Source organism: Semicossyphus pulcher, unplaced genomic scaffold (genome assembly GCF_022749685.1).
Source record: "Semicossyphus pulcher isolate SPU_LCO1_2020_fin unplaced genomic scaffold, fSemPul1.0.p SCAF_6, whole genome shotgun sequence".
NCBI lineage: Eukaryota > Metazoa > Chordata > Actinopteri > Labriformes > Labridae > Semicossyphus > Semicossyphus pulcher.
In genome coordinates, this window is record NW_027211737.1 from 2,013,508 (window position 1) to 2,590,223 (window position 576,716).

The window sequence follows — 576,716 nt, forward strand, 5'->3', positions numbered from 1 at the left end:
GTTTGCCATGTGTCTTTTGAAGATTTTCAGTGTAAGTCAAGTTTTCTTGATTTATGTTTATGATTTTAGGAAAGTATTACTTAAAATTATGAGATACGAGTTATGAGAACCCTTTGTTAAATTATTTTATAAAAAATGCCAAATGTTTGGTCAATCATTATTTTGAAACAGTGGTATTTTAATGTGCAAAACAGAATATGATTTAAAGGCAGAGTTTATTATTATTGTGGCAAGATAATGTTTTTAATTTGTCTTTCTTTGTTTTGTCTGGAACCAGGGCAATCATCATATCACCAAACTAATCACGTGCTAAATAAATAAATGGACAATTGATTGTAATCCCTGTTTCCTGGTGGTTTGTGGCTCCAGTTAGAACCTTGAATCCCGCACAATGAGTATGACATCTAAAACTAAACATTTTAACTACCATTAAGAAAGATGCAGCCGATGGTAGTCTGTGATTACGGCCAGGAGCCAATAGGGTACACTGTTTAGGAGAGACTGGTATTTGTATGTAAAAAGTTATACATTTTTAAAAAAAAGTCTTAAAGTCCTAAATAAATACAGTACTTGACCAAAGTGGACAATACACTAGAACATAAATGGGAGACTGTATAGAAGTAAAAGAAAGTATTTGAAATGTGAAAATTTCAATTTTAGATTATCAGTAGAATATATAAGAGCCAAACACGCTTTTGATTATGCTTCCTATATAAGTGGGCTCAAATCCAATAATTTCTTGAGATAAAATAAAATAAAATAGGTTATTTAGCAGGAGCTCAACATCTTGCTACTGGTTCCTAAGACATGTAATGCATGGCCGAGTATAACCTTCGATAAATATAACCTCCACAGATGTAAAGAATAAATTGTCCCTACTAAGGACGCTTATAACAAATATCCCCCTAAAAAAAACAGAACGATAATTTATCTCGTGGTCAGGGAATCATAAAAGCAAAGGTTCAACCAAATAGTACTATTGCTCTAAAACTATTTACAAAAAACAAACGGGGAGGATGTCTGGGTGGGGGGAGAGGGTGGCATGGCAGCCAGTGTCTGAAACCCCAGCCAGTGTCTGAAACCCCTCTGTGATGGGATGGCTTAGTGGATTGGGAGGGTGGCACGGCAGCCAGTGTCTGAAACCCTTCTGTGATGGGATGGCTGGGTGGAGGGAGAGGGTGGCACGGAAGCCAGTGTCCGAAAACCCCTCTGTAACGGGATGGCTGGGTGGAGGGAGAGGGTGGCACTGCACTAATTTGTCGGCCAACCATATTGTCTCGAACTGGGCACCTTAGCAGTGGGCAGCAGGCGACCTCTGCTGGTGAAGTTACATGTCACCAATTTATGTTTACATTGGCAAAAAGCTTTGTTCTTCCTAACAACCACTTTTTATAGTTTTGCATTTTTCATTACTTTTTATTTGTATTGCAGTCAACTCAACATTTTTTCCACGTTTTAGTTTCAGTAAACTATGATAACCTTGCTAACGCGGCATACTTTTATTTTGAAAGTCTTTACATATCACTTCCGCATCTTTTGTACATCGTTTTACTGTCTGTCCCAAATGACAAATTCAAAAAGGAATTTGCAAAATCCAAGATTGGACTGTTTTTTGATTAAGAATGTCTCATTTTTCGTTTGTAAAAAAAGACAACAACAATAGACCACATGATTTGGTTTTTCGTTTTTGGTTTGAGTGACAAAAACCATGTGACTTCCGTTTTTTGTTTCAAATCCAAAAAGGAAAATGATAAATGGAATTGCCAAAAACCAAAAAACAAACCGTTCTGTGTTTGTTTTTCGTTATTTGATTCTGACAGAATAACGCTTTTTCTGTTTTTGGATTTGAAAGAAAAACAGAAATACGTTTTTTTGTCCTTCGAGGCCGGAAGAATACTTGCGATTTCAGTTTAAAAGCATGCAATAAAACCAAAAGCAAAATACACTGCAATCATTAAAACAATAACACGACAATAAAATCAAGTTGTAAAAAAAATCATGACATGAATAAAACTCTATAAAAGCATTCATAATAAAACTACAATCCATAAATAACCATAAAATCGATACTTTCGCCTTGTGACAATAGCAGTACTCCGCCAAGTGCATTACGGTCCTTCTTCCTGTTTTCATGGCAGGCAAACAACCTGGAGATTTAAATGGTGCTAATACCCGCCGTGTAAATTAGTTAAATGCAGTAGGTAAAAGCGACATCCTGTTAAATATTACTGTACAAATATGTAAACTAAGTTATCTGTCAATATTTTAACAGGATGGTGTGTTTCAGGCATTACTGGTTTTGATTTCATGTGATTTCGGGGGCCAGGCGCCGAATCCTGTATTTCCATTTGCATGGTAAGGTTAGCTAGCATAAAACAGCACATTATAAAATTGTTCATTGTAAATGGTGAAACAGGACAGCTTTTATATTCATCTTATCTTCATATTAAAGCAAAGACGGTGTCGTCTCCGGGGAGTTCCATGTGAGGTTAATTGAAAGGTGTTGAACTTTAAGTGTTCTTTATACATATCCATTGTACATTTATAGAGTTTTTGGTGGGTTTATTGTTGATAAATCTGTATTTAACAGGTTTATTATATGTTTTCTACTGATAGCCTAAGCCCACTGCCATATTTTCTTGGTGTATTTTTGAGATTTATTTATTTATTTATTTTATTGAAGGCATTCTGTCTAAAGGCTAACCGAAACGGTAACAGCTTCTGCACTCTGTGTTTAACAATTAAACTAAGGCTACTAGAACCCCAAAGTAATTGTCCTGTGTGTCACCTAATTCCACGGGCTACACAAAAATACGTTTTTTTTGGTTCTGAAATTACAAGTGAATTACGGATTATCCGCTGATACCCAGACCCTGATACCCTGACCGTTTGGCTTTAACTGTTTTGCTTTCTGTTATTATATTGCCTTTGGTGTATCTGGTCTCTAATTTTTTTTGTCTGTCAAAGCACTTTCTATATAACTGAAGTATTATTATTTATTATTATTTAATTTCGTAGAGTGAATTAGGCCCAATTATTTCCGTTTTTTCCCAGATAGTGTAGTCTTAAGTGACCAGCGGCTGAGTTTAGAGACAGCAGAACAGTAACAAAGTGTTGCCTGAAATCTTTTGGCCTCCATAACACTCATGTGTGACTCAAGTTTCTTGAATGCCTTGAAGACATATCACTCATATGAAAGTTTCTGGCCCTTTTTACACCTCTTGTTAACATACATCTCTAATTAGGTGTGTATGCACCAAAGACGCATTAAGGATGAAATGAGATCCAATCATTCAGATTACATTGAGACATGGTCTGGCCACATATGGCTACATTGTCTTAGCATTGTGTATGATCCTTTGTCGAAGACCACACTAAAGGATTGCCCAGGCCCTGTTCACATTTGGTATCAACATTTGGTTTCTGTGATCGGATCACAAGTGGACAGCCTTGACTACACACCCAATACGGATTGAGGATGCATTGAAATACAATCCCTGGAACGCATTTGTCCACATTGGTCTGGCGGTGTGTACGCACGTGTCCTGGGCCACATTAAGGACCATCCACTCTCCTATATCCACGGAAATGATTTCTTGGGTCCCTGCAGACCACTGGCCTCTCATTCCTGTCTGATATTTCTCTGCCGTGAGTCTGTTAAACAGATTTTTATTTATTTATCATGTCACTGCAAGAATGTGAAGACGTAGTTAAAGCAGTACAGCGGAGTGTGCACAGAAAAAAAGAGAGATGGTGGTCTATATTTATTTAGTAAGGAGCAGTTTTTTAATACGGTATGATACTGAACTGAAGAGGCAGGAGGCAATTTTTGTGTCAACTTGTGTGCATGTTATCAGGCCAAAGTCTTCAGGGTATGTAAACTTTTGATCAGGGTCATTTGGGTAGTTTCTGTTGTCATTATGATTTAAAAAGAGTAAACACAGTTGTTTGATAATAAATGGCTTCACCCAACCACTAACCATGAGTGAAAGAAAAGTTTTTGTGTTGTCATTCATATTCTCTGAAAGATGGCCAAAAAATCACAAATTCTGCCAGGGTATGTAAACTTATGAGCACAGCTGTTCATCAATGACTTCTGTGAGAAGCACATAACATGTAGACTTACGTTTTATGTGCTTACATAGACGTGTATGTGATGGGTAAGCCCTCGCCCTTATGTTTTGTCCCCCCCCGTAATCATGCCGAGGAGGAAGCAAACTGCTCCCAGTTAGTAGCCCCTTAAATGAGGCCGTTTGTGGCTCAAGCTCACCATTCCTGCCCTGTTGCTGTCGGAGGAAGATGAACAATTTGAACAGTACTGCATGAAGCGTTAGAGTACCGTGTGTGTGTGTGTGTATTTGTGTATGTGTGTGGGTGTGGCGGATCATACAGAGGCCTAGTTTGGTCACTGTAACTTGCAGGCTTCCAGGAACAAGGACATGGTGTCGGCGTCCCTCATCACCTGGCGGTGCTGTCCTTGGCGAAGGAGGAGCTCTGTTGCCACTGCTGTTTTTGACCCTTTGGTTCCTTAACTTTATTTCCACATTCTTTTGGGTACTTTTTAGTTTTTAGTTTTAGTTTAGTGAATTTAGTTTAGTTTGTTTTGTTTATTTGTTTAAGTTGAAGGTGTTGCTTATCTTTGTTTATTGTTGGGGTTTTTTTGCCTTGGTACATTTTTTCCCTTTAAGTAAAGTGAAAACAACTGGCTGATGTAATGGAGGGCGTTATTGTATATTATTCTTTTGTGAAGTGTGGATAAATAAGAGGTGACAATATTTATTTAAGTCTCTCTTGCATTTGTGCCAGTTAACAGGACAGTTGGGTTGGTATCTGTTTCAGGTGGTAGTCACCGGGTGGAGGTTCTTTGTTGGGTCTGCTTCTTTTTGTGTGTTTTTCTTATTTGGGGTTCCTTTATTATTTGCATGATTTGATTTTGCTGTATCTCCTAACCCATGTGTTCTTTTGTCTTACAGTGTGAGTGGTGGTGGTGAAGCACTCTGGAACCCCCCTTTCCCTCACACTCCTCCTCCTGTGGGTTTCCCTGGCCCTCTTCCCCCTGTACTGGTAATGTGGTCAGCCTAGTGGATCTTTAACATTTTAAATAGTATTTTTGTAATAAAGAAATCACATTTTTTTTAACCTGGCCTCTTTTGCAGCTCTTCATCAAATATCTGCTCCTTCTCTTCATTATAAGAAAACGTGTATTCTGTGGGTATTCTTTGGGTGAAATTCCCAGAGTGGTGTAGTCAGGCTCTTGTAGTCTGGAGGCTTTGCTAGCTGCTGGGATACACGAGCATGAGGGACGTTATTAATGACATATCGTCTCAAAAAATGACATCTGCACCTTTTAAGCTTTATAAACAGCGACAATCAATGAATTTTTGAGTAGGGACATACAGAGTTAGATAAAAAATAGCTCCTCATTTTACAACAGTAATGTGGCAGCTGGCTGGAGGGAGATCGCCAGGGAGCTGAAAGTTTGATATTGAGCACACAGCTGATATAGGCACATGGATTGTTTACATTGCGTAATAGAACTGCATATGATTCTGTGTGGACAGAAATCGTACTAGAATCTCACTGCTGTCTGTTTTCCTCTGTCTTTTCTGTTTTCTCTCCACTGCTCTGGTTTCTTTGTCTTGTTCCAGAGGCCGTTTCTCTGTGACAGGTTCCTCACAAGCACTCGGCCCCCTGATTGGAGCATGGCACCTTTAATGCCTTTGTCACAATATTTTTTCCCTTTTGCTGAGGACTTTTGACTGTTTTCCGAGGCTATTCTGTATACCTCCTTCATCTGGGTTTCCCAGTTCTGTGCACAGGTTTGTCTCGTCTGTGTCTCCAGTTCTTGTTTGAGTTCAAAGAGGAGGTCACTCGGCAAGTGTGGGGCTCTTCCATTGAAGAGAAAGAATTGTGAGTATCCAGTGGCTTCATGCCTCATACAATTATATGCATGGGCTATGTTAGGTAGGAGGCCTTTCCATTCTGACCTATTCTCCTCTTGCAGAGTATGGAGCATCTGTAGCAGAGTGCGGTTCAGTCTCTCAACTGGGTTCCCCTGTGGGTGGTATTGGGTGGTTCGAGAGTGGGATATCCCAGCCAATTGTTGGAGACGTTGGATACCGAATACTCGGATGAAGATGGCGCCATCCCTGTTTCTTCCCCGTCTTCGTTATTGTTAATGTTTACTGTGTTTTTTGTGGCGTCTCTGCTTGTTACAAATACTCAATTGTTGTTGATATACGAGCGCCAGGCACTTTTTGATATCTGGCACTCAATTGGGAGGCCTTCTCATGTAGAGGGTGGTGAACATGTCTCAAGCCTCCCTCCTTTTCTGGCTACAGTACCAGAGGAGTTGCGTCGCCGCGAGCCAGTTTTTCTGCCCCAAAAGAAGGCCCGAAGGAGACGCGGGCGTGCTTGCAGTACACGCTCTGGTATGCAGGTGAGGGTGAATATGTGGCTGAGGAGGATAAATATGGATCGGTCTCAGACCCGGCGTTTCTGGAGCTCGCTCAGCTGTTGCAGCCCAGCTGGACGAGGTGGACGTGATGCAGGGGAGGGCATCTCCTGGACTGCTCAGCTCTGCCGGTAAATGATGTGGTGAAAGTGCAGTTGGCTCTCTTAAATGCCCGGTCACTGTCTCATAAGACATTTGTCCTCCGTGAATTTTATAACTCCCGTGCGCTGGATTTAATGTTTTTAACAGACATATGGATACACAAGGGTGAATTGGCGCCCCTGGTGGAACTTTGTCCTCCTGACACCAGTTTCTTAAGCTCTCCTAGACAGACAGGAAGAGGAGGGGGTGTGGTCTGGCTTCAATTTTAAACGCAAACAGATTTCTAACTGTGCTGCTTTTGCTAGTTTTGAAGTACAGCTTTTTACAATAAACATACCCTCTGTTGTTTTAATTGCTGTGATCGATTGTCCACCCAAGTTTTTATCTCTTAATTTTATCTCTGAGTTTGAAGACTTTTCTTAATTTAATTTTAATTGTTGGTGATTTTAATATTCATGTTTGTTGTGATGACAAGTTAAAGAGTTTTTAAATACTATTGAGTCTTTTAACACAACAACACATCAGTGTGGACATACACTAGATTTGGTGTAGGCTATGGATCCTCTGTGTCAATTAATGATATATGTGTTTTACCAATCTTGGACCATACAGTGATTTTATTCGATATCTTTATTCCTAGTCTATATATCCTGGGGAGAGTAACAAGGACACTAAGGTCATCTCGTTACATTGGCCCCAGGGCCTTAAATGATTTTAACCTAAGAGTGCCGGATGTGGTTGTGCCAGTGCCAGTTTTTAGTCAGGCTTTTTATTGGACTGCCTTACCGAAAATGTTAACAGCGCACTCCGGGGCTTGCTGGATTCAGTGGCCCCAGCAAATATTCGGAAGTGTCCACAAAAGAGCCGTACGCCCTGGCTAAATGAGGATTTACTAATCCTGTAGAAAAATAAAACGTCAGTGGTGCCGTTCTAGGCTTGAAGTGTGTGAAGATAATTTTTATGTTGACCTGTTGGATCATGTGTTTACATTTCTATAATATTATATCAATAATCATGACATAATCAGCTAAGGTTAACTTGATGATGCATGCAATTGATTATTGTAGAGATAGTGTTTGCTCCTCTCCAGGGTCTTGTGCATGATTTACCGTTGCTCCTTCTGTCTGAGAGAGATAGTTGGTGGCCTTGTCTGGGCTGAGAGCTCATGGGCAAGGGGTAAACTCTAGATAGTCAGGCGCTTCAGCTAAAGTCATAACAATAACACCTTACTGTGTCTCTGTGAGAGGGAGTTCTTTCTGTAATGTATAACATACTCTGTGAACCTTGAGTCTGTGTCAGTCAGCTAGACAGCTGCGTGCTGTGTAGTACTGGTCTGACCCAGCTCGACTTGTTAATTGCTTTAACTCATCTTTTAATATTCTTCAATTAAAGACATCTTTGTTTCCCAAAGAATTTTATTGGTCTTGTCATCAGAAATTGCCACCACAAAGTATATTATCAAGCATGGCATGACAGTCTGATGGCCTACCAGTCTAGGATGTCAGCTGTGAAGGCAGCCTATTATTCTAATTTGATTGTGAATAACAAGCACAATCCTAGACTGTTATTTGATACTGTTGCTAGGCTCACATACTTCACTACTTTATCAGTCGGTCATTAGCACCGATCTGTCTGTGCACGATTTTATATTGTATTTCAACGAAAGGGAGGACATCAGAAAAAGAATACCTCAGTCTTTTATTGGAGGGTCAAAGGGTGATGTTGCTGCTATGCCCATTTGAACAGGACCGGGCTTCTCTGAGTTTAAGCCCATCTTTCTGTCCGCTCTAAGGTTGTTAGGGCGGCAAGATGCACAACTTGCTCTCTGGATCCTTAAGGAGCTATGGCCAACATTAGAGTTTTATGTTTTATCAATCCTTTTTTTTTATTTAAAGATACAAATTACATTAACATACAACACGAACATCAACAACCCCACCCATCAAGGATCTCATCCAACAAGGTCCATAGAGAGAAAAAGCAAGAGAAATAAATAAATAAGTGAAAAATAAGAAAAAGTAAGATATATAGAGCTATAAAATCAAACACACAGTGTCACGTCACTACAAAAAAAACATGCACAGACAACAGAGCAACAGCATCCAGGCAGTTACAGAGCCAGTGTAGGGAAATTAATTTCAAGGGTCAAGGGCACACGGCAGATCCACGCTTCCAAGAAAATGCAAAAAAAGGCCCCAGATTTCATAGAATTCGCCAAGCCTATGTTTAATACTATAAGTCAGCTTCTCTAAAGCCAGACACAATGATAATTCTCTGAGCCAATGACTAAACGGGGGACATGACATATTTTTCCAATACATGGCAATGAGACGTTTTGAATGGACAAGGCAAAGATTTATCAATTTGATTTCATGCGATTTTAAGGAAAGATTTTCAGGATAGAGGCCTAAGATACAGAATTTAGGGGAGACAGGAATGGGTTTGGAAATTAAATGTATTACTTCCTTCCAAAATGTTTGCATCTTCTCACATTCCCAGATGCAGTGGAAGAGGGTGCCTTTATGACATTGACATTTCACACGTTCAAGTGTCTGGAATGTCTGGGTTACATTTATTCAGCTTTGCTGGGGTAATGTAGGTCCTCATTATCCATTTATATTGTATCAATTTAAGTCTAGAATTAATTGAAAGGCTCTGGGCCTTTGAGCGTATTTGACTCCACTCACTGTCCAGCACACATTCTTGTAAGTCCTCACTCCATAACCTCCTCTTTGAGTCAGATGACTCTTTAGCATGAGCTGAGAATATATTGTAAAGTGCAGAGATCTGGCCCTTGCCCTGCTGACGCTGGGTTGCAAACCGTTCTAATACTGTTAAAGGGGGACAGTTAGATGAATGATTTAATTTAGAGTGAATAAAACTTAGCAGCTGTAGGTATTTAAAAAAGTGAGACTGTGGAATGTTGAATCTATCTTTGAGTTTGTTAAAGGACATCAGTGTATCACCATTATAGAGGTCTATGATCCTACTAATTCCTTTGAGTGACCATTGTTTGAATCCTAAGTCTTTCGTACCAGGTTTGAACTCTGTGTTTCCCCAGACAGGTGCAAGGCAGGACAAAGGTGAGATGTCACCTACAGCCTTATGAGCTTCATGCCATATCATCAAGGTGTTTCTAACAAATGGATTTAGTGTATTTTTCTTCAAGTTATTCAAAGAGTCAGAATATAAATATGAATCTAACGCTAGCCCTCTTGTGGACGATGCTTCCATCTTTACCCAAGGTAACTCTGGATGTGATGAGAACCACAAACGGGCAGCTCTAAGCTGGGCTGCCCAGTAATACCATTCTAGGTTTGGTACCTTCAGGCCTCCTCTGTCAAAAGGAAGGTATAGTAGTGTAAGTCGGAGTCTTGGGCGCCTATTTTTCCAAATAAAGTTTGTAAGAATTTTTTTCATATCTTGGAAGAATTAAGGAGGAGGCGGGAGTGGGTTTGACTGGAAAAGATAAAGAAATTTGGGAAGGACATTCATCTTGAAAGCACTTAAACATCCAATCTCAGACAGGGGAAGTGAGATCCATCTGCTTAGAGAATCTTTGACTTTTGAAATAACTGGATCGTAATTGGCAGAGATTAATGAGTTTAGATTGGGAGTAATTAAGATACCAAGATACCTAAATCCTTGAGGCGCGTTCATAAATGGGTGCTGGACTGTAGGATGGAGTCTTTCCCGCTCATTGAGGAAAATAAAATAAACACCGAAACCAAAGCGGGAGAGTACTTCAAATAGATATGTCCATTCGACTCTGTCGAACGCTTTTTCAGCATCCAGTGACAGAATACATGAATCTTGTGTCTCTTTTTTCTCATAAATTAAATGTAAAAGTCTAAGTCTACTAATATTATAATATGCTTGGCGTTTTTTTATGAATCCGTTCTGATCAATATCTGTTAGAGATGGGAGGCATTTCTCTAACCTTAACGCCAGAACTTTAGGAATTATCTTTGTGTCTGAGTTCAGTAGAGAGATAGGTCTATAGGATTCACATTTAGAAGGAGGTTTGTCTGGTTTTAATATCAAGGTGATAAGTGCGTTTCTCAGAGATGGGGGCAGGGAGCCCTTCTGAAAAGATTCCTCATACATATCCTTCAATGGACTTATCAATTTATTTTTAAATGATTTATAAATATCAATTGGGAGTCCATCAGGACCTGCTGTTTTCCCTCCTTTCATGGATTTATAGCTTCTAAAATTTCCTGACTTTCGAGTGTTCGGTCCATCCAGGATTTATCGTGTTCAGATATGGTGGGGACTGGGAGTTGATTGAAAAAGAGAGTTTGATCATCCTCTAATTCTGATAATTCTGATTCATATAAGGTTTGATAATATGCAGCAAAAGTATCATTTATCACTAAAGGATCAAGAATTATGTCACCGTTTGGAGATTGGATACTATTGATGGCTCTTTCTGTATCTAACTTTTTTATTTGCCAAGCTAATAGCTTTCTACTTTTCTCCCCTGGTTCATAAAATGTTTGTTTTAATCTTGTTAAGCAACTTTCTGCTTTAGAGAAGTGTGCATTGTATCTGGCCCTGAGGGTAGCTAATTCCTGTGTATGAGGATTTGTTTTGTCTACCTCCCTCTCAAGCTGTTTAATTGATTGGTCTAAAGTTAACATTTCTAAATTTGTTAATTTTGTTAAAATTAGTTATTGAACTGGAGTAACTAATTATTTGACCACGAATATAAGCCTTAAATGCCTCCCATCTCATAGAGACCGAAGTCTCATCCTTATTGATGTCAAAAAAGTAGTCTATTTGTGTTCCCACAAATTTCAAAAAGCTGGGGTCATTTAGCCATTTGGGTCGGAGCCGCCATGTCCAAGCACCCTGCACAAGTTTTTGGTCATTATATATAAGAGAAGCTGGACCATGGTCTGAGATTACAATGGAGTCATAAACACATTCTGTTATTCTTGGAAAAAGATCATTGGACACCAAAAAGTAGTCAATCTGTGAATGGCCTTTGGATACATTTGCACAACAAGAATATTCTCTGTTATTAGGAAACAATCTCCTCCAGGGGTCACATAAATTTAGCTCTTTTATAAAATACTGCAGCATTTTCCTACTATGTATGTGAGTTGTCTCAGAGCCAGAGGAGCGATCACGGTGAGGAGAGATAGTGCAGTTAAAATCTCCACCGATTAGTAATTTCCCTGGTAGTGAAGCCAGTAGCAGAAGTAGATTTTCAAAATATTTGGGGCAGTCATCATTGGGTCCATATAGGTTAACCATTGTAATATTTTCATTAAAGGGTGAACCTTGCAAAATCAGATATCTTCCTGTAGAGTCTGATAATGTTTTCATAACTTGAAAAGGGAGAGACTTGTGAATTCATGTAATAACTCCCCTGGCATTAGTAGAGAATGAAGCAGAGTAAACCTGACCTGGCCAACGCCTCCTTACCTTTAACATATCACTGGACATTAAATGAGATTCCTGTAAAAATATAACTGTTGATTTTAGATGTTTAAGCCTCGTTTGGATAATTTACCTAAGCCTCTCACGTTCCAAGTAGTTATCTTTATGCTTGAGTCACCATCCATCATTTATCATCAGTGATATGGTGAGTAACGCGCTGAGTGTCGTCTAAACATAAACAGTCAAAAAGCGGGTGAAATGATTGAAGTGAAGACAATGAAAGATCTGACAGCCCTATGACATTAAATTGAATTCCAATGAAGGATGAGAAAATCCCTCCCCTGCTGTCATCTAGAACTTGACAACATTCCCTGCTAACCCCACTGGATGAAAACGCAACATAACGCTGGTCTGATCCTACAGAGAGGAGCAGAGTAACGATAATCAAACACATGTTCACCACCAGCCGCCCCGCCGAACGGCGTAGAGACAAATAAAACAAAGTAGAGAATGCTCGCCTTATCATCTTGTCTGGCGCTACTCAGCTCCTGGAAGAGCTCGTGCTACTCTTTTCCTCTACTCTTTGACTTGAGAAGTCACTCTCGCTCATCAACAGTGAGATCATCTTTATTAGTAAGCATTTCTCTAAAAGTACCAGGTTTAGTCATTTTTATGACTGTACTGATAACCTCAGATTCAGTAAACCCTTCTGGAAGACCCCCATCTTTCTGTTTACAGATACTGTTGTAGGAGAATTAAGAAATATCAAATATTGACTTAAAGGGCCTAGATCAGCATGGACTATGGTAGCATCACTGGGCCCAAACAACATGACCTCAGTCTTTTTGTCATTTAAATGCAGAAAATTCATTGACATCCATGTCTTTATTTCTGCAAAGCACTCTAATAGATGATTGGCATTCCCATGCTTTAGTGGCAAATTAATTTGGCTATCATCAAAATGGAATGCGATGCCGTGTTTACGGAGAATTGATCCTAGAGGAAGTAAGTACAGTGAGAAGAGAAGAGGGCCAAGAATAGAGCCTTGAGGCACTCCACATCTGAGAGGCGCAGCAGAAGACTCAGCGGCTCCAACACGAACGCAAAAACTTCTCTCTTTTAAATAGGACCTGAACCAATCCAAAGCACCACCCTGAACACCCACCACCTCGTCATTTATGTTAAGTTCACACCTTTCAGTTCAGTCCTGTCTTTTGTGTTCCCCATCCTGTTTTATTTTGTAGTAATGGCTCTCCTCTCGTTTCAGAAAACTTCACTTCCTGTCCTGATGTGTTTCCCGCCTTTGTGATTGTCGTCCCCGCCCTCATTGTTTCCACTTGTGTCCCATTACCTGGTGTGTGTATATATAGTCTGTGTCTCCCTTTGTCCTGTGCCTGTTCGTCTTGTCATGTTAAGAGATTTTGGATCAGTCAGGTTGTTTGTTAGGATTTTTTTTTGAAAAGACCAGTTTAGCTAGTTCATCTTCCTTTACTGATTTTTCCAGCCTAGCTGTGATTTTGTTTTGTTACTTTTGCCTTTTATACCAGTTTCACACTGTGATTTTTGGTTAATACATTGGCTTGTTTTTTACTCAAATAAAGAGTCTTTTTTGTTGAACTTTTGAGTCGTGCGCCTGGGTCCTTTACTTGGTTCTTGTCAAAAATGATCATGAGAGTTAGAAATCAAGTGCGTGTTTGTGAAGAAAGATGGAAAAATGGTTGAGATATATAACAGATGATGTTCCTAATGACGTTTGATTAGATGACAGCTGAAATAATGTTACTGATAGCATAGAAGTGTTTTCTCTTTCTATACCATTCACATGAATGTGTGTGTGACTATGTTTGGGTACACACACACTCGTGTGTGAGCATGTACGATTATGTTGGTATCATGGGTATTGAAATCTGTGTGTGTCTATGATATACCTAGTTGTTGTATAAAGTATCCTTTAACTTTAATCTGTATCTATGGGTTTATTTAATAATATCCTATGAAATAATGTATAGGTTTTTTTTGTTTTTTGTTGTTTGTTTGCTTGTTTTTTGTTAAGTTTCTAAACGTATTAACATTATTTATTTACTACACTAGTTTCTTTATGTTTTGTATAGGTATTTATGTATTCTCTCTCTTTTGTTAAATAATTCCTAAAAATGCAAAAAAAATTAAATTAAATTAAAAAAAAGTCCAATTAGCTAAGCTGCTGTTTATAATATTGAGCACATATGGTGCTGAGGTGCTGATTAGTACGCCATCTGTACTTCAACATCTGGAAAGACACCTGTAATTTGTCCTTTTTCCATTTTCGCTCAGCTCTCCTGCACTCACGCCTGACGGCGCGCATGGCGTCATTTATCCAGGGCTCGGGTCTAGGCTTGGAAAGCCTCTTTTTTAAAGGAGCCACAGCATCTAAAATAGTTTGACATGTTGAGTGAAAGTGAGAAGATAATGCCTCAACATCTGAGTTAGAGCCCATGGACTCGGTTGGGCTGAGCGCAGAGTTGAAGGCTGCAGAGAACTGAGCAGCAGTAAAGGATTTAACAATCCGACAGCGCTGCACAGGAGGGGGTCTTTGACCATGTGACAAGGAAAAGGCATGTCAAATACAACAGGCATATGGTCTGAAAACGCAGCATCACAAACTTCTAAGTTACAAACAGTAAAACCATGTGTTATACGAGGTCAAGAGTGTGTCCACGTTCTTGTGTAGGACCAGACACAAGCTGTACAAGATTAAAAAAGTCAATGAGATGTAAAAAGTCTTTGGCCAACGGCTTCGCAGGACAACACACATGGATATTAAAATCCCCAACGATTAAAACTCGGTCATAATTAGGTATTATTCCTGTCAATAGATCAGCAAAGTCACCAATAAAGTCTTTGTTATACTTGGGTGGTCTGTAAATAACACACAACACAACACCCGGGGGGCAGAGCCAAGCTCAAATAGGTTCATCTCAAAGCTGGAGTAAGAAGTTGTCAGTGTGACCTGTTTACAAATATAGCTTTCCCTGTAAACAGTCGCTATGCCTCCTCCGCGACCTCACGTCCTCAGGGAGTTAAAGTATGTGCAATCAGGTGGCAGAAGTTCACAAAACGCACTGGACTCACCAATAGTCATCCATGTTTCCGTTAGGCACAGAAAATCCAATCCGCGGGATGTAAAGAAATCCTTTAGAATAAAAGTTTTGTTAGCTAGTGATCTAGCATTCACCAGGGCCATCCTAACAGGAGCTGGAGCCGGGACAGTAGCCGTCTGTGGAGCCCGGGCAAGGGGCTGCAGGTTGTGTAGGATTCACCCCACGGAGCACTACAAAGTGAAGCGATGACAAATCAACCCGGTATATCCAGGAAAAGCAGCGCTGCGCTTCCCCTGATGTTTGCGTCGTCTGCGCGCAGGTGGAGCTGGAGCACGGTAGAGGTAAGCCCGTATACCAGAGAGAAGCAGGGGACAGACTGTTTTCTGTCCATCTCGTTGAAACTGACCCATATTTCCAAAAGAGGGTCGAAGATTTAGGAGTGTTTGGCGACCATATATCAGCAGAGAGTTGACATTAAAGGAGAAAAGCGTTGCTTCTACCCCAGCAGCTCCCGAGCAGCCAGGATGCAGCGGCTGGGTTACTGTCAGAGGGCAAAATAGCTGTAAGCATAAGAAGCCCACAGTTCACCACCATTATTGGTGGCAGCTCCATGGTGAAGTATATTCCTTTTGTCTCGTGATATAGCTACGTTTGTTATAAAACCTGACAAGCCAGATTTGAGACCAGGAGGCAGAGCTGCAGTCCTATATGCTCCTCCCTTCCTTTTGAGCAGTTTCCCAGCCATAATGTTATAGAGACTTTGTCTGCCCCCTGACCCAGACCTTTTATTACTAAAAGAGTGGGTCTCCAGCAATGTATTTGCTCACCTCTTGTTCTGAATGTGCCTGGGTCGACACGCTCAAACACCACTCAGAGTACATTTCTCACCTTTGCCATGTTTATTTTCATTTTCTCATTTATACTTCTTCTGCTATGACTCTCTTCCACAAACAAAAAATGGTTCTTACCAGATAACGTAGAACACAAGTAGAAAAGTAAAGACACAAAAGGTAACTGAAATGTATCATTACTCAGCGTCAAAAAAACGTGTGGGTACAAAACCAAAGAACACAAACTTACCGACTGCCCAGCGCTTCTATGCCAGCTGATAATTGTTGCCTCAATCAGCTGATTGTCAAAGGGGAGTGTCACTCAACGTTTCATCCACAATTCTATATTTCTCAAATTATATTAATCCATGATTCAAAAGATTAAAGTTAGTATCAAAATACGAATTTTGACTCTAACAATTACAGTTAATTCAAACTTAAATAAAAAAGGAGTAAATCATAAACATCAAATATAAATAAAAACCACATCTGCAGTTGTGCCAAAAAATATGAGAATTAAATGTGGTCTGTTAAATATCAGATCCCTTCCATCTACGATCCCCAGGAACCTTCAAGACAAGGGAGCACAAGAACTCCTGGGAAGATATATGGTTAGTAATGTTAATGGGACCAGAAGATACAGACTAATTAAGATGCATTAATATGACAGAGAGAGAGAGATAGACAGGCGGACAGACAGAGAGTTTGGTTTTTCAAACCACGTTTATTTGCTCAAAACACTTTCAAAGTAAAAAATACAAAACAAACACAACTCCTAAAATCAAATAAAAAAAACAATTCATATTCAACTCAAAATATGAGCAAAAGCCAACTCATCATTCTCTACAAAACACAAAACTTGTAAACTCTTCCACTGCATTAGTCAAAGTAAAGGAACTAAAAACAATTTTCAGTCTGGCCTTTAACATGCGGACAAAGATGACCTTTAAATCAGCATCCAGAGAACCTTCTTTTTCCTGCTCAGGTAAACGGCCATTTTAGCCTGCCCCAACAGGAAATTGAACTGTTGACATTTTGATTTCTTTTTTCTGTTGTACTTGTAACCCAGAATAAACATTTGATAAGAGAAGACCTCACCAAACAAAGAAAACATCTGAACCAACATCGAAAGGAGCCAGCTACAGGTCTCCTGATCAGCCCAGCAGGTCCAGTGAGAAGTGTCTGGATAAACTGGAGCCTGAAAGCAGCCCCCCTGCTCCCCGGGTGGACATGTCTGTGTCCCCCTTCCTTCGGCAGGAAAAGGACGCCCTGTGGGACCCAGTGCAGACGGTCCCAGAAGAAGTCCACCAGAACAGACTTCACCCAGGACAAAGGAGGGTCCAAACACGCCAGTCGGTGCCACAACATGGAAGACACCAAATTATTCATGATCAGGATCCGACCTTTAAAAGATAGTTTCAGTAAAATCCATTTCCATTTTTTTAAACAGCCTTCAACCTTCTCAAGAACACTGTCCCAGTTCTTAGTGGAAAAGGTTTCATCTCCGAGGTAAACTCCAAGGTATTTAATCCCTCCTCTTTTCCACACGAGGCCTCCAGGTAGCACGAGCCTCCTGCACAGTCCGTCACCAACAGATAAGGCTTCACTTTTTCCCCAGTTGACCTTAGCTGAGGAGATTATTCCAAAGTTCTCAACAGTTTCATTCAAAACATTAATATCACGTTGAGTTTGCACAAGAACAATGACATCGTCAGCATATGCAGACAGCTTAAAAGAACTTTCACTTGTGCAGGAGAGGCTCTATGGCCAAAGAATAGAGCATACCAGACAAAGAGCATCCCTGCCTGACTCCCCTCTGAACCTTAAAAGGAGCACTTAAACATCCGTTAATCTCAATGTCACTGTACAAGACCTGGATCTTGGCTATGAGACCAGAGCTGAACCCAAATACCTGCAGCGTCTGCCACAAGTACTGATGTTCAACTCGGTCAAAAGCCTTTTCTTGGTCCATAGAAATCAGACCAAGCTCACAGCCCAATGAAGCGGGGGAGGTCCAAAAGGTCCCGAATCAGAGCTATGTTGTCAGATATCAACCTGCTGGGTACACAGTATGTCTGGTCCACATGAACGACATGCTCCATCACCTTTCTCAGTCTCGTTGCCAACACTTTAGAAAGCAGTTTGTAGTCCGTACAGAGCAAAGACACAGGACGCCAGTTCTTTATCTCCTGAAGGTCCCCCTTCTTTGGAAGGAGGGTGAGGACAGCTCTCCTGCAGCTCAGAGGCAGCCGCCCTGTACACTGTACCTGAGAACACACAACTCATCTTCACCTATCACAGGCCAGAAAGTCTTATAAAAGTAAGCAGGGAGGCCCTTTATCCCCGGAGCCTTGCCGCTCTGCAGGCTCTGCGGGGCCTCGTGTAGCTCCTGAGCAGAGAGCTGAGCCTCTAGCTCTGCATTGTCCTCCTCAGAGACCTGAGGAAGGCCATCATAGAAAGACAGTGCCACCTCTGGCTCCTCCTGGAACTCTGTTTTATAAAGTTCTTGATAAAAACCAACAGCACATTGACGAATATCAGCAGGTTCCTGCAGCAGTTGCCCTGTGTCAGAGAGCAGAGAGTGCATCAGCCTCCTCTGGCTGTTCTTATGCTCGAGACCAAAGAAGAAGTGAGAGGAAGCATCCATTTTAGCAACGTTCTGAAACCTGGATGAAACCAGAGCACCCTGGGCACAAAAAGCCAGCAGGTCAGACAGAGCTGATGTTTTGCTTTTGAGAACTTAAATATGTTCTCGTTCTCCTGTGGAGTCTGCTACATCCTGCAGCTCCACCACTTCTCTCTCCAGAGCTCTCATAGACCTGGCCATGTCCTTTGTGACATTGAGAGTGTACTGAAGGCAGAGCTGTTTAATTTGGACTTTACCTACATCCCACCACTGCTGCAGGGAGCTGTACTCACATTGAGTTTGTCTGTAGTTGTACCAAAAACACCTGAATATATCTTTAAACACATTATCAGACAGCAGAGTGCTGTTAAAGTGCCAGTAAGGACTTTGACACTTCACATCTTTGATAAAGATCAAGCAGTGCACCAGGGAATGATCTGATATACCCACCGGACTTACAGCACAACCTTTAAATACATTCATATGATGTTTAAAACAATACACTCGGTCCAGTCTGGCCAGAGATAACAGATTATCTTTGGCGTGTACCCAGGTGTACTGCCGCTGATCTTTATAAAGATGTCTCCAGACATCACACAGGTCAAAAGTTTCAATAAGTTTAACTAGACAGCTCCTGGAAGCAGCGTGTGGTTCCTGATGATTCCTGTCTAATACAGGATTTTCTGTACAGTCAAAATCACCTCCCAGAAATAGAAACTCGTCACATTTTTCAACACATCCAGAAACACAAGTCTTTCTGAGCCCAGAGTTGGAGCCTTTACACATTTATAAAAGATGTTTACTTTTCATATTCAGCGTTTATTTTTAAAAACCGACCTGGAATTATTTTCTCAGAGCACAGGAAAGAGGTAAGACATCTCAAGAAAAGAGAATACCAACAATGCCCCGCTCTATTATCAGCACTGTTGTGAGTTTCCTGAAGGAAAATTACATTTAACTTTTTACTTTTAATCAGCGTAAACAGAGAAGCTCATTTAACCTCTTCTCCAGCACCATTAATATTCAAAGATCCAAGCTTAATGTCACATTTTAGTGATAGAGCTGCGTCCCAACAAAGACAAGAAAAGAATAAAAGAAGAAAAAATAATGCTCAACTTTTGTAAAGTAGTTTAGCTCAAGTGTCAAGGAGGGGGTTGGCAGGCAACAGGTCTATAGTTAGCTATGGTGCCTGAATCAAGGGTAGGCTTTTTTAGGAAGAGGCTTAATTGCAGCTAGCTTAAAAGACTGTGGTACATAGCCTGTCGATAAAGACATGTTGATCATATCGAGTAAAGAAGTGATAATTAAGGGAAAGACACATTAATATGTTTTTATTAGTGTATAATCACCTGAGAATAAGAATCGTTGTATAAATGTAAGCTTAGAATAAGCCCTTTATATCTACATAAGAAGCGGGTCCTCTTCCACGGAGTCCGCCATGTTGGTCTGCCATGTTTCTACAGTAGGCCAGAACGGACAAACCGTACACTGGCTACAGGGAGGGCCTTACGTGTTTTTACGCTGAAGTGTCAGCTTGAACTTGTTTGCACGCATGCACCGGTTGGAAGACGAAGAAGAAAAAGGCAGAGTGGTTGTTGTTGCTGGCTGGCCATTTTGTATTGTGATAAGTTTGAAAACCGTTTGACAAATATACTTATTCTTTTGCACAAGAAAAACCAACAGAGCATGAATCCTGGTCAAAGAAGCAAAAACATGAGGAAGCAAAACGTCAGGACAGGAGACACCAGAAAACAAGGATAAACATTGGTGTGGCCTTTCCCAAATGGAAATTGCTGATGAGGGACTAATGTTTTGAAATTAACACTGAAGTTGCCTATTTTCTGCTGGACAGATAATTAACGTCAGCCCACCAATCTAAATGCAATTTGTTGTTTGATAGTTTTAGCTAGGACATGGCCACTGGCATAGTTACCAACACAAGTAACCTTTTTTCCAGTGTCTTTTTTAGCAAATATCTAGCTAATGTTATTTGCTAATATTACCGGGCAGGGTCCGACATAACCATCGCCTTGAGATTGTTACATCAACAACAATAGATAAAACATACTTATGGTTACAGTGCCAATAAAAGTGGTACACTAGTGTGAAGATTAGCAAATAATAAATAAGCAAGAGAAGCGTAGTAATGATAACAGGCTTATAATAATGAATTAGCAAGAACAGCAGAGTAATGATAAAGGCTACAGGCCACAGTCAACAACCTGATCAACTCTATGCGAAGGAGATGTGTTGCACTGCGTGAGGCAAATGGTGGTCACACTAGATACTGACTGGTTTTCTGACCCCCCCCCCAATACAGTAAAACTGCACATTTTAGATTGACTTTTTATTGTGGCCGGCCTAAGGCACACCTGTGCAATAATCATGCTGCCTAATCAGCATCTTGATGACACACCTGTGAGGTGGATGGATTATCTCGGCAAAGGGGAAGTGCTCACTAACACAGATTTAGACACATTTGTGAACAATATTTGAGAGAAATAGGATTTTGTGTACATAGAAAAAGTCTTAGATCTTTGAGTTCAGCTCATGAAAGATGGGAGCAAAAACAAAAGTGTTGCGTTTATATTTTTGTTCAGTGTATAAGCTTTATCAAAGAGGAAGGTTTTAAGTCTACTCTTAAAAGAAGAGAGGGTGTCTGCCTCCCGGACCTTGACTGGTAGATTGTTCCAGAGGAGGGGGGCCTGGTAATTGAAGGCTCTACCTCCAACACTACTCTTAGAGACTTTAGGTACCACAAGCAGGCCTGCATCCTGGGAGCGCAATGTTCTAGAGGGGTAATATGGCACTATGAGCTCTTTAAGATATGATGGTGCCTGACCATTAAGAGCTTTGTAAGTAGGAAGAAGGATTTTAAATTCTATTCTAGATTTTACAGGAAGCCAGTTGGGCTGCACGATTCTGGATAAATGAGAATCACGATTTTCTTGCTTAGAATTGGTGATCACAATTCTCTCATGATTTTTTTTTCTCAATATAAATGTTTATTATACTCACCTGATACAAAAAGAAAGGCAGCAAAAATATAAAGGTGCCTGATATAGGACCGGCACATCAATTTTAGACAACAGAACGGGGATGCTCCTGTTTTGAAGTGCAAACGCTTCATGAATCAGAAACTAAACATGAAAACAATAGAACAGAATTAGGGCTGCACGATATTGGAAAAAACATACATTGCGATATATGTTTGTTATATACATATAAACATACATATAAACATTAACCATGATACTTTTTATATTTTGAGACTTTTAAGTCTATTTGCTGATAATAAAACAAAACCCCCTCCTACTTTTATCACTCTTGGTTCAGACACCTGCATGAAAAAGTAGAGAGCACAGTTGGAGCGACACGTTCTTTATAAAACACATACTTATAGGCTTGTGGGCTCCAGTAGTGTTATTAATATGGTATGTCGTCAACTATTGCTAATGATGATCAAATGTATGTTTTATCAGCGTGATCAGCCCAGTGACAGTCACTTTATGAAACGAAAAATCACATCTCCTGTTGTTCCTGTCGGCACACACAACCTCAGTGGAGCCATATCTTATTGGTCTCACCACCATCTCCTAGATTCATTTTGTCGTTTTATTTGTCCTTAGTAAGGACAGTAAGGCAATGTAAGGTTTCCTCATTCAACTTTACTCACACTGTCATTCTCTCACATGAGTTTGTTTTGGCCAGTTACTGCTGCTCTGCATCACGTGGTGTAACGCTGCGTTGTCATTTGTTGAGGGAGAATGGGGGAGCGCTTTGATGCAGCTGATGTCCCGAATGAAAATGCGGGGACAGGGACAATGAATATTAATCAACATTTCTGTAAATATGCCATAGTTAGCCAAAAGGCTAGTTTACATCTGTAGTTCCTGGCCAGATATTAAAATAGGCTCCCTAAAAAAAGAACACAACAGTTTGTGAAAAAACTAAAGCATTGATAAAATATATACATAGAAAGTGTCATAATGTTGTTGGAGTAAAAAGTTAGAAGCCAGGGGTATAAAATACATGAAGCATGCAGGACAAACCATACATAACATAAGTATTGTGTATTAATATTACTAAAAACACCCAGGAAGGATTTTACAAAGGCATACGGCTTATGGAGCGAAGCATGCAGCATCACATTAAACAGCATTAGGCAAAAATCAGTAAGGCATGCAGGCAGGAGCCCAAAGTTTATAATACATGCACACAACACAACATTGCACAAGTATTGGCATCAAGCAAGCAGGCATATCATTCATAAAACAAGCAATACATACATGTGAGGCAACACAGGAAACAATGTGAGCGACACCAGAAGCACACCACGATGGACAACACATGTTGGCACAGTAAAACACAAGACAGATTCACAAACAGCCTGACACAAGGTGGCAGCAGCAGGGGGAATCGTTTTTAGTGCTGACAGATTTGGTTACTAATGAGCCACTGTTTGAGATGAGAACTAAATGACGGTATGTATGTATTGAGCCCTCGGATAAGTGTTGGGATATTATTCCATTCTCGTGAGGCTCTGACAGAAAAGGTTGACTGACCAATAGCACTTTTCTTAAGAGGAATAGTGCAGTCCCATCCTGTGACTCCTTTTGTGATCCAATGTAGATTTGGTCCTATGCTAACAAAATCTCTGAGTGGGATGGGGACCATGCCATGTATAATTTTGTATAGGAGACAGGCATTTATATGCTTAATCATGTTTTTCCAGTTTAGGAGGTTGTATTTTCTTAAAATTGCACAATGGTGGAATTGTTTTGGTTTTTTATCTACAACTTCAAGTGTCCCTTTATACAAAGACTGTACTGAAATGATATATGGTCAGGTGTCACCCCTTGACAGGTGCAAAACTTTGGTCATGTGGAAAAAACACAACCGTTTTTTTTATTCTGAGCAGGTTCCAATGCTAAGATTGAAAGCTCTGGGAAAGATAAGGATTTGTGCCTTAAAGCAGGACAAATCTAAGCGCAAGCAAGGACTATGAGTGTAAAGGCAGTTTTGGGAGACATGACAAAAACAGAATGCAAAATCAGTAAGTCATGCTTTCAAATTGAAAGACCACACTAGACACTTCACCATGCTGACTGGAGGAGCCTGGCACTGAAACCACAGATTTTTTGTTTAGTAGACTACTGGCTTTACCTTGCATGAAAAACACCACATTGACATGTAAACAAGGTTAAATTCAAGAATATGAAAGTTTTTAGATGATAGAAGGGCATTATATCATACCATTTAAAGCTTTTGACAAAACTGTTAGAAAAGGATCATATGGTAACAGCATACCCCCCTTGTAAATACAGTCATTACTAAATCCTACACTTTAAAAACATGGACCAATTACAGCTTTAATGCAAGATGGAAAAGCCTCATTCATGGGAGAGCTTATACAGTGAAAGAGAAGAAATACCAGAGCTCTAATAAAACATATTTATTGTTTGCCAAAAACAGCAATCTTAAAAATATTTTTAACCTATATTACATAAAAGAAAACTATACATCTAGTGCAGGGCAGAGGCAAACAAAGTCATGATTTTAATGAATACATCAATATTAATATTTAACACAATACATGAATTGATAAGGCTGCCAGTCTGAAGCGTTGTCTACAAAGACAATAGTAAAACTTTTCAACAGTGATTCCCATAGTTTGGGCTGTGGCACCCTGGTGGGCTGTGAAGGTACTGCAAGTGGACCGCAGGAGTTAACGATAATTATCACAATATAATTTTTCTTGATAGAAATATAAAAAATGTTCAATAAACGTTCATTATATTTAAACCAATGACTGTATATATAGATGGACGACGCACCTCCATCTGCTGTCATTGTACAGAATTGATGCTAAAATAGCACCCGTGATGGGCGCTGCCATATTTCAATGGTGACCTCATTTGGAGCCAGAATCAGCGCAGTAGAGATTGGCAGGTGACGCCGCCATAGCCACTCACCCAAACACACACTTAACTTACTGAAAAAACAGCAAAGATCCCGCACGCCGGCGTGTTTAACAGCAGAACAGCTTCTCTGTGTTGGTCTGAGAAATTCAATGACTGTATTGATTGTTTTAGTTACATTTCCTCTCACCGTTGGTCTTTGGACATAAATCAGCATGATAAGAACGAACTATTATGACAGAAACCATTTTTGAGAAAAATTTATTTGCCATGTATTTCATAATTTGACTCATGTCCCATATGATAATATGGAGGAGGCAAACTTTATGACCTATACTGCAGCCAGTCAGCAGGGGGCGCTCGAGATGTTTTGGCTTCACTTATAGGGAGTCATGTCGTCCATCTTTTTATACAGTCATTGATTTAAAGCTGTAATTACATCATCCAAATACTGTTAAAGGGGGGGGCACTAATGGGCCTCAAAAGCCAGTTGCCACCCGCCAGTAAAAAGAAGAAGAAGAAGACGACGAACAGCCAATCATGTCGCAGGGATAGAGGAAGGCAGGCTTAACTTTTGGAGTGGAATGGAAATTCAGCTTAAATGAGTGACAGCAACACTGAAGAAAATGCAGTGCCTACCAGCTCAAAGCAGGGCGAAAACATCAAGGTGTTTACACTGGGCGCATGTCGGCTGCGGCTTCAGCTGGGCTTACAGCCCGACCTTTCTACGTGACTTTTACTTAAATAAAGCCATAAACAATTTAAATATGTTTGCTTTATAAATGTCAATTAGGTTTGTTACATACAGGAAATCATGAGAGGCGTCTGCTCAACAGTAAATAATTATAAACAAACGTAAATAAAATATATACATTAATGACTTCACATTACCTGCCATATCCAGGGCCTTTAGAGTGAGTGAGAGATCGCACCAGAGTTACGTTATTTATTTCTTATTAATTACATAATGTATTTACCTGAGTGCCCACATGAAACTTATGACTACGTTTTTAATTCAAGGAAAACCAAGCAGGGACAGCAATAAGGAGCCTTGTGAGTGACTTTAGTATATTATTGTTATATTATAGTATTGTATTGTAGGATGTTATTATAACCTACGTAATTATATTATATAATAGTAGTATAACATTATGTTATATTATACTATTGTTATATTATAGTAATGTAGTATTATTTAATAGTTTTGTTATATTATAATACGGTATTCTTGTATTATATTAAAATGTGTTAGTATTGTACTGTAGCATTATATTATACTTTTAAATTACATTATAACATACTGAATTATATTATATAATTGTAGTACGATGTTATGTTACATTATATTATTGTTATATTATAGTATTGTTGTATTAGCAAACATTCAGCAGACATTCTGGGGAAAGCCTGGTCTTATCGGAAGAGACGGCATTCATCCCACTTTGGATGGTGCAGCTCTTTTGTCTCGTAAGATGGCTAAGTTTGTTAGTCGTAAAACCTGACAAACCAGAGTTGAGACCAGGAGGCAGAGCTGTAGTCCTACACACTCCTCTGAGCTTCCCTGTGAGCAGTTTCCCAGCCACAATGTTAATGTTATAGAGACTGTGTCTGCACTGGCTTCCTGTAAAATCTAGAATAGAATTTAAAATCCTTCTTCTTACTTACAAAGCTCTTAATGGTCAGGCACCATCATATCTTAAAGAGCTCATGGTGCCATATTACCCCTCTAGAACATTGCGCTCCCAGGATGCAGGCCTGCTTGTGGTACCTAAAGTCTCTAAGACCATCTAAGACCTGTAACCATAAGTATGTATTACCTGTTCATGTAACAAGAACATATGTTGTTGTTGCTCTCTTTGCCTGTCTCTATCCTGCATCTCCTTCTATCCCATTCTCGGCCCATCCAGTCGAGGCAGATGGCTGTTCAACATGAGTCTGGTTCTGCTCGAGGTTTCTGCCTGTTAAAAGGAAGTTTTTCTGCCAATGTGCCAAATATTGCTAAGTGCTACTCATGGTGATTCATGTTGGGCCTCTCTTTAAATAACTTAACAAAGAGTCGGTCTAGACCTGCTCTTTCTGTAAAGTGTCTCGAGATAACCCTGGTTATGATTTGGCGCTATACAAATAAAATTTGATTGATTGATTGATATCATAATAATGTAATATTAGAGTATTATATTGTAATATTACATTATATTATATTAAATATAATGTAGGAAAATAAAATATTTTAGATAAATAAATATAATATAACAACATAGACTATATAACAATAGATAGCAATTTGCATTTTTGGAGAAACTCACAGAAACTAAAAATTAAAGATATTTTACATTGATGTTGCTTCTTCATAGATCGGAGCCCTAATGTCCCAGAGGAAGTTGTGGCTATTCAAAAGTTTTGGAACAAAGCTGGTGAGATATCTGCCTCCAGTAACCAAATTAAATTCAAATAACTAACCAGTGTAATGTTCAATTTCTCATGTTCATAACAAACCAAATTTCGTCAAAATCCGTTCAGTGTTGATCAACTTACAGTGGATTTTCTTGAGAAATCAAGGATCTCTCAATGCACATTCTATTTGTTACTAGCAGATCCTGACCGCTGCTGTATGTCGCTGCTATGGCCGCTGTATTGGAGCAGTCAGGATCTGCTAGTAACAAATAGAATGCGGTATCTATGTGTCATGTCTATGAGCCAGAATGCCAGACACACTTAACTCTCCGTGCCTTTGACATAGTCCAGGAAGAGATGTTAATATTGCTGTCAGAGATTTTCACTAGAACAGGAGGGAACATTGTGACCTGTCACAGAGCAGCTTTAAAACCTGAGACTGTAGACAGACTTTTCTTGTCTGCCCTGTAGGGAAATGGCTTTGCCTGTTTTTTTTGACATTTTTCTTTTGCCTATATATTTTGTTTACATTGTCAGATTGTTTCTCTATCTATCTATCTATCTATCTATCTATCTATCTATTTATCTATAAATCTGTCTATTGACTGATATTAAACATTTTATCGTGATAACATATTTGGCCATATCGCCCAGCCCTATTTAAAAATTTTCAAATTTACAAATTTCTATTTGCACTTATTTTGTTTCTTAAAATTTGCTACGTGTATGTAGATGGATTGTGCCTTTTGTTTTTTGTTTTATAAATTAAAAATGTATTGGGAAATACTTTAGCTCAGTCTGAGGTGTTAATCAAAGTTGTGTAAAGGGTAGGGTGGGTCCTAATATATTTTTAGATTTCAAAGTTCAACACATCATTCCTAATAGTGGAAAAGGCAGCTTTAGAACATAGTGTATTGACATTGAAAAAAGAATAACATAATGTAAAAGGTTTACATTACAAACACGGCTCGGTTTACAATAGACTTAATGGTAAAGAATGTATTGAATCACTGGGATGGTGCCAAGATGAAAAAGACTCTCACATTGCTCAGGCAGGTGCTTGTCTCTGAAAAACAGAACATTGACATTTTTTAAGGCTTATTGACATTCATGATTTTGCATGGACATGTTTGGTTAACTGAGAATTTCTTACAGTTGTTTCATTAATTTTCTTCTCGAGGGACAGGCTGTTGAGGAGAGCAGAGAGGGACGGCAATAAGGTTTTTGTTTAAAATAAATCCTGTGACTTTTTTTTCAAATGAACTGTATGAGGTTCTCACCGTGTAATCGATATCCTCTGGCCTAGAGTCTGGTCGCTGCCATTCAGGGTTTGACACAATCTTTAGGACAACCAAGCCGAAGGCTATAATCAAAACTCCTAACGAGTTTCCTAACAGAGCCTCAGTTGGAAGTTTGGCATATGTCTGATTTTCAGTGCTGTTGGAAAAATACATTTTAGAGGGCAATTTAAAATTGTAATATTTATGAAAGATATTACTAAAAAGGAACACATAAAAATAGCACTCACAGGACAAAGAAGAGTTTCTCGTTGATTCCTGAAATGCAGGCAGCGATGCTGAGTATCAGTATGCTGCCTCCCATCCATACATGGACGGGTTTCAGGAGTTTACGAAGTGATGTAGGGGAGCAGGGAAGGAGAAAGCCAGCAATACCCACCACCCACTGACGCAAGAACATCCACAGATACAGAGAAATAAAAGGCAGATAACCAAAGCTTAATTAATTGATACCATTAAAAAAAGGCCACCTTATTGCAGTTGCCTATTGAAATGACTCTGCATGAATGTTTCTGCGTGAGTTCTGTAAGTTAACATACCTGTATTGCGAAAAGAGCAGTAGCAGCGATTCCAATCCAGCTGTGTAGAGAGTAAAGGTTGGCAATGTGTTTGGCATTGTGGAAGTCAAACACAGCACAAAGCCCTATGATTGCAAGGACCAGAGCTAAGAGCATCAGTGTAGCATGCAGCAGTTTCCAGGGGAGTTTATTTTGACCCCAGGTCAGAGGGACGCGGTACAAGACAGCTCCTGTAAGGAGCAAACAAAAGAAAAAATGCTTATTTATTCTTAAAAGTTTATTAAAACATGACAGTGTGTGTTATAGTTGAATGATGTCTTCTCTAGTTCTTTATGCAATTGAGAAACTGCTTGGATAATTTCAACAGGGTTATAAATAAACTTCGGTTCTCAATGTAGGCCTGAAGACTACAATTTTTAACTCAGAGCCTGTATTATAAAGTGGAAACATGGAGTTTGAAAGTCAACCAGAAGACGCTACTGAGTTACATAACGGGAAATGTAGGGCATTGTGGTTTTGGATCTTCACTCAAAAGTTATCTTCTGTAGGCTATATTTCCGCTTTGTTAGATTTCCAAAACATCACTTTTCTACTTGATATTAGTTTTTTTCATCAATTAACTTTATTTTCAAAAGGTCTGATGAGGTAAAATTATAGAATATTTAATAAGAAAAAATCAAATACAAAAAAAAGAAAAGAAAAAGAAACATAGATCTGGTGGCAGATTATTTAAAATGTATTTTATACACTAGAAATCTTCTCACAACCTTTTACTGCCTTCGGACGGAACTTTTACTTGAATCCATCTAGAAGTTGTAAAAGGCTCTGTAACAGCCTGTGTTTCCCTTGCCCCACACACTTGATTTTGACGCTTCTAGTCTATTTTCCTCGACGGCATAACGACGGTGAATATGCATCGACTCTCATCCAAAAACACCGGTGACCTACATTCATCTACGTTTCCTGAAGGCATCGTACACTTCTATAAACTTAAACTGCCCATGTCTAAACAGTTATGGGCCACAGTCAAAAAGTCATTTTTGCTTTAGAAGGGTCCTTACCACGTGAAATGACCCAGTAGTAACTCATTGGCAATCATAAATTGATTTCTAAATTATAAGAAACGGTGCTTGTTGTCTCATTCTTATCTTACCTTTAGCATTGTACACTGTGGACAAAAGGACATATAATGCCGCCTCACATTTCCTTGCAGCATCAAAATTTGTCAATACGTAATATTTATCTAGTAGTACTTCCATAAATTTATCAATGATTTTCAGTTTATGAAATGTTCAATGTTCTACTTCCTTTTTTTCAAGAGGTAGCAGAAATCAATGTGATTCAGACTTAGACTTAGACTTAGACTCAACTTTATTGATCCCTTTGGGATGACTCCCTCTGGGAAATTCATGTGTTAATGGCAAAATACTCAATTTCAACTTAGGCAGCACATACTTTATCGATATGCAAATTTAGCAAGCAAAGTGCTTCTAAATCAAGCATCAAGTCTTACTTTGCAGAAAACAAACTGTGCCTGTCAAAGTAAAGTGACTCTTTAAGCAAAACAGCCACTATGGATGTTACCTCACATCTAAGCTGCTGACATAATGCATGAAAACCATTTCTCAACAAGACCTGTTATTTGTTATATATAGTCTCTCACAAGAGACAGAACTGAGAAGCAGAAATGAAACTCTTTTGAATCTAAATTTGAAAAGGAACTCACCGCTGCCATACAGCACAACGAGACCTGTTACCATCAGGACAGGATGCCAGTTGAATTGCAGACTCGAACCGTCCCAGGCAAAACCGCCGCGCCACCGGCTGTTCCACAAACACACACACACCAAACAGGCCAAACCCAAGCACAGGCACAGCAGGTAGCATATGTAGAAGCTCACGGTAGACCTCATCCTGACAAGATCTGTAGGCTTAATGGGTTTGCAGGAGAGTGTAGTGGTTAGACATACAGACAGTCATGTTATTGCTTCAATCCCAACCTGAGATTTAGAGATATGGGCCACCCATTGCATCATTTCATCAACAACTCAAATACTAGGCCTATGTTTCTGGTTAATGCTGATTCTAACTACACTTTGCACTAGTGTAATTGAAATGCTCAGTTTTATGGCATCTAAGTTTTCAGCCAAACCCAACCTGTTTAACTTTGTATGCACTGAATCACCTACTCACATTGGTCAGTTTAAAACTGCCACAATTAAATATTAGCTAACACAAATGAAAATGAAAGACAATATTAAAATACAAGTGTGTGGAAATTCATTTCTTATTCCTTAGGGAAAAAAAGGAACTATATTGAAACAGAAGTGGTTCAATAATTGTAAGTTCTTTTACCTTAAACTGCTGCTGCTCTTCACTTCTTTGACAGCTGCTGTAACACTGACAACACTTCCTAAAGTACTGAACCTAATACCATATAACAGAGGAAGTATTGCTTTAGGCTACGTCATATTTTTTCTTAGGTCAATCTCTGACTGATACTCACATTTTTATATGCTCTCACTTCCCTTTTCTCTGGTTCACCTGAAATCTCACTTCCACATTCAACCATGTTGAAGTAGCTGGGGGAAGGAGGTAGAGGGACACCTGGGGTATGAAGGGACAGCCCGTTACATCTGCTGCCTATAAATGAGATGGAAAGACTCTACTCTCCTCTAAAACAACCACACATAGCAGGATCATTGTTATATGTCATAGAGTTACCAGGTTAATGACATAAAAAGAACAAAGGGGCAATTATCATTACTGCATGCTCTCACTACAGATTCATGTTTGGCCCACACTAAAAGATTTTTCAAATCTTAACAGATGTTGAAAATGTGAGAGACCCCACACATGACGATATATAATCATTGATTTAACAGTTTTGCTCCTATAGTGTGTGGGGAGGAATGATTACGCCAAAACAGCACACCACACAGTGACAGATTCATTCACGAACTACCCCAGTCCGACTCTCAAAACTGGAAATCTCGCAAAACTCTCGCGGTCAAACGAGACGTTAGAGGAAACAAACATAGTAGCTGACGACCAGAAATAATTGGCGATATAGCTTTGGGAGTTTTTAATGAAAATTCAGGAAGAAAAAAGAACAAACTGTGGATGAAGTGGTGGAGACGGTGTGAACATGGGCTGTACATGTTACTTTTTTGCTGTGGTTATTGTGCTTCCTTCTTCAGTCAGCTTAAATCGCCCTGATTATCTTGTAGTGTGTAACACACTACTAACCCTTGTAGTGTGTAAGTTACCAACTTACAACTTGGCGTCATTCATAGGAATCATTTTTCAGTACACCGAATTAAAAAGTGTCTTTTATCAATACATTAAATGCCTTAAATCATGATACTGCTGGTGTATCTCCCCTCTCTACGGAGCATTACATTTGTGTTTGTTTCAAATGAAGACCTGTATGCCTACCTGTTGTCATTTCGTCAACGTACTTTGCTGCTAGCATAGTCTGACTACTGCACGTGTTTAGAAAGCTTGTTCCTCCTTTACAAACACTGCGTATCTGTAAAGACGACCGACGACAACATAAATGCGAATATAAACAGCGTTTACCAGTGACAGACTTTAATTTCCTCATTGACCGCGCAAGGCCTTGTGGGAAATGTAGTTACTAACATGTCCAATAGCGCTCTAAATTGGGAACTCCAAATTATCTATTCATGATTCTTCAATACTACAATTAATAATTAATAATTTGATGCTGTGCCCTCCTGTTCTTGAGAGTGATGTTTTTCTTTGTCCGAAAAGTCTGTCTTTGTGATGAAATCGGATTACAAATCTTTATTGATCATCTTATAAAAATAATGTTGTCCCAGTTGGTTACTCGAAGCAATGACACTGTTTAAACAATCATTTATTTAAGGAGCTGCTTGTGGGCTTTGCGGATGACTGCATGAAAATCCATAGGGAAAATAGACTTACGAAAGGAGGGGGGATGCACGTTGAGCCCAATATTATGGCTGCGGTCGAATAGTGCTTTTTGGTTAGGAACGTTCAAAACGGAGTGAAACGACCCGGAAGTGTTTGGGCGCATTCACAACTCAAATCTGTTTGTTTGGTCCGAATCATATGCTGTGTCCGAAACCGCATACTAACGTACTGCCTACTACATACTGCCTACTACAAACTCAAACAGTATGTACTGCATACTGCCTACTAACCTGACTGGATGCCGGTGGCATCATACTAGCCGTCTTCTCAGTATCACGTGACTTAATCGTTTATGTATGTCCGGTCTGATCTCCGGTCCATCTCCGCCGTAGTAGAAGCTGAAGCGCATTGCATTTTGGGGCGGTTGAGTACAACCAGTGAGCTCCCGTCTCATACTCAAACATCCGGGCCGATCTAGTATACATCTGGGCATTTCTCGCGTACACTGTTTGACATACTCAATTTTACACCACGGTTAGTATGATTAGTATGATAGTATGCGGTTTCGGACACACCGATAGACTGTATAAAAAGATTGACGACATGACAGCTCCCTAAAATACTGGCTGCAGTATAGGTCATAAAGCCCGCCTCCTCCATGTTAACAGATGGGACATGAGTCAAACTATAAAATCAAAATACACACCCGATACATTTTTCTCAAACATGGTTTCTGTCATTATATTGATGCTACAAAAATGATGATCGACAGCTCTGTTGACAAATTCGGCCCCTGCAGCCAATCAGTTCCGTGTGAGCAGAGCGGAGGACGATCCGTGAGTGGAAATATAACTAAAAAAATCACTGCAGTCGTTGAAGTTTCCATACCTGTGAACGTTAACCTCAGACCAACACAGAGATGGACCATGGTTCGTTTGGAAACGGACCGAGAACCGTTTTTTCTACCGGACCATGGTCCGGTTGTTTGGTCTGCACCAGTATTTCATTCCGCCGTTCACACCACCCAAACAAACCACTCCAGGGTTCGGTTCAATCTGACTAAACAAGGCTGGTGGACCATCCTTTACGGAAGGGGAGAAGAACATAATGACCCACAATTCCTTGTGGCCGCACCATTTAAAGTTACGCACCTCTCCGTGATCATGACAACACGCATCAACATATCAAAAGATAGATTTAGATTTGATTGCCACTGGAACAACCAATTTATTTCCCTTTTTTATTTAATCCCCACCTTCAATCAATCAGTCAATCAATCAAACTGTATCTGTGTCTCTACTGTAAGATAATACAGAAAAAATCCATGTGCGGTTCTGTTGTGATGACATCGGGAAGGTTTAGGACTATAACTAAAACGCCATCGTTGTTTTGCCCGTCATATGATAAATAAATAATCATCTGTGACTGTGGAGTGTGTTAGCTTGCAGTTTTGTGTGCTTCACACCTTACAAGCACATAGTAAGGCAGAACAAGTGTAGACTATAGTAATATTACCGGTAAAATACGGTAAAAGAAAACAACAAAACAGAATACGATTTTGCAACATAAATACAGTAAAATAAGTGATTTAAAACATTAGAAATCATCATTAAAATCATTAATTTATGAATTCTTAATCTTAAACAGGCTTCAGACGTTTGAAGTCACGTTTAGAGATATGAATACTTCAGGTGTTCTCATGGTGTAAACGCAATAAACATCTTAATTAGGTCTTTTTTTTCCGTGGAGTTGTCCACGTTTTTATGACTGCATGAAACAACACCGGGCGCTCTTTGTAGTCCGTCATTGGTGAATTGTAGTTTTTTACACGGCAGAACCACATGACATCAGTCACATCCGCCCAATGCAGTCGGATTCTCTGAGCACTGCAGTCGTCTTTTCCTTACTCCTTTTGAATTCTCCTCACACCTTTTCTTGACCTCATGATGTTTTTCATCGAGGTCAAGGAAAAGGAAAAAACAGAGGGGGTAATTTTTTTGGACTTTTCGACTGCAGCCTTCATTCATGTCACTGGAAGCTGCAAGTTTTTTTATTTTATTATTTTTATTTCTTTATTGAACACAAAGACATTTATACAGCAAGTTAGGGAAGATCAGCACAATATATATACAGTATGTAATTTAACAAAAATATCTCTTACAGAATCTTGAAGACAAAAAACCATCGGGGTAAACAGACAAGAGCACAAAAGGGCAAGATAAGAGACATTAGAACAGCAAGGACTGAGACATAGATGAATAGGATAGATTGTAGACACAATTTTAAAATGTGTGTCCTTGACTTTTGGAGCAACAGGACATAAATGATAAAAAGAAAAAGAGTGTTTGAAGAATAGACTAATAGTTCAAGCGAATCTTCCTCACCAACTTTTAAGGAAGGCAAGAAAAGTGTAGGCAGAGAATATGATATATTATTTTGAATCATTCGAAGAAAAGGAACTGGGATCGCTTTACAGACTTTATTGTACCCTTTTCTTGTTAAAGTTATTTTGTATTTTGTGATAAATTCTTCAAAGGATAACAGGTGTCTCTCTGTGTTCAGTAAATCATACTCAAACGTTAAACCTTTGTCATACCAGTCGACTTTAAAAATTGTTTTTTTTATAGATAGTGATGAACCTATTATTCCATAAAATGGTATTGAATGGAGAAAAAGAGGAGATTGGGAATTACATTCTTTTAACCATTTAATTCTGAAGGCTGCAATTACAGATTCAAATTCCATGGCTTTTAAACCCCCATTATCATAATCTTTTACTTACTGTGATTTGCGTAGGTAATGTGTTTTATTTTTCCAAATAAATTTAAATATGATGGAGTTGGATGTTTTTATTACTTTTGAAGAGGTGTGCAGAGAGTGGCATGGGTAGATACGCCTGGATAAGCCTTCTGCTTTTGACAAAAGAATTCGACCAAGTATAAAGAGTTCTTGCGTGAGCCAGTGGTTAAATAGTTTCTGTACATCTTTTAATCTGGGAATTATATTTAAGTCAGTTCTCATGGACGTATTTTTTGTTATTATTAATCCAAGATATTTTACCTCATCTTTAACTGGGGTATTGGTTACACTGCGTACATCACAGCTGTGAACAGCTAGGAGCTCCGATTTTTTAAGGTTTAATGTCAGACCACATGCTTTTGAAAAAAGATCAATTTTATCAATTGCTTTTGAAACCATATTTTGTCCTTTTATGGTATATCGCCATAAACTCTGCAGTTAGAATGAATAATAAAGCACTAATTGCGCACCCTTGGCATATACCTGGAAGCTGCGGTTTCAGGACCGCCTGGGACCACATTTCTAGAACCCCTGTGTTTTTGGGTTAGGGTTGTTGATAAACTCTAACAAACTCTGTTTAAAGGTTTATTACATGCAAATATACTGTACTTTGAATAAATGTATATATATATAGCATTCACAGTTTCTTGAGAACGAGGTATAGAGATAGTCTTTATTTACAGTAAAAAAAATGGAAATATACAATGAATGTTGTGGGTCTCTGAACAAAGAAATGAATATTAAAGGGAACGTCATAAAATACACACTGCACTGGTTCAAGTTTTGAGTCAACCACTTTTTTTTTTTTAGGGTTGATGCAGATTATTACTGATCAAGGACACTGATTACCAATATTTAAAACCAAAGTACATTGGCGGTAAAAATACAAGGTTGTTGGCGCCGGGTGAGTGGTTGTCAGAGCTGGAGGGATGGCAGTGGTTGTCACTAAGTACGTAACAGTAAGGCTACTTTAAATGCATTGACACACTGTAACTCCATATGCATTTTCCAAAAGAATGTTTGCAAACTTTCTTGAAAAAGAGAGCACCTAATTGGCCAAATTGAACATTTTAAGATCATTTCACAGACATAAAGTGGGCCTAAACCTAGTGCTGGGGGAAAATAAATGTCTTCTGCCCTGGATTGATCTTAATTTGTGGTGTAGACCTGAAGAAAAGGCCTATATAAATACTACTGAAAATACATAATGTGTCATCCAACATTACAAAAGAACATCAAAGTGACGAAAACTGGCTGATAACACTTATTGTGGGGTAAACAGACAGTCAGCTCAGTTTCATTATTACGAATATTTAACCAGGCATTCACTCAGAAGATAGTCTGACACAGCTGATTCAATGAAGCAAAGAATTTAGACTAGGTAGTACTAGTCTAGGTAAAATGTGCCTAATTTGAGGTGAAATGTATTTTTGTTGTTGTATTTTCATCAAAGAATGACACTTGGTACAGTTGGAGCCATTTACCATAATCATAAAGTCAACACCTACTTGGCTTAGCCAAAATCGCGCTTTGGTTTCATTAAACAACAGGGGTTTCCAGCAAGCTATCATTATCAGATGAATGTTTGTAGTGCCTTTCAGGCTATCATAGTAAATAGTCGTATCATAGAAAATATAAGATAAGATAATCCTTTATTGATCCCCAGGGGTAAATTCAGGTGTTACATCATTACAATGACAAAATAAAAAAAATACAATAATATACAATAACAATAACAATAACTTTATTGATCCCAAAAGGGAAATTCACTTAGAATAGATAAAATAAATTTAAAAAAAAAATACAAGGTATATACAGCTGTTATACAAGTAGGAGTAAGTGACAAGATGAAGTGTTCAAGTTAAAGGGACAGTAATGGGATAAAGTGACATGGTATGCAGGAGATAATACAGTATGATAATACAATGTGGTACAATATAAGGTACAGTATAAAAGTGCGTAAAAATATAATGGTACAAATTGCAATTATATAGTATAATGTAGTATAGTGTAATATAATATAGCATACAGTATGGTATGGTAACAATATTGTTATAATGTACATTAAGAATATATACATATAGTATACTATATGTATATGTATATGCTAAAGCTAGTGGCAAGAATAAAGGAGGGGGTCTGGCTTTATTTGTGAACCAGAGATGGTGTCACCCTGCTCATATTACTGTCAAGGAGAAGATGTGTTGTCCAGATATTGATTTATTGGCAGTTGGTGTACGACCATACTATGTACCGAGAGAATTCAGTCATATCATAACAATACTTGTGTACATCCCACCCAAGGCACCTGCTGAAGTTTCATGTGAAGTTCTCCATGAAATAGTTGCCAGGATACAGACTAAACATCCTGAGGCACTTTTAATAATATCAGGAGACTTCAATCATGTTACCCTCTCCTCCAGCCTGACTGGATTTACACAGTTTGTTAATTGTCCTACCAGAGAAAATAAAACCCTCGATCTGCTGTATGCCAATGTCAAAGAAGCTTACAGAGCTACTGCCTTACCACCACTGGGTAGGTCAGATCACGACTTGGTTTTACTGCAGACCTGTTACAAACCTTGTGTGCTGAGGCAGCCTGCAACCACACTTACAGTCAGGAAATGGACACCTGAGGCTAGTAAGGCTCTAAGGGACCGCTTTGAATGCACAGATTGGAATGTGCTGCTGGAAACAGATGAGAACAGTATGAACATTGATAGACAGGTTCATTGTTTTACTGAGTACATCAACTTCTGTAGAGACACAGTCATACCTACAAAGACTGCACGCTGTTTCCCCAATAACAAACCCTGGATCACAAGTGACATAAAGGCAATCCTCAACCAGAAAAAGGAAGGTTTTAGAGACGGTGACAAAGAACGGCTCAAACAAGTGCAACATGAGTCGAAGATGGCAAAGGTGGAATACAAATAGAACATGGAGAGGAATTTACAACACAGCAACATTTGTGAGGTGTGGAGAGGAATCAATACCATCTCTGGCTTCAACAAAAAGAAAAGACAGCCGATAGTGGGTGATGTGGAAAGAGCCGATGAACTCAACCACTTCAACAGGTTTAACACCGCGGCTACACCCACTTCCACTGCTACTCCTCCTTCTCCTCAACATGTGGGTATCTCCACTGCAACTCCTTCTTCTCCTCCGCAAGTGTGTTTCTCTTACTACGGTAAGCGTATTGCGGCATTTCCTGTTTTCTCGCTGCTACTGTGTTGTCCTGTGCTGTTTGTAGCTGTTGTTAGAGCTTGAGCTAAATCGATTTATCTGCTGTAATTATCATCACTGCGGTTATTCAGCTGCTGTGTACTTAAACAGACACTAGTTTTCATCAAGCACTCTCGTAGTTGCATTAGCGTCATATCTGCTGTAGGAGCCAAACGCAATGTTATGGGGAAGCAGGGTGAATTTGTATTTTTTGTTGTTACAGTAGGTGGCGCTGTGGTCATTCAGATCACAGCAATAAAGGTAGTGGGAAATCTGTTGCAGGCAGGTGTTGTGTGACCCCAGAAGGGCAAACGGTTTTTGACCGCTAAGGCACAAGATTGGAATGTCATATGTTTGGATGAAGGGACTCACATTTTTGTTGTGCAACGAATAAACCTTGGTTGATGGAACAATCAATGGAGACGTGTGGACTTGTTCCTGAACTTTACACAGAAGGAAATTTGGACAATTAAGCGCGTCAGATAAGTCGCTCCTGGGTCAAACCCCTCAGTAGCTTGCAGTAGACTAAGCTCCTTTAACATCTGCTAAACCCTTAACTTTATACTCACTTAGCCGTTAGCTTAGCAGCTAGCTTAATCCACTGAAATGGCTTCTCCTTCACCTTCTTGCTCTCCTGATCTGCTCCTGAGCTTCCCTGTGAGCAGTTTCCAAGCCACAATGTTAATGTTACAGAGACACAGAGAGTGTCTTTCCCCCAACCCAGGCCTTTTATTACAGTTAATTCAAACTGTAGCTAAATTTAGGGAAGCAATTCCAGCTGCTTTTAATTCTTTACCACATCTGTTTACTACAGAAAGCTCTGATGCTAATGTTAGTCCCTCTCAGCTTGATCAGTTTGTTGATAGTACTGCAGGTTTGCTGAGAAGTACTCTAGACTCGATTGCCCCCTTAAAAAAGAAGATTATTAAACGGCAGAGGCTAGCTCCATGGTATGACTCAGAAACTCGTAACTTGAAGCAAATGTGGCGTAAATTTGAAAGAATGTGGCGATCCACCAAAACAGAAGAGTCTCGTTTACTCTGGCAAAATAGTCTTAATAAATACAGGAAGGCCCTACGGCATGCTCGAGGTGTCTACTACTCCTCCCTCATAGAAGAACATAAAAACAATCCCAGGTACCTTTTCAGCACTGTAGCCAGGCTGACAGAGAGTCACAGCTCCACTGAGCCAAGTATTCCTATAGGCCTCAGCAGTGATGATTTCATGAGCTTCTTTAATGACAAAATCCTAAAGATTAGAGACTCTGTAACCTCCTGCCGCTAACTGGTGCAGATGTATCTTTGGAAACTGCTCAAAAACCTGATGTTTACACTGTTTTTCTCCAGTTGACCTTCAGTTAGACCCGATTCCAACCAAGCTGCTTAAGGGCCCGATCAGACAGAACGCGTTTTGCAGGCGTTTTAGCAGCTGGGGGCGGCTTTTTTCCCCCTGTTGTTAAGGAAACCACCGAATCATTTGCTGTCAATCTAACCGCTCTTCTAATTTATTTTGGCTAGCTAAAATACTTAACTTTGTGTTCAATATATTGGTTATATTTCAGTAAAAAAAAATATGTACAGGCGGATGGCACTTGCTCTGGCTTTGATGGAGGATGATAGGCTGCTCAGGGGGAAACAGAGATCCTTGTGGGTACATGAGACCCTCAGAAAGAGGAAAGAACATGGCGAGTACCACCAGCTAGTCCAAGAGCTTCGCCTGGATTATAACCGTTTCAGTGTTTATTTTAGGATGAGTCGCGGTCAATTTGACAATCTCCTGTCAATCATCGGGTCCAGCATCACAAAAATGGCCACCAACTACAGGGAGTCCATTGGTCCTGCCGAGCGGCTGAGCATCTGTTTGTGGTAGGTTATGTTTGTTTTAACGTCAACGCTATATTTAAGGTTAGACCTACTGTTTACAGTTTATGCAACAGCCCATAAGTCTGACAGGAGTAGATCATGTGAGAGGTGACATGCTGTTACTTTGTTACGAAACAGTACAACGGAGGCGCAAATAATGTTACATTGTCGATCATAATCTACTCCCCTAATGTAACAAAGTAATTTAACAAATCTAGGGGGGAATTCACCAAGAATTAGACCCAATTGTGACCGCTGATAGCTCCATAACTTGTGCATCATTTGCACCCGTTATTTGCTCCATCTCAAGGACTGATTCACAAAGCAAATTGCACGGATGATATTCAAGTGCAAACACATCCATAAAGTTTTGCAGATCCGTGTATTTTGCTTTTGTTTTGTGTCGGATTTTGGAGAGAAGCTGTCTGCACCTCCACTCTCTGTTGCGCGGTGCTGCCCGTTGAGCTAGTATTACTCTCTGTAACGGAGCTCCATTTTCTTAAACGAGTGCACAACAGCAGCTCGTCCATATGATAATCCCTGTCATGCGTAACAGCTCCAGACCGTCTGCCCGTGTATGTGCCAGTGTGCCGGGGTTGAGCCTCGCACAGCCTGATATTTCTGATATTTCTCCCGATTACAATAAGGATGACAGTATATTATTAACAGAGCACAGAGATGCTGTTTGCTCTGCTGCGCACTTTGGGGTCCATTTTACCCTCTGCGTGTGCTTGGAGAATGAGGCAGAGTCTTTTTTTGTCATTTGCAAAGGTTTTGTGTGCGCAAGAGCCGCACAATCCTTTAGTGAATTCCCCCTTAATCTCGCTAACATAGTATGAATTATGCATAGATACATCCCACAAGACTAGCGCCAAAGGCAGGCTGAAAGAGTTGTAAGTATTAGTTGACCCAGGCCTGGTGCTATGTATTGTAACAGAAATGCTTGAATTATTGTACTGATATTAAGTGTAAGTTCTTGCACTACCCATTCTAACTATAGCACACTCTTACTTTACAGATTTCTGGCCACTGGGGATTCCTACAAAACTATTGCCTTTAGCTACAGGGTTGGATTCTCAACAGTTGTTGGCATTGTGAAAGAGGTGTGTGAGGCACTCTGGTCATGTCTGGTAACAGAATACATGCCACATTCCTGGAACAGAGGAGTGGAGGGCCATTGCAGACGACTTCCAGAAATTGTGGAATTTCCCAAATTGTGTTGGAGCAATTGATGGGAAACATGTCACCATCTAAGCCCCAGCAAATAGCGGCTCCCGGTTCCACAATTACAAAGGCTCCTTCTCCATTGTACTGCTGGCCGTGGTGGATGCAAGATATCATTTCAGAATGATCGATGTGGGAGCATATGGCAAGAGCAGTGATGGAGGTACGGTCTCTTCATCAGCCTTTGGCCAAGCACTCCGTCATGATGCCCTCGACCTCCCATCAGACACGCCTCTACCAGGAGCTGAAGGAGCCACACCTTATGTTTTTGTGGGTGATGAAGCATTTCCCTTGCGGAGGAACATGATGAGGCCATTCCCTGGGCACAACTTACCACCTGAGCAGAGGATTTTCAACAACCGCCTCTGAGCCCAGAGAATGGTTGAGTGTGCCTTCGGCATTTTGGCTTCACAGTGGCGACTGTACAGGAGAGTCCTTGGAGTGTCACCTGAAGTTGCTGAAGTTGTCGTGAAAGCAACTTGCATCCTTCACAACTTCATCTGCTGGCACTCTACTGATGAAGAAGCACAGCCTTGTGCACTGAGCCATCAGCTGGGATGCAGGGTATCACCCAGGTTGGCAGCAACAACGCCTCCAGAGAAGCGCTGGCTGTGAGAGAGAAGTTTGCCACCTACTTCTCCTCCTTGGCTGGTGAAGTGTCCTGGCAACATGCAGTTGTGTCTTAATACCATCTACCACCCCTCTGACAACACAGTACATCCTCAATTGACCAAAATGAATCCATGAATTTAAAAACAAAGGCTCTTTTAAGAGCCACTTCTATAATCAGAGAAAGAGTATAATTCCAGCAAACAGCAAAAAACATACTACATCTGTGTTTCATAATCATTTCAAGTTGAGCCAAATAATATCAAATTGTTTTTACAGTAAGATGTGTTTTTGTCAACGGCTAAGTACAGCCAACATGATAAAGACATATCAGGTGATTCAACTGTTTCTTTTTAATATTTTTTAAAGTAAGGGAATGACAATGTAGTATTTACAATGATTTCAATAATTGTACAAAAAAGAATTCAAATAAATTATTTCAGTAAAAGATTAAAAAGTGTCAATGTATAGTTTATGTTGTAGTATATTAGTAATATTAGTAGTTTATTTATATAGTATAGTTATAGTATAGTGTGTGCGTGCTTGCGAGAGAGAGAGAGAGAGACAGGGAGAGAGAAAATGACATGAGAGACAAAAATTTAAAGTCCTAATTGAAGCAGAGTTTGATGATTTCGTTTAGTTTTTCATTCGTCATCATTGCCAAACTCTGCTTCAATTAGGATCTGCATAAATTGTATTTTCACTTCAGTTCTTTTTCTTGTTGGCAAGCATTTTGCTGCAGGGATCAAGCTCATAAAAAAATGTTCGTCCTCATCAAGAGGCTTGTTTACAGCTGCTAGGAGTTCTCTCTGGTACTCAGATAGGTATCCTGTCCTCTTGCAACCCCTCCTTGTATCTCCATAGTCTCCATAGCCTGGGGTGCACTGGGTGAAGGACATGCAGGTGTGCTGAGCGACTCTGATGCCCTGGTTGTAGGTGGTGTAGCAGACACAGGGTACAGCTCAGAGGTCCCAGGTAGCGGGTTATCCTCCTAAGAGAATGTCATACACAAGTGTTAGACTGTGGTCCTTTTTACAGCTGACATTTTTACATGTAGTCACAGGGCACACACCGGTATAATTAATAACTTTATTTAAAGTGCCATTCAATTCAGTGTCAGGGCCCTGGTATTGTGCATCATGTCTCACTGAATAGCTGTGATACACCTAAATGGAATTGGACCATAATTTATTTGATTAATTTACCCCTGTGTTTACCCTGTCAAAGATCCCAAAATTATGCTATGAAAACAGCCCATTCACTTTGACTATATCGCCCTACACTAACAGGTTCCTTGCTCCACCTACCTCAACTTGCGACACCATGGGGAGAAGAAGAGACTCAACAGTACAGTCCTGTCTGCCTGTGTTAAATGCATAGTTAGAAGTTGTTGGTCTCTCCTTCACGTGTGGCTCCAGAAATGACATGATTGCCATAAATTTCCACCTCTTCTGAGTGCCTCCCTCTGCCCCACTCCTTTTCTCCTTCTCTGCCTTCCTTTCCTTCAAATATTTGTCTCTCAGATATTTCCATTTCTTCCTGCATTCCTCCTCTTAACACAGGGTAAAAAAGGATGTCAGCTAACAGCTAGTCAGCTCCCTAACATTAACTCTTAACATTAAAAGTAGCTGAGACTCAGTTTGTTTTGATGTGTCTTGCAGTTTGCAGAGAACGACGTTGAAAGTGAGCTAACAGTCCCACAACACAAACCACAAACTGTAACGTTACACTATTTGTAGCCTACAGTTGAAATTAATCAAAACAACTTACCTGAAATTTCAAGAGCAGCGCTTATTTGCCTCCAGGCCAGTTGTTTCTTGTTGACATCATGGTACTTTGGATTAGTAAAGTCATAAAGCTCCGGGTATCCCGCAACAGCTACCACTAATCTCTCTTCCATGTTTGATGTTTCCATGGAAATCAACCGGATGTCGTCATCCACACAGAAGGCCCGCCTCTCCATTCATCCGATTGGACAATGAGAAAAAAACGCCCATGACGTCGGGCGCTTTTCTGCTTTGAGTTGAAGTTTTATCAACTCGAGGCACTCGGAGCGTTTCCTCAAAAAACGCGAGGCGCACAGAGCGGAAAAAAGCGAGGCGCTCTGCAAAGCAAAAGCAGTGTGCAAAAAGCATCCCTCTCATTGAAAACAATGACAAAAAAGCCGCCCCCAGCTGCTAAAACGCGTCCTGTCTGATTGGGCCCTAAGGAAGTCTTTCCCTTAATTAGCACTTCTTTACTAGATATGATCAATATGTCTTTATCGACTGGCTATGTACCCCAGTCTTTTAAACTAGCTGTAATTAAGCCACTTCTTAAAAAGCCTACCCTTGATTCAGGCACCTTAGCTAACTATAGACCTATATCTAACCTTCCTTTTATCTCAAAGATCCTTGAGAAAGCAGTCGCTAATCAATTATGTGACTTTCTTCATAACAACAGTTTATTTGAGGACTTTCAGTCAGGATTTAGAGTCCACCATAGCACTGAGACAGCACTTGGGCGAGTTTCAAATGATGTACTTATTGCTTCAGACAGAGGACTTCTCTCTGTACTCGACCGGTTAGATCTTAGTGCCGCTTTCGACACAATAGACCATCACATCCTGTTACAGTGACTAGAACATTTAACTGGCATTACAGGATCTGCACTAAGTTGGTTTAAATCTTATTGATCAGATCGATCTCAGTTTGTTAATGTTCATGATGTGTCCTCTATGCACACCAAAGTTAGTCATGGAGTTCCACAAGGTTCTGTGCTCGGACCGATTCTTTTTACCTTATAGATGCTTCCTCTGGGTAATATCATGAGGAAACACTCCATACATTTTCATTGTTATGCAGATGATACTCAATTATACTTATCAATGACGTCAGACGAAACAAATCAGCTATCTAAACTAGAAGCATGCCTTAAGGACATAAAGATCTGGATGACTAGAAACTTTCTGCTACTTTATTCAGACAAAACTGAAGTTATTGTGCTCGGCCCCAAACACCTCAGAGATTCTTTCTCTAATGATATAGCTGCCCTAGATGGCATCAGCCTGGCATCCAGCACTACTGTTAGGAATCTGGGAGTTCTATTTGATCAGGATATGTCCTTCATCTCCCACCAGAGGTTGCGCTAGACTTTTTCGTTGTCTGTCATTTTGACTGACAGGGTCATAAAAATCCCGTCATAATCTATTTTTACCTGTTTTTTTATAATAATAATGACATATTCAATAGCATTTAATTTTCATTCATTTTTAATTAATACTCAGTCTGAACAAACTGAACAGAGAATATACATCGTGCCATCACACATCAAGCAGATGAATACATGTAACTTTTTCTCCACAGTGACAAAAACCACTGACTGTGGCCCCAGTAGCTACATATGAACAATGAAATTAAACGATTGCATGAACAGTTCACCTGCTGTGGCCTGAACGCACAGTCTCACACCTTCCTCCTGGTCCGCATGGACTTGAATTGCGTGCCCGCTTGTGCATAATCAAATGTCTCAAGTGGGATTGCTGCAGAGGCTATTGTCATGAGGTTTTGGACTTTTGCCTCGGACAGACGACTTCTCATGGCTGTTTTGACGTTGTTCTGGAGGCTGAAGGAGGAGGGCTGATTACCTGTTTGTCCTTCATCTTCCACTGCATCAGTCCCTCTTTTTTCACCTCTTTTATCAGCACCATCATCATTATTGGGCTTTTTGAAGAAACTTTGGACACTCAGCTGCCGTGACATTTTCCGAGTGAAGCCAACAAGGTCATGCATCATGACAGACAATAGCTAATTAATATGCTCACTCACCACCAAGTGGTCAGGGGTGTGAATTGCAATCTGTCAAAATGACAGATGGCCTTCAGATTTTTCCGTCACTGTTTAAAAAAAGGTACAGTACCCGGAACAATCTACCAGTCAAGGTCCGGGAGGCAGACACCCTCTCTTCTTTTAAGAGTACACTTAAAACTTTCCTCTTTGATAAAGCTTATAGTTAGGGCTGGCTCAGGCTTGGACTAGCCCATAGTTATGCTGCTATAGGTTTAGACTGCCGGGGGGATCTGACACACCAAGCTCCTCTCTCTCTCTCTCTCTCTCCCTCTCTCTCTCTCCCTCTCTCTCTCTCTCTGTCTCATATTAATGCAGCTCATTAAATCTGTATCTTCTGGTCCCATTAACGTTACTAACCATATATAGCCTTTATCATTACTCTGCTTCTCGCGCTATTTTTTTTTTTGCTAATCTTCACACTAGTGTACCACTATTATTGGCATTGTAACCATAAGTATGTATTACCTGTTGTTGTTGTTGTAACAAGAACATATGTTGTTGTTGCTCTCTTTGCCTGTCTCTATCCTGCATCTCCTTCTATCCCATTCTCGGCCCATCCAGTCGAGGCAGATGGCCGTTCAACATGAGTCTGGTTCTGCTCGAGGTTTCTGCCTGTTAAAAGGAAGCTTTTCTGCCAATGTGCCGAATGTTGCGAAGTGCTACTCATGGTGATTCATGTTGGGCCTCTCTTTAAATAACTTAACAAAGAGTCGGTCTAGACCTGGGGTCTGTTTCACAAAGCAGGTTTATTGAAAACTCTGAGTCTGTTAATCCTGAAATGAGGGAAACTCTGAGTTTTCCGTTTCACAAAGGGAGGTAACTTAAGCTCTCGGTCAGTTACCGTAGTAACAGACTCTATGAACCTAACCTGGTCGCGAGCAGGTTTTCTTCAGGAAACTCAGAGTTTCGCTCCGTCTCCTCCCTCTAGAATATAAAACCCTCATTCGACTTCCTCATTCATTCAGCCCGTCTCACGCGTGTGTTTGAGCGGTTACCGAATTAAAAGAAGAAACGGACTTCCGGTATGACCGCGAGCTAGTAAGTCACGCTCAACCCTGCTCCGCTAAAATCCTAAAAAATCCTGATATAGAATATAGAACTACAGCTATAAAGTGTAGGCGACCCTTGGTCTTGAAGCGGTGATGTCAAATCTTGGAAAACCGAGCAGAAATAGAGGGAAAATACAGACGCAAGTGAAGTTAACTGACTTCAGGGCGCAAAGCACGGAAAATCAAGCTAGCAAAGAGGCTAACATGAGCACGGAGACTCCTGAGGAAAGCGGCAGCGAGCTAACCGGAGCTAAAGCAGAGATACTGGCAGCAATACACAGCTTGAAGTCCGAGTTCTCAACTAGACTTGATGGGATCCTGCAAGCCGTTGAAGAAAACAGAAAAGAACTGGCGGAGTGCACCGAAAGGATAACGCAAGCAGAGGTGCGTTTATCAACCGTGGAGGACGAACACGCCGAGCTACAAGAAACGGTTAAAGCACTGAAGAAAAGAAACAAAGTTCTGGAGGATAAAGTTGTAGATATGGAAACGAGATCGCGCCTGAATAACCTGAGGCTGGTGAACTTGCCCGAGGGGGCCGAGGGCCCGGACCCTTGCTCATTTCTGGAGGGCTGGTTACCGGAGGTGCTGAACTTGGCTCCCCTGCGGTGCCCGATAGTGATGGAGAGAGCGCACCGGGTCGGGCCGAGAAGAGACAACGAAACTCCGCCGAGAACGTTGATAATGAGATTCCTGAACTACAAGCAGAAGATAGAAGTGATAAAAGCAGCGAAGGCAAAGAAAGACATCCTCTACAAAAACCAACAGGTGCGTCTTTACAACGACCTCGCCACAGAAGTGCACAAACAACGGAGACAGTACGACTCGGTGCGCCAGCAGCTGCGGAGTCTGGGCCTCAGACACGGCATAATACCCCCGGCCAAACTGGTGATAACCTATAAGGAACAAACACGCACATTTAACACTCCGACGGAGGTGCAACACTTCATAAACAAGGTGAAGGAAGAAGCTGCAGGAGTAAATGTTGAAGCCTGAGACAGAGGAAGCAACAGGACTGTCAGCTGAATGTTTGTGTTTACATCCCTGCAGATGTGAGGTTGATCACACGGTAAGAAAGATTGTGCAACAACAGACTGTGAAACAATATAATTTGTGATACTAAAACGGGGAATTAACAAAACGTGAAAATCCTCTGGGTTTCTTCTTTTTTTCTTCCTTAACATTCTTTCTTAACATGCTAAAGTTAAAGGCATCAGTATATCAGTATTTTGAACACTGGTAGCTTATTATGTTTGCACAGGTTTATACAACATACTCCAGTCAGGGATGTTTGTCGTTACATAAAGCAGCACACACTGTTAAGCCCTGAAAAAGCAGGAGACTAAGTTTGAATGTTTTTGATTAAGCTGCTGCAGATGCAGGATGGTTTGCACACTAAAACAGGCTGTGTAATAATAGAGTAAAGATACTATAATTTCTGTTATTTTAATGGAACTCCGCTCAAACATTGCCCTCTATCTTATTTTTCACTCTTTAGTAATTTTCGTAAGTAATACGAAACAAGTTCGTTAAGTAAATGTTGCCATTAAAAGCTGCAACAAGGTCAGTATTTTAACATTGGCAATTTATGAGCTTGCACTTATATACCACTTTTTTCAGGAGTAACTATTCAGATAGAAGTAAAACGGAGCAGGTTAGCAAGGGCAGAGAGAAGGCTGAGTGGACTGATCCAGGGATCTGTTCGCAACAGTAGCTGGAAGCAAATCTAGGGGGGCTTCCCATTTAGTTGGGAGAATGGGGTTATTTTTTTTCTACTGTTCAGTGTGTTCAATGAATGTTTTAGGGTTTAAATGTGTTAATCCTCTCAGATATGTCATTTTCATTAAGGGTACCTCATGGTATATTATTCGGAGTGTCTCAAAAAGTAGAACTTAAATGTACCTCCTGGAATTGCAGAGGTTTACAAAAAACTAAGAAAATTAAACAGGTTATGAATAAGTTGAAAGACACCGATTCAAAAATGGTTTTTCTGCAGGAAACACACACCTTAAAAGAGGACATTGTAAGAATTAGAAGGAGGTGGCAGGGGAGCATCTATGCAGCATCATTTACAACACAGGCAAGGGGAGTTATGACACTAATCCACCATTCAGTGCCCTTTCAGGTTTCTAATGTAATCGAGGATAAATTTGGTAGATATTTGATCATCCAGGGATCGCTGCTCTCAGTAAACTTGAATTTGGTTAATATATACGGCCCCAATACAGATGAACCCAGCTTTTTTACAAATGTATTTCTCACACTTGCATCCCTCCCAGGAGAGTATATACAGTCATGGCCAGAAATATTGGCACCCCTGCACTTCTGTCTGATAATGCACCACTTCTCCCAGAAAATTGTTGCAATTACAAATGCTTTGGTATTCACATGTTTATTTCTTTTGTTTGCATTGGAACAACACAAAAAAGCAGAGAAAAAAAGTCAAATCTGATATAATTCTACACAGAACTCCAAAAATGGATTGGACAAAATTATTGGCACCTTTTCAAAATTTTAAGAAATAATTGTATTTCAAGCGTGTGATGCTCCTTTAATTTGCATTTAAACTCACCTGTGGCAAGTAACAGGTGCTGGCAATATAGAAATCACATTTGCAGCCAGTTAAAATGGGGAAAAGTTGACTAAACCTTTGTGTTGTGTGTCTGTGTGTACCACACTGAGCATGGAGAAAAGAAAGAGCAAAGAATTGTCCGAGGATTTGAGAACCAAAATTGTGGAAAAGCATGGACAATCTCAAGGCTACAAGTCCATCTCCAGAGCTCTTAATGTTCCTGTGTCCACTGTGCGCAATGTCATCAAGACGTTTACAGCCCATGGTACTGTAGCTAACCTCCCTGGACGTGGATGGAAGAGAAAAATTGATAAAAGATTGCAACGAAGGATTGTTTGAATGGTGGATAAAGAACCTCAGTCAACTTCCAAACAAATTCAAGCTGACCTGCAGACACAGGGTACAACAGTGTCAGCTCGCACTATCCGTCGCCATCTGAATGAAATGGGACGCTATGGCAGGAGGCCCAGGAGGACCCCACTGCTGACACAGAGACATAAAAAAGCCAGACTGGAGTTTGCCTAAACTTACCCGAGGAAGCCAAAATCCTTCTGGGAGAACGTTCTGTGGACAGATGAGACCAAAGTAGAGCTTTTTGGTAAAGTACATCATTGTACTGTTTACAGAAAACGAAATGAGGCCTTCAAAGAAAAGAACACGATCCCTACGGTCAAACATGGTGGAGGTTCACAGATGTTTTGGGGTTGCTTTGCTGCTTCTGGCACCGGATGCCTTGACTGTGTGTATGGCATCATGAAATCTAAAGACTACCAAAGAATTTTGGGGCACAGTGTAGGGCCCAGTGTCAGAAAGCTGGGTCTCCGTCAGAGGTCATGGGTCTTCCAGCAGGACAATGACCCAAAGCATACTTCAAAAAGCACCCAGAAATGGTTTAAGACAAAGCGCTGGAGAGTTCTGAAGTGGCCAGCAATGAGTCCAGATCTAAATCCCATAGAACACCTGTGGAGAGATCTCAAAACAGCAGTTGGGAGAAGGCACCCTTCAAATCTGAGAGACCTGGAGCAGTTGGCAAAAGAAGAGTGGTCCAAAATTCCAGTAGAGAGGTGTAAGAAACTCATTGATGGTTATAGGAAGCGATTGATTTCAGTTATTTTTTCCAAAGGGTGTGCTACCAAATATTAAGTTGAGGGTGCCAATAATTTTGTCCAGTCCATTTTTGGAGTTCTGTGTAGAATTATATCAGATTTGACTTTTTTTCTCTGCTTTTTTGTGTTGTTCCAATGCAAATAAAAGAAATAAACATGTGAATACCAAAGCATTTGTAATTGCAACAATTTTCTGGGAGAAGTGGTGCATTATCTGACAGAAGTGCAGGGGTGCCAATATTTTTGGTCATGACTGTAATTGCTGGGGACTGGAACTGTACACTAGATCCAGTCAGGGACAGATCTACAGGTACTGATCAAACTCATAATAGAAGTAGAACAACCATTCATCATTTCATTAAAGAGTTAAATCTGTTAGACATCTGGAGACACCTGAAACCTAATGATGTTGCCTACTCCTGTCACTCAAGTACTTATCAGACATACTCACGGATAGACTACTTTTTAATCTCTGCATCATTAGTTTCGAAAAAATACAGGATTGTTCATACGGCAGTGTATTAATATCAGACCACGGACTGTGCTGTATGATATACACAGATGGGAACCTTATTAGAGATCGACCTAGATGGACTCTGAGTCAGAAAATGGTTACAAGATGATGACTTTGTAAAGTACGTGGGAACAGAAATAGATAATTATTTTAAGGATAATACAACACAAACAACAGCATGTGTCAAGTGGGATGCTTTCAAAGCCTTCTTGAGGGGGCATGTAATAAGTTACACTTCATCCAAATCTAGGGAGTTACGCCAGAAAAGATCAGCAACTAGAATCCAGAATACAAATTCTTCAAGAGCAGGTATTTAGGAATAAAACCCTGGAAGCAGAAAAATAATTGTTGCTCTTAAGAGCACAATATAATAAACTATCGGCAGCTAGGGCAGCATCCAGTACGCTTAGGCTGAACCAAACATTCTACGAGCAAGGGGAAAAACCCGGCAAACTTCTGGCCTGGCAGATCAAACAGTTAGAAACAAGGAAAAACATTACTTCAATTATCAACAATAATGGCGATACAATAATAAATCCTGCTGAATTAAATAGGGAATTTAGGGAATACTATGAAAATCTATATAAATCCCAAATCAAATACGACCCCCAGGCCCAAAAGACATTTCTGGATAAACTGGATATTCCAACTATTTCTGAAGAATTTGCAGAGATGCTAGAGGCAGATCTTAAGGAAGAGGAAATAAGCATTGCTATTGACGGCATGAAAGCGGGAAAATCAGCAGGACCAGACGGAATCCCAATAGACCTGTATAAAAAATTTAAGACAAAATTACTTAAACCACCATTAGAAATGTTTTTGGAAGCATTTTGTAATGGTAGTTTACCCAAATCAATGACTGGTGCGTTAATAACATTACTGCCAAAACCAGGAAAGCCCAACATTAGATGCGAAAATATGAGACCAATAAGTCTACTAAACTCTGACCTCAAAATTCTGTGTAAAGTCTTAGCAAGACGGCTTCAAGAAACATTACCCAGTGTAATACATAGAGATCAAAATGGGTTTATCATCGGTCGCCAAGGGTTCCACAATGTTAGGAGGGTCCTTAATATTATTCAAAGCTTGGAGGACACTTCAGATATGGCCCTCCTATCTCTAGACGCCGAAAAGGCTTTTGATAAGGTGGAATGGTCCTACCTTTTTAACACTTTGGAACGATTTGGATATGGAAACAAATTTATAAAGTGGGTTCAACTACTGTACCTTAACCCTACGGCGGAAATACTAACAAACAAAAATATATCAGAACCGATCTCAATCAAAAGAGGATGCCGTCAGGGGTGCCCTTTGTCCCCGCTTTTGTTTACTCTGGCGATCGAACCATTTGCTATAGCTGTACGGATGCATACGGGAATAATGGGAATAACAACTGGCCAGACAGAACATAAACTTTCCCTATATGCAGATGACGTTATCTTATTTATCTCGCACCTTAACAAAACAATCCCTGCTCTTCTACAGTTAATAAAATCATTTGGTGCCATCTCAGGATATACAATTAATAACACTAAGTCCTCAGTTCTATTACTCAATGAAAAGGAAAGGGAAAACCCACTTACGGAAACTTCTAAATTTAAAGTGGTAGATCAATTTACATATTTAGGAATTCAAATTGGATCTAAACTAGATTGGACTGTAAAAATTAACTATGAGCCTTTGATGGAAGAAATAACAAAATCAACTAGACAATTCCCCGTTGGGAAATCGCGAGAGTGGGCTGTGCTGCGCTGCATGTCTGTGTGCGCGTGTACATACAGATAATATGATAACATTTAGCTAACAGTCTAGACAGACACATTCTGTACTTATGGATAGCCTATAGCTTTGCTAACCCCTGTTGGGAAATTTCCTATGGAGATCTGTTCAGGCCGAGACTAGAATCATGCATGTGAAATTTGAAGCTGATATAACATTGTATGTAACAGGTAGTACTGGCTCTTGCCAGTAGGTGGCGCTAAGAGTATGAGCGAAAAATGATTATGTAGAACTGTTCAGTCCGACACTGTAATCATACATGGGAAATTTCAAGCTGATTGAACATTGTATATGAGAGTTACTACTGGCTCTTACCAGTAGGTGGCGCTGTGACTATGAGTGAAAAATGAATATGCAGATGTGTTCAGGGCAGTACCCTCATGAAACCTGTGAAATTTGGAGCAAATCAGACAATGTATATGACAGTTTATACAGGCTCTGCCCAGTAGGTGGCGCTATGACTATGAGTGACAAATGTATATGTAGATGTGTTCAGGGCGGTACCCTCATCAAACTTGTGAAATTTGGTGGAGATTGGACAATGTATATGAGAGTTGATACAGGCTGTCACCAGTGGGTGGCGCTATAGTATTGGTAAGGAAAGGAGTGTGTAGATCTGTTCAGGGCGGGACTCTGATCAAGCATGTGAAATTTGGTGCAGACAGGATGAAGTACAGGCGAGTTATCGCAGCCTAAATGTCATGGCGAGGCATCATGGCGAAGGTTATATGCGCCGCGCCGCCAGGGTCACGCCCTCTGTTGTAACCTGAACAAGTTTTGTCACAGACCTTAATCAAGGTCTTAAGAGTTTCCCGACATGAATTTGAGGTTAACATGTTTTACCACCTTGGAGGAGGGGCTTGTAGAGTAAAATATGTCACTTCCTGTTTCCAGTAGCGGGCGCTAGGCCTGATGGGAAATATTTTCATGTAATTGTGATCAGGCTGGGACTCTTGTCATACACGTGAAATATGAAAAACCACACACACACAACTGTCCAATCAGAGTCCTCCTGTGTTGTCTGTCATCTGTATCCGAGGTGATTTGTCAAATGAGATCGATCAGCGCGGAGCAGAAGGTTATATCATGGCAGAAAAAACCACACACACACAACTGTCCAATCAGAGTCCTCCTGTGTTGTCTGTCATCTGTATCCGAGGGGATTTGTCAAATGAGATGGCTGATATCTGTGCACTTGACACAGACGCCGGACGATCATACTCTGCTGCAGTCTGTCTGTCTGTGTGATTTACATTGGAGTGAATGGAGCAGTTGAGCGCTACTCTTGTCGGTTACAGGCAGATCAATCAAAAACCATAAGTCCTACTGATAAAGTAGACAGATTGGGAGAAAGAAGACAAGTGTGGCTACAACTTTGTGAAAAATCACTGTTCTACTGTGTAATTTGTGGCTGGGGTGAGTCACGGAAAGAGAGAATTTCTGAGAGTTTTTTGGAGTCTGAAGAATTAATTGGCCCAGCTGAGCTCGGTTGCCGCGGAGATGGTTGTCGTTACTCCCTAGCAACGACCAAAGCTGGTGTCTGTGGCAGCTGATTTGAGCGTGATTTCTGGCTCACATTTAGGATGTCAAACTACTGCCATTTCTTCCAAACCAAACATGATATGGGCAAAATTTCTTCACCATCAAGCCAGAAAGGCCTTAAAGAACACAGACATAAGTTTTTGTGGTCCTAGCTTCTAAAATGTGGTAATAGGAGCGAGTTAAAAACAGGTGCACTTTCGAGAATCCTGGAAAATCCTCCTCCCGATTAACATTGGAGTAAATGGAGCAGTTGAGAGCTACTCTTGTCGGTTAGGGGCAGATAAATCAAAAACCGTACATCCTACTGATAAAGTAGACACATTGGGAGAAAGAAGACAAGTGTGGCTACAACTCTGTGAAAAAATCACAGTTCTACTGTGTAATTTGTGGCTGGGGTCGCGAGAGAGAGAGAGAATTTCTGAGAGTTTTTTTTGAGTCTCCGCACTCTGTCAGTTAGCTCTGCACGAACATTCCGCAATACACACCCATTATAAATCCTGAATTTTTCCAAAATAACTCACCATCTTTAAAGGGTCACCGTTCAAAAACGAAACATGGTAGGAAAAAAGTTCAAATACAACTTAAATAGACAAGACCCGTGCCTACATTTTAAAGTTTGAATGGTGTTTCTAGGTGAACGTAGGCCAGAGCAGGAGATGTTTGAAAAACGTCTCCGATTTTCGAGTTTTTTTTTCCTCGTCCCATTCATTCCAGATGGGAATTTTTTCCCAGTTTTTCGCGTCTTACGACGCGAAAAATTAATATTCTGGAGATAAAAATAATAGCACACCGAGTCCGAACGAGCCGCACGTTTTGATGTATTTTTTATTTGTGTGCGCTCAAAGCTGCGGGGCAAGAAAGAAACCGAAAATTAGGGAGGAAGAATAATAACTAGACAATTCCCCGTTGGGAAATCGCGAGAGTGGGCTGTGCTGCGCTGCATGTCTGTGTGCGTACATTGATGCTATGATGCTACTATACTACAATGCAATGCTACAATGCAATGCTAATATGTATTCATTTCACCACCTACCATTCATTCTCAGCGTCTTCATCTATGGTATTTGTCTAGACAGACACATTCTGTACTTATGGATAGCCTATAGCTTTGCTAACCCCTGTTGGCCCGGAGCTACTGGGCTCCGACTAGCCAAGCTAACTGCTAACGCTCCGTTAAAAAAGTACTGGCTCTTGCCAGTAGGTGGCGCTAAGAGTATGAGCGAAAAATGATTCTGTAGAACTGTTCAGTCCGACACTGTAATCATACATGGGAAATTTCAAGCTGATTGAACATTGTATATGAGAGTTACTACTGGCTCTTACCAGTAGGTTGCGCTGTGACTATGAGTGAAAAATGAATATGCAGATGTGTTCAGGGCAGTACCCTCATGAAACCTGTGACATTTGGAGCAAATCAGACAATGTATATGAGAGTTGATACAGGCTCTGCCCAATAGGTGGCGCCATCAGTATGAGTGAAAAATGTCTATGTAGATGTGTTCAGGGCAGTACCCTCATCAAACCTGTGAAATTTGGTGGAGATTGGACAATGTATATGACAGTTTATACAGGCTCTGCCCAGTAGGTGGCGCTATGACTATGAGTGAGAAATGTATATGTAGATGTGTTCAGGGCGGTACCCTCATCAAACTTGTGAAATTTGGAGCAAATCAGACAATGTATATGAGAGTTGATACAGGCTGTCACCAGTGGGTGGCGCTATAGTATTGGTAAGGAAAGGAGTGTGTAGATCTGTTCAGGGCGGGACTCTGATCAAGCATGTGAAATTTGGTGCAGACAGGATGAAGTACAGGCGAGTTATCGCAGCCTAAATGTCATGGCGAGGCATCATGGCGAAGGTTATATGCGCTGCGCCGCCAGGGTCACGCCCTCTGTTGTAACCTGAACAAGTTTTGTCACAGACCTTAATCAAGGTCTTACGAGTTTCCTGACATGAATTTGAGGTTAACATGTTTTACCACCTTGGAGGAGGGGCTTATATGTCACTTCCTGTTTCCAGTAGCGGGCGCTAGGCCTGATGGGAAATATTTTCATGTAATTGTGTTCAGGCTGGGACTCTTGTCATACACGTGAAATATGAAAAACCACACACACACAACTGTCCAATCAGAGTCCTCCTGTGTTGTCTGTCATCTGTATCCGAGGTGATTTGTCAAATGAGATCGATCAGCGCGGAGCAGAAGGTTATATCATGGCAGAAAAAACCACACACACACAACTGTCCAATCAGAGTCCTCCTGTGTTGTCTGTCATCTGTATCCGAGGTGATTTGTCCAATGAGATGGCTGATATCTGTGCACTTGACACAGACGCCGGACGATCATACTCTGCTGCAGTCTGTCTGTCTGTGTGATTTACATTGGAGTGAATGGAGCAGTTGAGCGCTACTCTTGTCGGTTACAGGCAGATCAATCAAAAACCATAAGTCCTACTGATAAAGTAGACAGATTGGGAGAAAGAAGACAAGTGTGGCTACAACTTTGTGAAAAATCACTGTTCTACTGTGTAATTTGTGGCTGGGGTGAGTCACGGAAAGAGAGAATTTCTGAGAGTTTTTTGGAGTCTGAAGAATTAATTGGCCCAGCTGAGCTCGGTTGCCGCGGAGATGGTTGTCGTTACTCCCTAGCAACGACCAAAGCTGGTGTCTGTGGCAGCTGATTTGAGCGTGATTTCTGGCTCACATTTAGGACGTCAAACTACTGCCATTTCTTCCAAACCAAACATGATATCGGCAAAATTTCTTCACCATCAAGCCAGAAAGGCCTTAAAGAACACAGACATAAGTTTTTGTGGTCCTAGCTTCTAAAATGTGGTAATAGGAGCGAGTTAAAAACAGGTGCACTTTCGAGAATCCTGGAAAATCCTCCTCCCGATTAACATTGGAGTAAATGGAGCAGTTGAGAGCTACTCTTGTCGGTTAGGGGCAGATAAATGAAAAACCGTACATCCTACTGATAAAGTAGACACATTGGGAGAAAGAAGACAAGTGTGGCTACAACTCTGTGAAAAAATCACAGTTCTACTGTGTAATTTGTGGCTGGGGTCGCGAGAGAGAGAGAGAATTTCTGAGAGTTTTTTTTGAGTCTCCGCACTCTGTCAGTTAGCTCTGCACGAACATTCCGCAATACACACCCATTATAAATCCTGAATTTTTCCAAAATAACTCACCATCTTTAAAGGGTCACCGTTCAAAAACGAAACATGGTAGGAAAAAAGTTCAAATACAACTTAAATAGACAAGACCCGTGCCTACATTTTAAAGTTTGAATGGTGTTTCTAGGTGAACGTAGGCCAGAGCAGGAGATGTTTGAAAAACGTCTCCGATTTTCGAGTTTTTTTTTCCTCGTCCCATTCATTCCAGATGGGAATTTTTTCCCAGTTTTTCGCGTCTTACGACGCGAAAAATTAATATTCTGGAGATAAAAATAATAGCACACCGAGTCCGAACGAGCCGCACGTTTTGATGTATTTTTTGTTTGTGTGCGCTCAAAGCTGCGGGGCAAGTTAGGTGCCGAAATATAGGGAGGAAGAATAATAATAAAAAGAGGCGCGAGCAATAACAATAGTGGGCTGTGCTTCGCACAGCCCACAATGGACCCCTATAGCTTTGCTATAGAGGGGGCCATTGTGGGCTGTGCTGCACAGCCCACTAACTAGACAATTCCCCGTTGGGAAATCGCGAGAGTGGGCTGTGCTGCGCTGCATGTCTGTGTGCGCGTGTACATACAGATAATATGATAACATTTAGCTAACAGTCTAGACAGACACATTCTGTACTTATGGATAGCCTATAGCTTTGCTAACCCCTGTTGGGAAATTTCCTATGGAGATCTGTTCAGGCCGAGACTAGAATCATGCATGTGAAATTTGAAGCTGATATAACATTGTATGTAACAGGTAGTACTGGCTCTTGCCAGTAGGTGGCGCTAAGAGTATGAGCGAAAAATGATTATGTAGAACTGTTCAGTCCGACACTGTAATCATACATGGGAAATTTCAAGCTGATTGAACATTGTATATGAGAGTTACTACTGGCTCTTACCAGTAGGTGGCGCTGTGACTATGAGTGAAAAATGAATATGCAGATGTGTTCAGGGCAGTACCCTCATGAAACCTGTGAAATTTGGAGCAAATCAGACAATGTATATGACAGTTTATACAGGCTCTGCCCAGTAGGTGGCGCTATGACTATGAGTGAGAAATGTATATGTAGATGTGTTCAGGGCGGTACCCTCATCAAACTTGTGAAATTTGGTGGAGATTGGACAATGTATATGAGAGTTGATACAGGCTGTCACCAGTGGGTGGCGCTATAGTATTGGTAAGGAAAGGAGTGTGTAGATCTGTTCAGGGCGGGACTCTGATCAAGCATGTGAAATTTGGTGCAGACAGGATGAAGTACAGGCGAGTTATCGCAGCCTAAATGTCATGGCGAGGCATCATGGCGAAGGTTATATGCGCCGCGCCGCCAGGGTCACGCCCTCTGTTGTAACCTGAACAAGTTTTGTCACAGACCTTAATCAAGGTCTTAAGAGTTTCCCGACATGAATTTGAGGTTAACATGTTTTACCACCTTGGAGGAGGGGCTTGTAGAGTAAAATATGTCACTTCCTGTTTCCAGTAGCGGGCGCTAGGCCTGATGGGAAATATGTTCATGTAATTGTGATCAGGCTGGGACTCTTGTCATACACGTGAAATATGAAAAACCACACACACACAACTGTCCAATCAGAGTCCTCCTGTGTTGTCTGTCATCTGTATCCGAGGTGATTTGTCAAATGAGATCGATCAGCGCGGAGCAGAAGGTTATATCATGGCAGAAAAAACCACACACACACAACTGTCCAATCAGAGTCCTCCTGTGTTGTCTGTCATCTGTATCCGAGGGGATTTGTCAAATGAGATGGCTGATATCTGTGCACTTGACACAGACGCCGGACGATCATACTCTGCTGCAGTCTGTCTGTCTGTGTGATTTACATTGGAGTGAATGGAGCAGTTGAGCGCTACTCTTGTCGGTTACAGGCAGATCAATCAAAAACCATAAGTCCTACTGATAAAGTAGACAGATTGGGAGAAAGAAGACAAGTGTGGCTACAACTTTGTGAAAAATCACTGTTCTACTGTGTAATTTGTGGCTGGGGTGAGTCACGGAAAGAGAGAATTTCTGAGAGTTTTTTGGAGTCTGAAGAATTAATTGGCCCAGCTGAGCTCGGTTGCCGCGGAGATGGTTGTCGTTACTCCCTAGCAACGACCAAAGCTGGTGTCTGTGGCAGCTGATTTGAGCGTGATTTCTGGCTCACATTTAGGATGTCAAACTACTGCCATTTCTTCCAAACCAAACATGATATGGGCAAAATTTCTTCACCATCAAGCCAGAAAGGCCTTAAAGAACACAGACATAAGTTTTTGTGGTCCTAGCTTCTAAAATGTGGTAATAGGAGCGAGTTAAAAACAGGTGCACTTTCGAGAATCCTGGAAAATCCTCCTCCCGATTAACATTGGAGTAAATGGAGCAGTTGAGAGCTACTCTTGTCGGTTAGGGGCAGATAAATCAAAAACCGTACATCCTACTGATAAAGTAGACACATTGGGAGAAAGAAGACAAGTGTGGCTACAACTCTGTGAAAAAATCACAGTTCTACTGTGTAATTTGTGGCTGGGGTCGCGAGAGAGAGAGAGAATTTCTGAGAGTTTTTTTTGAGTCTCCGCACTCTGTCAGTTAGCTCTGCACGAACATTCCGCAATACACACCCATTATAAATCCTGAATTTTTCCAAAATAACTCACCATCTTTAAAGGGTCACCGTTCAAAAACGAAACATGGTAGGAAAAAAGTTGAAATACAACTTAAATAGACAAGACCCGTGCCTACATTTTAAAGTTTGAATGGTGTTTCTAGGTGAACGTAGGCCAGAGCAGGAGATGTTTGAAAAACGTCTCCGATTTTCGAGTTTTTTTTTCCTCGTCCCATTCATTCCAGATGGGAATTTTTTCCCAGTTTTTCGCGTCTTACGACGCGAAAAATTAATATTCTGGAGATAAAAATAATAGCACACCGAGTCCGAACGAGCCGCACGTTTTGATGTATTTTTTATTTGTGTGCGCTCAAAGCTGCGGGGCAAGAAAGAAACCGAAAATTAGGGAGGAAGAATAATAATAAAAAAGAGGCGCGAGCAATAACAATAGTGGGCTGTGCTTCGCACAGCCCACAATGGACCCCTATAGCTACGCTATAGAGGGGGCCATTGTGGGCCGTGCTGCACAGCCCACTAACTAGACAATTCCCCGTTGGGAAATCGCGAGAGTGGGCTGTGCTGCGCTGCATGTCTGTGTGCGTACATTGATAATATGATAGCATTTAGCTAACAGTCTAGACAGACACATTCTGTACTTATGGATAGCCTATAGCTTTGCTAACCCCTGTTGGGAAATTTCCTATGGAGATCTGTTCAGGCCGAGACTATAATCATGCATGTGAAATTTGAAGCTGATATAACATTGTATGTAACAGGTAGTACTGGCTCTCGCCAGTAGGTGGCGCTAAGAGTATGAGCGAAAAATGATTCTGTAGAACTGTTCAGTCCGACACTGTGATCATACATGGGAAATTTCAAGCTGATTGAACATTGTATATGAGAGTTACTACTGGCTCTTACCAGTAGGTGGCGCTGTGACTATGAGTGAAAAATGAATATGCAGATGTGTTCAGGGCAGTACCCTCATGAAACCTGTGAAATTTGGTGGAGATTGGACAATGTATATGAGAGTTGATACAGGCTGTCACCAGTGGGTGGCGCCATCAGTATGAGTGAAAAATGTATCTGTAGATGTGTTCAGGGCAGTACCCTCGTCAAACCTGTGAAATTTGGTGGAGATTGGACAATGTATATGACAGTTTATACAGGCTCTGCCCAGTAGGTGGCGCTATGACTATGAGTGAGAAATGTATATGTAGATGTGTTCAGGGCGGTACCCTCATCAAACTTGTGAAATTTGGTGGAGATTGGACAATGTATATGACAGTTGATACAGGCTGTCACCAGTGGGTGGCGCTATAGTATTGGTAAGGAAAGGAGTGTGTAGATCTGTTCAGGGCGGGACTCTGATCAAGCATGTGAAATTTGGTGCAGACAGGATGAAGTACAGGCGAGTTATCGCAGCCTAAATGTCATGGCGAGGCATCATGGCGAAGGTTATATGCGCCGCGCCGCCAGGGTCACACCCTCTGTTGTAACCTGAACAAGTTTTGTCACAGACCTTAATCAAGGTCTTACGAGTTTCCTGACATGAATTTGAGGTTAACATGTTTTACCACCTTGGAGGAGGGGCTTGTAGAGTAAAATATGTCACTTCCTGTTTCCAGTAGCGGGCGCTAGGCCTGATGGGAAATATTTTCATGTAATTGTGTTCAGGCTGGGACTCTTGTCATACACGTGAAATATGAAAAACCACACACACACAACTGTCCAATCAGAGTCCTCCTGTGTTGTGTGTCATCTGTATCCGAGGTGATTTGTCAAATGAGATCGATCAGCGCGGAGCAGAAGGTTATATCATGGCAGAAAAAACCACACACACACAACTGTCCAATCAGAGTCCTCCTGTGTTGTCTGTCATCTGTATCCGAGGTGATTTGTCCAATGAGATGGCTGATATCTGTGCACTTGACACAGACGCCGGACGATCATACTCTGCTGCAGTCTCTCTGTCTGTGTGATTTACATTGGAGTGAATGGAGTAGTTGAGCGCTACTCTTGTCGGTTACAGGCAGATCAATCAAAAACCATAAGTCCTACTGATAAAGTAGACAGATTGGGAGAAAGAAGACAAGTGTGGCTACAACTTTGTGAAAAATCACTGTTCTACTGTGTAATTTGTGGCTGGGGTGAGTCACGGAAAGAGAGAATTTCTGAGAGTTTTTTGGAGTCTGAAGAATTAATTGGCCCAGCTGAGCTCGGTTGCCGCGGAGATGGTTGTCGTTACTCCCTAGCAACGACCAAAGCTGGTGTCTGTGGCAGCTGATCTGAGCGTGATTTCTGGCTCACATTTAGGACGTCAAACTACTGCCATTTCTTCCAAACCAAACATGATATCGTCAAAATTTCTTCACCATCAAGCCAGAAAGGCCTTAAAGAACACAGACATAAGTTTTTGTGGTCCTAGCTTCTAAAATGTGGTAATAGGAGCGAGTTAAAAACAGGTGCACTTTCGAAAATCCTGGAAAATCCTCCTCCCGATTAACATTGGAGTAAATGGAGCAGTTGAGAGCTACTCTTGTCGGTTAGGGGCAGATAAATGAAAAACCGTACATCCTACTGATAAAGTAGACACATTGGGAGAAAGAAGACAAGTGTGGCTACAACTCTGTGAAAAAATCACAGTTCTACTGTGTAATTTGTGGCTGGGGTCGCGAGAGAGAGACAGAATTTCTGAGAGTTTTTTTTGAGTCTCCGCACTCTGTCAGTTAGCTCTGCACGAACATTCCGCAATACACACCCATTATAAATCCTGAATTTTTCCAAAATAACTCACCATCTTTAAAGGGTCACCGTTCAAAAACAAAACATCGTAGGAAAAAAGTTCAAATACAACTTAAATAGACAAGACCCGTGCCTACATTTTAAAGTTTGAATGGTGTTTCTAGGTGAACGTAGGCCAGAGCAGGAGATGTTTGAAAAACGTGGCAGATTTTCGAGTTTTTTTTTCCTCGTCCCATTCATTCCAGATGGGAAATTTGTGGCAGTTTTTCGCGTCTTACGACGCGAAAAATTAATATTCTGGAGATAAAAATAATAGCACACCGAGTCCGAACGAGCCGCACGTTTTGATGTATTTTTTGTTTGTGTGCGCTCAAAGCTGCGGGGCAAGTTAGGTGCCGAAATATAGGGAGGAAGAATAATAACTAGACAATTCCCCGTTGGGAAATCGCGAGAGTGGGCTGTGCTGCGCTGCATGTCTGTATTTGTCTAGACAGACACATTCTGTACTTATGGATAGCCTATAGCTTTGCTAACCCCTGTTGGGAAATTTCCTATGGAGATCTGTTCAGGCCGAGACTATAATCATGCATGTGAAATTTGAAGCTGATATAACATTGTATGTAACAGGTAGTACTGGCTCTTGCCAGTAGGTGGCGCTAAGAGTATGAGCGAAAAATGATTCTGTAGAACTGTTCAGTCCGACACTGTAATCATACATGGGAAATTTCAAGCTGATTGAACATTGTATATGAGAGTTACTACTGGCTCTTACCAGTAGGTGGCGCTGTGACTATGAGTGAAAAATGAATATGCAGATGTGTTCAGGGCAGTACCCTCATGAAACCTGTGACATTTGGAGCAAATCAGACAATGTATATGAGAGTTGATACAGGCTCTGCCCAGTAGGTGGCGCCATCAGTATGAGTGAAAAATGTCTATGTCGATGTGTTCAGGGCAGTACCCTCATCAAACCTGTGAAATTTGGTGGAGATTGGACAATGTATATGACAGTTGATACAGGCTCTGCCCAGTAGGTGGCGCTATGACTATGAGTGAGAAATGTATATGTAGATGTGTTCAGGGCGGTACCCTCATCAAACTTGTGAAATTTGGTGGAGATTGGACAATGTATATGAGAGTTGATACAGGCTGTCACCAGTGGGTGGCGCTATAGGATTGGTAAGGAAAGGAGTGTGTAGATCTGTTCAGGGCGGGACTCTGATCAAGCATGTGAAATTTGGTGCAGACAGGATGAAGTACAGGCGAGTTATCGCAGCCTAAATGTCATGGCGAGGCATCATGGCGAAGGTTATATGCGCCGCGCCGCCAGGGTCACGCCCTCTGTTGTAACCTGAACAAGTTTTCTCACAGACCTTAATCAAGGTCTTAAGAGTTTCCTGACATGAATTTGAGGTTAACATGTTTTACCACCTTGGAGGAGGGGCTTATATGTCACTTCCTGTTTCCAGTAGCGGGCGCTAGGCCTGATGGGAAATATTTTCATGTAATTGTGTTCAGGCTGGGACTCTTGTCATACACGTGAAATATGAAAAACCACACACACACAACTGTCCAATCAGAGTCCTCCTGTGTTGTCTGTCATCTGTATCCGAGGTGATTTGTCCAATGAGATCGATCAGCACGGAGCAGAAGGTTATATCATGGCAGAAAAAACCACACACACACAACTGTCCAATCAGAGTCCTCCTGTGTTGTCTGTCATCTGTTTCCGAGGGGATTTGTCCAATGAGATGGCTGATATCTGTGCACTTGACACAGACGCCGGACGATCTGCTGCAGTCTGTCTGTCTGTGTGATTTACATTGGAGTGAATGGAGCAGTTGAGCGCTACTCTTGTCGGTTACAGGCAGATCAATCAAAAACCATAAGTCCTACTGATAAAGTAGACAGATTGGGAGAAAGAAGACAAGTGTGGCTACAACTTTGTGAAAAATCACTGTTCTACTGTGTAATTTGTGGCTGGGGTGAGTCACGGAAAGAGAGAATTTCTGAGAGTTTTTTGGAGTCTGAAGAATTAATTGGCCCAGCTGAGCTCGGTTGCCGCGGAGATGGTTGTCGTTACTCCCTAGCAACGACCAAAGCTGGTGTCTGTGGCAGCTGATTTGAGCGTGATTTCTGGCTCACATTTAGGACGTCAAACTACTGCCATTTCTTCCAAACCAAACATGATATCGTCAAAATTTCTTCACCATCAAGCCAGAAAGGCCTTAAAGAACACAGACATAAGTTTTTGTGGTCCTAGCTTCTAAAATGTGGTAATAGGAGCGAGTTAAAAACAGGTGCACTTTCGAAAATCCTGGAAAATCCTCCTCCCGATTAACATTGGAGTAAATGGAGCAGTTGAGAGCTACTCTTGTCGGTTAGGGGCAGATAAATCAAAAACCGTACATCCTACTGATAAAGTAGACACATTGGGAGAAAGAAGACAAGTGTGGCTACAACTCTGTGAAAAAATCACAGTTCTACTGTGTAATTTGTGGCTGGGGTCGCGAGAGAGAGAGAGAATTTCTGAGAGTTTTTTTTGAGTCTCCGCACTCTGTCAGTTAGCTCTGCACGAACATTCCGCAATACACACCCATTATAAATCCTGAATTTTTCCAAAATAACTCACCATCTTTAAAGGGTCACCGTTCAAAAACGAAACATCGTAGGAAAAAAGTTCAAATACAACTTAAATAGACAAGACCCGTGCCTACATTTTAAAGTTTGAATGGTGTTTCTAGGTGAACGTAGGCCAGAGCAGGAGATGTTTGAAAAACGTGGCAGATTTTCGAGTTTTTTTTTCCTCGTCCCATTCATTCCAGATGGGAATTTTTTCCCAGTTTTTCGCGTCTTACGACGCGAAAAATTAATATTCTGGAGATAAAAATAATAGCACCCCGAGTCCGAACGAGCCGCACGTTTTGATGTATTTTTTGTTTGTGTGCGCTCAAAGCTGCGGGGCAAGTTAGGTGCCAAAATTTAGGGGGAAGAATAATAATAAAAAAGAGGCGCGAGCAATAACAATAGTGGGCTGTGCTTCGCACAGCCCACAATGGACCCCTATAGCTACGCTATAGAGGGGGCCATTGTGGGCCGTGCTGCACAGCCCACTAATAAAAAGAGGCGCGAGCAATAACAATAGTGGGCTGTGCTTCGCACAGCCCACAATGGACCCCTATAGCTTTGCTATAGAGGGGGCCATTGTGGGCTGTGCTGCACAGCCCACTAACTAGACAATTCCCCGTTGGGAAATCGCGAGAGTGGGCTGTGCTGCGCTGCATGTCTGTGTGCGCGTGTACATTGATAATATGATCACATTTAGCTAACAGTCTAGACAGACACATTCTGTACTTATGGATAGCCTATAGCTTTGCTAACCCCTTTTGGGAAATTTCCTATGGAGATCTGTTCAGGCCGAGACTATAATCATGCATGTGAAATTTGAAGCTGATATAACATTGCATGTAACAGGTAGTACTGGCTCTTGCCAGTAGGTGGCGCTAAGAGTATGAGCGAAAAATGATTCTGTAGAACTGTTCAGTCCGACACTGTAATCATACATGGGAAATTTCAAGCTGATTGAACATTGTATATGAGAGTTACTACTGGCTCTTACCAGTAGGTGGCGCTGTGACTATGAGTGAAAAATGAATATGCAGATGTGTTCAGGGCAGTACCCTCATCAAACCTGTGAAATTTGGTGGAGATTGGACAATGTATATGACAGTTTATACAGGCTCTGCCCAGTAGGTGGCGCTATGACTATGAGTGAGAAATGTATATGTAGATGTGTTCAGGGCGGTACCCTCATCAAACTTGTGAAATTTGGAGCAAATCAGACAATGTATATGAGAGTTGATACAGGCTGTCACCAGTGGGTGGCGCTATAGTATTGGTAAGGAAAGGAGTGTGTAGATCTGTTCAGGGCGGGACTCTGATCAAGCATGTGAAATTTGGTGCAGACAGGATGAAGTACAGGCGAGTTATCGCAGCCTAAATGTCATGGCGAGGCATCATGGCGAAGGTTATATGCGCCGCGCTGCCAGGGTCACGCCCTCTGTTGTAACCTGAACAAGTTTTGTCACAGACCTTAATCAAGGTCTTCCGAGTTTCCTGACATGAATTTGAGGTTAACATGTTTTACCACCTTGGAGGAGGGGCTTGTAGAGTAAAATATGTCACTTCCTGTTTCCAGTAGCGGGCGCTAGGCCTGATGGGAAATATTTTCATGTAATTGTGTTCAGGCTGGGACTCTTGTCATACACGTGAAATATGAAAAACCACACACACACAACTGTCCAATCAGAGTCCTCCTGTGTTGTCTGTCATCTGTATCCGAGGTGATTTGTCAAATGAGATCGATCAGCGCGGAGCAGAAGGTTATATCATGGCAGAAAAAACCACACACACACAACTGTCCAATCAGAGTCCTCCTGTGTTGTCTGTCATCTGTATCCGAGGTGATTTGTCCAATGAGATGGCTGATATCTGTGCACTTGACACAGACGCCGGACGATCATACTCTGCTGCAGTCTCTCTGTCTGTGTGATTTACATTGGAGTGAATGGAGTAGTTGAGCGCTACTCTTGTCGGTTACAGGCAGATCAATCAAAAACCATAAGTCCTACTGATAAAGTAGACAGATTGGGAGAAAGAAGACAAGTGTGGCTACAACTTTGTGAAAAATCACTGTTCTACTGTGTAATTTGTGGCTGGGGTGAGTCACGGAAAGAGAGAATTTCTGAGAGTTTTTTGGAGTCTGAAGAATTAATTGGCCCAGCTGAGCTCGGTTGCCGCGGAGATGGTTGTCGTTACTCCCTAGCAACGACCAAAGCTGGTGTCTGTGGCAGCTGATCTGAGCGTGATTTCTGGCTCACATTTAGGACGTCAAACTACTGCCATTTCTTCCAAACCAAACATGATATCGTCAAAATTTCTTCACCATCAAGCCAGAAAGGCCTTAAAGAACACAGACATAAGTTTTTGTGGTCCTAGCTTCTAAAATGTGGTAATAGGAGCGAGTTAAAAACAGGTGCACTTTCGAAAATCCTGGAAAATCCTCCTCCCGATTAACATTGGAGTAAATGGAGCAGTTGAGAGCTACTCTTGTCGGTTAGGGGCAGATAAATGAAAAACCGTACATCCTACTGATAAAGTAGACACATTGGGAGAAAGAAGACAAGTGTGGCTACAACTCTGTGAAAAAATCACAGTTCTACTGTGTAATTTGTGGCTGGGGTCGCGAGAGAGAGACAGAATTTCTGAGAGTTTTTTTTGAGTCTCCGCACTCTGTCAATTAGCTCTGCACGAACATTCCGCAATACACACCCATTATAAATCCTGAATTTTTCCAAAATAACTCACCATTTTTAAAGGGTCACCGTTCAAAAACGAAACATGGTAGGAAAAAAGTTCAAATACAACTTAAATAGACAAGACCCGTGCCTACATTTTAAAGTTTGAATGGTGTTTCTAGGTGAACGTAGGCCAGAGCAGGAGATGTTTGAAAAACGTTGCAGATTTGCGCGTTTTTTGTACCTCGTCCCATTCATTCCAGATGGGAATTTTTTCCCAGTTTTTCGCGTCTTACGACGCGAAAAATTAATATTCTGGAGATAAAAATAATAGCATAGCGAGTTAGACCGAGCCGCACGTTTTGATGTATTTTTTGTTTGTGTGCGCTCAAAGCTGCGGGGCAAGAAAGAAACCGAAAATCAGGGAGGAAGAATAACTAGACAATTCCCCGTTGGGAAATCGCGAGAGTGGGCTGTGCTGCGCTGCATGTCTGTGTGCGTACATTGATAATATGATAACATTTAGCTAACAGTCTAGACAGACACATTCTGTACTTATGGATAGCCTATAGCTTTGCTAACCCCTGTTGGGAAATTTCCTATGGAGATCTGTTCAGGCCGAGACTATAATCATGCATGTGAAATTTGAAGCTGATATAACATTGTATGTAACAGGTAGTACTGGCTCTCGCCAATAGGTGGCGCCATCAGTATGAGTGAAAAATGTCTATGTAGATGTGTTCAGGGCAGTACCCTCATCAAACCTGTGAAATTTGGTGGAGATTGGACAATGTATATGACAGTTGATACAGGCTCTGCCCAGTAGGTGGCGCTATGACTATGAGTGAGAAATGTATATGTAGATGTGTTCAGGGCGGTACCCTCATCAAACTTGTGAAATTTGGAGCAAATCAGACAATGTATATGAGAGTTGATACAGGCTGTCACCAGTGGGTGGCGCTATAGTATTGGTAAGGAAAGGAGTGTGTAGATCTGTTCAGGGCGGGACTCTGATCAAGCATGTGAAATTTGGTGCAGACAGGATGAAGTACAGGCGAGTTATCGCAGCCTAAATGTCATGGCGAGGCATCATGGCGAAGGTTATATGCGCCGCGCCGCCAGGGTCACGCCCTCTGTTGTAACCTGAACAAGTTTTGTCACAGACCTTAATCAAGGTCTTAAGAGTTTCCTGACATGAATTTGAGGTTAACATGCTTTACCACCTTGGAGGAGGGGCTTGTAGAGTAAAATATGTCACTTCCTGTTTCCAGTAGCGGGCGCTAGGCCTGATGGGAAATATTTTCATGTAATTGTGTTCAGGCTGGGACTCTTGTCATACACGTGAAATATGAAAAACCACACACACACAACTGTCCAATCAGAGTCCTCCTGTGTTGTCTGTCATCTGTATCCGAGGTGATTTGTCAAATGAGATCGATCAGCACGGAGCAGAAGGTTATATCATGGCAGAAAAAACCACACACACACAACTGTCCAATCAGAGTCCTCCTGTGTTGTCTGTCATCTGTATCCGAGGGGATTTGTCCAATGAGATGGCTGATATCTGTGCACTTGACACAGACGCCGGACGATCTGCTGCAGTCTGTCTGTCTGTGTGATTTACATTGGAGTGAATGGAGCAGTTGAGCGCTACTCTTGTCGGTTAGGGGCAGATAAATCAAAAACTATAAGTCCTACTGATAAAGTAGACAGATTGGGAGAAAGAAGACAAGTGTGGCTACAACTTTGTGAAAAATCACTGTTCTACTGTGTAATTTGTGGCTGGGGTGAGTCACGGAAAGAGAGAATTTCTGAGAGTTTTTTGGAGTCTGAAGAATTAATTGGCCCAGCTGAGCTCGGTTGCCGCGGAGATGGTTGTCGTTACTCCCTAGCAACGACCAAAGCTGGTGTCTGTGGCAGCTGATTTGAGCGTGATTTCTGGCTCACATTCAGGACGTCAAACTACTGCCATTTCTTCCAAACCAAACATGATATCGTCAAAATTTCTTCACCATCAAGCCAGAAAGGCCTTAAAGAACACAGACATAAGTTTTTGTGGTCCTAGCTTCTAAAATGTGGTAATAGGAGCGAGTTAAAAACAGGTGCACTTTCGAAAATCCTGGAAAATCCTCCTCCCGATTAACATTGGAGTAAATGGAGCAGTTGAGAGCTACTCTTGTCGGTTAGGGGCAGATAAATCAAAAACCGTACATCCTACTGATAAAGTAGACACATTGGGAGAAAGAAGACAAGTGTGGCTACAACTCTGTGAAAAAATCACAGTTCTACTGTGTAATTTGTGGCTGGGGTCGCGAGAGAGAGACAGAATTTCTGAGAGTTTTTTTTGAGTCTCCGCACTCTGTCAGTTAGCTCTGCACGAACATTCCGCAATACACACCCATTATAAATCCTGAATTTTTCCAAAATAACTCACCATCTTTAAAGGGTCACCGTTCAAAAACGAAACATGGTAGGAAAAAAGTTCAAATACAACTTAAATAGACAAGACCCGTGCCTACATTTTAAAGTTTGAATGGTGTTTCTAGGTGAACGTAGGCCAGAGCAGGAGATGTTTGAAAAACGTCTCAGATTTTTGAGTTTTTTTTTCCTCGTCCCATTCATTCCAGATGGGAATTTTTTCCCAGTTTTTCGCGTCTTACGACGCGAAAAATTAATATTCTGGAGATAAAAATAATAGCACACCGAGTCCGAACGAGCCGCACGTTTTGATGTATTTTTTGTTTGTGTGCGCTCAAAGCTGCGGGGCAAGAAAGAAACCGAAAATCTGGTAGGAAGAATAATAATAAAAAGAGGCGCGGTGAAGAACAATAGTGGGCTGTGCTTCGCACAGCCCACAATGGACCCCTATAGCTACGCTATAGAGGGGGCCATTGTGGGCTGTGCTGCACAGCCCACTAATAAAAAGAGGCGCAGTGAAGAACAATAGTGGGCTGTGCTTCGCACAGCCCACAATGGACCCCTATAGCTTTGCTATAGAGGGGGCCATTGTGGGCTGTGCTGCACAGCCCACTAATAAAAAAGAGGCGCGAGCAATAACAATAGTGGGCTGTGCTTCGCACAGCCCACAATGGACCCCTATAGCTTTGCTATAGAGGGGGCCATTGTGGGCTGTGCTGCACAGCCCACTAACTAGACAATTCCCCGTTGGGAAATCGCGAGAGTGGGCTGTGCTGCGCTGCATGTCTGTGTGCGCGTGTGTGTGTGAACCCCACGTGTAAAAAAGTACTGGCTCTCGCCAGTAGGTGGCGCTAAGAGTATGAGCGAAAAATGATTCTGTAGAACTGTTCAGTCCGACACTGTAATCATACATGGGAAATTTCAAGCTGATTGAACATTGTATATGAGAGTTACTACTGGCTCTTACCAGTAGGTGGCGCTGTGACTATGAGTGAAAAATGAATATGCAGATGTGTTCAGGGCAGTACCCTCATGAAACCTGTGACATTTGGAGCAAATCAGACAATGTATATGAGACTTGATACAGGCTCTGCCCAGTAGGTGGCGCCATCAGTATGAGTGAAAAATGTCTATGTAGATGTGTTCAGGGCAGTACCCTCATCAAACCTGTGAAATTTGGTGGAGATTGGACAATGTATATGACAGTTTATACAGGCTCTGCCCAGTAGGTGGCGCTATGACTATGAGTGAGAAATGTATATGTAGATGTGTTCAGGGCGGTACCCTCATCAAACTTGTGAAATTTGGTGGAGATTGGACAATGTATATGAGAGTTGATACAGGCTCTGCCCAGTAGGTGGCGCTATGACTATGAGTGAGAAATGTATATGTAGATGTGTTCAGGGCGGTACCCTCATCAAACTTGTGAAATTTGGTGGAGATTGGACAATGTATATGAGAGTTGATACAGGCTGTCACCAGTGGGTGGCGCTATAGTATTGGTAAGGAAAGGAGTGTGTAGATCTGTTCAGGGCGGGACTCTGATCAAGCATGTGAAATTTGGTGCAGACAGGATGAAGTACAGGCGAGTTATCGCAGCCTAAATGTCATGGCGAGGCATCATGGCGAAGGTTATATGCGCCGCGCCGCCAGGGTCACGCCCTCTGTTGTAACCTGAACAAGTTTTGTCACAGACCTTAATCAAGGTCTTACGAGTTTCCTGACATGAATTTGAGGTTAACATGTTTTACCACCTTGGAGGAGGGGCTTGTAGAGTAAAATATGTCACTTCCTGTTTCCAGTAGCGGGCGCTAGGCCTGATGGGAAATATGTTCATGTAATTGTGTTCAGGCTGGGACTCTTGTCATACACGTGAAATATGAAAAACCACACACACACAACTGTCCAATCAGAGTCCTCCTGTGTTGTCTGTCATCTGTATCCGAGGGGATTTGTCCAATGAGATGGCTGATATCTGTGCACTTGACACAGACGCCGGACGATCATACTCTGCTGCAGTCTGTCTGTCTGTGTGATTTACATTGGAGTGAATGGAGCAGTTGAGTGCTACTCTTGTTGGTTACAGGCAGATCAATCAAAAACCATAAGTCCTACTGATAAAGTAGACAGATTGGGAGAAAGAAGACAAGTGTGGCTACAACTTTGTGAAAAATCACGGTTCTACTGTGTAATTTGTGGCTGGGGTGAGTCACGGAAAGAGAGAATTTCTGAGAGTTTTTTGGAGTCTGAAGAATTAATTGGCCCAGCTGAGCTCGGTTGCCGCGGAGATGGTTGTCGTTACTCCCTAGCAACGACCAAAGCTGGTGTCTGTGGCAGCTGATCTGAGCGTGATTTCTGGCTCACATTCAGGACGTCAAACTACTGCCATTTCTTCCAAACCAAACATGATATCGTCAAAATTTCTTCACCATCAAGCCAGAAAGGCCTTAAAGAACACAGACATAAGTTTTTGTGGTCCTAGCTTCTAAAATGTGGTAATAGGAGCGAGTTAAAAACAGGTGCACTTTCGAAAATCCTGGAAAATCCTCCTCCCGATTAACATTGGAGTAAATGGAGCAGTTGAGAGCTACTCTTGTCGGTTAGGGGCAGATAAATCAAAAACCGTACATCCTACTGATAAAGTAGACACATTGGGAGAAAGAAGACAAGTGTGGCTACAACTCTGTGAAAAAATCACAGTTCTACTGTGTAATTTGTGGCTGGGGTCGCGAGAGAGAGACAGAATTTCTGAGAGTTTTTTTTGAGTCTCCGCACTCTGTCAGTTAGCTCTGCACGAACATTCCGCAATACACACCCATTATAAATCCTGAATTTTTCCAAAATAACTCACCATCTTTAAAGGGTCACCGTTCAAAAACGAAACATGGTAGGAAAAAAGTTCAAATACAACTTAAATAGACAAGACCCGTGCCTACATTTTAAAGTTTGAATGGTGTTTCTAGGTGAACGTAGGCCAGAGCAGGAGATGTTTGAAAAACGTCTCCGATTTTCGAGGTTTTTTTTCCTCGTCCCATTCATTCCAGATGGGAATTTTTTCCCAGTTTTTCGCGTCTTACGACGCGAAAAATTAATATTCTGGAGATAAAAATAATAGCATAGCGAGTTAGACCGAGCCGCACGTTTTGATGTATTTTTTGTTGGTGTGCGCTCAAAGCTGCGGGGCAAGAAAGAAACCGAAAATTAGGTAGGAAGAATAACTAGACAATTCCCCGTTGGGAAATCGCGAGAGTGGGCTGTGCTGCGCTGCATGTCTGTGTGCGCGCGTGTGAACCCCACGAGGCCTTCTTCCTGGAGTGAAAAAAAGTGAAAGTTGAGAATTTCACGAAATCTGACTTCCCTTATTGTTGCTGCAGTCCTCTTGCTGCTGTCTGTATAAATGTTGGCAGATTTAAAAGACATAAATTAGTAACAGATTTCAAACACTGAAGTGAAAGTTGAGAATTTCACGAAATCTGACTTCCCTTATTGTTGCTGCAGTCCTCTGGAGGTCTTCTTGCTGCTGTCTGTATAAATGTTGGCAGATTTAAAAGACATAAATTAGTAACAGATTTCAAACACTGAAGTGAAAGTTGAGAATTTCACGAAATCTCACTTCCCTTATTGTTGCTGCAGTCCTCTTGCTGCTGTCTGTATAAATGTTGGCAGATTTAAAAGACATAAATTAGTAACAGATTTCAAACACTGAAGTGAAAGTTGAGAATTTCACGAAATCTGACTTCCCTTATTGTTGCTGCAGTCCTCTGGAGGTCTTCTTGCTGCTGTCTGTATAAATGTTGCCAGATTTAAAAGACATAAATTAGTAACAGATTTCAAAGACTGAAGTGAAAGTTGAGAATTTAACGAAATCTTACTTCCCTTATTTTCTTCTGGGTTGTTGTCTTTGCTGGAGAGAGATCTGCTGCAGTCCTCTGGGGGTCTTTCTCACTGGATCGTCCTAGAAAGACAATGACATCATCATTGAGTTAAATCACTCAATGCAAGTGAATCACTTTAAAAAAAGAGACACTTACTTTTTGATGGACCTGGTTTGACATACAGCTTGGTCTGCATCTCAGCTGGATGTTCAGCTTCCTCCCTGCAACACAAGTAGCGACAACAACAACCCAGCAGAAAAATTACAATAAAAAAAAATAAAAAAATTACAATAAAAAAAATACATTACATTACATGATTAAATATACATGATTAAACATACATTACATGATTAAACATACATCATTAAATTACATAACTTATGCGAGCTTGGCTTATGAGAAGAATTTGCTGACCCCATTCTAAAATGAATAAATATATAAATAGATATATAAAAGACATTTACACAATAAGATTTTCCAGCCAAGACATGCCACTGTAACAACATACATATGAAAAACAATTACATGAGACAAAAACACACTAAAAGACTAAACAAGACTACAGCATAATTTAACAATGATAATGACAGACTCCAGATACACTGTAAAACGTGGCAGGTCTTTCACATAAGAGCTGGAGAGGCTATTAGTCAGTCAAAATACAATAAACTGGACTGTGGTAACTGTAATAGGTTTGGAGAACACCTGATTGAAGACATTTATCAGGATGTGAAATGTAAATGTGGTCAATCAGTGTGTTCTTTTCGGTTGTCGAATTTGCTACTAATTGAGTGTAACCTCTGGACTGAAACAAATCTTTGATACTTTTTTTTCCTTTTGAAAGGAGGTCCTCATTAAAATCGCCACAAACAATGATGGGCTGGTGGTTTAACATGTCCAATGAGTCCAAGAGGTTTTTCAAGTTTTGGAGAAAGACTCCCAGTTGAAAACTTGGCGGTTTGTACACAGTCGCTATTAGCACTTTGACTGGAGCCTCGATTTTGACGACAACAAACTCCAAATCGGTGACCTGATGCATGTACCTGCGAGGCTCTGCTTGAACAGTGTCTCGACAGTACATCGCAACTCCACCTCCCTCTTTTTTGGCCATGTTCACACAGCTGTTGTAAGACAGCTGTCTGCTACGTGTGAACACGGTGTACCCCTCCAATTGAAAAATTTCAGCAACAGAGGAGCCCGACAAATGCGTCTCTGTGAGACAAAGCACATCTGCTTGCTGGAGCTCGTGATGCGATTTCAGGTCCACCATGTGACATGGCAGACCCTGCGTGTTGTGGTGGACAATTGTCAAGACCTTTGGAGTTTGTTTCACAGATTGCGATAGCGTCAACAATGGTCTACAGCTCTGGAAAGATGCCTGAGGCATACTTTCCAGAGCTGTCTTGATCTTGGGGTCAGCGTAAATTTTCTTCTCATCAAAGTCAAGGATGGTGAGACCTTGAAGCGACGTTGTGCGGCTGAGCGCGACGTATGCCATGCCGGGTTCAAAAACGCGCTTCAGACACACAACGGCCGACGGCATCGTCATTCCTTGAACTTTGTGGGCCGTGCACGCAAAAGCTAATCTCATGGGGAACTGGCGCCGAACGACCCCTTTCTTATTGCTTAGGTGCTCCTCAGATCTTTCAATGTACACCGCGTTATCTGAGGGACCTAGCATTTTTTTGCGGAATCTCTGTCCTGCTGTAGGATTGTCCAGCAGGAGTCCAATCATCTTCACGCCTTGTGGGTCTTCAGTGACAATGTTCGAAATGGTTCCAAATGTACCGTTCACAAGGCCATCTTCCACATCTAAATTTCGGATCAACATAATGCGTACTCCTTGAGCGGCCATTATGTTGTCGGGCAAGTCTCGCTTGTGTCCTTTCATTTGCCCAGACACAAACGTCATGCAGCCAGTTCTGGGGTCTTTTCTAAAATCACGAGCTGCAATGCCAATCGCATTCTCGTAGGAGGCGGTTACTACGTCGGCGTTGTGACGGTCTACTTCTTTGTTTGTGGCGTAGATGTGTAGACTCTGTGCTGGACAATGCTGACTATCAGCCACTGCCTGTGTAAGCAGGAGCCTGTCTTCGTCTAACAAAGGATCTTGCTTTTGCTTCACCCTGAGACGGTTCAAGAGTTCAGCAAAAGCTCGATCGTCTTTCTGTCGCATGATCTCTGTCAGGGTGACCATTTTGAAGTTATCCCTCCAGAGATCAAACTCGGTCTCCTCGTACACACACAGCGGCTTGGCTTTGCCAAGGGGCGGCAGTTGATAAAAGTCACCTACGGCGAGGACAGACATGCCTCCGAATGGCTTCCGATTACCCCTGATCTGCTGAAATCGCCAATGCACGTAGGCAAATAGCTCTTTGGAGACCATGGATATCTCATCGATGATGAGAATCTCAGCGTTCGCCAGTGTTGCTCTGACCTCGTCGAGTGCATTTCCAAGACCTTGATAAGGTGGCTTCAAGGACCTCGGTAATTTGAGAATGGAGTGCAACGTGTTGCCTGATATGTTGAATGCTGCCGTACCTGTGAATGCGGTCAGCAGCACGGCGGGTTGGGACATGTCTGCGTCGTCCCGAAATCTCGGGAGCTCACGCAGAATTCTCGTTGCTTCGCGGTGAATGCACTTGATCACATGCGATTTGCCACATCCAGCCCCTCCCGATAGGAAGTAATAAAACGGTTCTGGATTGTGGCCCCAGACTAGTTCAAAGCACCACTGTCGAACGCTGTAGAAAACGGAAGCCTGAGTTTCGTTCAGACTTTGGTACATTTTCCTAACAAAGTCTGGACTCAACTGTGGAGCGTCTATTCTAGGCACAGAGCTCCCCTTCTCCTTCCTAGTGCCGAATTCTGGGACATCTTCGCCGTTTTGCTCCGGATCGCGAGGTTCGCATTCTGCCAGGCACTCCAGCCGGTCCACTTCAATTTCGGGCGCAAAAGAGTTCCACGCATTCACGAGAGGACCGCACACCTGAAGCTGCTCAAACGCAGCGTCCATGTTTTTCCCTTGGCCCTCGTAACGTTTTTGGTTGCGCCCCACTATCTGCTCTACCCTCATACCCCACTTCTCGCCACACTTGTAAAACTGTTCGTAAGTGGGGTACGCTTCATCTGTCAGATCGGCGTCGGATCGATGTGGCAGATAAAGTTTCAGCAATCTTCTATAAAACTTCTCTGGATTTTTTTCCTCAGAGAAGCGAGTAAATCTAATGATTGCTGGTTTTCCTGCGGTTCTCTTTTGAATATATCCCATATCGTTTAGCAATTTATTTGCGTTCGGGCTTTCCTTTTGAGGGCCGTAGAGTACTCTGTAATCCGACGCAAACTCGGCCAGACACATGCCTTCAAACTCTCGATCGCGAGGTCTGTTGGCGTATTTTTCAGGCAACCCCGACATCCAGACGTCCTCGGAATTCGCTTCCAGTTTTTCCAGTCTACCCATAGGGTGACTCATTCTCAGGCCGTCCTCGTCGGTCTGAATAAACGCCACGGATCGGGAGCACTTCTTGAGGCGTAAGCTGCACGTACGGGCTACGGCCTCTTGAGCGCTGACCTCTCTGTGTTTAGAGTAGGCCTGCATAATTTGTTTCATTTCGTCGCGCTTGTTGACGTCGGATTGCTTAACATCTTTGATGACGTTCTTAAGGAATTCCGTCATCTCGTGCTCCGGTTTGGCTACGTACGACATCATGTACATGATGCAGCTGTAATCGTCTATGACGTACTGGATGTCCATGTTTGCGTTCCACGCTCTAATCAAATCGGGATTGTAGGCATTAACCCAACAATCATTTGGATGGCGCCTCAGCATCACGACATGGTTGTTTGCCAGGCGCTGCGCGGCATTCATGTATTCGTCGTAGGTTAAGTTGCACCGGCAAAGCAAGTCTGTCAAACTGCTGAACGAAGCGGCCGGATCCATAAGCAGATCTCTAACTGGTTGGAGCGTTTGTTTAGCCAATCGTTGCTTTTCGGCGAGGGCCTTTTTCTGCTCCGCTACTTTCGCTTCGAAGTCTGCATCGCTTTCATTGTCGTTTTGGAAGTAATCAACTGTGGGGGGCCTGGTGATGAATGTTTTATCCATCGGTAGTTTTGGAAAGCCGAACCTGCAGGCTACATTTCCCTTCTTACAGGACTTTGAATGTTGCCTGCTGTGCACCTGAACCTCTGACACTATTTTGTGGAGTTCCGGATCCGTGTCGGGGTCGGGCATTTTGCACCTAATGTACCGATCTATAAATTCCATGACTTCTGTATCGGAGGCGTCTTCAAATTTCGGCGAATCTTTTATCCAAATCAGCATGTGGATGTGCGGGCTTCCCCTGGCTTGGAACTCGACGCGATAAAAATAATCAGCTACTTCGCCGAGCGGTTGCGAAGGAGAGAGGATGAGGTTCGTCATGAGAGCTTCGACTCTCTTTTCAAACATGCGCATTACTGTGACGGGGTTGCTTCTCAGAATGTCGCATTTTGTTTTCCAATCCAAATCTGAAAACTGCCCTTGTTCACCCTGCTGAGCTTTGATGACCTCTATGAACTCAGGCCATCTCATCTCAGCAGCAGAGAACGTGGTAAAAAATGTTGGTTTTCCAATTTGACGAACCATCGCGTGCACATCTCTAAGCGTTTTATTCCAATAGGCTGGAGTGCCTCTAAGAGGTTGCATGAACCTGGTCGCGTCGTGGCTCATAATCAGCCGTTCTACCTCGTCCTTATCCTGGAGCATGACGTTGTTGATTCGGCGGCCGTCTCTGGTTTTGGACTTTCCTTTGCGCATTTGTATAGACATGCTATTCGTCGCGAGGTGAGTCTCTGTAACAAACTGCGCAAAGAAAAGATAACTCTGGTCACTTGCAAAACGCGTATCTGCAGCAAAGAGCCTACAATTGAAGTAAAGACTCGGGGACAGGGAGGCGCTTCTAGCTGTGTCTAATGTGTTCTCTCCTGTCGGAAATTGCACAGGAAAAGCCATGGCCTCTAAATTGGGTATGGAGAAAAACCCAACCGGTTTGTTGCCTTGAGCGGGCGCAACACTAAATACTCCGTCACCATACGAAAGGATTTCCTGTGCAATGTCGGGGGGCTGCATGCAAGTGTCCAGGGAGAGGCCTGGTCTCAGCTCTTCCTGTTCTTCCTCGGCCGCCTCTAACTGTCCCGGTTCATTTTGGTTACTAAAAATGTCCTCCAAATCTATGTCCATGTCTTCGTCTGCCAGCCAGCCAGACAGCCACTCTTCGTTGATGGGCTCAGCCTCTGGGACGATGGGCTCCTCTTCTGCCCCTGGGACGATGGGCTCCTCTTCTGCCCCTGGGACGATGGGCTCCTCTTCTGCCCCTGGGACGATGGGCTCCTCTTCTGCCCCTGGGACGATGGGCTCCTCTTCTGCCCCTGGGACGATGGGCTCCTCTTCTGCGAGCAGACAGTCAAAAGTGGCAGTCTCATCGATAAACACGTCTTTATATTCCGAATGCGTGTCTCTCAATTTCGCGAGGCCAGCCAGCACATTCTTCATATCGACGGTGTAGAAGTGCTGGTAACCTTTGTATTTAACGTGTCTTTTCAATTTGACTTGAAGCAGCTGCGCTTCTGCTCTGGGCCTTGGGAGACTGTTGACGATCGCTTGCACCTCTGATGGAACGCACACAACAGCTCCGTGGACTGCTCTCTGTTGGCCTTTTGGCAGAGCAACTATTTTTGCGAACGGCAGGATTTTTGCAATCAGCTGCCTCTCAAGCACATTAAGTGCAGCCAATTCTGTGGGGATGGGCGCCAACTCCAAATTGTTTGCGACTGCCATGGGTGGTATGCGTCCTCTGCAAAGGTGGCCGGCACAGGTGTGGCATATCCACTCATGTAGTCTCTCTTGTGGCACAGAGCAAGGGGTAGAGCACTCGCGGTCGCAAAAGTGAACATATTTTCGCGTCAAGCATTCGGCTGCCACTTTTGCGTGCTCACTATATTTTTGTCTTTTACATTCTTTGACCTGATTGGGAAACAAGGCTCTGTGACACACAGTACAAATGTATGTGGGTCCATGTCTAATGGACTCGCGAAAGACAGCTATGGCTATTTCCATCACTGGATCTATCAGGGGCTGGGGGCGGTGGGGCACAATTTGTCTGTATTTTTGCTTGATTTTAAGCGCTCTCTGCATCTTGTAAAATATACTAAAGGCAGCATTTGTGGACAATTTGTTTTTTCTCTGCTGCTCGCAACGTTGATTAAAACGACATCGAAATTCCGGATCTTTGCGATATCTAATATTGAAATTGAGCTTTTGCTTTTGGCTATAGCGTTGATCTGCGTTGTATCTCTGAGACATGCCAAATTTTTGTCTGCTCCGAAACACTGCATCTGACTGGTACCTATCTCTAATGTAATTCTTCTGTCGTCTCCTGAAAGTAGCATCTTCCCTGTATCTTCTGACGACTTCTTCCTTCTTCTTGTCTCGAACTTTAGCGTCTTCATGGTAACGTCTGAAGGATCGCCGTTTCCGATTGAGACCGTCTTGGGCATATCTTCTCCTTTGTGCTTCCAGACGGCTGCTGTACTTTTTCCTTTGTTCTTCACCAGACAGTAATGCGTGTTTTTTGTTGGCTTGCCACATCGCTTTTCTTCGCTGACGCTTTGGCAGCTTTTTTAAATTGTCCGTTGCTGCTGGTGCAGGAGCTGTCTTGAGGACACGCTCTGCTGTTGCTGGTGCAGGAGCCGTCTTAAGGACACGCTCTGCTGCTGCTGGTGCAGGAGCCGTCTTAAGGACACGCTCTGCTGCTGCTGGTGCAGGAGCCGTCTTAAGGACACGCTCTGCTGCTGGTGGGAGAGCTGTCCTGGATCCATTGAGTGCAGGAGATGCCTGAGGGCGTTCTCTGGAACCAATGGCTTCGAATGACACCGGCACAAACTCGTAACCGGCAGAAGGTCCACGATTTGCAAAGAGTTTGTGCAGGTGGTCAGCCAAGTCACTAATTTCAGAGAAGGTCTTCATAATTGCAGTTCCGCGGGGGTGAGGTAAGCCCACCACGTTTCTTGAGTGTGAATCAAACACACCATACCTGCCTGATTGGTCACGGAAAACTGCAATGCACTCTGGAATAACTATGATTAAAGCCAAATTAACTTCACCTGACAGACACTCTAACTGTGTGGCCAGGGGCCGATACCAAGTCTGGCCTTCACTGGCTTTCACAAATCCACACCTGACTTCAGGCATGTGGACGTTACACACCTCTGTGTCAGTCAGGACTTGTTTGGGAAGTTCTTCCACAGCGAGATGGTCACTCTGGAATGTTTTTTTGCGGATCAGCTGTCGTTTTACACCTACATAGAGAGAATCTCCCTTTGCCAGCACTCTATCGAGGGCAGCAGTGTTGAACTGACAGCCCTCGTTCTGATAAGCCAGAAAAGTCAGGGACATGCAGGTACACTGCTGGTTCCTGGAAAACTTCCTGTACCTCATGTCACTCTGACTATGACTAGCCCTAATAACAGCACTAATACCAGCACTAACACCAGCACTAACACCAGCACTAACCGGCACCTGAAATATAAGATAAATTATAATCATTATCATAAAGGATTACTTATTAGCATAATCATAAGCCTAGTTAACATTAATATTAGTTGTAGTAATTAACAGTTTCATATACTACAGTCATAGCATAGTGACAGTTTAAGGAAATGTGACTAAAAACATTTTACCTACTGCAGCTTTAATTAAATTAATAACTATCAACTGTCCAATTAATTATACAATATCATTTCCACCAAATTTTCCTGATCAATTGAACATATATATATATATATATATATATATATATATAAAAAGCTGACATCTTGGACATACACAAATGATTATTATGCTAATCATACTTGACCACATTAACAACACAGATTATTCCATATTTCAAATTTAAATGTTTTGAGAACATTATAAACCTTTGTCACCCCTTGTCATCTTGACCAAAGTTTGAAGGAGGCTTTAAAGAACCTTTAACTCTCATACATCCCTAGTACTTGTGTCACACCTATTACACATGACGTAAAAGGTTGGTTTTGGGTTTTTGTTACCATTAAAAAGGGTTAAAAGAACATGACTGAAATTTTAAACTCACCAGATTGACACTTCAAGATGTTAACTGACCAAGATAATAATTTTCAGAAAACCTCTGTTCCGTTACTTGTGTTTATCTTTAAACAATTGATAAAATCGTGTCAAACTAGTTGTTCAGTTATTTTGTTCATACTTTTATTACCATTATTACTTTTATTATTGTTAACAATCATTGCATAAATATATTAATTAATTCTCTCCTTCATTTCCTTAATAGTTTTTTGGCATTTCAGTTGAAAATAAACCACACTTTCCCCTCGAACAAACACTTTATTGAGCCCACGATAAACCCGAATGTAAATGTCCTTACCTGTTTGGAAGGGGAATGAGCGGGGGAGAGTCCGTCATCGATGATCCAGGGCCAGCAGGTCGATGAGGGTGACCAGGCGGTCTGTGATAAGTCATAACACCAGTTAATATTTAGACATGAGGCAACACACAACGCAGCAAGTTTTCCAAATGTATTTCAATTACTCACTGACATTTGTGAACTGCAGAGAAAGATAATGGTATCAGAGATGTTAAATGAACCAGTGTAACGTAGTTACAGCTGATTTTACAGTAAACGTTGTGTGTGTCAGTTGTGGAGTAAATACCTTCGCTGGGTGAGGAGAGCGACAGGCCGCAGCTTTAGGCATCTGGGACGGTCCAGCCGGTGAAGGGGTCTTCATCCTGGCCACCTGAGAACAAATAATAACAACAATTCAGTAAAATGAAGACTTTAATGACATTATGAACTTTATTCAATAGGAATAATATTTACCTTGGCAAGCGGTGAACAGCGGGGGGTCGCCGGATCACCCAAACTACAGGACAACCTGACTGGAGGGGATCCAACCAGCTATTGACACATGAGAACAAACATGTTAAACTTCACACGTCTCAGTGTATGTTCTGTGTGAGATTGTGTCTGTTGTTTCAGAGAGTAACATACGTTGGTCACTGAAGTTTGGGTGCGGGGGGGTGAGCCGTCCATGCTCCTGGACCGAGGAACCGGGCTGGAGGGGGCGTCGTCCTCCAGTCTCCGTGACAGCCTGGCTGGAGGGGATCCAACCAGCTGTTGACAGACGAGAACAAATATATTAAAATTCAGACAGAGTGGACAATGTGGTTATGTCTCCATGAAGACACCGTTTCAACTCTAAACACTGACTGTGTGTCAGATGTGTAACATACGTTGTTCACAGGAGACTGGCTGCGAGGGGGGCGTCTCTCCGTGGTCCTACGACGCCTGGCTGCCGCTGGGGAGGCCACCTGCGCCGTCAAATAAAAAACATAGCACCGGTAACTGTAGGGAACACGGAGAAACTTTATAATACAGCTGAGAAGAGATGTCAGACCATTTACCTTCTTGCGCGCCGGAGGAGACGGGACGTCCGCCACGTCAGACAGCCGAGAAGGAGAGACCTGCTCCATAGCACGAAGGGACGCGCTACTGAACCACATTGGGTTCAGTGGGAGGAGGGACTCCTTCTCCTGTGAAAGAGGAGAAAAAAAGACACGTGAATATTTGTCTGGTCAAATACACAAAGTTTAAATACTAACCAGTTAACTTGTTGTGAAAAAAAAACGAGAAAAATGAGTCACCTGCTGCTGAGCCACGCTGGCCGGACCGGGAACCTGCGACTGGGAAAGCACATCACATATTTGATTAAATGGCTGCTTTTTAGTTACGACTGTGAACCCGTTCACCATAATGTACACAAACACATGTAAACACAAGTGATAATAGAATTTTTAAAAAAAAACGTACTAACCTTGGGGCTCTGACCAACGACCTTCCATTGGAAGGGGTCAGGAGACCGAGGAGCACGTACCTCTCCCTTCACAACCAGCTTAGGAGAAACCTTCCTAAGCGGCGGTGAAGGAGTAGGAGACACCGGGGTAGGGGGAGGTGGTGTCTCCAGGAACTGCTCCGTCGAGGTCCACAGCAGCTCGGTGAGGATCCCCATCCCCTCACGGTCGCTCAGGTGAACCTGCAGACATGACAAATCCATTTACAGACAAAGTTCAACTCTAAAAAACGTAGCTCGTGTTGACCGTTTCATATTAACACACAAGAAATTATAGACAATTAGACTTTTTCTATCACACATAGATGTTCTACTTACGCCGTCTCTGCTCCACAGATCCAGGCGCGTACGGGGGAAGTACTCCTCCGCAGAGAAGTACCTCAGACCTAAAATGTAAAAAAGAAAAAAAGTGAGTCATTACAACATCCACACATGTATTATGACTTTATGTTCATCACAGACATTTTTAAGTACATTTCCTTTTCTTGTTTTTATTGACAAGATATTGTTTTACGTACCCATACGAGCCGCCACGCGGTGGTACTCCTGGCGAAGGGCCCTCTGGTGCTCCTCAGCCTCGGTCAGGCGGGGGGGGAAGTCCAGCACGAAGACCTGTACAGAACAAAATTTTAGAAAACACCAATTGACAGTTTCATTCAAAATCACACACATCACATTAAGTACACATTATTTTTTAAAAGCTCATACAATTAGTCTTATTAGAGTAGTCAATGCAGTACTTCTATTGTTGTTAAACTACTAAGAATACAGGACAAGGGAGACATGAAATTAAAGCTTACCGTGGGCGCGCAGGTATTCGAGTGGTTAGAGCGCATGCCACATACGCAGCGGACCCTGGTTCGAATCCCTTTGCTGCATGTCACACCCCCTCTCTTTCCCATTTCAAAAATCTATGCACTGTCTCAATAAAAAAGGTGTCTATGCCTGACATAAATAAATAAATGCTTACCTTCAGCCAGCGGCTCCTCACAGCAGCGAGGAATCGGGCGAAGTCGACGGCTGCCTCGTCCACGGTCCTGCTCGCTGTCAGGTTGTTGCTAGGGGCAAGAACACAAACAGCATCAGGGGTCCGATAAACATTGGCATGCAGGACCTCAGTCCGCAGCTGAGCGGCATGGGCCCCGGGGGTCGACATGATACCAAAAGAAAACTTTCCTTCTGGCATCGGAGCGAACCCGTCCACGATGGCGCGGAGATGGGAGTCCCCGACAATCAGAACAAACTGCAACAACAAAGAAAATTTCTTTAGCATGAAAATCATTAATCCCTCTCAAGATCAATTACTTCCTTCATAAACTGGACTATAATAGCACCTTCTTGTCAGGAGACTCCGGCGGGATGACCAACTTGTGGCTCCGTCCAGTGAGCTTCGAAGTTGGCCACCTCCGCACCCGATGGCGGTAACCAGTACCGCGGCCTGTTTAGTAAAGGACAAAACAGATAAAAGGTAAAACTAATGAAGGAAAGCCTACCAGGAAAGATCAACAATCACTTGTTTATACCAGTAAAAAAGTACAGGAAAACCAGTTTAAAAAGTTTAATATTGATGATGAATTAATTTATTGTTCATTTAGGGATAAAACAGGTGGATACTTACGTGCACAAACTTCGGCATCACCGGGGGTCCAGAAGGCCTGGGCAGGGGGTGAAGATCCAACCACCTGATGACAGATAAATCATAACAACAACAAGCATAACATAAAGACAAACAAGTTAAAACAAAATATAATAACATTTTAAGGCAGTACAAACATTACAAACACATTAAACCTCAGACAATGTCTCATTGTGTGTGTGTGTGTGTGTGTGTGTGTGTGTGTGTGTGTGTGTGTGTGTGAGTGCGCGCGTGTGTGCGTGTGCGTGAGAGGTGAGAGCATACGTTGCCGACTGGCGCTCGGGAGCAGAGGGTCTCCCTGGTCCTCTTGGTCCTCTTGGTCCTCGACCCTCTGGAAGGCTCCTCTCCGGCCGGGGGGGACACCGTCTGATGAAACATTAACATCAAAGACATGGCAGACATGAAGAACTCAGCATTAAAGGAGAAAGCAATAGGTGTAACATTTCTACAGCCATTTTCATGCAGACAGTTGTCACTGCGACACAGAAGCTTATCTACTGTGTAAGTACCTCCAGGGGGGGAGGGGGAGACCTCGGCTCCTCCAGGTCAGGCTTCCTCCAGCGCTGCGTCGACGCCACAGACCGCCTCGACTTCCTCGGCATCCTGCTGACAGAAGTCAAAGAGACACAGGAGGAAAAAAACAAGAGAAATCCTTCTCAAATGTTACTAACTTAACCTGTCAAGGTTGATGAAGATGTGGTGATTGTGTATGTGTGTAGGTGATACTGCTCTGCTCCAAAGGTTGAGGGGAATCAATTGAAGTTGATGGTCACTCTCAGCTGTGGCACAGGAACCCTTTAATCTAAGACAATATGCAATAAAAAGATAAGTGTCTCTCAAATGTTACGAGTCATTGTTAGCAACAAGCTAATAGCATAACAGACACACGTTAAACATCTTGTCATAATGTGTGTGTTTTTGGGCACAGTATTTTTTAAATAATTCTATATTATAATTACTATAAATGATAATACTATATTAATGTTATACTACACAGTATTCTCACAACAAAGAATTACTATGAGACAATAAATATACTACACAAGTAAAAATAACATTAACTCCATCAACTGTACAAGATTTTATCAACATCTGAATGGACATTCATTCCCAAAAGCAAAAATAGTCATGTATGAAAATGCTTCCTTTTCTATTTAATCAAGGCAGGTTGTAAAAGTGTATAATACATTTAAGTATGATATTTTTCTAACTACATAAAACATTTAATCACATTTTATCACAGACAATCAAACAAACACGGAAAAGGAGAAATGTGTTTTTCGGTGGACAGAAGGGAGTATTAATTAAATACTAGTCACAAACTAAACAAGTAGATAAAAAATACAGCTTTCAGCTTGTGTTAATGTTCTTGTATAAAAACAGAAAAACGAAAAAAAAAAAACCTGCTTTTTTAATCCCAAAATCATGAGAGTAATATCTCCTATTAAAAATCTAACCTGTGTTAATACCACTCCGGGCATTTTCAGCTAAAACGCCTAGAAAAAGCATTGAAAAAGTAAATAAAGGTCTGTTTTTGAATCACTTGGGGTACATGCATGTGTTTTGGCTTGTTTGAAAGGTAAGACTCTGAATTTCCTCCTCAAACAGTCAGAATCACTGTCAGTGCTACTGGCATTGAGTTATTTAATTTGGAACAACACAGAAATTTGAAATTTTTATTGTCGCCTGAATTTGTCTTTGCAAAAAAAGCCTGCAGAGGATCACACTGACAGGTATTACCTGGAAAACAGCATAGGGCCCTAGCAAAAGTTGTAAACTTGTCTCAGTGCAAAGTAGAGAAGAATAACACAAAAAATTAATTTGTTTACGGCTGTTTTTCTAAAGGTTGGTCCATGCGTTTCCAAAATGGACCACTTGGAGACTCCAAAGGACCCATGCTAACCAAGGCCACATACTGAGGATAAAATGACTATAACTTTTGAATGCTTCAAGCTACAGACATGGTTCAGGGCTCTAATGAAAGGTGACACTTAGAGGTACCCTATCCCATATTCATATTCATATCCCAGATTCACTGTCAGTACTTCTGACACAGAACTATTGAAGCATAAACAACTTTTTTAGTGCACTTTTATCCTTTTGAAACTAAACTTGTGCATATAAAAGAGTCAAAACAAGTGCTAGATGGAAAAAAAAAAAAAGTTTATATAAAAAGTAGCACACAGAAAACTATTTACATATCTACATGCACACACATGTACACATCTATTTATAAAATCAACGTTTTACAGGTCCTTGGTAACGTCATTATAACAGCCCCCCACTAGCCCCCCTCCTCTGTATGCAAATTCACAGCATGTTGGCAACATGGCAGCCATTAGAACAGTCAGAGCGAGATCAAAGCACAACGGCACGTCCCAGGACGAGCACTTTACTGGCGTCTTTGCATGACACTGCCTGCACTTCAGCCGACAAAACGCATTCGTAACTCAAACTAAGGCTTATTTATGTAATAATATACAGTTATATATGTTATATTACACACACACAAACACCTGCAGGTCAGCAGACGCACAGGGAAAACACACCGGAAAGCGATCGACAAAATGCGCATTCATAACTCTAAATAAGGGTTATTTATTTATAAATATAAAGTAATATAAATATATATGTGTAAGTTATACAATATAATCATTACTTTGAGGGGTCTACAGTCCAAAACAACAGCTCTAAGACAGGTCTCTCTGTTTACGCACCTAATGCGCACAGACACAGCCATTGTTGGCGTTAATTGCACCCGCTATGGTGATTGGATCTTTTAATGGTTTATATCAATAGAATCTTAGCTTTCTAACGTAGTGACACACGAGTGACAACATAAAGTAAGCATCGTAGCAGATATGCAAATGTTGCAGTGATCGCCATGACGGCCCGCCGGCGTGCTGTAGAGTGGTAAGAGGCTACGGATCTAAGCATGACAGAGAACAAAGGCCAGGGTTCGCGCCGTTAGCATCTAGCTCGGCCTAATGTTTTAGCTTTTAGCTCAGTGTTCTTATATAGAAACAGATCGACCATAACAATCAGTCTAACCTAAATCACGACACAGTAATGTCTAGCTTCAATAAGCTCACTTTTGTTAAAGATGTACGGATGTTAGCACAGTTAAAGCAGTTAGCTTTTCGCTCCGGTTAGCGTTTCTCTATAGAAAACGCAAAGTCACCGCTGTTGGCTTACAGCGCGGCCTAATGCTTTATATACCAGAGCCGAGTAGCGCCGTTAGCTCGTCTTAATATTGTTGTATTGACACAGACTGACGTTACTGTTAGCTAGACAGACACATTCTGTACTTAAGTATAGCCTATAGCTTTGCTAACCCCTGTTGGCCCGGAGCTACTGGGCTCCGACTAGCCGAGCTAACTGCTAACGCTACGTTAGCGTTAGCTCGGCTCCGACTAGCCAAGCTAACTGCTAACGCTACGTTAGCGTTAGCTCGGCTACTCGCTAATCCGGACCCAAGTACCTCCGGATTAATGTTGCTGAAACAGACCGACCATAAACAAGTACATTCATTTTTCCCAAATCATGAGTAATCGTGATCATGGGAGAGATAGTAATGTCTAGCTTCAATAAAATCCACTTTTAGTAACAATTTCAGCATGCTAATGTCGAACATGACTGGTACTTACCTACGAGTAGTTCAAAGGGGATCGATCAGCGCGGAGCAGAAGGTTATATTATGGCAAAAAAAACCACACACACACAACTGTCCAATCAGAGTCCTCCTGTGTTGTCTGTCATCTGTATCCGAGGTGATTTGTCAAATGAGATAGCTGATATCTGTGCACTTGACACAGACGCCGGACGATCATACTCTGCTGCAGTTCATCATTTATATTTATTTTTATGAATGTACAATACATTAAAAAATACATATACATATATATATATATATATACATATACAGATACATTAAAAAAACATCAATGTTAATTAGAACGCTTAATTAATAGTAATATTAATTGATTAATATTGAATTATTATATTATATATTATTAAATACATAACATAAAACAGTATATGTTTTATTTATTTTTTCTTATATTAATATATTATTTATATTATATCAGCTGATGGAGTATGAAGAGATATTACAGTGAGAATGAGTCAAATACTCTGAATCAGACTGAGAAATTCAATTAATCTCGATATATTGATGATTGGAAACATTTAAATATTTCAATGGAGTTCCTGGCTTGAATGAATGAAAAGATAATCATTAAATATAGTTTAAATGTTTAGAAATATTCTCTCTGTCTGTGTGTGTCTGTCGTCTGTCTGTCTGTCTTGTGTGTGTGTCTGTGCATGTGTGTGTCTGTGTGTGTCTGTCGTCTGTCTCTCTGTCTGTGTGATTTACATTGGAGTGAATGGAGTAGTTGAGTGCTACTCTTGTCGGTTACAGGCAGATCAATCAAAAACCATAAGTCCTACTGATAAAGTAGACAGATTGGGAGAAAGAAGACAAGTGTGGCTACAACTTTGTGAAAAATCACTGTTCTACTGTGTAATTTGTGGCTGGGGTGAGTCACGGAAAGAGAGAATTTCTGAGAGTTTTTTGGAGTCTGAAGAATTAATTGGCCCAGCTGAGCTCGGTTGCCGCGGAGATGGTTGTCGTTACTCCCTAGCAACGACCAAAGCTGGTGTCTGTGGCAGCTGATCTGAGCGTGATTTCTGGCTCACATTTAGGACGTCAAACTACTGCCATTTCTTCCAAACCAAACATGATATCGTCAAAATTTCTTCACCATCAAGCCAGAAAGGCCTTAAAGAACACAGACATAAGTTTTTGTGGTCCTAGCTTCTAAAATGTGGTAATAGGAGCGAGTTAAAAACAGGTGCACTTTCGAAAATCCTGGAAAATCCTCCTCCCGATTAACATTGGAGTAAATGGAGCAGTTGAGAGCTACTCTTGTCGGTTAGGGGCAGATAAATGAAAAACCGTACATCCTACTGATAAAGTAGACACATTGGGAGAAAGAAGACAAGTGTGGCTACAACTCTGTGAAAAAATCACAGTTCTACTGTGTAATTTGTGGCTGGGGTCGCGAGAGAGAGAGAGAATTTCTGAGAGTTTTTTTTGAGTCTCCGCACTCTGTCAATTAGCTCTGCACGAACATTCCGCAATACACACCCATTATAAATCCTGAATTTTTCCAAAATAACTCACCATCTTTAAAGGGTCACCGTTCAAAAACGAAACATGGTAGGAAAAAAGTTCAAATATAACTTAAATAGACAAGACCCGTGCCTACATTTTAAAGTTTGAATGGTGTTTCTAGGTGAACGTAGGCCAGAGCAGGAGATGTTTGAAAAACGTTGCAGATTTGCGAGTTTTTTGTACCTCGTCCCATTCATTCCAGATGGGAATTTTTTCCCAGTTTTTCGCGTCTTACGACGCGAAAAATTAATATTCTGGAGATAAAAATAATAGCATAGCGAGTTAGACCGAGCCGCACGTTTTGATGTATTTTTTGTTTGTGTGCGCTCAAAGCTGCGGGGCAAGAAAGAAACCGAAAATCAGGGAGGAAGAATAATAAAAAGAGGCGCAGTGAAGAACAATAGTGGGCTGTGCTTCGCACAGCCCACAATGGACCCCTATAGCTACGCTATAGAGGGGGCCATTGTGGGCTGTGCTGCACAGCCCACTAATAATAAAAAGAGGCGCAGTGAAGAACAATAGTGGGCTGTGCTTCGCACAGCCCACAATGGACCCCTATAGCTACGCTATAGAGGGGGCCATTGTGGGCTGTGCTGCACAGCCCACTAACTAGACAATTCCCCGTTGGGAAATCGCGAGAGTGGGCTGTGCTGCGCTGCATGTCTGTGTGCGTACATTGATCATATGATAACATTTAGCTAACAGTCTAGACAGACACATTCTGTACTTATGGATAGCCTATAGCTTTGCTAACCCCTGTTGGGAAATTTCCTATGGAGATCTGTTCAGGCCGAGACTATAATCATGCATGTGAAATTTGAAGCTGATATAACATTGTATGTAACAGGTAGTACTGGCTCTTGCCAGTAGGTGGCGCTAAGAGTATGAGCGAAAAATGATTATGTAGAACTGTTCAGTCCGACACTGTAATCATACATGGGAAATTTCAAGCTGATTGAACATTGTATATGAGAGTTACTACTGGCTCTTACCAGTAGGTGGCGCTGTGACTATGAGTGAAAAATGAATATGCAGATGTGTTCAGGGCAGTACCCTCATGAAACCTGTGACATTTGGAGCAAATCAGACAATGTATATGAGAGTTGATACAGGCTCTGCCCAGTAGGTGGCGCCATCAGTATGAGTGAAAAATGTATCTGTAGATGTGTTCAGGGCAGTACCCTCATCAAACCTGTGAAATTTGGTGGAGATTGGACAATGTATATGACAGTTGATACAGGCTGTCACCAGTGGGTGGCGCTATAGTATTGGTAAGGAAAGGAGTGTGTAGATCTGTTCACGGCGGGACTCTGATCAAGCATGTGAAATTTGGTGCAGACAGGATGAAGTACAGGCGAGTTATCGCAGCCTAAATGTCATGGCGAGGCATCATGGCGAAGGTTATATGCACCGCGCCGCCAGGGTCACGCCCTCTGTTGTAACCTGAACAAGTTTTGTCACAGACCTTAATCAAGGTCTTAAGAGTTTCCTGACATGAATTTGAGGTTAACATGTTTTACCACCTTGGAGGAGGGGCTTGTAGAGTAAAATATGTCACTTCCTGTTTCCAGTAGCGGGCGCTAGGCCTGATGGGAAATATTTTCATGTAATTGTGTTCAGGCTGGGACTCTTGTCATACACGTGAAATATGAAAAACCACACACACACAACTGTCCAATCAGAGTCCTCCTGTGTTGTCTGTCATCTGTATCCGAGGTGATTTGTCAAATGAGATCGATCAGCGCGGAGCAGAAGGTTATATCATGGCAGAAAAAACCACACACACACAACTGTCCAATCAGAGTCCTCCTGTGTTGTCTGTCATCTGTATCCGAGGTGATTTGTCCAATGAGATGGCTGATATCTGTGCACTTGACACAGACGCCGGACGATCATACTCTGCTGCAGTCTGTCTGTCTGTGTGATTTACATTGGAGTGAATGGAGCAGTTGAGCGCTACTCTTGTCGGTTACAGGCAGATTAATCAAAAACCATAAGTCCTACTGATAAAGTAGACAGATTGGGAGAAAGAAGACAAGTGTGGCTACAACTTTGTGAAAAATCGCTGTTCTACTGTGTAAATTGTGGCTGGGGTGAGTCACGGAAAGAGAGAATTTCTGAGAGTTTTTTGGAGTCTGAAGAATTAATTGGCCCAGCTGAGCTCGGTTGCCGCGGAGATGGTTGTCGTTACTCCCTAGCAACGACCAAAGCTGGTGTCTGTGGCAGCTGATCTGAGCGTGATTTCTGGCTCACATTTAGGACGTCAAACTACTGCCATTTCTTCCAAACCAAACATGATATCGGCAAAATTTCTTCACCATCAAGCCAGAAAGGCCTTAAAGAACACAGACATAAGTTTTTGTGGTCCTAGCTTCTAAAATGTGGTAATAGGAGCGAGTTAAAAACAGGTGCACTTTCGAGAATCCTGGAAAATCCTCCTCCCGATTAACATTGGAGTAAATGGAGCAGTTGAGAGCTACTCTTGTCGGTTGGGGGCAGATAAATGAAAAACCGTACATCCTACTGATAAAGTAGACACATTGGGAGAAAGAAGACAAGTGTGGCTACAACTCTGTGAAAAAATCACAGTTCTACTGTGTAATTTGTGGCTGGGGTCGCGAGAGAGAGAGAGAATTTCTGAGAGTTTTTTTTGAGTCTCCGCACTCTGTCAATTAGCTCTGCACGAACATTCCGCAATACACACCCATTATAAATCCTGAATTTTTCCAAAATAACTCACCATCTTTAAAGGGTCACCGTTCAAAAACGAAACATCGTAGGAAAAAAGTTCAAATACAACTTAAATAGACAAGACCCGTGCCTACATTTTAAAGTTTGAATGGTGTTTCTAGGTGAACGTAGGCCAGAGCAGGAGATGTTTGAAAAACGTGTCAGATTTTCGAGTTTTTTTTTCCTCGTCCCATTCATTCCAGATGGGAATTTTTTCCCAGTTTTTCGCGTCTTACGACGCGAAAAATTAATATTCTGGAGATAAAAGTAATAGCATAGCGAGTTAGACCGAGCCGCACGTTTTGATGTATTTTTTGTTGGTGTGCGCTCAAAGCTGCGGGGCAAGAAAGAAACCGAAAATTAGGGAGGAAGAATAATAACTAGACAATTCCCCGTTGGGAAATCGCGAGAGTGGGCTGTGCTGCGCTGCATGTCTGTGTGCGCGTGTGTGTGTGTAAACCCCACGTGTAAAAAAGTACTGGCTCTCGCCAGTAGGTGGCGCTAAGAGTATGAGCGAAAAATGATTCTGTAGAACTGTTCAGTCCGACACTGTAATCATACATGGGAAATTTCAAGCTGATTGAACATTGTATATGAGAGTTACTACTGGCTCTTACCAGTAGGTGGCGCTGTGACTATGAGTGAAAAATGAATATGCAGATGTGTTCAGGGCAGTACCCTCATGAAACCTGTGAAATTTGGAGCAAATCAGACAATGTATATGAGAGTTGATACAGGCTCTGCCCAGTAGGTGGCGCCATCAGTATGAGTGAAAAATGTATATGTAGATGTGTTCAGGGCAGTACCCTCATCAAACCTGTGAAATTTGGTGGAGATTGGACAATGTATATGACAGTTTATACAGGCTCTGCCCAGTAGGTGGCGCTATGACTATGAGTGAGAAATGTATATGTAGATGTGTTCAGGGCGGTACCCTCATCAAACTTGTGAAATTTGGAGCAAATCAGACAATGTATATGAGAGTTGATACAGGCTGTCACCAGTGGGTGGCGCTATAGTATTGGTAAGGAAAGGAGTGTGTAGATCTGTTCAGGGCGGGACTCTGATCAAGCATGTGAAATTTGGTGCAGACAGGATGAAGTACAGGCGAGTTATCGCAGCCTAAATGTCATGGCGAGGCATCATGGCGAAGGTTATATGCGCCGCGCCGCCAGGGTCACGCCCTCTGTTGTAACCTGAACAAGTTTTGTCACAGACCTTAATCAAGGTCTTACGAGTTTCCTGACATGAATTTGAGGTTAACATGTTTTACCACCTTGGAGGAGGGGCTTATATGTCACTTCCTGTTTCCAGTAGCGGGCGCTAGGCCTGATGGGAAATATGTTCATGTAATTGTGATCAGGCTGGGACTCTTGTCATACACGTGAAATATGAAAAACCACACACACACAACTGTCCAATCAGAGTCCTCCTGTGTTGTCTGTCATCTGTATCCGAGGTGATTTGTCAAATGAGATCGATCAGCGCGGAGCAGAAGGTTATATCATGGCAGAAAAAACCACACACACACAACTGTCCAATCAGAGTCCTCCTGTGTTGTCTGTCATCTGTATCCGAGGGGATTTGTCAAATGAGATGGCTGATATCTGTGCACTTGACACAGACGCCGGACGATCATACTCTGCTGCAGTCTGTCTGTCTGTGTGATTTACATTGGAGTGAATGGAGCAGTTGAGCGCTACTCTTGTCGGTTACAGGCAGATCAATCAAAAACCATAAGTCCTACTGATAAAGTAGACAGATTGGGAGAAAGAAGACAAGTGTGGCTACAACTTTGTGAAAAATCACTGTTCTACTGTGTAATTTGTGGCTGGGGTGAGTCACGGAAAGAGAGAATTTCTGAGAGTTTTTTGGAGTCTGAAGAATTAATTGGCCCAGCTGAGCTCGGTTGCCGCGGAGATGGTTGTCGTTACTCCCTAGCAACGACCAAAGCTGGTGTCTGTGGCAGCTGATTTGAGCGTGATTTCTGGCTCACATTTAGGATGTCAAACTACTGCCATTTCTTCCAAACCAAACATGATATGGGCAAAATTTCTTCACCATCAAGCCAGAAAGGCCTTAAAGAACACAGACATAAGTTTTTGTGGTCCTAGCTTCTAAAATGTGGTAATAGGAGCGAGTTAAAAACAGGTGCACTTTCGAGAATCCTGGAAAATCCTCCTCCCGATTAACATTGGAGTAAATGGAGCAGTTGAGAGCTACTCTTGTCGGTTAGGGGCAGATAAATCAAAAACCGTACATCCTACTGATAAAGTAGACACATTGGGAGAAAGAAGACAAGTGTGGCTACAACTCTGTGAAAAAATCACAGTTCTACTGTGTAATTTGTGGCTGGGGTCGCGAGAGAGAGAGAGAATTTCTGAGAGTTTTTTTTGAGTCTCCGCACTCTGTCAGTTAGCTCTGCACGAACATTCCGCAATACACACCCATTATAAATCCTGAATTTTTCCAAAATAACTCACCATCTTTAAAGGGTCACCGTTCAAAAACGAAACATGGTAGGAAAAAAGTTCAAATACAACTTAAATAGACAAGACCCGTGCCTACATTTTAAAGTTTGAATGGTGTTTCTAGGTGAACGTAGGCCAGAGCAGGAGATGTTTGAAAAACGTCTCCGATTTTCGAGTTTTTTTTTCCTCGTCCCATTCATTCCAGATGGGAATTTTTTCCCAGTTTTTCGCGTCTTACGACGCGAAAAATTAATATTCTGGAGATAAAAATAATAGCACACCGAGTCCGAACGAGCCGCACGTTTTGATGTATTTTTTATTTGTGTGCGCTCAAAGCTGCGGGGCAAGAAAGAAACCGAAAATTAGGGAGGAAGAATAATAATAAAAAAGAGGCGCGAGCAATAACAATAGTGGGCTGTGCTTCGCACAGCCCACAATGGACCCCTATAGCTACGCTATAGAGGGGGCCATTGTGGGCCGTGCTGCACAGCCCACTAACTAGACAATTCCCCGTTGGGAAATCGCGAGAGTGGGCTGTGCTGCGCTGCATGTCTGTGTGCGCGTGATTTGCAGCGTCTTCATCTATGGTATTTGTCTAGACAGACACATTCTGTACTTATGGATAGCCTATAGCTTTGCTAACCCCTGTTGGGAAATTTCCTATGGAGATCTGTTCAGGCCGAGACTATAATCATGCATGTGAAATTTGAAGCTGATATAACATTGTATGTAACAGGTATTACTGGCTCTTGCCAGTAGGTGGCGCTAAGAGTATGAGCGAAAAATGATTCTGTAGAACTGTTCAGTCCGACACTGTAATCATACATGGGAAATTTCAAGCTGATTGAACATTGTATATGAGAGTTACTACTGGCTCTTACCAGTAGGTGGCGCTGTGACTATTAGTGAAAAATGAATATGCAGATGTGTTCAGGGCAGTACCCTCATGAAACCTGTGAAATTTGGAGCAAATCAGACAATGTATATGAGAGTTGATACAGGCTCTGCCCAGTAGGGGGCGCCATCAGTATGAGTGAAAAATGTCTATGTAGATGTGTTCAGGGCAGTACCCTCATCAAACCTGTGAAATTTGGTGGAGATTGGACAATGTATATGACAGTTTATACAGGCTCTGCCCAGTAGGTGGCGCTATGACTATGAGTGAGAAATGTATATGTGGATGTGTTCAGGGCGGTACCCTCATCAAACTTGTGAAATTTGGTGGAGATTGGACAATGTATATGAGAGTTGATACAGGCTGTCACCAGTGGGTGGCGCTATAGTATTGGTAAGGAAAGGAGTGTGTAGATCTGTTCAGGGCGGGACTCTGATCAAGCATGTGAAATTTGGTACAGACAGGATGAAGTACAGGCGAGTTATCGCAGCCTCAATGTCATGGCGAGGCATCATGGCGAAGGTTATATGCGCCGCGCCGCCAGCGTCACGCCCTCTGTTGTAACCTGAACAAGTTTTGTCACAGACCTTAATCAAGGTCTTAAGAGTTTCCTGACATGAATTTGAGGTTAACATGTTTTACCACCTTGGAGGAGGGGCTTATATGTCACTTCCTGTTTCCAGTAGCGGGCGCTAGGCCTGATGGGAAATATGTTCATGTAATTGTGTTCAGGCTGGGACTCTTGTCATACACGTGAAATATGAAAAACCACACACACACAACTGTCCAATCAGAGTCCTCCTGTGTTGTCTGTCATCTGTATCCGAGGTGATTTGTCAAATGAGATCGATCAGCGCGGAGCAGAAGGTTATATCATGGCAGAAAAAACCACACACACACAACTGTCCAATCAGAGTCCTCCTGTGTTGTCTGTCATCTGTATCCGAGGGGATTTGTCCAATGAGATGGCTGATATCTGTGCACTTGACACAGACGCCGGACGATCATACTCTGCTGCAGTCTGTCTGTCTGTGTGATTTACATTGGAGTGAATGGAGCAGTTGAGCGCTACTCTTGTCGGTTACAGGCAGATTAATCAAAAACCATAAGTCCTACTGATAAAGTAGACAGATTGGGAGAAAGAAGACAAGTGTGGCTACAACTTTGTGAAAAATCGCTGTTCTACTGTGTAAATTGTGGCTGGGGTGAGTCACGGAAAGAGAGAATTTCTGAGAGTTTTTTGGAGTCTGAAGAATTAATTGGCCCAGCTGAGCTCGGTTGCCGCGGAGATGGTTGTCGTTACTCCCTAGCAACGACCAAAGCTGGTGTCTGTGGCAGCTGATCTGAGCGTGATTTCTGGCTCACATTTAGGACGTCAAACTACTGCCATTTCTTCCAAACCAAACATGATATCGGCAAAATTTCTTCACCATCAAGCCAGAAAGGCCTTAAAGAACACAGACATAAGTTTTTGTGGTCCTAGCTTCTAAAATGTGGTAATAGGAGCGAGTTAAAAACAGGTGCACTTTCGAGAATCCTGGAAAATCCTCCTCCCGATTAACATTGGAGTAAATGGAGCAGTTGAGAGCTACTCTTGTCGGTTGGGGGCAGATAAATGAAAAACCGTACATCCTACTGATAAAGTAGACACATTGGGAGAAAGAAGACAAGTGTGGCTACAACTCTGTGAAAAAATCACAGTTCTACTGTGTAATTTGTGGCTGGGGTCGCGAGAGAGAGACAGAATTTCTGAGAGTTTTTTTTGAGTCTCCGCACTCTGTCAGTTAGCTCTGCACGAACATTCCGCAATACACACCCATTATAAATCCTGAATTTTTCCAAAATAACTCACCATCTTTAAAGGGTCACCGTTCAAAAATGAAACATCGTAGGAAAAAAGTTCAAATACAACTTAAATAGACAAGACCCGTGCCTACATTTTAAAGTTTGAATGGTGTTTCTAGGTGAACGTAGGCCAGAGCAGGAGATGTTTGAAAAACGTCTCCGATTTTCGAGTTTTTTTTTCCTCGTCCCATTCATTCCAGATGGGAATTTTTTCCCAGTTTTTCGCGTCTTACGACGCGAAAAATTAATATTCTGGAGATAAAAGTAATAGCATAGCGAGTTAGACCGAGCCGCACGTTTTGATGTATTTTTTGTTGGTGTGCGCTCAAAGCTGCGGGGCAAGAAAGAAACCGAAAATTAGGGAGGAAGAATAATAATAAAAAAGAGGCGCGAGCAATAACAATAGTGGGCTGTGCTTCGCACAGCCCACAATGGACCCCTATAGCTTTGCTATAGAGGGGGCCATTGTGGGCTGTGCTGCACAGCCCACTAACTAGACAATTCCCCGTTGGGAAATCGCGAGAGTGGGCTGTGCTGCGCTGCATGTCTGTGTGCGTACATTGATAATATGATAACATTTAGACACATTCTGTACTTATGGATAGCCTATAGCTTTGCTAACCCCTGTTGGGAAATTTCCTATGGAGATCTGTTCAGGCCGAGACTATAATCATGCATGTGAAATTTGAAGCTGATATAACATTGTATGTAACAGGTAGTACTGGCTCTTGCCAGTAGGTGGCGCTAAGAGTATGAGCGAAAAATGATTCTGTAGAACTGTTCAGTCCGACACTGTAATCATACATGGGAAATTTCAAGCTGATTGAACATTGTATATGAGAGTTACTACTGGCTCTTACCAGTAGGTGGCGCCATCAGTATGAGTGAAAAATGTATCTGTAGATGTGTTCAGGGCAGTACCCTCGTCAAACCTGTGAAATTTGGTGGAGATTGGACAATGTATATGACAGTTTATACAGGCTCTGCCCAGTAGGTGGCGCTATGACTATGAGTGAGAAATGTATATGTAGATGTGTTCAGGGCGGTACCCTCATCAAACTTGTGAAATTTGGTGGAGATTGGACAATGTATATGAGAGTTGATACAGGCTGTCACCAGTGGGTGGCGCTATAGTATTGGTAAGGAAAGGAGTGTGTAGATCTGTTCAGGGCGGGACTCTGATCAAGCATGTGAAATTTGGTGCAGACAGGATGAAGTACAGGCGAGTTATCGCAGCCTAAATGTCATGGCGAGGCATCATGGCGAAGGTTATATGCGCCGCGCCGCCAGGGTCACGCCCTCTGTTGTAACCTGAACAAGTTTTCTCACAGACCTTAATCAAGGTCTTAAGAGTTTCCTGACATGAATTTGAGGTTAACATGTTTTACCACCTTGGAGGAGGGGCTTGTAGAGTCAAATATGTCACTTCCTGTTTCCAGTAGCGGGCGCTAGGCCTGATGGGAAATATTTTCATGTAATTGTGTTCAGGCTGGGACTCTTGTCATACACGTGAAATATGAAAAACCACACACACACAACTGTCCAATCAGAGTCCTCCTGTGTTGTCTGTCATCTGTATCCGAGGTGATTTGTCAAATGAGATCGATCAGCACGGAGCAGAAGGTTATATCATGGCAGATAAAACCACACACACACAACTGTCCAATCAGAGTCCTCCTGTGTTGTCTGTCATCTGTATCCGAGGTGATTTGTCCAATGAGATGGCTGATATCTGTGCACTTGACACAGACGCCGGACGATCATACTCTGCTGCAGTCTCTCTGTCTGTGTGATTTACATTGGAGTGAATGGAGTAGTTGAGCGCTACTCTTGTCGGTTACAGGCAGATCAATCAAAAACCATAAGTCCTACTGATAAAGTAGACAGATTGGGAGAAAGAAGACAAGTGTGGCTACAACTTTGTGAAAAATCACTGTTCTACTGTGTAATTTGTGGCTGGGGTGAGTCACGGAAAGAGAGAATTTCTGAGAGTTTTTTGGAGTCTGAAGAATTAATTGGCCCAGCTGCGCTCGGTTGCCGCGGAGATGGTTGTCGTTACTCCCTAGCAACGACCAAAGCTGGTGTCTGTGGCAGCTGATCTGAGCGTGATTTCTGGCTCACATTTAGGACGTCAAACTACTGCCATTTCTTCCAAACCAAACATGATATCGTCAAAATTTCTTCACCATCAAGCCAGAAAGGCCTTAAAGAACACAGACATAAGTTTTTGTGGTCCTAGCTTCTAAAATGTGGTAATAGGAGCGAGTTAAAAACAGGTGCACTTTCGAAAATCCTGGAAAATCCTCCTCCCGATTAACATTGGAGTAAATGGAGCAGTTGAGAGCTACTCTTGTCGGTTAGGGGCAGATAAATCAAAAACCGTACATCCTACTGATAAAGTAGACACATTGGGAGAAACAAGACAAGTGTGGCTACAACTCTGTGAAAAAATCACAGTTCTACTGTGTAATTTGTGGCTGGGGTCGCGAGAGAGAGACAGAATTTCTGAGAGTTTTTTTTGAGTCTCCGCACTCTGTCAGTTAGCTCTGCACGAACATTCCGCAATACACACCCATTATAAATCCTGAATTTTTCCAAAATAACTCACCATCTTTAAAGGGTCACCGTTCAAAAACGAAACATGGTAGGAAAAAAGTTCAAATACAACTTAAATAGACAAGACCCGTGCCTACATTTTAAAGTTTGAATGGTGTTTCTAGGTGAACGTAGGCCAGAGCAGGAGATGTTTGAAAAACGTTGCAGATTTGCGCGTTTTTTGTACCTCGTCCCATTCATTCCAGATGGGAATTTTTTCCCAGTTTTTCGCGTCTTACGACGCGAAAAATTAATATTCTGGAGATAAAAATAATAGCATAGCGAGTTAGACCGAGCCGCACGTTTTGATGTATTTTTTGTTTGTGTGCGCTCAAAGCTGCGGGGCAAGAAAGAAACCGAAAATCAGGGAGGAAGAATAATAAAAAGAGGCGCAGTGAAGAACAATAGTGGGCTGTGCTTCGCACAGCCCACAATGGACCCCTATAGCTTTGCTATAGAGGGGGCCATTGTGGGCTGTGCTGCACAGCCCACTAACTAGACAATTCCCCGTTGGGAAATCGCGAGAGTGGGCTGTGCTGCGCTGCATGTCTGTGTGCGTACATTGATAATATGATAACATTTAGACACATTCTGTACTTATGGATAGCCTATAGCTTTGCTAACCCCTGTTGGGAAATTTCCTATGGAGATCTGTTCAGGCCGAGACTATAATCATGCATGTGAAATTTGAAGCTGATATAACATTGTATGTAACAGGTAGTACTGGCTCTCGCCAGTAGGTGGCGCTAAGAGTATGAGCGAAAAATGATTCTGTAGAACTGTTCAGTCCGACACTGTAATCATACATGGGAAATTTCAAGCTGATTGAACATTGTATATGAGAGTTACTACTGGCTCTTACCAGTAGGTGGCGCTGTGACTATGAGTGAAAAATGAATATGCAGATGTGTTCAGGGCAGTACCCTCATGAAACCTGTGACATTTGGAGCAAATCAGACAATGTATATGAGAGTTGATACAGGCTCTGCCCAGTAGGTGGCGCCATCAGTATGAGTGAAAAATGTCTATGTAGATGTGTTCAGGGCAGTACCCTCATCAAACCTGTGAAATTTGGTGGAGATTGGACAATGTATATGACAGTTTATACAGGCTCTGCCCAGTAGGTGGCGCTATGACTATGAGTGAGAAATGTATATGTAGATGTGTTCAGGGCGGTACCCTCATCAAACTTGTGAAATTTGGAGCAAATCAGACAATGTATATGAGAGTTGATACAGGCTGTCACCAGTGGGTGGCGCTATAGTATTGGTAAGGAAAGGAGTGTGTAGATCTGTTCAGGGCGGGACTCTGATCAAGCATGTGAAATTTGGTGCAGACAGGATGAAGTACAGGCGAGTTATCGCAGCCTAAATGTCATGGCGAGGCATCATGGCGAAGGTTATATGCGCCGCGCCGCCAGGGTCACGCCCTCTGTTGTAACCTGAACAAGTTTTGTCACAGACCTTAATCAAGGTCTTAAGAGTTTCCTGACATGAATTTGAGGTTAACATGTTTTACCACCTTGGAGGAGGGGCTTATATGTCACTTCCTGTTTCCAGTAGCGGGCGCTAGGCCTGATGGGAAATATTTTCATGTAATTGTGTTCAGGCTGGGACTCTTGTCATACACGTAAAATATGAAAGACCACACACACACAACTGTCCAATCAGAGTCCTCCTGTGTTGTCTGTCATCTGTATCCGAGGTGATTTGTCAAATGAGATCGATCAGCACGGAGCAGAAGGTTATATCATGGCAGAAAAAACCACACACACAAAACTGTCCAATCAGAGTCCTCCTGTGTTGTCTGTCATCTGTATCCGAGGTGATTTGTCCAATGAGATGGCTGATATCTGTGCACTTGACACAGACGCCGGACGATCATACTCTGCTGCAGTCTGTCTGTCTGTGTGATTTACATTGGAGTGAATGGAGTAGTTGAGCGCTACTCTTGTCGGTTACAGGCAGATCAATCAAAAACCATAAGTCCTACTGATAAAGTAGACAGATTGGGAGAAAGAAGACAAGTGTGGCTACAACTTTGTGAAAAATCACTGTTCTACTGTGTAATTTGTGGCTGGGGTGAGTCACGGAAAGAGAGAATTTCTGAGAGTTTTTTGGAGTCTGAAGAATTAATTGGCCCAGCTGAGCTCGGTTGCCGCGGAGATGGTTGTCGTTACTCCCTAGCAACGACCAAAGCTGGTGTCTGTGGCAGCTGATCTGAGCGTGATTTCTGGCTCACATTTAGGACGTCAAACTACTGCCATTTCTTCCAAACCAAACATGATATCGGCAAAATTTCTTCACCATCAAGCCAGAAAGGCCTTAAAGAACACAGACATAAGTTTTTGTGGTCCTAGCTTCTAAAATGTGGTAATAGGAGCGAGTTAAAAACAGGTGCACTTTCGAGAATCCTGGAAAATCCTCCTCCCGATTAACATTGGAGTAAATGGAGCAGTTGAGAGCTACTCTTGTCGGTTAGGGGCAGATAAATCAAAAACCGTACATCCTACTGATAAAGTAGACACATTGGGAGAAAGAAGACAAGTGTGGCTACAACTCTGTGAAAAAATCACAGTTCTACTGTGTAATTTGTGGCTGGGGTCGCGAGAGAGAGAGAGAATTTCTGAGAGTTTTTTTTGAGTCTCCGCACTCTGTCAGTTAGCTCTGCACGAACATTCCGCAATACACACCCATTATAAATCCTGAATTTTTCCAAAATAACTCACCATCTTTAAAGGGTCACCGTTCAAAAACGAAACATGGTAGGAAAAAAGTTCAAATACAACTTAAATAGACAAGACCCGTGCCTACATTTTAAAGTTTGAATGGTGTTTCTAGGTGAACGTAGGCCAGAGCAGGAGATGTTTGAAAAACGTCTCCGATTTTCGAGTTTTTTTTTCCTCGTCCCATTCATTCCAGATGGGAATTTTTTCCCAGTTTTTCGCGTCTTACGACGCGAAAAATTAATATTCTGGAGATAAAAATAATAGCACACCGAGTCCGAACGAGCCGCACGTTTTGATGTATTTTTTGTTTGTGTGCGCTCAAAGCTGCGGGGCAAGAAAGAAACCGAAAATCTGGTAGGAAGAATAATAACTAGACAATTCCCCGTTGGGAAATCGCGAGAGTGGGCTGTGCTGCGCTGCATGTCTGTGTGCGCGTGATTTGCAGCGTCTTCATCTATGGTATTTGTCTAGACAGACACATTCTGTACTTATGGATAGCCTATAGCTTTGCTAACCCCTGTTGGGAAATTTCCTATGGAGATCTGTTCAGGCCGAGACTATAATCATGCATGTGAAATTTGAAGCTGATATAACATTGTATGTAACAGGTATTACTGGCTCTTGCCAGTAGGTGGCGCTAAGAGTATGAGCGAAAAATGATTCTGTAGAACTGTTCAGTCCGACACTGTAATCATACATGGGAAATTTCAAGCTGATTGAACATTGTATATGAGAGTTACTACTGGCTCTTACCAGTAGGTGGCGCTGTGACTATTAGTGAAAAATGAATATGCAGATGTGTTCAGGGCAGTACCCTCATGAAACCTGTGAAATTTGGAGCAAATCAGACAATGTATATGAGAGTTGATACAGGCTCTGCCCAGTAGGGGGCGCCATCAGTATGAGTGAAAAATGTCTATGTAGATGTGTTCAGGGCAGTACCCTCATCAAACCTGTGAAATTTGGTGGAGATTGGACAATGTATATGACAGTTTATACAGGCTCTGCCCAGTAGGTGGCGCTATGACTATGAGTGAGAAATGTATATGTGGATGTGTTCAGGGCGGTACCCTCATCAAACTTGTGAAATTTGGTGGAGATTGGACAATGTATATGAGAGTTGATACAGGCTGTCACCAGTGGGTGGCGCTATAGTATTGGTAAGGAAAGGAGTGTGTAGATCTGTTCAGGGCGGGACTCTGATCAAGCATGTGAAATTTGGTACAGACAGGATGAAGTACAGGCGAGTTATCGCAGCCTCAATGTCATGGCGAGGCATCTTGGCGAAGGTTATATGCGCCGCGCCGCCAGCGTCACGCCCTCTGTTGTAACCTGAACAAGTTTTGTCACAGACCTTAATCAAGGTCTTAAGAGTTTCCTGACATGAATTTGAGGTTAACATGTTTTACCACCTTGGAGGAGGGGCTTATATGTCACTTCCTGTTTCCAGTAGCGGGCGCTAGGCCTGATGGGAAATATGTTCATGTAATTGTGTTCAGGCTGGGACTCTTGTCATACACGTGAAATATAAAAAACCACACACACACAACTGTCCAATCAGAGTCCTCCTGTGTTGTCTGTCATCTGTATCCGAGGTGATTTGTCAAATGAGATCGATCAGCGCGGAGCAGAAGGTTATATCATGGCAGAAAAAACCACACACACACAACTGTCCAATCAGAGTCCTCCTGTGTTGTCTGTCATCTGTATCCGAGGGGATTTGTCCAATGAGATGGCTGATATCTGTGCACTTGACACAGACGCCGGACGATCATACTCTGCTGCAGTCTGTCTGTCTGTGTGATTTACATTGGAGTGAATGGAGCAGTTGAGCGCTACTCTTGTCGGTTACAGGCAGATTAATCAAAAACCATAGGTCCTACTGATAAAGTAGACAGATTGGGAGAAAGAAGACAAGTGTGGCTACAACTTTGTGAAAAATCGCTGTTCTACTGAGTAAATTGTGGCTGGGGTGAGTCACGGAAAGAGAGAATTTCTGAGAGTTTTTTGGAGTCTGAAGAATTAATTGGCCCAGCTGAGCTCGGTTGCCGCGGAGATGGTTGTCGTTACTCCCTAGCAACGACCAAAGCTGGTGTCTGTGGCAGCTGATCTGAGCGTGATTTCTGGCTCACATTTAGGACGTCAAACTACTGCCATTTCTTCCAAACCAAACATGATATCGGCAAAATTTCTTCACCATCAAGCCAGAAAGGCCTTAAAGAACACAGACATAAGTTTTTGTGGTCCTAGCTTCTAAAATGTGGTAATAGGAGCGAGTTAAAAACAGGTGCACTTTCGAGAATCCTGGAAAATCCTCCTCCCGATTAACATTGGAGTAAATGGAGCAGTTGAGAGCTACTCTTGTCGGTTGGGGGCAGATAAATGAAAAACCGTACATCCTACTGATAAAGTAGACACATTGGGAGAAAGAAGACAAGTGTGGCTACAACTCTGTGAAAAAATCACAGTTCTACTGTGTAATTTGTGGCTGGGGTCGCGAGAGAGAGACAGAATTTCTGAGAGTTTTTTTTGAGTCTCCGCACTCTGTCAGTTAGCTCTGCACGAACATTCCGCAATACACACCCATTATAAATCCTGAATTTTTCCAAAATAACTCACCATCTTTAAAGGGTCACCGTTCAAAAATGAAACATCGTAGGAAAAAAGTTCAAATACAACTTAAATAGACAAGACCCGTGCCTACATTTTAAAGTTTGAATGGTGTTTCTAGGTGAACGTAGGCCAGAGCAGGAGATGTTTGAAAAACGTCTCCGATTTTCGAGTTTTTTTTTCCTCGTCCCATTCATTCCAGATGGGAATTTTTTCCCAGTTTTTCGCGTCTTACGACGCGAAAAATTAATATTCTGGAGATAAAAGTAATAGCATAGCGAGTTAGACCGAGCCGCACGTTTTGATGTATTTTTTGTTGGTGTGCGCTCAAAGCTGCGGGGCAAGAAAGAAACCGAAAATTAGGGAGGAAGAATAATAATAAAAAAGAGGCGCGAGCAATAACAATAGTGGGCTGTGCTTCGCACAGCCCACAATGGACCCCTATAGCTTTGCTATAGAGGGGGCCATTGTGGGCTGTGCTGCACAGCCCACTAATAAACTAGACAATTCCCCGTTGGGAAATCGCGAGAGTGGGCTGTGCTGCGCTGCATGTCTGTATTTGTCTAGACAGACACATTCTGTACTTATGGATAGCCTATAGCTTTGCTAACCCCTGTTGGGAAATTTCCTATGGAGATCTGTTCAGGCCGAGACTATAATCACGCATGTGAAATTTGAAGCTGATATAACATTGTATGTAACAGGTAGTACTGGCTCTTGCCAGTAGGTGGCGCTAAGAGTATGAGCGAAAAATGATTATGTAGAACTGTTCAGTCCGACACTGTAATCATACATGGGAAATTTCAAGCTGATTGAACATTGTATATGAGAGTTACTACTGGCTCTTACCAGTAGGTGGCGCTGTGACTATGAGTGAAAAATGAATATGCAGATGTGTTCAGGGCAGTACCCTCATGAAACCTGTGAAATTTGGAGCAAATCAGACAATGTATATGAGAGTTGATACAGGCTCTGCCCAGTAGGTGGCGCTATCAGTATGAGTGAAAAATGTCTATGTAGATGTGTTCAGGGCAGTACCCTCATCAAACCTGTGAAATTTGGTGGAGATTGGACAATGTATATGACAGTTTATACAGGCTCTGCCCAGTAGGTGGCGCTATGACTATGAGTGAGAAATGTATATGTAGATGTGTTCAGGGCGGTACCCTCATCAAACTTGTGAAATTTGGTGGAGATTGGACAATGTATATGAGAGTTGATACAGGCTGTCACCAGTGGGTGGCGCTATAGTATTGGTAAGGAAAGCAGTGTGTAGATCTGTTCAGGGCGGGACTCTGATCAAGCATGTGAAATTTGGTGCAGACAGGATGAAGTACAGGCGAGTTATCGCAGCCTAAATGTCATGGCGAGGCATCATGGCGAAGGTTATATGCGCCGCGCCGCCAGGGTCACGCCCTCTGTTGTAACCTGAACAAGTTTTGTCACAGACCTTAATCAAGGTCTTAAGAGTTTCCTGACATGAATTTGAGGTTAACATGTTTTACCACCTTGGAGGAGGGGCTTGTAGAGTAAAATATGTCACTTCCTGTTTCCAGTAGCGGGCGCTAGGCCTGATGGGAAATATTTTCATGTCATTGTGTTCAGGCTGGGACTCTTGTCATACACGTGAAATATGAAAAACCACACACACACAACTGTCCAATCAGAGTCCTCCTGTGTTGTCTGTCATCTGTATCCGAGGTGATTTGTCCAATGAGATGGCTGATATCTGTGCACTTGACACAGACGCCGGACGATCATACTCTGCTGCAGTCTGTCTGTCTGTGTGATTTACATTGGAGTGAATGGAGCAGTTGAGCGCTACTCTTGTCGGTTACAGGCAGATTAATCAAAAACCATAAGTCCTACTGATAAAGTAGACAGATTGGGAGAAAGAAGACAAGTGTGGCTACAACTTTGTGAAAAATCGCTGTTCTACTGTGTAAATTGTGGCTGGGGTGAGTCACGGAAAGAGAGAATTTCTGAGAGTTTTTTGGAGTCTGAAGAATTAATTGGCCCAGCTGAGCTCGGTTGCCGCGGAGATGGTTGTCGTTACTCCCTAGCAACGACCAAAGCTGGTGTCTGTGGCAGCTGATCTGAGCGTGATTTCTGGCTCACATTTAGGACGTCAAACTACTGCCATTTCTTCCAAACCAAACATGATATCGTCAAAATTTCTTCACCATCAAGCCAGAAAGGCCTTAAAGAACACAGACATAAGTTTTTGTGGTCCTAGCTTCTAAAATGTGGTAATAGGAGCGAGTTAAAAACAGGTGCACTTTCGAGAATCCTGGAAAATCCTCCTCCCGATTAACATTGGAGTAAATGGAGCAGTTGAGAGCTACTCTTGTCGGTTGGGGGCAGATAAATGAAAAACCGTACATCCTACTGATAAAGTAGACACATTGGGAGAAAGAAGACAAGTGTGGCTACAACTCTGTGAAAAAATCACAGTTCTACTGTGTAATTTGTGGCTGGGGTCGCGAGAGAGAGAGAGAATTTCTGAGAGTTTTTTTTGAGTCTCCGCACTCTGTCAATTAGCTCTGCACGAACATTCCGCAATACACACCCATTATAAATCCTGAATTTTTCCAAAATAACTCACCATCTTTAAAGGCTCACCGTTCAAAAACGAAACATCGTAGGAAAAAAGTTCAAATACAACTTAAATAGACAAGACCCGTGCCTACATTTTAAAGTTTGAATGGTGTTTCTAGGTGAACGTAGGCCAGAGCAGGAGATGTTTGAAAAACGTCTCCGATTTTCGAGTTTTTTTTTCCTCGTCCCATTCATTCCAGATGGGAATTTTTTCCCAGTTTTTCGCGTCTTACGACGCGAAAAATTAATATTCTGGAGATAAAAGTAATAGCATAGCGAGTTAGACCGAGCCGCACGTTTTGATGTATTTTTTGTTGGTGTGCGCTCAAAGCTGCGGGGCAAGAAAGAAACCGAAAATTAGGGAGGAAGAATAATAACTAGACAATTCCCCGTTGGGAAATCGCGAGAGTGGGCTGTGCTGCGCTGCATGTCTGTATTTGTCTAGACAGACACATTCTGTACTTATGGATAGCCTATAGCTTTGCTAACCCCTGTTGGGAAATTTCCTATGGAGATCTGTTCAGGCCGAGACTATAATCATGCATGTGAAATTTGAAGCTGATATAACATTGTATGTAACAGGTAGTACTGGCTCTTGCCAGTAGGTGGCGCTAAGAGTATGAGCGAAAAATGATTCTGTAGAACTGTTCAGTCCGACACTGTAATCATACATGGGAAATTTCAAGCTGATTGAACATTGTATATGAGAGTTACTACTGGCTCTTACCAGTAGGTGGCGCTGTGACTATGAGTGAAAAATGAATATGCAGATGTGTTCAGGGCAGTACCCTCATCAAACCTGTGAAATTTGGTGGAGATTGGACAATGTATATGACAGTTTATACAGGCTCTGCCCAGTAGGTGGCGCTATCAGTATGAGTGAAAAATGTCTATGTAGATGTGTTCAGGGCAGTACCCTCATCAAACCTGTGAAATTTGGTGGAGATTGGACAATGTATATGACAGTTTATACAGGCTCTGCCCAGTAGGTGGCGCTATGACTATGAGTGAGAAATGTATATGTAGATGTGTTCAGGGCGGTACCCTCATCAAACTTGTGAAATTTGGTGGAGATTGGACAATGTATATGAGAGTTGATACAGGCTGTCACCAGTGGGTGGCGCTATAGTATTGGTAAGGAAAGCAGTGTGTAGATCTGTTCAGGGCGGGACTCTGATCAAGCATGTGAAATTTGGTGCAGACAGGATGAAGTACAGGCGAGTTATCGCAGCCTAAATGTCATGGCGAGGCATCATGGCGAAGGTTATATGCGCCGCGCCGCCAGGGTCACGCCCTCTGTTGTAACCTGAACAAGTTTTGTCACAGACCTTAATCAAGGTCTTAAGAGTTTCCTGACATGAATTTGAGGTTAACATGTTTTACCACCTTGGAGGAGGGGCTTGTAGAGTAAAATATGTCACTTCCTGTTTCCAGTAGCGGGCGCTAGGCCTGATGGGAAATATTTTCATGTCATTGTGTTCAGGCTGGGACTCTTGTCATACACGTGAAATATGAAAAACCACACACACACAACTGTCCAATCAGAGTCCTCCTGTGTTGTCTGTCATCTGTATCCGAGGTGATTTGTCCAATGAGATGGCTGATATCTGTGCACTTGACACAGACGCCGGACGATCATACTCTGCTGCAGTCTGTCTGTCTGTGTGATTTACATTGGAGTGAATGGAGCAGTTGAGCGCTACTCTTGTCGGTTACAGGCAGATTAATCAAAAACCATAAGTCCTACTGATAAAGTAGACAGATTGGGAGAAAGAAGACAAGTGTGGCTACAACTTTGTGAAAAATCGCTGTTCTACTGTGTAATTTGTGGCTGGGGTGAGTCACGGAAAGAGAGAATTTCTGAGAGTTTTTTGGAGTCTGAAGAATTAATTGGCCCAGCTGAGCTCGGTTGCCGCGGAGATGGTTGTCGTTACTCCCTAGCAACGACCAAAGCTGGTGTCTGTGGCAGCTGATCTGAGCGTGATTTCTGGCTCACATTTAGGACGTCAAACTACTGCCATTTCTTCCAAACCAAACATGATATCGTCAAAATTTCTTCACCATCAAGCCAGAAAGGCCTTAAAGAACACAGACATAAGTTTTTGTGGTCCTAGCTTCTAAAATGTGGTAATAGGAGCGAGTTAAAAACAGGTGCACTTTCGAGAATCCTGGAAAATCCTCCTCCCGATTAACATTGGAGTAAATGGAGCAGTTGAGAGCTACTCTTGTCGGTTAGGGGCAGATAAATGAAAAACCGTACATCCTACTGATAAAGTAGACACATTGGGAGAAAGAAGACAAGTGTGGCTACAACTCTGTGAAAAAATCACAGTTGTACTGTGTAATTTGTGGCTGGGGTCGCGAGAGAGAGAGAGAATTTCTGAGAGTTTTTTTTGAGTCTCCGCACTCTGTCAGTTAGCTCTGCACGAACATTCCGCAATACACACCCATTATAAATCCTGAATTTTTCCAAAATAACTCACCATCTTTAAAGGGTCACCGTTCAAAAACGAAACATGGTAGGAAAAAAGTTCAAATACAACTTAAATAGACAAGACCCGTGCCTACATTTTAAAGTTTGAATGGTGTTTCTAGGTGAACGTAGGCCAGAGCAGGAGATGTTTGAAAAACGTGGCAGATTTGTGCGTTTTTTGGACCTCGTCCCATTCATTCCAGATGGGAAATTTGTGGCAGTTTTTCGCGTCTTACGACGCGAAAAATTAATATTCTGGAGATAAAAATAATAGCACACCGAGTCCGAACGAGCCGCACGTTTTGATGTATTTTTTATTTGTGTGCGCTCAAAGCTGCGGGGCAAGTTAGGTGCCGAAAATCAGGGAGGAAGAATAATAAAAAGAGGCGCGAGCAATAACAATAGTGGGCTGTGCTTCGCACAGCCCACAATGGACCCCTATAGCTTTGCTATAGAGGGGGCCATTGTGGGCTGTGCTGCACAGCCCACTAACTAGACAATTCCCCGTTGGGAAATCGCGAGAGTGGGCTGTGCTGCGCTGCATGTCTGTGTGCGCGCGTGTGAACCCCAAATACATTGAACATATGATTTTTGAAAAAGAAAGTTTCTTTTTTTTTTCACACAGCCCCATTCATTGTCAATGAGGATTGCCAATGCTATGATACTATACTACAATGCAATGCTACAATGTATTCATTTCACCACCTACCATTCATTCTCAGCGTCTTCATCTATGGTATTTGTCTAGACAGACACATTCTGTACTTATGGATAGCCTATAGCTTTGCTAACCCCTGTTGGGAAATTTCCTATGGAGATCTGTTCAGGCCGAGACTATAATCATGCATGTGAAATTTGAAGCTGATTGAACATTGTATATGAGAGTTACTACTGGCTCTTACCAATAGGTGGCGCCATCAGTATGAGTGAAAAATGAATATGCAGATGTGTTCAGGGCAGTACCCTCATGAAACCTGCGAAATTTGGAGCAAATCAGACAATGTATATGAGAGTTGATACAGGCTCTGCCCAGTAGGTGGCGCTATCAGTATGAGTGAAAAATGTCTATGTAGATGTGTTCAGGGCAGTACCCTCATCAAACCTGTGAAATTTGGTGGAGATTGGACAATGTATATGACAGTTGATACAGGCTCTGCCCAGTAGGTGGCGCTATGACTATGAGTGAGAAATGTATATGTAGATGTGTTCAGGGCGGTACCCTCATCAAACTTGTGAAATTTGGTGGAGATTGGACAATGTATATGAGAGTTGATACAGGCTGTCACCAGTGGGTGGCGCTATAGTATTGGTAAGGAAAGGAGTGTGTAGATCTGTTCAGGGCGGGACTCTGATCAAGCATGTGAAATTTGGTGCAGACAGGATGAAGTACAGGCGAGTTATCGCAGCCTAAATGTCATGGCGAGGCATCATGGCGAAGGTTATATGCGCCGCGCCGCCAGGGTCACGCCCTCTGTTGTAACCTGAACAAGTTTTGTCACAGACCTTAATCAAGGTCTTACGAGTTTCCTGACATGAATTTGAGGTTAACATGTTTTACCACCTTGGAGGATGGGCTTGTAGAGTAAAATATGTCACTTCCTGTTTCCAGTAGCGGGCGCTAGGCCTGATGGGAAATATGTTCATGTAATTGTGTTCAGGCTGGGACTCTTGTCATACACGTGAAATATGAAAAACCACACACACACAACTGTCCAATCAGAGTCCTCCTGTGTTGTCTGTCATCTGTATCCGAGGTGATTTGTCAAATGAGATCGATCAGCGCGGAGCAGAAGGTTATATCATGGCAGAAAAAACCACACACACACAACTGTCCAATCAGAGTCCTCCTGTGTTGTCTGTCATCTGTATCCGAGGTGATTTGTCCAATGAGATGGCTGATATCTGTGCACTTGACACAGACGCCGGACGATCATACTCTGCTGCAGTCTGTCTGTCTGTGTGATTTACATTGGAGTGAATGGAGCAGTTGAGCGCTACTCTTGTCGGTTACAGGCAGATCAATCAAAAACCATAAGTCCTACTGATAAAGTAGACAGATTGGGAGAAAGAAGACAAGTGTGGCTACAACTTTGTGAAAAATCACTGTTCTACTGTGTAATTTGTGGCTGGGGTGAGTCACGGAAAGAGAGAATTTCTGAGAGTTTTTTGGAGTCTGAAGAATTAATTGGCCCAGCTGAGCTCGGTTGCCGCGGAGATGGTTGTCGTTACTCCCTAGCAACGACCAAAGCTGGTGTCTGTGGCAGCTGATTTGAGCGTGATTTCTGGCTCACATTTAGGACGTCAAACTACTGCCATTTCTTCCAAACCAAACATGATATCGGCAAAATTTCTTCACCATCAAGCCAGAAAGGCCTTAAAGAACACAGACATAAGTTTTTGTGGTCCTAGCTTCTAAAATGTGGTAATAGGAGCGAGTTAAAAACAGGTGCACTTTCGAGAATCCTGGAAAATCCTCCTCCCGATTAACATTGGAGTAAATGGAGCAGTTGAGAGCTACTCTTGTCGGTTAGGGGCAGATAAATCAAAAACCGTACATCCTACTGATAAAGTAGACACATTGGGAGAAAGAAGACAAGTGTGGCTACAACTCTGTGAAAAAATCACAGTTCTACTGTGTAATTTGTGGCTGGGGTCGCGAGAGAGAGAGAGAATTTCTGAGAGTTTTTTTTGAGTCTCCGCACTCTGTCAGTTAGCTCTGCACGAACATTCCGCAATACACACCCATTATAAATCCTGAATTTTTCCAAAATAACTCACCATCTTTAAAGGGTCACCGTTCAAAAACGAAACATGGTAGGAAAAAAGTTGAAATACAACTTAAATAGACAAGACCCGTGCCTACATTTTAAAGTTTGAATGGTGTTTCTAGGTGAACGTAGGCCAGAGCAGGAGATGTTTGAAAAACGTGGCAGATTTGTGCGTTTTTTTTTCCTCGTCCCATTCATTCCAGATGGGAATTTTTTCCCAGTTTTTCGCGTCTTACGACGCGAAAAATTAATATTCTGGAGATAAAAATAATAGCACACCGAGTCCGAACGAGCCGCACGTTTTGATGTATTTTTTATTTGTGTGCGCTCAAAGCTGCGGGGCAAGAAAGAAACCGAAAATTAGGGAGGAAGAATAATAACTAGACAATTCCCCGTTGGGAAATCGCGAGAGTGGGCTGTGCTGCGCTGCATGTCTGTGTGCGCGTGATTTGCAGCGTCTTCATCTATGGTATTTGTCTAGACAGACACATTCTGTACTTATGGATAGCCTATAGCTTTGCTAACCCCTGTTGGGAAATTTCCTATGGAGATCTGTTCAGGCCGAGACTATAATCATGCATGTGAAATTTGAAGCTGATATAACATTGTATGTAACAGGTATTACTGGCTCTTGCCAGTAGGTGGCGCTAAGAGTATGAGCGAAAAATGATTCTGTAGAACTGTTCAGTCCGACACTGTAATCATACATGGGAAATTTCAAGCTGATTGAACATTGTATATGAGAGTTACTACTGGCTCTTACCAGTAGGTGGCGCTGTGACTATTAGTGAAAAATGAATATGCAGATGTGTTCAGGGCAGTACCCTCATGAAACCTGTGAAATTTGGAGCAAATCAGACAATGTATATGAGAGTTGATACAGGCTCTGCCCAGTAGGGGGCGCCATCAGTATGAGTGAAAAATGTCTATGTAGATGTGTTCAGGGCAGTACCCTCATCAAACCTGTGAAATTTGGTGGAGATTGGACAATGTATATGACAGTTTATACAGGCTCTGCCCAGTAGGTGGCGCTATGACTATGAGTGAGAAATGTATATGTGGATGTGTTCAGGGCGGTACCCTCATCAAACTTGTGAAATTTGGTGGAGATTGGACAATGTATATGAGAGTTGATACAGGCTGTCACCAGTGGGTGGCGCTATAGTATTGGTAAGGAAAGGAGTGTGTAGATCTGTTCAGGGCGGGACTCTGATCAAGCATGTGAAATTTGGTACAGACAGGATGAAGTACAGGCGAGTTATCGCAGCCTCAATGTCATGGCGAGGCATCATGGCGAAGGTTATATGCGCCGCGCCGCCAGCGTCACGCCCTCTGTTGTAACCTGAACAAGTTTTGTCACAGACCTTAATCAAGGTCTTAAGAGTTTCCTGACATGAATTTGAGGTTAACATGTTTTACCACCTTGGAGGAGGGGCTTATATGTCACTTCCTGTTTCCAGTAGCGGGCGCTAGGCCTGATGGGAAATATGTTCATGTAATTGTGTTCAGGCTGGGACTCTTGTCATACACGTGAAATATGAAAAACCACACACACACAACTGTCCAATCAGAGTCCTCCTGTGTTGTCTGTCATCTGTATCCGAGGTGATTTGTCAAATGAGATCGATCAGCGCGGAGCAGAAGGTTATATCATGGCAGAAAAAACCACACACACACAACTGTCCAATCAGAGTCCTCCTGTGTTGTCTGTCATCTGTATCCGAGGGGATTTGTCCAATGAGATGGCTGATATCTGTGCACTTGACACAGACGCCGGACGATCATACTCTGCTGCAGTCTGTCTGTCTGTGTGATTTACATTGGAGTGAATGGAGCAGTTGAGCGCTACTCTTGTCGGTTACAGGCAGATTAATCAAAAACCATAAGTCCTACTGATAAAGTAGACAGATTGGGAGAAAGAAGACAAGTGTGGCTACAACTTTGTGAAAAATCGCTGTTCTACTGTGTAAATTGTGGCTGGGGTGAGTCACGGAAAGAGAGAATTTCTGAGAGTTTTTTGGAGTCTGAAGAATTAATTGGCCCAGCTGAGCTCGGTTGCCGCGGAGATGGTTGTCGTTACTCCCTAGCAACGACCAAAGCTGGTGTCTGTGGCAGCTGATCTGAGCGTGATTTCTGGCTCACATTTAGGACGTCAAACTACTGCCATTTCTTCCAAACCAAACATGATATCGGCAAAATTTCTTCACCATCAAGCCAGAAAGGCCTTAAAGAACACAGACATAAGTTTTTGTGGTCCTAGCTTCTAAAATGTGGTAATAGGAGCGAGTTAAAAACAGGTGCACTTTCGAGAATCCTGGAAAATCCTCCTCCCGATTAACATTGGAGTAAATGGAGCAGTTGAGAGCTACTCTTGTCGGTTGGGGGCAGATAAATGAGAAACCGTACATCCTACTGATAAAGTAGACACATTGGGAGAAAGAAGACAAGTGTGGCTACAACTCTGTGAAAAAATCACAGTTCTACTGTGTAATTTGTGGCTGGGGTCGCGAGAGAGAGACAGAATTTCTGAGAGTTTTTTTTGAGTCTCCGCACTCTGTCAGTTAGCTCTGCACGAACATTCCGCAATACACACCCATTATAAATCCTGAATTTTTCCAAAATAACTCACCATCTTTAAAGGGTCACCGTTCAAAAATGAAACATCGTAGGAAAAAAGTTCAAATACAACTTAAATAGACAAGACCCGTGCCTACATTTTAAAGTTTGAATGGTGTTTCTAGGTGAACGTAGGCCAGAGCAGGAGATGTTTGAAAAACGTCTCCGATTTTCGAGTTTTTTTTTCCTCGTCCCATTCATTCCAGATGGGAATTTTTTCCCAGTTTTTCGCGTCTTACGACGCGAAAAATTAATATTCTGGAGATAAAAGTAATAGCATAGCGAGTTAGACCGAGCCGCACGTTTTGATGTATTTTTTGTTGGTGTGCGCTCAAAGCTGCGGGGCAAGAAAGAAACCGAAAATTAGGGAGGAAGAATAATAATAAAAAAGAGGCGCGAGCAATAACAATAGTGGGCTGTGCTTCGCACAGCCCACAATGGACCCCTATAGCTTTGCTATAGAGGGGGCCATTGTGGGCTGTGCTGCACAGCCCACTAATAAACTAGACAATTCCCCGTTGGGAAATCGCGAGAGTGGGCTGTGCTGCGCTGCATGTCTGTATTTGTCTAGACAGACACATTCTGTACTTATGGATTGCCTATAGCTTTGCTAACCCCTGTTGGGAAATTTCCTATGGAGATCTGTTCAGGCCGAGACTATAATCATGCATGTGAAATTTGAAGCTGATATAACATTGTATGTAACAGGTAGTACTGGCTCTTGCCAGTAGGTGGCGCTAAGAGTATGAGCGAAAAATGATTCTGTAGAACTGTTCAGTCCGACACTGTAATCATACATGGGAAATTTCAAGCTGATTGAACATTGTATATGAGAGTTACTACTGGCTCTTACCAGTAGGTGGCGCCATCAGTATGAGTGAAAAATGAATATGCAGATGTGTTCAGGGCAGTACCCTCATGAAATCTGTGAAATTTGGAGCAAATCAGACAATGTATATGAGAGTTGATACAGGCTCTGCCCAGTAGGTGGCGCCATCAGTATGAGTGAAAAATGTCTATGTAGATGTGTTCAGGGCAGTACCCTCATCAAACCTGTGAAATTTGGTGGAGATTGGACAATGTATATGACAGTTTATACAGGCTCTGCCCAGTAGGTGGCGCTATGACTATGAGTGAGAAATGTATATGTAGATGTGTTCAGGGCGGTACCCTCATCAAACTTGTGAAATTTGGAGCAAATCAGACAATGTATATGAGAGTTGATACAGGCTGTCACCAGTGGGTGGCGCTATAGTATTGGTAAGGAAAGGAGTGTGTAGATCTGTTCAGGGCGGGACTCTGATCAAGCATGTGAAATTTGGTGCAGACAGGATGAAGTACAGGCGAGTTATCGCAGCCTAAATGTCATGGCGAGGCATCATGGCGAAGGTTATATGCGCCGCGCCGCCAGGGTCACGCCCTCTGATGTAACCTGAACAAGTTTTGTCACAGACCTTAATCAAGGTCTTAAGAGTTTCCTGACATGAATTTGAGGTTAACATGTTTTACCACCTTGGAGGAGGGGCTTGTAGAGTCAAATATGTCACTTCCTGTTTCCAGTAGCGGGCGCTAGGCCTGATGGGAAATATTTTCATGTAATTGTGTTCAGGCTGGGACTCTTGTCATACACGTGAAATATGAAAGACCACACACACACAACTGTCCAATCAGAGTCCTCCTGTGTTGTCTGTCATCTGTATCCGAGGGGATTTGTCAAATGAGATCGATCAGCGCGGAGCAGAAGGTTATATCATGGCAGAAAAAACCACACACACACAAATGTCCAATCAGAGTCCTCCTGTGTTGTCTGTCATCTGTATCCGAGGTGATTTGTCCAATGAGATGGCTGATATCTGTGCACTTGACACAGATGCCGGACGATCATACTCTGCTGCAGTCTGTCTGTCTGTGTGATTTACATTGGAGTGAATGGAGCAGTTGAGCGCTACTCTTGTCGGTTAGGGGCAGATCAATCAAAAACCATAAGTCCTACTGATAAAGTAGACAGATTGGGAGAAAGAAGACAAGTGTGGCTACAACTTTGTGAAAAATCACTGTTCTACTGTGTAATTTGTGGCTGGGGTGAGTCACGGAAAGAGAGAATTTCTGAGAGTTTTTTGGAGTCTGAAGAATTAATTGGCCCAGCTGAGCTCGGTTGCCGCGGAGATGGTTGTCGTTACTCCCTAGCAACGACCAAAGCTGGTGTCTGTGGCAGCTGATTTGAGCGTGATTTCTGGCTCACATTTAGGACGTCAAACTACTGCCATTTCTTCCAAACCAAACATGATATCGTCAAAATTTCTTCACCATCAAGCCAGAAAGGCCTTAAAGAACACAGACATAAGTTTTTGTGGTCCTAGCTTCTAAAATGTGGTAATAGGAGCGAGTTAAAAACAGGTGCACTTTCGAAAATCCTGGAAAATCCTCCTCCCGATTAACATTGGAGTAAATGGAGCAGTTGAGAGCTACTCTTGTCGGTTAGGGGCAGATAAATCAAAAACCGTACATCCTACTGATAAAGTAGACACATTGGGAGAAAGAAGACAAGTGTGGCTACAACTCTGTGAAAAAATCACAGTTCTACTGTGTAATTTGTGGCTGGGGTCGCGAGAGAGAGACAGAATTTCTGAGAGTTTTTTTTGAGTCTCCGCACTCTGTCAGTTAGCTCTGCACGAACATTCCGCAATACACACCCATTATAAATCCTGAATTTTTCCAAAATAACTCACCATCTTTAAAGGGTCACCGTTCAAAAACGAAACATGGTAGGAAAAAAGTTCAAATACAACTTAAATAGACAAGACCCGTGCCTACATTTTAAAGTTTGAATGGTGTTTCTAGGTGAACGTAGGCCAGAGCAGGAGATGTTTGAAAAACGTCTCCGATTTTCGAGGTTTTTTTTCCTCGTCCCATTCATTCCAGATGGGAATTTTTTCCCAGTTTTTCGCGTCTTACGACGCGAAAAATTAATATTCTGGAGATAAAAGTAATAGCATAGCGAGTTAGACCGAGCCGCACGTTTTGATGTATTTTTTGTTGGTGTGCGCTCAAAGCTGCGGGGCAAGAAAGAAACCGAAAATTAGGGAGGAAGAATAATAATAAAAAAGAGGCGCGAGCAATAACAATAGTGGGCTGTGCTTCGCACAGCCCACAATGGACCCCTATAGCTTTGCTATAGAGGGGGCCATTGTGGGCTGTGCTGCACAGCCCACTAACTAGACAATTCCCCGTTGGGAAATCGCGAGAGTGGGCTGTGCTGCGCTGCATGTCTGTGTGCGTACATTGATAATATGATAACATTTAGCTAACAGTCTAGACAGACACATTCTGTACTTATGGATAGCCTATAGCTTTGCTAACCCCTGTTGGGAAATTTCCTATGGAGATCTGTTCAGGCCGAGACTATAATCATGCATGTGAAATTTGAAGCTGATATAACATTGTATGTAACAGGTAGTACTGGCTCTTGCCAGTAGGTGGCGCTAAGAGTATGAGCGAAAAATGATTCTGTAGAACTGTTCAGTCCGACACTGTAATCATACATGTGAAATTTCAAGCTGATTGAACATTGTATATGAGAGTTACTACTGGCTCTTACCAGTAGGTGGCGCTGTGACTATGAGTGAAAAATGAATATGCAGATGTGTTCAGGGCAGTACCCTCATGAAACCTGTGACATTTGGAGCAAATCAGACAATGTATATGACAGTTGATACAGGCTCTGCCCAGTAGGTGGCGCCATCAGTATGAGTGAAAAATGTCTATGTAGATGTGTTCAGGGCAGTACCCTCATCAAACCTGTGAAATTTGGTGGAGATTGGACAATGTATATGAGAGTTGATACAGGCTGTCACCAGTGGGTGGCGCTATAGTATTGGTAAGGAAAGGAGTGTGTAGATCTGTTCAGGGCGGGACTCTGATCAAGCATGTGAAATTTGGTGCAGACAGGATGAAGTACAGGCGAGTTATCGCAGCCTAAATGTCATGGCGAGGCATCATGGCGAAGGTTATATGCGCCGCGCCGCCAGGGTCACGCCCTCTGTTGTAACCTGAACAAGTTTTGTCACAGACCTTAATCAAGGTCTTAAGAGTTTCCTGACATGAATTTGAGGTTAACATGTTTTACCACCTTGGAGGAGGGGCTTATATGTCACTTCCTGTTTCCAGTAGCGGGCGCTAGGCCTGATGGGAAATATTTTCATGTAATTGTGTTCAGGCTGGGACTCTTGTCATACACGTGAAATATGAAAGACCACACACACACAACTGTCCAATCAGAGTCCTCCTGTGTTGTCTGTCATCTGTATCCGAGGTGATTTGTCCAATGAGATGGCTGATATCTGTGCACTTGACACAGACGCCGGACGATCATACTCTGCTGCAGTCTGTCTGTCTGTGTGATTTACATTGGAGTGAATGGAGCAGTTGAGCGCTACTCTTGTCGGTTACAGGCAGATTAATCAAAAACCATAAGTCCTACTGATAAAGTAGACAGATTGGGAGAAAGAAGACAAGTGTGGCTACAACTTTGTGAAAAATCACTGTTCTACTGTGTAATTTGTGGCTGGGGTGAGTCACGGAAAGAGAGAATTTCTGAGAGTTTTTTGGAGTCTGAAGAATTAATTGGCCCAGCTGAGCTCGGTTGCCGCGGTGATGGTTGTCGTTACTCCCTAGCAACGACCAAAGCTGGTGTCTGTGGCAGCTGATCTGAGCGTGATTTCTGGCTCGTATTTAGGACGTCAAACTACTGCCATTTCTTCCAAACCAAACATGATATCGTCAAAATTTCCTCACCATCAAGCCAGAAAGGCCTTAAAGAACACAGACATAAGTTTTTGTGGTCCTAGCTTCTAAAATGTGGTAATAGGAGCGAGTTAAAAACAGGTGCACTTTCGAAAATCCTGGAAAATCCTCCTCCCGATTAACATTGGAGTAAATGGAGCAGTTGAGAGCTACTCTTGTCGGTTAGGGGCAGATAAATCAAAAACCGTACATCCTACTGATAAAGTAGACACATTGGGAGAAAGAAGACAAGTGTGGCTACAACTCTGTGAAAAAATCACAGTTCTACTGTGTAATTTGTGGCTGGGGTCGCGAGAGAGAGAGAGAATTTCTGAGAGTTTTTTTTGAGTCTCCGCACTCTGTCAATTAGCTCTGCACGAACATTCCGCAATACACACCCATTATAAATCCTGAATTTTTCCAAAATAACTCACCATCTTTAAAGGGTCACCGTTCAAAAACGAAACATGGTAGGAAAAAAGTTCAAATACAACGTAAATAGACAAGACCCGTGCCTACATTTTAAAGTTTGAATGGTGTTTCTAGGTGAACGTAGGCCAGAGCAGGAGATGTTTGAAAAACGTTGCAGATTTGCGAGTTTTTTGTACCTCGTCCCATTCATTCCAGATGGGAATTTTTTCCCAGTTTTTCGCGTCTTACGACGCGAAAAATTAATATTCTGGAGATAAAAATAATAGCATAGCGAGTTAGACCGAGCCGCACGTTTTGATGTATTTTTTGTTTGTGTGCGCTCAAAGCTGCGGGGCAAGAAAGAAACCGAAAATCAGGGAGGAAGAATAATAAAAAGAGGCGCAGTGAAGAACAATAGTGGGCTGTGCTTCGCACAGCCCACAATGGACCCCTATAGCTTTGCTATAGAGGGGGCCATTGTGGGCTGTGCTGCACAGCCCACTAACTAGACAATTCCCCGTTGGGAAATCGCGAGAGTGGGCTGTGCTGCGCTGCATGTCTGTATTTGTCTAGACAGACACATTCTGTACTTATGGATAGCCTATAGCTTTGCTAACCCCTGTTGGGAAATTTCCTATGGAGATCTGTTCAGGCCGAGACTATAATCACGCATGTGAAATTTGAAGCTGATATAACATTGTATGTAACAGGTAGTACTGGCTCTTGCCAGTAGGTGGCGCTAAGAGTATGAGCGAAAAATGATTATGTAGAACTGTTCAGTCCGACACTGTAATCATACATGGGAAATTTCAAGCTGATTGAACATTGTATATGAGAGTTACTACTGGCTCTTACCAGTAGGTGGCGCTGTGACTATGAGTGAAAAATGAATATGCAGATGTGTTCAGGGCAGTACCCTCATGAAACCTGTGAAATTTGGAGCAAATCAGACAATGTATATGAGAGTTGATACAGGCTCTGCCCAGTAGGTGGCGCTATCAGTATGAGTGAAAAATGTCTATGTAGATGTGTTCAGGGCAGTACCCTCATCAAACCTGTGAAATTTGGTGGAGATTGGACAATGTATATGACAGTTTATACAGGCTCTGCCCAGTAGGTGGCGCTATGACTATGAGTGAGAAATGTATATGTAGATGTGTTCAGGGCGGTACCCTCATCAAACTTGTGAAATTTGGTGGAGATTGGACAATGTATATGAGAGTTGATACAGGCTGTCACCAGTGGGTGGCGCTATAGTATTGGTAAGGAAAGGAGTGTGTAGATCTGTTCAGGGCGGGACTCTGATCAAGCATGTGAAATTTGGTGCAGACAGGATGAAGTACAGGCGAGTTATCGCAGCCTAAATGTCATGGCGAGGCATCATGGCGAAGGTTATATGCGCCGCGCCGCCAGGGTCACGCCCTCTGTTGTAACCTGAACAAGTTTTGTCACAGACCTTAATCAAGGTCTTAAGAGTTTCCTGACATGAATTTGAGGTTAACATGTTTTACCACCTTGGAGGAGGGGCTTGTAGAGTAAAATATGTCACTTCCTGTTTCCAGTAGCGGGCGCTAGGCCTGATGGGAAATATTTTCATGTCATTGTGTTCAGGCTGGGACTCTTGTCATACACGTGAAATATGAAAAACCACACACACACAACTGTCCAATCAGAGTCCTCCTGTGTTGTCTGTCATCTGTATCCGAGGTGATTTGTCCAATGAGATGGCTGATATCTGTGCACTTGACACAGACGCCGGACGATCATACTCTGCTGCAGTCTGTCTGTCTGTGTGATTTACATTGGAGTGAATGGAGCAGTTGAGCGCTACTCTTGTCGGTTACAGGCAGATTAATCAAAAACCATAAGTCCTACTGATAAAGTAGACAGATTGGGAGAAAGAAGACAAGTGTGGCTACAACTTTGTGAAAAATCGCTGTTCTACTGTGTAAATTGTGGCTGGGGTGAGTCACGGAAAGAGAGAATTTCTGAGAGTTTTTTGGAGTCTGAAGAATTAATTGGCCCAGCTGAGCTCGGTTGCCGCGGAGATGGTTGTCGTTACTCCCTAGCAACGACCAAAGCTGGTGTCTGTGGCAGCAGATCTGAGCGTGATTTCTGGCTCACATTTAGGACGTCAAACTACTGCCATTTCTTCCAAACCAAACATGATATCGTCAAAATTTCTTCACCATCAAGCCAGAAAGGCCTTAAAGAACACAGACATAAGTTTTTGTGGTCCTAGCTTCTAAAATGTGGTAATAGGAGCGAGTTAAAAACAGGTGCACTTTCGAGAATCCTGGAAAATCCTCCTCCCGATTAACATTGGAGTAAATGGAGCAGTTGAGAGCTACTCTTGTCGGTTGGGGGCAGATAAATGAAAAACCGTACATCCTACTGATAAAGTAGACACATTGGGAGAAAGAAGACAAGTGTGGCTACAACTCTGTGAAAAAATCACAGTTCTACTGTGTAATTTGTGGCTGGGGTCGCGAGAGAGAGAGAGAATTTCTGAGAGTTTTTTTTGAGTCTCCGCACTCTGTCAATTAGCTCTGCACGAACATTCCGCAATACACACCCATTATAAATCCTGAATTTTTCCAAAATAACTCACCATCTTTAAAGGCTCACCGTTCAAAAACGAAACATCGTAGGAAAAAAGTTCAAATACAACTTAAATAGACAAGACCCGTGCCTACATTTTAAAGTTTGAATGGTGTTTCTAGGTGAACGTAGGCCAGAGCAGGAGATGTTTGAAAAACGTCGCAGATTTTCGAGTTTTTTTTTCCTCGTCCCATTCATTCCAGATGGGAATTTTTTCCCAGTTTTTCGCGTCTTACGACGCGAAAAATTAATATTCTGGAGATAAAAGTAATAGCATAGCGAGTTAGACCGAGCCGCACGTTTTGATGTATTTTTTGTTGGTGTGCGCTCAAAGCTGCGGGGCAAGAAAGAAACCGAAAATTAGGGAGGAAGAATAATAATAAAAAAGAGGCGCGAGCAATAACAATAGTGGGCTGTGCTTCGCACAGCCCACAATGGACCCCTATAGCTACGCTATAGAGGGGGCCATTGTGGGCTGTGCTGCACAGCCCACTAACTAGACAATTCCCCGTTGGGAAATCGCGAGAGTGGGCTGTGCTGCGCTGCATGTCTGTATTTGTCTAGACAGACACATTCTGTACTTATGGATAGCCTATAGCTTTGCTAACCCCTGTTGGGAAATTTCCTATGGAGATCTGTTCAGGCCGAGACTATAATCATGCATGTGAAATTTGAAGCTGATTGAACATTGTATATGAGAGTTACTACTGGCTCTTACCAGTAGGTGGCGCCATCAGTATGAGTGAAAAATGAATATGCAGATGTGTTCAGGGCAGTACCCTCATGAAACCTGTGAAATTTGGAGCAAATCAGACAATGTATATGAGAGTTGATACAGGCTCTGCCCAGTAGGTGGCGCTGTGACTATGAGTGAAAAATAAATATGCAGATGTGTTCAGGGCAGTACCCTCATGAAACCTGTGACATTTGGAGCAAATCAGACAATGTATATGAGAGTTGATACAGGCTCTGCCCAGTAGGTGGCGCCATCAGTATGAGTGAAAAATGTCTATGTAGATGTGTTCAGGGCAGTACCCTCATCAAACCTGTGAAATTTGGTGGAGATTGGACAATGTATATGACAGTTTATACAGGGTCTGCCCAGTAGGTGGCGCTATGACTATGAGTGAGAAATGTATATGTAGATGTGTTCAGGGCGGTACCCTCATTAAACTTGTGAAATTTGGTGGAGATTGGACAATGTATATGAGAGTTGATACAGGCTGTCACCAGTGGGTGGCGCTATAGTATTGGTAAGGAAAGGAGTGTGTAGATCTGTTCAGGGCGGGACTCTGATCAAGCATGTGAAATTTGGTGCAGACAGGATGAAGTACAGGCGAGTTATCGCAGCCTAAATGTCATGGCGAGGCATCATGGCGAAGGTTATATGCGCCGCGCCGCCAGGGTCACGCCCTCTGTTGTAACCTGAACAAGTTTTGTCACAGACCTTAATCAAGGTCTTCAGAGTTTCCTGACATGAATTTGAGGTTAACATGTTTTACCACCTTGGAGGAGGGGCTTATATGTCACTTCCTGTTTCCAGTAGCGGGCGCTAGGCCTGATGGGAAATATTTTCATGTAATTGTGTTCAGGCTGGGACTCTTGTCATACACGTGAAATATGAAAAACCACACACACACAACTGTCCAATCAGAGTCCTCCTGTGTTGTCTGTCATCTGTATCCGAGGTGATTTGTCCAATGAGATGGCTGATATCTGTGCACTTGACACAGACGCCGGACGATCATACTCTGCTGCAGTCTGTCTGTCTGTGTGATTTACATTGGAGTGAATGGAGCAGTTGAGCGCTACTCTTGTCGGTTACAGGCAGATTAATCAAAAACCATAAGTCCTACTGATAAAGTAGACAGATTGGGAGAAAGAAGACAAGTGTGGCTACAACTTTGTGAAAAATCGCTGTTCTACTGTGTAATTTGTGGCTGGGGTGAGTCACGGAAAGAGAGAATTTCTGAGAGTTTTTTGGAGTCTGAAGAATTAATTGGCCCAGCTGAGCTCGGTTGCCGCGGAGATGGTTGTCGTTACTCCCTAGCAACGACCAAAGCTGGTGTCTGTGGCAGCTGATTTGAGCGTGATTTCTGGCTCACATTTAGGACGTCAAACTACTGCCATTTCTTCCAAACCAAACATGATATCGTCAAAATTTCTTCACCATCAAGCCAGAAAGGCCTTAAAGAACACAGACATAAGTTTTTGTGGTCCTAGCTTCTAAAATGTGGTAATAGGAGCGAGTTAAAAACAGGTGCACTTTCGAGAATCCTGGAAAATCCTCCTCCCGATTAACATTGGAGTAAATGGAGCAGTTGAGAGCTACTCTTGTCGGTTAGGGGCAGATAAATCAAAAACCGTACATCCTACTGATAAAGTAGACACATTGGGAGAAAGAAGACAAGTGTGGCTACAACTCTGTGAAAAAATCACAGTTCTACTGTGTAATTTGTGGCTGGGGTCGCGAGAGAGAGAGAGAATTTCTGAGAGTTTTTTTTGAGTCTCCGCACTCTGTCAGTTAGCTCTGCACGAACATTCCGCAATACACACCCATTATAAATCCTGAATTTTTCCAAAATAACTCACCATCTTTAAAGGGTCACCGTTCAAAAACGAAACATGGTAGGAAAAAAGTTCAAATACAACTTAAATAGACAAGACCCGTGCCTACATTTTAAAGTTTGAATGGTGTTTCTAGGTGAACGTAGGCCAGAGCAGGAGATGTTTGAAAAACGTGGCAGATTTGTGCGTTTTTTGGACCTCGTCCCATTCATTCCAGATGGGAAATTTGTGGCAGTTTTTCGCGTCTTACGACGCGAAAAATTAATATTCTGGAGATAAAAATAATAGCACACCGAGTCCGAACGAGCCGCACGTTTTGATGTATTTTTTATTTGTGTGCGCTCAAAGCTGCGGGGCAAGTTAGGTGCCGAAAATCAGGGAGGAAGAATAATAAAAAGAGGCGCGAGCAATAACAATAGTGGGCTGTGCTTCGCACAGCCCACAATGGACCCCTATAGCTTTGCTATAGAGGGGGCCATTGTGGGCTGTGCTGCACAGCCCACTAAAAAGAGGCGCGAGCAATAACAATAGTGGGCTGTGCTTCGCACAGCCCACAATGGACCCCTATAGCTACGCTATAGAGGGGGCCATTGTGGGCTGTGCGCTGCACAGCCCACTAAAAAGAGGCGCGAGCAATAACAATAGTGGGCTGTGCTTCGCACAGCCCACAATGGACCCCTATAGCTTTGCTATAGAGGGGGCCATTGTGGGCTGTGCTGCACAGCCCACTAACTAGACAATTCCCCGTTGGGAAATCGCGAGAGTGGGCTGTGCTGCGCTGCATGTCTGTGTGCGCGTGTACATACAGATAATATGATAACATTTAGCTAACAGTCTAGACAGACACATTCTGTACTTATGGATAGCCTATAGCTTTGCTAACCCCTGTTGGGAAATTTCCTATGGAGATCTGTTCAGGCCGAGACTATAATCACGCATGTGAAATTTGAAGCTGATATAACATTGTATGTAACAGGTAGTACTGGCTCTCGCCAGTAGGTGGCGCTAAGAGTATGAGCGAAAAATGATTCTGTAGAACTGTTCAGTCCGACACTGTAATCATACATGGGAAATTTCAAGCTGATTGAACATTGTATATGAGAGTTACTACTGGCTCTTACCAGTAGGTGGCGCTGTGACTATGAGTGAAAAATGAATATGCAGATGTGTTCAGGGCAGTACCCTCATGAAACCTGTGACATTTGGAGCAAATCAGACAATGTATATGAGAGTTGATACAGGCTCTGCCCAGTAGGTGGCGCCATCAGTATGAGTGAAAAATGTCTATGTAGATGTGTTCAGGGCAGTACCCTCATCAAACCTGTGAAATTTGGTGGAGATTGGACAATGTATATGAGAGTTTATACAGGCTCTGCCCAGTAGGTGGCGCTATGACTATGAGTGAGAAATGTATATGTAGATGTGTTCAGGGCGGTACCCTCATCAAACTTGTGAAATTTGGTGGAGATTGGACAATGTATATGAGAGTTGATACAGGCTGTCACCAGTGGGTGGCGCTATAGTATTGGTAAGGAAAGGAGTGTGTAGATCTGTTCAGGGCGGGACTCTGATCAAGCATGTGAAATTTGGTGCAGACAGGATGAAGTACAGGCGAGTTATCGCAGCCTAAATGTCATGGCGAGGCATCATGGCGAAGGTTATATGCGCCGCGCCGCCAGGGTCACGCCCTCTGTTGTAACCTGAACAAGTTTTGTCACAGACCTTAATCAAGGTCTTACGAGTTTCCTGACATGAATTTGAGGTTAACATGTTTTACCACCTTGGAGGATGGGCTTGTAGAGTAAAATATGTCACTTCCTGTTTCCAGTAGCGGGCGCTAGGCCTGATGGGAAATATGTTCATGTAATTGTGTTCAGGCTGGGACTCTTGTCATACACGTGAAATATGAAAAACCACACACACACAACTGTCCAATCAGAGTCCTCCTGTGTTGTCTGTCATCTGTATCCGAGGTGATTTGTCAAATGAGATCGATCAGCGCGGAGCAGAAGGTTATATCATGGCAGAAAAAACCACACACACACAACTGTCCAATCAGAGTCCTCCTGTGTTGTCTGTCATCTGTATCCGAGGTGATTTGTCCAATGAGATGGCTGATATCTGTGCACTTGACACAGACGCCGGACGATCATACTCTGCTGCAGTCTGTCTGTCTGTGTGATTTACATTGGAGTCAATGGAGCAGTTGAGCGCTACTCTTGTCGGTTACAGGCAGATCAATCAAAAACCATAAGTCCTACTGATAAAGTAGACAGATTGGGAGAAAGAAGACAAGTGTGGCTACAACTTTGTGAAAAATCACTGTTCTACTGTGTAATTTGTGGCTGGGGTGAGTCACGGAAAGAGAGAATTTCTGAGAGTTTTTTGGAGTCTGAAGAATTAATTGGCCCAGCTGAGCTCGGTTGCCGCGGAGATGGTTGTCGTTACTCCCTAGCAACGACCAAAGCTGGTGTCTGTGGCAGCTGATTTGAGCGTGATTTCTGGCTCACATTTAGGACGTCAAACTACTGCCATTTCTTCCAAACCAAACATGATATCGGCAAAATTTCTTCACCATCAAGCCAGAAAGGCCTTAAAGAACACAGACATAAGTTTTTGTGGTCCTAGCTTCTAAAATGTGGTAATAGGAGCGAGTTAAAAACAGGTGCACTTTCGAGAATCCTGGAAAATCCTCCTCCCGATTAACATTGGAGTAAATGGAGCAGTTGAGAGCTACTCTTGTCGGTTAGGGGCAGATAAATCAAAAACCGTACATCCTACTGATAAAGTAGACACATTGGGAGAAAGAAGACAAGTGTGGCTACAACTCTGTGAAAAAATCACAGTTCTACTGTGTAATTTGTGGCTGGGGTCGCGAGAGAGAGAGAGAATTTCTGAGAGTTTTTTTTGAGTCTCCGCACTCTGTCAGTTAGCTCTGCACGAACATTCCGCAATACACACCCATTATAAATCCTGAATTTTTCCAAAATAACTCACCATCTTTAAAGGGTCACCGTTCAAAAACGAAACATGGTAGGAAAAAAGTTGAAATACAACTTAAATAGACAAGACCCGTGCCTACATTTTAAAGTTTGAATGGTGTTTCTAGGTGAACGTAGGCCAGAGCAGGAGATGTTTGAAAAACGTGGCAGATTTGTGCGTTTTTTTTTCCTCGTCCCATTCATTCCAGATGGGAATTTTTTCCCAGTTTTTCGCGTCTTACGACGCGAAAAATTAATATTCTGGAGATAAAAATAATAGCACACCGAGTCCGAACGAGCCGCACGTTTTGATGTATTTTTTATTTGTGTGCGCTCAAAGCTGCGGGGCAAGAAAGAAACCGAAAATTAGGGAGGAAGAATAATAACTAGACAATTCCCCGTTGGGAAATCGCGAGAGTGGGCTGTGCTGCGCTGCATGTCTGTGTGCGTACATTGATCATATGATAACATTTAGACACATTCTGTACTTATGGATAGCCTATAGCTTTGCTAACCCCTGTTGGGAAATTTCCTATGGAGATCTGTTCAGGCCGAGACTATAATCATGCATGTGAAATTTGAAGCTGATATAACATTGTATGTAACAGGTAGTACTGGCTCTCGCCAGTAGGTGGCGCTAAGAGTATGAGCGAAAAATGATTCTGTAGAACTGTTCAGTCCGACACTGTAATCATACATGGGAAATTTCAAGCTGATTGAACATTGTATATGAGAGTTACTACTGGCTCTTACCAGTAGGTGGCGCTGTGACTATGAGTGAAAAATGAATATGCAGATGTGTTCAGGGCAGTACCCTCATGAAACCTGTCAAATTTGGAGCAAATCAGACAATGTATATGAGAGTTGATACAGGCTCTGCCCAGTAGGTGGCGCCATCAGTATGAGTGAAAAATGTCTATGTAGATGTGTTCAGGGCAGTACCCTCATCAAACCTGTGAAATTTGGTGGAGATTGGACAATGTATATGACAGTTTATACAGGCTCTGCCCAGTAGGTGGCGCTATGACTATGAGTGAGAAATGTATATGTAGATGTGTTCAGGGCGGTACCCTCATCAAACTTGTGAAATTTGGAGCAAATCAGACAATGTATATGAGAGTTGATACAGGCTGTCACCAGTGGGTGGCGCTATAGTATTGGTAAGGAAAGGAGTGTGTAGATCTGTTCAGGGCGAGACTCTGATCAAGCATGTGAAATTTGGTGCAGACAGGATGAAGTACAGGCGAGTTATCGCAGCCTAAATGTCATGGCGAGGCATCATGGCGAAGGTTATATGCGCCGCGCCGCCAGGGTCACGCCCTCTGTTGTAACCTGAACAAGTTTTGTCACAGACCTTAATCAAGGTCTTAAGAGTTTCCTGACATGAATTTGAGGTTAACATGTTTTACCACCCTGGAGGAGGGGCTTGTAGAGTAAAATATGTCACTTCCTGTTTCCAGTAGCGGGCGCTAGGCCTGATGGGAAATATGTTCATGTAATTGTGTTCAGGCTGGGACTCTTGTCATACACGTGAAATATGAAAAACCACACACACACAACTGTCCAATCAGAGTCCTCCTGTGTTGTCTGTCATCTGTATCCGAGGTGATTTGTCAAATGAGATCGATCAGCGCGGAGCAGAAGGTTATATCATGGCAGAAAAAACCACACACACACAACTGTCCAATCAGAGTCCTCCTGTGTTGTCTGTCATCTGTATCCGAGGGGATTTGTCCAATGAGATGGCTGATATCTGTGCACTTGACACAGACGCCGGACGATCATACTCTGCTGCAGTCTGTCTGTCTGTGTGATTTACATTGGAGTGAATGGAGCAGTTGAGCGCTACTCTTGTCGGTTACAGGCAGATTAATCAAAAACCATAAGTCCTACTGATAAAGTAGACAGATTGGGAGAAAGAAGACAAGTGTGGCTACAACTTTGTGAAAAATCGCTGTTCTACTGTGTAAATTGTGGCTGGGGTGAGTCACGGAAAGAGAGAATTTCTGAGAGTTTTTTGGAGTCTGAAGAATTAATTGGCCCAGCTGAGCTCGGTTGCCGCGGAGATGGTTGTCGTTACTCCCTAGCAACGACCAAAGCTGGTGTCTGTGGCAGCTGATCTGAGCGTGATTTCTGGCTCACATGTAGGACGTCAAACTACTGCCATTTCTTCCAAACCAAACATGATGTCGGCAAAATTTCTTCACCATCAAGCCAGAAAGGCCTTAAAGAACACAGACATAAGTTTTTGTGGTCCTAGCTTCTAAAATGTGGTAATAGGAGCGAGTTAAAAACAGGTGCACTTTCGAGAATCCTGGAAAATCCTCCTCCCGATTAACATTGGAGTAAATGGAGCAGTTGAGAGCTACTCTTGTCGGTTGGGGGCAGATAAATGAAAAACCGTACATCCTACTGATAAAGTAGACACATTGGGAGAAAGAAGACAAGTGTGGCTACAACTCTGTGAAAAAATCACAGTTCTACTGTGTAATTTGTGGCTGGGGTCGCGAGAGAGAGAGAGAATTTCTGAGAGTTTTTTTTGAGTCTCCGCACTCTGTCAATTAGCTCTGCACGAACATTCCGCAATACACACCCATTATAAATCCTGAATTTTTCCAAAATAACTCACCATCTTTAAAGGCTCACCGTTCAAAAACGAAACATGGTAGGAAAAAAGTTCAAATACAACTTAAATAGACAAGACCCGTGCCTACATTTTAAAGTTTGAATGGTGTTTCTAGGTGAACGTAGGCCAGAGCAGGAGATGTTTGAAAAACGTCTCCGATTTTCGAGGTTTTTTTTCCTCGTCCCATTCATTCCAGATGGGAAATTTGTGGCAGTTTTTCGCGTCTTACGACGCGAAAAATTAATATTCTGGAGATAAAAATAATAGCACACCGAGTCCGAACGAGCCGCACGTTTTGATGTATTTTTTGTTTGTGTGCGCTCAAAGCTGCGGGGCAAGTTAGGTGCCGAAATATAGGGAGGAAGAATAATAATAAAAAGAGGCGCGAGCAATAACAATAGTGGGCTGTGCTTCGCACAGCCCACAATGGACCCCTATAGCTTTGCTATAGAGGGGGCCATTGTGGGCTGTGCTGCACAGCCCACTAACTAGACAATTCCCCGTTGGGAAATCGCGAGAGTGGGCTGTGCTGCGCTGCATGTCTGTGCGCGTGTACATACAGATAATATGATAACATTTAGCTAACAGTCCAGACAGACACATTCTGTACTTATGGATAGCCTATAGCTTTGCTAACCCCTGTTGGGAAATTTCCTATGGAGATCTGTTCAGGCCGAGACTATAATCATGCATGTGAAATTTGAAGCTGATATAACATTGTATGTAACAGGTAGTACTGGCTCTTGCCAGTAGGTGGCGCTAAGAGTATGAGCGAAAAATGATTCTGTAGAACTGTTCAGTCCGACACTGTAATCATACATGGGAAATTTCAAGCTGATTGAACATTGTATATGAGAGTTACTACTGGCTCTTACCAGTAGGTGGCGCTGTGACTATGAGTGAAAAATGAATATGCAGATGTGTTCAGGGCAGTAGCCTCATGAAACCTGTGAAATTTGGAGCAAATCAGACAATGTATATGAGAGTTGATACAGGCTCTGCCCAGTAGGTGGCGCCATCAGTATGAGTGAAAAATGTCTATGTAGATGTGTTCAGGGCAGTACCCTCATCAAACCTGTGAAATTTGGTGGAGATTGGACAATGTATATGACAGTTTATACAGGCTCTGCCCAGTAGGTGGCGCTATGACTATGAGTGAGAAATGTATATGTAGATGTGTTCAGGGCGGTACCCTCATCAAACTTGTGAAATTTGGAGCAAATCGGACAATGTATATGAGAGTTGATACAGGCTGTCACCAGTGGGTGGCGCTATAGTATTGGTAAGGAAAGGAGTGTGTAGATCTGTTCAGGGCGGGACTCTGATCAAGCATGTGAAATTTGGTGCAGACAGGATGAAGTACAGGCGAGTTATCGCAGCCTCAATGTCATGGCGAGGCATCATGGCGAAGGTTATATGCGCCGCGCCGCCAGGGTCACGCCCTCTGTTGTAACCTGAACAAGTTTTGTCACAGACCTTAATCAAGGTCTTACGAGTTTCCTGACATGAATTTGAGGTTAACATGTTTTACCACCTTGGAGGAGGGGCTTGTAGAGTAAAATATGTCACTTCCTGTTTCCAGTAGCGGGCGCTAGGCCTGATGGGAAATATTTTCATGTAATTGTGTTCAGGCTGGGACTCTTGTCATACACGTGAAATATGAAAAACCACACACACACAACTGTCCAATCAGAGTCCTCCTGTGTTGTCTGTCATCTGTATCCGAGGTGATTTGTCAAATGAGATGGCTGATATCTGTGCACTTGACACAGACGCCGGACGATCATACTCTGCTGCAGTCTGTCTGTCTGTGTGATTTACATTGGAGTGAATGGAGCAGTTGAGCGCTACTCTTGTCGGTTAGGGGCAGATAAATCAAAAACCATAAGTCCTACTGATAAAGTAGACAGATTGGGAGAAAGAAGACAAGTGTGGCTACAACTTTGTGAAAAATCACTGTTCTACTGTGTAATTTGTGGCTGGGGTCGTCAGAGAGAGAGAGAATTTCTGAGAGGTTTTTTTGAGTCTGAGTAATTAATTGGCCCAGCTGAGCTCGGTTGCCGCGGTGATGGTTGTCGTTACTCCCTAGCAACGACCAAAGCTGGAGTCTGTGGCAGCTGATCTGAGCGTGATTTCTGGCTCACATGTAGGACGTCAAACTACTGCCATTTCTTCAAAACCAAACATGATATCGTCAAAATTTCTTCACCATCAAGCCAGAAAGGCCTTAAAGAACACAGACATAAGTTTTTGTGGTCCTAGCTTCTAAAATGTGGTAATAGGAGCGAGTTAAAAACAGGTGCACTTTCGAAAATCCTGGAAAATCCTCCTCCCGATTAACATTGGAGTAAATGGAGCAGTTGAGAGCTACTCTTGTCGGTTAGGGGCAGATAAATGAAAAACCGTACATCCTACTGATAAAGTAGACTCATTGGGAGAAAGAAGACAAGTGTGGCTACAACTCTGTGAAAAAATCACAGTTCTACTGTGTAATTTGTGGCTGGGGTCGCGAGAGAGAGAGAGAATTTCTGAGAGTTTTTTTTGAGTCTCCGCACTCTGTCAATTAGCTCTGCACGAACATTCCGCAATACACACCCATTATAAATCCTGAATTTTTCCAAAATAACTCACCATCTTTAAACGGTCACCGTTCAAAAACGAAACATGGTAGGAAAAAAGTTCAAATACAACTTAAATAGACAAGACCCGTGCCTACATTTTAAAGTTTGAATGGTGTTTCTAGGTGAACGTAGGCCAGAGCAGGAGATGTTTGAAAAACGTTGCAGATTTGCGACTTTTTTGTACCTCGTCCCATTCATTCCAGATGGGAATTTTTTCCCAGTTTTTCGCGTCTTACGACGCGAAAAATTAATATTCTGGAGATAAAAATAATAGCATAGCGAGTTAGACCGAGCCGCACGTTTTGATGTATTTTTTGTTTGTGTGCGCTCAAAGCTGCGGGGCAAGAAAGAAACCGAAAATCAGGGAGGAAGAATAATAAAAAGAGGCGCAGTGAAGAACAATAGTGGGCTGTGCTTCGCACAGCCCACAATGGACCCCTATAGCTACGCTATAGAGGGGGCCATTGTGGGCTGTGCTGCACAGCCCACTAACTAGACAATTCCCCGTTGGGAAATCGCGGGAGTGGGCTGTGCTGCGCTGCATGTCTGTGTGTGTACATTGATCATATGATTTGATTTTTTGAATTGGATTTTTGAAAAAGAAAGTTTCATTTTTTTTTCACACAGCCCCATTCATTGTCAATGAGGATTGCCAATGCTATGATACTATACTACAATGCAATGCTACAATGTATTCATTTCACCACCTACCATTCATTCTCAGCGTCTTCATCTATGGTATTTGTCTAGACAGACACATTCTGTACTTATGGATAGCCTATAGCTTTGCTAACCCCTGTTGGGAAATTTCCTATGGAGATCTGTTCAGGCCGAGACTATAATCATGCATGTGAAATTTGAAGCTGATATAACATTGTTTGTAACAGGTAGTACTGGCTCTTGCCAGTAGGTGGCGCTAAGAGTATGAGCGAAAAATGATTCTGTAGAACTGTTCAGTCCGACACTGTAATCATACATGGGAAATTTCAAGCTGATTGAACATTGTATATGAGAGTTACTACTGGCTCTTACCAGTAGGTGGCGCTGTGACTATGAGTGAAAAATGAATATGCAGATGTGTTCAGGGCAGTACCCTCATGAAACCTGTGACATTTGGAGCAAATCAGACAATGTATATGAGAGTTGATACAGGCTCTGCCCAGTAGGTGGCGCCATCAGTATGAGTGAAAAATGTCTATGTAGATGTGTTCAGGGCAGTACCCTCATCAAACCTGTGAAATTTGGTGGAGATTGGACAATGTATATGACAGTTGATACAGGCTCTGCCCAGTAGGTGGCGCTATGACTATGAGTGAGAAATGTCTATGTAGATGTGTTCAGGGCAGTACCCTCATCAAACTTGTGAAATTTGGTGGAGATTGGACAATGTATATGACAGTTTATACAGGCTCTGCCCAGTAGGTGGCGCTATGACTATGAGTGAGAAATGTATATGTAGATGTGTTCAGGGCGGTACCCTCATCAAACTTATGAAATTTGGAGCAAATCAGACAATGTATATGAGAGTTGATACAGGCTGTCACCAGTGGGTGGCGCTATAGTATTGGTAAGGAAAGGAGTGTGTAGATCTGTTCAGGGCGGGACTCTGATCATGCATGTGAAATTTGGTGCAGACAGGATGAAGTACAGGCGAGTTATCGCAGCCTAAATGTCATGGCGAGGCATCATGGCGAAGGTTATATGCGCCGCGCCGCCAGGGTCACGGCCTCTGTTGTAACCTGAACAAGTTTTGTCACAGACCTTAATCAAGGTCTTAAGAATTTGAGGTTAACATGTTTTACCACCTTGGAGGAGGGGCTTGTAGAGTAAAATATGTCACTTCCTGTTTCCAGTAGCGGGCGCTAGGCCTGATGGGAAATATTTTCATGTAATTGTGTTCAGGCTGGGACTCTTGTCATACACGTGAAATATGAAAAACCACACACACACAACTGTCCAATCAGAGTCCTCCTGTGTTGTCTGTCATCTGTATCCGAGGTGATTTGTCAAATGAGATCGATCAGCACGGAGCAGAAGGTTATATCATGGCAGAAAAAACCACACACACACAACTGTCCAATCAAAGTCCTCCTGTGTTGTCTGTCATCTGTATCCGAGGTGATTTGTCCAATGAGATGGCTGATATCTGTGCACTTGACACAGACGCCGGACGATCATACTCTGCTGCAGTCTGTCTGTCTGTGTGATTTACATTGGAGTGAATGGAGCAGTTGAGCGCTACTCTTGTCGGTTACAGGCAGATCAATCAAAAACCATAAGTCCTACTGATAAAGTAGACAGATTGGGAGAAAGAAGACAAGTGTGGCTACAACTTTGTGAAAAATCACTGTTCTACTGTGTAATTTGTGGCTGGGGTCGTCAGAGAGAGAGAGAATTTCTGAGAGGTTTTTTTGAGTCTGAGTAATTAATTGGCCCAGCTGAGCTCGGTTGCCGCGGTGATGGTTGTCGTTACTCCCTAGCAACGACCAAAGCTGGAGTCTGTGGCAGCTGATCTGAGCGTGATTTCTGGCTCACATGTAGGACGTCAAACTACTGCCATTTCTTCAAAACCAAACATGATATCGTCAAAATTTCTCCACCATCAAGCCAGAAAGGCCTTAAAGAACACAGACATAAGTTTTTGTGGTCCTAGCTTCTAAAATGTGGTAATAGGAGCGAGTTAAAAACAGGTCCACTTTCGAGAATCCTGGAAAATCCTCCTCCCGATTAACATTGGAGTAAATGGAGCAGTTGAGAGCTACTCTTGTCGGTTGGGGGCAGATAAATGAAAAACCGTACATCCTACTGATAAAGTAGACACATTGGGAGAAAGAAGACAAGTGTGGCTACAACTCTGTGAAAAAATCACAGTTCTACTGTGTAATTTGTGGCTGGGGTCGCGAGAGAGAGAGAGAATTTCTGAGAGTTTTTTTTGAGTCTCCGCACTCTGTCAATTAGCTCTGCACGAACATTCCGCAATACACACCCATTATAAATCCTGAATTTTTCCAAAATAACTCACCATCTTTAAAGGGTCACCGTTCAAAAACGAAACATGGTAGGAAAAAAGTTCAAATACAACCTAAATAGACAAGACCCGTGCCTACATTTTAAAGTTTGAATGGTGTTTCTAGGTGAACGTAGGCCAGAGCAGGAGATGTTTGAAAAACGTGGCAGATTTGTGCGTTTTTTGGACCTCGTCCCATTCATTCCAGATGGGAAATTTGTGGCAGTTTTTCGCGTCTTACGACGCGAAAAATTAATATTCTGGAGATAAAAATAATAGCACACCGAGTCCGAACGAGCCGCACGTTTTGATGTATTTTTTATTTGTGTGCGCTCAAAGCTGCGGGGCAAGTTAGGTGCCGAAAATCAGGGAGGAAGAATAATAAAAAGAGGCGCGAGCAATAACAATAGTGGGCTGTGCTTCGCACAGCCCACAATGGACCCCTATAGCTACGCTATAGAGGGGGCCATTGTGGGCTGTGCTGCACAGCCCACTAATAAAAAAGAGGCGCGAGCAATAACAATAGTGGGCTGTGCTTCGCACAGCCCACAATGGACCCCTATAGCTACGCTATAGAGGGGGCCATTGTGGGCCGTGCTGCACAGCCCACTAACTAGACAATTCCCCGTTGGGAAATCGCGAGAGTGGGCTGTGCTGCGCTGCATGTCTGTATTTGTCTAGACAGACACATTCTGTACTTATGGATAGCCTATAGCTTTGCTAACCCCTGTTGGGAAATTTCCTATGGAGATCTGTTCAGGCCGACACTGTAATCATACATGGGAAATTTCAAGCTGATTGAACATTGTATATGAGAGTTACTACTGACTCTTACCAGTAGGTGGCGCCATCAGTATGAGTGAAAAATGAATATGCAGATGTGTTCAGGGCAGTACCCTCATGAAACCTGTGACATTTGGAGCAAATCAGACAATGTATATGAGAGTTGATACAGGCTCTGCCCAGTAGGTGGCGCCATCAGTATGAGTGAAAAATGTATATGTAGATGTGTTCAGGGCAGTACCCTCATCAAACCTGTGAAATTTGGTGGAGATTGGACAATGTATATGACAGTTTATACAGGCTCTGCCCAGTAGGTGGCGCTATGACTATGAGTGAGAAATGTATATGTAGATGTGTTCAGGGCGGTACCCTCATCAAACTTGTGAAATTTGGTGGAGATTGGACAATGTATATGAGAGTTGATACAGGCTGTCACCAGTGGGTGGCGCTATAGTATTGGTAAGGAAAGGAGTGTGTAGATCTGTTCAGGGCGGGACTCTGATCAAGCATGTGAAATTTGGTACAGACAGGATGAAGTACAGGCGAGTTATTGCAGCCTAAATGTCATGGCGAGGCATCATGGCGAAGGTTATATGCGCCGCGCTGCCAGGGTCACGCCCTCTGTTGTAACCTGAACAAGTTTTGTCACAGACCTTAATCAAGGTCTTAAGAGTTTCCTGACATGAATTTGAGGTTAACATGTTTTACCACCTTGGAGGAGGGGCTTGTAGAGTAAAATATGTCACTTCCTGTTTCCAGTAGCGGGCGCTAGGCCTGATGGGAAATATTTTCATGTAATTGTGTTCAGGCTGGGACTCTTGTCATACATGTGAAATATGAAAAACCACACACACACAACTGTCCAATCAGAGTCCTCCTGTGTTGTCTGTCATCTGTATCCGAGGTGATTTGTCAAATGAGATCGATCAGCACGGAGCAGAAGGTTATATCATGGCAGAAAAAACCACAGACACACAACTGTCCAATCAGAGTCCTCCTGTGTTGTCTGTCATCTGTATCCGAGGGCATTTGTCCAATGAGATGGCTGATATCTGTGCACTTGACACAGACGCCGGACGATCATACTCTGCTGCAGTCTGTCTGTCTGTGTGATTTACATTGGAGTGAATGGAGCAGTTGAGCGCTACTCTTGTCGGTTAGGGGCAGATAAATCAAAAACCATAAGTCCTACTGATAAAGTAGACAGATTGGGAGAAAGAAGACAAGTGTGGCTACAACTTTGTGAAAAATCACTGTTCTACTGTGTAATTTGTGGCTGGGGTGAGTCACGGAAAGAGAGAATTTCTGAGAGTTTTTTGGAGTCTGAATAATTAATTGGCCCAGCTGAGCTCGGTTGCCGCGGTGATGGTTGTCGTTACTCCCTAGCAACGACCAAAGCTGGTGTCTGTGGCAGCTGATCTGAGCGTGATTTCTGGCTCACATTTAGGACGTCAAACTACTGCCATTTCTTCCAAACCAAACATGATATCGGCAAAATTTCTTCACCATCAAGCCAGAAAGGCCTTAAAGAACACAGACATAAGTTTTTGTGGTCCTAGCTTCTAAAATGTGGTAATAGGAGCGAGTTAAAAACAGGTGCACTTTCAAAAATCCTGGAAAATCCTCCTCCCGATTAACATTGGAGTAAATGGAGCAGTTGAGAGCTACTCTTGTCGGTTAGGGGCAGATAAATCAAAAACCGTACATCCTACTGATAAAGTAGACACATTGGGAGAAAGAAGACAAGTGTGGCTACAACTCTGTGAAAAATCACAGTTCTACTGTGTAATTTGTGGCTGGGGTCGCGAGAGAGAGATAGAATTTCTGAGAGGTTTTTTTGAGTCTCCACACTCTGTCAATTAGCTCTGCACGAACATTCCGCAATACACACCCATTATAAATCCTGAATTTTTCCAAGATAACTCACCATCTTTAAAGGGTCACCGTTCAAAAACGAAACATGGTAGGAAAAAAGTTCAAATACAACTTAAATAGACAAGACCCGTGCCTACATTTTAAAGTTTGAATGGTGTTTCTAGGTGAACGTAGGCCAGAGCAGGAGATGTTTGAAAAACGTTGCAGATTTGCACGTTTTTTGTACCTCGTCCCATTCATTCCAGATGGGAATTTTTTCCCAGTTTTTCGCGTCTTACGACGCGAAAAATTAATATTCTGGAGATAAAAATAATAGCATAGCGAGTTAGACCGAGCCGCACGTTTTGATGTATTTTTTGTTTGTGTGCGCTCAAAGCTGCGGGGCAAGAAAGAAACCGAAAATCAGGGAGGAAGAATAATAACTAGACAATTCCCCGTTGGGAAATCGCGAGAGTGGGCTGTGCTGCGCTGCATGTCTGTGTGCGCGTGTACATTGATGCTATGATGCTGCTATACCACAATGCAATGCTACAATGTATTCATTTCACCACCTACCATTCATTCTCAGTGTCTTCATCTATGGTATTTGTCTAGACAGACACATTCTCTACTTATGGATAGCCTATAGCTTTGCTAACCCCTGTTGGGAAATTTCCTATGGAGATCTGTTCAGGCCGAGACTATAATCATGCATGTGAAATTTGAAGCTGATATAACATTGTATGTAACAGGTAGTACTGGCTCTTGCCAGTAGGTGGCGCTAAGAGTATGAGCGAAAAATGATTATGTAGAACTGTTCAGTCCGACACTGTAATCATACATGGGAAATTTCAAGCTGATTGAACATTGTATATGAGAGTTACTACTGACTCTTACCAGTAGGTGGCGCTGTGACTATGAGTGAAAAATGAATATGCAGATGTGTTCAGGGCAGTACCCTCATGAAACCTGTGACATTTGGAGCAAATCAGACAATGTATATGAGACTTGATACAGGCTCTGCCCAGTAGGTGGCGCCATCAGTATGAGTGAAAAATGTCTATGTAGATGTGTTCAGGGCAGTACCCTCATCAAACCTGTGAAATTTGGTGGAGATTGGACAATGTATATGACAGTTTATACAGGCTCTGCCCAGTAGGTGGCGCTATGACTATGAGTGAGAAATGTATATGTAGATGTGTTCAGGGCGGTACCCTCATCAAACTTGTGAAATTTGGAGCAAATCAGACAATGTATATGAGAGTTGATACAGGCTGTCACCAGTGGGTGGCGCTATAGTATTGGTAAGGAAAGGAGTGTGTAGATCTGTTCAGGGCGGGACTCTGATCAAGCATGTGAAATTTGGTGCAGACAGGATGAAGTACAGGCGAGTTATCGCAGCCTAAATGTCATGGCGAGGCATCATGGCGAAGGTTATATGCGCCGCGCCGCCAGGGTCACGCCCTCTGTTGTAACCTGAACAAGTTTTGTCACAGACCTTAATCAAGGTCTTACGAGTTTCCTGACATGAATTTGAGGTTAACATGTTTTACCACCTTGGAGGAGGGGCTTATATGTCACTTCCTGTTTCCAGTAGCGGGCGCTAGGCCTGATGGGAAATATTTTCATGTCATTGTGTTCAGGCTGGGACTCTTGTCATACACGTGAAATATGAAAGACCACACACACACAACTGTCCAATCAGAGTCCTCCTGTGTTGTCTGTCATCTGTATCCGAGGTGATTTGTCAAATGAGATCGATCAGCGCGGAGCAGAAGGTTATATCATGGCAGAAAAAACCACACACACAAAACTGTCCAATCAGAGTCCTCCTGTGTTGTCTGTCATCTGTAGCCGAGGTGATTTGTCCAATGAGATGGCTGATATCTGTGCACTTGACACAGACGCCGGACGATCATACTCTGCTGCAGTCTCTCTGTCTGTGTGATTTACATTGGAGTGAATGGAGTAGTTGAGCGCTACTCTTGTCGGTTACAGGCAGATCAATCAAAAACCATAAGTCCTACTGATAAAGTAGACAGATTGGGAGAAAGAAGACAAGTGTGGCTACAACTTTGTGAAAAATCACTGTTCTACTGTGTAATTTGTGGCTGGGGTGAGTCACGGAAAGAGAGAATTTCTGAGAGTTTTTTGGAGTCTGAAGAATTAATTGGCCCAGCTGAGCTCGGTTGCTGCGGAGATGGTTGTCGTTACTCCCTAGCAACGACCAAAGCTGGTGTCTGTGGCAGCTGATCTGAGCGTGATTTCTGGCTCACATTTAGGACGTCAAACTACTGCCATTTCTTCCAAACCAAACATGATATCGTCAAAATTTCTTCACCATCAAGCCAGAAAGGCCTTAAAGAACACAGACATAAGTTTTTGTGGTCCTAGCTTCTAAAATGTGGTAATAGGAGCGAGTTAAAAACAGGTGCACTTTCGAGAGTCCTGGAAAATCCTCCTCCCGATTAACATTGGAGTAAATGGAGCAGTTGAGAGCTACTCTTGTCGGTTAGGGGCAGATAAATGAAAAACCGTACATCCTACTGATAAAGTAGACACATTGGGAGAAAGAAGACAAGTGTGGCTACAACTCTGTGAAAAAATCACAGTTCTACTGTGTAAGTTGTGGCTGGGGTCGCGAGAGAGAGACAGAATTTCTGAGAGTTTTTTTTGAGTCTCCGCACTCTGTCAGTTAGCTCTGCACGAACATTCCGCAATACACACCCATTATAAATCCTGAATTTTTCCAAAATAACTCACCATCTTTAAAGGGTCACCGTTCAAAAACGAAACATTGTAGGAAAAAAGTTCAAATACAACTTAAATAGACAAGACCCGTGCCTACATTTTAAAGTTTGAATGGTGTTTCTAGGTGAACGTAGGCCAGAGCAGGAGATGTTTGAAAAACGTTGCAGATTTGCGAGTTTTTTGTACCTCGTCCCATTCATTCCAGATGGGAATTTTTTCCCAGTTTTTCGCGCCTTACGACGCGAAAAATTAATATTCTGGAGATAAAAATAATAGCATAGCGAGTTAGACCGAGCCGCACGTTTTGATGTATTTTTTGTTTGTGTGCGCTCAAAGCTGCGGGGCAAGAAAGAAACCGAAAATCAGGGAGGAAGAATAATAAAAAGAGGCGCAGTGAAGAACAATAGTGGGCTGTGCTTCGCACAGCCCACAATGGACCCCTATAGCTACGCTATAGAGGGGGCCATTGTGGGCTGTGCTGCACAGCCCACTAAAAAGAGGCGCAGTGAAGAACAATAGTGGGCTGTGCTTCGCACAGCCCACAATGGACCCCTATAGCTACGCTATAGAGGGGGCCATTGTGGGCTGTGCTGCACAGCCCACTAATAAAAAAGAGGCGCGAGCAATAACAATAGTGGGCTGTGCTTCGCACAGCCCACAATGGACCCCTATAGCTACGCTATAGAGGGGGCCATTGTGGGCCGTGCTGCACAGCCCACTAATTAATAGGTGGATTTCCCTGCCTTTATCTTTGATTGGCAGAATAAATGTTATAAAAATGAATATACTCCCTAAAATATTGTATGTATTTCAGAATATTCCACTACCTCCACCTGATGATTTTTTTCAGAAAATAAGAAGGTTATTCACAGAATTTATATGGGCTAATAACCGTGCCAGAGTTCGCTTATCACTTCTATACTTACCATATAGTAAGGGGGGCTTAAAAAGTCCAAATATAACCTGGTATTATTGGGCAGTACAACTAAGGACCATCAAGTTTTACTTTGCAACAAGGGATAGTCCACAATGGACAGAAATGGAATCGGAGGGTTTAAGTTTGCCTCTACTCCTGTACTTATATTCAGATTATATATAATAATAATTCAGACAGTTATTTCAGAGCTGTATGATGTATTGATGTCTAACTCATCAGAAAATTCAGATTGTAAAAAAAACTTATGGAGTAAGGACCTGGGAAAAGAGATCTCCCCAGAGGACTGGGGATCAATATGCACGAAGGCTCACTCCCAATCAGTCAACACTAGATTGAGATTGTTACAGTATAAATGGACAATGAGAACTTATATCACACCAGCTAAATTAAATAAATATAATAGTAATATTCCTGATCTATGTATAAAATGTATGGAGGAAAAAGGGACGCTATTCCACTGTGTGTGGCAATGCAGTAAGGTCAAAGCTTTTTGGGAAGAACTTAAAAAAGCAATAGAAAAGATTATCTCAAAAGATCTTGTGATAAACCCAGTTTTCTTTATTTTAGGACTTTACCCCAAAAATCACAAATACACCAAGAGTGAACAAATAATGATAGATATGTGTCTTTTGCATGCAAAAAAATCAATTGCATTGTTTTGGAAGAAGTCCAGTAGACCAAATGTCACATACTGGGTCAGGCAAATGTTGATAACTTTTCCTTTGGAAAAAATAACATATATACAAAGAGGGAAGCAAGAACTATTTGAGAAGGTTTGGGGACCATTTGATTTGTTTGTGAAAGGTGTTGAGCTAGCGGACGAAGAGGAGGTTTGAGTACTGGTTAATGTAAACCTCTTAATGAGGCTAATGAGAGTTTAGAAGATGAAGTTACCTTTAAATAAGATTGATTAGACATCAATTTGTTGTACTATTTTTGTGTTACTATCTGAGAGGTTTATTTTATTTTATTTTATTTTATTTTAATTATTTATTTTTTTCATTTGTATCTTGTATTTATGTATTTAATTTCTCCTTTTTTGTCCTTTGACTTAAAATTGTTTGTTTGAAGTTTTGCGTATATCACTTGTGTGTCAGTGCAGTCGGGAATAGTCGGTGTACACTTATGTGAGTTTATAACTATACACTGTACACTCGTGTTTTGAGTAAAATGTCAATAAACATATTAATATAAAAAAAGAAGAAACGTTGCGTCTCTGTGCTGCTCTGACCCCTTTGCAAAAGTCTTTTATAATTATGATAAAAAAAATCAAAAAGACAAATATGTGTCAAAGTCATCATTTATAGATTTTCCACCACCACTGCCGAGAGCACTCAAATAAGACGCCGTTAGTTATTGGATTTTTTTTTTTTTAAACTAACACATTCAGTTTAATCAACATGAATTATAATGTATGTGAAGTCAGCATCATGTTAGGGATAAAGCTAATGCACATTAAAACAGCCACTGAATGATGTTTCATTAGTTTAATATTTAAAATATGATTGAAGTGCTTCCATGTACGTTTTTTCTCTCCCGCTGGATTGCTCCTAAATTAATATAAATTTTAGCGTCCGGTCGTGTTTAAGTATTAAATAAATAGACCAGTTCAAACTTGCGCATTAACTCGAGCAGCAGTTTCTTCCCACGCCGCTTCTCTCTCTTTTGCAGCTGCAGCCGTGTTACTTTATGTTTCTAAAAACATGCTCGTATCCGCTGAACGTCCGCGTGAGGATTTCGAGCTCCACTGGTGTGACGTAGGAGGACCTCTTTTTGTGTACCGTTGCCATGGTGAATCGTGGTGTCGGGGCTCCATTAATGCTGACTTTTTACAGTCAGCGTGCACGCACTTATCTCTGGCTGAACCTACTCAGAGTTGATTGAACTAACTCTGAACAGCTGTTCTGGAACCGAAAACTCAAGAGTTTCCTATCTCAGAGTAGATCAACTCAGAGTTCAGGGTTAGACTCAGAGTTTGTTGAACCTGCTTTGTGAAACGGACCCCTGGTCTGTTAAACCTTAACCCGGGGTTTTGTTTGTCACAAAGCTGGCTCTCTTTTAGCCTGGCTAGATCACCATGGTAACTTACTCTGCAAAGCTAACCTGGTCGGGTCCAAATTTCCTTCCAAGTCCGTTTTACACAGCTGGTTTGCAGCTAAAACGAAGATGATAAAATTGATTAGTCTGTAGGTATTTATAAAAAATCAATTAAATCAAATTAATTTAACTTATATTTGGGCAAATACTAGTTATGTCCACAAATGTAATGAATTAAGGTATCTAACCTAACAGCAGTTCTTGTCTATACTACTGAAATCATGTGTATTATTGTTAGAGTTTATGAGTTGTACTATGTGTAGTTGTTACACTAGAAGTAAACGGGAGGCACTGAGAGCATTCCTTTCCTGCCTTATTTGCAGCAGCAGTGTTTTGTTTTAACTCTAATAACTTTTATATATTCATCATAGCTTGTCATTTAAACAGACTGAGTGAAGCAGACAGCTGATAATTGCTCCTTTTAGTGCGGAAGTCAAACGCCCCCTTTTCTGTGAGCGTTCACAGAGCCTGGAGCAGAAAGCCTGGGTTAAGAGAGAAAGTTAATAACCACCTTCATGATACCCGTTATCTCTAACTGATGCTTGAGGCTTTGTTGAGTCAGCTTACCTAAAGAGAGCCTGGGTATGTTGAACTTGCTTTGCAGTATACCCCGCTGACATCATTAAAGTCTGTGAGGGTTCAGTGCTTAGGCTTTAGGGTGGTGATTGTGGCAGGGCCATGCAAGAAGCCTTAAAGTAACACTGGGCCTCATGCATGAAGCGACATAAGAATAAATGTTCTCTTATTTTGTTCATATCCATTGCTTTCTGGGATTCAACAATGTTTTCTTATTTTTGCTCTTCTCTTAGGTAAGAGACAATTTTACAATTGTTGGAGAGCACTCTTACCAAGTTAAGACAAAAAAGCCTCCGGTTTTCACAGTCCACAAATGTTTGTCCAATGCACGGAAATTTAAGTTTTAAAACTGAGAAACAAAAGAATTATAAAGATTGGGCTAAAGAGATCAAGTCAAGTGATCCAAATTAAGACTATAAAAACCCTTGGATGCTTGTGTGCTTATTATAAATAACACTATTTTTTCAGAGTGAATCGTAGAGTTGTCAGAGTTTTTCAATAAATAATCGTCAAACTTTGCTTTCATCCTTTCAAAACTGTCACTTCTTATACCTAATTAAGATGAGTGATTATCATAGTTCCTACCAATGCAAGACTCCACAGTTATTTAAGATATTATTAAACATTTCTTCCATGTGTCACACCATAGGACATTATGTCACACCTAAGGACAGAAACTATAGCTATTGAATTAAAGAGAAGTGAGAGGTGTTTTATATTTGAACAATTCTCAGACAGAAACTTACCATATGCACGTCATTGGCTTCACAGGAGACTTGAGTAATAAGAACTTTAACTGGGTCCTTGAATTCAATGAAGATGTCCATGGAATTGCCCGACTAAAAATAAGAATATGGTGTCACACCGTAGGACATAGGAACTGAAGACATTTTGTCACCAAAATCTATTCTTTTGGACATAAATGGATGAAAAAAAATTATTGCCAGTAACTAAAATAGACACTTAAAAATATGTCGGAGGTTTATAACAACATTTTCATGATTTTATTCTTAATTTTTAAAAAGGTGTAAATTATTGAACGATGCTAGACTCAGTGACACCATAGGACATTTCTGACATTTGGCCTAAAAATGTACAAAATGTAATAACAGCATTTGTCATCACAGCAGGTCCATGTAAAACACTAAAATGTTTACAGCATTTAAATGGACAAAAATACTAATTTTATTCATTTTTATAGTGTGACAGTGAAAATGCCAAAAACAACCTATAAATAAAATTAAACAACTGCTTTTTACTTAAAAAACTTCATAAACACTAAGTAAGTTGTGATATAAACACACACAGTCATCTCATTGAGCGTTACATGTTCCATTGCTCAATCAGTGCCACTATTGAGATATTCATTCCTGAGGACAGATCTGGTTATATTTGCACTACAATAAAACACTTGTAAGGAAACAAAATAGTCAATCAAATGTGATGTGCATCACAGTCACTATGTGAAACAAACAAGCTGACCTCATCTTTCTTTGAAGTAGAAAGCAGTCTTTGGGTATAGAGAATACAAGACATTAGTCAAATGTAGTTAAACTCCTTACTGAATCCAATTGACTAAAAAAGAAAAAAAAAACCCTTTGCAGTCATTCAAGCTGTCATTTTAAAGTGCAGGTCTGTACTTAAACCAGGTTTAACTAGACAAGAGCCTGTATTTCCCCATCAGAGATGTACATTACAGAAAAATGCTCTTACTAAAGCAAGAGTAGCAGCAGATTCAGTAAACTATGCACTTCTGACAAGTCTGAGCATTTTTTTTCTCACCAAGTGAACACTATGGCCTACAGCCTTGGGGAGCAGATGCTTTCCAAAAGAAAGTAGCACTTAAACACAATATTCTTCAGACTTTTGTATTCTTTTATGTGACCTTTTTTATTGTCCGGAATACATTCACTATTCAAGCCATCTCTATAGGCAGCAAACTTGGCACTTGCTAATCCAGCCAGTATTAGATGAAACACAAGCTTAGGCCATTAAAGATCTGAAACCATGAGTGATGCGCATAAGACGACAGCACTCATGCCTTATCTGTTATGGTAACTTTTTCTCCCACTAGTCTTTCCAGAAGTTCTTGTTCAATGCTACTCCAACAAGTATTTAATGGTGCACAAGCTTTCAGCAACAAAGACCTTGGTGGTATAAATACTACATATTTTTTTTAGATTTTTTTTTCTGTTAACAGTTCAACTCATTAATTCTCACAGAAGTAATGACCATTGTGAATAGCATTCTCCTTGACAGCCTCAGCTGTTCGCCTTTGATTAAAAACAAGTAAAACTTTTAACAGGTCATTTAAGCTGGCTTCTCTGCCCTCTTTCTCCACCCAAATATTCAACAATTCATGGATCTTGTCCTCATAGTGAAGATGCTCTTTGCTTTTGATCACATTGTCAGTAATCCCAAGGTGACGGAAGAATCTCTTGTGGTAGTCAACATCTATTTCTTCAAAATACTCAAAGCATTTCCTCAGAGACTCATCACCTGCAAACAAAGATACAAACCTTCAATGAAGCACCCTGAGCTTACACAAGTGTGTAGTTCAGTGTAGCATTTTGGAAAAACAAAGGTTGAATATTCACTTTTGCCAGATGAGCTGCACTGACTCATGTGTATTTGAGTAACATAGGGAGGGGTCTAAGGGGGTCATTTTAAGGGAAGTAATAACAATAAAAACAATTTACCATTCACAGGGACAAGCTTGGGAAATTCTTCATCTTCCTAAATGACAAGAGAGCAACAATCAGTCTGCTTCAATTCCTCATGTTGATTGCAGCTTGTTACATCCACATGTAGAAAAGAGACATTTGCAATGTATAAACAAGGGAGCTGTGTTAAACTGTTTCTGTGCACTTTGTCATTTAAGAAAACTAAAGAAGAAAAAACAGTGGCATAACTAAAGGTGTCCACTGTTAATAAAAGCATAACTTGATTGAAACAATTAGTTAGTTACAAGTAGTAAGCAGCTGAGAAGGAAGCAAGGATGGAAACAGGGTGGAAATGAGCTGCGGTCTCACCCTCCTGTGTGGCTGAGGAACCATGGGGCTGGCTCGGGGGGGGGATGTGGGAAATGCAGAGGAGGACAGGCCATTTAGACTGTGCTGAGAGTTACTCGCTGAGCTGTTTAGGCTTTCACACAACACTTTACGCTCATCCTCGCCAAAGAATATGGTTCTCACCACATGCCCGGACAGGATCAGACTTGAGCAGCTTGGCCTTTGGGTTTCTCTGTTGCTCCTTTCCTCAGTAAGACTGTTGGTAGTGTAATGCTGGAAAGAATGAGGAATGTTTGAACAGATATTTCTCACTTTAATTTGGAAAAAGGCGGTGTTGTTGTGTCTTGTTTTAATTAATCTGAGACCTGTCTGAAAAATATCACAGGTGACTTACCTGTCCAGCTTTTAGCCCAACAGGTTGATTTCTCTGAGAGTCTGTGGAGATAATGCGAGGACAGTTAGTTATAAAAACTGTAAAAAAAAAAATGTCAAAAGTTTACTCAAAGTATAATAACCCCGAAGATTTCTGTTTAAATAAATGTCTGATAAGTCACTATCCATCGCTGAATGAAGTAACACAAATGGCCCACTGATGAAAGCCTTTGCATTTGGAGTATCACGGACTGGGTGTCTGGTGTGACTTTCGCTGGAAAAAATCACAAGCGGCGCCTTGTTAGTGATGTGTTTTCCATCACCCAGCAGTGGTTGGTCTACCAGACAACTTCGTCATATTGCTGCTCCAGTGTGTTATTTTACTTGCTTTACACAACTGGGTGCGTCATTAACTTCATTGTTCACATACTTGTCTATGCACTACGCATGTTACTGGAGGATACCTCTAGACGGCACGCCAGATGTAACAGTCCCGAACTTATCTGTCAGCTATTTTGACAGGCATGCTTGTTGTTGTACAGTTGTAATGACACATCATACAGATCTGGGGTCTTATTTATAAAAGGGTGCGTAGAATCCATACGTACAGAGAAACCCCGGAAATGGCATACGCCAACAATAATTCAGATGTACAAAACCGTGCGCACGCACACCTGCACACAATGTTCCCTTTATAAATCACAATCCACCTGGAAATGTGCACACATAAATTAGCTTCTTATTCCGCCCTCTACACGCCCACATTACACCATAAATTATCTACCAAATACAGTGGCTTGCATAAGTATTCATACCCCTTGAACTTTTCCACATTTTGTCACGTTACGACCACAAACATAAATATATTTTATTGGAATTTTATGTGAAAGACCAACACAAAGTGGCACACAATTGTGAAGTGGAAAGAAAATTATACATGTTTTTAAATTTTTTTTACAAATAAAAAACTGAAAAGTGCAGTGTGCAAAAGTATTCAGCCCCCATTTCTCTGAGTGCAACCAATTGCCTTTAGAAGTTGCCTGATGATTGCTGAACGATCGAATGTTGACCTAATGACTAAAGAGAGTCCACCTGTGTGTAATCTAATCTTAGTACAAATACAGCTGTTCTCTGACAGCCTCAGAGGTTTGTTAAGAGAATATTGGGGAGCACACAGCATCATGAAGTCCAAGGAACACACCAGACAGGTCAGGGATAAGGTTGTGGAGAAGTTTAAAGCAGGGCTAGGCTATCAAAAGATTTCCCAAGCTTTGAACATCTCACAGAGCACTGTTCAATCCATCATCCGAAAATGGAAAGAGTATGGCACAACTGCAAACCTACCAAGACATGGCCATCCACCTAAACTTACAGGCCGAACAAGGAGAGCACTGATCAGAGATGCAGCCAAGATGCCCATGGTGACTCTGGACGAACTGCAGCGATCCACAGCTCAGGTGGGGGAATCTGTCCACCGGACAACTATTAGTCGTGCACTGCACAAATCTGGCCTTTATGGAAGAGTGGCAAGAAGAAAGCCATTGTTAAAAGAAACCATAAGAAGTCCTGTTTGCAGTTTGCCAGAAGCCATGTGGGGGACACAGCAAACATGTGGAAGAGGTGCTCTGGTCAGATGAGACCAAAATTGAACTTTTTGGCCTAAATGCAAAAAGCTATGTGTGGCGGAAAAGTAACACTGCACAACACTCTGAACACACCATCCCCACTGTCAAACATGGTGGTGGCAGCATCATGCTCTGGGGGTGCTTCTCTTCAGCAGGGACAGGGAAGATGGTCAGAGTTGATGGAAAGATGGATGGAGACAAATAAAGGGCAATCTTGGAAGAAAACCTGTTGGAGTCTGCAAAAGACTTGGGAGTGGGGCGGAGGTTCATCTTCCAGCAAGACAACGACTTTAAACATAAAGCCAGGGCTACAATAGAATGGTTTCAAATAAAACATATTCATGTGTTAGAATGGCCCAGTCAAAGTCCAGACCTAAATCCAATCGAGAATCTGTGGCAATGTCTGAAAACTGCCGTTCACAAACGCTCTCCAGCTAATCTGACTGAGCCTGAGCTGTTTTGCAAAGAAGAATGGGCAAAAATTTCAGTCTCCAGACGTGCAAAGCTGGTAGAGACATACCCCAAAAGACTTGCAACTGTAATTGCAGCAAAAGGCGGTTCCACAAAGTATTGTCAGGGGGGCTGAATACTTTTGCACACTGCACTTTTCAACTTCCTGGAAAAGTTACAAATAAAGTTAAAAAAAACAACAAAAAAAACAACGGCCCGGAAACACTTCAAAATAAAAGCATTGTGCACAAAAGAGGGGAGTCAGAATTCCAGATCGGGCTTTTACTTTGAAAAAGCATACCAGAAGTGTTGACGTACTTTACTCTCTATGCCTGTGACTTTTGCTACAGGAAGAGATGTTAATATTGTGGTCGGATATCAGTAGGATCATGTGTAAATTAGACGTAAGGGGGGGGTCACACCAGCCTTGTTTAGTCAAATTGATTCGAACCCTGGAGCGTTTGTCCCCTCGGTGCGGTTCATTTGGGTTGGTGTGAACGCCGGAATCCAACTTGAACTGGTGCAGACCAAACAACCGGACCAGGGTCTGCTAAAAAAAGACAGGTCTCGGTCTGTTTCCAAACGACCCACGGTCCGGTTTGATTCTGGTGTGAACATAAACAGACTTAAAGAAGGACCATATACAGGAGGTAAACCAAAAACACTGCGCATTGTGTGTCGTTAACGGGTGCTGACACTGGCAGAGACAGACACGCAGCCAGGCAGCAAGATGAGTAGAGGACAGACATGGGGGAGCGACGGGGAAATAAAATTATGGGCTGACCAAACAATTTCACAAATGCTTGCGTAAAACGCACAGGAATAGCGAGGTATTCAAACTGTTCAGTGAAAAAAAAAGGAGAATGGAACTGATAGTTCTGTGGAACAGTGTCGGTTAAAAGTACAAAAAAACTAATTTAAGTCCGCGATCGTGTTGAGTGTGATTGAGGAGTGAGCTCTCGGTCTTTGTTTACTTTAGGGAGTTAACCCTAATAAAAACTCTGTGAATTCAGTTAGAAAATCACAGTATGTGCCAGGAGGGCGGTATACTATCACAAATAAAACAGGCTGTAAAGTTTTCCAAGCTGGGTGTGAAAAACTCAGAACAAGGCTTTCAAAAGAGCTGAAACTAAGTTTTGGTCTAGGGTTGATTAGAAGACTAGAACTGAAGATAGCTGCCACTCCACCACCTCGACCAGTGTCTCGAGGAGTATGAGTATTAAGATGACTGGGAGGAGTGGATTCATTTAAGCTGACATATTCTTCCTGACACAGCCAAGTCTCAGTTAAAGAGAGTAAATCAATATGATAATCTGATATCAGATCGTTCACTAATAGAGCTTTAGATGACAGGGATCTGATATTTAACAGACCACATTTAATTCTCATATTTTTTGGCATAACTTGAGTTGTTTTAATTTTAATAAATTTTTTGCGATTCACTCCTTTTTTATTTAAGTTTGAATTAACTGTAACAAAAGGCCTGGGTTGGGGGGCAGACACAGTCTCTATAACATGAACATTGTGGCTGGGAAACTGCTCACAGGGAAGCTCAGAGGAGTGTGTAGGACTACAGCTCTGCCTCCTGGTCTCAACCATAGACTGTATAAATAATGGACGTAGTCTCAGTGACGTCACCCATTGGTTTCTGAAGAAGCGTTTGGAAGCCCGAATTGCGCCGCCGCTGGGGGTCGCCATATTGGAAATGCCAGAGACGGCTAATCCAGAGACGGGCAAAGAGGCGGAGCACGACCGAGCTACAGCCTATGGCTGAGCTCTATGGGCGGGCCGCATGAATCAGCCAGCTACGGCTATGAAGCTAGGCTATATGCTCCTCAGCGTAGTTAGCGGTTATTAGCCATAGACTGTTTAAATAATGAATGAGCTGGTTTGACTTTGCCAGGAGGACATTCTGCCGGTGACTGCAGGTGTTTAGTTATCAGACTAAAGAAGTAGCAGACTCGCTGCTCGCTCGCCCGGTGAGAGAGCGGCAAGCCGACACGTAATGGGAAACGTAAAAGAACCGGTCTCTTCATCACTACGGTCTGCTGTAATCTCCCCGGGGAAACGCCAACAACTCCTGACTCCTATTTACTGACCGACGATTCAATAAATAAACACTGCACAGGCTAACAAGCAGCTAAAGCCAGCACAGTATACCTGCTACTTAGTGCTAAAAATATATATCAATACAATAACACTAACATTTAACTCACCGAAAAGCTGGAGCTCAGACTTCTTGCACAGCCATAAAGTTCCATAAATCCCACAGAGAGATTATTTGTCCAAACTTTGAATGAAAAAATCCCCAAAAGTCTCCAACAACACAAACAGGTGAAGTTAAGCTCAGTGTCTGTGTCTGTGTTGACGTCTAGCAGACAGCCAGCAGGATCCACCTGTCAATCAAGTGATCCGGCCCCTATGATTTAAGGCTTAATATAATTAAAACAAGCGTGTTATAAAAAAATCCCCCCCCCCTACAGTTATCTTGAACAATAAAATTAGCTATTTATAACAAAACCGTTTTTTGTTCCAGGCTGTAAACATGTTTATTTCTGCTGTAAAAATCCCACCAATTCCCACCTGCTGTAATGTTATTACGTACGTCTAAAGGGATTTTTCTGGAGCCAGCCTCAAGTGGCCACTCGAGGAACTGCAGTTTTTTGCACTTCCACATTGGCTTCATTTTTCAACACCGGAGGTTGCCGCTTGGTCTCAACTCTGGCTTGTTAGGTTAAACGACTAAAAAACTGAAGCCATATTACGACACAAAAGAGCTGCACCATCCAAAGTGGGATGAATGAGACTCTGCCAGTCAGACCAGGCTTTCCCCAGAATGTCTGCCAGTTATCTATAAAGCCCACATCGTGTGCTGGACACCACCTCGACAGCAAGTATATCTTCAACAGTTTGTGCTGAATTGGGTGGAGTTTACCAACAGCATGATACATCTTGTGTGTTTTACTGTACAATGCAACAACTGAAGACAGTTGAGATGAAAAAGTCTGTTACATGGTAAATGAAAATACAATTTATTTTTTAAATGTACCACATGGGGGCCAAACGGGCAACCTCACCCTCAACTTTAATTGAACAGCTTCTCTGAGCCTAAGGAAAATTAATTTAGCAAAAAGTGGTAGTGTGGAACCATCTCGTCTGAAGGGACAAAAAGGTCATTTCTAAATAATGCACTGCAGTAGAGGACTGCACTGGGATTGGGACCCAACGCAGGTTTGTGGGACCGGGCGGTTTAAACTTTGCTGCGTTTGGGAGCTGGTGGTCAAAAAATAAAAAGTGGGATTTTCCCGGGATGAAAATTGTAGAAAATAGTCCCTTTATGTAAATGATCAGACTGTCTGAAATAACCTGGTTTATTAAGAATAAATACCAGGTGAACAGATTGCTCACAAGTCCTCTTCAACTACATGACTGTACAGGATTCAATTAAATTCCTTTTTTGCACCCAATTTATTGATGTAACAACCATTCAAGCAATCCCACTGCCCAGCAGAAACAGGAGCGATGCTGTGTACGTTTACGTGCGAGGCACAGCAGCTTAGCTTACTTATTTAAATCTCAAGATGGACAGGATCTTATGTTTGTTAAAGTACTGTGTGCTGACCATCAAAGAAAGGTCGGCTGCATATTATGTTTTACTTATTGTTGCTGCTGGATCACACATATTCTCCAGTGCGTAATGGACATTGGACAGTGTATTAATATCTGTGGGCACGATAGTAGTTGCCAATGGTAGTTATGTTTGAGGTTTATAATAAATGTACCTCTCAGATCTGTATGTGAGTGTGTGTCTGTTTCTGCATGTATTAGAGGGAGTGCGAATCAGAATGAGCGTGCATGATGGAGAGCTTGGTGTCTCTGGCTGTTCTTGGTCCATGCGGGGCTCCAGCAGGAATCTCCCTGAGGTGAAGCAGGCGTGTGTTGAGGAAGCAGTGAGCTTTTCCTCATCTCCTGTCATCACCTGTGTATGCGCATTGCGCCTCTCTTTATTAATACTACTAAACAATAAAATAACATTTATTCACTGCAGGAAGGACGGGAGAAGACACACAATCAGTGAAACTCTATTGTGCGCGTGGGAATGCTCAGAATCTTGGGGGGGGGGGGGGGGGGGGAGTGGAAACACTTTGCGGGAGCGGGCGGTAATGGTCAGTAATGGTAAGAAATCAAACGGGAGCGGGATTAAGAAAACAGTCCCACGCAGGGCTCTACATTGCAGTATTAAAATACAGCCATAGCTGTCAGCTAGTGATGGAGGACAACTAACTTTTCCCTTCATGTGTTATCATCATATTCCCAGAAATGGAGATAAATATAAGAGTTGAGGTTGAGAGTGGAAGAGTAAAGGAGTTCAAGGCAAAGGTTTAGCAGTCCCTACGTGCCCACATGGGAAAAGCGTTTTCATTTCATTTAAAGAGTAAGAATAGGCCTATGTGTTGAAAAAAAACTGCATACCTATCATGCCAAGTTTTCCAATATTTTCTGCATGCAGTGGATCTTTAAAATACCTGTTTAAATATTTTGTTAAAACCTAAAATGTTTTTACTTTGACAACCGTGTGGTTCTATATTGACTTAAAGTAAAGTTGTATAATGCATTTTATTGCAATTGCAATGATTTTACATATTTCTCAACTAGTTTTGATCACTATTTTACTAAAGATAGTGCTTTATCTTGTTTTTATTGTGTTTTTCTATTTTCACTTACCTGTTGCTCTGCAACGTCTCCACAGGCACACAACAAATACAACAAGTACCCCAGTTCCAAGCAGTGAAAGTGCAATCACAGAAGTCATTTCTGGTTTGTAAAAAAACAAAAAAACAACATTAGTTCCATAGTGAGGTAACAATATAATAACAATAAGGAACAATTTTACAGTATAGAGCTAACTCTATTGAGCCAAGTTTGCATTATTCGGTGCATTAGTGTAAGAAAAAGCCATGCATGTCTCAATTGATAACTGGTGTGTTCATACAGTCAAAGTTTTTCAGCGGGCAAACTCTTGGTCTGAAGGGTGTACCTGAGGCAGAGCTGGGGTTGGGCTGGGTTTTCTTGCAGTCTGTGTTGGAGGTTGAAGTGCAGTTCCTCACCGTTTCCTCATCTTTTTCACATCTAGTTTGGATGCAGGCAAACAAGTTATTTTTAAGCTGAAATAATTAAAATGACTGAGGCTGTGTCCATTTGAAAAAGTTATTACATAAAAAATGGATTATCCAATCATCTCTCACTTTAAATGAACAAAGCATTGGGTGTGTTCTCCATTTGCATTGACTCACCTCGAACACTTCTTACACACCTCACATGCTTGGTCAGGAGCACAAAATCTTCCCGATCTGCACTGACATTCAGTGTTTTGCGTGTGAGTACATGGCCTTGCGATTTCTTGATCTGAGAAAATAACAGGAAAGAGATCTTGTTAAGTCTGAGTTTATGCTTGCACCAATTTGGAAAGGTTGATTTATTTTCCTTTAACAAAAATAATGAATTACCTGAGCGACACTGAGTGCACTTGAAACACTGCTTCAGTCCGTTTGAGTGCTCGAGGTATGTTCCATCCTCACATTCCTCACACATTCCCTTCTCTCCTCCAGTCGTACATGGAGATACCATACGGTAACCTAACAAGCATACAGACAAACACACAGGCAAAACATCTTTATACATTCAATTTAAGAATCCTGTTTCTGTAGCTGAATAATATCCCACCATAATCAAGCTCAGCCTGCTCCATGAAGATGAAGGATTTCAGTTTGTGACAGAGCTTAAATCACAGTGGACTAAGTCTCCATGTGGCTTACCAGCTGGACAGTTTAAACAACAGATGTTGCTGTTCAGGTACTCCTGAACACCGCAGTGGATGTCCCTCCGTGTCTTACTGGCACCCAAGTCAAGGCCAGACGGTGGGAATGTGCCCGTGAGTTTGACAGGACACATAAATACCAAAAAAACCTTAATGGAAAAAAAAAGAAGAGAAATGGAAGGCTTAAAATGGATGTATTAATTGAGTGGAAGACAATGATAAGCAACAATTTCAATAATTGCTCATATTAACAAGTTTTTATACCAGAACGAATACATTTCACAGGCTTTAGCTCTGAAATCTTTATGGGCCAGTTTAACAGAGAAAGCTTAGCCTTGTCCCAGACTTAAATGTTTGAGCTGTCATAACTCAAAGTGGCTTGCACAGACTTATCTTAAAATAGTCATATATAACAATAATAATAGACTTAGCCTGTTCTGGATTAAACTAAGCTGATTGCAAGAGGAAAGGTTAGATATACTCTAGGACTAAATTGAAGCTAATATTTCAAAGAGGCAGGTTTAACTTCAGCTTAGTCCTGTTTGTGAAGAAGCATGAAGACCAACATGCACTACAGAGGCCAGCCAGGCAAGTACTTGTGGGTGAGTGTTATCGGAGTGCTGCACAACTACCTGAAGCAGCGCTGCTGTCCGGATCCTTCAATGGAAAATCAGGATCAAGCAGATGTGCCCATGGCTGAGGCCAGCAATGACCAACAAGGACTCATACTTAACCTAATGAGGCTTAACCCTGGTGTTCTCTTTTAGGCTTACTTACCTTACTCCAGGACTCCATAGTCACAGACTAACTAAGCTAAACTTAGGCCACGTCCATGAAAGCCACTTAAATTTCCTGGTTTAACTAGTACACATTAAGGCCTACTCCTGGCTTAATCAAAGCCTGGTTTGTGAAACTGGCCCTATATTTGTCTTTTTTTTCCCATGGAATCTTTTGGGATTTTGGACTAGTGTTCAGACATAACAAGACATTTAAATATCAACCAGCTGCTTTGGTTTTGTAGGCATTTTTCTCAAAATAATAATTGAATATAGGCATTTTACAAACCAAATTATTAATCAAGCATAACATTGGCTTATATGTTAAGCTGTGGTGGGCCTGATCTCCAACAATGATAAGAAGGCCTACCAGTCGGAGATCACCCACCTGGAGAACTGGTGCCAGGAGAACAACCTCATGCTGATCATCAGTAAAACTAAAAGAGGTGATAGTGGACTTCACCAGGAAGCAGCAGAGGGACTACCCTCCACTCAGGATCAACAGAAGCCAGGTAGATCATGTTGACCCCTCTAAATACCTTGGGACCTGTCCTGGACCCGCCACAGGGCTCGAGACTAATGTCGTCCCCTCTACGATAGACAACGTCTAAAGGGATTTTTGTTTTTATGTATGTAGGCTAGGCTATAACTAGGTTATAATAGGTTATAACTATAATGACAATAATAAAAATAACTATAATAATAAATATAATATAATAACTATAATGAATTATAACTATAATGTTATAACTATCGCTTAGCAATAGCAAATTAAGAATTGACCCGTGCCAACTACAGTCAACACTTTGACATGGCTTTGACTGAAGCTGAACACTCTGCCGTTAAGCTAGCGCTAATGGGAGAGGGGTCTTCCTGTGATTTCGAAAAAAGTTTTATTTCTGATGGAAACGTTAAAAGCATTGAGTTACAACTGCTATGTAGTTTTTTCATTATGTCCTGCCTCCTGTACCCCTCGCCTAAAGCAGAGTTTATTTCCATAAAGCGAGAGCGCGACTGACACGACAATCTCCCGTTGTGTGCTATAATGGTGAAAGTGAAACTCTGGAAATTGTCCCGACCTGATTCTCCAGACATTATAAGCTAGCGAAGCTTTTTGGAAGACGACAGTCTTTTCTCCACCAGGAAACCTGCAGCAGAGCGCTGAGGAGCTCTTCATCCCCGCGTTTGTTTTTGATTTCTGTCTTTGACAATACCTTGACAAAAGGTCCCCACTCAAACTGCCGCTGCATGAAAACGTCAGCAATGGCACCAGCGCCTATCTGAAAAGCTAATTATTAATATGGTGCCAATGTTATGCCAATCAACTAATTGTTTCAGCTTATCTTGTACATTTTCTGTGTAAAAATCTTAATTTGTAACTAATTTTATCAATGTAGTAAAACACTTTCCTCCCCTTCTTCAAAAGTTGTATGGAATCATTTTTTAACCAGTTTTGTAAATTGGGTTTTAATTTACTCTTGTAAATTTATAACATACATTTTTACCAAATGATCAGAAATACATAGATTTCTGCCAAATAAGGTAACACAGACTTATTGCCTTTATTGTATGCAGATCGATTACGCTGTCGTGCGTCGCAACCCCCCCAAAGGCCCATTCTGAGCCAGAAAAACTTTTTAATTTTGTTTTAAACCTATTTCTTTGAATGTAGCAAAATAAATAATTATTATTCATTTTCTCAATATTTAATGTTGTTTTTATTATGCCACTAATAACTAACACATTTGGATCAGAATATCAAAGTAAAGAAAGAACAATTAGATTTATGGATGGGTGACTAACACTTTGGTATGGTTTAAGTTGTTTTTCGGGACGGTTCCGGGAGTGTGGTGAAAAAAGTTAGTCTGGAGTCCTGGTTGTTTTCTTGGTCAAGCGAACCATCAGAAGCACCTTCCCAAATCTGCAGGACATCTACCACAAGCGATGCAGGAAAAAGGCAATACAGATCCCTGGGGAGCACAGAAATCCAGACAGAACAGAACAGAACAGAGTCTCCTGCCTTCTGCCATTAGGCAGGCGTTATCGCAGCAAGAGGGCTGAGACTGAGAGGATGAGGAGAAGCTTCTTTCCTCAAGCCATCAGACTGTTAAATCAGCCATTCCAGCACACAGCATATTAGATTTTTGTTTACAGCCTATATCCCCCCTTGCAATTTGCACTGGCACTTTTATTAAATGCACTACTGGCACAACTACTCCCGTGTACATTGCACAACACATGTAGGTATTCTTTAACATATACATCTTGTTTTTCCTACTCTATATTTTTATATTTCACATTTTATGGTACTTTTTAGAGAGTATTTTGTATTTTATATAAATAAATGTCTTCCTTGCAGTTCACTACACATTGCATGTATAACTGTGTTTGTATGTGACCAATAAAAATTTGAATTTGAAATGTGGTTCTGTTGTAGATCCTAGAAACATTTGGATTGTTGGTCACTACTGGTCGATATTTGATGTACCTTGACCCATTTTTGACATTTTAAAGATAAATTGCCTATCAAGAGAAAAATCAGCAGATTCGCATTTAATGAAAATAATTGTTAGTTCAAGCCTTAACCATCTGGTTTTGTTTCTTTTTGCTTTGGTTATTGTATTTTTTTAAGGTGCTACACATCCCTTTGTAATTTGCTTAAGGATTGCTAAAATACTTGATCCTGTCAAATATGATAAACAATACTGCTTACATGAGAGAGGCTTTTAAAAGTCTCCACTATTTCAATCTTAAATATTCAAGTATTTGAGCCTATACCGAGTCATAGTACACACATCATGTCCTGTGAGTGGAACTTGTACGTTCAGTCCACTCACAAGAATTGTCCTGTTTTAAAAGAAATACCCAGCAAAGTCAAAACACCAAATCACAAAGAGAAAATATTAGTATGTTTAACAATAACCCTTAAACAAACACCCTTCGCTGATGTAAGGCTGCCATCTCAAACCTACAATTCTTTCAAGAAATGACACAAATTCGTGTCAGCTGAACACAGACACAATGCGTCCACACAGTCAGTACCTGGCCAGGTTAAAATGACCAAATACGGCAATCATACAGAGACTAGATTCCAATCCACACCCATTAATTCCTGGCACTGTATCCAAGCTGCCCTAAGCTACTTTCGTATATGATTGTATGCAGGGGCATCTTCCCAAAAACAGGTGCCACTCAAACGCAAAACACACGCCTACTCCAGTGCGCATTTGGTATTTCCGGAATTAACTTCTACTGTCGTCTATATCTAATTTAATTGGTAGTTAAAAATCTATTCAATAATGATACTGAAATAATTGTTAAATGGCTGTTAGACATGGCGTAAGTGAAAAATCCAAACCTCCCTACAAAACAATTAAAGGCAACTGTGTTAAACCACGTAGCCTACAAATACACGAAATTTCAATTACAATACTGAGACACGATCTTGAACCTAAATACGCTTATAATCGTAATGTATATGAGCCACAAATCAGCACTTCATTTTGAAAATCTCTTGTAGGGTACTGCTTCACGTGATCGCTTCGGCTGGCCGAATACAGGTGATGAAAAGAAACTTTGGAGCAGCGCACTGTCGTGGTTAAGACAAAAAGAGTTTAAAGTTTCCTCCTGAACGCGAGGAATTTCGCACCTGGGCTCAGACGGGGTGAGACTTTGACAGAAAAGACTGAGAATGGGCTTATGTAGACACAAACGCATGAAGCGGAAAATGCCTGTCTATTTTTTTAAATTCCATTTCTCTACGTGAAACGTATGCTACTGATGAACTTTTGACACAACGGCGCAATACTTGCCACTTCAGTTTTCACACGATACAAAATAACCCTCTTACTTTGGAGAAAATACATGGTTGCCTATACAAACCGACTGAGAGTTAACCAAAGATGAAAGCTCGGATGTGCTCGATTAATGACGACTCAAAACAACATTTATGTATTATGTTTCCCGATTTGCCGTTCAGGAAATGCAATGCTCATGGGAGCGAAACAAAAGTCTCTCAGTAACACAGTTACTATCAAACAGTGGACAGATCAGAGGGAAACTTTTTAAAGACACTTACCATATATTGTAAGAACTTGGCCATGCTTCAGTAGAAAAGTCAAAATCCACAGACTTAAATGATTCATTCCAAAACGTATTGATATGTTTAGTGTACAAATTGCTTCTACAGGCAGTATACGTGCTTAACGCAGGTGGGACAACGTTCAGCTAATGACAATGACGTATCGGCTGGGCGGGGCCACACCATCTGCCCTTCATGGGGTTGACAAACAAATCACACAGCATCGATGTGAAAAGTACATTGTCGAATACTTTCTATAAAAAAGTAGGCTATGTAACAGCAAGAAAGTCCTGCAATGACAAGCCTACTTATGCATAAGTTTTATCAACAAAATGTATTTCCTCTCCATGTAGTTTATCCAGAGTAAATATAACTTTCCCTCTTGAAGATTGATTAAACATGAGTCATAAATTGTAACATATTACATTATTATATTTTTTATAGTCATGCGGTAATTTGACAGCTAAACCTGGGCCTTCAAGGTCTAGGTACATATTAAACCACATTATTCACTGTTGGGAAGTTAGTCCAGCAATTCTCAGTTTTAAGTTTTATTTTGGTAAATTGATTTATTTTTGATCAGAAGGATTCAGGTAATGTTTTGTGCTTCAGTTGCACTTCTCCAACACTAAATTATGTCCTCCTCTGACCCCAGTTATTTTACTACTGCAAAAATATGTAAATAAAAACTTCTCTGTTGTTACGACCTTTGTATGTCACTGTGATAAATACATTCTAAGTACTTTAAGGCTGAATAAGAATTACTAGTACTGTTGCAGTGCGAAGTGAACAAAAGATCCAAATGGCTCCCCTCTTTCTGCTGGTAGGCCGGGCAGCATAATGGGGCAAGCAGACTCATGTACAATGCTTCTCACCACAAACTGCATGAAATCAGCTATTAACACAGTTTTTAGGAAACCTTATTCTCGTGTGTGTTGCAGTTAACATGATCAAATTAGGCAGTTGTCTGCAGCACACAGATATGCAGCCCTACAGGAAGGACTGTCTAAGACTGAACACACTGGCCTGGGGAGTTGTAATATGTGTTGTGTTGCAGGAGAAGATGTGGTGGGATAGAAATGATGTTCAATCCTCAGTATCATGTTGTTGGTTGTAATGCTGATCTAACTTGGAGTGGTTGTTGACATGGTGTCAGAGTTTTGATGGCAGATGAGCCAAAGCCTTAGACCTGATGTGGCAGACTCATGGCCAAAGATTGAACTCTTTGTTGAGGGACTGAGGATTTAATGGGCTGCACCGCAGGCTATTAAGAAATTGTTCTAAATTTTACATTATGGCTCCATTTCTCTTCACCCAAATTTATTTACCATCTATCCATTGCATTTGCAGGAATTACTGCACAGTTTACCCGTACACACTGCAGGAACTTGTGTTTTTCATGATAAGGCTAGGGAGGAGGCTGAATCCTCTGAGACAGTTTTTCCAAGATAAGACATGAATTTTGCAATCAGATGGACGGTGCTGCTTTCTGCTCATCTGTTACTCCAAGGTCTTGAACGATTATTATATGGGGGAATATATATATATGTATATATATATGTGCGTACACTAAAAGGATAGTTATGTTGTACAGGGTTAAGGGGATTGTATACACTGAGTTCAAGGGAATATAGTGGAGGCCAAAAACAATCTTGTAAGTTGGCATTGTCGTGCAACACAACTATTCGCATGTAGTGTGGTCATTTGAGAAAATTATAATTGAGAAAGTGAAAACAATTGTGCTTTGATTCTGCTATTACATGTTTAATGGAGTTCTACCCTTAAGTTGCAAGCCAACTTTCAGGCAAAATATTGTGTCGTCTGGTATTTCATCATCTGTGACGTGATGTTACGCATAGAACTAGAACAAAATGTTGTACAGCCTTCATTTAAACACTACCCATTGATTACTCACACATTCAGGTGGATTAGTGAGTATATCCCTTACTAAAATATACTCAGAGATTGTGATGAGTAGGAATATGATGATGATGTGATGATGATGATGTGATAAAAAGTAGCGTTTTTTACTCTGTAGTTTAAAACATCAACTTCAGTGTGGTTTTTTCATTGTTTAAGCTCCTACTTGTATAGTCTTATACTATACAAATGTAGGCTCACAGCCATAAAGAACTATGCCCATTTGTTTTATGCTAGCTTAATAGCTAGATAAAGCTAAATACTTCTTGTCTTAATGGAATTAAGTAGCAAAAATGAGGAACAAAATCTACCATCCCATTATACACATGTAGGCTCTAAATTCCCTTAGAAGGGAGAGTTTATTGACCATCCCCAATCCCTGATGTGCTGGTTTAGCTATTCCCTAGTTGGAAGTGAGAAGATCAGATATGGCTCGTAGACACATAATTCATTCCATCTGAGTTAGCTGATTAAAAATGTATATATTAATAGCTTCAATTTATGTTGCAAAATGACACGTTTTTAGACAAGTTAAGATCTTTCAACTGTACATTTATTTCAAAAAGGCTGCATATACATTTGCAAATTCTACTGTACAGAAAACATCCAAAATGTCCAGAATTATAGATACAATATACCACAGAGCTGCCCTGGCATTACCAAACATTGATTGTTCAGCACTAGAAAAGCTCTGCAGCCTAGTCATTATTATAGTCTTAAATACTTCTTCAAATACTCAACTAATACCTATAAATGTATATGTATGATTCATTACTTTTTCATTCCCCATATGAACTTTAGAACACTCACCATTTACAGTAGTTAAACAAGGCACAAGAATAGTGATATGATTCAGAAGGCCAAGCGTGAAGCAAAAAAAGAGTATGAGACCAACCAATGCAGGTGACAGAAAATAATGGACTCAACAGTAAAGCTTTAATCTGGGTTAAACAGGGTTAGTCTTACAGCAAAGCATTATACATAGTGTGAATATGTGTGTGACCGAGCTCACTTCTGAAGAACAGGATTTCAATGTGTTTACAGAAGACATAGGTTAAACACATTCAGAATGAAGGGGAATTTTCTGGCACCAGGGACTGTACCGCACAGACAGGATGCCCTTCATGCAACATATGCCACTGCTAAGCATTTCAAAAGCACACATTTCTGTTTTTGACGCTCTTTGTTGCAGGATTTAAAAGGAGAATCCACTAAGTCACAATTAAAGAAACAGTCATACCGAGAAAACTTAATACTATCTTTCACTTCCTTTACTTACCAGCTTCATCTTACATAAAAGATGAATACAATTTCACTACAAATGCAGAGAGATGGTACAGAAAATGGGTCCTTATCATGGCAGGATTAAAAAACATCAAACATATATATGTGATGTATTCAAAGTCACCATACCATTCTTGATACACCACTGAGGACAAAACAAATTTAGGTCTTTTATCTTAAAAACAGTGCACAAATAAGGAAGATGAGGAATGAGTGAATGATGAGGAATTGTGTTTGCATACAGGAAATGATAATTGTTTGAGTTTCTTAAGCCGACAGCAAGGATTTTACATATCTTTGCTTGGGTTTATTATGTATAAAAATGTTGTAAGTCATAGTCAGAGGTACCATTTTGAAGATAAAAGAAAATGGGCCGTGATTTTGTTATAGTTACCAGCAGCAGGCCAAAAGTCACAAGTTCTCTTCTCTCTCACAGCTTTTGACTTATGAAACATATAATATTCAAAGTATCAGCACTATGATTTAAGACAATTTTGGATTTGAGGGCACTGAAGAACCAGGTGTTGATAAAAGCAAAGATTACACAATTGGGTACTGCAACAATCAGTCAGTCAGTCAGTCAGTCAGTCACATACAGATAGACCAATGTGTTGGGCTGACCCCGGCAGTCAGCCAAAAACAGGTAGTGTGTTAAAGGAAGAGCACAGAACCAAACTTACATTTTCATTTATGCCACATTGTACTGTGTATTGTACATGGTCCCAGGTATTGTTATGAGTAAAATGATTTTCAGAATTTTACATGCCACAAAAATCAGACGTGAACCTTGGAAATTCATAGTAAGTGTATGAGTCATTATTTTAGAGATGGCATGTTTCTTCCTAACTTCCTAAGGTGGAGTCATAGTGAAACAGTAGCACATTAAGCAAGCATCATATCATACTCTACTGTTTGTAAATGCTATGGTCTCAATAGCTACTTTTAGGGCGTCTTCGATAAAACCTGAATTTTCTTTTGCAATTTTGAATCTCATTTAAAGTAAAATAGGCTATGAAGCATGGTATGCTTTAAGTCATTGGCACTTGTGATTGACCCTACCACAGTTACCTGTCAATCAGGAAAGAGACATAGCAATGCTTCTCCACACTCTTGTCCAACTATGGTCACTTCTGGCTCCGAAAAACAGTGGAGCTTTTTGGTGAGAATTTGTTTGTTTGTTTTTTCCTTATGTACTTTATAACTTATTTGTCCCAGATCTGTATTGTGATTGTCCTTTCATTATTTATTTAATTTACATTTGAAGAGTGTTTTTACTGTTTGTGTTATAATTGTTCAATAAAGTTTTTTTTTTTAAAATGGGGACAAAAGGTCACATATGAGGCTGCCCTCCATGTTGCAAACACTTAACACTTCAGACAAAGGTGCAGATGTGTGATTGGGCCTTATGCAATATACACACACATATATATACCTATATATATATATATATATATATATATATATAGGTATATATATGTATTCTGCTTCTGTCTGTCTCTCTGTCTGCTGTGTTGACTGTCTTCATCAGCAGTCTGTTTAATTAAGTCACAATAGTTACATATTTTCTCTCGCAATTCAGCTCTCACAGCACGTGAGCCGCGTGTGCACGAGGGACGTTATTAATGACGTAGCGATCCAAACGATCGATCGTTACAAAATGACATCACCTTTTATAAGCTTTATAAACAGCGACAATCAATGTATTTACAGTAGGGACGTACGGAGTTCGATAGACAATATCTCCTCAGTATGATATTGTGCAGCTTGCTGGAGGGAGATCGCCAGGGAGCTGAAAGTTTGATACTGAGCGCACAGCTGATGTAGGCACGTGGATTGTTTACACTGCGTATTAGAACTGCATATGTATGCTGATGTCAGCGATGCGGAGCGGACCCTCTTTTGCAGTAAGAAGTAAACTGGTTCCGCTGTTGTTTATTTGGTTGCCAAGACTTTGTGAGTTCACTGTTTCAGTGCTCTTCCTCAATGAGGAGAGGATGGGTGATCGTTGATTTGAAGCTGAAACCTCCAAAGAGTCGTTCAATTACAACTTCTGAAGCAGCGGCTGCAACAATTCACTAAATGTATGAATCAGAAACACTGCTGCTTCTCCAAGTCCGCCACATCTAGAAAACAAAAGAATGACACGTTGTCATCTCAAATGGTAGATGTGCACCCGGGGACAGCACACACAGGCATGATGGGAAAAAGGCGAGCGTTAGGTAATTGCAACAGGTATGTGCAGAGACGTTCAGGGTGTGTGGACAGGAGTTAGCTCAGACTCAGAGAGGAAGATTGATCGCGAGCCGAGAAGTGTTATTGCACCTGTGAGGGCGGGACAACTGCGGTTGATTGGTTCAAGGAAATTAATGATGTGATAAATATCATACATAACCACGCCCAATTTAACCCCAGCGTCAGGCAAGTTAACAAAGAAAGAATGGCAATAACTCGAGTTTGGATTAAAACTAATTTCTAAAACTTTTAAGATGCTTTCTAGTATGTACATAAGACCCTAAATTACACAGTTAGAAGGATTTTGTGGATTTGGGTTTACAGGGGCTTTAACACATAATAAAATAAACATATAATTGAGTTTTAGTTCTTCAATAAGAATGACTTAAAACACAGGCTTAAACTTTCACTGGTTCAGTTGACTACAAAAACAAAAGCAGGGCGTGTGTTGAGGACATATGTAGGTTTATTAGTGTTGGCAGATTGACAGTATGACAGATTTTGTAAATCAAGGTGGCTTCTTGTGTTATGATGATTCAACACTGAAGATCAAGAAGTACTATATTCATTTAGTATAACTTCTGATGTTGACAACAAATATTTTGATTTTAAGTCTCTCCTTTGTTAAACGCTCTGTATGATTTTGTGTGATTTGAACAGCTGTGACTGCGTGTTTTATTACAAATACTGACATAATTTGTATTCCTCACTGTTTGTTGCAGTATATGCAAACTCTTGTCTGTGTCTGTGTTTGTGAGCTCTGTAGCCATGAAAAGTCAAAATGTGTGTCAGCATGTGTGTGTTGATAACTGAATGTGAGGCTGTGGTGGGGCCAGTCGGGTGTGTCAGGGCCTGATATGAGGTCTATGTGACGAGTGTTAATAGAGGGAATCTGATGATAAGACTTAGCGATATGCTCCCTGCCTCCCTACAGCTTCCTTTTTCTGTATCTCTTGTTGGCAAAAACTAGAATGAACTGTCATGCAACGGTTAGTAATCCACATTTAGCCCCAGCCATGTTAGGGATGGTAAACCTCCGACTGTGCTGTCCCTCAAGGTTAGACTGGGGTTCATACAGTGTTTTTTATGGGCAAGATTTTATTGAAATCTTGGAAAAGATGAAAATGGGTGAATTTTACTTTTGCTTTGAAAGTCTACAATCACGCCATTTAAGCAATCATCAGCTTCCTTTGAAAAATATAATATTAGATGTGAGAAAGTAGCCTCATTCACTTGTTGACACAGGGAAACATGTGGCTTGAAAAACAGTCTTTAACTTAAAATATTGAATATTGATATGATTATATAAGAGTGGATTGATCCACAGCAGATACTGCCTCAACTCTAACCAATTTTGAATGGTAAGCAGGTGGACTGCTCCCTGTCTACTGACAGACATCGGCACGACCCACCAGTGCACTAGCACAGTGTGCTGTCCATCACGTGCTGTGTGTTTACACAAGTATATACCTTATTTTGACACTTTGCACTCAGTCTTTTTTCTTTCAGCCTGTATATTTGGTAACACAGTCCTCTGTCTTCTTGTTTGTTAGTTTGTTCGTTCTGCACAGACTGCCTGCTTGTGTGTGATACATGTCAGACTCCGGCACATCCTGGTCCTTGCGGGAGCTTTCAGAGTGGATTTTGCCAATCTCCTCGAGGGCGCTGGCTAGTGAGTCAAGGTCAGCAGTGTCCTGGTGGAGAGCCTCCCACAGGTTCAGTATGACCGCAGACGGACTTTGCTGCTTTGCAAAATAACCCAGGTTTCTGCAGAAAAGCACATAAAGCTGGATTAATGAATTAATTAATGAAAACAGGAAGATAGCACTCTCAGAGAGAAAAGACTGGCATAATGTTTCATGCTGTCTTTAGATATGAATTTAATCCATGCTGAATATGTTTGCATTTATTTAGTAAAAGGCATGAGTCAAACTGGATCAGTAAATAATTACAACTGTTATTTATTTTCAGTGGTGGATTAATGTACATCTCTTCCTCTAGTATTGAGTATTTCTATCGGACCGTGCATTTGGGATTGAGTCAAAAAAATAGAGTGTGTGTCCATGGTAGTTAAGAAACATGTCCTCTAACAGTGTGGCTCATTGATGTGTTTTTGACACCAGCGGCACAGAAGGATAAATGTATCACGCTTTTAAAACACACTACTTCAATATAAATGTTCAGGGTGAATTTGTTTTGTTGGTTTGGCTCTTTCCGTGGGATTCGCTGACAATAAGAACACAATGAGAATGGTCATCAGTGGAAACAGATAATAGATCAAATTAGCTACACAATTACATCAAATCAAACATTGACATGTTATGTATGCCATGACAAAGATAAGGAACGTTGGTATCAACATTTTTTAAGATGTTAGAAACCGGCTCTGACTGTATTTATGTGTGATAGTAGTCAAAATCTAAGTGCATCATTTTAGCATTTAAATGATATATATACAAATATGTCTATTAGCAGAGACTATGCCATATTGTTTATACTCTTGAAGCTATCCCTTGAATATCTTAGACTATGTTAGGTGGTGAAAAAGTGATTTGATCTGATGGTTGTTTGTATGGATGGACAGATTGATGTAATGTATCCACATTGCCAACTCCCAATGAAACTCCAAACCATTTTGGCACCAGTTCCAATTTCTGCAATGTAGAGCAAAAACTACTTTGCTGCATATGCTGTAAATGATATGATGTAAAGGGATTAAATGATTAAGCATTTCACAACTGAAAATATCAACAGTTAAATATGTTTATGTGTTTTATGTTAAAGACTTCGTAATGTTTGATTTCTAGGTTTTCAGGAGTTCTAGCTGTTAGTAATGGTTACAAGACCCGTAGTACTGTAATTCTGCTTTCATGTTATTATTATAATATACAGTATAGTAGAATACCTAACCACAGAAGGGATTGAATAAAGATACAAGTATAAATATGTATAAGTTATTCACACGTCCCACAACACTGAACAGAAGTCCAACATCCAAAATAACAAAACTCTTCGTTGACTGTTACAAAATCTATTTATTCTGTCGATGTAGTTACTGAAACTTAATTTTGCACAAACTTAATTTTGTTCAGTACACAAAAGCCTCAGGTTCTATATGTCGGTAAAATAAAACACATTCCCTTTAAGACTAAATAAAATAACAAAGACAGAAAATACATACCACAGCAAAAATAAGCCCAGTAATTACTGCCCAACTCAGATCAGTTTGGATTTAATTCTCAGGTGCTGCCAAAAGTCAATAAGTGAGAGCTTGTTGCTAGGCCAAAACAATGCATATATGTATCATGTAGTGTTGAATCCAGTAGGGGGCAGTGTTTCACTACGAATTTCTCTGCTTCACAAGAGAATAAACATCAAGCAACTTAAAAGGCCGCAGCAATTGGTCACATCAGGCTCTGTTGTAAGGCAGCCAACTTGAGGAGCTAACATTATCTAAAAATTTGGAATCCCAAAGGACTCTTAGATGCCAGCATCTCTAAATCCTGCTCTTAACGGGAGATTATATGCCATAAATTGAGTAAATGTAAACTAGTGTCTTATCAGAAATGCACACTTTTGTTTGAAAAAATAAAGGACAATCAAGTAATCACAAATAACATTGCTCAAAAATTAAACACATGTAAGAGAAGAAAACACTTTTAAAACAAATCATATAATGAAGTCGACAAACACTATAATTCTCATTTTAAGAAACAGCACTCAACAGACCTACAATTGTTTCATAATCCAGCCTGTCTCCTGCTGATGAGAGAGAATATGGAGTATAAAATAAGCTGCACATAAAGACACGTTAATGAGGATAACAGGTTTTTTATCATTCTTGTCAGTATGTGTTCATCAGTATGTGTTCATCGCAAGGTCATTTTAGACAAAAGGTTGCACACATCATGCAGTTCCAAGGGAGATGCACATCATACGCTCACCGATCTAAGTGGAGTTTCTGGGCTAAGAGTTGCCAGTCCTTGCCCTTGGCGTTGGCAGTGTCGAAGGTGGCACAAATCCTCTGGCGGATGGATAAGGGGATTTTGAAAGCCTTGGGCCCCGCCTGGGACGTCATGGTACAGTCTGTCTGCATAAAAAAAGGAATGGACTCCTTTTCAGTCTGGATGAAGGGAACAGAAACAGAGTACAATCAATTCAGGGTCATATAGGATTTGCAAATCAGAATCAGAATCAGGTTTGTTGCCAAGTAGGTTTACACATACAAGGAATTTGTTTTGGTGGTTTTGGTGCAGAACAATTAACACATAACTAGAGTAAAAATAAGTAAAAGACTTAAATAGAATAAGATAAAAAACAGTCAATAAGAATAAAAATATAAAAAGCAATATGTATAATACAAAATATGTACAACAGGTGTGATTAAAAACTGAACAGATGTGCAGGACATTAGTGAGTGCAAAAAGCTTACAGTATAAAGTTAAAGTTAAAAATAAAAATAGTGACAGACAATCTAAAAGTTAGAGTGGAATGTTGAGTGACTGAGGGGCTGAATGAGAGGCCATGTCACGTGTGGGTGGGTGTTGGTCGGGGCCTTGTTGACGAGGCTGGCAGCAGAGGGGAAGAAACTGTTCCTGTGTCGGGAGGTTTTGGTCATCATGGAGCACAGAGGGGAGGGTCTCAGAGAGACCGTGACCGGGGTGAGAGGGGTCAGCCACAATCATACCTGCACGCCTCAGGGTGCTGGAGGTGTACAGGTCGTGGAGAGATGGCAGATTGCAGCCAATCACCCTCTCTGCAGAGCGGATGATACGCTGCAGCCTGCCCTTGTCCCTGGCAGTAGCAGCAGCGTACCACATGGTGATGGAGCAGGTGAGGATGGACTCAACGATGGCGGTGTAGAAGTGCACCATCATTGTCTTTGGCAGGTTGAACTTCATCAGCTGCTGCAGGAAGTACATCCTCTGCTGTCCCTTTTTGGTGAGGGAGCCGATGTTCAGCTCCCACTTGAGGTCCTGGCTGATGATGGTCCCCGGGAAGCGGAAAGACTCCACAGTGGAAACAGTGGAGTCGCTGATGGTGATGTCCTTGAGGTGTGAGAGCACCAGGCACTCAAAAGACTTCATTACCACAGAGGTCAGGGCGACGGGTCTGTAGTCATTAAGTCCTGTGGTCCTTGGCTTTTTGGGGACAGGAATGATGGTGGAGGCCTTGAAGCAGGCTGGCACGTGGCAGGTCTCTAGTGAGGTGTTGAAGATGTCTGTGAACACCGGAGACAGCTGATCGGCACAGTGCTTCAGGGTGGGGGGGGGAGACAGAGTCCAGTCCGGCTGCTTTGCGTGGGTTCTGTCTCTTAAAAATCCTGTTAACATCACTCGCCATGATAGAGAGAGTTGTTGCTTTGGTGTGAGGGGAGGGGGCTGTTGAGGTGGAGGTGATAGGCTGTGGCTGTTGAGTGGAGTCACGGGGATGGTGTCAGAACCGTCCCATTGTCTTTCAAAGCGACAGTAAAACTCATTGAGGTCATTGGCAAGGCGCAGGTCATTAACAGAGTGGGGGGTTTTTCGGCTTGCAGCTGGTGAGCTGTCTTAGACCCTTCCAGACTGAGCCAGCATCTCCCCCTGAAAACTGCTGCTGTAGTTTATCAGAGTACAGACGCTTAGCTTCTCTCACCGCCCGGCTGAAGGTGTATTTTGCCGTTTTGTAGCCGTCTCTGTCCCCACCCCTAAAAGCCTCCACCTTTAACTGCCTCAGCCATCTGAGATTGGCCGTGAACCAGGGCTTGTGGTTGTTGTACACCGTGGTGCGTGATGTTACACAGCTGTCCTCGCAGAAGCTGATGTATGACGTCACAGCCTCCGTGTACTCATCCAGACTGTTGGTAGCAGTCCTGAAAGCGTCCCAATCCGTACAGTCTAAGCACGCCTGAAGATCCGCCACAGCTTCACTGGTCCACTTGTTTGTTTTTCCTCACTACAGGTTTACAGAGCTTTAACGTCTGCCTGTACACAGGAATCAGATGGATCATGACGTGGTCAGAGTGACCCAGTGCAGCCCGGGGGACGGCGTGATAAGCGCTGCTCATGTAAGTGATCCAAAACATTCTCCTGTCTAGTCGGGCATTTAATAAACTGTCTGTATTTTGAGAGTTCATGGCTGAGATTACCTTTGTTAAAATCACCGAGGACAATAACTAAGGAGTCCGGGTTTGTCTGCTCCACACACAGGATCTGGTCGGCGAGCGCGCGCTGTGCCTCCTACACGTTGGCCTGCGGTGGGATGTAAACACCGAGCAGAATGAATGAAGCGAACTCACAGGGGGAGTAGAAGGTTTTACAGTTAATGAAAAAGTATTCCAGTCCAGGAGAACAATGCTGCTGTATCACTGTAACGTCCGTACACCAGCCGCTGTTGATATAGAAACAGATTCCTCCACCTTTTGTTTTGCCGGAGAGTTGTGTGTCGCGGTCCGCTCTGTAAGTTGGAAGCCTGCAAGCTGCAGCGCAGGGTCCGGTATCGTTCCACACAGCCACGTCTCCGTGAAGCACAAAACAGAAGATGTAGAAAAGTCTTCGTTTCTTCCCACCAGTAGCTTCGTCCACTTTGTTGCACAGTGAAATGTCCCTTAAGCTTATTTTAAGCAGCTTCAAGAGCCAGATCGATCAGGTTTACTGTGTCAGTGCAATTCATTCTGGTATGTTTTACATTTAAAACATCAGTACATAAACTAGATTGTACAAAAAAAAAAATCCATATCAAGATCAGGATTATTAATCACAATTATTTATTAATTTCAGGGACTTTTTTTGCACTTTCACATTTTAATTAACAGAGTGACACTTTCTGTTCAATTTTGTACTACATTTCAACACATTTTGCATCTAACTAAGACATAAATCGATCGATTCTTTGTACAGTAAAATTGTACAGTAAAACTTTTAAACCCAAAATTAAATCAAAGAGCTCCGTTTTCACTTTGATGTGCTACATCCCCGCTAATGTTAAAGGCCCTGGAAACTTGGCTTGAAATAGCAAAAATGCATATATGATATCAGAGCTGAGTGTGTCATGAAGCATCCACAAACATCTGAGTGAAAATAAATGTTCAGAACCACGAGAAAACCTTGTTGAAAAACAGCTCATTAAGCTCTTCAGACCATTTCTCAGGACTGTGTAGGCGTGGCAGATCCCATGGTGATTGACACCTGCCGGGGTCCGCCTGTCCGAGTTCTCATGGCAACTGTCAACACAATAATGACGCATGGGAAAGCAGTGTTTCCTCTAGGACTTTCAGCAGCAGGGTAGAGGGTGTTGTACCACCCAGGTATGTGCGCATGTGCACATCATATCAAACTATTGCTGTCAGGTGATTAAAAAAAGGAATCTAATTAATTACAGGCTTTGTAATCAATTGATTTCAATTAATCTCATATATCAATGATTTCTGTGAGAAGCACATCACATGTAGACTGACCCTCTTTCTAGATGGTTATTTCTTACTTAGAAACTTTAATTGTTCTCTCTTCTTCACCTCATTAAGTTTTAATTCACAAACTACTTTAATCTGATGACTTTGCTTCAGTCTCCCAACACACCTGTACCTCTGCTCCCTGCACCGCTACTGTGTATGTAGCGAGACACTGCTGCTTGTCCAAATCTGCCACATTTAGAAAATAAAAGAATGACACGTCATCTCAAATGGTAGTTGTGCACCCGGGGACAGCACACACAGGCATGATGGGAAAAAGGCGAGCGTTAGGTAATTGCAACAGGTATGTGCAGAGACGTTCAGGGTGTGTGGACAGGAGTTAGCTCAGACTCAGAGAGGAAGATTGATCGCGAGCCGAGAAGTGTTATTGCACCTGTGAGGGCGGGACAACTGCGGTTGATTGGTTCAAGGAAATTTATGACGTGATAAATATCATACATAACCACACCCAATTTAACCCCAGCATCAGAAAAGTGAACAAAGAAAGAATGGCAATAACTCGAGTTTGGATTAAAACTCATTTCTAAAACTTTTAAGATGCTTTCTACCACCTCAGGAACATCGCCAAACTCCGTCCAATACTCACCCTGGCAGATGCAGAGAAGCTCGTTCACGCCTTTGTCTCCTCCAGGCTTGACTACTGTAATGCACTTCTAACCGGCATCTCTGGAAAGAGCATCCAGAGGCTCCAATACATACAGAACAGCGCTGCAAGGATCCTGTTAAAGGTCCGCAAATATGACCACATAACCCCCTTTCTAAAATCCCTTCACTGGCTCCCTGTCCCACTCAGAATTGAGTACAAGGTCTCCCTCCTCACTCATCAGTGCATTCACGGACATGCCCCCCAATACCTGAAAGAACTCCTCACCCTCCAGACCTCCTCATGCACCCGCCGTTCTGCAACCAGGAACACCCTCCAAGTCCCAAGAACCAAGCTCCGCACTATGGGTGATCGGGCCTTTTCCTCTGCAGCTCCGAGGCTGTGGAACACCCTCCACCTGAGGGCCCCACAGACTGCGGATGTTTTTAAACAGGACCTAAAAACTTATCTTTTTAAGAAAGCTTTTTGCTAGGTGCCTTTTATAGGCTCTCATTTTAACACATTAAAATTGTCTTGTTTTATTTTTCTTCTCTGTAGCACTTTGAGATTGCTTAAATATAAAGTGCAATACAAATAACATTTATTATTATTATTATGTACATAAGACCCTAAATTACACAGTTAGAAGGATTTTGTGGATTTGGGTTTACAGGGGCTTTAAAATCTTAAAAGAAGGTTCTTTACCTGAATTCAGTGCATCTCCTAGAGGCATAATAAATAAAACTGTATGGTAATGGAATGCTACGGAGTCCTCCTGGTGTCAGCTGAGAGAAAAAAGAGCCATGTGTAAATCTGTACTCTCTGTTTATAAATCTGTGTACACAGTTTATAATCCGTACCCACAGATACATAATCCATCTATTTGCATGACAACCAACATGGAGAAGTCCAATGCAAAACACAATACAGCATTAAATCTACCCTTAAATCCAGATTGGTTTTACTTGATGGATGCAGTCACCGTGGAAACGGTCCATTCCTACCTCTTCCTTCCCACATCATCCTCCAGCAGATATCTCACCAAACCCAACCTAAGGAAACGGTTTTTATGGGTGTGGCTGGACCCTGGGACCACAAACTTGTCCCAAGACCTGTATGAATAAGGCCAATCAGGTTCCAGTCGGGTCCTGTACTATCACCATAGCTCTGTTTATCACTATGTGCAGAATCAAGTGGATCCAAGATGACCTGTGACCAGTGCTAATCACTACACAAATACCTGACTGCTGTGTATGTAACTTGCATGAGGATAAGATTACATCAGATTACATGAGCCAATGTTGAAGGAAAAATTGAGACCTTCACTGAATTGGAAAAAAGGGTAAAAGAAAAAAACATATAAAGAGGTTAAAAGGAGCAGAACATTTTATGTCTGTTCCCCCTTCATGCAAGTTGTTGACAAGAAACAAAGTGCTGATGAATCTATGACATGGAAAACTTTTATGGTTCACAAACCACAACAACCAAGAAGTGACAAAAATGAATAAAAATAAAAATACACATCTGACAAATTTAACTCTATATGATCATTGTAAACAATAAAATAACTACAATACAATATCGAATATGTTAAATGTTTTGGCAGAAGAATCGCATTAAAAAGTTATTTAAATTCACGTGTTCTGGCCGATCCCGGTGTCAAAAGAGGTCACATATATTTTCCGCACAGCAGATGACTGCAGAAATGCCCAGCTACACCTCTCATTGAATAAGCAGATTACACATTTTTCCTTAAAAAAAATTGCTTCATTTCCTAAAAGTTTTTATCTCCAGTCATCTCAGATGGCTTCCCCTTTTACTTTTGTTTAATGGTGACTGACTGGATGTGCACCATTAGTCGATACAATTATTAATGCCAGTAGTTCCCCTGTTGGCACTTAATGACTCCGCCCCCTCCTGTCCTGATCGTTGCTTGTCTTGTATTAACTCTCAGATGTACGTCGCTTTGGACAAAAGCATCTGCTAAATGAAATTGTAACATTGTAAACTTGTAATGCATATTGTTTGGAAATACAGTATTAAAACATAACATTTTACTGTTATCTATCAACCTTTTAAGTACTTAGTACTACCACACTACTGTTTACAGTCTGATGTTGCTCAGGTTGGTATTTATTTATCGCCAACTGGCTGAAGGCTAAGCAGTTATGTTAAATGCAAGGCCAATATGAACATACCCTACTGCACATAATAACAGAGTTATACGTTCAGTACAAGGCAGGATGCAGAGCACAGTTATGAGGCAAATTGTAGTGTTGTTTACTTTATACTTGTACATTTAAAGTTTGAAAAATGAAACAACAAGCCTAGAAAATATCCATCCTCTATCCTTTCATCTTCTACCTCGTATTTCCGGCTTGGTCTCAGTTGCAGCAGCCTAAGCAAGTCAGTCCAGATATCCCTCTCTACATTTTTGTTTACATTCATTACCATCCAACCCTTGTAATTACAGACAAGCTTAGTTATGGTTGTGGATTTTTTCTTTGCTTCCTGGATCACAGATTACCTATAGGATGACCACAGTTCCTTAGGGTGTGGAATTGTGTTTCTGGGGTCATAGTTAGCAGCACTGGAGCTTCTCCCTGCTCACATCGTACAACACTGTCATTATGTATAACCTGAGTCCTAATGAAGGGGCCTGGGGAAGGCCTTCACCTGCTGGACCCATAAGAACTGCCTCCAACCGAGCAGCTCCAAGATCAAGTAGAAGCTTCCCCTCTTCAGCCACTCAACATTTATGGAGTTAACATTGAGATGGGTGCAAACTTACAATTGCTTAGGGGTCTGTCAGGACAAAAAGCTGGACTGGTACGTGAACACAGATGAGCTCTATGGAAAGGAGCAAGGAGCTTTTTCCCATCATGCCTGTGTGTGCTGTCCCCGGGTGCACATCTACCATTTGAGATGACAACGTGTCATTCTTTTATTTTCTAGATGTGGCGGACTTGGAGAAGCAGCAGTGTTTCTGCTACATACATTTAGTGAATTGTTGCAGCTGCTGCTTCAGAAGTTGTAATTAAACTACTCTTTGGAGATTTCTGCTGCAAATCAACGATCACCCATCCTCTCCTCATTGAGGAAGAGCACTGAAACAGTGAACTCACAAAGTCTTGGCAACCAAATAAACAACAGCGGAACCAGTTTACTTCTTACTGCAAAAGAGGGTCCGCTCCGCATCGCTGACATCGGCATACATACGCAGTTCTAATACGCAGTGTAAACAATCCACGTGCCTACATCAGCTGTGCGCTCAGTATCAAACTCTCAGCTCCCTGTCAATCTCCCTCCAGCAAGCTGCACAATATCATACTGAGGAGATATTGTCTATTGAACTCCGTATGTCCCTACTGTAAATACATTGATTGTCGCTGTTTATAAAGCTTATAAAAGGTGATGTCATTTTGTAACGATCGATCGTTTGGATCGCTACGTCATTAATAACGTCCCTCGTGCACACGCGGCTCACGTGCTGTGAAAGCTGAATTGCGAGAGAAAATATGTAACTATTGTGACTTAATTAAACAGACTGCTGATGAAGACAGTCAACACAGCAGACAGAGAGACAGACAGAAGGGAGTGGGGGGGTGCAGGGAGCAGAGGCGCAGGTGTGTTGGGAGACTGAAGCAAAGTCATCAGATTAAAGTAGTTTGTGAATTAAAACTTAATGAGGTGAAGAAGAGAGAACAATTAAAGTTTCTAAGTAAGAAATAACCATCTAGAAAGAGGGTCAGTCTACATGTGATGTGCTTCTCACAGAAATCATTGATATATGAGATTAATTGAAATCAATTGATTACAAAGCATGTAATTAATTAGATTCCTTTTTTTAATCACCTGACAGCAATAGTTTGATATGATGTGCACATGCGCACATACCTGGGTGGTACAACACCCTCTACCCTGTTGCTGAAAAAAATCCTAGAGGAAACACTGCTTTCCCATGCGTCATTGTTGTGTTGACAGTTGCCATGTGAACACGGACAGGCGGACCCCTGGCAGGTGTCAATCACCATGGGATCTGCCACGCCTACACAGCCCTGAGAAATGGTCTGAAGAGCTTAATGAGCTGTTTTTCAACAAGGTTTTCTTGTGGTTCTGAACATTTATTTTCACTCAGATGTTTGTGGATGCTTCATGACACACTCAGCTCTGATATCATATATGCATTTTTGCTATTTCAAGCCGAGTTTCCAGGGCCTTTAAAATAGCTTTTTTTCACTGTATCTGCAAACACACTGCTTTTTCCTTATGAGTAGAAGCGCTGCTGTGCGTCCCCGTGTGAGTGACAAGCACAAACTCATGTTGTCAACTCTCCAATGTATGTCCAGAATGCGCCCTCTAAATTGCAAACACACACTGCACCATAGACTTTAGACTTTAGACCAGGTTTTTGCTGGTCTGTGACGCAGTCGCTTTCTGCGTCCTCAAGATAGCAACGCGCCACCCGTTTGCCTGACCACACCTCATTTCAAAACCAACCAAGGGCGCTAACGGTGGCACAAGATCACTTGCTATTTACACAACATGGGCGCTGGGTGTGAAAATGACGACTGCGCAGTGGAAGATAGCAATGACACTTGCGCTGCACGCTTTGGTGCTTTGCGCCAGGTGGACGAAAGGCCCGTGTCTACTCACTATGCAATAATCTCATAGCAATCTTGGAACACATAAGCTATCGTCTATTGGAGCCTTTTGGGGTGATGGCCAATTTTTCAGGGCTTCAGTGTCGCTAGCAGAGAGGAAATCAGGGCCAAGACTTCCTTTTCCTTGCACTGGTCAGTGTTGATAGTCCAACTAAGCAACTTGAGAAGCAAGAATAGAGTTGGATTGGAGAGACAATTCTAATACATTATGGTTATTTGCACTTCTTGAAGATGTCTGTATACAGATTAAAAAAGAAAAATCTATATCTTTGTCAGACGATAACCAATGTGTTTCAGGTTAGCATTATGGGCGATGTGTTCCATATTTTTTGTTCTCCACAGGGACTGTTTCTTATATACAACCAAAGCCTGCTAAAACACGATTCCAGAATAACACTCTGACTGCAAACGCAAACCACAATGCTTTTGACACCAGAAATCATCTGTCTTTCTGTTAGTTTCTCGATGTATCTATCTATCTTTAATGAATTTAAATCCTAATATTTGTGTAACTTTAGTGGATGATACCTTAGTTAGTTAGTAAATGTGGCTAATGGCTCATGATGGTGTAGAACAGCTCTAATACTGCTGTGTTAATACTCAGCTGTGTTAGATGATATTGCTCTTACTGTGTGATCCTCAGTGTAAAACAGAATATCTGTTTGCTGCATGTGCCAAAATAAATGTATATACAACTCCTATGAATTCTGTTATTTACTCTTCCTTTTTATGAAGGTACGGTAAACAGAAACAATAATATTTCACCTGTGTCTTACTGTAATACAACTGATGTAAATATTGTTGGTGGCCCTGAGGTAGTAAACCCTATTGTAGATGGTTGTGGAAAAGCAAATGGGTAAAATCAATGAGTAGCACGCTTCTCTGCCTTAACAACTACTGTGAAGATGCTCTTGAGTGAGGATTTCTTACTCCTAGCTGCTCCAGTGGAGCTGTTCAGCTGCTGCTGGAAGACTGGGCCGCTCCCAGATGTTACTGCATGTGAATTTGCTGGAAACCATTTCTTCCTCTACAAGTAACTGTTAAAAGATATGTGACAAAAAGGTTAACAGCAAAATCTCTGTGGTCTGTATAAACAACTATCTGTAAAGAAATTAAAAAAGTAAGTGTCCTTGCTCTGTTTATGAACAGTGATAGTTCAGGAGTGCTGGCCCTTCTGTAAGTGAACACTCTCCAGAAGGTTACACAAAGGTTGAGCATAAAAGTGAAACTTCCCCACCCCCACTCCGCCTGCCTCCTGCAGCCGCAGAGCCTCACCTCAGCCACAGCTGTGTAGACCTGCAGAATCTGCTCATGGCCTTTGACCTGGCGCACGCTGATTTTGCAGGAGAGCTGGGAGGTGGCAGGGCTGTATCTCTCCAGAGAGAAGGCACAGTACAGGGGCTGCTGGTTGCTGCTCCACACTTGAGGGAAGGAGAACTCCTGAGGAGGCAAAGGTAAATAAGGGACTTCAGAAACATAACACAGTATACAGCAATGTTAACATATGCTCTAAAAATGATGATTCAGCCCACTGTTCTACACTGCCTTCAGAGATCTTAACTATTTCCTCCCCAAGGAAACTTTGGGGTTTAAACCCTTTATTTCCTTTATTGTGGGATACTTTATGCATCAATTTGTGGTGGAGGTATCTTTCAAGTAAAATCACAAAATATATTAGTATTGTCCAACCCAATTCTACGCCCTTGAGCAGAGAAGAAATAATGTTTACAAGCTACTTGACTTGTCTTCTTTGTAGGAGCATATGTAACAACAATGGCTAGCAAAAAAAAAAAAGGCTATTCAGACTTGGTATCAACATCATCTGTCTCTGTGCATTTAGCATCTGACTGCTGAAGTTGACTCTGTAGTTTAGAACTAAACTGGTCCATGACGCATTTAATATGCAGCTGTATCTTTTTTGATAGTATGAAAAAGATAATACTATTAACTTAATAGCAATTATAGATCTACCTCTACATACTGCAAAGGGTCAGTTTCCTACTTTGTGTGTGATCTGAGTATCATTTAGAATCAAATTTATATCAATGTATTATTTACAAATATGCATCTAATAACCGATTTTAAGTGCTAAACATAACTATAAAACCATCTAGCCAAGTGAACTTTTAAAAGTGGTACCAGATTAAAGTAACAGTAAAATATATCCCACAATACATAAATGAATGGCAATCTGGAGAATCTCTCCAGACCCTCTCAAACAAACACATGAATCTCACACTGTTTCATTGAAAAATGCAAGAATCATTCATAAACACCACAATAATGAACTTATGCATAAACAGGATGTTGCAAAATAGCACTTATATATCCAACTCCTGATTTTGTTTAATATTGTGTAAGTTGCTGCCATGGTTACCTGACATGTAGTAAAGGGTTTTATGCTCCACAGGAACTGGGAAACATCCTGGATGGATACCTGGAGGCTGAAGGTGTTCGCTTGGAAAGGCAACAACTTTGGCTCCTCGAGGAGCTGACCCCCTCTGGTCTTCTCTGCTGCCACCACTCCCTTGAGGACAAAGGAAGATAGATAGAAGATATTTACATGATGTAGTCACGCGCTCATGTTGATTAATGTGCATTGTCCCTTTTTGAAAAAAATAAACTCAAACTCAAATTGAATTGGTCATGATGAAAAAGCACTTCTATTGTTGCTATTTATCTGTCACCATTGTTCTGTGTCCTGGTGGGACAGTTCTTTTTCTGGCCCGTCTGTCTTCAGCTATTTCAATCACAAAGGGAAAACAAAGGGAGCAGAGCTGTAACTAATGCCGGTTTGCCAGATTAACTGGTGTTTGAATTAACTGGTGAGGGTCACAGATGCGTGTGTGCGTGGCTTAAGAGTCCGTACACAAACGAGGAAATAAATGACTTCTCCTTTGCTGCTTTATTTCATTAATTAATCTGTGTCTTTGAGACATTGTGAGACACACAGTTTGCTGGAACATTCCTTTTTCTGTGGACAACATTACATGACAATAGTGGACCGTACACTGCGTCGTCTCTGCTTATGTTTTCTTAAAATAACGTAATGCCACGGAAACATCCAGTAAACAGAGAGGATAGTCAAATCAGTGAACGCGTCACAACAACTAAACCTCAATGCATCTAAAGCATGAGTCATCTGTAGTGTAAGAACACATTAACTGGTCAACTTAAGTTTGAATTAACTTGTGATGATCTACTGTGTGCGGCTGTGGTTGCAAAGGCCATCTCAGAGCTCGTTTTTATGATACCATAAACAGCTCCCCTGTTTTTCCTGCATTCCAGTCAGGGGCCCTGCTGGCTCCCGCCCCCATGTTTCCTGCTCCTGTGTTCTGGTCAGAGGCCCTGCTGACTCCTGCTCCCCAGCTCCGGTCAGAGGCTCTGCCGACTCCTGCTCCCCAGCTCCGGTCAGAGGCTCTGCCGACTCCTGCTCCCCAGCTCCGGTCGGCTCCCTGGCCGACTGCTCCTCTTCGGCTCCGGTTGGCTACCAACAGGCTCCGGCTCCCCGGCTCCAGTCGGCTCACCAACAGACTCCGGCTCCTGTCCCAGTGTTCCAGCCCCCTGTTACAGCTCGAGAGGCCTTGTCAGATCCAAATCCTCTTCCATGCCAACAGGAGGATTCCCCTCCTGGTTCTCCGTCGGCGTCCCAGCCGACAACCCCCCTGGTCCAGCCTGAGGATTCCTCTCCTGGTTCTCCATGGGCGTCCAGGCTGACACCTCCTCTGACCTAGCTGGAGGATTCCCCTCCTGGCTCTCCATCGGTATCCCAGCCGACACCTCCTCTGGTCCAGCCTGGACCTGCTCCTGGTTCTTCATCGGCAGTCAAGCCGACACCTGCATCTGGTTCTGGTTCCCTGTCAGCGGCCCAGCTGACACCTGTCCGTCCTACTGAAAGGCTCCATCCTTCTGGTCTGCCTTCCTGAGAGGCTCCAACAGTCAGGTCGACCTCCTTCTCATACTGCGGAGGGTTTTTGCTCTGCCTGTGCCCCGCCTCCAGGCTGGCCGTCTGATGGCTTTTGTTCAGCCTCTGACCCGTCTTTAGGTCATCCACCCGAAGGCTTTGACTCTGCCCCTCCGCAGCCCCCAGGCTGTATTTAAAACTGAACATTGTACCCAAGAACATTTGCCTGTGAGTTCTGTGGATTTACCTGTTTCCCTGTGGCTCCCTGTGATTGTTACCTGTTGGTTCTTTTTTCCTTTGGATTTATTTTACCTGGACACTTTCTAAGTAAACCTTTATTGTTCTGCCTTGTTTTTGGCCTTTAGTTTATTAAACCTTATATTTCAAGTCTGCATCTGGGTCCTTAACATTTTTTGTTTGAACATTAAACTGTGACAAAAACAACAGTATCAAAGAAATAAACATAGAAACTAAATTCAAGAGTTTTTGACTGTTACTTGAGGAGACGTTCTTGTCATCTGTGCACGTCAGTGCTCTGGTATCATAAAAACGAGCTCTGAGATCGCATTTGCAACCACAGCCGCACACAGTAGATCATCACAAGTTAATTCAAACTTCAGCTGACCAGTTAATGTGTTCTTTTACAACACAGATGACTCTTTAGATGCATTAAAGTTTAGTTGTTGTGACGCATTCACTGATTTGACTATCCTCTCTGTTTACTGGATGTTTCCGTGGCATTATGTTATTTTAAGAAAACAGAAACAGAGACAACACATTTGTAGCGTTTAGCGGTGGCGAGTGTACAGTCCACTATTGTTATGCAATGTTGTCCACAGAAAAATTTATTTTCCAGCAAACTGTGAAAGGAGTAGTAATTTATTACCTAATTTGTGTACAACAGACTCTTAAGCCACGCTCACACACATCTGTGACCCTCACCAGTTAATTCAAACATCAGTTAATCTGGCACACCGGGCCACATTGATGGATCCTCACACAAAACCTGTGTCCACACTCTGGTGCGATGCTGTCAGTAACTTCTGCGATTCCTTGTCACCTCAGCTACAAATTCTGCCCGTCTCTGTGCAAGCAGCGCTTGAACATCGTTCCAAATTTGTCAGCACCAGTTTGCTAATTAGATTGAATGAGTAATAAATACAATAAAGCCCTAACCACCGTAACATCTTCACTGTTTACTAACCCTGTTTTGGGTGCATTTGTGATGTTAGACAGTGACTCAGCAGAAAAGAGACCGAAAGCAGTGTACTCCAGGGTCTGAAAAACCTGCATCAATAATCAATAATTTCAATGGGAAAGGGGTATAAGTTGCATGCATGTATGCTTCATTGTGTGTATTTACTTTCACATGTTTAAAGAAAAGTGTGCCCATATTGCACACAAATATGGCAGAAGAGAACCTGAACTTGCTATTTGCCTTTGTTCTTCACTGAGTGGCCAGAAAATGCTTGATTTTTTTTCCTTCTTCCATCTTGCATACAGGTAGCTTGGATCTGTTTTAATGCCCCCCTTCTTGGAACAGAGCAGCAGCATGTTCAGTCGATTGATCAGCAGCCAGACAGAAACATGAGCAGAGTCAAACATAAGTTAACTTAAATATATTTGCCTCCCATTTACTTTCATTCTTTGCAACTAAAGGGGGAATAAATATTTGCTATGTTTGGCAAAGCAAATTTGAAATAGTTGCAAATTCTCTGGCTTTTAGAATATTACTTGAAAATGTTCTTATTACACAGTATGTTTCAAAATGTCCTTTGTTAACAGGTGAGCCAGCAGAAAAATGGTATTTACGAGAATGGAGCTAGCTTGGTTATGTAATGATCAAATGTTTTAGCTAATTTCCAGCTGTCATAATGTTATTTTTGAAGTTTTATGTTGTAAGTGACTGTTACTGTTCTGCTATTTGACTCATGATGATTTAAAGCTAAGTCAATGTTGCAACGTCAACCAACCATGAGGTAGTGGGATCACAAATTAAGTTCTGTAATTAAAACCATTGTGTTAATATTTTTTTAATAATTTCTTGTTGACAATGTTAGAATTTAGGACATCATAGAACATGTAAGACTAAAGCGAAAGGTGGAGGTGAACAGCATTTTCTGGTAACATTTTACAGTGGAAGGTTATGCCGGCAAACAAAACACTAATATGGCTGTTGTTTTCATGCTATAGGCTATGTAGCTTTCAGAAAATCATTCCTAGCGACACGGTCGGCCGTTGAGGGAACTACAGCCAACCTTCTTGTGCGCGCTCGCGCAGACACTCACAAGCAAGAACGAGCATCCGTGTGCTGAAGACACATGAAATTGAGCATGCTCGATCTCGGAACTCACTGGCTCTGTCACTTTTCACTGACGAGATGTGTTCATTGACGGGTATCATGTTGACCAGCATCATGTTGTCCAAAATCAACACTGTTTGTCAAAATACCTCAATATTCCTTAATATCATGTTAGCTGGCGAAGTTATTTGTCAAATTAGAGTGACAACACTGACAGACACACTCGAATAGTATTTTGGTAGTCATAAAGTTAGCGAGCATGGTAAGGTTAGCCAAATAGCTCTAACATAAATACACTGCATGACTCGGAATTGTGCTTTGTAACCAAACGGCAAATTACGCCGGCAAACCAGCACCTCATCACAAGCATTAGCTAACATTAGCCAGGCAGGGCAGGGCGGCTGGATCTTTGGGTCTGTTTTGATCCCCAAAAGCAATTGAAGGTCTCCATGATTCACATGCCCTGCCGATGTTGACTCTAGTTTTCCCCCTGACGTCGATTACATTCCTGTTTGGTCAGACGGGCTTCACTAGATAAAACGTTTCTTTGTTTTTTATACTTGTGTGTAGTTTGTGTTGGTGTTGTTGTGGGTACCAGTCGTTTGTTAGCATTATCCTTTATTTCACAGCTTGCGTTGTCTCATGCTGCCCACTGTTGACTGTAGTGGCAGAGGTACTTGCGAACACGCAGATAGGTCACATCCTCGGAAAAACTGTCCCGAGTGCTTTACATAAAAATCAGCCCAAAGGTTGTTAGGGCCGATGGAGGAAGTTGGGGAAGGTCTCAATTTATCAGTTCATTTACTATCCCTTTACACATTGGCAATAAAACATGATATTTGATTGATGAATATACGTAAAATCTTACACATAGCCTGTTTAATTGTCTCTTTGCTTTGACTTGAATATTGGGACCTTGCACAGGAACTTACTGGTGGAGTAGCACTATTTCTGCCCACTCTTAGGCATCAAGACTGTCCTTGTCTCTTTTGTTACAGCTGACACCCTTATCTGCTATCCCAAATAAGCTGAAATCATGATAAAGAAACACCTCAAGTGAACTTATTTGACTTTTGGAAGACATATTAAATTATACAATATTTTATATAAGACAGCTGCATTCTGAAAGTAAAATAAAATATCAGAAAACTGACAATCAAAACCCTTGTTTGGACTCAGCTGAAAATGTTAATGTCTCCCTCACACAGTTGTTTGTGTTGCATCAGGCCTCCTGTTGATCCAGATACCAGACTGTGATTGTGCCAGAGCTGTGAAAATACACAGCAGAGAGGTGGTGCTAACAGAGAGAAGCCCAAGGGACACACAAAATACTGGCATCTGAACAGCAGGCTGGGAATTTATAAACCAAATCCAGAATGCATTTTAAAGCCAGCTGCTGCGAATGGCTGCAACATGACAGAAAGGCAGTTGGAGGGCAGAGTGCTGCTCAGTGCAGCTCAGTTCGGCTCAGCTCTTCTGTAAGTCTGGTCTCTTCTGGGAGGACAGATAGTTTGATTCCCTGGTTTCAACAGATTAGATCTCAATGCTTAAAATCCCTATAGGTCACTGAAGCATGACCAAATTAAACAAGATTAAAAGAATGACTGGTTAACATGTCAATTGCAGAGATTACAGCATTTTGTCACTGTCTATTTAAACTTGTGGAAGAGAATATGTCAGGCTCTTCCATCAGTTGTGCAGTATTGTTTCACAGTGATAATGAATTTGCAATCACCTGCATGGTTAACTGCCGAGGTCCCTGGCGCCTCAGACAGCCCAGGCAAACACCACACAAGATGTTCAGTTTGAATCTAGGCCATGACCTACAATTTGTACTCTCTAATAGAGTAGAAATTGGTGAAGTCAAAATATGACTGCATGAAGATTGCTAAATTTGCCAGTTTGTCATTAGCATTTAGCATGAAATAATATTTTCATAATTAATTTATCAAGTTATTATCTGAAAGAAGCCAAATTAGTTGGCTCTTAAGCCATAATCACTTGATGAATAAATGCGACCGTGGATTTAGCCCACCTGAAAGGCGTGTGGCGTGTCATCCACACAGTACACCCGCAGACTGTAGCTCAAGGAGCCTGCATCTATACTCCCAAACACAGCCACCTTCAACCTTTTGATGGCAGCTTGCGTCAGGGGTTCGCCCACAAGGGCGTACAAGCCTGGCTGGTCCAGCAGCAGGTGGCAGCTCTTTGAGTCCATCAGGCAGTAACAGGAAGTGGACTCTTCCTCCACTGACATCACTTCCTGCAAAAAAAGAATAGAGGTTGTGCCCATTGAAGATGTACCGTATTGTTCTGAATATAAGACGATCCTGGATATAAGACGACCCCCTTTTTCCAAGACAGATTTGTGGAAAAAAGGCTTTTGGATGACAAAATCTTGTTTAACCATGAAGAACATTTTATTTGAAAATTCTCATAAAACATTGATAAAAAAAAACAATATAAAACAGGGCAGGCTGTTGTTTATAACAGCATAGTGCCATATCATAGTGCAGCTCATATCACAATGGAGAAAAAAATTATGATAAAATAAGGTAGACTGTTGTTTATAACAGTATAATAGTGCAATATCTAGTGCATCCAACATTACAGTGGGTGGGGAAAATGAATGAAAAGGTAGGCTGTTGTTTTTGACATCTAAATGAAACAATATTGCATCCAATATCTTAAGAAAAACATCTTAATAAAACATTAGGCTTTCTAACATCTTGTTCGACAGTGGCAAAGCAACCACAAATTTGCAGCCTTTCACATTTTCAATAAGGGAACCACCAGTCTGTTAAATTTGACAGAGAGGAAAAATCAAAGACATGCCTGTCATTTCAGACTGTCTATTCCTCACAAGCAGCGTCCTCTGGCTCACTGGGTTCACTCTCACTATCCTCCCCATTGTCACTCACTGTCACTGCATCCCCCTGTCCATTCTCTGCTTCTCGCGGCTCCTCCCACAAAACATCATCCTCGCTGCCATCCAAGGCATTTGATATGCAGCATCGCTTGAACCCGTTAATGATGCTCGCAGGGGAGACGGCAGCCCATGCGTGCAGGACCCATTCACAGAGGAGTCGTACTGTAGGCTTCTTAATTTTTCCAGTCGGGGTTAGAGCATGATCACCAGCCAGGAGCCACTCTGTGTAATTTTTACGCAAATTATCCTTGAATGGCTTGTTGACGACCACATCCAACACCTGTAGCTGGCTTGTCATCCCGCCTAGGTCTCCGTTCATCTCGCGCAGTGTTTTTTTGACAGGATCAGTCAAGTGTCTGCGGAATGAATCTAACACAAGCATGTTCCTTGTTTTTCTGAGTCCCCCACGCCGTCTGCCCCACACAACTTTGAGCCAGTCCACCACAAGTTCGGTTTCCATCCAGCCCTTTTCCTGGGCACGCACGATAATGCCAGCTGGCATCACCTCTTTGGGTACGGTCTTGCGTTTTAAAATCACATACAGGGGCAGCTTGGTCCCGTCGGCCAGGCATGCCATCATGACAGTGACACGCCGCTTCTCGTTCCCCGTGGACTTGACAAGGACAGATTTATCACCTTTCTTATGCACAGTGACAGATGTGGGCGTGTCAAAAAACATGGGCATCTGATCAGCATTGCCAATCTGATCAAGGGCATATTTGTGGTTTTTGCGCAACTTAATCACGTAACACTGATAAGACACCAGCTTCTCATTGAAGTCCTCGGGCAGATGTTGGGCAAGTGTTGTCCTGCGACGGAGAGAGAGGCCATTTCGACACATCATTCTTTTACACCAGCTAAGGCTCGCTTTAAATTCAGTGGGTGGTATATTGAACTCTTTAGCCACCTCCAGAGCTTTCAGCTGCATTGTGGCTCTTGTAACAGGCATACCATCGTTACGTTTTTCTGCAGTGTACTCACACACTCGCCTGTCGATTTCTTGGAAGTGGCCACTATTGGGGCCGCGAAATGCTTTTCGCTGAGTGTTGGTATTTTTAAGACGTTCTTTCTGAGCACGCCATCTTCGCACGTCACACTCTGTGACTCCGCATCGTTTGGCCGCTTGAACATTGTTAGATGCCTCGGCAGCATTCACCACAATAATCTTAAAGTTAGCATCATAACTTTTCCTGATTAGCTTTTTCACTTGTACAGCTGTCGAGCCGTGCCGCTCTGGTACGTTTCTCCTCTCTGCCATTTTGTATGTTACCTGCCACTGTAGGGAGGTTTTGTGGAGTGACAAGAGAGAGAGAGAGACAAAGAGAGAGTGTGAGAGACACAGAGAGAGAGAGAGAGAGAGAAGGTGGCGCAGCTGTTCAAAGCCTAGTCCCCGAAAATAAAACTGCCCCACTTTTTCAAAGGGGATTTCCCGGGAAAAAACATCGTCTTATATTCAGAACAATACGGTAATTGTTTTTTTTCCAGATGTTAGCAGCGAAATCTACTGTTGGTTATTCGACTCTATGACTCTCAGGTACAACATTTCTCATTTAATACCTTTAATTACATCAACTGCAGAAGTTACCGGGGCTGTATTTGAAGCCAGCTCGTGTAAGTGGTAGGCATTTATTGCTTATAACTTCTGATTGAAAAGTGAAATTGGTTTATTTGAAGTAATAATCTTGAACTTTTTAATTTAAATAAATCTAAGTAAGTCACTATCTATCGAATCCAGCGAATGAGTTAACTGGATGGTGATTGAGCCTATGGCCAACTGATGAAAGCCTTTGCAGTTGCGGTATATCGTATTTTTATGGACTGGGTGTCTGTGGCGACATTCGCGGAAAAAATCAGGTTAGTGACGCATTTTCCATGGCCAGCAGTGGTTGGTCTGTCAGACAATGTAGGTGGAGCTAAGTGGCTGCACTTATGGTTTCTGTAAGGTAAGCATTGCGAGGAAACGGTAATCTACTATGGCTGAACAAACAAAGAAAAGATCGATGACCATAGATGCAACTTAATCTAGATATAGATAAAGAGGGAACCTGTAGTGAAATCTTTTCACACATTGAAGCATCTGGATACTGAAAGTAGCACACCAAAGCCTGCTGCAGAGCTAATTATCCATGCCAAGAGCCAGATAGACATCAAGGGCCCTATTTAGACGGCGGAAAGCGCACAGTCTAGAGCGCATGGCGCTAAGTGATTTGGGATGTGTCCGACGCACTTTTGCTAGTTACACGGCGCACAATCTGAGCACAAACCGAGGCGCAAGGCGCAAAGAGGTTGGTTTAAGTCCCTGGATTATTCATAGGCATGTTTTCGAAATAACATGAATCAAACCAATCAGAGTGTCAGCTGTCATTCCCTTTAAGAGCCCGGTGCGCCTGCAGGCAGGTGTGTTGCTATTTACACACCGGACCCTGACCGGCATATTCAACTTATTTCTTTCCACTGTGTCCTTGAACACGCAGAAAAAAACCACAGGCTACTGTTATACATAACATAACACATATACATCATCGATACATGTCGAATCACAGATTGATGTTAAAGCCACTGAAGCGATCCCACTGCCCAGCAGAGTGAAAATGAAAAGAGTCATGCTGTGTACATTTACGCACGAGGCACAGCATTAATGATTTAATTCCCAGACGGACAGACGGACAGGATCTGTTTATTAAAGTTCTGCATGCTGACCATCAAAGAAAGGTCGGCTTTAAATTGACTTATTGTTGCTGCTGGATCACATGGCTGTATTCTCATGCGTAATTGAGACTGGACCGGTACTAATAAATGTGGGCACAATTAACGGAGCCACAGGTAGTTATATTTGAGAATGGTAATTAAATTACCTCATAGTTGTGTGTCTCGGTTTCTGCTGTATTATAAAGAGCGTGCGTCTGAATGAGCGTGGTGTATGGACAGCTTTGTGTCGGTCTCAGTAGTTTTTGGCCCGTGCGCGCCTGGAACAGGAATCATCCTGAGGTGAAGCAGGTGTGTGTGGAGGTGAAGCAGGTGTGTGTGGAGGTGAAGCAGGTGTATGTGGAGGCAGCGGTGAGCTTGTCCACGTCTTCCTGCACTTCTCAGCAGATCGGTAACAAACCAAAAGCCGTATCATGATTTAAGGAGACGAGGGAAACAAAAGCTTGCAGTCTGTCCCTTAAACAATGTGTTTTCACTGTATCTGCAAACGCACTGCATCCCTGTGTGACTGACAAGCACAGACTTGTGTTGTTAATTCGCCGGTGTATGTCCATTATGTGTCCTCTAAATAGCAAACACAGACTGCGCCACAGACTTTAGACTGTAGACCAGGTTTTTGCTGGTCTGTGACATGGTCGCTTTCTGGATCCTCTAGATAGCAGCGCGCCACCCGTTTGCCTGACCACACCTCATATCAAAACCAACATGCCCATGGGCGCTAATGGTGGTGCAAGATCACTTGCTATCTACACAGCGTTGGCGCTGGGCGTGAAAATGACGACTACACTGGGTGGAAGACAGCAATGACACTTGCGCTGTGTGCTTTGTGCTGGGTGGACGATAGGGCCCCAAGACTTGAAAACAGTGTAAATGAGCCTTGTATAAAAAGTGTATTATGGATTATGTAATGGTCCACTGCTGTTATATAATGGTGTAGAAAACACAAGACAAATCACAGAGCAAAAACCCACATAGGTTGTAGGTATTATGAATCTTTAACATCTTCCCCTCTCTCTCTTCTTCAACACTGTGGCTACAACCACTTCCACTGCTACTCCTTCTTCTCCTCAACATGTGGGCATCTCGACCGCAGCTCCTTCTTCTCCACCACAAGTGTTTCTCCACCACAGCTCCTCCTTCTCCTACACATGTGTACATCTCCACTGCTGCAGCTACTCCCCTTCTCACACCTGTGCCTCCACCCTTGTCTGTCACAGAGACAGGGGTGAGGTTGGAGCTCGCGAGACTTTGCTCTGGGAAGGCAGCTGGCCCAGATGGTGTGTGTCCGAGGCTGCTTAAAGACTGTGCTGCCCAACTGTGTCAACCTCTCCACAGGATCTTCAAGTCTACAGCTGGGGCGGGTGCCGGCTCTGTGGAAAACATCCTGTTGTACCAGTACCAAAAATAAAATGTCCGGCTGAACTAAATGACTACAGACCGCACTGGCACTTGCTTGACACATCATGAAAACCCTAGAGCAGATGATTCTACGCCTACTGAGGCCTGAGGTCAAAGACAAACTTGATTCCCTGCAGTTTGCATACAAAGAACACATTGGAGTAAGTGATGCTGTCCTCTACATGCTTCACCGTGCCCTAGCTCATCTGGAGGAACCTGGAGCTTTTGTGAGAATCATGTTCTTTGATTTTTCAAGCGCATTCAACACAATCCAACCCATCATACTCAAAGACAAGCTCACAGAGATGGGAGTGGATCCTTCCTTTGTTTCCTGGATCACAGATTAGCTGACAGAAAGGCCACAGTTTGTCAGGTTGGGGAACTGTGTTTCTGAGACATTAATGAGCAGCACGGGGCTCCACAGGGGTCTCCACTCCTGTTCACATTGTATACAGCGGCCTTCAAATACAACTCTGAGTCCTGCCACATAAAGAAATACTCGGATGACACTGCTATTGTGGTGTGTATCATGAATGGATAGGAATATGTCGATCTGATAAAAGCCTTCAGTGACTGGAGTCACAAAAACTGCCTCCTACTGAACACCTCAAAGACAAAGGAGATGATAATAGATTTCCACATGTCCAAGCCCACTCTTCAGACAGTGAACACTTGTGGGGTGGACAACCTATAAATGTCTAGGTGTACACCTGGATAACAAGTTGGACTGTTCCCTTAACACAGACACACTCTACAAAAGGGGCAGAGCCGCCTCTTTTTCTTAAGGAGGCTCGGATCTCTAGACACCTGCAGTAAGATGCTGCAGATGTTTTATCAGTCTGTGGTGGCAAGTGTATTGTTTTATGCTGCAGTCTGGTGGGGAGGCAGTGTAAGACACAAGGATGCAAAGCGACTGGTGAAAGAAGCTGTCTCTGTGACTGGAGCCAGGTTGGACTCACTGGGGGATGTGGTGGAGAGATGCACACTGAAGAAGGTGGAGGCCATTCTAAACAACATCCACTTCATAACACCTCGATGGACCAAAGAAACAGCGGTGGTGGACGGCTCCTCTCTCTTCGCTGCAGGACAGAGAGATATTGAAGATCTTTGGTACCCACAGCCATCACACTTTTTAATTCTTCATTAAATGGTGGAAGAGATGCCAGACAAGTGAATATCCCTTTGGGGATCAAAAAAGTTATTATAGTTATTCACACGGCCCCACAGAGATATGGGAAGGTTTGACCATCGATCTATATTTAATTTGATTTGATCAAATATTTGAGATTTATGTCCCGCGTTTGATAGCAGTTTGTGGTCATTTTTAGTCCTAAGTATGTTATCTCTGTTGTTTTCCATTTAATTTTAGTATTTTTTACACGTGATATTGCAGTGTTTGTTTAATGGCAGTAGCTCACATTTACCCCAGTTTACTTTGTATCCTGAAAGTGAGCCGTACTGAGTGATAAGCTGATTTACATAACGGAGAGAGGAGTCCACGTCTACGAAAGAGAGGATGAGGTCATCGCAGTAGAGTGATATTTATATATTCAACTTCCAATTTCTATACCTTAATCTTCCTTTCAGATCTTATTTTCTCTGCCAATGGTTCGATAATTAAATTGAATAAAACTAACTAATAAAAAATCTAATGGAAATCCTTGTTTAACTCACCGATGTAGAATGAAAGATTCTGAATCTCAATCAATCAATCAATCAATCAGACTTTATTTGAATAGCACTTTTCATACAAATAAAATGAAACACAAAGTGCTTCACATAATACAACAATATGGAAAAACATTAAAATTGTAATAGCTAGTGGGAGGAGTTTGCCCCCAGGGCCCCCCGCCAGAAAGCCCCCTAACAGAAACCCATGTCCCCCAGCAGGGTAAGGGTTTGGGGTAGGGGTAGTGGAAGGCCCCGAAGGCAAACCCCCCCCTTCCCCCCTTGTGCATCAGGAAAATAATGAAAACAGGAACCGAGGAAGCGCTATCATAATTCACGTTAAGTAACAGTGAGGAAACACCAGAGGTTTATTTACAATAAATAAAATAAAAAATAAAATAAAATAAAAATAAACATATACCAAGAAGTAAAACTGACTATAATACATAAATAAATAGATAAAGAAAGAAAGCTCAATTAAAAACCAGACTAAGAAGGTAACATTTAACAAATAATTAAACAGATAAAAAAGAAAGCTCAGTTAAAAGACAGATTAAAAATGAATAAAATAAATAAATGAATATAAATAAAAGGTAAAATACAATGAATAGACAGATAAATAAATAAATAAGGGTCAATTAAAGTCCCGACTAAAAAAAGTAGGTCTTGAGTTTGCTTTTAAACATATCAACATTCTCTGCTGCCCTCAGGTCCTCAGGACGGCTGTTCCAGAGGCGTGGTCCATAGTAATAAAAGGATGCCTCACCGTGGGTTTGTGTTCTGACTTTAGGAAGAATTAAAAGACCACTACCAGAAGACCTGAGGGTTCTAGAGGTTTCATAAGTTAAAAGCAAATCTGATAAATAAACAGGGCTAAGACCATTAAGAGCTTTATAAACCAATAAAAGGACCTTAAAGTCAATTCTGAAGCAAACAGGTAGCCAGTGCAGAGACTTTAAAATTGGTGTAACGTGTGCTCTCTTTCTGGTCCGAGTCAACACGCGTGCACCTGAGTTTTGCAGTAGTTGTAATTGGGCTATATTCTTTTTAGGGAGACCAGAAAGCAGAGCATTACAGTAGTCAATACTGCAGGTAATAAAAGCGTGCATTAATATCTCTGTATTGGCCTGAGAGAGAAATGGTCGCACTCTGGCAATGTTCTTAAGATGATAAAATGCATTCTTAGTTATGTTTATAATGTGAGGTTTAAAGCTAAGGTCAGAGTTAAAGATAACTCCTAGGTTTTTTCCTTGTTGACAGGGGTTTAGTGCCAGTGCTTGTAGTTTCTCACTGAGTTTGCCTCTCTAGGCCTCAGTGCCAATAACCAAGACTTCAGTTTTGTTCTTGTTGCCATCCACAATTTAATATCTAAGATGCAGTTAAAAAGGGTATCTATTGGCCCTGAGTCATCAGGAGACACGGCAATGTAAAGATGTGTGTCATCAGCATAGCTATGGAAATGTATGCCGTGCCTCCTGATGACGTTTCCAAGTGGCAGCATGTAAAGGTTAAAAAGTGTAGGACCTAAAATTGAAAACCTTGAGGAACACCACAATTCAGTCTATAGCTTTTTGATGAAGAGTCATCCATGCTTATAAAAAATTCTCTATCGGTAAGATAAGATTTGAACCAGTTAAAAACAGTACCAGAAGGCCAATCAAACCGTGAAGTCTACCTAAAAGAATCGAGTGATCCACTGTGTCAAAGGCTGCACTTAAGTCAAGTAGTACTAATACAGAAAGTTTTTTCATATCCATATTGGACCTGAGGTCATTTACAACCTTGACTAGTGCTGTCTCAGTGCTGTGATTGGCCCGAAAACCAGATTGGTATTTTTCCAAAATATCGTGTGAGTTCATAAAAACATTTAGCTGATTAAAAACAAGCTTCTCTAAAATTTTCCTTAAAAATGTTAGATTGGATACTGGTCTGTAGTTATTAAGAAGTGAGGCATCTAAGTTGTTTCTCTTCAGAAGAGGTTTAACTATGGCAGTCTTTAGAGCAGTAGGGAAAACACCCATCTGAATTGAAAAGTTTACAATGTTAAGTAAATCTTCATCTAAAAAGCCATAAATTGTTCTAAAAAAGGAAGTGGGAATGGGATCTAAAAAACAGGTGGCAGGTTTTAATTGGGAAATAGCTCTGCTAAGCATCTCAGCATCAACCAGGACACATTTCTCCAGTGTTTCCTCACATAAAAACAAAGGTTCTGGGGTGGTAAGATCCATAGGCTGATATTGAAATAAATTTGATCTAATAGTGTCTATTTTATCTCTGAAGTGGATTGCAAATTCTTCACATTTGGAATTAGTGAACATACTGCTAGACTTCAGAAAAACAGGGTTAGTTAAACGATCAATGGTTGAAAAAAGGAATTTGGGGTTATTCCGGTTGACAGTTATCAATTTCGCAAAGTGTGCTTGTCTTGCATGTTTGATTGCCTTATTGTAAATAGTCAGCTGTTCACGGAAAATTTGATAATTGACCATTAGTTTATTTTTTCTCCATCTTCTTTCTGCTTTTTGGCAATTTCTCTTTTAATTGTTTAGTTTCCTCGTTTCTCCAGGGAGGTGTTGGATTAGTATTAATCTTTTTCAGTTTCAGTGGGGCCACTATGTCAAGGGTTGACCTCACTTTACTGTTAAAACTATCCACAATAAAATCACAAGAGGAGGGTAAAATGTCTGCAGGAGTGTCACGTAAGAGATCAATAAAATTTGCAGCCACTTCAGTAGTAAGAGAGTGCTTCCGGACAGTTCGCTCTGGAATATCCTGATGCATAAAACCATTTACAGTAAAAAGACACAGAAGTGATCAGAGATGCCTACATCCTCAACTGAGGTGATATTGGCAGATTGGTGGAGAGGTTTCAATGAGAGTAGCTGGTCCATCTGTATTAAACCATGTCTCAGTTAATAACATGCAATCAATATTATCTAAAATCAGGTCATTAATAAGAAATGTCTCATTCAAAAGAGATCTAACATTTAAAAGTGCCATATTCAGGTTGACTGGAGAAGTTATCTTAAGGGACGGATTAGCAACTTGTGGTTTATGTGTGCATAGAGATCTGAGATTGTTAAAATTCACGCCATGAGTTTGTTTGGTGTTATGTCTGGTAGTGATTATGACAGTGATTGTTGAAGAGCTTGGGGTGTCACTATACTTACTGCAGGGGGAGCTATACATCCATTTTTGAGAGGTAGTGAGTAATGCAGCTGGCTCGTTTGAGGTCAATAGTCAATCACGTGAGGAGGTGGACGATGACCCAAGCTGGTCAGCGGCATGCTGATTGTCCATGTGGTGTAGGATGGTGTGATTAATGTTCGAGGAAAGCAGCCGTGATCCCCGAAAATTGAGATAGATGCCATCGAGTCATTGTGCTGCCAAAAAAGATTAAAATTGTCAATAACAACAGCACCGTGCTCCCGGCAAGCACTGGAAAGCCAGGTGTGGAGGCTCAGAAGCCTGGAGAAACGCCCCCCGAGGGTAGGGACGGGTCCGGAGATGAAGCTTCTCACCCTGGACTCTTTTAAAATGTTGAAGAGCTGGATAAAATCACTTTTTAAAATTTCCGACTGTTGCCTCGGGGGGGGAATTAACCAGCAAGTTTTCCCCAATGAACCACCATCCACGGTGCCGACTGTCCCGGGGTGGAACACATGAGAGTCTTGGGTCTGGCTCCCGTTCGTGTCCACTGGTCTTTAGTGAGGGATTGAGCCATCTTGGTCCATGGCACCGTAGTGCCCAGGTCTCCGCCAGCAATCTCGCCTGCAGCCGCAGCGGTGCAGAGGCCCTGGGCTAACATGGTGTCGATGAGTCATTCATCTTCTCCAATCTGGCGAAGGAGAGAGACTCTTTCCTTCAGTTCAGAGACTTTCTGGTGCAGGGGAAGGCAGCCCTCGCAGGAAGCAGATGGGGAGGTAAGCGGTGGCATGCTACCTGAGTTTTAGCTCTTCTGTGTTTAGCTGGCTAGCTGCTCCACCAGGCTAAAAGGGTGGTTATACGAAAACTTGCCATTTTGTGTCCCTCCAACAAAACTGCTATGTAAATCTGAATAAACAATAAATAATATATATATATATATATATAGTTTAGTTTCCTTGATAAGTCTAGTAACATAAAAACTAATTAAAAGTTTTTTTCTTTTGTTTTTAGAGTTTTAAACCCTTTTTTGTGCAAAGCATCTTGCAAGAAATGTAAAAATGGCCTGTCCCACAGTATGATTTTTCTACCTTTACTAGCTATTAAGGCCAAAAAAGTCAAACTATCATATAAAAACTTAAACTTATATAAAGCCTCAAGTGTTGTTTCATTACTAATGAATGGGTTTTATTCTTAATATGTGTTAAATGTTGAAAAAAACAACAATTTACTCGGGTCCCTGGGTTGTTGTCAACCCTGTTACTTTCAATGAAAACACCCCTTCAGAGATAATTGACTGTTCCGGAAGTTGCATCATTCCAGGAAGTTGCATCATCTGCCTTTTATGAAGTTGATGGTGAAAAGACAAGTGAGTGTCCTCTTTCTTTAATGATTTTTCTTTGAGTTATGTAATGTCTGACAGGGGGGGACAAGCTCATTGTATCAGCCCTGTTACCACAAAAGCATACTTTAAAAAGTTACTTGTTTGAAATTTTAAATGTACATATATAACAACATTTAAGCCTCTCATGAATGCACACCATGTGGTGTCATGACATTTAGCACATGGCTAGTAATGGCTGCCAATAACATTTTTTGTCAACCCTGTTACCGTCAACCCTGTTACCATTCTAGGGTAACAGGGTTGACGAAAGTATATGCTTCTGTGTGTACATGAAAATATACTTTTCTTTCCAATAGTATTTACATAATTTACATGTTTTTGCAGTTTTCATACCTAAATATCATGTTTTTCTATCTATTCTACTAATAGGCGGGCTACAATTTGTAGAGGTTACTGACCTATACTGATCTATCTTTTTAGATAGATCTAGATCTTTTTATTTTAGGAATGTGCTTTATAAATCAAATTGATTATTATTTTTATTATTATAACTTACTACATGAAATAGGTTAGTGTTAACAATAAAGTGATTTATGTGTTTTATATGATTTTGTTAGGATGCCTCTTTCTGCAGCTGAAAAACAACGCAGATACAGAGAACGTAGAGATGCTGATCCTGAGAGACGCAAAGCATATTTAGGGAAAGAGAAGGAAAAGTGGAGAAAGGACAGAGACACAGGGAAGAAGCTGTCTGTTAGAGAACTAAATGAAAGAGAAAGGAGAGCCAAGCGATTGAAATGGAGAGCAGCACAAGAGAAATGCAGAACAGCCAAAGCAGCAAGTGCAGCAACCATAGCTCAGTGCATCACGCCCCCTCTAAGTCCAGAACCAGAGCCAGATCCAGAGCCAGCACCAGGGCCATCAAGGTTAGAGTTAGAGGAAAGAGAGGTTATGGCTTATGTTCAATGTGGTTGCAGTATATGGTGTCTTTTAGCACTTTGTAAATTTAGATTTAATAGGATGTGTGTGTGTGTGTGTGTGTGAGCTCATGTGTGTTCATACATGTATGAAACCGGGCATTTGAGTGTTTTACATGCATCTCCCTATATATTAATGATAATTTGATTGTCAGTACAAGTGTTTGATTAATCAGCGCTTCATTGTGTTGCAGGCAACGGGATCAGGGGCGTTTAAGGTCAAAAAGGGAGAGAAAGAAGCTCCACCATGAACTGGGGAAATTGAGGCAAAGCCTGGAAAAAGAAAAACAAAAGGCAAATAAGTACAAAAAAAGGTTCTTCCGCCTCAAGAATAAAACAACATCCCCAGCTTCTAAAGTCAAGCATCATCTCAGCACCCCAGCTGCGCGGTCTCAAGCACGAAAAACCCTCAAATTCCATACTGCACTGTTGAGGGACTTAAAAAGCAAATATAAAGATTCACGTGATGAGCGAGAGAGGCAGATTATCTCCCAATTGGTATCTGGGCAGATAATCAAAAAGTACCGCTTGCAGAAATATGGACAGAGTGCCACTGGTCTTCCAAGAAGAAGGTGGAAGACTTTAGATAGAAATGCACTTTCTTTCACTCGTAAAGAAAAGCTCCGCATCCCAACACAGTTCAAATCAAGTGTCAGAGCCTTCTATGACCGAGATGATGTCAGCCGGGTCACAACTGGAAGGAAACAGACCATAACGCGACACAAAGTTAAAAAACAAAAGAGATTTCTTGTTGATTCATTATTAAACCTTCACAGGAAGTTCCAATCTGAAAATCCAAACAGATCTTTGTCCTACAGTCTCTTTTGCAGACTTCGTCCCTTCTGGGTTGTACATCCGACCATTCAGGACAGACATACTTGCATGTGTAAAATCCATGAGAACCTCAGCTTTGTGGTTGACAAGCTAAAGCAACTAAGTTTGCTTACCAACTCAAACCTTGAGAGGCTAACAGAGGAGGTCTCTTGCAGCACCAACAGTAAAGAGTGCATGTATGGAGAGTGTCCCACATGCAAACTGAAAAGCTTCCCACTGGCTGCTGTTCATGATGCATCAACGCATGTTACATACACACAGTGGGTAATGGAGGAGAAAGAGAAGACCATGCCACAAGCAAATGAGGCTATGTCATTCAAAGTGACAGCCAAAAAACAAATTGAAAGTTCTTTAGAGGAGCTCATTGAGCATTTCACTTGTCTGCTGCATAAGTTCAAGAAGCATGTGTTCAACATTAAGCAGCAGTTCTCATTCTCCAGAGAACTAAAGAGAAGTCTGTCCTCGCACGAATGCATCATACATGTGGACTTCTCAGAAAACTACTTGTGTAAGTACAGTGCAGAGATCCAGGCTGTGCATTTCGGTGCCTCACATCAACAGGCAACAATGCACACAGGTGTGTTGTATGCTGGTGAAGATGCGAACCCTCGCTGCTTCTGCACCATCTCACAGTCCAAGCAAAAAGGTCCCCCGGCAATCTGGCAACATCTTGACCCAGTACTGGACTACGTAAAAGCTCATCATCCATCTGTGTCTGTGGTCCACTTCTTCAGCGATGGCCCTTGTACTCAATACAGGCAGAAGGGTAATTTCTTCCTGTTCAGCACTGAATTGAGCAAGAGAGGCTTTGAGAGTGGCACCTGGAATTTTTTTGAGGCTAGCCACGGCAAGGGAGCTCCTGATGGTGTTGGGGGGGTGTTAAAAAGACTGGCAGATCAGCTTGTGAGTCAAGGGCATGACATCCCTGATGCCGCCACACTCTACCGAGCACTACTGACAACTGGCACAACAGTGAAGCTCTTCTATGTGGAAACTGATGACATTGTGGATGCATACCGCAACATGCCAGTAAACATCCCATCAGTCCCAGGGACAATGCGAATACATCAGGTGGTTACCAACAGAAAAGGCCACTTGATCTCCAGGGATGTGAGCTGTCTGTGTGCCACAATGAAGAACCTGTCCTGCACATGTTTCAGCACTCAGCACTTCATCTTCCCTCCACTGTCAGAGGACCCTCAAATGATCCAGGCTGAGGAACCTGAAGCAACCAACCCAGTCAGACCTCAACCAACCCAGTCAGAGGAGCATCTGACAGAAGAACCTCAGGGACCCCAGGAGATCGACTGGAATAATGATGAAATCATCGGCGAATGGTGTGTCCTGACATATGATAAGGAGCTCTACCCAGGAATCATCATGGCAAAAGATGAAGGATATGCCCAAGTGAAGTGCATGCACCGTGTTGGCCAGAATAGATTTTTCTGGCCAGCCCGCGATGACAGTATCTGGTACATGTTTGATGACATTTTGAGACTGATTCCTGCTCCTGTTAGAGTGACAGCACGGCACGTAGAAATACAGAGAGACATCTGGTCAAAACTTGTTGGGTAGGCAAACAGGAAGTGATCGGGTGAGGGTTAGGGTTTGAGTTACACAGGTGTGAGAAAGTTCTGAAAATCTCATATCCATCTAGAAAAGGTGTGGATTCCTCTGCCGTTTGTCACTGCATTCCGCTACAGTTCAGTTCCCGAGATTGTTGACAGGGAGGTTGTTCCGCTGTCGCTTGTTGCAGAGGTTCACTGCTTTAACTGGGTACCACTGATTGTGTTAAGAGGCACAGCAGATATAATATTAGGCTTTTATTTCTTCTGTTGAGGCCAAACATGTTCAATACATCATTTATTTGTGATGTAATTTCAATATCCTGTTTTGAATAAAACAATTGGAATACATTTACATACAGAGTATCATCATAATTTTTCATCATCTTCTATGCTAATTCCTCTCAAAAAATCTGTTTCCAAAATATTCAGATTAGTCATGTTGAATGAAAGATTAAGGAATGTCCCATTATAACTTGATTATAGCCATAACTGCAACTTAAACAAGCAGTATAACCAATACGGTAACTGTTGTCAACTCTGTTACTGAGGTGTCAGCCCTGTTACTTGTATAATATTCTAATATAATGTTAAAAATGAAAAGACAAATGTAAAATCAACTCATTTTATATGTTAAGTAAAAGAGACCAGTAATCCAGTCAAAGAAATTGGGGTATTATTATTTTGTTTTCATAACATTTTCTTAAAACAGAAGATGCTGTGAAAGAGTCAATTGTAAATGAGCATATTCATTCATGGAAAAAAGTCAAATCCTCAATATTCTCGCTTTATAAACACACTTAGTGTAACAAGGGGGGTTGTATCTTTCACTGTATATCAGATTTGTTTTAAATTTGGATTTAAAACCTTTTCAAACAGTAACTGATATGTCAGTAACAGGGTTGACAAAACACACATGTATGTTGATTATATGTGAAAAAAAAAAAAAAAATAAGATGGCCTGAGTTGGCACGGCACATTTTTCTGAAAGGTAAGGATATACTTCATCCAAAAAGGGGCTTAAAGACTTTTAAAACAGTATTTTGAAAATCAAACATTAAGAATGGTAAATGGCACGTTTTCGTATAATGACCCAAAAACAAACCCGGCTAAGCTAGCAGTAGTCGAGAACCGGCAGTCGGGTCGTGGTCATAGTTAAAAATCCAGGCTTCCGATGAAGAAAAACCTTATACCGGGTTGAAACATGTACATAAAACGGCATCTAAAAGGCGTATCATAAGAGTCTGGCATAAAAACTGGATAAAATGTCAATGATAGAGCTTCTGTCCAAAGAGCAGTGGTTCGTGCTGTCGCCTCAGCCTGCCGCTCTTACTTTCTTATAGAAACTCTGGGTTTTAAATATAGCATCCTTATCCACTGGACAAAATTGTTACCAAACCCATATTTTTTAAGTGTAGTGAACATAAATGGCCATTCAATTCGATCGAAGGCTTTTTTCGGCATCTTAGTGCTGCAGGATGAGGGAGCCTTCTTGCAAAGTGGATGATATGAAATAATTTTCTAGTGTTATCAGATGATTGTGTTTTTCATGAAACCCTTTTGGTCAATATGTATCAGCTTTCCAATTAACTGAACTAATCTTCCTGCAAGAATGTTGGCCAGAATTGTATTATCTAAATTAGCTAGTGATATTGGACGGTAGTTGCTACATGTTAAGGGATCTTTGTCTTTTTTATGAATTAGAGTAATGTGGGAGTGATTGAACATGGGTGGAAAACTTCCTTTGTTTAAGGATGCTTGAATGGACTGCAAGAGTAGAGGAGATAGGTCCTTATAGAATTCCTGATAAAACTCTGCGTTATATCCATCAGGCCCTGGAGATTTATTTTTGGAAAATGAGTTGATGGCTTTGGTTATTTCAGACAGGGATATTGGCTGTTCCAATGAATGTTTTTCTTCCTCTGTTCAGCAGGGGAGATTAATATGCTTTAGACATTTCTGTAGTGAATCAGGGTCATTATCACTGTCTGACTTACAGTGGTTTTCATAGAAGTCAGTAAAGGTTTTAAGAGACTATATGTCTGCATTAGTTACTGGAGTGAAAAAACAGCTTTTTTAGGTTGACTTGTATTCCTGCTTTTATCAACTTGAGGATTTAATGCAAGATTTAGTTCCCCTCCTATTATTTTCATTGAGTTGCAAAATTCTGACAGTATACTTTAAAGTGTTTTGAAAAATGATGGATTATCTTCATTGGGTGCATATATATTTAACAAGGTGATATTGTTTGACTCCAAGGAACCATTAATAAAAATGTATCTTCCTAATGGGTCCCTTAATATATCAATAATTTTGAAATTAATTGTTTTGTTAAATAGTATAGCAACGCCAGATCTCTTTGAAGATTGTCCAGCACCAAAAACCTCACCAACCCACTCTCTGTGTACCTTTTCATTTTTTAAGTGTGTTTCTTGGAGGAAGACAATATTCAGAGAAAAACGTTTTAAATGTTTTAAAACTTTGCCAAGTTTAACCTGATTGTTTACACCATTCACATTCCAAGATATAGCTGTTAAGTATGTGCTATCCATTAGGCCTACCAAGCAAGTAATATGCTGAGCAACATTGCATGCTACTTCCATTCATTTTCAGATCTAAAGGAACACATCATAACTATAATATCATGCTCCTGAAAATGTTGAGGACTGAGAAGGTCTACCTTCCCAATCCGACATCTCCCCCTCCCATTTTAACCCCCGCCCACCTCCCAAAGCCCAAGGGACTAAACAAGACACTGACAAAAACAAGCAAACAAATATGCGAAGACAGAAAGTAAACAATCCAAAAAAAAAAATGAACACACTCGTTTGAGCCAATAAAAAGAAGAAAGGAAAAAGGAAAAGAAAGAAAACCACCAGGGCGAATCTGCCGGATCTGACCATGGCACGTCGACGTAGGAAAATGCTTACTTGTTTCCATAGCAATCGTCGCTCTGAAGACGTACCAAACACGCACCTTTGTTTTTACCGGTTTCACGTGTGAGGGTTTCTTGTCCGTTGTTAGTGGTTAACGCTTCCATCTCCTCCACTTAACCAGTAAGTTATTTCGGGGTTTCTGTAAAGATTCCCATCAATGAAGAGTTTGTCTATGGAGAGTCGAGCCCTTTTATAACTTGTCCTCGCGTCCATCATGATAGGGCTGCATGATTAATCGAAATAAAATCGCAATTTCGATTCATACTTCTACTTGGTCTCATTTCTAAATGACAACGATCCTGCTGCATTTTCATTCAGAACATGAGCTGCATCAAAGCGCAGTAACTGGCCAAAACAAACCCATGTGAGAGAATGACAGTGTGAGTAAAGTTGAGTGAAGAAACCTTACATTGCCTTACTGTCCTTACTAAGGACAAATAAAACGACAAAATGAATCTAGGAGATGGTGGTGAGACCGATAAGATATGGCTCCACACTTTCTTGTTTTTGACGTGTTTGGAGTACTTTTATCGGTCCAATTCCCGTCCTGGCAGAGCCAGGGCTCCATTGTTTACACTAGGGATCAGCTGATGGGACTCCGACACAGCTGCTGCAAGTGACCTGAAATCCCCAAGGAGAAGAAGGAAATGCTGGGGCTGCTGAGTCGGTAGGAGGCGATGGCTAAGGAACTGTAGGCTCCGTGAACTGTCCGTTTGTGTAACCAGAGCGTTAACCAGCAAGGGAACAAGGTGCCGCTGTTAACGGGAATACACTCACTTATAAACCCCACCGCGTAACAGAGCCTCGATCATCCCGCAGACATTATCTTTGACGTCAGCAGCTCCATTATGCGAGGTGGCTTGTAAGTGAGAGAATTCCTGTTAACAGCGTCACCTCGTCCCGGTGCTGGTTAACGCAGCAGCTACATAAACGGACAGTTCACGGAGCAGACGTGCAGCTTAATGTTAGCGCGAGCAGCACACACACCGCCTGAGGTTGTGTGTGCCGACAGGAACAACAGGAGATGTGATTTTTCGTTTCATAAAGTGACTGTCACTGGGCTGATCACGCTGATAAAACATACATTTGATCATCATTAGCAATAGTTGACGACATACCATATTAATAACACTACTGGAGCCCACAAGCCTATAAGTATGTGTTTTATAAAGAACGTGTCGCTCCAACTGTGCTCTCTACTTTTTCATGCAGGTGTCAGAGTCTGAACCAAGAGTGATAAAAGTTTGTTTTATTATCAACAAATAGACTTAAAAGTCTCAAAATATAAAAAGTATCATGGTTAATGTTTATATGTATGTTTATATGTATATAACAAACATATCGCAATGTATGTTTTTTATTTATTTATTTTTATTTATTTATTTATTCGAACAGGTTAAAAGAAAACAAAATAAAATATACAATGTGCTTTGGCAGAAAAACAATTAAAGAGACAGCTCTATAACAACATAGAAAATCATACCTTGTTCGAAAGGGTGTAGGATGAAGTTAATAAAACTTATCTAGTCCTACCCCTTTATTGTTGTGTTTATATAATTTAATCAGTCAGAGCATGTGTAGAAAAACAGAACAGAAGAAAAGAAAGAAGAAAAAAAAGAAAATGTATCAGAAAAAAAGGCACATTGCACATTGTTATAAATTCATGTTTCCGTTTCTCTCTTGTATCCATTCAGAATGTGGTTTTTAAAAGTTTGTTTGAGCTTATTTAGTGATTTGCAGGTTTTCATTTCTTCGCTGCAGCTGTTCCACAGATTAACTCCTTTGACTGATATACAGTGTGTTTTTGTGTTGGTACGTACAGGTTGTTTTTTGAAGATGCATATTCCCCTGAGATTGTGTTTGTTTTCTCTTATTTGAAACAACTTTTGGATGCCCTGAGGTAACTGATTCTGATTTGCTTTGTACAGGATCTGAATTTTTTTAAGGTCGACCAAATCTTTGAATTTCAGTGCGTTCAGTTTGATGAAGAGTGGGTTTGATGGTTCTCTGCAGGTGCTGTTATTTACAATTTTTATTGCTCTTTTTTGAAGTTTGAATATTGTTTCAGTGTTTGTTTTATATGTGTTTCCCCACACTTCCACACAGTAGGTAATGTATGGGAGAATGAATGAACAGTACAAGGTGTATAGTGATGACTGGTTTAGAAGATATTTGACTTTATGTAATATTGCAATTGACTTTGCTATTTTAGCTGTAATGTACTGTATATGTGACTTCCAGGATAATTTGCTGTCAATTATGACGCCAAGAAATTTTATTTCATTCACTCTCTCTATTTCTATGTTATTTATCATGAGTTTCTTTTGTGAAGTATTTGCCCGATTTCCAAATATTGTGAATTTAGTTTTGCTTAGGTTAAGTGTGAGTTTATTTGAGTCAAACCAACTCTTCAGTTTCTTTAATTCATCTGCCACTGTGTCCAAAAGTTGTTCCAAATTATCTCCACAGCAAAGCAAGTTAGTGCCATCTGCGAATAAAATGATTTGAAGTGTTTTTGAAACCTCACATATATTGTTAATGTAGAGAATGAACAACAATGGTCCCAGCACCGAGCCCTGAGGCACCCCACACTTCACTTCCTTTAGTTGTGATTTACTGTTATTGATTTGCACATATTGATTTCTATTGCTTAAGTAGCTGGATATCCAGGAAAGTGCTAGACATCTGATTCCATATTTCTGTAGTTTTATTAATAATAGGTCATGGTCAATTGTGTCGAAAGCTTTTTTTAGATCTAAAAATACTCCTAATGCATATTGTTTGTTTTCTATTGATGAGGGTTATGTTTTTTACGAATTCCATGAGAGCGAGTGATGTTGTTCTTTTAGTTCTGAAACCATATTGTTCTTCACACAGTACATTATGCTTTGTGATGAAATCATCTAGCCTTGTGGAGAATAATTTTTCCAGTATTTTAGAGAATTGTGACAGTAGGGAAACAGGTCTGTAGTTTGAGAGTATGTGTCTATTTCCGGATATGAATATGGGTATGACTTTTGCAGTTTTCATTTTTCTAGGAAAAACACCGGTTTTTAGTGACTGGTTACAAATATATGTGAGAGGTTTCACCACACACTCAATGATATTTTTAACCATTGACATATCAAAATCATTGTAGTCTGTTGACTTCTTGCTCTTGAGTTGATTAACAATGTCGATTTCTTTCTTTTTCATTGGTTCCCTTTAACAACATAGATTCACTTACATTCAAACTCTACTTTCCACCTCATTCATATTGCTAGTGTTTGCAATCTTTCCAGCTAGACCAGGACCGACACCAACAAAGAAATCATTAAACTCGTTTACAATTTCGGTTGTGTCATTACTAGTTATGTTATTTTTGGTTATGAAGTAATTTGGGTATCCATCCTTGTTTTTCCTTTTTTTGATAATGTCATTCAATACCTTCCATGTATTTTATGTTGTTTTTATTGTCCTCTAGTAAATTACTGTAGTGCTTCTTTTTGCTGCATCTCATAATTCTTGTTAGTTTATTTTTATAGGTCTTGTATTTTGTTTCTGCTTCTTTTGTTCTTTTCTTTATATAATAAATTTTTCTTTTGGCATGCATTTCATATACCTTTAGTTAACCATGGCTTTTTTGCAAGTTTGTGTTTCACTAGTTTCTTTACCGGAGGACAGTTTTTTTCGTAGAGAGCCGTTGTTATTGACATGAATGTGTCATAGGCTTCGTCTACATCGTCAACATAGACTTTGTTCCAGTCTTGTTTCATGAAATCATATTTAAATGATTTAACGGACTCTTCATTTCTTTGTATTATTGTCTTATATTTTGTATTTTCTTTGTTTGTTCCTGTGTAGCTCTGGACAGCTGCAAACACTGGCAAATGATCACTCTTGTCATTAATTATTATTCCACTAATTATTTTCTCATCGATTCCATTTGTGAAGATGTTGTCTATTAGTGTCGCACTATGGGTAGTTATCCTGGTTGGACATGTTATTAATGGATAGAGGCTCATGCTGTGCATTGAGTTAATGAATTCCTTAGTGTTATTGTTTTCTTGTGGGTTTAACAAATCAATATTGAAATCCCCGCATGCAAAAAACAATTTATTTGTATTTATTTTCTCATATATACTCGATAGCTTCTCTTTAAATACTTCAACACATGATCCTGGTGTTCTGTATACACAGTATGTTCAGTATGTTTTTTGATTTCTCTGTTTCTACATTCCATTACGTTGCTTATTGCTTCAGACATGTTTTTAATAGTTTTACTTCTGTATGTTTTTTCAATGTATACAGCAACTCCTCCACCCTTTTTCTGTTTTCTGTTCATATGATACATGTCATATCCTTCTGTTTCAACCAAGGCTGTTTGTTCTTCGTTTAGCCAAGTTTCAGAGATTGCTATTACTGTAAATTTGTTCTTTAGCTGTTTTAAACAGTGTTTGATTTTTGACAGGTTTGAGTTTAAGCTTCTACTGTTGAAATGTATGATTGAGAATTCTCTCTCCTTTTTAAACTTATTGCTAAACTGTTCTTCGGTGTAATATTCGCACTGGCTCTGTGTGTTTATGAAGAAGTTGTTCTCGGGGTCAATATCGTTTTCGATATCATAGTCTCTGTGTTCGGTGTATTCAAATGTTTTCAGTCCAAGTGTCTCTTTGTTAAGTGTTCGTTCAGGTAGACGTTTGATCCTTTCAGTTTCCTCCCCTGCTTGAGCAGTGCAGTTTTTTGTTTTCTGCTCACAAGACTTTTTCCAATACTGTGCAGCCCTAATTCTGTTCTATTGTTTTCATGTTTAGTTTCAGATTTATGAAGCGTTTGCACTTCAAAACAGGAGCATCTCCGTTCTGTTGTGCCGGTCCTATATCAGGCACCTTTATATTTTTTGTTGCGTTTCTTTCTGTATCAGGTGAGTGCAATAAACATTTATATTGACAAAAAGAAAATCGTGAGAGAATCGTGATCACCAATTCTAAGCACGAAAATCGTGATTCTCATTTTATACAGATCGTGCAGCCCTACATCATGATGGGGTGAAGTAGCCTCCATCTCATCAAGATCTCCGGTGGAAACTGATCACTGATGGAGAAGTTGGATCCCTTCAGCTCTCTGCTCTTTCCCATGATGGCAAGCTTCATCTTGGTGTCGACAACATTTGCCACAACAGGACGACTCTTCTGGTGACCAGCCAGAGTTTGTCTATGGAGGATGAGGATGGTTGGTTTGGCCGATCCGGTGAACTCTGGAGAAGCGGATAATTTCCACCTCTCGCTCATTCATCTTTAAACTTTTCTTTAATGAATGACTTCACCAGCAGTTCCGTCGTCTGGTAAGTTTCCTTGCCAGTTTCGGGAAGCCCATGGATTATTATATTGTCTCTCATGCTCCTGAACTGCATGTCTAGTATTTCATTCGTTATTTTAAAGTTTTTGTTTTGAGCTCAGCTGTCAGCTGTTTGAGGTTGTTCACCTCGACCCTCAGTGAAGCGTTGTCGTCTTTTAATACCTCGATCAGGGAATTGTTGAACTCCAGCGAATGCTTTAATTCCTCAACGTCGTCTGTTAACTTTTTAAGTCCAGCTTCTGAAGTTTCTCTTTCATGGTGATTATGGACTCACATATGTGGTGGAGATCCATTGATATATTAGAGTCATCAGCTTCACTTGAGTGATATTTTGTTGTAAAATGTGTCGATGTAAGACTCTAAATCATCAATAGATTCTTCCCCAAACGATTCCAGTTTGATATAAGCTAGGCTGATCTCAGATCAGACCTAGTTTAGCAGCATGTTAGGGATGGTTGGCAGTACTGCTCACGATTTTATGCAAGCGGCCATCTTCCACAGCACTGAAGTCTTGTACTTGTACTTAATAGATATGAATGCAAGCCTTCTAACCACTTTAAGTTGCCGGGGGTTAGGCTGACAGAATAAGTCTAAATCTGTCATTAATGCCACAAAAATACATCTGGGCAACGTATTCATTTAATGTGATTCTCGGGCGTTATTATAGTCAATATATTGTGTATGGCTTTCGTGACATAGCAAAAACATTTTAGCTGAGGTACAATACACTAAGCAGACAGCAAGTGCATGTCAGAAATGTTAATCAAATTGAAGTATGAGTTTTACACAGAGCTTTGTCCAACCATTAGTAAGGATCTATTAATTTGATTTTAGTTCTAGGGGCTATCACCATTCCATAAAAATACATGGCATCCTCTGGTCTATAATGATCTGTTTGAAGCTGAGCAGAGCACATTTTATATAATTAGTGTCATTTAATTTTTAATGAAAAATGTGTATCATAAAATTGCATCTCATTGTATTGCATTGAACCAAATCAAATAACACTGAATCGTTCTAAATTAAAATGTATAGTCCATAAGTCAGAGAGCACCGCTTCATGCTCTGTAAACCCTGCCCTATGCAGGTGAAAAATCAGTGCCACAACATGCAGCCAAGTGCTGAAATGCAAACAAAATAAGAAATTAGCATTTACTTAATTTCTTGGAGAAATGTTCAGACAAATGGCCAGAAGTTATACTTTGTTATTTATAACTATCTGGTTGAATCACTGGATACTCAATATAACCATTGAGGCTTAAAACAGATCAAAACCAGTTCTTGATTAGCTTAGCTTCATTTGCTACAGTTTGTAGCTCAAAATTGGTTCAAAATCCAGCGTTTGGTCAGTGGACCTTAATAGTCATTTATGTCTTGCTTTAAGTCTGTCAGACCACATTTAGCTATCCTTAAGAAATGATCTCTTCATTAGTCAGCGGGTCTTTTTGTTCATCCTTACTGTGGTTTTGCATAGTAAATTTCTTTATAAATTTCAATATGGGCCATTAGATATATCACTTTTTCAAAGATAAAAACATACACCAGTAGAATATAATGTATCTGATGATTCACTATAACTATTATAACTAAAAAAAGTTGTTAATGTGTTTTCTTTTTTGAAAGTTTGAGTTCAGACCAGAATAACCAAAGTTAATAATTCATTTCTGGTAGCAGAATTGTGGTGAATTTTCAAGTGCTCATGAAAATGGAAAATTTGAACTGTAGATTTTAATGTTAACTGAGCAAACCCACATTTGTTGAGGAGCATCCTGTGATATGATCGGGAGCTCCAGAATAGAAGACCCAGAGAATGTATTAATATTATTTTACTTTGACTTTGAATAAGGGGCTCACTTATAATACTTTATTTTAAAAATGACACAGTTAACAGATCCAGCATCACCAATGTGAACTTTAACAAGACTAGCCTAGACTAAAACCATGTCTGTGGCTGACCGCATCAGGTCAATGTGCGCTTCTGTGGGCAATGTGTTATAAGGACTGTCCTTGAGAGGCTGATGACAACATGTTTGAAAGCAGGTGCGCGCTGTGGACATAGGTGAGGACAGCAGAGGAGCAGCTGAGGACAGCCCTGCCTACTCCCCAAATAAAGTATCCAGAGCCGTATAGACCGAGAATCGCGTGAGTGGAGGTCCAAAATGCTCCATGATTGCGATGTCACAACTCTCTCTCTCTACGGCTGTAAGTACCATCACTCAGTCAGTCAGTCAGTCAGTCACATACAGACCCATGTGTAGGGCTGGACCCGGCGGTCAGCCAAAAAGGCTAAAGAGAACAAGACTAAGCATATTCTTACTAAGAATATTCTTGCTAGCAAGTGTTTAAAAAAAAAGTGTGACTTACAGGTTAGTGCTTTTCCCCCCCCAAAACTTTGGATGGACAGATAAGTTACATTAGCAAATTAACTTTCAGAGACTGGATTCAGAAGTGGATGTGATAGTATACTGGTTATTTGTTAACATCATTGGTTGTAAATGTTGCTGTAATGTTAGATGGGGTTCATTGTTATGTTTTAGGCCAATACAAGGAACAAGGTGCAATTAAGGCTACAAGATGACTAACTCTGGTTTTGATTTTGGTACATGTATAAAGTAACCAAACCCGGCAGACTTTGTTAACACTTTCAGAAAGACTGAAGATGAAGGTTCTTTATGTTGCATCTTTGCTTTAGGTTAGACATGCTGCATGAGTAGGCTGCTGCATTTACATATCCGCCTGACTGAATACTCTCTTTATCCATCCAGACCAGTAAAAACCATCTTTGTCACTCGAGGGAGAAAAAAAATTGACATTGTTAAAATGATAACACAAACACTTAAAGAGCTGGATAAATACTATGTGTCCTGTCCCAAGGCATCTGAGCAAAGCTAAGAAAAAAACAACAAATATTGACAGTTTGTACTTAGGGTTGTGCTTAGGTGTTTGTGGAATGTTAATAATGTGCTAGGTGTGTGTGTGGGAAAACGTAGGATGTACATTTAAAGCTAAAGATTTAAACAATCTCCATACTCTACTCTTGATCTCTCCATCTAAATTTACTGTGTGATGTCTTTCATGACCCACCAACCAATACTTCCTTTGTCTACCGCCCCCTTTTACTCCATCCCCCACACTTTTTAACTCCCACTAATGGTGCATTCTATTTACCTCGGAAGGCGGAATTCGGAACTGGGAATGGCGTCACACCCGAGTTGACCCCGTTCCAGTACAAGTCGGAAAACCAAGATATAGACCCCTCCCGTAAAACAGTTGTTGTGCTTGCTCTCTCGGAATACCGACAACTACAGAACAAATATGAGGTCCACAACATGTCCACAGATAGAAATTGGACAGTACTGTGTGTACGACTATGATTTAATGAGACACTAGACAGAAGTGATAATAAACAGTTTATACTACAGCTTTCATTTACTGTTGACGCACGGAGCAGCCATCTTTGATTATGAGGACGGGGTAGGTGAGGTTCCTCCGACATCCCGAGTTGGAAATCTGACCTCAGGGGGCATTCCAGTTGAAATCCCTGACTGGGAACTTCCGAGTACAAATGGAATGCACCATAACACTTCCTCCACTTGACAGTGACAGCAGCTATGTATCTTCCTGGCCATTACACCCTGTTATTGTTTCTTTATTTCCCTCCTGCCAGACTGGCGATGTAACCTTCATGTGGCCTTATGTCAGCTTGTGGACCTACAGAGAGCAAGAGCCAGATCATTCAGCTAACCCAAAAACCCCAAAAGTACTTTATAGCTCACATAATTCACATGTGTAGTCACTTATTACACTGACTGGTTGGGCCAATTACTACATAAAGCACATACTGTTTATAAAAGTCAGCAAATAGAAAAAGTCAACAACCCATAGCATCTTATGTCAAGGAAAATTACTTTAACTACTAGGTACAAAAACTCACAATTCTGATATTCTGAGTGACATTCTGTTACTGTATGGGACCAAGTAATTTCATCCTCTGTTAATACAAAAACAGTACAGCTTTAAAGCATCTGGAACTTTGGCTTGAAATAGTAAAACTGCATATATGATATCAAAATTGAGAATGGCCATTTCACATCCACAAAAATCTGAAAGAAAATAGCAATAACAATAACAATTGGAGAATCTAGTTAAATCTAGTTCTGTTCAAGGTTACATTCAACATAGTGCAGCCCAAAAGAGGCTGTTTGAGTTAGTTTCAGCTGGAAGCAGAATGTAGAATGATAAAGGTGGCATGAGGACCGAGCTTCATTACGGCGCTGTGGCAGAACCGCAGTGTAAAAAGGGCAAGAGAAGAGCCATGCTGTCTCACCTCCCATTTGCTGTCCTGGGTTTTCCTCTTGAGCTGGATGTTCCAGTTCTCAGCATCCACCTCAGCGCAGTGAGCGATGGTCAAGGCCACTGGGCAGAAGAGGTCCAGACCGTGAGGACCGTATGTCACCTCTGGGCCCAGGAGGATTTCACAGCTTTCCACTGTTTGGACACTAACCACACAGTGACAAACAAACAAGCATACACACACAGAAAATAAGACACATTGTATAAGATTAAAAAAAAGTTTAGTCAAAAGACATGAGCTGTTTCCCAATCCAGGGGCTGCAGCCTTTGAAGGAGGTGGTCCACGGAGAATGCTCCATTCATAGTCTGCGTAGATTGTTAAAACCAAACTAAAATGAGATTGTCTGGTCTACCCTTGCATCACCAAATGACCCTCCTGACACCTAGCAACAGGTAGCTAGCAGGCTAACTAGCTAACATAAAGAACGTCGGGTAAGTTAACCTATTATTTTAAAGATAATTTGTTTCAAGGGCCCTTTCGTTTTCTTAAACATGTGTAACGCTAGCTATTTGAGTTGAAACCAAAAACTTCCTTGGCCGTGTAAAAGACCACCATTTTGTTTGAATTGGCGCACAATGCATCTTGGGATACGTTGGGCCGTGAAGGATGCACCCGATGAATCCTTCACGGCCCGGGAAACGGAGGAATCATTTGTCAGCCGCATCTGAAGGAGCCTTCGAGTTGGGACAGCCTTCAACGCTCTTCTGTGACGCAATCTGCCTTCAAATACGGCCTTCAAAGGCTGCAGCCCCTGGATTGAGACACAGCTATAGTCTATGTTTACGTTGGGTGACGTTTCAGAAAGGCTATTTGATGCCATGTCGCTGTGCTAATGCATTTTATTTGCTGTTAATTTTCCTATCCTATTACTCAAAATGGTTTGGAATGTGTACATTAAATAGCTATACTGCAGGACTAAATTGTGTTTTGAAGTGACATGCATAGAAGATCAATAATCTGGGATAAAAACCTCTCACTCAAAACATAACAAACAATGAAAGGGTGAAACAGAACAGCCAAATGCCTGGTCCTGAATGTGGCAAGAGATTATTGACTGTAATCTTTACATTAGATTCAACAGTTTTTGATAATAATCTCAATGTCATTATATGTGCTTCACAACTCTCTTTCAATTATTGCTGCATTAAAAACTCTTGTGGACAGTTGTGAAGTTCACGTTATTGCTGCACAGTCAGGCTGCTGGATTTTGTTCCTGCGCAGGTGAAAGAGTCTGCGACTGCAATTTGCGGACAAATTGGAATGTGCTCATTTAAAGAGGCTTAAAACAAACAGACCTTGCCAGTAGATGGGGGTGGCAGTAGCAGCAGCAGTCTCATAGAATTTTTTATGTTAGTAATTCGAAAGACAAAATTTGCTGTGATAATTGTAAAAACATGGGGCTACACAAAACAAAATTAAAATGTATACATTTCACATAAGTATCATGCCTTTGTCAGTATAGACAGTTATGTTAAAAAAATCAGTTTAACATTTATTTGCCAGGATAAATACCTGATTTACAGTATTGAAATATAAGTTGTTCTGAATTCATGATACCAGTGATTTGATCTTGATTTGAACTCCTTGTAGTTTTTGAGATACAGACATTTCTGTAACATACTATTTTTGGTTGATAGACACAAGAGTAGGGCTGCACGGTGGTGCTGTGGTTAGCACTGTTGCCTCACAGTTAGAAGGTCCCCAGTTCAAACCCTGGTTTGGGCAAGGTGGCCCTTTTGTGTGGAGTTTGCATGTTCTCCTTGTGCATGCGTGGGTTTCCTCCGGGGTCTCCGGCTTCCTCCCACAGTCCAAAGACATGCTTGTAAGGTTAATTGGTGACTCTAAAATTGCCCATAGGTGTGGGTGTGAGTGCGAAAAGTTGTCTGTCTCTATGTGTTGGCCCTGTGATTGACTGGCGACCGGTCCAGGGTGTACCCCGCCCTTCGCCCAATGGTAGCTGGGATAGGCTCCAGCCCCCCGCGACCCTGAACAGGATAAGCGGTATAGATAATGGATGGAGACACAAGAGTAGTTTTTTTTTTCACAAAAAACAATAGCAAAGCAATACAGGTTCCTGGGATCAAACAAAACTCGTCTCCACCTAAAGGCAAGATAGACTCAAATAAGAAATAATTATGAAAAATACTTTCCAATCAACAAGAGGGAGAGAATAAAGCCCCGAAGCCAGACCCTTGGCACATGACAAGGCTTGTGTTGGGTTGTGTGTGTTGATCAGGGTCGTTGGGATGAAAATGTGAGATTCAAACAGTTGCTTCATTTATACTAAAAAAAACGATAGGACCAGAAACCCTACAGAATACAAGAGAAAACAGCAGAAAGGTCTGCAAAATGTGAAAAACAATAGGTTATCATAGGTCTTTCCAGACTTCGTGTGTATGAATAATAAGGAAGATGTTATTTTTGTTTTATTCTTATAAATTACCCCTTGTGAGTAACACTTAAAAATAGACACTGTAGCCTCATACTTTGACCAATTAGAAAAATGTGTTTTTAGCTTAGCTGGTAGTGCTGTGAAGTTCAAACAGTTCAAAATGAAGAGTGATACCTACTCATGTAGAGTTGGATTTGAACCATAGACTGTATAAAAAGATTGACGACATGACAGCTCCCTAAAAGTGAAGCCAAAACATTTTGGGCGCCCCCTGCTGACTGGCTGCAGTATAGGTCATAAAGCCCGCCTCCTCCATGTGAAGAGGTGGGACATGGGTCAAACTATAAAATCAAAATACATGCCCAATAAATTTTTCTCGAACATGGTTTCTGTCATTATAGCTAGTTATTATCATGCTGATTTACGTCCAAGTGTTCATTTTTCTGACAAGGTTATTTTTAATTAGTTATTTGATCCTGTCAAAATGATGATTGACGGCTCTGTTGACAAATTAGGCTCCTGCAGCCAATCAGTTCCGGGTGAGCAGAGCTGAGGACGATCCGCAAGTAGAAACGTTACTAAAACAATCACTACAGTCGTTGAAGTTTCCAAACCTGTGAACGTTAACCTCAGACCAACACAGAGAAGCTGCTCTGCTGTTAAACACGCCGGTGTGCGGGATCCTTGCTGTTTTTTTGGTAAGTTAAGTGTGTGTTTGGGTTAGCGGAAGTGGCTACGGCCGCTTCACTTGCCGATCTCTACTGCGCAGTCTCTGGCTCCATATGACGTCACCATCGCAAGATGGCAGCGCCTATCACAGGGGCTATTTTAGCATCAATTACGTACAATCAGAGCAGAAGGAGACGCGTTGTCCATCTATATATACAGTCTTTGATTTGAACATTTTCCAACACAATCTTCCATTAAAGGAAGCCAGCATATGACAGATATATATTGACCGATATATATATATATTTTTTTATAAAACGCAAATTTCACAAATTTTATTGGGATGTCCCAATTGGAGCACAAAACCCAAACATACATATTTTATAATTTCTCTGCTTAAAGAGCCATGACTTAATGTCTAAAAAAAAAGGAAAAATAAAGGTTAATTATCAAAGCGTTTATTTTGCTGACATATCTCGGTGGGAATTCGTTTCACTTTTGATCTGAACACCCGATTGCTTCTCAAGTTGCTAACTGGATGGTAAACAATGCAGAGCACGGAAAGGAAATCTTGGGTTTAATGCTAACCACTGGCTGAACTGGACATGCCCGGACATGCAGAGTGATGCACGATTCTGGATAAATGAGAATCACGATTTTCTTGCTTAGAATTGGTGATCACAATTCTCTCATGATTTTTTTTTCTCAATATAAATGTTTATTATACTCACCTGATACAAAAAGAAAGGCAGCAAAAATATAAAGGTGCCTGATATAGGACCGGCACATCAATTTTAGACAACAGAACGGGGATGCTCCTGTTTTGAAGTGCAAACGCTTCATGAATCAGAAACTAAACATGAAAACAATAGAACAGAATTAGGGCTGCACGATATTGGAAAAAACATACATTGCGATATATGTTTGTTATATACATATAAACATACATATAAACATTAACCATGATACTTTTTATATTTTGAGACTTTTAAGTCTATTTGTTGATAATAAAACAAACTTTTATCACTCTTGGTTCAGACTCTGACACCTGCATGAAAAAGTAGAGAGCACAGTTGGAGCGACACGTTCTTTATAAAACACATACTTATAGGCTTGTGGGCTCCAGTAGTGTTATTAATATGGTATGTCGTCAACTATTGCTAATGATGATCAAATGTATGTTTTATCAGCGTGATCAGCCCAGTGACAGTCACTTTATGAAACGAAAAATCACATCTCCTGTTGTTCCTGTCGGCACACACAACCTCAGGCGGTGTGTGTGCTGCTCGCGCTAACATTAAGCTGCACGTCTGCTCCGTGAACTGTCCGTTTATGTAGCTGCTGCGTTAACCAGCACCGGGACGAGGTGACGCTGTTAACAGGAATTCTCTCACTTACAAGCCACCTCGCGTAATGGAGCTGCTGACGTCAAAGATAATGTCTGCGGGATGATCGAGGCTCTGTTACGCGGTGGGGTTTATAAGTGAGTGTATTCCCGTTAACAGCGGCACCTTGTTCCCTTGCTGGTTAACGCTCTGGTTACACAAACGGACAGTTCACGGAGCCTACAGTTCCTTAGCCATCGCCTCCTACCGACTCAGCAGCCCCAGCATTTCCTTCTTCTCCTTGGGGATTTCAGGTCACTTGCAGCAGCTGTGTCGGAGTCCCATCAGCTGATCCCTAGTGTAAACAATGGAGCCCTGGCTCTGCCAGGACGGGAATCGGACCGATAAAAGTACTCCAAACACGTCAAAAACAAGAAAGTGTGGAGCCATATCTTATTGGTCTCACCACCATCTCCTAGATTCATTTTGTCGTTTTATTTGTCCTTAGTAAGGACAGTAAGGCAATGTAAGGTTTCTTCACTCAACTTTACTCACACTGTCATTCTCTCACATGGGTTTGTTGTGGCCAGTTACTGCTGCTCTGCATCACGTGGTGTAACTCCACGTTGTCATTTGTGGAGGGAGAATGGGGGAGCGCTTTGATGCAGCTGATGTCCCGAATGAAAATGCTGCAGGATCGTTGTCATTTAGAAATTAGATCGCGGCTTTATTTCGATTAATCGTGCAGCCCTACTATATCGTCATCAGACTATAGCCGAAGGTTCCCAGATTGGAAATAAAGTAACATTGCTCCATGAAGCTCGTATGTCAAGAAACATGAGTTGTTAAATGATGCTCGACTGGGGTGAGATGCCGACTCTGATGGCCATTGTTTATGATGGTATTGTACCGTCTCATTGCACACCCACCTTACCCATCTCCCTGTCTCGCTTATAGTCAGTTTTTCTTAAATGTCAACAGAAGCCCTGCACTGGTCCAGAGAGAGCTCTCAATCCCTCAGCCAACAGCATTGAGTTTAATGTAAAGAGTAGGCAAGGAGCAGATTGCCTGCTCTTATGTAGCCTGAAACTCATGCCCATGGGTCCAGTGGCGACCTTCAAGAACAGACTATTTTCAATTTCACTTGTCATCCCAATAAAGGGCTCTCTATTGCAGCTGTTTAAGTCCCTAGATGAGGTGCAGTATTCAAAGTGAGAGATGACTTACTCCTTGGGGACCTGCGGAGCTGTGGAAAGTGGCGTACTGGGCTGTCAGATGAGACGACGAGATTAAAAAATGCACACATTAGCATGCTCCATTAGCTTTACCTCTGTTTGCTTGAGGTCTTCAACCTGTTTGTCCCATTTCCCCATGTCATTAATACATCATTGTATAATCCAGCAAAGGAATGCAGTGTTAGTTCTTCTGCACTGATCGTTCATAACAACTATCGTCTCTTTTTTCACTGCAAAGTATTCATTAAAACTATTTCATTAGTCAAGGACTTACAAGTTTAGCTCTGAATGAGAGGAAAGCAAAGAATAGCTCCGTAAAACATTAACTCAAACTGATCTCTTACAGAAACACCACGAGGCACTGTGCCTTGATATAAAATACCTATAAATACTAATCATAATGATTATAATGATAACTTAAATACCACATTATCTGCTTTTTTGGGTAACTTCATCATGGAAAGTACTAAACTAAAATTAAAACCTGAAACAAACAAGAGGAATAAATGCTTAAGGGCACTTTTGCAGTTGAAGCATTACTGTGTATTTTTTTGCTTTTGTACTGCAGACAGTGATCTGTGAAATATATTAAAAAAACAAAACAAAACATATCATAAATTGTAAGACGGTTTCCATCTGGTCGGTTGAACTTAAAGTTGTGATTATCTATTACTACTACCACAATTCATGTTGATCTTAATTATGTGCTGTTTTTGTTATTTTTTAATGCTACTCATGGTGGATTCATGTTGGGCCTCTCTTTAAATAACTTAACAAAGAGTCGTTCTAGACCTGCTCTTTCTATAAAGTGTCTCGAGATAACCCTGGTTATGATTTGGCGCTATACAAATAAAATTTGATTTGATTTGATTTAATGGTTTATGGTTTAATTTCTGGTTCTGAGGTTTTTCCATTCCACCTAGAATTGAATTTTAAATGCATAACTATTGTGGTATGAATGTACTAAATACTCATTAGGACTTTGACAGTTATATTTCAAAAGTTTAATGTCACCTTGGCTGGGACATAGAGTTGTGAGCTATAGGCCATGAGTGATGTATCGATCTAGAGATCTGTGCTGTGAGACCTACAGATTGTGAGAGATGATGGCTTAAAGCAGGAGCTTTTACTTCCAGGAAAGCAGGTGGGTCAGCCACTATGAGCAGCCTGGACTCTAACTAGAGGGGGAGGCATTAAAGCAGGGTGCCATGTTTCACCTACGCACTGGTGAACTTCCACTGACAACCATGCAGATTAGCAATTTAGCACCCAACTATATAGAACTAATGCTGCAATTAACTCATTACTCGGGAAATCACAACTTGCAGCATCTAGACAACAATAATTAACATATGTCCCAAATGTTTAACTGGTCCTCTTTCATTTTTACTAGTCTAAGTTGTTTGTGCCTTAATAGGCTTCAGAACCAAAGGAAATGTGTTTGATCAAAGCAAAACAGTGCCTTGAAAAGGTAAAGATGAGCTTCTGAAAAAAAGAGCTTTAAATCAGAATCTATCAGGGTGTGGAGAAGTAGGCTGGACCGGGATTGGACCTGGATGCTGCAGCGGGAAAGGATACAATTCCCTGCTATTCATCTGGCCTGCCAGGATGTAGACAGTGATTGACAGCTGGAGAGATGACAAGCACACAAGACCACAGGTAGATATATGGATGTCTACAGTAGACATCCCTCTCTCACACAGAACAATGAGAAAAAAGCACAGGAAAAGCACCTCTGTGGCCAAAAGTACATACTGTCTGGGTTTCAAAGGTGGAGAAACCAGTGCAACTACGCAGATGCTTTATGCTGTCGGGTGGGAATCTAAAAAAGGAGATGAAGGCAGCCCTCTTGTTAAGATCCAAAAAGGCATCTTGGTTTACAAACGTACTGAACATTTCAACAAAACTGCCCAAAGAACAATAGCTGCAAATATCTAGTGCTATGTGCCGAATAGCAGATAGCAGAGCTGCTCTGCATGCTTTCCCATCAGTAAAGAAATAAACCATTAGTCTTTAACATCAAAATGGAATGGCAAAAGTCTGTTGTGACAGGAGATGTTTTGATCTGATATTTTGTGTGTTCTCTATTCTACTATGACTTTGTTCAAGCACAGTGGTGTGAATAAACACCACTTCAGAGAAGACTGGTAACCCTCAGGCTCCATGGGGAAGAGCATGCAACACCCCCCTGGAGAGAAGCTAAGTCCATCCAAGGGTCATTACCTGGCTTTGGTCAAAATACTAAATGCTTGTATCGCCAAGATGAAGGGAGGCGCCTTCAATTCCACCATGCTTGTCCATTAGTGCAACATGCACCACTCATTATGAGTACAAGTACATTGGCATCCACATAGACAATAAACTTGACTGGACTAAAAACACACAATCTGTTTACAAGACAGGTGACAGCTGACATCCTCAGGAGACTCAGATCTTTCAACGGCTGCAGATGTTCTATCACTCGGTGGTGGCCAGTGTCATCTTCAATGCTGTAGTTTGCTGGGGCAGCAGGCTAAAGACACATGATGCTAACAGACTCTGTAAGCTGATCCGGAAGGCTGCCTCTGTCCTGGGAGTGGAACTAGAGTCTCTGGTGGAAATGTCTGAGAGGAGGATGCTGAGGAAACTCCTCAGTATCACGGGCAACACCTCTCACCCCTGCATGCCACACTGGAGTCCTACCAGAGCACCTTCAGTGGTAGACTGAGATCACCGAGGAGCAGCACAGAGCACCACAGGAAGTCTTTTCTACCTGTGGCCATCAGACTTTATAACTCCTCCCCGTTTAGCAGGAGGAAAAATGGAGCATGATGGGTCTTTTCGTCACCATGAGCAACTTCTCCATTACAGCTTTAATAAAACTTCTAATATCATGTGCAATAACACTTTTTCAATATCAGGTTATGTTCACCATCATGCGCAATATCTCCTCCTTAATATCAGGGGCTTTATTTGTAATTATAGAGTGCATCATTATGTGCAATACTGCCACTCATTTATTACTATGTGCAAATGACCTAACTTTCACTATTTGGTGCAATATCACTTTTATAATTATCATGCACTATTACAGATTTATCTTTATCTTAACAGTCGTCATCTCTTGCAATATATGGTTTTCATTACTTTTTTTTACTGCAAATACAACTGTCAATGTAACTGCCAGCATTACTTTTTTTCAAAGCTTAATTCTGTAAATATATTGTACTATTGTTATTATATCATGCACTTGTCTCTTGGCATTTAACCCCCCCACGTGACATGGACTCTCATCCAGCCCCTCAGTCACTCAACATTCCACTAATGTTTAATAGACTCTAACTCAGACTATGCGTTATGATAACGCACACTGGACTCTTAGATTGACTGTACACTGCACTATTTTTATTTTAAACTTAACATTATACTGTAAGCTTTTGCATTATACAAATGTTCATACAAATACAAATATAGTTTTGTATATACGTATTGCTTATTTTATTTTTATTCTTACTGCCTATTTTTTTATCTTATTCTATTTAAGTCTTTTACTTATTTTTATCCTAGTTCTGTGTTAATTGTTCTGCACCAAAACCACCAAAACAAATTCCTTGTATGTGTGAATCTACTTGGCAACAAACCTGATTCTGATTCTGATTCTGATTTGTACTGTAACGTTGGAGCAACCTGGCAAAAGAATTTCCTTCGGGATAAATAAAGTTCTATTCTATTCTATTCATCACTGCATTGATCATCATCAAAACTTCCCAGGTTGTGACTCTATCCCAGTATGCCAGGTTGTTGACACCAAGTGGAGTTTAAGCACATATTGATTCTCGGCAGAGTAGCAGGGACAAGAAAGATTTGCAGAATGGAGGTTTGACTTGGTTTCCCTCAAGTCCATCAGCTAAATTGCAGTGACCGCAGGGTCACGCAGCAGTGTGGGTTTCTCGACAGCAGCTGGGACATCAAAGCCCAGACTACCACCTGTGAGGGGCTTCTGGAAATGAACACTAATTTTGTGACATCTAGAGGACTCCTAGAGGCAGTAGGAAAAAGGCTGCAGTGCTAGCTCAGCCCCTCTGTCACACAGCCTGCTGGTTTACACAGAAATGTTGGGATGGCCCTGGGAAGGGTTAAATACCTTCACTCTGAATGCATTATTGCCCACAACTACATTATTATATATGTAGTTATTTTAGGGCCTAAACAGAAAAAGGCTGCATTTAAACTGCACAAAGTCAGGGTTTTTCACTTACATTTTATTGCGACAACTACCGCTACTGCCAGTAATAACAATAAAATGTGATTGTAGACAACAATCAAAATGGAATAATCAAAATTATTATTATTGGAGTATTTCAGGTTTACACATAAACCAGTTGGAAATATTTCTGCTTAGGCATTTTTGTCCTGCTGTTTTATTAAATAACACCGTCTTTTATAATTAAAGTTTACATTTCTGAGCAGCTTCTACAGTTTTACACCTTCAGTAGGAAACAATGAACTTAGGGTTGAGAACCACAGACAGTTTAAAGAAGTCAGTAAGTACAGACAAATTGTCGATTCACTCATCTCAGGTCTTCTATGATTAAAACAATGCAGTAAAACATTTGATAGTTTTCTAAACCAATGGTGACAATTTCTCCCTGTTGGATCTCTTGGTTTATCAAGTTAGTCAGTTTTTTTCAGGAAATTGTAGAAACTTTATCATCATCTATTTTCATTCTGATTTCCTTATTTATTGTTAAAATTACAGCAGTCTGAGTGTCATGAGTTCTATTGTTTAGTTTTGTATTTAATGTATTGTTTAGTTCATTTGTTCAAAGATCATTTCCTGGAGTTCTGCTGTCAGTCCTGAGTTTGGGTTTAATTCCAAACCCTGACCCTGAGAGTTAACATTTTTTGATTCTTTTCAAGACTCTGTCATTGTTGTTGGCATGCTGGGCTGCCAGGCCCCATCAAAAGATACCTTCAACCGAGACTGAAAACTTTTCAGGGGAGACCCTGGAGATGGACATGACTTAGAACTATAGGGTGATATTAGATTGTATATCAAATATTAGAAGAGTCACATATAATGTATTTAAGAACCAACCTTCTGGCACTACAATTCTGAGATCACATACAAATCCACTTAGAGCAGAACTTTTTCATATTGATCCAATTTTGCGCTCTAGCAATCTTTGCTCTGAATTCTGCTTTTGTCCAAGTGACAGCTGCAAACATTTGCCAATCTCTTGGTTTGTCTTGGTGTGTGATAAACAATTGGATGAGCAGCATTTGGCATGAATCAGGCATGTCTATTGTCTACATTGCGTGACAGTGTGACAAGCAAATAACGTAGGCAATTAATATATCGACACCCTCTTAAAATAATGGCCTTAGTCATTTTTTCTAGTTTTTCAGAAAACACAAAAAACTGAACCAAATATTGAATATATGATATTAAATAATAATTTCACTCAAAAAGTTTATGACAATAGATGACTATTGACATACTGATAATGATGTCTGTCAATTATGTAACATAAGAGGAATAAATGACTTAGGCACATTTTTGAACATGCCTTTGTGACTTAAGCAGTTTTAAACCTTAAACTGTGTCAACAATAAAGCCTAACTAACAAACTAACTAAACATAATGCTGAGGAGGCGTGTGCTCCTCACTTCTCCCTCCAGCTCTTCTTTGCTGGGTTCTTGAGTGATGCCTATTAATGTGGCAAAGAAGTGATGACACTCAACGGGCATGACGTGTTTCATTGACTGGAGATCCTGGAACTTTCTCTCCTTGATTGGCAGAGCACATGGAGACATTCTTATCCATGCTTTCGGCTATCGGCGATGATTTGGGCACGAGGGACGTTTTCAAGGGCCAAATTCAACCACAGTGTTAGGGAAGTTAACAAAGAAAGAATGGCAATAACTCGAGTTTGGATTCAAACTTATTTCTAGAACTTTTATATGCTTACATCTAATGTACATCTATGTACATAAGACCCTAGATTACATAGTTAGGATTTTGTAGATTTGGGTTTACAGGGGCTTTAGGCTACATCAGGCATTCCAAAAGTGGTGTGCCTGCACCCCTAGGCATGCACAAGCTGCCTCTAGACACGGCACAACAGGCATACTATAATACCGGTCACATGATGTTATGATTACTAATATTATGTTCAAGTGAGATTTTCATTGAATAAAAACACAAACGTAAAGAGGGTCCTTTGTAATAGTTATAGTTATAGTTAAACACATCATTTCTAGCTGTTAGATTACAATACGGTATATTTAAATCTCTCTTAATTACATCATGTAACATGGAACAAATGAGACAAAAACTGTCGATGAAATATTGTTTGAAAAGACAGAAAAGAGTTAACACTTACATCACTTGTAACAGCCACAGATTCTGGAGCCTTTCCACTCTTTGCTAAATGCTAGCTTCATGGACTTAGCTATTTTGCGTACGAAAATGCTGACTAAAAAGACTAAATAACGGTTTATAGTCTATATTATAGTAAACCTCATCACTTACCAAGGGGACGAGCCCTGAATCATGGAAATAACTTCAGTGGCTAGGTAGATTTCCGTTCTTCTTGAAGCAGCCACCATCCTGAAAAGCTTGTAAAAGTCACATTGTCTTTTGCCTTAGGCAAAATAAAACGACCTAAGTCACACTCGTGACATAGGCCGTTATACTACAGCGGTAGAATCGTATGATCTGTTCAACTGAGGATGTAGGCGATTTTACCAGAGGTGGCCAGCATCATGAGGAGATGATTTAGGCAAAAAAATCTTTTTTGTCAAAAAATGACTTAGGTTATGAAGTTAAATATCGTCACCTTCCTAAAATAATGGCCTATTTTTTCTATCAGCTCTAAAGCGCTGTACCTCATGGTTGAAAGGACATTTACTAGCAAGAAGTGTGTTCAGGTTGTTCAGGTTATGGTTACATTTTTTAAAGACAGTGGGATTAAATACAGTCATAATCAAATATTTATCTTTAAAGCTTAAATTCTTGTTTTTCATACGTGAAAGTTGAATATGTGAAGTAAAAACTAACACAGGCTCATTATGCTGAACACATCAAAACCAATTAGTGGAAGATTTTAAATATTTTTATATGGGGTGCTTGAATCAAATTCGACTGAAAGTGAGCCACCAGTGATAGGCTCTCAACACTTGTTGTCTTACTGAATAAAATTAATGCCACAAGTTTAATACGCTCTAAGATTCTATTGCTGTCATGAGTCATTCTAGTTTAGTTATGTTTTTGTCTTGTATTTCGGTGTTCAGTTATTATTTCTTCATTTACCTTGTCACTTTGTCCCTTGTCATGAGTTTTCATCGTTTAGTTTTGTATTTAGTTTATTCTGTGTTCTTGTCGGTGTTTAGTCTTGTTTAGTTAAGTATTTCACTTGTGTCTCTTTGGTTAGATCATTTCCTGTTTTACTTTGTCACCTTGTCTCTCGTGTTGGTCCACTTCCTGCCTTTGTGTGTTTTCCCGCCTGTTTGATTCTGTGCCCTGCCCTGATTGTTTTCACCTGCCCCTTGATTGTCTCACCTGTGTCTGATTAGCCTCACCTCCTAAGTTTATTTAGTCTTTGTGCTCCCCTGTCTTGTGGCCTGTTCATTGTCATCCATCATACGTGAGTCTATGTCATCCATCGTGCGTCTATGTCGTCTATCCTGTGTCGTCCTTCTCTGGAGTTTTGTCTATGTCCCTTACTCTGGATTATCTTCATGCCTCCCCTGATTTCCTAGTGTTCCTTGGATAACCCTGTTCCTGGTTTTGTTTGTAAGTTTTTTTGCTGTGTCTTTTGATTTTCCTTTTTGTCTTTTGTTGGATTTTAGATTTTGTTTTTGCATTTTTGCCTTTTGTTTATTAAATCCATTATCTAAGTCTGCATCTGGGTCCTCAACCTTTTTGTTTAAATCAAAACCCTGACAATTGCGTGCCTGCTGACAAAAGGCTGCAGCTGTCATTAAAGTAACAGAGGAAGAGGACAATAACAGAGAAACTGGACAGTGTGGACAGATGATAAAGATTGGGGAAGAGAGATGATGGACTGACAGAAAGATGCTTAAAGTTATATTCGGGCAAACTCTGGCCTCACCTTGCCTCTCCCTGATTGATCACCATGTACATCTCCCAGGACATATTTTCAGCCACAGCTCCATGAGGCACCAGCAGGCTGACCCCTGGAAAAGACAATCGTGTTAACATCAATAACTCAGTGGGGGTGGGGGGTGTAAATCAGGGCTCACAGCATGTTGTTCGTTTAGGTGATGTGGAAATTTTAATTTGGAGCTTGGAGCTTGGATTTTAGGTGTCAAAATAAATCCATGTAACTGTCAGTAGAAATACAATGAATTTTAGTAAAGAAAATAATTACAGAGTGAAGGAGCTGTTGGTTTGCTCGAGCAACACAGTGTCCAGGATGAACTTATTTCGGTTCTGGAATAGTAACTCCTTCTGTTCTTCAGAATTAAAAACAGACACATTGTTTGTCATTGCATTTTAATACAAAAACAAATCCACAGGACTTTTCTGAGCTGCTAATGCTTCAGGTAATGTAGGCACACAAACTACTGTGGAGGAAAGTTTAATTGTTATTGTTGAAGGGAAACTTTCCAGGTCAAGAAAAGTCATACTTGACTTTATACTGTCACTATAGAGGACTGCTAAGGTTTTGAATGCACGTCAAAACCCAGTTATAACCCTGGGACGGCTGTGGCTCAATGCTAGAGTCGGTCGTCTCTCAGTTGGAAGGTTGGGGGTTCGATCTCTGACTGCTAGAGTCAGATGTTGAAGTGTCCTTGGGCAAGACACTGAACCCTGAACTGCTCCTGAAGGCATCAGGTATGAATGGGCATAGATCTGATTAAAGATTGGCCCTTAGGCTTTTGCCAACAGTGTGTGAATGTGTGTGTGTGAAAGGGTGAATATGACATGTAGTGTAAAAGCACTCTTTGAGTGTTCAGAAGACTAGAAAAGCGCTATATAGCATAAGTACAGTCCATTAACCATTTATATGGCCCTGTAGAAATCCCCTAGAGTTAAGGAGGCCATAAAGTCCTGGTCACATTTGAAAACACAGAAATGATGTTGGGAATCCACTCCATTCCAGTGCAATCACCAGTTGATTCAATCTTTTTGGTTGCATAAGTTTCAACTTGGGTGAACTTAGTTTAAACATAATCTGACAGCGCTACTGTGCTTTCTTGATCTGAAGGGGGGGGGAGTTGTTGTTTGCTACATCTCGAGATGTTCTTGGAGAGCTGCACCTCATGCTAAATGAAACATGCTTATGATGGAAACTATTATGAGAAGTTCCTGCAGCCTCTCATTATCAAGATTAAGTGAATAGTGTGTGTGCTGTTTTTCATTATTAAGGTTCATTTAGTGTCTTTTTTTCTTATAAACTCAGTCAGCGCTTTCATCTACTTTCTGTGAAGCTCACCGGTGTTTGGCATCATTAGCCGTCCTCCAGGATGCCCGAACAAACTGGTGGTCCTAAGCTGCTCTTTGCCTGTGCTGAAGGTTCCATTGAGGGTAAGCATGCCCTTCTTACATCTGTCTGCAGTGATGAAGTAATCCCGGCTCAGGTCTTGCGGGAATGTCTCGGGAGGGACTTTGGCGTGAAACTCCACCCGTCCGGCCACACCTAGTGAAACCATAAAGGAGCTCTGAACTTTGACCTTGATGTCTGGCAGGGGGTCAAAGAACTCTTTGTCTGTGCTGTCCTGGAAGCAGAGGGGAGTGTTGTAGGTCCGTCCCACTTTTAAGTCAGGCTGTATCGAGGAGCTGAGAAGCAGCGGGTTATCTACAGAGATGGAGAGATAGCACAGTCACACAGTCACCTGAAGCTCTTTTCACAATGGATTTGCATTTTGTAGGGAAGTGGTTTACTAAAACTAAAAGCCCATTCCCTGTGTTTCCTAAATAGCACTTATATGGCATTAATATATAACATTTTACGGTAAGCAACTAAAAAAAGTCACGATTCTATTGTTTTTCCATCAGTTCTTCTTTAAGCAAACCAAAGTTGTAATGGTTTAATGGTACAAAAGCTAAAACAAAAGCATACCAAGAATGCTATCCATTTCACAACAGGAAAATTGAGCAGAAGAAAGAGAATGTGCCACTAAGTCATGGATGAATTAAACATTATCAAAGGATCTCTTTCTGCAGCAGGATACAGAAGATTACTCTACTGTATTCATTTACATAAAAAAATTGGCTTTGGCAGCATCAAGGTTTAACAGTATACAAAATACAGACCTTACTCATTCTATTAAACTGGTAGAGAGATAATATCTAGAGTTTATGTAATACAGAGATGTTTCGGTCCTGAACTCTGCTCCGCTCGCGGCTCCCAAATCCCTCCCTTCTTCCTGTTAGGAAATCAAATGAATCAAACAACCATCATTGGTTAGGAGAACTACAGAACGTATGACTGAATCTGTCTGTCTCTCGTTCACTGAACGAGAATGTTCCTCGTGAGCGAAATGTAAAGTGAAGTCAGCTGAAATGGGCCAGTTTTTTGGTAAATGATCTTCAAGACTATCAGATAAGCTGTGCATGAGATCTAATGATATTTTTATTAATTGGCACAGGCCTCTTAGATATGTATTTGTTTTTTTAAAAATGTGGAAAAACACAATTGTTTTGGTATGGTTCGTTCATTTTTTTCCCGGTGTTGGGGGGTACTCTGATTAAATATATTACAGCCTTAGGCCCTGTGAATACACAAGGAACCTCATTCACATTCATTAGACTTTAAAAAACATCATTTCACTAAAACTGTGATGCAGACTCGCAGCGCTGAGAGGGGGAGAGCACCGGCACAGAGGGAGGGAGGCAGCGGGTCAGCGCGGACTGAAGTGATGACATGATATAAAACTTAGTTTAATCATGAAGTCTGATGATCCTCTGCAGCTCTGTGTGAAATATATCAACTATACAGCAGACTGCTGTCTCTGTGAACAGTGACAGACAGTTTGAGCGTCGAGGAGGGGCGAATGACTTACTGATCATTCATGAACGAGACCGGGTCATCCCCCGGTTGTGAACGAAATGAGTCCAACAGGTCATTCTGATCCTCGACCACGACAAACTAATCGGCGGGTTTATCTTTTAGGCTTGCACACATCAGCAAATAGATATTTAGAAATAGGTATTTTTAACAAACCTACTGGTCAATAATTTTGTGTGAAGTACAATGAAGTTGTTGTCTTTGTCTTTTATTTGATGTATTGTGTTTTGTCCTGAAATATAGAAATAAGGTACAATAGTGGAAGCTGTATTACAACAGCTCGAAAATAAAACAGTGACACAACAGCAGGATGAGAAAACACAAGAAAGTTTATTTAGAAATATTTTAAGGTATTTTTTTTTATATAGTAATATAACTGTGATATCGTGATGATTGTATGAGAAGACCAGTGAATGCAATGGGAGCCATCATCGTTCACAAATGAGTGACAGTGAGGAAGGAGTGAGTGTGTTACAGGAACATTTTTAAAAATGTATTGATGTGATTTTTATTGATAAAAATGCTTTGTAATACATATTTGCATCCAGTCATTATAAACTATGGGGGGAATTCACTAACCCCTCGATCCCACAGGATCCGCCTCCAGCACGTTCCGTCTGCGCCGTGTTTCTTGTCCGTCAGCGGCGCGAGCCCTCGCCCACAGGAAACGTGTTTGGTCCGCAGCGCAGCGGAGCGCTGCGCCAAGCAGCTGGATTCGCGAGATCACAAGATCGCGGGAGAACTACATCATCGAGTGCAAATTGAGAAATCACGTGATAACATCAATGTTAGCAGAGCAACACACAAACTACAGTTCAGTTTGCACATCCGAGGTTGATTATCTGCTCATTTGGAAATCATTCCGTGATTTTTGTGCTTCTACCATGGAGGAGTACACTACTTAATTGAAAAGTGTTTTTTTTATTTTTTTATTTCAGTGTGTTGATCTTAAAATAAACGTAAAAAAACGGGAGTCTGTACCGGTCTGAACATGGTGGGTTTTAAAAAAAAATGACCAGATGCTGTATGCTGCTTTCGTGTGTGACTTCCTGTTTTGAACAATCTGCTCTGTTGAGCTCGACGCATGTTTGAAGCGGCCTCCGTCAAAAATAGACCCGGCGCGTATCTTTAGTGGAGCGCTACTGCGCTGTGGAATCACGATCATTGATGTGAATGGGCGCGATCGAGGTCGCGGCGCACACGGAACGCTCCGGAGACATCGAGGGAGAATGAATTGATAGCTGATAGCTCCATACATTTCAAATCATTTGCCCTCACTATCTGCTCCGTCTCAAGGTCTGATTCTCAAAGCAAATTGCACTGATGATATTCAGGCGCAAACACAGCCATGAAGTTTCACAGATCCATGCAGTTTGCTCTTGTTTTGTGTCTCATTGTGGAGAGACAGTTGAGTGCACACTGACGGATCTCAACTGCTTGCACAGATCGATGATGAGCAGGGAGAGGAGGGGGCAGCTCTTTAAACAGTTTATTGTAAAGTCTAGACTCAACAGGTGTTTACTAGTGTTTCACTTTCTGTTACGGAGCTTCATTTTTTAAACAAGAATTGTTTGCATAATGACTCATTTAATTATGCACAAACGGCACAGGAGCACAGAGATGCTGTTTGCTCTGCAGCACACTTTATGGGGCATTTAACCCTCTGCGTGTGCTTGGAGAATGAGGCAGAGTTTTTCTATGTCATTTGCACAGGTTTAGCAGGCACAAAAGCCGCGCAATCCTTCAGTGAATTCCCCCCATGTGTACATGGAAAAGTAGTTTCAGATTTGTCTGATTTATATGATACGATAAATGAATTAAATGTGGCACTTAAACTACCAGTATCTCCCTCAGCAGGAAGTGAGAATATGAAATCGTTAATTGCCTTCTCTATCGCTATTGTTGAAAGCACAGACGTGACAAATGTCGCTCAATTAAGAATATTTGTGGTGTGGATGCGTCTGTTACGTCACTGAGCAGTTTGTGGCGCTTGTGCCAATGACCGACACTGCAGGTGTGGTTGTGAAACTCACAGCAAGTTTTCTGGAACTTCCACTGTGTATTACATCAAGAAGCCTTATGCAGCAAGAGCCAGAAAATATGTGTGTTGTTTTCAGGCTGAATTTTATCAGAGCTAAAGAACTTAACCACCGCCAAAAATGAACTCATGGAACAGGAGGGGCAGCCAGTGGAAGAGTTGGCTGAGCCAGACTGGGATACAGGTCTTGCTTTGTAAGTGGATATTACAGAACATTTTAAATTGTTGAATCGTCACGATCACATGACGTCACCCATCAAGGAGTACTATGACAGCGTTCGTGCTTTTCAAATTAAATTGGCTCTGTGAGAGACGCAGCTATCCCAGCACAATTCAAAGACAAAAAATCGGCCCTGGCACTTTTTTGCCCAGAGCAGCCCCCTACAATCAGTTGAACATGATCCACCAGTTCAACGTCCTTGCGGCCCCCTCAAATAAGAGTATGGTGTGGGCTACTATTCCATAAACTTACTGCTAAACAAAGTAGTAGGTCACGTAATCAGTGCATTCACTCATGACTGACTCCCTGGTGTTTAGAGGTGACTATGGAGTATACCATCCTAATCCATACATGCATACTCAGGTCATCATAATTTTAAATTATTTCATGAATTTAAGTACACAAGTTGCCTGTAGCATCTTAGATTCACTGTATAGTGTACAGTAACAAAACACATTTACATAATTACTTTATTTAAATACAAATCAAGCTACTTAAGATAAGATAGTACTTCATTGATCCCCAGAGGAGAAATTCGGTAGACTTGTACTTTACTCAAGTATTTACATGCTATGGTACTAAATATGCCTACTCCACTACAGTTCAGAGATAAATACTGTACTTTTTTTACTCCACTTCATCTGTCTGACAGTTTTAGATAGGTCTACTTGACAGATTAGGTTTTCCCCTACCTTTGCAGTGAAAACCATGTATCTCCAGATGTGTTGATTTTGTATTTTGTATTTGTATTTTGTGTATGATTAACTGAAGGTTTAAGTGTTCCTTCCAAGCTGAGAAAACTCTCCTCCTTCTTGAGCTAATAAACTATGTAAACCCAAGTTTTTTAAACTGAAGAAAGGATTTGTTTTTATGAGCTCAGGAGAAGTGGACTTTTAAGAGACATGGTAGGCTACTCACAGGTGAGCAACTCTACTCTGCAGTTAAATGCAACATTCATCAATTCAACAATAATAGTTATCCAGAAACATCAGAGATAATAGTAAAACACTGACAGGGACCATTTAATTGTTAATACTACCACTACTGTCAATACTTTAAGTACTTTATTTGAAAATATTGAAAATGAAAATATTTACACACTTATATCTAACAAAGGATGTGAATGCAGGACTTGCCTTGGAGTACTTTTATCTGGAGTTTCTTTTACCACTCGCATTTATGTAATTATACGTAGATGAGCTATATTAGTGATGTATTACAGTTACATATATATATAATATACTTTCATATTCTTTAATAAAAGGACCCTAGCCCGAATGATTGCATGAATATTATAATTCCTTATGGACCTAGGTCAGTCACTGCTTTACCACGCTAGCGTTACCTCATTAACGCTCATTATCAAGAACAGTCTTCTCCTGATCTGTTTGTCCCTCTGCCTCCCTGACACACACCATTCCTCTCCTTTGCAGTACCACACACCTCTCCTCTCCTCTCTTCACCTGTTGCTGCATGATACTGTGTTGGGTACTACTGAAGACTGTTCAACAGTTCTTGCAGCAAACAAATCAGTAACGTAAGCGCATTTTGCACTATCCACATTTCTTGTTACTTTTGCTTGCGCTTCTCTTCATTCCCCTACACGCTCCCTCATCCTGGCGAGAAGAGGAGATGAGCGGACCGGGGGGTGGGGGGGTTGAGCCGGCTGTGTAGGAGACGTGATTGGGCCAGACTACTGTCATAATAGAGAATAAACCAATGGGCAACTGCCTTTTCTTAATGGGCCGTCGTGGGCAATAAGTTTTGTTTTGGTAGCACTTCTACTATGAATTGAAAGGACAGCTATACAGCATTTAGATAGACTAACAAGGAGATGTTGCTTTAAAACAGAACAGCGGGTAGTAAAACAAAAACACTCAGTGTTCCTTATCTGGAATCCAGTAATTGAAATCCTGACGTGAATAGGTCATGGTGTGCGAAGACAACAGAATAACCACTGAGCTTCTCTGTAATCCTGCTTTTCCATTCCTCTGACAGAGGACTCGCCGAAGTCAAATGTGAGATTGCTGCTGGCGGCTTGACTCGAGGGAGGGGAAGTAGCAGAGTTTTTGTCAGTTAAGTGACCATTTTCAAAAATCTGATCGGGAGCATGTAGTAATCATGGTCAGATTTATTCCTGATCCAAACAGGCAACCTGTGTTGCTGCTGCTGCTACGGTAAAGTGACGAGGCAACAATCCACGATTGCGGGGCAGATGTTGGCTGCTCCAGAACTGCACATTTCTTAGTATTGGCAGAGTTGACATTGATATAACCTTCCACAGAAACATTCTCATGTGCAGGAATAACTTCCTTTTTCCTTTAAGTGTCACAAGACCCATTTTTCCATTTGTGTTCCACATTTTTCTGAGCTCAAGTTCTGACAAGCCAGAGACAGTTAAAGTGTTCTGTAGGTTGCTGTGTTGGCAATGTTCGTCATATAGCACATCAAGTAAGTTAGTCCCTTTCAGAACAGGTAATTCACTGTTGGAGCATCGTTCAGGGACAACTAGTGCTGAAGTGTAGTTAGTCTTTGTTCCTGTTTGCCCCTCAACAGGAAGTGAGCTTCGTTTTTACCGTGCTGGGTTTGGTCTTGCCACAACAGCTTCTCTCGAACTTCTTTTCGTTTAGCCTCAATAACCACTTGATTGGGCTCATTGCTACAGGAAGGGGCTATATGTCCATCTTTACTACAGTTAAAGCAATACCACGGCCGAGGTTTCTTGTTACTTTTACCACATCCTGCTGTGGTGATTCTTTTTGCTTAGATGTCTTTGACTTGACATTCTTGGTGGTAGCCTTTTTTGAAAACTCCCCCTTAGATGCTGTCAAAGTTGCCAACTGAGTTTGGAGTTGTGCAATTTGTTTTTTTTTATTTTGTCGGCATTTGTGTTTTCGTCTGCAGCAGCTGCCGTCATTTCTTTGTCATCTGTGTCAAAATCATTCACATTTTGGGGGTTGGACTGCACTTTGGTTTTGGGAAATTTCGAGATGTTGCGTAATGCGGCAGGACTTGGCAGCTTGCTTGTTCTTGTTCTGTTCGCAGTAAGAGCAGCAACTCAGGGAATGAAGTGGGTCATACTTTTTTTGTTCCAGCTGAAGATTATTGATAAAGCTGTTCTTCCAGCATCCCCTGCAGAACAGTTTCAGCAGTTGACGGTCTGAGTCTCCAGCAGCAATGTCATTCCTCTTCACTACTTTGTTTAATGTAGCCTGTAGTCGATGTAAGTAAGCAGAAGGTTTTTCACCTGCATTCTGGTTGGTGTTGAGGAATGCTGCAAAGAGTTAATCGCCATGGTCTACAGTACCATAAGCAGAGTCAAGAACACTTAAATAATCTCGGGGGCTGGACTGTGGCCCTAGATGCTTCACCATGTTTGCAGCTGGAGGAAGCAATCTTTCTGACCACTTGCTTGGTAAAACTCAGCATTGCTACGCCAGGTGTCATAATCAACTTCAGGGCTTGGACAAGGAATTTTTCCAGAGAAAGGCCTCAGTCGGGGCTTGTTCAGCCACTGTGGCTGTATTTGTATCAGGGGTATATAGTGGGGATTTGTCCACAATAAGCTCTTCCTGTTCAACTGGAGGGTCTGGTTTTGCAGAGTGTTAAATTCTAGCCAAGTCCTCTAGTAACACTTTCTCAAAATCTGTAGCACTCAATTTTGCAACACTTTTTAGACTGGGTTAGGCTTGATCCTACATTAGCAGCGTAAATGCCAGACAAAAACTGGATGTGGTGGGTAATGTCTGGATCAGAAGATGGCCTGTGGCATGGTAAGTCACTCTGAAATGTGTCAATAGCTGTGTCGTATTTAAACTCAACAATAGCTGTGGTCTTGAAATTAGCATCAGAACTTTCCACCTCAACCACTCTTCCAATGGACCCATATTGTCTCAGAAACTCAACCACTTCATCATCTACATGAGTACCAGAGAGACCACTGACCAGGACTCAATTAGGTACCTTAATGTATTCAGACTGAACAACGTCCATGTTGCACTAAGTAATGCAGTTAAATGACTAGAGAAATAAAACTCTTCAATACACAGTTTGGGTGATTATGAAGAATTGTGAACAAATGTGCCAAAGCTGTTCTGCTAATTGCTCCTGGCTGGCTCGCCAACTTTGTGTAGCACCTCTGCATAGAATTGAAAGGACAGCTATACATCAGTTACCTAGGATCTGAGCATTTCGATAGACATGACTCATAAGGAAATGTTGCTTTTTGAACAACTGGCAGGTTTATTCTCAATCTCTGCAACACACTATTCACAAATATGTTCCTTTAATATTTGAAAATACCCCAAAATAAAATAGAGCTCTTTTGTTGTTAAGTAAAATAAAAAATAAAATAAATTGTCTTTGAAAATATTCAAAGAGAGCCAATCTACCCGGGTAGTAAAACAAAAACACTCCTTTCTGGAATCCAGTAATTGAAATCCTGACGTGAATCAGTTCCAGCACTCCACAGAAGAGAATCCGATACAGCTGGCCACACTGCATCCAAACGTTCCTCCCACAGAATGGGAATGGCTCGCCATCGAAGTCAGCATGGTTTGGCACCAAACTACAGCCAGGATCACAAAACCAATCTGCACGCAGTTGTACAGAATACATAAGTTAAATATTAACATTTCAATATCCCTTTCATATACAGTACCTCATTTATTTTTCTTTTCTCAATAATCAACAGTTACAAATATATACCCATTAACTATGGCTATGAGAGACTGTTTGAATGATACTTGTAACAATAAGTCTGTTTGACTACAAACAATAGTTTGCATTTTAAAATATAAACTTCTTTTCTTGAATTAAAAGGCATTTCTTAAGAATTAAACACATTTCTGTCTTAAAACATGAATTGCAGCTAATACTTTTTAACAGCATGAAATGAAAGCATTAATTTAACAGTAGTGCTCTTTTTAAACACATCCAGAACCCTGTCATTTAGCTGAATGCTGTGTTCAGCAAAACACAATTGACACAGAATGAACTTATTTGTAAACACTTCACAATACTGTAATATCACTCCGATTGGTTTTATAAGCAGTATATGATCTTAACTCCTAAAACTGTGCGTTGTTTATATCCCTTCATTTTAGCTACAAAGATGGTGTGCTAATTAGCACATTCTGATGAGGGAAACTCACCAGAGTTTTCAGCATGAAGAACACGGTAAAACACAACAGAAACCGGGCTCTCACAATGCAGTCCATTGGGTTACAACAATTTTTTCCACAACTCTGACTGACTGTTCATCTGATTTATATCTCGCTATTTTTGCCAAGTGAGCTAGAGCTCTTTTATGCAGCTTCACATGGTGAAAGAGCTCTCATATTGAGCATAACAATAGCGCGATTGCGCCCTCTGCTGACGTCATGTGGTAACTAGTTGAGCGTCATGTCATGACGCTCAACTAGTTAACCCTTTAGTGACAGCATATTCTATATGGGTTACATTTAGTTTTTTCAAAATGAAAAAATTAAGTATGCCGGCCCCAAAGTGCATCGGCCCACTAAGAAAATGGCCAGTATGCCAGATGGCCAGTCCAGCCCTGACCCAGTCCACTTCCCCTCTCTAAAATCTCTACGTGAAGATTCCGAAAGTATGGATGCGTACACAAACATACTGTCAGAGTTCATATGTGGGTTTAAAAGTCGATTGACTGTCTTGACTCAGCTGGAGAAGGATTACGCACTCTTTGGCTCTTCGTTTACCACAAACGCATCAGATGCAGAGGAACTCCAAACAGAGCTGATCAAACTGCAGTGTAGCACACAGTTAAAGGATCATTTTTACTTCTGATCGTTTGAAATAATTTCATCAATGCCTAACACCGAATTACCCAAAGATGAAAGCATTTGCATCAAAAATACTCGGTATGTTTGGAACAACATATTTTTGCGAGCAGCTTTCTCAGTGATGAACCTTCACAGAACTGCGCAGTCTGCAGTCACTCTGACATCTACAGTAAATGGCATAATGAAAATCGCCACTGCTTGGAAATTACTTAATGATGTTGACAGGCTTGTAAAAGCCAAAAAGTGTGGAGGTGTCAGCCAGCAAATTAAAATGTGAGTTCTCCTTTTCCACTATCAGTTTCACATAAACTAGATCATCGACATGCAACTTGCAACAAAGAAATGTAGGGTTATATACCTGTAACATGCATTCTTTCAACTGTATCATTAGTGAATGACAAAGACATTTAAATTGAAATATATCTTGGTCTTTTCTTTTTCTTTGTCTCGTTTTCATTTTCTGTGTCATCAGTTTTTCTCTTCTGTATTGTCTCCTCCCTGGGCGTTGTTACACTTATGTGCAGCCAACGAGTAACAAGTGAGCAAACGCAAGGCAATACAGTGTGCATGTAGTGCTCATGTCCCGCTCTGTATGCAAATGAACACGAAGCCTCATTCACCTTCATAAGACTTGAAAAAACATTATATAACACAAAAAACTGTGATGCAGACTCACAGCACAGGGAGGGAGAGCTGCTGCGCACAGAGGGAGGGTGCGGATGAGTGCGGACTGAAGTGATGACCTGAAACTTTGTTTGATGATGAAGCCTGACGCCTGTGTTCATCAGTGAAATATATGAAGTACACAGCATATCGACATATGACAGCACGCTTTATACTTTATAGTAACCTCGATGGTCACGACATTATTGAGCCAGAAAGACAGATCTGTGTCATATCTCCTCCTCCCTGCGCCGCGTGATAACTGATAAACTATGCATGGATCACCTCCGGTTCATTTCATTCAAAGCCTGTGGACGTAGCTGCTTTATAAAGATGATTGTTCACGGAAATACCGGGACAGATGAGTATGAGTACCACACACAGATCGGTGTCATCACTGCGCTGCATGATTACAAACTGCTCACTGCTGGATCACATGATTATAAACTCTGATAAACTGCTAACAGTTCACACTCTGGAGCATCTCTCTCTCTCCGCGCTGTCTCTCCCTCTTGTCGGTTCCGGATTGTCCCGTCTCCTTACTGAAGAAAAATAGAATGCCACCCGCCAGAGTGGCTAGTGAGAGTGAGTGAGTCACCCGCCACTGCCCAATTGTACTCGCATTTGGTGGGTTGGCGGGGGCCTACATATCTATGTGTTAAGTCAGGGGTTCCCAACCCCCGGGCTGTTGGTCGTTTAGCACCGGACCGCGAAAGGTATCTGTGACAATCCAAACATACGCAGAGTCAGAACCGTTGAATGGGCTGTGTGAAGTGTGCAACCGCACAGGGCCTCACACCTCTAAAGACACTTCAAAAGTCGCCCAATTCAGCTGGAAAAACCGCAGACCTGGCAACCCTGGCTTCGCAACCTGTAACTGTTGCCCCTCTAAAGCTCTGTGTTTAACAGTGAAATATATGAACTACACAGCATATGGTCATATGCCTGTCAACAGCCTGTGGAGACGACTTTTATACTTCATCTGTGCGCAGAAATACAGACGGATTGTTATTGATTGAGGTATCAAAACACACACAGGTCTGCGTCATATCTGCTCCTCTCCTAACGTCTTCTCCCCGTGCGGCATAAATAAACTGCTAGGATCACATTTTGGATCGTCTCTGACCAGCACCGTCCCTCTCGTCGGCTCGTCCTGTATTAAAAACGTAGATGCAGAATAAATACAGACACGATCTGTCTGTATTTCCGTGCGTGTTACTGTAATTTATGCGCATGCATGTCAATGAGCAGAGCTGATTCCCAAGGATTGGGAAAAATACGTAGAACTTGCCTCAAGATATTGATTTTTTGCCAAACTACCTCCCGGTCCGTCAAAAAATATTATTGCTACTGTCTGGTCCGTGTAGTCAAAAAGGTTGGGAACCCCTGTGTTAAGTCATAATATGTTGGCAAAAAATAGTCTGACCCCTGTGTCTCATTTAAACAAATCCGGCCCACTACCTCAGTCTGACACCCCTGCTCTAGCACCATTTTAAAGAACATGTCCGGGCAGATGACCATATGTCAGAGATATGAGAGAACAATCTGGACCAGTGGCGGCTGGCCAATAGAGGGCGCTAGGGTTGAAGTCTGATCAGTCTATGAGTGATGGAAATGAATGACAACGATGGACGCTGACACCGCAAACAACTCGGTATGCTCTCTTTTTCAAAATCCGTTCGAGAGGAGAAGTTTAACTGAAAAATTACGGATTAAAGAAACTGGACCAGATCAGCCAGATACTAATATCAACCAAAAAGCGAGTGAAAAAGGTAAAACCTCCACCAGAGGATTTTCTCGAAACTGGAACACCAGAAAGGCTTGGCTAGCTGGATGTAGCCATGTAAATGCACTATTTTGCTTCCCGTGTTTACTTTTTAAAACTGCTGGCACGGATACAGCATGGACTGTTACGGGAGTAAAGGATATGAAACATTTATCGGAGAAAATTAAGAAACACGAAGGCACCAGGGCACACATGGAAAATTCCATGAAGCTATCCATGCTAGGCACAATTAACATCGCTACGCAGCTAGACGAAGGCCACAGGATTGGGGGGAGAAAACATAATGAAGAAGTGGATAAAAACAGGCACATTTTGTCAAAGATAATTGACTGTGTGAAAGTCTGCGGTGCATTTGAACTGGCTTTGCGCGGTCACAATGAGACCTATTCCTCTGACAACCATGGCGTTTTCAGGGGTTTGGTAGATTTTGTTGCTTCGTTGGACAGTGTGCTGGAAGAGCATCTCAAGACAGCTACCGTTTTTAAAGGCACCTCGAGGACAGTGCAAAACAAACTTTTGGACTGCATGCTGTCAGTTCTTAAAGATCACATTCTGGATGAAGTACACAATGCCAACTATCTTGCTATTCAGGCAGATGAGACAACTGACATTTCCACCCACTGCCAGTTGGTGCTTGTGCTACGGTACATCGACCGACAAAACAATGTCCAAGAGCGTTTCTTAGAATTCATCCCACTTCAGAACACCACGGCAGACTCAGTTGCCACAGCGCTCTTGGAGCGGCTGAGCACTATCCTCCCTGAGGGGCAAAAGAGCGCGCTGATCGCCCAGGCCTATGACGGGGCTGCTGTGATGAGGGGGGCAACAGGTGGAGTACAGAATAAGGTTAAGGACATTTACACAAATGCGCACTACATCCACTGCTATGCGCACCAGTTGAATCTCATCATGCAGCAGGCTACATCACACATTTCCAGGATCAGTAAATTTTTCTCCGACCTTGGTGGATTTTCTGCATTCTTCTCCCGCTCTTTCAAGCGAACTGCAGTGCTTGATAAAGTAGTGGCACACAGACTTCCCAGAACTTCAACAACAAGGTGGAACTTCCACAGTCATGCTGTTAACACTGTGTATGAGCACAAGGATGACCTTCTGCTGGGTTTCCAGACCATCAGAGACTCTGGTAACTTTGATCCTCAGACTGTCAGAGAGGCTGGGGGCTTTGTGAGAATGCTTGAAGATGAGGATTTCTGCTTTTTCCTGGCATTGTTTCACAAGATCATGCCACACGTTGTTCAACCAGATGCAGAAGAGGAACATTGACTCTGTCTACATCTCAGAAATCATCAAGAAGTTCACCAACAGCATGCAAATGATCAGGTAAACAATTGAATATTATTGGTTTAGAAAATATTAAAGATTACCTAACACAGTACACAAAGATCTATTTTTATGTTTCCAGCAGGTTAGTTTCTTTAACAATAATTGTGGATTGTAACTTGTGCTTTGTATCAGAGACTCCATTCCTTCTCTGCATGGGCAAGACAGTGAGTCAATGCAAGAGCAGCCCGCAAAGAAACGGAGGACACTAGTTCAAGGAGAACAGCAGCGGTTGTCTACAGAGGTAAACTAGAATATAATTCTGTCATCAAAACAATAATTATGTTTTTTTTTATATATACATATATGTGTGTGTGTGTGTGTGTGTAGTATTTGTTAATGTGCAAAATGTGACGTGTAAAATTACCCTCAATCTTTCACTGACTGCCTTCTTAAATTCTTGGGTAATATATAGGTATTGCACATTTATTAGACATGTGTGTATGATTTTGTTTGTATGCTTCATTTCATAGGTTTGTGATACCATTTTGAGTGTCTAATATGTGTCTGTGCAGTATTCTGGGTTTTTTTTGTTTGGAATTAATAATAACACTTTTTCACAAAGCACTGGTATCCTGTAGTTTGTGTCAAATCGTAGTGGGGTGGTTGTTAGAAACTGAGTATTGCACAGCACAGCCCCACCTAGAATATTTTTCACCAGCCGCCACTGATCTGGACAGAAGGTCCAGGGCATGGAGCCACAGTTACAGCATTAGATTTAATTACCAAGCACACACACAGCTTGATCTCCATAAAACATCTGCTGGAGTCAGCTCCTCTGGACACTGAGTCGTCCTCCTGAAGGACAGGAGGGGGGCCAGTCTTTCAGCTCCCAGTCATCTGTGACCATTTGATGTGACGACCCTGCCAAACGGAGGAGAAGCTTGCTGCATCGATCTGGCAGCCCCTGAACGAGCTGTGCCAAGATAACATAAAAGTCACTGAGTCCTTGCTGCCCAGCTGTTGCCTGGTGAGGGGTGCAAGGCAGGAGGCTAATGTTGTTATTATTATTATTATTATTATTATTATTAGGAACAAACATGAATAATTGGGAACAGGATTTGTGATGAGCATTTTGTGGGTGGTGTGTTGGTTTTGACTCAACTTGTTTGTTTTTGTCTTCCCAACAATTCTTTGCATATTAAAACATGAAATAGAAGAAGAAAAGTATTCACATGTATGTGACTATGCTGCCTTTTCCAACAAATGGGGGATGTTTCTAATTGAAATAGTTGACTTGTATTTGTTTTCTATGCCATATTTTTCTTCTCGGTTCTCAGTGAAAACAGTACCAGTATTATACTACAACTTTTACTACAGTTATGCAAAATGTGATTTTTATTACTACGATAGCTGACTTAGTGACAAGTAGGATCCCTAAGTTTACCACCTTCATCCTCACAGAGCCACATTGCCTTTTTTTTTTTTACTATCCATTGCCTTTTGGGGAGGTAAAGTTAAGGAGGTAAATTTATTTATTTATTTATTGTTATGGTACAAAATGGGACAGAACAGGATGTGTTTTCTAATTTACCGCCTGCAGTTTCACAGTACTTGTTTGCTAATTAATGTTTATTGGAAATGTGGGAAACAAGCGTTAGGCTGCTCGTCTCTGCTTTAGGGGCGCTGGAAAAAGCACCAAATGGGGGCCTGGTCATCCTGGTGAGAGGGAAGTGATGTTTGGCTGCTCTCATCTATTGGGCAAGAGGCGGGGTACACCAGGGCAGACACATAGAGACTGAGACGCTTAAACTAGCACCTGGTAGTCCCCAATTTCCCTACCTTGTAGATCTTTTGACTCTGGAAGACGGACAGGGAGATAACAAACTCTAAATGATACAATGATCATCAAAATACTCTGCAATCTTCTTTTAGTGAGGAATGTGTGGTCATGGAAGTCCTAACACTAAGGATGTAGGTTTCATTTCAGTTTAAAGTATACAGTAAATATTTTGCAGGCATTGAAGCCGTCATTGGCACTGCATTACAAATGATACAACAACATTTTGAGATAATTGTTATTAAGATAATGTATGATGAAAAATGAAAGCATGTCTTTATCATTCATAAACAGCTTATAAGTGGCTCTGAACCTAGAGCTGCTCGGTGGGTGTTCCAGCGCTCTGCCAGGGCTGCAGTGGACATTACCTCTTCGCAGCGGACATTCAATCACTGCTTACATTTTCTTCCCTTTGATCGAGTGGAGAAGATCTGATTATCGCTTGAGTGTGCATCTTTAAGAGTGGTGTGGTGATCATGGAATGGCAGAGGTGAAGTGAGAGAAGTTAATGAAATGTACCTCAGGTTGAATACCTTGAGGGATCGGTTTGGAATTGAGCCTCTGATTAAAAATCACTCAGAAGGAGAGGTAATGTGGAGAGACAGGGTCAGGTTCAGAGAGTCATTCTGCACTCTGCCCTACAACCGCTGAGGCAGCAGAGAGCTATCGAGAAGCCTAAAAAGTTGAAGATCAAATGTTTAATGCTGGAACAAATTCCTTTAAAAGAAATTGCGCAGGGGAAATGCTCTTCATTTCACTGGGAACCTTGGCTGAGCAGATAAAGGAAAAAAGAAAGTGGTGATTGTGGTCAGAGGAGGGCGCAGCAGGCAGGCTGTGGGAAGATCCGGCCTATTTAAACAGAATTTATGAACTGCTCAACGTAGATCCAGCTCACACCACCTCCCAGCACCCTATTGTCCTTGCACTCTTCCAATTGGCTGAGGCTTGACCGTCACTCCAGGGATCACAGACATTAATATGAATGCCTGTATTGAGGCTGGTTAGGACAGGTTGAAAAGGCTACTTGTTTAGTTTTTATTTAAAACAGACACCCCTTTTTAAAAAAAAATGATGTATGAACTATTCTTACATCCTTTACACAATCTTTACATGGCAATACGCTTTAAAGTCAGTAGAGGGCGCTCTGATGCCACTGTGGATCATCCAGAGAGACCGTAGCTGCAGGCTCAGCTCATGCGCTGTTCAGACTATAAACACACTGTGAAAGAAGCTAACTTCTGGTCCTCTATCAATCCACAGGAAAGCTACTGTAAAACTTTTCTTTTTTTATCTTTAACCAGGTTTAGGATTTAAGGTACATGCAGTTGAAGTATGCGGTAATGTTTTAAAATGGTTAACATTTCCTGTTTTAAGTGTTGAAAGCTTAATTTTTGTAGCTTTTTGTCATGCCACGCATCATCATTGTCATGCTAACTGCGTGTCATGAGCTTCAGTGAGAAAAGTAGTTTGGTCAGTGTAAAGAACTAAAGTAAACGTTCTGTGAAATAAGGACGCGTGTCCTAAATATTGTTCAAAATATTAGCGAGTTAGCCACAAGTGAATGGTGAGGAATGAATGATAACATACTTCAACTGGGTTCACATTCATGGTTACCCGTGTCCTCTCGTTTCTGCGCCATGTTGTTTGTTGTGAGTTTATCTGTGGCCGACTTAGTGTAAGCTGAACTGTATGTGTAGTATGTAGGTGACTGTGAGAATGGAAGAGGAGTGATTTAAATGTGTCTGGTGTTTTGATTTGGGGTGAGTAAATTGAATTTAAGCTAATTAACTTTAGTTTATTAAGTTAATTTTGTTTACATGTTAAATTATTTTGAAGTGAACTTATTTTATTTAAGGATGTATGTTTTATATTATGTATTGTCTATTTGGTTGTATTGTAAATTTATTTCTGAAATGTTTAAATGTTAGTAATATATTGGGTGTTTCAGACAATAAACAAACTGTGCATGAGAAAGACGCTAACTTTCTGGTCCTCCATTAATCCACAGGAGTTTATTTTGGCTCCACAGTGCTTTCCAGTCTGTGTAACTATTGTTCATATTCCCCTAGGTCTCGTGCCGGTAACACTTTGCACAACAAAAATTGAATTGATGTTCACTGTTCCATACCCCTCACGTGTATCCATCAGTGGTTGAGGCCAGTGTTATCTGATGGAGGAGATTGGTGGCCTGACAGTCAAATGTGTGGTCTGCAGTGAGGGGGGTGGAGTAGAGATGGATTATCTCCTGCTGCAGAATAACAGAGGAGCAGGTCTGTCAAAATAGAAAGACAGGTCCCTTCACAGACTATGGAGCTATAAATCCTAAGCAGATATGTAGCTGCAGGCCCTCCAGCTTGATGTAAACACATGCAATCAACATGGTGGCACTGTCGAAGAGGTCTTTGATGATGCTGCCTTTTTGCCTTTGTCAATGTGTCAGCCTGGACATGATGGCACTCTCTTTTACCTTGTCCGGTGGTCTTAAAGTTGAAAGACTGGAATCCCCCGGCCAGCGCAGAGGAGTCAATGACGTCCACGCCATACTCGCTGTGGTTCTTCCTATAGAGCAGGACTGCCACTGCGAGAACTGCCAGAGCAATGACTCCAGCTCCAAGGCCAGAGTACAGTGCTACATCATTGGAGCTGTCCATACCTGAAGCACATGAAACACACAAAAAAGCTGGTAATGAAATTATGGCTCAAATTATAGCTGAGTTGTTTCAAGCACAAAAAAATAAAGGGCAGTCGCTGATAAAGGTTGTTAAAAATCTTTTGTAAATTACCTGTAGCCTAACCGCTAATACAACTGACACTCATGTCGTCATGATCAGTGTAAACTCAGAGCGTGACAGTCCTTGCTGCGCTGCAGTTCCCACCAGCGCTCTGCAGACGGTAATATTTTCTCTTAAACTGAGCGCTGCTGTTTGGGAATTAGGTGTTTTTTTCCATGAGGCTAATTTCCATAGAAAGGGGCCACATTTGCCTAAAAATGTCTGCATAATGACCCATTTAAACACACGGAAATGGTACTGGAGCACAGAGATGCTGTTTGCTCTGCAGCGCACTTTGAGGTGAATTTCAAATCAAATCAAACTTTATTTATATAGCACCTTTCATGCAGAAAGAATGCAACACAAAGTGCTTCACAGAAAAATTAAAATCATATCACTAGAATTAAAAACATATCACAATAATACAAATACTGGAAACCTGCCCCTCCCGACCCAACCGCAGAGGCACACATACACACTCACACACATACACCCACCCACACACACGCACGCACTCAGGATAAAACATGGTAAAGAGACATGGCAGGACACTGAGGAACAGGTGAGGAAAACGCCACCTTTGGGAGCCCTCCGCACTGGGAGGGGTCACAGTCTATGCCCGCAGGGAGTGCCACCCACAGAGACCACCCCTACCCGGAAAGACCGGGATAGACTCCGCACAAGGTGCAGAGCCCCACGGTCCTCCGGGCTTGAGGGATTTCCAGGACGACGTCCCCGCGGGCAGACCAGACACAACTCCCAGTGTGGAGGGCTCCCATGAGGAAACACTGGAGCTAAAAAGTAAAAGGCTAAAAGACAATAAGCTGAGATAAATGTAAGAAATAAAATGATAAAAATAGAAAAAATTAAATAAAATGTATTAAACTTTAAGATAGAAAGAATTAAGAATAAATCAATAAAAATATTAGATATTAAAAATAGAATAAAATAGTAAAAGAACAGGATAAATCAGTTAAAAGCCAAGTTGAAAATGTGAGTCTTGAGCTTCTTTTTAAAAACATCAACAGTCTCTGAGGTCCTGATGCTCTCCGGCAGGCTGTTCCACAAGTGTGGGCCACAGTAACTGAATGCTGCCTCACCGTGGGTTTTTGTTCTAACTTTCGATCCTGAAACACACGGGGAGCCAATGCAGCGACTTTAAAACTGGTGTAATGTGCTCCCGTCCTCTGGTCCTCGTCAGCACACGTGTGGCTGAGTTCTGGAGTAATTGTAAATTACAGATAGTCTTTTTGGGAAGACCAGAGAGCAGGGCATTACAATAGTCTAAACGACAAGAGATAAAAGCATGCATCAGCACCTCTGTGTTAGCCTGAGAGAGAAATGAGCGGACTCTGGCAATATTCTTAAGATGATAAAAACCTGTTTTTGTTACGTTTTTAATGTGTGGGATAAAAGTGAGCTCAGAGTCAAAAATGACGCCCAGATTCTTTACGTATTGTGATGGTTTAAAATCCTGCAGTTTTGGTAAAAGTTTCTCTCTCTTGCCTTCAGGACCAATGATTAAAACTTCTGTTTTGTCCTGGTTGAGCTGTAGGAAATTCTCTGCCATCCATGACTTAATATCTAAAATACAGTTTAAAAGGGTATCAATAGGCCATGTGTCATCAGGAGACACGGCAATGTACAGCTGCGTGTCATCAGCATAGCTGTGAAAATTGATGCCGTGCCTCCTGATGACGTCCCCAAGTGGAAGAATATAAAGATTAAAAAGAATTGGACCTAAAATTGACCCTTGGGGCACCCCACAAATTTAAAAAGTCATTTAGTTGCTTAAAAACCAGTTTTTCTAAAATTTTACTTAAAAACGGTAAGTTGGATACAGGTCGGTAATTATTAAAAATGTTGGGATCTAAATTACTCTTCTTCAGAAGGGGCTTCACTACTGCCGTTTTGAAGGCAGCGGGGAAGACACCCGTCTGAAGAGAGCAATTTACTATATTTAAAATCTGTTCCTCGAAGAATCCATAAAATGTCTTTAAAAGTGATGTGGGAATTGGATCTAAAAGGCAGGTTGTTGGGTTTACCTGGGAGAAAACTCGACCAAGTGTCCTTGCATCAACCAGGACAAAACTCCCCAGTGTTTCCTCGGATAAAAGCGAATGTCCAGGTGTGATAAAAGTTACATTCTGATGTGCTAAAAGCCTGGATCTGATGTCGTCGATTTTACTTCTGAAGTGGTCTGCAAAGTCCTCGCAGAGGGCGTCTGTTGGTGACTCTGAGGATTTTTTAAAATTGGTGTTGGTTAAAAGATCGAAGGTGGAGAAAAGAAATTTGGGGTTATTTTTGTTGTCTGTGATGAGTTTTGAGAAATGGGATATTCTTGCCTGTTTGACTGTTTTATTGTACGATTTGAGATGTTCACGAAATATCTGATAATGGACTTTGAGTTTATTTTTTCTCCACCTTCTTTCCGCACTCCTGCATTGTCTTTTTGATTTTTTTAATTTCCTCATTTGTGGAGAGGCCATAGGTTATGACCAGGTCCAGGGTGTGTCCTCTGTTGTGAGTCGGCTGTGTCACGCGCTGGTAAAAATCCATGCAATTTAAAAGGTTTAAAAATTCTCTGGACAGTGGGTCCGAGATGTTGTCGACGTGTAAGTTAAAATCGCCAGTTATTAAAATTCTATTGTAGGTGGTGTGTAAGATCGATAAAAGCTCTGAAAATTCACTGGTAAAAGAAGTGGAGTGATGGGGTGGTCTGTAAACAGTGATGCAGAGAATAGGAGGACTGCTAAAAACAAAGGCGTGATACTCAAATGACGAGTAACTGTTAAAAGAAACTTCCTTTGATATTAATGTGTTTTTAAAAATGGATGCAGTTCCCCCTCCTCTCTTAACTCCCCTGATAGAAAATAAAAAGTTAAAATTTGGTGGGCAAGCCTCGGTGAGAACAACTGGTGCCTCTTTGCTAAGCTATGTCTCTGTTAAAAGAATCCCATCTAACTTGCTGCCTAAAATCAGGTCATTTATAATAAAAGTCCTGTTTAAAAGAGAGCGCACGTTCAGCACGGACAGGTTAATGTTCGTGCTGAACGTACGCTCATGACCACAGGGAGGTGAAATGTCTACATATGCAAGATTGTCTCTGTTAAAACCACTCTGTCTGTGTGCCCGGGGAAAACGTCTGCCTGTAGTGGTTTGAATGGGAAAGATGTCTGGTGGGGGAGGTAGAGGTAACTGGGACCTCTAGGGGGAGCTAGTGAGTGTGAAGGTAGTGTGAGCAGCTGGTGTTGTGGATGAAGAAGAGGTAGGGCGATAGAGCACCGCAGTGATCGGTGCAGCCACTACAGGCAGAGAAGAAGAAGGAGGCTCAGGTAGAGGGGTGTGCAATGTAAATAGTCAATCACGTGGAGTGTATCGGACAACATACTGCATGTTAGCCCTTAACATCGACCTGCCCAGACTGTTAGGGTGGACGCCGTCATTCCTGTAAAAGGAGGGACGGCTCCAAAACAGATTGAAGTTGTCCATAAAAACAAAGTTGTGAGCTCCGCAGGCGAACCGGAGCCAGGTGTTGAGATAGCGCAGCCTGATAAAACGCTCATCCCCACGGGACAGCGTTGGCAGGGGACCACTGATAAAAACAGCCTTCCCACAGTTTTTTAAAAGGCTAAAAAGGTCATTGAAATCCCTTTTTGTCAACTCCGATTGCTGACGATTCGTGTCATTGCAGCCCACATGGATTATCACCCGTTTTATGGAGGATGGAAGTGAGTGCAGCAACTCAGGTAGTTTCTCCCGGATGCCCTGGACTGTGGCTCCAGGAAAACAGTGTGTAGTGGCATTAAAAAAGCTAATGTTCCTGCAGATGCTGTCCCCAACTATCAAAGTAGTCAGGGGGGAGAAGGGGATGATGAGGAGACAGGTGGGAGGACCTACGTGAGGAAGGTGCACCCCCGACAGTGTGTGACCGGGCAGACGAGTGTGGCGAGCCAGCCACCGCCGTGTCCACGGATGCTGTTCCATCGGATTGGGAAGTTGCAGGGTGTGGCTGGCTGGTCGTGACCGGGGACCACTGCGGCGAAGTGATGGTTCCTTTCCTAGTAGTCCTCCGGAGTTTATCTTCCTCACGGCCTCCTTTAGCAACCTGCGGTGGGCGGAGGAGGAGGTGGACTTAGCCATAGGATGGAAGTCCTGCATGCTCAGAATGTAGAGCCTGTTGGCCAGCGGGAGGTCCAGAGGTGGAGAGAAAGGGGCGGGAAGCTTTGCACGGTGTATACCCCTACATGCCACCGACCAGGGCTCCGGTTGACGTGGAGTCGAACTCACCGGGGCTTCCACGTCAGCTCTGCCGACACATGCCTGTGTCTCCACGGGTACCTGGCAGTCAGTAGAGCCGGCCGTTGCTTTGGGCTTTGCTCCCAGACGAAGCCACGGATCCTCCTGCAGGACTGAAGCGGCCTCGGGCTCTGGAGTACCGGTGATCGTGGAGCCGGACCACGGGACAGTGAGATCATTAAAGAACAGTTCTGAAGTTGGCGCGGAGCAGTGAGAACGGCAGGTCCCATTTCGGTAGCCATCTCCAGACGAGCTCAGGACTGCAAGGTGTTTCGCCTGGGCTGTGGCAACAGTGGAAAACCCCAAGATGAGCTTATCTTTCTCTCTGAGCTCGGCCTTTATTGAAGCGATGCTTTTCTTCAACATTGAAACGGTAAGGCAGCAGGAGGCGCACTCAGATCCATCAGTAGCCATAATCCTCTGTCCGTAATATAGTAAATGTGATAAAAATCAAGAATCCTCGGCAGTCCGTAAAAGCAGTAAAAAGTTGTAAAAATCCGCAGCAGGGAGTAGAATCCATAAAAGCACTGATCACTTAAGATAAAAGAAAAGCGATGTAGTAGCTTAGTAGCTGACAGCACATACCGGCGTTTTCACAGGCCGGAAGACTTTGTGTTGTAGAGTTGGCCTATAACTGCACAATGAAGCGTGCGATTACTAAAAGCTTTTTTCCAGTTAAAACAGGATAGGATAACATAAACGAAGCTAAAAAACTGTGACAGTAAAAATGACTTAAGACGTGGGTAAAACGCCTGATGTTCTTGTGTTGCAAATACATGGGCCAGACATGGCCATCGAATAGGCCAGGGGGGTCTGGTACCGAGTAGTTTCTGGAGGTCAGTGTGTGTTTTGGAGAATGAGGCGGACTCTTTTTGTGTCATTTGCACAGGTTAATGAGCACAAAAGCTTCGAATCCTTTCGTCCATTAGGCCCTCGATCTTTAACGGGCAATAAGTCTGATTTATTTACATAGAAGTGGCTACTATATTTCACCTTCTTCATTTCCATCAGAGGGGGCACAATGACCTGACTGGCCTGGCCTGGCCCCATGAGGCCCGCCCGTAGCGCCGACACTGCCTGCAGGTGCTGACTGAGCTCAGATTTTGTGCCAGTAGGGCCTTTCAGAACACCAAGGGAGACATGATAAATTCACATCGGACAACGCCATGCTTGATTATTTATGTTTCCTCATTTCACTATCCATAAAATGTATTTTTCTGTACTTTTGTTTTGTTATCCATATCTCCTGTCGATCATTTGATGAGAGAAGTTAGCGAGTGGAGATGTGTGTTGCTTGGTAACAGTCAACGCTTTTCAAGTGCTCACGTGGACGTGCATCATGAGACCGGGCGCAGCATACGACCGGTATCAGTTAGACTTGGTGCACTCGGTGTCAATTCCAATCAAGAAGGGTCCTAGCTAAGACGGACATACGAGATGAGACCTCTTTTTATGGCCAGCTGGTACACTTGGCTCCTGAGGTGCAAACGAACACTAGTCGTTTGCCTTTATTTTGAAATTCGCGCTACCTTCCGTTTCAAGTGAAATCCTCTCACACATACAACTGAAATGCTTTCATATATTATAGTAAAATTTCGGTAGTAAGTGTGAAAGCATTTCACTATACTGTATGAGAGCTTTTCACTAGTATGTGTACGTGTGAATGCTTTTCAGTACTTTATATGAGAGCTTTTCAGTTGTGTATGTGAGCGTTTAATGTTTCAGTTGTTTATGTGACAGTGTTTCCTGGTAATTCTGAATAATGTCCCTAACGGCCCCTCATACAAATTTGAGCCCTGTCTAATGAGCCTCATGGCAAAAAGCACCTAATTCACAAACTCCAGCGCTGACAGCACCGCGTATTTAGAGTGAAAATGTCTGCAGAGAGCTGGTGGTAACTACGTTGCAGTATTATAAGGGATGTCACACTTTTCAGTGATCGTGACAACAATCCCACCTTTTGTATGATCAAAAATATCTATATGTATTTGTCTGTAAAATCTGTTACTAATAAATTGTCATTATTATTATAATCAGGAGACCAATCAGTTTGTAGCGGTGCAAGGCTCAACCCCAGCACACGGGCACACTTTGGAGCCGTTATGCAGGGCGGGGATTATTATATGGACGAGCTGCTGTTGCACGCTCGTTTAAAAAATAAAGCTGCATTACAGACAGTGAAAGTAGTAAACACAAGGATGTCTTTATTATCCCCAAGGGGCAATTTGTTTTACAGCCTGCAGTACCACACAACAATCACACCAACTAGAAGAGGTTAAATTAAGAACCACATCAATGGTTACAACAAAGCAATGACAACAAATAAATAAATAAACAAACATGACTTTGAGTTATTTAAAAGGCTGATGGCAGTTGGGACAAAAGAGTGTTTCAGTCTGTTTGTTCTACAAGTCGCTACATTGTAACGGCGGCCACAAGGAAGCAGCAAGAACAAATTAAAAAGAGGATGGTCCGGATCGTTCAGGATTGACTGGGCTTTTTTAAGAGTCCTGAGTTTGAACACCTCAGTCAGGTCGTTCAATGTGGCGCATGCAATTTTGCAGCAGCTCTTGACCATTCCCAGCATTCTGCTTTTATTTTTAAAATTAAGAGATCCGTAAAAACAGATAAAAGAAAATGTGAGAACAGATTCAATAAAACAAGAATAAAACATTTTCATAAAAACCCTGTCAACATTGCGCAGCTTGCAATAAAAGTGCATTCTTTCGTGAACTTTTTTACAAACAGCTTCAACCTGAGGTTCAAAGGTCAGTGTATTGTCCACGATAGTACCAAGGTATTTACATTGCCTCACAGACTGTACATTCTGACCCTTTATGACATGACGCCCTGCGTGTCGACATTCATTAGTGTATAAAACAAATGAAAGCGGAGAAAGGACACACCCTTGTGGTAACCAGGTAGAAGAAAAAATGAAATCAGATAAAACCCCATTAATTCTTACACGCTGAGATCTGTCAGTTAAAAACTCCATGAGCCAGCTGATCAGGCCAGGACAATGTTATGGAAGCTCTGTAGTTTTTCCTGCTAAAATGTCATGCTGGATTCAGTTAAAAGCTGATGAGAAGTCAATAAAAAGTAGTCTAACATACGTTTTTTCTGCCTCAAGATGAATTAAAATCAAGTTAAAAAGGGCAGCAATTGCATCTTCAACCCCCCTGCCTGACCTGTAGGCAAACTGTAGTGGGTCTAAGTTGTCCTGCATAGAGTTCATAACTGTGCGTTCACACTGAATGCGAAAAGACGACGTGAATGACACAAACGACGCAACACGAATCATCGCGTGAGTTGAAAAAATTTTACTTTCTCGGCGAATTCAAGCATTTGGTGTAGCGAAAACCTATCAACATTGAGATTCTCCTGACGGCAGATCTGTGATTGAAAATGGAGGAAAGGGTAATCGTTGCGGTTGGTGGCCACCCAGAGCTGTACGATACTACTCTACAGAAATACAGGGATCAGGGGTCAAAGGACAGGGCCTGGAGGAAGATGTCAGAGGAGGTTGGAGAATCGGGTAAGTTCTGGACATATGTTATTCCAGCTGTCTGCTGTTAAACTTTACTATTAACCGTTAACCGTTTACCGTTAGCTTTCCTGGTCCGGCATATTTTACTAGCAAGATCAGACAGTTGATGTTTAGGCGTGTGTGTGTTTTTGTTAGAGGAGATATGCCGCAAAAAGTGGAAGGGCCTCAGGGATACTATTTAAAAGACAGGAGAAAAGAAGGAGAGAGGCGGAGCGGTTCAGCAGCAGGGGCAGTTACGCGGTGGAAGTACGCTGCGGTCCTGTCTTTCCTAGACCCCTTTGTTACCCCAAGGGAAACATCTGGTAACATGGGGCGGGGAGTCGAGGAAGACAGAAACCAGAGTCTCCCACCACCACCACCACCAGGAGAGGGAGATGAGGCTAGAGAGGTAGCAGCAGGGCTGGAGACCGAGTCAGGAGGTTGGTAGACAAGTGAAGACACAGTCACAGTGACACACTCAAAAGCTAGATTATACCATGGTTTAAACTGTATGATGTGGGTGAGTTTGTTAAATGCTTGAGCTACTGTTTTTAACTATAATATGCAACCAATGTTTTTCTGAAACAAAGTAATGTTCAAATGCAAATTGAGGCATTTTGCCGTGTATATAGAGACACGTGACCTAAAGTTTCATTGATAGTTTTGTGCCAGACATTTCTGCTGATGGCCCTTTATGTATTTCTCAATTGTCTTTTTGTCTTCCTTGTGCCCCCCCTCTCAAAATGTATTTTCAATACTATAGACCAGGGAGACCTGCGATCGGAAGGCAGCGAGGCAGAGCCTCAGTGGAGAGAATGCCCCCTGGTATGTACCACAGATTGAAATTTAGTTTGACTATAATTTTCTCAATGTAATTTCTTAATGTTTACATTATAACAAGCACTGTATTCATTGCCTTTAATGTTTGATTGTCTTTTTTTTATCTCTGGTTTAAATATTTTCAGTAGTGGTCTACCAATCCTTATTTTGCATCTAATGCAAGCATTCATACTGGTTATCGTGGCCAGTAACATGTTGTTTTTAGCACTTAGTTACACTGTATTTTTCCGAATTTGTGGTATTTTATAGTTCTGACTTAATAATTGTTCTGTCACTAATCTTCACGTATGTGTTTCTGTTTCTGACAGCAAAGAAGAGGCGGACCACCCCAGGGGAGAGTCAGCTATTGAAGCCCTGCTTCTCCAACACCTTCAGAGGCTTCCTCATTGACCCCTACTCCTCCACCCCCACCCCCACCCCCCTCTGAGGATGAATGTTTTTTTAAAAAGCCTGCTTCCTTCCTTGCAGAGATTGTCGCCTCAGACAAAAGAATTTGTTAAATTTCAAATTCACAAATTAATTTATGAATCTTGCACAGTTGTGCTCAATTTGGAACATACAGATAAGTAGTCTGGGTGGCAATCTCTGCAGGGAACGAACCAGGCTTTAAATGTAAAAGATTTCTGTTTTTTGTTTTTAAATGTGTATAATTTAAAATATATTTAATATGCATATAATAATAATAATAATTATGATTATTATAACAATATATTCCATATAATAATATAATATATATAAAAATAATATAATCATATATAATATTTCATTTTTCATATTTATATTTCAATAACACTATATACTGAAAATGCAAATCACTTTTATAAAATACATGTTTTTATTAGATTTAACTTGGTTGTAATGTCCCCTTTTTCGGTCAAAACTTTATGAAAATATGAACATTGTTTAATGCAGACATATTGCTGGGATTACCAGAATCATCATAATGCTGTGATTGTATGCATCAAAGAGTTATACTGAACATATATGAAGAGCTTTAGAGGAAATTTCAAAGTAGGCTATATATATGGCCTTAAAATCTTGCAAAATTATTTCGATGCCATATCTCTTAGCTCTAATTGAATGTATTAGTTGACATCTGATGCAAGATTGCAATAATGACATCTAGTGGCTGAAACCTTGAATTTGAATTGTTTTTGTAATAAAAAAGGTGGGACTTTATCTTATCTTTTCTTTATTTAAAAAAAAAAATACAATCAATTATTTTTTTCTTGAAGGAATTTTGCTCAGTCGAGATATGTGGGTGGCTCTTAAAAGAGCCGTTTGTTACAGTTTTGCACTACATGCTGTCTTGCCATGGAGCAGCTCCCTCTGTTGAAAAGAAGGCTGTGAAGGTCTTCCGAACCCTGATGGCCTCCCTTGCTGAGTTTTTGGCAGCAAGTCTACCCAGACCTCGCAGTGGCTCCACCTCACCAACCTGGCTGCGCCCAATCACTGCTGTTGTCATCCGCAGGAAGTTATGGAGAACACAGGTAGCCACTTCTCTGCGACTCATGGGTGGACCTCAATCACACGCCTGTACATCCTCCACTGGGAGGAGAGGATGCCAAAGGCATTCTCCACAACCAGCCGAGCTCGGGACAGGCGGTAATTAAAGATCTGGCGCTCTCTTGGCAGGCTGCGCCCAGGATAAGGCCTCTTGAGGTTTTTCTGGAGTGGAAATGCCTCATCTGCCACGGAGACGTGCGGCTGGGTTCCTCTGTGCTCAGCTCCTGGTAGTGGCAGGTCTGCTAGTAGTTAGAGGGTGCCAGACCGAAGGTCCTGACCAAAAGCAGATTTGGCGAGAATCCTACCATCACTGGTTCTACCGTAGCCCCCGACGTCGATCACCCGAAAACAGTATTGGGCATCCACAACAGCAAGCAGAACCAGTGAGAATGTTACCTTGAAGTTGTAGAACTGGGATCCAGAGTTAGGGCTTTGAGGACCACATGTTTCCCTTCCAGCGCTCCACAGCAAAGAGGAAAATTCCACCGCTCCTCAAATTTCTCTGCAATTGACCTCCACTCCTGTGAGGTGGGCATAGACATGAAGTCCTCCACAAGGCAGTCCCAAATGGCAGTGGCAACATCAGGGACAATCTTGGCCACAGTGGAGATCCCAACACGGAAGCTGGCAGCAATGGTCCGGAATGAGTCTCCAGTGGCAAGATATCTGCAGCATAGAAATAGAAAAGAATAAATTTAACTGAGTTGTAGTGAAGATACTGTAGGTGGTAACCTAAACAAAATCTATAAATAGTGTTTCATTGATATGGTCCCACAGCTGTTACTCATGATGTGCTCACTGAATGTTTATACTGTCACTTTATTGTGGTGGATAAAGAGGTAATTGTACTTTAAAAATCTCAACATTATTTGCAGTAGCCTACTTAATAAACAAAGATTGAAGAAAGCACAGTTTCATCTGTTGTGGTGATAGCGGTTTTAACTTATGTATAGTAGGCCTATCCCAGGGATGAAGCCTACCTTCTGATGTGTGTGTCATCTAACTTACTCTAAATTTGCTCAAATTTGTGCTACAGTAATCACTTAACAGTAAAGTAGCCATGATATGTTTTTGACATGGAAAAACATGCCATTTTCTATTTGTTTTGGCATCCTTTTGATTAGTTTATTGCAACTAAATCCTAGCAAAATCTACCCAGATTAATATATTGATTCTGACACAGGTTTTTATTATTAATTAATAATTAATACCACTCGCCGGAGACAGATGGTCAGGCGCCCCACAGCCGGGACGGAACACCTGTAGTTGGTGTCCATCCGTGAAATCCTGCCACCGTCCCTGGCTAGTAGGTCATCAAACTGGGCCCCGGTCAGCCTCAAATACCGCTGGAAGCGGGAGTCATCCAGACGGAGTTCCTGGAGAAGGCGGTGGTATTCACCCAGCTTTGATTGCCTCCGGATGGTGTCATGAACCCACACACAACGGTGTCTGGTTTTCCGACCCATCTCGGACGTCCACAGCAGGTATAATGTAGCGAAAGTAGGGATGTCGGACATGGTTGATAGCCGAAAGAAATGCCGTTGGTAACCATGGAGATAAGCTCCACTTCCTCTTCTCCATTCCTGAAGCGAAGGGCGAAAATTTGCCTGTTATTTAAAGGCGAAATGTTGATCCGGCGGTCAAACTCGCGCGAGTAACACAAGGCAAATATTCGCTTCGTGTTTGGTGTGAACGCACAGTAAGAGCACCCTTCACAATCCTTTCAAATTACTTCATTACTAGGGAAGCCAGCGCAACAGGCCTGTAGTCAGTCAGAGACTTGGGAGCACTACTTTTAGGTACAGGTACAATGATGGAGTCCTTCCAGAGTCAAAAGACAAAAGAAACCCTATGAAGCTTTAGAGAATAATTAAAAATGAAGCTACAAATATCTGCCAGCTGCACCGCACAGCTTTTAAGAAGACGACCACCGATGCCATCCGGTCCAGGACTTTCCTTTACCTTACCTAAGTTTCTGTACCATAGCCTTATCTACCTGCACAGCACTCTGATCAGGATTAAAAACAGTGTTCTTAAAAACAGAGAGTTCCTCACTAAAATCATGGACATTAAAACGATTATAAAACATGTTTAGCTCATTTGAGAGGTCGGAGTCTGACAAACCATTAAAGGCAATGCTGCCTGACTTGGACTGCATCCCCATCATGGATTTGACCACCTCCCATGCAGGGTGTAAATTACCAGAGCTTAACACGTCTTGCACTTGTAGTTGCTCTTAGCAATTTTTAGGGTTTTTTTAATTGTTTTTGTAATTCCCTATATCTTGGCACATCACCATTGTTAAAACTAATATTTATGGATTATATGGATGATGTGCTTTTAAGAGATTTTGAGACCCAAGGTCTCTCTGCTTATCATCGATCTGTGGATTAAGTTGAGATTCGTCAATGTGACATTTTCAGTCTGCCAAAGTTATGTATGCAATGCTAAATCGAAGTGCCCTTTTATCATCATCAAAACAGTTCAGATATTCTCCCATGAAAAGTGTGACTATAAAGGGAAGACTGCAAGACTTATAAGGTAAAAATTCTTAATAAAAAATAGATGGCTATGGATGATGAGCCAAATGAATGATTAAATAAATAAAAAATTATCATATGTTGTTGATTTTTACTTTTTAGTACTATATGCTGATTGTAGAACTGTAGAATAAACAGCAATATCATTACTCAAGATATTTAGTGCTCTCACGCTGTCTCATGTGATATTGCCTAAATATTCACCCACCCTCATTTATTTCACCTGTGTATCATTAGCCTAATTTCCCCAATGTATTTGATCAGTGTTTAATCAATACTTTTGTCAGTTCCTTTTTGTAACGTGTTAACCTCCCAAGCCTAGTATTCAGTTTTGTTTCTGGTCTTGTTCCTTATTTGGACTGCCTTTACTGGTTTTGACCAATGCCAGCCTCATAACACCGTAACCTTTTATAATGTCTATTTTTTAAGTAATTCAACTACAACAGCTCTGGCTCCCTAGTCTGCATTTGTTTCCTGTCTCCTGTATTCCAGTTTCCCCGCTTGAACAACAAAAAAGTCTAACACACAAAAGAGCCTTTCCTTTATGCAATTGATAAAAGAAACCTAAACAGGTATGGATGACAGGATGAGATGGAAGAAAGCAGTGGAGACAAAACTGTCTTTATGTAGACATCCAAGGTCAAACATGGGCAAGACTAACACATTTTTACACAAGCTTCAGAATGGAAAATTTACAAGAAGGATTGGATGTGGTAAGATGAAGCAGACCCTCTGTTCTACCTCTCTTTGCTACATTATGCACCACAGAAAGGAATAAATGAACATGCCCAGCCGTTACTCTAGACCAGGGGTTTTCAAAGTGTGGGAAAGTGAGCCTCCCCTGAAAGAACCCCCCAAAAAGGTGTGTTTAACAATAAATACTTTAAACATCTTTGTCTCACCGTATATAGACATCTTTTTAGGATCTCAGTCATATTTATCTTCATTTCTCATTCCCTTTAGGAGCCAGGTGCGCCTGCACTCTTCTTTTACAGTATAAACTGGGCTGGCCACTTTAACGTCTTTCCTCCCACTGTGTCCCTGTACACGCAGAACACACACTGGTCACGGCATGAAATATATCGATGCACGGATGGATGCTAAAACAGTTGTAGCAATCCCTGTCAGCAGAAACGAAAATTAAGAGAGACGCTGTGCACATTTACGCATGAGGCACAGCAGCGTAACTTTATTAATCATTTAAATCTCCAGACCCGCGTTCAGGATCAGACAGGATCTTGGACACTGGACAGTGTATTAATGCCTGTGGGCACAACTGTCGGTGCCACAGGTAGTTATGTTTGAGTATGGTTATTCATTTAGTTGCGTGTGTGTGAGTGTGTGTCGGTATCTGCTGCATTTATAGAGAGCGTGCGTCTGAATGAGCGCGCAGTATGGAGACCTTTGTGTCGGTCTTTGTAGTTTTTGGCCCATGCACGGCTGGAGCAGGAATCTCCCTGAGGTCGGTTTGAGGATTATAATAAATTCACCTCGTGCGTGTGTGTGAGTGAGTGTATGTGTCTGTTTCTGCGTGTATTAGAGAGAGCGTGCATCAGAATGAATGCGCATGATGATGGAGCCCCCAAGCTGCGGGGCTCGAGCAAGAATCTCACTGAGGTGTCACTGCACCTCCCTAGAAATCCTCTGGTGTCGGACACCAGAGGATTTCAGGGGAGGCGCACCTCATTCTTTGAAAACAGCTTCGCTAAACTGTAACATATCACACTCAAGCTGCTAACATGGAGGGGGATTAGTCTTCCTGCCTTTGGACCCACTGGTCTATACGCAACAGCTGTGATGAATATCTCACAGTGTAGGAAGTCCGGCAAATTAATTTAGTCTTTTTACCAGGGAGATCACTTGTCAGCTTGATGCATTTTGTTCTTTTGTTTAGTTTTACTTAAAGCTTATGAAGAATGCAGTAGTCTTGTCTTTTGCACTAATGTGGCAGGCTAAGGAAAGCACTCAGGCTAACACCTGGCAATCACTTAGTCAGGCTAACCACGGCAAGTGATTGAAAGCTGCCACAGGAATGTGAGGACAGTACCGTGAATTGGTCAAATTAACTAATTTGCAATGATTACATCCCGTTAATCTTTCCCAACATAGCACATGTTCACTTGTCACAACCAATATATCTCCTGGTTCAAAGTAGAAACACAGCTGTGGTGTCACGATTGTCTTGATAAAAATAGTGACGTGAATGCATAATGTGCACTTCATCAAAGTAATGAAAAGGAAGTCATTCATGATTTGTCTATTTCCAGACGACGTTTCAGATTTCAATCTTTTCTCTGCCTACTTTAAACTTAGAGAATATGTCCTATCTTGCCCCCACAACTGAAGGCATTTCATAGTAGTTTCAGGTGGGTGGTTGGGGAGGTTGAAGATAAAAGAAATCCACAAAAGACAACTCAGTTTGAGGATTAACATCATGTAGCAGCTTTTGATCTGCAAAGACAGATAGATAGAATGAGACACAGAGGGAAGAAAGTGGTGTTTAAGTCCAATCCTCTGTCAAATGATGGGTCTCAGATCCAACACTAGGAGTAAAGAGAAGTCAATATGCTGACTCTGCTCATAGATGATATAAAGTATCTTATAATGCCCAGTAAGGCAGCAATACTGTCTTATATCACAGAAGAAAAGGTTGAGGTCCAAAATGTTCAAAAGCCTGGAAATTCTTAATAAGTAGGCTAATTATTTCAACCATAATGAAAGTCCAAAAGACAAGATTAAAAAAAATAATAATGATAAAGTCACACACTTTTCCCAAGGACATTCTACAAATGTAGCCTGTAGTGCATAAGAAATTATAATAATATCATTTAGTAGGCCTGAACAATCCTTTCTCCCTGGCCATTATTTGAATTTAAAATTTGAATCATTTTCTATGAAATGAACTCCTTGTTTTGTTGGATTAGATAGTAATAGTAAAAGTACACTTGCATTTGTGTAAAGGATAAGACATAATTTAGACCAAACTTCTATGCAAAAAAACATGCAGCTTATGCTGGCTATAGTCCTCAGGCTGTTGTTCATTTCAAGCCAGTCAGCTTGAGAAAATCAGTAAGGTAACTCCACTACCTTTAAATAGCTAGAGTAGTAAAAATTATGATTACATTTAAAAGTTGATGGAATCAGCTAGCAATTTTCCCACTTATGGTTATAATGAAAAACTATTAGCAAGTCAAGTCACAAAATGTTGACTTACAAGTATCAACAGCAACACTATAGCAGCTAACAGCTAATTTATTAATGATATGTTATGTAGTTATATATTATGTACATTTGAAAGCCATGTCATTCTCGACAAGTGCTGAGCTGGATAAAATGCTATTATCCATTGTAGAAAAAGACTCACCATACAGATTGGCATTTCTATATCCAGAAAACAACCTTTGACTGCAAATGAATAGAATGGACATCAGCATGCAGAGAGCATAAGAAGAAAGAACATTTTACAGTTTGACCAGGGTTCATAAACTGTTGTGGAGTCAAAAGGGATGGTTTTCCTGATCGGAGGAACTTTTGTCAAACCTTAAAGCTTGTTTAGACATCATGCTAGTGTACACACTAGGGAGCAATAGATTTAAATGTTGAAGTCATTGCATGACTGTGACCCGGACAGTGCAATAACATTTCCTTCCAAACACAGAGCATCACTTAAGTGTAAATGTCTGCACTTCTTACCTCCCACCCACCCACCCCCCCATCACACACTTCCTGCCCAAACATGCTTCTGAACATTTGTATTTGATCAAAATGCTAGGAAAATGATGAAAGTGATGATATGGCCAGAAAGGAAATGAGCCTTACTCTGGGTACAAAGTCCATCTGTGCAGTTCTCACTGGCCTCACTGTTCCCTTCGCACATCTTGCCTCTGTGTCTGGGTGCTGGGGAGTTGCATTCTCGACTCCGCTGCCTCTTGCACTGGCTGCTGCATAGGGTCCATTCACTCCACTCATCCCAGCCTCCATCAACTGTAAAATTAAAATATTTATAAATGTAGATTAATCGAGTGATTAATCTATAAATTCCATGTGTCTGCCCATATACAAAAATAGTAGAAAAAAAGAAATAAACGTTTGCTTCAATTACTCAAATTATACTTGGTTTCTTTTTAGTAAAAAGATTGATATCAACATCAGTTCCTTATAGTACTGGAGCTGTTGTATGCATTTGATTAGCCAAACTCAGAAGGTTAAAACGGTTAGCAGGAGAAAACAGCTAACAGGCTAAAGTCCTCGTAAGTTGAGCAGTTTAATTTACAGAATTGCAGTTGATGATGAATTGTGCGTTGTGTTTCAGCAAAATGTGAGGGCCAAAACTGCCAGGACTAAGTTTATTTTAGTACATCAAAAGCGTCTGTGGTATTCAAGTGTCAAAAATCTGAGTGAGCTGCTGCAATAGCTTTCTCTGTTAACATTTTTTTTACAGTGGTGATTCTGAAGCTATACCAAAAACAACCCTTACCTCATCTGTTTTGCCTTTTTCCTTGCTTAAATAACACTGCCATCCATAAATAAGGTTTGGTCTCGAACAGTTAACATTAATTCCATACCATATGTTTTGTTATGTTCCATACCATATGTTATGTTCCATTTGGCCACAAGAGAATAAATAATAATAAATAATAATAATAATAATAATAAATGAGTAAATCCTTGTTTTTGTTGTCTTTACTGCCATCACACTGCTGATGTGTTGATGGCTGTTGCCCCATGAGTGTTTCCAGTAGCCCTCTGCGGTTGGTGTTAGGGTGGGTTATGATTAGGCAAAGTGTGTTAAGGTCAGGGGGGAGTGAGGGGTTTAATTTAAGTTGTGCATGTTACAACAAAATGTTTTCGACCTTCGCGCAACTACTTTTATGCATACATGCTGTACACACAGCGTTCCCTGCACTCCATGATCCCCTCACTCCAGTGTTCAAGCTGAGCTCTTTCAAACACATCCTTTCTCTGAGTAGACATGAGTTTTATTTCACACTTTTGGAAACAAAGCACATAAGTTTATGTCTAAATCTGAACAAAGACCAAGTAGTATTATCTGTTATATAAAACTGAAGTCATTAGCCCTTTTAACACAGAGATTCCATTACAGCGCCGTAATGAAGCCCCACTATTATACCACCTTCATACAAGAACTTACTTTTACAAGAAACCACTCAACAGTGGTTGAGCAGTGATGATTTCACAAGCTTCTTTAATGACAAAATCCTAAAGAATAGAGACAAAATTTGTAACCTCCTGCCGTTAACTGGTGCAGATGTATCTTTGGAAACTGCTCAAAAACCTGATGTTTACCTTGACTGTTTTTCTCCAATTGAGCTTCCTGAGCTAAATTCTCTGATATCCTCGTCTAAACCATCAACCTGTCTTTTAGACCCGATTCCAACCAAGCTGCTTAAGGAAGTCTTTCCCTCAATTAGCACTTCTTTACTAGATATGATCAATATGTCTTTATCGACTGGCTATGTACCCCAGTCTTTTTAACCAACTGTAATTAAGCCACTTACCCTAGATTCAGGCACCTTAGCTAACTATAGACCTATATCTAACCTTCCTTTTATTTCAAAGATCCTCAAGAAAGCAGTCGCTTATTAATTATGTGACTTTCTTCATAACAACAGTTTATTTGAGGACTTTCAGTCAGGATTTAGAGTCCACCATAGCACTGAGACAGCACTTGTGCGAGTTTCAAATGATCTACTTACTGCTTCAGACAGAGGACTTCTCTCTGTACTCGTCCTGTTAGATCTTAGTGCCGCTTTCGACACGATAGACCATCACATCCTGTTACAGAGACTAGAACATTTAATTGGCATTACAGGATCTGCACTAAGTTGGTTTAAATCTTATTTATCAGATCGATCTCAGTTTGTTAATGTTCATGATGTGTCCTCTATGCACACCAAAGTTAGTCATGGAGTTCCACAAGGTTCTGTGCTCGGACCGATTCTTTTTACCTTATATATGCTTCCCCTGGGTAATATCATGAATAAACAGTCCATTAATGTTCATTGGGATCTGACACACCAAGCTCCTCTCTCTCTCTCTCTCTCTCTCTCTCTCTATCTATCTCTCTCCCTCTCTCTCTTATATTAATGCAGCTTATTAGCTCTGTTTCTTCTGGTCCCATTAACTTTACTAACCATATATGTTCCCGGGAGTTCTTGTGCTCCCTTGTCTTGTAGGTTCCTGGGAAACGTTGCTGCAGACCACCTGCTGCTGTGGACCCGCTCGACTGCAACAACTACTAACATCAGTCTTCCCCATAGTATCATTATTGTTGCTGCTAATGCTAATAGTGTACCACTATTATTGTGTACCACTATTATTGGCATCACAACCTTAAGTATGTATTACCTGTTGTTGTTGATGTAGCAAGGACATATGTTGTTGTTGCTCTCTTTGTCTGTCTCTATCCTGCATCTCCTTCTATCCATAATGTTGCTAAGTGCTACTCATGGTGATTCATGTTGGGTCTCTCTCTAAATAACAAAGAGTCGGTCTAGACCTGCTCTTTTTGTAAAGTGTCTCGAGAAAACCTTGGTTATGATTTGGCGCTATACAAATAAAATGTAATTGAATTTGATTGATTGATGGGGCGCTGGTTTGGCTCAGTTGGTAGAGAGGCTACAGTCCTCGACGCACTGATCGCAGGTTCGACTCCCAGTCTGCCAATCCGTTTGGTGCATGTCTTCCCCCACTCTCTACTCCCCACATGTCCTCTCACTCTTCAGCTGTACTATACAATAAAGGCAAATGCCAAATAAATAATATTTTTAAAAAAAAGAAAGAATTTGATTGATTGATCTTTGAGAGCATCTTGGAAGGGAGAAGTGTCCAAACCCCCTCAGCCCACATACAGGGGTTCCTCAAGGGTCAGTGCTCGGTCCCCTGCTCTGTTCAATATACCACCTCACTCGGTGCAATCATTTGCTCCCATAGTTTCTCATGCCATTACTATGTGGGCGATAGCCTATCCAAGGCTGAGCTCCTTGTCATCCCAGCCAGTCCCTCTATGCAACCACAGATCAATATCCAGCTTGGACAAACTGAACTCATACCTACAAAGTCTGCTCAGAACCTGGGCTTCATAACTGATTACCAGCTAATTACTGGTCTTCAACCAACCCAAAACAGCAAAAGTCACTCCACTGTTCATGTCCCTCCACTGGCTCCCAGTTGCTGCTTGCATGAAATTTAAAACCCTGTTGCTCACTTACAAAATAGCAACAAAAACGGCTCCCTCATCAAGGTCTACAGTCCCTCCTGGCCACTACTACTGATGATGATCATATTGAGGTTGTTGTTGATGTTGATTAGGATATTTCTGATAATGATGATGATGATATTGACCTTGTTGATGTTGCTGATAATGATTAAAAAAGAAATCTGCTTCTTTACGCACTGATTTTGTTCCCTCCTGTCTTGATCCTTGCTTGAGTTGTATTAACTCTCAGATGTATGTTGCTTTGGACAAAAGCATGAAGTTGTAACATTGTAAAACTGTAAGATTGATCGATTTAGAGAGAAGAGTCTATTTGTATACTAATAGACTAGTTACTCAGTCTCATCAAAAGATGTTTAGGAAAATGTAACTTACTGATCTTTTTTAGCAACAGCACCATGCAGGCTTTATCATATTCAGGAAACAGAACACGGAATGTAATACATCGTAATGCAATCACAGCTCCAATTGGTGGTCAGCTGATGAAAATTTAGGTTTTAGGTTCAATCTCTATAAACAGACATCTGCACACAAGTTCAGCAAACAATCTGCTCTCAATCAACTTGATCTGGATTCAACTTCGTTTGACACTGTGCCGAGTAAGCCGTTAAGAGTTTAGATTACCCTGACTTCCTGGAATGCATAAGAAATGATTGATCTGACCTCCATTCAACAAATAAGCATTTAAAAAGTTGTTTTCTTCTCCTCTCGAAGACAGATCTGACAAAGCTGAGACTCACCATATACAGATAAAGGAGTGCAAACAAACTTCCACATTCACACATACGGACAAATTAGAGTCACCAATGAACCTAATGAGCATTTCTCTGGACTGTGGTAGGAGGCCAGAGTACCCGGAGGGAACCCACGCTTGCACGGGAGAACATGCTAACTTCACACAGAGATTAACCTAACCAGGAACCACTGCCACTAATCAATGAACATAGGATCAGCATGAGACAGCAGGAAAATGTATTGTCTCATCGCACATAGCGTTGATGCATGTGCCACCTCCTGCAAGTCAAAAAGACATACAAATCAGGGGCCCCGCATCAGACCACTCTTCATGACACCACTGGTCAAATTTTTCAAGAGGTTAATAACAATAATAATAATAATTATAACAATAACTTTTTTAATATAGCACATTTAAAAACAAAGTGCTTTGACAACCAAGCAAAGCAAATAACAAAAATAAGCAAAATCATAACAAGACACAACTCACAAAACCCAAAAGGAAACAGGAGGACCCACACAACATGGCCAGACGCAGGACCATGGGAACACAAGAGGAGACAAGAGAGAGAGAAAAAAGGGTAAGAGCAATAAAAAGCATTCAAATAGAATAAATGAAGCAGGAAGAAGTAGAAACAATAAATAAAGATAAAAGACATAAAGCAATAAAAAAACTAACAGATGTTAAAGATAGGAAATAAAGCAATAAAAAGAAATAAAACTATAAAAGCAATAAAAGAGACACAAGCAATAAAAAGATAGAAAAAAGGAATAAAGTAAAATAAAAAGTTAAAATGATGATTAAGATGATTAAAACTGAACAAGAAGATCACATCACATACAAGCAAGTCTATAAAAGTGAGTTTTAAGAAAAGATTTAAAAGATGAACAACAACACTGATTTTGCGAGCCTCATCTCCTCAGGCACGTTGTTCCAAAGCCGAGGGGCCCTGCACAATCTCCTTTGGTTTTAACCCTCGACTTTGGAACAACCAGCAGGCCCCCACCTGAGGATCTAAGGCTGCAGGCTGGCTAATAAGGTGTCAACAGTTCTGCAATGTAGCTTGGAGCCAGACCCATATGTGCTTTTAAAGTGATCAGTAAATCACTTGTAAAAGTAACAGGAAGCCAATGTACTGAAGCCAGGATTGGGGTAATGTGATGACGTCTGTTAAAAACAGCAAGAAGCCTAGCTGCTGCGTTCTGAACTAGTTGGAAGCGAGAGAGTGATTTGTACTTGCTTCCAGAGAGGACGGAGTTACAGTTATGTAATTTGGAGAATATGAGTGAGAGAATTCCTTTTTCGAGGTCCAGTTGAGAAAGTATTGGTTCAGTTCTTTATAGTTCTTGATTATGAGACGTTGCATAATTGGTGGAAGCATGACTGTACAGGCCTTCTCAAACCACTCCCTACACCCTCTCCCTTTGCGTGTTCGTGTGGAGGCTCCACCACATTGAGTGCTGTCCCAAACCTCTGAGTATGGAGTGGGAGTGGGTTGTTTAACACTCCACCAGCGAGTCTGCACCGATGCTGACTTACTGATCAGGCGCAATGCTGTGATATGATCATCATAAGATGAGACATAAATTCAAGTTCTGTGTTATTACCCATACAAACGATAACTGCTTTAATTAAGATAAACATGAGATAGTATACTGACGTCAGTGTCTTAAAGTTAAAGATATAATCTTGAAGATTTTCAATAAAAGTCATTATCTATCGCCGAATGAGGTAACACAATAGCGATTGAGCCTGTGGCCCACTGATGAAAGCCTTTGCAATTGCAGTATTACGGACTGTGTGTCTGTGGCGACTTTTGCGGAAAAAAGTCACAAGCGGCGCCCAGGTAGTGACGCGTTTTGACCCAGCAGTGGTTGGTCTGCCAGAGACAGTAAGTGGAGCCAACGCAACAAACACAGGTGTGTAAAGCAGCTGCTTTTCCGCTCTCTGCAAGTGTTGCGAGTAAACAGTAATCTTCTATGGCTGAACAAAAAAAGAAATGATCGATGACTCCAAAAAAACCTTAAAAAATAAGTGAAAATCAAAAAAAAAAAATCAAATTCGAGATTATAACTTTAACGTTATATTCAGGATCTGATATACCATTTTCTTGGGCATCAGAGCACTATGCTTTCTGAGGGCCCTCCATGTTCCGGATCTGGAAAGGAGGGGAGCCAACCTCATGTCTAGAGGCGGCCCTGTGTCGGACGAATGGTCCCTTCACCCTGATGTGGTGGAGCAGATCTTGACCCGGTCCAGGAGGGTGGAAGTGGACCTGTTTGCCAACTGGCAAAACACCCTCTGCCTGCTGTGATTCTCCCTGACACTGCAGGACAATCCACCCCTGGGGGTGGACACATTTGCACACGCGCCATGGCCAAGGATGCTGCTTTACACCTTTACGCTATCCCTCCCCTCTGAGAGGGGGGGGGGGGGGGGGGGGGACAGGAGCAACTAACAGTCATTCTGGTAGCCCCAGATCACCACTGGTGGTACGCAGAGATGACTTGAATGGCGGCAGCCCTGCTCTGAAACATTCCCCAATTTTGGAGGGAGAGGGACTGGTTGAGGAGGGCTGGATTGTTATACAATAAAATAATGAAATATTAATAACTTTGTGGGGTGCTGGTTTAACTCAGCTGGTAGAACAGGTGCCCCATGTACAGAGGATACAGTCCTCATCGCACTGATTGCAGGTTCGACTACCGACCTGGAGATCATTTATACATATAACTTTAAATGTGGGAGAAAATAAGGTTTATATCTTTTAAACTCTATGAAGATGTACTTAAGTATTACATCTAAGCAGAAACTCACTTTTGTGAAACTGACTTGGGCAGAGTGCATTGCAGGAGATCTTTTGAACAGACATGCCCTCGCAGAAAGCCCCGCTGTTGAGAGGTGCCGGGTTAGTACAGGTTCGAGAACGCTTCTGGACACCCCGTCCACATGGCACATTACAGGCTGACCACTCCGTCCACAGGGACCAGCCACCGTTCACTAAGGAGAATTCAGCAAAGTTAGAGAAGAAGAGGAGATAAGAGTGAACACATTACTTTTTCAGAACTCTAGCACAGTTAATTACTTAAATAAGAGCTGGTGTTAGTAATGATTATGCAAGCTCTGAGGCACTGCAAGGCAACAGTGGAGCACAGCACGTTCGTTGCGGTGTGTATACAACTCTCTCTTTCTTAAATGCTTTTAGTTGTTCTTCGATTAAGATAAAGACCTACAAAAGCAAATGTGGCAGGAACGGTGTCCGAATCTGATATGTGACTCAGGTCTGTTTTTTCATGACAGTGTGAACAGCACAAATCCCATGGAATCTGATCTTTTCAAATCGGATTCAGGACTGATGCTTTGCAATGCAACCTGAGTCTGAACTGTCAAATTGGAATTCATGCAACTATTACGTCACTCTCGATCAACACTGGTCACGATTCTGCGCTGGTGGGAGTCAAACTATAAATATGAAGAGCAACATGTCCACACGCAGAATACCCGTAAAAATATTCTGACCAGCCAAAGAAAAAAATCGGATCTGTGCAATAAATCGGAATTGAGCACTAAGGCTTGTAGTGTGAACGTAGCCCATGTGGCATGTAGTGCCATGTAAACAGCACATCAGTACACTCTTATGTGTTGGAAGAAACAATAACGGTAGCTCAAAGGACATCTTACCATAGACTATCACGGTGGCTGTGACACTCCGTCTCTTAGCCACTACATTGCTGGCAAGACAGGTGTAGTTTCCTGAGTCAGAGAGTCTCGCCTTGTTGATGATGAGGTTGTGGTCTGCACGAGTGTCAATGTTGTCGTCAGCAAGGGAATTCAACAGTTCTTCGTTTTTTATCCATTCCACCTGTTCAAGAGAGGAAATAAGGGACTAAAATATGATGCACTCTTACAAAAACATTACATATACATTCTAAAACATTTGAACAAGGTAACCATGTACGGAGAGAGGAAAAAAGGATGTTTTTAAAGAAATGAGAAATGTCCCTCCATCACGTGAAACAAAGTCCTTTACCAAGGCACCATAAGATGATCACAGCTTGGTCAATTTGTATCTGCACACATGTTCATGTAAACAGGCTGACAGTACACTCTTATGTGTTGGAAGAAACAATAACAGTCGCTTGAAGGAAATCTTACCATAGACTATCACAGTGGCTGTTTACCATACTAGTACTAATATAGGCACTAGTGTTGGGTAACGTTAATGTGTTACATTACTTTTGCATTACTTCTGATACAAAAATCAAAACCTCCTTTGTGACTCGTTATGCATGTCAGTTATATTGTATAAAGCCCCTAATCTGAAACTCTGCAGCCTAATAACAGGAATGACAGTGGCAATATAACCTTTACAGCTCTTTATTATGCTAACAATCTGACAGCGCACTGGGCAGAGGCATACAGTAGGCCATTTCAGTGAAAACAATACAACTTAGTCGCCACCAATGTTGCAGAGCTGCGTTTAGCTGCAAATGCTTGTTCAAATTTGAAGTACAGCTCTTCGCAGCTTACAAGCACTTATCCTCCAGACACAACCATAGACTATATAAATAGAGGACGTCACCCATAGGTTTCCGAAGAAGCGTTTTAAGGCCTGAATTGAGCCAGCTAATCCAGAGGCAAGCAAAGAGGCAGAGCATGAGCAAGCTGAAGCATATGGGCTGGCCACATGAATCAGTCAGCTACAGCTAAGAAGCTAGGCTATATGCTTCTCAGCGTAGCTAGCAGTTATGAGCCATAATAATAATCATACATTGTATTTGTATAGCGCTTTTCATGGTACTCAAAGTCACTTTACATTATTAAAACCAACTAAAGAAACAAAATAAGAACAGAAAAAAGAAACACAATAAGAGGAACTATGAGAATAAAATCAGACATCAGAGTTTAAAAGCAGTTCTAAAAAGGTGGGTCTTGATCAGAGATTTAAAGGAGGTCAGGTCGGTGCAGTCTCGGATGTGTTGGGGTAGAGAGTTCCAGAGGGAGGGGGCAGCTATGGTAAATGCTCCGTCAGAGTTCTGAATGTGTTGTTTATTGAGAACTTTGGAGGATGAACCATAAAGGATGCTGTTGCAGTATACAATTCTGGATGTGATGAAGGCATGGATCAGAGTTTCGGCAGCAGAGAAAGAGAGTGAAGAACGGAGACAAGCGATGACTCCAAGGTTGCGGATGTGTGGTGATGGGGACAGAGTGGAATTGTCCATGGTTAGGCAGAAGTCGTGGGTGGTTTTAGTGAGGGATTTGGGGCCGATAATTATTATGTCATATTTATCACAGTTGAGTTGGAGGAAGTTTGCTTGCATCCATGTTTTTATTTCGGTGAGGCAGTTGGTCAGAGTGGAGCGAGTTGCTGTGGTGATGGATTTGGTGGAGCTGAACGTCGTCAGCATAGCAGTGGAAATGGAGACCATGTTTGCGTATGATGTTACCGAGGGGGAGGATGTAGATTAACAAGAGAGGACCAAGCACCGAACCCTGGGGGACACCTTGCGACAGAGGAGAGATGGAGGAGGCATAGTTGTTGATGTTGATGAACTGTTGTCTGTTAGTGAGATATGACCTGAGCCAGGAGAGGGCAGTGCTGGTGATGTTAAGGTAAGGTTCCAGGCGGGAGAGGACAACGGAGTGGTTGATAGTGTCAAAAGCTGCAGTGAGTTCGAGCATGATGAGGATGTTGAGGAGGCCAGAGTCAGAGGAGGAGGTTATTGGTGACTTTGAGGAGGGCTGTTTCTGAGCTGTGTCGTGAGCGGAATCCAGATTGAAAAGGTTCAAACAGTGCATTTGAGATGAGGTGGGTTTTGAGTTGGGCTGCGACAACACGTTGCAAGATTTTTGACAGAAAGGGGAGATTGGAGATGGGTTGGAAATTGTTCAGAATATCAGGGTTGAGTCCAGGTTTTTTAAGGATGGGGGTAACAACAGCAAGTTTGAGGGGTTGAGGTACCAATCCAGAGCTGAGGGATGTATTAACTACTGTATAAATAATTAATGAGCTAGTTTGACTTTGTGTTTTCCACAGAGGAGATTCTATTTGTGGTAGCGACTGACTGCAGGTGTTTATTTATCAGAATAAAGAAGTAGGGGACTCACCACTCGCTAGCCCAGTGAGATAGCCGCGAGTCGACATGTAACAGGAAACATAAAATAACCGATCTTCTCATCGCTGGGCCATTCTACGGAATTGGTGCAAACTGTTGTCCAAAAACCAAAAAAGAAGTTTAAAACGGGTTTAATTACACAAATGATACATGTTTATAAAGATCTTGCTATTATCTATTGAATCCCAAAAACTATATATCAGATAATTGTAATATATATATATATACATATATATATATGTGTGTGTGTTTGTGTGTATATATGTATGTGTGTGTATATATATGTGTGTATATATGTGTGTACGTATGTATATGTATATACATACATATATGTGTGCGTGTGCGCGCCTGTGTGTGTGAGAGTGAGAGAGAGATAGAGAGAGATGTTTATTTGAGTATGAGATTAAGTAAGAGAGATATGTTACATCTGATAAGATGAACAATTTATTTAAGGCCACAAAATCAACAACCCCCGGCTGCCCCCGGACCCCCCTACAAGGTGTGAGGTTAGCCCCAGATGTGTTTGGCTAAGCCCCAGATGTTTTCAAGTCCTAAAAATGCCCCTGACGTTCACCGGTGTCCCCAGAGGCTTTATCGTCACAGACTATAGCCGATGGGATCTGAGATTTCCACACAATTAACACACCCCATCAAACTCCTTAAGGTTATGTCTTTCTCTCAGTGTATTTTCATTTTGTCACTTCCTGTTTTATTTTGAAACTTACCTGTGTCTGTCTTCAAGACTTCCTGTTCCCCGTGATTCCCACAACCTGCCAGCCCTGTCCTAATTGGCCATACCTGTCTCGTCTTACCCTCTTTGTATGCCCCATGTGTCTTCCCTCTTGTTCTCAGTTTGTTATCTGTTCCTTCCTGTCACCTGGTCCGGCCTTTTATCCTAGTGCTCACGACTGTTTTTCTATGAAATGATCATTGCCTGTTTTCTGCCTCTGCCTTCTCCTGTGGATTTGTTTGTGGAACTGATTTGACTGTGTACTGAACCTTAGACTGAACTTTATAAACTCTGTGTGCTTTGTCTATTTTTTACACGCGTGTGCCGGGACAGAACCGCTCCAATGTTTTTCAATGCTGCAATCTCCACCAGCTGCATATGCTGAGAGGGAGGCGGGCGTAATACGCGAGTCATTTTCTGCAGCTCTGCTCGTTTTACGCTTAAAGTCTATTTTTTCCCACTGCTGTGCAGCGTGGTATCAAGAAAGGCCTGATCCAGGCCTGACCTGGTCATTTGACCCCACCAGGAAGAGAGCTAGACCACTAGCTCTGCTCTGGGGACCAATAAATTAAAGATGTTATCCACAGGGGAAACTTTACAACTCTTCGTCTGCAGGACCAACATCCCACAGACACCAGATGAAGGACATCATCTGATAAATCATGGGACTACGGTCAGTTAATGTTTGTCTCACAAGATTAGCTGTGGGGAAATAAGGAACCGCATGCTTTGATCCAGGGACGGTGGATCAACAGAAACGACTCACATCCCAGAGCCCTGGGGACAAGAAAGAGTTTTGGAGCATCCATTTGTTCCCCCCCCCCCACCTAACACCCCTCTCTCTGTCGGACCTGCAGACAGGCAGGGGAAGAAGGGGGGGTGTGACTGAGACAAAGGAATGTTGATTCAGTCAGGACATCTGTCAATGAATTTAGCAAGGTTGTGTGTCTGTGAATACATATATGCCCTACAAGTATATATGTATATATATATCCGTATAGATCCAGGTGTCACATTCACATGGAAGTGCATAAAGAGTGTGGAAGGTTGCTATGTGTTGATCTGGACATTCATCATTAATTTGTACTTTTATCCTCAGGAATCTGCCATGTAACCTCATTCTGTGTATTTTCATCCTGTGGTGTTTGGAGTCTATGTGCAGCTGAGAATCCAGATGTATTACATGTGTGGAGGTTATATGGATAAGGATAACTACTTTGGGGTAGAAATAAATAGTTTAATAAGTAGAGAAAGTCCCAGATATGAGGAGTGGTCAAACTCGCGCCGTTGCCTGGACGCTCCCCCCCGGGGAAGGAGAGACCCTTTAAATGAGAGGTGACAACTTCTCTCGCTGTCTTACTTTTCTCTCTTTTCACCCTTCGCGTTCCTGCATCCTCTCTGACCCGGCAGCTGAGGGGCGCAACCCCCTCCTCTTGCTTCTTCCCTTTTTGTGCTACACCCTGCGTCCCGGCCTCTGACGAGCGCCTCCGCCTCCCCCTTCCTCCGTAACTTCTTCCCTTTCCCCTTTTTTAAGTTTTGCCCGCGAGTAGGCCCAGAACCTGCGTGCACTCTGCCGTGCTGAAGACCTCGCGTGTCCACATTGCTCCAGCATTAGATCTGAACTGCTCAAAATACAGACTCTAGTTCTCCCGGTGCTCAAGCCCCGGTGCTCGGACAGAATCTCAGTCCCGAGCCCAGAAGACGCATTCAGCCTCCATCCGGCTCAGGCCGCAACGCGGGACTGACCGGCACGTCATCATTAAGAGAGACCGAATCGGCCGTGCGGCGCCGCTCCGAGGGAACCCGGGTACAAGCCCCGGCATCAGAAGCTTCGAATCACTCCGACCTGACGCTCTCCACACGCCTCATCTGCAGCGCGGTTGACCCTCCTCACCCTTCGAGTAGGTCTAACTTTGGTTTTACTGTATATTTGGGTTGATGCTTTAGTCACACATTTGTTAGGAAGGTTAGTATAAGGTTTTGGGCGATATACCTCCTAATATCTCAGCTGCTACACTTCACTCCTTTGAACAGGTTTCAATCCATCTTTCATCATATTCATCCTGTTATTAATCGTTTCACGTTCATCACCATATTTAGTTATCTCATGTATGTTTAGTAGTATTAGTCAATAAATTCTTCATTTATAAAGAACTGATTCAAGTGTCTTTGTGTGTGTGAAGTACTAAGCCTCTGTACACCGCGAAACGAACTCAATTCTAAACTGTAGCAACCTTCAGATTATGAGACTTAACAGAATTAAAATCATTAGGTAACTAATTATATGTTTTCCCTGTTTTGTCAAAATTGGGTGGTGCCCCGTTAAATACCTATGATAGGTTAAGTCTTTTAATTAACTTTAAAGTTAACTTCTCGTCAATATAGAGTGCAGGCATTCTATGACGAGTTTAATTAATTATTAAACAATGAATCGACCGATTTACGCTACAACTGCATGTCAGTGAAACGCAGAAAGCCACTGACTGCTTTGTAAATACATGCCCACAACCAGGGACTCCATGTTAAACGGTTTGATCTCTTAATTTTGGCCAACCTCAATTTCAGTTTCCTACTGAAGTTATTGATGAGCAGGCAAGACTAATTGGACAGAAGAATGTGTACATTTCCTCAACATCAGGGAAAACCAATCCTATTAATTCATTCTCATTTGACTTCTAAATCCTACATAAATATAGAGTTTATGCACAATTAAGAAATAATTCTACAAGTCGGTTGCAAAGTTGTCTTCGTCTACTGTTTCTGGCAGACTGCACACTTTTTGGCGTCACTGCCACCCCTATTTATGGCCAGGGATCTTGAGACACATCTTTGCTGTAGTTGCAGCTGTTGTAGACGCTGCCATGAGGCTTACATCGTCTGATGCTACAGTGTCGGCGTAGATTCCCCTTTAGATGTCCCCCACCGAGCTGTGGCTGCTTTTTTTGGGTAATATTTCCATAAAGAAATAGCCTTGTCTTGAACTTAGCTACAACCAAATGTCTGAAGTGATTGAATTTTTCTCTCATTGTGTTAACATGTAGAGACCGAGGCAGTCGATAAGCATGTTTGAAAGGGTTGAGAAAAACATCAGAGGAAGGGAAAAGTCCAGATAACCTTCATGTGCCAGGTGATCTGTGCGCACACATTCAACAATATTTTAACCAAAATGAAACACATTATGTATCTGACGTGTTGGCAGTAATGACAGAAAATTCTCTGTGTACTGTAACTTCTGTATGACAACTATGACACTTTGCTTTGTCTCTTCTTTGATAATGAAACCTTTTGACAGTAAATTTATAAAACCACCACTTTATAAATATTTTTTATAATTATGAAAACATTTATTATAAAATCAGTTTTGTGACCGCAACTTTAAATTTCTTTAAATAATCTAAAAACAGCCTTTATACAGTCTACTGCACTTTTATTTTGACAGTCCACAAATATAACCCACACACTTGTTGACACACTTCACAGTTTCAGTGTTCCTTCTCATCAAACAGAGGATCTGGGGCAGACGCTGCTGTACAATCGTGTAGTCTGATGATTTCTTGATCCACATGAGAAGTTTTGTTTTCCCGTTGTTGCCAGCATCAGAGAGGTCAAAGGTCAGGGACTTAAGTTGCATTGCATTGCTTCTTGTTCATGTTTTTAAAAAGACCCCTATTACTGAAAGCTTCTGAAAAATACTGTACATTGAATTTACATTTTACCTATGTCTTCTACAAAGATATTACAATTCATAGTTATTACTGAGGGACAATTCATTTTGATTTCACTTCTACTATTAAGTTGTTAAGTATTTAATCATTGTGATTACAATACTTGTAACTATTATTTGTACAGTTTTGAGACCAGATGACTGTATCATAGTTACAGATATTCCAACCCTTCATTTTAATGTTACAGGTTGTACTCTATTGTCTCCTTTTAACAGCTTTTCCACAGTCACCTGTTTTTACAGTAACTTTTAATTGTTATTTAGACACATTAAAGAACCCTACATTCTGGTTCATCCAATTGTTATCAGTCATTACTGCTCACATTCACATAGTTTTTTCAACTGTTTCAATTTATCCTTCTCTTTTATGTAGGTATCAGAAAACCTTTTTTTGGTTCAATCAACACTTAAAATTAACATTTTATTGGTTCTTCTGTTGTTCTTTTAAACAACAAAGTTTCTTATATCTCACAGCAAAAAAAGTTTAATGAAATTAACAATAAGCATATTAATAAAACAAGTTCCTATGTCTGACAACAGGTTTATTTAATAATTTGACAGTATTAATACTAACGACCTCATTAAACCATTGATGCTGAAATCTAATGTTTGTATTTTTAGGTATTTACTTTTTTCAGATGTTATTGGAATATAGATGACAATTAAGACTATCCAAATTTGAATGTTGTACATGTTTTTTACTGTTAAAAATGAATGGGGAAACCGGAGCAACCCGGGGAAAACCCATAAGGGTGTGGGGGGCTGGGGGGGTTAGGGGAGGTTTGATAGGAGTGGGACTAGATGGGAGTTATGGAGGGGTCAGAGGGATCGGGGTGAGGGTCAGCAGTTGTGGATGAGTTTCTCTTCCACCTTGCGGTTTCCTCAACCCCAGAAAGTGTCGGAACCTCTTCCAGGCTGACTTCCTGCTAGTCACTGGGACTTCAACCTGCTCCTGAAGTTCACAGTCAGTGCATCACTCTCATGCCTCTCCTCACAGCTGGTGATATCTGTTTGGGGAGGCAGATGCTTCTCTCTCTCAGCCTCACGCTCATTGGAAAGCTGGAGGTTGAGTGAGGTCTGGATGCTGAGCTGAGTTTTCAGCTCCTCTAGCTCTCTTACATAAAACCTTTCCTTCTCCAGAGTGGTTTCATGTAAGGTCCTGATCTCCACCATCTCCTTACAGAGGGCTTCATGTTCAGCAGTCAAATTCCTCATGACTTGCTGGTTCTCCAACACTGTGTCAGCATGAGACTTGACTTCCTTCTCAAGTTCAGTGTGAAGGACGTCAATCTGCTCTCTGACAGCGAGGATCTCAGCGTCATTCTTTTGGCTCACTGCATTCCACGACACTCTGGTGCTCTCCTGTTCGTCTTGGAGAAGCTTGTGTTTGTCCTGCATCTGCTGAAGCTGAGCTGTAAGCCTCTCCTGGAGGACGTTCTGTGCCTCATTTATGTCCTCACAGTCTTTTTTACTCTGTTTCTCATCCACAAATGTTAAGTCTCTATCTATCTCTGAATGAGGAAACACAGTGGTGATTGAGGCTATGGCCCACTGATGAAAGCCTTTGCATTTGCAGTATATAGTATTATTACAGACTGGCTGTCTGTCGTGACATTTGTGGAAAAAATCCCAAGTGGCGCCCAGTTAGTGACGCGTTTTCCATCAGCCCGCAGTGGTTGGTCTGCCAGAGAGGGTAGGCGGAGCTAAGCGGCTGCTTTTCTGGTCTCTGCGAGTGTTGCGAGTAAACAGTTATCTACTATGGCTGAACAAACAAAGAAAAGATGGATGACTACAGATACAACTTCAACAATAAGTGAAAATCCAAAGAAAAAGAAACAAATTTGACGCTCAGATGAAGGCAAACTGTGTCAGTCTGAACAGTCTGAAAAGGAAAGCGACCGTCAGCCAAAAAAAAGATCAAGAGTTACAACCGGAGCCAACCGTGGATGTCTGGTTCGATTGGGAAGTGTGCTCCAACAATTAGGTTATATTGCCATTAGGTGGTGCCTAAGACTGTCTGAAATCTTTGAGATTGTCAGTTTAAAGCAAACCTAAACAACAAAACTAACCACATAAAGTTGAATATTTAGAATATTTTATTATTTTCCATTGGTGAAACAATTTTAATCATTTCTGTTCAACGAGGTTACCCATCCAAATCAGAATTCTAGCCAGCACAGAAAGAATATACCAATTTAAATTTGAAAGTTTATTTTGAACAAAAAAAAGAAAAGAAAAGAGAACAACTACAACAACAGACAATGAAAAGTTTGTTCAAAAGGTGTGGGAAGAAGTCGAAACTTAACTCATCCCACCCCTTCTCTCTGCACAATGATTTATAAATCTATAAATCTATCCTTCCTTTGAAATACTAAAATGAACTCTCAAGAAAGAGTTCCAATCTGCTGGCATCCAGTCACGTATAACAAAACAAAACAAATGTTTTCTCCAGTAGTTTATTTTGTCAACAGTTTGAATTCGTGAGGACAGTTCAGTTGGAGCCCCAAGAGCTCACTGCACACTGAAAACAGCTATTTAAGATTCCATTCATCAAGGTTGCAGGGAAATGTGAGTTGTTGCTCCCTCCATGCAGCTCCTCCAACCTCTAGTGGTGGAGGCCGCTTCTTCAGCACATCACTGCGTGGGAAACATCCCTCATCATTTTAGAAAAGGTGGGTTTCTTATTGCCAGTGCGTCTGTACAGGCCTCTGTAACGCTTCTGATAAATTTAAATCCTCTTCCAAAAATAGCTCTTCACCTGATGAGTACTCTTAGAGAAGCACAGCCCCAATATCACTGACATCAAAGGCCAATTTAAAGGGCCGGTTACAGTCAGAAAAAACAGGAGCACTAGCTAGCATTGCTTTCAGGTGGTCAAATGCTAGCTGACAGACATCTGTCCAGTGGCATCGTTAGAGCCAAACATCAGGGCCTTTAGCCCCGAATGTTTTGATCCTAGCCCCGAAGGTTATTGATCTGGACTTGACTTTAATGTACTGTAGTGGAACAGAACTTTAGCTGAAGTTTCAATTGTTATTGGGGGCGCAATAGAGCTCAGCACAAGCATGACAGCGTTGTCATGTCAATGGTTGTTTAGAGGATCATCAGGCTTCATGATCAAACAAATATATCAAAATATATCAATAACAAATATCACGTCATCACTTCAGTCCGTGATCACCCGGTCCCTCCCTCCCTCCCTCTGAGTGCCTGCACAGCAGCTCTCCCCCTCTCTGTGCTGCGAGTCTGCAGCGTTTTTTGTATTATAGTGTATTAAGTGTCATAGTTTAATCAAATGAAGAACATTATATTATTTAAAGGCGAGCAATGTCAAAAATGGACAGTTTCATGAGGCAGAGGATGTTGTCTTGATGTTTTAGTTTATTTAAAGGTGTCCAGAAGGTAGCAGCCTGTGTTTGTGTGTGTGTGTGTGTGTGTGTGTGTGTGTGTGTGTGTGTGTATATATACATATATATACATATGAGCAAAGACATGTCAGAAAAAAGTGGAGGAAAAGACAGCAAGACACAGGATGATGGTGAAAAAACAGAAGTAGAGACATTGGGGCTTCCACACCCCCTAAATATAATGTGAAACTGTTTAACATCTGTCTCGTGGAAATCAGCTTCAGTTTTAAAAGTTAGAAGTTATAAGAAAAAAATAAAACAAATTAAAAATGTAAACATGGAAGATTGGATACAGAAACGTGTTCCTCAATTCACTGTCATTTAAGGCTGGATGCAATCCATTTAATTTGTTATTATCTATACATTCACTGTTATGTGATTGTTGAAATGAAATTGAAAGTGATTTTAAATATATTGTCTCTTATTCGATTCCTGTTCTTTTTCTTTGGATTTTTTACTTATTTTTAAAATTGTATAGCAGTCATTGATCTTTTCTTTGTTTGTCCAGCCATAGTTCATTACTGTTTAGGCAAGGCAAGGCAAGGCAAGTTTATTTATATAGCACATTTCAGCAACAAGACAATTCAAAGTGCTTTACAGAAGAAGTGAAGAAGAACAGCTAAAATAGAAGCTAAAATTTAAAAATAAAATAAAATAAAATAAAAATAAAAAATAAGGGTAAAAGCTACAGTGCAGATATAAATAATTTAGAATAGTTATTAAAATAAAAGTATTAAAATAGTTTAATAAAAGGCAGCTGTGAACAGGTGAGTCTTCAGGCCTGATGTAAAAGAAGTAAGTGTTTCAGCAGGCCTGCATGTTTCTGAGGGTTTGTTCCAGATATACGGAGCATAAAAACTGAATGCTGCTTCTCCATGTTTGGTTCTGACTCTGGGGACAGAAAGCAGACCTGTCCCTGACGACCTGAGGGGTCTGGATGGTTCGTACTGTGTCAGGAGATCACAAATATATTTTGGCCCTTGACCATTCAGCGCTTTGTAAACCAGCAGTAGTACTTTGAAGTCTATTCTCTGACAGACAGGGAGCCAGTGTAAAGACCTTAGAGCTGGAGTGATGTGATCTACTTTCTTAGTGAGGACTCGAGCAGCAGCGTTCTGAATCAGCTGCAGTTGTCTGATTGATTTTTTACTCAAGAGACCGGAAAAGCAGTCGCGTAGCTCCGCCTACCCTCTCTGGCAGACCCACCACTGCTGGATGATGGAAAACGCGTCACTAACTGGGCGCCGGTTGTGATTTTTTTTCCTCGAAAATTGCCACAGACACCCAGTCCATAATAACACTACATATTGCGAATGCAATGGCTCTTAACAGTGGGCCATAGGCTCAATCACCATTGTGTTGCCTTATTCGGTGATAGATAGTAATTTAACAGACATTTATTTAAATTCCAGATTATCACTTTAAAACCCTCTTCATTGTCAGATTAAGTTATTTTTCTCTAGAAAAATCAATTTGTATTTTTTCCTCCAAACTTTCCAAACTTTCTATATCTAGAACAATTAGTGAGGCATGTCTGTTCATTTTCTGATACTGTAATTTTTTGTTTTGTTTTGTGTCTGCTATATTTATGCTGGGTGAATTTATGCCACTTTTATGATGTATTTTTATTTAAATAAAATGTTTTCAGTTTATTTTTTTTCAAACAAGTTATTGAGGTCACAACAGTAACATTGCTGTCACTACTGAAAATGTGCCATCACAACTGAAACATGGCATGTTTTCTCAAAAATAAAAAATATTGAGTAATTAATTTGGATGTAATGGTATTGTTTGGTTCATTGTAGATTAAACTTATGAATCCTTAACTTTAAAATCAGTTAGATCAAGTTTAGAAAAAAATGTTTTCAAAGTAGAAGAATTGTCATAAATAACACTTAAAATATTGTTCTGTGTGTGTTTTATCAATTCAAGTGTAAAAAAATTTGAATACAATTTTATAAAATATATTTAAAAGATAGACGACAACAAAATCATAATAGTTCATTATAATCCATTTCATTTTGATGTATATTTTGTTTTGTTAGTGACACATTTTGGGCGAGGAAAAATATTCAGAAATTGTCTGAAAATACAAAGCAAGAATGAAGTGTACAATTCCAAGAAATGTGTACCTTGGATATTACACAATACGTATACATAATAAGTTGGGGGAAAAAACAACTTTTTTTCAGGAAGTTTCCAACTCTGACTTTAACACAATTCTGTAGAATTGCCCCACTATGGTCCGCTGTAATCTCTCCAGGGAAAAGCCAACAACTCCTGACTCCTATTTACTGGCCAAGGATTAAATAAATGTTTGATAAACACTGAACAGGCTAACAAGCAGCTAAAGAGGCACAGTATACCTGCTACTTAGTGCTAAAAATATATCTGTGTGTCTGTGTTGCTGTCTAGCAGACAGTCAGCAGGATCCACCTGTCTATCAAGTGATCCGGCCCCTATGATTTAAGGCTTAATATGATTAAAATGGGTGTGTTATAAAAAAATCACCCCCCGTACAGTTTTCTTGAACAATAAAATTAGCTATTTATAACAAACCCATTCTTTGTTCCAGGCTGTAAACGTGTTTATTTCAGCCGTAAAAATTGGCATTTTCCCATCTGCTGTAATGTTATTTCTTGTCTTCTGGAGCCAGCCTCAAGTGGCCACTCGAGAAACTGCAGTTTTTGCACTTCTGCATTGGCTTAATTTTTCAACACCTGAGGTTGCCGCTATGACACAACCTGTTGTTCTTGTCCCCTTCGCCCAAAAACTCAAAATAACAGGAGTACTTCCACGAAGTATACTGCTGTCCTCTCTGCCATCTTGCTAGTTGGGTTAGCAATATAGTCACGCATGCACACTGATTGAACTGTAGGTTTACCTTCCGCTGGTACGCAGCTACCTGCCAAGAAATAGAGAAACAAACAGTGGCTTCTGGGATTTTCTTGTTTTGTTGCCACAAAAGAAAAAGGGAAATATGGTAATTTTTTTCCCAGTAAAGGATGACCGATTATGCCTAGATCCCACAGGATCCGTGTCAGTCTCGATTCCATCTGTGCCAAGGACCGTCAGACGGCGTGAGCCCTTGGCCACAGGACTACGTTTTCGTGTGTGACTTCCTGTTTGGAACGATCTGCTCTGTTCAGCTTGACGCGTGCTTGAAGCGGCCTCCATCAAAAATAGACCCGACACGTATCTTTAGCGGAGCATAGCAGAGAGACGCTGCTGTGAAACTCCAACAGATGTTAAACAAAGAGCAGCACATGAGAAACAAACTGCTGTCTGTCTTTAAACACTGTACTGTATCCTGCCCATAGGCATGTGAACCATAATCATACATCATTATAATATTTATTAATATAAATTAATTGATTTTCTGACACTGCATGGTGGTGCAGTGGTTGGCGCTGTTGCCTCACAGCTAGAAGGTTCCTGGTTTGGATCACAGTTCGGGCCCCACAGGCCTCTCTGTATGAAGTTTGCATGTTCTCCCCTATGCGTGCAGTCCAAAGACATGCTTGTTAGATTAATTGGTGGCTCTAAAAATTGCCGGTAGGTATGATTGTGATTGTGAAGGTTTTTTTTCTGCGTCAGCCCTGTGATTGATTGGTGATCAGTCCAGGGTGTACCCCTTACTTTAGTGTCTGTAAGTCAGGATTTTAAAGCTTGTTTAGACATTTCACTCGGACAACACATGTATTGCATATCAGCTTGGTTTACCTAGATAAAATTCAGGTATCCATTGTGGTAACCTTCACATTTTGGTTACCTCACAATGTATCTTCTTGTCCCATTAAGGTTACTAACCATATACTGTATCTTTCATCTTTCCACGAGTTTTTGAGCTCCTTTGTCTTGAAGGTTCCTGGGGATCGTTGCTGCAGACCACCTGCTGCTGTGGACCTGCTCGACTCAGTCTGCAACAACTATTGAAATCAGTCTTCCCCATAGTATCATTATTATAGTTGCTAATGCTAATAATAGACCTGTTGACTTCAACTGTTACAAATGTGTAAAAATGAGCAAGAACAGCATAGTCATGATAAAAGTCTGATAATAATAATTGTACCACTATTATTGGCATTGTAACCATTTGTATGTATTATCTGTTTTTGTTGATGTAAGAATGTTGTTGTTGTTGCTCTCTTTGCCTGTCTCTATTCTACATCTCCCTTTATCCCATTTTTTGACCCATCCAGTCGAGGCAGATGGCTGTTCAACATGAGTCTGGTTCTGCTCGAGGTTTCTGCCTGTTAAAAGGAAGTTTTTCTGCCAATGTGCCGAATGTTGCTAAGATAAGATAAGATAAGATAAGATAAGATAATCCTTTATTGATCTTTTCAGACAACGGTTAAATAATTTCCGCTTTTGTCCGTGACCCACTCATTGTCCGAAGTGCGGATTTCTCCTCTCTGGCTAAAAAAACCATCCCATCGTTGGATGAGGCCGCATTTCAGCTGGAGCTTATTGATTTTCAAACAAGCTCCCTGGTCAGCGATGCGCTCAGTGCGCAATCCGTGGCGGATTTTTGGATCGCATGCTCAGAGGAGAACAGGTTGATTAAGAAACTCGCCTTTTATGTGCTGACGATATTTCCCTCCAACTATACTTGTGAGTCAAGCTTTTCCTCAATGAACGCCATCAAGACGCACGAGAGGAACTGCCTGATGCAAAAAAATCTGGAGAACTGCTTGCGGATTAAAGTGACATCCATATCGCTAGACATCTAAAAGATTGGAACTGAAGGGAGATGCCAGTTTTCCCATTAAGTGAGTAGCCTTTTAAGTTTAAGTTTTAAAATAGTTATATTGTTGCTTGATTTTATTTATTTCCTTTTCGCTTTTTTGCTCTGTAATTTCAGGAGCGCAGAGCATATGTCCCAAGTTCCCACCACAAGCCGGTGTGCGTCAGAACTTGCTGCTTTTATTTTATTTTATTTTTTTGATCTTTGAGCCGAGTTTGTTATTTGTTTTAATTAAATGAAACAGATTTTGTACTATGTCTGTTGCAGTGGCACACAGAGAGCGAGTTTTCTTTTTTCCTCCTTTTTCTCAGAGTGCACATGTGCCAAAAGTTCCCACCTCAAGCCAGTGTGCGTCCGAGGTCAGGCAGATGCTGCTTTATTTTATTTTATCATATTTTGTCAGTTCACAACTTTTGAATAAATGTGCTGAAATCTGTGTGGAACTGTCTTTTTGTGATAGCAAATATAAATATATTTTTAATCTTTTTTTTTTTTTAATCAATGTCATCTGGCGGGCCAGGTATTATTGGTGGCGGGCCAATTTCGGCCCGCGGGCCACCAGTTGCCGACCACTGCCTTAAGGGCTAAAATACAATGGCAAAGGGCAAAGTGAACAATGCACAGGGTAGACAAACTGCAAAGCGGACTTGAAACAACCCAAACTCAGACTGGGGAGGTGGTCATTTGATGCCAAGGTGATGCCATGCACATGGTATGCTTTAGTGCTTTAAGGAAAAAAATCTGTCTCCTGACTCATGCTTGAGTGTCACAGTTAAGCATGAGCTCTTTTCCTTTTGGGGAGTTCTCAGCAGACTGTCGCTAAGCTGGCGCCAGCAACAGAATTTTTTAATTACTAAATATCTCATTAATGCAATAACATGGATTATGTGTCTCTGTCAGGCGCTGGGACCAGGGTGGGATCCGCTGTGTAGCATATGAGAAACCATACCCCAGAGCACAGAGCTAATCCACACTATGGAAGCAATAGGTAGGCACACGTAAAGAAAGGAATCGTCATTGCCCACGCACACACACACACACACACAGACACGTACACAAGCACACACAGATGCTTGCAGGCACTTTGAATTCAAGTGTGTCAGTGTGTTTACATGAAACTCCAAGCCTGACAGAAGCAGGTAGAGTCAGAGGGAGCTATCTGCGGCTCAGCAGTACTCTCCAGTTCCAGAGCTTAATCAAAAAGGATATGAGGGACACAAAGTGGGCCTGTGTCGCCCATCCGCCTCCCCTGTTGCTTACCAAAGGCCAACCCTCCTCCCCCCCGGGCTATGTGGCACTGCTTAACTCTTCCACTGTGATCTGTCCTACCTGAATGAAATAAATGGGGGTAGGTGGGGAGTGCTTGCTTGACTTTATAATGAAGCTCATCATCTGCTCTCCAGGAGAGTTTCTTTGACCTATGAGAAAACAACAGAGAAGCTAGATGGCAGGATCAGAAGGTAGAAACAACGACAGAAGAGGCAGGAAGTTGGAGGGAGTTAAATGCTAACTTGTTTTTGAGTTGCATCGCAAACTTCAACGAAGAGCAGCTTGTATCATGGTGCAGAAGCATTTAGTTAATTCCCATTTGTGCAGTAGCAGGGGCTGTCTACCTGAGCTGCTGTAGATCAAGGAGATTAATTTGGATTACAGGCTTTTATTCAGGGTAGTGAAATGGGTTTGTAGTTTGTCTGTTCATTTTACATTTTCTCTCAGACTAACATCTCAAAAGAAACTCATTATACAGGGTATTCATGGACTCCTTTCTTCCGAAGTTAAAAGATCTGCTCTGCATGCACCGAATATAGACAATCCATCATTCTTTCAGAAGGTAATGTCTCTTATACCAGACTTATCCCAAACAAATTTAGTTATCGCAGGGGACTTCAATTGCGTGTTAGACCCATACTTAGATAGATTTTCCACCCGCTGAATAGAGAAAAGTAATTCGAGTGTCTTTCTTAATACATTTATCAATATCACTAATTTGTCTGAAATTTGGAGAATCGCTAATCTGACTGGCAGAGAATACTCCTTTTACTCGGCAATGCATAACTCATACAGCAGGATAGATTATTTTCTCATAGATGCAAAACTGATGCCATATGCCGTAAATGCAAAATACCACAACATTCTGATGTCAGAACACAGCCCTCTTACGTGCACTCTGAATATTCAAAACATGGTGAAACCACAGACGAACTGGAGGCTAAACCCTCTGTTATTAACTGAAAAAGAGTTCTGTGATTATTTAGAAGATTAGATATCTCTCTATTTTGATACTAATGATAATTCAGAAACCACCCCTTCTATTCACTGGGAGGCATTCAAAGCGTTCCTTAGAGGCTCTATAATTTCATTTGAAGCATCTAGAAGGAAAAAGAACCAGGCTAGATTGCTTGAATTAGACAACCAAATTAACCTTCTGGACAAAGAGAATGCCCAGACTCCTTCCAATGAATTGCATAAAAAAAATATGAATATAACAAGATACTCCCAGCAAGGATTAGTAAGGCATTTTTATATACCAAACAGAAATATTTTGAATTTAATGACAAGCCACACAGACTTTTAGCCCGGCAACTTAGAAAACAGGAAAATGATTGCACAATACATAAAATTAAATCTGATAAAGGTGAGATTCTGATGAAACCCAAGGACATTAATGATCGATTTCTCCAATTTTATAAAAACTTCCAAAAATGATACAGACTATATGGCTATGCAGGATTTCTTAGATAAATGCAATCTCTCCCAATTAAATGAAAATGAGTCAACTCAGCTGAACTCTGAAATTTCTGTTGAAGAAGTTAAAAAAGCCACCACTTCACTTAAAAGCAATAAAGCCCCAGGCCCTGATGGCCTTCCAGGTGAGTTGTATAAAAAAATTAACGAAACTCTCTGCCCATATCTACATAAAATGTTCACTCAAGCCCACATTGATGGTATCCTACCTCCTACCTTAACAGAAGCGGTCATTACAGTGAAACACAAAAAGGGTAAGGATCCAGAAGAGGTGGGCTCTTTTCGTCCTATTTCTCTGTTAAATCAGGAAATTATTTTCAAAAATTTTTGCTTTAGCAATCGAACCCCTTGCTGAGAGTATCCGCTCAGACCCTTTAATTCATGGTTATAATACACAAAAATCTATAAATAAAATTTCATTAAAGCTGATGATGTTTTATTATTTATCTCTCAGCCACAAGTCATGATTCCGCAGATACTTGATAAAATCAATTCATTTGGGACCTTCTCTGGTTATAGAATAAATTGGAATAAAAGTGAGCTAATGCCCGTGCATGTACAGAACATTTCCTGGTTACAGAACCTCCCTTTTAGTATATCTCCAGAGAAATTTACATATTTAGGAATTCAGATTACAGAGTTCCACTCCTCTTTATTTAAGGAGAATTTTCCACCACTGTTGTCTAAATTACAGTCAAACAAACAGTTTTGGAAGACCCTGCCAATATCATTACTGGGCAGAGTCAACGCTATTAAAATTATTTTTTTGCCCCAGTTACTGTACTTATTTCAGAACATCCCAGTGTTTCTTCCCAAATCCTTCTTTAAAAAAATAGACTCGATTGTGCTCCCTTTCCTATGGGACTACAAAACTCATAGAATTGGCAAAAAACACCTTTGCAAATCTAAAATAGAAGGGGGCTTGGCACTCCTGAATTTTTTATCATGTTATTGGGATTCACAAATTAGGATTATGGCATACTGGCTGGATGACACAGCAACCCCACCAAGAGGCATGCCAGCCTTATTCTATAGGTGCCATCCTTCTGGCACCTTACACTATCGAGAAATCTTTATACAATTGCAATGAGATGATCCACACTACAGTGCGCATTTGGAAACAAATTAAGTCACACTTCAAGTTGAAACCCATATTTTATGCATCACTTATCACTGGGAACCCTACCTTTCCACCATCCATTCTGGATAATACTTTTAATCTATGGAAGAATGTAGGCATCCATGCAATAGGAGACTTATACATTAGAGGCATATTTGCGTCCTTTACACAGTTACAGAGTAAATATTATCTACCAGGAAGTAGTTTCTTTAGATATTTGCAAATAAGAGACTATATAAGAACACATCTGCAAAATTGCGAGACTTTCACAGGCTCTTGTCTCGATAGATGTCTCCAGCCCATGTCTTGCTCAGAAAAATCGATATCTCATATATATGACTCCTTGCAATCTATCAGCCCAGTGAATTCCACTCTTAATAAAAACAAAATGGGAGGAAGAGATGGGCACTGAGATTTCTCTATGAGTTTGGAACACACTCATCGATGCTCTACTAATGCTAGGCACTGCCTAATTCAATTTAAAATTCTACATCATCTTCATTACTCTAAGGAGAGCTTACATAGAATATACCCTGAGATGTCCCCTACATGTGACAGATGCCTAGTAGCAGACGACACATTGCTTCACAGCTTTGCTACATGTCCCAAGGTTAAGATCTATTGGTTTAATATCTTCAGTTTAATATCTAAAATACTTTGCATACAGTTAGAGCCTAAACCACTCATTATTATTCTGGGAATGTCAGATAATGTTAAAAAAATTAAACAACTCCCAGCAATGTTTCCTTTCCTATAGTCTTATCATTGCAAAGAAGTTACTTCTCATGCATTGGAAAAAGCACCCACCACAAAGATGTGGCTTAGTGACCTTACAAATACACTCCACTTAGAAAGAATAAGATATACTCTTATGGATTAACTTGCATACTTTGAAAAAGTGTGGTCACTTTTCATTCATTATCTCACACCTCTTAGCGGAAATGATTTTTTCCACTTTACTCCAACAAAGTAGTGAATAGACGGAAGGGCAAGGTTGAGTAGGGTGGGGGAGAGGGATATTTATTTACTTTTGTTTACATTTTAATTTATTTTTCTTCATTTGTATTTTGTATCTTACATTTATATCTATTCTTTAATCTACTATTGTTATGTGTTCTAAAAAAACAAAAAGATGGCACTAAGACCTAACTGCACATACACCTGTATGGATGTACATTGCACACATAGATGTGTAGGCTGTAAATATGTAACTGTATAACAACGTGCTCTAATAAAAATAAAAGAGAAAAAAAAAGATGTTAAAAAAATATTAGAGCTGTCAAAATGAACGTGTACATTTTTTTGGATTATTTTGAAATATTTAACATGTAAAAAAAAAAAAATGCAAAGAAAGCAGCTGTTTACTTCCTGTGGCAATTCCTGTCAGTGTTGCCAATTTAGCAACTTTCTCTCTCTCCCTCTTGGCGATTTATTTCTTAAAAGCGACTGGCGACATATTTACTAACTTTTTCAGACCAGTAAAATGTATTATATTGTAATTCATTCCCATGTATGCTGCTCAGAGTAATCACATTTCAAGGCTCCGCTGCCTACAGCTCCGAGTTGCTCTCTCTCCTCTCTCCTCTTGTCCTGTGTGCAGCAGCACTGCGCAGGCAGTCAGTGGCGGGCAAGGCTGGCCTGGGGCAGCGCCAGGAAAAGGACAGCGGCCAATTGGGCAGCTCGCTCGCTGCAGCAGTGCTGGGACAACCGCCACGCTGAACCATCCTGGCTAAAGATGGATAAGGACAATGATGGTTTTGAAATTTAACTGGGACTTATAGACCTGTGTTTTGTTATTTCTTTTAGTGCATAAGAAAAAAAATTAGAAAATCTGACATTGAAAGTAGAATGAAACAAAGCAAACCAGTTTGGACTGGAACATAGACATAGACTAAGCTAAATATGATTTTATGTCCGGATGTAACACCCATCGAGGTAGACTTGAGTGTCTGTTTGAAAGTCTGTTTACAGCATTTCTGCTTAATGTGAAACAGTTTGTTCTGTTGGGTTTAGTCAAAAAAAAGGTTACTTTAAGAAAATGCATCATGATGTGAATTAAATTAAATTTGTTTCATACAGAACTTGAAATTGTGTCTCCTGGGTGAAAGTCCTGCATTGTTTGAGCCATGCATCGTCACAAAACACTGCCCCAAGCAGAGTTTATCAGTATCTCTTCTACATCACATGACCCATGTGGCGCAGCTGATGCTGAGAGACTCTTAAATTGCCTGAATGTTTTTAGGATGCATCCATTGCAAAATAAAAAAAATCATGTTTGCTAAACCAATGTGTAGGCTTGAACATTTGAGTTTCATTTTTAATATTTATTGTTGAAGTGTCCAAAAAAGTTAAACCGCAGTCAAATTACTTGTATGTGTAGATACCTGACCAGTGAAGCAGATTCTGATGTTTCATGAAGAGCGTGCAGAGACTGTATTTATGTCTGATTGTCTGGGTACCCTTATCAATGGGTCTTGTGTTACATGTTACTTGTGACATACGCAGCCTCAAAGCCCTGCTAGATGGTTCTCTGGAAAAGACAAAAGTTATTTGTATTTACTCGATGTGAACTGAGTTACCACCGGCAGTGTTTCTGTTACATACAGCACCGCTGCTGCTTCAGATTTCTGTGCAATTAAACGACTACGCTCCAAATAAACGGTCGTTTGCCCGCTCTCCTTGTTGAGGAAGAGGAAGAGGAGTCACAGGACATCAGGACGCTCTCTGTCCGTAGACACACGCAATGGGAACATTCCTACTGCATCTCCGTATGTCCCTATTGTAAATGCATTGATTGCTGCCGTTTATAAAGCTTATAAAAAGTGCAGATGTCATTCGGTAACGATCGATCGATCATTTTGATCGCTATGTCATTATGTTAACTATAATAATCTTTATTTTCAGCCCTGGACTATATTTCACAGAAAAAAAGGAATGTTTCTACTGCAGTGTCAATTTAAGATAAGCAAGTGCTACTCATCCAGTACCCAGTTTTCTGGCTCCATCAACTAAAAGGGAAATAGGCACCAGAAAGGCACTGTCAAACGTTGTTTGGAATCTTACAATAAAATAGGAATGGGACAAGTCATTTAATGGAAAGAATGATAGTGAGTTCCAATGTTGTCAGAACTGCCTTTAGCCCAGAATAGTCTTCTCTGAAGACGTCATGTTTCAAGGAGACATTCCTATTAAGTGTCAGATTCTTGTTTAAATAAATAGCTGTATGATACAAAATGCTTCCACTGCAAGTGACTAGATACTCATTAGCTCACCCGAACAGTGTTGCTGATGAGGGTGAAGAAGAAAAGAAGCTGCGTTACAGACAGTGAAACTAATAAAACACTTGTCGAGTCTGGGCTTTACAATAAATTGTTAAAGGAGGTGCCCCCTACTCTCCCTGCTCCTCATCAATTTATAATATCAATCAGTAATTTAATGTTGATGGATTTTAACTCCATCAGTGTGGAGCTCAGTTAAAGCATAAGAGCTTTAAGAGCTCCATACTAACGAGAGAGTGGCTCTGTTCAGCCAAGAGTAAAGCTGCTGATAGCTTCTCTCCACAATCAAACGCAAAACAAGAGCAAACTGCACAGATCTGAAAACTTTATAGATATACAGTACTGTGCAAAAGTTTTAGGCAGGTGTGAAAAAATGCTGTAAACTAAGAATGCTTTCAAAAATATAAATTATAATTGTTTATTTTGATCAATTTACAAAATGATCAGTGAGCAAACTAAAGAAAAATCTAAATCAAATCAATATTTGGTGTTACTACGCTTTGCTTTCAAACCAGCATGAATTCTTACAGGTACACCTGCACAAAGTCAGGGATTTAGTAGGATCATAGTCAGGTGTATGATCAACTAATTATACCAAACAGGTGCTAATAATCATGAGGAACAGCCAAACTCTGCTACCAAGGTGAGGTTGTGGAAGACAGTTTCATGTCACAGGTCAGACACCATGGCAAGACTGAGCACAGCAACAAGACACAAGGTAGTTATACTGCATCAGCAAGGTCTCTCCCAGACAAAGGACCCTATCGTCCACCCGGCGCAAAGCGTTAAAGCACACAGTGCAAGTGTCATTGCTATCTTCCACCCGGTGTAGTTGTCATTTTTATGCCCAGCACCCACGTTGTGTAAATAGCAGGTCATCTTGCGCCACTGTTAGCGCCCATGGGCATGTTGGTTTTGATATGAGGTGTGGTCAGGCAAAAGGGTGGCAATTGCCATCTAGAGGTCACAGAAAGCGACCGCGCCAACAAAAACCTGGTCTAAAGTCTATGGTGCAATCGGTGTTTGCTATTTAGAGGGCGCATTATGGACATACATCGGCGAGTTTACAACACGAGTCTGCTTGTCACTCACACAGGGACGCACAGCAGCGCTTCTACTCCTAAGGAAAAAGCAGTGTGTTTGCAGATACAGTGAAAACACGTTGTTTAAGGGACAGACTGCAAGCTTTTGTTTCCCTCGTCTCCTTAAATCATGATACGGCTTTTGGTTTGTTACCGATCTGCTGAGAAGTGCAGGAAGACGTGGACAAGCTCACCGCTGTAAATAAAGTAAATAAACATTTAAAGCCGACCTTTCTTTGTCAGCACACAGAACTTTAATAAACAGATCCTGTCCGTCTGTCCGTCTGGAGACTTAAATCATTAATGCTGTGCCTCGTGCGTAAATGTACACAGCATGACTCTTTTCATTTTCACTCTGCTGGGCAGTGGGATCGCTTCAGTGGTTTTAACACCAATCCGTGCTTCAACATGTATCATACAGTAACCTGTGTTTTTTTCTGCATTTTCTATGACACAGTGAAAAGAAATAAGTTAAATAAGCCGGTCGGGGTCTGGTTTATCTAAGAAGTATGACCGAAATCCGCTGTGTAAATAGCAACACGCCTGCCTGCAGGCGCACCGGGCTCATAAAGGGAATGACAGCTGACACTCTGATTGGTTTGATTCATGTTATGCCGAAAACAAGCCAATGAATAATCCGGGGACTTAAACCAACCTCTTTGCGCCTTGCGCCTTGGTTTGCACCCACATTGTGCGCCGTGTAACTAGCAAAATTACGTCAGACACGCCCTAAATCACAGTGTGCTTTAGACTGTGCGCCTTCCGCCGTCTAAATAGGGCCCAAAGATTTCAAAGCACACTGGGGTTTCAAGATGTGCTTTCAAGCTCTTTTGAAGAAGCACAAAGAAATGGGCAACGTTGAGGATCGTAGACGCAGTGGTCGGCCAAGGAAACTTAGTGCAGCAGATGAAAAACACATCAAGCTTATTTCCTTTCCAAATCAGAAGATGTCCAGCAGTGCCATCAGCTCAGAACTGGCAGAAACCAGTGGGACCCAGGTATATCCATCTACTGTCCGGAGAAGTCTGGCCAGAAGTGGTCTTCATGGAAGAGCTGCAGCCAAAAAGCCTCCGACATGGAAACAAGGCCAAGCGACTCAACTACGCATGAAAACATAGGAACTGGGGTGCAGAGAAATGGCAGCAGGTGCTCTGGACTGATGAGTCAGAATGTGAAATATCTGGCTGTAGCAGAAGGCAGTTTGTTCGCCGAAGGGCTGGAGAGCGGTACGATAATGAGTGTCTGCAGGCAACAGTGAAGCATGGTGGAGGTTCCTTGCAAGTTTGGGGCTGCCTTTCTGCAAATGGAGTCAGAGATTTGGTCAGGATTAATGGTGTCCTCCATGCTGAGAGATACAGGCAGATACTTATCCATCATGCAATACCATCAGGGAGGCGTATGATTGGCCCCAAATGTATTCTGCAGCAGGACAACGACCCCAAACATACAGCCAATGTCATTAAGAACTATCTTCAGCGTAAAGAAGAACAAGAAGTCCTGGAAGTGATGGTATGGCCCCCACAGAGCCCTGATCTCAACATCATGGAGTCTGTCTGGGATTACATGAAGAGACAGAAGGATCTGAGGAAGCCTACATCCACAGAAGATCTGTGGTTAGTTCTCCAAGATGTTTGGAACAACCTACCAGCCGAGTTCCTTCAAAAACTGTGTGCAAGTGTACCAAGAAGAATTGATGCTGTTTTGAAGGCAAAGGGTGGTCACACCAAATATTGATTTGATTTAGATTTCTCTTCTGTTCATTCACTGCATTTTGTTCATTGAGGGAAATAAACTATGAACACTTCCATTTTTGAAAGCATTCTTAGTTTACAGCATTTTTTCACACCTCACTTTTGCACAGTACTGTATTTATGCTTGAATATCTGTACTCCGTCTCAATGGACTTTGAGAGGAAGCACATAATGGTTGCAAATTAAGCACAATTTATGGTACTATCATTGGCTGCAATCCATTCTTAGGGATTTCCCCTCTCAGTGTTAATGCTAGACTCAAAACCACAGGTTCACATTCTGTTAGCATGTATAATTTCTTTGTGTTTGCTTCAGCAGATTTTTTGTATCGGAAGCTTTCTGGTTTATGTTTGTAGTCCAAGTAGTGTTGTCCACTAGCGTTTCAGCTGGCACTGACTGCGTGCACAAATGTGCTGTGTAAAAAGCAAAACAATCCGCTGTAATGGAATACTGGCTCCCATCAGCTGTCATCTGACAACAATTTATTTCTAATTCATGTCTATAAACAACAATATGCCCTTAGACGTTGTCTCTGAACTCAAGTTGCTAGTTGGACTGTAAACAATGGCAGTGCATGGAAAAGGACGTGATGGCAGAAAGTCCTTTCTTGTTAACTACTGGCTGATGAATATGCAATTGGACATTTTTTCCAATAAGACAAATGTTATATTTATCGGGACAGTTAGTCACGCAGCTTGATGAAAATTTGAGAAACATTTGTTCTAATTCTCAAGAACAACAATTTAATAAGATGATTAATCACATTCACACAAACAAATTAAGCAGAACAAAAAAAAAAAACACAACAAAAGATTTTTAAGAGGCACTAAATTAATTTGCTGGTCAAACATACACAGAGAAAGCAGGGCTGAAGGTAGATGAGCAGAGGACTCTCGCAGAATGAGGTTGGGCAATATGATGCAGATCTCTGGTATAAGCTTCTCCTGTTTCAGGAAGGGAAGCGTGAGGAGTAGCCGCCTTACCTCCGCCACAGGCACTCCCTCTGGAGGGCGACAGTGCAGAACGATCATCCCGTTGATTGGCACCTCCTTCCCCTGGGGGTCCCGCTCAAAGTTTTTTCTCAGGTCTGTGTGGGAAGATAAGAGGCAGCTGTCAGGGTTTATGGTCAGCCTAGCTTCAATACTTTTAAGTGGTTAACAGGGCAGCCTGCCCCTGGCTCTGCACGCTCCGACCTTCAGAACCCACAACAGCCCATGGCCCTGTGCTCATTAATCTGTTGACAAGGTGGTTTGGAGGATACAGTGGATGGGGAGGTGCGCAAGGATTGCTCGGATTAGGGCTGGGCGATATGACGATATATCTCGTCAAAACGATATGAAAATGTCTATCATATGCGTTTTTCTATTTGGTCTCTATCGTGATGGCTGGGTGTCAACTGCATGTCTGCTGCGGATTCAACTGGGCTGATCCTGCCAGCCCCATCTTTCTACGTGAGTTTTACCTTAATAAATGCCATAAACGATTTGAACATGTTCGCTTTATAAAAGTTATTTTGATTCATACAGGAAAGAATGAGGAGGTGTCTGCTCAAATGTACATAATAATTTATAAACGTAAATCAAATATATACATTCATCACTCACTTTAGTTTACTTTACCTGGTTGTTTGCCATATCCTGAGGGAGTTTCGGGTCTTTGTTTTAAAGCTTTCGGGGTTTGGTCTTAACAGAAAATTTTATTTATTTAATAATCTTATTTACAGAAGAAAAGGGACCTTATCTAATACACAGTGAAAAGAACTGTATGAGCCGAGACGGAGGGAGAGAGAGAGAGCGAGAGAGAGCTAGGGGGGAGAGAGAGTGATCGTGCCAGAGTTGCATCTGTAATGTTGTTATTAATTCATTTTTTACCAACATAATATAGGTTAAGGCCTACATGAGACTTTTGACTATGTTTTATTTCAAAGAAAATTAAGCAGGAACTGCAATAAGGAGCCTTGTGAATGGCTTCATCCACCAAACGACTTCCTAAAAGTGTTAATAATACAGTTTAAAATAAATAAATAAACAGCTGCCCCAGAAATGCTAGATCGGGCTTTTACTTTGAAAAAACATACCGGAAGTATAACTTTCCATGTTACTTCCCATGCCTTTGACATTCTCTACAGGAAGAGATGTTAATATTGCTGTCAGAGATGTATACATGACATTTTGATATTGAAGGCTAGGGCTATATTTTATTTATTTTTCATCCTTAAATTTATTTGAAATTGTTAAGTTTGCACTAAAGTTCTCAATAAAATAAGAAAATACTCAGTACTTTTTATTTGTCAAGTATTTAACTCACACAGGCTATGCCACCGGGAGCAATTTGGGGTTCAGTGTCTTAGACATGTAGCCTGAGGGAGCCGGGGATCAAACCGATCGAAGGGATCTGACCTTCTGATCGAAAGACGACCGACTCTACCACTGAGCCACAGCTGCGCTAGTAACACATGTTCTGCTTGAAAATGTCTATAAGAAATGTCGCTAATGTGATAAGTATAGTGTCCTCGTGCAGTGTGTTGAACTCTTAACACCAAGGTAAACCGGAGTCCCTGAAGAAAAAGTGGAAGCAAGGTTGACCATTTACGCCCTCACTCTTTATCATATAACATGCCAGTGAAAACTGCAAATAAACAATACAAAATATTCAGTTTTTGTCCTTAATCACACATTGTACAAAATTATTAATATTGATACACATTGCTTTTTGAAAATGTAAATAGAGGTACAATGGCTGCCAACATTAGTACTGTACTGTACACGTCTGTAAATAAACTGTTTTTACATATACAAACTTACAGCATTGCCTCTATGACGCTTCTTAGCGGATGCAAATGGATTGGAGCATGCACCTCATGTCTGTCTCATTTACGGTGGTAGCCATTAACAGGAAGTGAAAAACCAGAAGCGATCGAACCGGAAGTGACGTCATCACGTTATGCGATCAATGAAATATTCAAACAACTTTAAAAAACGACAGTATACAAGTTATACACTTATTGTTTTCAACTAGAAATAACCTTGCTAAGAAATTTTGATTAATTACAATATTACAATTAAGAAAGTTAAATTAAATTCCTTTAGGGCAGCACAATAAAGTAGCTGGTTACTATAAATAATCTCTGAAAGAAAGAAACATCACTTTGTCACAGGCCATGTTTTTTATTTACGTTTGGCGTCGTGTTCCCAGTCGTCTGGAACGCAGCATAAGCCACTCCTGCTTACATAATCATTGCCCGATTGTTCTTTGCCACTCATGCAAGACTCTACAGCATTCATTTTTGGACTGATTCACTTATGCCGACCCTGTTTTCCTCTGACCTGCCTATCTTGTTGTTGCTGAGCACAAGTTCTGCCTCAGCACTCCTGGTTTCTGTCTCTCTGTCCCCTTGGCTGTTTGTCGTTTTCCCCAGAGACAACACCACAGAGTGAGTTTTTCCTGTCTGTTTATCTGTGGATTACTGTAGCTCAGAGACTCTCATCATTTCACCACACTTGCCTCTGTGTGAGCCTCCTATGTACACTCACCTGCTGGCACCCCAAATCTCTGCCTGGCCCGCACTCACCTTCCACCTTCTCCCTTCTGCATTGTCAGCCAATGTGTTCGGAGTGTTCGGCTCTAGCCAGTTTATTGAACTCTACTCTGTTTTCACCTGCATGCTTTTCTTGTACCTGCTAAATCAGAGTAAATATCATTACCAACAATTCATTTCTGCTTCTCTGACATCTCTCCTCTCCTTTTGTTGTAACTTGTGTTGGGCAGTGCGCAGTTAGTAAGTGGTCAAGCAAGTACGAGAGAGTAGCAGAGTAACAGTAAATGCAAGTGGAGCAGGGAGAAAGGTTGTGAATGAAGGTGTCAATCTGGCAGGAGGGTTTTATTTAACATTGAACATGTGGCTACATTCAACACATTTGGGGCTTAAGCCAGCGCCCCACAGAACTATATCACATATGCCTTGCCCTGGGCTTATGTGCTACAGAACTGATCAGTCAGGTGTTTCAGTACTTACAAGCGATGCGGACAGTAGTCTTACGACTCTTAGAGGTGCCCAGGTGGCTCCAGGCAACACACAGACACCAGTAGTCCTCAGGGCCATGAAAATCCTCCACCTGCTGTCGGGACACGTTGATCATCACCTCACGCACCTTTAGCCCTGGACAACACAGAGGAAGGAAAATTAAAAAACAATTAACACGTAATATGTAAGATGCCCTTGAGCTAAGGACTGCTTCCTGAATTTAGCGATTCGAAAGTATCAGGTTGCAGGTTGGGATGGACTGTGATACGTAAAGCTTTGGTTGAGGTTCAGATTTAGTCATTTAGGTTTGTTCTTAAAGAACCTTATGGTTCCTGACGACTACTGAATTTCAGGTATGGGTCATCTTGTTGGTTTTAAAATCAACAAATCTTAATTATAGTTAACAGTTTGAGTATTAGAGCAAGCAAAATGACCTTGTCAAGAACCATGCAACAAGCCCAGCTAAAAATATAGCTTCTGATTTGCCTTAGTGAATTAAATTTGGTTGAACCAGTCAAGTTCAGTCAGGTCAGGGTTGCATTTACAGTCTGGGATCATGCCCTTGTTTTAGGCACATACAGAACTAGCTAATGGAGAAAACTGAAAAATGAAAGGCCTGCATTCTAAGTCAGGCTCTTTACAGAATCCTAAATCAATACCTCAATACATCTGCAGGCTTGTGATCAATGGGTTTTACAGGATTTGTTGTGCACAAGTTCTTAGGAAAGGCTGACACACTAAATCAGTGCATTTCCCCCCTCTCAGCAAGAAAAGGTAATTGGCAGAAACACAGTCCCTCAGGGGTTTCTGCTGTATGATTGGAGCTCTCACTGCTCCTAACAAGACAAAAGCTAAATCAGCTTAAGCAGAATTTGCAATAATACTTTGACAACACTAACAACCTCAAGCAGCATGTGTAGGCACGCTGTGCAAGTGACACAAGGACAATATAAGTCAACATATTATGTAACACAAAAGGCGTGCAAACATAGCACATGGCACAATGCTCTTATTCAATTTGTTGCATTAAGGAAAACGGAAAAAACACTCTATTTGAAAATCGTCCTAGGCAACACATTGCTAGCCCCCAGTTGGGAATGCTTGTCACATATTCAAAAATGGTCAGCCCTACACAAGGGTCTGTATGGGACTGAGTGAGTGACTGAGTGAGTGACTGAGTGACGGTACTCACACAGCCGTAGAGAGACAGAGTTGCGACATCGCAATGGCGGATCATGGAGTATATTAGACCTCCACTGACACAACTCTCTGTCTATACGGCTCTGGATACTTTGTTCGGAGAGTTGGCGGGGCTGCTCCTCCGCTGTCCTCACCTACGTCCGCAGCACGCACCTGCTTTCAAACACGTTGTCGGCTTCATAAGGACAGTCCTTGTACCACATTGCCCACAAAAGTGCACATTGATCTGATGGGGTCAGCCACATGCTAGGTTTTGACCTAGTCTTGTTAATCTGAGTCATCGGCTGAGTGTCGGTAACGCATTTTCTCACGGTTCCTCAGGGCCTTTCGCAGCCTGCAGACCTTAAAAACACAGCTTGATTTAAGGCAGGGTTGTGCAATGTGCTCGGAACTGCAAAGAAAATAAGGCAATACCCAAAACGTTCCACCCCTTATTGTCTGGGCCTTGTGCATCTACTCTATCTGATAAACAAATACTTTCATCTGACATGCTCTTATTATAGTCAAACAGTTTCATACTGCAGCTACACAGATTACAGGCACTGAGCAGGCTTCCTCGTGAATAACCAATTAAACTGGAGTGAATGGCAGCAGCGCTAACCCATGCTGTGGTTTGTGGTAAAATTAAGAAATAAAGAACATTTGATAGCAGGTGGTCTCCACTGTGCCAGGTATAAATGATAACAGAAAAGTGGGCTTCTTCTGTTTAGTCCCACTAAACACAGTTGACAAGCTTTGGAATGCTGAAACAAATAAGGCAGTTTGTCTCAATATGGTGTGCTGCAGTGTATTTGGTGACAGTGGTAATTTAAGTTGTGATTGACAGGCTTTAGAGGAAGAGGATAAGCAGAACATTGTTGACAAGGCTTATCAGAGTAACCTCTTGATCTGTCCCCCTCCTCAATCCCCTCTGCACACTCTGCAGTTTCCTGAGTCACTTAGATAAATTCTACCACAATACTGACTCACCCAGAGAAAGATAGCAAAAATCAGATCCAAGTTTTGGCTCTTCCGAGATCCAGTGAAGATGAGACTGTTGCTGCTGAATGCATTGCCCTAGTCTAGTTTATGTAGCTGCATGTAGATAGCCAGAATTGTATTTAAGTTTTAGTTCAGAGAAAACATTTTGTCATCTTTCTCTTTCTCCACATGGGACTTCTGTTTTTTTTCTGTTAACCACACAGTAAAGTTAATAAAGTGTTATCCCATAGATCACTATTTGACTTTTTACAAATGTGTTATCTGCCAAATGTACTGACAAACCCCATGTTCTGGTCCACTTTCCCTGCCACCATTTTTAAAGGTGATTTTTAATTTCTAGATCTGTTTGGACGTCATTAAAGGAACTTGTAAAATGAAGAGAAAGCTTCACGTTCTCATGCCAGCATGAATGTTGTAACAAAGTGTCGATGCAATCCAATATATTTAGACATAAGGAGGTTTCGACCTAGCTGCTGACAGACCAAAAGATCTCTCCACTCAAGTCCCCCACAAAAGCAGGAAGACAATGAAACTGCAAACCTTTTACATTACATATTACATTAATTAAAAATAAACATCAATTTGAGTGTAATTGGCTATTTTTATTTTTGAAATTTCAGTAGTTTTTAATTACTGTTTTACACATTGATATAGAGGACATTGGCATGACCCAATGCAAATCTCGCAGCAGCAGGCTGAATCTTGCTGTGGGTGGTCAAAAAAAATGGCAGGAATTTTGCTAGTCCATGTAGGCGTCCCTCAAGGTTTGATGTCTGGCCCCCTCCTCTTCATCCTCTACATGCTTCCCCTTGGTCACATCATCCGCCTTCACGGCCTCTGTTTCCACTGCCTTACCGACAACACCCAGCTCTACATCTCCCTCAAATCCATCACTGATGCCACCCACTCCATCATCACAAACTGCCTCACAGACATAAAAAACTGGATACATGCAAACTTCCTTAAACTCAAGAGCAACAAATCTGAAATCCTCATCATCGGCCCCAAATCACTCACCTCATCCTGCCCTGACTTCTCCCTCTGCATTGATGGGTTCACTGTTCAACTGTTCAACCATCAACCACATCTCAAAACTGCCTTTTTCCATCTCAAAAACATTGCCCGTCTTTGCCCGTTCTCAGCATCACCTCACGACTGGACTACTGCAACAGCATCCTCTACAGCACCTCCTCCAAAATCCTCAACAAACTACAATACATTCAAAACTCTGCCGCCCATCTTCTCACCCACTCCTGCACCAGAGATCATATCACCCCCGTCCTTCAGAACCTCCACTGGTTCCCCATCCAACAAAAAATCCAATTTAAAATCCTCCTCATCACACATTTTAGCTTGGTATTTTCTGCACCTTGGTCATTTTATACTGTATATTGCTTTTACTGTCTTTGCTATTTTGTTTTTACATGTAAGTGTCTTTAAGTACAAAGTTATTCCAAAGTGATGTAGATCTGAGAGTTAATACAACACAAGCAACGATCAAGACAGGAGGGAACGAAGTCAGTAAGTGCCAAAAAACAGCTTCAAGTGCCATTGGACACTGGTGCTGACAGGCAGTGTATAGGGCGTTTTTTTTTTTTTATTCATCCATCCAACCATCCATCCATTATCTTCCGCTTATCCGGGGTTGGGTCGTGGTGGCAGCACGCTCCGCAAGTTGACCCAGGCGTCCCTCTCCCTAGCAACATTTTCCAGTTCCTCCTGGTGGATTCCGAGGCCTTCCCAGGGCAGACGGGATATATAATCCCTCCAGCGAGCTCTGGGTCTGCCCCTGGGTCTCCTTCCAGTTGGACGAGCCCAAAAAAGGGTCACTACCCAAAGATTGTGACCATAGGTGAGGGTTGGAACGTAGATCGACTGGTAAACCGAAAGTTTTGACTTCAGGCTCAGCTCCCTCTTCACCACAACGGTCCGGTACAATGCCCGCATTACTGCTGATACGCCTGTCAATCTCAAGATCCATTTTACCTTCACTTTTGAACCAGACCCCGAGATACTTAAACCCTGTCGCTTGAGGCAAAGACTCACTCCCCACCCGGAGGGGGCAATCCTCCATTTTCCGGCAGAGAACCATGGCCTCAGACTTGGAGGTGCTGACTCTCATCCCAACCACGTCACACTCGGCTGAAAACCGCCCCAATGCCTGCTGGAGGTCCCAGCTTGATGAAGCCAACAGGACAACATCATCTGCAAATAGCAGAGAGGAAATTCTGAGGTCCCCAAACTGAAAACCCTCCTCCCCCCAGCTGTGCCTTGAGATCCTGTCCATGAAAATCACAAACAGAATTGGTGACAAGGGACAACCCGTGTCAGCAACAACAATGTCCAGAGCCTTAAGCATCTCAGGGTAAATCTCATCTACACCTGGCACCTTGCCACTGAGGAGCTTCTTGACTACCTCAGCGACCTCTGCCACGGATATATATAAGACTTCCCCTAGACCTCCGGACTCTGCCTCCTCATCAGAGGAAGTTTTGGCTGGGATCAGGAGTTCCTCAAAGTGTTCCTTCCACCGCCTGACAATATCCCCAATCCGGGTCAGCAGTTCTCCACTCCTGCTGAAAACAGCTTGAGCCAATCCCTGTTCCCCTTTCTGAGTTGTCTAACAGTTTGCCAGAACTTTTTTGAGGCCAACCGAAAGTCCTTCCCCATAGCCTCCCCGAACTCCTCCCAAATTCTTCCGGAGGCAGGAGCTAAAGACCTTATGGACAGGAGCTTCTGCCAACGTTCCTAGTTCACCCTCACTCCACGTTTTGGTTTACCAGGTCTGTCCGGCAGCCTCCCCCGCCATCTGATCCTCACCAACTCACTACCAGGTGGTGATCAGCTGACAGCTCTGCTCCTCTCTTCACCCGAGATTTGGAAACATACGGCTACAGATCTGATGATACAATAACAAAATTGATCATTGATCTGTGGCCTATGGTGTTCTGGTACAGGTTACACTAATGAATCACCCTATGTTTGAACATGGTGTTTGTTATGGCCAATCCATGACGAGCACAGAAGTCCAATAACATCACACCACTCAGGTTCAGATTGAGCAGGGTGTTCCTCCCAATCATCATGGGGAAATACATATACTACCATATATGCTTTATTGAAAGACTAAAAATGATGCAGACTTCTGTCTTTTTCTCCTGCTTTCCTGAGTAGTGGTCATTTGCGGTGTGTCGACCATGTTTTATCAACATCTGCAAAATTCTAAGCAGGGCAGCTTCCATTTACTGTGATGAACAGGCTGATCAGCATTGAGGCATTTATTCGCACAGTAGGAGTAGTGTCATCTCTATTGTCACAAGAACACTGACAGGGAAAGTCCATTTTGGATTTTACTGTTGTTCAACCAATCAATCAATCAAATTTTATTTGTATAGCGCCAAATCATAACCAGGGTTATCTCGAGACACTTTACAGAAAGAGCAGGTCTAGACCGACTCTTTGTTGTTGTTGTTGTTGTTGTTGTTGCACCACAGACTGTTCTTATGTTGTAGCTCCTTACTATGAATTTTCCTCTGTTCAGAGGGGTTTCAAACTGTTGTACAGTGCCTTGACAATGAGTCAGAAGCATCAAGCATTTGTCATTACCAAAATGAATGAAAATGAAATGAAATTTAAGGTTTTGACAGTTAACTTTTAGCCTTAAGCCAGCATAAAGCCTTTAGAGGACTTTTTATACATTTTATCTCATTTTGCCATTGCTGCTAAGCTCCTTGTAGTTCAAGTTACTTTAGTTGGCCTACAAAAGGTGGATACAACCATATAATTATGCCATGCTATTACAATTATGCTTTGACAAAGAACTTAATCTTGATATTCCTTTTAGCTGTGATGAAGAAAATTATTTTTATATCTGTCCTCTGGATATCTTATCCTTGTCTTTTCTTTGCATTGTTACAGTGTCTTTGGTGCTCCTCATTTCTCCTCAACCTGCCCCATCTACTTCTGCTTCACTCGTTTATCTCCTAGAAGGCCTTTTAACAAGGGATGAGGGGGTCTTCTCTCATCACATTCAAGTATGAAAGCAACATTCAAATGAACTTGCTGAAATTTAATCTGTTGAACCAGCTGTTGACAACGTTTTATAGATGGGGCTAGAATAATCAATAAAAAATGCAATCAATATCCATGCACACACACAGGATTGCCTGTCCTCGGGTGTTGTACAGCACACAGTGCAGATATACAGAGTCTTCCCTCAGCATCTACTGCTGGGGAACTCAAGGGCATTGTCAGCTTTATCAGTGCCTAGTCATTCATCAGGCTAGCTGGTAAATAAGAGATGCTACCAGGTTCTGCTAGTTGCATTGAGGGCCCATGCCCTAATCAATAACATTTCAATTCTTCACTGATGTTCTTCTTTGATAAGCCATAGTAATCCAATACACAATGTTGCTATTACTAAGCCAGGACAAAGCCTTTTCGTTAAGACCGCCCTTATATGTGGTATTTTTTTTTTTTTTCTGATATAAGGTGAGCTCACGCCAGGGACTATGGTGTAGCATTGCATCAGGATGGGCCTGATCCAGGCCTGACCTGGTCATTTGACCCCACCAGGAAGAGAGCTAGACCGCTAGCTCTGCTCTGGATCAAAGTGGACACTAATGGAATCAGAGGGGGGTTTACAACCCTCTCCCTTTGTTTGTTCAACATTCCACAGAGACAGGATGTAAATTTTGGGACACACTCCAATGAACTGAGTTGATTGTGGCTTTGTTTTATATGTTTGCATTGAGAATAAAATGTGTATGATTATTAACCAAATGCTTCATTAAAGGACTGTGACACAGCAAGAGAGAGCTTGCACCCCAAACTCCTGAAAAGACACGCAGGAGTGTGTGAAGGTCTCTGCTGCCCAGCTCTTCCCCCTCTCCCTCACACAGGGAGGAGAAGGGAGGGGTGAAACAGAGCTAACCCAGGACAAAGAAACACAGTCACAACACAGAGTGACCTGCACATCATCATCTAGAGAGACCGAACTGGCCGTGCGGTGCCGCTCCGAGGGACGTTACCCGGGTTAAAGCCCAGGGCACCTAAAGCTCCAGGCCACTCCAGGCCACGGCGGTCCGACACGCCTCACCTACAGCGCGATTGACTCTCTCCTCCATCAGAGTAGGTCTAACTCTGCTTTACTGTATATCGGAGTTGATGTGGTAGTATTAAGGGTATTAAGGGTTAGAGTAGAACTTTAGCAAAGATACCTCCCAATATCTCAGCTGCTGCACCGTGCTCCCTTTACAGGTTTCATTTTCAGTCCATCTTTCATCATATTCATCCTGTTATTAACGTTTTCATGCTCATCACCATATTTAGTTAACTCATGTATGTTTAGTATTTTAGTTAATAAATTCTTCATTTATAAAGATCTGCATTGTGTGTTTTGTATGTGTGAAGTACTAAGCCTCTGTACACCGCGAAACAAACTAAATTCTGGACTGTAGCAACCTTCAGATTATGAGATTGAATTAAAACAATTAGGTAACTAATTATTAGTTTTCCCTGTTCTGTCAAAACAGGGTGGGGCCCCGATAAATACCTACAATAGGTTAATTCTTTTAATTGAAGTTAAACTTTAATCTCCAATAGTCAAAATAGAGTCCAGGCATTCTACGACTAATTAATGATTAAATAATTAATCGACCGAATTACGCTACAATGGTGAGGACACCCTCAGGCTCTTCTAATTGCTAATCCACTTAGGCTGGCAGATAACAAGGAGATTTCACTTGGACTGGACACATCACAGGCACTTGAGTACAGTGATTGTAGTGAGAGGTAACCACTGTACAGAGACGGTAAATTCGGGCAAAATAGCTAACAATGTTAATCCCTTACATGGAAAGGGAGGGTATTAGACTGCTGTCAGTCAGTAAGGTGATGGGAGCAGCCACTTACTGACATAGGAATGGTGATGAACAAGGCAAGCCTAATTCGACTTCATGAACATGAAATATGCATCAAATTTCCCTTTTCCAATAACAATGAGGATAACAGATAGAAGAGGAAACTAATCTGCATTACCAAGTGAGTGCTAAGATTCTACAAAAATGATTCTACAATGGATGGGATTCATAAACAGTCATGTCACAAAAGAGACAGAAGACCTCTGAATAGCAATGGACCTCATTCATTGATATATGTGTAGAAATGTTCTTACTCTGCGCACAAAACAAGTGCATATGCAAAATCACCGTCAGATTCATGACACATGTGCACCAGCCAATTTTGTTCTCACCAGAGATCAGAATAAATCTACTAGCAATCTACAATCTACTTACTACCACGCCCCCATTTCTCTACAAAAGGACATCCGCTCAGTGTATTATGAAGAGAGCGGTGAGGTGAAGACAAGAGAAAAAGTTGCAAGACATGGCCCCAAAGGGAAAAAAACGAAATAATTTCAGCACAGCGGGAACGGAGGTTATTGTGAGGTGGAAGCAAGGAAAAACACACTTTTCCGAAGCGTGTCCTCAGGTGTCACAATGTTGAAAGAAATTAAGCTTCAATTACTGAGGCTGTAAATGCTGTGTCTCCTGAGGTTCGGATTGTGGCTGAAGTAAAAAAAAAGTGGTTCATCATCAAGGTGGATGCTAAAAAAAGAAAAGCTGAGCAGAAAAAGAGGAAGGAAACAGGTGGAGGACAAAGATCACCTGATCTGACAGCACAGGATGAGAGACTGGCTGCTATCATAGAGGAATCATCCAAATTTGGAATTTTACCACGGAGTGCAAGTCAATCAGAAGTAAATAACATTTTATTCAAATGAAAATAGCAATGCTCATTGCAACAATTAATTAAAATTAACAATTTAATTTGTAGGCCCGGATGATGCTGAAGTGGAGGATGAAGCACCGTCGACCTCTCTCTCCCAGTTGCCAGCGCCAGCGACACAGCCCACTCCCCAGGCCTCTCACCGGGTGATCACCAATCAGCTGACTCTCCTGGATGTTGTGAAGGAAATCGCAACAGGAATACAAAACAGAAATGAAACTCTGAAACAGTTATTGGATGTCTTTGCTAATAAATAAATGCATTATTGAATTTATGTGTGTGTGTGTGTGTGTGTGTGTGTGTGTTTGTGTGTGTGTGTGTGTGTGTGGCATTTTCTCAGAAAATGTTACTTGAATAAGCAAGTTATTTCACATCTTTAGTCAGATTGCACTTTGAAATTAGCATTATAACTTACCATCATTAGAGACGCTGCATTAAGCCATAGCGAGCCTGAACTGCTGCCCTGCTGGGAGGTCCTGCATATGACTGTGTGTCTTCCTGCCTGTGTGCTTGTGGTTCTGCTCCGGGTGGTATGGGGATGCCATGAGCCACTGCAAGGTTGTGAAGGACACAGCATGCCAGAATAATCCTGCACATCTTCTCAGGGGTGTAAAGGAGCCTGCGCCCAGCTGTGTCCAAACACATCCAACGGCCCTTGAGCAGCCTCCAAACGCATCCCTACTGTGCTGTTATGTAAAATGAAGGAGTCACATGTCCAATAACAGACCCAGAAACCTTTTCAAAAGAACTCAACGCTTTTTATGCCCATTTTGATGTTCATGACTTCCCCACTGAATGTGAGGATCTGCTGAAAGCCCTCCCTTGTCTGGACCCAGAGGAACTGGTCCCTTTTACCGAGGAGGAGGTTAGGCTCCAGCTCAGCCGGTGTAAGCTGGGCAAGGCACCAGGGTCTGATGGCATCCCAGCAAGGGTGCTTAAGACCTGTTCACAGGAGCTCTCACCCATCTTCCACTCAGTATTCACCCAAATCTACCTGACTGCCACGATACCGACCATCTGGAAAACTGCCACTCTAATCCCGGTTCCTAAAAAGCCCCGGCCCACAGAACTCTATTACTATTGTCCTGTTGCCCTCACCCCTATCATAATGAAATGAAGGAGAAGTTGCTGCTGAACATCATCCTACCCATTGTCACACCACAACTGGACCCCCTCCAATTTGCCTACAAGGCTAAGAGGGGCACGGAGGACGCTGTAGCCTGCCTGTTGCACCTCCTCCTTCAGCACTTGGACTCCCCAGGCCACTTCATCAGGATACTCTTTGTGGACTTCAGCTCTGCCTTTAATACCATCCAGAGACATCTGATGATCCAAAAACTGCACCATCTCAACACCCCCCCTCGACTGATCCACCTTATCCATAAGTTCCTGAGCAACAGACTACAAACTGTACGGGTAGGCTCAACTACATCACCAGCACTCACCACCAACACTGGAGCCCCACAAGGCTGTGTGCTGAGTCCTTTCTTGTACACACTCTACACCAACGACTGCATCAGCCCATCTGCCAGGACCACCTACATCAAATACTCAGACGATACAGTCATCCCCATTTCCTCACAGACGACCACTCCATCCTGGACTACCGCAACACCATCATACACTTCACTCAATGGTGTGACAGCAACCACCTCTACCTCAACGTCACAAAAACAAAAGAATTAATAATCAGCCCTCCCACCACCCAGTACCCCATCACCATCAACAACCAAACAGTGGAAACAGTAGACAGTTTTAAATACCTTGGAGTGACACTGGACCATAAACTTACCTTTGACCACCACATCACAGACATTTACAAACGTAGTCACCAGAGACTTTCAGTCATCCGTAAACTCTCCACGTCTCCTTCTGTTGCTGTACAAAACCATCATCCAACCCATTTTACTGTACTGCTCCACCTGCTTTTACAACATGCTCTCTGTTAGAAACCGGACTAAATTAATAACAAACACTGCTTCAAAAATCATTGGTCTACCCACCCCCAACCTCACAGACTGCAATAACAGGGCCATTACACGCATTGCAAACAACAAGCCCCGCTGAGAGTGTCACGTCTTGTTTTTGTTTTGCCTTGTTTTGCACAGTGGTTGTCTACTTTGTCAATGTTTATTTGGAGTCTATGTTTGTGCAGTCTGTGAAAAAGAATTTCCCCTCTGGGATAATAAAGTTTAAATGTAAAGTGCTAATGAGCCTGTTAATTCCCTAAGGAAACAGGAGTTTCATATTTAGGTGACATAATACACAACTCCAAATGAATGTTAATTTTGCCTTGTATCTGCTTGTATCAATGTTGACAAAAACTTTATCCATAACACATAAGTAGGGAAAGGTAATTAAGGCTAGCACATTACTTGTTTATGTCAGTTTCACAGCAAAAAGTACCCATTTAAATCAAATCAAATCAAATTTTATTTGTATAGCGCCAAATCATAACCAGAGTTATCTCAAGACACTTTACAGACAGAGCAGGTCTAGACTGACTCTTTGTTATGTTATTTAAAGAGAGGCCCAACATGAATCACCATGAGTAGCACTTAGCAATATTCGACACATTTGCAGAAACCTCGAGCAGAACCAGACTCATGTTGAACAGCCATCTGCCTCGACTGGATGGGCCGAAAATGGGATAGAAGGAGATGCAGGATAGAGACAGGCAAAGAGAGCAACAACAACATATGTTCTTGTTACCACAACAACACATGTCCTTGTTACATGAACAACAACAGACACATACTTATGGTTACAATGCCAATAATAGTGGTAGACTAGGGTGAAGATTAGCTAAATAAATAAATAAATAAATAAATAAATTAGCGAGAGAAGCAGAGTAATGATAAAGGCTGAGGTAATCGTAAAGTATGCTAATATTAGCTAAAATTCACCACCAAAAGCTAGTGGTCATACTAGAGTTGGCTGCAAAAGCAAAACCATTGAGCGGATTGAATTGAGATGTTTTTTACTTTATAGGAATTCAACTTTTACATTTTAAGAGAAAGAATGAAGTTTTTTTTTAACTCTTAAAGGTTCCATGGTCTTATCTTGAATCTGTACATACGACATTTCAGAATATACTGCGATGTGGTAAACTTAGTGGGTTTTAATTGTAGTTTCCACAGATTAGCTTCCCTCCTGCCCGATGCTGGATGTAGCATACATATGACCTGGCAAATACCACTAAGTGAACTCCCTTATTCAATTCCCATGCACATGGAACAGCAAACAATTTCATAAAGTCATTACTAAGCTTGCAACAATTTCACAGCACAGCAATCACACTATAATGAACTTCCAGAAGCAATTAAAGCCTCTTTCCTGTTGAGGAATCTTCATGAATACAAGAAAGACAACTTTCTCACAATGACAGAGCCTCTCATGACTGAGTATTCCAGCCGAGGTGTCACGCTGACTTTGTTGTATGCCAGAAATCACTTCAGGATGCCTCAGTCGGGTCTTGTAATCAACTTGACAAATACTAATGGGGCTTAATTGGTATGGCACACCACAGCTATCCTCACACTTCAAATCATAATCCCCATAACATTAAACTCAGGTAACAGCACAGGTATTGGCTAAACTTCACTTCACTTATTATTTGAAATTATTGATAATTTCCAGCTGGTGTAGCCTAAAGAAAAAATTAGCCTATAAATCCAAGCACTTGCCAAACCTATAAAAAAACGTTTAATTTTTAAAGCATAACATTAAATATGGCTCATAAGAAACCAATAAAGCAGCAGTACTCAAAAAACCTGTGTGTATATGTATATGTGTGTGTATGTATATGTGTGTGTGTGTGTGTGTGGGTGTGCGTGTGCGTGTGTGTGTGTGTGTATGTGTATTTAGCGCATTTGGCAGGTGCTAATGTCAAGCCCTGCCTGTAATGTACAGATCATAAAGCTGAGAAAAATTTATCACAATAAAAAGTAAGTGTTATCAGGAGGTTCCTTGAGTGGATGACCAGGGTGCATGTGACCGTTTATTGCCACAGACAGTTCAGAAAGACTAAATCAAAAGTTACAATCAACCTCAGCTTTTTCTCTTTCTGCTCTTACCCTCCACATTCATAAATCCCAACAATAACCACACATTTTAAATGCAACAAAAGCAAATAAGGCCCAATTCTTTCATCCATATGTACCTGTTTGTGCTTTTCCATTGTAGTGTTTTCATTCATGTCACCTCAATGCATCACTTTGCATGGACTAGAGCAACCACATTCAACACATTAGCTTTGGAAATGGGACATTGTGATTGACTATGATGTTTTGACAGTGTTTTCCCAACCAGTTTAAGAAATTTGGTTTCCTGGAGGAGGCCATGTCTGTCCAGGCATTTTAGTGTTATTTGGTTCTGTTTTATGGAGAGATTGATCTGACTGACTTTATACACTATGCATGAAAAAGTGCTTTATTCTAATTTATATGTATGTTCATTTTTTTTGTGGTTCAGTTCAGGTTCAGTTACAATGTTCCATCCTTCCACTTGTTTGGATTCTTAAAAATAATATTTTGACCACACAGCAGGAATGTAATCTGCCATTATCTGCAATAATTTGGAAAAAATAGTAGCGGATTCAGCCGATTACCATAATCATGGATTGCTATGGTAAAAAAACAAAACAGAGCAGGCTAAAAATACCAGGTCCCCTGTAATCATTTAATTTATTTAAGGGGGAGTAAAAAAAAACAGGCATCTCAGTTGCTGGTTTCCAACACTTGCTCTGACTCCTATGTTAGAAATCACACCAAATTATCAGATGACACATTTTTTCTGCACAATATTTCCCTGATGTTAGCACTGAACAAAGAAGGTTACATCTGATTAACTTACCAGTGTTGAGGTCGTTATATTCCTGGGAAAAGTGCTCATTCTGATGAATCCATTCCCCATTGCATTTGAAGAAGATTTGTAAGGCGGGCGTGGCTCGACACCGCAGCTTGATTGGATTGCTTTTTACAATGTATGCATCCTCTGGCTCCTGTGTAAAGTGCGGCAGGGTGCCCTGCACAGAGGGTTGTGTGTCAGGCTGAGCATCCCCCGTGGCACCTGAAAAGCAACACCTTGGTTAGCTCATCATTCCACTTCTTTCTTAGAAGAATAACACCTATTCTGACAAAAGCAATTGGAAGTTTCTTTTTCTCTTTTCATTTTCAACTGGATACACAATTTATCTTTGAAAAAACTCAAATGTGATTTGTTTTACAAACAACAGGTATTGCTTACATATCTAAAATGATTGCTCAGGGGACAATCTTTTGAATTCCCAATGCATCCAAATCTAATGTAATAATATAGAAAGAGTATGCACAGAGTCCAATTTGTCCCCTATTCTAGCAAAACTGTTCCTCCTCAGAGCAATTTGGAGATGAATGAAATCAGGGCGGACCAAGTGGAGATGAATCCTGAGGAGACTGATTACCCATATTGTGGCTGTGGAGTCGAAGTAGCCTACATCTTTTCATATCTACAAAGCCTGTATTTTGGTGCACGCAAACAGCCTTGTGCTACCGCCAACGTGCCACCATCTTAAATAACAATTCACAGCAGGTTACCCCCTTTCCTTTCATCATTACTAGCATCCTTTTGAGAACTATGATTATTGTTGCAATCCAGGCACAGTTTTAGAAACACCAATCCAGTGTATTATAAGATCATGACTTTATACAGGTCTCTGCCTCAAATGGCATACTGTGGTTACCTCTTCTGTGGAGAGCACATTGGGCTCTGAGGGCTGGGACAATAAGGAACAGGATGTTTGTGCTCACGCCATCCCCTGGATCCTTCTCAGAATTACAGCCCAGTCCCATCAAGGAAGCTTCAGCTAAGCAATTCAGTGCAGTTAAAACCTATGAAAGCTATTATGCTCCACCATCAAATCCAGTTCTGTCCTCTGAAATCGAATCGGCCCTCTCACCACCTCTCTCAGGCAATGCTGGATCAATGGATGGATAAATAAATTGATGTAGGTTTAAAAAGAGGCCACACATTAAATAACAGGCAGAGAGGTGAATACATGGAAATCATTTGCTGACATTATCAAACGCAGGTCAGAAAGATGTCTTTATTATATTGGTTCTACATGCGTTTGCTAAAGATATGGACCATAATACACTTTTTTCTTTGTGTTCAGTACTTCCTGGAAAATGAAAAACAAAAAGTGTTTTCAAAACGTTTTATCTAAAACTTGAAATATATCAGTCTGAGCAGATACCAGATCCTTATGAAATCTGTGTTATATGAACGTAACTATTTTGGGAACTTTTAGTTAGTCCTGTGTTTGCAGCAAATATTCCAAAACCCCTTTAAGCTAAATAAAAAGGACCAACTGACTTGTTTCTCCTCAATTTACTTACAATTCAGAAAAAAGGACCTACATGAATTTCACTTCATCTCGGAGGACCCCACAAGTTAGAATATTTTAACTTTGGATCCGTTGCTAGTGTTCTGGGAATGCGTTTACTCTTATCCTCCTGCTCTCGTCCACAAAAATGATAGGAATAATATTCTAAAATGATTTTGTTCATAAGAATTTCTGACTGAACAAAATAATTGTGATAATCATTTTTGCAATAATAGAGTCCATCGATGGAGTTTTGCCATTTCTGGAGGGCCTGGAACATCCTGTGTGGTCGGACCACGGAGCCAGGTCACCTGCTTTTTTTTCCAGAATGTTTTGGTGTTTTTTTCAAACTGTATCCTGAAGTTTTAGAAACAGCTGGTCTTTATTTTAACTTATTTATCTACAGCATTGCTTCACTGGCTTGACCTCTTGCTGACATGTGACATCACACATCATCGTCGTTTGACTCCGGAAAACGGAAAACCCTGTTGTAGCGGAAAAAAGAAAATGTTTAACTGTACTTTACACTGGATTACTTTGTCGCTGACCTGCTGGGTATACTATGAAGCAGGATTTAAGATCATCAAGTTACTTCAGAGTTATTCCGAGTTTTCAGTACTACAATGGTGGCTTACTTCTTACCGGGGTAGATCGCCATGGTAACTTATGCTGAACACCTATCCTGCTCCGGAGCACGTTTAAGATAAGAGATCAACCTGTACTAATGACCACCCTCTGACCAATCAGGTCTCTTGATTCAGGAGCTCTGTGAGAAGATGGTGAGACGGAGGAGAGAGAGCGACAGGTAAAACAGTATGATTTTTTATATTCATGAAAGATATTCATCGTGCTTTATTGATATAGGCCTACATCTATACAGAGACTGATCACAGCACTAAAGCCCCTGGATTCCATTAAGTGGATTCCATCATCGCTATACACCGTACTGTTTTACCCCGGCTGATAGAGATGATGGGGACAGAGAGTGGTTTCTGCTTGCTGCACGATGTTCATTATTTACTTTATGCAACACTGGGGGCGACTGTCACTAGAATAACACTACAGTGACAGTCGCTCCCAATCACAGATGCAACATATCAAGGAACATGCACATCTTGCTGTGCACCAAATTTTCACATAATTCCCTCTGACCCAGTTCTTCCTCTCTGACACTAGACCTTGTCTGTCTGATCAGTTTCATGACTTTATATGACAATTTCAGCATTACTAAAGCCCCTTACGCACATGCACTGCACGCTTGAACATTCTTGACAAGGGAGGGGGCGGGAGGGTATTGCAGTGAACAATACGTCACCAATTTAAAGAAAGCTATATTGTTGTTCCATTATAACTGTGCTTCATTCTTCTCCACCATATGTTAGTGTTTGTTCACAAAACTACTTAATTTTGCTCACCTTGCTTCTCTTGCTTGTTATTAAAGACATTGCGTGTCGAAATGATCAAATGAGACCGACACTACACAGCTGCACTTAAAATCAGCTGTGTAGAACAGAATAATAAAGTCCATATTTAACAGAAAATGCCGCACCTCAATCAATGCATTCGCAGGAGGGACCAGCGAACGTCTGTGTGTGTGTGTGTGTGTGTGTGTGTGTATTTCTAACAGCATGTGGAAGAAGCTGCTGCAGGTTTGGGAGAGACAGAGAGCGAGGGGAGAATGTCCAGAAAGTTAATCGATCAGGGATGACGATCTTTTTTACAGATTTTAACATGACCTGGCTGAGCAAATCAGTTTCCGATAAGGATATTTATATTAGTGTTGATAATGTATATAGGACTGACCGCCCAAAAGAGGTGTGGGTGTAATAATTTGAGAAAAGTTTCAAGTGAATGTGCTGCTCTCCAAATGAGAATCTAAAAAGTTTGACAGTGGTGATAGTGGTGCTCTACCCTCCTTGATAAGATAAGATAGTACTTTATTGATCCCCAGAGGGGAAATTGGGTGATGCATTTGATGCAGCTCCTATCAGGCCTGAATTTTTAAGAAATACGAGCTCTTGAATATATAAACTGGAACTGGCTGCAATCAGTAAATGATGCCTTCAGAGTTTACTGTGTTTCACTAAACCTCTTTAAGATTGTTGATATTGCCACACGACCAAACTCTGAAAACAATGAAAAATAATTTCTAATAGATGTAATAAAAGCAGTATGTTTAAGCCTGATTTGAAACACTTCTTTCTTCATGATTCGTTTTACTTTGATTGGGAGAAAATCCTTCTCATTGCTAATGTCGATAATGCCTGGAATTTCCTTTATGAGGATTTTGATGATTTGGTTAAGAAGCACGGTCCTCTCAATAGTTCCAGAGTGGAAGGCAGGAACCATGCGTGGTTCACTCCAGATCGATCAAATCTTCTTCATGAGCGTAATTGCACGGCATGGGCAAAAGCAAGAAAAACTAACCATAATTCAAACCAACTGGTCTTTAGGCGATTGTGCAATCCACGCACTGTTAAAATCAGAAAAGCTAAAGCTTTCATTCATGCTAACCCTAACCCTTTTTAATGGGGTGATCCAACTGTCTCAAAATCTCCAAATTGTCTGTCCTGGCCAAGGTGCTGGAATTCCTTGTTAGTGTTTTTTTTTGAACACTAACAACCTTTTATCTGATTATCATTATTATCTGGTTTCTGGAAAAAAAACACAGCTAAACTTCAGCAGCTCCTAAAATATTTAATGATTTTATCTAATGTATGGATAACAAGCTGCATTGGGAAGCCCTTTTTATTGACCTTTCCATGGCATACAGTACTCAAACAAAAAAACTGAAACTGGGTTTTTATTTCAGAATCAAATCCTGCTTTTCTTTCGAGTCTAAAAAAAGACTTGTTGGGGCCACTTTTATGTCTTTGCTAGATTATGGTGTTGTCTTATACTGTACACACGCATCTTCCCAAAGCTTACATGCTCTGGACACTGTGTATCATAGAGCACTGAGGTTCATCACAATTTTAAAAGCCCTCACTCATCACTGTTTGCTGTATGCACGTGTTGGATGGTCTGCCTTGTCCACATGTAGACTAAAACACTGGCATATATTCTTATTCTAACACACATAAGACGGAAGAGTACATGAACTTACAATCTTCAGTACCATGACCCGAATCTTACTGTCTGTTCCAGAGGTCAGAGCTGAAATGGGAAAAAAGGTGTTTATGTTTGCAACTCCCTTTACTTGGAACAAATGACAAAAAGACCTGAAACTTAGTTTGTATGGATGGCTGCTCAGAAACGTTGTTAATGTGCTGCTGCCTGTCTTGGCCAGAACACTCTTGAAAAAATAGATTTTTAATCTCAAGAGCTTTTTTCCTGGTTAAATAAATGTTAAAAGAAAACATACAAAAAACAAAAACAACAGTGTTTGACATAATGGACCTTTTAAACAGGAATGATTTAAGAATTACATTCAGCTAAGCTCTTCCTAAGTCCCATTATTTACACATGTAAATAATGTTTATTTTTATTTATTTATTAAATTACATATTTCCTTTTTTTTTCAATCACTGTTGTTTGTGTGTAGTGCAAACGCATTTTAATTAACAGCTTTGTTACATGTCAGCATTAGAGAATAAATCATGTAACTTCATCACCATATGGTTTGGTTGACTTTATGGCAGTTATTGATCACACCATCTGTCCAAATCTTTGCACCAGGGTATCTCATCAGCCACCTATAAGCTTACGAATGTGGGTCCTTACTAATCAGTTTTGCCATGAACATGGATAAAAACGAATAGTCGGATTTCCATTACATTAACTGTTGACCATTCTCATCAGAGGATTAATCCTCACAATTTAAATGACTCCTGTCATTAACCTTTAGCACTTCCATCAAGCCAAGAATCCTGATTTATTTATGTTCTTTCAATTTTGAGCTTTCCACTACCCTCACTCCAAATTGTCGACTTTGTACACAATTTATTTATTTATGTATTTCAGATCTGAGGAAGAAACCTTTGGTGGGATCGAAGATGCATCATGATCCTTGTCAAGTCCAAGTCAGTAATTTCAGACAAGCGACGCTGAGGGGCATTCTGTTGCCGCCACCATTTAACAACGATGGCTGTGAGTCTTTTCACCTGTGGGTTCGCCACTATGAGGTAGTTCAAGAGGCACGCTAGGACAGTGGGGATACTGGATACAGTGTTAGCAGCCGAGTTACCCACTAGACTACCACCAGAACTTTTCATTGTGTGCGATAATCTTCCCCAGAGAACTCAGGCTTCTCATACTGAAGCAAAGAAGCAGTTGCAGACGGCATTTGGCCAAAAGGATGTAATTGCATCGTTTCGAACATTCCCTAATGCCCGTCATAAACTGCCTAATGAAGCATGGAAGTCTATGCTGCGGATGTATGCAGGCTTGTGAAAGAAGCTTTCCCAGATTTTGAGCAGAATGCTACAGAATATATTAAACTGTCTGCATTGCTGGTCTGGATCAGGAACTCCAAGTAAAGGTTCACGAGAGAGGAGTGAAAACTTTTACTGAGGCTTTTGAAGTAGCCTCCCAAGCTGAACGGGCTCGCCAAGCAGCTAGATTACTCATGCCAGTGTCCCCAGCCAATGTCACTAACAGAGATATTGGCACAATGCAGTCAGTTAATTCGGTACAAGAAAATAAAGCTGAATGAGCAAAGTAGTGAGCCCCACCCAACAGACACACACAGGTGCATTTGCACAGATCTCCCTAACCATATGGGAGGAGCCCGGATAGGTCCAGAAATGCATGGAGCGCAGACTATGGTCATTCCCTATCAAGGTATACCCGTGAACGCTATTCTCAGAGGATTCGCCGCCACCACCAGGATTACACCCACAGGCAACCTGACAGGTACTGACAGCCTTACAGAGAAGACCACTACTACCACGACAATGCATTTAGCCCTTACGAAGAACAGAGAGGGCGACAACCCTCTCCTAACAGAAGCTACTATGACTCTCACCGCTGAAGCCCAAGTCCCTATGCCAAGCATGTTTCATTCCAAGAGTATGGGGACAAACAGTGCCCCACCAAGAGTGGCTACAAGGATCATGGCAGATATCAACAGGGTATGCAGGGCGCTCATCAGCTACTTCTCTGGGAGCCCCAGATGTCTGCCTCACGGAAATAACAGACAACAACAGTACACCACTGACTCCAAGTGGTAGTGCAGATATGGCAATCCCCTGTAATGAAACTGAGAACATTGAAACATCACTTCACCACCTATGTACACTGAACAGAAATTTTAACGCAACACTTTTGTTTTTGCTCCCATTTTTCATGAGCTGAACTCAAAGATCTAAGACTTTTTCTACAACCCCTGGCAAAAATTATGGAATCACCAGTCTCGGAGGATGTTCATTCAGTTGTTTAATTTTGTAGAAAAAAAGCAGATCACAGACATGACACAAAACTAAAGTCATTTCAAATGGCAACTCTCTGGCTTTAAGAAACACTAAAAGAAATCAAGAAAAAAAAATGCGGTAGTCAGTAACAGTTACTTCTTTAGACCAAGCAGAGGGAAAAAATTATGGAATCACTCAGTTCTGAGGAAAAAATTATGGAATCACCCTGTAAATTTCCATTCCCAAAACTAACACCTGCATCAGATTAGATCTGCTCATTATTCTGCAGTTAAACAGGAGTGATCACACCTTGGAGAGCTGTTGCACCAAGTGGACTGATATGAATCATGGCTCCAACACAAGAGATGTCAATTGAAACAAAGGAGAGGATTATCAAACTTCTTAAAGAAGGTAAATCATCACGCAATGTTGCAAAAGATGTTGGTTGTTCACAGTCAGCTGTGTCTAAAATCTGGACCAAGTACAAACAACATGGGAAGGTTGTTAAAGGCAAGCATACTGGTAGACCAAGGAAGACATCAAAGCGTCAAGACAGAAAACTTAAAGCAATATGTCTTGAAAACAGAAAATGCACAGAAAAACAAATGAGGAACAAATGGGAGGAAACTGGAGTCAACGTCTGTGACCGAACTGTAAGAAACTGCCTAAAGGAAATGGGATTTACATACAGGAAAGCTAAACGAAAGCCATCATTAACACCTAAACAGAAAAAAACAAGGTTACAATGGGCTAAGGAAAGGCAATCGTGGACTGTGGATGACTGGATGAAAGTCATATTCAGTGATGAATTGCGAATCTGCATTGGGCAAGGTGATGATGCTGGAACTTTTGTTTGGTGCCGTTCCAATGAGATTTATGAAGACGACTGCCTGAAGAAAACATGCAAATTTCCACAGTCATTGATGATATGGGGCTGCATGTCAGGTAAAGGCACTGGGGAGATGGCTGTCATTACATCTTCAATAAATGCACAAGTTTACGTTGACATTTTGGACACTTTTCTTATCCCATCAATTGAAAGGGCGTTTGGGGATGATGAAATCATTTTTCAGGATGATAATGCATCTTGCCATAGAGCAAAAACTGTGAAAACATTCATTGAAGAAAGACACATAAGGTCAATGTCATGGCCTGCAAATAGTCCGGATCTCAATCCAATTGAAAATCTGTGGTGGAAGTTGAAGAAAATGGTCCATGACAAGGCACCAACCTGCAAAGCTGATCTGGCAAAAGCAATCAGAGAAAGTTGGAGCCAGATTGATGAAGAGTACTGTTTGTCACTCATTAAGTCCATGCCTCTGAGACTGCGAGCTGTTATAAAAGCCAGAGGTGGTGCAACGAAGTACTAGTGGTGTGTTGAAGTGTTCTTTTGTTGTTGTTTTTTTTTCATGATTCCATAATTTTTTCCTCAGAACTGAGTGATTCCATAATTTTTTCCCTCTGCTTGGTCTAAAAAAGTAACTGTTACTGACTACCGCATTTTTTTTTCTTGATTTCTTTTAGTGTTTCTTCAAGCCAGAGAGTTGCCATTTGAAATGACTTTAGTTTTGTGTCATGTCTGTGATCTGCTTTTTTTCTACAAAATTAAACAACTGAATGAACATCCTCCGAGACTGGTGATTCCATAATTTTTGCCAGGGGTTGTATGTACACAAAAGGCCTATTTCTCTCAAATATTGTTCACAAATTTGTCTAAATGTGTTAGTGAGCACTTCTCCTTTGCCGAGTTAATCCATCCACCTCACAGGTGTCATATCAGGATGCTGATTAGACAGCATGATTATTGCACAGGTGTGCCTGAGGCTTAGACTCCAGAAACTGTTCACTTAGGGATGGACTTAAATTAAAGGAACTGTACATTAGATGTAACAAGAGACACTCGACACCTAGAAAAGAAGTTGAAGTTAAAACAAGACTCAAAACAAAGACACATTACAACAAGACAAGGAAGAGACGGTTAGACTGTAGCAGGAAGGATTTAGGCAGACCAAAACTAAAAGAGATAAGATACAAGAGGATGCGTAACATGGACTCGGGCTCCAGTGAGTCAGATCTGGGTGATTTGGGTGACTCAAAGTTCAAGAAAAGGACCCAACACAAGAGGCTTCACAGCGACACTGAGGACTCAGATCAACCAAAACCAGAAAACACAAGATACAACAGGAGAGACTTCAGTTCAGAGGAGGATTCAGGTGAGCCAAACCTGAAAAAGACTAAATACAAAAAGTTTTACAAAAGAGACTCTAGTGATAGTGACAGCAGGGATTCAGATGGTGTAAAACACACACAAAAGGAATATCACAAGAAGAAAGAAGGACTCATAACAAAAAGTAGATACAGGCGGTCTACGGTGAGAAGCTCCCGTTCCAAAGCAGATGATGAAGATGCATCAAACAAAAGACACAGAAACTCTTACACAAGGCTTAAAACCTCTGAGCATTCACAGATCTCAACAGAAAGCAGCTCCCTCGTTGTTGGTGATGTTCCTACAGTTCATGGACTGAAGAAATACCACCGAAAGAAAAACTACTGTGTTTTCTGCCACCAACCTCAATCCAAGATTGCACGCCATCTAAAACGTAAACATCAGGACGAAACAGAAGTTGCTTCAGCAATGATGTTCCCAAAAAAATCCAAGACCCAAGATGTGTTTTTGATCTCCTTCGCAAGAAAGGAAATAGGGCACACAACATTGAGACACTGCCGAAAGGAGAAGGGATGCTAGTAGCACGTAAACGACAGAGTGATAAACAGTCCAGTCCAGCAGACTATCAACACTGTTTTGCTTGCTTTGGGCTTTTTAAACGCAAATCTCTTTGGAAGCATGCAAAACGGTGCTCACTCGCTGTAAAAGCTTGCAAATGTTTGCCCGGCAAAACAAGAATACAGACTGTCTGTGCAGGTGCTGAGCCTGTACCTGAAGAAGTGAACAAGAAGGTGTGGGCAATCGTGAGTAACATGACTCAAGATGAAATTGCACAGGCAATAAAAGAAGACAGACATATCTTAAAGGTAGGAGAAAAGATGTACAACAGGCAACGCGAAACTGCTTCACAACATGACAACATCCGTCAAATTATGCAAGGCCTTGGGAGACTCTTGATCCAAGGAAGGAAGGTGACCCCTCTGAGAAAGATGGAGGATTACATCCATCCACAGCACTTTCATCATGTCGTCCGAGCAGTGAAAAAAGTAACTGGCTTCAATGAAAACAGCAACAAGTTTGAGAAACCCACTTTAGCCACAAAGCTAGGGCAAAGCATTCAGAGAGTGGCAGACATCATCGAGGCTGAGGCACTTGCATCCCAGAATAACGATAAAAAACTGCTTGTTCAGGAGTTTAGACGCATGTACAGTCTCACCTGGAATTAAATGATCTCTTCTGCTGCATATCGTACGCTAGAAGAGAAGAAGTGGAACAAACCCAAGCTTATCCCGTTAGTAAACGACGTGAAAAAAATGCACATCTGCATGACTGACAGGCAGAAAGATTATTATGAACAGCTGCTAAATCAGAAAACTCCAAGGAACTGGAGCAATCTGGCCAAAGTTACACTTGCACAGGTGATCCTTTTCAACAGGAGAAGAGAAGGAGAGGTCTCTAATATGAATCTGGAAACCTATGTTGCAAGGGACCGCTCTCCACTCAATGAAGATGTGGCTGAAGCAGAGTGGAAATCAGAGGGAAGCGAGGCAGGAAGGTGCCGATCATTCTCACTCCAACCATGGTTCAATCGCTGGACCTGCTGGTAAAGGAGAGGAGCTCATGCCGCGTGGGTGACAACCCCTACTTGTTTGCCAGACCAGGATTTGACACAAGACTAAGGGGGTCAGACTGCATTCGTGAGCTAGCTAGAAGCTGTGGTACACGCAAACCTGAAGCTTTCTCATCAACAAAACTAAGACGACAGGTGGCCACTGTGTCCAGAGTGCTGAATTTGAATGACACAGAACAAGATCTTTTGGCAGACTTTTTGGGACACGATATTAGAGTCCACAGAAAGTTTTATCGCCTTCCTGAAGGAACTTTACATCTGGCAAAAATGAGTAAGGTACTGGTGGCATGTGAACAGGGGAGGCTGGCAGACTTTAAGTAGAAAGGTCTGGACCAAATTTCAATAAGCCCCGAAGGTAAGAAATGATTAGATAAGCAAATCTGACTCTGACAGGTATGATTACTTTCACACATTTAGAAGAGCTTAATCTGTTTGCTGTGTTGAAGATGGATCCCATGTTATAGAAGAAAGCTCAGGGATTTCTTCCGAAGATGACGTAAAGGCAGCTTCTACAGGTGAATCTGAATAACACTGATTTTATTTGATTATTTTTATAGGTGCATCCTTAATCCATGCGCAACAATTCTAAACATCAACACATACTGCTCAGCATTTTTGCCCTGTGAACATTTTCATTCCCTTTTTTGTCTTTTCAGGAGGAACTTCAGTAGCTCAAGACCGGGAGGACCCTTTGGACCTGCACTTTGAAGATGAGCAAAGTGCAGAAGGTATGCAACAAAGATAGTATCTGATTTTTCTAAATGTACTCTTGTGATAGGTGATAGTTAATGCTCATCAAATCTTGACCATTACAGGAATTGCTTGACATGAAGGATACAATTTTTGACCTCTGTTCAAGGTTATTATCTGCGTATGTTTTTTAGGAGGAGCATCAGTTTCTCATGAGAATGAGGAAATCACAGAAGGTAAATATGTGCTGCAGCTGTAGTTGGAAATTAATTCAGTTCTCTGAGTTCTGGGAAGTTGAAAAATATTGTAGTTTATTTTATTGACCGCCTATCACAACTGTGGTTTACAACAGCTCTATAGGCCGGTTAGTCAAACATTTTACCAATGTACACTGCAGAATGTTTCAGAGTGCAGATCTTTAATTGTTGTTGCATATTTGAAGAATATGGCTTTTGAAGTCACTATCTGCTGCTAAAGTTTATTTTTCAGCTAGAAAATACTAATCTGTGTTACTTTGCTTTCTTGATGTAGGAATCATTTCTTTGTTCATGAACCATTTCCAGAAGAGTCTGCGATGACAGGCAGGCAAAGGATGTCAAAACAGCTCAGACATAACAGAGGTAAGATCATGTGGACACTGGTCTTAGTTACTGTACATATTCATGAATAGTTTTTAACTGCCCAGATGAGGTTGGGCAGAATGTATGCGCTGCAGATCTCATGCAGAACATGTTGGAGGCAATTGTCAAAGATTCAAAGATTTATTGTGTCGTCATTGTGTGAAAATGTTTTTATATTCAAGGGGGTAAAACCAGGGCTGCCCCTGGCCAAATTGGGGCCCTAAGCAGAATTTTATTTTGAGGCCCCCCCATTACAAAATGACGAAAAACACGAAATGCCATTTAGGTTTACAACCTTTATTAGTAGGAACCAATCAAATGAACAGCCTCTTTCAACAATGGAACAAGCCTTTTACAGATGCACACGTTAGCATTTTCTGGAAGCAAAGTCATCAGTGAGGTCATCATATGACAGCTGCTGTGAAAGGATCAACTGGTTTTGCACTTGGAGTAGTGATAGAAGCATCTGTAGCTGAAGAGATGGTGCTTGATGGCCCTGGTGACGTACTGGGCGCTGGCTCCGTGTCACCCTTAGTAACAAACTTATTATTATTATTAGGGCCCGAGCACCGAAGGCGGTGCGAGGACCTCTTGAAATTGAAGGAATTATTATTCTTTGTTTGTTTGTTTGTTTGTTTCTGGTGCCAAATGAATCGCATATTTGGCGGCTTTAACATGCCCCAAAACTCATCAAATTTGGACTGTGCATCAGGTCTGGTAAAAAATTTGATATTTTGTGGGTTTCGCAGATGACTGTTGCAAAATGGCTCCATAGCGCCCCCTAGAAATTTTCAAAAACGCCTCCCCATAGAGGTTACTTTCACCTAGGTGTATGAAATTTGGTAAACATATTGAACAGCCCAAGACGCACTAAAAAGCCTCTTGCACCCATACCTCAAACCAAACAGGAAGTCAGCCATTTTGCTTTGAATTTCAAAATAAGACGTGTTTTTGGCGATTTACAGGGGTCATACTTTAACGAACTCCTCCTAGGGACTTCCTCCCAGACTTTTCAAAGTCGCTCAGTTTATTGACAACACATTGAAGATTAAAAGTTATCAAAAGCTTGAGTTTTTGAGAATGGGCGTGGCCTTGGCTGGGGGTCAAAGTCTGATGTTTTTTGGGCAAAATGCCAAAAAATGAAAATCACTGTAACTCTCACATACAGTCTTCTATCCTCTTCATATTTCACATGTATGACAAGAATCCCAGCCCCAACACAATTACAGGAAAATATTTCCCATCAGGCCTAGCGCCCGCTACTGGAAACAGGAAGTGACATGTTTTACTCTACAAGCCCCTCCTCCAAGGTGGTAAAACATATTAACCTCAAATTCATGTCAGGAAACTCTTAAGATCTTGATTAAGGTCTGTGAGAAAACTTGGTGAGGTTACAACAGAGGGCGTGACCCTGGCGGCGCCACGAATATAACCTTCGCCATGATGCCTCGCCATAACATTTAGGCATTGATAACTCGTCCGCACTTCATCCTGTCTGCACCAAATTTCACATGCTTGATCAGAGTCCCGCCCTGAACAGATCTACACACTCCTTTCCTTACCAATCCTATAGCGCCACCCGCTGGTGACAGCCTGTATCAACTCTCATATACATTGTCCAATCTCCACCAAGTTTCACAGGTTTGATGAGGGTACTGCCCTGAACACATCTACAGATACATTTTTCACTCAAAGTCATAGCGCCACCTACTGGGCAGAGCCAGTACTAACTCTCACATACATGGTCCGATCAGCTCCAAATTTCACAGGTTTCATGAGGGTACCGCCCTGAACAGGTCTACATATTAATCTTTCGCTCATAGTCATAGCGCCACCTACTGGGCAGTGCCAGTACTAACTCTCACATAGATTGTCCGATCAGCTCCTAATTTCACATGCATGATGACAGTCCTGGCCTGGACAGATCAATATATACATTTTTCACTCATAGTCATAGCGCCACCTACTGGGCAGAGCCTGAATAAACTCTCATATACATTGTCCAATCTCCTCCAAATTTCACTTGTGTCATGAGGGTACTGCCCTGAACAGATCTCCATAGGATTTTGGGTGATGCTGATAGCACCACCTACTGGTGCACAGCCCCTGGCTGCAGCACATGCTGTGGCTCATTCACACTCTGCTCTTGCAGCACGCCCCAAGGCTGGCTCGCACCCCGTGGTCGCGACATGCCCCAACATGGCCACGGGTGCGAGGGCCCGTTCATCGCCGCTTGCGGCTTTAATTTGTTTTGGTCTTAATGGTAAATTAGACAATGAAATTAATGTAAATACTAGCCTCACAAAGATTAAAATGCAATTAATGCAAATACCACTAAAACTAATAATAATATTCATTATGATTTGATTTGATGATATTTCTATATTTAAATATTTTTAAACTTATTTTTACATTTTGTACTTAGGTTCTATATTCCTACACTGCTGTTTGCTGCTGCAACACTTTAAATTTCTCCATTGTGGGTCAAATAAAGGATTATCTTAATTTATCTTATCTTATCTTATATGACTGTTATGAGTTTAATTCACCAAGAGATGGCAACATTTTACCTCCATAAAAATAGCCCAAAACTTCGATTGATGGCATAGATTGATAGGCTCTAAACCTGAGCCAACATACGACCACCAACTGGTTAGTTAACCAGTCCTTTTTCAGCAGAGGTGAATGTATCTGCAGTTAACAAGACATTCAATAAATGATAATCAGGGCCCCAAGAAAATGTCATCTCCAATCCACATCTAGACAGAATTATCCTCTCTTCTGTCTCATGATTAGCAGGCTAGCAGCTGGGGTGTTTTTCTTTTTTATTTCAACAACAAATGAAAGCACAAGCCTCCTCTTGTTTTGACTTTTTCTTTCTTTTGCTTGCTCCCGATTAATTTTGCCGTTTGGAGGCCATCTCTCCAACTGCATCCAACTGCCTGTCGGCGCATCTGACCGCTGGTTGGTCAGATGCTTCGTGCTGTCAATCATTGCTGCAACGCGTGCGGTGTCAGATTACTCGTCTCTTTTTTTTTCTCTCATGCTTCATGCTGACTTGGTGCTCTATGTGCGCCTTGCGGCAGCGATGCGCATCCTATGGGCATTTGCAGAGAATGCATCCCCTTGCGCAAAATGGGGCCCCAATGGATCGTGGGGCCCTACGCACAGCGCGTGTTCTGCGTGTAGGGAGGGGCTGCGCTGGGTAAAACTAATTTCTTTGGGCCTGATTAGGACTGCCAATGACAAAGAAATACAATACAAAAGGTAGGCTGAGTAAAAGCTTTGAAATCTAAATTCACACATAAAGGCAGAGGCCCTTTCTATGAAGTGAGATCAGCACATCCAGTTTGCATCGTCTTCTCTGCCAGGGTTGATTAAGACAGATAAATATGTGGTTAAAGAACAGATCAGCTGCACTTGCCTCATTCCTCCTGAATCTAATGTTTTTTTGTTCTAACCTTCCTTTTTTTACTCTGGAAGTGAAAGAAGCTGATGATACCTCTGTGGGTACCATCACATATTTATAATTTTAATCCCTCTGTCTAAGTTCATTATCTGCTGATATTTTTCAGGGAAAGCTGCAGTGACTAAGGACAAGAAGGTGGCCTCAGAACAGCAGCAGGTGTTGGAGAGGTCCAGCTCAGAAGGTGAACACACTCATTTGTCCATACCTACACACAAATGCAGGTGCATCTTAATGAATGAGAATATTGAGTTAAAGCTATTTTTTCAAATAATGTGTTTGTTGAATGTAAAGTGAAATATTTCAAGGCTTATCTTAATTAAATTTAATTATGCATTATAGCTGATGAAAATCAGAAATACAATTTCTTAAATTATTTCAATGTCAATCAAAAAATGATTTAAAATACATAAATGTGAAGCCTCTGAAGAGTATGTTACTTTATAGACTCAATACTTAGTTAGGGCTCCTTTACCATGAATTACTTCCTGAAGGAGCTGCTGGAACATATTGAACTTTTTCATGATATTGTAATTCATTGAGATGCACCTGTAGTTAGTCATCCTCCAGTGTAGAAACCCTGAGAGTGCAGGAATGAAAAAGCTTCAGCTTTGTTTCTGTGATCCTGCTTCTGGGAAAACAGAACTTTTACAGGGAGAGTTAAATTGTTGCTCTGTGTTCAGAATGTCATTTTGACACAGAACAAACTTTATATCTGAAAAATGTAAAGTTAAATACAGCGAGGACATGCTCACTTGTCAGTTATAAAGTCATCAGGGTATTTGAAGCAGGTAAACTCATCTCAGCTAAGCCCAGTCTAGTTTCTTCAGTCAGTGCCTCTGGAATAAGCACATGTTGGTGTTCATGGATGCAGAATGTTTTTTATTTGTTCTGTGTTGTCCTCTGCTGCTGTTATTTTATCTAAGAGTTGATAAGATTTACAAAAGAAAGGAAAGTTTCTGGTTTTTTTGCACTGAAAGCAGCCATGGTTAACACTTAATCCGCATTAAATTGGTCGGATTACATACATTGTGATGTGTTCAAGGTTGAATCAGTAAAAAGATTTATGGGGGACAGTATAAAATAATAATAATAATAATAATTTTATTTGTATAGCACCTTTAAAAACATTTGCTTACAAAGTGCTCTTACAGCAGAAGTCAAGATACCATAATTTTTACTGTTCTGTTTTATGTTATGTTAAAGGGGTTCCTGTCAAATCAGCTGCTTTATTGAAGTACAGAAATGTATCATTATGAACAAACAGTCACATATTGGACAATAACATCTACCAGCTCGGTTAAAAACATATCAGCCTGGCATCTTAGAATGCATTTCTCACTCGCTGATAATAAAATTGGCAGTAATTATTACACAGCACCTCAGACGGTGAAGTTCATCCATTGCAGTGAGTGAATATCTCTGCAGACTGGAGGTTTTCCTCCATCTTTCCTCTGGCTTTGCCTGATGACCCGGGACGGCTTTTTCTTTCAATCTTGTTTTGACTTCAAAATTGACTAGTGGGTCTCTTCGCAGCTGTCTAACATCTTGCTGTCTTCTTCTTGAAGCCCATTGTCTAACCTCTCTCTTCATTCATGTCATTAGCCCTACCATGAGGAGTTATGAAGGAATGATGCAGTGAATTAAATCTATTTGAAGTGCTTCATATTTTCAGTCAAAATGTTAATATTTATCAATAACTGTATTACACAGTTCAGAATGGGGATACATTGCCATATCAATATTAAGTCCTACCCCTATTAACAAAAATGTATAAGATCCATTATTTTTTCTCCAGCACAGAGTGTTTATAAAGATTGTTAGCTCTTAAAAACAGGATGGCATAGTTTTTTTGGACAACTACTCTTGAGAAATGTTGAGAATAGCTAATAAGCTTTACATTTGATTTAATTAGTTTTAAGGTTTCTATATCTGCCAAGGCTTGGTTAAACTGGAGGGGGTGTGATCTATTACCACTGTCAGTCCTACCTGATGGTTGCGCGATTGTTGTTTAGATCTCTCTTGTGGAGAAATATCATTGTTGTGATGTTTTTATGATGGGGGAACAAATACAGACACAGAGGGGAGATGAATTTGTGTTACTTTATTACGAAGAACAGAAGGTGAAGAGGACACAATGACCTGCAGAGCCCAAAGGTCAAGCACAGGTGTTAGCCGGGGGGGTTGGAGGTGCAGTGTTAGCAGGCAGATGGGAATGTAATGGTTAGCATGAAGCACACAAACAGTGAGATCTTCAGTTAGATCAGTGATTTATATTATTGTCAATCATTGTGAGTAAAGCACAGAAGCTTAGAGCATGATGAGATGGTGAGGAGAGGTGAGGCAGGCTGGTGAACATGCTGGGGTAAAGGCAGGATGAGCTTGTGGATCCATGACAGTGAGGGAGGGGGCAGCTACCTAAAATCAGGCTCGTAGCACAGGCAGACAGACAGGGAAACAGGACACAGGGGTCAGAGGTGAACACAAGGGAAAAACTGTAGTAAATCACTGTTTGTGCTGCTTTAAAAACTACAATTCCCTTTATTTTCTTTATTCTCTCACTTCTTTGAACACAAAAACATCAGATCTGGAGTTAGGGATTAAACAGAAATGAGCATTTACCCAGAGGAATAGATGGAAACTGATTACTAATTTATTCATTTTAAACAGTAAACTAATGTTTTTTTTAGTTGTATCACAGGAGTGATATCAAATGTATATTTCAGGTTTATTATTAAAATGTTTCAGCAAAAATTGAAGTAGATATGTTAATTAAAAGGAATTTAATTTTTCTTTAGATGGCCCTTACAAAAATAGTAAAAGTATAAAAATTTGAAAATGTCCTAACGAGAATAGTAAAAATCTATGGGGCTTTAAAAATCTGTATTTTTTTCCCTCTTAGTGTGTATTTGAATTCTGTGCTGATAGCATTAAAATAGATTTTTTTTCTGATCCAGGGATGTATTTCATATGTTTCTAGGATGGCTGGAAAGTAGGGTCCTTACAAGAATAGCAAAAAACTGGGGTCTTTAAAAGGTAGCAAATGCGAGAATGTGTGTGTGTGTGAGTGTTGGTATATGTGTATTAAAAGGACATTTGGTCAGAATACACACCACACTAGAAGGACATTTAGAATTAGCAGGACAGGGTCGGTGTCCTGCTAATTTGGAAAAAAATCTAAAAGTGTTTCTATTGGTCCATAGACCCTAAATATAAAAAAAACTGGACATGACCTGTTAATACACTTAGACCTGACTTTTCTGTATAATCTGTGTATCATCACAGTGCCCCCTACAGCCAGGTGGTGGTATAGCAGGACCTCATGAATAATTCACAATTGTGTATGATTCTGAGCTTCTGATTGGCTGTCTGCCGGAAGGTCCTGATAATTTTTACAATGTCCTTATAATTCACGTTTCTGTCAATAGGTGTGTAACATAGATTTTAACACAGATCTCAGTTTTCCAAAAAGTGTTGCAGCTATATATCAGATAATGTTGCAGACTGATTTGCATGGTCAGATGTTTGACTGTCACTGATAAAGTGATTACATAATGCCTGAGTTGTATGACCAGGGATCATTATTTTGAGAGAAAGAAAGCTATGTGTTTCTAGGTATCAGTACACATGTATTTTTTATCACCATGGGATGTCCTCTCTTGGGGCTGAAATTGACACGGTTTAGATTCATTAAAAATCTGTCGGTCAGTGGTAAAGACAGGTTCCTCAGCTGCTCCACACACTGAAAGACAGCTGACAATAACTCAGTGTTCAAAATATAACATATTTGGTGTACCACCACCAGTTTCTTGTCACAGAGATTTATGTATGAACTTAAAATGTCTATAGACGTGTTGATTTTTTTTCTAGTGTGTTCTTTTACAAAATCTTCCAAAATTTGTAAACAAAATCACATGTGCACTAAGGTCATTCATTCATTGTCAGACATTCTGAGGCAGGGAAAGAAGGAAATACTAAAGGAAAGTAGGCTGAACAGTCATGGAGATCTTCCATACTTCAGTTGTTTTCATCATATTGATATTGATTTGGTGGTGTCAGCAAGAACAATTGCAGAAACTTTGAGCATCATTGACATTAATTAAAAAAAGGTGCAGTGATTTCTGTAATGCGGTTAGATTGAGGTTGGTCTATGTTCATACCTTAAATGAACCGTACCAAATGTAACAAAACTGTGTATGAAAATGGAAAGTAAATATCTTGAGGATTTCTACTGTCAGAAGGCACATGGGAACTCTAAACCACTCTAGAACTATTAAAAACCAAAAGATTGGACACTTTGGGCAACAAAGTCAAAAGTGTCATATACCCTATTTCATGATGCAGAGATTAGTAATGAGATTAAAGTACTGTAATCCAGTATTCACATTATATGCTGAGTGACAGCTTTAAAGAGTACTTAAGCATCGGATTCCATGCCAGAATACAGCTGAATGCTAACAGTTGCGCAGTTCTGAGAAGTGCTTCATTGCAATCATATCCCTTTGCAGGCATTGTCATGTCTCCTGGAACCTCATTGTCTTTTTGAGGACTTTGTAATAGTAATCCATTATGATAACTCCAAAACTGAAGGTCCTTTGTGTTTTTATTAATTATTATTGTGATTATTTCCCTGACTTTTACCTTCCACACGATGAACGTTCAACAACAGACAATTTACTTAATCATATTTATTATATTACTGGTATTATAATGTCACTGCTACTTTTTTCAATTAACTATGTCCGGTATGTGTATGGTTACAGCTGCTGCACTGTTAGGCTTTCATTTACATGAATGCTTATGTGTGGCATATGCATGCAATTGATTGCCCCAAAAAACTGCCTGTAAGAGACGGGAAAGTCTTTTGAGGCTCCCTAGCTTTTGAAGCTAACTTACTCCCTGGACTATGTTAGCAGTTCATATTCAAAGATGTAACGAAAAAGAAGTTGAGCTTGTACAAAACACATGCATAATGTTTTCTCTTTAAGTAATTATATGGCAGTATTTTGCATTCCTAATGCTTCTGGTCTGTTATTGATTTACTGTTATTTAAGTAATAAAGTATAGCCTACTTTCAATCATGGATATATTATACATATAGCATACAATACAATAGGTTCATATTGAATTTAGCTAATGTTGGCAGTGAGTCAGGTTGACCATTATCAGTTGACAAATTGACAAGATGCATTGTCCAGTGTGGTCTAAATGCCAAAACAACAGTAAAATCTCCCTTAATTGCATTTGAAGAAATTAAATGAAGGCTCCACAAATCTGAAACGGTGTTTTAAAGAATATTTAGCCTCTTTACTATGAATGAGTATTGGTAAGACAATCCGAAATGCTTTGGTTTTTGAACGAGACCTTATTCAAAGTGATCTAAATGCGAGGAAAAAAGTTAAATTTCCCTTAACTGTGTCAACAAAAGTTAAAAAATGCTTAAATGGGTTTCAGACAATGTTAAAGCTTTGCTGCCTGATATCAACCTGCTTTTATAACAGAAGGAGAGCTTTGAATTTATGGTAAACCTAAATTCTCTTATTCAGTAATGAACTAATCGTTTCTAGGAGCCGAAGATGAGTGCCCTCACTTTCCTTCAGCTTTTACACCAATGTCTGTGATAATGATGCAAAACTTTGAGTTATGGATTATTGTTACATAATTTGATATTAATTAGTTATTTATTGTTAGTCCTTTGAGCCGCAACACATGTGTATGAAATGTGCTTTAGAAATTAATGTGACTTGATTTGACTGAACTTATTGATGAGGACAAAACAGCCTGATGGATACAGATTTCAAGTGGGAGATACCATTTGACTTGTGCCTCAAATAAAAGCCAACTTTTTGATAAACAATTTATTGTGATGGGCTGAAAGCAAAGATAGCAAAATATCACTCATAGTAAATTCTTTCCTTGGTTTCTTGCATAAATCCAAATTTGTTCTCTTTAGAAAAAGAGAACCTCTCTTCCTTTTCTGATAACCCCTCCTCTTCCAACAACTTGGTACAGTCCCCAGGCTGTCCACGTGCGAGCCAAGCTGCGCTAATTGAGTACGTCTCATCTATGTTTACGAAGGTGTGGTGAAGCAGGTAAGGCAGTTATATACAACTATATTAAGCATATTTTGTCCCTATAGCAACTAGGCAAAATGGTACCTGACGAAGGTCGGAAACACCGACGCATCTTATTTAGCGGTAGTTTAGTTTGTTATTAGCGAACAAGCCGTTGGGTGTGCGGCAGTTTGGTTTGTGTCTCTAAGTTGCACCTTCCTCCTCAGATGCACCTCTCGGACGTTTGGGTGTGCAGAAACTTTTCTCCGTGGTTCTTTTAATCACCGATGAATTGAAACAGAGTCATATATTATTACGGTTTTAAAAAAAAGGTGCAAATATCATGTCACATTTAAAGGCCTCAGTTGAAAAAAATAACCCCAAAAAACCCCCACTACATGATAATGATTTATTTTCATCCACCTGTGCATCTTCTCATGTTGGCCTATTTTATATTTCTTCTCTTTTGGCGTACTTTCTATATGCACAAGTACAAATTATGATAAAGATACATATCTATTGCCTTTATATGTGATTGTATTGTTGACTCACAACATCTGCAAATACAGCCTTGCATTAAATAGAAGATATTTATTAGTGATTGGTTCTCCCCACTAGATTTCTCAGGAGGAGCAAAGCCAGCCTGCTGACATGGTCACTTGCCATTCCCCCGGGGACAACATTGGACAGGTAAACTAATCTCGGTTGACCTTATATTCAGAAATACAAACCTGTATGAGTTATATTCAGAAGTGTCGAGACACACAGGTCCTATGTAATACTCAGTTAGACAGGTACAGACATTAGGAGGACTGTGAATTCTGTATTTTGAAGCATAGACTCATATTAAGTAATTGTCCTTTCCTATAGATTTCCAAAGAGATGCCTTGCCAGTCTGCTGATGTGGGCGTGTGCAATTCCATTGAGGACAATACTGAACAGGTAAATTCATCACCACTGACTTTTGTATTTTAGAGATATGAACTCATGAGTTACATTCATGAGTTTGCGGATACACAGCTCCTGTGTAACACTCAAGTGGACAGTTACAGACATCAGGAGGACTTGAGTTCTGTATTTTGAAGCTTGAATTCACATTTAGTGATCGTCTTTTAACTCTTTAGATTTCCAAAGAGATGCCTTGCCAGTCTGCTGACGTGGCCGTGTGCAATTCCATCGTGGACAACACTGGACAGGTAAATTGATCTCCATGGACTTTTTTATTTTAAAATGATCAATTACTTAATTATCAACTCACATTCGTGATTGTCCTTTCCCTGCTAGATTTCTAAGGAGATGCATGTCCAGCCTGCTGATGTGGCCATGTGCAGTTCCCTCAGTGACAGCACTGATGAGGTAAATTGATCTCCAATGACTTTTGTATTTTAGAGTCAAAAACCTACATAATATATATTCAGCAGTATGTAGATACACGGGTCCTGTGTAACAGTCAGCTGGACAGGTGCAGACATTAGGAGGACTGTGAGCTTTGTACACTGAAACAAACTCACATTCAATGACTGTCCTTTCTCCTTTAGATGCCCAAAGAGATGCATGTGCCTGCTGAACTGGCCACCTGCAGTTCCCTCGGGGACAACACTGACCAGGTAAATTGATCTTCATGGACTTTATTTTGAAATTATCAAGTCATTAAAATTGTATTCAGCAGTATGTAGACACACAGGTCCTGTGTAACAGTCAGCTGGACGGGTGCAGACATTAGGAGGACTGTGAATTTTTATACAATAAACCAAAGTCACACTCAGTGATTTCCCTGCTAGATTTCCAAGGAGCTGCATGTCCATCCTGCTGATGTGGCCAAGTGCAGTTTAGTCCTGGACAACGCTAATGAAGTAAAATGATCTCCATGAACTTTTGTATTTTAGAGTCAAAAACTCAAATGAGATCTTTTCATAAGCGTGTAGACACACAGGTCCTGTGTAATACTCGACTGGACAGGTGCAGACATTAGGAGGACTGTGAGCTTTGTACACTGAAACAAACTCACATTCAATGACTGTCCTTTCTCCTATAGATGCCCAAAGAGATGCATGTGCCTGCCTGCTGATGTGGCCATGTGCAGTTCCCTCAGTGACAACACTGACCAGGTAAATTGATCTCCAGTGACTTTTGTATTTTAGAGTCAAAAACTGACACAATATATATTCAGCAGTATGTAGACACACAGGTCCTGTGTAACAGTCAACTGGACAGGTGCAGACATTATGAGGGTGCAAGCTTTGTACATTGAAACAAACTCACATGCAATGACTGTCCTTTCTCCTTTAGATGCCCAAAGAGATACATGTGCCTGCTGAACTGGCCCCCTGCAGTTCCCTTGGGGACAACACTGACCAGGTAAATTGATCTTCATGGACTTTATTTTGAAATTATCAAGTCATTAAAATTGTATTCAGGAGTAAGTAGATACACGGGTCCTGTGTAACAGTCAGCTGGACGGGTGCAGACATTAGGAGGACTGTGAGTTTTGTATTTTGAAGCATAAACTGACATTCAGTGATTGTCCTTTCTCTGCTCGATGTCTAAGGAGCCTGCTGATGTTACCATGTGTTATTCAATCCTGGACATCACTGATAAGGTAGATTTATCTCCAATGACTTAACTATGTTAAAGTCAGAAACTCACATGAGATATTTTCAGAAGTGTGTAGATACTCAGGTCCTGTGTAATCCTTAACTGGACAGGTGCAGACATTAGGAGGACTGTGTAAAATTTAGTTCAGTCTTCTGAAGATCTATATGCTCAGATCTGTATGCACACAATTAAAGCCAAAAAGTCTTCAAATATTTAGTTTGTGTGTAATAAATCTAAAACGTATTGAAGTTTCACTGTTTAAATTAAATTAAGGGGGGAAAATGTTTTCCCCATCATATTCTAAATTTTTGAGATACACCTGCATGTCAACAATCAGTATACCTTTTAATTTTATAATAAGTGCTTTTATCATACTGTGTACTGTTGGAGAACAGTCTGTGTTGACAATAGATTGGTTATTTGGATACAGTTTTTAAAGTTGTTTTTTTGTATTATAAATTGCAACACATTAATAACATTGTATATAACATTATTAACACTAAAGTTAACATCTAAACAATTATATTTTTTTCAACTATGAGGGATAAAAATACTAACTTACAAAATATCTTTACATCTTTTACTTGTTTTCAAATAGTATCACAATACATACCAAATACATACATACATTTTGATATTCTACACCTGATACATAAAAGGGGTTTTGACGTAAAGTGTCAGTTAGGATAAAATAATGTGATCGTCTTATTGCACTTTTTTGGTCAACAGAGCTGTGAACATGACTTGGTCTCAGAAGAGATGTCAAGTTTAGAAAAATGTGCTATATGTGGAGGACCATTTGCACCTCTGAAATGGATTGGAGAGAGATGTAAAGGTGAGTCTGTCCTAATCTTTTGAACATGAAATCACAGGAACACCTTAAGGGAATCCTAAAACTTGTAATCTGACTATACTTTGGTAACATTTGGTCTGGTACTGAGTTTGTGACACTAATCTTGGGTTGCCACCTTGAATCTGTGGTGATTCTGTTCTGCTAGGTTGAAGATGTCAGTGCAACATCCACATTTTAGAATTTGTTGGGAGTTTCACAGCAACATCCATATTCAAGACATTGTCTGCCATCAGGGCTACATACTTGTCTAGATACACATGGTTTTCTGACTGCAATTCATCTGGTTGGTGGTGACATACAACCCAAAGGGAGTAATTATAGTTTGCTATAACCCTTGAACAAAGAATAGAAAAAAGAACTGTGTACATGCAAAGAACTTAACTGCAAATTATTACAGAGGGCAACTATTTCTTTTTGTGCTATTGGCTGCCTCTGAAATAAGGTGCCACAACATTTGAAAAACCAATGTTCGTTTTTTCCTGTAATGTTTGTATATAAATAACATGATACAATTTTCAGCCTCTCAACGCATCAATCAGGTGCACTTTGAGAGGCTAGAGGCTGGCCAAAATATCAAAACTACTGCTTGCCATGGAGAAAGGGTCTCTTGCAAATCTTCAACGCAAAACACTTGAGGAGATGGAAATCGAAGGTACTGCCATTTAAAGTTACAAAAATTAGAACTCTTTTCAACAAATACTTGATGTAGCAAAATGGGACATAGAGTGTCTGTAGGCAATCTATAGCATTTCATCTTCATAATTTATCAAGGTAATATAATTCATTTTGTCAGATAACCTAGAGTTGACTGATGTCGAGCAAAGTGAGGAGAGTGAGGTCGAGGAAGAAAATCCTCCCACACATCCACAGACTGGCAATGGTGAGTACACTGTGATTTTCCAATATGAAATGTATGATATTTGTAAAATCACATGACCAATGTTGAACTTTTCTACAGATTCTGCAGGGATGAACACAATTAAGCAACCTGTTGAGGAACCTCCAGGCACATCTTTTCTGTCCTCACAAGGTTATCCCTCAACCTCAGTCTATCAGCCTGTCATCTTTGTTTTATAGCATGTAGGTTTAGAAATAATATATGTGATGTGTTCATAACAACTCACAGCTCACAGTTACTGATGCCAACCAAGCAGGCACATCTCAAGGTAAATGGGCAATAGACTCAGCAGCCACTGAAATGATTTTATGCTAGTCAACACCACCTTCTTGTAAAGATAAAATGAATGATTGAGGATCCATCCGACGCTTCCCCCCATCAATGACCATCTTGAACTTCAGAGTGCTTATTTAGAAATCTACCCATTATAAATACTTGGTCCCAGTGACAATTGTTTTTTGTTGTTGTTATTTAATCTTCAAATTGTGACCCTTTCTATTTTATTCTCTGCCTGTTTTGCAGCAGTAAGTGAAAATGCAGAAGGGAAGAACAAAGATCCCAGCAGAAAAGTAAAAGTGAATGAACAATCAGGTAAATGCTGCAAAACATAGACAAAAGTCTCTCCATTTAAGTCACTTTTTAGTATGGAGTCATAACTCGGAAGCTCAGTCAAAAAAAAAAAAATTACCTTCACCACCAGAGAGCAAGATAGTGACTGTAGACATCTTCCTGTAGGAGACTGTATTCTTTTAACTCAAGTTAGCTAATTATTGCTACTGAATTAATTAAAACAATTAAACATAAATTTATCAGCCATCACCATGTATCAACATTCAAAATTCCCTGGTCTCAGTGAAAAACTTAAAGTAGCAAGAGTAAATAAATGAAGCATTACAGTAAACACAGAAACCATGTATATTTACTCTTTGTGTAGTATCTTCCAATGCCAGTATTAAGAGTTTGGGAGATCAGAATGAGTGCAAGAAGAGAAAGTGGGATTGACCCTCCCTTTTCCCTTTCATTTGCAGTTGACAAACATGATGAATGTTGTGTGGTAAACTACAGTTCATGTTTTTATTAATGATCTGTTTGTCTGTTTTGTAGTTTCTTTGGAAAATGCAAGGAGGGCACAGAAACGACAGTGGTCTCCCAAGGAGGTTGCAGCTATCATCAGACATTTTGAAGGACATGTCAGAAAGGGAAGACTGGCCACTATGATTGAATGCAAACAGTGCAAGACAGCAGAACATCCCACTCTGGCTGATCGCTCTGTTCAAAATATCAGAGACTTTGTCAGGAATCGGGGCACAACTGTGAAAAAAAAGGGAAATTCTTGAACAGTTACCAGTGAAGTATTATGGGAAATTATTGCAGCCTTTTTTGTTGTGTTGTGTTGTTTGTGTTGAGACTTTAAAGGTGTTATGACATTGTGTGCAGTATTAAGGTAGATAGGGACAGAGATCACCCTCTGCTTTTTACCTTAGCACAGCTACTGCAGGTCAGTAGGTATGGGCACTCATCGTCTGCCTAAAGTCATCATCAGATAAACCTTTGAACAACTCTAAACAGTCTTTGCTTGTTGTGATTCGTTAATCTGCCACATTGTCACTTCTATACTTAATTTGGCATTATAAAAAACAGGAATGCACTTAAGTTTGAGTCGATTTCTAATACTGCAAGGATAGTCAAAACACAGTATGCTTACATGCGATTAGACTGTTTAATTGGACTACTGTACTGGTTCAAAGAAGATTCAGTTCATGTCTATGATTAAATTCAACTTGTTCACTCAATCGTGAATGTGTAATCTGTCCTATTTTGGCTTTAAAAGGTCACACTGGACAGACATACATTGTCTTTACAAACAGCATTTTGTATCTCAGTAATACTTCAGTAAGGGCACTGTAATACACAGTCTATTCATTTGTGTGTGTGTGTGTGTGTGTTAAGCCATGTTCCATTTATTCATGTTTGACCCTTTAATTCACCTAAATGACATATTTGTGTGTTGTTTAGCCATGGTCCTCACAAATCAAGTTAGTCCTGTCAATTACCATTTGAGTCGTGGGCGGAGCTAAGTACCTAATTAACTATGTCAGGTTATTGTACTTTGAGTTCTGTAGTGTGTATTCAAAATTTGAAGTGAGATTTGGGTTGTGTAGCTTAACTAGAATTTTTTGATATTTACTACATCTTTGTAGCACAAGTGGAAAGGGGTGTCCCTCTAGTGTTGCAAAAAACGTGTTTGAAAAATTTTTCCTGGTAGAGTGGTTTGCGCATGCTTGCCGCTGCCTCCAGTTGGGTTGCCAGGTATTATGACACATATCCCTCATAGAGGTTGAGGAATGTTTGGTTGGTATCAATGTGAATAGGGAGACAATCGGGAGAAATTACAAATCGGGAGTAAAGTGGGGGAGTGGGTTGAAATGAGGGAGATTCTCCCTGCCAACACAGTATCTCCACACATGCTCCACACAAACACGTCCACTGGTGGGTCCGTCCCTCCAATGCATTGATTGAGCTGCGCATCTTCTGTTAAATAGGCCTATGGACCTTTTCATTCTGTTTTAAAACATTTAAAGTGCAGCTGTGTAGCGTCGGTCTCATTAGTCTGTTTTGATCGGTTCGACACACGTGTCATGTATAGTGATGGCATTCAAGCCACTGCAAACTTCGATGGACATGTCATGACAATTAATCATTGTCAGTGTTTTTTTCTATTTTTACTTATGCTCATCGTGTAATGATGTGAAACAATGCCTGACAATATGATTCATAATTCTTATATTTAGCACTTTCATAGTTTTGTTGTTTGATTTGTCAGCTCTGTGAGCGCACATTCACGTCCATCAAGGGACCGCCACACTTTTCTGTAGTGCACCCTCTGTGTACATTGTATCAGTTTTAATGGATAACAGCCAGAGTTAGCTATTTGTTGACACATGATTTCTGTGAGAAGCACATCACATGTAGACTTACTCAGTCTGGATTACCCTCTTTATAGATGCTTATTTCTTACTTCCACAGTTTAATTGTGCTCTCTGTTTCACCTTAATTCATGTATTAATTCACAAACTACTTTAATCTGATCACTTTGCTTTGCTTCAGTCCCCCCAACACACCTGCACTCCGCTCTCTGCACAGTTTCTGGCCCCGCCCCGTCTGTCTGGCTGCTGTGTTGACTGTCTTCATCAGCAGTCTGTTTAATTAAGTCACATAAGTTCAATATTTTCTCTCACAATTCAGTTCTCACAGCACGTGAGCCACGTGTGCACAAGGGACGATCGATCGTTACCAAATGACATCTGCACCTTTTATAAGCTTTATAAACAGCGACAATCAATGCATTTACAATAGGGACATACGGAGATGCACAGTGGAATGTTTGCATTGCGTTACAGAACTTCATATGATTGTGTGCGGACAGAGAGCGTCCTGATGTCCTGTGACTCCTGTCACTGTGTCAGTGCTCTTCCTCAACAAGGAGAGTGGGCGAACGACCGTTCATTTGCAGCGTAGTCGTTTAATTGCACAGAAATCTGAAGCAGTGGCAGCGCCGTGGCAAAATGTATGTAGCGGAAACACTGCCGGTGGTAACTCCGTTCACATCGACAGTAAATACAAATGAATTTTGTCTTGTCCAGATAACCATCTAGCAGGGCTTTGAGGCTGCATATGTCATTTAAAAGACCCTTTTCTTTCTCCATTTCTGCTCATGGAGGTTTGTTTCTGCATGTTATTAACGCGTTAACTTTGACAGCCCTAGTGTTTATATTTTTCCTATTCTTTCATTGTAGATACCACACTCAGAAATGCACAGAAACAGAAAATTATTTTTTAAAGATAATTTTTTAGCTTTTGCCTTTATTTATAGTACAGCTTAAGAGAGACAGGAAATGTGCTGAGTAGAATGGGGGATGACATGCACTAAATTATCGTCAGACGAGGAGTTGAGCCTGCAATCAGTGTGTCGAGGACTGTAGCCTCTATTCATGGTGGCGCCTGCTCTAACAACTGAGCTAAACTAGCGCTTCAACAATCGTGAAAAAAATCTAAAATAGATTTATTTTTTTAAGAGTTTTGCCACATTATGTTGGGTAATGAACCTCTCTTTCTGGAATTGTCTTATAAATCTAACACACCCCTTTCCTATGGTGGTGCCCTTTTGCCCATCCCTAAAAGCCCAAACTCATGTTGCATTCATAGGGATTTAGGCAGACTTAAGATGACAAACGGTCAACATCTATGGGACTGCACCAGAAAAACAATCATATAGCAAGGTCATAAAACGATTAGCTTCTGCTTGTCCTTAAACTATGACAGGGGTCAGTTTTGCATCAGATGTGCATCTGTGGTTTCTCTGCACAGAAAAAATGACTTCAAATAATGTCCCCAAACCCTTCATCCAGTTGTGCCCCATGTCATCCACCTTTATACTGTATATCAGCAATAAGTAATCTGACCTCCATCTGCTAGGGAGACTATTTTCCATGTGTCATTCAATGTTTATGGAAAAGTGGGTGGTGTTTAACATTCTGTCATGTTTGTCATTAAAAAGTCATACCTATTCTTTGTGTTATTTTAATTCTCTAACACACTTTTATGACTTTTAACTGGTTTAAAAGCATCATATTTCTGCATGCAACAAATGTTTTTTCTTTAACAAAACATGTAACACATACCACTTCTTTTGAGCAGAATAGTTTTGACTTGTTTACATTATTTATAATAAATTTTTAATACATTTAGGGCAATTGTATTGCCCCAAATAGTAGTTAAGTAAGTAATTTTGCTTATTCAAAACATTACATCCAAATTTTCCATAAACAATGTAAAAAAATGTATCTCTGAACTCATAAATTATAGGAGTAATAGATTTCCTTTTCTGTAGTTCAACAGTTAGAAGTTGTTGGACTCGCTATAAATCTATTCAGTGGTCTCTTATGTGTTTTTGAAGAATACAAAATTCCGAAATATTTTAACCACATACCTTCATTGTATCTATAACCATCAAATGATTTGCATGCGAGCTTCATAAACATTAACTGAAACAAGATGAAAGCTGTGTAAGTATTCATAGTTCTCCCCAGACATTGTCAGTATTGTGATAAAAAGGAACTAAATGAATGCAGCAGAACCAGTATTATGTCTTTTCAACTCCACCCATTTTTCTTCTTTCTTTTTTCGAAATGTGGCTGGAACTAGATAACCTGCATTGCAAATAGAGCCTGACAGAAATGGGATTTTTCGTGCAGATGATTTCTGTGATTACTGATATGGTGACAGATATTGCGACAGATATTGCGGCCGCTGATATGCTTGATGAGCACTTTCTGTATACGCTGTGATGCTCTGCTACATGTGATGCAGACAGTACTTAACATATTGTATAATATTGTGTTGGAGCGCAGTCTGCCCTGTATATGTTTTACAGATATATAGATTAGGTTATAATTAAAATACATATACCAATACATCAGTGATAGCCCCCAATGTGGGCAGGGTTGCCAGCTCTGTGTGACAAAACCAGCTCAACGGCCAATAAAACCAGCCCAATACTGGAACTCAAAATGTTCCCCTGTCAAACCATATATGCTGCTTTTAAAGTCTAACAGCATTGCTATACTTGCCAAATGCATTATAAAATACAGATTAATTAAACTCAGATGGTCATGGAGGTGGGTGAGAGGAGGATGCTATCAAAACTGGCATCCATCATGGACAACTCCTCTCACCCCCCGCGATCTTGGTTGTACAGTACCGACAATAAGCTTTTGTATTATCCCCAGCCACACGTCCTATCTATTCTTTGATTCCGTTTTCACTTCACCAGTCCCTTGTGTATTTCTTCCCGTAATTTTCCCACTTACAGGGCGTCATGTTTCTCCCCAGCTGGAGGTGCTAGCTTGAATTGTCCGGCATGTTAACGGATTCCGCTGCAGGTGTCACTGCTGACAATAGCTGGCTAGCTGACAGCGCGCAGTGAACTGAATGGTACGGACTGTGTGCAGTTTAAGTTCGCTAACTGTGTGGCAAAGTAGAGTGTGTGGGTTTGTTATGTGGGCATGCATGTCCCATGTCCATTATGTATAGTGCTGAATGAACTGGAGTCCGTTTGGTAGGATTTGGGTATAAATAAATTATTTAATCTAAAATAATACTAAAAGGAATTTGCATGCAAAACAGGTCTACCCAACCAGCGGACAAAAATTTCCACCCGCGGCAACACTAAAAAAGTAGCCCAATTCAGGAAAACCGCGGACCTGGCAACACTGAATGTGGGCCTATCACTGATGCACCGGTATATATTTTACAAATTTAGGTCAGGTTATAACTACACTGAACAAAAATATAAAAAGCAACACTTTTGTTTTTGCTCCCATCTTTCATGAGCTGAACTCAAAGATCTAAGATTTTTTCTATGTACACAAAATCCTATTTCTCTCAAATATTGTTCACAAATGTGTCTAAATCTGTGTTAGTGAGCACTTCTCCTTTGCAGAGATAATCCATTCACCTCACAGGTGTGGCATATCAAGATGCTGATTAGACAGCATGATTATTGCACAGGTGTGCCTTAGGCTGGCCACAATAAAAGGCAAATCTAAAATGTGCAGTTTTACTGTATTGGGGGGTCCGGGGGGGTCAGAAAACCAGCCAGTATCTGGTGTGACCACCATTTGCCTCACGCAGTGCAACACATCTCCTTCGTATAGAGTTGATCAGGTTGTTGACTGTGGCCTGTGGGATGTTGGTCCACTCCTCTTCAATGGCTGTGCGAAGCTGCTGGATATTGGCAGGAACTGGAACACGCTGTCGTATTCGCCGATCCAGAGCATCCCAAACATGCTCAATGGTTGACATGTCCGGTGAGTATGCTGGCCATGCAAGAACTGGGATGTTTTCAGCTTCCAGGAATTGTGTACAGATCCTTGCAACATGGGGCCGTGCATTATCATGCTGCAACATGAGGTGATGGTCGTGGATGAATGGCACAATGGGCCTCAGGATCTCGTCACGGTATCTCTGTGCATTCAAAATGCCATCAATAAAATGCACCTGTGTTTGTTGTCCATAACATACGCCTGCCCATACCGTAACCCCACCGCCACCATGGGCCACTCGATTCACAACGTTGACATCAGCAAACCGCTCAACCACACGACGCCATACACGCTGTCTGCCTTCTGCCCTGTACAGTGAAAACCGGGATTCATCCGTGAAGAGAACACCTCTCCAAAGTGCCAGACGCCATCGAATGTGAGCATTTGCCCACTCAAGTCAGTTACGACGACGAACTGCAGTCAGGTCGAGACCCCAATGAGGATGACGAGCATGCAGATGAGCTTCCCTGAGACGGTTTCTGACAGTTTGTGCAGAAATTCTTTGGCTATGCAAATCGATTGTTGCAGCAGCGGTCTGGGTGGCTGGTCTCAGACGATCTTGGAGGTGAAGATGCTGGATGTGGAGGTCCTGGGCTGGTGTGGTTACACGTGCTCTGCGGTTGTGAGGCCGGTTGGGTGTACTGCCAAATTCTCTGAAACGCCTTTGGAGACGGCTTATGGTAGAGAAATGAACATTCAATTCACAGGCAACAGCTCTGGTGGACATTCCTGCAGTCAGCATGCCAATTGCATGCTCCCTCAAAACTTGCGACATCTGTGGCATTGTGCTGTGTGATAAAACTGCACATTTTAGAGTGGCCTTTTATTGTGGCCAGCCTAAGGCACACCTGTGCAATAATCATGCTGTCTAATCAGCATCTTGATATGCCACACCTGTGAGGTGGATGGATTATCTGGGCAAAGGAGAAGTGCTCACTAACACACATTTAGACACATTTGTGAACAATATTTGAGAGAAATAGGCCTTTTGTGTACATAGAAAAAGTCTTAGATCTTTGAGTTCAGCTCATGAAAGATGGGAGCAAACACAAAAGTGTTGCGTTTATATTTTTGTTCAGTGTAATATAAGGTCCCATACACAATGTGATGGACGGATTCACATTCACAGAGTGGAAGACAATGTGTGTTTTCAGGGGACACTGCTAGGACCAGCAGGGTTACTATACTGAAGTTGTCAGTCCCAGTTTATCCTAACCTAACTAACATCAAGTGAGCCTATCGTGCATAAGAAATACCAAATCAGGATTAAAGTAGAAATGTTGTCCAACAACTCACAGAGTGATCAATTGGTCTCCAACAAGACAGATACCAATCGTAAGTCACATAAACAAATAGACTAACAGAGCTATGGGCAGAAATATGTGTCCGTAGAAACTGAATTTGAATTATTTTTATTTGAATTGCTCAACTTGAATAGTTGAATTAAAATTTTCAATTTGAATCACATAATTTGAAATTTAATTTATTAGTTTGAAACTGAATTCCACTAAACCTGAAACTGAATGTAATAATCTGAAATTGAATTCAGATTTTCTGAAAAATCCAAATGCCACATTCAGTTCTCACAATCCAAACTCAGTTCTTGAAATTCAATTTCAGTTTGCTGAGACATACATTCGGTTGATGAGGAAGAGCAATCGAGTGCAGATTCACAGCACTTCTCTTTGGCCAATCAGCAGCAACTATTATGTTTTGGAGCATTTATCTTTCTTTTCTTCTGCTACCAGAGCTAATAAAAGCCAGTTATATATAGTTATATCACCATTAATAGTTTTATATTAATAAAAGTATTATTTCTTTTTGGTGGCTATCTTTTGGTGGCTATCAAGACCTGTCAGTGGAACTACTTGTATACTGAGACCTGCCAGAGCTTCCGTGGACTATTAGTTATTGAATGAATGATATGCTGCCATCTTGGAGAGTATCAACTGGCACTGGTGTGTTTCAAAACTGCAGCCCATTCTTGCCACTATATTGACAGCTTGCCTCAGAATCAATCATTTGCAAACCCTCTGTGGTAAGGAACACCAGTGTGGTTGTTTTGAATGCAGCCCTTTCTGCAGCCCTCTCCTTGACTCCTCCTCCACCCACTCCCTATAATCAGGCCAGCTTATAAAAGGCACCTGAGGCCTGTGCTGGCCTCTTGCTTCTGCCTGGCAGGTTGTGTTGGTGGCTTCAGTAATAGACTTACCCTTCCCTGGCCTTTGGTCACGTTAGTTTTGAGTACTGGGTTATTTTGATTGTTTAACATCATTTTGCTTCTTAGTTGGTTTGAGTTATCTTGCCTTTCTAACTAACTAGGTTGTTGTTTATTCTGTCTAATTCCTTTGTGTGTTCTCTTTTCTTTAGAAGCTGAGAGCTACTTTGTCTGGAAGCTAGGCACCTGTGGTGAGGTACCCCCACAATGGCATGAGTTTAGAGCACTGGGACACCAATAGGCTGCACTGTAGTTTGCTGTGAGGAATGCAGTGAGGTTTACTGTGTTGCACCCAAGTTGAGTATGCCACCCCTGCACCCTCCTTAGTGTAGTCTGCCTCCCCCTAGTGGCCTCCCTTTACTTTAGTTTGGGACTGGCAGCTGTATGTTTTAGGTCGAACATTTAAAATTTCCTCTCAACTTTTCATTGTTATAATAAAGAATCATTTAGCTCAATTTTAGTCAAGGCTTTGCTCAGAATTCCTGGGGTGCAAGTCCCCAGGTGGTGTTGCTGGTTAAACTTCCATCTTTTACTTGCCAAACCTACTAAAACAGAAATTGGCAGAGAATGGCTCTTGACAGATCAAGCTGGTAGCAGTATGCTTTTCCTTGCCTGGCTTCCTGACTGAGTTGGACATTAATATTTTACACAGTCCACAATCAAAGTCCTTTAAAACTCACACATTCCTCCTCTGACATCTAGAAGATTGCTGGCAACTTCTCATGGATATTTTTTTTATAGGAGCTGAGATAGGTGGAGGGCTCGGATAAGAGGTTTCAGCGGTGAGTATTGGCTTTACATGGTGAGCACCCTCTCAGCCTTTCAGCACGAGTCCTCATTTAAAAGGTAGACTCAGGAGATGTCAGACTAACCCTTGACACCAAGGGAGAAAGAGTGGCTGAACAAAAATGTAGCAAAAGGCTCTACACATGGCAGCATGGGAGACTGCTGAGTCAACTCCAGAATAAAGTGCTAGGGACACTGAAAGGACAGTAGGATGAATCAGAGACACGTACACTCCAAAATTCAACGTCATTCTCTCTCACTCTAACCTCAATATGGACCATAAGAGAAATTCAATTCAAATCCCATAGGACCTGTAGCTTTGCTTGCTTACAGTATCTGTTCAACCATTTCCATAAACTCTAATTGTAATTTAACAGAAGTTAAATTGCTGTGTTCATGTTCTTTCTGGAAACGGTGACAATAGAGGCATAAGTTGGCAAGACTAGCAAAAACCAGATCTAATGATATCCACTCACGACCTCTATATTGATTGCTTTTCTGACATGGCTCACAGTTGTAACAGGTTATGGTTGCCCACTCAGTCTGCTTACTGTTTGATTGAGGAAAAAAATTTTTTAATTCAGTTGGAATTTGTAGTTTTGATATTTTTTAATTGTCACCACATTGAAATTGAGCAACTATGAAACTTCATGTTTCACTTAACGGTATTGAAATATTTGCAATTAAGACCAAAACGTAAAGTAGTTGGTCTGATGGTGCAGTATTTAATTGCCAAAAACATCGATCAGAAGAATATTACACGATATGAATACATTTGAATATTCATCAGATCCAGATCAAATCTATACCATAGCAGCGGTCGAGGAGAGACTAATACTGCAGTACCTAATGCTATTATATACTGAATTGACTGAAGACATTATTTCTCACAAATTATATTTTGAAAAAGTACACACAATGCAATAGCATAACTCAAATAAGTGTTATCTAGGTGACTTCTGTGATCAGTAATATGGGTGTTGTGAAAAGTAATATTCCAAGCAATGGGAGAGCTGTTGTAATGACGCTTAGATTTCCAAAAATAAATGTGATCTTTTAAAGGTTTCTTGGGATTTTTTGGGATGGATGGTGTGACATGAATATTTCTGTCGATAAAATGTGAATAGAGTATACTTTTCCTAATTGACTAATTTTATCATAATTATACTTTCTTTAGATACAGCATCAGATCTTTGGATATTGCAAATTTCTTACAGTTTGTATTATTTGTCTTCACATACACGGTCAGACATCTGTCCTCAATCTTTCTAAGCTTAATCCAAAAGGCAACTGGACTTGGTTGAAGTTATTGAAGACGTTTCAGCTCTCATCCAAAAGGCTTCTGCAGTTCTAAACTGACTGGTGGATGGAGCTAGAAATATAAGGTCATTAGTATGCTAATAGATGTGTAATCAAGGGTTGGGCTGTTGACCTAATGGCAACGACAATCGTTCGTTCCCTCTGTTATTGATGGGTCGTGAGTGTGATTTCAGCTGGCAGAGAATTCAACACAGCATTGTATATGGATGATAAGTTGTGTCTTAGGTTGGTGTCCTCACTTAAGGGATGGTTTTTCCAACTTAACACAGATGACTTCCTTGACTCTTTCAAACCAACAGTGTTCTCTGGCCAGGATGTGAACCTTGCTGTCTTCAAGGAGTGTCCTTTGTCCTTGAGATGTAGGTGGACAGCTGAGTCCTGACCTGAGCAGCTGGCTCTCCTACGCTGGGCCATGCGTTTGTGGAGGGGTTGTTTTGTTTCCTCTGTGCACAGGTCCCTGCAGTGGACACTCCTTTGAAGAGTGTCTAGTTTGGTATAAGTTAGGGGAGACACCCGGGTAGAGCGTGCAGGAGAAGGAGCTTACGTCATTATTACCCAAACACATTTACCTGCTGCGTTCACAAATCGTCTCTTTTGGACATTCAGCAGACTTGGCACCAGGGGGATTTGGATTTGGATTTTTCCATTCTCAAATGCAGCCCCTGTGGGTAATGTCGGGATATTTTCAGGAGTGTTGTGCATGTATACATCTCTTAGACAAAAGGAGTGTTAAAAGGACAAAACTCACATTAAACATAGTTTTAAGTCAAAGCATACAAGAATAAACTGTTTGCACAAATTAATTATTCTGTGTCTAGGAAAATACTTGTTCTATCATATGGCGTGACAAAAAGATCATATGATGTGAAACACTGTAACATTGTCAATGTTCCCACTGTCAGGCAGCAGGCGAGGCTGCAGCAGAGGTGGACTCTCCTGTGATTACAGAGCATAGATCTGGAGCTTTGTCAGTCATAGGTTGTTTCTGTTAGATCCTCCTGTTACACCAAAGGCCTGAGTAGCCTTACAGACCTGATTCACTGGGACAGCCTTTGGCAGTTATTGAGAGGCAGCTGCACTTCCCGGAAAGGGCAACAGAGAGAGAGGGAAGCAAATCCCCATGTCAGGGATGCTCAAATATCTTGTTCCTGCGTAATCTGGAAGTGGGAACTTTCCTTTGTTATTTGTACAACAATAAACCATTTTTCTTTGTTCCTTTTATTCTACTCATCAGTTTACAGCAACCTTTTCAAATGTTTAAATGCCTCTTTTTCAGCTTAATAATACTTATAGAGGTCGACCGATTGATCGTTTTGGCCGATTAATCGGCCCTGATAGGACTTATTAAAAACTATAATCATCGGCGGATCTGGGCTCCGATAGTGGCCGATGGCTGTGCAGCCTCAGGTGGGGACGTACATCGCGTGCATTCGCCTTTTTAATTGAGTCTCCATACATGACATACAGGTAATGCAGGTACCTGGGATAATTAATTAAAGTTAACTTTATAACACAGCTGTATTCACAAATTATGATCATGATAAGGTTGTTGTTTATAGTACTGCATTATTAATGAATTAGACTATCGTTAACTTTCACTGCTTTTCTGCCGAGCTCATGCTGCTGTCTCTGTTTAGCTAGCAAGCTCGCTACAATTTGGCTAGCAGTGAGTGCAAGCTTAGCACAACTAATGGGATCATATCTGATCATTTGAGGGGCACTTTTGCTGAAAATATAAGTTTGCGTGTGCAACTCCCGAGGATACTCGTAACAACTGTTAGAAAACCATGAAATGCCACTCGTACGTGGAGACCGGGTGGGTGGGGGCTAAACCTTTGCTGTACCGGGGAACAGCTGACAAGTGGTACGTGATTCATATTATATCTGACTCGTTTCAGTTTATTTCTCCCCTCAGAAGTTATCTCTGGAATATAACGTAACAATATCAGCTCTCCACGATACAAGACGGGCAGGCAGGGGGGGAATAAATCATTTAACTGTTACTTAAATTACTTACCAGTTTGGCGTTCTCTCTTCTAAATAATCCAACCAAGTAACGCCAACTGTCCATTCATGACATGAAATCACACTTTTTATGATAGACCTCTCTCCGGTAATGTGCACAACCACTAATAGTTTGTAAGTATTTATTGTATTTAAAAATGTAACGGGACGCGCAGCATCTGGCCTGATATACGCCACGGAAGAGCGCATCGCCATGTAAACAACATATTTCCAACGATGTAATCCTGCAGATCCCACTTCAGGATACCCTCCGTACTTATTATCAAAGTCGAAGTGGCAAAAAACGTGTTTATTAAAAACCGGCGTTTGCATAAGGCTGCTGTAGGAGTAAAGCACGTCACGGCGTCAACACAAACTGTTGTGAACAACAATGTGTAGGTAAAGTTAAAGGAAAAGAGCGAGAGACTGACGCAGGGGCGATACATTTGCTTTTTATATAAGACTCTTATGGTAACTTCTTTGATGCTACTTGAGTTGTGTCTGCTGAATAAGTGTTTCTGTTTTTTTCTCCCAAATATATGCCAGAAAGCTTCTGTGATGATAATAACCATTAATTTGTAGCTTTAGTAAAACTTTACTTTATCAGAAAGGTTTTATTAAACCAGCAACTTTAAGAAAACAACTGCAGCATCATTTCAATGTAAAAATGATTAATTAAGTGCAACTTGAATCATTCATGTAGATTGAAATAAATATTAAATATATAAAAGTAAATAATAAAGTTATATATATACACAGTACCGGTCAAAAGTTTTAGAACACCCCAATTTTTCCAGTTTTTTTATTGCAATTCAAGTCGTTCAAGACCAATGAATAGCTTGAAATGGTACAAAGGTAAGTGGTGAACTGCCAAAGGTTAAAAAAAAAAGGTCATAATAAAGGCCACACGAAATGGGTTAACAATTTAAAGCTGTCCTGCAGCAATGGAGGTTGATCAAGCCTTGAAAGCTGGTGCTACTAATTCCTACAGGTGTTCCAACTTTTTTTGATTACTTACAACCCCCTCTGTCTGCATAAAAGCAGTGTTGGATCAGTGTTAGCATCAGTTGAACAGTATTGTACTGCAGAAAGTAGTGTGTTGCTACAAAAATGGCAAGAAAAAGGCAATTATCAATGGAAGAGAGACAGACCATCATAACACTTAAAAATGTAGGTCTTTCCTACCGAGAAATTGCAAAGAAAGTCAAGGTGTTAGTGAGCACAGTTTCCTTCACCATCAAAAGGCACTCAGAAACTGGGGGAAACTCTGACAGGAAGAGGTCTGGCAGAGTTTCTGAGTTAACAGCTTGCGTGATAGGCAGCTCACAGGACGACAGCTTCAAGCACAGCTTAATCATGGTCGTAGTCAGCAAGTCTCAGTTTCAACTGTGAAGAGAAGACTTCGAGCTGCAGGTTTGACAGGACGAGTTGCAGCAAGAGAGCCAATGCTAAGACGTCAGAATTAGACAAAGAGGCTTGCCTGGGCCATGAAACACCGCCATTGGACTACTGAAGACTGGAAGAAGGTATTATGGACGGATGAATCAAAATTTGAAATCTTCGTTTCATCACGCAGGATCTTTGTACGCCGTCGAGTAGGCGAAAGGATGGTTCCATGATGTGTGACATCAACTGTCAAACATGGAGGGGGAAGTGTGATGGTATGGGGCTGTTTTGCTGGATCCAGGGTTGGTGACTTGTACAGAGTGAGAGGCACCCTGAACCAAAATGGCTACCACAGCGTTCTGTAGTGCCGTGCAATACCCTCTGGTATGCGACTAGTTGGTCAGGGGTTCATCCTACAGCAAGATAATGACCCAAAACATAAGTCCAAGCTATGCCAGAACTACCTCAGGAAAAAAGAACAAGATGATAAGCTTGAAAACATGGAGTGGCCGGCACAGTCTCCAGACTTAAACCCCATCGAGCTGGTTTGGGATGAACTGGACAGAGAGTGAAAGCAAAGCAACCTACAAGTGCCACACATTTATGGGAACTTCTGCAACAGATTTGGGAAGAACTTTCTGAAGAATATTTGATTTCTATTGTAGAAAGAATGCCACGAGTGTGTTCAGCTGTTATATCTGCCAAAGGTGGCTACTTTGATGAGTCAAAAGTTTAGAATACATTTTGGTCTATAAATTGATTCCATGATTTCTTTTTTAACTCCAATTGCTTATTTGTACTATGCTTTCATTTCAGAGTGCAATGAGACATTAAACTGAATAATTTTCAATAAAAAACTGGAAAAATTGGGGTGTGGCCTATTTAGTTAATAGCTATATTGAATTGATTTACATGTTTCTTGTTTCTTACATTAGATGGCAGCTGGAGGAAACACAGTCCCTCTATGGGACTATTTTCCAGAGGAAAGGCACAATGTGGGCAGATTATATTTTCTTTACTACTGATTTTATTTATTTAGGTATTCATTACTCTTTGAGATTCATGCTCTGTTCCAGATTTATGTTTTTATTTTGTTATTTATTTGACATAGACTTTCAGTTCAACAGTTATTTGTAAGGATATGTAATAAAGATAAAGATTGTTCGTTGAAACGAGATATCGGACGATTAATCGGCTATCGGCTTTTTCCTCGTACAAACTATCGTTTTTGTATCGGCCTTTAAAAATCCACTATCGGTCGACCTCTAATTAGTTAACACCGACACTTACATCACCAAATATGTCGTTAGTCTAGAAACTCTCTCATAAACTCTCAGGTTTGCTAGGACTGCAAAGAATGATCAGTGCAAAGAAAAATGTCTTGGCACAAATGTAGGTCAGCGTGAGATCAATCAGGAAGACTGTTTCATATCATCAATTCATTCATTCATTCGTCATTCATATCACTCTCTCTTTCTCACTACCTCTCTATCTTTTCCCGCTTCTCTGACTAGATGATCAATGGCATTTACTCTTAAGTATTAAACCAAGTATTAAGTATTTGTTCGATTCTCTGTGCTGTCAGTTTGTCATTTCAGTGGGGGCTGTTGCGACCCTCCTCCACCCAAGTCACCTCCAATCCAATTCTTCAGTGTCCAGGTTCAGCTCTTCAGAGGTCCACTCCTCATCACATCCTGCATCCATCCATCCACCACCACCACCAGTGTCGAGATGGGGGTATGCTATTCTGTTTTCTGCCTCACTACCCCTTTCAAATACATAAATATAAGATGATTTTTATCTAGCTAGTAGGCTGCATTTGTTGAAATAAAAAATAAAAAAAGGATATTAAGACTATATTGAAACATGACATGAAAAGAGTGAATACTAAAATTTCAACAACTTTTTATACACAAAGCCCATGAACTAATGTTGAGCTATTTGGTTATTAATCAAAATAATTATGATTAATAAAAATATACAGTAAATCAGAATTACTGATTACTGGGCACCACACTTGGATCAGGGAATAATAACCAAAACAAAAAACAGGTCTCAATGTTTCACAAGGTAAATATCCTTATTGTTAATATTTAATCAATATTTTCAATTAAAAGTGAAAAAGAAGGTATGAATCCGAGCACTGACCTTCACAACCAGTTATAATTGCAATGCACATGCACAGTTAATCACAAACAATTGCTCTTTGAGTTATAAGTAGAATTTATTTAATAAAGCAGCATCAATTACAATAACTCCGGTGATCATTAAGAGGGCGCACCAGTCCCCGACTGCCCGTCAAGGTGATCAATCCAGCCCCCGATCTATCTTGATAAAGTTAAAGATAGAATAAAGATTCTTCAGTTCAATGGGAAGCGAAACTCCATTTATTCAGATTTTTGTCCTGAACTGACGAGGAGGCGTAGGAGCTTTGATCCTGTCGAACGTAAGCTCTGTGATCTTAACATGAAGTACTTTCTCCTTTACCCCGCTACGCTGTGTGTTGTTGTGGATGGCAAACAGCAACACTTCTTTACCCATAAAGACGCTGAAGCTGTCTTCATGTCCACTGCAAACTCTCCTGGTCAGTAAAGTGCCTTTGAGGTGAGGTTGTTGTCCATGACTGTCACTAGTAGCAACTGCTATCATTAGCCTTGCGGCTTCGATTATCGTACGATCCAGTTAAGTGACTTTCTCTTTCAGTTACACTTTTCATTTCCTGTTGAGCTTATCTTCTTTAATTGGCAGGTGATTATTGATTTGTTGATACACTTTTGTGTGTGGTCCCTAAGTTGTCCTTTGACACAACAGGTTACTTTTTACCTGTCTCTTTCAGTTATTCTGCTTGTTTACATTTTCACAGTGTAACATTACTTTCGTTTCCTGTCATGATAGAGACCACTTTTGTGACACTTCCCCCTAGCGGTGGGTAGTATTAGCTATTGCTTGGGTTATCTGGGTATACATTTCTGAACTACGTTTTTTTCCCCTCTGTTCAATGCAGACTGTGCTATGTTCTTAATTGATGGTCTGCACCTACACAGTGAGGTTAACTTGCGGAAATGCTCTGGGATTTGGTTTCTGGGATTACTGGGCCTTCTTGCTGTATATTTTGTGTTCATTTTTTATTTTTATTTTTATTTGTTCATGTTTGTATTTGTTTGTTGTTTTGTCTGTCTGTCCCACAGTAAACAATGGATCTTGCAATCTTTACAACCTGGTATTGCATTTATGCCTGATTAGATACAGTATCATTATTAGTTTTTCCTTCCAAGCTGGATGAATCTAAGGGATTACAAATAATTCATATGAACATTAGGAGTCTTTTGTTTAAAATAGACTTACTTCGTGCATGGATTGTTCTACATAAACCCAACATCATTACACTCTCGGAGACTTGGCTCCACAATAACATCTCTGATAATGAATTAAATATAACAAATTATGTTCTACATAGATCTGACAGGTGCTCCAGGGGTGGAGGTGTGGCTATATATGTTTCTTCTGATCTTGTGAGCAAACTAGTTGTTCCTACAATTTCACCTCTAAATTTTGAAAGTATATTCATTAAGATAAAGTTGCATGTAAATAAATGTCTCACTATTGGTAGCATTTATAGGCCACCCTCATCTCCAGCTGAGTCCTTTAACTGCATGATCTCTACAATTAACTCCATCTCCAGTAGCAATGAACTAATCTTACGTGGAGATTTCAACAAAAACTGGTTGGATAAGTCATCTGATAAAGAAAGAAAATTATTTTATAGTATTAATCTTGACCAATTAATTAAGGAGCCAACCCGAATCACCCCTAGAACACAATCTTTGCTCGACTGGATTCTTGGGTCACACCCTGATAGAATCTTACAGGCTGGTATCATGTCTGACTGCTTCAGTGACCATTCAATTATTTTTTGTGTATGGAAAATTAAATTAACTAAATTACCCCCTAAATTGATTAAAATCAGACAATATAAGAAATTGAACCCTGATCTATTTTTTAATGATTTGATCAATATTACTTGGGACAGATACCAATTTATACCCTTTGTTCAGGATGCCTGGGATTTGCCCTGGAGAGCTGTTAAAAGTCTAGGGCATCGTCGAACACAAGATAATGCTGATTGGGAAGTGTACCAGCAACTACGTAATATGAGCAAAACAAAAACCCGTAATGCAAAATCTAACTACTATAGAGAATCTCTCACATCTGACTTTAAGAACCCTAAACAATTCTGGAATAAAATTAAAACCATTACCATTATAGTTCATGACTCATTGCCCAAATTTTCAATTAGCATTTCTCGACGCTCTGCTCCTCACTACTACCTGAATCCAATTTATCTACGTCCTCCTTCAACCATATTCCAGCCTGTTACAGTTCTTTTTCGTTTAGGAAAATTTCTCCATTAGAGGTTCAGAACGCCATCAACGATCTGAAAGTAAACAGCAGTTCAGGTCTTGATGGTTTAGAGAACAGGTTCATCAAGTTGGCTTCCCATGCTCTAATATATCCTCTTGCTGATCTATTTAACCTTTCACTGTCCACCTGTGAGTTACCAAATGTTTGGAAATGCGCCCGCATCACCCCACTCCATAAAGGAGGCGATGTACTTGATACCAATAATTACAGGCCAATCTCAATCATATGTTCCATCGCTAAAGTATTTGAAAAGTTAATTTATAATCAACTTTCCCACTATATTACTATTAACAATATATTATCACCATTCCAGTCTGGCTTCAGGTCCAATTATTCAACGACAACTGCTCTTTTAAAGTTTACAAATTATGTGTTTTCTGCTGCAGAACATGGTGAACTCACTGGTGCAATATTCATTGACTTAACTAAAGCCTTTGATTTTGTTGATCGTTATTTGCTTTTAGACAAACTTTACCCTATTGGTCTTTCTTTCAATGCAGTCAAGTGGTTTAGCTCATACCTTCACAACAGAAAACAGTGTGTTGTCCTGAATGGATTTCAATCCGATTTCCTTACTCAGCAATGTGGTGTCCCTCAGGGGTCAACACTCGGACCACTTCTATTCTCAATCCATGTAAATAATCTCCCATCAAGTCTTGCTAAATGTCCTGTTCAACTTTATGCTGATGACACCGTCATATATACATCCCAGACTGACATACCACAAATTCAATCTTCTCTTCAGTCTGATCTTACCTCTGTTCAGGAATGGCTATCTTGTAACAAACTCCTGCTTAATAAATCAAAATCCTACATCATGATATTTGGTACCAAACAAAAACTGACTGAAATTCAAACCTGGTTCCTGTGTTATAAACTGTAATGACGGCTCACCACTGCATAAAGTTGACAGTTTTAAATATCTTGGTGTATGGCTGGATTCAGAACTCGCTTTTAAACCTCATTTAAATCATCTACTACGCAAAGTCAACTTTGGTATTAATATGGTTATATCGCTCACGTAACTGTTTTTCATTTAGTGTATGTAAGAGATTGGCTACTCAACTTATACATCCAATCATGGATAATTGTGATGTTGTATACCAAAATGCTCATAACTCTGACCTTGCTTCACTTACCACAGCCTATAATAGACTCTGTAGATTTGTCCTTGGTTGCCCTTATCACACCCATCACTGCATGATCAACAACAGACTCAACTGGCCATCATTGAATGTGAGAAGACATTCAATGCACTGGTTGCAACTTATATAAAAATGTATTTACTTGAATTATCCACCTTATCTACAGCAGTTTCTTATACCATATACATCAATTTATCATATTAGACATTCTGCCCATCTCTATTTTTCTGTTCCCAATGTAAATAAATCTTTCGGCAGAAGATCTTTTATGTTTAAAGCACCAGTGGATTGGAATGACCTACCGACTAATATCAGATACATTTCTTCAGTTGTTATCTTTGAACGTGCTCTGTCTTCTCACCTTAATTTGGCCTGCTCTTGTTTTCATTGAAGCTGCAAGAACTTTCTGATTTGGTGAATTGATTGTATTCATTATCTGCTGTTGTCTCAGTATCAGTGTTGGCCATTGTGGCCTTCTTATGGTTGTATTATTCTGATGTCGTCATTATGTTAACTGTGGTCTGTCCTTTTTTGGTTTTTGTATTTTTATTGGTTTTTTTAAATTATTTTTGTATTGTCGAGTTTATGTTTGTATGTTGAGTCCATGTATTTTTATATGTCTGGACCCCCTCGAAAACGAGATGATACATCTCAAGGGGTTTATCCAAATAAATAAATTTCAATTTAATGAAACTATATCAAACAAATCAATATCATAAACCTAAACTACAAGCAGCTAGTGCACAGACCAGAGGCACAAGTGTGTGTGTGTGTGTGTGTGTGTGTGTGTATAAGAGGGAGGGGGGGGCAGAGAGAGAGAGAGGAGAAGATGGTGGAGCTACCGAGGTGGTCGTGTCAGACGTGGGTTCAAAATCGCTCAATGGATCAAGTCCGCATAAATTGAACAATGAAACCGTGTGGCCTGGCATCGTAAACTCAGCAAGATGGTGTGGAAAAAGCTATGTTAAGTTTCCAAGTGATCTGTAACTTTAAGGTGTGTGTGTTACCGAAGCAGGAATGTGTGTGAATGTATGTAGGTTAGTAAAAGGAGGAAGAGAAAGAGATGCTGGTGAGGCAAAACAAAGTGGCTTGAACTAGCCATGGTAAGATGTAGTTACTGTGTCTTTATCATGCAGAAACCCAGAGGATGATCAAAGATCCTGAGCTCATCACCTCAGCACACGACTTTTCCAATGTTACTATTTCATTTAGCAGACACTTTTGTAAGCTTCAAGTGTGATCGGACACAGATGCCAACAGGCACAGGGCGTTTTTATTTTTATTTTTATGAATCATCATCAGCAACATCATAATCATCATCATGAATACCCTAATCAACATCAGCAACATCCTCAATGTCATCACCATCAATAGCATCAATATCTAAGGTCAGAGGTGTTCATGAAAGAGCTGGGTCTTTAGCTTCTTCTTAAAGGTGAAAGGGACTCTGCGGACCGAATGGAGCTTGGTAACTCATTCCATCGCCTGGGGGACCAGAGTAAAGAGTCTGGTTGGCGACTTAGGGACTTTTAAGTGATAAAGGAAGCTTACGGATCTATAGCATGGTAGTTGAGTTAAAACAACACAGCAACGTAAAACACAAGCATAAATGGGACACGGCATTCCATCAAAAATAAAACAAAAACCTACAATTTCACATAAAAAATAAATTACTCACTTTCCAATACTGTCTCTGCCCAGACAAAAGCCTCTTACTTGGGATTAGTAATCAAGATATCTATAATACGTCACAGACAGACAGATGGGATATCAGCTCAGTTTTGACATCCGAGAACATTGGCTATTACCTGAGATCCTACTTTTTTTAACTAAAATGGGCCTGAAGCCTTAACTATTTCAGTTATCGTGCACTTGCGAGCTTTCTGTCATATTTCCATGACCTGCATCTCACTTGGCCCTTTCCCACCTGACTCCACCTGCTCTGCTGTGCTGTCCTCCTCCTGAATGTAGTAAAAACAACAATGTTGATGAGCAGAGATTCCTTGAATATGAATTGTTGAGGTGTTGTAACATATTATAAGGCTACTATGCCATTCCAAGGCACAATTTAAATGTGTCCACAACAGTACTGTGTGTAATGAAATACTACGGTGAGAGAGAGGGAGAAAGAAATGATACTTTAAACTAGGTGTAAGAACAGGCCTGCAGCCTTAACTATTTCAGTTATCTTGCACTTAATACCTGCTTCTCACTTAGCCCTGTCCCACTTGACTCTCCCTGCTCGGCTGTCCTCCTCATGAATGTAGTGAAAGCAACAATGTTGTTGAGCACAGAGATGCCTTGAATATGAACTATCAAGTAGTTATAATGCAAGTCTGCCTCGAGCCAAAGACATCAGCATTTGAACATAAATGACAGGATTTTCAAAAAATCTGTCATTTACATTTTGGTGACGTTGTCACTGTTCTCTCTTCAAACCTCACTGTGCAGGTCTAGCTGTCTCTCCTCCTGCCTCTCCCCTGCTTGTACTTTAATTCTCCTGATAGGACAATTGATAATAACAAGGACAGCATTACTCTAGGCTTTGTATCTTAATAGTTAGTTACTGTCATTGGAAGTGCTTGGTGTACGCTTAAACTAGTCTTCCTTTTGAAACATTTCAATACGCCTATGCCCCCGGCCTAGTTGCATTTTCTTATGTTTGGCATAGCCAGATGCTAGCTGAAATGAACACAAGATATCAGTGGCTAGTTATGGGCACCTTGGCTCTTTTGGCTAACTGTCAGCTCTCTGTTGCTGCCAAAAGATCATTACCCAGCAACACCTTGAATTAAAGCAATTCTTACCTTTCTGGCATTTTTACACTTTTCTTTTGTAATCATAAAATGCTCCTAATAAGCGTATAGCACAATAAAATGTAAAAGAAATCCACTAGGCGTTGAAACTCATCAATATTTAATTCTCGTATATTTCTGATAAAAAAAAAAAAAAGTCTGACCAATCATTTTATTCGGTCCGAGTAAATTGATTTGCCGAGCTTCCTGTCCATCATCCGTCGCCACGTCCCTCCCAGTTGCACCGCTGTCACGGTTTGCAAGTCGCGTGCCTCTCTGTCAGAGCAGTAGAGCGGTGAGAGAGAGCAAGGAACGGAGACCTGACAATGACTGACCAAGGCGAGCCACCACTTCCATCATCAGCTGCCCCCACAGAGAAAAGTATCAGGACAAAGAAGACTATTTCACAAAAAGCTGCCATAAAGAAAGAGCTTGATGCGGCAAGAGGCAAGACTGGAGTCAACATCGGCTCTGCTTTCCAGCAATGGAGGAGGCTAATGCAGCTTCATCCGGAGCTAAAAAGAGATGAGATGGTCGCGGAGTTTCTGCTGGACAGGTACTTTTAGTTTGCCTAGTCCTAGAACACAACATTACATGTGATAACATCAGTTACCAGTTACTATCGTTCTGTAATATTATGTTATTTGTGCTGGGAAATTTAGCCTAGCGTTAGCGTTAGCGCCGGTAGTTTAAACAAACTGACTCCACAGCTTGGTTTGTTTAACGTTACACTACCGGTGACGTTAGCTTCAGCGTTAGCCTCAGTGTTTATTGTGAAGTTGTCATTAACCCAGTTCTAGTATTATAACTCCGGGGTTGCGTTTGACTTGGTTGGTTGTACAGTAACCAGAGCTAGTTCAGCACATTGCTAGAAGACTTCTCCGGCTAATAGATAATGCTGGCTAGCTGACATCTGTGTAAATGAGACCGATCTGTCTATGTTTGTGACTTTTTCCATCCTTGGGGAGAAGTACTATTTACCAGTAGTGAATTTTAAATTGTAATAAGTTGATACATACACTTGCTCCACTTAATGCACATTGTGATAACATCACTCTGTGCCAAAGCAGCCTAAGATCTATGTAAAATCTAGCCTGTTTGAGTTGATGCAATTTATATCCTGTGTCACGTTTCTATTTTTTTTTTTACTCTTTGTCAAGGTACACCACTCTCACCATAATGGAGGACATCCAGCACCAGCCAAGACTTGGTACCCCTGGAACTCATGAAGAGCTGAATGTTACATCTAAAAGATTTGTTTGCATTACTAAACAGTAATCTTGCAAGTGCCTTATGTTATTTATTTGCTTTTTTATTGGGACCAAATAACTAATTTGTTATAGAAGACAGCTGTAAAAAAAAAAAAAAAAAAAAAGATACACTGTGTACAATAATAAATGTTTTTCTAAAAAATAGATTTTAGTAATTCACTGCAGTTCATTCAGATGAAGTGGGAATATGAAAAAAGGGGCATAATGGAAGTAAAGCATAATAAACATTACGTTATGTGAGTAAAAAGACAAAGGCAATTATACAATGCAAGGTTTTATTGAATGTGAATAAGAAAAAATACAAAACTATATGAAAAAATATAAAAATATATGTATATATACAATTGTTTTCAAACACAAAATGGCTTAAAATTTACACAAACACACAAAAAGAACATTTCAAAAACAGCAACAGACATGTAAACATTTACAAGACACTTTTTCGTGCAAAAAAAAAAAACCTCATTCATGTCAATAGATGTTGTTGTCAAGAGCAATAATGTCAACACAAATATAGAAAAGCTGCTGAACATCTCAGCCATAACAACAGCAGTACTGGTAACAACAATAACAAGATGAATCATTACCATGATGACTATAATAATGTACTGCTTTACCTGCTCGGCTGCTACCCTGTCATGTTGAAACTGCTGGACTCGGATGAGATCGTCAGGACTGAGTACAGCAGGTCCACGTGCCCTCCGACCTCTGGCTCTTGTTGTGGATCTTGGGGCAGCTTGTTTGCTGGTTCCAGGCCTCTCCTCAGCAGATTCCCCACTCCGCATCACCCCACGGCCCCTGCTGCTCCTACCCTGGCAGCCCCTGGAAGGACCTGCCCTTCTCGGGGCTCTTACACCTCCTGTGCTGGTTCCTGCTGTAGGCTGCTGCTGTCGGCCCCTTCCTCTGAAGATCCGGAATGTAGTCGGGATCTCCAACCACACTCTCCTCCAAGAAGCACCACAATTTAAAAAAAGAAAGAGCCTTTTACTTTGTGACTATATAACATAAAGTTAAAAGAAAAAAATGTTGAAGCTAAACGTCTGAACGAGGGCTAAAGTTAGCTACTGTTAGCTGACAAAACAGGTTCTCAACAAAGTTAACCTTTAAACAAAACTGCTTCAACTGCTCCTAATTTAATGACAAACGTTACCGGGACAATTCAGGCAAGGTAAGACGTTATGACAGCAATATTAATTCTGCCGAAAAACGACGCATTTGACAGTAAACAAACAGGCGATGAAATGCTATAATTACGATAGTAACGTTGGTAGTTCGTCAGACTACAAAAGGTAACTAAACGTTACGAGGGAGGGAATTTTATTTTATACCACATGCAGAATTGAGTATTATTTAATTACTGTTGGTTAGTTTTCACTTACCTGTGCCCCTGACTCTGACTCCATTGACCCGTTTCACTCGCGCTGCTTCTCTCACCGCACGCGTCAGGGAGGGAGGGAGGGAGGGGAGCGTCAGAGGTCAGGCAGGGGGAAGAGGGTGGGACTTTGAAGGGAGGCGGAGTTGTTCTTGTTCAAATTTTAACTAAGTGCTGAGGGACATGCCAGAAAGGTAAGAATTGCTTTAATAATGCAATTTTCACTAATATCTCTGCAGGTCAATTACACTGAACCAGCAAGCTAACGGCTGGCAAAGTTAGCAAACGTTGACTAGCAAACCCGGTCGGCATTTTGGTGACAGTAAAATCCTACTTTTAACAAATATAAAGTTTGGCTGGAGTCAGTGGGCCAAACAGGTTCATTCAACATAGGCTAGCCTATCTTTTCCTATGTTCTGTTTTCAGTCCATGATCGCAGCGAAGCTAAATGTTACTCACCTTTGTCAGTCTGACTCCTGTGTGGACTGCTGACAGACTGTGATAGCTATAGCACGCTGAGGCAAACGGTCAGCTACAGGTTCCACAGAACCAATTTAAAGGGGGGTCAAAAACTGTCAGATTTCTTTTATCACTACCACATACGAGGACTGTATGACAAGAAGTGGGGTAACAAAACCAGAACTTTGCTATGCCTAATTGAATAATGGGGATGCATTTGCTCCACTTGCTCAATTACTCAGGGACCTATGGTCACTGGCTAAGTCAAATACACATGGCTGTGACAAAAAAATAGAAAACACCAAGACTCTGAGAGCTGCTTATTTTGCAAAATTTTACAATGCAAATAAGTGAACATTTTCAATTTCCCTGAAAGCCACTGGGAAATACCACCAACAATGCCATTAACACTTAACTGTCACTTGCTGTAAATATGAACACTAAACCAGTCACCAATGACAACCAACATTACTAGAAATATACAATAAAATAGAAGACAATTAGTATAGTAAGAGAAGGGCTCTTAGATGCAGTCACACAGCTTCAGCCACATTAAATTTGGAATACATTTTGTTACATAATCTCACATTCAACCCATCAACACCCCTGTTAGGTCTCATAGAAATCCAGTATATTTTATGTGTCATCACACAAATAAATGAAAACCTATGAGACTCCTGGATATCACACTTTTGCATGAGCTTTCACTGCACCAGGAGTGACATTTCACCATCAACATGCTTTCAACATGGTGTTGTCTTTGCTGTATGAGCCATTTCAATCATCCTCTGCGCTCAGGCATCATCACACTGTGCAGCTGCTGAAGACACAGTCAGTTATACAGATATTTAAGTCACTCACTTCTGTTTGATTACCCAATGGAAAAGGAAAATGTATCTGTGACCGAAAGGCAGATTTAATGCTGATTCCTAATGGCTTTAAAGCTACCCTGAAGTGTTCAGAATCACTTGTTATATTGTTATCGCTCTGGCTAAAAGGTACTAACTGGCTCAATCTGGTAGCAATTGTTGAGCTTGCGTGCTAAAGCAGCAGAAGGCATGAGAAGTGAGAGGGCCATGACAACACCCCTGTTTTAATAAGTCATGAAATATATATTTTAAAATACAACTTGACATGAAATGAAAAATAAATAAATAAGGGAAAATGTTTTTATCTGTTATAATACAATAAAGATAAAATTCTACAAAACCCTGTCATTGTGAAACTGAAATAGGGACAAAAATATAACACTTCATATTCATTATTACATAGTTTAAAATATTATTGTTTGTTTCAGAATTGTTGACTTGTTTTCTTTATCTAGAATTGTTTTCTTAAATAACTATAGAAATGAAAACAACTATGCCAACACAGTGATGCTGCATGAAAGTAATTATGCCAACAACAAAAAGAATTCAAAAGGTGATCACAGTTGTACAATACAGTTTATGTTGTTTCATTTCCCCAGGTGCTTGACCCCCCAAAAGAAGGGCGTGAAAAGAGTTGGCTGTCATAATTGAGCCTGATGGTTAAATCCGTAAGCCGCTGGCTCATCAGCATTTGGGTCTCATGTATAAACATGAGGTGTCTGCTAATCTAATCCTCGCAACACTGCTGAATCAATCCACCCTTATTAGACCTCAGTCCACTGTGGAAATGTTGCATGATGTACTGATGGCACTGACATATTTCTACAGAAAACTGTGGACTGTCTTTTCTTGTGCTAACTTTGCTTTTATTTTCTACCCAGCCTGACTGACAGCCTATTTAATTATCTCAGCCTGACTGTGTCCAAAGGTCGAAAATATGCCAACTGGCACATCGAACATACATACAACATGTTCATTCATGAGGTTCTTTTGTTGAGTAAAAGAGAGATTCTTAGTTTAACCCAAACCCTTAAGGAACTTTTACCAAGTCTAGTTACCTTTTGGATTAAATTTAGAAATACCAAACTTTAAACTATAGTTGACTGAAACAGCACCCTCGGTAACGTTGTCTGTAGATTTAGGATCAATTGAAAAGAATATGTATCTGCTAATTAGGCAATAAAAGAGTCACATGTAGGAAGTGGTATAAACCTGTGTGGACTGTCCATTTAAAGTGTGTGACATTTGAATAGAAACAGGCATAAATCACAGCGACTGTATCTCCCTTAACTATACCTTATGAAAATGTGAAAATGGTCATTGGCCCCTTTGGATTGAAATGTGCCTGGCTGACTAAAAGGCTGTGACCACTCTCGTTAGCGTTGATGAATGCCCTAAGCTTTACCTGTACCATCTCATGGCACATTTAAATTGAAAGGCCGGAAACTAATTGCCAACTGCGACTGCCTCAAAGCTCCAATTCGAACAGCTTTCCCCTGTCAAACAGAGAGGGGGGCGGCTGTCTGAGCTTGTCAAACTCAAGACTCACTCTTACCCCCCCTTTTGTAACTTCCTTAAGCTGTGCCCTCTCTAAACATGCTATTAAAGAGAGTTCTGGTCTGTTCTCTTTTTCATCATTGATTCACTTCACTCCGCCACACTGTACACCAACCTTGCATTGTTTACACCCACGATCAGCTGGTCTCGCTGAAGCCGGTCGGCACAGCTACCAGAACACTGGATACTCCTGCCAAACTCTGGATAAGGATACACAGGGGATGCAGAGGAGGAAAAGGGCAGCGAGGGAAGAGAGCTGTGTCGAGAGAACAGAGACTTATGGAGAGTAGGGATAAGCCCTGTCTCCCCTCTCCTATCATGGGCAACGTGAGATCGCTGGCAAATAGCTAACGAGCTAACGGTGCTAGCCAGGAGTCAGAGGGAGTTCCGGTAGTGCAGTTTGATGTGCTTCACTGAAACCTGGCTGGCTGCATCAGGATGTACCTGATCACAACATCTCTATCACTGGCTTTCAGACTGTCGGGGCCGACCAGGATTGCACCGAGAGCGATAAGCGCAAAGGCAACAGATGCTGTATTCCTGGTCACATTACGATTGAGGAACGTATTTGTAGCCCGGACATTGAGCTTTTAGCCGTAAGACTCTGGCCATATTATTTGCCAAGCAGGGCCGTTTCTAGCTTTTGTGGGGCCCTATGCAAGATGCTGTTTGGGGGCCGCTATTTTGTCAAACTACGATGGGGGGGATTCCAAACCCTTTACGATGATCCGGGGAGATGCATCAATCTTGTACACTTCAAAAGGGACATAGACTAGATTTGTGAAAAACTTCTACAGAAAATGATCATAGCTAAACAATGATGCTCCTCTAAGTCAATTAATGCAATAGATGCATCATGTTCCTCACCAATGTTTACTTTATACAAAGTTCTTGAGCATGAAACATAACTCAACATGGGGTGGGCGATATGACCTCAAATTTATATCACAGTATATATTTTTTCTTTTTGGGATATCGGTATTATATTGCAGTATTACAAAATGAAAAGGGGTACTCTGATCAAAACATGACTGTAGCTCTTTTTGCTCTATTGTCAATGTAAGGGAACAGATCTTAGAAAAGAAAAGAAACTGTGCTCATTGGTGCACAATAGGAAGGAAGATGAGGTAAAGGCCTTCGTCATGTGTTTTGGGAGGAATAGCCGGTCCTGTTTTGAGCTGTGAGTGAACAGAGCAACCTGAGTCTGAGCAGTAAAGAATGTTTGGGGAAGTAATCTAAGACTTTCCTGGCTGGCTTCACAGACGAGATGTGACATATTCCTCCCATGATAGCCCTACTATGAATATGTCACATCTCGTCTGATATTGTGATAACTTTTTATCACTTTTTGTTCTGTGATATTTATTGCAATATAAATAAATCTATATATAATCTTATAGAAATTAGAAATGCACTGTTTTCATACATATAAACAATTATACTTCACAAAACAAAACAAAACCCCCCTCCTACTTTTACCACACTGGGGTTAGCGACTACAAATAGACTTGTGGGCTGCAACATGATGATTTTGACACAATTACCCCACAACACAAGCCACAGCTGACCTACCATTGCATCTTGGTTTTGTTTCTATCCTACATAATTCTAAGCATATAATGCTTCACTGAACACTCGAGGGGGCTTGGCTGGCTACAAATAATAAAAATATTATAAAGACAGGTAATTTAATCCTCCCCAAATATATTGAGGCTGAACTTGCAGCTTTCCCCTAGTGGCTGCGGGGCCTTATGCATCCGCATAGTCCACATAGAGCAGAAACGGCTCTGGTAATCGAGGCAGAATGTTCATTTTGATTGACCCTTCTCTGGAGCTCAAGCTCAAAAAGGGGATAACGTTCCTTCTTAATAAATCTGACTTTATATTTGAATTTAAGGGATTATAATTAAGTCAAATTGTTTTGAGACATCTTAAGTTAACCAAGACAAGTTAACCCCCAGGTACCTTATTGATTCTGCATTCCATTTCCGTTTATAGTTTGCTCTGATATGGTTAGTTGGGTTATAGTTAAATGTTATTACCTGGGTTTTCTGTATATTAAACTTATATCCTGAGAGTGTTCCATATTTTTCTAGTAGGCTCATCAGCTTTGGGATTGACTGCGAAAGTTGTATTAGGTTTATCAATACGTAAATCCCCTTTTCTGCCATGCCATATGGTTTCCTTCTTTTAATAAACTGAGGATGGATCTTGGTTGCGCATCCTCTGGTGGCTGAGGTCCGAGTGCGTGGTGCAATCTTTAGTAACTTTTCCACAGAGGAGATCATAGATGGAGATTTGTTTTCTGCTCCCTCGGGAACTCTATATATCCTAATGTTCTCATGCCTGGAGTGGCTTTCCTGGTCAGTTATTTTGGCGTCTATTTTGATTTGCAACTTCAGCATTTCTGTTAGGACAGTGGTTCCTTACCTGGGGTCCGGGGCCCCCTTAGTGAGGCACCGAAGATCACTGGAGGTGCGTGAGGCTTTGTCTGCACTGAGATTGTCATGTCATGTCATATTAAATAAAACCATTAAAGCACCTGGCGAAAATCCCTCAGCTCCTGCAGGATCAGATCCAGATCCAAGGTCTCTTCGCTAGATGCTATGTTAGCATGTTTGCTAGCAGTAGCTGGTGGGTGGCCTGGAGGTCGTTCGGTTTCATAGTCGTTTATTTCTGGTTGCTGTGAGATTTTCTTGCCTTTTAACCTGGTATCCATGGTTATCCCTCTTTCTATAAGGTTGAATACAATTTTTAAAATGGCACTTTTGGGGGGGTTCAATGTCTTTTAAGAGGGTATGGTCGGGAGGATTTTTCACTATGCTGCCGTCTTGACGATGTTCCACCCGCAAGTCACATGGGCATTTTTTGTGTACTCTTTACTTTTACGGCCTAATTGTGGGGTCAGTGTCACTAAAAAAAAACGCATTTCTCATTGACAGTTATGGCTAATCCAAAAGGCTGCCTGTTTGCCCCTTTTTGAGATGCACTCCCAGATGCTCTTTGCCTGTGTCTCTGTGCCTGTCATTCAATTCTGTGCTGACTCTACACTTCATATGAGAGTGGAGACATCAAAAGATCCATGGGAGAGGTCAGGGTGTTCAGAGACACCTCCCCTGTTCTCTGTGTCAGCTTTTCTTTCTTTATGTGTGATGCAGGAGCAGTGTAAAAGCAGACAGTCTGCAGTGCAGCCGCCTTTGAAACAGCATATTTGATTGCAGCAAGCTGGTTGTTTGGGCGGAACTCAACTGCTGGGGCCAGGCTCAGAGGACAACCAAGGTCAAATACACAAGTAGACACTTGCACATGACCACACACACACACACACACGCACACACACACACACACACACACACACACACACACACACACACACAAACTCCCCCTTTATAATTAGCATTAATCACTGGCCTTTCTGTAAATGCTGCTGGGTGCCAATTATCAATGATTACGCACTATTAGCTGCTGGCAAGATGACAAGGGTCAAGGCTGGTCCTTCACTGGACATTATTCAGTAGAAAGCTGCATGAAAATACTCTTTGCACACATATTCATTATAACGACCATTTAGCCAGAAAAGTGCCACTAGCAGTAACCTCACTGAATTGTAGATATATTTCGCTCGTCCATATTAACACAAACAACTCGGATGAATTCCATCATTGTTAGCCGGCCCCCCAAGACATGCAGTGTCAAACTGATTATGGCCAAAGGGAGTTTAAGTAACAACATCTCGCCAGGTCTGTTTTCACTTAAAGTTAAAGAGTATAGTAAATATCAAAAGAAAATGCCAAACATGCCTTTGGATAAATGATTAACTTTGCACAAGCTGATGATAATTCTCTGTTGATTTGTCACTATGGGCAACTACCATTATCTTATTCCTGAACTAGTGCAGCTTTGAATTATAAGTGATCAACTCTTAAAAGTAGGTTTTAGAAATTAATTTTTTTTGCCTATTTTCTTAAAAAGTCACTTGGTTGTTAGTTTAGAGGAAACATCTTTACAGGTTTTTGTAGAGCAGCAGCCATGTTTTTTTGTTTGTTTTTTTCAGTTTAAAAGTCAGAAGCAAAAACCAATGGCAGTTCAGAGATGCATTTGCATCCAATGGTACCTAGCTGTTGATGTCTGAATGAAAAAGCAAACTGTCAATCACATGTTCCAAGTTGGAATTAGCTCTGCCTATATGCCTATTCAGCCTTGCCAGACTACAATAAGCACAAAAAACAAACAAAAAAATACCTTTTTGATTTGTTCATTTTTCCTCAGCCTGCCTCTTTCTCTCTGTCATTGGTTAGTGGTTTTCAATGTGGAGAAAGTAATTGGAAGAGTTAACCCCTTCCCTGCACCTGTCAAGGAGATTTCTTCCTGTATGATTTTCTCTAACATTTCATAACACAACTGCTCTCATTCTGCACTGTAAAAAACTTGTGTGTGAAATTCACAGTAAATAAAATATAAAAAAGAATTCACAGTTAGAGTTAGTTAGTGAAGTTAGTTAGTGAAGAGAACACCTCTCCAAAGTGCCAGACGCCATCGAATGTGAGCATTTGCCCACTCAAGTCGGTTACGACGACGAACTGCAGTCAGGTGGAGACCCCGATGAGGACGACGAGCATGCAGATGAGCTTCCCTGAGACGGTTTCTGCCAGTTTGTGCAGAAATTATTTGGTTATGCAAACCGATTGTTGCAGCAGCTGTCTGGGTGGCTGGTCTCAGACGATCTTGGAGGTGAAGATGCTTGATGTGGAGGTCCTGGGCTGGTGTGGTTACACATGGTCCGCGGTTGTGAGGCCGGTTGGATGTACTGCCAAATTCTCTGAAACGCCTTTGGAGAAAGTGCCCACTAAGGAGAAGTGCTCAGTAACACAGATTTAGACAAATTTGTGAACAATATTTGAGAGAAATAGGCCTTTTGTGTACATAGAAAAAGTCTTAGATCTTTGAGTTCATCTCATGAAAGATGGGAGCAAAAACAAAAGTGTAAAACACAGTAATTACTACTTATTGTTTTTTTGGTTACAGTAGTAGTGTTGTAACTGTAAAATAAAACACAGTTCTGTCTAAGCACTGTATTAATTTATTTACAGTAATAGTGTTTTTGCTGTAAAGTAAAACACAGTATTTACTTCTTATTGTATTTTTGATTGCAGTAGTAGTGTTTTAACTGTTAAATATAACGCAGTACTTTTCAAGTACTATATTTGTGTTTACAGTAACAGTGTTTTCACTGTAAAATAAAAGCATCTTAACTGTAAAATAGAAACATAAATACTGTATGTTTGTATTACTAAGTAACTAAATTAAACAGTTTCTTATATATATGTATATATATATGTATACTTCAGCATTTTGCTATTAAAATACATTTTTACTGCATTTTAAAAATTCTAAAAAGACACAATAACTGCAGAGAGACAGCAAATGATAATTTTTGAAACAATTTATTCCTAATTGTTGAGCGGTAACAAGCATAACTATGGCTTCCACAAACATAATACACAATTCTTCTTCTTCCAGTCTTTTAAACTGTGCATAACTGACAAGCAGCTGTAAACTCTACTCATTTATGGATATAAATACCCAAAAACAGGATTGCGTATTTTGAATACAAACAGCCAAATGCAAAAATGGTGGCAAACAACTTAGTCATTGCAGTAAGGGTAGTATATGCAGATGATCGATGTTTGGCATCCCTCCAGGTTGTCAGTGACTGGAGTGCCGTTAATCTGCACTACCCACAGTGCAATGACACAAAGCCGGTTGAGAATCCGCACGTTAAAGTTCACTGTAACAGTTTATATAGTATATTACATGGAATATGGACCAAGCATCCTCATCCAAAACAGTTCTTTTTAAAAAATATTTAACCGATAAAACTTCTTTTAAAAATACAACATCTTCATAACAGTCTTAACAGACAAATCCACATGCCCAGAGCCCACCCACAAAAGTGACTTAGCTGAACAAGAAGGTCTATGGCTCCTTGAGGATTTTAATGATTTCATAACTATTCAGTCCACCAGTTCCACAGTGCTATTCCACAAATGCTGTTTCAAGTGCTGTTCCTCCAAGATGAATAGCAGATCCCTGAAAAATAAACAGTCATAGTAAATATGAGATGAAGATGAAGGACAGGGATTTGAATATATTTTTTGGACTGTGGTAGACCAATGACCAACATGCATCTGTAGTGGTGTGTAGGCAATCTGGCATTCAACTGGTGAAGTCATAGAGTTATGGAGTTGAGAATGAAAAAAATAAATAATAAGCCAGTACCATAGACTGTATAAATAATGGACGTAGTCTCAGTTACGTCACCCATTGGTTTCTGAAGAAGCGCTTTGAAGCCCTAATTGCGCCGGCGCTGGGGGTCGCCATATTGGAAATGCCAGAGACGGGCAAAGAGGCGGAGCGCAAACGAGCTAAAGCCTATGATATGATCCAAGATATGATTTGTGGTCCATATCGACCAGCCCTAGAGTAGAGTACCTTTTGAGTGTGGGTACAGGCCAAACAGCAACCTCCGGTGTTCAAAAATGAAGCCAATGCAGATGTGCTCAGAACTACAGTTCCTCGAGTGGCCACTTCGGGCTGGCTCCAGAAAACAAGATCTAACATTACAGCAGGTGGGAAAATGCCAATTTTTTCAGCAGAAATAAACATGTTTACAGCCTGGTACGGTTTTGTTATAAATAGCTAATTTTATTGTTCAGGATAACTGTACGGGGGGGATTTTTTTTATAACACACTCGTTTTAATTATATTAAGCCTTAAATCATAGGGGCCGGCTCACTTGATTGACGGGTGGATCCTGCTGGCTGTCTGCTAGACGTCAACACAGACACAGACACTGAGCTTAACTTCACCTGTTTGTGTTGTTGAAGACTTTAGAGGACAAATAATTTGTCTCTCTCTCTCTGTGGGATTTATGGAACTTTCTGTTTGTGCAATAAGTCAGAGCTCCAGCTTTTTGGTGACTTAAATGCTAGCGTTATTGTATTGATATATATTTTTAGCACTAAGTAGCAGGTATACTGTGCTCCCTTTAGCTGCTTGTTAGCCTGTGCAGTGTTTATCAAACATTTATTTAATCCTCGGCCAGTTAAGAGTAAAGAGAGAGAGTAAGAGTCAGGAGTTGTTGGCTTTTCCCCGGAGAGATTACAGCGGACTGCAGTGATGAGAAGATAGGTTATTTTACGTTTCCCGTTATGTGCCGGCTCGCCGCTCTCTCAACAGGCAAGCGAGCAGCGAGTCCGCTACTTCTTTTGTCTGATAACTAAACACCTGCAGTCAGTCACTGTTACAAACAGAATCTCCTCCTGGCAAAGTTAAACTAGCTCATTTATTATTTATACAGTCTAATGGCTAATAACCGCTAGCTACGCTGTGGAGTATATAGCCCCGCTTCATAGCTGCAGCTGGCTGATACATGCGGTCCTCAGCCATAGGCTTCAGCTCGTTCACACTCAGCCTCTTTGTCTGCCTCTGGATTAGCCGGTTCTTGCATTCCCAATATGGCGACCAGCGCTCCCAGGGCTGGCGCAATTCAGACTTCAAAACGCTTCTTCAGAAACCAATGGGTGACGTCACTGAAACTACGTCAACTATTTATGCAGTTTATGGGCTGAACGGGTCCAATGGGGTATAATGCACACATTTTTTATTGTTTTTTTCCCCGCACGTTGCAGGAGAAGTGAGCTAGTGGGCTGGGGTTACGCAGAAAGAGTGTGAGAAGAGAGATGCACGGTTTTAAGGAAGAAATCAAACATCAAACAATATCAATATAAACAGTCTCATCTTGTATCTCATTTGAAAGTATATCAAAATACCGCCCAGCCCTACTCTACACAGAATGGGGATAGAAGACACACTTGTCACACTTATGAATAAAATGTAATACTTTGTGTTGAAGATGAGCATGGAAGAACTGTTACTGTTTCTGATCTTTTAGACAAATAACCTTTGCCATTTGAATTTTGAAAAAACAGACATCACTGTCAACAATTAGTATAAGGTATATTTCTTCACTTTAAAGTAGTTCCAATGAAAACTGTCTCAGATGTGTTCTGGGTAGACTATCTACAGTGTCAGGGACACAGTGAAGTAGTTTTAAGAGATATTATTGAGACTAATATCTCAAAACTTGGACAAATAACAACCAAACCTATCTTCATGTATAAATAGAAAAACTCTTTAAAGGCTAAATGTTATTATCAGAAACTCACCTCTATCTAGTCATTCTGCCAGTCAACTCAATGAAGTCCCTGATGAAGGAAATGACACACGGGTTCATATAGGATGCCTTCCGCTTTACAGTTCGTCCAGTTTTCCGGCTTACGGCTTACGCTGGCGCTGCACATGCTTCAAAAGAATGTGAACTGAAAGAGCCCAATCTTTTTGTCATATATGCATAATAATCACTTGGAGTCTTGATCTTAAGTTCTATTATTGTATTGCCCTACAGCAGACAAAAGTCCACAGTAGATTATTCTCCTCCACTTAATGACACCACTAGGCCTATATGGATTTAATAGACATGAATTGATTTGCCATGTGAATCTTGTAAATGTATCTTCTGTCTGTGTGACTAATATTCTTTTAGCACTTAGAAATGTTTTTTCCTTATTGTTTTTTTAGAATGTCGTGTGGCCAGACTAATTGGGACAAGTTACCTGGTTGTAAATGAGAAAGCCCTCATAATAGAAAAAACAAAATGCAGCCTATAAGCACGTTTTGTGATTTTACTGCATCAATGCTACTAGCAATCTTTGAGAAATGCAGGTAAAGAAATGTGATGTACAATACGTATTGAGAACAATACCTCTGAACGAACTCCAGTGTTGTGGCTGCTTCGCCTGATATTCTATACTGAACACATAGAAACTGGCAAACAGGACAACCAAGGCAGTTGTAAAATCTGGAATGGGAGGTGAATGTGGGATAACAACACGGCTCTCTATGGACAGCATCCACTTGCAGACCACACAGTGTCTCCTGCAATAATCAAACATAAAACAACAATGCATTATAATACAGTAATGTCTACAGACCCTCTTTACTTTTATCCTGTGTGGAATTGAAAAGGGACCACATGACTTGAATCTTTGAAATGGTACTTATTTTGAAAGCATGTATGTCGACTTTTGTATTTAACTGTAAAAGATTACTTGCATTGAATGAGAGTTTTACCTAGCACAACGATCCCTGGGGTGATGGGAAGGAAGAACTGAGCCTCGGCAGAAGTTGTAGTCACCTATAAGTATAAGAATTTAGATGAACAAAGGCATAGAAAAGCACACCAAGATATTAGTCTGTACCTTAGGCCTATAGTTTTTACTTTTTACTAAGATTTAAGGATAATTTCCTTGTTCTTCTATTCCTTCTATTTTAGGGTCCCTGGTTAGAGTGCAGACAAATGCAAATGCAGACTTAGTTAGTCAAGAGAAAGCATGCATTATAACACTTACATGCAATGGTGCATTCTGTGCTGCTCCACTCCTGAACTGTGCCCCACTCGTCAGTGACCGACCCGCTGGTGGTCCGTCGGACTGCTAACAGAATAGTGGGTCGTTCGCGTTGCAAAAATGGCAACATTGTTAAAATACACTTTTCAACTCCTTCATACTTTGTGCTACAGAAACCGTTCAACTATCAAACTGTTCATCAACTTCAGCACATTACTGCATCTACTTTTCAAAGTTTCTACTCTATATTTTTTGAAAATATATACCTTTTTAACATTAGTGTGAATTGTGCGGAATCAATGACTGTATGTGCAGAATCTTCAGGGCTAGAGGGGATGATTTCATCTTTAGATTGGGAGGGATCTCTGAATTATTTCAAAATTCTTCCAAACAAGTTGTTCTTCATCCCACAATATTTTCTACTCACACATAATTTTACCCTCAAAATGTTGGAAATCTTCTCCTCTTCCACTGATAAACTTTTGAATCAGAACAGATTAACAGTTTTGGCACAATGAGCTTTAAAGTAACAGGAGTGCAGAAAAACTCTCCATCTACCATATTGTTAAATTTGACTTCAACTTCCTCAGGTGAACCACTTGGGACCATTTTTGTATTTCACTGTGGGTTCCCCATATTTAGCTTCACAGACACAAAAATTGATCTTAACGTTCAGCAGATTCTCTGCATACCCACAGTATCATTCTTTTGCTAAAAACAGTTACTTTTGCACCTCAAAATGAGCGCTATTTAGAGGGAAGTTTTCAGTTTTTTTCTCACTTTAATCTACTGTCTCAGCTGTCTAAGCTGTTTAAGATGAGCTAATCAGTGTAGTTAACATTAATATCAATCTATCTATCTGTCTTTTTCTCTCCCTCTCTCTATCTCTCCACCTTTTGTTATGTTATGCAAATTCTACATTTTTGGTATTTCTACATTTTCAGCAGTGTTATGCAATTACATTTCTGCCTTCAGTGTCCAGCATTCCCACACATTTTCTACAAGGAAATGCATTTTTTCTAGTTGTTACTGTGATTGTATAAAGGACGTTATGTGTTCTACAGTACATAAATAGTTACTGTGTTTTTCAACAGTACATATTTTTAACTGTGATTTTATGAAGGATATTATGTGTTACTGTCATTTTATACAGTATATGAACGGTAAATGGGTTTTTTTGTTTGTTTGTTTTATTTAACCTTTATTTAACCAGGTAAAAGCTTGTTGAGATATAGAATCTCTTTTTCATAAGTGACCTGGCCAAGAGGCAGCAGAAATTTTACAAAACACAACACCACGAATATCATAACAACACAAACAACATTCGCACAGTGAATAAAATAAAGAACAAAAAATGTCAAAGACAGTTTCTATGAACGTACCATCTGATTTAAAAACAGTGACAAAGCCCAATGCTTTCGAGTTCCTTCATTCTAAGGGTTTCAACAAAGCTGTCAAGTGGGAACAAGTCTGACAATTTTAATTCAGCTTGCAGTGAGTTCCATGCAGAGGGAGCAGCGTACCGAAATGCCTTTTTCCCCAGTTCTGTGAGGACACGAGGGACTGTCAGAGTAAAAAATTCATTGGATCGTAGACTATAATGTCCGTGGTTCCTAACAAGGTGAACGCCAAGGTAGGATGGGACCAGACCAAGTAAAGCCTTATAAATAAAAGTCAACCAATGAGTGGATCTTCTGACAGACAGGGATGACCATTCAGCTTCTTTGTACAAAGTGCAATGATGGGCCAGATTCTTGCATCCAGTGACAAACCTCAGAGCACAATGATACACAGTATCCAGTGAACGTAAACATGTGACTGGTGCATGCATGTACAGTACATCACCATAGTCAAGCAATGGACGAAAGGTTGCTGACACAAGGCGTTTCCTTGCTCCATGAGAAAAGCAAGATCTATTCCTAAAGTAAAAGCCCAATTTAACTTTAAGTTTAGAAACTAAACTTGAAATGTGGAACTTGAAAGTCAGACCTTGATCAACATGGAAACCCAGGTACTTATAACATGAGACCAGCTCAATGGCTGTACCCTTGCAAGTTAAAACAGGGACATTTTTTGACAGCACAGAAGCCCTGGAAAACAGAACATCAAAGGCCGATTGTAAAAGAGTGAAAGCTTCCACAACAGATGATCCAAACAATAAATTATTGTGTTGTCTGCATAAAAATGATACAAGGCATGTGACAAATTGTTACAGAGATCATTTATATGGATAGAGAACAAAATGGGCCCTAGCACCGACCCTTGAGGTACCCCCTTTGAAACCCTCAAAAATGTTGATGAAGACCCTGCCACCTGGACACATCGTGATCTACCCAATAAATAATTTCTGAACCAATTACTGTGGTTTCCTACAGTAGATTATTGTTACTTTAATTTTTTCTACAGGATATTATAAGTTACTGTGATTTTCTAAAGGATGTTATAGTTTTAACAGTAACTCTCTGATTACTGTAATTTTCAGTAGAATACACAGTATTCTACTGTGAAACAGTATTAACAGGTTTAACAGGATTAACAGGAACTAAAAAGCTTTTTCCAGAGTGGATCTTTCCTTTAAAGAACTTATTTTCATATTGGCAGTAACTGGATTTGTTTGTTTTAATTACATAAATACTGGTTGCCAAAACAATCACGATGGCACACATTAAAGTAATGAGCTTAAAAACATTTGCTTATCTATGTAACTTCTGAATAAAGATAGGGGTGTGCCCCCAGTAAAGAGCACACTAAGAGCTGCAGAGAAAGAAAATAATGGAAGGAGAAGGCAGAGAGGGGATTTGAAACGTATTTGCATTGCACAATTGATTTTTTGCATCTACCCTGTCCGCAATGTCAATCATTCCCTCCTTTGAGTTTTAATTAAATCCCCAGCCGAGTTCTGTTTGAATTTCTGATTTGGAACAGCAGTCAACAGCAGCAAAGTGTCCAAAGATTGAGCTCCATTCACTAAATCAATTCCGACAATGCTCCAGGCCTGCAGAGGGAGTCGGCTACACAACGGGTGACAGAGGAGATAACATCCTCCTGGTTGTAACCATTGCTTCTCTATTGGGTGAACACTACGAAAAAGGCCTATTATTTCTCCTTTCTCCTCCGGCCTCCTCATGATATGATCTCATTTTACATAATTCTAATGTTATTCTACTCATAACGGATGGTAATGAAGACTGAATTTTCCACATTCTAATGGATTTTGAAGCACATGCCCTATATATTATGTGATAGTACCTTAGTACCTTCTATATATTGCATGATAACATATGACTTACAAGTATGTGAAGATATGTATATATACTTATATTCACACTCATTATGTAATGTACATGTGCATACATACTGAATCCTACATATAGAGTTCACAACACACTTACAAATATCCTTTACTCAGACAAATGTCAAAGAAATGTAAATAATTTGTACGCAAAGCCTTTTGCAATTTGGATCTTAATTATTTTCTACAGGAAGGATGTGTGCTAGTACCACTCAAAGCTGCTTTTACACTACACGTCACAATCACCCATTCACACACACATTCATACATGATGGCAGAGGCTACCGTAAAGTGCCGAACTGTCAATCAGTTATTACATTCATACCTGTTGGCTATGCCACCGGGAGCAATTTGGGGTTCAGTGTCTTGCCCAAGGACATGTAAACTGAGGGAGCCGGGGATCGAACCTCCGACCATCTGATTGAAAGACGACCGACTCTACCACTGAGCCACAGCCGCCCCATATATGAATCATATAATAAATTGAAGTATTCCACATTCAGTTTTTTTTCCCGGGTGTAAACAATGCAAGGTTGGTGTACAGTGTGGCGGAGTGAAGTGAATCCATGATGAAAAAGAGAACAGACCAGAACTCTTTAATAGCACGTTTAGAGAGGGCACAGCTTAAGGAAGTTACAAAAAGAGTGAGTCTTGATCGAGTTTGACAGGGGAAAGTTGAATAAATAAATGATAAAATAAATCTTAACATAAACATAAATCTTTCCCCTATTCTTACATTAGACACTGAGAGAGAAGGAAATATTATCTGATAAGTAAATAATACACAAGTTTTTTTTCTAAAAGGGGAGTCACCGAAACAACTGCTGTGTTCTGCGCTGTGTCTACAGTGAAAACCATGCTCGATTTTCCTCCCAGTACGTCACTGGCAGTCAGGAGGGAATTAATTGCACTCACAGATTCAGAGTTGTGACTTCAAACACAATGAGTTCAACACTCATGAGTAGGAGGTGAGTAGTTGCCGATGTCCCGAAGCCCGTCTCAACTCAATAGTTGGCATCTCACGTGTGGACTCTCCTGTGTGCTTTTACACCTGAGCCTCATTAGCAGACCGCTGCGCGCGCACCTCACCAATGGTGCGTTAGGGACTTCAGGACATCACCAAGATGTCCTAACAACAGCATAACCAACAACCTCATTGTTTCTCAATGAAAACCAGTCCAAAGTAAGGAAAAGGAAAGACAGAAATTATAACCCCATCACTCCTAACACAAGAAATCCCAAAATCCTGCTTTTCATCCGTAGAGAAAATAAAAGCTACTTTCCACACTGGGCAATTCAGAGCTACCTTTTTGTACCCACCTTAAAAGTTAGCATTTTATCATAGTAAGCTCTTGTTTTATTCTTTACTCACGCCAGCTTTATTAGAAATACTGTGAAATTGTCCAACAATGAATAACTTAACTATTAGTAATTGCTTTGTTATTTTTTTAAATTATTAGTCTGTCTCACACTAAGGCTTTGCTGCATTATTGGCTGCCATTCTTTTGAAGGGAAACTCCAAATAGCAGCCCAGCACCTCCTTTTGCTGCATAACATGGAGAAGTAAGGAATGTCTACTTTATGCTGATGCAGTCTCACGCTGCCTTCAGACATACAGATACAAAGATAGCTGTTTGAAGCCTCTGACTGGATGCGGAGCTTTAGGCCATGTTTAGCCATCAGCACATAATTTGCATATTTCAAACCAATAGTTTTTGACATAGCCGCAATGAGAGAGGGTAAGCAGGCCTAACATGCCATTTAGGAGTCATTGACAAATGTATATATAGGACATTTTTTCATTGTTTTTAAGGACCACCTACATCATATTATACTTAGTCGCAATATATTCACTGCACTTGAGCTGGCAAGATTGATTGGCATCATGGTCTTTGTTACATAGAATTGGAGTTGGTGTCAGTTCCGGCATTTACTGTATAGGCACCCTATAAGACTGATTAAAGACTTGGAGAGTACAAACAAATAATTCAGGAGCTACTGATTGATGTTTCTAAAAGGTACGATACAAACATACTTACTCTAACATGCCACTTTTTTTCAATTTATGTGTCCTCTGTTTTCTCCTGAATTCACCAAGCCTTTATTTAGGCCACACCCACACACATTCAGTAGGCGGAGCTCCAATTCTGCTCACTTGATATACTCATTTTTAAATTGTTTACCATACCTTTAAAGATTTTACTGTGCCCGAGTGCTTTAAGCGTACAGCAGGTCAGGAAAACGGCAAGTGTGACAAGTAATGCTTTTTGTACACTCTCCTCTCTCCATGCCCTACCAGGAAAGTGCAGAAGGGGCTGAATCTAAGGCGTCTGTGGTTTTTGTTTTGTTTTTATTTAATCAGCGGCAGACCTCATATCCTATAGATAAGGGAGCTGTTACTTCCCCAGACATGCTTCCTGCACACGCAGCAATACTGGGGAACTCAAGCCTAATTGGAGAGGACATACTGGTCCTCTATTGCCAGCAAAGTTCAGGATTCGGCATATGTGATGGCATCCTGGCAGAGACATCGGTCCACTGGGCTCTGATTGGCAGCAGGAACCTGTATGGCTCACTAGCAGAACACCTGATGACAGGGAGGTTCAGCCAGATAAGGGTGTCTTGATCCTGCCCCCATGACAAGCAGCCATAACCGTTTATTCTTCTGAAAATGCTACATGGGTGCTTGGTAAATCTACTACATCAGGCTAGAGGAAATCACACTTCAGCTGAACATGGCTCTCTCCAGCTCACTGAAGTGTAGGACGACCAAGTGGGAAAGACAACCTGGTGAACAAATAGCATGCTCCTCCTCTACCACAGAGGACTTGTGTCAAAAGCAATGCTTGACACCCCAGCTTTGAAGCCTAATGGCATTAGGGTTGTGAACAGACAGCTGGTTAGTGAGGGGTGCATGGAGCCTAGAGTGCATTAATAAGTGTAATGAATGTCAGCCTACCAAGCTCATCCGACACATCAGGTGCCAATTACAGAGTTGGTCCTGATTTGGTTCTAAACTCAAAGCACAGAGGAGGAGGTCCTTTGGCCTAAGTGACATCTTCCTCATAACTTGGTGGATATTCTCCCAGCTGCGTCTACACTCAGGTCACTCCCTACATATTGTTGATGAGGGGGAGGGTGAATGGATTATGAATGGGGACGAGTGACATTTGGAGGTGATTACATACTCTTGTTCACCATAGCTGGGCTGTTTCGCAGGGCAGTTTATTCACTAGTCAACCCTGAAAAGCGCTTCAAACATGAAAAGGCAAATAAAGCATTTGTGGATATCATAGCCTTACGCAGCTGAAGCAAACACTACTGATTTTTCTGGTGTGTTCTACAATAATGATCACAGATGTGTCATGTCATTCATCAAACCGTTTCTATGAGCCAAATTCTTTATGCATTAAAAAGTCCATATGCTGCTCTGTTCTCTCAGAGTAATCGGAAATCTTTGCCAGTGTTAGTGGTGACAGTTTAGATACTTGAAACAATATACCCTCAACCAGTCACACACACACACACACACACACACACACACACACAGATACCCCACAAACACTAGCACACTGCAGCTTTCTTAAACTGCACACAGCTGGACTGGAAACTTAGATTGTGCATTGTATTTTAAGATCAGGATCCATACTGTTGTCAAGAACACAAAAAATATTTTTAAGCTGAAGAATATTGCTCCTGCAGTGGCCAACCAACAAGCAACCAACAATGTTATCTACTCTTTCAATAATATGTAATAATGTACTGACCACTATAAAGAAGATTCTTCCATGGCACTGCCAACTGCTCCACGACATATCGTGGGGTTGGTGGCACTGATTATTAAGCCGATACATCGTGGAGAATAACAAAAGGAACAAGGACGAAAGGATGACCATCTGGAGTTTTAATACCTGTCTGCATTGAGCATTATTGGAGAAAATAAAACAGGTCAGCTGATCACATGAGAATCTGCACATGGAAGAGAATGTGAAAGCCATAATGGAGCTTATCAAAGAACTATGTAACTGTTCTGTTCTAGAGGTTTCCACTGTGGGGTTTTTGCCTTTGGCAATCTAAGCAACATATGCTTTTTGGAATTCTGAGCATGACAAGATGAATGAAAATGCTATTTCTACGTCTTATCAAAATATGTCATACTATCTCATTGAGGTTATATAATATACTGTAACAAACAGACCTTTGAAATACCTTGTTGCTCCATCAGGCCCTGCCTATTGTAACATTTATACCATCAGCTCTCTGCTGCGGTGTGTCTCTGGAGGTGGAGGGATCACTGCCTCTCTGCTATAATCCAATGAGAAGGCTTCACATGCCCAGCAGGGGACAGAGTCAGAAGTCTGCCATCTGTCAGACCTGTGCACTGCCACAGTCATATGACTCTTCGGAAATGGCCACTGAGGCGAACAGCCAGTGCCTTAAATTGTCATGTTTCGATGGCCATCACGGTTTGCTTGAAATGTTCACCACATGTTGACAGGTTGCTACTCTCACTCCTTCAAGGAAGAAACATACACAAAAAATGCTTCATGTCAGACGACTCTTGAATACTCACAAGTACAAGAAAACTGAGGGATGATGGAAGATGGAAAATACTCAGCACAGGTTTGTGGAGCAAGGTTATGGAAATACTTTTGAGGAGCTCTAATATATCATCACTGCATTGACATTCCGGTAATGACCTGGCATTGGGAGCATTCAAAAAGGGCCTGTTGGACAATCCTGGCCAGTGACACATTGATGTATGAGCTCCAGATTTTGCTCCCTCTCCCCTCAGCACAGAGAAGCAGGTGTGCTGAACAGTGCCGCTTGATCTTTCAGTCAAATGGATAAAAATAGCCTTGGAGATTGAGCTCAGAGCAGGACTCTCCTAACTCTTGGTGGAATTGACTTTGAAAGGTCCCTAGAATGTTCTTAACACAATAATGAGCCAAAGTCTTCTCAAGGTCTAACGTCTTACGTGAAGCTTTTCAATTATCTATCCAGACCCGGCGCTATGGGCCGGCATTTAGGGGGCAGGCCCCCCCGGATGGCCTCTGTGCCTCCCCTTTCCTCCAGTAGCTGAGCGTGAGGCGGACTATTCCTTTTTTTTTCGTAATTTTTATTACCGTTACAGTCAGAGGTTGCACTAGACTTTCTCGCTGTCATTTTGACAGGGTCGTAATCATAATGTGGATTCACCTGTCATTTTAGTTTTCATTTTTCTAATGATCAGGACTCATGGCCAAAGTAATAGCATTTAATTTTAAACACAACTTGGTCACAAGTAACATATGAATATAGTCCGTGTGTTTTTGTCCGAATCAGTGGATGACTTGCTAGTGTGGTTCATTTTCAACTTGGTTAGGTTTGGTTTCACAAGGCAAAATTTCAAGTGAACCAAAAGTCTTTAATTGTATTTGGCCAAAGAATATTCAACAAAATAGCTAAAAGCTTAAAAAAACTGACTAAAGGCAAGGACAAAAACATTTCTTGTGTCAAGATGAGAGACTTCAGCACCCGGGAGCACCGGACAGCGCCCAGCAACAACAACACAATACATCCAAAATGACAAGGGCATTGGTAATGTTTCAGACAAAATGTCATCCTAACGTCAGGAAGAAAATTAATAATGACAAGAAGTGCAGCTGCAAGTAGTAGTAGTAGTAGTGCAAACAGCCCATGCCTGTTAACTGTCTGCACACTTACAGACACTGAAATGAACACCACAATCTCGGTGATCACATTTGTATTGTAAACAAAAATACATGCGTCTTGCTTTTACATTGAATGTAACGGATTAAATAAATAATAGCCTATCCAAAGTGCAGCCAGTGTGTGCCTAGTACACAGCGCAGTCGGCTATGGGAATGGTAAATGGTAACTGGACTGTACTTATATAGCTCTTTTCTAGTCTTTGCGACCACTCAAAGCTGCTTTTACACTTCATGTCACATTCACCCATTCACACACACATTCATACATGATGGCAGAGGCTGCTACCTAAAGTGCCCAACTGTCAATCAGATATCACATTCATACCCTTTGGCTATGCCACCGGGAGCAATTTGGGGTTCAGTGTCTTGCCCAAGGACACTTCGACATGTAGCCTGAGGGAGCTGGGGATCGAACCTCCCACCTTTCGATTGAAAGATGACCAACTCTACCACTGAGCCACAGCGAGAGAAAAGATGAACAGACACCGACCCTGCGGTCATATGTCAACACCACATAAAACACAGATACACTGTCCAGTCTTCATTACGCATGCAGGACAGTACAGCCATGTGAGTGAGCAGCAACAATAAGTAAATAAACATTTACAGCTGACCTTTCTGTAATGGTCAGCAGACAGAACTTTAATAAACATAAGATCCTGTCCGTCAGGAGATTTAAATAATCACAATAATCAAAGTTATGCTGCTGTGCAGTGGGATTGCTTCAGTGGTTTTCACATCAAATGGACATACATGTATATCGTACAGAGACCTGTGTGTGTTCTGTGTGTGCAGGGGCAGTGAAAGAAAAGAGGTTAAATATGCGGTGATATCACTTAGTGCCATGCGTTTTAGATAATGCGCCTTAGATCGTGTAAATAGGACCCAAAAGCTAATTATTGTGAGTGAGATCAAATGGCCCCCTTCCCAGTAATACTGACGCCGGGTCTGTATCTGTCCAAAAGAACGGAGAAGGTTCGTCTTACCATTAGGTGTCAGTTAGCTGGAAAAGATCTACCTTTAGCTGGTGTAACACCACACTAGAAATCTTCAGTGGAAAGACAAAATAATTCTGTAAAAAGAACTTCTAGTACCCTGAAATAATGAGGTTTCATCTCTGTATTAAAAAAAGCATCCAGCATCCAGTAATATTGTTATTGTAATAAAATCAATAGGGACGGAGTAGAATTTGTACAATCTGTTTGAGTAAATCAATGTTCAAGTCCAGACTTGGACTTCCTTGCTTTTTTCCTACCTGGTCATTTACCATCAGATTTCCTGGGCAGATACTTAAAATGCATAACTTTGCAAGTTTTCTCTGAAATTCTCAATCAAGGGAGATTGAGGGCACAGTGTATAAGATTGCAGTAAAGCTGTAGTGTCAGCAGCTTTCATTGAGGGGAGGCTGAAGAGGCTCCCTTAGTTGTTTGAACAGCGGGCTGCTATTACAGCACATGGATGCTCAGAGTAATGAAATGTGCTCTGTTCCTCTTCATGTTCTTTTATCTCCTCTCTTCAGTGCCTAAATCTGCACAGATTGGTTCAAAGAATTGCTAATGTCAATGTTTGATTGCTACAAATCTGTTTTCTCTCAAATGCAGCAGAAGTGCCTTGTTTGTCACAGTTACAGCCATGCTGATAAAAAGCACTTGAGCATCATGCATGTTGGCAAGTCCTCAATTAAGTCCTAATTTGAATTAGTTATGTTGCGTTAGTTAACGTTCCCTTTAATTGGGTGCACATTTAATGACCAATTCTCTATTCCATTTCCACTTGGCACATTATTATCTAACTTTGTCAAAGGTACAACATGAGGTACAAAGAAGAGGATTGTCTTGTTTTGGTCACAGCAGCAACTACAAATTTAAGTATTAAGCTATTACTATCATCATCACTCTCACCATTAGCAGTAAATCAAGGCAATGGGCCATTTTACGTGGCTTTCTAAGTAAACACATTGAAATAAGAGGGAGATACAGCAGATGACTGGCATACGTTATATGTTATGTTATAATAACTGCACAGCTCATAAATGAAATATCTGACTGTCTTATGTATATGTTAAGATGATAAATGAGGACATTCACAACTCTACTAAGACTTACCGCAAAAAAAAATACAGGAATAACAGTGGCTTTGATACTGTCCACAGAAGCAGGAATTAACTGTGAGTAAATAATATTACTTCAGCCTGGCATACTACATAGTGAGCCAAAGCTATACTACATCAAAGGCATGAGATACCTCCTTTCATTCAACTATAAGCAACAAGACGGAATAAAGATGGCACATAAATGGAAAGCACTTATTCTTGATAAAGTCAGATCTTTTTGTCTTCGGCTTCTGACAAGATGTTATGTAAATCATGTCCAATAGCCTCTCTGTCTTGGAAAATACCTGTTTGCTGTAAAGAGAGGAAAGCAAGGGAAAATTAGGATCATTTAACCTGGCTGGACCATGTCCCTAATTCATGTTCATACTTCATTAATATGAATGATTTTGCCTCTACATGCCACCAAGGGCATATTTGTACACTCAGGATTCAGTGTCTAGAGATCTAGCGAGCCCAACACTTTGATAAAAGACTGATATTGTAATGAGTCCAACCCAGATGAGATATTGATTCAGCGCTGATTAAAGCCACACAGATGAATGCCAAAATATTGTCAGCGTATCATTCTTCATTATATTATCAGTGCGGGAACAATAGGACAGCCAGAAGCAGATTGATTCCACTGGGAGAAATCCCAAGCAATGGTTTTCATGTCAAGGTTAGCTGAACTGACATTACTGTACATGATGATAGACTTGCGTCAGATTCCATTAACTAGAACATGTTTACACAATGGAGCGGCACTGCAGTGGAATGGATAGTGTTTTGTCCTGACATGCCTGAATATATCTATACGGATATATCTGCAGATATTGTATATCTTAAACTCTTATTTCAATATTTAATTCAGTCAGGAACACTCGTCATAGATTAAAACATTTATTGCAAAATGGAAATACAGTTATGCTTGGCACTGAGGCTCCACTCTGTAGTTTCTCCCTGGGTTAGCCAGGCAGCATGCTACGGCTTTCCAGGAAGTGCAATGCAAAACCACCTTGGTATACAGAGTGGGCAAAAGGCTTACAGTGTTACAATTTCATTTAGCAGACACTTTTGTCTAAAGCGACATACATCTGAAAGATAATACAACACAAGCAAGGATCAAGATTAGGCTTCAGACTAGAAAGGAGAAGGCTGGGGTGGTAGAGGCAAAGCAGCAGCAGCAGCAGCAGCGGTGTGTGTGCAGCATTGTTGGAGCAGGGATGAGTGAGAAGGAAGTTGCATTTAAAGGGACTGCCTTGTTGTAAGAAGCGGCTGTGATTGGTGTGTTACTAGAAAATTAGTTATTAGAAAAAATGATTTAATCACAGGCATCAGATGATTGCAGCGTAGCTTCATATTCATCCTTTTCTGCTGGGGTATTTCTTTTCCCAGCTGCTGTCTTATGGCTGCTGTGATACTTTCTGTTTGCAAACTAAAGACAATGAGTCGGGATCTTCAAGAGAAATACATGAGGAAAATATGAGCCTGGCACATGTCACATTAGACATAAAGAAAAAACTGAGAATATGAAGACCTTTTGGATCTTTTCCGATACCTTGATCACTAGAAATAAGTTCTTCTTCACACCTCTAACATACAAGAAATCTGATAGAAACTGGTAACTTCCACAACAATCCTTTACTCATACCTAGGGCCCTATTTACACGGTGGAAAGCGCTAGGTGATTTGTCCGACCCACTCCAAAATTAGGTTGGCTTAGGTTCCAGGATTATCCATAGGTGTGTTTTCGGCATAACATGAATCAAACCAATCAGAGTGTCAATTCTCATTCATGCAGGCAGCCATGTTGCTATTTACACGGCGGATTTCAGTCATTCTTATTCAGTCAGTCTTATTATATAAACCAGGCTGGGGCCGGCATATTTAACACACACAGGTCACTGTATAATATCCTGTATGTCAAAGCACTGATTGGTGTTAAAGCCAGTAATTCTACTGCCCAACAGAAACGAAAATGAAAAGGGACGCTGTGTATGTTTACCCACAAGGCAAAGCAGCGTAAATTCATTAATTATTTGAATGTCCAGACACGCCATCAGGATCGGACAGGAAAGGTCGACTGTAAATGTTTATTTACTTATTGTTGCTGCTTTATCACACAGCTGTATCCTCCAGTGCGTGCGTAATGGACACTGAACAGTGAAAACATACAAAATGTACAAAAGTATGACCAGGTCTTACAAAAAATGACAAAACTTATTTATTGTGTGTGTGTGTGTGTGTGTGTGTGTGCCTCAATGTTTTGCTTGTGCTTGGCACATCTTGCTTACATCATATTTCCCATGCTAAAGTCCATTCTAAACACCTTACAAAATGCATGGTATGTATCAATATGGCTAGAGGCAATAAAGGGGAATTTCTCACACCAAGTGGTGTTAAATTTGGAGGCGTATTTTTTCTTCTTTGGGCTTGTTTCAGCCGTTTTCAGCAGCAAGCTAAGCGGTCGAGAGGTAGCGAGCCGCCGCAGGTTTGCGCATGCTTGCCTCCAGTTGTGTTGCCAGGTCTTATGACATATCCCACATGGAGGTTGAGGAACACCCGTTTGATTGGTATCAATGTGAAATAGGGAGATAATCGGGAGAAATTACAAATCGGGAGTCAAGCGGGATAGTGGGTTAAAATGAGGGAGACTCCCGCCCAAATCGTTATCAGGTATGTTGATGTCAGTCTCGGCAGTTTTTGGCAGGTGCGTGGCTCGAGCAGGAATCTCCCTGAGGTGAAGCAGGCATGTGTGGAGGCAGCTGTGAGCTTGTCCATGTATTCCTGCACTTCTCAGCAGATCATTAACAAACCGAAAGCAGTATCATGATTTAAGGAGACGAGGGAAACAAAATCTTGCCATCTCACTGTCCTCTGTCCCATAAACCAGTGGTTCCCAACCTGGGGTCCGGGTCCCCCTTAGGGGGACGCCAAAGATCGCTGGGGGTGCGCAAGGCTTTGTCTGCACTGACATTGTTAAGATTAGATTTGCACATGTTAAATAAAATCATTAAAAAGGCACTTACTTTGTAATCAAAAGTCTGTTCAACTATTTAAAAAGTATACTGTATATATATTAATATATATACAATTTTATATATATATATATATATATATATATATATATATATATAAACAACACTCAACATTCACGCAAGAGCTAAATCATGCCCAACATAGCCTATATGCTCTTACATGTCCACATGTTATATTAATTATCATCTTTTTGAGTTGGAGACTTTCTTAGAGCATTTTTACCAAATCTTAAAGCACTATGCTTACTGATCTCCTGCTATAAAACAAATGTTAGCATAGAAGCTAGAAATGACACAGTCTTCACAGCGATGGAACAAAAAAATCTCTTATCTTGTCTCTGAAACTCAATAACTCATTTTCCACCCCTGTAAGATGAGGTGATTCCTGGCCTCATTAGTTATTCATTGCCTCTAATGTCTGAACATCTGGCAAGTGACTACCAGTGATCTTTGCATAACTGCCTGTATCACCCTGACAACCAAAAAATCCATTCAGACTGAAGTCCATCAGCCTGCGGGGTTTCTCTGCCTCCTTTAGCTGATCAGTTACTTTTCAAGGTAGCCAGACCTCCTGCCTTCAGCTTATAGCAGAAATCAGAAAAATCACACACCGGAAATCACTTCAATTTATCTGATCATTTGAGACTGTAGTCGGGAATCTGGGGCTACGGTCTAGTTCAGTGGCCATAAAGTGTCAGATTGGTTTGTGTTTTAATCTACATAATATAGTCAAAGTAATGTACATGTGGTTCAGCAACCATCTGACATAATCCCATACCTTACATAATAATTATAATTTAAAAGAAATCTGGTTCTTGTTACGTTTTTTAACAGAAAGCATCCCCTGGTACTTGATGTTAGAAGCCAGAGAGGTTTAGGGAGCCTGAAAGTTCCATTGCATTGTACATGGATAATGTCTGAGGTATGCCGGTCCAGGTGCATCTTCACAAATCTCCAAAGCAAAAGGACCTGAGAGTAGGAGGATTATAGCAAACAAGAAAAGCCCATTTGGATTATCACAGTGCAGCTCTTCCCCTAATAGCTTTCTGAATTAGCTCACTGAAAGCTTGGATGTCAGGAATGAAACTTTAATTAGCTTGATGCTTCCTTCACACCTTTTGATCTGACCAGCCTCAGCTGATCCCTGGGGGGTTAGGGTCGATTTTACCTATCATGATAACACTGTTATTTCAGCTATAAGCTGAAGGCACGAGGTCTGACTACCTTGAATAGTAACTGATCAGCGAAAGGAGGCAGAGAAACACTGTTCTCATGATAATGAAGACATTTTGAAAATGCAACCTTGCTCACTGACGTGCTATGGGGCATATTACACATTTTTTCTGATGATAGGATTTTCAAACAATCAGTCATTCAAGTCAAGTCAAGTACTGCAGTCAATTTGTACTGCAGCAGGCATAAACACATACCAAAACATAAAACATGTATAGAAACATAGAAACATGCAGCAGTCGACGTAAACAAGTGTCCAGAGTGACTTGTACCTATGCATAGGTGAGAATTGTCGTACTCTCTCCTCTGAAGCAGGCTAAGTGTCCACCGTGTCCTATCTGTCCACTCTCCCTCTCATCCCCCCTCGCCATTGCTTTAACTGATAAGAGATACTACAGTTCTGTGACTCTCTGAATTTCAGTTGTTCAGGAAACAGACAATTGTTAAAGCTATAGGCCGAACCCTTTATTAATATGTATTCTATTACCTCAATTATTTTACTTTAGCCTGTTAGACTTATATTTCTGTAACATGTTTCCAAAAGTCCCCGACAGGAATGCATGTGCACATTAGTGCTTAAGCCTCAGTTACTTCACATATTTTAAATTATATATATGTGATATGTAACGAGGGTGGTCATACTGACGAGTTTAACTCAACAGCATTCCATCCTAATGGAATGGACCTTTGGTTTAACACCAGGGAGGATGTTTAAGCAGACGTCCTGACACCTTCTCATGTGCTTTGCACTCAAAGTCATAAAGATGCCAAAAGCAATGCTTCCCAGTGATATCCCAGGTCCCCAGACACCTCAGGAAATGACCTTTCAGAAGATAAAGGGGTTAAACAGCAACAACCCTAGTCACACCTGGGTGGGAGCCATGGACCCCCTAACAAGGGATTAACAAATAAACACTTTCTTATGGACTGAACAACCCTCAGACAAAACAAAGTGAATCAACAAGAACTGGTTGATAAGGACACTAATTGACAATGGTTGCCTTTCCTGTGTTTTGCATATTGTGTGAATTTATCTGCCTGCAAGATCTCTCTGAGCACCTCTGCACATCACAGGACACAGACACGTTCCCGTGGTAGAGGGAGCATTGATGAGACTATTAAAGTTATTTCACTCACTTGGTGTACAAAAGGGTATACAGATGCGTATATATAAAATGTATGTGTACAGGTATGCATATTTGTCATAACAACTAAGGTCGTCATCTATGTGGTTGTTGAAATCGTTTAATACTGATATTAAGTATTTGGTCTTATTTCAAAGGAGAGAGAGCAAAACTTTAAAATATGGTAGAATTAAAAAGGTGAAGCGAATTAATATTAAGTTTGTTAAATAAGTTTAACTAAAAGAATCAACAGATGATTTATGATGGGGAGTGATCAGCAGCTCCCGCCAATGCAAAACACCCCCATCACAAAGGATAATACCCAAGGAGAAGGGATAAGACTGGCTCTTCTGCTGTGGCTCTTCTGCTGAGACCCCAGGACTGATGTCCTGATGTGATTCTCCCTCTCTCTGGCCTAATGGCCGAAGGCCGGAGAGAGGGGGGTAAAGCCTGACGCCTGGCCGCTGCATTTCGGAACAATTAGAACTTTGAATCCTGCCAGCCAGGATCCCTTTTTGCTGCTTGTGCTCTTTCGCCTCTGGTTCTCACCTTGATGCTGCCCTGTGTAATGCCGGGCCAGAAAATGCCTTACTATTACTATTACACTTGTTTAATATGACTATGACTGACTTAATTGTTCTGAACAGTGCTGTCATCATGCTATACGCTGAATGGTCTATAGTGTTCAGGCCTTCAACCACTTATGGTAAGTTAACTGACACCGGTTGTAGGTCTCATGAAATGATTAACGGGAGATATGGATAACAAAACAAAAGTAAAGAAAAAATTTTTTTTTACAAAAACTAATCACGCATGCTGTTCGACGTACATTTATCATGTCTCACTCGGTGTTCTGAAAGAGAGAGAGACATGATAAATTCACATCGGACAACGGCATGCTTGATTTTTTTTTTTTCCTCATTTAACTATCCGTAAAATTCATTCTTCTTTACTTTTGTTTTGTTATCCATATCTCCTGTCGATCATTTGATGAGAGAAGTTAGCGAGTGGAGACATGTGTTGCTAGGTAACAGCCAACGCTTTTCGAGTGTTCAGGCGCATCATGAGACCGGGTGCAGCATACGACCGATGTTAGCGCCCATGGGCATATTGGTGGGGGGTGCATTATGGACATACATCAGCGAGTTTACAACACGAGTCTGCTTGTCACTCCCACGGGGACGCACAGCAGCGCTTCTACTCCTAAGGAAAAAGCAGTGTGTTTGCAGATACAGTGAAAACACGTTGTTTAAGGGACAGACTGCAAGCTTTAGTTTCCCTCGTCTCCTTAAATCATGATACGGCTTTTGGTTTGTTACCGATCTGCTGAGAAGTGCAGGAAGACGTGGACAAGCTCACCGCTGCCTCCACATACACCTGCTTCACCTCCACACACACCTGCTTCACCTCAAGAAGATTCATGCTCCAGGTGCGCACGGGCCAAAAACTACTGAGACTGACACAAAGCTGTCCATACACCACGCTCATTCAGACGCACGCTCTTTATAATACAGCAGAAACCGAGACACACTCACACACGCAACTATGAGGTAAATTCATTACCATACCCTAACATAACTACCTGTGACACCAACAATTGTGCCCACATTTATTAATACACTATCCAGTCTCCATTACGCACGAGAATACAGCCATGTGATCCAGCAGCAACAATAAGTAAATAAACATTTAAAGCCGACCTTTCTTTGATGGTCAGCATGCAGAACTTTAATAAACAGATCCTGTCCGTCTGTCCGTCTGGAGACTTAAATCATTAATGCTGTGCCTCGTGCGTAAATGTACACAGCATGACTCTTTTCATTTTCACTCTGCTGGCTTTAACATCAATCCGTGCTTCAACATGTATCGTACAGTAACCTGTGTTTTTTTTCTGTGTTTTCAAGGACACAGTGGAAAGAAATAAGTTGAATATGCCGGTCAGGGTCCGGTGTGTAAATAGCAACACACCTGCCTGCAGGCGCACTGGGCTCTTAAAGGGAATGACAGCTGACACTCTGATTGGTTTGATTCATGTTATGCCGAAAACATGGCTATGAATAATCCAGGGACTTAAACCAACCTCTTTGCACCTTGTGCCTCGGTTTGTGCCCAGATTGTGCGGCGTCTAACTAGCAAAAGTGCGTCGGACACGCCCTAAATCACACCGTGCGCTTTAGACTGTGCGCCTTCCGCCGTCTAAATAGGGCCCTTGGTGTTTGTTCAGTCGTCTCAGTTTGGAACCTTTTGCACTGAGGAGCTAGGGTGTCTCTACAGGCGGGACTGGGTCACACTCAGGCTCCGGTTCTATCTCCAGTTCTGGCTCAGAATCAGATGTGTCATGTCACTTTAACTTCAAATTTGAGTCTGCAAAGTAGCATTTCCAATGCCTCCTGGGCATTCATCTTCCTTTGTCTGCAGTGTAGGCCATTTTCTCACAGAATAATAATAAGAGTTGAATTTATAAAGCATTTTCTTCCCTCTCTTCATCAATAAAATCACCTACAATTATTTACTTCTATTGTGCTAAATCCACGTGAGTGATTTTAAGTGCTTGTGTGCATCATTATTTTCGATGTCCGAGACATTGTCTCGGTGCGCTTATCAGACCGTTATGCAAATGTTCTCCTCCCGCGGATGAAAGCACCAACACCCAACAACGCCAATCAGGGCGGCTATAGGGGGTCGTTGAAGTTGAAAAACGACAACAAAACGCATCTATCTGTTTTTCCAAATGTGAGAGGTTGGTGAGAGGAACTGAAGTTAAAGACTTTGGGAAAATAAAAGCTTTTTTTTTCAACTGTGCAGTTTTACATAAGAAATCATTTTTGTTGGGAGTATATTTAGATCACTGAGTGGCAAAGCAATTTGCACTACAGCGCACCATGTTTTGTAGCAGCTTTAACTTTTGACACCTTGTGTTGTCACACTGTGGTTTTACCATCTGGCACCAAAGAACATTTGAAGAGCAGTTCCTTGAGGACAGCAACAGAGGTACTGAGGGACAAACTGCTGCTGCTGGCTCAGTCTTTCAAAGTTCAGTACTGTCAAGGAATTGCAGTACTGAACTTTTGCACCCTGATCTGTGGCGGGTCACTGTCAAGTTCACATCAATAATTCAGCTCACAGCTCAACTTCCTTCCCTGTTACGAAACAAGTCTTGTTATGAGGTCTTGCCAATACTTTCTCCATCTCAATACCCGACTTTGATTGTAATTCTCTGCTCAAATTGGAAAGACGGTGAAGGGGGGAAAAGATTAGCTGAGTAAGTCTACATGAAGCATTTGTGTTTTTGCAGTAGGGACTAGAGGACTGAATTGGGATTGGGACTCGACGGGTCCCGTGGGACCCAACGCAAATCTTGCGGGTGCAGGCAGTTTAAACTTGCGGGTGAGGGCAGGAGTGGGCAGTCAAAATATAAATGGCGGGATTATCGTGGGATGAAAATTGTCGAAATGAGTCCCTTTATGTCTGTAAATGGTCACAATGTCAATATGCTGCATGGGAGAGACACAAAATCAATGGAACTCTATTGTGTGGGCGGGCATGGTCAGAATCTTTGTGGGAGCGGGCGGGAGTGGAAAACACAGACTGGGGGAGCAGGCGGTAATGGTCAGAAGTCCAACAGGAGAGGGCGGGTGTAGGATTAAGAAAACAGTCCCGTGCAGGGCTCTAGTAGGGACGGGATAAAAGCTTGAATCTGCTTTGTGATCTGAAGAATGGAGATTGCCCAAATTGGCTTACTTCCATTGCTATCAGGACAGGAATAGATAAGTTCATGAAAAGCAGATAAAGTGTGGCCCTTGGTCATCCTCACTGTATGGCATCTATACAACCCTCCTCTGGTTTACTGTGAAACAAACTGGAGCTGCCAGAGGCTCAGTGGAGAGTCAGGGAGAGAAGGGTAGGGAAGTGGAACGCCGTACATGGGCTGCTCTGATAAGATCCAGGGAGATTTTCCATCCCCCTCGACATCTCCCTCAGTTGGCAGCAAGCAACAGTAACCTTTCCTGTCAATGACAGCTGCTAGCAGCAGGGGGGTTTGAAGGCATTATGTTTGACTTCTTTCAAATTAGCACCTTTTTTGCCGTTGTCTTTTCCTGCTCTTATCAAGGTGGCCACAATCAGTCAATACACTGTGAATAATTACATGCCTGGGGATATTGAGCACATGATGAACATGCTGTAAACTCTTATATAATGCTCAGGTGTAATTTAAATGTCATAAACAAGCTATGACATTAACAAATGCAACCAGGATCAAGATAGCCCGAAACTTGTCGTTGGACTGCTTCACCAATGTTACTAAAGTCAGCTGTCTGACATTGACATTACTTGTTTTTATTATTATGATTATTATAAAAGTAGTATACATATTATAAAACATTATATTATTGTCCTTTATTGTTGTTGTCTCATAATATATCATATAATGTATTTGTATTTCATCATCATTAAAAACTAGGAGCTCCCCGCCGAGTCTCGGACCAGAGTCTGGTTCTCCGTCAGTAGTCCAGCCAACACCTTCCCCTGGCTCTTCGTCGGCTTCCTGGCCGACACCTTCCCCAGCCCAGCCAGAGGATGCCCTTCTCTTTCTCAGCCCCTCTCCAGCCTTCAGGCTGTCAGAATTATAAACCCCAGCTACCCCAATCTTCTCTTCCCAGAACTCTAGCCCCACTTGCTACTCCTTGCAGATGGCTTCAAACAACTCAGCCCAGAGTAAAACAGGTCTAACAGTTACCGTTACATCAGTGTGCTAATGAGGTCCCAGTGTGACACTTTTTAATGAAACCATCCAGGAGGCCAATTGTCCATAACTAATTATCATATGCTAATTGCACAAGTGGAGAAAGAGGACTGATTTAGTTTGTCTGCACCTCTCCTTTCATATTTCACTTGTGTACATTGTATCAAAAGTGCTTAAAAAGTGTAATTATGCTAAAAGATAGTGCAACTCAAATGTTTATGTAATATATTTACCACTGCACTGACTATAAACATCAACGATGCATGTGGGTTGTTTTTTTTTGGAAATGCACTAAATGTTAACATCCTGCTAATAAAAGTGTTGGGGGTGTATCTCAAGTAAAACAATAGCTCTGACTGTTCTCCAGTTAAACAGAAGTGTGATTATTATTTTGATCACAGTGTCTCGCTCTGTGTGTGGTGGTCTTGATCATCCAAGTGTAACCAATTCTTCTTGCAATATTGCACACTGTCTTTATTTGCCACCCCGGTTCTCCAAGGTATGAAATAAGGTGAAGAAGAAATCTCTGACATATCCCACTGATCTGAGAAGAATGGACCCTGATGAATAACACTGTATTTAATTAATTATGCTCAAGTATGGGTGGCACCTGGCAATGGACTATATTGGTCCAGTTCTGGTTCAGTGTGCCAGAAAATGGGACAGGGACCACAAACAAACACAAATAACTGCTATTGCTTTGGACATTGTGGCTGACCGGCTCTGCAAACAGAATATAGCAACAGGTTCTGGTTCAGAGCACAATGTGGGAGCCACATTGTGTCAAACTAAACTGAGCAGGACAATTGGCAGTATTGCATGGCACCTTTTTGAATATGGTGAATGTGTTATTCTTTGAAAATGCATACAGTTCATCAGGGTTGTGACAATAAGCTATGGACGATGCAGCCTGGAGGAAGGACAGAGTTATTGTGCTGGATCCCAATTACCTCACTTGTGTAAGGTAATTAGACATGTGTGACGAAAGCCAGACTAGTCGTCTCTGCAATACACATCACAGGATCAGTTAGGTTGACTCTGGTGGCTGATGGCTTTCAACATAGCATTTAAGGACATTTCAATGTTAATAATTATGATGCATTTTAATTCTTGAAAAAAGCCATTAGAACTGTCAGGCAATGCTCACTGCATTCTTTGTCATTTCCAGTGAGCAATTCCCTGCAGTGACTGAGGACAATAAACGTTTCCTTCTTAGGTTGTTGAACAATATGTAGTATCAGACATTATTAGAGTTGGAACAAAAGGCCATGTCTGATTTAACACTAGAACTGCCAAGGGGGTCATTTTTACCCCCTCACTTTTTCAAATGCATGTAACTTTTTAAAAATACAACCCTGACATTTCAAATTTCCTTGATTTTCCTAAAATTGTGTTATTAATGATCTACTAAATTATGGGGCTTGTGGGATATGAAGAAAAAAAATTATTAATATTTATACCTCCAACCGCCGCTGCCGTCATTTTGAACCCCCCATAGAAACAGCTGGGGCGAGCCGCTGTCACTCAGCTGTCAGTGACACCGGCTCGCGGACTGTAGCAATGCCTAATGTTACAGTTTTGAAAAGAAGACAGTCACATTACTAAACAGTATATTAGCTATTTTTGGATTTGAAACATGGACCGGAGAAAACGAACGATGGATTTGGAGGGAGCCCTGGCAACGCTCCAGGCCATGAGTGGCGGAGAGTCAGAGGGGGAGATATAACGGAGGAGGAATCGGATGGGGATGAGGTAGATGACCCGTCATTTTCACCCAGATGATGAGTGTGAAAAAAATAAAACAAAAAAGATCTGCCTGACATGTCTACGTGCAGCGTGTGGACAGTGCACTGGAAAAGTCCACAGCATGAGTGCTGATTGTGTATAGTGTGCGCGTATGTGTGTGTGGAGTTTTGATGTAAATATTGATTTTCAGGTTTGCTTTATGCATTGTTCGTTCTATATTTTTCTTAAAATGTTATTAAAATTATTAGATATATTATTATTATTAGTATAAATGTTGTGCTTGTGTGAACGTGTGGTGCCCGTGTGAGCGACAGAGAGAAAGTGAGCGAGTGATCACAACTTAAGCCTATTATCCAAAATTCGTATTTAATTTAAAGTGTTGTTCTTATACAGTTATCAAAATGTTAAATTGTGTTAATTATTTTGTTGTTTGTTTGTTGTATTTAATTGAGGAATTGTAATGTAGATTTTAAAATGAGCCTTTTTCAATCTCTTCATCAATCTGTTATAAAATGAAGCATTGTTATATTATTAAAGCACATAAACTTAATTTTAAATAGTTATTGTCTCAAGTCTTACTTATTATTGAAACAATATATGAAAATTAACAACCAATCTGCTTCAAGAAATTAAGTAATTGCGTATGCTGATGCTTTTGTGGCAGGGGGTAAAAATGACCCCCCCTGGCGGTTCTAGGAGGATTGGAATGTTGGCGGTTCTAGTGTTAATGGTTCTATATGGAAATGCAAACAAATATTCTCAGTGTACCTCCATGGAGTGTGACAGCTCATTAAATCAGAGGAGTTGACATGCAATACATCATGATCTCAATGACATTACCACAGACACGTGAATTACCTTGGTCTGCAGTAAAATACATGGAGCTAAAAACAGGAGACTTGCAAATGTGTTTTGGATATTTGGGAAAACTAACGACCTATGCTGCCTTCAATGAGCACGCTCATTAAAACCCTGAGAAGTACAGAAGTCAGTGTACTTGTTCCCCACAGCAATACAAGCTTGTATGAGCTTGATGAATGGTAGCTTTTCAATAGCAAGAGATTTTGTCATGTCAATACATTCTGGGGATGACAGCATGTTTATTTTATAAGCACTATATGTAATAGACGAGGGGACAGTGTTTTGTCTGATGAGGAATGCAGTGATCTCCTAAACCTCAGGAAACCTGCTTCCAATGGTTTCCATTTATTTTCTTTGCTTCTAAGAACATATACACTGATCAGTCTGGGAAAAAGGCAGAATTTCAAACAGGTTCCTGAAAAATGAAGGCTAAAATCATCCATTACCCTGCGCAGCTTCAAATGTAGACATCAAAAAGCTACCTTATGGATTGTTCTTGGTGATCATATAATGGATTTTGCCAGTGTCAGACTGACATCGGTAATGGGTTTATATCCTGTCAGTTGTACCGGCTCTCCTTGGAATGCACAATACATTCGCCAAAGGCTCCTTATATCTGCTCTTGGGGGACCTTAACACTAAGTTGACTTCAGGAGCACTCAAGAAAACAAAAGAAAGATCAACAACTCTTGAAGGCAGAAAAATACTATATATTGACATCTTTTTGTAAACCTTGCACAAATGTCATTCAGTAGAGTTTCTGCTGGCTCAATATTTGAGGCCAAAGCTGTTTTCTCTGGACGCTCTAAAGAAAATTACCATATTTATTTATTCATTTCCTAATTGGTACAGAATGTAAGTTAACAGCAGATAACTGCAGGCTGTTCTGCTTGATAAGTACTTAGTTACATCTAAATCAAATCAAGCAAATGGAGCACATGACTGAATTATGTGAATGGGCTTCTGGAAACGGCAGTGGCAGAATGTGACACCAGTGAGGGTATTGAACTCGAACCTTTTCTGCAGCCTCCCTGCACCAGCTACAGAACAACAGCTGCTGTTTTGCATCAAAAGTTAGCCAAGATAAATAATTTTTCCACTCTTGCTTTTGGCTGTGTTTCTTTGTTGTTTGAGATTTTGGTTTAGAACTTGAAAATACCGCTTCATTGTTTACTCTCATTCAATTTAGCTAGCCTAGCCCAAATTCTGTAAAGGCAACAGCATAGGAATTATGGGATTGTTCCCCAGGAATTGTGAGAATTGGTGTTGGATTTATAGACTCACCGCAGGCGGGACATGGTTTTTGATCGCACGATAGACTACAACTGCTAAGTAGAATAGCGATGCGCCATTGATTCACATCACATACGATCAAGCACACAAACCCATTTCATAGCAACAAGCGTCACTGTCTCACTCGCAGACACAAAACTGTATCGCACACGTGCTACAGCGGAAAATTCAGTCATAGCACCGACAGATTTTTATGTAGCACGTGCGACATATATGACATATATATATGTACAGCCCTGCCCCCAGAGTACTTAGTAAGTGTGCTATCTACTGCTCACATGGCTTGGATGGAGTTTAAGCTGTGCTGTTAAAACATTCTGCCAGATGCACTGATTGAAAAGGTAACAGTGACTCAAATTATATGCAGATTCATATTAGCATTCACGTGATATGTTTTATAGTGATAAGAATGATACAACAATGGCTGATAATATTTTTCAATATCCAGTTAATGCCGATTTTGAATTCCTTTCATCTACCTGGTTTCAAACTCAATATGTGAATGCCCCATGATATTATGAAGAAGAAGAAAAAAGAAATTGTTGTGAAAGCAAGAACAATAATAATTCTTCCAAGTTAATGCTAAGTCTGGAAATTTTTAACCATGTAGATTTCTGTTATGTTAATAAGTTTATTGAACTGTTATTGAGAAATTTACACCACAGGAAAACCTTGATATTTGGCTTAACAATTTTAGAAATCCATTACCACATTGTTACATTACATTGTAATGTGAATGTATATAAACAATACAGATTGTATAATTGCAGTATCTGTGTAAAACAAACGTTTAAGCATTAACTGCATTTAAATGACTTCAATATTATTTATTTACATTGTATATTGTTTGACATTGAAAATGAAATCTCACATCAAAAATCAATGTAAAGGACAGAGGACAAAGGAAAGGAGAACTTTGTCTGTGAGCTGTAGAGTTAGCTGTTAAATTCCTGCAGTAACATCCCAAAGTTTGAATGTTACAAAACAACATTTGGATATACTGTAGTCACCTCAAAAATCAGTGCAGCAAAGCATTACATTACATGTCAGCTGCCATGCCATTTTGCAGATGTGTAGAAAAGTCAATTCCTTAATCATTTTTTAACATTCCCTGTGTGCAGAACTAATAAATTTAATTTGAACTTTAATTAGACCATTTAATTGCAGATCCTTACATAAATAGTTTTAGAAAAAACATTCACTTTCTCGGACTAAACCCTGAATACGATATAGATAATGGATGGTTCCACTTACCATCTTTTTCCAGAGCAAAAAACTAAATCATTCTGCAAAGGTTGTGAAGTGTTTTTGAAAGGTCAGAAAGTAGTGCCGGAACATTGAGTTAAGTTATAGTTTTTAAAATATCCTTTTTGGCTAAGCCCCAGGTTTACTGTGTGCTATTTGGCTTCCTGAGAAGGTATTATCTACAATTTTGTTTTGTATTATGTGAATATGCACTACACAATATCAGATTCACTAAAGGGCTTGGTGTATTACTTTATAAGGCCCTATAAAATCTTACATGTTCCATAATCCCATTTAATTTGTTTGTAATCAAATGATCACCAATGAAACCTGGGCTGTGTAATAACCCAGTATAATGTTGTACACAGTACAAAGTGAGGTGAGGAACTCAGGGTTACCAGGATCCCTAGCTCATTTTTCCCTAGGCCCCCAAGCAGGTAAATCAGGCTGTGTTCATCGTCCTGCACACTTGGATGTAATTGATCAATTCTGGTAAAGGGCCCTCTACAGAAAACCAGTGTGGCCCTGATGAATTAATCCAACTGCATCGTATTCATCCTATAAAAGTTGAAGACCAGCTGGTGTCGGTCTGACAAAATACGGTGACCAAGATGGGCAAACGCGCTGCAACAGCCCGAGCGGTTTCCGTTAGAAGAAGCTAGAAACAATGTAAATTCAAAAACACATGCAGAAGTCCAAAACAAATGCAACGACGGAAACGTGCTACAATTGAAAAAACGTGCTGCAAAAAACCAAAACAAATATATTAACATCAAACACGCTGCAAATGCAGAAACGATGCAAAGTCAAAAACACACAAACCCAGAAAATGCATGCAAAAGGAAAACGCTGCTAATACAGGTGCTTCAGGCCTGTAGGGGGCGCTCGGTGTGACAGGTTTATTATTAATGGGAAAGAGATGGAGAAGAGGCAGTTCATTATTTCTCAGACTTTGTAATGTTAGACACTGCTGGAGTGCCGTGTCTCTGTTGGTCATGTACTACTGACTGCTGTGCAAAAACACAACTTTATTACATGAGCAAAGAAATCACACACCTTTTGTTGAGAAACTGCTCCCAATCAACAGATAGCTTTGCTAAAGTAACCGCTGCTGATTGTAGCTTCAGTTAGCTGTTAGCAAGTGATATACAGTTAGAAGAACAAACTTCCATAATCGAATTGATAATATAATCGGTAATCAGTGTCAAAATGGATACAGTCTGACACACAGGATGTAGACTGTGCATGTGGGCCTGCAATCGGTTGCCTACGTCAGACATTATTCTCTTCATCTTCCACTATCTGCCTTCTATAATCCTCACCTCCCCTCATAAATGTTCCACAAACACAAAGCATGTTTTTGCCTGGTGTGTTATTATTGGTTCAGTCAGTCATTTAACCTGCCCTTGCACAACACTTAAATAAAGTGAAGAAATAGGTATAGCCATGCAAGACTAGAATGAATATCCTGTTACCACTGTATTGGGTTCTGTGACACCAGAGCCAGCTGTTCTCTCAAAATCCAAAAGATTCCTGAGGGCGTATGGGCAGCCTGTTGTCCCCAGAAGTAAAAACCTTTGACTTCTGTAACACCAACTCTCTTTGGCCAGAATAATTACTGAAGGATGAATCTTCAGTGGGCAGCACAAGCTGTTGAAGCTGTTCCTTTGTAATTGGTACAATCCCACAGCCAAGGAGCTCTCTCATAAAACCCACAAAATAACAGTCTTCTGTAATTTATCACACAAATTCGACAACATATTGCCACATGTGTTGCTGTATAAATGGACAGTACATATAAAGCGCTTTTCTAGCGACCTCTCAAAGCTGCGTTGACACACATTCATACACTGATGGCAGAGGCTGCTACCTAAAGTGCCTAACTGTCAATCATTCATCAATGTCATACCCTCTGGCTATGCCACCGGGAGCAATTTGGGGCTCAGTGTCTTGCCCAAGGATACTTCGACTTCGACACAGACTTTGTATATTGCACAGGGGAATCATGCAAACTAAAACAGGCCATATTGCTTGTGAAACTCTTGATGAGATCGCAGCTCGTTTGAACAAAACCAATGAGTGGTCTCAGAGAAAATGCATCATCCCCTGACGGCTTGTTCAGTCACCTGCGTATTAACCACAAAGCCACTGCCTTTTTTTCCCCATTTCATTAGTGTTAATTCCCTTCTGGGATTTGGGAGAAATGTCAAAACGCAGGATCCCTTTTTGAGATGCAGAAAATAAATGGCCCTCACTACTCACCCTGAGTGATGAGCAATGTCCTGACATGGCAGTTAACAGTTATGTATTACCGTTCCTCCTATAAGTGACACACTGAAATGATAGGCGTTAAGTTGGAGGAGTGACGGATTCGGCAATGCAGCCAGAGCTTACATGCAAAGGTTGAATTGTGTAGTTGGAATTGATCTCAAGGTTGGTCTAAATAATAAAATGAAAGCGGTGTGGAGCATGTATGCTTCAAGGTTATGTTCACAATAATTCAATTCCCAAGGCCTTGTTTTTAAGATGACTTAAATGGCTTAATTTACAAATGCAGAATTAAAGGGCATTAAAGTCCTTATTTCTAAAGACAGGTTATTTGAATTCCAGAGCTTATAACAAACGTTAATATAATAGCCTGAATGGAGGCTCCTGATCCCCAAAACAGTCATTTAAATAAAGAAATCAGAGCAAAGCCCCCAACATTTTAATTTACCAAACCTTTCACGTAGCCTATGCATAGCAAGTCTGTGTTTGCTATTTTCATTTCAGTAACCACCTTCATTTCCCTATACATTTTGACTGGATTAATTTAGATGTTAACACATTTTCTCCAAAAGACTGATTTAGATGCGTAGAGGAATGCATTGTCTTTTAGTGGTGCCATTATCAATATGTGGTGCGTGCACCATTCATGACACAAATGCTGTTAGATTTTTAAACTTTTCACACACTTCAGTCTAAAGTGCAAAAACTGTATGTGTATGTGCTAATTTTCTTCTGCATAAATTGTAAATATGTTGAAAGAATCTCAGTGCAAATGCAAAATTAATGTGTTAGTACTTGTCTCAGTCCGTGTTGCAAAATAAAAACAAAGCATGATATTTCCCTATGCAGTAGTCCAACACAAATTGAAATTGCCTATAACTTGAATATGATTCGAGTCATAACAGAACTACATTCTATAGTAGGCTATAATAAATGAATGATCCGTGATGGTGAATAAAACTGTCATAGGCCAAGGCAATAAAGACTTTGAACTCCTTTTCACTTTATTATAATTGTTTAAAAGCCAGTTGTGTTTGTTAGTTCTGTTTCAATAACTAATAATAATAATAATAATTTTGGAATGACGAAATTATCTAATCAGCAAATATTTCACACAGCCATGTAATATTAGAACTAATATGAGCCTTCTAATGACCCCTTCAAATTAAAAAATTTAAGTCTATCAACCCAGTCGAGAGAGAAACAGAGAGAGATTTGTCCCTCCTGTATATGCACCGATTGTTTTTTTTCTTTTCTTCTTTTCTTTTTCATGTTGGCTTACTTATGCCATTGTTTAGTAAAAGCTTCTTGGTAAAGCTCATTATGGGGAAGCTTGTTAGTGCCAACGTGTGTTTTGGGGTGACAAAATACTGCTGACCAAAAAACATAATGGAAGAGAGAAGCAGAAAGAGGCCAGGCAAGTGGTTTTGTGATGAAACGGTCAAAAAATATCTCTAACACTAACAAGATATAACACCAGGGGTTCCATTACCAACTGGGACAAATACAAAAATGTGTCTGTGCTTGTCAAATGCCAAAAGTCTTCACTGTCAGGGTGCAGTCTTCAGAGAGCCGTGCGAGCTGTGAGCAACCACACCCTACTTTACTCACTACAAAGACTATAAGAAAAATATTGCTCTCATTATACAGATTCCACCTATGGCGAACATTATGTTACAATGTTACAATTTAATTTAGCAGATGCTTTTGTCCAAAGCGATGTACATCTGAGAGTTAATACAACACAAGCAACGATCAGGACAGGTGGGAACCGTATAGGCTGTTTAAAAAAATCAAAAATAAATCATCAGCAACCTCAACAAGATCAGTATAGTCATCATTATCATAATGAAAATCCTAGTAGCATAAACTACATCCTCAATGTCATCATCATCAATAGCATCAGTATCATTAAGGTCAGAGGTGTTCATAAAGAGCTGGGTCTTTAGCTTCTTCATAAAGGTGTTAAAGGAGTTTGGTAGCTCGTTCCACCACCGGGGGGTGACTGATGAGAAGAGTCTAGTTAGGGACTTAGGGCCCTGTTGTGATAGGTAGGCAGGAGCCGTTTCTGTTGCTTTTTTGTAAGCGAGCAACAGGGTTTGAATTTGATGCGAGCTGGGACTGGGAGTCAGTGGAGGGATATGAGCAGTGGAGGGATACGTGCCGTTTGGGGTTGACTGAAGATCAGTCGCGCTGCTTCATTCTGGATCATCTGCAGAGGTTTGAATGTGCATGCAGGAAGGCCTGCCAGTAGGGAGTTGCAGTAATCAATGTGGGATATCACGAGAGCCTGTACCAGCAGGTGTGTTGCATGCTCTGACAGGTAGGGTCTGATCTTCCTGATGTAGTTTAGGGCAAATTGACATGACCGAGCAATCAAGGCCACATGAACCTCAAAAGTTAGCTGGTCGTCAATTGTGATGCCCAGGTTCCGGGCAGTGGGTATCAGTGCAGTTTGTCCAAGCCTGATATTGACCTGTGGTTGCATAAAGGGACTGGCTGGGATGACAAGGAGCTCAGTCTTGAATAGGTTGAAGGTGTCTTTCTTTCATCCATTTAGAGATATCGGCAAGGCATGAAGAGATACGTGCCAAGACTGTAGTGTCGTCTGGTGGGAATGACAGGGTATCGTCCGCATAGCATTGGTATGAGAAACCATGGGAGTGGATGATTGCACCAAGTAAGGTGGTATATATTGAAAAGAGAAGCGGACCGAGCACTGACCCTTGGGGCACCCCTGTGGATAAGCTGTGGGGTTTGGACACTTCTCCTTTCCAAGATACTCTAAAAGATTCTCCCTGAGAGGTAGGACATGAACCAGAGGAGGGCAGATCCTGAGATACCAAGCTCAGAGAGTAGAGAGGAGGATTTGGTGGTTCAGTGTGTCAAAGGCAGCTGACAGTGTGGCCCTGCTTAAAGCCAGACTGAGTTTGGGTCCAACAGACTGTTCTTGGACAGGAAGTCAGTGACTTGATTAAAGACTGTGCGCTCAAGTATTTTTGAAAGAATGATGACAGACATTATACACGAAAGACCAGTGCCAACCAGGGGGGTTACAATAAGCTAGACAGAAAATGCTTTGCCTCTTTCATCTTTAGCAAATCATATTATAATGGTATGTCAAACTTCTGTATTAGCTGTTCTTAAAGGTTTCATCAAGTTCTCTTTGGTTTGGTGACAACAAATGGCAGAGGTATAGAGAGCACAGTAATATATCATTTGTCGGTGCACCGGGGGAATATTTCAAATCATTTTTATATAAGGTCAATGCCTCTATCTGTCTCCCCAGTAGGAGAAACAGGAGCATAAAAAAGCAGCCAATGCACAGTAGGGATATTAGACTAATGAAAAGCTCTTTCCAGCCTTGGCTGCTGGCCCATCTTGTGTACTGCCTTGCATCTACCATTTCACAGCATGAAGCTTCGAAATGGAATTCTGTTGGCAAAACAATAAAGCAGCCCCCCATGATCGTGCGTCATGCACTTTGGCTCCAAAAAAAATGCAGTGGCAAACAACGACTCAAAAGTAAGTCATAAGTGAAATATTTTATGTGCTTACAGAATCCCTCAGTTATACGTAGCAATTTTCTAAGTGGTGCAGAGCATTTAACTGCTCTACTGACAAAGGACAGGAGACTTTCTGTGCCAGCTTGGTGTCCCAGCATGTTCTTAGCTTTTACAATGATGTAGAGCCTGCTGGGCATGGGCAGCAGGTCCTGGAACATCCTGACATTCAGCATTATGGGCAAGGTGGTGAGTAGTAGGCCTGCCTTTTTAGAAATATGAGCAAAAAGTGAACCCCTGCTGTTCATGTGCCAAAGCTAACTAAGTGTCCTTGCTGTGGCCTGCAGTATATGATGTGGAGATACACCCAGGCAGAGTAATACACAGTTATAGGGCTCGGTTTAAAGTTAAGGTAGGCTAAGGTAGGCTTACAGTAAGTGGTGTGGTGCTCCACCTAAAGGTGTCACTGTGCCCAAGGCACCATGCAGCATACAGTAAGACTATGTATTGTTAAATGTATAACAGCTTGTAGTGAGGTACAACTGGCAATCAGTATAAACCACATAGTCCAAAGAGCTAAGCAGCTTAAAGCTTTGTCTAAGACACAAAGACACATTTTGTGCATGTATGACAACAATGCATGTGTTGACCTACATGATGTGAGAAAAATCGTCAAGTTTTACCTATGTTTGCATCATATCCCTTCTGAATCCAAAATAATATCAAATAGCAGTTTTTCACCAGAAAAATAACACCAATTAATCTCAGGGTAGCTGATGGCTAGCCAGAGCTTCATCTGATTTTCATTATGGGGTGAAAGCACAGTCAACATACCCATGCTTCCTGTCAGGACACAGCAACTGCCCCCCAGACTCATGATGTGCATGAGCAGGGCAACAGTGCCTAATAAGGATGACACGGTACACCTGGAAATGATCTAAAGACAAATACAGGAGATGCTTTGGTAACTTTACCAATTATAATAAATAAATATGTAATTGATCATCAATAGAAGTAAAATCTAAACACAATTTCAAATCACCAAGAACATTACTTTTATCACTAAGCCTAATATAATAGAAGTTTAAAGTTTTAAAAGGTCATACAGTACATTTAGACTTCCAAGACAGATGACTTGTATCCATCCCACAGATTTGATAACTGCAAGAAGGGGTCATTTGCTGAAACATTAATTCCCCACAGGCATACATTTGGATATTTTAATCCACAATCTAAAACTACAGGCATAAAAACGCTTTTCGCTACAAATAAATTCACTATGAATTATCCAAGAAATATCAGAAAAAATATCAACAGTAAAGAAAAGTGTTTTTCTAACATGTAATGAATAAAAAAGGCCTGTGGACTCTTAACAGCTTGTGGCTTCCTATAAAAACATAAAGCTCAGTGCTCGTTTTCTCCCAGTGCTCCAGTAATAGGCCAGTGGAAATAAATGTAATCACAGCACTTTGTTCTCCCGAATGATATTATTTCTTCTTATTACTTTTCACCTCCCTCGCCTCTCAGGCCACCATCAGAAACTCATTTGATCGTATTTACATTCACTCTGGCTTCAAACCCCAGTGATGATAAAAAGCAATTACTACTTCAAGTTGCCGTCATCTACCAAAGAGAGCCCCACAGGATGTCCTTGCCAAATTGCGGAGTATTCCTACCCAGTCTGCAGATGACATTTAAGCTCCTTTCTCCTTCTGTGAGCACAGTTAACTACATCCAGAAGCAGGGAACTAATTATGACAAACATGGCCTTTAGAGGTATTTGATCGGGGACAATACCAACAAAGTAACATTATTCAGTGTTCAAAACCAGAACTGCTGAAAGCTAAACAACGGAGGGATATTCCATTTATCAAATTAGAAGATCATCTGCAATCCCACGAAGTGTCTGGATGGGAGCCCTCATAAGACTCATGAAGAATGAATGAAAGTCAATTGTGATTAGTCCCTGTACCAGCATACATACTTATTTTAAGGGGCACTTCAGACATTTTAATCATTATGATTGGTTTCCTAATCATGAAAAGTACTATTTATACGATTAAAATTACTGTATCATTTCTATATCCGCATATGAATGTAGAATTTTTTGGCAAAGGAACAGAATTCAGTGTCAGAAGCACCCTTGTTTCCATTTGTAGTCATACAAATAATGACCAATTGCATTAGATCAGGCTTATGTTTCATTAAGGGATAACGGTCTGTGCATAAAGCAACAGAGGTGGAATGCATTTCATGTTCACATCTCAAGGTACTTGCGACTGTAAACAATGATCATCAAGAAGAAGAGGAAGCCTGGGCCAGGATATCCTATATGTGTTATATCAGCTGGCTTCATCAGAGACCCCAAAATATGGGCAGCCAGTCCCAGAAGCTAAAACTTCGCCAGTGGGTACGAAGATTTACTGATGCATAATGTCTCTACTGGCTTCCCAGAGATATTTTTGAAATCTGAAAAATTAACCCTGGTGATGTCAGTCAACACAAAGCCTGCATTACAAACTGGGGATGCTGAGTTTGACAGACAGAAAAAATAACCCTCAAGGTCTTAAAAACTGTGTTACTGCATTGCATTGGGGATGTAGGACCTCCGACCTTCTAATTGAAAGACTACTGACTCTGAGCCACAGCCGCCCAGTCACAAGTCACCCAACTGTATGTTAATTTATTAACAAATAAATAGAGGCCCCTCTGGAATCTAGAGTGCAGCAGAAGCTTTGCTTCAGACTATTTTTAAGACATGGGGACCTGTTTTTTTCCTATAGTGACTGATTCATTTCATTATTTCATTAACAAAGATCTTAATCTACAAGACCCTGCAGCAAGTCACAAAAAAATGATGCAACACTTTATTACACTTGGACCAACAACTGGTCATTGGTGCAACTGATATTACCATGAAGGAAGAAACCATAAATCGAAAAACCTTAATTAATTTAGCTGTTTGCAATGTCCATACCATGAAAACTCTTAAGAAACCCTGTTCTTCATTGAGTGTGTATAGTTTTGTAAATAGAGAATCAATTACGCTGTTCTTTCAAGTGAGCACAGAGCAAAAGACTATAGCTGCTCCGGGGTCCAGATGCATCGTTGGATAAGCAAGATAGCTAGACATCCTTTGCTGCGCCCTCTGTGTTAAATTACCCGAGGTTAGTGCAGCGTACTAAAGGCGACTAAAGCAATTAGTTTTCCACCAGTTGGTCAATTGTCAGTCTGCAGGTGGACAAACCATATACAGAGCTGTTTTAGACCAGATGACTGCAAACAAGGATCGTATATGAGCGTGAGCTGTCACGCTCAGAACTTTCCATCCATTCATTAATTTTTTTAGAACTTGTATTATTTGATTGTGAAGTAAAACACTTTATCTTGTGGAAATGCAATGCAAGCATGTAAAGACTTGGCACCTATATGCAATTGTTACATAACAAGTCTGGATAAAGAGCAACGCTACCTTTCAGGGTTGTGGTTGAAACAAAAACAGTAGAGGACCCAGAGGCAGACTATCAGATATATAAGTTTAATTAACAAAAGGCAAAACAAAAGGCTTACTCTGTAAGAGTCCAGGTATGAAAAAATCCAGGGATAAACACAAGAGCCACGATGAAAATCCACAAGTAACAACGGTATCACGAACATAGACTCATATACACGGGGTAAACAAGGACAGGTGAGAGTAATCGAGACAAGTGAAAACAATGATGGCCAAGGTACACAATCCTAAAGGTGGGAAAAGGAACAAAGGAAGGAAGCTCAGAAGCTAGGGTTCAGGGGTTCAAAGTTCAATATTTATGCAGCCTGGGGGCTGCTAAGGGGCAGAGTCAGTGCTTTTGGCGGATGCCTGGAGGCAAGGCGGCTGGCCAGAGCAGGTCTGGAGGGCGACCAGGGGGCCATCCAGAGGGGAAAAAGGTCCGGAAGTGCGGGTGAACCGACGGGGAACCAGGAGCGGGTGTCGGCCAGACCGCCGACGGGGAACCAGGAGCAGGTGTCGGCCGGGTCGCCGAAGGAGAACCAGGAGGGGAATCCTCTGGCTGGACCAGAGGAGGTGTCAGCAGGGACGCCGACGGAGTACCAGAATCTGGACCTGACGAGACCTCTGGCTGGGCCAGAACAGGAACTGGACCCGACGAGACCTCTGGCTGGGCCGGAACAGGAACTGGACCCGATGAGACCTCTGGCTGGGCCGGAACAGGAACTGGGCCCAACGAGACCTCTCGAGCAGGAACATGGGGCCGACACCGCTCGGCTGGAACTGGGGGCAGACGCTGCCTGGCTGGAATTGGGGCCTTGAGGTCAGGGGATTTAGGCTGAGAGCCTGAAGAGCCGACTGGAACGCAGGAGTTTGTTGGAGAGCCAACTAGAGCCGGGGAGCCATTAGGAACCGGGGAGCAGAATTCGGCCATGGTGCCAGCTGAAACATGGGCAGACGTCAGCAGTGCCTCCGACTGTAACACAGGGGCAGGAGTCGGCAGGGCATGGACCGGAACAACGGTGCAGGAGTCGGCAGGAGAGGATTAGAAGTAGTAGATGCAGACTATCAGATATATACGTTTAATTGACAAAAGACAAAACAAAAGGCTTACTCTGTAAGAGTCCAGGTAAAAATTCAGGGAGAACCACAAAGAGCCACGATGAAAATCCATAAGAAGAACAGGTAACAACGGTATCCGGAACATAGACTCAATGAACTGGCAAAGAAACAGGGGAAGACGGGGTAAACAGGGACAGGTGAGACTAATCAAGACAGGTGAAAACAATGATGGCAAGGCACACAATCAAAAAGGCGCGAAAAGAAACAAAGGAAGGAAGTAAAACAAGACATGAAATAAATGGACAAGAAATACAAAATAAAACAGGGAACACTAAAAACCAAACTAAGGACTGTGACAATAATAACACAGGACATGATATCTAAACAGGGAAACACAAATGAATTGAAGATGAAGATCATGACAAGAACCCAGAATACATTAAACACAAAACTAAACAATAGAACTCATGACACTACCAACTTTATCATCAGAAGAAGAGCAATTGAGAGGCTCTTCCAATAAATGCTGCTTTTACAGTTAGTGCAGACGTGTGTTTTATTGCATTTGATGTGTTTTATAAAGCAGAAGCAGCTCATGAGGATTATGAGAAATGACACGGGTTTAAGGTTTTATACTTTTAATACTATGTTATCCATTATGCCTCTTAATTCTTGTCTTGGCATTTGTCTTAGTATTTTTTTACTTGTGCCTTTTCACTTCTCTGGAATAAGGGACATGTGTTTGTCTCCTCTCCCTAGGCGGATGAAAGTAGAATAAAGTGGAATATTCTGGATGCCACTGAAGCTATAAAATGGTTTATAAAACATTTTGTCTGCAATTACCATTCTACTTTCCATTTAGCTCAAAGAGTTGCTTATTACTCAAGGCCTTAAGGTTGTGATGGACTACTTCTATTTATTCCTCACAGTGTCCATGTACAGCTGCGTGCACCTATCTCATTACAGCACCTCATTTTTCACTTCTAAAGACAATCCATGGTTACATTTTTATGACTTAGGTTTAAAAGAACATAAATAGGTGTTGTAGAAAAAACAGGAGATTAAACCTATGTATAACCAAGTGGTGTACAAAACTGACCTGAATACCTTCTTCACTGTTTGTTCAAGATAAATGTTTCAAATAATTTTTTTCATAACAATCAATACTTTGGCATTATTAAGGGCTTTTTGAAAATATTTCTGCAAAGCATTGTTGATGCAGTTAATGAAATGTACAAACAAAGAAAGAGCTGGCGTGCTTACCTCAAAAACTTTACAAAGGCAGTGCTAACGTATTTATGCTTGCAGTTGATAAAATCCCTTCTTCAATGACCTGCTATGTGAAGCATGCCGGGGTCTTTGTTTTGTAGAACCGATGTGGATTTTATAAGCACCGAGTATAAAGGGTTAATGAAAAAATATAACTGAGGTGGACACATTTACTCATTGAAAAAGTCAGTTTCTGTTTGCAATGTAACCATTTATAACCAGACATCTCATCACATTTCCTTTGATATTTAGGAGAAGACATTGAACTAAATGTATAATGATATATAATAATGATAATTGTGTGATTTATTAATCTCAACTCAATGGCTAATAATAATATTTTTGGAGCTTTGAACTACGTAACAATCTTTATCAGTGACTTGAGTATCAATACCGAAAACTGGGAAATATTTGAAGTGAAAATAAATTGATTAAATAAATGTATTGTATACTTTAAAAGCAAATTTCAAGCTATCATAGTTTTGCTTTTCCATTTTTCACCAGAAAGAACAAATGACTAAATTAAGGGTCCTTAATGTAACGTTAAATTTCTGCTGTGTTTATTCATGTTGAAATGAGAACATGTCAAATATATAGTCATTCCTTGAGTGTAACAGCATTATGTAGTTGTCATGACCAATTTGAAACACCCTGAATCACCGCTGTTTACAGAAGGATAAAGGGTGGACACGGGGTGAGTGATGATGCATATCCTAGCTATTATTTCGTCAGATGTTATTTGGATTTTCTCAGTATGGAGTTATTGTAGGAACCTTGGTAACTTATTCAGCTTGGTAAATGGCTATTTCTACGGTCTGCCATTTGAGCTAAAACCTTACAATGTAGTTATGAGCTTGCAAGCTAACGTTATGCTGCTAATGCTAGTACGCTTAAACAAAAAGTGAAATGAGCTTAGGTAGCTGAGGTCAGTTGTACAGTCTAGCGTTTTTATTGTGTAGTGGTCATGACACCTTCCACCAATTACTGCTGTTCCCAAGATTTTGACCCCCAGATGTGGCAGCCAGAGTGGAATACAGCTTAGCCTCCGTAATGACAGGAGAGGAGACAGAGATATGTACCATATTTGCCTTGTATTATATGTAAAGGTTAGGTGTACTTAATTCAAATAGCCACATAAAAGATGTAAGCCAAAAGAAATAATTGAGTAAATGGTCACACTATTATTCTACCATAGTATGAATTAGCAGTGTATACATTTATTGCAGAATGATGTATAGGCTACCGAAAGATATAAATCTAACTTGTAATAATCATCTGCTACAGAGGCTCCTTCAAGGAGCTTAGTTGTTAATATCTAAAGGCAGCCATCTCAGATACGAGTCTGGCCTGGATTGGTGCAACCTTGTCCTCACTGACCTATCTCAGCTTGAAGCGTGGATCGAGAGCAGAGGCCATGTCTAGCAGTTCGTGTGTCTCAGGATCCTTGTATTTTTCCTCCAAGTAAGTGAGGACTTTGGTTTTGATGGTGTTGGTCAGGCCTCGAACATCATCACTTACTTTGAGGATGGAGGAGCTGAACAGGTGGAGGACTGGCTTCACAAAAGAAACACTGACATACTTCTCACTGGACAGTGCATCAGTAAACTTAATCAGAGGGTGGAGGGCTTTGTTGATGGCTTCCAGGATGTCAGTGTCCTGCAATGTTGGGATTAGGTGTCTTGCTTTTTGGTCAGGATAAGACTTGCGAAATGGCCCTCTGCTGCTCCAGGACTCTTGCAATCATTGCCTGCCTGCTCCAAGAAGCCAGTGCCTCTCGCAGTTCCTGGGCTATAGCTTCTCCTGTGTGGTCTTGTGGGAAAAATGAAGTCTGTAAGCACCGACTTTTCATTTGAAAATCCCCGTCAATATAATGAATTGTCAAGGACATTATGGCTCCATTGTTCTGCTTGACCATAGGTGGTTGCAAAGAACGGGACAGTTGTGATTTCCCTTTCTATTTCCCCCCGAGATTTTTCATACAGTGTAGGTAATGCCACTTTGGAGAAATAATTGCGTGAGGGGATCACATATTTCTTGTCCAGTGTTTTGACCATTTTTCTGAAGCCCTCGTTGCTCACTGTATTTATTGGACACATGTCTTTGGCTAAATTAAACGATATTGCGTGGTCTGTTATAACAGCGTGTCTTTGGGAGGTAGATGGATACGGTGTTGCCCGGTGCAGGGTCGCATTTATGAGGTGGTGCCCAGCAAATGATGTGGGCTTCATAGATAACTGGCAGACATTCTGGGGAAAGCCTGGTCTGATCGGAAGAGACGGCATTCATCCCACTTTGGATGGTGCAGCTCTTTTGTCTCGTAATATGGCTAAGTTTGTTAGTCGTAAAACCTGACAAACCAGAGTTGAGACCAGGAGGCAGAGCTGTAGTCCTACACACTCCTCTGAGCTTCCCTGTGAGCAGTTTCCCAGCCACAATGTTCATGTTACAGAGACTGTGTCTGCACCCAACCCAGGCATTTTATTAGAGTTACTTAAACTTAAATAAAAAATTTAATACAAATTAAAACAACAACCGAAGTTATGCCAAAAAATATGAGAATTAAATGTGGTCTGTTAAATATCAGATCCCTGTCATCTAAAGCTCTATTAGTGAACGATCTGATATCAGATTATCATATTGATTTACTCTCTTTAACTGAGACTTGGCTGTGTCAGGAAGAATATGTCAGCTTAAATGAATCCACTCCTCCCAGTCATCTTAATACTCATACTCCTCGAGACACTGGTCGAGGTGGTGGAGTGGCAGCTATCTTCAGTTCTAGTCTTCTAATCAACCCTAGACCAAAACTTAGTTTCAGCTCTTTTGAAAGCCTTGTTCTGAGTTTTTCACACCTCACGCCTGTTTTATTTGTGATAGTATACCGCCCTCCTGGCGCATACTCTGATTTTCTAACTTAATTCTCAGAGTTTTTATCAGATTTAGTCCTGAGTTCAGATAAAATAATTATTGTAGGGGACTTCAATATTCATGTAGATGTTGATAATGATAGTCTTAGCATGGCATTTATGTCCCTTTTGGACTCTATTGGTTTCACTCAAAGTGTAAACCAGCCTACTCACCGCTTTAAACACACCCTCCACCTTGTTCTAGCTTATGGCCTTGAAACCGAAAACTTAATTGTCTTCCCACAAAATCCTCTTTTATCAGATCACTATTTAGTAACATTCGATGTCCTATTAACCGACTACTCTCCAGTTAACAAAAATGTACTCACAAGATGTTTGTCTGATAGGACTGTAGCTAAATTTAAGGAAACAATTCCAGCTGCTTTTAATCCTTTACCACATCTGTTTACTACAGAAAGCTCTGATGCTAATGTTAGTCCCTCTCAGCTTGATCAGTTTGTTGATAGTACTGCAGGTTTGCTGAGAAGTACTCTAGACTCGATTGCCCCCTTAAAAAAGAAGATTATTAAACGACAGAGGCTAGCTCCATGGTATGACTCAGAAACTCGTAACTTGAAGCAAATGTGGCGTAAATTTGAAAGAATGTGGCGATCCACCAAAACAGAAGAGTCTCGTTTACTCTGGCAAAATAGTCTTAATAAATACAGGAAGGCCCTACGGCATGCTCGAGGTGTCTACTACTCCTCCCTCATAGAAGAACATAAAAACAATCCCAGGTACCTTTTCAGCACTGTAGCCAGGCTGACAGAGAGTCACAGCTCCACTGAGCCAAGTATTCCTATAGGCCTCAGCAGTGATGATTTCATGAGCTTCTTTAAGGACAAAATCCTAAAGATTAGAGACAAAATTTGTAACCTCATGCCGTTAACTGGTGCAGATGTATCTTTGGAAACTGCTCAAAAACCTGATGTTTACCTTGACTGTTTTTCTCCAATTGACCTTCCTGAGCTAAATTCTCTGATGTCTTTGTCTAAACCATCAACCTGTCTTTTAGACCCGATTCCAACCAAGCTGCTTAAGGAAGTCTTTCCCTCAATTAGCACTTCTTTACTAGATATGATCAATATGTCTTTATCGACTGGCTATGTACCCCAGTCTTTTTAACCAACTGTAATTAAGCCACTTACCCTTGATTCAGGCACCTTAGCTAACTATAGACCTATATCTAACCTTCCTTTTATCTCAAAGATCCTTGAGAAAGCAGTCGCTTATTAATTATGTGACTTTCTTCAAAACTAGCTCCTCACCATGGTGCTCCTCATCTCTAATTGCTGCTGTACCTTCTTCTCTCGACATGGCTCGCTCTTTACAGTCCACCGAGTGATTTGAGGCTGCCACTGCAGGGTGCGCTCGCTCGTTAATTATTTAGGCAGCTTAATGAAGCCTTAACCATGCGTTCGCCCCCTGGTGGTTGGCTGACTACTGGTTGAGAAGTGCTTGATTAGATATGCAGCAGAGCCTGCATTTTAAAAGGCAATATCGCTGACGATGAGGTTAATTTAATCATGGCAGCCAAAATTGTGATCACGATTAAAATTCGATTAATTGTGCAGCCCTAAAATGAATGATGCTGATTTCTTTTATTTAAAATTTTACTTTGAAATTCCCCTTCTTTGACAATTTAATACTTCAGCTGATAATACTAAAATAAGAATATCATACTGCTTTATGGCTATTAGGAGCCCAAATCCACGGGCCCGTCAGGCAAAGAGGTATCTTGACGTTGTCAGTCAAAGAAAGACAATTTTGTGCTGGGTAGGTGTTCAGCCAGTAAGCTAATCAAGCTTTCCCACTAAAACAGCTGCCTGCTATGAACACATGCTGAAAGTGGCAAAACCAGAGCAAAACGGTAAACTTGCAGATGAGAACTCAATTTCACTCCACTTTTACTGCCAATCTGGTTTGCCTTCACAATTCCAATTTCCCCACTTCATCCCACCTACAAAGGTTTGGAGCCGGGCTGTAAAGATGCTCTAAATGCGTCGGGGCCTTTGCAGCATAAACTGACAGATACAGATGACATACAGTGGCTGGAAAAAGTTGAATGCAGCCAGGAGTACCCAATGAGCTGCCGGGCTGAGTGCTGACTACATTAAGCCTTTTAGGCAGTATGTTGATGAATCTACTCATTGATGTGAAGGTAATAGTCTTGACATAGCAAAGACATAACTCACAGACTGTAACTGTAAAGTCCCCAAATAACAGCAATCCCAAGGAGGAGCCAGTCCAATATGAAAGACTGTGCTTTTATTACTATCATCATTACTGTGAATAATTTCTGAATGTACAGCCATTTGGTTTCATTTAAATGTAAATCTGGGTACTGAATTGCACACATTGTCACCTACAGCGGCCTGACTATGATGATTCTTGCTATGAATGGCAGGGAAAATATAAGAGCCCCTTTACTTCCTCTGAGGGAATATAACAGATTTGACCCTGGTCTGTTTTCATGAAACAGCAAAATAAAAAAAAACCTTGAGATTTATATTTTTTTCTAGAAAAAAAGCCAGTTTTATGAATCTTTTCAACTGTTATCTCTATTTTTTGTTTCTTTTTTTTTTCCGCCAAACCTAGAGAAGAATACAGAGGAACCATCTGCAGCTCAAGGTCAAGGGTGAACTTAGGCCTTGGGAGAGTAGACAAGTCCACATGTCAAATGAGGTTGCAGCAACAGAGAGCAGAAGGACAAGCATCACATGCCATGTGGTGATGGTTGCTCTAGCCACACTTTACACAATTGTGCATCTGTAGAGGCAGGAGATGCTGTTTGCTGCTAATGTCTATCCAGAACACTAGCAGCTCCATACTTTTGAAAACATGTTCTTGTAATTAGGGCTGCACAATTGATCGAATATTAATCCCAATCATGATTTTGGCTTCCCACAATTAAATCATTGATTGACAGCAATGTTGATGTTAAAAATGCATGCTCCACCTGTAGAAAACTCTGCTGCATATCAAATAAACCACAAGGTTTTGGCTTCACATTTGGGGTAGCTGGCATGTCATGTCATGAGCAACTACCTTGCAGCAGCAGTTTAGAGTGGAAGAGTTTTACAACAGAGACCGGGGTTGCTTCAACGAGTGACCGTGTTAACTGGAGACTTTCAGCTGAATGTGTCTGTGGTTACGGTAGTTACAGCAGCAGTTGAAAACGGGAAGAGAATATGTAGCTGTGCTCGTGAATGCCTCTCTATTGTTTTTCATTATAATCTTAAAATATACTTGTTATGTCTTCGAAGTGTTGTTTGTGCAGCTGTGTTTTGAACGCTGCTTGTTGTTACGCTAAAACAGGAAGAGAGTAAGTCACTTGTTAAACCGAAAAAACCGGTCCCCCAAAACGGCTCGTCATCAGTTGTTTGGAGGTATTCCAGGTTTAGGGCAAGTGTTAAACAAGAAAAAATAATATGCAAAGAGTACATGAAACCTGTGTCTGTACCACAATGCAACGCAACTAACATGTTCAACCACCTGAAAAACACCACAAAGTGCAGCATGATCATGCATACATGAGTGTATGAAGGCCAAGAGGAATAACGTTGCTACTCCCTGTCCTTGTCCAGCATCAAGTCAGACATCCTTAACAGAGACATTGTACAGCACAACACCCTATCCACCAAGCTCGCAAAGACAGACCGAAATTACCAATGCAATTTGCATTGCATTTTGCCTTTAGAACAAGGGTACTCAATTAAACTTGAAAGAGGTCCACTTAAAGACATTTTTCTCCAGCAAAGGTCCGGAACATCATTATGTCTGGCATGCGTTATGATTCAGAACCATACATTTATACATTTTGAACGTCTGTCAAATCAAATGAAGAAAATACAATTCGGCTAAATAATTTTCACAACAATGCTTATAACTTTTACACAGAGCTCTCATAATTTCACAATAATAATAATGGATACTTCAATATTGGTACGGAAATATAGTGTGTGTTTGTATGTTGGGGGGTCTTGGGGTTCTCCCACAGGAAACTATAAGTGTTAAAACCTTTATTTCCTGTATTTTGGTTTATTTTATGCCCCAGTTTGTGAAGGAAGTGTCTTTACTTTTGTAAATGAAAACAAATAATTCAAATGATAAATGTCTGGTACTTCACATTCTAGCAGGATTTAAAGAGCCATATTCACATGGTAGTATAATGTTGTCCATGCAGAAATCAAAGGAAAGAGAGAGACAGCTTTACCTCTTCACTGAAGCTGCTATCTCTCTGCCTCCTGACAGAATTATCAAGATTTGACCATAATAGGAGGATTCACCTTATATTTTATTTTATGTTGGCCAAATTCTATTTTATGTTTTGCCGAAAAGCAGCTGCAGTTAGTTTTAGTTTTAGTTTTTCTCATGGTGAGTTTTAAAACAGGCAATGACTATGAAATAAATAATATTTAAATGCACTGTACACTGACGAACTGCTGGAGAGAGCGAGGGGGAGAGAGAGAGGGCACATACCGGTACATATTAGAACAGAAGTGCAGACACAAGAGGAAAACTGGTCAGTGAAGTGTTTCAACTGAACTGCAGCCTGGAGTCTCTGTTAACAGAGACAAACGGAGTAACAGTGTCAGACAGTGTCCGCATTTAATAATCGCCACAGTCACGGAACATATACGTGTCCGTCCAGTCTTAAAAGCTCGGTTTTCTCTGTCTACTTTTCTCATTTTAGAGCATGCCATGTCTACTTTTCCCTGGCTCACTTATTTTTGCCCAAAGTGTCTCTGTAACTCTCCTGTCAGCTGACTCAGTCAGATGAATTACAACGGATGCATTGGGCTCTGAGTTTCCTTGACCCCCAAATCACTACTGCAAGACAAAAAAGGAAAACCTGCGCAGGTTAAAATAGATGCGCTTGTGAAAACTGTAAATAGGTCCGGGTCTGGAGATGACGACAGCTGGGCCCAGAATTGGGGACCTAGGCTTTAGAAGATGCACCAAATTCTAAAGAAAAAGTTTTAGCTTGATGCAAAATGTGTACATGAGCCGGAATGCGGCACAAAATAGAACTGAAAGCAGTTAAATATAAAACTACATTAAAAAATGATTGTGATCTCAATATTGATCAAAATAATTGTGATTATCATTTTGACCATAAACATCAAGCCCTGCTTGTTATCATATATAACATTAGAAATTACAGCAGAGCTGTCTAGCAAATGAATAAATCTCAATTAAATGTCAAATAATCCCCTTGCATATTATTTTTTTACTGAAAATAGAGCTGCTCTTTAAATTCATTACCAATGGCAAAACATAATAAAGTACATAATAAATACACTTGTATGTCAAATTAAATCAACAACACCCACATCAGGACCCAGATTATAAGGGGTATTACATACATACATATTATATTGTGGATGGTATATACTCTAAGTCTTAAATCGCTCAGGAAGCTGTTTCTTGAAATATCCCTTATGGGTTTTCTAGCCAGTATTGCGCAACACAATTGAAAAGCCTTTTTTTTTTAAGATAATTTTTTTGGCCTTTGGCGTTATTTATAGGACAGCTGAAGATAGACAGGAAATGTTGGGAGTAGAGAGTGGGGGATGACATGCACCAAGTGATCGGCAGACGAGTGGGAGTCGAACCTGCGATCAGTGTGACGAGGACTGTAGCCTCTGTACATGGGGTGCCTGCTCTACCGACTGAGCTAAACAGCGCCCCTGAAAAGCCTTTTAAAGCTTCCCCTGGGCCACACTATGCTTACACACATCCGTGTTACACAGGAGTAGCCCTCCTTCCTGACCCCTCACATGAGTACCGCTCCCAGCCAAGAGTGCCCTGCGAACATCTCTGTTGATCCATAAGATCTTAAATCTCGTTGAGTACAAGCTAGTACTGTCAAGTCCCGCAGCGGCCAGACCGCTGTTTTTGCTGCTGTTTGGTTCATGGAGTCAATCTTGGGGGAAAACGCCCATGTGACACCTTTTGCTACTTTTATGGCCTCTGAGACTGATGTAACTGTCAGAGAAACAACATCATGGAAGGCGTTTGTGCAGAATATGAGGAGCTGGAGACAGCTGGAAATACCACTTTGATCCACGCAGAGTTGAAACAAGAACTCAGAGTGCATTAAGTAAAATGATTAGTTAATGAATTGATGTTATGTTAATCAGTTTAATCATTTGATAATCAACTTATTTTATTTATTATCAATCGTTGGAAATTATAACATTCTCTGAATTTGTCTTCTCAAATTCAAGGGTTTTCTGCTTGTATCTGTCATTCAAAGTAAACTTGATTGATTGATTCTCAGACAAAACATGAAGATAAAAAGATACCACTCTGGGCTCTGGGATATTAAACATTATATTTGTACTATTTTCTGACATTTCACAGAAGTTTAAATGTTTAATCTAAAAAGTAACTAAATAATTGATGTGTCCTTTAAAACTATTTCTTTCTTTGTTTCTCTTGTGAAATCGTGGAGAGTGAAAAGAGATTACTCTGATGATGTCATCAGATAACCTAGATTATATCATCAAGGGTTAGGCTTGAGACTTGAATTTTTTTTTATCAGAGGGGCCAAAAGATCTGACCAGGTAGGGTCTGAAGAAAAATGTTTTTCAGAGGATTTGACGAATTAATTGCTTTTGGCATGTGAACAGAACTTAAACAGTTCTTATAAAGATGTTTCTAAAAATAAAAAATCTAGCTGTGAGGGGTGCTATGTGGCTGTTGCTTAGTGATAGTGCCCAGCGTCTTCTAATCGAAAGGTTGGCGATTTGATCTCCAGCTCCTGTAGTCCAAAGGCACAGCCATCAGCGTGTGCATGTGTGTATAAATGTGGTTAGTTAGATTTTGATGGTCAGAATGGTACTTTGCATAGCAGCCTCTTCCATCAGTGTATGAATGCATGACAGGGTGAATGTTACATTAATGTAGACTATAAGCGCTACATTGCTTAAGCGCCAATGATGGGACACTGGTTTAAATGCATAAGATCAGCACAGCCACAAAGGGATGACTGAAAAGCAAACATGTTCTTGTGAAGCTGAAGGCTTGCACTGCAACATTTGACTAACACTGGAACTAAAACCTCTGTACTTATGTCACTTGTTTACAAAATTGGAAAAATGTTCTGGGATAAAAATATAGAAAATAATGGAACTAATGTCTGATCAACTCACAGTCACCCCACATCCACCTGTATTCTTACCAACAGAATATTTGTGAAATATTTTCTTAAGCCACATGGGTAGGCTACATGATTTAATGGGCACAGCTTTAGAGGGCTCATGGCTTTAATGACATTCACTGAGGGCTTTTCTTCTTCTAACAAAAATAGTTTTTGGTGCAGCAGTGGCAAAATCCTTTTCTTATGTTCAAAACATTAATGCATGGATCTGTGCCCACACATACTAACTTTTCCTGAACCATTAGGCTACATCAGGGTGTGGGTCGTTTTATACATGCAGAGAGGACGTCCACAGAACCAGTACAGTAACTCCCAGAGAAGAAAATATGCGTTGACATGCCTGTTGCACAGGCGAACCTGCCCCTGAAGTCAGCGCGGTCATAATAGAATTCAGTGAGGACTGCATGAAGTGAGTGAAAATGGGACAATTAACATCAATCTGGGGAGGTATATGGAAAATATAAACACTGTGGGAACTTGTCACTGTGAGCTATGTCTTGATGAATCAATACCTGAAGCTCTGCTGCGCATTGAGAAAGAGAAAGCCCAAACAGCGACCAGAAGTCGATGAATAAAAAAAGACAGAAAATTCGATGTACATATAGTGTAAAACTTGCAAACCTTCAGAAAAATACAATATCTTTTCAAACTAGATAGAAACGTGACAAGTGGTGCGTAACCACGAGGGTGGCACAAGAAGAAATTGTGCTTATTTCACACACTGGGTAAAAGCACTTCAATGCGAGTGACACTGAAATTACCCATGCATGCACACGCTCGCTGTGCTTACCTTTAGAGATCACGAATGCTGCGCAGTAAACAAGAAGCAGGAGGCCCGTCATGGAGAGGTAACGTCCTTTTGTCAGCCCATCCATACCGACGCGTAGCTCTCCACGGAATAGCTATCGGGATGAAGGTGCTCCGGATCTTTGATGCCTCCACTCGCCTCCCCCGAACTGGACTAACACAGATGGCGCAAGTTCCTTCAGCAAACCAGAGAAGGGCACATATTTGGGTTCAGGGAGGAGAGAAGAAGAAGAAGTGAAATGCTTACGGGCTGGACTCTTGATCGAAAGGGAAGAAGCATCTTTACTTCACTTTTTCTGTGCATGTGTGCGCAGCATGGGAGACGTGCGCTCCGACTTTACCTCCCTTTCCTGGCATCATCATCCCGGAGCCTGTCTCGCGCTAACCAATGGCAGGGAGAGAGAGGCGGAGAGGAGGGGACCGAAGGGTAGGCCGACTCAATCAAACCTTCCTGACAACTGTAATGCAGTAGAAATAAGTCTAACAAGGTACGGTTGTTTTTAATACAACAATAGATGTTTTTTCTCTTTCAGCCAACAGTTTCACTTTAGTGTTAAAGGAAGCCACGCTGGCCCTGAATTATCCGGATTTCTTGGCATTTGTGTTGTGTTATAAATTCATAATTATAAACTGCAATATCTTTATTATATCTTTATTTATTTGGGAAGCAGTATGAGTTTATGATTCCATAACTGCCACAAACCCTCCTTTTCAACAAGATCTACAATCAATAGCAAACGCTACCCAGCACACTTTGTTTCCTTTCCTTGTAGGGGAGACCGGGGCATCTTGTCACACTTTTCATACTCTTTTATATATCTTGGGATCAATACATCATAGTGTTAAAAACTGCATACCAATCGAAAGAACAAAGTCTCTGACATATTTTATGTAATCATTTCATTTTCATATCTTATTTCAGTACAGAGTTATAGTTATATAAATAGTGAGTGTGCACATGTGACACCTTGCCCCATCAGCGGGTAAGTTGTCACACTATGTGGGGTAGGATGTCACACTAGATTTTTCAGCAAATAAAAAAAGAACCAATTGATTGTTGGGTTATTTTTTTACTTCAAACTCAAAATTAAATCCAGCTACAGAAAAAAGATTGATTAATTATTGAACTTAAATCAATCCTGGAACATGGCCGTGGCACTGCGACCCCAGTCTATCTTGGACGGCTGTTTGCAAATGGCTCCACACAAACAAGGCACAGGCACTCATCTTCACTGGATGAAGATACACCTGGAGTCTTTCCTTTCATACCTGCCTTCTTTGGTGTTTTAGATTTGTTTTTAGATAGATTATAGATTTTTAGATTCGGTTCCCCCACATTTCTTTTGGAATAGATACTTCTCTTTACCTTGTGCCTGCATTTTACTCTTTTACCTTGTAAAAAGGTAAAAGGCAGGCACAGGCAAGAAGTGCCTCCTTCACTGGAGTAAAATATAATTCCTGACCATCTCTTCTCCCTTCCTTCCTTCCTTCCTTCCTTCCTTCCTTGCTTCCTTGCTTCCTTTTTTAAAAAACACATTCACAAAATTCAAAATGACAAATGACAACAGTTGACAAGCAGACTCACTGTCTATGTATACTGGCAACTTGTCTCAGTGATTTTTAGGGCAAGTTGTCACATGAGATAACTTGCCCCAAAAATCACTGAGACAAGTTGCCCCAAACCAGCATGTTGGCTATTGTTTGCTATATCTTAAAGCTAGCCTAAAGCAGTTCATTAGCAAAACTATAACAAGACACTTTATTCTCGACCAAGTACAAATATATAATTGTGAGGATTTTTAACTTGAAGAAGATCATAACAAAAAATGTCAAGTTCAATTTTTTGACTTTAGAATGTGAAAAATGGTAAATCAGTCCTCACCTTGGTTAACAGTGTGCTTTGCTTGTCAAAGAAAGGATATGACATCAGACCAAGTAGATGCACAAAACGTGTATTCAACTTTTAAGTAGTGCCTCTTATGGTGAAAATATTAACAATGTGACAACTTGCCCGTGTGACAAGATGCCCCGGTCTCCCCTACATCATTTCAAGTGCATCATCACAAATACGCAGCAATTTAGTATTCTAACTGTTAAGTTAAAATATAGGCTATAACACAATTCCAATGTACATTACCCCTGTAACCACTGACAGTAGTATCATAGTAAAACATGTTACATTCTTTACGTTGAAAAATTACAAATACAAAATAAATACAAAAAAAGCTAAATTTGTGCCCCAGGGGAGTGATACAATCCTGCTTTATTTATGTCATATTTATCACTCACTTTACATTTGTAAACAAAGGCAGCATGCACCAGTAGTTTTACACATTATAAGAAGAACTTCATAGAAATAATCAATATGGTTTCTGATGTGGTTTGCTTTTATACCTCATATAGATTATCTGTTTCATAAACAGAGAAAAACTTCTGACAGGAGCTTTAACATACTTTATTGTTAGCAGTCAAAGTAGGCTACATATAATTAGTGAAGATAGGAAGGGGGAAAAAAATACCCCCCTGCATAAGTCATTGCCCCAGATCGGCCACCTCAGTGAAAAAAGTCTGGATCTGCTTCTATCACTTTTGGTTCAGCGACTCTGATCCTTCATGCAAAGGCAGAGAGCGGGTGGAGGGACGAGTTTCTGAATTAAATAAATACAAACAGACCTGTGGGCTGCAGATGCGTTACCTATACGTTTTGTCTTCTACCATTTCTAACATGTTCAAATGTGTGTTTAACCAGTGTGTGACCAGCCTGATAACTGTAACTTTTGGAAACTAAACCTTACTGTATCCTTCCTGTCAGCACACATCCGTGGTGCACTGCGGGTGTAACGTTTGTTCCATTACCAGACCGGATCTGTAGCCAGAGCGTTAACGAGCACCGGGCATTCGCGCAAATGTTTTTTTTTTCCCCTTTACGTGCGCTTGTGATTTCGCCCCCTGTCAAGATGCCGCCCATTACGCCAATACCTAAATCCGCCTTACTCCCACACACACTCACACACACGCCACTTAAAGTGGTCAACCAAGTGCACTGCTCCACTCAGAATAAAACACGTGCTGAACCACCAAGGGGGCAAAATGTAACTTTTATGTCCTCCTTCAGCTAGTGAATATTCAAATTTCACCAGCCACTTAAAATACTTACTGGTTGTTGTTTTTTGTTTGTCTGGTGAGTTAAGTTACCAACAGCTTGCATATTTTGCCCTGGAAACCTAAATGATGGCAACCACCCTGCAGCCAAGGCTGCAGTGCTCTGCTCGGAGTAAAACACAGGTGTTGCGCCGATTACACTTTGAACACACAATACTGTCTGTCTGCAGCGCTCTGCTCGGAGTCCCTGCTCTTACTAAAGTCCGCTAGATACTTATTAAAAAAAGCCAGTACTACTTTGTTAGAGAATTGTATGTGTTTTAAACTGGCGTTAATACTTCCCATAAACCATTAAACATGGTGTAACGCTAATTAGCTATGAGCTAGCATTACCATCTGACGATACTTATAGTGTAGGCTTACTGCAGGATTCACCTAAATAGCTGTAATGTAGCTTTTGTTTTGCACTTCAGGGCCACCGTAGAAATCCCTCAGAATTAAATTTTTTTTGTGATGAACAAAAATCTGCCAGGGCTTCAAAAGGGCATCATCACATAATGATAATGTTGTCATGTCTTGTTTCTTTCCTTTAGTTAAGTTAACATTTTTGTCTCGTTCTTTCATGTTTTTGTCATTTCCTGTTTTATTTTGAAAGTAACCTGTTCCCTCTTGTTTCAGATCACTTTACTTCCTGCCTCTGTGTTTCCAGCGTCTGGTGATTGTCTGGCCCCTCCCTAATCGGTTTCACCTGTCATTCCCTTCCTCATGTTTAAATTGTGGCGTCTCCCTTTGTCCTGTGCCAGTTCGTACTTGTCTTCATGTCAGTCGTTCCAGCAATTCCCTTGATCCATGTTCCGTGTTCCCGTTTCATGTTCCAAGTCAGATCGGTGAGAGTTCTAGTTAGTTAGACTATTTTTGTTTCTGCATTTTTGCCAGTTTTGAGATTTTCTTTGTTTATTTATTAAGTCTAGATTTCCTCTCTTCAGAGTGATTTTCATTTCTTTATTAGAATAGTTGTTTTGTTTCCTGATTAGATTTTCCTCTTTTAAAGAGTGATTTTTCTTTCTTGTGAGAATTTCGGTTACCAGAAGTCAGGTTGTGATAACAGGGTGAGTTCAGGCTTTCTTGTTATTTCTTGTGCTTTGTTTATTTGAATTTATGGTAAATAAATATTTTCTATTTTTGATTCTTAGTCTGTTGTCGTGCTTTTGGTTTCACCTTTGTCTATGCAGATCGTTACAAATGTAACCCTCAAATATATGAACAATTGATGTTCGAATGTATTTAGGTGGAAATAAATGGCTGCCTTGTACTGCTTCAATCCCCTTGAGCCCAGTGTTTTTTTTAAAGGCAATTTTTTTGCATTTTGGAACTTGGCACCATAAAAACTATGCAAAACTAGAAATGATGAAACAGAAGTTTGAGATGTACCCATGGATTAAAAAAAAAAAAATATATATATATATATATATATATATATATATATAATCAGTATATAGAATTATTTAAAAATGAAGGACCTGGTCTAATTAGTTCCAACTGCCGTATCACACATCATCTCTTTCTGATGTCTCTGTCTTGATAAGTAGTGTCATAATCATACTCTCTTACCCATTTAAAATGTGCAGATACTGTAGGAAGTGAAAAAACATGCACATTTAGGGTTTAAAAGAATAGTCCTGTATCAACATTCTTGTTTACAATTTGTACTATACAGAGTATCTAAGAAAAACAAAAGTCTCTGTTATGGAAAATAATGAAATAAATTAAGCAATCATATAATTTGATTACATTCATTACTAAAACAGAAAGATCACCTGAGTCACACGTTTTTTTTTCAGTCTTAGTCTAACTGTAATTTTTTCACCGCTCAGCTCTGCAAACACGACAGTCTTCTTTTCTAATGTTATATTTAGAAAAACATGTGCTCATGGCCTTAGTTGGAGTGCTTCACGTCAGGGCTACAGCCATGCTTATATAAATGTTTCTTATGAATAACACATAACAAAATGCATCAAGAAACCATAGAAAGGAATGAGCAGAAACATCTGAAATGACCACAGTCTATTACCTTGTATGCAGGGACCTTTCAGTATAACTGGAAGGTGCACTTTATTTACAGAATAGTGCTACTCTTGGTATGTCGTGCTCTTCCCAGCACAGGATGAATGACACTACTTACTGTGTTCTTATTACCGCATGCTGCCTCTCCAGCCGAGGGTGTATGGAGTGATGCCATTTATCATGGTAGACGTGAGGCTTGGTTTTTAACAAACACATTTTCTCCTGCAGGGAGGTCACAGTGCACATCTTTGATGCATTTACTTTGATCTTTAATTATGTATTTTGCTTAAAGTTCACAAGCTAGTCTGGAAACTCCCCACACAGGAGTCCCTGTCCTCGTCACTTTGGTGTCAAAAAGTATAAAGTGGCTGGTAATGTCAAACATCCTGTGGGGATAAACCTTAATTTGAAAATCCTGACTGACTGCCTAAGGGTTTATCTATTGGAAGATTACTGTAGGTAGCCCTAGGTGATTCTGCAACAGATGAGGTGACTCTGGCATGCATGCAGATGTGACACATGGAATGCTTCTGGATTTTCAATGAGATGTAAACCATGTAAATTGTAGGGCTTAGGTGCCCCCAGTACCTCACTTGTCACTTTGCTCTCACTGTCTCAAAATCAGGTTGTTCTTTACATTCACTGCATCACAGTTTCACTTTACACTGCAAAAATATGAATTGTTCCCTAGGACTTTTTATTTAAAACCTGTAACGTGTCAAGCTTGCATACGCATGTTTATAATGTCTAGCAGGTTTAAAAGGCATCCATTAAGCAGTTTGATAAAGCTATCATATCTTGATGAAAGATTAGATGCACTTAGCTTAAAGGATAACTTATAACCTATTTCCCATGTGTTTGTGTGTAAGTGACTAGTGGAGACAACAATTACTGAAATCGTTCCAGTATTCAGGGAGGGAGCACCAGCCGGCAGCCGCCAAATGAGATTCAATGTAACTAAACGGGGCACCGGGCATACGCCAATATACAGCCACTAAAAGCGCTTGTTTTTGCTACTGACAGGCTCAGATCGTTTGTGTCTGACAACACTGTGGCAGCCATGATACTTTGCCTTATGCTCTCTGTTGTTGTCTGTAACCAATTTTCGCTCACGGAGAAGTCTCACATGAGACCTTAGTTGTTGCAGGAAGAAGGAGAGAGGAGTGAGAGAAGACGAAGAGGGAGAAGTGGCGTTTGTTGTGTTGGAGTACAGAAAGCGTTGCTCAGTGCTATCTAAAAAAAAAGATTGTCATGGCTGAAGATCCTCTCTCCCTCTTCGTCTTCGTCTTCTCTCACTCCTCTCTCCTTCTTCCTGCAACAACTACGGTCTCGCGCGCGATTTCAGCGTGCTTGGTTTCTTGAAATTTGCTGAATAAGCATGGAGTTTTGTACAGACATTGATGCCCTGTGTCTCAAGTTTCTCATTTGATATTCCCTCGCTCATTGATCCTTGCTCAAACCAGAAATAGTTCCGGACCCACCACATTGAGGACCACCCCAAAGCTCTTGTCACTGCTCGGAGGACCGAGGATCAAGGAGGGAATTCTGTAAAGCGATAAGAGAGGATACATGACAACAGCACCAAAGTTTTTTACAAGTTGACATGCCCCCTTATTGGATATCAGTTATTGGTTGAACACTGCAGCTGATCAGACTGAGGTGAAACTTCGCAACATCATTGGAGTTTCAAACTGAAGAGTGGAAGAAGTAGACCTCAAAACAGGCACTACAGGGAGCCTTGAAAGTGACTACAACCAGATATAAATCGGTATACAGGGTTGGTTTTTCACCACCTGTGAACGTTTTTAAAATGAAATATTGAGCATAGCTTCTTATAAAGTAAACATAATAGAGTGTATAACTGTGGATTGTATTTGTTGTCTGAGTCACTATCTAACGAAAAATCTGTTAATTGCTAGTCTGAACATCAAAAGTAGCAAAAACATTCATTTCTATTACATTTCTGTTGCAAAAGGTCTCTAGTCATGACAATTTCCCCTGTTAACTTCTGTTATGAATTAAATTATATTCAGAAAGAGCAGGAGAAAGAAACATGTGAGGCTGAGGCTGATAATAAACTAGCGTAAGGTTTGATCAGCGTGACGTGATCCCCACCCCCAACACACACACCCACCAAAAATCAGCCTAATAAACAATTTTCATTGTTCATGCAAAATGGTATTTAGACTTAATAAGTAATGGATTTGCAATTAATATCAAAATTATAAATATAAATAATCAATAAATAATATAAAAGTGTAATGCCGGTTAAAAGGTCATTATCGTTCCAACCAGCAGACAGTATAAACTGTTGCATTGCAGCTTCTTCATGTGCAGGTGTTTGTTTAACAGGTTACAGAGTACAGAGAAAAAACTGTGTTTTATTAGCATTTATACAGTACACACATTTGCAGACTAGAACACCTGTTAAAGCCGACTGACAGCTGATCCAGTAGTGATCAGCTGAGGCTATCATCACAAACGGACGCTGCTTCACTTGACCCTTCAGAGGATAGAACGTCTCTTAAAACACATTTCCTCGTTTAGTTTTTCCACTTAATCTGAAATGAACACCACAAACTTGGTGATCACATTTAATTATGAACAAAAATACATGCGTCCCACTTTGCAATAAAGGTATCGGATTGAACATCTTCCACAATGTCAGAAATAAAATGAATGAAAAATAACAGCCTATCCAAAGTGCAGCCAGTGTGTGTAAATAGCCTAACTGTGCACACACTGATGAATAACTAAAATGAATATCACAAGCTTAGTCATATTTATATTGTAAACAAAAACACATGCATCCTGCAGTGCATCAAATTATATCGGATTAACGTTTATAACAACAATATAAAAACTCACAAAGTGATAATGTGTCTGTTGTTGTGGTTTAGTGCAAATGAGACCATGATCTTGTGGACATCCAGGGTTCTTTCTGCGTGGACAGCCAGGCAAGTATTTGTTTTTGTTTAATACAAGCTAAACATTGTTTGTAGAATACCACAAGAATTGATATCATATACTTCATATAATACATTCTTTTATTAACATGAATAAATTATTTATTTTACTAATTTATCTTGATTTCTCATTGTTGTTTTCCAGCAGAATATTAGTTTGCGATCAAAAACCTCAAATCCACCTTCTATCAGTTATATTTTCTCTGAACTGATTGAGACATATGAGATATGAGACATACAGTAAAGACAAACATTAAGAACAATGATATACAGCCAAACTTGAGAAAAATGAAGTTAAGCTCCTCTGAGACAACAAATCCAAGGACTGGAGCTGGAGACTCATAGATCCCCATCTGTCTGGCCTCACTTGGTCTCTGAAACAATTCGGCCTTGTTCCCACTCTCTGTGGCTTTTGAACTACAGGTGCTCATCCTTGAGGTCTGCTGAATACACTGGTACATCATTCTTCCTTAAAGATACAACAACCCACCGTGGATAGAAAAAAAGACAAGAGTAGGAGAATATCATATATCACCATCAGGATGTGCAGCTTTGACAAGCACCATGTGGAGGCATAGGTATTCATTTTCAGCAGGAAGGTGGTACACAATGTTCAGAGGAGCTGTAGTGAAGGTGGTGGATTTGAGATTATGTTCAGAAGGTGTGAAGAGTATGTACATACACATATTCATATATGTACAGTATATGAATATATGTTATATATTTTGCCCACCCTATTTACATACATGACACCAAACAAAGCATATTTTTATTTTTTCTGACAGCAGAGCATGCTAACACCGTGGCCAAGTAATAATAGCAAGTGATCTTGCGCCCACGTTAGTGCCCATGGGCGAGTTGGTCTTAAAATGAGTTGCTGTCAGGCAAACTTGGAGGCACGTTGCTATCTTGGGGACGCAGAAAGGGACTGCGCCATAGACCATCAAGAACCAAAATGTGCATACATAGGCGAGTTCACAATGCGCCTTCTTCTGCTTGTTACTAATCCAGGGGGCCCCATTTACACGGCGGAAGGCGCACAGTCTAAAGCACACGGCGCTAAGTGAGACTTTAGCTTTTCCATCAAAGACGTAAAATACTCAGTTAACGCGACCCCTGACTAGAGTATAACTCAGAAAAGGTGCATAACCTGATGGACTGGATCACTGACTGTATAAAAAGATGGACAACATGGGCGCGCCCCAAAAGTGAAGCCATGAACATTTTTAACCTCTCCTGCTGACTGCAGTATAAGTCATAAAGCCCGCCTCCTCCATGTCAAGAGTTGGCACATGGGTCAAATCTTAACCTCCTGAGACCCTGCGTCCTCATACGGGACATTACATTTTGGCTTCACAGCACCATAATACTTAATTCTGCGAAACTTAAACCCATTGGTCTTATTCATAGACACTTTGTGTCATGAGTTATTCTAGTTTAGTTCTGGTTTGGTCTTGTATTTCGGGGTTCAGTTATTATTTCTTGTTTTACCTTGTCACTTTGTCTATTGTCATGAGTTCTCATTGTTTAGTTTTGTGTTTAGTGTATTCCATGTTCGGGTCACAATTTAGTCTTGTTAAGTATTTCACTTGTGTCTCATTAGTTAGCTCATTTCCTGTTTTACTTTGTCACCTTGTCTCTCGTGTTGGTCCACTTCCTGCCTTTGTGTTTCCCACTTGTTTGATTATGTGCCCTGCACTGATTGTTTTCACCTGTGTCTGATTAGCCTCACCTCCTAAGTTTATTTAGTCTTTGTGCTCCCCGGTCTTGTTGCCAGTCCATTGTCTTTGTCTTTCTCTGTAAAACCCCAGGTATGTCTTCAGTTTGGATCCCTGTGTTTGCCTGTGTATTATTTTGGATTTTGGATTACCCTGCTCCTTGTGTTTTCTCCTGTTTTTGTTTGATTTTTCAGTTGGACTTCCCGGGTTCTGTGGAAGTAAGCTTTGCCCTTTGGTTTCACATTTATCTTTTGTTGGTGTTATTACTTTGTTTTTGCCTTTTGTTAATTAAATCATATATATAAATATATATATATAAATCTAAGTCTACATCTTGGTCCTCACCTTTTTGTGAACATTGAAACCCTGACACTTTGTCCACCAACCTGTGATCACAAAAGCAAATTACATTGATCGCTGTACATTCAAGATGGCCGTGATCCCAACCAAAATGTGTTACAGTCAGACTCTACAGAAAACTCAACCAGGTACAAAACCTCTTCAGATTTTATTGAAACTAATAATAATAATAATAATACATTTTATTTATATAGCGCTTTAAAAGGTAATCAAAGACACTTTACATGTTAAAACAACATAACAAAGACAGTTAAAGCAATATACAGTTTTAAACAATCAAGGTGCAGAAAAATAAACTTAAAATGTGTATATATAAAAAAGAAAAAAGAAACACAGACGGTCACAGATTAAAAGCAGATTTGAAAAGGTGGGTTTTGAGGCCAGCTTTGAAAGAGGGGAGGGAGGGAGAGTGTCTGAGGTGAAGGGGGAGGGAGTTCCAGAGGGAGGGGGCAGCAATAGAGAAGGCTCTGTTAACTCTGTTAATGCATTAAATACACTTGTTTATTACTAGTTGTATCTTGATATGGCAGAACAATTTCACTAATTTTATCAATAGCAACAAGCTACAACACCGTTATGACAAGGTACTCACATGAGGACATTGGGACTTTTTCAATGTAACACAAAGACAATTCTTAGGTTTTATACTTATTAGGTCCTATTAATCCCCAAAAGGTAGGAGAAATTAAAAATGCATACCAAACAAAAGCTCGGCTCTCAGGAGGCTACAGTCCATTTTTTCTTCAAACATGGTTCTGACATTTAGTTGGTTCCCATCATGCTGATGTACACTACCAGTCAAAAGTCTGGACACTCCCATTCACTTGTATGAGAAAATGTGTCCAAACTTTTGACTGGTAATGTAAGTCCAAGTGTTTGTTTTTGTTTTGTATCGATTAACAGAAATTACATGTAAACTCTAAACACTGAACAAAAAACAAAAAAAAAGTCTTGGAAACATAAGCATATTTAAGATGTTTGCTCCTCATGACATTGTAATATTGTTAAATGTTTTTTTCCAAACTTACTCTCTTCCATACGGAAGCGTATTGTTGTCACCACGATAATAAATTAAAAAGATCAGTATCACATTATAATGTGAAATGTTTATTGTTATAACATGAAACGTATCACTTTATAACGTGATAACTTATAATGTTATAACATGAAACTGATGTTTGAGTGAGGAAACATGTGGACGGACAAATTGAAAAATATGGCTCACTTACAGGATTTGATAAAGTTCTATGCTTGTGTTGAGACATGGTGAGATTCTGCTGTTACTGAGCACGGTGGATGATACTGTAATAAGTATGCGTACACTGAGAAGGAGCACCCACGGGATCGGCGCCTATGAGTATGCATACACTGAGAAAGATTTTAAAATGCATGGGGCTTTACAGGAGAAAGAATCAGTCCAATCCTCTGCTAAGGTTTCCCACATGCTCAGTATAGTTGGCGACCCATTTCCCCACCTCCACCTCCCCACATATTCGTTCTGATATTGTGGGGAGGTGTCAGCCTACTGAAAGTCACACATGCTCTGCAAGCTTGAAACAGAAAGAGATGCACACGCGTGTATTGTGTTGAAGATGCGTAGGGCTGACCCGAATGCATTAAAGCTTCAATCGTTGAGTTACAGTTACTATAAAGTACGTCTCTCCACATGCTGTGAATGACACGAGCAGTTAATAGTTCATAATAACGCAGCGTGGAGGACACAGATGTTAAGTAACGTGGATCTGTGTTAATCACGCAGATCTTTCTGTTGCTGCCTGTCATTGTTTACAGAGACTCCAGTCTGTTGTGTATACTGTATTTCACACAGAGCTGTAGAGGATCATCAGGCTTCACAATCAAACTAATTTGTATATCCCGCCATTGCTTCAGTCCATAATCACCTGCTGCCTCCCTCTGTGCCGGTGCTCTTTAAAGTCTTATTTGTCCATCCACAAATTTCCTCACTCAAGCATCAGTTGAATGTTGGAAACAACATAATTTATCACATTATAACGTGATACATGTTATAACAATGAATGATTCTGTTATAACGTGAAACGTTTCAGGTTATCCCAAATACCACATATAACATAATGTCTTTTAAGAGTTAATATTGTTCAGGTACTGGCCCTGCACAATGCCAGAATAAGTTACTCTGACTAAATGGACCACAGCCTCATCTACCAAGGTCACACACTAATGCCAATGTTTGCATTTCAATTTTTCTTTAATTTGTCATTAAAGGAAAATTGAAGTCAGGGAAAACAGTTTGAGCCATCAATAAATTGCATTCAACAGACATCGAAGAATTTGTCACTGAGTCATGTTTTCATTTGAAGGCTGTAGGTGTGGTGGTGGCTCGTCATCCTTTCGTCACTCCTTCTAGTGTTTTGGTATTTATGCTTAGGTACAACCAGTAACAGTGGAGAGAAGGTGGTGATGAAGGGGATAAGCTGTATTTATGCTCCCAGATGTTTGTCTTAATGTGAGTAATCACCAACGACCGTACTCCATAATCCTGAGGGGAGGTAAACCCAAGACGGGGGAGGATCTAAGCATTGGAAAAGAAAAACAAAAGCAGGGGAGTCTTTGATGGGATTAGAGTCATGGGACAAACACCAGGGAGAAAAAGCAGAGAAGCTTTATCTTTTCTGTTTCTCTGAGACCACAGAGCTCGCTTTGTACACCTGGTAATTTGCTGATATATAAACCACATCTTAAGCAAGTAATTATAGCCCTTCCTTCACTTTCCTTTAGACTGCTCCACATCTCTGTTAGCTTAAAAGCTCCTCTGGGGATTGTAGTCAGAATGTATTTAAATTCTAATAACCCCAAATCATGTATTGGTGCATGTACAAAATTGTTTTCACACAAGGAGGCAAAAAGGAGCTAAATAAATAATTACACACCTAAATTCCAAAGTTTATCAGCATTGGCGAGTTAAGCCCAGCTCTCTCTGATCCAAACCCTTTTCGACCCCAGTCAGATAGCTTTCCAGAGCCAAGGCCACAGAGGAGGGAAACGAAAACCAGGCAGTGATGATATAGAATTCTAGCTTTGACGGTCTGTTGTGCTGGGCCCCCAGCTGTCTCTCTTGTACCCCTTTTCCACTGAGGCAGTTTTAGAGGAAAACAGGTTCCAGAGTGGCACCAACTCTTTGCTGGTCTAGAACCACAAACCGTTTACGTCACGGGCAAGGGGTGGGGATGCCATGACCAAAGAGACCAAACGAGAGTGTCCGTTTTTTTTCATTCAGCGACACAAAACAAGGACAGTTATGGATGCAAAGGCGAAGCAGTGGCTGGCAGAGGAGACAAGCTGCCTCCTTGCAGTTTGTTGCTCGGCAACAGACCAGCATGCCGACTCACCAGGTTCTGGAGTTGATGGTGGAGCACTTACAGTGCTCTACTGATAATGGTAAGTTATGTTTTTGTTTGCCTTGTTGCCAGACATGCATTACTAGGCTAGTTTGCCACAGGCCGCGGCCGAGGACGAAGTGACTGTGGGTGAGGGACAGAGGACGCCTTTGGGTGTCGAGGACATGGCTACGATCCGGATGTGTTTCAACTTTGGAGAAAGTGGACATTGGGCTGCAGACTGCCCGCACCCAGAGGACAGATAGGGAGGGGCAAAAACATGGAGAGTGCCTGCGTCGGGTGGTGGGCAGACGCCAGAGAGTGAAGTCCAACCTCCCATGAGCCCTGACAGTAAGAACACCACATCAACTCACACACACACACACACACAGACGCCACACAATGACTCACCCAAACCTGCTAAACGAAATACAAAGCCATTGCCAGTGTATGATGTGTATAATTTTGCTCTGTATCAAACATCAGATGCTTGCAGGAAATTTCCCACACTTACACCACAGATAGCAGGCTAACCCATATCTTTTCTTTGAGATTCAGATGCCAAAGCATCTGTCATTATGGCAGATGCTGAGTCCACCCCTCCTAAATTCAGCATGGTGGATCATGCCTAACTGTAGGAGCTAGGTGTACCCCAGTACAGGAAAAGTTTACTGTCCCTGTAGCAAGCTCCCTAGAACACACCAAGTTCAAACATTGTTTTGTCTGTTAGGAAAAGATCGTATGTGTCTGCTAGGCATTGTACTGATTTCCACACCAGAAGGAGTTAAAGTACTGTTCAAAACAATATGCTCTCAAAAGTAAATCAGGAAGCAGTTGATGGTATTACGCCAGTTTAGAGTCCCATTAAAAGCAGGGATCATTATACTTTGTGAAAAATCTCCAGTCAGAACCCCTATTTTAAATTAGAAACCAGGGTGCACCCACAAAATGGAGATTTGTACAAGATCTGCAAGCAGTAAATGCTGCAGTTTACCTAAGAGTTCCCGTGGTACCAAATCTATACACAATCTTGCTGCAAGTACCACCACAAGCTCATTTTTCGGTTGTCGACCTCACTATTGCGTTGTTGTTGTTTTTTCTGCCCCAGTACACCCCCATAGTCAGTAGTGGTTCGCGTTTTCCATCAAGGCTCCACCCTCATTCAGTGCATTCGATCTAAAAGGTGTGTAGCCCTTCAGCTGAAGCCTGTCAAAGATACACTCACACTGCTGACGTTCCTAGCAGAAAATGGCCACAAAGCAAGTCTAACAAAACTGCAGTTTGTCCAAATTAAAGTTACCTGTGTGTGACATGTGATCACAGCAGAGGGCAAATCCCTCTCTCCCAAACGTGATCAGGCTGTATTGGAGCTCCCCAGGACAACACTGGATTTCATTGAACTCTCAGTCTGTGAAGGTTAAAAGTGCTGTTTGGTCATGGTGGACATGTTCAGTAAATGGGTTGAAGTTTTCCTCTCCAGCAAACAGGATTCAACAGCAGTGGCAAAAGCACCGCTCATGGAAGTGATTCCCCGGTGGGGGATCCCTGGTTAGATAAGCTGTGGTAATGGCTGTCATTCATCAAGCCATCTGTGTCCTTCTCTATCCACAATGCATATTTTTATTACATTCATTAAGTATCTTTTAATGTGTCAGTTGTGATTTTTAGTTTTGTTAAGAAAGAGATTTTGGTATTTTTATGTGCCTGATTGTGTTTTAGTGTTACATGTGGTGTCCTGACTGTGATTGAAGCTGCTGTAGCAGTGTAATGCCTCAACAGGCCACTGGTCCTCAACACAACACCCAGCCTGGTGACTGGGTGCTCATCAAAGAGAAAACATTGGAAGCAAAGTTGTTCACTGGCCCTTTCCAGGTCCTCCTAACAACACACAACCCTCAAAGTCCAAGGGAGGGCCACTTGGGTCCACACCAGCCACTGCAAACTGGCTCCTTCTCCAACAGGGGAGCCTCTGAGGAAATAACCTCTGGGTGTTTGGTGTTGTGCTTCATTGAGACTACGGACAGTAGAAAAAAATGTACCTAGATTTGTCAAGTTTTTCTCTGTGTATGATTATTGACCATGATGCAAAAGGCCCTGAAAGAAGACCTTACTCTGATTCTGCTGGACTGACAAGTTTATCAGTGATGGCTTTCATCTGTCAAGCATATTCTGTGTAGCTGAAAGGACTAATAATTAATAACTAATTAATATATAATTATGTAAAAATAATCCATAACTCAAGTTTTGCACCATTATCACAGACATTGGTGAAAGCTGAAAGAGAGTGGCACTCATCTTCGGCTCCTAGAAACGATTAGTTCATTACTAAATAACAGAACTTCAATGTTGGACGCCACGCAATTTTGACAAAACAGGGAAAACTTATAATTAGTTATTAATTAATTTAGGCTTGTGATCTCAGGGTTGCTACGAGGTTCTTGGCCATGGTGTACAGTGACTTTACCATTTCATACACACACACACACACACACACACACACACACACACACACACACACACATTACAGAATCAAGGTCTTTATAAATAGAAATATTTATTAAACTACTAACTAGAGTACTAAATAGAAAATACATGAATCAATGAGGAATAAATGAGCACAATGAATAGTTTGCACAATGAACAATTTCTAAATAAGTGACATTAAATCAAGTCCAACCGTATCTTTGGAGGTTTATCAATTAATTGTATGTATAAAACATCATTCGGCAGAAGAGCATCATGAAGGATTGTGAAGCAATTTTAGATTAAGTTTAATTTTCAGTTTGATCTAGTGCTTATTAAAATCTCTCGATTCATTTGGCCATGGTGTACAGTGACATTACTATTTCATACACACACAAATCACAGAATCAAGGTCTTTATAAATGAATACCCATTAATCTGTATACCCTTTGCACACCAAATGAATGAAATAACTTTAGTCGTCTTATCCATGTCTGGGGACCTGGGATACCACTGGGAAGCATTGCTTTTGGCATCTTTATGACTTTGAGTGCAAAAGCACATGAGAAGGTGTCAGGACGTCTGCTTAAACATCCTCCCTGGTATTAAACCAAAGGTCCATTCCATTAGGATGGAATGCTGTTGAGTTAAACTCGTCAGTATGACCACCCTTGTTACATATCACATATATATAATTTAAAATATGTGAAGTAACTGAGGCTTAAGCACTAATGTGCACATGCATTCGTGTCGGGGACTTTTGGAAACATGTTACAGAAATATAAGTCTAACAGGCTAAAGTAAAATAATTGAGGTAATAGAATACATATTAATAAAGGGTTCGGCCTATAGCTTTAACAATTGTCTGTTTCCTGAACAACTGACATTCAGAGAGTCACAGAACTGTAGTATCTCTTATCAATTAAAATCAAAGGCAGCCACTCATCCTCTCTGTACATTGAGATCAATCAACATTAAGCATCAGTCCAGTAACTTCAGTTGGTTATTACACACAACATATTAGTAAATGTACATTTTAATCATAAAGTTCTTTATTTTCATACAGTTTTTGGATATCTCCATCTTGTTGCTCAAGTGAGTCTTTCAATGTTAGCCAGAAATCAAGGAAAGTCGTCCTCCTACAAGAGCCATAAATTAGCTCGCTTCACTTGTCGTTATTGACCCAGAGGTCATGTGAACAGGAAGAAAAAGATTCTGTTTTTGAGTTAATGATTTTAATTCTTCATCATCGGATTATCCGCTACATCTGCCATCAAACTCCACAGCAAAACCAACATCAGAACATGGTATGAAATCCCCTGCACAGGCCAGACACCCTGATGAATACTAACAGCATTATTGGTGTGAATGCTGAAGGCATTATTATTCCGCCACGTTTTCCCCACCACTTCTCCTTCCACATTTTTCAACCGATTCAAACCATTCCAACATCAAAACTTCAGCGCATTCGGGATCGGTGTGCAATGACTTTTCTCATTCATACCATTCATCGTTTCCGAGATATTCCCATTTCTCTCTGACATTTTGCCCACTCAAATGAATGGTGCAATGTTCAAAAATTCAACATTTTCAACCTTTTTCAAGACTTCACAGCTCATTTATACATTCACTCAGAAACTCCATTCTATATTCTCTAAATATTCACACGTCTTTCAGCTCAATTGACACACATACACACACACACACACACACAGGACAGACATTTGAACACTCTCTCAAGCATTTTTCAAGGCTGGTCTTCCAGTTTAAACTCCTCCATTGTCCTCATCACCTCCTCAGTCATTTTCCTCACCTCCAGACTCACTCTCATCGCCTTACACAGCTTTCATACTTATATTCATTCATCATTCAAGCACAGCATTAGCAGTTTAGTGTCAGCTCTTCAACAACATATTCCACAACATTCATACATTACATTCACTCAACATTCAAGCACAGCATTAGCAGATCAGCGTAAGCTATTCAGCAGACAGCATTCACACCGCATTCTCTTCAGAAATTGCATTTTCTCGTTCAAGTTACACTTCAAAAGACTGCACCGAACAGTGCTTAAATGGTTTAGAATGCAGTCCTCCTTTATCATGTGCCATTTGATAGAGGCTTTCATTCATAGTGCCTGATAGTGCCATGAGCATACATATAATTTCAGCATATGTGGCCCCAGTGGGACTCCGACCTTAACCCTGGCTTTGTTAAAGCAGTGCTCTTCCCTCTGAGTTCAAAAGTGTATCTTAAAGCCCAGTCAGGAGTTTTTGCTTTGTCAGGCTTGGTCCTCTGTCTTTGTTAAAATCAGAAGCTTCTTGTAAGGATGGGTTCAGCTTTAGATTAAATACTATTTAATGGAATCTGAATCCAACATGGAATCCTTTGAAAACCCTTATCATCCCTATCAAACTAAAATGTAGAGATTCACTTGAGATTAGGCTAAGATGCTGGATATGATAAGTTTTGACTGATAACTGATGTTCACCACCTGAAGCTTCACCCAACCATGCTGTTAATAAACTGTACAGCAAAGACTTCTTTCCCCTGAACAAACTTCTAGTCAGCCAGGCTCTTGAACTGTATTCACCAGCTGTGGCTCAGTGGTAGAGTCGGTCATCTTTCAGTCGGAAGGTCGGAAGTTCAATCCCCAGCTCCCTCAGGCTACATGTCGAAGTGTCCTTGGGCAAGACACTGAACCCCAAATTGCTCCCGGTGGCGAATGTGATGATGTGAATGTGTGTGAATGAGTGAATGTGACATGTAGTGTAAAAGCAGCTTTAAGTGGTTGCAAAGACTAGAAAAGCGCTATATACAGTACAGTCCATTTAACTTGCTAGGCCTGGAATTTCGTCATTTTCAGCCCTTAGAGTCACTGGAGTCATTTGAAGATGGGGAGTCAGGGGGAGTTGCAGTGCACGTTTTAGAGTTCCTTGGACCATATTGATGAATGTTCTTCTTGGCTTTGATAATCTGCAGGAGCACAACCCTGTGCGGGAACTAACATCTCTGCAGCCATGAGCACAGGATCAGTAGAGAAAGTAGAAAATCTCTTACATGTAATGACGCACAATGTCTTTCATATAGAGATAGAAGGCCTCTGCAGTTACATTTGAGTTTCTGATCTTCACTCCATTGAACAGAAATCCCTCACTGTTGATGTTGAAGGATTCAAGGACTGGTCGGAGATAGGGACCTGGCTTCTGAGTTTGCTTATGCAGCACTACCAGGATGATTGACAGCTCTTTTGACCAATATGGCTCCTGCAGCCAATCAGTTCTGGATTAGCAGAGTGGAGGATGATCCGCGAAAGGAAACATAACAAAAACAATCGCTACAGTCAATGAAGTTAAGTTGTTAAGTTTAAGTACTGGCCCGGTGGCCCGACGGTATGTTACAGATACAGGAAGTAGCGACAGTAAGATTTCATTACTCTCAAGGGCTGATCACGCTAATTAAACATACACTTCAACAGCGTCAGAATTGGTAGGTACACCTTATAAGTAACGCAACTGCAGCTATTACTACTTATTCATGCGGGTGTCAGAGTTGCTGAACCAAGACTGATAAAAGAAACCTCTTTATACCCGTATGATTATGACTTTATAATAGTTCTACAACTGAACACATAAGAACCCTTACATAAGGAGAAACAACATTTGACGTTACAATAATACCAAAATAACAAATTATTTCAGGGCCAGTGGTTTGAATGGCAGGGTCAGTGAATTTGGAGGGTTACTGGAGTGCCGGTCGAAAATTGTGCTCATTGTCAGACGCTGTTAAGTGTGTGTTTTGGTTAGTGGAAGTTGCTACAGCCGCTTCACCCAGCGATCTCTACTGCACAGACTCTGGCTCCAAATGACGTCACCATTGCAAGATGGCAGCGCCTATCGCGGGGGCTATTTTGGCATCACTTTCGTACAATGGGAGCTTTATATACAGTCATTGAACTTAACTTGCACTAATTACAAACACCTTAATATAAAGTGTTAACAAAATGCCCTGTGGGCCCCTGTTTAGACCTCCCACAAGCATCTTCCTTCAAAAAGATTTTCTCAGAGTTCCAGAAACCATCCGTTATTTCTATGCTGGAATGCTCCCTTACCCAAGCCAGCTGGACATCACCTAGTTTGTGATAATTTGATTCAATACCCTAAGTATTTTTTTCTTATTAACACAGTTATGCAAGTAACCCTCTCATAGCTCGCCATCGCACTTAAAACCTATATCCATTCTCTAAATGTGGACATAGTGGAAGATTTCCAATGACGTAGTTATTCTACAACCTGTTACCAGAGCTAATCGGCACCATCATTTTTTAAGACTTGACATTTCAACACTGTCCGGTAGTATACCCAGGAGACATACTGTGGGATTTTTAATCGAATGAATTCCAAACATTTTCTTTAAGAACAAAATTATTATAATACAGGTATTAATGAAAATGCAGGTCGGCTGATCCAAGCTTTGGTCCCAAGCACCACTAGGGTCAAATACATATATAGGTATATATACAGTGCATCCAGAAAGTATTCACACCCCTTCTCTTTGTCCACATTACGTTACGTCGATCTCCTTTATTCTAAAAGAGATTGACTTTATTTTTCTCAAAAATCCACAAACAAATCTACAATAGCCCAAAATGACGAAGTGAAAACAGTTTTTTAGACACTTTTGCAAATTTATTAAAAATAAAATACATAAAAAATAAAATATCACATGTATACAAGTATTTACAGCCATAACTTAGTACTTTGTTGAAGCACCTTTGGCAGCGATTACAGCCTCAAGTCTTCTTGGGTATGACGCATCAAGCTTGGCACACCTGTTTTTGCCCAGTTTCTCCCATTCCTCTATGCAGATCCTCTCAAGCTCCGTCAGACTGGATGGTGAACGTCGGTGCACAACTATTTTCAGGTCCCTCCAGAGATGCTCTGTCGGGTTCAAGTCCGGGCTCTGGCTAGGCCACTCAAGAACATTCACAGACTTGTCCCAAAGCCACTCCTTTGTTATCTTAGCTGTGTGCTTAGGGTCGTTGTCCTGTTGGAAGGTGAACCTTTGTCCCAGTCCAAGGTCCAGAGCGCTCTGGACCAGGTTTTCATTAAGGATCTCTGTGTACTTTGCAGCATTCATCTTTCCCTGTATCCGGACTTGTCGCCCAGTTCCTGCTGCTGAAAAACATCCCCACAGCATGATGCTTCCACCACCATTCTTCACTGTAGGGATGGTATTAGCCAGGTGATGAGCGGTGCCTGGTTTCCTCTAGACATGACGCTTGGCATTCATGTGGAGTAGTGGTTTCCGTCTGGCCACTCTACCATTAAGGCCTGATCGGTGGAGTGCTGCAGAGAGGGTTGACTTTCTGGAAGGTTCTCCCATCTTCAGAGTGCAATCCTGGAGCCATGTCAGAATGACTAACAGGTTCTTGGTTACCTTGCTCAGTTTGGCCAGGCGGCCTGCTCTAGGAAGAGTCCTGGTGTTTCCAAACTTCTGCCATTTACGAATGAGGGAGACCACTATGCTCTTCGGGACATTTTATGTACCCTTCCCAGATCTGTGCCTCTACACAATCTTATCTTGGAGGTCTATGGACAATTCCTTTGACAACTGTGGGACCTTATATAGACAGGTGTGTGCCTTTACAAATCATGTCATGTCCATTCAATTTACCACAGGTGGACTCCAATCAAGTTGTAGAAACATCTCAAAGATGATCAGTGGAAACAGGATGCCCCTGAGCTCAATTTTGAGTGTCATAGCAAAGGGTGTGAATACTTAATATATATAATATTTTATTTTCCTTTTTCATATTATCAGTGACAAAAACACACACCGTCCCCATGATGAGACAAGACAGGAAAATAAAACCACACACAAATGTCACAAAACAAAACCAAAACACATGAACACACAAAAAGCAAAGCTAAGTTAATAAAATTCACATATAACCAACACATCACCTATTTCACAACTCAAATACTACTCCTCTCCTGTGAGAACACCTAACAACCCCAAACTGAAATTAAATCTTCCATCAAAAGAAAAAATAAACAAATAAATAAAATCATCCAGTTCATGCGTCATCCATTAAAATCCACTTTGTGATGTCTATATCCGTCTTAGGAACCAAGAGAAGTACAGGAAAGGAAATAACACACACTAAAAAAACTAAAAAGCAAAACTGGCTGATGTAGACCTATTTTTATAAACTAAGAGCATGTATTATTTTTCCCCATACCTTTTCAAATTGAGTAACTTTGTTCTTTTCAGTGGCTATTGTCATTTCTAAGTTCAGATAATAAACAGTTTCTTTCCTCCAGTGTATAAAGGACAAGATGTAGATTTCCAGTGTTTTAAAATAAGTTTCTTAAATATAATTGATGAAACAAGAATAACCCAGCTCTGTGGATACCGAACACCATCCTGGGAGGTTACATGAAAAATGCAAATAGATAGACTGATATTAATTTCAACCCCCAGTACCTCTGAGAGCTTATGCTCTAATTCATACCAAACTTTATTAATTTCATCACATTCCCAAAATGAATGAATCAGTGAATCTGTTAATCCACATTTCAAACAGTTTGTTGAACATTCCTATCATATTGATGTATTTTATCTCTTGTACAGTATGTCCGGTACATAATTTTGTACTGAATTAACCTAAGTTCTCATTGACTGTAACGTCTCTTGTAATATTCCAACACTCCCTCCATCTTAAAATAATGTCCTTGCTATTTAAATCGTCATTCCATAAACAGATTCTAGATATCAACAAATTATCCACAGAATAGGATTTCTGCAAAATTTTAAACACTTTACCTGTTAATTTATCACCTGTTTCTGATTCAAATATGGTTTCATCTACTTCACTGTACGGTCCAGATGAATGCATTTCAAACATATGCACTTCTAAGCTGCATACCTCAAAAAAAAAAATCTTCATTAGATAAACCAAATTTTGTTTGAAGATCGGTCCAAGAAATACATTTGTTACCATTCATTAAGTCATCAATGGTTACTATGCCTTTCTCTCTCCATGTAGGCCAGCTTAGAGGTGCTGTTATGTTTCTAACCATAAAAGGGACTGAACTTTTTTTGAAAATATAGAGGAGAAAAGGTTTTGAGGACGGACCTGTGCATTTCCAACCTCTAGCGTATCTTTAACAACATGGCGTAGGTAGAATGCTTGAGTGGCGAGATAATACAGTTCCAGATGTGGAAGATTAAACCCTCCCTCTGACCTTGATAGGTGTATTACCTTCCTTTTAATTCTATGATTTTTCTTTTCCCATATGAAGTCTGTAATAACAGAATACGCTTTTTTAAAGAATGTCTTAGGTGGTAATGTTGAAAAGAGAAAGAAACATTTTGGGAGCCACTTCATTTTAAACATATTGATTCTTCCTGTTAAATTTAAAGGGAGATTCAACCATTTGATCAAAACAGATTTATGTCATTAAGTTATGGAATGTAATTATCTTTATATAAGTGTTACTTATTGACACTTATTACACATCCTAAATATTTGATATTAGTGGTCCATGATGGTTAATGACTGTTGTAAGGCTGGTGTTATGTTTTTGAATTTCCCTAATGCCATTATTTCTGTTTTATCCATATTAATCTTATATCCTGAGACCCTTCAATAGTCCCAAATAATTGCAAGCAGCGAGTGTATAGATTCTTCAAAATTAGTTATGTGCATCAAAATATTATCTGCAAATAAATTTAGTTTATGTTGTTCCTTACCTATATTAACTCCTGTAACTCGTGGATCTTGTCTAATTCTTTCTGCAAGAGGTTCTCCTGCCAGAGCAAAAAGGAGTGAATAGAGCAGGCAACCTTGTCTAGTATCCCTCGTCAATGAAAAACTCCCCTGAAAGTAAATTATTAGTAAAAATGTTTGCTGGGAATCTGGGAAATTACATTTTCATAATACTTTAAACAAAAAAGGCCATTCAAGGCTTTTTCAGCTTTGACATCCATCACAGACAAATCTATATTATGCTTTTATGCATGCTGTATTATACCTAAACATGTTCCTGTATTGGTTTGTAAGTGCCCATTTTTAATGAACCCAGTTTGATTTATCCGAATGAGATCAGGTAAAATCTTTGCCAGTCTATTACTCATTAGTTTAGTTAATATTTTATTGTCGCTATTAATCAAACTTATTGGTCTGTAGTCCGATGGGGATTCTCCAGACTTTCCCGGTTTTAATATGACACATATTATTGTTTGGTGAATAGATCTGGGGAGGATATCATTATTTGAAATGTGTCTTATCATTTAAATGAATAAGGGAGCCTATATACTCCAAAGTGTAGAATAGAACTCAATAGGAAATCCGTCCATACCTGGGGCTTTTTTGAGTGAAAAAGTTTGAATAGTTTGTAATATTTCAGTCTTGGATATCTCTGCACTCATTAGTTCCTTTTGATCCTGTGAGAGTTTTTGTTATTTAACAGTATGTAAAAAAGAACTTGGGTCTTGTAAAGTGGGTTTTCCAGATTTCTATTAAGTTTCATAGAAGGATTTAAACGTGTTGTTAATAAGTGTATTGTTCCGAATTAAAGCATTTGATTCTTTATCTTTAAAAATTATTGTCCGTTTGGGTTGTATTCATTTTGTAAGAGCTGCCAACTGTTCCCTGGCTTATTCGCCATCAAATAAAATGCTTTGTTTGAGTTGAGTCCATAGTTGTTAGCTCTCTTTAAAATAACAGTTCATAATCATGTTTGATTTTGATTCATTTATCCTCCAACCCTTGTTAAGATTATTTTTGTAAAATTTCTAAAACTGCAATTTCTCTTTGTTTTTCTTTGATTTGTAAGTCTAAATCCTTCTTTTTCTTTGATGAAAAGGAAATCATCATTCCTCTAATCTACGCCTTAAAAGCATCCCAGATTATTTCCGGTGATGGTTTATCCTCTGGCTGCCCTACAACATTAGTAATAATAAAGTCATCTATTTTATCACTTGCGTACCTTATAAACCCTGCGTCTTGTAAATGTGCTCTATTCATTTGCCATATACGATCACTCCACTTAATTTCTGTAGGCACAATAAGGCACGATACTGGACAATGGTCTGATATCACAATTTCATGAATTTTTGAGCTTATTACATTGTCTAATGCTGATTTTGAAATAAACAGATAATCAATCCTTAAATAACTCTTCTTGCTTTTTGAATAATAAGTATAGTCTTTTGTTGTTGGGAATAATAATCTCCATGTGTCTTCTAAATTGTTAGTTGAAATAAAATTATTTAACCTTTTGAGTGGTTCCTTGAGGATGCTTTTTTTTGTGTAGTTCTTGTAGGAAAACAACATCAGAGGAAAGACTTTTTAAATGTGCCAAAACCTTAAATTTTTTTATACGATTATCTAAACCATGTACATTCCATGTAATACACCGTATTGAATTGATTAATACAGATGGGTAATCTAAATGTACCTCTCCTAGATTTAGTACCGTACACTGAGAAAAGATACAGTCATAAAGACTTAGACTTAGACTTAGACTCAACTTTATTGATCCCTTTGGGATGACTCCCTCTGGGAAATTCAGTCTCCAGCAGCTTATACAGTACAATACAATAGGAAAAATCAGCACACAGAGGGTAAAAAATAAAGATCAAAATATATATATCTATCGATATATATATATATATATAAAAAAGTACAAAATTAGATAACAAAATATATAAAATATACACTCTTAGAAAATGTACAAGTAAACAGTGGGTAATAGTTCAATTAAACTAAATTAGGTTATTGCACTGTGGTATTAGGTTATTGCACTGTGGTGAGAGATTATTGCACATTGACAGATTTTTATTGCACATATGACCCTTTGAGAAATAAATAAATATTACTATTGAATAAAAGAAGTTAACTACTATTAACTTTGTGAGGTGAGTTAGTGGCTACCGCTTGTGAGAGAGTCTGTCCCTGTTACCTCCTCCCCCTAAGTGAGGAGTTGTACAGCCTGATGGCATGAGGGACAAAGGAGTTCTTCAGTCGGTTAGTCCTGCACTTTGGAAGGAGCAGTCTCTCACTGAACAGGCTCCTCTGGTTGCTGATGACGGTGTGCAGAGGGTGGCTGGCATTGTCCATAATGTCCAACAGTTTGTTTAGTGTCCTTGTCTCTGCCACCGTCACCAGAGGGTCCAGCTTCATGCCGATCACAGAGCCGGCTCGCCTGATCAGTTTATCCAGTCTGGATGTGTCCTTCTTGGATGTGCTGCCTCCCCAGCACACTACAGTGTAAAAGAGGACACTGGCAACCACAGACTGGTAAAACATCCGCAGCAGTTTGCTGCAGATGTTAAAAGACCGCAGTCTCCTTAGGAAGTACATCCTGCCTTGTGTCTTCCCGTACAGGTGGCTGGTGTGTGTTGACCAGTCCAGTTTGTTGTCCAGACACAGCCCGAGGTATTTGTAGGAGTCCACACTCTCCACCTCAGCTCCCTCTAGTAGGACTGGTCTCGGCTTCGGTCTGGACCTCCCAAAGTCTATGACCAGCTCCTTTGTCTTAGAGGTGTTGAGCTCTAGGTGGTTTGTGCGGCACCAAGCAGCAAAGTCCCCCACCAGACTCCGATACTCCTCCTCTCTGTCGTCCCTGATGCATCCAACGATGGCTATGTCATCGGCGTACTTCTGTATGTGACACAGCTCTGAGTTGTGACAGAAGTCCGAAGGTGTCTCCATAAAGTTCATTCAAAAGTGGTTCTGCTACACGTTTAAATAAAGGTGTTGAGTTAAACATTTAACAAAAAACATACAAACAACAAAGCATAGAGTACAAATATTAAAGGTGTACTACCTTTATAGGGTCTTGAAACTCCACTCCTTCACCCGCTGTACCCAAACCTGCATGTCCATGCTTTTATAAAGTAATAGAAATACCTGCCCATTGGGGTGCTGGTTTGGCTCAGTTGGCAGAGCGGGCGCCCCATATACAGAAGCCACAGTCCTCGTCGCACTGATCACAGGTTCGACTCCCGGTCTGCCGATCATTTGCTGCATGTCATCCCCCACTCTCTCCTCCCAACATTTCCTGCCTATCTTCAGCTGTCCTGTCAATTAAAGGCAAAAAGCCCAAAAAACAATCTTTAAAAAAACAGAAATACCTGCCCATTTCCCTCTGCCCCTCCTACTCCCAAAACCGAGATTAATATAGAAATTCTCATTAACAACAACAACAACAACAACAATGATAGATAGACAGATAGAAGTAATGGGAGGGGCGGACTTCTCCTACTTGACTTGAACACTCAACACAAAGTAACTTAAACATGCATACGCTTATCCCCATACCGTTGTGGGGGGTTAAGCTTTTGCAGCTTTTGTCTGCCCTTCCAAACCCATAGTGTTGCTGGAAAGCGTAGTTGAGATTATATTCCACCATTATTCAATTCTCGTCTTACTGGAAGATTATCCTTGCGCCTTTGAAGTCTTTGAACAAAACGAATGGTCTGATCTCAGATCCTGACTACTTTATCGCCATGTGCCTTTATGTCAACTTTCGTCTGATGGTTCCAAACCGTAAAGATAACCATGCATGGATATTTGGTTTTCTGCTTGAAGAAATTCTTCGGATATCAAATCGACCAGATAGTCTGTTAAATAATGTCCTTCTTCCTCTTCTGGTAGATTAAGGATTCCAACATTATTTCTTCTCATTCTTTTGTGCATCCAACTCATCCTCTAACAGTCCAAGCTGTTTTTCCAAAGCACTGATTCTCTTTTATTGTGAATCAATACGCATGCCCTTATTGTGCATGTCGGAGACAATAGATTCCATTTTGTTGTCAAGTGATTCGACTTTAGATTCCACTGATTTCACTTTATGTTCAACAGAAATCAGCATTGACAGTATTTTCTCTATGTTTTGCTCAATATCGTTTAATTGATCACTATTGTGTTTGGCGTCTCCATGTTCTTTGTTCTTTTTGTCTCTGGCCTTCGGAGGCATGGTGTGCAATTGTCAGCGCTATTTTCAGACGCAACAAATCTCTCAGAACTTTAACACTAACAGACTCGGACTTCCTTTCGGTTTATCTTCACGTTTTCTTGTGGATAAGTTTTCTTGATCTACCTTTTTACGCAGTTTAGGCACCACTTTTCTGGAGCTACTCGAACCCCATGCATTCAGTCCTGTGCATGCGCCCACTTAGGGTGTGAATACTTATGTACATGTGTACATTTTATTTTTTTTATTGCAAGTGTCTTTTGAGAAAGAAAAATAAAGTAAATGTCTTTTAGAATAAGTCTGCAACATAACAACATGTGGACCAAGTGAAGGTGTGTGAATACTTTCTGGATGCACTATATATATACTGTATATATATAAAAACATGTAAGATTCTGAAAGTTGCTTTACAAAAAAAACAACAAAAAAACAAATACAATTATGAAGATCATGTCACAATTTTCCTGAAGGTCCTGTTTGCTTTGTAGTTCATACGTTGCTACATTGATAAAGTTTTGTCAAAGGTGTGTCACTCCATCATGACATCACGGTAAGGTGATACAGATATTTTTTTTTTTTTTTTTTTCAGATGTGCAACAAATGTAAAACTTTCAACCTCGGAGTACAAAGAAAAAACACAGTTCCACAGGCTGGTGTGAATTTACACACTTTAATGGCTTAAACCTGTAGGTTTGTGATGTGCTTTAATGTGAATATTGTCCAATGAAATTGCAATAAATTGCTCCATTCCAGTGAAATCAGAATTTCCAAGTTGACTAACTTCCTCTTATAACAGGGTTCCAGATAATACATAATAATAATGCTATATACCATAAAGTCTCAAATAGTGGGCGGTGCCTTTCTTTACCTCAGCTGCAGAGGGTAAAAGGCTTTTATACGAAGCAGGTTCAATGTTAGAGACAGGCCGTTATTTCTAATTCCCTCTGTACATGTGGTCATATTTTAGTATGAAGCCTCATTTTTCTATGATCTGCTCTGTTTGTGCTGTTTTTCCAGTTTTCTGATTCTTTTCGGATCAATCTTAAAGCTCTACGCTAGATCTATAATTCAAGTACACCATTACTGCATCATAAAGCATGTATTAATCTTAATAAAGCAACTGTAAAGCTTAGTAAAGACTTAACAATGGCATAATGTAAATATGTGAATAAGACTAAATAAGACTCAATGAATGAGTTTGTAATGCCATTATAAACAATTATAAGAAACTTATAAGGCATTTATTAATGCTCTTAAGTTGTCTATAAATTGTTTAAAAGTTTCTTATAAGTGCTTCTAAAACGTTAAAAACGCGTTAATGCACATTCCCTTTAACATCACTAATTATTTTAACGCGCGCTTAACGCACGTGCGTTATATTATGACCCTCCGCCCGCACCGTAGTTCAAGAAATCAGGAAGCGATGCAGCGTTAATGTTGTGGATAGCATTCAGAAACAAACCTCAGTGAGCAGAAATGGAGAAAGAAAAGGGTCTTTTAAATGACATATGCAGCCTCAAAGCCCTGTTAGATGGTTATCTGGACAAGACAAAAGTTATTTGTATTTACTCAGTGTGAACTGAGTTACCACCGCCTGTGTTTCTGCTACATACATTTTGCCGCGGCGCAGCCGCTGCTTCAGATTTCTGTGCAATTAAATGACTACGCTCCAAATCAGGCCCGGCCCTAACCAATTTGGCGCCCTAGGCAAGATTTTAGGTGGCGCCCCCCTTGCATCGCAGTAAATTCCACTGCTGGTGTACATATACTCACAAGAAACTGAATAGCTTTGTCTTGGACAATCTTTTATTTAAAGAAAGCAATTGCCAATCAAAATACTTAAAATCAGAGAGAAAGAAATACAAAAAAATATGAAATTAATATATGAAATACAATATAAATAGCTTAGATAAAGTATAAGATTGAAATACCCATACAATAAAAAGTGTAAACAAGTGATATAAAATAAATTATAAATACAATATAAATAAGGCACTGCACAAAATAAGAAACCAGTATTGACAAAAAATTACAAGGATTTAAATAAAAAGGGGAACAAAAAGGGGATTTTACGAAGACCTCTAGTGGTGCTTTTTGGTACTGCATTAACTTGAATGACTTAAAAACTACACCACCACCTCCTCAACCTCACATCACCTGCTACAGCTTTACTCTCCTGGGGCATCATGTACGAAGACTTGCGTGGATTTCCTACTGAAACATGGCGTACGCACAAATCCAGAAAACGTCGCATGTACGCATGAACCCAAGCACATTTCCTTTGTACATCCCAATCAATGTGGAATTGAGCGCACATGTTTGAGTACCTGACCCCTCCCTGTCCACGCCCCTATTTAAATATGCAAATCATATTTAAATGAGCCCTGCACCTGAGATTCCCCTCTCTGTCCGATCATTCAACATGAACAAAGGAAAGAAAAGAAAGTTTACTGAGTCTGAGCTGGAGATACTCGTAAATGAAGTGGAGACGTGCAGGGATATTTTATTTGGTACCCTGTCAGCAGGGATAAATATGAAGAGAAAAAGAAGTGAGTGGGAGTGTGTGTGTGAGGCTGTAAATGCAGTGGGGTCAGAGCAGCGCACACACACTGAAGTGAAAAAGAAATGGTCAGACATAAAGGTGGAAGTTAAGCGGAAGATTTCTGCCCACCGCCGAAGCATGACCGCAACAGGCGGGGGGACAGGAGTGGAGGAACTCACCCCCTTCGACAAAAGAGTGGCCGCTGTAGTGGGTGACACAGCTCTCACAGGAGTGGTGGGAGCCCATGAAGGTGACACAGATGATCCCCAAGGTAAATCTGCTGAACTCATAAATGTTATTATACTGGTCATACAATGGGCTGCTCACAATACACATAGCTCGTGCGTAAAGATGCCAGGATATCAAATACTTTGACTCATGTTTAATTACTTCATTTATTACATTTCTGAATAGACAATGAGCCAAGTCAGGGCACAGACTCCTCCGCTGGCCCCAGCGTCTCCACCGGCTCCGCTGGCCTCGGCAGCTCCACCGGCCCCGGCGTCTCCACCGGCTCTGCCGGCCCCGGCGTCTCCACCGGCTCCGCTGGCCCCGGCGCCTCCACGCCAGCTGCTGACATCCGCCCGACTGGCTGTGTCCTCACCCGAGCTGTGCTGGAATCACAAGAGGAAATTGTGAGGGCAATCGGTGGCATCAACGACCGTCTAGATCAAATGATTAATGTCCTCTCTGATATCAGCAAAGCAATAAATGCACTTGTAAATAAGTGAATTCTGTCCTTGCCTCTTTACATGGTTGAAATCACATGCTGCCGGGCCCGTATGGCTTCCCGGGGTGGGTTGAAGTTGACTGGTCCGGCATCCGGTTCCTCTGGTGGGGGGATGTTCTGCTCTGGCAGTGGAATGCCGTGGCAGTGTGCCACGTTGTGGAGGACGCCACAGGCCAGCACAATGCGGCACACCTTCTCAGGTCGGTACAGCAGCACCTCCCCTGACCTGTCCAGGCAGCGCCACCGTCCCTTCAGCAGGCCGATTGCCCTCTCCACTACTGCCCGAGTGCGGGAATGGAGGTCATTGTACCTCTTCTCTTGGTCGGTGTTGGGGTTTGTTAGAGGGGTCATCAGCCACGTTCTTAGGGGGTAGCCACGGTCCCCTGGGGTCAGATGACGGCAGAATACAATACACCATTTAAATGAACCACACTATTGTTAATGAATGCAGAAGTGTGCCGCGGCTGATAGTCTGAGTGTGTGTGACATTTCCAACTTTACGCACGCGTTTATTGACATAAATGCTGAACACAGGGAGACAATCGGGGGCTCTAATTTCACCAGCAAAAAACAAACACAAAAACATGATATTTGAATGCGCACATGCCCAAATGTGCATTGCGCTGGTTTACATTCGGGACAGTTAAACGAATAAACTATTTACTCACCAAGAAGCCACCCATCGCGCACCATGCCAGCCTCTAGCCTGTTCCCAACCATGCTGTTAGTCAGAATGAATGAGTCATGCGTTGAACCAGGCCACCTAGCCACGATGTTAGTTAGCTGCATCTGCGCATCACATATGATTTGAACATTGACGGAATGAAAATGTTTCCTACTAACAAAAACAAATTCATCCTGTGATGGCGCTTTTATAGCAATGTGTGTGCAGTCAATAGCTCCGATTACATTAGGGAAACCGGCTCTCGCTGCAAATTGCGCTTTAATGTTGGCCTGTTCAACAGCATTGTATGGGAATTTGATGTACCTGGATGACATTCGGATGATTCCGTCCCACACAGCTGGCATGGCGCGGCTCAGGGTTGACTGGCACACTCCTGACCGATCGGCCAGCTCCCGCTGGAATGCCCCCGTTGCCAGGAACCCCAGCGTGGCTAGCACCTGTGTGGGCACAGACAACCCCTGGCTCCTCGCCGTGTTTTGCTCTAGGGCCGGCCGCAGCTCTGCGCACAACTCCAGTAACACTGGCCTTGGTAGACGAAATCGGCTCATGAGCCAATTATCGTCGTTTGCAAGTAAATCCTCGTGTTCTCTATATACTCGCTCACGTCGGATTGCACCATTTGCAAGGCTTTCTAACAGTGCTAACGCTGCCATTGTTAATACCATTTTCTTCATCACTTTGCGCATGCTTTTATATCCACCCATATAATTGTAAACACGTGGGTGTGTTGATTGTTCATAAGTGTGTCTCTGATGTGCACACCACTCTGATGACTTGTTTTCACATTATGAACAGTTTCCCAGCATCACATCTGAGTGTTGTCAAAGGAACAATAGCTGTAGAAACGTGCGTACGCCAGCCATGAAGTTGGCGCAGGGCACCGCACATTTCCACGGTCATTTCACTTTTGATACATCTGAACGTTAGCGTGGAAAAGGACGTACGCCACGTTGTTGTGCGTACGCAACCTTCGTACATGAGGCCCCTGGTCTTTCTTGCAGCAAAGTCAACAACAACATCATCATATGACAACTGTTTTGAGACCACATGGTTTATGCTTATGATGGCAAGTCTGTTAAAATACACATGTTAACACCTTCGTCCGTCCTTTTGTTCAGGGAATGTGAAGCTGTTTTCAATGTGAAATGGACCTGTGTACCAACTCTGCTCGTACCTTATCAGTTAGAGGAGACGGCCAGTCAGCAGGGTCTATTGGAGCAGCAGAAGGAGCGCTTGATGCTGCTGCATCACTGCTGGGTTGTGCTGCTGAGGTGGAGGTGACAGGAGGAGCGCTTGATGCTGCTGCATCACTGCTGGGTTGTGCTGCTGAGGTGGAGGTGACAGGAGGAGCGCTTGATGCTGCTGCATCACTGCTGGGTTGTGCTGCTGAGGTGGAGGTGACAGGAGGAGCGCGCTTGATGTAGTAGATGGCCAAAGATTTGAAGGGGTGGGACTGAGAAATCTCAACAGTGCATCTGAAGAGAGAAGAGGAGTATATGACACCAGTCTAATAATAAACATATGATTCCAAGAATAAAATGAAATGAAATAATATAAATGAAAAACCTAAGAGATACATGCATGATGTTCACTATACTCTACATGTATAATACACAATGTACTTTTTCCTGATATGCAAATTATATTAGATTCAACTTTATTGTCATTACAGTGAAATGCTGATTAGCAGAATGCAAAGAAGCAGTAAACTGCAGTACAATATATCATGTGGGTTATGCTATAACATTAATGATGTGCACTTTAACACTGATATAAAGTTTAACACTATAAACACACTTTAGACAATATGAACTGTAACACAACAAACAGCTAGGCTTACAACTATAATATATAAAGGGGTGGAAAAGGAATAGCATTTTGATTGACTATTACAAGCTGGGGAAACGTGAGCTAACCAGATGTCAATAAAAATGGAAACAAATTTAACATTATAACACCTGCTGAATAAGTCTAATATTTACACGTTTCCCTGAGGAAGGTAAGGTGGGAGTAGTTACACTACTATTTTCCATAAGAGCTTAGGGCCTTCCATAACATTAACTGACGTTAAAACTAACAACTCAGCTGGGGCGCCGGCGACCTAGCTATTTGATTAGCAAACCATGTTATGCTAATAGTAAACAACCTTATCATCATTCTGCAACAGACAAATAATGTCATGACATCATAATTACTGTAACGTTACGTTACCTCTGTCTTTGTCTCGTTTTTCCTCCTCTTCTTTTCTTTTTTTCCTCCCCTGGGCACCAGACAGTTTGGGACGTTTAGAAATTTTGTCGAGCTTGCGGGTTATGTCAAAAAGCGACCATCCCCCCCCAGGTAGCAGGTACAGTTCAGTTAGGAGGAGGAGGGAGGGGGGGGGCGTCTTAGGAAAGTAACGTATCATCATTATTATTATTATTATTACTATTTAATAGGCTTTGCTATGCAGTTAAATTAATGTGGGTTTATTATTTTCATATTAACACATAATAACACCAACTAGTTTTAAGTTACACTTTTTTTCTTCCCCCATTTGTGGCGCCCCCTGGATTGACGGCGCCTTTAGCATTTGCCTATTCTGCCTATGCCACGGGCCGGCCCTGCTCCAAATGAACGGTCGTTCGCCCGCTCTCCTTGTTGAGGAAGAGCACTGACACAGTGACAGGAGTCACAGGACATCAGGACGCTCTCTGTCCGCACACAATCATATGCAGTTCTGTAACGCAATGTCAACATTCCTACTGTGTATCTCCGTATGTCCCTATTGTAAATGCATTGATTGTCGCTGTTTATAAAGCTTATAAAAGGTGCAGATGTCATTCATAAGGATTGATCATTTTAATCGCTACATCATTAATAACGTCCCTCGTGCACACATGGCTCACGTGCTGTGAGAACTGAATTGTGAGAGAAAATATTTAACTTTTGTGACTTAATCAAACAGATGCTGATGAAGACAGTCAACACAGCAGCCAGACAGACGGGGCGGGGCCAGAAACTGTGCAGAGAGCAGAGCTGCAGGTGTGTTGGGGGACTGAAGCAAAGCAAAGTGATCAGATTAAAGTAGTTTGTGAATTAAGGCGAAAGAGAGAGCACAATTAAACTGTGGAAGTAAGAAATAAGCATCTAGAAAGAGGGTAATCCAGACTGAGTAAGTCTACATGTGATGTGCTTTTTACAGAAATCATTGATATATGTGATGATTGCCTGGTTATGCTTTCAGCACATTTTTTGAGCATGCAGTACCTTTGAGGTTATTCTGTAGAATATTATGGACAGAATTTGTTATTGTTTGGAATGTTTCAATAATAGTAAACATGCATTTGCATAAAGGAAGCATATTTTTTTTCATTGTGCGATTAATTTGCGATTAATCACAAGTTAACTATGGACAACCATGCGATTCATCGCGATTAAATATTTTAATTGTTTGACAGCCCTCATTATAATCTAAAAAACATGATTATGATACTATTATTAACACTTATAAGATGCTTATTAACATTAGATACGTTAATGGACTTATAAGGGTCTTATTGCCTATTAACTATTGTTATTACAAGGACCTTAATATAAAGCGTTACTGAGTGTCTTCTTAGCTGTAGACTGGCAGTTTGATCCCCGGCTCATGCAGCCCACAAATCGAAGTGTCTACATGTGTTCTCTCGATGGCATTGTCTTCGCTATATGAAAGTATGTGAATATGATTGGGTTAGAACTGATGGGCAGATTCGCCCATTGCATAGCAGCCTTGGCCATCAGTGTACGAATGCGTGCGTGTGCGTGTGCACGCGCCTGTGTGTAAAAGGGTCAATTGAATGGTAACTGGACTGTACTTGTGTAGCGCTGTTCTAGTCTTTGCGACCACTCAAAGCTGCTTTTACACTACAAGTCACATTCACCCATTCACACGCTGATGGCAGAGGCTGCTACGTAAAGTGCTCAACTGTCAATCAGTTGTCACATTCATACTCGTTGCCTATGCCACCGGGAGTAATTTGGGGTTCAGTGTCTTGCCCAAGGACACCTCGACATGTAGCCTGAGGGAGCTGGGGATCGAACCTCTGACCTTCTGATTGAAAGATGACCAACTCTACCACTGAGGTGAATGTGACATGTAGTGTTAAGTGCCTATTTTAAGTGTCTATTTACCATTCACCATTTTGGCAACATTTTTGGACACATCAGTTTAGATGCAGAACTAGTTTAACTGTTATGTCAGGACATATGCTTTGTTTCAACTCTGGGGGGACGATCACTCTAATGGTGAAAGATTTTATTTCCTGCATTCTGATGTACCTTTTTTGGGTGGAAGTGTAATTATTTATGTAAGGAAAAAAAAAAAAAAATTGATTCAAATAATAAAAGACAGAAAGACTGTAAGATTTAAGTCTAGTAACATGTAAACTACCATTAATGAAACTGAAATTTTATCCCTGCAGTTTAATGTAACCCATGCACAAATTAAAGAACAGAGATAATTCTATTTCTTACTTCACACACTTTATCTGCACTTTACTTGCCTCCTGAAGGAATTTTGAATTAGACAGCAAATCGGTACTATAAATAGGTAATTAGTTGACTCGTGTTTCATTAGTGCTTGGTGTCATACTGATAAGAGTAAATGCTTTTCATGCCTAAACATGATAACTACTCTGAGATTTCACGAATAGGGGGATTCATTTTGGTTGCCAAAAAGCAATTTCAATTAGAAAGTTGTTTCATTCTAAACATCGTCTTTTTCCACATAATCCGCACGGCTGAAAATGCATTTTAAAATATTAAGCTGTAACCAAGGGAATCCTGACTGTAGGAAATTAACATTTACATGTTTTTCTGCCTCTCTATCCCTTTTTCTGCCTCACTGATTATTTATGTCTTAAAGAGTTTTTCACTTTTTTTTTCATCAGTTTATTATCCATATTAGTCTGTAATAAGAACTGTAAAGTGTTGCATTTCATGGCAGGTTAGAGCCGTTAGATCACATGTAACAAATTCAGGTGTTTTAGTATCTATTCAGACTTCCCATTTAAGCAAATTGAATATCAGTTTAATAATAGATTTAAACAGATGGTATTCTCCGGCCCCAGGGAGAGAGAAGTTGTAGTAGCAAAATATATAAACTTGTCATGGATGAAGCCTGATGTTACTCTGAGATTTATCAATGAATTGTATTAATGATGCAGCCTGAAGTCTCTGCTTCTGCATGTTGCAGTGCATTAGAAGCGCTGCTAAATTATTATTTTTTGACAAATTTATTGCAGTAGCTGAATATTGTCAGAGACATATCCCCACCATGACTTTCCAATAATGTGGCCTTTAGTGTATGTATTGTTTTATTTAAATACAGGTACATTAAGTTTATAAGAAGGAACTCTGACTTTGTGAAATGCGTAATAGTGGCAGTGGAATACTTAAAATAATAAAAGAAAGAAAGAAATATTGTGATGATGGTCTATTAAAGAAAGCCCTTCCAAAATGTCATGATTATGCCAATCCTGACATTGAGGTACTGGGAAAAACCCCAAGACAATGCATGAGAACAATTCCCTGCAGTCATTCTGAAAGATCATGAAACAGTTGAAGTTAATCATGTGGTCCATTTGTCTGTTTTTACAAGAAAATACATTACATTGCAGGACCACCAAACCAGCAGCTTCCCTTTGCACGGAATATATATGAATACAAATGCATACTCTCAGCATGAGTGCACAAGTACAAAAGACATTTGATTGAAGGCAGTATAGCACCAGAAATGTGACACTTTGGATGATATGTAGAAAATGAGAACTTCGGGAGCATATTGATGGGAAATATTTCTTCCAAGTGGAAAAAAATGGTTATCATTTTATGCTCCTGAAAATCACGTCCACGGTCTAAAGCAATTGGAAAAGGTGGAACCTGACTGTCAGTTTGCAAAAAGAAACAAACAGCGAGAAATCATAGTCACACTTTTTGTGCTATAAAAAACATTTGTTACTTCAATGCATCTCTTTCTAAAGCAACCTTCACATACTGAAAAATATGAGAGGAATGATGTTCATGAATACTTCCCTGAGGACAAAATTCTCCTTTAGTTGCTAAAGATCATTTCGTTGATAGCAGCTGCGGCGCGGAGTAAACATGAAATATACAAATACCCGCAGTACTAGGATTTAATTTCTAACTTTGTTTCAGAAAAAAAATGTATGAATGAATATAATGTATGAGTGTGCTAAGGTAATGCAATTTCAGGCAGCATATTTCTGTCGTACAAAAATCCCATTTCCAGAGGTATTTTTGTGCTGTTTTATTGTGTGGAGATCAATAAAGATGGCAGTGCAGCTCCAGTGGTGCGAGGGCAGACACTGTTTACCTGAACACGATGGGAATTATACACAAAAATTAGGTACAAACAGCATTTATGTCTTGAATATAAAGCAGGCCTTATAATGGAGGAAAGTAAGTATAAGGGATCTTGAAAAAGCAGCTTTCTGATAGCTAGCCCCCAGACCCAGACCTCTGATATCAGATTATCATATTGATTTACTGTCTTTAACTGAGACTTGGCTGTGTGTTAACAAAGAGTCGGTCTAGACCTGCTCTTTTTGTAAAGTGTCTTGAGATAACTCTGGTTATGATTTGGTGCTATACAAATACAATTTGATTGATTTGATTTGATTGTCAGGAAGAATATGTTAGCTTAAATGAATCCACTCCTCCCAGTCATCTGAATACTAAATATTCCTCAAACACTGGTCGAGGTGGTGGAGTGGCAGCTATTTTCAGTTCTAGTCTTCTAATCAACCCGAGACCAAAACTTAGTTTCAGCTCTTTTGAAAGCCTTGTTCTGAGTTTTTCACACCCAGGCTGGAAAACTTCACAGCCCATTTCGGAATCGCTTTATATTAAGGTCTTTGTAATAAGCACAGCAAAGGCTTAACAAAGGCACAATAGGTAATTGAGTAAGACTCAATGAATAGGTTTGTAATGCTATTATAAACAATTATCATAAACTTATAAGGCTTTTACAAACGCTCATAAGCTGCCTATAAATTGTTTACAAGTATCTTATGAGTGCATATAGATGTCTCATAATCTTATAAAAACATGATAATAATACTATCATTAACACTTATATAGTCTTATTAAGTTATATGTAATGTTAATAAGCATCTTATAAGGACTTATAAGGTCTTATTAACTGTTAATTAACGCTTATTACAAGGACCTTAATATAAAGCGCTTCCCCTATTTCTTTTGTGATAGTATACCGCCCTCCTGGCCCATACTCTGGTTTTCTAACTGAATTCAGAGTTTTTATCAGATTTAGTCCTGCGTACAGATAAAATAGATATTGTAGGTGACTTAAAGCTACTATGAGTAACTTTCTGTTTGTGTTGATTTTGGCGCCCTCTGTGGACAAAGCCGTACCTCTCATCTCTTTGCTGATTTTGTCCTGTCCATGCTTAAGTGGTAGGTTTTAACAAACAATCTCAACCTGCTTTCTTTAACACTCATATGTATCACTCACTTTACATTTTTGCCCTAGAAAATGTAAACAAAGGCAGCGTGCAGTTGATTGCTTCGTCTGACACCTACACTCCGCCAGCAGTTTCAGGCATGAAAAATATTTATAAAGAAATAATCGATCTTGCTGATGGTCTGGTTTACTTTTGTAGGTCATATAGAGTAATGAGAATTAATTTCAGTCTGTTCCATAACCAGCGAAAAGCTCCTCACAGGAGCTTTAAATATTCATATGGATGTTGATAACGATAGTCTTGCATGGCATTCATGTCTCTGTTGGACTCTATCGGCTTCGCTCTAAGTGTAAACCAGCCTAATCACCGCTTTAACCACACCTTCGTCCTTGTTCAGGCATATGGCCTTGAGACCCGAGTGTCCTTGAGTGTCTTTCCACAAAATCCTCTTTTATCGGATCACCTTTTAGTAACATTTGATGGCCTATTAACTGACTACACTCCAGTTACTACAGAAAGCTCTTACGCTAATGTTAGTCCCTCTCAGCTTGATCAGTTTGTTGATAGTACTGCAGGTTCACTGAGAAGTACTCTAGATTCAATTGCCCTTTAAGCGGATGATCCGATGAGGAAGAATTAAAATCATTAACTCCTTAACTAAAACTGAATCTTCTTCCAGAAACTGTTCACATGACCTCTCGGTCAATAATGTCAAGCTAAGTGACCAGCCTTATTTACAGCTAGGCCTGGAGCTATTCGACCAGAGAAGGACTCGTAGAGTCTGATTTACTCTGGCAAAATAGTCTTAATAAATACAGGAAGGCCCTACAGCATGCCTGAGGTGTCTACTACTCCTCCTTTATAGAAGAACATAAAAACGATCCCAGGTACCTTTTCAGCACTGCAGCCAGGCTGCCAGAGAGTCAGAGCTCCATTGAGCCATGTATTCCTATAGCCCTCAGTAGTGATGATTTCATGAGCATCAGCAAAAACCTGATGTTTACCTTGACTGTTTTTCTCCAATTGACCTTCCTGAGCTAAATTCTCTGATATCTTCGTCTAAACCATCAACCTGTCTTTTAGACCCGATTCCAACCAAGCTGCTTAAGGAAGTCTTTCCCTTAATTAGCACTTCTTTACTAGATATGATCAATATGTCTTTATCGACTGGCTATGTACCCCAGTCTTTTAAACTAGCTGTAATTAAGCCACTTCTTAAAAAGCCTACCCTAGATTCAGGCACCTTAGCTAACTATAGACCTATATCTTACCTTCCTTTTATCTCAAAGATCCTTGAGAAAGCAGTCGCTAATCAATTATGTGACTTTCTTCATAACAACAGTTTATTTGAGGACTTTCAGTCAGGATTTAGAGTCCACCATAGCACTGAGACAGCACTTGTGCGCGTTTCAAATGATCTACTTACTGCTTCAGACAGAGGACTTCTCTCTGTACTCGTCCTGTTAGATCTTAGTGCTGCTTTCGACACGATAGACCATCACATCCTGTTACAGAGACTAGAACATTTAATTGGCATTACAGGATCTGCATTAAGTTGGTTTAAATCTTATTGATCAGATCGATCTCAGTTTGTTAATGTTCATGATGTGTCCTCTATGCACACCAAAGTTAGTCATGGAGTTCCACAAGGTTCTGTGCTCGGACCGATTCTTTTTACCTTATATATGCTTCCCCTGGGTAATATCATGAGGAAACACTCCATTAATGTTCATTGTTATACAGATGATACTCAATTATACTTATCTATGAAGCCAGACGAAACCAATCAGCTATCTAAACTAGAAGCATGCCTTAAGGACATAAAGATCTGGATGACTAGAAACTTTCTGCTACTTAATTCAGACAAAACTGAAGTTATTGTGCTCGGCCCAAAACACCTTAGAGACTCTTTCTCTAATGATATAGCTGCCCTAGATGGCATCAGCCTGGCATCCAGCACTACTGTTAGGAATCTGGGAGTTCTATTTGATCAGGATATGTCCTTCATCTCCCACATAAAACAAATATCAAGGACAGCCTTCTTTCATCTTCGCAACATAGCAAAAATCAGACACATCTTGTCTCAAAACGATGCAGAAAAACTAGTCCATGCATTCGTTACTTCCAGGTTGGATTATTGTAACTCGTTACTATCAGGCTGCCCTAATAAGTCACTAAAAACTCTGCAGCTGGTACAAAATGCTGCAGCACGTGTGCTGACAAGAACTAGGAAGAGAGAGCACATCTCTCCTGTATTAGCCTCTCTGCACTGGCTTCCTGTAAAATATAGAATAGAATTTAAAATCCTTCTTCTTACTTACAAAGCTCTTAATGGTCAGGCACCATCATATCTTAAAGAGCTCATAGTGCCATATTACCCCTCTAGAACATTGCGCTCCCAGGATGCAGGCCTGCTTGTGGTACCTAAAGTCTCTAAGAGTAGTGTTGGAGGTAGAGCCTTCAATTACCAGGCCCCCCTCCTCTGGAACAATCTACCAGTCAGGATCCGGGAGGCAGACACCCTCTCTTCTTTTAAGAGTAGACTTAAAACTTTCCTCTTTGATAAATGGTAAATGGACTGGTTTTAGGAAATTTTAGTGAAAACCCTATGTCCCTATGTGATTCATGTTGGGTCTCTCTCTAAATAACATAACAAAGAGTCGGTCTAGACCTGCTCTTTTGTAAAGTGTCTCGAGATAACTCCGGTTATGATTTGGCGCTATACAAATAAAATGTGATTGATTGAAAGCACACATTTGCCTTCCAAGGCTTCTTTTGGAAAGTTGCCCCTGAGGACTAAACATATTCTGGATTATCTTTATATGCGTCTTTATATTAACTGTATACCCTATCCTGATTTGGAAAATAATCCTCCCAGTGTGGGAGGTTTCGTTTTATGGGAAAACTGCACATCCTTTTATAACACAGGAACAAATTAAACCTCGTCTGTAGAAATGACAGAGGTAATATCCAGTGATCACTTCAAACATTTAACAGCCGACTGCTGAGCCTTAGAAAAAGTATATGTATTTTTTTCTGCACATAAGTATAAATGATACCACTCCCTTATGAATAATGCAAAAAAGCATAATCTACTATTGTCCCATTTTCAGTAAATTAAATTCCAGCTTGCAAAGCTAACTTTGCATGTTTGTCTTCATCACTGTCTCCTAAAAGAAACTATGTTTTTGTGTGAAAAACAACAGAAGCACAACAAAGCACAGAACAGATTTTCCTCTCTATTTTACATAATTAATTTGACACCTTCTGTTTTATTTTCCTCCTCCCACCACCTGCAATGCTTATGAACCCATAAGATATGCTAGTCCTTCTGAGCATGAATTAAATCAAGTAGTTGTTAACCAAATCAGTGCTTTTGCATGTATCGCTTCTGTATGAGACAGCAGAGGTGATGGGGAAATGTTCAGAGTCCCCAGAGAGGCTGTGCTGATGATATGCTAATACTCCCTTCACATGTCTGTCAACTGCTGCAAGAGTGTACCTTTGCTGAGAAACTAATCTGAGTTTTATTGGCCTGCCAGAAGGAATTTATACATAAGAATTAGATTACGAGGTTTGGCAGCTGAACAGTGCGTAGAACTAATACACTCTGTCACAGATTGTGTGCATAATGAACTTGGGAGGATAGTAGCCAAGGCAAGTCCAGAAAAAGCATGCAGTTATAATTACACCATCAGAGACCTGGGTTTAGTCAACAAGCAGGGAGGCAGTACATGTCTCAACAGCATAATAAAAAACAAGTTGATCTTTAAAAACAATAGGCCTATATTTTATTTGGCAGTAAGAGTAATCATGCCATTGATTCAGACAAATTGCAACAATGAGCAACAGTAATTAAAAAGAAGAGTTTTAGTGTGGACTCAAGCACAGAAGGGATTTCCACTGGGGATGCGCCCCTTACACAAACCCAGGGGAAATCCTCATGGCCTACTTCAACATGTTTCTGTTTGATTTATTCTAAAATCTCCCCAAACATCTGACATCTCTGACTCTCTGGCTGTTGAGATGTACAAGAGGAGCTCTTGTTAATAAAAATGTTGATACACTTATGGGGCATCTTCAATTATTACTATATCCTCATAGCAATAAGGTTCATAAGCAGATATTAGAAATACGAGGAACAAAAGCACGGGAGGAAGGAAGACAGGTCACGGACGTAGACTCAATGAACTGGCACAGAAGGGTAGGAACACAGAGACTAAATACACACAGGGTAATCGGGGACAGGTGAGACTAATTAGTAAGACATGACATACAAGGGGCAAGAACTACAAAATAAAACAGGAAACACTAGGAACCAAACTCAGGACTGACAGGACTACAAAGTAAAACAGGAAATTCTCTCTAAACTAAACTAAGACAGGAACACAATATACTAAATACAAAACTAAACAATGAGAACTCATGACAATAGACAAAGTGACAAGGTCAAACAAGAACAAGAAATAACTTGACAACCGAAATACAAGACAGAACCAGAACTAAACTAGAAACTCATGACAGTTGCCTCTCAGGCTCCACAAAGGCTACTGTATGCTTTGATTTGTGGTGGGTTCTTTGGGGTGGGTATGTAGCCTGAAAAGTCAATATCCAAACACAGACGAAAAAGGAGTTCTGAGTACTTTTCAGCTGTTTTTCATGAGCTGTATGTATTTCATGAACAAAAGCAGTGTTGATGCCTTTTCTTACACCCACATTTTGGGGTTTATTTGATCCAGCTACTGGCAATCAGTGGTGATAACATCATGGTCCAATACAGGGACCCTCAACCAGTATATTAAAAAAGTGTTCATGTTCACCAATGAGGTACTAAAAAACATTCTTCTTATATCAGGTTTTTTCAAACTAACTCTTGTTCATCAGGTTTTTCCATTTTTGCAGGTGACCAAATACAAAGTGTTACCTTGATTAAAGTTTCAGATTCTTCTTGGAACATTGTTAAAAGCATTTGTCAGTAAATAACTCAGTTTTACCGCAGATATGTGACACATTAAACCTATAAAAGTAGAACAGTATACAGGTGATCTTGGAAACAAGTCAACATTTTAGCTTATTTACTAACCCGTTTTTATATGTATACTGTATATTTTCAGTTTTGCATTTTTCGCCTGGCTAAACGTATTTTTGCAGCAAATCCCTCAGGCAGGAGGCATGATTATAAGCGTCAACCTTACAACATCAACAATATAGCACACTTTCATCAGAATAACAGCAGGAGAGACAAAAGAAAAAAAGCCTCCTTCTGTGAGGGCACTGGGGAAAAGGGGGATGTAGAGTATTATCATAGATCGAGTAGCATCCAACTGCCCAGAGACGTAGTCAGCATGTTGTATCAGCAAGACTATTCAATGTATCACACATTGTGCAGCTGTTTAGTTGATAAATACACAAGCATGAGGACTCATTGTTGGTAGGGCCTGGCCTGTATTTCATAGCCTGGGCAGCCCTGGTGATGGATGGCCCAGCACTTGGCAATATTTCTTCCACAATCTTGGTTCAGACGTTATGTTGAAAGTGCAGGGAGTCGTCGACTATGGAGGTAAAATAGAAGTGGGACGAGCAGGGCCCCTATAAGGAGCAGCTTACTCATTGTGTCAAGCAACCCCATGATTAGCTGGGTATGGAATTAAATTATTCATGAGTAACTTCGGTGGGATGCTTAAAAAGTTCTGCTTGGTTACAAACTGAATAACAAAATCAATCAGGACTTCTAAATCGAGCAATTTAAGGCGATGATTTTCACTATGACAGCCACCTGAAATTTTTTCATTTTTTGGTTTAGGTAGATAAATAACAGTTTGAGGCAACTAATTGAGCAACAAGGTCTAAAATGTAAAAATGTTTACACTTGTTTCTTGGCAACATGGTCTCATGACCAAACAACTCCTTTAATATATATTGTTGCCCATCATAAAGGCAAGTATTTGCCTTGTATCACTGCCTTTGTTAAAAAAGAATTCAGAAGGCAATATTATACATACTAAAGGGGAACAAAATAAATAATGAAAGATAAAGGCAGAAAAAGAACCTGAGGTAGGGTCTTGTCACCTTGTCCAATTATCATCATTTTTTACACAACGACAATCCCTTGCCATGTTTTCATTGCAACACAAACATAGACATGGCATCTGAACACCCACAGAATGAGAATGACACGTTTGCATAAGAAGACTCCATCACCTGTGATTGCACCCAAAATGAAATGCTGGCGCTCTCCTTCAGTGTCACTAAAACTATCTTGCCTCTCCATTCTGAAGTCAAGCCAACAGAGTGAGACTTAGAGGCTGACATCGCTCTTGGCAGCACACCTTGTATTTTGCCTCTGCCCATTTATTCAGCATTTTTCTCTCTTATTGTGTTTCTCTCTGGCTGCCTGTCCCCTCTCTCATGTTCCATCAAAACAATAAATCAAAACACCTTAAGGGCTCTTCCATTAAATAAAAATGGAGTGGAGATTTAAGGAGTAATACTTTAAAGCTTACGGCATCTTTGTGCCTCACATTTGAGCTTAGGTTCTACAAATATGAGTTTTTAAAGTCGATGACAGTGTGATCTGTCTAATCACAGTGCTTCTATTAGAGAAATATGTTTTAAATAAGCAGCCTGCTTAATATATTGAACTGGGTCTGTTTCATTATAGGATTCTTTCAAGGAATATTGTGTGATAATATGTAAATCAAAGACCGACGAATTGAAGGGATCCTTAAATATGTTTTCAAATATCAAAGTCAGTTTACAGAACTAATAGTGCTGGTGCTTTGGTTTATGAAGGAATAGTCAAAGCCTTATGTTGCAAAATTATAAAATGAAGAATTAAAAGGAATGCTGGTGTGGCATTAGAAATGAGTATGGTATACAGAGATCTAATAATCTCCTTTCTTTCTGCTTGCAACACAATTGTTAGTCCATAATCTTTATCTTCCAGTTTATCTCAAACCATTACAAAGCACTGTTAGAAAATACTGTTCTACTACAACTCTATGGTAAAGGTTTAGTAGGTTCATGAAATAATTTGGTAAGGTTTAGCCAAGACTGTCTAAGAAATTGACATAGCTCTTTTTGAAAGCCTTTTGGTTCCAAAAGCGAAGCCAATATTGATGTTCCTTAGAGCAGACTTTTATAATGGCCAGCAGGGGGCAACTCATCTGGTTACAAAAAGAAGTTTGACTGACTGGAACCAGACGACAAACTGACCCTATGTCTCACTTGATCAGTTATCTCAAAGCATTCACAAGTTGATGGTCCAAATTCAATACAGCATGACGTTTATCTTAGAAGGAAAACAGACGTCAAAGCAGGGTGCTTAAAGGTGTTTCTACCTTGATTGAAAAGTAATTACCACAATGACATGTCAACGAAAAGAGAGGCATAGCAATGCATATCCATTCTCTCTTTTTTCAGATATATTCCCTTCTAGCTCAAGAAAACAAAACAAGATGGGATGGCCGAAGTGCCACTGGGCAAAAAACAGTATAGTCCACAAATCAGTGGGTGATGTCACAGTGGCTATGTCCACTTCTTATACAGCATGGGAATGGGAAATCAATAATGGAATGAAGTAAACTTGATACACTTGATACTGTCTTTCTTGGGAGGACAGTTAATTAGTATTTGAGTGAGATGTAACAGTAGGCAGTCAGACAATCTATTGTGCCAATGCTTTGTATCAATGAAAACTGAACAAGTTTAGAATTGTACCATGACATTCATTTTTGATTGACAAAAAGAAGAAAAGAACAATAGTGACATTATACACTGGTAAACCAGTCCATTTGTCATAAATATGTTGTTGGTTATTAATAAAGAAATTATTGTAGCTTGAACGTTAAGTAATCTTTAGCAAATTCTATGAAGGATTTAGTAACAATGAAAAAAAGTCAAAAAAATGTATTGTGTACCAGAATATGTTCCTTTTTAATGAGTCAAACTGTACCTAGTTTATGCATGGGGCCACAAACAGGATAAATTGGAAAATAGCCATGTGAATGATTTAAGATTTATTAAAATCATCTTTTTACAAATGAGCATTGTGCGTGCCGAGTAAATTCATCAGCTGTGAGTGTAATGCACAGAACAGTAAGACTTGTAAACCTAACCTAATGTGAAACCTAACCAAAACCTGGAGGTGTGGCTTTTAGGAGGACGACGAAAAATGGCTGCCATTTATAGCCTGGGTGAAGACCTGCGCAGGTAGGGATGGTCTCAAGAACTGATAGCTCCTGAATGGTCAGTATCAGAACATTGATAAGCTTCTGAAAAAGACAGCGCTGTAATATGAAACATTAGATCTTTATGCAGTAAATGAAAGTTTAAGTGTGGCCCGTCACATATTTGGTTATAAAACCACAGCAAAGTCCTGCAGGGCTGCCAACGCTCTGTAACTTAATGATTGACAGTCATCACAGTGGCAGAAAGCGTTGGAGCAGTCAACAGAATGGAGTTGCACTGCCTTTCCTCATGCTGTCATCATAAAATTGCATTGATAAGTATTAATATGAGTATAAATGTTGTTATGATATCCTAACAATATGGTTTTCTACAAACAGGTGGCTTAAAATTAGGGTACAGCATCTCCTGGATCCTGGATCCTGGCTCCTACGGTGGCCAAGTTAGTCCAGTGGAGGGGTCATTAACATGGACAGCATCCCTTATAAATTTAACCCATCATCTTATTTCATATATTTTGTCTTCTTCAGAAAAATATCACAACCATTTATTAAAAAGTTCCTCCCTCTTATGCAAACAATTAATATTTTTAGGACCACACCACCTCAAACCTTGCTCAGTGTTTCTCTGTTACGAACACCTATGAATAAGCTCTTTGTAAGTATAAGGATAAAGGCCCGTTGTCCCCCCACAGTAAACTATGAAGCCTCCATGCTTTTTTACAGATGTACCCTCTCTCCAGAGCAGCTGCTCAGGTTTAAAGAAGCAATTAAAACAAGACATTCTCCTGGAACTTCACTGGGTTGCTCTCCTTATATGTTGCCACTGATAAGCTGCTCAACAAAAAGCCTATTTTTGTAGCTTTCAAGGCAAAGGGTGGTTGAGAAGGGGAGTAAGGAGGGGGAGTAACATCTTCTCTGAAACTTGTTATCGATTCCTGGAACCAAGTCACCTATGAAAGTTATCTGGTCTACAGGAATCAATGGAGTTTGCAGATCACTTTCTATTCTCAGGAATGGCTCAAAAAGGAAAAATACATGGGTCTGTGTTTACTCTCCTTGAGTATTCAAATTCTTGTTTTTAGGTTCATGGTGAATGATCCAAAACAAAGGTATAGATATATTTGTAATAATGTGATACTCAAACAGGATTGTATTTGACTTCAACTTCTCTTGTTTGTTTGTTTTATAGGATATGGGTAAACCACCCTCCAAAGTCTAACTGCAATAACTATGCAAAGAGTTCATGTAAGAAAAATGGCTTTAAAGTAACTGGTCATCTAAATCAGTTAAAGATATGTAGTGATATTCCATGAATTGTTTTTGTATAGATAACTTACAGTGCACGGAAATCATGACACCTGATGCTTAATCAGCCAAAAAGCCAAAACAAAAAGTTCGGACTGCACAATGCATTTGCATTGCCTTCAATGGTTTTAATGGCAATGCATTAGCAAAGAACAACACCTAACTTGTTGGTGTCTAAATTAGCTGTCAAGGTTTTTGGGAACGATGCTGGCTGGATTAATTTTGTGATTTAAACAACAAAATGTAGTTGACCTAGAATTGACAAGGATGTGAAGTCACACAAGATAATGTCAGCTTTCAGGCAGCTGGGACGCTAACACTATCCAGCTAATCATTGCTTGCCAGTCAGTATATATAGCGGGGCTGACAGTCACTAACATTAAGTGACTGATTGTAATTGCAAGCATCCGCCAGCTGGTACTTTCAAAATGAAACCAACACGGTCAGAGTGAAAGTAGAAAAGTGGATGCCCTGTTTGACACAAAGCAGCCAGTGTGCAGTGAAATAAGTACACCTCGCTTAAAACATGCCTGGTGTGTTATATAGTAATAGTGCGTATCTCCGTGGTCTGATACGCTCCTGTTTACAGCGCTATGTGAAGCACCGCGGTGAAGCTCGCACTGCAGCAGCTGCTAATCTCTGCTGACTTTACATTCTGTCACTGCATTGATGCACGATCATCAACTTCCGCATCATGTTACATCAAGTCCACACCTCTAATCACTGTACATCAGAGTAAAAAATATCACGTTGTGTTGTGTCTCTTTTCCCTGTAACTCTGGGCGGGACGCTTACCCCCTTTTCACACCACTGCCCCTGCCCAGGAAATTTTCATCCAGGGAGGGAAACTGAGCTGGGTCAGGACATGACCTCAAAAGGTAAAGTGAGAGGCAGCTGGATGGGTGGACTTTGGTCAGCCATAAATACAAAGCTACTGGTGGTTTAAAGAGCGGCATGGAATTACATATTAAACCTTAATATTGATCCGTCTCTCTCTCTGAGTTTTTACTCTCCCTCCCCATCTTCAACTAGGGTTTAAAATATATAAACCCCCTGACCTCACTATCTGCTGCATCTGGTCAGCTCAAATATAGCCAATATTGTTCAAAGAGTGTTTCTATCCACACTCTGGAGACCTATACACATAAGCTGTCTGTGTCACCAAGGTTACCATGAACACTTCTAACACATGTTTATGTGGTCACTATTACATGCTCTGCAGAGGTGGAAGTAACAAGTACTCATGTTACTGTAATTGAGTAGCTTTAGCGTGTACGTTGAATATTTTTCAAAGTCAGTCATTTTACTTTTTCTGAAGTATGTTTTAAATGAAGTAGATTTAGATTTTAGATTTCACTTTATCATCAGAGTTTTCTGAAATTTGTCTTGCGTCTCATGACGTCCAGAGGTACACATAGATAACAAACATAAATAACAAAACATAACATTTAAAAAAAGGCAAATACCACAACATAATTACATCTGACATTACAAAGTGGCTGTAGTGCATCACATTCAACACCCCATGCTCAGTTCATACATGAACCCTGTGGCCTACTTAGAGCCCCAACACTGATTTACTTGACTTACTTGAGCTTGACAGACTGAGGGACAAAAGAGTTCCTCCGTCTATCCAGTCGAGCCTGTGGGACTCTAAATCTTCTGTTTGATGGCAGAAGCTGATATTCTTCAAACAAAATATGAGAGGGGTCGGATGTAACATTACTTGCCAGAGACAGCATTCTTTTAGTATATGCTGCTTGAAATTCTGACTCAAGCCTTTGACCCACCATCTTTGATGATGACAGTCGAGCAAGTTGGGCTTTAAGTTGAGCAGAAAGACAACTATACCAAGCACTGATTCCATACTGCATAACACTCTGTATTCTACACTGGAAAAATAATAACCATCAGCTAAGAAAATAAATACGTTGCTGTACCTTGCTACAAATATTATCTTTATGTGCACTCCAGGTAGCATCCACATAAGCGCTCAAATATCTGTAGTTGGAAAACTTGTTCAATCTGTGTGTTATGTACTATACCTGGTTGAGGATAGGCGTTCGCTGGTAGACCAAAAAAGTAAAGTAAAACTGTGATATAAGTCCTTATAACATTGTGTACTATGATATAGGCTACTACACACTGTCAAAAGTGTGCCATGGCACAAGAAAGGTTGAAAAACACTGCCTAGGGCCTTCCTGTATTTATTAAGACTAAAGGAGCTTTCTGTTATATTGAGATATTGCATTGAATTAAAAGCAGCTGGAATTGCTTAATTAGCTACAGCAATATCAGACAAACAACAAGTGAGTATAATCAGTTAGTTCGACATCAAATGTTACTAAATAGTGATACGATGAAGAGATTTAGTGGAAATTTTTGGTTTCAAGCCCATAAGCTAGAACAAGGTGGAGGGTGTGGTTAAAACAGTGAGTAGGCTTGTTTACAGTTTGAGTGAAACCATTAATGACATAAACGCAGAGCTAAGGCTATCATTATCAATGTCCACATGAAAATTAAAGTCACCTACAATAATTATTTTATCTGTACTAGAAACTAGATTTGATTAAAACTGAGAATTGTGATAAAAGTTCAGAGAATGGGCCAGGAGGGCGGTATACTATCAAAAATAAAATAGGCTGTAAAGTTTTCCAAGCTGGGTGTGAAAAACTTAAAGCAAGGCTTTCAAAAGAGCTAAAAGGAAGTTTGGGTCCATCACCTCGGCCAGTATCTCGAGGGATAAGAGTATTCAGATGTTCATATTGTGGGACGGCTTCATCAGATATATCTTCAGTCCAGACATTGGCATATATCATACAGTGGCCTGCATGTAGGCACAATATTAGCAAACAACAAGCAAACTCTGTCGATTGACGACTACCCTCCACAACACATGCCTTTATAACAAATTAGTCACCATATCTGTGTGCCAACTCAGCAGATGTGTAGAGACACTCCTCAACATTTCAAAGTCATTGACTGTCAGCAGCCAATCAGATTGTCGTGCTTCCTTTTTGGCTGACTGCCGGGGTCAGCCCTACACATGGGTCTGTATGTGACTGACTGACGGTACTTTCAGAGCCAAATAAACAACAACGGCCCAGGAAACACTCCAGATCGGGCGTTTAAAAAAAAAAGCATACTGGAAGTGTTGACCTACTCTACTCTCCAGGCCTGTGACTTTTACTACAGTAAAAGATGTTAATATTGCTTTCAGAGATAAATATGACTCATCACAATTCATTTTCACTGTGTATTTTGACCTTGAACCATGCGCGACTTGCGGTACAAATAGACGAACCTCATATTCTCTTAATTTTCGGCGCATGAGTCACGCAAGATACGCACGTGTCACGCCAACATTGTGAAGACTCATCTGTTTTCATACATCTCAAATGAAAATAAAGAAGTCCTGCAGCCGTCAAGCACATGCCACGCTTCCAGCGTTGAACACAAAAGCGCACATTGACCTGATGCGGTCAGCCACATACTCGGTTTTGACCCGGTCTTGTTTCTTTATCAAAGCGATTTTGTTCCACAACCAATAGCTTGGCCTGTGAGTGCAAAGTCAGTGAGAGGTTGATTACAGCCATTTAAAGCTTCCCAGTGCACTACAGCTTTTAAAAGGCTTTAGGAAAAAGCTAATGTCCTTTGGAAAATGTATGGATTTTTCACTGATCTATTTTTGATTACAGCTTTCTAATTAGCACTCGTGCCATTACGAATAGTGTGCCATCAATATTTCACCTTTTTTACCTTTAATCTGTCATAATAGAGTGACCCATCACCCAGTTGCTCTCAGTGTGAACATACAATTTATTTGGATTGCAATAATACACCCCAAAAATTCCAACTTTAACCTTCAGTCTTGAACTCCTTGACTTAAGGTAAGAGATCAATGCGCAGAAAATAAAAAGCTCAAACTAGGGCCACACAACAAAATGAATGGCCTCTGTGGTATTCTCCCACCATCTACAGTATAAGCCTTAAGGGGCATAGCTGAGAATTTTACTTCCCCTTGCACAAAATGAATGTGACATATGACTTAATAACCCTTAAAATAACCACCAGCAGCCATGATGCTGCAGTAACAGGGTGCTCATAGGCCTAAATCAAAAGGTGATTGGAGGTGATAATGCTGGGCCAAACATTCACCTGCAGCCAACTTTTCCAGGATTACAACCAGGAATTGAAGCAGCTGTGGTTGTCATGACGAAATGAATGAATGTATGTGAACTGTAAACACACAGTCAGAGACAATTTTATCCCATAAGAGACAAGTAAAAATCCTACATTTAACATCAAAGAACAGGAAAACATTTGGAAATCATTCTTCCTTCACATTTTGAAAGTATTCACAGCAAGTGGCAACCTCCAGTGTTGAAAAATGAAGCCAATGTGGAAGTGCAAAAAACTGCAGTTCCTCGAGTGGCCACTTGAGGCTCACTTCGACTGCCATAAAATAAAACCTATTAGGGCTCATATTAAAATGGCCGTTTTCAACACAGTCACTCACTGAAACTAACTTCTCTGTTTTTGTGTTGTTGGAGTCTTTTGGGGATTTTTTCATGCAAAAATCGACAAATAGTCGGCTCTCTGTGATTCATGGAACTATCTGGCCCTCCAGGAAGTCTGTGCCCCAGCTTTTTGGTGAGTTAAATTCTAGTGTGATTGTACTGACATACAGTATTTGCAATAAGCAGCAGGTACGGTATACTGTGCTCTCCTTACTTGGCTTGTTAGCTCGTTTAGTGTTTATCACACATTTAGCTATTTATCGTGTAAGTGCATACTAGTCTGGAATGTTGTTTGCTTTTCCTCTGACAGATTACAGCGGACCGTAGTGATGAGAAGACCAGTTATTTTAAGTTACCTGGTGCTTGTCATTCACTTGCTGCTGTCTCACCAGGCGAGCGAGTGACTCTGCAACTTCTTTAGTTTGATAAATAAACAACTGTGGTCAGCCAACAACACAAAAATAATCTCTCTTTGTGGAAAACAAGAAGTAAAACTAGCATTCACCAGCTACTGAGTCAGCCATTGGTGTAGACTATTTGATAACTTGCCATTTGCCAACCCTTCTCCCCTCTGCAGCGCCACCCTCTAATCCAAATATGGTCACTTCGAGAGACCAATGATTAACATCACAATGGTTATGCCTATTATTTATTATTTATCGTTATGAGTTTACCATATTTAGGCTTAAGGATAACAACTGAATGCTTTGTACATTTTGTATCCCCTTCATAACTGATAATGATAACATTTACTAGCTAAAAAACCCATCAAACACATGTTTTGCCGACACCAACCATCAGAGAAAACAACCAAACAAATAGTCAGACATTACATTACATTCCTTAGCACAAAAAATCCATTAATGAAATTAATAAACCATAAAAAATAAATACATTTTTAAATATTGTTGAAGAAGAACTCACAAGTAGCACACCTCTGATGTCTGCATCACGATCTTTGAGCATCCCACAGCAGGGATTATGCACAGCATATAGGATTTTTAAGCCTGCCTGCAGGCAAACATGAAGGAACGAATAATGATAACCCACATGACAAATAAGCCTGTCAAAACGTCTTTGCAGCTCAAAAGATACAGTTGCCTTTGACAATTCTTATTGAGATCTAATGAATTGCACGTCAAAGGTTAACAAAACAGATGGAGATTGAGATGAAGTGTTGTGTCTGTAGGCTGATGAAAGGATGTCATCTCACTTTGTCTAATTATTGTAACAATCAGTGATGGCTGTGACATTTGGGCTGTAAATGATGTGAAACATGTGGCTGCAACATATTATCTCAAATATCGGTTCAGACTGCACTCATTATAAGATCATCGCTTTAAAGGTGAAATCCTAAATTCAAATATCACAAAACATAATCCAAATGTAAGGCATGAAGGCACAGCTAGAAAGCTGTGACTGATCACAACAAATGATGTACTGTGGACATACACATCATTTTGTTTGAATGTCTGATGAGTTAACAGGTAAATGATGAAAACACAGACCTGAGAATGTAGAGCGTTTTTTTTATGTTGTAGGAAATTTCAATTTATCACTCTGTGAAAACTAAAGATTGGACCAATATTTGATCTCTATCTTTATTCTCTGAATATAAGACCAATATTAGACTGAATATTAGACCATCAGGTCAAAGCCTGAACCTGCTGATTTAATTAAGCAAACATGTTGTGGGTCTTACACATGAGATGATTCATTATTAATTTGAGACTTACAACAGAAATCATCTGTGGACTTAAATCATTTCCCAGTAAAAACAAAACCAAGACTATAATTTTGCGCCTCATAGCTGTTAGTGTCCTTAGAGATAAACACTCGCTGATAAATACCAAGCAACACAATCATTCCCATGTGGCACGGAATATAAAAGTTGACTGTTCCTAATGATTCAATAAATGATCAGCTGTAAAGGTAAAGTTTGGTGACTCATTTAATCGGCCACAGGGACATTATTGGTTAGCAGCTGATGTCTTTATTGTCAGCCAAGGGTTCGTAAACACCTTTGTTATTGGGCTGGGCAACTGGCAATCACTAGTCATAGCTGAATAAGCTGAGTGTTGCTTATCATGTCCGTGGAAACATTAAAAGAAAACATTTGCATACTAGAGACTTCATTAATTCATAACCTCTCAGATGTTCCTGCAAATGAAGGAAGAGAAGAAGAAGCCTGTCAGAGTCAAGACAGAGTAGAAAATGGAATGAGTTTATGAGTGATACAAGAAGGTTTTTTTTTTAAAAGTCCAGGGAAACGTCTCTTACAGATAAGAGAGTCCTTAACTAACAGATACAACACAGATAACAGCGAGGAACACAGTAAGTGGGGAGTAAAAGCTTCTATTTTAAAATGGGGAGAATGGCTTTCAATGGATTTCTGAGTAAAGGGGCTATATAATCTAAAAGCGCTGCCAATATTAAGAAATTGCCAGCCATCCAGTGCTTGAACTTATGAGCGATATCATCCCGGGGGGGGGGTGAAGAGGAAAAAGTCATATCAGCCATATATAAAAAATGTAGAGCTGGAGTTGGAGCCAGAAGAAGTCCATCTTGCTTCAATAATTGTCAGAGGATTAACAAAGTCAGAACTTGCAGTTATCTCAAAAAATAAAATATGAGGAGTTCAAAGCTCAAGACGTTTAAACTTCACATCAAGCCATCTAGTTCTATCTCTCTTTCCCTGGATGTTATACTCCCACCTGTCACTCAAAATACCCCTTGTCAGGTTTGTGACAGCAGATTATGAAGTGGATCTACAAATGACAACATGGCTGATATTACTGGCCTGACCTATGCCACTCACCACAGATTGCCTTGCATAGTACTATATTTGCAAAGGCAAGACAAGGAGGGAGACTGAGGAGACCATTCATTACAAAGTGATGTATCTCTTTATATAGGCTCGAACTCTGCAGCTATTCTTTTGATTTGTGACCCTGCCTGTCAATGGCGTGCATTCAGCTTCCGGCGTGTGCGCAGGTGGCGTATGACCTAATGTGAAATGAACAATCAGAGCAGGTGCTGTTTCTCTGCCCGAGCCTTTTCTCTGAGAATGCCAGCCTGGTAAATCGCTTGTATATATGAAGTGATCTGAACTGTGTAAGTCTCTATCATAGCAAGGGTCCTGATATATCATCAGTGACATGTGGTGCTTCATTACGATGCCAGTTTTTGTTCCAATCTAAAAGTGGGACATAGATTAGACACAGAGAGATTGCTGTGTGAGAAGGAGCATGTATTTATGAGCTGTGATAAAAACGTTTGGATGTTTCTGCCTTGATGTATACATGTGCATCAGTTTTCTATTAATCAAGTTTATTTTTCCAAGACGTGGATGGGACTTCATACTCTTTAACTAAATTGAAACAGTTTGTGTTATTGTGTTCTCAATTCAGGAACTTACTGACTTAAAGGCTTAGCTCATTGAATTTGTTCAATTTTGAATAGTGAAAGAAAATGTTCACCTAATTATTTTTTATGTAGATGAACACAAACAACAATAATAATCCTGAAGTCATAGTTTCAGAGTTTCTCTGCTTGTGTATAAATCTCTCTGTGGCTCAGCGCCCAATTACATCTCCGATATTCTTGTGACATATGAACCATCTAGGACCCTGAAGACATCTGGCGCTGGCCTACTGGCCATCTCAAATTAGAACAAAACACGGTGAAGCAGCGTTTTGTTATCATGCAGCACAGACCTGGAATAATCTCCCAGATGACGTTGGACTAGCAACAACTCTAACCACCTTGAAGTCAAAGCTAAAAACGTTCCTTTTTCACACTGCCCACTCTACTCTCTAATGGCTGCAAACTTATTTTTAAACTCACTTTTAATCATTTTTTGAACTATGCACCCCTTATCTGCAAGAAGATCGAGTATTGCAGCAGTAGGATTCTGGGACTCCGGGGTCTGAGACCCAAGACAAAAAGAATTCTGGGAATTCTAAAAACTAAGTTTAATTATAACTGACGAGTGATAATTAAAGAGCAATTCGGGGTCTTGGACTAGTGAAGAGGAAAGTCCAGGGAACTAATATGATACTAAGTTTAACGGATGATTTATGTTTCTAACACTGTTGTACAAGTCAGGGACTTGTCAGGGTGTTATTGTAGCAAATCACTACTGTCACAGTCTCAGTACAATTGGTCCACTTCCCACACACGCGTGCACATCGCTGACACACCTCCACCCGTATCGGCGGTTCATTCATTCAACAACCTTAAAAGGGAGACACCGTTGGCAAAGATGGCGGCTTGCTTCAAGTAAGAGATATGTCGGTCTGTGAGGCGTTTCTTGTTTTATCCGTTTTAAAGTCTGCGTTTGCTTGTCCGTTTAATTGTCCTTTGGATCTGTTGAGAAATAAAGGAGGCTGGCACTGCAGGGTCTGGGACCCAAGAGAAAAACTGTTCTGGGAATTCTAAAAACTGAGGACAATTTTAACTGACGAGTTATGATTAAGTAGACTTTAGCTTAAGCATATACTGTTGCATTGTTCTGACCAGACGTGATCTTATTTTTTGATGTATTTTATATTCTGCATTTTAATGTAAAACATTTTTTAAAGCACTTTGAATTGCTCTGTGTATGAATGGTGTTTTATAAATAAACTTGCCTTGCCTTGAAGTGCCAGATTGGCACTAAATGGAAAGCAGTACCATGATTTAAGGAGACAAGGGAAACTAAAGCTTGCTGTCTCGCAGTCCTCTGTCCCATAAACAATGTTATTTCAGTGTATCTGCAATACACTGCGTCTTCCTCATTCGCTCAGTAGAAGCGCTTGGGATTTTGCTGTTCATTCACAGAAGAGTGAACATTTCTTAGATGAATGTAGATCTATGTTTTATGTCATATTGAACTGCATGGTGATGGAAAGTCTGTTACCAAAACTGCATTTTCAAAATAAATATTTTAGGTCAAATTTAGTGCAAAATGTGGGTTTCTATGTGCTTGCTATTAAAAAACAACAGTATTGTATATCATAATATACAATGTTGGTGTTAAACTTTTACTGTGGATGGCATTCAAATAGTTTTTAATAAAACTTGCCCAAGTCTGCAGATACCATGTTTCGTAAAAGTGATTTTCCTAAGCAAAAAGATGTTTAGGATGCAAAATCTTCTGTCTGCCAATGATTTATCTCATCACTCCAGAAGACACGGAGAGGAAGTTTGCTGTGGTGCAGTGGAGTGAAGGGGAGGACCTTGGAAAGCTTAACGACATGAGAACTGATGCCATAAGGGGATATGATGATTCCAGGATGGAAATTCCATTTCCAACTACTCTGCCGGCATGGGAGGAAACAACGAGGAGGTTGGCCTCTGAGGAGATGTCATCTTTGTTAGTGGTGAGATATAGTAACTCTGGCATTTAGAGAACTTTGTCCTCCTTAATTTACAGTGTTTCAAAACAATTTGTTTGTGTCTAAAAATATAAATAGGGGAAATTCAGCCTGTTTTGGTTTATTTGTTAACGTTCATTTCAAATTGACGAAAGACATGTTGTTGTGCAGTATTAATGATTATAAAATAGCCTGTAGTGTTCCAAGTGGAATTTGTTCACAGCAATAAAACAGTTTTAGAAGAAACATGAGCTCCATTTACACATGTCAACTTGATTTTAAAGTTTGCATTAACGCTGTAATGCTTTTAAACGTTTAACAGCCCATGCGGGAGCTGATCAAAGCTAGGCTAATTGACACTAGGTCTAGCCATCCTTTATAATTTCTTTAGCATGTTTATGGTGTCGTGAATGCCTCATGCATAACCCTTTCAAATGAAGTTACCTTACTGCTTTTGCTATTGTGGAGTAGGCATAGGGTCTAATAGTGTGTAAGCAATGCATGTAGAGTTTGCAAACAGTGCTTACACACATACAGGAGCACAGATCACCAACTTGAAGTATATTGTCAGTCTAAGTGAAAAAGCAAGGTGGAGTAGTCAGCTGGCTCACTGCAAAATTGGGGACGATTCAGATGACTCAACTGATATTGAAACTCAGCCGTTCTGAGTTAAGGTGCCGTTAATTTACTTTTAGCAATGACCATATTTTGCAGTGGTACCATGTAACAGGTTGGCTCTACTATTTAATAGGCATTACTGTCTAGCAAGTATAAATATCTATAAAAATGATAGATTTTTTCCATGCTTCTGTTGTAAACAGGGGCTGCTCCACTTTTATTTTATTTTGTTTTCTAGCTCAGTTATTCTATTTTCCTTTCTCTTGAAACCCAGAAGTCAAAGGCTCGACACAAGCGCTCCTGAAGCAATACGGTCAATCACAGCCTTCTTCAGATCAGAACAATCCAAGAAAGAGGGCAAATTTAAGCAGGAGATCAAGGACCTGAAAGAAGAGAACGCTAAATTAATAGAAATGGTTCTTCAAGGTATCGCTAATTCATGTCACTTAATGAACCATTAAGGTACTGATACACTTTATTTCCAAATGACTGTAGGCTTTACTGACTATATTGTAGGCTACTTTCTCTCTAAATAAGAGTGATAATAACTAATTCTTTGTTTTTGATGTACTATGTCTAGTTGTGCCGGAACTCCTACGGACCATGAGGAAGATAATTGATATGGCTGCACCTCCTAAGAAGTTCAAGTTGGAGCTTAGCACACCTTCGCTGGCCCTCCCAGGTTCTCCACAGTCAAGGCCCAGTTCTCTATCTGCCATTTCAGCGCTGTCCGTCCCCAGATCTCCACTGTGCAGTTCCACATCTGCCTCTCCTTCACTTAGAGTCTCCCAGTCTAAGGTAAAATAATTATTATAAAGAATAAGTGAATTCAGTACATAAAATAGATCTTCTGTTTGTCAGGCTTTTGATTAGTATGGCAAATCAAAATTTCTTTTATGTCTGAAGTCTGTTGGATCACTGGAGTGATGGTTGAGAAACTTGCCTGGGCGTATTTGTGAGGCATCTGCTCACTGCAGTATTCCCATTGGAAATACTGCTGGTGAACAATCTTCGGGGGAACAAATGAGGCGGAGGAGATGCTTGTCTACCACTGGGCAAAAATAAATTAGATGCTATTTACAGTACGTTTTCAGCTTTTCGGTTGGTACCAGCAGTCTCTGCTTGTCTTTTTTCTGATTTTGACTTACTACACTAAGTTTTTCTATTGTTTTTTCTTTTTGTTCATACGTAGGTGCAACTCTTGAAAGGTGGCCAGGGACACCACTCTCCGGCATTGGAAGCAACATCAACGCCAAGGTCACCGAGCTCCGCTCTAAAAGTAAAATCCATGCTGTGTCCACAGCTTCCCATTAAACTGTTTTGTTTGCACTGAGGTTCACACAAGTACGTCACGTAGGCCTTGGCCCTGAGTAAATGCTGGTACTGACTACTGTCAAAACATCCACATCGGCTATCTAGTCTCTGCGACCACTCAAAGCTGCTTTTACACTACATGTCACATTCACCCATTCACACACTGATGGCTGCTACGTAAAGTGCCCAACTGTCAATCAGAAATCACATTCATACCCGTTGGCTATGCCACCGGGAGCAATTTGGGGTTCAGTGTCGACACTTCGACATGTAGCCTGAGGGAGCTGGGGATCGAATCTCTGACCTTCCGATTGAAAGACGACCGACTCTACCACTGAGCCACAGCCGCCCCATGGCAGTACAAGCATTTACTCAGAACTGTTGATTGCACTGAATCATTGTTCTTGTTTCTTTGGATCTTAAGTCCAAATTAGCTGCTTACAGTACACCTGTTTATAAGGCCAATAGTTGCCGGAGACACCATGCTGTTCATCTGTCTGACAAACTGAAAGATATTTCTATCTTGTCACTTGTTCATTCAGTCTTCTTTAAGACTAATGTTTACTACTGTTTATCACTGTAGGAACTGTAATACCAGCAGGGTTTGACTTTTAATAAAGACTGTTGAATCGAAGTTTGCCTAACAGCCATGCTTTCAATATTACAGATCTATACAGACTGCATTTATATCATTGTGTAGTAGAGAGTGTCCTGGGTGCTGACCAGGCGAAACATGTCTTGCAAGTTTTGAAATTCAGTTTGATCTGATTTAAGGCAGTGTCAATATAGTGACAAATTAAGTCATGTCATTTTTATATGGGATTCATATGTTTTTACTGTAGAAACTCCTAAGAAATTGTATAAATTAATATGTAAAAAGTACATCTTTGTATACTATGTATATGGTTATATTAATTGGCACATAACAATCTTGTAAAAAACATACAAAGAAAGCATAGATTTCCTATAAATGTAATACATGTAACACATATGTCATTTATTCATATAAAGAAAGTATATATTTTTAAACTGATAGGGTATTTTTAATTGGTGTCCATATAACAATCTTATGGAAAACATATTGGGACAGCATAGTTTTACTTAAAATGAGATACACTTAACACACAAAAAAACGATATATAATGGCAGTTATTCATACACTGAACAAAAATATAAATGCAACACTTTTGTTTTTGCTCCCATTTATCATGAGCTGAACTCAAAGATCTAAGACTTTTTCTATGTACACAAAAGGCCTATTTCTCTCAAATATTGTTCACAAATTTGTCTAAATGTGTGTGTGTCCTGGAAGCTGAAAACATCCCAGTTCTTGCATGGCCAGCATACTCACCGGACATGTCACCCATTGAGCATGTTTGGGATGCTCTGGATCGGCGTATACGACAGCGTGTTCCAGTTCCTGCCAATATCCAGCAGCTTCGCAGCCATTGAAGAGGAGTGGACCAACATCCCACAGGCCACAGTCAACAACCTGATCAACTCTATGTGAAGGAGATGTGTTGCACTGTGTGAGGCAAATGGTGGTCACACCAGATACTGATACACCCCCAATACAGTAAAACTGCACATTTTAGAGTGGCCTTTTATTGTGGCCAGCCTAAGGCACACCTGTGTAATAATCATGCTGCCTAATCAGCATCTTGATGACACACCTGTGAGGTGGATGGATTATCTCGGCAAAGGAGAAGTGCTCACTAACACAGATTTAGACACATTTTTGAACAATATTTGAGAGAAATAGGCCTTTTGTGTACATAGAAAAAGTCTTAGATCTTTGAGTTCAGCTCAAGAAAGATGGGAGAAAAAACAAAAGTGTTGCGTTTATATTTTTGTTCAGTCTATATAAAAAGCACATGTCTTTATGACTGAGACATGTTTAAATATAGAATGTAAAACTACAAACTTTATATGGACCATATAAGGAAAATGTACCTTTCAATGCATTTTCCTCATAAATTACATGCATAATGTTTATTTGATTCACACTGAATTCTTATAATTACGTTGTATGAGAAAAATGCGAAAGTGGCCACTTTCATGATTAAATCATAGTATGAGACACACAAGTCTAATAACATACATAGAAAATCTAAACATTTAATAGTGCAGGCAATAGAAAATTGTATACGGTTTTTCTATTTCTTTTCTGTATGGGTATGTAGGTTTATGTTTATGTAATATTATGTTTTTATTAATTCAGCTTTCTTTGTGAGGAATGTTTTCTTAAAGTCAGATTGGCAAGTGAATGTAACCAAATACCAGAATACAGATGGCAGCCCATCAGAGGGCATATTCATCTTGCAGCCATTCCATTTCATACGGAGTAATTTGATTTTTGTTTTTAGTTTGAGCCTGTTTGTATTTCTCCACTTTTGTACTGTATTTTTGGAGCTATCTGGCACTACAGTTTCCTTTGGTAGTAATTAAGTTTTATCTTATCTTATTATATTAATTTCAGTGATTAGATGTTTTTATTTTATTTTATTTTTTTCTGAAATGCACCTTCAGGGTCATGCAGCTCTTTTCTCTTTATATGCACATAAAGCTTTACCTTTGATGCTAAACAAAGAACAAGATCAGAATAAGATCAGAGTGGTTCAAATTTCACCTTACATAGGTCAAGCAAAAAATGAAAGGGCCCTCACAATGGTAAATGATCTGTACTTATATAGCGCTTTTCTAGTCTTTGCGACCACTCAAACACATTCACACATTGATACACTGATGGCAGAGGCTGCTACGTAAAGTGCCCAACTGTCAATCAGTTATCACATTCATACCTGTTGGCTATACCTTGCACAAGCACACTTCGACATGTAGCCTGAGGGAGCTGGGGATTGAACCTCTGACCTTCTGATTGAAAGATGACCGACTCTACCACTGAGTCACAACCGCCCCAATAGAGTCTAGGTCTAAGTGTGTTTAATTTAATTTAAGCAGAGAAAGAAGCATTCTGTTTGACATAGATGTTACATTTTATGCTTTTAAACTATTGTAGCAACTGAAAGTAACTCAGCATGATATCACATAACTTTGGTCAAGACAAATACACTGCAAAAAAGGAAGAAATATACAGACATGCACTGCAAAATATGTTTCAAACATCTATTTTAGGGTCTACTATGCTTTAATACCCTCTACCACACTGACAGACCTTGGCAGAAAAATATGGGTAAAGTCACACAACTAATGATATGTTGAATTCAGACATTCTATGCAACTTTCCTTTTGAATAAGAGCACACAGCAGCAGATACAAGACCATGGCCTCTTTCCTTTGCAAAGAGTCATTGCAGTGTTAAAAGCAGGCTGAATGCATCCATCTATTTTTCATCACCACATAGGGACTGATTAAAAGACAAAACTGATAGCCACTGGCAATGTGCTCTAACAGTGAGAGGAATTTATGCTACCACAGCTGACCTTTTTTAATGTAACACACACACACACACACACACAACCCCTGGAAGGACAATCTCCAGTGGACCTACAGCAGGTAAGTCCATTTATTTTCCAAAATGATTCTGACACACCCTTCATATTTAGCTTTTGTTAGCTCTGCCTTAGAAATTGGGCTTCATATAATAAGGCTGTGTGACTTTACACTGAAAAGTAGTGTTTAGCCTATCTCTGCTGTCCTTATGACAAATGATGATGATTGTACCTTGATGAAATATAAATCTGCTGTTTGTCATGAGTGTCTGTCTGTGTTCTTGTCATGATTAAGTCGTGTTGTGTTATGTTTTTCATTTGTATTTCCTTGTCAAGATCGTTTCCTGTTTTACTCTGGCTGCTTCCCAAGTCTCTTATTTGATAGCTCCTCGCTCCTCGCTCCTCGCCCGAACCGGAAGTAGTTCCGGAGCCGCCATATTGAGGATCGTCTCAAAGCTCTTATCGCTGCTTGGAGGAGCGAGGAGCGAGGACAGAGGAGGGAGTTCCGAGGAGCGATAAGCGAGGATAAACGAGAGCAGCCTCCACGGAAGTCTTTTACTGGCCGACACGCCTCCTTATTACGGATCAGTTAGTAATTGGACGCTGCAGCAGATCGGACTGATGTGAAACTTCACAACATCACCGGAGTTTCATATCGCAGAGAGGAAGAAGCGGACCTTAAAACAGACTTTACAGGGCTCCTTGAAACCGACTATAAACAACGTCGGTATAATGAGTTGGTATGAGGTGTGATTGTTTAGAACGAAATATTGATCATAACTTGTCGTAAAATATATAAAATGCAGTGAATAACTGCAGATTTGATTTGTTTTCTGAGTCAACATCTGAGTAGAAATAAGTTGTCTAAAAGTCAAAAGTGGCAAAAACAGATTCATTTCTATTAAATTTAATCTAAAAAATACCTCTCGTCATGATCAGTTATTCCCCTGCTAACTGTTATTACAGATGAATGAATGAATTCAGAGGGAGCAGGAGAGTCTCTCTGTCAGCAGGTAACACTTTTTACGTGTGAGAGTGATCATCAGTGAGGTCGGGTTTGATCAGCGTGACGTGATTTCTATTTATCCTGAAACTTTGAGCCTAATCAATAATGTTCATAGTTCATGAGCAGACAGTATTTGGGCTTATTAAATAATTAATTCAGATCAGATGATCAGTGATCAACAATGTAAATAATGAACAAATAATATAAACACACAGTGCTGTAAGAAATGTCCGTATGGCTCTGCAGCAGGAACACAGACTGCAGCCTGTTCTTCATGTGCAGGTGTTTGTCACACAGGTAACAGGTTACAGAGAGGAAACACTGTTACTGTGTGTTTCATTAGTATTAATACAGTGTACATGTGTGACACAAACAGCTGTTAAAGCAGACTGACAGCTGATCCAGCGGTGATCAGCTGACGCGATCATCACAAACGGACGTCGCAGCACGTGACGCTTCATCGGAAAGGATGTCTCATGTCTCTTAAAAAACATTCCCTTGTTTCCTCTCTCTTCTCTTGGTTTCCTCGCGTCTCTCCATGCATCTGTGGGAGGGACCAAGATGCAAGTGAAAGACACAAGTGAAGGAAGCATGGATGCAATTTAAGAGACATGAGAAGCAGCCAGGGAGACACTGGAGGAGGTTACAATTATGTTAATTCTGAGATCAGGTTTTGTGTGTTTGGTGGACAGAACACATCGTCTGCACCGTTCCAACTCTGTTTCTCCAACATTTTCCTCCATGCACGGACAGCCTTGTATCCATTTAGTTTTGCAGGTTTCCTCGTCGACTTCTAAAATGATCTTATCTGTCTCCAGCTCTTTTGACAGACATGTTTGTCACTGTGTAGCGTTAATAACGCGATGTGGATAATTACGGATTTGATCTATCAGCTCTTCAAAACTTTCTGCCTGCTGCTGTGTTGAGCCTGTCACATCTGTCGCATCTCTGGTGGGAGGGACTAAGGCGCAAGTGAACGACGCAAGTGAAGGGAACATGGATGCAATTTAAGGGACTTGGGAAGCAGCCTCTGTCACCTTGTCCCCCGTGTTGATCCACTTTCTGCCTTCCTGCCTGTGTGCCCGCTTGTCTGATTATGTGCCCTGCCCTTATTGTTTTCACCTGCCTCCTGATTGTCTCACCTGTGTCTGATTAGCTTCACCTCCCTAGTGTATTTAGTCTTTGTCTTCCCATGTCTGTTTGCCAGTCCATTATCTTGTCTGTGAAACCAACATACGTACATCAACCCTCATGATACCTGCTCCTAGTTTCCCTGTGGCTCCCTGTGTTATTTATTTTTTCCTTTGGATTATCTGTTAACTGGATTTGTTTGAAGTAAGTTCTTTTTTTTTACTCTGCCTTTTGGTTTCCATTCTTTTGTTTTATTTAATAAATCATCAAGTCTGCACCTGGTTCCTCTTCCTTCTTGTTTAAACTCTAAACCTTGACACTGTTCAGTTGCAGTTGAGCTGACGTGAAGTGCTGAGGAACATTTGTTTAAATTGTAATAATGCATCAACACAGACTGTAGCAGTGGTAACAAAATTCAGCTAAAGCTAACTAACTGGGTTGCAAAACCTGCACCATCACTTCAACTAACAGTATGAAGAAAATTGAACTGGGTTTAGTAAAGATTTTGCAGAGAAAAAGCAACACAAAGCATGGCCCACATTTCAAGGTCCTCAAGAAATTGAGTGGAATTGATGTTCCCCTCCCTTTCTCTACTGCGTAGCCTTGAAAGCATTTTGGATAAAACACAACACTCTGCTCTTATTGTGATCTGCCATGTTTTCAACATAAAAGACACAAGATGAAGACATACATCACCCCAGCCACCTATAGATTGGAAAAATAGCCAGGGCAGAGTCCATGGGGAGAATATTTTCTGCAGCTTTCCTTTCTGAATGTGTAACAGCTAACCCAATGAATGCTACGTGAGCATGGCCACAGAGTCCTGGAAAGAATAATGGCAGGCACATTTACAAGTTTCATGTGGTTAGGCTTGAGATAAACTTTTTCACTTTATGTAGTGCTTTGGTCATTAATCTTGGAGGATTATGCAGACAGTGCCTTCCCCTTCCATTTTATTTATCATTCCCCCCACCAAGCAGTAACCTTAAGCACAGCAATGCTCCACTTCTCTGCCTTCAGCCAGTTCTCGTTTTAGGGTCCCACCTTTTCTTTTTTTGACAAGGTGGATTTACTCTCCTAGAGGAGCTATAACTGGACCAATAATTGAAGGGTAACACCTATAGTAAAGTCTGTTGAGGGTTGTGCACAGGGGCGGCCAGAGAGGTGGCAAAATCGAATCTGATCGGTTCCCCCTTACAGCCCTGTCTCTTGGAAATTATGTTAATGTTACGGGGCGATACTGTCTGAACCCAAATGCAGAACACAGAACACTGAGACTAGGAGTTGGTGCCAAAGGATTTATTGAAAATAATACCTAGTGTGAGCTGAGAGTCTCTTGGTGTGGGGGGGAAGCAGGGACTAAGCCGTGAGCCAGAGGGGAAGGAGCTGAGCAGGGCAGGGAGAGGGCAGGGAGTGAGCAGGGAGCCAGGCAGAGTGAGTCCAGAATCCAGAGGGGGTTGAAGATCCAGAGTGTTATCAGAAGACACAGGAGCAGGGCTGGGGCAGGAGTCAGGTGAGGACGGCTTTAGGCAAAGCAAAATAGAATATGTAACAGTGATACACATGTGAGATGACAGCGCTAGACAAGACTGACTGTGGTTAGCAGAGTCTACAATCTGGCAGCATGGTGGAGGAGAAGCCCAGTATTTGAAGCGGTGTAGATTGTAGATGACGAGCAGCTGCCACCCAACTCCTGCACACCAGAGCCCACTCCTGTAACCAAGCAAACACAGAGAGAGAGGGAGAGGAAAAGATACTCCTGTCTAGTATGAAGCAGAGGGCGTGACAGTTAATATGTAACACATTTGCATAATTTGAATGTCCTAAGGGAAAAGTTATGTAGACAAAGTTACATATTCTATCATATTGTTAATTAACCTTCCAGGCAAGTCGCAAAAAATGTTTATACATGACGTATTGGAAAATTTTTGCTGACAACGTATTTAGTTTTTTAATCCTGACAAAATAGGCAATCTGGCAATACATTGTCCACTTGGAGTGACAACAACATTATTTAAGTTGTATGGTTGTGTTTAATACAGGACAAGTCAGCAGTGACGACTTGTTCTTCATCAGGCCACTGAGGCTTTTTAATTCTATAGATATCCTACAGAGTGCCTTGGATTGTATTTTGAAGGACAATTGCATTTTACACTTTTTGATTTAGTCTTTTTCACCCATGCAGTGACCCCACTCTCTTCCTGTTTTGTCAATTTTTCTTCTTTTAAATACCCTCGGTTCGGCCTCATTGTTGAAAGTTCCTTAAATCTGTTTTGTATTCCGTAATCCTCCTGAGTTCCTGCCTTTGCTTTGTCTGTCAAAGCACTTTGTAAACATTCTGTTTTTAAAGGTGCTATATAAATAAAGTTATTATTATTATTTGGCATTCTTTTATTACACTTAATTAACAATGTAAGATTTAAGTTCATTGTCTTCTTGCCAAGAAGCAGGGCTTTAGTTTACAGGTATGCCCACCTTTTTAAAACTGTGCCATTCTGGCCCTTGCGATTCCAAAGTTTATAAACCCACACTTTGCAGTGCACAGTTTCTCATACGTTATCTAACAATATGTTGTAATTCTATGTGTGACTGTTGGTAATGTAATTTTGTGGCTTTGGCTATGCAGGGAAATAAGTTGCAGTGCTGCATAATCCGATTTTTCCTCCATAACCCCAGCACAGATCTGTGAATGCTGATAACCACATTTAGCTCTGATGCATGAGTCTGTCTAATAATATGGGGCACATGAGTTTATCTCTTTGATGTTAATGTAGGTTGCAAAACTTACAGCCAACAGCCCTGACTTCCTCTCTGCAAGCCTCTGCAGGAACCCAAATCAGAATATTGACTTTGGGGTGTTATAAAAAACTGCATTAAGTCAAAGAAAGGATGTGACATTACTGAGAAACAATCTGATGAAACAGAGCTTATTCAGAGCATTGCACATCAACTGTGCAGCTATAATTCTGTCGACTGAATCAGACAATATCATCAGCACATGACACGTTCTTATATGTAGATTGAATGAGCCTTGTGTTATCACTTAGTAGTAATCATCAGACACATTTTAAGTTCCAGATCTCATGTAAAATAATTGAATCTTATGCTATGTCTACACTGCAAACATCACATCAGCGTTGCACCTGTGCCTTTGTTTGGTGAGAGGAAAAACTCAAACCCGGGACACACTTAACCTCTTAATCAGGGCCTAGAGCAGTGACCAGGTGCCGGGTGGCCCGCCAGCCATTTTTTAATTTGGACAAATTATGAGATATAGCTTTTAGCTATGCGTACGCATATGCATGATGGCTGCCGCGCGTTGCCTGCGTCTGTTTGGCTGTTCAGCTGTGCATGTCCTCAAAAATTAACGCCACACATATGAGAGATGCAGTATGCACATGACCAGTAGGGGCAGTGTAGCGGCAGAGGGGATGTGACAGGCTCAACACAGCAGCAGGCAGAAAGTTTTGAAGAGCTGATAGATCAAATCCGTAATTATCCACATCGCGTTATTAACGCTACACAGTGACAAACATGTCTGTCAAAAGAGCTGGAGACAGATAAGATCATTTTAGAAGTCGACGAGGAAACCTGCAAAACTAAATGGATACAAGGCTGTCCGTGCATGGAGGAAAATGTTGGAGAAACAGAGTTGGAACGGTGCAGACGATGTGTTCTGTCCACCAAACACACAAAACCTGATCTCAGAATTAACATAATTGTAACCTCCTCCAGTGTCTCCCTGGCTGCTTCTCATGTCTCTTAAATTGCATCCATGCTTCCTTCACTTGTGTCTTTCACTTGCATCTTGGTCCCTCCCACAGATGCATGGAGAGACGCGAGGAAACCAAGAGAAGAGAGAGGAAACAAGGGAATGTTTTTTAAGAGACATGAGACGTCCTTTCCGATGAAGCGTCACCAATCGATCCCACAGGATCCGTCTCCAGCGCGTTGTTTCTGGTCCGTCAACGGCGCGAGCCCTCGCCCACAGGAAGCGTGTCTGGTCCGCAGCGCAGCGGAGCACTGTTTGTGTCTGCACACGTGCACTGCATTAATTCTAATAAAACAGTGTTTCCTCTCTGTAACCTGTTACCTGTGTAACAAACACCTGCACATGAAGAACAGGCCGCAGTCTATGTTCCTGCTGCAGAGCCATACAGACATTTCTTACCAGCACTGTCTTTATATTATTTGTTCATTATTTACATTTTTGATCACTGATCATCTGATCTGAATTAATTATTTAACACTGGAACTACCAAGGCGGTCATTCTGACTGCTTTCAAAATTTGCACCGTCATAACTTTGTTTAAATAAAACCTATGTACCAATAGGACCTTGACTTTTTTGTGTGTATATTTTATTCTAACATTGTTTTATCATTCAAATTTCAAAACAGAAAAGAGATCCGAGTATGAATGCCACAGGATCCGTCTCCGGCACGTTCCGTCTGCGCCACGTTTCTGGTCCGTCAACAGCGAGAGCCCTCGCCCACAGGAAGCGTGTCTGGTCCGCAGCGCAGCGGAGCACTGGCCCAAGCAGCTGGATTTGCGAGATCACATGATCGCGGGAGAACTACATCATCGCGCGAGAATTGAGAAATTACGCGATAACAACTGTAGGCTTGTTCGAGATGACTGCCGGCTCGCCTCGACAACAGGCGAGAGTAGCCGATTGCAATCGGGGGGGGAGTCATAAAGTCGGACACTTCTGTGGTGACTAGTTTGCTGCCTGTCTCTTCAAGACATGGCAGATATTGCGTTCGCGTTCTTTGTTGCCGATGAAGTGGATGCAATCGAAATTCCACTACTACTACATGAAGATGGACATGATGAACATTGTCCGTGGGGGTAATTAGCTGTACAGCATGTTTTTTTTTAATGGTGTTGGATCTAAAATACAAATTTGTTCAGTCTTTTGCTCTGGTTGTACTGTGCAAAGCATTACTCGAACCTATTGCTAGAAATTCTTTGTACAGAATCTCCATCATGTGTAGATGACCAATTGACAAATGGGGAACAGGCTTGCTTTACATGGCAAAATGTAATATATTTTATCAATGTCTTTACATTTGCCCCTTCCTTACATTGTTTGCATTTAGCATTTTTAAATGAAAAATCTAATTACGCAGTATAATCATGACGCATTTCCTAAATTATGTATTTTATTTACAGATAAATCAAATGTAGCATGCCATATATTTATAAACACCTTTTTAATAAGGTCAAAGCAGGCTACTTAAAATGTAACCTATGCAAGATCAATACAGTGTTGTCATTTTTATAGCCACTAGTTGTGTCCTTCAACTAAACGTTGGTGATGTTGCTATATGGCTGACAGATTTCAATCAATCAATCAATCAAATTTTATTTGTATAGCGCCAAATCATAACCAGTTATCTCAAGACACTTTACAAAAAGAGCAGGCCTAGACCGACTCTTTATGTTATTTAAAGAGAGGCCCAACGTGAATCCACCATGAGTAGCACTTAGCGATATTTGGCACATTGGCAGAAAAACTTCCTTTAAACAGGCAGAAACCTCGAGCAGAACCAGACTCATGTTGAACAGCCATCTGCCTCGACTGGATGGGCCCAAAATGGAAGGAGATAGAAGGAGATGCAGGATAGAGACAGGCAAAGAGAGAAACAACAACATATGTTCTTGTTACATGAACAACATATGTCCTTGTTACATGAACAACAACAGACACATACTTATGGTTACAATGCCAATAATAGTGGTAGACTAGGGTGAAGATTGGCTAAATAAATAAATAAATTAGCGAGAGAAGCAGAGTAATGATAAAGGCTGAGGTAATCCTAATTGTAACAGTTAAAGTCAACAGGTCTACTATTAGCATTAGCAGCAACAATAATGATACTATGGGGAAGGCTGATGTTAGTAGTTGTTGCAGTCGAGCAGGTCCACAGCAGCAGGTGGTCTGCAGCAACGATCCCCAGGAACCTTCAAGACAAGGGAGCACAAGAACTCCCGGGAAGATATGTGGTTAGTAATGTTAATGGGACCAGAAGATACAGAGTTAATGAGCTGCATTAATATGACAGAGAGAGAGAGAGAGAGAGAGAGAGAGAGAGGGGCTTGGTGTGTCAGATCCCCCCGGCAGTCTAAACCTATAGCAGCATAACTATGGGCTAGTCCAAGCCTGAGCCAGCCCTGACTATAAGCTTTATCAAAGAGGAAAGTTTTAAGTCTACTCTTTAAAGAAGAGAGGGTGTCTGCCTCCCGGACCTTGACTGGTAGATTGTTCCAGAGGAGGGGGGCCTGGTAATTGAAGGCTCTACCTCCAACACTACTCTTAGAGACTTTAGGTACCACAAGCAGGCCTGCATCCTGGGAGCGCAATGTTCTAGAGGGGTAATATGGCACTATGAGCTCTTTAAGATATGATGGTGCCTGACCATTAAGAGCTTTGTAAGTAAGAAGAAGGATTTTGAATTCTATTCTAGATTTTACAGGAAGCCAGTGCAGAGAGGCTAATACAGGAGAGATGTGATCTCTCTTCCTAGTTCTTGTCAGCACACGTGCTGCAGCATTTTGTACCAGCTGCAGAGTTTTTAGTGACTTATTAGGGCAGCCTGATAGTAACGAGTTACAATAATCCAACCTGGAAGTAACGAATGCATGGACTAGTTTTTCTGCATCGTTTTGAGACAGGATGTGTCTGATTTTTGCTATGTCGCGAAGATGAAAGAAGGCTGTCCTTGATATTTGTTTTATGTGGGAGATGAAGGACATATCCTGATCAAATAGAACTCCCAGATTCCTAACAGTAGTGCTGGATGCCAGGCTGATGCCATCTAGGGCAGTTATATCATTAGAGAAAGAATCTCTGAGGTGTTGGGGGCCGAGCACAATAACTTCAGTTTTGTCTGAATTAAGTAGCAGAAAGTATCTAGTCATCCAGATCTTTATGTCCTTAAGGCATGCTTCTAGTTTAGATAGCTGATTGGTTTCGTCTGGCTTCATAGATAAGTATAATTGAGTATCATCTGCATAACAATGAAAATTAATGGAGTGTTTCCTCATGATATTACCCAGAGGAAGCATCTATAAGGTAAAAAGAATCGGTCCGAGCACAGAACCTTGTGGAATTCCATGACTAACTTTGGTTTGCATAGAGGACACATCATGAACATTAACAAACTGAGATCGATCTGATAAATAAGATTTAAACCAACTTAATGCAGATCCTGTAATGCCAATTAAATGTTCTAGTCGCTGTAACAGGATGTGATGGTCTATCGTGTCGAGAGCGGCACTAAGATCTAACAGGACGAGTACAGAGATTTAACACAACCAAGTCCACAGTATCTGCACATTTGCATGCATTCTGTGGACTTCTCAATTAACACCTTTCACACCACATTTCTTGGCCCACAGGGGAAGCCCTGTTTTCGTCCGAATTAGGATTTAGGGCAGCAGGATTTCCCAACACAGTCTGTGCTGTTGATGGATGCCACATTTCCATTGTGAGGCCACAGTGTGAGAACCCAGTGGCATACCTAAATCGGAAGCAATTCTACTCTGTTATATTGACTGACTTCTGTGATAGCCAGCGACGCTTCTGCCATGTCAATGTGGGCCACCCTGGGAGCTGGCATGATGTGCGAGCATTTCGGGTATCAGAGGTTGGGCGAATTTTAGAGGAAGATCCCCAGTCCCTGGTGCCAGATGGGATGCACATCATTGGAGACTCAGCATATCCACTAATGCCCCATCTTATGAAGCCCTACAGGGACAAAGGACATTTAACTTCAAGGCAGAGGCAGTTTAATCTTCAGCTGAATGCTGCTTGCACGGTAATAGAGCATTCCTTTGGCATCGTCAAAAATAAATTCAGGAGGCTTAGATGTCTGCATACGAGGGAGGTTGGAAACATCAGCGCTGCAATCTCAGCCTGTTGCATCCTCTATAACATGTGCTTAGAGTCAGATGACCAAGCTGAAGAGGAGGACGAAGCAGATTATGAGCCACAAGTACCACACCACCAGAACCAAGATGCAAATCACCGTAGAGATTTCATTTGTTTCAGTTTGTAAACCTCACCTTTCAGCTAATGCCACGCACCAGATCCTTTTTTTTGGCCCACCCCCCCTGGATTTTTTTGCCCTCCACCTTCCCCTTTAATTTTGTGAGCTGGTGGGCCATATCCCACAGGGTGATGTGATGCATATTAATACTTTGTCACAGGGCACGCCTTATAGACAGTTGCCGTTGAATAATGCCATTCCATCATCAAGACTCCTGCTGTGCCTCCACGTGGCAGCTCATGGAAACTGGGAGACTTAAAACCCAGGCTAAATCAGCAGGGGATCGCAGAGCATCAGTGGTCCCCAGAACTGAGTCTCTTTGCAGGGGTGAAAATGGCCAACCAACCACTGCCCCACTCCTTGTGGGAAAACATTTTTAGTGAAACATTTTTTTCTTTTGTCCCTGGCTGAAGGACAAATGCTTTGACACATATTTTCAACCCAAACCTTTATTCCAGTTACTCAGAACAAAAATACATAAATTAAATGTGATGTTATTTGTCCTATGTCTTCTCTTGCAATAGATTGATTATTGTTTGTTGTTGGCTGCTAATCTGTTGAAGTGTTGTAGTGATTTGCCCAAGACCGCTTAACAATTTATTTTCGAATGCTCTCCTTCTTCTCTCCCTCAGCCTTCTCCAGCGCTCCTGATCTGACCTCACCATAGACTCCAATGCAGCCGTCCGTCTCGCGGAATGGGCCTCATAGGTCTCATAGAAGGACGGATGACTGCTGCGTCTTCTGTGAGATCTAACGGCTGAAGTGAGTTGTTGGTCAGTATTGATGGGTGGGGCTGTGGAGGGACCAGGCTGGTCTTCGGCAAGATAAGGGGGTGCGGAACCGGGCCTTTCCTCAGAGGAACAGGGTACAGTTGATGGGATTTTACCAGTAGTGTTGGTGGGGAACAGAGGGGTGGATCTGATGTTGCCTGGTGTTGCTTTCCCAACCCCACAGTTGCCAAATATGTCATCCATTGTCTGTGGAATAGCAGATTATAAAAAAAAATTATACAAATAAATGAGCTCCAACTGGAAATCCATTAACAAACTGCACTTACCGCATAATATTCCCAAGTTATTTCCCCCTCTCCAGTAGCCTGACTACGGTCTTTAGCCCTTTTGTAAGTTGTTAAAAGGTTTCCCAGCTTTTTGCGTAGTCTTTCAGTGGTGAAGGTGTATTCATGATTGCTGAAGTCCTGTTCAAGTCTTTTGTAGAATGCAATTTTATTTCGGTAGTAGAGGTGTTGATTGGTTTTTGTGAGATCCAGGAGTAATATGGTGTTGTGTGTGAAATCTGTGAAGACACAGTGTTATTGACACAAACAAATTGCATTGGCTTTGTTTAGGCTGTAATTTTTATGCATGTACCTTGTGTGTGATTTTTAGACGGCTTGGATATGGATGCAGGTTTGAGGAGATCAGTTTCGTTTGTAGGTCTCACAGTTGAAGGTGAGGCTTGGCTGATGGTTTGTGAAGGTCTGATGGCAACTGGAGGGGGGCACTGGATGGTGGTTGATGGGGTTTCAGATGACAAATTGCTAGCGTCTGAATGTTTACCTAAATGAAGAAAATCAATAAAAGGTTAACAATAAAGATTTGTGTCATTTATTTGTTTTTTAAAATGATAAGGGATTGCTTCATTCCCACACCTCTGGCTTGCTTCATTATGTATGTAACAATGTTTTCAGCTGAAAAAGCAGATGTATGAAATAACACATTCCAATCCAAATAATTGCAGTTCGAAATTAGCTTTACATTTTCCTTGTGTTCTTACCAGGTTTAAGTCTTTCAGCAGTTTCTTTGTTCACTGTTAAAAAGACTGTTCCGTCACGATCTTGTCGTGTCACTTTCACAGCATCCATTGTTGACTCAAGCACAGGTGATCTCTTTTGGTGGCCTTGTAAAGGTCACCCATAATTACAAATCCCCCCTTCAATTAGCTTCATTGACGATGAATGATTCTGAGTGGTTTTGTAGTAAGTGACTGGATTGGGATTATATGGGAATTGGTTATCAGCTGGCACGCCTGTTGAGTTTAACAATTTCAATTGGCCAATGTAGAGGTGTGATCTACCGTGGTAGTCCTGTCTACATACATGCACCAATATACCCACCTTAATGAGCATTATCTGGGTACACTATATGGTGTTGCAAATAATACAATAGGCAATGGTTGCTGGGAATGTACTTAGTTTATGAGTTCATGAGGATATTATTTTCTTACACGTAAACCCATATTCGTACATATTTATGTGGCGGCAGAACATAATTATTCAGCAGACACTTTATGTAAGATATGTGTAGTGGATATACACGTGACTGGTACGCAGGTACGCATGCGCGCTGAAAATCACTGAGGCCTAACGGTACTTGTGTCACGACGCGCCTTTGCACACCTGACAGTCAGGTTACAAATAACACATCTCATCTGCACGTGTCAAGCACAACGGAGGAGCCAACTGTGAGAGATGTCAAAAAAGCAACAGACTTTAAGCAGCTTCTTTGGTGTTTCACCACCAACAAAGAAAAAGCAAACCGAGCCGGAGGATTTTTTCTGAAAAGTGGCTCCAAGATGTGCCGTGGCTTGAAGCTAATGATGAGCGCACTGAAATGTGGTGCAAGATTTGCCGCTCACATCCACATATAGCAGACAGAACAGGTGCGTTTTATAAAGGCTCAAAGAATTGCAATCCTCCTTTATTTGACAAACATGAAAAGAGCAAAGATCACGTGAATGTGGCGCAAGCCATTGCTAATAAACAAGCTAGCCGAGAAGAAATATCCAATCGCCCGCTTGCCAGATGGCGAGACAGGCTGAATGAAGAACAACGGCAAGCTCTGTGTAATATTTTTCTCCTCGCCTTTCATAAAGCTAAACACACACGTCCCATGTCTTCCTATTCTGAGGATATTCCTTTACTGAAGCGGCTAGGAGTGAATGTCGGAGGTGCATATCATTCACGTGAAGGCGGCACACGGATAATGCAGAGCATCGCGCACACCATCAGCGGGGAGTTAAGAGCCAGGTTGCAGTCTGCTGAATTTTGGGGTCTGCTTTTTGATGGATCTGAGGACATCACAAAAACAGAGCAGGAATGTGTTCTTGTCTACAAATAAGGTTTGCACTCAATTTCATTGTACATGTACAATGACAATAAAGATATTCTATTCTATTCTATTCTATTCTATTCTAAATCGTTTATGTTGTGTCTGTGTCCAGCGACGGAGAGTTTACCTTGGACTTTCTTGGACTGATTGAACTGAGTGCTGATCGAACCGCGCAGGCCATAACTGATGGACTTGTGAGGCTTTTCCAGTACGCAGGCTTGGATGACTGGACCGCTAAGTTGGTCGCTGTGTGCACAGACGGTGCTGCTGTTAACATTGGTGCGTACAACGGCATTGTGCCGAAACAACGGCAACTCGCTGCGGTTGGAGACTCCCTTGTGCACATTTTGTGCACCGCACACACACTGGAGAACTGCGCAAAGTCAGCTGATCGCAACGTTCCGTACTGTGAGACATTTAATCGCTCTGTGATCAAGCTCCTGCAGTTTTATTTACAGAAAGGTGGAGCAAAAAAACTGCTGCGCTGAATAAATTGTGTGACGAAAATGGGATATCCTATGTGAAACTGGGTAAGTTTCATAATATCAGATGGTCTGCATGGAGGCATGAAACACTGTTAAAAATATCAAGACTATTGCCAGCCATTAAAATGCAGCTGGCTACGAGTGATAACAGTGAATTGCAGCATATCTGCACAGAGCATTTTCAGTGTTTTCTGGCCAACATGCTTGACATTGGCAACATTTTGAAGACCACATCCTTGAGGTTTCAGAAGGAAAAGCTGACCACTGGAGAATGTAAAGATGAACTCATGGTGGCCATTGGACAGTTCACACTTCTGCTTGATGGTGAAGGTCACTACAGGACACAAACTGTTTCTAATGCTGATGCTGACAGAGACAAGACAAACTTACTCAGGGGGTTAATTGAAGAGTTTGAAATCAGATATGAGTCCCTCAAGTCTGATCATTTCTTAGTATTTGATCTCTCAACATGGCCTCAGGAAATGCAAGACCTCCACCGTTTTGGCAACACAACAGTTTGCAGCATTTTTCAGAAATATGAGGTCACCTTGCAACTTGACAGAGATACCACTGTGAGAGAATGGATGTACTGCAGGCAGGAAAACGCTTGGGAGCCTGCTCTGTGTATGACTTGGTTCGAATAGTAAATACAAGTAACCCAGATGTGTACTCCAACATCAACAAGGTGGTTAAACTGTCTCTTACACTGCCTTTAAGCTGTGCAGCTTGTGAGATGAAATGGTGAAATGAAGAACATAAAGAAGACGGAAAAACATTAAAAGGTTATGCAGAAAAAAAGATCTACATATGATGTAAATAAAATGATAAAACACTAATAAATAAAAATTCCAGAAAAATAAAACCAGAGTGAAGTAATAATTTATTTGCCTATTTTTTATCTTTTGATTTTTGGTTTGTGTTTTAGTGATTCATATTGATTTAGTGTGTGATTATGTTATTTTAGTATTTTAAGTGAAATAAAGCAAAAAAATGTGAAAGCCAGACTAAAAAGGTCGGTCTTTAGTTTTCTTTGCAAAATGTTGATGTTGTGTTGCCCACAGGTCTTCAGGCAGGCTGTTTCACAGACGGGGGCCGTGATGATGAAAAGATACTTCACCGTAGGTTTTGGTTTTGAGCCACAGTTAAAAGCCCACTGCGCATACCATTATTATTGCTTGGCCAGCTGACTATTATTCTTAGGATTTTATGTTTGGGGTTTTTGAGAACAACAAGAAATACTATCTATAATACTAACACCTCACTGTAAATTGATTAATTACTTTGAATAAAGTATTTATTTGTTGTTATTATTATCATATTTCAATTGCGTACAGGAGTTTGTATACTAAGACCTTCTTCAAATAATTTCTAATTATTTTTTATTCAGGGGATTTGATAGTTATTTTGTTAGAAACACCATTGCAGATATGTTTATTAAGACAGCATTCATGAGAAATGTATAAAGCATTCATTTGTGAATGCCAGTAGGCCTACTTTGATAAGACCGTTTGGTGTATGTCTGTCAGTTCATGAAGTTTATCGGGGAATTATGATGAATAAGACAGAAGTGTCATCACTTCCTTGTGGGCGGTGTCAAAGCTTTGATCAGCCAATAGGTGCTTCATTCAAACCAGAGCAAGTCGTTTCCCATCATGCACAGAGTTTTGCAGTCGGTGGAGAGCAACTGCGGCGCCTGGCTCTGAAAACTGTGGCCGCCTCGCTCCCACGAGACTTCAAAGCCTCGCACAGTCGGTTTTTCAGAGCAAGTCGGACAACAATCTAACTGTCATGCAATGCGCTTGGTAAGGCGTCAATCGATTCTGCGCAGGCCTCGCTCATCTCGAACAAGCCAGAGCAACACACAAACTACAGTTCAGTTTGCACATCTGAGGTTGATTATCTGCTCATTTGGCAATCATTGAGTGATTTTTGTGCTTCTACCATGGAGGAGTACACTACTTAATCAAAAGTTTTCTTTTTTCGAGATTTCAGTGTGCTGATCTTGAAATAAACGGAAAAAAACGGGAGTCTGTACCGGTCTGAACATGGTGTTTAATTTGGAATGACCGGATGCTGTATGCTGTCAGCAAGTCTGAAAATGTGTGACAATGGTTGTGGAAAAAAAATCAAAAGAGGCTATATGTAGGATCAGTTATCCAGTGCAAAATGTCAGAACAATATATGTGAGGAGAAAGTTGCATGTCAGTCAGAGATCAGGGTCTGTATTCAGAAAGTTCACTCTTTGTCTGCCAAAGCATGTTGCAATAAGTTCACTGTAACCACATCATTTAGTTCACTGATCATAAATAAATTATTATTACTTTCAAAAATAAGTTTGCATTTTAATTTCAAATGCCTGGGTGCTGAATGATGTTGCATTAAAGTACCATGGGAATATTTAGAAAGCAGCCTCCTCAATAAGTTACGGAAAACTAATAGTAACTGTTCATCTCAATGTCAGAGGATTCTTTCCATTTTTTTCAGGAAGCAATTATAATCTGTGAATACTGAGTAGAATCAGAGGCAAATAAATCATTGGAAAAATCCCATTAGAACAGACAGAGAGGACTCAGCTGTGTTTTTAAAAGCCAGAAGGGTCAAAAAGAAAAAGAAAATAGTCTTCATAGGTAGAAATAAATAGAGTGGGGAAAGATGTTCCTGATGGGAAATGTGTTTTAATAAAAAGCTGTTCGTTATCTTCACAGTGGGTTAGGCACAATACAGAATATGCCAGTGTCATTGGCTGCTTGGCTGGAGGGTACAGAGCCTCACTGAAACAATCAGCTCAGAAGCAAAGCACTAAAACAACCCAACCTTGCCACAAATGTGGCTTCCCCTGCTCTGCTTTGGATGATCCAATCGCAAAACATGAGTAACCTTGGTCCAGAAAAGCAATTACCCTGCAGCCTAGACAAAAAGGCCAGGACACTGACAGCTCCAGGGCCAGAGTGGCAGTGCTGGGCCCCTGCTGTCTGTGCTGTGGTACATTTTAATACTCCATGTGCATTGCTGTTCACAGACGAGCAGGGGAAAAAAATCAGGGGCTTCCTGTGTGGAATACTAAATGTTTCCAGTAATAATCTATGACATTTTACGTGTACATGTCTTTTTATATTGCTCCCTCTCGTCAAATGATTGAACGCATGTCCAGTTCATAAAACCTTTTACATTCAGTTCTCTAATCACCTGCTATAACTTTTCATGTAAAAAATGTAAGTTTGTCATTCAATGTGATTTACCAAAATACAATATGTCGCCACAGAAAAAATGCCATTTGAATGAACAAAGACTCAATTATGCTCTGGTTTCACAACAGTTTTCTAACATTTACCAATGTGTTCTTATTTCTCATTTGTTCTTAGCTAAAACAGAATTTACGTACACTCACTTCCACATATTTGAGTGCTGGCATGGTAGAGCAAAATAGTTGGTTATTGCATTTTCTTCAGTTTTGCAGTTGTATATCGGTAAAGGCTGATAATTCTGTCCGTGACAGTGTGATCATTTATAGCTTACAAGTCAACAAACCACTTTGAAAAAGACAAGTGTCTCAGAGATTTTGTCCATTGTTAAAGGGATCCTTATAGGGCTCAAATTTGCGGTCAATGTATTTCTCTTTTACTTCATGTGTTCTTTCTACCTCTCTGAATACTGTGTCACTTAATGTGTAATAGTATCCAATGCATCTGTTTTGCATGTGATATCAAGATATAGGTGACATAGTCATCTAGAGCGGCATGTTCTGGGGGCTCTGGCTTAACCCTTAAACGTTTTGAATGTAGCCCCAGATACAATGTCAAATAAAACTGCTCTACCCCACAGGATCCGTGTCCGCCATGTTCCGTGTGCGCCGCAACCTCCGGATTTGATCGCAGCCACTCTAGCCAATGCTCATGTTTCCACAGCATGCACTACGTTCTATCTCTGATGCGGCCCAGAAGCGTCTCTGCTCTGCTCAGCTAAAAACACGTGCCAAATGTATTTTTGACGGAGACTTCATGCACGTGTCAAGCTGAAAAGAGCGAATTGTTCCAAACAGGAAGTCAGACATAAAAACAGCACAGAGCATCCGGTCATTTCAAAATAAAATACCATGTACAGACTCATGTTTTTTTTTATACTATAACATCAAAGAAAACTTTTAGTCGTGTACTTTTAGAAAAGTAGTGTGGAAAAACTCAAACTACCCCTATTTATAAAGGGGAGGGTAAAAAGTGTTTTGTTGTACAGATACTGTAGGTTCAGTTCTTTAATTAGCTTGCCCTACTCCTCTAATTCCACAGCTTTTCTGTCATGCAGAAAGACAGACAGACAGACAGACAGACAGCATATAATAGAGGAAGGGAGAGAAAGAGAGATGACAGCACGTGATGAAAAGGGAGAAAGAGGAAAGACAGAGCCCACAAATGATTGGGGAGAAAGTGAGAGAAGAGAGTAGCAGATGATGAGAGGTGCAGCACTACAATGCATAAACTCTGTCTGAAAATGTGTATTATGTCTATAAACAAATAAAAAAATCTTTCATTACAATCAGCTAATGGTTACAAATTAATTCAACTTTTTCCTTCTCAGGCAATAAATGTTAAATAAAAGCAGTTGAGGTACACAGGGTTACTTTGAATGGAAATAAAGACTGCATATAATTGCATCAAAATTTGAGATTTCCCCCCCTGGGGTCTAAGGCCCCACAATGTCCTCATATCCTAACACATCGGAGGAAGCTTGATCTTTTTAAAATATCAACTTAAATAATCAGGTTTCTACTGGATAACTGTTGCAAAAGGGCATGCATTATATAAAGAAATGATATTGTGTGGCAGAAAAGATGATATTTTACCATTTACGGTGCGGGGTGCCCAGACCTAAACTCGCCTAGGGCACCAAAATGGCCCTGCTGATATATTTTATATTCACTACTTACACTTCTAAATTTAACAACTAATTTGCTGCTCACACTCGGCAGCACAACCTACATTTCAGAAATACAATTTTTTTCTTCTGGAATGTGTCCACGCTCCACCATCTATAGGTTTTGGTGTGATTTCTGTTTGCATACGACCCTGCAGTCTCAAGCCCTAGTATGGGCCTGTAAGGGCTCTTTACCTTTGCTAATTAGGAACAACTAACAAGCTTTGCACTTCTCAGATGTATGTCACTTTGGACAAAAGTGTCTGCTAAATGAAATTGTTACATTGTTACATTGTAACATTGTAATTTAAGAACATAGTTGCATACAATTCAGCTGTTAAATAACACATCATGAATTTCACTTGGAATTTTCTTAGAAACTTTATTCTGAGAAAATTACTCAAGAAGATATTGATAAATCAGGCCCAAAGCTTGAGGCAATGTGAGACTATACTTATAGGCACTGTAGTCCAAAAATACTAATATTAGCATGCTTAAATAGTCTTTTACCTTCTCAGGGCTGTGGCTCAGGGGATAGAGCAGGTGGTTGAGTAGTTGAAAAATTAACAGTTCAACCCCTGTATGCATGAATTTGTTTGCCATTCATGGCATGTTGATAAAAACTGAGTGAATGTGAACATTGACAAAGGACTGGTATTACCTGTGACAATCAGGCTACAGTGACAGTGCTTTCGCTTTAGCAGGTTATATTCAAAATGTTACCATCTTATTTTACCTTTGACATGCTTACATTGTCAAATGTAAGCATGTCAGCCTCATGCCATCAGGCTGTACAACTCCTCACTTAGGGGGAGGAGGTAACAGGGACAGACTCTCTCACAAGCGGTAGCCACTAATTCACCTCACAAAGTTAATAGTAGTTATCTTCTTTTATTCAATAGTAACATTTATTTATTTCTCAAAGGGTCATATGTGCAATAAAAATCTGTCAATGTGCAATAATCTCTCACCACAGTGCAATAACCTAATACCACAGTGCAATAACCTAATTTAGTTTAATCGAACTAAATACCAGGTCAATTACCCACTGTTTACTTGTATATTTTCTAAGAGTGTATATTTTATATATTTTGTTATCTAATTTTGTACTTTTTATATATATATATATATATCGATAGATATATATATTTTGATCTTTATTTTTTACCCTCTGTGTGCTGATTCTTTCCTATTGTATTGTACTGTATAAGCTGCTGGAGACTGAATTTCCCAGAGGGAGTCATCCCAAAGGGATCAATAAAGTTGAGTCTAAGTCTAAGTCTATTGCTATTAAGCACAAAATATAAAAGCCTAGATGAGGCTGCTGGGAATGTAATTCATTTTGCATGTTTTTAGTCAAACCAAAGTATTGGCTCATTTAAATTCATTCAGAAGAGTTCATAGAAAATGTAATGACATTATATCATATAATTATGCATAAATTATATTTAAAACTGAAAAACCTCATGGTGGAACAACAAGTCCCTTGGTTTCATCTTCAGATGGAGAACTTCCAGGACAATACAATTAAAGGTTTTTGAGATGTTTCAGTCTGGACCAAAGAGGTGGACCAACTTAAAGAATAAATAAGACCACAGCGCACAGAAACTTGAAAAGGGACAGCGTTAGACTGTACCCTGTAAGAGGTACCCTGTACCTCTTACAGGGTACGGTGCATCACATTCAACAACAAAATCAAAGCAATAAGTCTTACTTAGATGGAGACAAAGAATTGAATCATTGAAACTATGAACCTAAATAAAAAATGCTTGGAGGATAATTTTTGTCATAGCCTTTTTCTACCTCTTTCGTCCCAGGCACTACTGAAGGCATGGAGCTGATTCGTAAATGCAGTTTCAGTGCACTCCAATCTAAGAGTTGAACCCTTTAGTGAGCTGCTTGGCCATGAGAAGTACAGAAGGAAAGTCTATTTAGAGCCTCTTCAGTAGACACTGTTGTAAATCTTTCACTTAATTAAAATAACCTCTATTTACTGCTCTTATCTCAGGTAATCATGTAAACCAATAGGGGTGCTAAAATCTCATTAGGGGTATGGATTTTAATTAGCAACCTTGTAGATGACACACACACTATACCCCTCCCCCTGCCTTAAACAGAAATCCTTTAGTAATGGCAATATTCAAGCTGTGTATTCATTTCCTGTAGCACTATTCAGTTTTTCTTAACCTGTGCTTAAATACTGTATATTGTAGGTTTTAAGCAGACTATACATCTGAAATAGACTACACTTAGTGCACCTAATCCATGAAGCCCGGTGTGGTTTACTATGTGATCCACCACCTGGTTACAACTTAAATTTGAATTTAAATGAAACCGATCAGAACTGATTTAGAGCTGATTCATACTTGATTTTATGGTTAGGTTTAAAGCGATTTAAAGCTTGTACATTTGTTGGGAAATACTGTAAGTCAGATTCAACTTGGTGTCTGGTGATATTGGAAATTTTAAAAATTTGAAATAACATAATTTATTAGTACTAATTGGTTAAAGAACAGGAGCAAATGTATTTCCTTGATTGAAAATGTATTTCTCTAACAAGAAGAAATGAAACCTGCATAACACTATCCCCAAATTACCAGCCCATTCTCACGCCCTGACTGGGCTAAAGCCAAAAACTCTCAAACTTAAATCACCTCTGTTTAGTGTGTTCAGTAACACAAAAATTTCATCACTTCTCATTTGTAATCCTTTCCTTCCTAGATGTGCAGAGTCATGTTTGTGTGATGAAGTAACAGGAAGGGTATGATGACCTATCGTACAAGAAGCAGTTTCAGGCAAACAATCAGACTGGTGAAAGATGTATTGGTTTTAAATGTGTTGGTAAGTTGCGCCTCATTACAAATGAAAATGGGTGCCATCATGTTACTCTAGATTTTTTATTGTTTGACTTTTATGCACTACAAAACTTAGATGAAAATTTTGTCAGAATGCATGCATTAGTAACCACTGTAAAAGCCATAATGACTTTGTTATAGCTTAAAGTCTCAGTAAAGAGGGCCTCCTGGGCTTTATTACTATGACTTATTGGAAAAATAGGTGGTGTCTGAGCATGTGGAAGCAAACACAAGAATATTTGGAACAACCTTGTGCAGTAAAGTAGCAGGATTAAAACATTCAACCATTTGCCTCAGGACATTAGAGAATGTGAATATGGAGAACCTGCACTACAAGCACTACATTACAAAGTGAGTGGTTCAGGCTGCAATAAATAAGGGCAACATTATTAACCATTCTGCAAGGCGTATGCAACTATTATTCAGGCCAAACTATGTCCAAGTTTAAAGAGAAGAAACAACATCTTTTTAACTTGGAACCAGCCATGACAAGCATAATAGCATTATGATTATTTCTGCTTGAAATAAACACTGCCCCTCAGATTATAAGGTTTGTTATATATACATGGAAATTATTTATTCTGTATCATCTTGAAGCCTACTTAGCTGCTGTTATTAAACTGAACATTACAATTGATGGTAATGTGAGACAAGGTGAACAGGACCATACAAATCCATGCAGCATTGGACTCATTTCAAGTCTGTTGGCATTTTCTTTAGAATTAACTAGTCTTTAAACACTGCCACAGCTGATACAGTTTAATGTTTCGTGTTTATATTATATCTGACTCTGATATGGGACTGTTCTGTTTTACGTTCTGGTTTACCTTTGATTTAAACCGTAGTCTATGGCTCATTTAGGGCCTGTGTCCACTTAGAGCTTTTTTGCGCTGACAGTGCCCACAACCTCAATTTCAGAGCGCTTCTCACTGGCGCCCACTGTTGCTAGGTTACGAAAGTTGTCTGGCGGCCCTTCCGTTTCCCTTGGGAGTGACCATTAAGTCTGTTCTAAGTCCGCTCTGTATGCTTAATGTTTTCTTTTATTCAAGGTAATTTAATAAATAAAACCTAAACAAATGGAAAGGAATCGTGTGCTGGCATTAGCAGCAGCTCTACACCTGGAAATTGTAGCCTCAAAAAAATGAAAGGATTAGCTTCTCCTCCGCCATTGTTGTTGACAAAGTTAATATGGTAAGTCCAGCCCCTTCTTGATTTTGATTGGTCGGTGAGGGAGAAGTGACATTGAAGAGCGCAGCGCAGTACCAAAATTTGAACTATTCTCAACTGAGAGCGCTGTGAGCGCAGCAACAAAAACAACTGAAATGCGCTGAAAACGCATAGGAAAATGACATCGGTTTTTTTTATAACACTTTATTTATACATACATTTTGCACCACAGAACAAAACATTGATATGCCTTAATAGTAGCATACATATGGACAAACTACAACCCAACATCCCTATTAACGACAAACAGCTTTCTCAAAGACAAAAAACAAAACATTTCAAAACTCCCACAGACAAAGGCGTACAAACAAGGAAAAAGAACAATATTAATAACAGTAAAAGAGATAAAATGATGTTCTGCATCACATCTTTTATCCTATGGTTGTGTGATGGAGGGATTACATCCTTCCTTTTGAATAGAACTGAACGTCTAGCTAGTACAGAGGAAAATGCAATAACTTTCTGAAAGTTAGAAAAGAAATTTGTACCTGCTGAAGCTGGGGATACCCTGAAGATACCAATTGTAGGAGAGGGCACAACCATGCAGCCGTAAGACTTCGAGAGTGTGTCAAAAAAGGATGACCAGAAAAAGATACGTTTCGGGCAGGACCACAATATATGATATACAATCACTGGGGTCTGTTTGCACCTGTCACATATTGGGCTTAGGTTTGGAAATATTCTTGCTAGATTGGCTTTGGAAAAATGTAGCCGATGCAACACCTTAAACTGTATTAAGGTCATGTCTCACACATATCGAGGATGAATGAACCCCTGTGAGCGCCGGGTCCCATTCTTCATCTGACCTACACCGGTTTTGTATAGAAAATAGGCGCTGCCAGCTCAAAGAACGCTGTAAGTGGACACAGGCAATACATTTTCTGATTCCCTTCTTGGTTTCGTATTCTCTACAGCCTCTCATGCTTAAAAAACAAATACACCAAAATACTTATCACAGTGAACTGCTAATTAGATTAAAAGTGTTTGACCTATCTCCAATAAACAGGGTTGCTGAATTCTTCCATTATTTAGTGCACTGATGTAACATCAACTGTAGCGGGCAGGCTGACAACCACAGACCAGCATTTAATCAGTAACACATGCAATTAGCATTTATGCCAAGGTACAATAACTCTACAGCATAACCTTAAAAAATACCAATCATTGTGACAATTTTTCTCTCTCTTGTTTTTTTACAAACATTTTCTGCACCAAATGAACTGGTTGGTTGACAGCCAGCTGGGAACATGTTGAGCATACAGAGAGGTATGATGGGTCACAGGTGTGTTTTGAGAAGACCATGCATAAGTTCCCAAATTAGTAAATGAAGGCCAGCAGCCCTCCACAGCCAGAGGTGGGTACTAATAAGATTGTGTTTACTTTATAACATGCTCTTAAAGTGTAATTCATTCTTTTAATATCTTATTTTGGGGATCAAAATGGTTCAAACACTGAGGAGTTTCTCCAGCAGATTGCCAGGATTGCCTCCAGCAATTATGTTTAACTGCAGGATGAAGTGATCAAAAGGAGCAATTCCAAAACTTATTGTACCTATTATTTTTTTTACCTCAAAATATTAGTTTTGAGTAGTTTCATAAAGCAGACATCTTATTCCTTACTCTTTGTAGAGAAATATCATCATTTGCAATTATATTTGTGGCTTTATTTGAACCAACTACATTTATTTACTTATGGTTTTAAGCAATCATGCACATTCCTTTAAGTGGCACGTGGCCAGCTAATCTCAGATCCACACACAGCATATAATGCTCCAAAATTACTTATCCTGTTTATTGTTATAATGTGAAATATGCAAGCTAATGGTGTGCAAAGAGTGTACATTTAAATGGACATGCTCTGTCGTGTAACCTGAGGAGGAACTACGCAGCTATGAGATATGCAGACAAAATGATGCACTTTATAAATAAAGACAATCTACTTATGTTTCATGGATGTGTCATTGAGCAAACGGTGGGGTTACACACCGCCATTCAATCACACATAGCCCAGCAGACTTTGAAAAATTAACAACAGTATGAGAGCCTGATCTGAGTCAGACTCACAGGGATTGGTAAAGATGCGATTAAAGGCAGAGTAGTGATGTAGTCAGTGATGTAGCAGTAAATGATGATATTGAAATGCATCATTTCTAAATTATCTATTACATACAGGTATTTATGTGTATTGTTTTGTTTTTTGGGGGACATTTTGGTTGGGGGACATAGTATTGGTCTGCCTCAATCCATCTTGTATTCCCTATTTCATTGCTGGCTTTTTTTGCCCTGTGTAACGCTCAAAGCAGCTGTGAGCTATTCATGTAAATCAGATTTAATGTCAAATACTTGATGGCTGTGGTAAAAACATGGTTTAACAGATTGTAACCCTTCATGTTGAACATTGATGGACACTGACACTGTCATTTCTCTCTTCTGATGTGATAATTTAATATGCGAAACATATAAAATTCATGGTCCTTTCACTTCTGTCCTTGACCAGCTCAAAGGCTCTAAATCTGTTCCATTCCCCTGTAGTGACAGGACCCCCCTATTTCTTGCTGAATATCTATACTTACATACTTACAGGCATATGTGGTAAGGAACACCAGTGTGGTTGTTTTGAATGCAGCCCTTTCTGCAGCCCTCTCCTTGACTCCTCCTCCACCCACTCCCTATAATCAGGCCAGCTTATAAAAGGCACCTGAGGCCTGTGCTGGCCTCTTGCTTCTGCCTGGCAGGTTGTGTTGGTGGCTTCAGTTATAGACTTACCCTTCCCTGGCCTTTGGTCGCGTTGCTGACTAGACGGGCTTTTGTCGTGCCTGGTGGTCCAGGGTAATACTGCTGTGGTTATTGCCCCCCTCTTTCTTTTGTATTCATTGTTAAACCTCTTTAAAAATACTTTTGTTGTAAATTGAGTTGTTTTGTTGTTTTGCTAAGTTTATTTATTAGTTTTGAGTACTGGGTTATTTTGATTATTTAACATAATTTTGCTTCGTAATTGGTTTGAGTTATCTTGCCTTTCTAACTAACTAGGTTGTTGTTTATTCTGTCTAATTCCTTTGTGTGTTCTCTTTTCTTTAGAAGCTGAGAGCTACTTTGTTGGGAAGCTAGGCACCTGTGGTGAGGTACCCCAACAATGGCATGAGTTTAGAGCACTGGGACACCAATAGGCTGCACTGTAGTTTGCTGTGAGGAATGCAGTGAGGTTTACTGTGTTGCACCCAAGTTGAGTATGCCACCCCTGCACCCTCCTTAGTGTAGTCTGCCCCAGTTTAGTTTAGTTTGGGACTGGCAGCTGTATGTTTTAGGTCAAACATTTAAAATTCCATCTCAACTTTTAACTATCAAGAATCACTTTAGCTAAATTTTAGTGTACCTAGTTTTTACTGTTTAACCTCCCCATTCCTTCCTTCAATAAAATATTGTTTTATTTCTTATGTCTCTGCCTCATCAGTAACGAGACTGTGTGCCATCAAGGTTTTGCTTAGAATTCCTGGGGTGCAAGTCCCCAGGTGGTGTTGCTGGTTAAACTTTAATCTGTCAGAAATGTCCTCCCTTTGCCACACATTTGATATATTTTGTGGAAACAAACTTAACAAAGGTTGTTTTGCTAATCTAGCCTGCTGCCCGAATGCTTTAACGTGCCACACTGACGAGCCTACAGCAACTTGAGAGGGACGAACTTGTTCCCAACTGAGGTCAACCTGGCTATGGAGCAGAGCTATATTAAACATCATTCAATACACAGTATATGTCCTCCTTTGACACGCAATGTCTGCACACAGTCGCTGTATTTTCATTGGTTGGGAATTTATTAGTTCCTTTCAGGCTGCTGTAGGCCTGTCAGTGTTGAGCCTTAAACTATCAGCAGCACACCAGACTAGCAGGCAAGTATTTTCAAGTTTGTTTCCACAGAGTATATGAAATATGCGCCTGTGAGTCCTTATGGTGTTAAGTGTGTTAAAGCTGTGATTCATGTTGGGCCTCTCTTTAAATAACAAAGTCGGTCTAGACCTGCTCTTTTTTTCTAAAGTGTCTTGAGAAAACTGGTCATGATTTGGCGCAATACATATAAAATTTGATTGAAAGCTCCTGTGAGGAACTTTTTGGTTTGTTTATTTTGGTGCCCCCTGTGGACAAAGCTGTACCTCTTATGTCTTTGCTGATTTTGTGCTGATTTTTAACAAATAAAATCTCAACCTGCTTTAACAGTCATATGTATCACTCACTTTAAATTTTTACCCTGGAAAATGTAAACAAAGTCAGCATACAGTTAACTGCTTCATCTGACCTACACTCCGCCAGCAGTTTCATGCATTAAAAATGCTGATGGTCTGGTTTAGTTGGTGCTGATGGTTTGTGTGTCTTATAGAGTAATCAGACTTTGTCTCTTTCATAACCATCAAAAACCTCCTCACAGGGGCTTAAGCAAAATAAATTGTTTCTATAGTTAAAATTATGGCGCTCACGATGCTAATTCTCCTAGCCCGTTATTGGCAATTTCCGTTATGCGTTAGCATCAAGCTAATGTGTTAAGTTTTTATATATGGATGCAGCAGTTATGCTAGCTGAATGGGGAGTTGTTTGAGCAAAGTGCTACACTATATATAGTTGACAAGTTGTGTTTCTATGTGTATTTTTGTTTTACACGACCTTATTTGGGATGCATCAAATAAAAACCTGGAAGATGCTGTCCCTAATTTGTAGAACTGTCTACCTATCTTCTGCCAAACTTCAAAGAAATTTTATGGTCTTTGGTGTATGCATGTGTTTGGACACTTGAAAACCAATGTTCAAGTGCTATCTTCAAAGATTTCAGTTTCATTCTCTTTGGCGGCACCTATGGCGATAAACGTAATTGTGGGAGCACACTTCCCAGATATCCAGACAGTGTCTCGTGTGAAGTCCACAGTTTGCTCTGGTTCTAACGGTTGTAACTCTTGATTTTCCTGGCTGACGGTCACCTTCCTTTTTAGACTGTTTGCCTTCATCTGAGGGTCAAGTTTGTTTATTTTTCTTTGGTCTGTAGTCAGTTCAGCCATAGTAGATAACTGTTTACTTGCAACAATTGCAGAGACCTGAAAAACAGCAGCTTAGCTCCGCCTACCCTCTCTGGCAGACCAACCACTGCTGGCTGATGGAAAACGCGTCACTAACTGGGTGCCGCATGTGATTTATTCCGCAAAAGTCGCCACCGACACCCAGTCCATAATACTGCAAATGCAAATGCTTTCATCAGTGGGCCATAGGCTCAATCATCACTGTGTTCCCTCATTCGGCGATAGACAGCGACTTAACAGACATTTATTTAAATGAAATTTTTATTGAGATTATTACTTTAATTAAACAGCGTTGTGTCAAACTAATGATGGTCATCAATGATAAGTTATTTTATTTCAGGACATGACTGGAATGCAAGCTTCTTACTCAGATTTACTGTGAATTGCTGGCTGTAGTGACTCTATTTGTGCTCCTATTGGCTATTGTCCCAGAGTGAAATCACGATCAGTTTAAATTAATCATTAGCTAATGATTTACAAAGATTGAATTATGTTATGACTTTACAAAGGGGCATCGGCCCATTGCTGTAATTAACACATGAATATACAGTATTAATTAATACTAGGAATTAATCAATTAATATAGACGTAATTAATAGTAATTCATTGATTACTCAGTATGTGAATTATCATGACTCTTTATTGGTTGATGATGTGGTAATCAGTAATGCACCTGGATCAGTGAAGCATTAATGCTTATAAGCGCACCAGTATTGTAAAGGGTTACCAATATTTTATAATTATTCTAATCAACATGGCGGATGTGGTTCAGTGGTAGAGTCGGTCGTCCTTCAAACAAAAGGTTGGCGGTTCGATCCCCAGCTCCCTCAGTCTTCACGTCGAAGTGTCCTTGGTAAGACACTGAACCCCAAATTGCTCCCGGTGGCATAGCAAACAGTGTGTGAGTGATTACTGATTGACAGTTGGGCACTTTACGTAGCAGCCTCAGCCATCAGTGTGTGAGTGATAGTGTGAATGGGTGAATGTGACATGTAGTGTAAAAGCAGCTTTGAGTGGTCTCTAAGACTAGAAAGGCGCTATATAAGCACAGTCCATTTACCATTTACCAAAATAAAATGTTGTATAAGCCTCCCAAAAATGCTTTTCCTTACAATAACAGTCCAAAATTGTTAAGTTGCCCATTTTTTTTTCCTTATATTTTTCAATTTCTTTGTCTTTTAAGTTTTATATTTTCCAAAAGGTTCAACACCACAATAACATGCCATTTCAAATAAACACAAGTGCAGCTGTGTACTGTGTGACCTAGCTGCTGAATAATGAATATCCTGCTTGTGTCTCCCGCAGTCTTATCTCATGGCAGCTCTTCATCCATTTTGCTCGAGTGCAAACTCAAGGTGGCAGGCAGCCCTAAGCTTTGCATAGAAGATGTTGAGTCTGTGACAGGTTAACTCCGGTAGTAGTAAGCCCCACTGAACACAAAGGAGTAAAAGCAAGCTGTTCTACACCATCAAGTTTAGAAGCACATTACCTAAGAACCGACATCCTGGAAAACAGCTGCTGTAGCAGTCCTTGGTGGAGCTGTCGACTGGTACTACACTCTTTCACTGAGTCCCCATGTGGCCCCTGTGACACGTCATGCAAATCCAAATGGATGCCCCCGACTTTACGGGGGAAAATGAATGTGAATTTTCAACATTCTGAGCAGCCTGTGCAACAACACAGCAAGGCACCATATGGTTGAATCACAGAGCCAAAAAGACGACTGGGAAATGTTAACACAGTCATATTTGTGTTTTAGTAAAGCATTCATAGTGCTGCAAGACTACAGTCATCCTCACATGAAGTAAGGCCGCAATTAAGTGACTTTCTGTAGGAGGACATAGAAAATAATACCAAACGTGCTCCCTAAAACATAGCTTTTCTCTCTCTTTGCTGCACATGTCAGTAGGCACAATTCCAGATAAAATATTATACAGTCATCTATCTTCTATTCATTTCATATTAGAAAGAAATGAAAGGTGACAAGCTTTCCAAATTGCCTTGCCTTTCATAACTGATTAAACATTGTTGAGTTGAGGAAAAAATATTAAGCAATTTGCATATAATGTTGTCTTTACTTCTTCTGGGAAGCTGACTGATGCATATGAATTCAACAGAAAATTGATAATGGCTTTGCAGGGTATCATTAGATTATTTAAAATTAAGGAAGAGTGATGTTAACAAAATGAAATCTGTTTGACAAGCACTTCAAAATCAATTTCAAGCAACAAGGGTCAAAGCAGAGTCCCTTGATTTGACAATGGTACTGTCGCTTACTGCTCCCTTGCTAAATGGTAGTGGGTAGACGCATGCAATTACCCGGCAAAAAACATTCATGACTCCCTCCTAATTATAAACTCTTCTGAATAATCACAGCCGACTGCAATTAATGGAGCAACTCTTCAGCAGAACACTGGAGAGAGCTACAGCTTGCACTGACGACACATTTTGCAGATTTCATTTGGCCTATCCATTTTTGAAACTAGACTTATGAAATGTGTCTGACCTTCTGATGCCACAGAGGCAGGCCCTGATTGCAAATCTGTCCCCAGATTTAACGTGAATAAGTGATTTTTTCAAGATTAGATGAACCTGTTAGCCAGTAAGACAGAAGTTTTCAATGTATTATCCTGTAAAACCTATTCCGTTCACAGAAGATACAAAATTACATCATTGTCATCTGTCTTTGTGACAATTAACTGCTCATGAAGAATTATTTGAGGTAGAAATATCTTTCGTGATTCTGCCCTGAATTCCAAGGAGAGGCCTTTGTTTTTGGCCCCTGATTCAGTTTACTGTGCCAGAGTTTTATGTTCCCCCTTAATTACTCAGCATACACAACATTTAACTTTGCCTTCATTAAATTAAAAACAAAAGTTGTTGTCACTTATATATACACAATATTTTTTGGCATTCAGTTTAACAATTTAAACTGTTAGGACCACATGTCATGTGACCTTTCGCTAATCCCCTCCCTTGAACGCCCACTGTAAAATCCTACGTTAGCAACCGTAGCTTGGCCTGGAATCTGCAAGTCCGACAGCAGATATCCAGAACTTTTGCCTCGATTTTTATGTCCTCTTCATTCTCAACACTCCGCTGACAAATTATATTCTGGATTTTAGCTATCAAATGCATATTGTCGTCCTATCTGTCTACTTCTCTCTGATATTTGGGAACTATTTTTCCTGAAATTAGCTATTTCACTTGGAACATCTCTCACTGTTATAGTTGAAAACGTCATAATATTTATGTCTGTGCAAAAGCTTGACAGGCGTAGCAACAGTAACTGGGGGGCAGGACTTAGCGAAGGGTCAATTGTGTGACTATGAAGATTACACCATTTTGTTGTATTATTTGGCACAGTGGAAAGATGCAGAATTGTCCCTAGAACTTATAAAAAACATGTTTACTTGTCTATTAGGTTTGCATGTTTTAACCCATGTATCATAAACCTGGCACGCACCTGCCCTCCTTCCAGGACTTATACTGGTCCAGGGTCAGGAAACGGGCAGGTAATGTCACTGCAGACCCATCTCACCCCGGACACAGACTGTTCAAACATCTCCCCTCCTGCAGGCATTACAGAACACTGTACGCCAACACATCCAGACACAGGAACAGTTTATTTCCCCAGGCTATCACTCTGATGAACAGTTAACTTAATCAAAGTGTCAATTGACATTTTCTGTATATACTGAAAATACTACGACCATCTACCTCTTGTACATAATAACCTAAATCATTACCATATTTATCTTTGCACCTTTGCACTGTTCATTGCACTGTCTATTGTCTACTGTCTATAAGTGTTGTGGTTTTTTCTAAATAATGTATATATATATTAATACTTTGTAATATATATTTGTATCCATATGCCAGTATATATAAGCTTTAGTTTTTAGTGTTTTCAGTGTTAGCATTTGCCTATACTGCCTATGCCAGTGTTACCTTGTCTAAACTGTCCTTGTTTTGAGTGTAGTATGTCAATTTGCGTGTCTGTACTTTGAGAGTTAAGAAAAAATGAGTCAAATTCCTTGTATGTGCCCACATATTTGGCTGATACAACTGATTGTGAAATCAGCACTGATTTATTGTTCCAGTGCAACAGTTAAAGGAGAGCCAGTATGAAGGCTTCAGCTACACTAGTATATTTTTTTAAGGTTGTTTAAGACTTATTAAAATGTTAGGTCTGGGTTAAGGTTAGAATCTACTTTTTTATTATTATACTCAGGCCTGGCCCTAACCAATTTGGCGCCCTAGGCAAGATTTTAGGTGGCGCCCCCCTTGCATTGCAGTAAATTCCACTGCTAGTGTATATACTCACAAGAAACTGAATAGCTTTGTCTTGGACAATCTTTTATTTAAAGAAAGCAATTGCCAATCAAAATACTTAGAATTAGAAAGAAAGAAATACAAAAAAATATTAAATGATTATATGAAATACAATATAAATAGCTTAGATAAAGTATAAGATTGAAATACCCATAAAATAAAAAGTGTAAACAAGTGATATAAAATAAATTATAAATACAATATAAATAAGGCACTGCACAAAATAAGAAACCAGTATTGACAAAAAAAATACAAGGATTTAAATAAAAAGGGGAACAAAAAGGGGATCTTACAAAGACCTCTAGTGGTGCTTTTTGGTACTGCATTAACTTGAATGACTTAAAAACTACACCACCACCTCCTCAACCTCACATCACCTGCTACAGCTTTACTCTCCTGGTCTTTCTTGCAGCAAAGTCATCAACAACATCATCATATGACAACTGATTTGAGACCACATGGTTTATGCTTATGATGGCAAGTCCACTGAGACGTTCTTCCATCATAGTAGATCTCAGGTAAGTTTTAATCAGTTTGAGCTTAGAGAAGCTTCTTTCAGCAGCAGCCACTGTAACAGGAAGAGTGGCAGAGATTCTCAAAGCAACCCACATGTTGGGGTAAATTTCTGCCAACTTCTTCTCATGCAGGAAGGTCAAGAGTTACATGTTTGTCACATTCTTTGATGGAAATGGTGGAAAATTCTGCATTTCCTTTGCAAGTTCTGTGCCATCAATGTCTGGCTGGCTGTCATGGGTCAGAGTACTTAGGGTTTGACACTGCTGTAGCAGGTCCTCTTCTTCTAAGTTGGGGAAATTGAGGAGCACACCAAACTTGTTATTCACCTCTCCAAGATTCTGAAATCTCTCATCGAGTGAAGAGATGGCAGTATCCACAACCACACTAAAAAATGTGGTCATCAGTTTACTGACATACTGGATCTTGCTGAGAATGTCATACCATATAGCTGTACAAATGCAAAAGCGATAGGATCCAATCTCCTCAGCCAAAGACTGGGCTTCAACTCTCACCACAGGGTCTGCAGTCGTTTCCCTCACCTCCAGAAGAGCCTTGCCCAGCCTGATACCTTACTGCCTCAATGCTTTTTATCCTGCTTTCCCATCTGGTCTCAGCCCATGATTTCAGAGTGATTTTAACATATTTCAGGAGGACATCCCACCTATGGGTGGAGGCTGAGAAGAGCTTGAATAACTTTGTTAAATGCCCAGAGGCATCTGGTGAGCTTTTTGCAGCATCAGCTACTATGAGATTTAAAGTGTGGGCACCACATGGGACAAAAAAAGCTCTTGAGTTCAGCTGAAGCAACCTTGCCTGAACACCTTTATTTTCTCCCTTCAAGGTCTACAGTCCTTTTTAGAAGTACACGGCATTCTTGAGATTTTTCAGTCTGGTTTTAAAGCTTTTCATAGCACTGAGTCTGCACTTTTAAGGGTTTTTAATGACCTTTTATTAACTACTGACTCCGGTGACTCTGCCATTCTTATGCTTTTGGACCTTACTGCTGCTTTTGACACAGTTGACCACACAATTCTCATTTCCCGTCTCGAGCACTGTGTGGGTATCAGGGATGCTGCCCTGGAGTGGTTCAGGTCTTACCTGTCCGAGAGATGCTTTTCAGTGAGGCTTGGTGACTCTGCATCGTCTTCTGCCACCCTATCTTGTGGAGTTCCCCAGGGCTCAATCCTTGGGCCCATCCTGTTTTCTTTATACATGCTCCCCCTTGGTTTAATTTTTAAAAAACATGGCATCTCTTACCATTTTTATGCGGACGACTCCCAAATCTACCTGCCGCTTAAGAGAAATAATAAGAGCTGCCTGATACCCCTACTAGAGTGTCTAAAGGACATCAAGGCATGGATGGCTTTTAATTTTTTAAAGTTAAATGAAGACAAAACTGAGGTCATGGTGTTTGGACCCAGTCGAGGCTGTGATGTCCCTCCTATAGACCTGGGCTCCCTGCAGTCATATGTAAAACCCATAGTCACAAACCCGGCGTCAAAATGGACAGTGATTTTAAACTTGATAAACAGATAAACTCAGTAGTTAAAACAAGTTTTTATCATCTGAGGCTTTCATCTAAAATTAAATCTGTTGTATCTTTTAATGATTTTGAGTGCTTGATTCATGCTTTTATCTCGACCCGTTTGGACTACTGTAATGCACTTTACACTGGCATCAACCAGGCCTCCCTCGCTCGCTTACAGTTAGTCCAAAACGCGGCTGCTCGTCTTTTAACAGGAACGCGCAAGCATGAACACATTACCCCCGTTCTCGCCTCCCTCCACTGGCTCTCTGTCCATTTTAGAATTCATTTTAAGATTTTATTGTTTGTTTTTAAGTCATTAAATGGTCGGGCGCCTCGGTACATCACAGACCTCATACACACCTACACCCCCTCAAGAGCATTGAGGTCCGCTGATCAGCTGCGTCTTGTCATCCCAAAGAGCAGACATAAGACCAGGGGTGACCGTGCTTTTTTAGTGGTAGCTCCTAAATTATGGAATGAGCTACCCACCCACGTCAAAATTGCCCCAACTCTAGATACTTTTAAATCTCGTCTTAAAACGCATTTTTATTCTTTGGCTTTTAATCCAGCATGAGAGTTGTGTGGTCTCTGTTTGTCTTTTATGTTTCTAAATCATTGGTTGTTGTTTTGTGTTTTATGTATATTTTAGTGTTTTTATATGCTTTTATTTTATTGTGGGTTTTTTTTTTTTTTTAATCTTTTACTTTTTATATATTAATTTTAACATTTGAATTTTACTTACTTAGTGTTTTTATCTGTTGTGCAGCACTTTGGTAACCTTGTTGTTTTTAAAATGTGCTATATAAATAAAGTGGATTGGATTGGATTGGATGTTGGCGCCGTTGTCATAGGACTGGCCTCTGCAGTCCTCAAATGGGATGTGAAGTTCCTCTAGCCTTTTAAGGATTAGAGATGACAAATGTTCTCCTGTTGACTCCTCTGCAACAAGAAAGCCCAAGAAATGCTCTTTAACTTGAGGTATGTCTTCTTGTGACACTATCCTGACTATGACAGAGAGCTGTTCCTTATGACTCAGATCAGGGGTGCAATCTAAAATGATGGAGAAATACTTGGATGTTTTGACCTCTTTCACAATGTGTTCTATTATTTTAGAACTGACGGAGTCTATCAGTTCATTTTGGATTGTTTTGCCCAGATAATGTACATGACTGCCAGCTCCACTGTCCACCCTACTGATATGCTGCTTCATCAATTTGGCCATAAGCTCCACCTCTTTCTTTCAGCTAAGGACTGAATTATTGCCACCAATCGATGTAGAACGTCACGCCACCTTTTTCTCTCAGCCTCAACGAGTGCCATCTCTTGTTTGTCTATTGCGAGCCCTTTCGCAAAACGGACCTCCAAGTCCTTTCATGTTGCCATGTGAGAATTATGCTCCTGGCTATACTCGTGGACCTTGAGCAAGTGACTTGCATTTTTCCAGTCCTTTAGTTCTTCCCTATTCAGTTTATGGTCTCTCTTGGAAAACATTTTGCAGCAGAAGCAGTGCAAGCTATCAACTTTTTTAGAGTACATAAGCCAGCTTCTTCTGACTTTTTCTCCATTGACTAAGAGTCTGTTAAAATACACATGTTGACACCTTCGTCCGTCCTTTAGTTTAGGGAATGTGAAGCTGTTTTCAATTTGAAATGGACCTCTGTGAACCAACTCTGTTCGTACCTTATCAGTAAGAGGAGATGGCCACTCAGCAGGGTCTAGCTATTTGATTAGCAAACCATGTTATGCTAATAGTTAACGACGTTATCATCGTTCTGCAACAGACAAATAATGTCATGACATCATAATTACTGTAACGTTACGTTTCCTCTGTCTTTGTCTCGTTTTTCCTCCTCTTCTTTTCTTTTTTTCCTCCCCTGGGCACCAGACAGTTTGGGACGTTTAGACATTTTGTCGAGCTTGCGGGTTATGTCAAAAAGCGACCATCCCCCCAGGTAGCAGGTACAGTTCATTAGTCGGAGGAGGGGGGGCATCTTAGGAAAGTAAAGTATCATCATTATTATTATTATTATTACTATTTAATAGGCTTTGCTATGCAGTTAAATTAATGTGGGTTTATTATTTTCATATTAACACATAATAATACCTTCTTCCTCCATTTGTGGCACCCCCTGGATTGACGGCACCCTTAGCATTTGCCTATACTGCCTATGCCACGGGCCAGCCCTGAACGTGGTATAAAAACTGCCCCTTTATATCATGTACCTTGTTTATTAACTGGCCCCTGTCCTCTTGTCATTTTGAGCAATGTCATTTTGAGTATAGGCCCACCTGCTTCAAACTTTAAGCTACCGAACATATAACCTACCTTCGACGCAGTAGTTGGATGCTCGTCTTCGAATTACGTAGCGCTGATGTTTGTCAGCATCTTGAGGATACTGGCCATTGACGAGAAAATCCATCAACTCCTCAAACATCTGGGATTCCATAATCAATATGGGCAAAATTTGCTTACCAACTAGGCTATTTGTATTAAACAGTTACACTAGAGGCAGTGCTATTAAGCTACGTAATTATTGACACGACAGTGACGTGTCAGGATTGAGATGCTTGCGCCGAAGCCCGTTAATTTGACTTAAGTGCCAATAATGACAGTGATCGATTATAAAACAGTTACAAACTAAATAAAATATAGGCTATCACCAAAATGCATTCATGTTGTGGGGCAAACTTTGTCAAAATAAATAAAAAACATTTTTCTAGCGTATCTCCTTTTCCATGGGATCTGACTAATAACTGGAAAACAATAAGTCACGTCAGACTCCAATGAAATCTAGGTTTACTCCTCCAGCAAGTAGGCCAACCCTTAGTAACGACCTAAAGAAACCGAGAAAACTAGTCTTTGTTGAGTCAGAAAGCCATCTTGAGATAAAGTTTTCCAGAAATAATGGGATTTCCCAAATTTAATAAATACCCCCAAATATAAAGACATAACTGGTTTGATAGCTCAATCTTTAAAAAAATGTCCATCTAAGAATTGTTGTGTCAACACTGGCGCACCTGAAAGAGGAGCTTGTAGATACATCAAGGCGGAATATAAGCTATAGGCCTAGCCAAATACAGGCTTTGGTATAATAATATACAAATAGACTGTATTTATAGTGGATTTACGCCATTTACGTATACGCTCTTCTTCGTGCTTGTTTTCAGCAAGACACATGCAGGAAATATGCAACAGTGGCCACTGTGGTCACAGATTTTGATGGTCACAGTTTTCGGTGCAACACCGCAATGTTGTGGATAGCAAGCAGAAACCAACCTCAGTGTCTCATTCATTCTCCTGTTTTACAGGTTTGTGATGTTTTAAAAAACTTGTATAACTACATATACATATTGTTTAACATTTAATTATATGTTAGATCGATTTTGTAGTGCTAAGCTGTTTGTTTACATGATTTTGTGACCGAGTAGAGATAACAGTTTCCTGCGTTTGGCGCGGCCCACTTAAAATGGCGCCGGTTGTAAACGTTTCAGTGAGCCTAAAAGACAAATCACAACAAGGTTTAGCCTATGGCTCCAGTACATTTCATTTTGGGTTAAGTCCTATTTTTCTCTGAAAGTCTGTTGTAAACGAATCTTATTGTGGTTATAGTTGTTTAAATTGAATGTTTCATTTTCACAACATGAACATGACAAACACTGTGAAAAGTTAGATTGTGCCAGTCTTCATCCACAGCAGTGTGTTTTGTCTTTGCTATTAGTGAGGTTAGATAAAGGAAAGTGGTAAATGTAGAAATTCTACTTGTCATAGTAATGTTTTACAAATAATAATAGTAATAGTTATCTACATAATGTTGTTGTAATGTTTTTGTATTGACTTGAAACAAGGATTAATTAATACAGTAGCAAACTGATTGAATTTAAGAGTAGCTTAAAGGGTAAAGGGTAAAGAATGTGCTTTATTCGAAGGAAGAGATTATTACCAGCATGTGTATTTTGTTTTATTTTTGGATTGGAATGGATCTTATTTAGCAAATGTGTAAATAAATATTCTTATGAGTGGAGCTGCACTGAAAAGAAGCACTTGTCTCCTGTCTCATCCTTTCTCCTGTTTTACAGTAACGCTTATCTGTGTATGGGTTACCATTCTGGGACCTGTAACAACTACAGTACCGTAACAATGATGTTGTTGAAATCCAAACCGTTACTAAGTTACGTGGACCTTTTTGGCCAATACCTTGATTACATTTTCGAGACCTCTTATTAATAACTACATGTATTTTAAAGGCCCTGGAAACTCGGCTTGAAATAGCAAAAATGCATGATATCAGAGCTGAGTGTGTCATGAAGCATCCACAAAAATCTGAGTGAAAATAAATGTTCAGAACCACGAAAAAAACCTTGTTGAAAAACAGCTCATTAAGCTCTTCAGACCATTTCTCAGGGCTGTGTAGGCGTGGCAGATCCCATGTTGATTGACACCTGCCGGGGTGGTTACATGCTTTGTAATCAATTGATTTCAATTAATGTCATATATCAATGATTTCTGTGAGAAGCACATCACATGTAGACTGACCCTCTTTCTAGATGGTTATTTCTTACTTAGAAACTTTAATTGTTCTCTCTTCTTCACCTCATTAAGTTTTAATTCACAAACTACTTAAATCTGATGACTTTGCTTCAGTCTCCCAACACACCTGTACCTCTGCTCCCTGCACTGCTACTGGCCCTGCTCACGATCTTCCTCAATGAGGAGATGATGGGCGATTGTTGATTTGAAGCTGAAACCTCCAAAGAGTCGTTTAATTACAACTTCTGAAGCAGCGGCTGCAACAATTCACTAAATGTATGAATCAGAAACACTGCTGCTTCTCCAAGTCCGCCACATCTAGAAAATAAAAGAATGACACGTTGTCATCTCAAATGGTAGATGTGCACCCGGGGACAGCACGCACAGGCATGATGGGAAAAAGTTGATTTTTTGTTAGATAATTGCAACAGGTATGTGCAGAGACGTTCAGGGTGTGTGGACAGGAGTTAGCTCAGACTCACAGAGGAAGATTGATCGCGAGCCGAGAAGTGTTATTGCACCTGTGAGGGCGGGACAACTGCGGTTGATTGGTTCAAGGAAATTTATGACGTGATAAATATCATACATAACCACGCCCAATTTAACCCCAGCGTCAGGCAAGTTAACAAAGAAAGAATGGCAATAACTCGAGTTTGGATTAAAACTCATTTCTAAAACTTTTAAGATGCTTTCTAGTATGTACATAAGACCCTAAATTACACAGTTAGAAGGATTTAGTGGATTTGGGTTTACAGGGGCTTTAAAGCTATTGGAACAGACAAGATTTCAAGGCAAGTTGCATGTTTCTTGATAAAAGCAGAGAGCCAGCCCTGTTTGGGTGAAGTCTATCCAGAGCAAAAAGTTCATCTATGTCTCCCCGAAAGTGGTGAAATTGTCCACATAGGTTATGCCCAGAGAGCAACAATAAGCTTTCAGCCAGACGTGTAGGCAGCGAATGCGGCGGTACATTGCATCCCAGTATCGGGGAGAGGGTAAAGGAACAGAGATGACACATCTTTTGTAAGTTTCCAAGACCGTGTTTATGAGTGTTTTAAAGTCAGATTTCAGCTGCTCCGATTTCTGGAGTTTTTATATTGTTGACTCCAACATGAATAATTTGGTTGAGGTTGCTGTAGGGTACTCACTGAGAAGGGGGGTGATAGTTGAGTTGATGTCCAGCACCCTGGCACCAGGGTAGCAGCCTATTTACGCCTTGGTGATGGCGACGTGTCGGATCATGGAAGAGCCCACCACGAGCACAGACGGGGGCTTAGCATTTGTGGTTTGATGTTGTTTGGGTCTCCCCTCTCCCAACATCGTCCCCCTGGAGACTGCAGCTGTTTGGTTGCAGGAAGCCTACTTGGCGGCCTCTGTGGATTAGGAGTAGCAGCGGGCATGGCAGACATTCCTGATGCCTCCTCCTCAGTCGTATGGTGGGGGAAGGGGTGGAACGGGGGGTCACCAGGTATAGATGGGCACTCAACAGCCAAGGCCTGGAACCTGGTGGACAGCTGCAGAATGTCAGAGGACAGCGGGGTGACCGGGAGCTTGCTTTGCCCCTAGCCTCAGGACAGTGGACCAATTACCTTGATCTTGGGGTGCAGAGCAGAGCCGACCCCGCCAGGGGTCATTCAGCTGACACCTGGGAGCCTTATGTTCTGTTAAGGGATCTTGCAAAGGCCCACCATCCAACCCAAGTTAGTGTAGGATCCAATCCACTGACAGAGTCATGATGAGTGATGTCAATCCTTGGTGATGGCTGATGTAAGTTAACAGCTAGGGAATCCAGGAGCTGCTCATTGTCCTTGATCTGATGCAAAAGCGAGATATGCCCCTCGAGCTCAGCAATTTTCTGGCTACAGTTTAAGCAACCCTCACAGGTGAGATGTGTGCTATGGATCGACATCACAGCAGCTAGCAGTAGCTGCAGCTAGTAGCAGTAAGTTATATTTATATTATATTATACTGTTTATGTGAAGTGCGTCGGGGTTATAAAGTAAGCCAAAATGTATACAGGGGTTTTAAAGAAAAGAACCCGCTGAACAAAATTGGATAAAAGAGTTCTTTGTTAATAGTCGGTGTTTCACTAATGCTGTTTGGGATGTGGCGGTCTTACTCTCCACTTCCCGGGCTGTGATTCCTTTGTACCTTTCATTCTGGTTTGTGATAAAAATCAATAAAACATTGAACAACATTGTTAAAAGTTGGGCGGTGTTTCACTCCTGCAAATACGGCTCGGGCAGGAATAACTTTATCGACAGTGAACGATGAGAATGCTGCTGTTGCTGTGGTTTATCTGATCTGAGTGCTCTTTTCCGACAGACACAAATAGACTTCAAATAAAAATAGGACTACAAGTTTGACACAGGTAACAAACAATAGATATAACATACATATGCAGTACTGTGTATGTATCCAAGACAATCATGCAGTGGTGGCTGTAAATTTCAATGCGACATGTATGTGTTGTAATAACTTTGGTAATCCTCTAACTTTCATCCAGCGCCACCATTAGGTCAAAACTTCAGTTTGTTTTATACTACATATACTGTATGTAGTGTGACTGTTTGCAGGCCAGAAATGGTATCTTGCATGACATTAATCCATAACGTATTGCATGCTAAGCTTCCATCAGTAATGCCTTTCTTATTACAAGTCAAGCAAGCCCTCTTCTCTCCATCCTTGCCCTCTTCCTCATTTATGCTTCGGTTTGTTTCCGCATCACTGCAATATTGCCTTTCAGCCAGTGCTGTGATTAGGAGTGATTAGGAAATGATTTTAATTAAGATGTTTGTGTACAGTTTCGATTAAGCCGATCTGTTTAATTAAAGTCTAAGTTATTTAAAGCAGTGAATTAAATCTAATTTCATCACAGGAAAGATATATTTGAGTACCTTTGCCTTTTTTTACAAAGTATGTTGTTTACTTCATTAAAATTAGACTTAGAGGATCAAACTAATCAAAGCTAATCCCAACGCAAACAAAAGAATTAACATCATCATGGGTTTTCAAATATTAAACCCTGAACATGTATGTGCCGCTTAACGTTTTTTCTTCCTACAATAAAATGATTTGGAATGTCTGGTAGTGCCCATAACAACTGATCATTTGCTGATGAATTATGGATTTAACCATGTACAACATCATGCGTGTACTAAACATATAAAAGAAAATGATCATAAACACTCAGAAAACACATCCAATTCTCTTTTCTCCTGTGAAATGTTGACATGTATATAAGGATCCTGTTGGAGAAGATGCCACAAAGTGCTTCACAATAAAAAAATGTGGCGTTACAGAGGACCCAGACTTTTTGACTGCTTGTAAGCAGAGAAGTGTAAATGGAATTGTTTGATCAAGAGGGAAGAATCGTTGCTATTGACATTTTTCATCTAATGTCACCCCATGGTCGGAAGCTCATAATGCAGTTATATTAAATTTCTGCTTTGTAATAAGTCCCATTAACATCATTGATCTGACATATTGTTATGATTTCACCACGTCTTATATGATCAACGCTTGGATAATGGATAGTAAAAATCTGAAGTGACATCAGGCCATATCTGGAGGGAGAACTACAGATTTGATCGTATCTCTGTCTTCCTGGTTCACAGATTGTATAAAATGTTGCCAATCTGACAAATTGCTATCATCTACCACTTCTTGATTGATCAGCAACTATGGGCAATATGTGTCAGTAGAAACTGAATATGAATTATTTATATTTGAATTTGAAATGCTCAACTTGAATAGTTATAAAAATTTGAATCACAGAATTTGAAACTGAATTTCATTAAACATTGAAGTGAATGTAATAATCTGAAATTGAATTCAGATTATCTGATAATTCAAATTTCACATTCAGATTTTACAATTTAAATTCAGTTCTTGAAATTCAATTTCAGTTTGCTGAGACACACATCCGGCTGATGAGGAAGAGCAATCGAGTGCAGATTCACAGCACTCCTGTTTGTCCAATCAGCAGCACCCATGATTTAGACCATTTCTTTCCCCACATGGAGCTTCTGCTTCTGGTAGCTACCAGAGCTAATAGCTAGTTATATATAGTGATATCATTAGTAATAGTTATATTATTACTTTTGGTAGCTACCGAGACCTGTGTAGTGTAAATCGGTCGATTAATTATTTAATAATTAATTAGTCGTAGAATGCATGCACTCTATTGTGACTATTGAAAATTAAAGTTTAACTTTAAGCAAAAGATTTAACCTATCATAGGTATTTATCGGGGCACCACCCAATTTTGACAAAACACGGAAAACTAATAATTAGTTACCTAATTATTTTAATTCAAACTCATAATCTGAAGGTTGCTACAGTCTAGAGTTGAGTTCGTTTCACATTGTACAGAGGCTTAGTACTTCACACATACAAAACACTTAAACCAGATCTTTATAAATGAAGAATTTATTAACTAAAATACTAAATATACATGAGATAAATTGATATGGTGATGAGCATGAAAACGTTAATAACAGGATGAATATGATGAAAGATGGACTGAAAATGAAACCTGTAAAGGGAGCACGGTGCAGCAGCTGAGATATTGGGAGGTATCTTTGCTAAAGTTCTACTCTAACCCTTAATACCCTTAATACTACCACATCAACTCCGATATACAGTAAAGCAGAGTTAGACCTACTCTGATGGAGGAGAGTCAATCGCGCTGTGCGCCGTGGCCTGGCCAGGCTTTGAGGCTGCGTATGTCATTTAAAAGACCCTTTTCTTTCTCCATTTCTGCTCACGGAGGTTTGTTTCTGCTTGCTATCCACAACATTGTGGCTGCATCGCTTCCTGATTTCTCAAACTATGGGGTGGGCGGAGGGTCATAATAATAGAACACGCGTGTGTTAATCGCGAAATAATTAGTGGTGTTAAAGGGAATGTACGTTAACACGTTATTAATGCGTTAACTTTGACAGCCCTAATTATTAGCTTTAACTTAGGGTGCTAAAGTTGACAGGTTGCCTTGTGCTCCGGAGCATCCACACAGAGCTTTTCTCCCTTGTTATGTCATAATCATGCATTTAAAGAAAACGGTGATAGACTTTGACTAAATGAACCTTGTGACTCGCCAATAAGTGACCAGCAAGGCTGGGTGGACCCGAGTGTCAGCAAATTGGTCGTGGACGGTGGATCCGAACAGTCCGTTTGCTTGTGGTCAAGCAGGGAGTCACTTACAGCCCCCTGTAACAGCAGCAAGGAGTTGACACCCCACCACAATGGCAATCAAGCGGTTTTAGCTCCCCCTTAATAGCACCTGCACCCCAGAGCTCCCCCGAGCAAAGCTCCCGTAGCACAAACGGCTAACTAGCTAAATAGCAGCTAAACTTGCTATCATTAACAAATAGTCCGCAGAAGCTCTGGCAGGTCTCGGTAGCTACCAAAAGTAATAATATAACTATTACTAATGACATCACTATACATAACTAGCTATTATTAGCTCTGATAGCTACCAGAAGCTCCATGTAGTGAAACAAATTGTCAAATCATAGGTCGCTGATTGGCCAAAGAGGAGTGCTGTGAATCTGCACTCAACTGTTCTTCATCATCAACTGGATGTGTGTCTCAGCAAACTGAAATTGAATTTCAAGAAAGGAATTAGATTTGTGAGAACTGAATTTGAATTGTAAAAACTGAATGTGGAATTTGAATTTTCAGATAATCTGAATTCAATTTCAGATTATTACATTCACTTTCAAGTTACTTGAAATTCAATTACAAACTAATAAATTCAATTTGAAATTATGTGATTCAAATTCAAATTTGTACTTCAAATATTCAAGTTGTGCAATTCATATTCAAACACACATATTTCTGCCCATAAGCAACTGAAAAGACAATGGAGAGTGAAAATCTGGATGATCATTGGGACATATTTGAATCTAAAACTACGTATATGATATCGTCCTTTTGAAAAAAATATTTGAGCTTCCCACCCTTGGAGTGACTTAGCGACTTTGGGGAAAATGGCCAACGTTTGATAAATGGGCCTGAATTTAACCTTTTTATTCTCTGCTGACAGAACTAGAACTAGAAGCTGGAACAATTTACATGTTGCTAAAGACTCGCCTAGCCCATAGAAGTCTGAACTAGACTGCCTGAGCTTCTCAAACAATATACATCTGTCTACTGTATCAAAAGCAACGCTTAGCTTTAATAGAGATTCACTGTGAAAAGATATTTCTGTTCAATATAAATGACCTGAAAATTGTTGTACCTTAGTAATTAAGGGTAATTAGAAACTGTGAAACCTTTCTTACAAAAGATTTGATAAAATACAATTACATTAGACCTTAACATTATGTCGTATAGACAGTTTACTGTATGTAACTTAAAATTTTACGACCCGACATTTTTGTCTTTCAATCCAGAGTGACGTTAGGCTAACAGGGGTGTTGTTTTTCTAGCAGTTGGTGCTGGAAAAACACTGATGACAGAAGAAAACAATATTGGCCACCTGAGAAAGAGCTGGAATTATGTATGTCCTTCCAGTCACTCAATTATCACCACAGAAAGGTGTCAGGCTCTGAGGTAGTCTCAATAGTCTTGCTTATCTTAACTAAATTTGATAAAGAAACCTTGAGTATAACAGGATATTTTCACTAAATGATGTTGCAGTGTGTTTCTGAGACATTAATGAAAACAAGATCTAAGTCTGACGGGCACCAAATGAACATGTTTTATGCTTCTGAAGAGATTTACACCCTTATATAAAAAAAGGTAAGAAGCAAGCAAAACCGCTAAACATCAAGCTGTCATGAATAAACCAGAGAGACAGAGTAAAGCAGACTGGAATTCAGCTCTAGAAGTGTACATACATAAAACATGCCCTGTTGAGACACTGGTACAGTCTTGATCAAATCTTCATTTTCTGTCCTCCACTTATAGAACACACTTGTTTGAGCCAAATGGGAAAAAGAGAAGCAGGAGAATTTAAGCAAATAACCATTGCCAGAGGAAAAGCCAGGGCCTTCCTAGATAAAGCCACGGCCCTTATGATTAATGTTTACGACTTTGTCCTATCCATGGCAATGATGTATGCAGCACTCATTAGAAAGCCTGGCTTTGACTCTTATCCACTCATTGTATTCTAAAAGAGCACTGAGGCCAACACGCATTTTCAATGGAAAAATATGGAAAAAAAGAACCACCAAGCAAATGAAGGCTGAGATTAAGTGAATGGGGGAACCGTGGTGGCTGCTAAATGGTAAGTCAACAGCATGTTTGTTTACAGTCTAGCCCTTTCATAAGAAACTGCAGGAGAAAAATAGATCTGTTTTGCACATGACAGCTTCCATCATCAGTCGTGAGACCTGGAAGAGGAGACACTGGCATGATCAAACATTCCTCCTGTCTGTCACCTCCACTCTGAGCCACATTTGAATTTCCAAGCAGGCAGCATATACCCCAAACACCAGACTTGGCCTTGCTCTCTGGGGAAGGGTGCTTGCTTCTCCACAGCATGCATTTTAACTATTCATAGAATTGAATGAGATGAAATACACGAGTGTGAATGTGTTTGTATGTTTAGGATCTGGTTAAATACATATTTATACATAGTGAATATAAATATTCAGGACATATACCCGTTTGACAAGTAAATACCATATAAATTGCTGCAGTACTGCCTAAATGAGTGTTGTGTGTGAGAGCATAATGATTGGCAATATCAATATACTCTGTATACTGAGTATGATATCATTATACTATCAATACCATCATTATACTCTCAATACAATCAAACCTACGGACCATTTCCCCCACACTTAATCCTGCAGTCACGCATATTATCAACTCTTCATTCTACACTTGTGTGATTCCCCACAGCATTCAAGCAAGCTCAGGTCAAAAAACCCACCCTCAACCCAAACCAGGTTGAAAACTACAGACCAGTTTCACTTCTACCCTTCCTGTTAAGAATACTTGGGCGTACAGTCTTTAATCAAGTTTCTGACTTCCTGTCCAAGAACAATCTGTTGGACCCAAATCAGACTGGCTTTATGTGGGGCCACTCTCCCGAAACTGCACTACTGTCTGTAACGGAACGACTGCATTTGGCTAGAGCTGTTGGACAGTCCTCAGCTCTGTTGCTGCTAGCTCTGTCAGCTGCCTTTGACACAGTGAACCACTGAGCTCGGTATCTCAGGATCTGCCCTCCTCTGGTTCATGTCCTACCGTATCTTACCTTATCCACAGGGGTGCCTCAAGGGTCAGTGCTTGGTCCCCTTCTCTTTTCAATATATACCACCTTACTTGGTGCAATCATCCACTCCCATGGTTTCTCATACCATTGCTATGCGGACGATACCCAGCTCTTCCTGTCAGTCCCACCAGACGACACTACAGTCTCGGCACGTATCTCTTCATGCCTTGCCGATATCTCTAAATGGATGAAAGAAAGACACCTTCAACCTATCCAAGACTGAGCTCCTTGTCATCCCAGCCAGTCCCTTTATGCAACCACAGGTCAATATTCAGCTTGGACAAACTGAACTCATACCCACGAAGTCTGCCCAGAACCTGGGCGTCATTATTGACGGGCAGCTAACCTTTGAGGTTCATGTGGCCTTGATTGCTCGGTTATGCCGATTTGCCCTATACAACATTAGGAAGATCAGACCCTACCTTTCAGAGCATGCAACACAATTGCTGGTACAGGCTCTCGTAATATCACGCAGTGACTACTGCAACCCCCTACTGGCAGGCCTTCCTGCATGCACATTCAAACCTCTACAGATGATCCAGAACACAGCAGCATGACTGATCTTCAATCGGCCTAAAACAGCACACAGCATCAAATTCAAAACCCTGTTGCTTGCTTACAAAAATAACGGCTCCTGCCTACCTGAACGTCCTCATCCAGGTCCACACTCCCTCCTGCCCACTACGCGCTGCCAATGAAAGGCGCCTGGTACTCCCATCACAATAGGGCCCTCAGTCTCTAACTAGACTCTTCTTCTCTGTAGTCCCCCGGTGGTGGAACGAGCTACCAAACTCCATTCTATCCGCAGATTCCCTTTCCCCCTTTAAAAAAATACAGACCCAGCTCTTTCATGAACACCTCTGCACTTAATGATATTGATGCTATTGATGATGATGACGGGGCTGCACGGTGGTGCAGTTGTTAGCGCTGTTGCCTCACAGCTGGAAGTCACTGCTTCAAACCCCGGTTTGGGCAAGGTGGGTGTTAGACAGGACAGGTAAAATTAAATGCAATTGTTGTTAATATTTGACTACTATAATTAAATATTTTTTAAATGAGCGTTTATGTAGGATGTAATGGGTTACATGTCTTTGGACTCCTGCATTTCGCCCATGTCCCTTACGGGACTATATAAATAACAAGTTAAAAAATAACAAAAACAAATGATAAGGAGGAAATCTCCATAAGCTTACACTGGCATGAAAGAGTAGCCAGAACACTTGTTATGAATAACTTGTGCACGTTTGAGTCTTGAGAATATATCACTTTTATGTTCTCTGTATTATCTTAAATCTACTCCTCTTGTACTCCTCTTGAGGTGTCAGAGTCTAACATGTATGCTTTAAGTTTTACTGCCATGTTGGCCTCTGATGCTCTTAGTTGAGTGTCTTGAGAATTACTGCAGTTGAGTCCTTAAAGATCCTATTCTTGATTTATATTCTGTTTTCCCTCATTTACACTGACTTTATGTCAGCCTTTAACATTATAGCCAGCAAGCTTTATGTGCTATAGCCTTTGCTCTCTTGGTCTTTTTCTTTAGATTTATTATACGTGTGCGTTTAAGTTTGAACATTGTAAACTCACTGTGTAGCTTATAGCTCACAACTTATTATATGAGTTTATTAATTAATGGATTATTAACTAATTTCTTAACAAGGAAAAATAGAATGATGTTTGATTACATATTATTTTGGAGTATTACTCGATTATGTTGACTTTTTATTAACACAATTTATTGGTGAATTGTGAATTGCAAGGAATTATTTTAACCTTGACTTTTAATCAATGATTTGTGCTACTATTCTCCTTCTAGTAGTTACTTTAGTCTTTTCATCAATCTGCATGGTTGATTTTTCTGTCAATGTACTTTTATATACTCATGTAACCATGTCATATATCCATTTATTGGACTTTTGACTATGTATTGTTAAACATTTATCATTTATGCTTACATTTATTGAATTGAACTTTTCTTTGAGTACTTATTTGTGGGTCAGAGAGTTGTTGAAACTGGTCTTGTCTGTGAACAGATTTATGATTGGCTCCCCAGCCGCAGCTGGCCCACGTGGGCTAGGGCTCTGGTTGGCCAATAGTTATAGGTGGGCTGGAAAAGTGTCCCTTACCTCACATGGATGGGCCGCGTGCACCTCACCTCACGTGAGCGGGCCTCGTGAACTTGCAGGTGCAGGAGCTGGGAAATTCCAGCTTTTGCGCAGAGGCCTATATAAAGGCAAATGTCCGGAGATCGGGGCTCACTCTCCGCTCCACTCTCCTCAGGACATGCCTACCCGTCTCTCAGAGATTCTCCATTCGCAGGAAGAGGTAAAGCAGATAGCCTGAAAAACTTTAAATCTGAATCTTGTCCGTTTGTGACTTGAACTTCTGGCGTAATTTAGATTTGAAGCAAGACTTTGACAACTGTTGGGCCTGCCATAATGGGGATGCTCGTAAGCTCCTGGCGATAATACGCCTTTCGAGGGTTTGCATGGTATCTCTTGGTAGACAAACCTAAACAGGACTCGAGGTTTTGTGAATAATCAATGCCCGCCAGAGACCCCCAAATTTAGCTGATAGATAGAGAGAGTGTAATTTAAGGTTTCTTAAATTGCATCTAAATTGTCCAACTCCTAAATTATCAGCCTTATTTAAAGGCATCTGAAAACAGAACCAGACCAGTTCTGACAAATTTGAGTTTTTAACTTTTTTTCTTTTCTTTTTTATTATTTGTGTCATTTATAACTGAATGAACAAATAAAGGCATAAAAAACTTTAATAAATCTTTTGGAGGGAGTTTTTGTTCCGGAGTGAGTGGTATTAAATCAAAAGTGAGAAAGGTTTTCTTCAAAGTTCCGTTACGCCCCCGAGGTAAGCTCATGAGATTCACACTACGGCGACATTACTGATTTATAGCCACACACACACACACACACAGGGCAGAGAGCACCTTTAGAAAGCCCCTTCCTGAGCAATGTTAGGCATCTATGTTTATTGAGGCCTTCATAGCTGTTAGGAATTAAATCATACAGGGGTCCCACTAACAGGGCTCTCGTACGGAGGAAGATAAAATCTTAAGGGTGTTTAGGCCAGTGAATAAAGTCAGATAAGGGGGCTTTTTTTCTTCAGCCCCCTCCCCTTCCCGTGTCTCTCCCTTTGGTATTTTAGCCTTAAGTCAGGGACGAGGCCTTAGGGTGGGAGAAAGACGTGTAGGGGTTTCACAGTAGGGACCGGACCAAGGGACAGAGAGACTAGCCGTATTTTTCCCTGAGGGCTAAGGGCCCGCTAGCATAGTCCCAGTAGTGATCCGTGAGCACTACGGCGACAGATTAATGAACGCGTCGTCGCCGACGGGAAAGCCTCAGTTTTTGTGACGCTTCTGAGGGCGTCCCGTTTTTAGAAGGAGAAGAAAAAATAGGAACATTTTTTTCTTAAAACCCCCCTTCCCCTTCCCTATTTAGATATTAGAACATGCTTCATGGGCCTTTCTATGCAGAGTTTGCATGTTCTCCTCTTGCATGCGTGGGGTCTCTCCGGGGTCTCCGGCTTCCTCCCACAGTCCAAAGACTGGCGAAAAATAGGCGTGATATTCTTTTAAGGGAGACCAGAAATCCTGCAGGTAATGAATGCGTGCACTGGTGTCTCTGCATTGGCTTGAGAGAGAAAATGACTCTGGCAATGTTCTTTATATGATAGAGAGCCTTTCTTGTGATGTCCCTGACGTGTGGCTCAAAGCTGAGGTCTGGGTCAAATATCACACCTAGATTTTTCACCTGCTGACAAGGATTAAAAGCCAGTGCTTGCAGTTTTACATTCAATTTCTCTCTCTGAGCTCCTACACTAATGACTGACCTTGTTTTGTCCTGGTTGATCTGTAAAAAGTTCTCTGCCGTCCAGAGGTTGTGCTAGACTTTTTCGTTGTCTGTCATTTTGACTGACAGGGTTATAAAAATCCCGTCATAATCTATTTTTACCTGTCACTTTAATTTTAAATGATAATAATGACATATTCAATAGCATTTAATTTTCATTCATGTTTAATTAATATTCAGTCTGAACAAACTGAACAGAGAATATACACCGTGCCATCACACATCAAGCAGATGAATACATGTAACTTTTTCTCCACAGTGACAAAAACCACTGACTGTGGCCCCAGTAGCTACATATGAACAATGAAATTAAACGATTGCATGAACAGTTCACCTGCTGTTGCCTGAACGCACAGTCTCACACCTTCCTCCTGGTCCGCATGGACTTGAATTGCGTGCCCGCTTGTGCATAATCAAATGTCTCAAGTGGGATTGCTGCAGAGGCTATTGTCATGAGGTTTTGGACTTTTGCCTCGGACAGACGACTTCTCATGGCTGTTTTGACGTTGTTCTGGAGGCTGAATCCGTGCTCTGCTGCCACACTGGAGACTGGAATTACAAGCGAGTTGAAGTTGAAGTGAAATGATCAGAAGTCGTCAAGACTCTCTGAACGAGGGGTTTCCTGATCCCGCAAGCACTCGCTTCAGTGGGAGGAAATCCCGCAGCATGCGCTCCTTCTGCACCAGTGGTTTGGCTGCACCGGTCTGTGACCCGTAGTGGTCACAGACGTGCTCCAAAGCCTCCTGTCCATAGCTAATTAATATGCTCACTCACCACCAAGTGGTCATGGGTGTGAATTGCAACATGTCAAAATGACAGATGGCCTTCAGATTTTTCCGTCACCGTTTTAAAAAAACGGTCAACGACGGAAAATATTCGGTCAACGCGACCCCTGCTGCCATCCATGACTTAATATCTAAAATACAATTAAAAAGGGTGTCAATTGGCCCTGGGTCATCAGAAGAAACGGCAATGTAGAGCCGTGCGTTGTCAACGTAGCTATGGAAACTGATGCCGTGCCTCCTGATGACATTTCCAAGAGGTAGCATATAAAAGTAAAAAAGTGTAGGACCTAAAATAGAACCCTGGAGAACACCACAATCCATTTTATGAAGTTTGGACGAGCATTCACCCGTAGTCACATAACATTTTCTGTCAGTGAGGTTATATTTAAACTAGTTAAAAACAGTGCCAGAGATGCCAATCAGGTTGCAGAGTCTGTTTAAAAGAATCGTGTGGTCTACTGTATCGAAGACTGCACTCAGGTCAAGCAGCACCAGAACGAAGGGTGTTTTTTTGTCCATGTTTGACCTGAGGTGGTCCACAATTGACAAGTGCAGTCTCTGTGCTTTGATTTTTCCTAAAAACTAAGCTTTTCTAAAATCTTACCTAAAAATTGCAGATGGGGGGCTGGTCTATAGTTATCCAGTACAGATGCATGCAAATTAGTCCATGTGGAAATACGTTATTGAATAGGGGACAAGGAGATGTTAAGTGTAGGCTCTCAGGCGTGGATGGAGGAGTAGTGGGTGGTAAAGGAGACCTCAAACATGCTTATTGTGCGAATGGCGATGGACGGTCAGAGAGAGCTGCCAGACTTCGCCGCAGCACTGGTATGTAGTGCATTATAGAGCGACGAGTCCAGGTGTGAGAGGAGAGCTCAGCAATATCTGGTGGATGGTACAGAGAGGGCAGGGAGGTGGGGGACTCACGAGAAGGAGATGGAGGAGGCTGAGAGTCAGCAGCCAGAGGAGGAAAATCATTCATGTCCAGGATATCATATTTGTTCTCTAGATGGATGTTATGGTGAGGAGGTGCATGAGAAGAGTGGCACCCTCTCCTGCTGCGAGCACTGACCAGGCACCAGAATTTGTGATGACATGGAATCTCGCTAACCAGAGATTTTGGCTTAGCCCCAAGCCGTATCCTGGAGTTGGAGGAGGACAGGGAGCTGTGGCATCATGCACTCAGAGAGTGGTGTTGGCAGGTGCTGGACCGAAGGTGAAGGTGTCCATGAGTTTCTCAGCTTCCTGGATCTAGTACAGGAGCAGGCGTCGGTGCAGCAGCATGGCGGCTGGGGCCAGAGAATCACATGGCTGGCTGTGAAGACTGCTTATTAGCTGGAAGAAGTGCTTCTGGGGCTGCTGCATTTATACTACCATTATACACTATTTGTTATCAGATAAACAGACATGCACAAAGGATTCGCTACTATTCACCCTGTATTCAGAAGTTAAAATAACTAATTCCCCTAAATACCGGTCTTAGAGCCTATTATACACAGGGTAGACAGGTACATACAGAGGTATTGAGAAAAGCAGGGTTTTTTCCCACGATACACCTACAGCATTCATATACAGTATTTGCAATGCATGCAGTGTTTTAAGCTACTCTTTTGTGTACGTTGCATCATTGTTGCAATAATTACAGTCAGGAAGGTAGTCATTGGAGTTATACCTTGTAAAATGATTATAGAATGGGACCAGATTTACATCACACTATTCTTGTTCACAGTGGAAAAAAGCAAATTATTTTCTCCAGCAAAAAAGCACAAACCAGCACATGCCCAGAGCTCCCTTTGCTTCCCAATTACTGTGGGAGCATGTGGCAATGCTGACATGTGAAAGCAGAGCCTTTGGGAGGGCAGTGGCTTTACAGTGGATGCTGAATTTGAGTGCTGGGTTTCATCTTCAGCACTGACTCCACTATCAGCATGGCCTGGAAAACTATTGACTAACAAGAGTGTGTTTGTGCTTCGCACCACGCCAGAAAACACCATCGATCCCCCAAATGCAACACTGCCTGCTTGCACTCCTCAAGAGCACCTTGCAGAATGTCAGTGTCCAAAACATTTTTCTTTTTCAATTAATGCAAAAGCCTGTAACCTGGCTCCCACAAATTGGAACAGAATCAGTGGAGGTTTTATTCCTTCTGGCGGTGCCTGAAGCCCAGTATTTCACTACAAAAACTGTCAGTCATGGGGAGGAATAGGGGAGCATATTTGGATGGGGGGATTTGTTCCTGCTTTTAACTCTGCATGACTCTTCTCCCTGAGCATGCATCTACTTTTAAAGTGGTGACCAGATGATTGTCTCATCGCTCCTACTGTACATCATTTACTGTTAAATCATGCTGTGCAAATCTGAGGCATTTCAATACCAAGGTTTTTATAAAATGAAATCAAAGTAGATAAAGATAAAGGCAAACTAATATCACACTGGAAAGTAAATGCACACAGTAGAAAGAAAATCAATCAATCATAAATCTCAAATGTTACTTGGCTCTGGTGTAGTTACTCCACTTAATTCGTGGCAGCACTGTAGAACATAGGACATATTTTCCTTAACTGGAAACCATTGTGTTATTTTTCATTGCAGGTGACATTTCAAAAGCTATCTCCCTTAAAGTTTCCTTATTGGAAATACATACTGGGGAACAAACTGAGGGGTGAATGTACTGTGACAGCTGTGGCCATGAAAGTGTGGCAAGCTACGCTATCACTGACCTGACTGCTTTATTTTGTAAGTATAACCAGTAACCAGAACTTTTAGGTTCTGTTACATCCTCTTCCAATTAATACAATTTGCTGAGAAGTAGGGTCGTACAAGTAGAAGTAAAACTTTGACAAACTTTCTTTTATATATTCAATTAATTTATGAATGTAATTATTTTTTTCCTAATATTGCTGTTTACCCTTTGGAGTTCAATATATCAGAAACAGAGTCTAACTTAAAGTTAGATGGCATTTTATATTACAATAAAACTTGATTCTCAAGTTGAGTTGAGTTGAGTTGAGTTGAGTTAAAAGGCAATATTTCCCTATGTGTGACCACTCTTTGCTTTAAATGCCCAGGTTGCACTAGGGCATTTGTGTCTTTCAACAGAGTTTGAGGATCAACCTTCAATTTCATCTTCGTTTAAGCATACCAGAGAGGGCACTATGGTGATACAGTAGTGCCTGTGCTGCTTGCTTCTTTGGACTTAAAACAGGCCTGGCTTGCAGAGACCCAGTGCATGTAAAAGGTAAAGAAGGTAAGGAAAGAGGGGAATAAATAGTCCCCATAGAAAATGCTGGGATAGTTTTGTCATCTTAACCCTATATGCTTGTCTGTTCCTGTATGATGTTACAAACACCATCACAACCATCCATGCATCCATTATTTATACCACTTATCCTGTTCTATCTTACACAGGCTCAGCACTCTATTGGACTCTATTGGTACTACTCTCCACCAATCACACGCATGTATTTAATATGCTGAAAATTGCATAAACGTAGCCGACCCACCAAGCCCTCCCACAGTATATATTGCAGGACCCACCGCTGTCTGCTATCCTTTTTCTTTTCAGCGAGTGGTGATTTGCCCACTGTCTATGTTTCTCCAAGGATGGAGTCGCTGCTTCAGGAATTTCGTCAGTGTCAGTTGTGCCCAGGACTCATTGCTGGCTCGGACACTCATGACTACTGTTTTGAGTGCCTCAGAGCAGATCAAGCAAAGGATGGATGCATGCAGGTGCTGCCTGAGATAAGATTGGGCGGGACTACTTCAGATGCCTCAACGTCGTGCTCCGTTGCGACGAACGTGAGCCGTCGCAACGCACAGAGGCTGACGCAGAAGCAGTCGCTGACATCAGGACCTCTGCCTCAGCCACTGATCCCCCACTACCACACTACTATCACTACCATTGATACAATGGTTCGCAGATTTTGACTGATGGCGATAACGTTTTGTCAGTGTCTGGCATGTCAGTGTCACGCTAAAGTCCTCGACCTTTGTCTGGGGGGATGTGATGACCAGGTTGGGGAGGGACCTACCTGGGGAGAGTAGTGGGGGTTGTGTGGTCTCTGTCCGAAGTCCGACACATCAACATCCTCGAACTGCAAACAGTGTTTCTGGTCCTACAACACTTCACGAACTCTGATGAAGGGGAAGCACGTGTCAGTGATGAGTGACAACTGCACTTGGTGGCCTACATCAACAAGCAGAGCAGAGTCCGATCCATGGCCCTTTTGAAATTGGCAGAGAACCTGTGGTCATGGGCCTCAGAGCACCTATTGGCCCACCATTTTCCGGGTCGGTAGCACAGGGGTGCCCACCTCATGTCGAGGGGCTGCCTGCTACCGGACAAGTGGATGCTTCACCCTGAGTTGGTGAAGCAGATTTGGACCTGGTTCAGGGCGGCGGAAATGGATCTGTTTGCCAACCGGCACGACACCCACTGCCGCCATGGCCAAGAAAGCTGCTTTACACCTTTCCGCCTCTCCGTCTCATTCCTTGTTCTGGTTCCAGCGTTGGTGAGAAGAAAGCAGGCTAGATCCCCTGTCATGTGCAGTTGGTTCTATTTTCAAGTGCTCAAGGCTTTGGTGGAGGACCCCTTCGAGTCTCTGGAGCACTCATCTCTGTTGTCATTGAAGACAGCTTTGCCACTTGCTCTGTCATCAGCTAAGAGAGTAAGTGAATTAATAGCCCTCTCGGTGCACCCCAGCTGCTTGCTGATAAGAGGTGACTGTAGTGGGGCTACTCTCAGAATGAATCCCTCCATTGTTCCCAAGAATTTAAAGAGCTCTTTTAGGTTGAGACTAGATGCTTTTTGCCCTCCACTCTATGCGGGGAGCAGGGAGACGAAATTGCATCAGCTCTGCCTAGTTCATGTTATGTTGAGCGCTTGGCACCCAGCAGGCGCACAAAAGAGCTGTTCGTCTGTTTCGGGATGCTGTGGCCGGTAAAGCCTTATCTAAGACATGCCTTGCTGGATGGCTTCGTGAGTGCATCTCCCAAGCTTAGGTGCAGGCAGGAAGAGGCTGTTAGCATATTTTGTTCCTCTTGCTGACCGACAGCTGCACCCTGTTGACAGGGAATTAATAATCACATTGGCATTTTGTAGGCAGCTAAACCATGTGGCGTCTCGAGAAGTTCCTTTTTCTTTGTTCCACTATCATATACTTTGAATGATCTGTTGTAACTGTGTTTGATGTCAGACTCCTAATCATGTGTTGAGAAGATTCTGTCCTTTCAGCTGAAATATAACACCTCTGTAATTCCAATTTGTTAATAAATACTTTAAGATGATTTTTGTCTCCAGAAACTTTTTTTTCCGGGGAATGATTCATTTCCACAACAGTTAATATTGCTTTTTCTGTTTTAGTGTAATTTTATTTCCTTATAGATTAATTGAGTTTTGATTTGTTTTAAACTAAAATTCTAAATGTTACAACTACATTTCCACATGTTGAAAAAGTATTGGAACTAGAGGAAATGCAATTTCTCATTTCAGATATCAACAATTGCATTTCTGATATTTCCAATTTCGGTTATGTGGGCGTCATCTCATTAAAATACCACAAAGCCATTGGTCACCGTATGACGTCACACAAATTAGCATATTAGTTTCGGATATGTAGCCCTAATTTGCATATTAGTTTTAGATATGTTCAGACATCATTGAAGATATCTACAATGACGTTTTTAACAAGTGGAAATTCCTTTTTTGATTTCTTAAATTCAATTCTAATTAGTTACAAAGGGAATTGTAGATATCTCAAATATAATTGTTACTCGTAATAATGTCATTTCAGATATTACATTCTTAGTAGTTAAAATTCCACAGCGACATTTCAGTAATTTAATTTTGACTTGTCAGAATTTTAGCTATCTAGTATTCTATTTATGATATCTGTACTGTAAGAACAATTGTAGATATCTACAATGAACATTGCTACTAGAAGAAGAAAAACTGTTGATATCAACAATGGAGTTATAGATATCATTAATTAGAATTGCAACTAGTTAAAATTACATAATATATATGGTATATGGATATATCGCCTTTGAATTATAACTTGTCAAAACTGAATTATAGATATCTGTAATTGAGTTTGAATAGAAGTCAGTGCTAAAAGTTGACTAGTTGTAATTCAATTACAGATATCTACACTGAACATTTCCACTAGTAAGAAAGTAATTTGGACTAGTGAGATGTAGATAGCTGTAATTAGAATAGCAACTAGTCAAAATTACATTATAGATATGTTGGCTTGGAATTCAAACTAGTCAAAGAGCAATTGTTGATATCTACAATTATTATTACTGCTACTGATTAAATGTTGGCTTGCCAGATTGCTCTCTCGTTTTTATTTGGCAACCAAAAAACATCATCACCTACCTGAAAAATAAATTACAATTACAGATCCAACATACTTATCAATCAATCAATCAAATTTTATTTGTGTGGCACGCTGTGACTGAGATGAGCCGGAGGTGATCCACGCGTAGTTTATCAGAGTTATCATGCCGCGCGGGGAGGAGACAGATGTTAGGAGGAGCAGATATGACGCAGTCCTGTCTGTGTTTTGATGCTCATAGACAGTTAAAGTACAAACTTTGTCTCCACAGAGTGTCATATGCCCGTATGCTGTGTAGTTCATATATTTCACTGATAAACACAGAGCTTTAGAGGGGCATCAAGCTTCATGATCAAAGTTTCATGGGATGCAAAGCCAGGGTTGCCACTTCTGCGGCTTTTCCAGCTGAATTGTGTTTTGAATTGTCTTTAGAGGTGCGAGGCCCTGTGTGGTTGCACACTTTACACAGCCCATTCGACGGTTCTGACTCTGCGTATGTTTGGATTGTCACAGACACATATTGGTTTTCGTGGCCCGGTACTGAGCAACCTACGGCCTGGTACCGGTCTGCGGACCGCTCCCCCCTGAACAGTGCTACTTCTGTTGCTTCAACCGGTTGGCTTCATGGATTGCAATTTCAGAAAATGTTTTGTGTTTAAGTCTGACCTTAGAAGCAGCAGATGAGCAGATTGCATTTTTAAATGGTGTATATATTTTTTTGCATTGAGCCATAACACTGTGGTCTGTAAACACAAGAAAAAACATGTTTGAATGGCTCTGCGATTATTCTGAGGGGAGCAAACCTAGGCTCCAGAGAAACACACCATCCAATTGTCAGTGAAAAAAAGGTTCAGCTAAACAGCCCTTTAGAATAATTGCCCCCATTTCTTACAGATTTGATGCATGTATTTAGGCAAATAGCACACTTTCATCTGAGTAATAGCAACATTAGAATGGTTTGGCTCCTCCTGATCCTCAAGGCAGTAATAAGCACTGTACCACAGTCCACAGAGATATGAAGGACAGAGTTCTTTATTCACTAGGTGTAAGGTGTTACTTCAGTGTCAACATAAAAAACTCCAAAGGCTGGAAGCAATTCTGAGACAAAAGATCTACGATGGTTGACAGTAACAGTGAAGCAAAAATCACTAAAACTAGATGTTACACCACCTCTGACACTGATTTTGTTTTTCTGTGATTCTAGCAAAGAACTCCAGATAATATTTGCAGGGTTTTGTCTACATCTTTTTATTATTAAAAATGGATTAACCCATTGATGACTATCAACTTCTGTTGGAGACACAATTTTCTGTGGAAAATAAATTTGTGTGGCTACACAAAACAACAGTAAAATGTTTGAGTCCAATTATCTTTCATACCTTTATTGGTAGACAGAGATGTGTTTAAAAAACAAAATTCTGTAAATAAGTTCAACATTCATTTTTCATGCCAAATATCCAATGAATATATATGTGTTAGTGTAGTGTAAGTTCTTCTGGATCCAATGATACCAAGCACTTGATTTTATTCAAAGATTTTTAAATACAGCAATTTCTGTAACATACTATGTTTAGTTGATAGACACAAGGGTAGTCAGGTTTTGTGATTTTTTACAAACAAGAAAACTACTGGAAATATAGGTTAATGTGTTCAAAAACGCTCATGCACTTAAAGGCCAGATTGAAGTAAGAATGAATCATAAAATATATTTTTCCCCTGTTGCCCTTTGAGGTGTCTTAACCACTAATAAACATATTTACACACAATCATACACATGCAGAAATGCAGAAATAAACACACAAACTCTCAGACACTATGCCGCAGGATATGTGCCACCTACACAATGCATGCACATGTGATTATTTCATTACTTATTTTCATTATAGTTTAACTCTGCCATGCAAACGTAGGTACGTACAAACACAGGTACGTGAGTACGTGTGTTCGTTTGCATGGTGTAGTTGAACTATGCACACAGACACACCTGTGACTCTTAAAACATTAGAAGAGCTTTTATGTAAATATGGAGCAAAGCAACAGTCTGTATGATTCATTATTCATTACTGTGCATTGTGTCAGCTCCCCTCTGTCACCCACAGCAGCTGCATGTTACACATGTGGCTGACTTTGGATCAGCTGCAGTATGCTTCACATTTGGCTGACTGTGGATCAGCAGCAGTGTTTTGCACACCGCTCTGACTTGCTGTGATTTAGAGAGCAGATAGTCACTGTGACACAATCACAAAATAACTTTGTATATCTCTGATGAACTGTTTTGTTCTGAAAAATAGCATTCCCTCACGCCATTTACTCTCAAACTCACCCAGCGCTACATTCACACACACACTCTCTCTCTCTCGGAAGAGTGTTGCATGTTGATGCTTTAATTTCACATAGAGACAGTATGTGCTGTCACCTTGCTTATAATAGGGACATAATTAAAATATTATTACAACTGTACCAACTGGAACATGCAGGTTCATATCGTCTGCTTGCGGTCCATTATGCAAAAGCATGTATTGCTTTACACTATACTCAGATGCAGTGGGGGACATGGCCATGTTAATCAAAAGGGCTTATACCTTGCATATAAATACGTATTTCAGTCTTCTAAATGCTCAAGTTGAGAACTGTAGGAACCATCTCCTCAGAGTAGCAATTACAGTGTTTGTTTAAGTTTAAATAAGTAAATCCAGTCTAGGTTCATACAGTGTTTTGCAGTTTACAGGAAACCAACTGACTTTTTTCTCTATACTGACTATACTGTCTCTGTACTGTTACAGTACGAGTATAATCTTCACTGTCACTTTTTCCAGTGTGATACTTGTTTTAGGGACCTGGGAATGGAGGAGAAGTGTAAAGAATAGGGAGGAACACAAGCAAGGGATGTGAGCAGGGCTGACTCTTTTGGGAACAAGTGGTCTGGGAGTTAAAGAATGAAGCTGAGGATCCCCGGTGGACTGCCTGTGGGCTGGACAGGAGCGGAGCCAGAGACCTCTGGCAGAAGGCAGGACGGGTGGTTGGAGCAGGTCTGGAGGTTGAGTAAGACGATGTCCAGATGTCTAGATCCACTCAAGGTCAGGCAGGAAGACAACCAGGTGGGCGGATCCCCTCCTGGATCGCCCTGGAGGTAGGCAGGCAACTGTTGACCTGCTGGGCAAGAGGCAGGCAACAGGGTTGCCGACTTAAGGTCTGGCTGGGAATCGGAGGTAGCTGCAAATTAACTTTGAGGCACAGAGTCGCCAGGGAAAGCTGGCAGGATTTCATGCAGGTCTTTGAAGAGTTCTGTCGAATTTGTGTGGCTTTGAAATGCAAATGTAGGTTTTATGGGCAGGCTTTGTCTTGGGCATCAGCAGAGAACCATGACCAGGTGTCAGCTGGGCATCTGGCTGTGTACCAGGAGCAGGTGGTGGCTGTACAGAGCCAGTCAAGAGTCCTTCTTTTACCTATCTGGGCTAACCAATGTGTGACCTCGATGGAAACTTAGGACAACATTGCACCAGTTGGATATGCCTTTTACGCCCCATATTGTTTTGCTAACCGGGTGGTGACTAGGAGCAGGTCGAAGTGAACCCTGGGGTCTAGAATGCTGGAAGCTAGCAGTCAGGGTCACAGATTGGCAAATGGGTGAAGAAAAACTGCAAGGCTTATCAGCTGACAATTGCCAGTTGGGCCAAAAGAGTGAGGAGAGCGATCTCCATGTCCAATCCACAGACAGACATATGCAATAAGACAGACCGCAGCACAGAAGACATGGGGAAAAGCGAAAGACAAGGAAACGCATGAAAATACTGGGGCACGGCAGTGGTCATGACACCTTCTGGCAGGCAGTAGAATGCAGTGTGGATTTGGTTGAGTTTCAGTTTTTACAATTGTAATGTTATGACTGGTGAAAAAAGTATAAATTGTGTTAGAGTTTTTTTTGGGTGAATCTTGATTGAGGCTTGTGGGTACAAAATATAGATGTACTCTGTGTATATGCAAAAAAATATGTAATTAGAAACCTACTGAACATAACTTAAGGTGTATCAGATCATCATTTTGTACACATTATGTGCATTACATAATTAATTCCTTACTTTTAAAACCCTGTATTAATTAGTCCTTGTGTCCAAGTATGCAGTGCATGGTTAATTTACCCTAGTTATGTACTGAAGTATAATTCTAAGATTCTGTACTCTTCTACCGTATTTCAGTACTTTAGCAACTTATATTATACCTATAGTTTTTCTAAAAAACATTGAATCATCACGCTCTGCTGTTTTTATCAGTTTAAATAATTTGCTTCTTCGCTTTTTTTCTTAGTTAAGTTTTTTTTTTGGGGCCATTTTTGCCTTTATTAGATTGGACAGCTGAAGATTGGGAAGTGGAATGGGAAGAGAGATTGGGGATGACATGCACCAAAGGGCCCTGAGTCGGAGTCGAGCCCAAGGCGATGCGTCAAGGACTTTGCCTCTGAACATGGGGCGCCTGCTCTACCAACTGAGCCAAACTGGCACCCCTGCAGCTTCAAATTTTATATGCCAAGCTTATATGGGCTGATACGCACAGCCTGCCTGAGCTGCTGCTGTCAGCCCTGTCTCTTTACATTGGAGTTTGTCTTTGGCCATGAAAAATAGAAAGTTTGATCTCATTTCATCACTAATTTCATTCATATTAAGTTTAAAGACAAATCAGAAACAGATACAGGCAGTTTTTAGTTTAAAAATATATATTAATATTTTTTTCATGTCCATGACATATTGCATATATATTGACATTATAACTAGCAAGGCGTGTTATACCTTATGTCAATAGTATTATTCACATTTTATTGTCTCTTTTTACGCGGGCAGTGTCACTGCAGCACGCGGGCAGTGTCAAGTAGTCTCAACCCTAAAATAAAACTTGGGTCGGCCCAATTTCATTAACCTGCAAATTCAAAAGCTAAACATATTTCTTGTTTTCCTGCTCTTGAATCATCAATCCTGAATGCTGATCATGCAAAGTCAACATTCAGCTTCCTGTAGCAGTGAAGTTAGGATTAAGTCTTATCCCAGACCCACAGAGTGGAGGTCTGCAGAGAAGGCTACATTTTATTCAAAAGCTAGGTCTAATTAAAGTCTATATAAGCAGCCCTGCATTTCAGAGTGTGTAATTTTAAGAGGAAATGTCTCACCTATCTTCCTCAGAGACACATCAAGAGCCAAATGAAAGGCTTACACATCAGAAGTGCTACAGCACAAGAGTGGCTTTTCTTTTGATGGGCCACAATATTTCTCAAAGAGACTTGAGAGAACATAAGGAATTCCTTTTCTGCATGCACTCCTGTCTTGTCATTATGTCTCCTCATGTTTGATACACGATAGAGGTTGTTGATTTTTATCCAGTCCTTTAACTTTCATTTAAATAATTTCTTTATTTTTTTTTCTATTACTTTATGTACAAAGAACAAAATTTGGCCCCAGCTATTTTTTGTCAAACTTGACAAGGACAATGCAAGTTCATGGTTGTTATGACAAAAAAAGCTTTATTCGCTGAGTGTAGTAAAGGATGTCTTTAAGCGAACGTCATGTACATGTGCACTTCATAAAGGTCAGATTGGCCCATGGACATGCCACAGAAATAAAAAAAATTCCACTATTGATACACGATTCACGTAAATGACCTTGCAGGTAATTTATGACCGCTACCCACCGGCGGATCAGCACTAATTTCAAACTTTAATCGTGCTGATATTTTATGTTGCCTTTAAAGATAGTTTCAAAGTCAAATAACTATTTAATATTTTATTTCATTCAATTGGATGCAAATTAGCCTATAAACATAACATACATACAGTTCATTTAATAGGTTAATAGACCAATATTTAGGCATGAATGTAGTCAAATCATGAACATGTCAAAGCAGTAGTATAACATGCACAAAATTGTGAAATGTGGGCAAGCATTTGGTAAAAATGTTGTGTAATTACATCTGAAATGATTAAAAATTAACATCCATTACAATCAACTACCACTCTATAAAGATCACAACTATTTGTTAAACAGATCTTGTTAGACAAGTACAACATTTTAGGAGAGCTAAACCTAAAGTTAGTCAAAAGAAAGATCCATGATTGTATCAACATGAATTACATCAGCTTGATGGAATAGAAAACAAGCTCATTCGTCATCTTTAAACAACAGCTCCCTTGTTATCTAGTCAGATGATGTACCGTTACCATACTTCCACACAGGGAAATATAAAGGAGCAGACAATGGACATGACAAAATGTGAAATTCCCCAACCTCTCTCAAGGTCTCATTTCCCTCGCAGCTGCTGGGGAGAAGCAGAGACAGATCCTCTATCAACAGCCTATGGTAGAAGGGTTGGACGATTCCATTTCCTGTGGCAATTTATCTACATTCAGTGATAAGGAGCTTTATCCCTCTAGAATGAAACTAAGATACAATAAAATAAAAATGTAGTCAATTTATTCCCCGGTATCAAGACCATTAAAAGCTACTGGGAGTTATGCCCAGAATGGATTACCTCAACCCTTGATTGTGGGGAGAGCTGCTGTGTGGGTCACCTGTCATACTGACATATTCATGTGCTCGATCACTGCAGCATTGATCTCCAGAGCTGCTACAGTTGAGTCAAAGGTAAGTTATCTCCAATTCTAATAACATGCAGATTTGACTATATCCTTGCAAATGATGAATAGAGCTCTATCATATTCAGAATTGTCAGACTCAAGGTGATACATTTTAGGGCATCATTTTACATTTACAGACTGATGGACCTAATTTCACATGCTGTTCTTACACTGTAATCCTTGGAGTAGAATAATAGGGTTTCTCAATAATACTTGTCTGATACTCTTCACAATATATACAGTAGATGAACATGGAATACTGAGAAATTGGGCTACTTTCTTAAAGATAATTTGCTTTGCCTGAAGCAATAATCCCCCAAATCCAAATTTTCTTTGATATTAGTGTAATAAATGTGGTGATACTGTATGGACTTCCCAGAGATCACCTGCTTATCACAGAGGGCTACAATGCTTGACTTTTCTTGGATCAAATTGTGCTGCAATGTTTTTTTTTCTGGAACCAAACAGTTCTTTTATGTTATTCTTGTTCTTGGGATTCATGTTGAGGGAGTTTGGATTCTGGATGTGGGACTGCTATCTTTGTCAGCCAAGATATACTATATGGCTACTCGAGTTGATAGCTCATTTCTTCCTTGCTTCAACTTCACTCAAAACATCAACTTCCCCAATACCTGTGGGCATATTCTTAACATGGTCTGCTCCACCAGAATTACCATCAACGATCAACCACCTCTCCAGCTCTGACCTCACCATCTCCCACCACCTAGCCTTCACTATGGTCATTCACATTTCCATCCCAGAACCCAAACACATGCACACCATCACTTTCCGTAATATCAGGTCCATCTGCCCCTCTTCCCTGTCAGCCTGCCTCACTGAAAAACGTTCCACCCTCTGCCCCTCCTCGAGCACCTCCCCCACGGACTTGGTCAACCTCTGCAATAACACACAAACCTCCTGCCTCGAACAGCTTGCACCCCTCAATACCAAATATGTCTCCTAAACCCATACTGCTCCCTGGAACACCTCTGAACTCCGTCTGATGAAATCCCAGAAACATCTTCTCGAAGACTCTCCAACCCACCTCACCGTACACACCCTGGCATACAGCAGGGGTCATCAACTAGATTTTTTCTAAGCAGACACTGTGGGGGCCAGACTCTCAAAGAAATGAAAAAATAAATATTTAGGCCTAATTAGCAGGGTTTCCATTAGAAATAAATCAGTGCCGGTCCATGTGTCCTGGAAGTTTTCAATGTTCTCTGGACAAATGGGTAAAATTACGGTCAAATATTACCAGCATTTATTTAGCTTAAAAACAATTGGTAGGCAGGCTATATCAAGGGCGTAGAATTGGGTATGGAAATTGTCCCTACTATAACTTTGTCCAAAAATGTATATATGATACACCTAATGTTGCACTTTCAACCTGCGGAGGAGTCAGCGATCACTCTGTCTGTCACTGTAAACAAGGACTCCCGTTTACAGTTGTTATGCCCCGTCTAGGGGTGGTCGAGGCATCAAATGAATGAGTCCCATTTCCCTCAAGTCCCAAGCAGCCACAGACACAAAAGTTACTGTTTAAGAAAAATAAGACAGATTTACTTTATAACCAAAAAAAGTATGAGTTTAACAATGACAAAAAAAGTGTTCAACTGAGGGTGAATCAAAATAACAAACATACAGTTCTAACTCAGAAGGTAAATGATCTGACCTAACAACTCAAAAAGAACAGAAATTCAATCACTTACCCCCCTAACTAATATAAACAGGAGAAAACAACCATAAATTAATTAGATTCACCCCTACATATTGATATACTAAATTAAACATACTGAATCTTGAAACAAAGGAAAACGTGGCCGGTTGGAAGGAGAGGGAGACTGGGTTCCCCAAAAGCCGAGGCAGTGACGTCACGGTTCCTTCTTATATCCGCCGTCTTCGGACGCAGCCAACCACCTGTGGACGCCGATGAGGTGTCAGCCAATCAGCTCAAGGGACCTGCGCACACCTATTAGCATACTCACTCACATACAAACACAGGCACAAATGACTCACAGTAATAATAAAAGAAAAAACACATTACAACTATACAGTCGTAACAACATTTCACAGGAGCCGAGTGCACCAGCTGGGTGTAAAAAATAGGTCTCATCTCTTACGTCCGATATAGCTATGACCGACTTCTTGATTGCAGCAAGTCTGACACCGATCGTCGCTGCGCCCGGTCTTTGGATGCTCCTCCATGTGAACACTCGAAAAGCAGCGACTGATACCAAGCAATGAAGATGAGGAAACATAAATAATCAAGCACGCACTTGTCCGTTGTATATTTTTCTATCTCCCTCTGTGTTCTGAAAGGCCCTACTGGCACAAAATCTGAGTTCAGTCAGCACCTGCAGGGCGGGGACAGCGCCGTGTATCTGTCCGACAAATGCTGCAGCTGAGGGGAGAGCTCTTTGAAACGAGACCTGTCGATCAACTTGCTGTCGATGACTCTCGTTTTAATGCCCTTTTATTTTAAGTCTCATCTAAGTCTAACTGGTGCACAGGGCGTAATTTCTAGTCTGTAGTAACCTTCAGCTCTCAGTCGAACGTAACGTTACACCCAGGAGTACGCCCAGCTGATGCACTCTGTTTCAATAACTTCACTAAACTGAAATAGCTACAGTGGAACAACATGTCTCATACTGATAAGACCACTTTCTTCTCTGCGTCCGCGCTGTCCGCATTCACTCTCTCTCTCTCTCTCTCTCTCTCTCTGTGGGAGGGCAGTTCGTTATACATACTAATATTAATGAATATATATGAATCGAGATAGCATACATTCCTCTGAAATCCCTGATGAGGACTTTGCAGGCTATGGATAAATTCCCGCCTCTACACAGCAAAAACTGGAGTGTTGAAATTTCGGTGTTAAGTATTTCAGAGTTAATTTCAACTCTAGGAGTGTTAATTTAACACATTCTGATTTAAATAGCGTTCAGTGTTGGGGTTGATTGACAGTGTTGATTGTAACAGTGTAAAGAAACTCTGCAGAGAGGCAATCCAAGCTCCGCCCCCAGGTCTGCCACGCATTTCACTCATGATTTCACTTCGTGGGTTGGAGAATTTACTCCTGTCACGATTCTAAAAGGTAAGTCTGACTTTGTAAAACAACTTTCAATTGATGCTGGGAAGTACAATGTGTACAAATAGGTGTCTGTGGTGAAAATGTGCGTGACAAAGAACGTGTGTTGCCAGGACTTAACAGCAAATGTGTGGTGGTGATTAGCTTAGTTAGCTAACAACTAGAGCACATGGTGGGTAAGCTAGCATTGCAACTGTGAACTATCTTGGAGTTTAAGGCAGCTACCTATCCAGGAAAAGCCTCGAATTTTTACATGAGGATAAAAGAAGACCACAGGCAAGCTAAAAGCCATTTTGGTTGCAAGTATAAACTTTGAGGCTTGAGCTCCGTTTTCTGTCTGTCTTTAACATCAAAGGAGCCGCAAGAAATGTGTTCGAACATGCAGTCACATGGTTTATTTGTCAAGTTTTCTGAGTGACCATGACTTGGCATTCATTTTTACATTTATCTTCTCAATATCAATTACACACAGTCTAACTTTTGTCACAGAAAAAATGCTGCTCCCGGTGAAGTGCAACCAACAACAGAAGTACGTGAAGTTGAATGAGGTGGAAGGATGCTTTGACTTTCTGCAATTCCATGAAAAAGGGATGTAATATTGTGATTAAACTGGTAATCTGCATGGCACGGGGCTATGCAGTCTTTCAAATATTTTCAATTCACGATATTAAAATTGCCAACATCTACAATTGTGACTGTGTAATTCATAGTTAAATTCCAGGCAGACTCCAAAAATCAGTGCATCTGATGCAGTTGAGAGACTTGTAGTCTTTCATAAGGTTATTATTTTACTAGGGTTATTAAAATTAATTTGCACATCACCTTCTTGGCTAAAAGTCTCAATTAATATTGTAAAAAACTTTTAAAAAGTGAATAAAACAGAAATTGGGTCTCAGTAGGCAATCCCATCTTAAACTGGCCATTAAGAAGTAGTTTCAACGATAACTTCTATGATGTTTTCTCTGTCATGATTCTTGTGTATACATTTTAGTTTCCTCTTTCCAACCGCAGTCCTGCTGCAGTCTGGAGGAGCATCTCCGCAACAAGCAAAGTCGGCATCCATACCTCCTTGCCGTAGGACGCCAGAAAAGCAAGATTGACAGTTTCTACATCACTATGGACAAGCATCTCATCCCATGCCAGGCAAACCGCTCCCTTGGGGGAAACACATTTTGTGTTAAATTTGTCTTATGATGCTGCACTGCTGAATTTTTACACATTCTTGCAAACAACAGTGTATAACAGAGGTCACTCACTGGCGGACCGTGGTCCGGGTCTGGACCCAGAAGCTGTCCCATACGGACCCAGACCTACAGCCAAAACAGAAGGATTATGATTCAAAACCTGACGGGGCGCTTCTATTTTAAGCGGCGCAGCTTTTGTAGTCTTTACGGTAGTGGTTTAGTGGATGAAACGTACAGACCAATTACATGCAAGTTAAGCCATCCCACGTGATACTACTCAGCCAATCAAGTCTGTGCATTCCAGGCAGTAAACACTGACTTTACAGCGCAGACAGAGAAAGACGGAGTAAGACGGAGACAAACGGAGAAAGGGAGAAATAGAGACGACTGTGCCGGAGAAACTTGAGAAAAAGACGGAGAAAGGGAGAGATAGAGACTACTGCGCTTGAGACAAGCTAGAGCTCAATTCTCTCACTGAGCAAAAAAAGTGGGAGAGTTGAATATAAGAGGGGAAGAAAATGAACCTCTACAACTGTTCAATTGTAAAAATGTGTTGAGATTTATTACCTGCAAAATTGGTTGAGACTGTTGAGTCGAGATGTTAAACAGAAAAGGGGGAATTCAAACTTTTCCTTCCTTTACTTTATTTTTCTGAAGTTAAGCACTTTATTTGAACATGTACAATTTTCACATTTTCTTTATTTGCTCTTATTTTGAAATGCAGCCCTACTTTTATTTAGTAAATGAGAGAACATTATACATATTGGCAGTCATACATATATGTTCAGTTCTGTGTTACATGACAATAAAAATTGTCAAAAGGTTTTTGAATTGTACTGAATTAATTTGATTTGACTGAGGTATTTATTACATGCAGATGTGGATACAACTACTAGGCTACTTAGATATATATCACACTAAATAGTTAGCCATCATTATCTTCTGGACCTTTACTTCAAGAAATTTTCTCGAACTGGACCTCTTTAAATTTTAGTTGAATACCCCTAGTGTATAACATTGATGTGCTACTCATGGTGATTCATGTTGGGCCTCTCTTTAAATAACATAACAAGGAGTCGGTCTAGACCTGCTCTTTCTGTAAAGTGTCTTGAGATAACTCTGGTTATGATTTGGTGCTATACAAATAAAATTTGATTGATTGATTGATGTGGGAACCTGTCAGACCTGATAACTCTAGATACTTCAAACCCCTTGATATCCAAATGTCTTACGGTGCAGATTCTGACTTTTATGTTGTGCCAGACAGTTGCATTATTTAAGTTATTTAAATATATTTTTTCATCAGTAATTTTCCTTGTTGATGGAAAATAAATATTTTTGATAGTCATTTTTGGAGTGATTATTTATTTGTACATTTTAACTGTTAATACCAGTGGAAGTTAAGTATACATTTTACATCAGTGTTACTGGTCATAACATAACTGGTCAATAACATCATAGTGTTGATGAAAATAAACTGGTGTTAATATTTTACACTTGGTTTGTGAAGTAACACTGCTGTAGTGCCAATTGATTAAAATGTATCTACATTGGTGTAACAATTTTAGACTATTAGAGTTTGAAGTAACACTATTGTAGAGTTAATTAATGTAAACTTATCCATATTGGTGTCAATATGTTACACTGTTAGAGTGTTTAAAGTAACACTGTTGCTGTGCTAATTAATTTAAATGTATCCATTTGGGTGTTAATATTTTACACCATCAGAGTTTGTTAAGTAACACTGTGATAGTGTTAATAATCTCAACACTATTGAAAGTGTTAATTTAACTCTGAACCAGTGGTTCCCATATAAACACTGGGTCAGTGTTAATTTGAACTCTGAGGGAGTTAAATTAACGATTTCAAATTTCCAGTGTAAAGCCGCGGAACACGGGCATCACAGCGCTGGCACCTCGTGCGCTTGTGGCATCAAAGAGAGGAGCTGTGGCTGGTGCTGCTGACGCGGATGGCTTTAGCATATCCTGAAGCACTGAGGGGACGGAGTTAGCATGAATCAGTGATTTTTTTTGTTGAAAATATGTTATTGTCATGTTTCATGTCAGACTCCATCAGATTTTACCGGGAAAAAAACGCAGGTATTATTTTGCAGGCCGTATGGGAAGTTTTGGCGGGCCGGATGTGGCCACCAGTTGACGATCACTGGCATAGAGCAATAAAACAACACCAAAACACTGCATGCTCCACTTACTACTCTGGCCTCATACACTTCAGTTCCATTAAACTTAAAGCTCTTTTCTTCACAATAAACACACTTCCAAAACCCATGGATGACATTTATATTATTATTATTCCTGTATAGTATTGAGTATACTCAAATGTTACATTGTGTAGTATAGAAAGTGGTAGACCTGTTCACTTGATTGTTGAGTGTTGTGGGCTGCATTTACAAGGACACAAAAACAGTTTATATTCATCAGAGTAAAAAACCTGATTCTTGCAAAACCATAAATATATGACAAAATATATGGCTTCAAAGAAGCCAGGGAGTACGTTTTTTTCTTCTACTATGGATTGAATTTAATGAGGCTGCTACCTGACGCTGTACACAGGAACATATCAATGATGATGAGGTTACATTCTTCTTGTCATGGAAGAGCCACTGTATTTTATTTCGTTGTGTTGTCTGTCTGCTGTCTTCCTTTGTGTTTTTTCTCTTGTAGTTTCTTTTAATTGCCTGTGTGCCTACCATCCTGACTTCACTTTTCAGCCCTCATTTAGCCATTTAATTTCTACTTACATTTGATACTTCAACTGTGCTATTCTGTCTATTTTATTTGATTAATTCCAACTTGACCTCTTGACCTCTCAAAAAGGACACAGCTGGCAGGTAAATCGATAGCATCGATATAATGTAACAAAGTTAGCTGTATTTTATAAGAAAATATTTTTTTCTATTTCTGTTGCATGGCTGATGGCTCTGAATAAAAATAACCTTTATTTATAGAGATACAAAGTGCTTTACAGAGGCAGCAAAGCAAAACAAACAGGTCATAAACTCAAAGGCAGATATTAAAATTACAACTCATTTAACAAATATATAAAATTGAATCAATCATTTAAAAGAACTCTAATGAAATAAAATTATTTTAAATGAATTCTAAAAAAAATAAAAAAAATAAAATTTAATTAAAATCGGAAAGGCTCGCCGATAACAGTATGTCTTAAGAAGGGACTTAAAAGAGATCACTGATTCAGCTGACCTGACCTCCTCGGGCAGGTCGTTCCAGAGCTTCGGAGCCCTCACGGCAAAAGCTCTGTCCCCTTAGTCTTCAGTCTGGCATTTGGTACACACAGAAGACCTCTGCCCAAGGATCTCAGCGTACGTGTCGGCTCGTACACTACTAAAAGGTCTGAGATATAGCTGGGAGAAACCACTCTAGGGCTGTACCAGAGACCCCTACCCAGTGCCTCAGTCTGTCCAGTAAGATGCCATTATCAGTGGTGTCAAAGGCTGCACTCAAGTCCACGTATTCATAAAGCTTCCTAGTACAAAGAGTTGCCCCTAGAAATTCTAAGAAAATACTTAGAATCGTGACGTTTTCTAAGAATTTCCCCTCAAAGTTAAGACTAGATCCTGGTAAAGATAAAAGTTATTCAGAAAGCATCTCAGCCCTTAAGAGAGCTCCTAAGGTGAGAAACTGTAAGGAATAGTGAGGAGGACTTTTAAGAGGCTTAAGAGTTTCTTAAGCAGAGAAGAAAATGGCGGAAAGAAGGAGAGATTGGAGAAAACTTCTCAAGAGCTAATTAAACAATAGCCTACAGAGTGGATCGCGCAGGGCTCATTTTTGTGGTAGATCTCATTAGAGATGCGACGCAACAACGTGATATTGCCAGAAATGAAAGTGATCACAACATTAGTTGCAGCAGTGATGACTTGGGTCTGTCGCAACCGTCAATCAGCAGAGTGATTACAATTAAAGGGAATAGGCATGGGTACAGCAGGCTTGGGTATGGGACGCACATCCGTATTATTGCACGGGCATATTTTAATTCTGCATCTTAGTTAACTTTGACAGCAGTTATGAGTAAGAGGTAAACTATCTCACCTGTGCTTGCAGACTGTTTGGGTGCTGCAGTCTCCCCTCTCACGTGAGACTTTAACACAGAGCCTACCACTACTTTTCACACTCTTCACTAGTGCGCACAACCAGAGGGAAAGATGCATTTATCTGCTGCCCTACATTTTCCCATGCCTGCCTCTTGGTTTGAGCTGTAAAACCGGGGCTGAATTTATGTCCTAAAATGTTTTTTTTATCAACTACTTGAGATAAATGCTGTCCCTCCATCCAGTTGGGTTTTCTGGTTCTTCTTGTTAAATGCAGCAAACGCAGCTTCTTATAAGCTTTATATAGGCTGGCCAGCATTCACACAAATTGCGAAGATGAGCCATTTTCCCTCGTTAATATCAGTTAGATCAAGTACTACAATTAGCAGCATGGTAAATAAAAGTGATCAAGTAAATATAACTGCACGTGAAGATGACCATGTGTTTCAAACATTCTGTAGGCTGTATACTGGCTTTCACAATGTATGTGTAATTACACAATGTCTGAGTAAATTCTATGATTAGGCCGATAGATGTCACTCTCCTTCTCTGCCCATCATCACTGAAAGAGCTTTTTTTTTAATCAGCCAATCACAGCTTCTGAAAGAATGTGTCATACCTAACAACGGGTCAACCACGCCTCCTCACTAAGAATAAAGTTTCTGTCCCTTCCTTGCTCAGAGTTGCTCTGAGAGTGTTCCTAAATCACTCCTAGGCTAGGACTCCTTGCTAGAAGATTTTAAGCAGAGTTAGGATCTCTCTGAGAGTATTCTGAGAATGTTTGTGAATACGGGCCCAGGAGTACAAGGACTGAGCACATGCCTTGATCAGCAGCCACTAAAAGGTCATTTGTTACCTTTAGCAGTGCAGTCTCAGTGCTGTGAAATTTTTCAAAGATAGAATTTTTTTCCAGCACAGCAAGAAATTGCTTGGACACTATTTTTCTAAATTTTTTGAAATTAAAGGTAACTTAGAGATTGGTTGTTGTAGTTCTGGGGGAGGGAGGGATCCAGTCCAGTTGTCTTTAATAATGGATGGACACACGCAGTTTTAAAATAATCAGGGACACAACCGTTGGACAGAGAACTGTTAAAAAGGGAAAGCGATCAGGGCCCGACCGATTCCATTACTTTTAGAAAAACTTTGCTGGTATCACATCAAGAGGGCTGGAAGACACTCTCATATGTGATACTGTTTTTAAAAGATCAGCCAAAGTAATTGGATGAAACTGATAAAACTGGTTAAAACTATTCTGCTGTGGATCGACATCAGGGTAATTAAAATTTGGGGTAATCGAGGCTCTTATTGACCCAACTTTAGCAGTAAAATAAGATAAAAACTTCTCACAGTCTGTATTGCTATGAACTGGGGCACAAGGAGGGGCTACTTTTACCAGCTGATCGACTGTGGGGGTTGTGTTGATGGAAGGAAATAAGCTCTGAAAAATATTTTGTCCTTGCATCCTTGACCATAATATTATATTGTAGTAAAAAGCCCTTCATGATGTCGTAATGCATGGAGGCCGGATTCTTTCCATCTGGGCTCTGCTTTCCTACAGTCTTGTTTAGAGCTGTGAATGTTATCATTAATCCAAGACTGATTATTATTAGATCATTTAGATCTGACTTTAACAGGTGTGAAAGTATTTAGGGAGGACAAACACATAGAATGAAAGCAGTCAGTTAGATCATTGGTGTTGGAGTATTCAGACAGGAGCTGGCTTTGGCAATCAAACACTTGGCAGGACTCTGGGGCGCTTTCCTCTTTAAAGATACGAGTGCACATGGAGCGCACAGTTAAATACTACACACTTGTGGTCAGATATAGTAAAATCAAGTAATTCGACAGAGGATATTTCCACGCCCAGGGTAAATACAAGGTCTAAGGTATGACCACGGTTGTGAGTTTGTCCATATACATGCTGTTTGAAGTTAAAAGCAATGTTTAAAAAATCAGTAGCATGTGTACTGTTTGAGTCATCAACATGGATGTTAAAATGCACACACAAAACAACTCTGTCATAATTTAAAACAAGAGTGGATAAAAATTCAGGGACTTCTGCTAAAAAGCTGCCAGTTGGTTTTGGAGGATGATATATAATGTCAAATATGGTTGGGTCACTGCCGCCAAGTTTAAAAGTGAGAACTTCGAAGGAGAGAAATCCATCACAGGGAATTTGGTGGCATTTGAAACTTTTTCTTTAAACACTCACTATGCCACCACCACGACCCCTAACCCTGGGCCGGCTGAAACAACCATAGGGAGGAGGACACAGTTCAACAAGTTGGCTTTGGTCGTTCGATTGCAACAAAGATTCAGTTAAAAACATAGAATCTTGGCTTGCAGAAGAAATAAAATCATTTAAAATGAAAGTCTTATAATAATACATCATTACTTTATTGTCAAGTCAGAAGTTAAAAACTAGCCAAAAACTACACATTTTGAATTTTCACAGTGCTGTACAGATAAAGAAATCAGTAAAAAATAAATATGTAAACAAAAGACAACATTACTCTCATCCACTGTTGTAAAACAAAAAGCAATGCAAATCAGAACTTGTCACTTTAAAATGCTTTGTCTAGCAGTTGCCAAATCACCTAATTCATCTAATATAAAGCCAGATTCCAAAAGTCAGCAGATTTAAACTTGGCTTTGGTTTTTTAGTTTTGTCAACATAGTACACTTTCCACCTGCCTTGCACATTTTAAACTCAGCGATTAGAAGTAATTTGCTCCAACTTTAAAATGTAAGTAGCCATAACAGGCTTGTACTGCTGATGATCCCATGGAAGGATTCTAATTATCCACATTTTAACTTTCGGAACTTGTTGGTTGAGAAACGGGATGAAATTAACACTGATGCCTCTATATGACCTACAAACGCAAACAAGACCATCAGGAAGAAGATTGATTATATCCATAAAGTTACTTTTAATGCGTGTTACCACTGCCATCGGGTCAGTGTCAGACAAAGTGATTCAAAGTACACTGCCAAAACGGCCTTGGTTTACATTTTCCATGGCAAATTCACCGTGACAGTTTGGCAGTTAAAAGTATGCAGGATGAGATTTTTGTTTTTTATCAGAAAACAGTACTTACACATGTACAGGACAAGATCAGCAGAGTGATAGTTCCTCGCTGTAGCTTTAATGAAAACAGCTATTCAAGGTGCAGGTATAAGAGATAAATAGCTAAATACCTACTTGATACTAAAATTCAGGATTTCAGGAGGTAGAACAATGTTTTGGGTATCTGGATATTTTGATAATTTATCCCTCTTTTGCAGTGACTAATCAAAGGTTTATGACCAAAGAGTGAGAATAAAATGGCGTTCATGATCAAATATCATGTCCCCTTGCCTTTGCTCCATGTAACTATGGGAGGTTGTGTAGGGGGAAATAATGCAGGGTAAACTATTTTTTTGTCACAGACTATATTGTCAAAACATGTTCTGTGCACTCTGTCAACCTATACCAAATGCTTTCTTACAATTTGCTTCCTCTACCGTGTAATTCACATTTCAAATCAGCTTGTTTTATGTGTATATTTTGCATTGATTCTGCGACAGCCAGTGATAACAGTGTAAGTCATTAAATATGTCTTTGAAACACCTAAACAGCCACCACCGCAGGCCTTGTTAAATATAACCACCACTGTGAAAATCAGTCGTGCCTCTCATCTCTGCACCTGCTGTGATTCTACATCAATCATCGGCGAAGACATTTCATGTGTCTGTTGGCTTTTAGAGGGAAGAACTGCCTCCCGAGTACAGCTTTGAGACATCCCTAGAAATGTCAAATGGAAATACAGTGAGGGGTTGCATTGTTTTCTGAATAACTGGGCAGTGTTTATAAGAGTATTTAAGCGTGTCGTTCTCTGTCATCTCAGAGGTAATGAAATGTTGACTGGAGGCATAAAAAAGCTGTCATGAATCAGCAAAATCAAAAAGCCTAAACCTGTGATTCCTGGAGGGTACAAGAAGCCTCCCGGACCTTACAGCTGTGACATCACTAGAGGTTAAGGAGTAAATGTCACCTCAGTTACAAATAAGTGAGTCTAACATGCCGTTAATGACCATCATCACCAACGTTCCGCTTACCTCTGAAGCACTAGTTTCCTTCACTGAGCATAAAGCCCCTGTGGACTGCTTAACGAACATCAATGAATGTGATGTCAGCAGAGTTTGAATATGTCTTTCAATTTAAGGTTTTAATCAAGTCCAGCCAGTTTCAAATGCTGAGTGGCATTCAGCTGTTGGTAATTCCAGCTCCTGACATGGAAATCAATCAATCAAGTACTCAACTGCAGAAAAACTCAAGAGGCTAAAATGGTGTACATTTGCTGTCTTCAATCATGTCTGCTAACCAAACGGCATCATGTCTACGTTCATAACATTATCTGTAATTGCACACAGCTCGATTAGTTTTATTGCCTCCTCCAGAGTCAGTGCCTGGACTAGCTTTTCTTCTGATTCCAGCACCTTGAGGCAAACCAGCAGGGGCGGATCTAAAGAGATTTTGATGGGGTGGCCAGGCTGGGGCACAGATTCAGTTTCAGGGGGCAGGTTTTAATTGCAAGTAACACATCAAAATAAACTGTAAAGTATTAAGACCATTTTCCACCATTCATAGTTGTGCATATGATGGATGGAATCACCCAGTAAACTCACAGGCCAATACATGTGTTGCAAATCAGTCTCTCGTGATGCTACTCAGCCAATCAAACCAGCATTTCAATCCGAGTGACACGGTTGCTACTTGAATCTACACATGCAGCCGGATAAATAACTCCAGGTGAGTAAAAAAAAAGTAATTTCACTTGTGCTCTAAAAAGAGAAGTAGACAGCGACAACAGAGCTTTTAATCAAGAATGGGCACACTTTTACATGTTTGTTCCATTGGCCTTTGGTCCGAAGTTGATTTTAATGTGCTGTTGTAGAACTGTTGTAGTTTCAAGTGTTATTGGGGGCGCAATAGAGCTCTGCACAAGCATGACGACGTTGTCAAGCAACTGTTGTTTTCGGATCCCATCGGCTGTAGTCTGATGACGATATAGCCTCTGGTACAGAACATGCCTGGCACGCAGCCCGCGGTTATCATAAAAGACTTTTCCGTGTGCTGCATTGTTTACAGAAAAATAACCTGTTTTCTCTTGATTGACTTTAATTAACGGGTCTTACCTTTGCCGAAATTTCAACATCATGATGCAGATTTGTAAAAAGTAAAAATGCAAGCTTTGTCGGGTCTGTCATCAAGAGGAGAAGAGAACTACTTTTAAAATGCTCGTTTGTTGAATGGAGGTTGGATCGATCATTTCTGATGCATTCAAGGAAGTCGGGAAATCTGAGCACTGAATGTGCTGTTGCCAACTCTCTGTCCGTTTTGGCTTTTGTTTGTGGTATTCTCATTATGTGTTTGCCCTACAATCTGGCACAGGACCACAGCTCTTTGGCCGATGCCCATAGTCATCATTTAATGATAATCACCTGCTATTTGATTTCTGTTACCTGTTGTTTGCCACCTTGATGTCTGCAATCGAATACTATGAATAGCCTACAGTAGTAATACAGCCTTGAGATCATGTCATGAGGGGCTTGTTGCATTTGCAATAAATCTCGTCAAGCTTTAACAGGAAAAAAGTGTCATAATTTAATCAAATGAAGAACATATGAATTTAAAGGAAAGCAAAGTCCAAAATCAACATTTTTTTTAGCAGAGTAACATAGCGGAGAAAGCTATGTTGTCTTCATGTTTTAGTTTAATGAATGGTTTTCCGTAGTGTAGCAGCACAGACGGCACAGCCAGTGGTAGTGCAGATGAGTTGCAACCAGCAGAGCCAGGATTAATGAAAACAGGTAGTGTGAGTGCGTGAGAGAGAGATAGTTTGGTAACTGAGAGAGTGCTGTATTGTGTATATGTGATATGAGATTGAGCGAGAGAGTTATTTCTGATGAGATAAACAATTTCATTATGGCCATAAAATCAACAACCCCCCACTGCAACCGGACCCCCCTACAAAGTGTAAAGTTAGCCCCAGCTGTATTTGGCTCAGCCTTAGATGTTTTCGTCCCTGGTTTGTTCTTTCCACTGGCAGTTTTTTTTTACTTTATCTAACTTTTGACTGACTATATTAGCCTGGACAAACTCAGTCCACACTGCATAAACATTACAGGTGTATTTACTCCTTACTTTAATACACAGTTAAAAAGAGAAAAGAAGATAACTGGATAAAATGAAATTGTAGAATTATAAATGTCACAATTATGGTTAAGGTGGCCTGCAACAATGTCGTTTGGGTGGTGTGCATTTTTTTTACGTGTGGGGGGTTCTCCAATTGGACCATCCACCTTGTTAAAAATTAACAAATCACCTACCGCTCATAACCACCATTTTGGGGGGAAAAACTAAGAAATTCAGGTAAATTCTTAGCAAAAGAATTACCTTGGTTCTATACGCTGACAAATCAGTAAGTGCAATGTTTTTGACCTGGATGCATTTGCATTAAAATATCGTTCACCCCATCTGTTTAGTTATCCGTAAGAATAAGAAAAAATCAGGGTACATAGTTATAGGTTTTGGGTTTTTTTACTTTTTTTTTTGGTTGCAAGACAGGAAATATTTGGAGAACAGAGTGGGGAATGACATGCAGCAAAGGGCCAAGGGCCGGAGTCAAACCTGCGGGAGCAAAGAGGTCGGAGCCTCGACATTACACTTTTTTTTTTACTGCTGTAACAAACATTTCAAATGTGAAATGTTCGAAATGTAGTCTTAAATTGCGCTATGTGTGATGAATAGACTGACACATATAGCAAGTAGTTTATATTTATTATCATAATTGCTGACTCTATTTCCTTGCCTCTAAGACTTCACAGAATGAGCAGTCTCATCCAAAAGGCTGTTTCAGTCAGCCTCTTGGATAAGAGGCGAAACGCCTTCAAAAACTTGTCGTGTCCAGTTGCCTCTTTGATAGCACAGTGCTCAGTACAGTGCTAAAAAATTATGGGGTTTATGTTGTTGTAATAAAAGTTTTTTAAGCTATGATAATTTGCAAAACAGGCAATACACAGAGGTTTCTCTGTGTTAGGAAGTTAGGAAATTAGGAAGATTAAAATATATGAGCAAATGGACGGAGCACCTGACTTCATTACCCAACACTATCTGTAACTGCTCGGTCCAGTTGTCAGAGCGTTTGTCCAGGCAGCAGCAGATGCGTCTTTCAGGATGGTTTAAGTCTGCTTAGAACCTACAAGTCTAACTTTCTGAGAGGAGAGGGAAATCCGTGCTGTCAGACTAACTCTTCTCGGCTCGACAATGCTTATTCTAAGGACCCTTATTCTACAACCAGCCAGCCACATTCTAAACATACCAGTTTAAACACACAGCATCATCAAGGAGATGACATGACTTAGCCCCTCACAACTAGCTTTTTTTTTTTTAGCTCTTGGCTAAAGTAGCCCACTATATATGCCCCAAAAAGGAGAGGGGAGTAACAGAGCCTGGGCCACTAATGTTTAGCTCATCGTCTTGGTTTTCCAGTTCAGTTTTACTGTTTAGATTCACTCTCACTGGTCTCATGATTCATGTTTGCAGAAGGTTGCTGTTAACAACCTTTGAAAGTTTGTATTAACCAACATTATGAAACCTGCACAGCACCAAATAGCTGACAAAGTTAGCGACAAGCTTTGGCATGAAGTTGTTGTTTGCATAACCCCGTTTAAATTGAGCTCAGTACTAAAAATATGATGGCTAGAGCATCCATACACATGGCAGTAGAAAGCTAAGTCACTGAGATTTGTGTCATCACATTGTGCGTGTGTTTATTATGTTGTTATGTTACATTATTTGAGGTGAAATCATGAAGATGACACGCAGACGGCAGAGGATGGATGCACTCATGTAGAAGATGTTCTTTACATAATCCTTGGTGCTGTATTTCTGTTGTAGATGAAACGCTGTACATGCCTTTCAACTCTGCTCATTGAAATGAGCATATCTAAAAAAACTTTGAACCTTTGGGGTTTATACAAATATTTAGTTGTCAAAGTTGTTCTGGATCTTTTTGAGTGTGTTAATTTGGCAAAATCTGATGAAAGCATATCAAGGAGAGTGAATCTTGGTTTTGCATTCACAAGTTAGCAGGTGCCAAAATCAGGACAAAAACATTTTCTCTCAAAGCATAGAGGATTATTTATACTGAAGTTAGTTTACGAATTAGTATGCTTCTGTAAATGGTTTCATTAAGTTAGAATGAAAAGAGCAGCTGTATAGGCATCAGTGTGTAAAATTCCATGAGTCAAGATTCAATGAAGAATTTATTTGCATACATTTTCTGCCTATGAATTCTGCTTAGAATAAAAGAGAAAATAATAAATTTTGAATTCTAAACTGACACCAATGTGAGTATTGCTGTCACTACACAGCTTGTAAAACACTTCAGCACTACACAATAACAATGATGTCATCAACTTTATGTAAGCACATCTAAATCTATGAAGTCTATCAAGCTAGCGGGCTCTGACATATCAATGTAAGTCTGAGCCTGTGGAATTCAAGTACAGTTTTATCATTGCCCTGAGCGGTCAGTGTAAAAAAGAGGGTGTGCTTTTTTTAACTCAAAGCCATTTCAAGTCCCATTGCATATATGGCATGCAAAAGACA

At 40.9% G+C, this 576,716-nt stretch overlaps 3 protein-coding genes across 6 annotated transcripts; all 3 read right to left on the reverse strand.

The window, feature by feature from the left end:
* Positions 1-26,561: 26,561 nt before the first annotated feature.
* cyb561a3a (cytochrome b561 family, member A3a) lies at positions 26,562-32,216 on the reverse strand. Of its 2 annotated transcripts, none has more exons than XM_069683400.1 (8): positions 32,050-32,216; positions 31,118-31,218; positions 30,338-30,535; positions 28,633-28,841; positions 28,324-28,478; positions 28,076-28,232; positions 27,949-27,982; positions 26,562-27,861 (listed from the first exon to the last, which is right to left on the reverse strand). In XM_069683400.1, exons 3-7 carry the CDS (start codon positions 30,522-30,524, stop codon positions 27,959-27,961), a joined length of 732 nt encoding a protein of 243 aa, XP_069539501.1. In that variant the 5' UTR covers positions 30,525-30,535; positions 31,118-31,218; positions 32,050-32,216; the 3' UTR covers positions 26,562-27,861; positions 27,949-27,958. The 2 variants fall into 2 exon arrangements, with proteins under 2 accessions (XP_069539501.1, XP_069539500.1); XM_069683399.1 differs by having other exon boundaries at positions 30,338-30,542.
* Positions 32,217-149,401: 117,185 nt separating this feature from the next.
* Positions 149,402-164,612, reverse strand: hdr (hematopoietic death receptor). 3 transcript variants are annotated; one of them, XM_069682971.1, is made up of 11 exons: positions 164,501-164,612; positions 162,226-162,392; positions 159,645-159,795; positions 159,336-159,464; positions 159,123-159,234; positions 158,867-158,958; positions 158,554-158,643; positions 151,776-151,816; positions 151,403-151,654; positions 151,070-151,106; positions 149,402-150,869 (listed from the first exon to the last, which is right to left on the reverse strand). In XM_069682971.1, the coding sequence occupies exons 3-11, from the start codon at positions 159,778-159,780 to the stop codon at positions 150,580-150,582; spliced, it is 1,179 nt and encodes a 392-aa protein (XP_069539072.1). In that variant the 5' UTR covers positions 159,781-159,795; positions 162,226-162,392; positions 164,501-164,612; the 3' UTR covers positions 149,402-150,579. The 3 variants fall into 3 exon arrangements, with proteins under 3 accessions (XP_069539072.1, XP_069539070.1, XP_069539071.1); XM_069682969.1 differs by lacking the exon at positions 162,226-162,392 and having other exon boundaries at positions 151,565-151,654; XM_069682970.1 differs by lacking the exon at positions 162,226-162,392.
* A 6,828-nt stretch (positions 164,613-171,440) lies between these two features.
* On the reverse strand, positions 171,441-431,008 carry unc5db (unc-5 netrin receptor Db). Its single transcript, XM_069682905.1, has 18 exons — positions 430,936-431,008; positions 318,313-318,528; positions 304,480-304,623; positions 301,448-301,551; positions 275,443-275,623; positions 274,594-274,761; positions 267,608-267,772; positions 266,203-266,239; positions 264,530-264,538; positions 250,774-250,949; positions 233,100-233,462; positions 231,753-231,837; positions 218,009-218,180; positions 190,878-191,105; positions 185,014-185,163; positions 183,912-184,076; positions 173,884-174,062; positions 171,441-171,706 (listed from the first exon to the last, which is right to left on the reverse strand). Exons 1-18 carry the CDS (start codon positions 430,985-430,987, stop codon positions 171,445-171,447), a joined length of 2,856 nt encoding a protein of 951 aa, XP_069539006.1. The 5' UTR covers positions 430,988-431,008; the 3' UTR covers positions 171,441-171,444.
* Positions 431,009-576,716: the final 145,708 nt, after the last annotated feature.

Bases quoted from the DNA above. Each gene is read 5' to 3' on its own strand.
- cyb561a3a (XM_069683399.1), bottom strand. From the start codon at position 32,086: ATGCTAGCAGCAAAGTACGTTGACGAAATGACAACAG. The intron at 31,219-32,049 runs GTAGGCATACAG...TTCATACCCCAG, and splicing joins CGTTGACGAAATGACAACAG to GTGTCCCTCTACCTCCTTCC. The intron at 28,233-28,323 runs GTGAGTGCTATT...TTTTTCCAACAG, and splicing joins GAGAAACTCTTCTTTGTCCT to CACTGAAAATCAGACATATG.
- hdr (XM_069682970.1), bottom strand. From the start codon at position 164,524: ATGGCCAAGTTCTTACAATATATG. The intron at 159,235-159,335 runs GTAATTCATTAT...TTATTTTCTCAG, and splicing joins GTGCACTCAGTGTCGCTCAG to ATCAAGAAATCGCAAGGCCA. The intron at 151,107-151,402 runs GTGAGACCGCAG...CTTGTCATTTAG, and splicing joins TTCCTCAGCCACACAGGAGG to GAAGATGAAGAATTTCCCAA.
- unc5db (XM_069682905.1), bottom strand. From the start codon at position 430,987: ATGACGGGCCTCCTGCTTCTTGTTTACTGCGCAGCATTCGTGATCTCT. The intron at 318,529-430,935 runs GTAAGCACAGCG...GTTGCTTTTCAG, and splicing joins AGCATTCGTGATCTCTAAAG to GTGCCACGGGGGATGCTCAG. The intron at 184,077-185,013 runs GTAACCATGGCA...TTGCCTCCTCAG, and splicing joins AACCCTTTACTACATGTCAG to GAGTTCTCCTTCCCTCAAGT.